The sequence below is a fragment of the Elephas maximus genome, chromosome 4 (genome assembly GCF_024166365.1).
Source record: "Elephas maximus indicus isolate mEleMax1 chromosome 4, mEleMax1 primary haplotype, whole genome shotgun sequence".
Taxonomy (NCBI): domain Eukaryota; kingdom Metazoa; phylum Chordata; class Mammalia; order Proboscidea; family Elephantidae; genus Elephas; species Elephas maximus.
In genome coordinates, this window is record NC_064822.1 from 158,715,586 (window position 1) to 159,287,711 (window position 572,126).

At 40.5% G+C, this 572,126-nt stretch overlaps 2 protein-coding genes, 1 non-coding gene and 1 pseudogene across 10 annotated transcripts; 3 read left to right on the forward strand and 1 right to left on the reverse strand.

The window, feature by feature from the left end:
- The first annotated feature begins 22,990 nt into the window (after window positions 1-22,990).
- SOCS2 (suppressor of cytokine signaling 2) lies at window positions 22,991-30,149 on the forward strand. Of its 4 annotated transcripts, none has more exons than XM_049884067.1 (3): window positions 22,991-23,271; window positions 25,697-26,056; window positions 27,727-30,149. In XM_049884067.1, exons 2-3 carry the CDS (start codon window positions 25,918-25,920, stop codon window positions 28,182-28,184), a joined length of 597 nt encoding a protein of 198 aa, XP_049740024.1. In that variant the 5' UTR covers window positions 22,991-23,271; window positions 25,697-25,917; the 3' UTR covers window positions 28,185-30,149. The 4 variants fall into 4 exon arrangements, with proteins under 4 accessions (XP_049740024.1, XP_049740022.1, XP_049740023.1 ...); XM_049884065.1 differs by lacking the exon at window positions 22,991-23,271 and adding an exon at window positions 24,069-24,319; XM_049884066.1 differs by lacking the exon at window positions 22,991-23,271 and adding an exon at window positions 24,330-24,953.
- A 39,836-nt stretch (window positions 30,150-69,985) lies between these two features.
- On the reverse strand, window positions 69,986-94,789 carry LOC126076473 (40S ribosomal protein S20-like; annotated as a pseudogene).
- A 51,244-nt stretch (window positions 94,790-146,033) lies between these two features.
- TRNAG-UCC (transfer RNA glycine (anticodon UCC)) lies at window positions 146,034-146,104 on the forward strand. The gene has a single exon. It is a non-coding gene; the product is annotated as a tRNA-Gly (tRNA).
- Window positions 146,105-169,991: 23,887 nt separating this feature from the next.
- CRADD (CASP2 and RIPK1 domain containing adaptor with death domain) lies at window positions 169,992-474,511 on the forward strand. Of its 5 annotated transcripts, none has more exons than XM_049884060.1 (6): window positions 169,992-170,300; window positions 170,761-171,064; window positions 382,901-383,044; window positions 450,237-450,340; window positions 465,564-465,627; window positions 467,001-474,511. In XM_049884060.1, exons 1-6 carry the CDS (start codon window positions 170,103-170,105, stop codon window positions 467,060-467,062), a joined length of 876 nt encoding a protein of 291 aa, XP_049740017.1. In that variant the 5' UTR covers window positions 169,992-170,102; the 3' UTR covers window positions 467,063-474,511. The 5 variants fall into 5 exon arrangements, 4 of the variants coding, with proteins under 4 accessions (XP_049740017.1, XP_049740019.1, XP_049740021.1 ...); XR_007517308.1 differs by lacking the exon at window positions 450,237-450,340 and adding an exon at window positions 430,842-431,049 and having other exon boundaries at window positions 170,008-170,300; window positions 467,001-467,024; XM_049884064.1 differs by lacking the exon at window positions 450,237-450,340 and having other exon boundaries at window positions 170,017-170,300; window positions 467,001-467,085.
- The last annotated feature ends 97,615 nt before the right edge of the window (window positions 474,512-572,126 follow it).

Genomic DNA, 572,126 nt, shown 5'->3' on the forward strand with positions numbered 1-572,126 from the left:
GGATATGTAAATATTCTGATAAAATATAAATGTAATCTTCTGATAAACGCCCTTTGTTGCTTTCTTGGAAGATGAACTTAGAAATATACTCATTGTTGCAAAACAGAAACATATTTTGCACACAAAGTGTTGAATTTTGCATCCTAATGTGCCAATACCTCATTTATTAGCATTTGTAGAGTAATATCAAGCACTGTGTCCCGCACAACAGACAATAAAAAAACAAAACCCTCACGGAGAAGAACACATACTTTTGTGGTTACAAAGGGGGGAGGGAGGGAGGGTGGGAGAGGGTTTTATATTGATCAATCAGTAGATAAGAACTGCTTTGGGTGAAGGGAAAGATAACACTCAATACAAGGAAGGTCAGCCTAACTGGACTGGACTAAAAGCAAAGAGGCTTCCGGGATAAAATGAAAGCTTCAAAGGTCAGCGGAGCAGGGGCTGGGGTCTGGGGAACATGGTTTGAGGCGACTTCTAAGTCAACGGGCAAAATAATTCTATTATGAAAACATTCTGCATCCCACTTTGAATTGTGGCGCCTGGGGTCCTAAAAGCCAACAAGCGGCCATCTAAGATATATAAATTGGTCTCAACCCACCTGGAGCAAAGGCAAAGGAAGAATACCAAGGTCACACGACAACTAAGAACCCAAGAGACAGAAAGGGCCACATGAACCAGAGACCTACATTATCCTGAGACCAGAAGAACTAGTTAGTGCCCGGCCACAATCGATGTCTGCCCTGTTAGGGAGCACAACAGACAACTCCTGAGGGAGCAGGAGACCAATGGGATACAGACCCCAAATTCTCATAAAAAGACCATACCTAATGGTATGACTGCGACTAGAGGAATCCCAGAGACAATGCTCCCCAGAACTTCTGATGGCACAGGACAGGAACCATCCCCGAAGACAACTCATCAGGCATGAAAAGGACTGGTCAGCGGGGGGGAGAGAGATGCTGATGAAGAGAGAGCTAATTAAATCAGGTGGACACTGGAGAGTGTGTTGGCAACTCTTGACTGGAGGGGGGATGGGAAGATAGAGAGAGAGGGAAGATGGCAAAATTGGCACGAAACGAGAGACTGAAAGGGCTGACTTAATAGGGGGAGAGCAAGTGGGAAAAGGGAGTAAGATGTATGTAAACCTACATGTGACAGACTGATTGGAATGGTAAATGTTCACTTGAAGCTTAATAAAAATTAATTAAAAAACAAACAAACTGAACATAAAAAAAAACCCTCACTTGACACATAAAACACTTTGTGTTAGCTAAATATTAATATTTCCAGTACTTTTTAGACATTTGCTATGTTAGTATACATTAAATTATTACCTATGCTAGTATTATATTAAATGTGTGCTAGATTGGATCCATGTGTATGCAAACATATTTTAAAGTTAAAGTAATAAAAATTATTGTTTACAAAGCTTAGGACATAACACTATATGTAAATGCTATACAGTTAAAAAGTAACTTGATTGAATTCGTTGCAATGGTCGACTTATTTTTGCATGTCACCTGGGACTGGAGTTCCCAATGGTTGCTTACCAGGATGTGCCCTTGTGTTTGTATCATGGCAAGGAGCATTGCTGGCCCTCCTGGCTGCAGTTCTCTCAAAATGAATCAGAGACCTGTTATCTATGAATATAATCTGTCCTTGCCCAATAATCGTTCATGTTGAATCCAGTTGCAGATTAGGTGAATATAGCAAGAGTTAGGCTCAACAACCCACCCCAATCTCTTGTTTATTAGAAAGAAATAGTACACTCCCGAGAGACCTGCCGAAATAAGTAGTTTTAATTACACGGCAAGAGGCCATAGGAGACAGACGTCAATGAAGGTATTGAAGTGGTAAGGACCTCATAGCTTAAAAAACGTCGCGCATGGGCACCCTCGTGACCTTGTGTGAACTTTATTTCTAGTCAGCACATTCTCATGCACTGGAGCTGTATCAATTTCATTTAGTGCCTTGCCAGCTCACTTCCACTACAGTGTTCCTTTTCCTTGTGTCCTGTCTGCTTGAACAACTGGTGCTCCTGTTTTGTTGATGCCCTAGGTTTACTTTGCTTATTAGGCAATCTGTCTCTGATGGTGACTCAGAAAACGAGTGGGATTTGAGCCCAGTCCATCTGACTCCAAAGCTGGAGCTCTCCATCCATGCTGTACTGTCTCCTCCATCAAGCATTCTCATTAGCTTGCCTATAACTCAGTGGACCACAAACTGCAGTGTGCATCAGAATCACCTGAGAGCTTCTTAAAAGGGCTTGCTAGGCTCCACCACAAGAATGTTGGTTCAGTCCCTGGGTGGATAAAACAGTTACGCGCTCTACTATTAGCAGAGAAGCTGGTGGTTTGAACCTACCCAGAGGCACCTCAGAAGACAGGCCTGGTGATCTGCTTCCAAAAGGTCACAGCCTTGAACACCCTATGGGACAGTTCTATTCTGCACACATGGGGTTGCCACAAATCGAAGTCAACCCAATAGCAACAACAACAACAAACAACCAGCCACCACCACCAACCACCAAGCACCACCACCAACAGTCATGAGAAATTTGATTCAATAGGTCTGTCTAGAGGAGCCCCGGTGGTACAGTGGTTAACTGCTTGGCCGTTAACTGAAAGGTCAGCAGTTTGAACCCATCAGTCACTCTGTGGGCGAAAGATGTAGCAGTCAGCTTCCATAAAGATTACAGCAGTTCTACTCTGTCCCATAGGGTCAATATGAGTCAGAATTGGCTTGACGGCAATGTTTTTTTAGGTCTGTCTGGGGCCAGACATAGGGTCAGCTAAGTAATTTGCAAAACCTACTGGAAGTGGAGAAGCCGGTCTCCCCTTCCCACAGGCTCACTGCCCCATCCATAGTGGACTGGAACAACCCCCTCCCCCACTGAAGAAATTGCATCCTCCATGCTGGGACTCACTGAGTACCCGGACTGGGAGATGGCTAGGGACACCTGATGAGTCACCTGCTGATCGTGCCGAGGTGCTGCCAGCCTAGGTGGGGACAGTTCTCATGTTGCTATGATGCTGAATAGGTTTCAGCAGAGCTTCCAGACTAAGATGGACCAGGAAGAAAGGTCTGGCAATCTACTTCCAAAAATTAGCCAATGAACACCTGTGTATCCCAATAATTGCATCTATAATCAATCACAGTGATGGTGCAGGGCCAGGCAGTGTTTCGTTCCATTCTGCATGGGGTCCCCATGACTAGGGAACCAACTCGAAGGCAGCTAACAACAGCGGTGGCATCTGTTTATATTTCTACACATGCTAGGCTCACACTTCCCTGGTGAAGCACCAAGCAGAAAGCTTCCTAGGTCCAAAGCATTGCTCCACTGTGGGACTTTGGTTTTATTCTCTATAAAATGGTGATATTTCCTGCCTCATAGGATGAGAGAACTACATGGGAGAATGCCTATAAAGTGCTAAGCACAGTGCTTAGAATATAGGTCATCCTTAATAAATGTTAGCAACAATACTGATAGTAATAACACCTGTTCTGGCTGTTGTGTCTGATGCTTTTATCTATAGTTTTCTATTTTCAATCTGCTCTCCTTCACCCCAATTCGGTAAGCAAGCCAGAAAAGTATACAGGAAGTCTGGGAGAGGGTAGAGATTCCTCAGGTTAAAGCCAGCTATTGCCAAAAAACCAAATCAAGAGGAGATATGTAAGGATGCTGCCATTTGCGTTAATGAAATTAAAACTCAACCTTCTGGCAATTCATACTATCCCCTGAAGTCACCTTTGAACTAAGTAACTGTTTAGCCCAAAGAGTATTTTAAAGCATAGGTGAGAAGGTTGGGGGGCAGGGAGATTAAGTAAATGGAAGTGAAACAACTAGAACAGAAATAACAAGAATGTTGACACTATGTGAACAATTTAACCAATGTCACTGATCATTATATCTAGAAACTGGAATGGGAATAGGTTGTATATATTCACCAAAATGAAACACACAACCTTCTGAAATTGGCACTGAAGGGAGAATCTGTGTGTGAGGAGGGAGTAGGTAGACCATTGCACCCTGTATTCCCCTGGGTACTGAGCTTCTAGCCTATAAGGGACATAGAAGGCACATCAATATCTCTACCAAAACCAAACCTGTTGTTGTCAAGTTGGTTCTGACCCTGTAGGACAGAGTAGAACTGCCCTATACGGTTTCCAAGGAGCGCCTGGTAGATTTGAACTGCTGACCTTTGCTTAGCAGCTGTAGCTCTTAACCACTATGCCACCATGGTTTCCATCACAGGGAGTAGAAAGCTCCAGGTGTCATTCAGAGAAGGACAGATAGAGTCCTGGTGTTGGAGATCCAGTACACGCTGCCACCACCCTCCTGTCACTCTTGGAGTGGGTGGGGAGGTACTATTTTCCCTTCAACATCTAGACCAGGTTATGATGTCCAGAAGCACAAGACTGCAGCACACCTGGCCACAGAGGGCTGTCTCATTGCCATGGCTTTCTTGAAGTCAGGCTCACACGGCCTTCCTTGCTCTCCAGGGCTCAACCACCGTGTTCTTTGTGGAAAGCACTGACTTAGTCACCCACTGCTCTCAAACTCTAGGCCGGGGAGACCAAGCCCAGAGAAAGAGAAGTTGGCCTCCTCTGAAGTAGGTCTCAACCTTGGAATCTCTTTGGGGGCTGGGTCCCATCCTGAGGGATTCTGATTCAATCAATTTGGGGTCTATCCTAAGCATTACTGTTCTAAAACCTCTACAGGTGTTTCTGCGGTGTGGTCGAGGTTGAGAACCACTGCTATACTGCTTTCTTAGCTCTGGGTTGTCCTTTGAGGACTCACCCCTTCTCTGAATGATTGACATGCAGAATGAACAGCCCAGTCGGAGGCACCCCCATTATTCACAGCAGCTTTACTAGTCCAGGGAAGTCATCAGGACACACTACACGCAGACAGGAGAGAGCCACTATATGGCCAGATGAGGGTGGGGTGAGAAAACATTTTAGGGGAAAGTGGGAGAGTCACCAGGTCGTAGGTCAGCACAGGTTGGGATAAAGAAATTGGTAAGAGGGCTTCTAGGGTTGTGTCTAGAGTATGGAGTCTCTGGGTGGTGCAAAGGGTTAACTCATTCAGCTGTTAACCTTAATGGTTGGAGGTTTGACTCCACCCAGAAGTGCCTTAGGAGAAAGTCCTGGTGATCTACGTCCCAAAAATCAGCCATTGGAAACCTTGTGGAGCACAGTGCTACCCTGACACACACGGGGTCACCACGAGTCTGAACCAACCTGACGGCAACTGGAAAAAGGCTAGAGTGTGTCCCTGGGAAATGCAATGGCTCCCTGGAGCTGTTCTGAGAAGCAAGAACCGCCTCTTTATGGCCTTAGAGCAGCTATGTTGGAGAGGTTTTCACCACCGTGTTCCTGGCACCTAAGCCTGGTGTAAGTGCCCAGTGTTTATGACAGATCTGCCTGGTCTGTCCTCTCTTCTCTGCCAGATGTGAGCTGCCAGCTCAAGTACAACCTCTTCACCTCAAATCAATTATTCAAACATTTGTTGAACATCTGTTCTCTGACAGGCACCATGCTAGGAACTGAGAGCTCAATAAATGGTTGTTATTTCTGTTTATTAATATTCTTCTTAGAACATTGACCCCAAGCAAGCTACTTGCCTCTCGGTATTTCTGTTCCCTAATCTGTAGAATGTGATAATAATAGAGCCCGCCTTAAAGTGCTGTCATGAATTCTGAACAGTTAATACATCAAAACACTTACAGCCATGCCTGGCATAAACTAAGACCAAAATCAAACCCACTGCCATCAAGTCAATTCCGACTCATAGCAGCCCTATAGGACAGAGTAGAACTACCCCATAGAGTTTCCAAGGAGCGCCTAGTGGATTCGAACTGCTGACCTTTTGGTTAGCAGCCGTAGCGCTTAACCACTGTGCCTGGCATATAAATAAATAAATAAATGTTAGCTAAAACAGGAAGACATTTTTAAATTTATTTTAATTTTATTTTTTTAAAACTACTATTATTATTATTAATATTACTACCATAGTGAATAAGATATAGTTTTGTGGAATTTAGAGGCTAATGGGGAAAACAAGCAATTATAATACAGAATTGTTGTGGTTAGCTGCCATCACTTTGGTCCCTAACCAATGGGGACCCCATGTACAACAGGATCTGACCATTGTGCTCCACACTGTTTTTATTGGCTGATTTTGGGTAGTAGAACTCCAGGCCTTTTTCCCAGTCTATCTTAGTCTGGAAGCTCCACTGAAACATTTTCAGCATCATGGCAACATACAAACCTCCACTGACAGAGGAGTGATAGCTGCGCTGAGGTGCATTGGCTAGGAATCGAAACCATGTCTCCCTTATGGAAGGTGAAAATTCTAACACTGAACCAACCACCACTGCCCTCTAATACAGAGTGGTAGTCACTAAGTGAATAGCATGTGGGAACATGCAGAAGAGGCCCCAGTACCAGGCCTGGGAAACTACTGAAGATTTCCTAAAGGAAACAATATTATAGCTGTATCCTGAAGGATGAGTAAGAGAGGGGGCATTGGAAGGAAGAACATTCCAGGTAGAGATAATAGTAATGTTCAGTCTGGAGGTGAGAGAGGAATGGTTCAATGGAGAAGCAGTGGGGTGATGAGGCTAAACAGGGACACAGGGGTGAGGCCATATGGGCCTAGTAAGCCATGATAAAGAGTTTGGACTTGACCCAAAGATGGAGAAGACACAGGTCCTGCTCTTGTGCAGTTCCCAGTTAAGTAGGAGAGACAGACATAAAACAGATAATTTAACATACTGTGAGAATAGAGAGGAGGGGCCCCTACCCTGCCTGTGGCAGAGAAGGGCTTATGGGAAAAAACAAGCTCAAAGCCCAGATTAACACAAACAAGAGTCACAAGTCAACACCTCTTCCCAAGCATGCCCTCTCGCCTTTATTCTCAGCTTCTTATGGCATAATATCAGCCATCATCAAGTCAGAAACCTTAGTGTGTTCCCCAACACCACCTTCTCCCTCACCCCTCATGGTCAACCAATGGTCAAGTTCCACTGAGTTGCTGCCTGTAGCTCTGCTATCTCCATTTCCTTAAAACAGGGACTTCCTCATCTGTCAAGGGACAATTTCCACAACCATGTATATCTCTCTCCAGTTTTGCCCAGATCAAGTGCACTCTCCATTCACACTGAGGTTGCCAGGATGATCTTTCCAACCTGTCAATCCGGCCATATCTCTCCCTGGGGCAAAACTACAGTTTCCACAGCATCTTGCTCTGTGTGTGTTTCCACTCACCCACTTTGCTGTCATGAGCTAAGAGAGAATGTGTATAAAATACATTCAGCTCCTTTGGAGAATTTTAAGAGCCCTATTTTAAAATCTGTTTTTAGGTATCAAAGGTAAGTTACTTCCATCTGTCAACTCACTAAACATAAACTACTCTCTTTCTTGAATAACACAAATTAAGGAGGAAAGGGGTGTTCAAAGCCCTTTAGTTACAGGGATTGTGATTTGCCTCCCTGATTTCTGTCCCCAGGGTAAGCACCGTACAAATGCCAAAATATCAATTAGAGTGAAGGAAGGTTATTATTCAGTAATCAAGTGCTTTGTGTACACTGACTTCCTAGCCAGAAAAATGTAAGATTTTAGCTTCCGGCCCCCCTTCTTTGCTCTCCAAGGTAGTTCTTTTCTGGTTTTACTTTTGTTTAGAGTCAAGTTTATTGAGGAATAATTTATATAAAATAAGACCTGCCCTTTTAAAATGTACAGTTCAATGAGTTTTTCAATAGTATACAGTCATGTAACTACCACAACCAAGATCTAGAACATTCCATCCACTCTAAAAGTTCTCTTGTACTCCTTCGCAATCAGACTCTTCACTTACCTACACCCATTCCCTGTCAAATTCTGATCTGTTTTTCTAGAATGTCATATCAATGGAATATAATATGTAGCTTTTTGTGTCTGACAAATAGAATCATATAATAAGTAGCCTTTTGCATTTGTCTTCTTGTATTTAGCGTATTGCTTTTGAGATTAATCCATGTTGTTGAATGTATCAATAGTTTGTTGCTTTGTATTGCTGAGTGGTATTCTACTGTCTGGATGCGGCATACTTGGTTTATCCATTCAAGTGAACATTTGGGCTGCTTCTGGTCTTCAGCAATTATGAATAAAGTTGTTATAAAAATTCATGTACAGTCTTTATAGGGACATAAAATTTCATCTCTCTTGTGTAAATACCTGGGAGTGGTATTGCTGAATCCTATAATAATTGTATGTTTAACTTTATAGGAAACTGCCAAAGTGCTTTACAAAGTAATTTTACCATCTTCCATTACCACTAACAATGTATGATAGTTCCATTTGCTCCATGTGCTTGCCAACCCTTGGTATTGTAATTTTTAAAAAGTTTTTAAACATTCTAGTGGGTGTGCAATGGTATGTCATCATGGTTTTAATTTATATATCCCTAAATGTAAATTAAGGAGCCTTGGTGGTGGATTTGTTAAGATCTTGGCTGCTATCTGAAACGTAATCTGTTCGAACTCACCAGGGGCTCCAGCTCTGGTAGAGAAAAGATCTGACAATAAGCTCCCATAAAGATCACAGCCTAGGGTTGCTATGAGTCAGAATCAACTTGACAGGCACATAGCAACAACAACAACAAATGCAAATGGCATCTTTTAATGAGCTAATTTGCCATTCATATATGTTCTTTGGTGAAAATGTCCAGATATTTTAACCATTGTTTTTTAAGTTGGACTTTCAATCTTATTATTATTGAGCTGTAAATATCTTTATACATTCTGGATACAAGTTCTTTACCAGATATAAGACTTTTAAATATATTTTCTATTTCTGTGGCTTTCATTTTCTTAACATTATCTTTTATATAACAATTTTATTGAGATATAACTCATATAATCTTTTTTATGGAAGGTTTTTAAAAAAAATTCTGTGATAAAATTTATATTAAAAAAATTTGCCATTTTAACCTGATTAATGGAGCCCTGGGGGCACAGTAGTTAAGAACTATGGCTGCTAACCAAAAAGTCAACAGTTTGAATCTACCAGCTAGCTACTCCTTGGAAAATCTTATGGGGCAATTCTACTGTCCTATAGGGTCGCTATGAGTCAGAATCTAGTTGATGTAACGGGTTTGGGGTTGGAATATGCTCTGGTCAGAGCTGTCATTATTACCCAATTACAATGATGCTTCGAGTCACATGGTTTTGTCTGCATGCACTACAAGCACTCACCGTTGTTTTTGTTGCTGCAGGGTTTATGACTTATGAGTAACATTAGTACAAAAATATTACTAAGGATTCTGTATGGTCTGGTATGGGAGGAGGTCCACAGGGGATGGTGACACCAGGAGTTAGCCATGCTGGGTGACACCAACCCTAGTGACGCCACTGTCCATTTCCAAATGATTTTCATCTCCCTAAACAGAAGAGATCCATACTTATGCCTATTCCAATGAAAGGTGATCCAAACAAATGTGGAAATTATCGAACAATATCATTAATAACACATGCAAGTAAAATTTTGCAGAAGATCCTTCAAAAAAGATTACAACAGTACATCAGACAGGGAACTGCCAGAAATTCAAGCCAGATTCAGAAGACGATGTGGAACCAGGGATATCATTCCTGACATCAGATGGATCCTGGCTGAAAGCAGAAAATACCAGAAAGACATTTACCTGTGTTTTATTGACTATACAAAGGTACTCAACTGTGTGGATCATAACAAATTATGGATAACATTACAAAGCATGGGAATTTCAGAACACTTAATTGTGCTCATGAAGAACCTGTACATAGATCAAGAGGCAGTCGTTTGAAGAGAACAAGGGGATACTGCATGATTTAAAGTCAGGAAAGGTGTGTGTCAGGGTTGTATTCTTTCACCATACTTACTCAATCTGTATGCTGAGCAAATAATCCAAGAAGCTGGACTATATGAAGAAGAATGGGGCATCAGGATTGGAGAAAGACTCATAACAACCTGTGTTATGCAGATGACACAACCTTGCTTGCTGAAAGTGAAGAGGACTTGAAGCACTTACTGATGAAGATCACAGACTACAGTCTTTAGTATGGATTACACCTCAGCCTATAGAAAATAAAAACCCTCAAACTGGACCAATGAGAAACATCACGATAAATGGAGAAAAGGTTGAAGTTGTCAAGGATTTCATTTTACTTGGATCCACAATCAACAGCCATGGAAGCAGCAGTCAGGAAATCACAATTGACAGTCGTGGAAACATCAGTCAAGAAATCAAACAACATATTGCATGGACAAATCTGCTGCAGAAGACCTCTTTAAAGGCTTAAAAAACAAAGATGACACTGTGAGACTAAGGTGCGCCTGACCCAAGTCATGGTGATTTCAATCTCCTCATATGCACGCAAAGCTGAACAATGAATAAGGAAGGCCTAAGAAGAATTGCTATGAGTTGGAATCGACTGGACAGCACTGGGTCAGGGTTAGTTAAGAAGAATTGACACCTTTAAATTATGGTGTTGGTAAAGAATATTAAATATACCATGGATTTGCACAAAAACTAACTCCAAATGGATCAAAGACCTAAATATAAAATCGAAAACAATAAAGATCATGGAAGAAAAAATAGGGACAACGTCAGGAGCCCTAATACATGGCATAAACAGTACACAAAACATTGTAAAGAATGTAGAAGAAAAACTAGATAACTGGGAGCTCCTAAAAATCAAACACCTATGATCATCCAAAGACTTCACCAAAGAGTAGAAAGACTACCTACAGACTGGGAAAAAGTTTTCAGCTGTGACATTTCAGATAAGCGCCTGATCTCTAAAATTTACATGATACTGCAAAAACTCAACTGCAAAAAGACAAATAACCCAATTAAAAAATGGGCAAAAGATATGAACAGGCACTTCACTAAAGAAGACATTCAGGTAGCTAACAGATATATGAGGAAATGTTCACGATCATTAGCCATTAGAGAAGTGCAGATCAAAACTACAATGAGATTTCATCTCAGTCTAACAAGGCTGGCATTAATCCAAAAAACACAAAAGAATAAATGTTGGAGAGGCTGTGGAGAGATTGGAACACTTATACACTGCTGGTGGGAATGTAAAATGGTACAACCACTTTGGAAATCGATTTGGCACTTCCTTAAAAAGCTAGAAATAGAACTATCATATGATCCAGCAATCCCAACTCCTTGGAATATATCCTAGAGAAATAAGAGCCTTTAAATGAACAGATATATGCACACCCATGTTTATTGTAGCACTGTTTACAATAGCAAAAACATGGAAGCAACCAAGGTGCCCATCAATGGATGAATGGATAAATTATGGTATATTCACACAAAGGAATACTATGCATGGATAAAGAACAGTGAGGAATCTGTGAAACATTTCATAACATGGAGGAACCTGGAAGGCATTATGCTGAGTGAAATTAGTCAGTTGCAAAAGGACAAATATTGTATAAGACTACTACTATAAGAGCTTGAGAAATAGTTTAAACTGAGAAGGAAACATTCTCTTGTGGTTATAAAGGGGGGAGGGGAGGGAGGGATGCTGAGAGAGGGGCATTCACTAATTAGATAGTAGACAAGAACTACTTTACGTGAAGGGAAAGACAGCACACAATACAGGGGAGGTCAGCTCAACTGGACTAAACCAAAAGCAGTTTCCTGAATAAACTGAATGCTTCGAAGGCCAGCGTACCAGGGGCAGGGGTCTGGGGGCCATGGTTTCAGGGGACATCTAAGTCAATTGGCATAATAAAATCTATTAAGAAAACATTCTGCATCCCACTTTGAAGAGTGGCATCTGGGGTCTTAAACGCTAGCAAGCAGCCATCTGAGATGTATCAATTGGTCTCAACCCATCTGGATCAAAGGAGAATGAAGAGCACCAAGGACATGAGGCGATTACAAGCCCAAGAGACAGAAAGGGCCACATGAACCAGAGACTACATCATCCTGAGACCAGAAGAACTAGATGGTGCCCGGCTACAAACAATGACTGCCCTGACAGGGAACACAACAAAGAACCCCTGAGGGAGCAGGAGAGCAGTGGGATGCAGACCCCAAATTCTCGTAAGACCAGGCTTAATGGTCTGAGACTGGAAAGACCCCGGTGATCAGGGCCCCCAGACCTTCTATTGTCCCAGGACAGGAAACATTCCTGAAGCCAACTCTTCAGACATGGATTGGACTTACAATGGGTTGGAGAGAGATGCTGGTGAGGAGCGAGCTTCTTGGATCGGGTGCACACTTGAGACTATGTGGCATCTCCTGCCTGGAGAGGAGATGAGAGGGTGGAGGGGGTTAGAAGCTGGTGAAATGGACATGAAAAGGGAGAGTGGAGGGAGAGAGCACACTGTCTCATTAAAAAAAAAAAAATAGAGTAATTGGGAGTGTGTAGCAAGGTGTATATGGGTTTTTGTGTGAGAGACTGACTTGATTTGTAAACTTTCACTTAAAAAAGCACAATAAAAATTATTAAAAAATATATATATACCGTGGACTGCTAACCCACCACCAAAAAGGAATGAACAAATCTGTCTTGGAAGATGTACAGCCAGAATGCTCCTTAGAAATGAGAGTGATGAGACCTTGTCTCACATACTTTGCACATGTTATCAGGAAGGACCAGTCCCTAGAGAAGGAAATCATGCTTAGTAAAGTCGAGGGTCAGCGAAAAAGAGGAAGCCTCTCAACAAGATGGATTGACACAGTGGCTGCAATAATGGGCTCAAGCATAACAATGATCATGAACTGTGTTTTGTTCTTTTGTACATTGGGTCCCTGTGAGTAGGAACCAGCTCAACGGCAGCTAACAACAACAACGAACAGAACCTTAGTACCTGTTGTGCAATAACTCTTCATTTCCCTAGCCCCTAGCAACCACTAATGAATGTTTGTCTCTATATGTCTACTATAGAAATTTTATACAAGCAGGATCGTAGAGTAGTTGCCCTTTTGTGTCTGACTTATTTCCCTTAGCATAATGTTTTCAAAGTTTAGCCATGTTATAGTATGTATCAGAACTTCATTTCTCTTTACGGCTGAATAATATGACATTGTTTGTATATGCCACATTTTGTTTATCCATTCATCTGTTGGTGGACACTTGGACTATTTCTACCTTTTGGCTATTGTGAATAATGCTGGTATGAACACTGGTGTATAAGTATCTCTTTGAGTCCCTGCTTTCAAGTCTTTTGGGTATATACCTAAGAGTGGAATTACTGAATCATATGGTAATTCTATGTTTACCTTTTTGAGGAACTGTCAAACTGTTTTCCACATTCCTACCATCAATGGATGAGGGAACATTATCATTTTCTAATAATATTTTATTGTGTTCTTGGTGAAGGTTTATGCGACTGTTTAGGTTCCCATTCAACAATTTTTACACAAATTGTTCAATGAAACATTTTTTTAAGAGTAGAATTTTTTAATTTTGATGAAGTACAGTGTATCAATTTTTTTCTTTTATGGTTTACGATATTTGTATCCTACCTAAAAAAAGTTTGCCTAACCCAAGGTAACAAGGTTTTTTCCTGTATTTTCTCTGAAGTTCTATAGTTTCATCTCTTACATTTAGTTCCATGATGCATTTCAAGTTAATTTTTGTATATGGTATGAGATGTCAAAATTCTTTTTTGTTTTCAGCATACGGGTGTCCAACTGTTCCAGCACCATTTGCTGAAAAGCTATTATTTTCCCATTGAATTTCCTTGGCACTTTTGTTGAAAACCAGTTGACTGTAGGGGTGGGTCTAGTTCTGGATTCTCTAGTCTGTTCCTTTGTCTAATATGTCTATCTTTACACCAGTCACCAGTACTGCACTGTCTTGACTACTGTAGCTTTACAATAAAACTTGAAATCAGGTAACATGAATCCTCCAATCTTGTTATTCTTTTTCAAAATCATTCTAGGTCCTCTGCATTTGCATATAAATTTTAGAATCAGCTTGCCAATTTCTACAAACGAAAAGACTGTTGAGGTTTTGTTTTGGATTATGTTGAATCTATGGATCAATTTGAGAATAAATGGCATCAACAGTACGGATTCAATCCATGAGCATGGTCTCTTTATTTAGTTCTTTAATTGCTCACAGTGTATATATACATATATATGTACATATAGTTTAAAAAAAAAGTTTTAAAGCTATTAATATATAGGTCTTGCACATATTTGAGTGAATTTATCTTTATTTCATGTTTTAATGCAATTGTAAATATTTTTAAAATGTTCAATTTCCAAATGTTTGTTGCAAGCATACAAAATTTTTTATTTTTATATTGACTTTTGTATTCTGAAAACTAGCTAATGTATTAGCTCGAGTAACTGTTTAAGATTTCTAATTATAGACAACATAAAGTAAATGATCGTGGTAAATGATCATGTTGTCTATAATTAAAGACATTTTTACTTCTTCCTTTACAATCCGTGGAGCCCTGGTGGTTAAGAGCTTGGCCGCTAATCAAAAGGTTGGCAGCTCAAATCTACCAGCTGCTCCTTGGAAACATTATGGGGGAGTTCTACCCTGTCCTATAGGGTCGCTATGAGTCAGAATCAACTCAGTAGTAATGGGTTTGGCTTTGGTTTACAATCTATATAGTTTTGGTGGCACAGTGGTTAAGAGCTTGGCTGCTAACCAAAAGGTCGGCAGTTCAAATCCAACAGCTGCTCCTTGGAAATCCTATGGAGTAGTCCTGTTCTGTCCCATAGGGTCGCTGAATCGGAATCGACTCGACTGCAATGGGTTTGATCTTTTTTGGTTTTACTTTTTCCTTTACAATCTATATGGTTTTATTTATTTTCTTGCCTTATTGCACTGGCTAAGATTTTCAAAACAATAGTGAAAAGATGGGCTGAAGTGGACATTCTTGCTTTGTTTCCAATGTTAGGAGAAAAGCATTCAATCTTTTACTATTAAATACGATGTTAGCATAGATTTTCACACACCCTTTATCAAATTCACAAAATTTCCTTCCATTCCTACTTTGCAGAACTTTTTGAGATGGATGTATGTTGAATTTTGCCAAATGCTTTTTCTGCAGGTATAAAAGAGATAATTATATAATTAAACCATTTTAGTCTGTTGAGATTGTGAATTTTACTGATTGATTTTTGAATGTTGAATTAGTCTTGCACTTCTGAAATACACGCAAGTGGGTCATTCCTTATTACCCTTTTAAAAATATATTTCTAGATTAAATTTTCTAATATTAGGCTAGGGATTTTTGTGACTATGTTTATGGGAGATATTAGTCTGTACTTCTTTTCTGGTCTTAATCGTCTTTGGTATCAAGATAATACTGGCCTCCTAAAATGGGTCGGAAGAGTTCCCACATCTTAAATTTTTTGGAAAAGTTTATGTAGAATGGGTATTATTTCTTCCTTAAATAGTTGATAGCATTTCCAGTGAAGCCTTCTGATCCTGGAGTCTATTTCTTTAATATAAATAGGGCTCCGCAGGTTATTCATTTCTTCGTAAGTGAACTCTGATAGTTTGTGTTTTATTACTTTGTCATAGTTTTATGTGAGATATTGGCATATACCTATCTTCTGATTTCCCAGTTGCCATTTATTTATTTATTCACATCACTTACACCATCTTTACTTTTTGTCCATTTAACAGCTGGAATTAACAGATTACAATATAATCCATCTGGATGACAAGCAAATAGAAGCAGGGGAAGCTTGGTGGTGTGGAAGGATAAAAGGCACTGCAGAGCTTGAGATAAAAATATTATGTTGATAAAGACCAAGATTTGCCTGGTGACTTTGTCAAACAAATTTGCTTCTTATAAGTATGGGTTTTAAAATGTGGGGCAGGGGGGGAGTAACTGGTTCAGTAGAACTTGCAATAAAAATCTCTTTCTCATCAAGTATTGGAAAAGCCAGATTTATTTCTAAACAGTTGTTTTTTTTTTTTTCGTTGTTGTTATTTTATAAGAAACATCTTTATTTCAGTGTTTTTTGGAATTGTTGGCACACACTGAAATTTAACAATTTCTTGATTGGGTGTATTTTAAAACAAAATAGAAATAACCGAAATTTTCCTGTCAATTCTTTATCCCTGGCCTATGTTAAATATTCTACATAACCTTTGAGAATGTTATAGCCACATTTACTGGAGCAGCACTCTCAGTGATTTGAATGACCTATTTTAGAAGCAATTTCCAAGCTACTTTTCTACCTAAAATGTTTCCTTTGTTCATACTAACCCTATACTGTTATCCAAAAACAACTTGTTTACAAGAGCAGACCTTTCTCTCTCAGTAGTACCTTAATGAACACTGTCCACATTCTATGACAATGGTCCTCACCTACTTAATCTCCTTCAGTTTAATTTACTTACATGTAAAGTAGGTACTTTTTGTACCATCATCAAAGGATTGTTAGAATAAAATCAAATAAATATGCTGTAATATATTGTTAAAGAGAGATTAAAACCACCATATAAACGCAAGCTTATGTTATTATATTGCTTTCTTTTATAGTGGGGCAGAGAGTTATAACTGAATATGCTAGGACATCAGAAAAGGCCTGTGTGTGTAATCAGCTAGTTTTCCACGCGGATGTACACCAGGGCTGTTCTGTGGTTTAAGGAGGTGACTGCTGTTTATAGTCTGCCTTTTGTGGCTCTGTCTCACGCCTTTGGCTAAAGTAAGTCTCACCTGTGACTGCCAATCTCCAGGTTGGTTCACGGAGTGCTATTGCTTCTCAGAATTCCATGACTAAGCCAGGAGTGGTGTTTGTTATTTACTAATAGGCATTTCTTCTGCGTGCTCTGCTTACCACATCATCACACCAGGCCTTGACCTTTGTGAACTTCTCTGGAAAGACAAACATACCTAGAAGCTGCCCAGGTTTAAGTCTAATCACACCATCAACTGCTCTTTGGGAAGCAGGAAACAGCTTGGACGATGATTAGAAAGACAAGGAAACTTAACTTTTCATCAAGCTCCAATCTGTCATGGCACTGATGAGAAAACAAAAAGTTCAGAGAAGTTAAGGGGCTTGACAAGCTCCCCTCTGCTGCGAAACCTTCCTGGACTTCTCCAGGTGCTTCCTGGCTGTTTGCAAAACCACTTCTGGGCCTTCAGTATCTAGTACTGATTTTTCACCTTTTATTAGAATCATTTGTTTGTGGTGTCTCTCTCACTAGACTGAGGCCTCCTTAAGGGTGGGGCTGAGTTACAACTGCATATTTGTATTCGGGAGCCCTGGTGGTGCAGTGGTTAAAGCGCTTGGCTGCAAACCAAAAGGTCAGTAGTTCAAACCCACCAGTTGCTCCGCAGGAGAAAAGCCCTGGCAATCTGTTTCCATAAAGATCTAAAGATCACTCTGGAAACCCTACGGGGTAGCTCTATTCTGGCCTATAGGGTCACTATGAGTCAGAATTGATTTGATAGCATACAACAACATTTGGGTTCCCAGCACAAGGCCTGGAACATTTAAGGATGCACAAATGTTTGTTGAATGGATGAGTCTCTCACATGCTGTCTACCAGGTATTACCATTGTGGGCTCAGGTTCATGAAGATTAAGGAGCAAGAGAGCCAAGAGAGACAAGTTCCTCTTTGTGCCAGATTAGATTCTGAAGGGTAAGCCAAAGATTAAGCTGAGAAGCACATCTAAGCAGGGGAAGATGCAAATGGTAAAGGGATCCAGGCCAGAATGAAGACAGTAAAAGTGTTTCAGTTTCCTCGCCTGTAAATGCATTAGAGTCACTCACTCATTTATTCAGTAACTTTATATCGAATGCCTATTATGGGCCAGGAGCTGTTTTAGGCACTAAGGATACAGCAGTGAATGTAACAGGCGAAGTTTCCGCTCATATTCCAGTGGGAGAGAGGCTATGAATAAACAAATTATAATGTCAGATGGTGATAAGTGCTGGGATGAAAAATAAAGCAGGACAAAGAAATAGTCACTGATCAGGGCTACTATTTCAGAAAAGGTGTGGGGGAGAAGGCCTCTTGGAGCAAAGACCTAAATGAAATGAGGGAGCAATGCCATAAGAATACCGGGGAAAGGACATTCTAGACAGAACAGCAAAGTACAAAGGCCCTGAGGCAGACTTGGTATGTCTGGAAACAAAAAAGGGTTAGAGCACTATGAGGGAGGAAAAAGATGAAATTATTCTGCACTAGTTAGTGTCCTTTCTGGCACTAAAGTCTTTTCATTGGTGATGGTCTGGCTGTAGGAACCAATTTCAATAAAGAGAGTCCCATATAATTCTGAAGACAGACCTTTATCTCTCAGTCGTACCTTAATGGACACTGTCCGTATCCGATGACAATGATCCTCACCTGAAGTCAACAGGCATCTGGGGATTCCCAGTCAGGCCTTAGGTTGTCCATTAACCTCCAAATCTGTGTGCCCAGTGGATTTTTCTGTAAAGAAGTTGTCATGGATTGAATTGTGTCCCCGTAAAATACCTGTCAACTTGGGTAGGTCATGATTCCCAGTTTTGTATGATTGTCTACCATTTTGTCATCTGATGTAATTTCCCTATACGTTGTAAATCCTATCAGTATGACGTAATGAAACAGATTAGTGGCAGTTATATTGATGAGATCTACAAGATTAAATAGTGTCTTAAGCCAATCTCTTTTGAGAATGAATCTCAAAAAAAGCCAAACTCTTTTGAGAGAAGCGAGCATAGAGACAAGAGGATCTCATGCTACCAGAAAGGCAGTACTGGGGGCAGGGCATGTCCTTTGGACCTGAGGTTCCTACGCTGGGATGCTTCTCGACCAGAGGAGGACTGATGCATCACAGGGACCTTCCTCCAGAGCAATCGGGGTGGGAGGGCCTTCCCCTAGACCAAGCACCCTGAATTCCGACTTCTGGCATACTGCACTGTGAGAGAAGGAACGTCTCTTTGTTGAAGCCATCCACTTGTGGTGTTTCTGTTGTAGCAGCACTGGATGACCAAGGCAGAAGTCTTAAGTGTGCTGCTCACAAATGCCTGTAGGGTCAGGTAAGAATGGAGAAGAATGAAATAGACCACAAGTGAGAACCCAGCCACATTTTGTTTGCCTTTTAAACATAGAGGAATATTTTTTGCTTCCACAGAGAAATATGTTCTCTTCCATTTGTCTTGAAACATTAGCCTTTTGGGTCTACCTTTTATTTCCCCGGAAACCCTGGTGGAGTAGTGGTTAGATGCTATGGCTGCTACCCAAGAGGTCAGCAGTTCGAATCTGCCAGGCAGTCCTTGGAAACTCTATGGGGCAGTTCTACTTTGTCCTATAGGGTCGTTATGAGTCGGAACCGACTTGATAGCAGTGGGTTTATTTCCCCACTTCTGGTAGAGACTTGGATCCGGAGAAATATTTCTTCACCGTAAGAAAAACAACAGTGCAAGGGTGATGACAAAAGGCAAGTAATGCCCAGTGTTGGGGAGATCATAGGGCATGGTGAGGACTGTGGTGAAGCGGAGGGACGTGCCTCACAAAGGGGGCAGCCATCACTGTGCTTCAGCTGATTATTGTCTTGAGGGAATGAGACCTAATGTTGACAGATCTTATAGTTTGTCAAGAGAAAGAAGAAATCTGGATTTCTTTGGGGAGGGGGTAAAATCCACAGATTTTTAATTTGGTTCACATTTTTTTCAGAATTCTGGTAACCCCAACAATACCACTCTAGGAATCAACATGGGCAAGTGGTTTACGAACTCTGGCCTCTAGATTTCATGAGAATTTCTGAGAGATCTGTGACTTACACAGCATTGACAACCACTGCCTTAGAACATGACTCCCTTCCACTTCTGTGGGTGGAAAGACTGAGAGCATGGCTATCTACTAGAAGTCTAGGGAAAGCCATCTGCTTGGCTTCTTCTCACCCCCATCCTATACCTAGAGCACTAAAGCCAGTGGCATGAATCCCCCTTCCTTTTCCTTTGACCTAAGTAAGTGTCCTCCATGATGATGGCGGAGCAAGTAAGACACTGTAAGTGGGAAATTAGTACTGAGAAGCACCAGATGAGAAGGAGGAGATGCCCTATAAAGTAAGAGGTAGCTCTCTTGTCCCTCTTCTCAATTCTCCATTCTGGTCCCTCCCATTAGGATGCCTTTGAATATAAGTTGTAGAAACCCAAATCAAACCAGCTCAGGCAAAGCTGTATCTGAGAGCTCCAAGGGTGGTACAGCATTAGGTGTGTTGGATTCAAGTGCTCAGGAATCTCTCCCTCTCACTCAAACCTCAGTTCTGCTTTTCTCTCTGTTGCCTTTGTTCTTTGACAGGCTCTCTCCAAGTGATGGAAAAGTTGGCTTAAATGGTCATTATCGCTCATCATCTCAGAAGGGAAGAGATTGTTTCTCTGGCAGCATTTACATAAAAAAAACCCATCAAATCATGGAAAATAAAAAAAAACTCTGGTTGGCCCTGCTTGGGTCATGCTCCTGGACAAGCTTCTATGTCCAGGGGCATGGAACACTCTCACTGGTTAATCCAGGTCACATGTTCTCTAGAAGAGTGGATCTCAGAATCACAAGGAGTGGTGTGTGTTGGGGGGAGGGGATGGAAAATTCTAAAAGAAAGTAATGGAAGATACTTAAAAGAGTAACTCCCGTCCTCAGGCGCTTCAGAAACCATGGCCCAGGATCATCTCCTAGCTCTCCCACCCCCAAAGACTAAAAACTCTACAACAGCTCAATGTGGAGCACTTGTCATTTCCAGTAATTATAACATCTGCATTGCAAAAGCAAAAACCTCCAGTTCTGATTTGGCACATACAGGGACTTTTCAAGCAAGGAAAGGGAGGCCTTTTCAAACACCTACACTGGCAATTCCTTCATGCAAACAGAAGAAACTCTCCAGCTTTGTGAAAATCACCCTTCCTCTGCTCCTCAAGTAGAAAGACAGCTGTTCACTTCTCCATACATCTGCCCCACTATACAGTGTAGGTATGTTCCTGAAAATATAGTAACAAATGGAATCACCTTTGAAAGCTTATAATTTCAAAGCTGAAGGGGAGATTTCAGGGAACCAACTAAAAGTTCTCAGGCAGCCACAGGAGGTGCAGGCAAGTGACCACTGAGCTTCACGTAGGCAAGTGTAAAAATAATCTTAGGTGTCCCTGGGTAATGCATTGGGTGGACATATTAAACCAAAAATGCCTACGAGACATTGGAAGGGTGATGCTGAGCAACAAGTCTGGAGTTCAGGGGAGAGATCCATCCAGTTTGGCTGCAATTATAAGCTCGAGCTACCAAAACCCAAAACACATTGCTGTTAAGTCGATTCTGCTTCATAGCAACCCTATAGGACAGAGTAGAACTGTCCCATAGGGTTTCCAAGGCTGTACTCTTTACAGAAGCAGATTGCCACCTTTCTCCCACAGAGTGGGCTAGTTGGTTCGAACCTCTGACCTTTCAGTTAGCAGCCAAGTGCTTAACCACTGTGCCATCAGGGCTCCTTTGTAAGTTCTATTTAGTGCACTCTATTCCCTTAGAGTAACTGAAAACATTGCTCCACATGCAGTTTTGGAAAAATCACGACTGTGTCCAAAATACTGGAATAAAACCCAAAAAACCAAACTCATTGCTGTTGAGTTGATTCTGACTCAAATCTACCCTATAGGACAGAGTAGAACTGCCCCATAAGATTTCCAAAGAGCAGCTCGTGAATTTGAACTGCTGACCTTCTGCTTAGCAGCCAAGCTCTTAACCACTGCACCACCATTACTCCAAAAGACAAAGTAGAGCTATTAAGAAAAATAAAAATTTAAAATTCGCCCACATCCTGCCACCCTAAAAACAGTTGTTTTCATTTCTCCACAGTCCCTTCTGTTTTTGCCACATGTATACATAATTTTATAATGTTGTAATCATAGTGTAGATACAAATTCATATTCTAATTTTTTTCCACTTAACATGATCCTATAAACATTTTCCTAAGTAGTTTCCATATGTGTTTCTTGAAAACTACAAAGGCCAACAAAATTCTGGGTATTGCTGGGAAACATTTTAGAAACAAAAGCAGCAAATCCTACTTAGGTGCAAAACCTGGTGCCACTACAGCTGGCGTTGCGTTTATTGTAATCTTTGTAGACAATGACTCCCTGTGGAGGTGACTTCAGCTGGACCCAAAAGATGAGGGCTGACCACGCATCTTGTTTGAGGAGAGGGCATTCCAGGCAGAGGGAACAGCAAGCGCAAAGGTCCTGCGGAAGTAAAAGTACAGAAAGAAGAGTTGCTGGAAAATTTATTTCAATGGATAGTTAAAATTTATTTCTGTAAACTTGAGGAATGCTGAGTGTAATTAATGTAAACTACAGAACAGTGGGCACAGCCTTCAGCTGCGATTATCTATCAAGGAAGAGAAGCCAGGATGGAATAATTGAGAGCTTAGAGAATCTTAGGGGATGTACTGGTTCTTAAAGGTATCGAGCATCGAACTATACATACGCTCACATGGAATATGGTATGTTCATTCACTCCAGTCCCTCATTCAGAACCTGAGTTCAGCTCCTTAATTTCACAGAAAAGGCCAAAGAGGGTAAATAGCTCTGTGCTAAATTATTCAGCTGCTTTGTAGAGGGCTTTAACTGGGGGTTAATTAGCTCCCTCCCTCCCTCCCCTTCAAAGATTCTTTCTAAAAAACCTAACTTGTCTCCGTGCACACGACTGCACTGTTGACAAAGCCCTTTAATAGCTGGAAAACGCCCCCCATCTGACTCACCAGTTTATCATTTGTATAGAGTTATTTACTCAAAAGCGGGAAAACTATCGAGAAAACCATTTGTCCCCGACTCCAGAACCCGGGAGTCTGGGAGCTGGTCCACGCTTCCTCCCAGAACCAGCAGGGGGGGCACCAGACAAGGTTTGTAAGCCGCGCCTCCCCCGCGTCTCCTCCCCTTCCTCGCCCAACTTCCCCGTAGCCACCGCTTCCACTGAAGTGGCCATTGACCTTTAGAGCAGTGATGCAATAGTATAGTATTTCAAAGAAAAATAGTTATCTAAATTTTGGATCCGGTTTTCCGTGAATGTTAATGCTTTTTAAAAAGTAGGTCACATTTAAAGTAGGTCACACTTCGGGGGCGGGCATGCAGGCAAGATGCGTTTCCAACTAAGACCAGGCGGCATCCAACGGGGTGGGAGAAGGCGAGTGTCCCCAGCAGGGAAGAGGTGCCAAGATCCTTCCGAATTCCCGGCTCTGAAGCTTTAGTCCTACAGGGAATTGCAGAGACTAGCCCTTTCCTGACTGCGGGCACCGAGGCCCGCCAGCCTATACCTCCCGGGCGCGCAGGTAAGGGCAAACCACCCCGGCCGGCGCAGGTGAGCGGGGCGGGCCAGCAGGCGGCCGGAAAGAGGCGATGGAGCGTAGCGGAGGCGGGAGGGAGGAGCCGGGCAGGGCTGGCGCAGCAGACAGCCAGCGGGAGCGCCGGGGGAGGAGACTGGGAGCGCCGGCGCCGCTTAAGGAGGCACTGCTCTACGCGCGCGCGTTGTCTTCTAGGACCCTGACCCGCTTCCTCTATCCCCCGGGTGTGGTCACAGAGGGTTGGGCAGGGAGCTTCCCCCATCCCATCAATGTGTCTTAGAGCAGGAGGGGCCCGTTTCCGAGAACCCCTGGTCTCCCCCCCGTATTCCCTCACGTAATGTGAGGCCTGGAGGGTCGCGTCGAAAATGTGCAGACGGGATGGAAAGACAAAAAACCCCGCGGCGGGCCGAGGGCGAGAAAGATGACGACTCCGGCGCAAAGCTGACTCGGGGAGGGGGGGGGCGGTGCAAGCTGCAGCTTCCAAAAAGGACACGGCATGGCGGGGGGGCTTCACTCGGGGAGCGGGGTCAAAGGGGGGCGGGTTACCCGGCGCCCAGAGTGCCGGTCCACGCACCCAAGCGCTGTGCGCCTGCCTCCTCCGAAGCCTGCGCATTAGCGCCGGTGCCTCTTTAAAGCGGTAGCGGGGGCTGCGGTCACGTGAGGCGGATTCCTGGAAAGTTCCTGGAAAGCGGCCTCCGCAGCAGCCGGGCGGGGCGGGGCGGGGCGGGGCGCGCCGACGGGGAGAGGGAGGCGGGGAGCTGGGGAGGTGCGTCGGGCTGGGAAGTCGCGCGCACACACCGCTCCGGGGACCGACGTTTAACTCTTCCAAGTCTTCCCGCCGCCGCCGCCGCCGCCGCCGCCGCTGCGGTGGCTCGCGGGCTTTGGGTTTCCCCTGAAGCATGATCTTCCTCGCCCGCAGCCACCGGCGCTGCACGGGCCGCGGAAGGTGCGCGCCGGAGCCACAGAAACCCAGCCTCAGGATTCCCTGCGCCCCCAGCGCAGGCACTGGAGGACTACCGGCCGGGGCTGGCGGCAGGTACTGATGGGGGGAGCCCCAAAAGCTCCGCCCCGAGGAGGGTCGCTGGGGAGGGCACTGGGGCGCGGCCGCGTGCTTTGGGGAGCAGCGGGCGATCTTTGCTTCCGTGGTTTACAGCTCCTCGGGGAGAGAGTCCGAGCTGCGGACCTGCCGGGCGGCGGGGCGCTGCTGCCTGCTTTCTCCGGTTCCTTCAAGGCGTCGGAAAGTCTCCGGAGTTTTTTTCCCTCCTAAACTGCCATCCAAATTAATAATCCTTTTCTTAACCTGATCTTCCGCTCCTCCCTACCGCCCTGCCTTCCTCCCTCGCTCCTTCCTCTCTCCCCTTTTCCTTCCCACCTCCTTGGTCACAACCAGAGGGAAACCTCGCAGCTGCCCAGGCTGTGCGCGAGGTTGGTGTCGAAGCCCGGGGGTCGAGGCAATGATCGCCGGGGCTTCTGTCTGCCCTCTACGCAGAGAACTCCGGCGGCCACCGCCGCCGTAGAGCGCAAGACGCGTCGCATCCTTGGGCATCGCGTTCCCAAATTAAACGTCAACAGGGGAAACTCAGGCAGACACCCCTCCTCTCTCCGGCCCCTCCCGATTCCTCCGCCCTATGTCTACTGGGGAGGCGGCGGCGGCGGCGGCGGCGGCCGAGGTAAGGGCTCGGCGTGTGTCGATTGCACGTTCTGCCGCGTTCACTGCCACCCGCTCGGCCCCGACCCGGAGTTCCCGCTCGGACCGATTCCTCGACAGCGCCCGCAGCGGCCGGCCTAGCCCGGGAGCTGCCGCAGCGGCGCCTGGCGGCTCCCCCCACCCCTGCCCCAAGCCAGCACGGGGAAGCGGGGGAGGGGAGCGAAGCAGCTCCGGGGCGGGGATGCGGCCGTTCGCGCACCTCCGCGACCCAAGCTGGTGGCTCGGACCCGGGGAGCCCCGCAGCGCTTTAGGGCGGCGAGCAAGATTTGTGCCGGTTGCCTCCCCCCAGGGGCCAGCGGGCTGTGCAGGGTGTGGATAGAGGTGCCAATATGGGGATCTCTCCTATTTTTTCCCCCTACTTGCCCTTGACAACAGCCTATTCCCACCAGACCTGCAGGTGACTGTTTTCCTGGTCTGACTTCTGCGTGCAGCCGCGGTTGGGAAGACACCCCATTTCCTACCCCCATCCTGTCTTCCCACGCCCCCCTTCCCCCCGCCAGCCCTGCGTCTTGAATCCATGCTCTCTTTATCCCGTTTTCTCTAGAGTTGGCAAGGGCGGTAACTGGATGTTTGGGGTTAAATGGTGCAGGAGCAGAGGGGCAGAGGAGTCCCCGAGACCTTCCATGTCTCTACTTCTCCCGCTCCCGCACCCCAGCCGCAGGGGTCCAGATTGGATTGACTCAATCCCCTACTTTCTCTTTACAGGCAAACTGTGGGTGACCACTCCTGCGGGGGACTTTGCTGTCGGTCTGCTCAGCCCTGGGGAGGAAGAACCGGCAGCTCCCCACCCCTCCCCCTCCTCTACCGTGTCGGACACCCCGTAGGGACTCGTTTTGGGGTTCCCACTGACTTTGAGGACGGACGCGTGCCCACCTCTGACCCCAGCTCGGGCGGACACCTGTCTTTGCCGCGGTGACCCTTCCCCCATGACCCTGCGGTGCCTCGAGCCCTCCGGGAATGGCGCGGAAGGGACGCGGAGCCAGTGGGGTATCGCGGCCTCGGCGGAGGAGCCGTCTCCGGAGGCAGCGCGTCTGGCGACGGCCCTGCGGGAGCTCAGTCAAACCGGTAGGGAAGGGACCCGCCACGACGCTTGGGGGGTGCAGAAGGGGAGCCTCCCCGAAAACGGGGCTGGGGGCTGCTCTGGAGAGGAAGGCAGCTGGAATGTGGGAAGCAAAGATTGGGCTGGACAACCGTTCCCTCGCTTCCCTTCTCTCCAGAGCGGGGAACCGCGGAGAGGATGCCCACACGGCTCTGGGATCCTTGAGAATGCGAAAGGAAAGTGGTTCTTGTGGGATACAGAAGCCTGGGAGTGGGCAGAGCGCGAGAAGAGCTTCTTGGGAATAACCTCATAGGGCGCTGTACCTTTACTGCTTTTCCCCAGCTGCTCAGTGGTCGGCGCTCGGGCTCGAACCCTGGCTGAAAAAGTACCCGGCACTTCCCTTTCCGCGGAAGGCAAGGGCAGCGAGTGGTCGCCGCGCTCACGGCAGCTCTAGCCGCATCCGGCTCCCTGGCTGAGCCGCTGTAGCAGTCAGGGATCTTGGCGGCCAAATCCAGGGCTGAGAGTGCCGCGGCGGCGGGTCGGAAGAGCCGGGCAGTGAAGTCCCCGCCGAGCGCGGCCTCCAGGGGCCAGCGAGCTCAGGGTATTGCTTGTTTCAAGTGCAGTCCTGAGCTTTTTGCACAGCTCGCTGTCGCCTTTCGGCATCTAAAAGAAAAGAAAAAATTTTTTTTTTTTTTTAAATTCTGGCAAATTACGCAGACTTTCAAAATCTGGATCCTAAAAGCTTCCGTTTGGGGCAAAGTTGAAGTTTTGATAGCACTAGGGAGAGGGGAAAGTCCTCCTGCTCGCGGTTCTTGTCTTTCCTTGTGGGCTGCGGGACCTGCTGATTGTAGGTCTCCGAGCAGGTTTTTAGGGGAGGGAGGACACGTTGTTTAAACTTCTTAAATGCAGAATGACTGAGTCGTTTCTGAAAACGGGATAGGCTCGGGAAATGGTGGAGGCAGATCAAAAAGAGAATGCTGGGGCGACCCATGGTTGTGATTGAATTTGGATTAAGGCAAAGTCCGAACGAGGGTAGTTCAGATCGTAAATTTGAAGTACTAATTATCAATTGAGCTTCCCTCATTTCTCAGTGACTGAAAGGGAGTTGTAATCAAAAGCAGCAAACAAGTTATTGTACTGGAACTGTATTTTTTAAATAGGTAAATAGCAGTGTCTTCCAGGATTTTGAACGAAGAAATGCAGCCATTAACAGATTTTTTTGGGTGATGGGGTGGGGAGCACAAACCACCCTAAAAATTGCTTGTTTTACTCGACTGGGATTACAGGAACTGAGCTTTCCACTTTTTTAAGGGCAAGGCTTTTATTTCTGACTTTTGATTTCAAATCTACGTTAAATTTTTTATTCCACTTAAATAATTCATCGTGGTTTGTCAGCCAGTGTGTTATATTGCAAATTTTTTGTTTGTTTCGTTGGGAGAAGCTTAAAGAACAGTTAGCAGAAAGTTATTTTCTTTGAAAAGAAAACTGGCCTAGTTTGTGTTCGTAAAATAAAACGGACCCAAAATGTAATTAAATTTCTGCCAAAAAATACTTATGACAGCCCCTGGTAAACTTTAACGACAAACTTTTTTTTAAGAGCTAGAAAAATGATTGCCAAGTACTTTCCCTATTCTAAAGATTCTTATAATAATTATTTTACCCTCTTTTTTTTTTTCTTTTTGAATAAAAACCCCAGGATGGTACTGGGGAAGTATGACTGTTAATGAAGCCAAAGAGAAATTAAAAGAGGCACCAGAAGGAACTTTCTTGATTAGAGATAGTTCGCATTCAGACTACCTACTGACAATATCTGTTAAAACATCAGCTGGACCAACTAATCTGCGAATTGAATACCAAGATGGGAAATTCAGATTGGACTCAATCATATGCGTCAAGTCCAAGCTTAAACAGTTTGACAGTGTGGTTCACCTGATCGACTACTATGTTCAGATGTGCAAGGATAAGGGGACGAGCCCAGAAGCCCCCCGGAATGGCACCGTACACCTTTATCTGACCAAACCACTCTACACGTCAGCACCGTCTCTGCAGCATCTGTGCAGACTCATCATTAACAAATGTACTGGTACCATCTGGGGACTGCCTTTACCAACAAGACTAAAAGATTACTTGGAAGAATATAAATTCCAGGTATAAGTGTTTTTTTTCCTGAACATGCCTCATCTAGAGTATCTCCAAATGCAGCTATGTAAAAGAGAACCAAAACTTGAGTAACACTCTGGATAACTAACTACGTGGAATTCTTTCTAAGAACAGCTGAAGTCAGTCTAATTTAAGTGTGTGAAGAGGTAGTTAGGTATTTAAAGTTCCCCCATATGTTTTTTACCTGAATGATGCTTCCCTTCCTAAAGCTGACTGAGATCAGTTGATCCCTTTAAAGTGTACCCAGTGAAGGCTGTAAGAGCCTGTTATCAGAATACCTTGCCTTTCTGTAGGTCCTTTCCACTAGGTCAGAGGTCCTAGTGCTGGTGGTGGATTAAGAGCTCCTCACAGGAGCACTGAAGAAGTGGAAGGAACCAAGCTGACACAGGCTTCACTTCAATTTCATGAGCCTGGTGATCAGAGCCTATTTTAGGACATTTTATATTTTGCATTCAGATATATGTAGGAGTTTTGTTGAACAGCTCGTGCTTGTGAATATTTATCCCTCATTTTATGCAATTAACCAAATCAACCAAAAAAAAAAAAAAAATTGACCGTGAAATCCTGTACTTGTCTTTTTACTACATGTATGAACTCTCATGTGAATGAGTACTGTAGTAATCCGTTTAAAGGGAGCCTTATCTCAGAAATATCTCAAACTGGTGCAAATGGGAAAGACTTCCTCTTTTCCTTTAAGGCTAAAGACATGAATGTCATGCTATACAGGTGCAACTCAATCCCTGTTAATAACACCAATGTAGTATAGACATTGTACCCTGTTGAGGTAGCTGTGTTCCAACCTGTTGCCATTGAGTTTTTAGAAATGGCTTTAGAAAACTTCCAAGTTGTCCTTGAATTGCCTAACCACGGACATCAGCAGTTATCTCCCTTCTACCATGTAGAACACTTCGATTTAATTTTCTTCCACATGGGGGGGGGGTACCTGCCTATTTTTCAAAGTGTTTATTTACTGCTGTTACTGTTTGATTAGAATGTATTAAATAAAATTAAAGAACAACCTGTCTTTTACAAGTTGCACTTATTACTTTGAATTGTAGAGAACATAACAATTTCATGACGATAGAGGGGTTACCGTATAAACTTAATGTCAAGTGAAATAAGCCAAATATTCAAAGGAATAGAATATTACTTGCCTGTCTCTAAAGTTATAGGGTATATCCTCACTTTGCATTTCTGAAAGCATGGTTCAGAAACTACAAGAATTGCCAAGAGGCCTGGTCTTTTACGAGCTGAGTAGGCATAATACTAATGGCCTTTGTCTTTCTAAAAACACGGTTTAGAAATTAGAAAAATGAGGATGTGGCCTAGTCTTTTACAAGTTTAATAGACATTACACAAAATAAAAATAAAAGTTTTATGGCCATTTTTTTTCTCTCTAGATTGTCTTACGGCTGTTGCAAACATACCATCTTTTCTGGAGCCTAGATGTTATTTGTTTTGCCTTCTTTTATTTCCTACCTAGCTGTGTGCAGAAGGTGAACCTGGTATATCATGTATATGCCCTGACGAAAGTAGAAAATGCTTATAAATTGTAGTAAAATCTACTCATTGCATATCTTACCTTCTTTTCATGAAGCTCTTGAAAGATGGTTTTATCCCTGGAAGGAAACATAAACTAAGTGCGTCTAAGCAGCAGAGAGAAACAAAAAATTGCTACATGTGCCTTAGGAAGAGTTTGTTACCTATCACTTAAAGAAGAGCTAGAGTGTTAGATCTGATCGGTGATGAGAAGACAGCTTTTTCATTAGGATGCTTGCATTCTGTGCTTTATTTACCCTGTTGCTCCCCTGACAACAAGTTGTTTGGTGTGGGATGTTTAACTTTTCTGGCAAAACTTCCACACGAGCACTGCTAAGGGGCTTTGTGGAATTACTTAAATGTCTTTTGCATTTCGAGTGTCCTTGTTTCAAACACTCCAGATTTCTCAGTTATTCAGAGTGGGAGTACTAGTGATGTATTATACTCTTGGAATTGTGAAGTTCTGCATTGTTGCTTTGTTGTTGTAGTTGCTGTCAAGTCAATTCCAACTCATGGCGACTCCATGTGTGCAGAGTAGCACTCTAGGGTTTTCAAGGCTGTGACGTTTCAGAAGCAGATTGCCAGGCCTGTCTTTCTGAAGCGACTCTGGGTACATTTGAACTGTCAACCTTTTGGCTGGTATTCTAGCACTTAAGCATTTGTGCCACCCAGGGATTCCTTGCATATTGCTAGCTAGTAAGTGACTAATTATGACAGACCTAGAGGATATTAGAGATATCTCTGGAGTGGGCTGTGGAACTATTTATTGCTTTACTTGTCAATCTTCCCTATTCCAAGTAAGTCAGTAAACGTCTGGAGACAGACCCCCCCTTTTTTTTAGTTACAATTACTACTATCATTTTTTTATTGGGTTTATCGTGTGTGCCAAGTTCTTGCTCAGCACTTTACATGCATTATTTTATTTAATCGTCACAACAAGCAGATGCTACAAAGCATACCCGTCACAGGAGATATGCCTTTTGATTTGTAAGTGAAGAGGCATTCCAGGAATACCCTAGCCCTTCTTACTCCTAGAGAGGAATTACAGAGCACAAATTGCTGCTGAGCGTTTCTACATTGATTCAGATGAACAGGTTAAAACCAAAAAAACTCAACCCACTGCCATTGAGTTGAGCGAACCTATAGGGCAGAATAGTATTGCCCCACAGGGTTTCCAAGGCTGTAAACTTTCAGGAAGCAGACAGCCACATCTTCCTCGGAGCAGCTGTTGGGTTCAAATGGCTGACACTTTGGTTAGCAGCCCAGCACTTTAACCACTGTGCAACCAGGGCTCCTTCAATGAACAGGTTAGAGCAGGCTATAAAGGGACCCCTCAACCTTTTTTACTGCTGCCTCCTTCAAGAAAGCATCCAGACCTTAATTAAATAGCCTTGTGCTTTGCAGGATTCTAGTGAGCTTGACCCAGAGGTTTTTTCCTGAATACTCCTGAAAAGGGAGCTCGCCCTGTGTGTTTGGGGGTAGGGAGTTAACTTTTCCTTGGTAGCTGCTAAGTGATACCAGTTCCCAATTGGTGGCCTCATTTTTACACAAAAGCTGTACACTTGTCTGATTTAGCCTCCAAAGCAAGGAAGAATACCCAGTGTTCTTTGTGCAGGGCAGTTTGGGGCATCAGTGAGGGTTTTTATTAATGTTATTGTTGAAGAAGACAGTCTACAGACCATATATATTATAAAGGACTTTAAATATTTTGAACTGAGTTGCTACCCTAGGCAGAGATGAGGCAGTGGGGTTTTTCATTACTGTCACAGTGGGCACTGGTGGCTGCTTTTTAGGGACTTGAGGAAGTTTTTAGGGCTTTTGACAGTGGAGAACAGGCAATTCAGCATTATGAGTGGAGAGTTCTCTTGGGGTGCGTCAGGAAGAAAGTCTTGACTTCGTAGTAATTATGTAATCCGAATAGGTAATAGAATGGGACAGTTGTTTTGGGAGTGTTTATTTTCTTGGGAAGGATTTTCTCTGCTTTTAGAAAATTGTACCCTGGTAGGTGGGTAGGAGACAGAGACGTCATCAAATAATCCAAGGGATGGAATGTCCTGAGACACAGGCTGTGCCCTTCTGGGCTGTGGGTTGAGGCAGAGCAGATGGGGGCTGTTGGGGGCAAAGGTATTCGCAAGGAAATCTACTCCCAACCCAGAAATCCTCTCCACAAAAAAACAGAAGAAAAATTTTATCATTGAGTAAGCATTACCAGAATGTGATACATCGTAGGCAATCTGCTGTAGAGATGGAAAAGACAAAAATCTTAACCATTATGTAGGTAAGGGCATACAATCAGGACATTCATATTTTTAAGATAATTGTTAATTTTTTGAATCTTTCTGGCCCTGGGAGATAGGGCTGGGCCATGGGAGCTTACGCTAATCTCCTATGAAAAAACAGGAAGGTATAGGAGAATTATGTGAAGTTACATTTATACTTTTTAGACAATTCACAAGTTATCTGAAGTAAAATGTAGAGAAAGCCAGGGAGGAAGAGAACTCCTCCTGTTTTCTCCTGAGGAATTTACCTGTTTATTTTCCATTTGTAGTTGTCCTCAGAGGCCTGAGCAGCCTTTGTTCCATGCTGACAGCTGGGCAGAGCCCACTCTGGAGCGGGCATTCCTACCATTTGGAGCAAAAAAGTACTGTCCTTCATCTGAGGCCCTTTGTTTACTGAGAGGCCTGTATTCTCCTTCCCCAGCTTTTAACTTTCTAGGATTTTAAAGCTTGAAACCACTTTCCAGATCACATATTTTAGTTCCCTTATTTTATCGAAGAACTCTCTCAGACCCAGAGAAGTTATGAGAGTTGGGGGAAAAAAATGACCCAGCAAATTAACAGCAGGATCAGTATTTGAACACAGATATCCTGATGTCCTGTTAAGTACTTGGAAAAGCTGCACCCTTCTACCCTGTGTGTAAACGGTCAAGACTCTGCTCCCCTGTAAGCCCGACAGTTATTTTAACATCACGTTTTTCTTCTTCTAAAATTTAGAAAGCAGGGCTTTGGAAAGCCATGTGGGATAGTTCTCGTTCTTGGCTGCTTCTATCCAACTCCTAAGATTCAGCTCCTGCTGGGTTTCACAATGTCTTGATCTATATATCCTATGGGGTCGCTATGAGTCGGAATCGACTCGATGGCACTGGGGTGTTTTTTTTTTTTTGATCTATATTATAGTTTTGCATTAATTTTAACTCCTCAATGTTTCTATTTGCTGTTTTAAAATCCCAAACCTCCCATGCATGCTGTTTTGTGATCTCATATTTGCCTCTGCCAGCTCTGACTCACACAGCCATCGATGCCTGGGGGACTGCCCTTCCTCTTGTCCTCACCAGGATGGCCCATTCTTTCTTTGGCCCCTTTGTGGGTATAATGGCATCGTTAGTTCCTGCCTTATTTTCTCCCTTTTTGTATCACAAAGTTGTCCTTTTAGCTCATCAGACACAGCCCTGTGAGCAGTATTATACTCCAGTGAAAGAGGGTAATTATATTCTCAAGTTGGGTAACTGAGTGATTTAGAATGTTTTAAGATTAAATCTGTCTCTTTGTCTCTCTCTTTGATTCACTTTAGGTTTTGAAACAAGTGACCAGCCTGAAATACAGCATTTTTGCTAGGTGCTTTTTTTTTTTTCCTTTTAAAGTATCAGCAGTTCCTTTTTCACTGTTCAGTTGCATGTCATTTGAACAGAATGAAAACGCAGCTCCTTCCTGCACTTCTGCCCACCTCTACGTAAAAAGGATTCCGTGACAGTTTTTTTTCACCCGTTCTACCTAGACGTACTTTTTCTTGTATTCTCATCTTCACATATTTTTGATTTTTCTGTTTTTCCTCTATGTGGCTTGAGTTCAGGTTACTTAACTTTATTACTAAAGTAATGTAACAGCTGTTGCTTGAGGAGCCCCTACAGGTCCTGGAGTCCCAAATGCCTAGATAGTAAGTAAGCAGGAGTCACAGAAGCCAAGCTGGCTATTCCTTCCTACCCCTGCCCAAGCTTGGTCAACAAGGGCGGCTGCCTCAGCCCAGTGGTGTCACAGGGAATGGGGCTCACTTCAATAAACATTTACTGAGCCATAAAAATAAAACTGCTTTTTTAGACAACTCTCATTGGAACTACACCCTTCACTTACAGGAACTCTGACTGGAGAACAGGAGCACATTTTGTGAGGAATTACTCACTTGACTTTACCTCTGTTAAATCTAGGGAGAAGTTGAAGGGAAGGTGGAGTCCTCCTGAGAAGGAAGGAAGCCTTGACAGCTGACTTCCTCTTCTGCCAGTTGCCTTCAGATTGATTCCAACTCCTATTAACCTATGTAAGAGTAGAACTGGCTGATTTTTTGGAAGTAGATGGCCAGCCCTTTCTTCCAAGGTGCCTCTGGGTGTCTTGAACCTCCAGCCTTTCACTTAGAAGCCAAGTGAGTTAAGTGATTGCACCCAAGCAGCCCCTTTGCCATGGTGGAGCAAGTGAGACTTTTTTTCCTAGTTAACTACCATGAAACTTCATAAAAGTTTCCTATATTTCCCCAGTTTCCAACATTGTTAAGATATAAATTTGCTTTTTGCTAAATGGTTTTTTCCCTTTTATTAGCTTGGTCTGCTTATTCCTGTTTAGATTTTGGTCCAAGGTGCTGCTGTGATCTTTTAACATCTTCTCTGCCATCTTGATGAGTTTGTCCCTACTTAGGTTTCCACCGTAGTTTCTGTCCCTTCATTTCAGTTTCCAGGTTGTAGTCATCAATACTGTATTTGGACAGAAAATGTGTTTGTATTTTGCACATTTGATTATGGCATCTGCTCTCAATTATCTGTAATAATGAGGGACAGACAGCATGGGGATAATTTAAACCCATAAACACATCTAGCCAATAGTTTCAACTTCCTCCTAATCCAATCCCCTTTGCTAGAACCACTGACAGAAAAATAGGCAGCTTCTCTATTCTTTCATCTTGCTTTCCTTGTCCATTAGGCAGTGAGAATATGAAAGGCTGACATGTCCCGTTCTCTGCAAAGTGATTAAAAAGATGGCAAGAGTAAGAAAAGTAAGGGTGATGGAGCATCAGTGGTGTATGGAGGGCTCCTAGGAGCCAATTGTTAAATACTTAGGGATTTTCTGAGCTAAATAATTATGGGTAAAGCATTGGTGGTTTGAAATCGGCCATAGTGGAAGTATTTACACTATGGAAATTGGCAAATGCTATACAGGTCTATCCGTGCCCCCCCCCCCCCCCGCCCAGCTAGTTTATCAGCATATCACTAATCTGGGCATTGTTAGCTGCCACCAAGCCAACCCCCTACTCATGGTGACTCCATGCATAATGGAAGGAAATGCTGGCTGGTTCTCACCACCCCCATGGTCTGTTGAGGAATGGACTGTTGTGATCCACAGGATTTTAACTGGCTGATTTTCAGAAGTAGATTGTGAGGCTTTTTTCCTAGTCCATCTTAGTCTGGAAGCTCTACTTCATCCTGTTTAGCATCATAATGACAACCCACAAGCTTCCACTGATAGATGGGTAGTGGCTGCCCATGAGTTGCATTGGATTGAACCTTGGTCTCCTGGATACAAGGGGAGAATTGCCACTGCCCCCCCTTCTAGATAAGACAAAACAAACAAAAACTCATTGCCATCGAGTCAATTTCAGTTCTAGATATTATATCCTCAATAACTGATACCTCACTAGAGTAAGATCAGTTTATTTGGTATCTTCCTTTATACCAAGCCCAGTGCTTAGAAATGTAAAAATCTGTTGCCATCAAGTTGATTCTGACTCATAGTGACCCTATAGGCCTGTAGGACAGAGTAGGACCGCCTCATAGGGTTTCCAGGGCTGAAATCTTCACGGAAGCAGACTGCCACATCTTTCTCCTGGGCAGCGGTGGTGGGTTCAAATCTCCAACCTTTGAGTTAGGAATGAACAATTTGAGGAATATTTTTTTTTAATTACATGTGCCAATCCTATATTGGACTACACTGCCTTCTATTGGTGGATCAGCCAGTCTCTTGATCCAGTCTTTTCTTAAACCAAAACCCACTGCTGTCGAGTCAATTCCGACCCATATCGACCCTATAGGACAGAGTAGAACTGCTCCATAGAGTTTCCAAGGAGTGCCTGGCAGATCTGAACTGCTGACCTTTTGGTTAGCAGCCATAGCTCTTAACCACTACGCCGCCAGAGTTTCCAGTCTTTTCCTAATTACTAATAATCCCTTTCAGAGATTATTAGTAGGGAGGGACTGGGCATTCTCAAAGTCGTATGAGCCATGTCTACAGCTTCTCTTTTAGTTCTAACAGATGGGGATCTCTTGATTTGCTTCTAGCTTTATTCATTCATTTAATTATTGAATTTCCTTCCTCCCTTCCTTCTCACCAGCTTTTCTCACTTCCCTTCTCCTTCTTTATGACAACATTTGAGTGTCTATTGTATTATTCACCAGGGATACAAAGGAGAGAGTAAGAAATATTTCCGCGTTAAGGGAATGCTTACAGCCTATGAGAAGGGACAGAGAGGAGCAGAACTAACATTATTAAATAACCTGCTTCATGATCTGCACAGCCATTCCATTTAATCCTCACGACGAATTGGTGAGGTGTGTATAACTCCCATTTTTTGAGAGTAAAACTGAGGCTTGAGGAGGTAGAATATCCTGTCCAATAAATGGTGAACTCATGACTCACACCTAAGTTTCTGTTGGGCTCTGAAGCTTGGTTCTGCATCTCTGGGTTTCACCTTGCACAGGAGGTACAATTGTCTGAGCAATTTGTTGTATAGTGCAGTGGTAAATGTGATAATAATTGTGATGTGGACAACCTGCCGTGGAGGAAGCATCAACCGGACTTGAGAGATTAGAGAAGAGGAGCGCGCAGAGGAAAGTACTTTGTATCCGAGTATTAAAGGGCAGGAAGGACCATTCAGACCCTCACAGTGAGGAAGATCTTCAGGCTGAAAGGCTAAACGGAGAGTAGAAGTTGAGGAATATGGGAGGTGGTGCTTGAGGGGTCATTTGGGACTAGATCTTGCAGGCCTTACTGAAGAGCTTGAACTTTATTTTGAAGTCCCTAGGTAGTCAATAAAAGCTTTTTAAGTGGGGGAGTAATTGAACTAGACTGTTTTTTATATCATCGCTCTGGACACGCTTTGGAAAATGGCTTGGAACAATGCAAAACTGGAGTTAAGGTGGCTGGTAGATGTGAGACTGCTAGGCATAGGAAGGGTGGGAAGGAGCAGTGGCTTATGGGACGTTTGGGGAGAGGTATGAACATTGAGAGAGAAGCCCTGGTGACACAGTGGTTAAAGTGTTTGGCTGCTAACCAAAAGGTCAGCAGTTCAAACCCACCAGCCACTCCTCGAGAGAAAGATGTAGCAGTCTGCTTCTGTAAAGATTTAAGCCTTGGAAGCCCTATGAGGCAGTTCTATTCTGTTCTTACAGGGTTGCTATGAGTCAGAATCGACTCAGTGGCATTGGGTTTGGGTTTTGGTTTATGGACATTGGTACCCCTTCCTTGTCTGCAGACTCAGAGATTTGTCCTGGAGTTTGGGGCTCTGGGTCTCACACAGATGCATGCTTCCCTTTAAAGGCCAACTTCTACCCTGGGCAAGTTGGGGTGACTGGCACAGACTCCATTCTCAGGAAAGGAAAAAATAATGGTGCAATGGGCAAAACCTTGAACCAGGAATTGGAAAACCTGGGTCCACTTCTAGTTGTTCCAACTTGGGCCAAACATTACGTCTCTGAGGGTCTCAGTTACTTCTTCTGTAAAATAAGGCTTAGAGCCTCCGTGCTCCCTCTATTCAGATGGGAGAACCCACAGGGGTGGGAGTGGCCAGAGCAGAGGAAGTGCCACATTTCTCTGGAGTCTCAGTTTATACTTGAATTGTAGTTATTTTTTTCCTTGCATGCTGTAATATATTCTCATTTACTTTGGAAAAATACTAACTTCCCCAACTCTGGACTTGTTCATAGCTAGAGTTAGTCAACTTAGTTTTTATCCTGGTTAGAATTTTGTGTTTTCTCTGGCTGTGGATCTTTGAGGACTACCCTATAATCAGAGTCTGGACATAGGTTTTAGTTTTGGTTGTGATGGAGAAACAGGAATCTGAGGTGTGTCGGCCATTATGACACTAATCTGTTGGATGAATTTTCACTATCAAAGAACTTGAGCGGGTCTGTCTTTGTTCTGCTCCCTGGATGATATAATAGATTCGTTCCCAGAAAGTTGCTATCAGTTTCCCCATTTACAGAGGTGGTTCTCATTTTTCATTAACTCTCAATGGGCAGAGTGCCATTGAGCTTTATTTTTTTCTGTTCCCTGTCAATCGATTAATAATAACAAAAACCGAAAGAAGACAAAAAACCTGAAATGAACTAAGGGAATTTTTAGATTCTTTGGTAAAATTAAAAGAACCTTGGAGCATAAGCGATCTCATCCCAATCTCTCCATCTTACATATTTGGATTTTCCAGATCTGTTTTAAAGTGGGGCACACCTCTAATCTTGACAGCACGTAAGGAGGGTGGGGTGTGCAGACACTGCAGGCAGAAGTGTATCCGTGAACCTGGTCATGTTCTTGCAGTAAGGGAGCTCTAACAGCCTATGGGAACGGGTGGGAAGGAAAGGTTGCTATGTTCGGTAGGCCACGGCACCTATTATTTTCAAGGTATGACAGTGAGGTGACCATTCTGCAACAGACCAACTCTTGGGCTTTCAGGGTACTAGGTAAAACTGAAAACCATTAATGAGCTCTGCTGCTAACCAAAAAGATAAAAGGCTGAGCCCACCCAGAGGTATCTTGGAAGAAAGGCCTGCTGACCTACTTCTGAAAAGCTAGCCACTGAAATCCTATGGAGCACAGTTCTACTCTGACACGAGTCGGAACCGACTTGATGGCAACTGGTTTTGGCTCTAACAGAAAAAAATAGAACATTTAGTAATGCCAGGCATTGCAACTCGATGCTTTTACAAATATGACCTAATTTAGGGCTCGTAACAAATCTTTGAAATAGGTTCTGTTTTTTATCTCTACTAGAGATAAGGAGATTGAAGCTTCAAAAAAAAAAAACAAAAAATCAAACCTGTTGCCATCGAGTCCATTCCGACTCACAGCGACCCTATAGGTCAAAGTAGAACTGCCCCATAGAGTTTCCAAGCAGTGCCTGGTGGATTTGAACTGCTGACCTTTTGGTTAGCAGCCGTAGCACTTAATCACTACGCCACCAGAATAAGGAGATTGAAACTTAGAGAGATTAAAGGTAAGTGGGAGTGCTGGGATTTGAATTCAAGCCAGACTCCAAAACCCATGCCTTTGTTCACTCTCATATCCTTCTTCTCAGTAAGCTTACAAATGCTTTTAAGTTCTGAGATGCGCAGCCAACGTGTGTCACAATAATGCATGTAAGGCCACACATCTTTTAGTCATATGTAGTTAATGTTACGGAGTTCCTGGGTGCCGCAAACAGTAAATCTGCTCAGCAGCTAACTGAAAGGTTGAAGGTTCAAGTCCACCCAGAGGCATCTCAGAAGAAAGGCCTGGCGATCTACTTCCAAAAAATCAGCCACTGAAAACCCTATGGAACACAGTTCTACTCCTGACACAGAGTTACCATGAGTTGGAACCGACTCAATGGCAACTGGATGACCCTCTCCACTCAATTTGTAATTACGGTATTATTAGGACTTTAATTTCAGATGTAATGCAAGATCTCTCCAAATCCTGAACATCCAGCTTGACAGGATCCCTTATATCTGAATTTACACCTTTGTCCATTCGTCCAACCTCCTTTAGCTCTCTATCCAGTGCAACCGTAACCCCTTTTTCTTCTCTGCAGATAAATTATATGAAGAATGTGTCAGACATAATAGGCTTGGTTACGCTTCAGAACAAACAACACTGAATTCTCAGCAGCTTAAAACATCAAAGGTCTGTGAAGAGTCCACGGGAAGGCTCTTCTCGTGTTCACTCTGGAACCAGGCTGAGGAAACAGCCACCTCCTCAAATGGAACTGGGTTGCTGAACTGGAAAAGGAGATATCTGGAGGGTATCTCTTTTGCATTTAAATGCTCTGTCACTTCCATTCCCAACTCATTGGCCAGAACTCTGTAAAATGGTGCCGCCAGCCACAAGGGGGCCAGCAGTACATTCCTTCCATGTGCCCAGAAGCAGAAAAACAGAAATTATTTGGTGAGCAGCAGTAATAACCACCTACCGTGCCACATATACCATGTTTCTTTCTTTTTTCCCCCAAGCTTGGCTAATTTGACCTCAGGTAAACTTTATAGGACACACATGGCCTCTGAATTCCATTCCTCTTTCTCCTTTGTTTCCCAACACGTTTTCGGGTACTGCAAAATAATTTTTCTCTCTTCTTAGTGTGAGCCAAAAAGAAAGGTCTTAATCTTGAGGTGAAATTATAATACTGAAGAGAGAGAGAGCTACTAACCTCAAAAGCTTCTGAAATGACCAGAAGTCCCTTCCGGTCTCCATAAACATCTCTCTGGGCTTCTTCCTCCTTCTAAAATTAAACCTGTCTTTCAGTGTCAATATTCAGGATAAATAAATAATGTTCATATTCACTTCTATCGTATACTGTTTCTATCCAACAGCATTATTTTCATTAAATAATGGAGCCTTTCAGGAACATTACACATTAAAATACACTTTTATGCGTGAAATTGGGTACCTAGTCATCAATTTTAATTTGCCTCTGAGGGACACCGTATTCTAAATTCCTGGCAACTATATTGCAAAGCTTATTTTAGAATGCAACTTATTTCTTGGCTGGGATCTTTTTTATAATCAGACACCAGAATAAATTCTGTGTTTTAATGGACAATTATCCTCTACTGCATTCGTGGGTTGCTATCTTTGAAAATTTAGAATATGTAAAACATATTTAATTTAAAACATTACTGAACATAACTGTTATCCTTCATTCTCCATTTCAATTTTTCTCCACTAACCCATTTTTTTTTAACCCAAATTAGGAACTTTAGCATTATCTTTGTCCCCTCCCTCTTCATATTTATCTCTTTCATTCATTCAGTTCATTCATTTAATCAATCATTCAATAAATATTTATTCACTCTACCTGATTTTAGAACCAATTATACTGCCACAGTAGTCAAAACAGCCTGGTACTGGTACAACAACAGATACATAGACCAATGGAACAGAATTGAGAATCCAGACATAAATCCATCCACATATGAGCAGTTGATATTTGACAAAGGCCCAAAGTCAGGTAAATGGGGAAAAGACAGTCTCTTTAACAAATGGTGCTGGCATAACTGGATACCCATCTGCAAAAAAATGAAACAAGACCCATACCCAACACCATGCACAAAAACTAACTCAAAATGGATCAAAGACCTAAATATAAAATCTAAAACAATAAAGATAATGGAAGAAAAAATAGGGACAACGTTAGGAACCCTAATACATGGCATAAACAGTACACAAAACATTACTAACAATGGAGAAGAAAAACTAGATAACTGGGAACTCCAAAGAATCAAACACCTATGCTCATCCCAAGACTTCACTAAAAGAGTAAAAAGATTACCTGCAGACTGGGAAAAAGTTTTTAGCTATGACACTTCTGATTAGCGCCTGATCTCTAAAATTTACATGATGCTGCAAAAACTCAACTACAAAAAGACAACCCAATTAAAAAATCGGCAAAAGATATGAACAGGCACTTCACTAAAGAAGACATTCAGGTAGTTAACAGCTACATGAGGAAATGCTCACGATCATTAGCCATTAGAGAAAACCAAATCAAAACTACATTAAGATTCCATCTCACTCCAACAAGGCTGGCCTTAATCCAAAAAACACAAAAGAATAAATGTTGGAGAGGTTGTGGAGAGACTGGAAGACCTATACATCGCTGGTGGGAATGTAAAATGGTACAGCCACTTTGGAAATCAATTTGGTGCTTTCTTAAAAAACTAGAAGTAGAACTACCATATGACCAGCAATCCCACTCCTTGGAATATATCCTAAAGAAATAAGAGTCTTTACACGAACAGATATATGCACTCCTATGTTCACTGTAGGACTGTTTACAATAGCAGAAAGATGGAAGCAACCAAGGAGCCCATCAACAGATAATGGATAAATAAATTATGGTATGGTCACACAATGGAATACTACAAATCAATAAAGAACAGTGATGAATCTGTGAAACATTTCATAACATGGAAGAACCTGGAAGGCATTATGCTGAGTGAAATTAGTTGCGAAAGGACAAATATTGTATAAGACCACTATTATAAGAACTTGAGAAACAGTTTAAACTGAGAAGAAAACATTCTTTTGTGGTTATGCGAGGGGGGAAGGAGGGAGGGTGGGAGAGGGGCATTCACTAAGTAGATAGTAGATAAGAACTATTTTAGTTGAAGGGAAAGACAGCACACAATACAGAGGAGGTCAGCACAACTAGACTAAACCAAAAGCAAAGAGTTTCCTGAATAAACTGAATGCTTTGAAGGCCAGCATAGCAGGGGCAGGGGTCTGGGGACAAATGGTTTCAGGGGACATCTAAGTCAATTGGCATAATAAAATCTACTAAGAATACAGTCTGCATCCCACTTTGAAGAGTGGCATCTGGGGTCTTAAACGCCAGCAAGCAGCCATCTAAGATGCATCAATTGGTCTCAACCGACCTGGATCAAAGGAGAATGAAGAACACTAAGGACACAAGGTGATTAGGAGCCCAAGAGACAGAAAGGGCCACAAGAACCAGAGACTACATCATCCTGAGACCAGAAGAACTAGATGGTGCCCGGCTACAACCGATGACTGCCCTGACAGGGAACACAACAAACGACCCCTGAGGGAGCAGGAGAGCAGTGGGATGCAGACCCCAAATTCTCATAAAAAGACCAAACTTAATGGTCTCACTGAGACTAGAAGGACCCCAGTGGTCATGGCCCCCAGACCTTCTGTTGGCCCAGGACAGGAGCCATTCCCAAAGCCAACTCTTCAGACATGGATTGGACTTAGAATGGGTTGGAGAGGGATGCTGGTGAAGAGTGAGCTTCTTGGATCAAGTGGACACTTGAGACTATGTTGGCATCTCCTGCTTGCAGGGGAGATGAGAGGCAAGAGGGGATTAGAAGCTGGTGAAATGGATACAAAAAGAGAGAGTGGAGGGCAGGAGCGGGCTGTCTCATTAGGGGGAGAGTAATAGGGAGTACGTAGCAAGGTGTACGTAAGTTTTTATGTGAGAGGCTGACTTAATTTGTAAACTTTCACTTAAAGCACAATAAAAATTATTTAAAAAATGGACAAAAGATATAAACAGGCACTTCACTAAAGAAGACATTCAGGTAGCTAACAGATACATGAGGAAAGGCTCCCGATCATTAGCCATTAAAGAAAACCAAATCAAAACTACAATGAGATTCCATCTCAGTCCAACAAGGCTGGCATTAATCCCCAAAACACAAAAGAATAAATGTTGGAGAGGTTGTGGAGAGACTGGAAGACTTCTACATAGCTGGTGGGAATGTAAAATGGTACAGCCACTTTGGAAATCAATTTGGCGCTTCCTTTAAAAACTAGAAATAGAACTACCATACGACCAGCAATCCCACTCCTTGGAATGTATCCTAGAGAAATAAGAACCTTTACACTAATGGATATATGCACAACTATGTTTACTGTAGGACTGTTTACAATAGCAAAAAGATGGAAGCAACCAAGGTACCCATCAAGGGTGAATGGATAAATTATGGTATATTCACACAATGGAATACTATGCATTGATAAAGAACAATGATGAGTCCTTGAATCATTTCATAACATGAAGGAATCTGGAAAGCATTATGCTGAGTGAAATTAGTTGCAAAAGGACAAATATTGTATAAAAACAAAACCCAGTGCCATCGAGTTGATTCCGACTCATAGTGACCCTATAGGACAGGGTAGAACTGCCCCATAGAGTTTCCAAGGAGCGCCTGGCGGATTCAAACTGCTGACCCTTTGGCTAGCAGCTGTAGCACTTAACCACTATGCCACCAGGGTTTCCAAATATTGTATAAGACCACTATTATAAGAACTCAAGAAATAGTTTAAACAGAGAAGAAAATATTCTTTGATGGTTACGAGAGGGGGGAGGGAGGGAGGGAGAGGGGTTCTCACTAATTAGATAGTATATAAGAACTATTTTAGGTGAAGGGAAAGACAACACCCAATACAGGAGAGGTCAGCACAACTGGACTAAACCAAAAGCAAATAAGTTTCCTGGGTAAACTGAACATTTTGAAGGCCAGCGTCGCAGGGGTGGGGGCTTGGCGATGATGGTTTCAGGGGATATCCAAGTCAATTGGCATAATAAAATCTATTAAGAAAACATTCGGCATGCCACTTTGGAGAGTGGCGTCTGGGGCCTTAAACGCTAGCACGAGGCCATGTGAGATGCATCAATTGGTCTCAATCCACCTGGATCAAAGGAGAATGAAGAACACCAAAGACACAAGGTAATTATAAGCCCAAGAGACAGAAAGGGCCACATAAACCAGAGACTACATCAGCCTGAGATCAGGGGAACTAGATGGTGCCCGGCTACAACCGATGACTGCCCTGACAGGGAACACAACAAAGAACCCCTGAGGGAACAGGAGAGCAGTGGGATGCAGACCCCAAATTCTTGTAAAAAGACAAGACTTAAAGGTCTGACTGAGACTAGAAGGACCTTGGGGGTCACGGTCCCCAGACGCTCTGTTAGCCTAAGACAGGAACCATTCCCAAAGCCAACTCTTCAGGCAGGGATTGGACTGGACAATGGGGTAGAAAACAATACTGGTGTATAATGAGCTTCTTGGATCAAGCAGACGCACGAGACTATGTTGGCATCTCCTGTCTGGAAGGGAGATGAGAAGGCAGAGGGGGTCAGAAGCTGGGAGAATGGACAGGAAAAGAGAGAGTAGAGGGAAGGAGTGTGCTGTCTCATTAGGGCGAGAGCAATTAGGAGTATATAGCAAGGTGTATACAAATTTTTGTATGAGAGACTGACTTGGTTTGTAAACTTTCACTTAAAGCACAATAAAAATTTAAAAAATAAATATTTTTTGGGCATCTACTTGGACCAGTCACTAGGCAAGTTCTTGGAGAAAGTTAAAAGACACAGTCCCTACCCTTGGGGAAATTTCTGTCTAGCAGGAATGCATACATGCCAGCAATTACAGTAAAATAATTGCTATAATGGGGGTATGAACAAAGAGCATCAAAAGCAGAGAAGAACCATCTAGGTCTGCTTGAAGGAGTCAGGGAAAGTATCAGAAAGGAAGCAGCTTTGGAGCTGACAATTAAAGGAAGACTTGGTACAGCAGACAAGCCTGGTGAGGGAGTTCCAAGCAGAGGACACCAGGTGTGGGAGAGCATGGCTTGTTCCCAGAAGTTCTACCATTGTGGGTGGAGCTTTAAGTGCAAAAGAGGAAACCTCGGGAGGAGACTGAGTTGGAGAGCAGGGAACAGAGCGTAAGGGCTTTGCCTGCCTAAGAAGTGAGTGCCATTGAAGGCTCTTGAGCAGCAAAGTGATAGCATTAGACTTGGTGGCAGTGCAGAAGCTGACCTGGACAGGCATGACCCTAGCTCAGGAATTCTTAACATGGTCCTTGCAAAGGATCCATGGATGGATGTGAAGGAACTGTGAACTTGGATGGGAAAGATTACATCTCTGTTGTCACTAATCTGTAACTGAAATCTGGCATTCCCTTCAAATATGAATCTAGGCAACAGATCACAGGAGAAACAGCAGAACCTGTGAGTCTGTCACTAACAGAAATCAGATACATATTTTTTTTTATTGTGGTGAATATGTATACAACAAAACATTTGCCAATTCAACAATTTCTACATGTGTAATTCAGTGACACTGATTACATTCCTCATGAGAAATCAGGTATTTTCATACATTAGTCGTTGCAGGTATCTCAAAATGCCCTTTACATTTATCACTAAATGGAAATTATGTAGTCATTAGACCCACTGCTACATCTTGTTATTTAATGAGTTAATAAACAAGTACATAATTACTATGGTACAATAAAAAAAATTTTAGTATTCCAATATAACTTGTCTTTTTGAAATCTGTGTCTTTTATATTATCATTTAAACACATTATTCTAGAAGGGATCCACAGTCTTCACCAGGCTGCCAAAGGTGTCTAAGAGGGTCAGAACTACACCAGAAGAATGTGCTTGGTGAGATCATTGGTGGCTAAGACAGTAGTGGTGAGGTGGGTGAGGAGGAAGGATTTGTGAGACATGCTGGAGACAGTGAACTTGTTGATAGATCTGGGTCATAGAGCAGAGGGAGGGGTCCACACACACCGGCCTCCCTCATCTGGTTCCTGGCTGAAGCTGAAGGCTTCCTATTGTCTGTCACATCTGTTCTTTCTTTCCCATTGTATTTTAAAAATGGTTTAGGGGTGGCTTCTGACCTCCTCTAACTTCACAAGGCGGAAGAAGAATCAAGATTAACAGCCCAAGGCTGATTCCTATGAGGTAGAGGTCAGACACGCCTCTTCTCTCCACCATCTTTACCAATTCTGACACCAATTGTTCTTTCCATGGCACTCTCTGCTTCTCTGCTGAGTTCAAGAATTTATTGTAATGGCTACACAGAACTAACCGACAATACTCATGATTATGGGGTGTATTAGGGAAGTAACAGGTTACAGTTCAGGTTCAGGAACACTCAGGATAGAGTTCTTTCATCAGGACAGCCTCTTCCCAGCCGTGCTCGCAGGCATGGCTCTCTCTGACCCTCGGCCTCTGCCCTGCTCGGGCAAGTATTACAAAGATCTTTTAGCTCTGCCAGTAAATACCCCAAGGCACCCCACTCCACCAATAAGCCTCAGCCCAAAGGTGCTCAGCTCTAGCTCGGTGGGTTGGCAAACCTAACTCCACCAAGTGACCAGCTGTACCCTACTCTGCCAGCAAGCCTCCTGCCCGAAGGTACTCACCTTTCTCACTCTGAGGGCCGGGGAGCATACCACGTCATCTCCTGTGGGTCTCCTGGTTCTGCTGCTGTTTCTCTGCTGCTGCTTCGTCTTCAGTGTTACAGCTCTGTCTCCTGGAGCTTCTCGGTGCAGTCCTGAGTCCGAAGGATGTGCTCCAATCTTGGCTCTTCTTTCTTGCTGGTGGTGAGATTCTCTTTCTGCTCTGGAATTGGCTCTTTTAAGCCTAGGAGGATGGCAAAACTAACTAATTCCCTTGGTGGGCCACAATTATCTTATTTGAACAGTCCCACCCTGTCACTTGGTGGGAGTTATAAGACCGTGGTGAGAAAGACCACACAAAAGCAATCCATCACACCGCACTATGGTTATTTAACTCTTAAACTTTTATCGCAGTAATAAATGTAACATGGTTTTAAAAAATGAACTAGTATGGAAAGACATAATGAAAAAGAACCATCCTTTGCTTTCCTCCTCTCTACCTACCAGTCCTACACATTTTTTTTTTTAACTCTTACAGTGTTATCTTCTCCAGCTAGACTACAAACTCCGTGCACACAGTCCCTTGTCCCCATCATGTTTTTCATAGTAGGTGCTGAATAAATACCTTTGACAGATTCCAGAGCCACTTCCTGTTTCAAGGTCACCCATGTACATCAGTTATCAGCATACTGTACTTAGGAGTCCCTAAGTGGCACAAATGGTTAAGCATTTGACTACAAACTGAAAGACCTGCAGTTCAAATTCACACAGAGGCAGCTCTGAAGAAAGGCCTGGCAATTTGCTTCCAAAAGGTCATGGCCTTGAAAACCCTGTGGAGCACAGTTCTACTCTGCAACACATGTGGTTGCCATGAGTCAGAATCAACTTGGGGCAACTGGTTTGGTTTGTTTTTTTGGTACTCTACCTACAGAAGTTATATCAACCTTGACGTTTCTGGAAAAATGTTCACTTTCCTAAATTCCCATGTCTTGCCATCTGTCTTCTCATAAAATAACAGAATATGCAAATAAAAATTCCACTTACTTGGGCTTTCTGGTTGTTTTCATGGAAGTAAGTTTAGCGCAATGGTAGGTTGAATAATGCTGTTATCTTAAAGCAGAAACTGAGAAAGTAGATTACAAATTTCCACCCATTTCTTGTTTTTTTTTTTTTTTTTTTTTGCTGTTGCGTGTTCTTGGCAGCAGTTATTCATTTTGTATTGTTGCCATGTTGTAGACTGCAGATGTAGCTGTAGCGGAGCACTTTGGTTGACTTGCTGAAAGTCTTTGCTGCACTTCTTGTGAGGTCCGGGAATGTATAGTTTTGCGGTATGATGTATTTTGATGGTTGCCAGATAAAATTGACGTCTGGCACTTTTTCTAGGAAAAACACATTTAGACATTTCCAAGTTGATTTGTAGGAACTGACTGTTATTAGAACTTTGTGGCGAAACTTTCTCTCAAGTGGCAGAAGAAATAAAGGAAGTTCAGATTTGAGTGCTGTTAACAGCACCTTCTATTAGTGCCAGATCTGAAAAAGTTGACAGTACTGGATTGTTAGTATAGATTTACTACAAAAATAAGCGGGTATCTGGACTTTTAAGAGTTACCAACATAGAAAAACACAGTTTTAGTCACTGACACTAGGCTAGCCCCCAAACTTCTAGAAACAGGTCCCCCGCCCCCTCCTTATTTTCTAATAACATTTCTCAATCCAGTAACCAGAGCGACTACTCTGGGGTTAACCTTGAGGCTTGATTGCTGTTTACTGTTCTCGCTGTATTTTGTGGGGAGGGAAAGCCGGGAGAAACAGACTATTGAAAACCTAGCTTCCTGATTTACACATGCAAATCACAGTCCTTTCATTCATTTATATTATAAATATTTGAAGAGCAAGTTAGAGCTTCTTAGTAAAGGAACGAAAGCTATTAACCTGATACTGTGATGAGTTAACTTTTCTTTAAACTTACTGGCTTCCCCCTAAACGTTAACGAGTTGGATAACAACTTACTTATCGGCGCTGCAGTTAAATCTCAGAAAACTCTTGGAGCAAAATTACTATTTTTTTCAAGTTTTTTTTATTAAAATATAATTTTTAGTGGTGGGAAGTTTTAGATTTGGAAGAAAATTTTACGCTACAGATCTTCAAACCCAAGTTTTTCTAACGACTTGGTATTCAGTGAGCAGGTTAAGGAAACATGAGAAAAGGTAACTTGAATGGCTAAAAAAAGGAAGCAAAAAGCAAAGTTCAGTAATAGAAACTGGAAACAAGTTGACCTTGATTTATATATCCAAATTAGAAATGAAACAGCCCCCGTGGATATTTCTAGGAACTAGTTAAGGGAGAACGAAAAAGATGGGAGTGAGGAGAAAGCGTGCGTCTGCCTGCGGGAGGAGGAACCTCACTTTTAGTTTTCTTCTCGAGAATTTTCAAACGGAGTTTCTACAGGGACTGGCTGGAATTTCTACGACGTGCACACAAGCTGTCGCGAGGGAAGGGATCCTGGCGCCACGGGGTGATCCAGAGAAAGGTCTTTGTCTGTAGCTTGAGCGCGGAGCCCAATCCCGGCTGTGGCCGCCGCAGCTCCTCCCAGAGGCGTCCGGGGCGCCGCTCGGGTCTCCTTAGGGCGTTATGTAATGTAGCGTCGGAAAACAGGAGACGTTTAGAAACTGACGGATGTCAACGTATTGAATATTGGAAATACACCAGATGAGTGTGGTATTGCTAGTCAACAGGTGTGTTGAACATTTTGCTATATATGTATATCTAATGGTTTAACACCTTAAATTATCCTGATACAATGATAACTGTGGCGAGGCAAAGTGGCTTCCAGACTGTTTCATAAAAGAGCATCCATTTTGTTTTTGTTAATGTAGGGTTAGTAGAACCTTTTATTTTAAACTAGTTTTTCAGTTATTCAAACATGTAATACATGTGCATGGTTAAAAATCTTTCAGGTCAAAAGAGTAGGAAATGAAAAAATGAAATTGGCAACCCTACTCCCCACTTCCCCGAGGTAACTATGTATAGTTGTTTTTTCTTTTAATCCAGAATTTTCTAATGTGATAGAAACGTATATTTAAATCTCGTTAAAAAGCTCTCACAAATAGTAGTATTTTATGTATTTTGCTTTGTAACTTGCTTTTTTAATGTAATATTTTGGACCCCTGTATATCTCTATTATATATCTTTATGGTAACAGAGAGCTTTACCTCATTCTTTTTAACAGCAGCACAATATTCCACCGTATGAATGCACCATTATTGATTGAATCAATACCCTACTGATGGACATTTAGGCTGTTTTCAGTTTTCTGCTCTTACAAACAATGGTGTAGTAAAACTCTCTTATGTTGTTTTGTGGTTATGGAACCATATATATGAAGTAAATTTCCAGCAGCAGAATTTATGGGTCAAAGGGTATGTGCCTTTAACATTTTTATAGGTATTTCAAAATCATATCCTAAAAATGTTGCACCAATTAATTTTTAAGGCATAAATAAGTTACTGTCTTTCAAATGGCAAACAGAATTGAGGATTTTCCTTAAAATATTAATTTTTATACAGCATATCTAGTTTTGAGATCAAATAAGCTTGTTTATGTGCTAATTAAATGACCTCAAAGTTAAATCTCTATTCCAGAAAGGATGTCTTTGGAGTATTAGGTGCTCTGCCTGGGGCCTTGGATTCAGTGAGAGGCCTGGTCAGGCAGCCTGGAGAACCTTGTTCCTCACCGGCATGACTGAGGCATCCAGGGCTGTGGGGCAAGAACATGGCTTCATGTCTTGACTGTGACTCCAGTTAAAGCAACTGACTGTCTTTAGACAGCTTTAGGGCAGAATTGAGATTTTTTTTTTTAACGTGTAATGATATTACCTTCAATTAGTTCTGTTCAAAAAACATTTATTAAGTGCAACTATGGTAAAAGTCACTCCTTTTTCAGTTCCTTGCCTTCCCTACCCTCTATCTCCTTTGCCTAGCTCCTCTCTTTCTCTCGTTTCTTTTCATACCCATTACTTATCCTCTACACCCATTTCGTTGTGATATCCGAGGGGTGGCCAGTTCTGGGGGCAACAGGATTGACTTTTTGCAACTGAAAAGTGGTTCTCCAGAGGGAATTAACCTGTCGTCGTTACTACAGTGACCCAACACTTTATCTAGGTCACTGCCCCAAAGGAATATTTGATCTGTTTATAGCTCCAAATGCTTGAAGCATTCCTTTAGGGAAACACTTTATCTTCTTTTTGACTTAAATTTTTGTAGTTAAAACCCATTCAGAGATGAAACCAGGTACCAAGATGTAACTAAAGTTTCATAAACTTGAGTTTCAAGTTGCTGTTAAACAGCTTTATAAATGATCATACTAGCACCTCAAAATGCCTTGTAGATTATACCCAATTCTTTTGAAAAGACAGAACTTTGACAAGTATTTTATTTTGCAAATTACTTGCCTGTCTGGAAAATGGCCTTTTCAAAACCAGGCTCCCTGACCTTCACAGCTTTCTTTTAGACAAAGGCAGTTGCATCAGAATAGGCTTTGGGTGTCTGGGGGAAAAAAAATAAAAAACTAAACTAACATAAATTTCCCATTTAAGATCTGAATCTCTGTAGCTTCGTGAGCTATTACATTATCACACAGAGGGTTCTGCCTTAAAATAAAGGAAATAAATCAACAGGCATAGAAAGCCCGTCTAATCAAAGCTCTTAATTTCAAACCAGTGTTTCCAGTAACGCATGAAAAGCCAGCAGGAAGAGAGGAGGTGCAATGCCTTGTTCCATGGTGTCCCTAAATAGAATGCTCTTCACAATTGGCAGGAAGCACCTGGGGGATTATTTGCCTTAGAAATTTGGAAATAAATTGTTTTGAAATCAGAAGGGAAAAATAAATTGGTTTCTAAGTTCAGGTGCTTTGAGCACTTTCACACGTACATGTATTTTTCTAATCTTAGTTCTGATGATAATGAACTCAAGTTAATAATGTATTTACATTTAAGAAAAAAATGTAGGTAATGCCAAGATAGGAAATTGAGATAGGAAATTTTAGCTTAACTTTGAATCTCTTTTTTCTTACTTTTGACTAAAGTTGACTTTCAAGGTCACGGTACTTTCATTTTTACAGCTCTTTACATAATTTGTAAAAAAGCTTAAAAGTGAAACAAAGATGTTTCTTAACTATTATAATTTCTGCCACCTAACTCTTCTAACTTTTTAAGTCTATTAAATTAAGGCTTTAGAAAATAATCTTTCGCAAATCTAGCTTTTAATCAACAATTTACTAATGGAGTAGATAGGATTTTTCCATCTTTATTTTCCTTAAGAATAAATATTCAAGTTCCTTTTGTAATTCTTGTCTTCTTCGAATATAGATCTTTTTTTTTTTTCTTGAATGAAAACTAAAACCAAACTCATTGCCATCAAGTCAATTCTGACTCCTAGAGACCCTATAGGACAGAGCAGAACTGCCCCATAGGATTTCCAAGGCTGTAAATCTTTACAGGAAGCAGACTGACACATCTTTCTCCCGTGGAGCGTCCAGTGTGTTAGAACCAGCAACTTTTTGGTTAGCAGCAGACTACTTTAACCACTGCGCCACCACGGCTCCTTCTTGCTTGAATAGTTAATATTAATTTATTGTCGAGTTCTCTATTGTTCTGACATCTGATAATATGAACACATATTTACCTACATTACCAAAAAGAAAATTATTTAAGGGAGTTGCGGAATATCAGCTCTCAAACACTAGGAATTAAAGGAAAGTGTCATACTGCTGGGTCAGTGATCTTTGTGTTTTAAATAATAAGAATTAAACAAGAATTTCACCCTCATATAACCTGAATTTAAGCAAGTTTTACTACATTTTGTTAATATGCTAAATTGAATAATCTAAGCAGAAACACAGGGTGATGATTCTTCTTGCCAGCAATACTTTAAAAGTTGGGATTTATTGAAAATTCTTTTATTACCTTGACTTCATTACTTTTTTTTTTTTTCATTACTTTTGCAAAATATGTGATGGGGTTTACAATTAGATTTATCTCTCTACTTAAAATCTTGTCAAAATGAAACAAGTCCTTTTTGTAATAAGTAGCACTGATTTAAGGGCGTGTGTGAGGGGAGATGGTTATACTTTTAGAATCTCATTACTAAAAATAAAATATGCTCAACTCTTTTTTTTTCTTTTTACGATTGACATTTATTTTACTGATTCCAAGCCAATTGTTAACTTTAGGAAATGTCTCACATATTTTAACTAATTTTTGTGATTTAGTTTTAAAAATAAATTGCGTTTTCAGTATTTTCCCCTTTTCGGTACCTGATTTATGTATTTCTGAAGACACGCTACAGTCCTTGTCACTGTAACTTCAGTTGAAAGCCCTATTCTTTCTACCATTCTTTGTGGTTCTGGCTTCAGAATTTTAAGTGGGTTTGTTGTCAACTTTAATGTACCTTTTGATAAATAAATTAAGTTTCAGATTTCTTGCATGTATGAGTGCCCCTAGAGCTGGAATGCTTTTCTTTGGCCAATTGAAAGTAGAGCCTGGTCGTTCTCATCTCACTTATTAAAATCTGTTTTCACTAGTTTTACACTCAGTTGGTTCTTGACCAAAAGAAGAGAAGTGCCCTCATTTTTCTTTTTAGTTCTAAACAATCACAATCTATAGCTTGCTGTATATAGTCTTCGGGAACATGAGATATATACCTATTTCTGACTTTGTGTGTGGCTAATTTTTTCTTTTTTTTGAATCTGGTAGTCACCAGGCACTCCTTGAAAACCCTATCAGGCAGTTCTACTCTGTCCTTTAGGGTCGATATGAGTCGAAATCAACTGGATGGCAATATTTTTTTTAATCTGATAGTCGACATTCTTTTGGCATTTAATTTGTGATTATACCTGATTGTGGTCTATAGGGTTACACATACAAAAAAATGCATCATTTCATTTTATATTATTTTACTTTATTGGTAGGAGTATAGTTCTCCCAGATGCTTTCCTCTAGCAAACAGAAGGCATAGCAGTTGTAGTTGTTTTATTGAGTTTGCCTCATTTCCCATTCCCACCCCTGCCCTCATTTCTACCTCCACTTACCCATAAGTCAATACTTCTCGGTAAGAACCTTCATATTTCGACTAGCACAAAAACCTGGTTACATGGTTGGGTAGTATCATGCTTGGTAGGGCCCTTGGGACAAATAAACTTATCTGGATTTATCTTATTATTGTATTTTTACTTTTCTTGACTTTTTTGAATTCTTACTATGTGCCAGGTTTTATGCCAAGTACTTTATGTATATTATTTGGTTTCATTCCCGCAATATCAAGCCTGGCATATAATCATATTGTTCTCATTTTGCAAATGAGGAACGTGAGGCTCAAAAAGGCTGAAGTAGAAGACCATCTCCCTACTAAGTGGCAGAGCTGGGATTTGAACCCAGGTTATCTAATTTTAATATCTTAAAAAAAAAAAAACCTTTTTTTTTTTAAACTTTTATTTTGGAATAATTGTAGATTCACAGGAAGTTACAAACATAATACAGAGAGGGCCCATGTGCTCTTTTTCCAGGCATGCTGGTGTACCTTCCACCCATGTAACCCCAATGGTTGCGTCTTATGTAAGTGTAGCACAATAGCAAAGCCAGGAAATTGACACTGATATAAAGCCTATGTATAGTTTAAAAAAAAAAAAATTTTTTTTATAGTTCTGTGCCATTTCATCACCTGTAGATTAATGTGACCACTAGCGTAATGAACATGTAGAATGATTGTCTCACCACGGAGATCTCCCCCTTGCTGCTACTTTATAGTCCCACCTTCCTCCCAGCCCTGACCCCCGACCACCACTAATTTGTTCTCCATCTATAATTTTGTCATTTCAAATCTTTCTCTTAAAAAAAAAATTAGCTTTTATTATGAAATATTTCAACTAGAAAAGTACAGATAGTACTATGACAATACTTACGTAACCACCGCCCAGATTTAACAAATAACCAAATTTAACGAATGCTATTGTATTCCTCTCACAAGTTAAAAAAAAAAAAAAAAAATCATAGACTAAGTTTAAGGCCTTTTTGTTCTACTCTCTGATCCCATCGATCTCCTACTCTCCCCAGAGATAAACTCTACCCCAAAGTTACTGTGTAGCCTTCCTGCCCACCTGTTGATCTTTTACTGCATAAGTGTTGTTGTTGTTAACTACTGTCCAGTGGATTTCACCTCTTAGTCACCCGATGCGACAGAGTAGAACTGCCCCATAGGGTTTTCTAGACAGTAAATTTTATGGGAGCAGATTGCCAGGTCATTCTCTTGCAGAATTACTGGGTGGGTTCAAACTGCCAACCTTTCTGTTAGCTGTCCAGTGCTTATCCATTGTGCCACGAGGTAGGTGCCATTAAACACTACATAGTCTAGATTCGTATATTTTAAAAATTTACAGAAATTGGTCAACAAATATTTATTGAATGCCTAATATATTCTAGACCTTGGGAATATGGTGGTGAATAAGGTAAAACCTTTACCCTAAATATAGAAGTGTATGAATAAATGAGATAATTGTAGGTATCTGCAACTGCTGTGAAGATGATAAAATTGAGGAATGTGTTTTCCATCGACAGTGGAGTATTGGGGAGGGAGGGATGAGGGCTTCATAGGGTGCTGCGAAGAGGCCTTGCCAAGAATACTGTGTTTAAAATTGAAACCTAAATGATAAGAAGAAACCAGACAAACAAAAGGAACAGCAAGTTCTGATGCCCTAAGACAAGAATGAGTTTGGTATGTTCGAGGAAAAGCAAAAAGGGCACTGTGGCTGGAGCAGTGTAAACTCTGGGGAGGGTGGAGGGAGGTGAGGTCAGAGCTGTGGGAGTGAAGGGGCATATTAGGAAGGGCCTAGACCTTGATAGGAGTCCCTGGGTAGTGCAGATGCTTAATGTGTGTGGCTGCTAAACAGAAGGTTGGAGGTTCAAGTCCGTCGAGAGGTGCCTTGGAAGAAAGACTTGGCAATCTTATACACAATTGTGCAAAAAGCATTCTTATATATAGATCCTCAGGGATAGGAACAAGAGATTCTCTGGGACCTACGTCTAACAATAGAATTGCTGGACTCTGTTGGTTATGTTCATTGCCAACTCATCAGATGGTTAAAAATTGCCCTCCTGATAGGTCATACCAACTTACAGTCATTTGCTGTGTGTAAGAAGTTCTGTTTCCCTAAATCTTCAACACTTGGTATTGTATTTTTAATCATTGCTAATGATGTGTCATTGTGGTTATAATTTGCATTTCCTGATTTCTCCTTACTATGTTGCAAACCCTGGTGGTGTAGTGCTTAAGTGCTACAGCTGCTAACCAAAAAGTCAGCAGTTTGAATCCATCAGGTGCTCCTTGGAAACTATATGGGGCAGTTCTACTCAGTCCTACAGGGTCGCTATGAGTCGGAATCGACCCGACAGCAATGGGGAGTTACTGGGTTTATTGGCCCTTGAGGCTTCTTTTCTGAGAATTACTTAGTCCATTTATCCAATACCCACTTTCCTGCTGGGTTACTTGTTTTTTTTAATTGATTTGTAGAATTTCTTTATATATTCTGAATAATAACCTTGTTGGGTTTTATGCATTGAAATATTATATCCCAATATTAACTTGTCTTTTCACTTTTTAAAATGATGATTTACATCTAGAATTTTAACGTAGTCAGATTTGCCAATCTTATTCTTTATGTTTTGTGTTTTCCTACCCTGAGGTCATAAAAATATTAAAGTGTTGCTTTTCACATTTACTTATTGAGTTGATCTGGAAATTAACTTTGTGATTGAGGTGAAGTATGTATCTTTTTTTTTTTTTTATAATTTTTCCTGATGGAAAACTAGCCGACCCAGCACTGTTTATTGAATAATATTATCCTTTCCTTACTGATTTGTAATATTATCTCTGTCGTATATCAAGTTATACCCATTAGTACAATTTTGTTTATGGGATCTTTATTCTGTTTTTTTTGATTTGTCTCCATTCCAATTCATTTTTTTCATTTTTTTTGGTAATTACTATAATTTCATAAGCCTTGCTATCTGGTGTGGTGAAATATTTTTGTTCTTCTAAGTTATCTTGGGAAACCCTGGTGGCATAGTGGTTAAGTGCTACGGCTGCTAACCAAAGGGTCGGCAGTTTGAATCTGCCAGGCACTTCTTGGAAACTCTATGGGGCAGTTCTACTCTGTCCTATAGGGTCGCTATGAGTTGGAATCGACTTGACGACACTGGGTTTGGTTTTTTTGGTTTAAGTTACCTTGACCATTTTTTGATCCTTTATTCTTTGATACTAATTTAAGAATCAACTTGCCAAATGCCATTAAAAAAAAAGCTATGGATTTTAATTGTAATAGTATTAAATTTATAGATTAATTTGGAGAGAATGTACAAGGAAATTTGAAGAAAAATTTGGTGACAAAATAAAAATAAAAATCTTTAGGAGATTAAACATCATTTATCAGCTTGCTACCACTGTAGCCTCACACGCATGTTGCACATACTACAGATTGCAAGGTGTAAGTCAAGAAGAAAAGAGAAGAGAATTATGCCAATTCTCAGTATTTGTGTGTGCATGTATCTTTCTATTGCTTTATCTATCTCTGTCTATATACTCTGAGAAAAGTCACGTGAACTGGACCGCATATTGGCGTGAGAACATGTTTCTCACATGAGTCGGTTGAGGTGGGAATGTTAATTAGGTGGTTTTGTATTAAATTTGCTCTGGGAGAAAATCAAATCCAGGCAAGGGAACTGGTTTCCAATTAAGATACTTTGGTGTTTGACAGGTGTTGAAGAGGCTTTGAGAGGTGTTATTTCTGGGGATGAGTTTCTACTCTCTGATGGGTCTTCTAGACCAGGAGTGGTTCAAGTTTACATGGTACCCACCTCTGAAGGTTATGGTCGGGCCAGTCCACAGGGGGGTTTGTAGCAACACTGCTGAGCTCCTATGAAAGAAACGGCCTTTTTCTGCCTCAGAACTCTGCATTGTGTAGTTCATTAAGATACGTTTCCTGACACGTGCATGGGAGGGAGAGGGAAGCGGCACAGGAAGTCAGTGAACTCATATGTCTGACAACTAGTTTATCCCCTGGGTCTTCTTCCTATTAAATATACTGAAAGGCAGCGGGCCTGCTTCTCTTGCAAAGCCTTCCGAAGGGCGTAGCTTATGGGAGTTTGCTCAGCCTGCTTTTCTGGGGTTGTCCAAACTTCGCTGGAGGAAGGTCCAGGCAGGATGTGGTCTAAACTGAGAGACAGTTACCAGGACGCTACTCCACCTCCAAATCTACTTGGTTAGAGACCAAGTCATAGCTGTTCCCCGAAGCGATGGGAGTAAACACTGCGTCCTATTTTTAGTAGCTCATTGCTTGCAAAAAATAGCTCGAAATCCAGACCTTCGAGTCTCACCAGTCTCAGCTTAACAGACCATCCCATAGTCACAACCAGCTCGGTAACAGTCACCACTAACATACCCCGGGTTACTGTGTGCAAGTGCTGTGTGTGCATTATCTTGTCTATCCCTCACACGGGGTGGGCATTGTTATTATCCTTGTTTTTTAGGGGGAAAACCAGCACTCAGAAAGGTTAACTCACCTGCCCCAGGTCACACAGCCCTTCAGAGGCTGAGCCTAGGCCTGAACCTGAGTCAGTCTTGCCTGACTCTGCAGTCCATATTTTGACCGCTTCTGTTTCCTGCTTCTCCGTAGTCCGTAATGGCACTGGTGGGGGATGTTTATTACATGTGACCCATTCCAGGTTCCTCCAAGAACTTTACTTGATAAATTGGATTCAAGATAAATAATCAACAGATTATGTTTATCTATGTGGCAGATATTAAATATAATTTTTCTTATTGTTTTATTTTTTAAAAAGCTGCTAGATTTACAAGTTACCTTGTTCTCATCATGTTCCCTTTTTACGGAGAAACCCAAGGTAGTTTTCCAACATAGTGTTATCTGGAGTAATTACTTGACAATTTAAAGGGTGCCCAGCAGTTGTATGGAACAGAGCCTTAAAATGGCCAATAAAACCGTCAGGGTATGAGCAAGCTCCGGGGTGGAACCAGAAATGTGGCTGCCTGTTCCTTGCTGATTGCTTTAGCAGAAAAATCAAGTTCAGGATCCTGTGTTTATGGAGATGATTGGCATGTGTTATCAGAGTAGCTGCACCTGGAAAATTTCTGACTTACATCTATTGATTTAGACTTAAATGGCATATGGAAAACAATAAGTGATGGTTTGGTTGCCAAATAGAAGCACAGGGAACACCCACATGGAGACAATATACTTCTTTCTAATTTGACAGCTCTCAGAGGGAAAACATTGTGGTGCTGGCCCGTGTCTGGTGCGTCCTCATTAGGTATGGGAGTATATGAAAGCTCCAGTAATTATGCGGGGAGGTGGCAGACTCACAGAATTCCTGCACTGGAAATTTTAAGAGCCAAAACTCTTTTTTTTTTAATTGTACTTTAAGCGAAAGTCTACAAATCAAGTCAGTCTCTCATACAAAAATTTATATACACCCTCCTATATTTTTTATACTCCTAGTTGCTCTCCTGCTAATGAGACAGCACACTCCTTTCTTCCGCTCTCTCTTTTCATGTTGATTCGGCCAGCTTCTGACCCCTTCTGCCCTCTCATCTCTCCTCCAGACCAGAAGAACTAGATGGTGCCTGGCTACAACCGATGACTTCCTTGACAGGGAACCAAGAGAGAACCCCCGAGGGGAACAGGAGAGCAGTGGGATGCAGACCTCAAATTCTCATAAAAAGACCAGTTTTAATGGTCTGAGGTCAGAGGGACCCTGGAGGTCATGGTCCCCTAGTTGATCCAAGAAGCTCACTCTTTACCAGTATCATTTTCTATCCCATAGTCCAGTTCAATCCCTGTCTGAACAGTTGGCTTTGGGAATGTTTCCTATCTTGAGCTAACAGAAGTCTGGGGACCATGACCTTCAGGGTCCCTCTGGTCTCAGACCATTAAAACTGGTCTTTTTATGAGAATTTGAGGTCTGCATCCCACTGCTCTCCTGTTCCCCTCGGGGGTTCTCTCTTGGTTCCCTGTCAAGGAAGTCATCGGTTGTAGCCAGGCACCATCTAGTTCTTCTGGTCTCAGGCTGATGTAGTCTCTGGTTTATGTGGCCCTTTCTGTCTCTTGGGCTCAGAATTATCTTGTGTCTTTGGTGTTCTTCATTCCTCTTTGCTCCAGGTGGGTTGAGACCATTTGATGCATCTTAGATGGCTGCTTGCTAGTGTTTAAGACCCCAGATGGCACTCTCCAAAGTGGGATGCAGAATATTTTCTTAATAGATTTTATTATGCCAGTTGATTTGATGTCCCCTGAAACCCCTGCCTCTGCTACGCTGGCCTTCAAAGCGTTCAGTTTATTCAGGAAACTTCTTTACTTTTGATTTTGTCCAGTTGTGCTGACCTCTCCTGTATTGTGTGTTATCTTGCCCTTCACCTCAAATAGTTCTTATCTACTATCTAATTTTTTTTTTTTTACTATCTAATTAGTGAAAATCCCTTTCCCTCACTCCCTACCCACTCTCATAACCATCAAAAAATATTTTCTTCTCTGTTTAAACTATTTTTCAAGTTCTTATAATAGTGGTCTCATACAATTTTTGTCCTTTTGCAAATGACTAATTTCACTCAGCATGATGCCTTCCAGATTCCTCCACGTTATGAAATGATTAACAGATTCATCATTGTTCTTTATTGATATGTAGTATTCCATTGTATGAATACACCATAATTTATTTATCAGTTCGTTATTGATGGGCACCTTGGTTGCTTCCATTTTTTGCTTTTGTAAACAGTGCTGCAGTGAACATGGATGTGCATGTATCTGTTCGTGTAAAGGCTCTTATTTCTCTAGGATATATTCCGAGGAGTAGGATTGCTGGATCATATGATAGTTCTATTTCCAAAGTGGTTGTACCATTTTACATTCCCACCAGCAATGTTCTAGTGTTCTAGTCTCTCCACAACTTCTCCAGCATTTATTGTTTTGTGTTTTTTGGATTAATGCCAGCCTTGTTGAGTGAGATGGAACCTCATTGTAGTTTTGATGTGCGTTTCCCCAATACCTTAATGATCATGAGCATTTCCTCATGTATCTGTTAGCTACCTGAATGTCTTCTTCAGTGAAGTGCCTGTTCATATCCTTTGCTCATTTTTTTATTGGGCTATTTGTCTTTTTGTAGTTGAGTTTTTGCAGTTTATCATGTAGATTTTAGAGATCAGACACTGATCTGAAATGTCATAGCTAAAAACTTTTTCCCAATCTGTAGGTAATCTTTTTACTCTTTTGGTGAAATCTTTGGATGAGTGTAGATGTTTGATTTTTAGGAGCTCCCAGTTGTGTAGCTTCTCTTCTGCATTGTTAGTAATGTTTTGTATACTGTTTATGTCATATATTAAGGCTCCTAACATTCCTATTTTTTCTTCCATGGTCTTTATTGTTTTAGATTTTATATTTAGGTCTTTGATCCATTTTGAGTTCATTTCTGTGCATGGTGTGAGGTATGAGTCTTGTTTCATTTTTTTGCAGATGGGTATCCAGTTATGCCAGCACCATTTGTTAAAGAGACTATCTTTTCCCTGTTTAACTGACTTTGGGCCTTTGTCAAATATCAGCTGCGCATATATGAATGGATTTATGTCTGTATTCTCAATTCTGTTTGTTGGTCTATGTATCTGTTGTTGTACCAGTAACAGGCTATTTTGACTACTGTGGCGGTATAATAGGTTCTAAAATCAGGTAGAGTGAGACTTCCTAATTGGTTCTTCTTTTTCAGTAATGTGTTACTTATCTGGGGCCTCTTTCCCTTCTGTATGAAGCTGGTGATTTGTTCTCCGTGTCATTAAAAAATGTCGTTGGAATTTGGATCGGAACTGCATTGTATCTATAGATCGCTTTTGGTAGAAAAGACATTTTTACAATGTTAAGTGTTCCTATCCATGAGCAAGGTATGTTTTTCCACTTATGTAGGTCTCTTTTGGTTTCTTGCAGTAGGGTCTTGTAGTTTTCTGTGTATAGGTCTTTTACATCTCTGGTAAGATTTATTCCTAAGTATTTTATCTTCTTGGGGGCTACTGTAAATGGTATTGATTTGGTGATTTCCTCTTCGATGTTCTTTTTGTTGGTGTGGAGGAATCCAACTGATTTTTGTATATTTATCCTGTATCCTGACACTCTGCTGAACTATTAGTTTCAGTAGCTTTCTTGAGGATTCTTTAGGGTTTTCTGTGTATAAGATTATGTTATCTGCACGTAAAGATACTTTTACTTCTTCCTTACCAGTCTACCCAGTGCTGTCGAGTCAATTCTGACTCATAGCGACCCTATAGGACAAAGTAGAACTGCCCCATAGAGTTTCCAAGGAGCACGTGGCGGATTTGAGTTGCTGACCCTTTGGTTAGCAGCTGTAGCACTTAACCACTACGCCACCAGGGTTTCCTCCTTACCAGTCTGGATGCCCTTTTTTTCTTTATATAGCCTAATTGCTCTGGTTAGGACTTCCAGCACAATGTTGAATAAGAGTGGTGATAAAGGGCATCCTTGTCTGGTTCTCGATGTCAGGGGGAATGCTTTCAGACTCTCTCCATTTAGGATGATGTTGGCTGTTGCCTTTGTATAAATGCCCTTAATTATGTTGAGGAATTTCCCTTCTATTCCTATTTTGCTGAGAGTTTTTATCATGAGTGGGTGTTGAACTTTGTTAAATGCCTTTTCTGCATCCATTGATAAAATCCTGTGGTTCTTGTCTTTTGTTTTATTTATATGATGGATTACATTGTTTTTCTAATGTTGAACCGTCCCTGTATACCTGGTATGAATCCCACTTGGTCATGGTGAGTTAGTTTTTTGATACGTTGTTGAATTCTATTGGCTAGAATTTTGTAGTGGGTTTTTGCATCTACGTTCCTGAGGGATATAGGTCTGTAATTTTCTTTTTTTTGTGGTGTCTTTACCTGGTTTTGTTATCAGGGATATGCTGGCTTCATAGAATGATTTTGGGAGTATTCCATCCTTTTCTATGCTCTGAAATACCTTTAGTAGTAATGGTGTTAACTCTTCTCTGAAAGTTTGGTAGAACTCTGCTGTGAAGCTATCCAGGCCAGGGCTTTTTTTGGTTGGGAGTTTTTTCATTCCCTTTTCAATCTCTTCTTTTGTTATAGATTTATTTAGTTGTTCTACTTCTGTGTTAGTTTAGGTAGGTAGTGTGTGTCTAGGAATTCATCCATTTTTTCTAGGTTTTCATATTAGAGTACAGTTTTTCAAAGTAATCTGATATGATTCTTAATTTCAGTTGGGTCTATTGTAATATCACCCATCTCGTTTCTTATTTGGGTTATTTGCTTCCTTTCCTGTTTTTCTTTTGTCAGTTTGGCCAGTGGTTTATCAATTTTGTTAATTTTTTCAGAGAACCAGCTTTTGGTCTTGTTAACTCTTTCAGTTGTTTTTCTGGTTTCTATTCATTTATTTCTGCTCTAATTTTTATTATTTGCTTTTTTTTGGTGTCTGAGAGTTTCTATTGTTGCTCTCTTTCTATTTGTTCAAGTTGTAGGGATAATTCTTTGATTTTGGCCCCTTCTTCTTTTTGTATGTGTGCATTTATTGGTATAAATTGACCTCTGAGCTGCTTTAGCTGTGTCCCAAAGGTTCTGATAGGAAGTGTTTTCATTCTCATTGGAGTCTATCAATTTCTTAGGGTATTGTTCAGTTTCCAAGTGTTTGATTCTTTTCCCTGCTTTTTCTGTTATTGATTCCTACTTTTATGGCCTTATGGTCAGAGAAGATGCTTTGTAATATTTTGATGTTTTGGATTCTGCTAAGGCTTGCTTTATGACCTAATATGTGGTCTATCCTAGAGGATGTTCCATGTGCATTGGAAAAAAAAGTATGCTTGGCTGCTGTTGGGTAGAGCATTCTATGTATGTCTTTGAGGTCAGGTTGGTTGATTGTGGCATTTAGATCTTCCGTGTCTTTATTGAGCTTCTTTCTCAATGTCTGGTCCTTCAGCGAAAGTGGCTTGTTGAAGTCTCTTACTACAGTTGTGGAGCTGTGTATCTCACTTTTCGATGTTGTTAGAGTTTGTTTTACGTATCATGCAGCCCTGTCATTGGGTGCTTAAGTATTTAGTAAGGTGATATCCTCCTGGTGAATTGTCCCGTTAATCATTATATAGTGTCCTTTCTTATCCTTTGTGGTGGATTTAACTTTAACGTCTGTTTTGTCAGAAATTAATATGCCACCCCTGCTCTTTTTTGATTGTTGTTTGCTTGATATATGTTTTTTCATCCTTTGAGTTTTAGTTTGTTTGTGTCTCTAAGCCTAAGGTGTGTCTCTTTTAGGCAGCATATAGATGGATCGTGTTTTTTTTATCCATTCTGCCACTCTCTGTCTCTTTATTGGTGCATTTAGTCCACTAACATTCAGCATAATTATGGGTAGGTATGAATTTAGTGCTGTCATTTTGATGTCTTTTTTTGTGTATTGTTGACAGTTTCTTTTTCCCACTGAAATTTTTGTGCTGAGTAGTTTATATATTGTCTTTTCCTGTTACTCATTGTTGTTGATGTTTCTGCTGAGTCTCTGTTTTTTTCTTGTATTTTATTTTGATGAGCAGAATTGTTAATATCCTTTGTGGTCACCTAAATATTTACCCCTGTTTTTCTAAGTTTAAACCTAACTTTTATTCCTTTATATCGCCTTGTCTTCCTGTCCATATGAAAGATCTAGAACTACATTTCTTAGTCCCTGTTTATTGTTTTAATGTTGTCTTTTTTTTTTTTTTTACATAATGACATCGCCGTTTCCCTGTTTTGGGTGTTTTTTTTAAATCTTGATTTATTATTTTATTTCCCTATCTGGGTTGATATCTGATTACACTGTCCAGTGTTCTGATCTTCAGTTGATATTTGATATTATTGATCTTCTAACCACAGCACTCCCTTTAGTATTTCTTCTAGTTTTGATTTGGTGTTTATGAATCCCCTAAACTTCTGTTTATCTGGAAATGTCCTAATTTCACCTACGTATTGAGAGAGACAGGTTTGCTGGATATATCATTCTTGGCTGGCAGTTTTTTTCCTTCAATGCTTTATATAAGTCATCCCATTGCCTTTTTGCCTGCATGGTTTCTGCTGAGTAGTCTGTGCTTATTCTTACTGACTGTGCTTTGTAGGTGAGTTTTCGTTTATCCCTAGCTGCTCTTAAAATTCTCTCTTTATCTTTGGTTTTGGCAAGTTTGATTACAATATGTCTTGGTGACTTTCTTTTAAGATCTACCTTATGTGGAGTTCGATGAGCATCTTGGATAGATATCTTCTCCTCTGTCATGATATCAGGGAAGTTTTCTGCCAACAAATCTTCAACAATTCTCTCTGTGTTTTCTGTTATGCCTCCCAGTTCTGGTACTCCAATCACTCGCAGGTTATTTCTCTTGATAGAGTCCCACATGATTCTTAAGGTTTCTTCATTTTTTAAAATTCTTTTATCTGATTTTTCTTCAAATATATTGGTACCAAGTGCTTTATCTTCAAGGTCACCAATTCTGCATTCTGCTTGCTCAGTTCTGCTCCTCTGACTTTCTACTGAGCTAATTCTGTAAACTTATTGTTAATCTTCTGAATTTCTGATTGCTGTTTCCCTATGGATTCTTGCACCTTATTAAATTTTTGATTATATTCTTGAATAACCTTTTTAATTTCTTCAGCTGCTTTATTTGTGTGTTCCTTGGCTTGTTCTTCGTGTTGCCTGATTTCTGATCTCATTCCTGATGTCTTAAAGAGTTCCGTATAATAATCTTTTGTACTCTGCATCCAGCAGTTCCAGGAAGGCACCTTCATCCAGAAGATCCCCTGATTTTTGTTTTGAGAGCTTGTTGAAGTGATCAAGGTCTGTTTCTTTATGTAATTTGACATTGACTGTTGTCTCTGAGCCATCTATAAGTTATTGTATGAATTTATTTTATGTTTGCTTACTGTATCCTAGCTTCTTGCCTTGTTTTGTTTTGATTTGCCCAGATAGGTTGCTTGAGTGAGCTAGCTTGATTATTTTTGCCCTTGAAGCTCTAATGCCCTGTCACTAGGTGGCTAGAGCTGTTATCAGGTTTATGAGCCTAGGAGTCCATTCAGTTTTCTTGCATGGATTCAGCTCAGGTGTCCAGGTAATTGGTCATCAAGTGTGTGGTACAGGCTGTGTCCAGCAGTCTTAGATGGGCAGGGGTGATTGGTGTAGGTACCGATATCTGGTTGCAGCAGGGCATCACACTCTGAGCAAGGCAGGGGGCTGCCCGCCATCCCCCGAGTGTCTGTGAGGAAAGTGCATCCCCGTTCTCTAGAGCACACAGGTGGGTGGGTTCTGCAGATGGACCATGGACACACAATACTTTTGGTTATAAGGACTGGGAGGTACCAGGTATCCTTGGACCCCTGTTGTGGGTGGCGTGAGTGGCGCCACCAGTCCTTAGGTCCCTGATGTGGGTAGGTGAGGACCCTGTTTAATAGGCAGAGGTGTGTCAAATGTCAAACACCCACCTCTCCACTGCACAGCTGAAACAGTTGCAGTCTGCCAACAAGGTATTCAAATCCACGGACTGTTTATGCCTGTACAGGAGCCGCTTCTATCCTGAGCTCCTGAGGTTAGTGGAGTTGGCAAGTTATCTTTTCCCCCAGTTGTGAATTTATTCCTTCTCCAAGGCCGAGAGAATGGCTCAGGTGCTCAGCAGAGCCTATCTCAGGCCCAGGGAAATCGACAGCCACTGATACTGGCTTGGGGGTAGGGGGAGGGGTGCAGTACAATATATGCAATTACTTAGCTTTTGCTGAGAGCGCCATTCTTCTCTTGTTCGGTAGGTGTCAGTAGGCTGTGTGGCTGGCTGTTTCTTCCTGAGGAAACTGTGGCCAAATGCTACTACCAGCCTTCCGCAGTCACTACCGGGAATGGTGCCTGGGGGATCCTGGCATTTCAGGTCTGGCAACTCCTCTCCGCTTCTGAACCATCTCTCCCTCCCCGTGCTGCTCAGTCTGTTTTCTAACTTTGCCTTTGATGTTCAGGGCTTCTAGCTTGTCATAAATATAATCGTTTCACTTGTTTTTATGGGTCTTTGTTGTAAGAGGGATCACTGGAAGCATCTGGCTACTCTGTCTTCTTGGCTCCACCTCCAGCCGAGACTCTTTTGTTACAAGTAATAGAAACCTACTTCAAACTAGTTTAAACAAAAACAAATTAATAATAGGTACATTAAAAAAAAGAGAATAACAGTTGCCATCTAGTTGATTCCAACTCATGGCAACCCCAGATGTGTCAGAATAGAACTATGCTCCATAGGGTCTTTAATGGCTGATTTTTTGGAAGTAGATCGCTAGGGCTGTCTTCCAAGGTGCCTCTGGGTATATTTGAGCCTCCAACCTCTTGGTTAGTAGACGAGCACATTAACCATTTTACCACCCAGGGATTCCCAGTACATATTGCCCCGTAGGGCTTCCAAGGGTATAAATTTTTATAGAAGCAGAATGCCACATCTTTCTGTGGAGCAGGTGGTGGATTTGAACTGCTGACCTTTGGTTAGCAGCTGAGTGCTTAACCACTGTGCCACCAAATGTACACACGAAGGAGCCCTGGTGGCATATATATATATTATATATATATATATTTATGTATACATACATACATACAAAACCAAAAACCAAACCCGCTGTCAAGTTGATTCCAACTCATAGTGACCCTGTAGGATAGAGTGGAATTTCCTCCTAGGGTTTCCAAGGCTGTAAATCTTTACAGAAGCAGACTGCCACATCTTCCTCCCGTGGAGCAGCTGGTAGGTTCGAATCACAGACCTTTCAGTTAGCACACAGTAGCATAAATAGGAGAGGGGCTTTACTCTAAGGATACAAGATTATCTCATGGAATCCAAACATGACAAGTGTTGTGGGCTTCAGGAGAGACCCCAATGCCTTTGGCCCAGGGCAGCTGTCCTCTCAGGCACCTCCTCACTGGGCCCTATGGCTCTTGTCATTCCTTGTGTGGCTGCCTCTGCTCTTCTTGTTCTCTGTGGACCAGCTCTGTCTGCCCTGTGCACAGCTACGTCACAGCTGTCAATGTGACGTGTCCTCAGTTTTTGTGACCAGAAGGACCCTGACTCTATACCTCAAATCCAAATTCTACGTCAGAGAAATCAGACTGCCCCAGGCAGATTCAGCCTGCAACCCGGATATCTCAGCTGTGGCCTGGCAGGGGAGGCAGTTTGGCTCAAACATGGCGCCCGGTTCACCTGTGCATTAGAGGATCAGTTTCCTAACACATTCTTTTCTTCCAATTCTTCTGAACTTACAGGTTCTTCAAAAAACATAAGAGTTTTTGTCACTGTTACTTATTGGGGAAAAGGCAGAGATATAAATGACATCCTTGCATGAATGGTCCATATAGACATGACGTATGGGGGAATGCTTTTTTAAAAAAACATTCAGGTGCTTCAGTCCTCAGCACTTTTATTCCCCAGACCAAGAAAAAATGATTCATTTTATCCTAAGCGAATATTTTTATGCTTGAAAGAATTTTATTGATCATCTATCATTATTGGCTACAATAAAATAGTTTTACCAGCCATATTATTTTAGAAGTACAGTTATGCCTATCAAATATACCTGAACACAGTGTTTTAAGAAAAAAAAAAAAAACTGTGATGGATATTTTAGAAAGTTAGACTTATATTTTAAAATGATTTGTCCTTTACTAACATGTCTGCTAAGTAAGTTGAGGTCCCTGGGTGGTGCGAACAGTTTTCACTCGGCTGCTAACTGAAAGGTTGGCAGTTTGAATCCACCCAGTGGTGCTGTAGAAGAAAGGCCAGGTTACCTGCTTCTGGGAAGATTACAGCCAAGAAAACCCTATGGAGCAGTTCGACTCTGTAACACATGAGGTAGTCATGAGTCGAAACTGACTTGGTGGCAGCGGGTTTTGGGTAAGTTCAGAATTTTTGCTTGCTGAGGTTTAAAAAAAAATCGATTACTCACACACATGGGATACAGTGTTGTTTCGGAAGCAAACTAGAGTCCCTGGGTGGTGCAAGTGGTTAACACGCTTGGCTGCTCACCCAAAGGTAGGAGGTTTGAGTCCAACCAGAGGCACTTCAGAAGAAAGGTCTGGCAATCTACTTTTGAAGAATCAGCCATTGAAAACCCTATGGAGCACAGCTCTGCTCTGATACACATGGTCTTGCCATGTGTTGGAATCAACCTGACAGCAACTTTTTTTAGGAATCTAACGGCCATGTCCCTCTTACCTGCCATGGTTATATGTTATCTCAGTCAGTACTCTCTAAAAGGAACAGAACCAGTGAGACACACACACACGTATAGGTGTATATATACACATATATGTGTATATACAGCTGTATACTACATGTAAAGTGTTTGGGGAGTGACTGACACATTATAAAACTCTCAGTAAATGTCAGCCATGATGATGATAATGATGGTGATGGTTATGAATTCTACCTCTATTACCCCTCAGAAGAGCGTTAGAGAATTAGAATATAATTAGGAGCCACACAATTTGGAGTACATTTCCCATTCCACTTTTACTTCATTCTCTGACTGAAGTGATATTTATGCAATAATATGCATGCAAGGGACATCTATCTATGGCATTTAATGTAATTCCTTTTCATTACTTACAAATGTATCTTGGAGGGAAAAAAATTTCTAAAGGACCAGCTTCTGCTTAAAAAGCCAAATTATCCCACCATAAGGATATATTTATGTGTGTCTGTATATGTAAATGGAAACCCTGGTGGCGTAGTGGTTAAGAGCTACTGCTGCTAACCAAAAGGTCGGCAGTTCGAATCCAGCAGGCACTCCTTGGAAACCCTATGAGGCAGTTCTACTCTGTCCTACAGTTGGAATCGACTCGATGGCAGTGGGTAATGGGTGTGTGTGTGTGTGTGTGTGTGTGTGTCCTTTCACCATACTTATTCAGTTTATATGCTGAGCAAATAATCCAAGAAGCTGGACTATATGAAGAAAAGCACATAATATAATGCAGTGTAAATGACCTTCCATGATGTAATCTGATGTGATCCACCAATCAGTTGAAAGGGGAGTTTCCTTGTGTGGCCTGCCTCCAGTATATAAATGGCCATCCTGGCAGGTCTCAAACTCTCAGTTCTTCACTCCTTCCCTGACCCTTGAATATTGGGATTAACTCTGCAAACGTCTGCAACCTGCCCCCTGACCTGCAGGTTTTTCTTTTTTAAGCAACTGATAATTAATTTATTAAAAGTTTATTTAAGAATCCGCAACGGTGACTTTGACATTTACTCCTGATGCAGTCCCGATGGAAGTGATCTGCTTAAGGCTCTCAGAAGGACCGTGCAAGTTGATGGTTGCTTGTGGATTCTCATCTGGAAACAACGCCAGGTCTTAGAACCTTTGCCACAAGGAACTTTCCTCATAGTGATTCTCAGAGTCTTGGTAGGCGTCCGAACCATTCCTTTATGAGGTTCTTCTCCTTCCTGCCTCTGATCAAGTCAGCACATACCTTCTCCAAGGATTTTACGTTGTGGCTGGTTAGAGGAATTTGAATTCAGTGAATGGCCACCTCTGATTCCATGAGCATCTTTTCAGTGCCCTTAAAAGATGTGGCTGCTGTATGGCTTCCTGACTGACTTGTTTCTCAGGAGAGCCAACAGCGCTAAGTCGGGAGCAGGAATGGGTGGGTCAGGAAACAGTGGCAGCAGCAACCACGCCTTCCTCAAAGTGTCTGACCTAGAGATTTTGGATTTGTCAGCCCCCCACAACCTCATGAGCCAGTAGAGATTTTCAGCCTGCAGCCTGACCTATGGATTTGGGACTTGCCAGCCCTCAAAATCACATGAGCCTTTACTTCCTTGAAGTAAACCTCACTCTTTGTAAAAAAAAACAAACCCGTTGCCATCGAGTTGATTCTGATTGTAGCGATCCCACAGAACTGAGTAGAACTGCCCTGTAGGGTTTCCAAGGCTGTAATTGTTACAGAAGCAGACTGCCACATCTTTCTCCCACGGAGCAGCTGGGGGTTTCCAACTGTCAGCCTTTCCGTTAGCAGCTGAGGGCTTAACCAGTGGGTCACCAGGGCTCACTATGTGTATATTAAATATCATGTGTCATATATATGTGTGTCTGTGTATATCTATTTATGTATATATGTGTTTATATACATATAACTATATATATATATACACACGTGTGTGTATGTATGTCTCACTGGTTCTATTTTTTTTAGAGAATAATAACATATAACCGTGGGAGGTGAGGGGGACATGGCTGTTAGTTTCCTAAAAAAAGTTGCTGTCAAGTTGATTCCAACACGTGGCAAGACCATGTGTATCAAAGCAGAGCTGTCCTCCATAGGGTTTTCATGGCTGACTTTTCAAAAGTAGATTGCCAGGCCTTTCTTCTGAAGTGCCTCTGGTTGGACTCAAATCTCCTACCTTTGGGTGAGCAGCCAAGTGTGTTAACCATTCGTACCACCCAGGGACTCTAGTTTGTTTCCAAAGCAACATTTTATCCTGTGTGTGTGAATAATCGATTTTTTTTTTAAACCTCAGCATGCAAAAATTCTGAACTTACCCAAATCAGTTTCAACTCATGGCTACCTCATGTGTTACAGAGTCGAACTGCTCCATAGAGTTTTCTTGGCTGTAATCTTCCCAGAAGCAGGTAACCCGGCCTTTTTTCTACAGCACTGCTGGGTGGATCCAAACTGCCAACCTTTCAGTTAGCAGCTGAGTGAAAACTGTTTGCACCACCCAGGGACCTCAACTTACTTGGCAGATACGTTAGTAAAGGACTAATCATTTTACAAATGTAAGTCTAACTTTCTAAAATATCCATCAGTTTTTTTTTTTTCTTCTTAAAACACTGTGTTCAGGTGTAGTTGATAGGCATAACGGTACTTCTATAATAATATGGCTGGTAAGACTAATTTTTTATTGTAGCTATTATTGATGATCAATAAAATTCTTTCGAGCATAAAAATATTAGCCTAGGATAAAATGAAACATTTCTTCCTGGTCTGGGGAATGAAAGTGCCGATGATTGAAGTATCCATATGTTTTTTTTAAAAAAAAACATTCCCCCCTACTTCATGTCTACGTGGCCCATTCTTGCAAGGATGTCATTTATATCTCAGCCTTTTCCCCAATAAGTAACAGTGACAAAAACTCTGAGCCCCTAAATTGCGTTGAATCACTCCTACCAACAGAACCAGCCCTCTCACTCCCATCTGAGGAGATTACGCCATGTTTGTCTGCTAAACCACCCTCCCCAGTAAAACCATTAGCCCCTCCACCCCCATCTGATGAGATTAACCCAGCTGTGTCTGAAGAACCTTTGTCTGAGTCATCCTCTGGGGAGGTGTCTCGAGTCATTATCATGGGGGGCAGGTTTCAACTGAGCTTCCAGACTAAGAGAGACAAGGAAGAAGGACATCATGCTTGGTAAAGTAGAGGGTCAGCGAAAAGGAGGAAGACCTTTAATGAGATGGGTTGACACAGTGGTTGCAACAATGGGTTCAAACATAGCAAGGATTGTGAGGATGATGCAGGACTGGGCAGTGTTTTGTGCTGTTGTACTTAGGGTCGCTATGAGTCGGAACTAACTTGATGGCACCTAACGACAACATCAGAAGCTGGAAGACGTTGAAGGACCTTTGCCTAGAGCTGACAGAGAGAGACCGTATGGCTTCCCCAGCACATCCATTTGGACTTCTAGACTGCCTAACTGTGAGACAGTAAATTTCTTAAAAGCTACCCGGTTTACGGTGTTTTGTTACAGTAGCCCTGGGAAATGAATACAGAGAGTAGTAGAGATTTTAAAAAGAGTTAAATGAATTCATAAGTGGTTTATCTGCATTGTCCCTCTCTTGGTCATCTAGTGCTGCTATAACAGAAATACCACAAGTGGATGACTTTAACAAAGAAAAATTAATTTTCTCGCAGTCTAGTAGGCTAGAAGTCCAAATTCAGGGCATCAGCCCCACAGGAAGGCTTCCTCTGTTGGCTCTGGAGGAAGGTCCTTGTCATCGATCTTCCCCTGGACTAGGAGCTTCTCCATGCAGGAAACCGGGGTCCAAAGGACTTGCTCTGCTTCCAGAGCTGCTTTCTTGGTGGTATGAGGTCCCCAACGCTCTGCTCACTTGCCTTTCCTTTTATCTCTTGTATGATAAAAGGTGTTGCAGGCCACACCCTAGGGAAACTCCCTTTACATTGAATCAGGGATTTGACCGGAACATCCCATGCTAATCCTCTTCAACATAATCCAATCTTGCCTCATTAACCAGGGGCAGAGATTAGGATTTACAACATGTATGAAAATTATATCAATCACAAAATGGAGGACAACCACACAATACTGGAGGACAACACCACAATACTGCAAATCATGGCCTAACCAAGCTGACACATGTTTTTGTGGGACACAATTTAATCTATCACAGTCCTGTTCTAAGTAAAGGTTCAGGAGCTTACTGAATGTTGTTGATAATGATGGTAACAGGATTTAAGAAATCAACATGCTTTTAAGTATTCATTAATTAAGTTTTTCTCTTTTCTTGATTAAGGTCTTGATTAAGCAATATTTCTTCTTCTACCTGACTCCTACTGTTAAATTTTAAGTGATGTTTTGTAGTAGTATCTGAAAAGGCAGTAATAAAAAGGCAGTGAGTGACCTCAACAACAGAAAGACAAACAATCTAATCAAAAATGGGTAAAGGACATGAACAGACACTTCACCAAAGAAAACATTCAGGTGACTAAAAAACACATGAAGAAATGCTCGTGATCATTATCTATTGTTGTCGTAGTTGTTAGTTGTCATTGAGTAGAACTGCCCCATAGGGTTTCCAAGGGGTAGCTAGCTGGTGGGTTCAAACTGCTGACCTTTTGGTTCTCAGCTGAGCTGTTAATCACTGTGCCAACAGGCTCCTCATAGAGAGATGCAAATCAAAACTACAATGAAATGCCATCTGGCTTCTGCAAAAACAGCATTGATCAAAAAGCTAGAAAACAAATACTGGCAAGGTTGCAGGGAGATTGGAACTCTTATACACTGTTGGTGGGATTGTAAAATGGTAAAACTACTATGGAAAATGGTATGTTGCTTTCTTGAAAAGGGAGAAATAGAAATACCATATGATGCAGCAGTCCCGTCCTAGGTATATATCCTGTAGAAATAAGAGTGCTGACACGAATAGACATATACACACCCATGTTCATTGCAGCATTATTCACAATAGCAAAAAGATAGCAACAACCTAAGTGTCCATCAACACTTGGATAAACAAAATGGGGTACATACGTACAATGGAATATTATGCAATGATAAAGAATAATGATGAGCCCATGAAACATAATGTGGATGGATCTGGAGGACACTATGCTGAGTGAAATAAGTCAATCACAAAAGGACAAATATCATATGATACCACTTTTATAAAAAGTCAAGAATAAGTTTACACACAGAAAGCGATGTTCTTTGATGGTTACCAGGGATGGGAGGGGTGTGAAAAGAGAATCACTAGATGGTAAAAAAAAAAAAAAAGTATGGTAGACTGTGTTAATTCTGGTGAAGGGAAAGGTAGTACACATTATGGGGGAAGTCAGCACAACGTGACCAAGGTAAATGAAGACACTGAGAGGTACGCAAAAATAACAGACAACTACAGTTTTTTTTTTTTTTTTTTACAGTAAATGCTGTAACATATACAACTTTGCAACAACATTAATAACAATAAAAAATTTGTGAGTGGTTACATAGGTAGATATGTATGCTATGTATTTGCGGGAGGTTGTATAGAAGTACATGCATGTGCATATATAGGTATAGTTGTGGGCATTTCATATATATTCATATATATAATAGAGCACATAGTGGGTACAGTTATGGAAACAGATATATCCACACACTTTGTGGGACTGAGTTACTGAGTTTGAAGCCTCAGTACCATGGTCTTGGCAGGGGACATCTAGGTCAACTGGCATAACATAGTTCATAAAAATAATGTTCTACATCCTAATTTGGTGTGTAGTATCTGGGATCTTAAAAGCTTGCAATTGGCCATCTAAGATATTATTGGTCTTGTCCCATCTGGAACAAAGGAGAGTGAAGGAAACCAAAGACTCAAGGAAGCAATTTGTTTAAAGGACTAGTGGCCCACACGAACCACAGCCTCCTCTATCCTGAGACCAGAAGAACTAGATGGTGCCTGGCTACCACTACCAACTGCTCTAACCAGGAACACAATAGAAGGTCCTGGTTAGAGTGGGATAAAAATTTAGGACAAAACTCAAATTCATAAAAAAGACCAGACTTACTGGATTGATAGAGACTAGAGGAACCACTGAGACTATCACCCTAAGCCACCCTTTTAATCTTGAACTGAAGCCACTCCTGGAGGTCACCTTTCAGCCAAATAATAGATTGGTCTATAAACAGTATCACCAGTGAGGAACAATCAATGATGCAAGTCCAAGCGAACTGCATTTGCCCAAAAGCAAGGATGAGAATGGAAGGATGGATAGGGAAACTGGATGGATAGAAACAGGGAAGGCAGAGTGGAAACTCTAACCACAGAGCGTGGGATGCCTTTGGTAGGATAGGTGGGTTTCTTCCCCGAACCATAGAACATCACTGTGTTCTCATTCTTTTGTAGGTCCTTGGCCATGGACAAGTCCCAGAAGTTCAAAACTGCCCTGTTTTTTTAAAAGTTTGTCCCTTATATTAGAGGTCTCTTCACACCAGAGCCCACCCCTGTCGACAGCACCATCCTGTGGCCAAAGAAGCCTCCATGTCTCAGTTTAGTGTCTTCTCTGAGTGCCTTCTCTTTGGCCGTCTGGAGATTATCAGGAGAATCTGGGATTTCCCTCCCTGAGGAGGCTAGAAGTTCAAAATATTTGGCAAACTCAAGTCATGCTTTTGCAGTCAGATCCGATCTGGTGAGGAGTCCCTGTCTTCTAAGGCTGTCTGGTCATGTTGAAGCTGGATGAGGAGGGAAAGAGTCCTGGCTTTGGAGTTGGACAGACCTTGGCTCTAGTTGCAGGATGAACTTCACTAGCCAGGTAGTCTCGGTTTTCACCTATGAAAGTGGAGGCAATAATATTAATAGTCTATTGCCCAGAACTTTTTTCTTCTTTTTTTTTTTGTACATTAGGTGAAAATTTACAGCTCAAGTTAATCTCTCGTGTGAAATCTTATACACATATTGTCATGTGACACTAGATGCAATCCCTGCAATGTGACAGCACACTCCCCCCTTCCACCCCGGGTTCGCCGCATCCATCCAACCAGCTCCTGTCCCTTCCTGCCCCCTCATCCTGCCTCTGGACAGGACCCACCTATTTGGTGTTGTGAATCTGCTTAAACCAAGAAGCACACTCCTTGTATCGTTTTATGTATTATAGTCCAGTATAACCTTTGTCTGAAGAGTGGGCTTTGGGAATGGTTTCAGTTCTGGGTTAACAGACCAACTAGGGGCCATGGCTTTGGGGGTCCCTCCAGGCTTACTCAGACCACTAAGTCTGGACCTTTTATGTGAATTCGAGTGCTGTTCCATACTCTCCTCCTGCTCCATCAGGGACTCTCCAAATTCATCCATATTGTGAGATGTTTCAAGGATTCATCATTGTTCTTTATCTGTGTATAAGATCATATCATCTGCAAATAAGGATACTTTTATTTCTTCCTTACCAATTTGGATACCCTTTGTTTCTTTTTCTTGCCTTATTGCTCTGGCTAGGACCTCTGGCACAGTGTTGAATAAGAGTGGTGGTAAAGGGCACCCTTGGCTGGTTCCTGTTCTCAAGGGGAATGCTTTCACTCTCTCCATTTAGGATGATGTTGGCTGTTGGCCTTGAGTGAATGCTTTTTATTATGTTGAGGAATTTCCCTTCTATTTTCATTTTGATGAGAGTTTTTATCATAAATGGGTGTTGGACTTTGTCAAATGCCTTTTCTGCATCAATCGATAAGATCATGTGATCTTTTGTCTTATTTATTTTATTTTTGTGATGGATTACATTGTTTGTTGTTCTAATGTTGAATGGTCCCTGCATACCTGGTATGAATCCCACTTGGTCATGGTGAATTATTTTTTTAGTATGTTGTTGAATTCTGTTGGCTAGAATTTTGTTGAGGATTTTTGAGTATATGTTCATGAGGGACGTTGGTCTGTAATTTTCTTTTTTTTCAGTGTCTTTACCTGATTTTGGTATGAGGGTTATGCTGGCTTCATAGAATGAGTTTGGGAGTATTCCATCCTTTTCTATGCTCTGAAATACCTTTAGTAGTACTGGTGTTAACTCTTCTCTGAAAGTTTGTTAGAATTCTTCAGTGAAACAGTCAGGGCCAGGGATTTTTTTTGTTGGGAGGTTTTCTTTTTTTATTACCTTTTCAATCTCTTCTTTTGTTATAGGTTTATTTAGTTTTTCTACTTCAGTTTGTTTCAGTTTAGGTTAGCGAGAAGTTTTGGTTTCATATGACAAACAACTAATTCAAACTAAGTTAGGCATAAACGGGAATTTTCCAGAGGTGCTTATCTGGCTTCTGTAGTAGGTGCTTATAAGCCCAGGAAGGATGTAGGCACAGCTGGATTTCAGCAACAATTAGGACCAGGGTCTGCAACATTGTTAGGACATTCTTTCTGTCTCTTTTCTCTGCTTGTTTCTATGTGCAAAGATTTTAGTTCCTCAGAATGGCTTCTTCCTGTGCCACGAAACGTGTCCTTATATTTCACAGCTTCTCCACGTTCACGGTTTCTCTTCCCTGTGCTCCAGTTTGAAAAATCCTGGGAAGGATTTGATTGGCCTGACTTGGGTCACATGCCTACCCGTGGACCAAATGCACTTTGGCAAAGGTAGGTGGTGTACTGTGATTGGCAATCCTCACTAGAAGCATGTGTGGGAGGTGGTAGAGCAGTAGTTTTTCAAAAGGGGGGACATTTCTAGCAAATGGAAAGATGTCAGGCCAACCAAACAATAGGTGTCCGTCACATGTATTTACCTTTCAGGGTTGTTTGTGTGGATTAGAGATAATGAATATAAAGCACTAGTTGAGGATGTTGATGATGATGATGATAATGATGGTGGTGGTGGGAAGAAGTAGTATCTCAGCCTCTGTGGATATCCAGGCTCTGCACATGGGGTCACAATATCTCATAGAAGCACAAGCTCTTTTTTGTTACTCTTTTGGGCTTTGGAGAATCAACACAATAGATTCATAAAAAACTTCTTATGTCACAGACGAAGAAAATATGACCCATAAAGAATATGTGACTTACTCAAGGACACACAACCAGTTAGTGCACAGTGAAACCTAGACCCAGCCCTCAAGGCTCCCGATCTCCTTTACCTTTCGTATACTCTGTAGTGGTTGAGTGCTGGCTCTGGAGCCAGAATGCCTGGCTTTGAAGCATAGCCTGTCTTGTGACCTTGAGCAAGTACTTCAACCACTCTGAGTCTCAGAAAGTCCTTTTTTCAGGGTGCTGTAAGGATTAAATGAATTCATATTGGTATGCTAGCTGTTGTGATGATTCTACCCTCAGCTACTTCCTCTTGAGCCTCCTGCCCTAGAGCTGGTCACTTCCTCCAGGTGTGTTGGGACTTGTGAGCAGTGCAGTCAGACCTCAGTTTGGTTTCACTGGGCACTGGTGTTGGAGTGGGAGCAGCTATTCTGATCACCTACGGCTCTTAGTGACAAATGAAGTTGTCACATATATCTCCCCATCCCAGAAGTGGCATTTTAAGCAGTTTTAAAAATAAACAGGTCTCCAGCTGCATGCTATTTACTGTCCTAACTGTGGGCGTTTAGGAACGCCTGAATTCCAGTCCCAGATTACTGATGCTGCAATGCTGTTTCACTGAGCTCACAGGGGATGTTCCGCAAACAACCTAACCTCCCTGTGACCTTTCCTCCTCTGAGAGACAGGCACGGCAGTACCTGGACTTCCATTAACAGCAAGCTTTGGAATCAAATAGATCTTGGGTTGAATCCTGCCTCTGCCACTAATTGAGCTATGTGATCTTGTACAAGTTGCTGGAACCTCTCTCATCTTGAAACTGAAAGCATATCCACCTTGTAGAGCTGTTGGGCAGATTCATGAAAAGCAGGCATACTGCCTGGCACAGAGTAAGTGTTCAGTAGATGGTACCTATTTTAGAATTAAGTATCACGTAATGTGTACATGGTTGAGAACCTACAAAATCACTGGACAGATGGAAAGCATTTTTTTAATAACATAAAGACATTTGCATGTGTACCACTTGCCTTCAGTCGATTCTGACTCATAATGAACCTATGTGCTGCAGGGTAGAACTGAGCTCCATAGGATTTTCTTGGCTATAATCTTTTCAGAAGCAGATCGCTAGGCCTTTCTTCCAAAGTGCCTCTGAATGGGTTTGGACTGCCATCCTTTTGGTTAGTAGCTGAGTGCTTAACTGTTTGTGCCATCCAAGGACTCATTTTATATGTATAGCTTGTCATAATTATTTTGCCTTATAATTCTACAGAAAGTTCAACTTAATAACCCTTTGGGTAAGAGTTTTCCACATGGTTTTGAAAACAACAACAATAAAAAATGCACTCCCTCAAACCCAAAGAGGTGTCTTCTTTGCTTATGTGAAAGGATGCAAGGTTAATTTTGACAACAGAAACCTTTGTAGAGTAGCAAGGAATTCTCACTCGTGATTTCAGGGGAAGGTAAAGGATTCCTGCATTTGTCTACCCAATTGTGTGGAATGCTTCTATCAACCACACAGCTGTAGGTGGGCTGATTCTGGGGAAAAAAAAAAAAAAACATTTTCTTCAAAATAGAATTAGAAACATTTACTCAACTTCCCTTTTAATTCTACTCTCCCCTTCTCCCAGAAGTTCCACTGCATAGGTGGCAACTTATTGAAGGCTCTGGTTCTATGGTTTCAAGTAATTCTTGTTTGCAAAATTCCCTTCAACACTGTAGAAATTCTGAACATTTTAGAAATTCCCTTTATACCCTGGAGAAAATTATTCTCCTAGTAGTGGAAAGTGTTTCCTAATGTAATGAAACAGTGTCTTGATAAGATGTATTTAATTGGTCAGGATAAACTAGGTTAAGTGTCGTAAAAAATCCTTGAAATCTCAATGGCATAACACATGAAAGTTTTTCTGCTGCAGGTCTCGTCAATATCCAGGGTGTCTTCCTCTAAGTGGAGGCTCAGGGATTGAATCTACTTGGATCTTGTGGTTCCACCATATCAACTTGGAGCTCCCAGATCACCATCACTGTAGCAGGGGAAGTGAGAACATCGAGAACACTTAAAATCATCAGTTGCCATTGAGTCGACTCCGACTCATGGCCACCCTATGTGTGTCAGAGTAGAACTGAGCTCCATACGGTTTTCAATGGCTGATTTTCCAGAAGTAGATCATCAGGCCTTTCTTCCAAGGTACCTCTGGGTGAACTTGAACAACCAACCTTTCACTTAGCAGCCAAGTGTAACCGAATAGTATTCTCTGGTGATGAAAATGTGAGAACAAAAATAATGGAATTAGTTTTTCATCCAAAAAACCGAAGAGGAATTTTTTTCCTCTATCAAGTGCCTAAGCAAAGAAAGATGGAAGAAATTTGTAAATTTTAAAATACTTTTCCCACTACTGTACTTTAATTTCAGAAATACACGCACATAGGTTAGAGCAGTGGTTCACAGACTTCAGCACATGTGAGAATCACCTGGGGTTCAGGTGACCAGCTTATCTTGGGTTTCCCTGGGTTTTCCCAGTTTCATCATTGAAAGTCCTACATCCCAAGACACCCCTCAGTCTCAGGCATCAGATGGACATTTGAGACTATGTTGGCATCTCCTGTCTGGAGGGGAGATGGGAGGGTAGAGGGGGTTAGAAGCTGACAAAATGGTCATGAAAAGAGAGACTGGAAGGAGAGAGCAGGCTGTCTCATTAGGGGGAGAGTAATAGGGAGTGTGCAGTAAGGTGTCACCTTGCCCAAGGGGCTTGTTAAAACACAGATTCCTGGGCCCCCTACCTCCAGAGATTCTGATTTGGCAGGTCTTGGTGAAGCCTGAGAATTTGCATTTCTAACAAGCTCCCAGGTGCTGCTCCTACTGCAAGTCTGAGGACCACATTTGAGTAGCACTGCCTTAGAGTACCTTCACAATATCAAACCAGTGCCCATATGTGGGGCCTGTTTCTGAAAGTTGAGAATCACTCAACTTTTAGAACTTCTCAGGGGTTCTCACAGCCCTGTGAGGTTGGCACTACTACCCCCATTTTATAGATAAGAAAACTGCGGCTTAACAGTTTAGTACTTGAAGTCACATAGCTAGGAAGTGACTCAAGCAGGTGTGACACCAAAACAAGTTCGAACAACTGCCTTTTGATCTATGTGCAGGTTCCTCGTGAGCACAATTGTTATGGAATTCCCATTCTTCACAATGTTACTCATAATTTGCTGTAATCCACACAGTCAAATGCCTTTGCATAGTCAATAAAATACAGGTAGATGTCTTTCTGGTATTCTCTGCTTTTAGCCGGGATCCATCTGACATTAGCAATGCTATCCCTTGTTCCATGACTTCTTCTAAATACAGTTTGAATTTCTGGTAGTTCCTTGTCCATATACTGCTGCAAGTAGTTTTGAATTATCAATAAAATTTTACTGGCATGTGATATTAATGACATTGTTCAATAATTTCTACTTCCGGTTGGATCACCTTTCTTTGGAATAGGCATAAATATGGAACTCTTCCAGTCAGTTGGCCAGATAGCTATCTTCCAAATTTGTTGGTATAGATGAGTTAGCACTTCCAGCACCACATCCATTTGTTGAAACATCTCAATTGGTATTCTGTCAATTCCTGGAGGCTTGTCTTTCGCCATTGTCTTCAGTACAGCTTAGACTTATTCCTTCCTACCATCAAATCTTTTTTTTTTTTTAATAATTTTTATTGTACATTAAGTGAAAGTTTACAAATCAAGTCAGTCTCTCACTTATAAACTTATGTACACCTTACTGCACACTCCCTATTACTCTCCCCCTAATGAGACAGCCTGCTCTCTCCTTCCAGTCTCTCTTTTCGTGACCATTTTGTCAGTTTCTAACCCCCTCTACCCTCCCATCTCCCCTCCAGACAGGAGATGCCAACATAGTCTCAAATGTCCATCTGATGCAAGTAGCTCACTCCTCATTAGCATCTCTCTCCAACCCATTGTCCAGTCCAATCCATGTCTGATGAGTTGGCTTCAGGAATGGTTCCTGTCCTGGGCCTACGGAAGGTTTGGGGACCATGACCACCGGGGTCCTTCTAGTCTCAGTCAGACGATTAAGTCTGGTCTTTTTATGAGAATTTGGGGTCTGCATCCCACTGTTCTCCTGCTCCCTCAGGGGGTCTCTGATGTGTTCACTGTCAGGGCGGTCATCAGTTGTGGCTGGGCACCATCTAGTTCTTCTGGTCTCAGGATGATGTGGTCTCTAGTTCATGTAGCCCTTTCTGTCTCTTGGGCTCGTAATTACCTTGTGTCCGTGGTGTTCTTCATTCTCCTTTGATCCAGGTGGGTTGAGACCAATTGATGCATCTTAGATGGCCGCTTGCTAGCGTTTAAGACCCCAGACGCCATACTTCAAAGTGGGATGCAGAATGTTTTCTTAATAGATTTTATTTTGCCAATTGACTTAGATGTCCCCTGAAACCATGGCCCCCAGACCCCTGCCCCTTCTTCACTGACCTTCGAAGCATTCAGTTTATTCAGGAAACTTCTTTGCTTTTGGTTTAGTCCAGTTGTGGTGACCTCCCCTGTATTGAGTGTTGTCCTTCCCTTCACCTAAAGTAGTTCTTACCTACTATCTAATTAGTAAATACCACTCTCCCACCCTCCCTCCCTCCCCCCTCTTGTAACCACAAAAGTATGTGTTCTTCTCAGTTTAAACTATTTCTCAAGATCTTATAATAGTGGTCTTATACGATATTTGCCCTTCTACAACTGACTAATTTCACTCAGCATAATGCCTTCCAGGTTCCTCCATGTTATGAAATGCTTCACAGATTCCTCACTGTTCTTTATCGATGCGTAGTATTCCATTGTGTGAATATACCATAATTTATTTATCCATTCATCCGTTGATGGGCACCTTGGTTGCTTCCATCTTTTTGTTATTGTAAACAGTGCTGCAGTAAACATGGGTGTGCATATATGTTTGTATTTCTCTAGGATATATTCCAAGGAGTGGGATTGCTGGATTGTATGGTAGTTCTATTTCTAGCTTTTTAAGGAAACGCCAAATTGATTTCCGAAGTGGTAGTAGTACCATTTGACATTCCCGCCAGCAGTGTAGAAGTGTTCCAATCTCTCCACAGCCTCTCCAACATTTATTATTTTGTGTTTTTTGGATTAAGGCCAGCCTTGTTGGAGTGAGACGGAATCTCATTGTAGTTTTAATTTGGATTTCTGTAATGGCTAATGATTGAGAGTATTTCCTCATGTATCTGTTAGCCGCCTGAATGCTTTCTTTAGTGAAGTGCCTGTTCACATCCTTTGCCCAATTTTTAATTGGGTTGTTTGTCTTTTTGTGGTTGAATTTTAGCAGAATCATGTCGATTTTAGAGATCAGGTGCTTGTACCGTCAATTCTAGATCATATGCTACCAACTGAAATGATTCAATGTCAACTAGTTCTTTTTGGTACAGTGACTGTGTGTGTTCCTTCCATCTTCTTTTCATGCTTCCTGCATCGTTTGGTATTTTGTCTATAGAAACCTTCACTATTGCAACTCGAGGCTTGGATTTTTCCTTCAGTCATTTCAGCTTGAGAAATATCAAGTGTGTTTTCCCTTTTGGTTTTCTATCTCCAGCTTTTTGCACATGTCATTATAATACTTTACTTTGTCTTCTTGAGCTGCCTTTGAAATCTTCTGTTCAGCTCTTTTACTTCATCATGTCTTCCATTCGTTTTAGCTACTCAACGTTCAAGAGCAAGTTTCAGAGTCTCTTCTGACATCCAATTGGGTCATTTCTTTCTTGCCTGTCTTTTAGATAATCTTTTGCTTTCTTCATGTATGATGTCCTTAATGTCATTCCACACTTCTGTCAGTTTGTCATACTGTGGGGGCTTGCGTGTTGCTGTGACGCTGGAAGCTATGCCACTGGTATTCAAATACCAGCAGGATCACTGATGGTGGGCAAGTTTCAGCTGAGCTTCCAGACTAAGGCAAACTAGGAAGACGGACCTGGTGGTCTTCTGCTGAAAAAAATTAGCCAGTGAAAACTTTATGAGTAGCAGTGGAACAGTCTGATATAGTGCTGGAAGATGAGCCCCTTAAGTTGGAAGGCACTCAAAAGACAACTGGGGAAAAGATGCCTCCTCAGTGTAGAGTCAACCTTAATGATGTGGATGAAGTCAAGCTTTCTGAGCCTTCATTTGCTGCTGTGACTTGACTCAAAATGAGAAGAAACAGTTGCAGACATCCGTTAGTAATCAAAACGTGGAATGTATGAAGTATGAATCCAGGAAAATTGGAAATCTTCAAAAATGAAATGGAATGCATAAAGATCGATATCCTAGGCATTAGTGAGCTGAAATGGACTGCTATTGGCCATTTTGAAATTGATCAAACATGCAGTCAGGATGCATTGATAACTACTGGTGATTTGAATGTGAAAGTTGGAAATAAAGGAGAAGGATCGGTAGTTGGAAAATATGGCCTTGGTGATAGAAATGATGTAGGAAGTTGCACGATAGAGTTTTGCAAGAACAGTGACTTCTTCATTGCAAATACTTTTTTTCAGCAACATAAATAGCAACTGTACATGTGGCCCTCGCTGGATGGAATACACAGGAATCAAATTGACTACATCTGTGGAAAGAGATGATGGAAATGCTCAATATCAACAGTCAGAACAAGGCCAGGGGCCGATTGTGGAACAGACCATCAATTGATCTCACGTAAGTTCAAGTTGAAGCTGAAGAAAATTGGAACAAGTCCATGAGAGCCAGAATATGACCTTGAGTATATCCTACATGACTTTAGAGACTACCTCAAGAATAGATTTGATGGTTTGAACACTAATGACCAAAGACCAGACAATAATAGTAGGAGACTTTAGCATACCACACTTTCGATGAAGGACAGAACAACTAGAAACTCAACAGAGGTACAGATGTAAATAACAAATCAACCAACTTGACCTCATAGACATACACACAACACTCCACCCAACAGCTGTAGAGTACACATTCTTCTCCAACACTCATGGATCATTCTCCAGAATGGACCATATTTTAGGCCACAAAGCAAGCCTCAATAAATTTAAAAATATCAAAATAATATAAATAACATTGCTTATTAATAATTCTATAATTTTATTTTTGGAAACAAGATTTTTTAGTTCCATATAGAATTAGAAACCAATAACAGGAAGAACAAGGAAAGAAATCATAATGGAAAATGCGTAACACTTTATTGAAATACCACTGGATAATAGAAGAAATTAAAAATGAAATAAAAAATCTCCTAGAATCAAAAGGGAATGAAAACACAACATACCAAAACCTTTGGGACACAGCAAAAGAAGTGCCCAGAGGTGTACTTACAGCAATAAACACACAAATCAAAAAAGAAGGGCCAAAATCATTACCTTAACCATACAACTCAAACAAATACAAAAGAGTTGCAAAAGAAGCCCGAAGGTGCAAGAAGGAAGGAAATAATAAAAATTAGAGCAGAAAAACAGAAAACCAACCAAAAGAATCAACAAGACTAAAAGTTGGTTGTTTAAAAGGATCAATAAAATTCAGTATCTACCGACAAAAGGAAAGAAGGGGAAGAAGCAAATAACCCAGGTAAGACATGAGACAGGTGACATTACAACAGAACCAACTGAAATAAAAAGGATCATAACAGAATATTATGCAAAATTATATTCTGACAAATTTTAAAACCTAGAAGAAATGGGCGAATTTCTAGAAAAACACTACATACTTACACTAACAGAAACTGAGGTAGAAAATCTGAACAGACCCATAACGAAAGAAGAAATTGAAGAGATGATTAAAAAAAAAAAACTCCAAACAAAAAAAAAGCCCTGCCCTGGACATCTTCCCTGGAGAATTCTATCAAACATTCAGAGAAGAGTTGACACCAATACTACTGAAACTATTCCAGAACACAGAAAAGGAAGGAATACCCTGAATTCATTCTATAAAACCAGCATAACCCTGATATCAAAGCCAGGCAAAGATACCATTAAAAAAGAAAATCGTAAACCAATATCCCTCATGAATATAGATACGAAAATTCTCAACAAAATTTTCACCAAAAGAGTTCAACAGCTTATCAAAAAAGTAACACATCATGACCAAATGGGATTCATACCAGGTATGCAAGGATGGTTCAACATTAGAAAATCAATTAATGTACCACATAAATAAAACAAAGGAAAAGCATCGCATGATCACCTCAATCAGTGCAGAAAAAAAGCAATTGATAAAGTCCAACACCCGTTCCTGATAAAAACTCTCAGCAAAATGGGAATAGAAGGGAAATGCCTCAACATTATTAAGGGCATATATACAAACCCAACAGCCAACATTATTCTCAATGGAGAGAGACTTTTCAGCATTCTGTTTGAGAATGGGAACCAGACAAAGATGCAATTTATCACCATTCTTTTTCAGTGTTGTACTGGAAGTCCTATTGAGAGCAATAAGGCAAGAAAGGGAAATAAAGGGCATATGAATTGGTAAGAAGGAAGTAAAACTATTTCTATTCGCAGATGACATGATCTTGTACATAGAAAATCCCAGAGACTCCACAGGAAAACTACTGGATCTAATGGAAAGATTCAGCAAACTGGCAGGGTAAAAGATCAACATACAAAAAGTAGTTGGATTCCACTACACTAACAAAGAGAACTGTGAGAGGGATATAGGAAAACAATACCATTTACAATAGCCACCCAAAAGATAAAATATTTAGGAATAAATCTAACTAGGGTTGAAAAAGACTTATACAAGGAAAACTACAGAACAGCACTGTTAGAAGCCAAAAGAGACCTACATAAATGGAAAAACATACCATACTCATGGATAGGAAGGATTAACATAGTGAAAATGTCAATACTACCCAAAGCGATCTACATTACAATATGATCCTGATCCAAATTCCAACAGCATTCTTTAACGAGATGGAAATACTAATCACCAACTTTATATGGAAAGGAAAGAGACTCCGCATAAGTAAAGCATGACTGAAGAATAAGAACAAAGTAGGAGACCTTACACTCCCTAATCTCAGAACCTACTATACAGCCACGGTAGTCAAAACAGCCTGGTACTGGTACAATGACAGACACATAGAACAATGGAACAGGATTGAGAACCCAGGAGTAAACCCATCCACCTATGGACAGCTGATATTCGACAGAGTGTCGAAGTCTATTAAATGGAGAAGAGAAAGTCTCTTTAACAAATGGTGCTGTCAAAACTGGATATCTGTCTGCAGAAAAATGAAACAGGACCTATACCTCACACCATATACCAATACTAACTACAAATGGATCAAAGACCTAGTTATAAAACCTAAAACTATAAAGATCATGGAAAAAAATAGGGACAATACTTACCCATTGCCATTGATTCCAACTCATAGCTACCCTAGGGGACAGAGTAGAACTGCCCCATAGGGTTTCCAAGGAATGCCTGGTGGATTCAAACTGCCGACCTTTTGGTTAGCAGCCATAGATAGGTCTTAACCACTATGCCACCAGGAATATATGGCATAAACTGAATACCAACCGTAACTAAAAATGCACAAATAGCAGAAGATAAACTAGAAAACTGGGACCTCCTAAATATTAAACATTTAGGCTTATAAAAAACTTCTCCAAAAGAGTAAAAAGAGAACCTACATACTGGTGTCATGGATTGAATTATGTCCCCCCCAATATGTGTGTATCAACTTGATTAGGCCATGATTCCCAATATTGTGTGATTGTCCTCCATTTTGTGATTGTAATTTTATGTTGAGAGGATTAGGGTGGGATTATAACACCACCCTTATCCAGGTCACTTCCCTGGTCCAAGGTAAAGGGAGTTTCCCTGGGGTGTGGCCTGCACAACTTTTTATCTCTCAAGAGATGAAAGGGAAGCAAGCAGAGAGTTGGGGACCTCATACCACCAAGAAAGCAGCACCAGGAGCAGAGTGCGTCCTTTGGACACAGGCACCCTGTGCCTGAGAAGCTCTTCAACGAGGGGGAGCAGCAACAGCAGGAGAAGCAGGAGACCAGCGCGAGCAGTGCTGGAGCTGACCCACGGAGTGAGAGAGCTGAGTACCTGTGCGCAGGAGGCTTTCTGGCGGAGTGGGGTCCCTCCAGGCACTCACTGGTAGAGCTACAGAGCTTTGGAACACTTTCCCCAGCAGAGCAGATGCAGATGTGAGTCCCCCGGAGCTGAGAGGCCAAGAAACCAGGAAGCAGAAGCTGAACACAAAGAAGCCAAGCTGCCTCAGTCTCAAAAGGTATGGCCATGACCTCAGGGGTTTCAAAGGGTGGAGCCGTGGCCTCTGGTGTTTCTAAGGGTGGATTGCCACTCAGATGGACTAGAAGAATGGTGAGCCTAAAGCTAAGGGAACAGAGTTGCTGTCCCAGTGGGTCTGGAAGGTGGAACTGAAGCCCAGGGCCAAGGGGCCGCCTCTCAGAAACTGGAGCGTGGCCAATATCTAGAGTCGAGAGGGCAGGGCTATTGTGTAAATGGTCTCAGAGAACAGAGGCTTGTTTTCAGAGGTTTGAGGGCTAATGTAATGTGTTCTGCTGACTTGCTTGGTGCCTGTTATCCCTTCTTTCCCTCCAGTTTCTCCCATTTGTAATGGAAATGTCTAGCTTGCACCTGTTCTGTCATTGTACCTTTGGAAGCAAATAACTTGTATTCTAGATTTCACAGATGAAGAGGAATTTTTAGATTTTGGACTTGGAATTAAGACTTTTGCAACGATATGATGGGATGAATATGTTTTGCATGTTGCAAGGATGTGATTCTTTGGGGAACAAAGGGTGGAATGTCATGGATAGAGTTATGTCCCCCCCAAAATGCGTATATCAACTTGGTTAGGCCATGATTCCCAGTGATGTAATTTTTTTGTGATTGTAATTTTATGTTGAGAGGATTAGGGTGGGATTGTAACACCACCCTCACTCAGGTCACCTCCTTGATCCAAGGTAGAGGGAGTTTCCCTGGGGTGTGGCCTGCACCACCTTTTATCTCTCAAGAGATAAAAGGAAAAGGAAGCAAGCAAAGAGCTGGGGACCTCATACCACCGAGAAAGCTGCACCAGGAGCAGAGCGTGTCCTTTGGGCATGGGGTCCCTGTGCTTGAAAAGCTCCTCTACCAGGGGAAGATTGAGGACAAGGACCTTCCTCCAGATCCGACAGAGAGAGAGAGCCTTCCCCTGGAGCCGATGCCCTGAATTTGGACTTTTAGCCTACTTTACTGTGAGAAAATAAACTTCTCTTTGTTAAAACCATCCACTTGTAGTATTTCTGTTATGGCAGCACTAGATTACCAAGACAACTGGTAAAAAATTTTTGGCTACGACATATCTGATGAGGGCCTGATCTCTAAAACTTACAGAAATCTTCTATACCTCAACAACAGAAGGACAAACAAACCAATTTAAAAAAATGGGCAAAGGTCATGAATAGACACTTCAGTAAAGAACAGGCAGCTAACACACATGTGTAGAGATGCTTGCAATCACTAGCCATTAACCAGGAAAAAAACACCCAAACCTATTGCCTTTGAGTCGATTGCTACTCATAGTGACCCTATAGGACAGAGTAGAACTGCCCCAAAGGATTTCCAAGGAGCGGCTGTTGGATTTGAACTGACGGCCTTTTGGTTCGTAGCCAAGTGCTTAACCACTGTGCCATCAGGGCTCCCATTAGCCATTTGAGAGAGAAAAATATAAACTACAATGTGATACCATCTCACCGCAGCAAGCATGGCACTGATCCAAAAATCAAAACAAAAATGCTGGCAAGGTTTTGGGGAGATTGGAACTCTTACACTCTGCTGGTGGGAATGTAAAGTGACACAACCCGTATAGAAAACAGTATGGCACTTAAAAAGCTAAAAGTAGAAATACCATATGATTCAGCAATGCCATTCCTAGGTATATATCTTAGAGAAATAGGAGCTGTGATGAAAAAAAGCTGTGACACCTATGTTCACTGCAACACTGTTCTCAATAGCAAAATGATGGAAACAACCTAAGGAGTGAAGGGGTAAAAAAAAAAAACAACTAGTACTTATACACAATGGAGTACTATGCAATGATTAAGAACAATGATAAATCCACGAAATATCTCACAATGTGGATGAATCTGGAGGACATTATGCTGAGTGAAATAAATCAGTCACAAAAGGACAAATATTGTATGAGACCACTATTACATTGAAAAAAAAGGTTTACAAACAGAAAGTAACATTTTTTGGTGATTGCAGGGAGGGAAGGAAAACCACCAACTGGATAGTAGACACATGCTAACTTTGGTGAAGGGAGAGGCACTACATAGTATGGGAGAAGTCAGCACAACATGACCAAGGCAAAGAAAGACACTGAGAGGTACCAAAGAATAAAAGGCAACTATGCTAAATACTACAACGTATACAACCCTGCAACAATAGTGATAACAAATGGTAGTCTACAAGTGGATATATTGGCAGGTATGCATGTATGCTGAATAGGTTTGGGAGGGCATATGGAAGTACACTCGCATGCATATATAGACTAAGTTGTGGATATTTCTACATACATATTTGTACGTGCTGCATGTATAGACATATATATAGTGGAGCACACAGGGAGCACAGTCAGGGAAACTTCTTAGACATAACCAAACACTTCATGAGATTGAGTTACTGGGCTTGAGGGCTGGGAACCATAGTCTTGGAGGGCATCTAGATTAATTGGCATAACATAGCTCATAAAGTCAATGATCTATATCCTACTTGGATGAGTAGCATCTGAGGTCTTAAAGGTTTGCAAGCGTCCGTCTAACGTATAATTGATGGCCTTTTTCCGCTGGAGCAAAAGAGGGTGAAGAAAACCAAAGATTCAAGGAAGTAATTAGTTCAAAGGACTAATGGCCCGCACAATCACCTCGTCCACTAGCCTGAGACCAGAAGAACTAGATGGTGCCTGGCTACCACTACTGACTGCTCTGACCAGGATCACAATAGAGGATCCCGGATGGAGTGGGAGAAAAATGTAGAACAAAATCCAAATTCATAAAAACACCAGATTTACTGGCCTGATAGAGGCTGCAGGAACCCCTGAGACTATGGCCCTTACCCTTCTATCTTGGAGCTAAAGCCACTCCCGGAGATCACCTTTCAGCCAAATAATAGACAGGGCTTATGAAATCAACATAACATCTATGAGGGAAGTGCTCCTTAGAATAAGCAATGGTATGAAACCAAAAGGTCAGCATTTGCCCAAAAGCAAAGACAAAGAAGGGAGGAAGGGGCAGGAAAACCAGATGAATTAAAAAAAAAAATTCTGGAAACTCAGAATGGAAATGGGGAGAGTGCTTACACATTGTGGGGGTTGCAATAAATGTCACAGGACATTTTGTGTATAAATTATTGAGTGGGAAACTAACTTGTTATGTAAACTTTCTCCTAAAGCACAATAAAAATAAAGTGCCCGCCATGGTACCGGGCATGTGGAGAGCCCTTAATCACCAAACCAAAAAAACAAAACCATTGCTGATGAGTCAATCCCTACTCAAGGCAACTCCGTGGGTTACAGAGCAGAACTGCTGCATAGAATTTTCTTGGCTGTAATTTTAACGGAAGCAGATGGCCAGGCCTTTCTTCTGAGGTACTGCTGGGTGGGTTCGTTCCACCAATATTTAGGTTAGTCGTCAAGCACAAACTATTTGTGCCACCCACGGGCCTTAGCCCTTAATCAGGCCCTGTTCCTTTGCAATTGAAAGAAGCTGCCCTGTCTGATTTCCTTCACATTCCTCCCCAACCCAGGACCTTTGATGCGTGCTTCCTCTGCCTAAAATCCAGCCCATCTCCCTAGTCTACGTCCATTGCTCCGTTGTACTTTTTCATGGTACCACATACTTTCCCTTTGTAGCACCAATTACAGTGTCATTTACGTTTTTTTCTGTGTTTATTGTAGGGATGCTGCCTCCTTTACTAGACCACATGTGGTGTAGGCTATGATGAGCCAAAACTTGGATCTGCCTTCAGCTGCTGAAAGTGCAGCCTCAGTGGCCGGCCCCCTAGGCGTCGCCTCACCTGAAGAATGCTGCCATGCCTAAGGCCACACCCCCTTACAATGACCTATCTCCATGGGGTATGAAGTTCTGGCCCTCTCACCCCACCTGGGAACAGCTCTGAAAAGCTGTCTCGTCTTTAAAAAATCTGATGCCATCGAGTCAATTCCAACTCATAGTAACCCCATGCATTACAGAATAAAACTGCTCCATAGGGTTTTCTTGCCTGCAATCTTTATGGAAACAGATTGCCAGGCCTTTCTTCCACAGCACTGCTGAGTGGGTTCGAACTGCCAACCTTTAGGTTAGTAGTTGAGTACAGTCTGCGCCATCCAAGGACCTATCCCATATTTAGAACCCCTTATAAGATTTTTTTTTTTCTGTAAGATTGGCCTGGGCTTCCATTGAGACTGCATTCCATGTTGACTCCTTCCTCTAACCAGGGCTGTTTACTTCCCTTCCTTCCAAAGGCATTAATCCCAAGAGCACTCCCAGATGAAACTTCTACATGCTAATCTCCATGTTAGAGTCTGCTACACATGGAACCGAACCTGCACCTCTGTGCTGTTCTCAGTCAAGGGAAGAATTGTGTCTGTTTTTGTTAAATGTATGTATAGAGCAGAGCTCTACTCTGATACACATGGGGTTGCCCTGAGTCGGAATCAATGCCACAGCAACTCTTTTTTTAAAAATGTGTTCTCAGAGCCTGGCATAGTCCCTGGTACCAGCAGGGTCTCTGTAAGTATTTGTGGAAGGAATGAATGAATCAACAAATAAATGGTAGCAGTATTACTAATTTCTGTTTTATGCCCTGCCCCCTCTTCTTTCTTCAAAGGGAATATAGTGTCTATACAGGCATTTCTTGGAGCTTCCATCCAGGGATCTATTTTCTTCCTCCTCATTCCCCTCTCCTTTCACTTTCCAAGCGCCTTTTCCTTCTATCCCTCCCGTTTCAGCTGCCTAGCAATCACCTTCAGATGTAGCTGAGGACGGTGGAAAAGCCTTGGGAAAGGAGCTGAGAGATGGTGATGGGAAACAGCTAAATTAGCTTAGAGTCCAATTCCGTCATCCAGCTCTCCTTTCTGTCAGAAGCCTGTGCGGAGCCCTGCTTGTAAGGGTGATGCCAAGGAGCAGAGGAAATCAATATCTGACGGCTCTACTAATTGCATGGCTGTCAGAAGGCATTTTCTCAGTTTGAATGAGAAAGAAGGGCCTTTTAAAACAACAAAGCTCTTGTATAAATAGAAAGGGGGAAAAAAGAGAACTCACATTTTGAGTCTATGTATGTGAAAAATGGCCTCTTTGTTATTAATTTCCCATCCTCATGTTAAGCCTGCTGCAGTCAATGCTTTATTTTCTGCAACCCATTTTTCTGTTGTTGTTTTGGCTCCTTCCTCCTCGCATATAAAAACACCGCATTCAAGTTAGAAGCTCTGCGACATTAGTAGCTGTGTAGTGGCTCTGTGCCTCACTTCCCCATCCATAATGTGGCAATTTCCTAACCAACTCACAGAGCTGGGCTATTGAGAAGCTCAAATGAGACAATGGATATGAATAAGCTTTAAGAAGAAATTGTCATTGTTGTCATTGTCATTTAATCTTAAGTGAAATAGAGCTTGAAAGTTAAAGCCGATACAAAATAAAGATTTGGATGTACTTCAAAACCAAACATAAAAGTTTTTTTTTTTAATTCTTTGTTCTACATAATGTTTGGCAAAGGTCCGTATTAGCTGACATGACTAAGAATCAACTGTCCTTGTACTGGACCGAGAATGTCAAACTTCTGTGTAAACCTGTCCTTTATTTATTGATTCATGACAGATTTGGGAAGCCACCTGTTCTCTGGATTAGGGTTTTGGGTTGATCAGGAAGATACTATTTTTTTCACAGCTCAGTTAGCACCTTTCCTTTTTTTCCTTCCAGCTGAGACAGCCCTGTTATTCAGATGCGCCTTTACTTTTCCTCCAAACACTTCATAGTCTGAGGACGTATGCCATTAGGAATAGTTTCCCATTCTCAGGCCTCGGTGTGTGGGGACCCATGATTTTCTTTGTGTAGAACAATTTTCTGTAGAAAATAGAACTCCTTCTCCCTTCTGGAGCCCTAGTGTTGTAGTGGTTAAGAGCTCAGGCTGCTAACCAAAAAAGGTCAGCAGTTCAAATCGACCGGCCTGTCCTTGGAAACATTATTGGGCAGTTCTACTCTGTCCTATAGGGTCACTATAAGTCGCAGTCAACTCGACAACAAGGGGTTTGGTTTATTTGGTCTCCCTTCTAGAGAATGCAGAGTGTTGAGGGTAGGTACTTGAGCAGCTAATAGAAGAACCAGAGTCAGCCCCTTTAATGCCAATACAGTGTCAAATCCCTGAAATATTCAGGGGTTTTAGAGACCTTGGTTTATTTTATCATCAGATGGGAGAATTTGGGAATGAGGTGGGGCCAGATTTTTGGCAAAGATTTATAGATCACCCGTAAGCATTTTTGGAACAGTGATGGGCTTTTCAAAAGTCTTTGCCTCAGGTATAGGCAGATTCCTGAAGGATAAGCTTTATATTCAATGTGGAGCAAGGTGAAGTATGAGTAAATACACACACACAAATTACGTTTTCAAGCAGACAGATATATACTGGCTGTGAAGCCCTTTTTCCACATAATATCGATAAATCCTTTTGTAAATATGGTATTGTTGCCTCCATGATAAAATCCAGACTTTTTAGTCTGGCACACAAGGCCTGTCACTGTTGGCCCGGCTCACCTCTTGCCGTTGTCCCATTTGAAGTTCTCGTCATCCTTGCTTCTTAGGAGCATTCTGGCTGTACTTCTTCCAAGACAGATTTGTTCGTTCTTTTGGCAGTCCATGGCATAGTCAATATTCTTCGCCAACACCATAATTCAAAGGCATCAATTCTTCAGTCTTCCTTGTTCATTGTCCAGCTTTCACATTCATATCAGGCAATTGAAAACACTGCGGCTTGGATCAGGCGCACCTTAGTCCTTAAAGTGACATCTTTGCTTTTTAATACTTTAAAAAGGTCTTTCGCAGCAAATTTACCCAGTGCGACGCGTCCTTTGATTACTTGTATGCTGCTTCTATGGGTGTTGATTGTGGATCCACGTAAAATCAGATCCTTGACAACATCAATCTTTTTTCCATTTATCACAATGTTGCTTATTGATCCAGTTGTGAGGATTTTTGTTTCCTTTATGTTGAGGTGTAATCCATACTGAAGGCTGTAGTCTTTGATCTTCATCAGGAAGTTCTTCAAGTTTCCTTCACTTTCAGCAAGCAAGGTTGTATCATCTGCATAACGCAGGTTGTTAATGAATCTTCCTTCTATCCTGGTGCCCCATTCTTCTTCATATAACCCACTGCCATCGAGTCGATTCCGACTCATAGCGACTCTATAGGACAGAGTAGAACTGTCCCATAGGTGGATTTGAGCTGCCATAATAATTATTGTTTGAAAATAAATAAATGGCTGGTTCAATTCTGTCCTTCCCTCTTCATTTGGCACCAGCCTTTCTGGCTTTTTTCTCCACAGGACAACTGGGCAGAGATTCTGTTGAATGAATGGAGAAGGCCTATGTCTGTAGTAGGACTTGTCTCACTCAATTGTCTTATGCTGGTAGTAAAGTCTCTACTGATCCATATTTTAACTGGGTTAGGGTATTATCTGTTGAGAGGTGAAAACACAACATACATCCACACGAGAAATTAAGCAAAATTATAGACTGCTTTTTTTTTTTTTAAAAGTAGAAGGAATTTTAGAGGCTACTGGGTTTATTCTCCCATTTTGCAGTTGAGAAACTAGGCCCAGAGGCAGGAAGATATTTCCCAACTCTCACGATTAATTAATGGCTAAAGAGGATATCTGTTGCTTTTGCCTGCCTCCCTCCTTTTGGGGAACCAGACCTTTCAACTTTCAATCCCAGTGTTTTGGGTGGTACTGACCTCACTCCCAAATCCAGGGTGAGCCTGTCACCTAGGCCTGGCCAAGCAGAGCATCAAGACATGCATTTTAAGGAGGCCAATCAAAGCCAAGGAGACTTGATTTCAGGATGTTAGAAAACAAAAGTTCATGTCCTCCACTGAGGTCGCTGAGGAGATAGGATGCGAGGTAGGACTGTTGGCTGCCATTTTTTACCGTAGGCAGGCAGCCTGCCTGAGAATGGAGTGAGCCCTAAGGAAAACAGGACCAAGAGATGGAAAGAGTGAGACTCCGTCGTGATGGCATCATTGGATACCTGGAGTACGGCCATGTCTGATCCTTTGTTGTTGTTAGGTGCCATTAAGTCGATTCTGATCCATAGTGACTCTATGTACAACAGAACAAAACACTGCTCGGTCCTGCGCCATCCTCACAATTGTGGTTGTGCTTAAGCCCATTGTTGTAGCCACTGTGTCAGTCCATCTTGTTGAGAGTCTTACTCTTTTTCGCTGACCCTTTACCAAGCGTGATGTCCTTCTCCAGGGACTGATCCCTCCTGATAACATGTCCAAAGTATGTAAGACGTAGTCTCACCATCCTTGCTTCTAAGGAGCATTCTGGTCTGATCCTTGGACCTTGTAAAAATTAATAAATTACTTTGTTTTTTTCTTAAGTCAGTGTAGGTCATTTTTGTGTCACTTTCAACTAGCTGTGTTGGTTTTCTTGCTCTGGGAGCCTGAGATCAGGGTGTCAGCAGTGTTGATTCCTTCTGAGGGCTACTGAGAGGGAAACTGTTCTATGCCTCTCTCCTAGCTTCTGGTAGCTCTAGGCATTTCTTGGACTGTAGCAGTAGCATCATGTGGTGTCCTTCCTCTGTCTCCTTGTCTTTGTGTATCTTTTCTTCCTTTATTAGGACAACAGTCATATAGGATTATGACCCACCCTGCTCCAGTGTGACTTCATGCTAACCTAACTGATAATATCTTCAAAGATCCTGTTTCCAAACAGGGTCACATTCGCAGGTGTTATGAATTGAACATTTGTTTTTAGAGAACACAATTCAGTCCATAACACTAGCCTACCAAATATAATGGTAGAGCTGGAATCAGGCCTTTTAACTCCCATATGCAGTACTCTTTCCAGTAAACCACACTGGGCATTCCTCTGACTAACCCAAGGCCACCTGTTGTTACACACAGAAAGCAGAATTGGGAGGGAATAGGAGATAGGGGGCTACATTTTGATGGGTAGAGGGTGTTTGCTTCCAGTGAGGGGCTCTGGGGGTCAGTAGGAGGCATGAGGTCACTGGGTAAGGGGAGGAGGGTAGAATTGAAGTGAACAACACGAGTGTACACCAAAAACCAATTTTTGTGTACTTCCCAGTCCTGACCTTGGCAGTCCGGTTGTACTGAATTAAATAGTGTTCCCCCAAAATTCATGTCTTCCTGGAATCTATGAATGTGACCATGTTTAGATATAAGAGTGTCTGCAGATATAATCAAGTTAAGATGAGGTCATACTGGATTAGGGTGTGTCCTAAATCCCATGATTGGTGCCCTTATAAGAAGAGGGAAATTTGGACACAAGCATGCAGAGACGTACAGTGGGAAGAAGGCCATCTGATGATAGAGGCAGAGATTGGAGTAATGCAGCTCTAAGCCAAGGAGCTTGAAGGATTGCTGACAGCCACAGAAGCCAGAGAGAGGCAAGCAAGGATTCTTTCCTAGAGTCTTCAGAGGGAGCATGCCCTGCTGACACCTTGATTTCAGACTTCTAGCCTCCAGGACTGTGAGAGAATAAATTTCTCTTGGTTTAAAGCAACCAAGATTGTGGTAGTTTGTTACAGCAGCCCTGGGAAACGAATGTACCAGTGAATAAGGCTTTGTGGATAATGGCTGGTGGTGGAGGATATACACGTGACTAGTAGCAGATTCTAGAGCCCTGGTAGCAAAGTAGTTAAGAACTCAGGCTGCTAACAAAAAGGTCAACAGTTCAAATCTACCACCCACTCCTTGGAAACTCCATGGGGCTGTTCTACTCTGTCCTATAGGGTCTCTGTGAGTCAGAATAGACCTGATGGCACAGAACAACAACAGAAGCAGATTCAGCTGGGCTTTTCTTCTAGATTAATGAAAACACCTTTTGGTCTGGACCTGGGAAAGCTGCTGGAGTGCAGACTGAAAAAGCTAAGAGAAAAAGTTGAGACATTACCATTTTACTTTTAATATCTCATGACTCACCTATGGCTTGGGAAAATATTATGCTGTGGAACAACCACAGCTATAATAAATATTCTACATGCCCAAGACTATGGATATGGCTGTGCTGGACCATATACGTTGATGGGGATCCAGACAGAGAATGATATTACCATGCTATACTAATTCAGTTGCTTCATGCATTGGGTATAATTTGGTTTCCACACTGTGAGATAAAGTCTTCATTATAATATCCAGGATGCAAGAACTGAAACTGGAAGTCCTGTTCCTCAGGACAGCCTGGTGAGATCCCCATACTGACCACACACTAGGATAAGATTTTTTAGGAGTCAAATCTAGGGTGGACAGGAGCCCTGTTGGTGCAATTGTTAAGTGCTCAGCTGCTAACCAAAAGATTGGTGGTTTGAACCCACCCACTGGCTCTGTGGAAGAAAGACCTGGTGACCTTCTCCTGTAACATTTACAGCTTAGAAAACCCTATGAGGTAGTTCTGCTCTGTCATATGAGGTTGCTATGAGTTGAAAGTTGACTCCAAGACACCTAACAACAACAAGAATCTATTATGGGAATCCCTGGGTAGCTCAAATGGTTAAGTGCTCAGCCACTAACCAAAAGGTTGGTGGTTCGAGTCCACTCAGAAGCATCTTGAGAGAGAGGTCTGATGATCTACTTCCAAAAGATCAGCCATTGAAAACCCTGTGAGGCACAGTTCTAGTCTGACACACAAAGGGTTGCCATGAGTTAGTATTGACATGACAGGAACTGATTTTTTCTTTAAACTTTTTAGTGTGCTTTAAGTGAAAGTTTACAAATTAAGTCAGTGTCTCATATAAAAATTTATATACACCTTGCTATATACTCCTAGTTGCCCCCCCCCCCCCATGAGACAGCACATTCCTTCGCTCCAGTCTCTAGTTTCGTGTCTATTCGGCCAGCTTCTGAACCCCTCTGCCCTCTCATCTCCCCTCCAGACAGGAGCTGCCCACGTAGTCTCATATGTGTATTTGATCCAAGAAGCTCACTCTTCACAAGTATCATTTTCTACCCCGTAGTCCAGTCCAATCCTTGTCTGAAGAGTTGGCTTTGGTAATGGTTCCTGGCTTGGGCTAACAGAAGACCTGGGGACCATGACCTCTGGGGTCCTTCCAGTCTCAGTCAGACTATTAAGTCTGGTCTTTTTACAAGAATTTGAGGTACGCATCCCATGCTCTCCTGCTTCCTCAGGGGTTCTCTGTTGTGTTCCCTGACAGAGCAGTCATCAGTTATAGCTGGGTGCCATCTAGTTCTTCTGGTCTCAGGCTGATGTAGCCTCTGATTTATGTGGCCCTTTCTGTCTCTCGGGCTCATAATTACCTTGTGTCTTTGGTGTTCATCATTCTCCTTTGCTCCAGGTGGGTTGAGATCAAGTGATGCATTTTGGATGGCCACTTGCTAGCATTTAAGACCCCAGACACCATTCTCTGAAGTGGGATGCAGAATGTTTTCTTAAGAGATTTTATTATGCCAGTTGATTTAGATGTCCCCTGAAACCATGGTCCCCAAACCTACCCCTGCAACACTGGCCTTTGAAGTGCTCAGTATATTCAGGAAACTTTTTTGCTTTTGGTTTGGTCCAGTTGTGCTGACCTCTCCTGTATTGTGTGTTGTCTTTTCCTTCACCTAAAATAGTTCTTATCTGCTATCTAATTAGTGAAAACCCTTCTCCCTTCCTTCCTGCCCACTCTCGTAACCATCAAAGAATATTTTCTTCTCTGTTTAAGCTATTTTTGGAGTTCTTATTAAAAAAAAAAAATTTTTTTTATAATAGTGGTCTCATACAATATTTGTCCTTTTGCATCTGAGTAATTTCACTCAGCATAATGCCTTCAGATTCCTCCATGTTATGATATGTTTCACAGATTCATTATTGTTCTTTATTGATGCTTAGTATTCCATTGTGTGAATATACCATAATTTATCCATTCATCCATTGATGGGCACCTTGGTTGCTTCCAACTTTTTGCTATTGTAAACAGTGCTGCAGTAAACATGGGCGTGCATATATCTGTTCGTGTAAAGGCTCTTATTTCTCTAGGATATATTTCAAGGAGTGGGATTGCTGGATTGTATGGTAGTTCTATTTCTAGTTTTTTAAGGAAGCACCAAATCAATTTCCAAAGTGGTTGTACCATTTTACATTCCCACCAACAGTGTTTAAGTGAGGAACTGATTTTTTCTTTTTTGAATCTATAATGTTAGAAGTGAGGTTGATGGTTACCTTTTGGGGCTTCAGAAGTGACTTGGAGAGGGTATAAGAGGGGCTCCTGGGCTGTTGGTAACATTTAGTTCTGAAACTGTTGATTATACAGGGATATATTTGTGAAAATTTATGAATTGTGGACTTATGAGTTGTGTACTTTTCTGTATCTATGTTGTATTTCAATAAAAATTTTCATTCCATTAAATGCTGTGATTGTATGCAATCACTGTGCACCAATGAGGTCTTCAAAACAAAATTAAATGGTAACCCAGTGACCCAGTGCTGTCGAGTCAGTTGAAATTGCATTACAGATGATCTAGAGTATATTTATCTTAATTTCAAAATATGTAATAATCAAAGTGAAAATATAAATTTAAAAATTTAGTAGAATGTTTGCAATCCTACAAGTGCAGGGCGTGTTGGGAAAAACTGAAGTATTATGGTTCCTCAGGATCATTGTATGAATAGATCTCAAATCTATTCATATCTCTCCACTTCCATTGCCCCTACTGCACTTCAAGCCACCATCAACTGTGGCCTCCCACTCTTGCCCAATGCATAATCAATCCATTGCTGGCACAGTAGACAGCTGTAGATTTAAAACCAACCAACCAACCAACCAACCAACCAACCAACCAACCAACCAACCAACCAACCAACCAACCAACCAACCAACCAACCAACCAACCAACCAACCAACCAACCAACCAACCAACCAACCAACCAACCAACCAACCAACCAACCAACCAACCAACCAACCAACCAACCAACCAACCAACCAACCAACCAACCAACCAACCAACCAACCAACCAACCAACCAACCAACCAACCAACCAACCAACCAACCAACCACCCACCCACCCTCCCTCCCTCCCTCCCTCCCTCCCCACCCACTCACTGCCATTGAGTCGATTCCGACTCATAGCAACCCTGTAGGACAGAGTAGAACTGCCCCATAGAGTTTCCAAGGAGTGCCTGGCAGATTTGAACTGCCAACCTCTTGGTTAGCAGCTGTAGCACTTAACCACTACGCCACCAGGGTTTCCATAGATTTAAAATATGCTCAAATTCCCTACCCCCCATCCTAAAACCCTTCAAAGACTTTTCATTACTCTTAGATTTAAAACCTAGTTTTCTTTCCATGACTCACCAGGCCCATCATCCCTTATCTTACCCATCTGTAGCCCCTCTGGCTTCTTTTCATTCTTCCCAAACCCCAAGCTTCCGGTAGCCTTAGGGTTTTTATGTATGCATTTCTGCCTGAAATAGGCTTCTTCCCAATCTCTAGATTATTGTCTCCTTCTTATGCTTTGAGGAGCCCTGGTGGCACAATGGTTAAGTGCTCGGCTGCTAACTGAAAGGTTGATGGTACAAAACCCCTGGCCACTCCGTTGGAGAATGATTACAGCCTTGGAAACTCTACGGGGCAGCTCTACTCTGTCCTATAGGGTCGCTGTGAGTTGGAATCGACTCGATGACATTGGGTAGGGATCTTATCCTTTAGGTCTCAACTCAAATGCTGTCCCCTAAAGTAGCCTCTCCTAGCCATTCTTTATAACGTTACCTTATTTTATTTCCTTCCTAGAACTCGCGACTATTTTGTTTATGTAATTGTTTATCAGAATCTCCATGAGGGCAAGGACCTTATCTTATCTACCTTATTTGTCACTTGTATTAGGGTCCCAGCAAGCACCAGACAGATGGCATACTCAAAAGAGTTTAATTGAACAGAATCTAATAACAGGACTGTACAAAGGCTTTAAATTCCAGTTCAGCCCAATTCAAATCTATTAGTTCTTTTCGTGACTGCAAATGCAGAACTTCTTCCTCTGATGATAACCACCTGGAGGTAGGTCAGACTTCACAAGTTAAAGGGCACAGTCCTCCAGACTGCCAAATCTACCCAAGGCTTCAGATGCCAGATGCAAGTGTGGAGGTCCCTAGGACACTCTCACTTCTGACCCACTGGCTACCAATTCGGGGGTTTCCTACTACCCACTCAGAATGCCAGCCATAAGCTTGGGGATCTCCAGGCACCCCTCATTCCTGACTTCCTGGCTCCCACTACTCCCTTGGGTTTGATAATTTGTTAGAATGACTCACAGAACTCAGGAAAGCACTATACTTACAATTATATTTTTTTAAAGTAAAAAGGATACAAATGAAGAGATACGTAGGGCAAGATCTGGGAGGGTTACAAATGCGGAGCTTCCGTGTCCCAAAAAGGGACATGTTACTCTCCCATCTGTATTGATGCCTTTCACCAACCAGGAAGCCCCCTGGAGCTTCTGTTTCCAGAGCCATTATTGGGGTCTCATTATGTAGGCATGATTGATTGAAGCACGGTTGAACTTCACACTCCAGCCCCCTCTCCCCTGAAGTCAGTCGATATCACAAGGTGATCTTGAGATCGATATCACATAGTGGGTCTTTTGGGCCTGGTGAGCCCCCATCAGAGAGGAATCTCATTAGCTTAATCTGTTAGGTAAGTGAGGATCCTGAGCTGTCTTTAAAGGCACTTCAGTTCCTGGGGAGATTCCAACGTTTTAGACATTATTTCTCAGGAACCAAACACAAAGACCAAATTCTCTGGGTAAAGTCAACTGTAAATCCCACAAGGACCATGTACGGAAGTGTGGGCAGGGTTAAGGGTACCACAAGGAATGGCTAGGCACCCAAGCACTGCAGAAAGCCATCCCCATACCTAGGCCAGAAGGGACGGGGAGAGAGCTGTGTTCCAGAGACAGTGAGAGCTGGAGCTGTGGAAGAGGGGCTGCCCAGCAGAACCATGGAAAGGCAGGGAGGGGGTGCACATTGCTCAACTTCTTTCTCCCCCCACCCTCAGAATTCCTGTTACTGTTTCCTGGCCAAACCCAACTGGGAGCCAGAGGGCAAGGGATCCTGAGTGATTCAGGCCATAGTGGTCAACCCCCTGGGTCTAGGTTCAAATTTCTGCTCCATTTCTTTGTGATTGTGACCTGGACAAGTTACTTAATTTCTCTCTTTTTTTTTTTTGCTTTTTTTCATTTGTAAAGTGGAGGTAATAATTACACCTCCTTCACGAATTGTTGTGAGGCCTAAATCGGATAACATAAAAAAAAAAAAAAAAATACATGGGCTAAATTGGTAAAGCAGGTAAAATAGTACCTGCCACATATTAAGTGCTATGTGAGTATTTATTATTATTATTACTGACCTGATTTTAAACACATTTAGTTTAATTCTCACAACCAGTCTATGAAGTAGATCAGGGATTGCAAATTGGCAGCTTATGAGCTGAACTTGATTTCCAGATGTGTTTTGTTTGACCTGCTCTTTTTTTTTTCTTTTAATTTGAGCCAATATTTGGAAATCTGGAGTTTTACATAAAAATCTGGATTTATGGTTCTTCTTGAAAAACCTTCTACTGTCAGCAACCACCAGCTTCTTAGATGAGGAACACACTTGGGTAGTGTGCCACCACACAATGGGATGATTTCAGTGGTGAGTGATAGAAAGCTCAACTAATAGCTGCTTCAGTTAAGAAGTTCAAGGTAGTTAAGCGAATGGTTAATGGTGATGGTTGAACACGATGGATGGGATTGATGTCACTGAACTATACAAGTAAAGATTGTATAAACAGCAAATGTTCTGTTACTTTTATACTTACTGCAAAAAAAAAAAAAAAACCCAAAAAACAAAAACGTAGTCCAAGGTAGGATAGTTCTAGGGTTAATACAGTAACACAGAAGTGTTGTCAAGGACTGTCCTTCCCTCCCCACCTGGTAACATGTCAGCTATGATGCTCCCCTCATATTTACAGGATGCTCCAAAAAGTTTCCATGTCACATGCGGACACACTGTGGCCCGTGAAGAAGAGCAGGGGCTGACTTTCCATTGGTCTCTTTTTCTTATAAAGGAAAACCTTTCTTAAAAACCCTAATCTAACTTGCTCTGAATTCACAATTGGCTGAGATTGGCTCATATGCAATACCCTACTTGCAAAAGCACACCTCTCACGTTCTGCCGTTGTAAGTGGGAAGGTGGGATCTGCCTACAGGAAAGAAGAGATGAGGTTAGTGTTAGGCATGTTGCACCCAAAAATTGCTCCCGCACTTACACCTAGCCCCCTCCACTTATTTAGCTACCTGTGGGCAACTTAACTGAGTGTGTGATTCCTGAGGAAGTATTGTTTCCCCCACTTACAAATAAACCGAAGCTTGGAGAGAATACATAATTTGCCTAAAATGAGTCAATTAATAAATGCTTAGGAAAAGGCCTGCCAAATAGTAAGCATTCAACAAATGAGAGCTGCTGGTTCTCTGTCTTGTGGGAGGTTTGAGGCATGATTAGTTCAGGTAGATTAAAAAAAGTTTGAGTTTCTTGGAAAGGAGCCTTACATAGTTTCAAAGTGCATTATGACTTTGCTGTTTAGAGTTTGAAATTCAGTTGAGATACTTACTTTTGCCTGGGTAATTGACAGCACCAGGCTATATTTATGGTGTCTCCAGGTAGGCACGTAAGATGCCATTTAAGATGCTAATCAGAGTTTGGTGGGTCCTCAAAAAATTAAACATAGAATTATCATATGATCCAGCAATTCCACTCTTAGGTATATACCTGAAAGATTTGAAAGCAGGAATGCAAACGGTCTTGTACACCAGTGTTCATTGTAGCGCTATTCACAATAGCCAAAAGATGGAAAGAGTGTAAATGTCAAACAACAGATGAATGGATAAACAAAATGCGGTACATCCATACAATGGAATATTACTCAGCTATTTTTTTTTTTCTTTTTTATAATATATATAAAGAGAAATGAATATTATTCAGCTATAAAAGAGAAATGTAGCATGATACATGCTACAACATGGATGAAACATGAAAACATCATGCTGAGTGAAATAAATCAGGCACAAAAGGACAAATATCATATGATCCCACTTATATGAAATATCTAGAATAGGCGAGTGTATACAGACCAAGGTTTATTAGTGGTTACCAGGGATGGGCAGGAGGGAGGGAATAGAGGAACCAATTGCTTAGGGGACACTGAACTTCTGTTAATGGTGATGGAAAAATTTGGAGTGGATTGAGGTGATGGTGGGACAGCATGATGAACATAACTACATGTTATTGAACTGTACATGTAAAAAATGTTGAACTGGCAAATGTTTTGTTATGTACATATTTACCATGATAAAAACAAAATATGGGCACGACCCTGTAGGAGCTCATCACTCAAACAACTCTGGAAGGACAGAACATGAATGCTGCTGGTGTCAGAAATTGTTGCACCTTCTTGACAGGGTCTGCGTGCCATTCCATAAACCTTGGGAGGAAAGGCTGTAGTAAGTAGAAGCTGTGTAGGTAAAGTTGTTTCTGATTCTAGAAACAACTAAAATTAGAACCCCAAAACAAGATCCAGAAAGAGGTTTCTTGGTGGAAAGAATCTTCTTAGGTTAGCAATTAAATACAGTGGCTGATGCTTCTTACTGTTCTTTTTCAACTATACCTTACGGGCTACCTTCAGAACAAGCGAGTTGGAGCCTAGCCCTTCACTAATCATCTGAGGTAATTTCTTGAAAATTCTCGGCACCAAGTGGAGGGCTTATTTTTTCCCCACAGGGACCTATGAGGGTTTTGTCAGATCCCGTCACGGTTTGCATTTGCTTTTACTGGTTATTTCCCATGCAGAATCATTCACCGACTATCCGGCTGACCCCTGGGGGAGCCAAATAGTTTTAAACGTGCTCAGTGACTCATGTATTCTCACCAGTTAGCATATTATCTATTTTTTTTGTTGTTGATGTATCACACCCACCAAAAAAAAAAAAAGAAAGAAAAGAAGAAGCTAGCTAAAAAGAGTTTCTATTTACTCAGTCATACCATACTGAATCTTCGCTTTCTCAGAGCCTGTCTTCACTTGTGTTTTTCCTTTTCTAGTTCATACAATTGAAATGAAAGGCTGATGATTTCATCCTTACTCAAGACAGGCTTTAGCCAACAACGTCAGGTTCAGGATTCAGCTCTACAAAACTTAAGCATTTCTTGATGCAAAAGAATGTCACATTACTGCTATTTGGTAAAACTAAAACCAAAACAACACACAAACACACACAAACAGGTCTCTTGGCCGATCGGGTCAGCTGCTTTGCCACCTTTATAATTGTTCTGGCATCTAAACCCTGCTTCTGCTATCCCTCGATAATGAGACTAACAGAGCTCATGGTGCTTTCCTATTTTATGATTTTAAAGCAGCCATGAAAATACAGGGTGAGCAGTAATCAAGAGAAAAAGGCTGGATGAAAGCGACAATAGAAGTGAGAGGGACCCAGGGTCAATACTACGGCGAATACCTAGTACCTAGTGTCCAACTTTTAGACTGCTCTGCCAAAGACTTGGGTTTTTCCAGACCATTGCTTAGGTTTTCCTAGGGAGTACTTAAAGTAAAATGAATCTCTTTTTGCTTACTCTACAGCTGCCATGGTCTTTTAAAAATGTATTCTTTGAAGGTTTCTTAAGGTAATTTCTAGTCTCTGCTGAATGCAGACATAAACACAGCAGAAGGCTGCCTTTGCAGAATATGGTAAGCCTGCACTCTTCAGCATGGCACACCTTCCCCCTCCCTTATCTTCCATGGTTGCTGGCCTCCCTCCACCCCTATAGCAAGCTTGCCACACACCCTACAATCCAGGCATACCTAACTAATTATACAGTTCCCCAAGCAGGCTTGGATGCTTTACACATCAGAGCTTCTGAACATGCTGTTCCCTTGCCTAGAATGCCTTTCCCTACTTCATCTACCTGGAGAACGCCTAAAACTCGTCCGGTAGATTTCGACTCATAGCAGCCCTATAGCACAGGGTAGAACTACCCCATAGGGTTTCCAAGGCTATAATCTTTATGGAAGCAGACTGCCACATCTTTCTCCCATGGAGTGGGTTCAAACCTCAGGCCTTTCAGTTAGCAGCTGTGTGCTTAACCACTGCGCCACCAGGGCTCCTTGGAGAACTACTTGTTCTTTAAGACCCAAATCAAGACTCACTTTTCCAAATAGCACCAGAGCCTTTGATTCACCACTGGACCTTGTATGCATCTATGTTACAGCATTCCCTGTCTTGCGCTTAATGTCAGTCTGCCTTACGTTGTGACCTTTATGAGAGGAGAAATTTGTCATACTATTTTCTGAATCTCAGTATCTATCTCATCACAAGTGCTTAATAAAAATTTGCTGGATGAGTAAAGAAATGATTTTAAATATTTATATTTTCTGTTGATATAACATTATATGGTCATTAATAGAAAATTTGGGAGATGCAAAAGTGCATAAAGAAAAAACTGAAATTCACCTGCAATCCCAGCAAAATTAATCACTATTAAAATTTTAATTTTTTCTTTTTAGTTTTTTTGGTGCTTTTGTATACCAACTTTATTGATATTTATCGATTTATTTTATATACTTACTTTTCATATAGTTCACTCATTTAAAGCGTACAGTTCAATGGTTTTCAGTATATTCAGAGTTGTGTAACCATCACCACCATCAATTTTAGAACATTTTTATCACCCCCAAAAGAAACCTTATATTCATTAACAGTCACTGTCCATTTCTCCCCAACCTTGCCATGATCCCTAATCAACAACCGGTCTACTTTCTGCCTCTATAGAGTTGCCTCTTCTGGCCATTTCTTATAAATAGAACCATACAATATGTGGCGTTTTTTTGTGTCTGGCTCCTTTCACTGGGCTTAATGTTTTTGAGGTTCATTCAGGTTGTAGCACATATCAATAATCATTCCTTTTTAAGGTCAATTTTAATATTTCATTAAGGAGCTCTGCTGGCACAGTAGTGGCAGTTCGAACCCACTAGCTGCTCCTTGGATACGCTATGGGGCAGTTCTCTGTCCTATAGGACCGCTATGAGTCGGAATCGACTGAGCGGCAATGGGTTTGGTTTTGGTTAGAGGGTATGAAGTGGTGTCTCACTGTATTTTTTTTTTTGCATTTCCCTGGTGGTTAATGATGTTGAGTATTTTTTCATGTACTTATTAGTCACTTATGTATCTTCTTTGAGAAATGTCATTCAGATCCCTGACCCACTTTCAAATTGGATTGTCTTTTTTTTTTTTTAATTAACTTTTATTAAGCTTCAAGTGAACATTTACAATTCCAATCAGTCTGTCACATGTAAGTTTACATGTATCTCACTCCCTTCTCCCACTTGCTCTCCCCCTATTGAGTCAGCCCTTTCAGTCTCTCGTTTCGTGCCAATTTTGCCGTCTTCCCTCTCTCTCTATCTTCCCATCCCCCCTCCAGTCAAGAGTTGCCAACACACTCTCCAGTGTCCACCTGATTTAATTAGCTCTCTCTTCATCAGCATCTCTCTCGCCCCCGCTGACCAGTCCCTTTCATGTCTGATGAGTTGTCTTCGGGGATGATTCCTGTCCTGTGCCAACAGAAGGTCTGGGGAGCATTGCCGCCGGGATTCCTCTAGTCGCAGTCAGACCATTAGGTATGGTCTTCTTATGAGAATTTGGGGTCTGTATTCCACTGATCTCCTGCTCCCTCAGGAGTTGTCTGTTGTGCTCCCTGACAGGGCAGTCATCGATTGTGGCCGGGCACCAACTAGTTCTTCTGGTCTCAGGATGATGTAGGTCTCTGGTTCATGTGGCCCTTTCTGTCTCTTGGGTTCTTAGTTGTTGTGTGACCTTGGTGTTCTTCATTTTCCTTTGCTCCAGGTGGGTTGAGACCAATTGATGTATCTTAGATGGCCGCTTGTTAGCATTTAGGACCCCAGACGCCACATTTCAAAGTAGGATGCAGAATGTTTTCATAATAGAATTATTTTGCCAATTGACTTAGAAGTCCCCTCAAACCATGTTCCCCAGACCCCAGCCCCTGGTCCGCTGACCTTTGAAGCATTCATTTTATCCCGGAAACCTCTTTGCTTTTAGTCCAGTCCAATTGGGCTGACCTTCCTTGTATTGAGTGTTGTCTTTCCCCTCACCCAAAGCAGTTCTTATCTACTGATTGATCAATAAAAAATCCTCTCCCTCCCTCCCTCCCGCCCCCCTTCGTAACCACAAAAGTATGTGTTCTTCTCAGTTTTTTCTATTTCTCAAGATCTTATAATAGTGGTCTTATACAATATTTGTCCTTTTGCCTCTGACTCATTTCGCTCAGCATAATGCCTTCCAGATTCCTCCATGTTATGAAATGTTTCAGAGATTCGTCACTGTTCTTTATCGATGCGTAGTATTCCATTGTGTGAATATACCACAATTTATTTAACCATTCATCCGTTGACTGACACCTTGGTTGCTTCCAGCTTTTTGCTATTGTAAACAGAGCTGCAATAAACATGGGTGTGCATATATCTGTTTGTGTGAAGGCTCTTGTATCTCTAGGGTATATTCCAAGGAGTGGGATTTCTGGGTTGTATGGTAGTTCTATTTCTAACTGTTTAAGATAACGCCAGATAGATTTCCAAAGTGGTTGTACCATTTTACATTCCCACCAGCAGTGTATGAGAGTTCCAATCTCTCCACAGCCTCTCCAACATTTATTATTTTGTGTTTTTTGGATTAATGCCAGTCTAGTTGGTGTGAGATGGAATCTCATCGTAGTTTTAATTTGCATTTCTCTAATGGCTAATGATCGGGAGCATTTTCTCATGTATCTGTTGGCTGCCTGAATATCTTCTTTAGTGAAATGTGTGTTCATATCCTTTGCCCACTTCTTGATTGGGTTGTTTGTCTTTTTGTGGTTGAGTTTTGACAGAATCATGTAGATTTTAGAGATCAGGCGCTGGTCTGAGATGTCATAGCTGAATATTCTTTCCCAGCCTGTAGGTGGTCTTTTTACTCTTTTGGTGAAGTCTTTAGATGAGCATAGGTGTTTGATTTTTAGGAGTTCCCAGTTATCTGGTTTCTCTTCATCATTTTTGGTAATGTTTTGTATTCTGTTTATGCCCTGTATTAGGGCTCCTAGGGTTGTCCCTATTTTTTCTTCCATGATCTTTATCGTTTTAGTCTTTATGTTTAGGTCTTTGATCCACTTGGAGTTAGTTTTTGTGCATGGTGTGAGGTATGGGTCCTGTTTCATTCTTTTGCAAATGGATATCCAGTTATGCCAGCACCATTTGTTAAAAAGACTATCTTTTCCCCAATTAACTGACACTGGTCCTTTGTCAAATATCAGCTGCTCATACATGGATGGATTTATATCTGGGTTCTCAATTCTGTTCCATTGGTCTATGTGCCTGTTGTTGTACCAGTACCAGGCTGTTTTGACTACTGTAGCTGTATAATAGGTTCTGAAATCAGGTAGAGTGAGGCCTCCCACTTTCTTCTTCTTTTTCAGTAATGCTTTGCTTATCCGGGGGTTCTTTCCCTTCCATATGAAATGGGTGATTTGTTTCTCTATCCCCTTAAAATATGACATTGGAATTTGGATCGGGAGTGCGTTATATGTATAGATGGCTTTTGGTAGAATAGACATTTTTACTATGTTAAGTCTTTCTATCCATGAGCAGGGTATGTTTTTCCACTTAAGTATGTCCTTTTGAATTTCTTGTAGTAGAGCTTTGTAGTTTTCTTTGTATAGGTCTTTTACATCCTTGGTAATATTTATTCCTAAGTATTTTATCTTCTTGGGGACTACTGTGAATGGTATTGATATGATTATTTCCTCTTCGATATTCTTTTTGTTGATGTAGAGGAATCCAAGTGATTTTTGTATGTTTATTTTATAACCTGAGACTCTTCCAAACTCTTCTATTAGTTTCAGTAGTTTTCTGGAGGATTCCTTAGGGTTTTCCGTGTATACGATCATGTCATCTGCAAATAGTGATAGCTTTACTTCCTCCTTGCCAATCCGGATACGCTTTATTTCTTTGTATAGCCTAATTGCCCTGGCTAGGACTTCAAGTATGATGTTGAATAAGAGCGGTGATAAAGGGCATCCTTTGGGTTGTCTTTTTATTGTTAAGATGTAAGAGTTCTTTATATATTCTTGATACAAGTCCTTTATCAGATATAAGCTAATAACAAGTTGCTGTCGAGTCAGATCTGACTCATGACCACCCCATGTGTGTGCCAGAGTGGGACTGCGCTCCATAGGGTTTTCAACGGCTGATTTTTCAAAAGTAGATCACCGAGACTTTCTTTCTATTAGCACAGAATTTGCAAATATTTTCTCCCATTTTGTAAGCTGTTTTTCTACTTTCTTGATGGTGGCCTTTGAAGCACAGAAGTTTTTAATTTTGATGAAGCCCAAATTATTTTTTCTTTTGTTGCTTGTGCTTTTGGTGTCATATTTAAGAAACCATTTTGTTGAGGATTTTTGTATCTGTATTCATAACAGATACTGGTCTATGGGTTTCTTTTCTTGTAATGTCCCTGTCTGGCTTTGGTTGGTAAGTGTCCCCTCCTTCTCTACTTTTTGGAAGAGTTTGTGAAGAATTGGTATTAATTTTTCTTCGAATATTTGGAGGAATTCAACAGTGAAGCCATCTGGGCCTGAGTAGTTTTTAAATTACTAAATCAATCTCTTTACGTGTCTAATCAGATCTTTTACGTCTTTTTGATTCAGTTTCAGTAATTTATTTCTTTCTAGGAATTTGTCCATTTTATCTAAAGTATCTAATTTGTTGTCATACAATTATTCACAGTATTCCCTTATAATCTTGGTAGTAATATCCCCTCTTTTTACTCCTGATTTTAGTAATTTGAGTTGTATATATATGCACAAATGTATATATTTGTAACTATTTGTCAATTTCATTGATTTTTAAAAGAACCAGCTTCTGGTTTTGTCAATTTTCTCTATTTTTTTCATTCTCTAGTTCATTAATTCCTACTGTAATCTTTATTATTTCCTTCCTTCTGCTTTCTTTGGGTTTAGTTTGCTCTTTTTTTTTTTTTTTTTCCAGTGTTGTAGGTGCAAGTTTAGGTTATAAATTTGAGATTTTCTTCCTTTTTAATGTAGGCATTTACAGCTGTAAATTCCTCTTTAGGCACTGCTTTAGCTGCATCCCATAAATTTTGATATGTTGTATTTTCGTTTTCATTCCTTTCAAAGGATTTTCTAATTTCCCTTGGGATTTCTTCTTTGAACCATTGGTTATTTAGAAGTGTGTTGTTTAATTTCCACATTTTTGTGAATTTCATAAAATTTCCCCTGTTACAGATTTCTAATTTTATTTTACTGTGGTTGGAGGACATACTTTGCATGATTTCCATTTTTTTAAACTTATTGGGACTTGTTTAATGGTCTCATATATGGTCTGTATTAGTTTCCTGTGGATGCTGTAACAAATTACCTCCAACTGGGCAGCTTAAAACAACAGAAATTTATTCTCTCACAATTTTAAAGGTCAAGAGTCTGAAGTCAAAGTGTCAGCAGGGTTGGTTCCTTCTGGAGACTGTTAGAGAGAATCCATTCTGTGCCTCTCTGCTAACTTCTGGTGGCTGCCAACAGTCCTTGGCGTTAGTTGGCTTATAGATCCATCACTTCAGGCTCCACCTCTATTTTCATATTGCTAACTCCTCTTCTCCTCTCTTCTAAGCACACTTGTCATTAAATTTTGGACCCATCCTAATCCAAGATGTTATCATCTCAAGATCCTAAACTTAATTATATCTGCAAAGACTCCCTCTCTCCAATGATGTCACATTCACAAGTTCTAGGTGGACATATCTTTTGGGGAACCACTGATCAACCCACTACATGGTTTATCCTGGAGAATGTTCCATGTACATTTGAGAAGAATGTGTACTCTGCTATTATTGGGTGAGTGTTCTACAGATGTCTGTTAGCTCTAATTACTTCATAGTGTTTTTTAAATTTCTGTATCCTTTTTGATTTTCTGCTTAGTTGTGCTATCCATTATTGAAGATGGGATAGAAGTCTATGATTATTATTGTGAATTTCTATTTTTCCCTCCATCTGTCAGTATTTGCTTCATATATTTTGAGGCTCTGTTTTTAGATGCAGACATATTTATAATTGTTATGTCTTCCTGATAAATTGATCCTCTTATCTTTACAAAAGGTCCCTCTTTATCTTGAGGAATTTTTTATGCTTTATTTTGTCTAGTATTAGTATAGCTATTCCAGCTTACTTATGGTTGCATGATATATCCTTTTACATTCTCTTACTTTCAACTTATTTATAGCTCTCAATCTAAAGTGTGTCTCTTACCTGCAGACTGGGAAAAATTTTTTGGCTATTACAAATCAGACAAAGGTCTAATCTCTAAAATCTACAAGAAAATCCAACACCTCTGTCTTAGTTATGTAGTGCTGCCATAACAGAAATAGCACAAGTGAATGGCTTTAACAAAGAGAAATTTATTTTCTCACAGTCTAGTAGCTAGGAGTGGAATCGACTCAACGGCACTGGATTGGGTGGGTTAGTAGGTTACAAGTCTAAAATCAGAGTGTTGGCTCCAGGGGAAGCCTTTCTCTCTCTGTCGGCTCTGGAGGAATGTCTTTGCCCTCAATCTTCCCATGGTCAAGGAGCTTCTCAGGCGCAGTGACCCTGGGCCCAAAGGATGTGCTCTGCTCCTGGTGCTGCTTCCTTGGTGGTATGAAGTCCCCAGCTCTCTGCTTGCTCTCCTTTCCTTTTATCTCTTGAGAGATAAAGGGTGGTGCAGGCCACACCCCAGGGAAACTCCCTTCACCTTGGATCAGGGAAGTGACCTGAGTGAGGGTGGTGTTACAATCCCACCCTAATCCTTTCAACATAAAATTACAATCACAAAATGGAGGACAACCACACAATACTGGAAATCATGGCCTAACCAAGTTGATACACACATTTGGTGGTGGGGGGGGGAGACATAATTCAACCCATGACAACCTCTATGACAAAAAGACCAATAATCCAATTAAAAAACAGGCAAAGGAAATGAACAGACGCTTCACCAAAGAAGACATTCAAATGTCCAACAGACACATGAGGAAATGCTTATGATCTTTAGCCATCAGAGAAATACACATCATAAACCACATGAGATACCATCTAACACCGCCCCCACCCCCGGCCGCATTGCTGGCATGAATAAAAAAAACAGGAAATAACAAATGTTGGAGAGGCTATAGGGAGATCGGAGCTCTTATGCACTGCTGGTGGAAATGCAAAATGATACAACCATTTTGGAAAACCATATGGCACTTCCTTAGAAAGCTAGAGATAGAAATATCATATGATCCAGCAGTTCCACTGCTAGGAATATATCCTAGAGAAATAAGAGTTGTCGCACGAATAGACATATGCACACCCATGTTCATTGCAGCATTGTTCACAATAGCAAAAAGATGGAAACAACCTAGATGCCCATCGACAGATAAATGGAGTATTACCCAACAATAAAGAACAACGATGAACCTGTGAAGCATCTCATAACGTGGGTGAATCTGGAGGGCATTATACTGAGTGAAATAAGTCAATCACAAAACGACAAATATTGTGTGAGACCACTACTGTAAAACTCATGAAAAGGTTTACACACAAAAAGAAACAGTCTGTGATGGTTATGAGGGAGCGGAGGGATGGGAATGGAAAAACACTAAATAGACAATAGATAAGTGGTAACTGGTAAAGGGTAAGACGGTGCACAATACTGGGGAAGCCAGCACAACTTGTATAGTCAAGTTCATGGAAGCTCCATAGACACATCCAAACTCCCTGAGGGGTAGAATTGCTGGGCTGAGGGCTGTGGGGACCATGGTCTCAGGGAACATCTAGTTCAATTGGCATAACAGAGTTTATAAAGAAAATGTTCTGTGTTCTACTTTGGTAAGTAGTGTCTGGGGTCTTAAAAGCTTGTGAGCGACTATCTAAGATACTCCACTGGTCTCATCCCATCTGGAGCAAGGGAGAATGAAGAAAACTATAGATACAAGGGAAAGATTAGTCCAAAGGACTAATGGACCACATGTACCATGGCCTCCACTAGACTGAGTCCAGTACAGCTAGATGATGCCCAGCTACCATCACTGACTGCTCTGACAGGGATCACAATAGAGGGTCCTGGACAGAGCCGGAGAAAAATGTAGAACAAAATTTTAACTCAAAAAGAAAGACCAGACTTGCTGGCCTGACAGAGACTGAAGAAACCCTGAGAATATGGCCCCTGGATACCCTTTCAGCTCAGTAATGAAGTCGTTTCTGAGGTTCACCCTTCAGCCAAAGATTGGACAGGCCCATAAAACAAAATGAGATTAAAGGGGCATACCAGCCTAGGGGCAAGGACTAGAAGGCAGGAAGGAACAGGAAAGCTGGTAATAGAGAACCGAAGGTTGAGAAGGGAGAGAGTTGACAAGTCATGGGGTTCTTAATGTCATAAAACAATACATGTACTAACTGTTTAATGAGAAACCAGTTTGTTCTGTAAACCTTCATCTAGAGTACAATAAAAAAAATTGTAAAAATAAAGTGTGTCTCTTGTAGAAGCATATAGTTGGATTTTTTAAAAAATCCAATTTGACCATCTCTACTTTTTGATTGGATTGTTTAATTCATTTGTATTTAATGTTATTATTGAAATAGATTTAGATCTGTCACTTTTCATTTCTTTATCTCATATCTTCTTTGTTCCTCTGTTCCTTTACTGCTTTCTTTTGCATTAACTGAATATTTTCTAGTGTTATATTTTAATTCAATATTTTTTTTCACTGTATTTCTTTTAGGTGTCTTCTTGGTGGTTACCCTGGGTCTCACCATATCCATCTTAACTTACTGGAATTGACTTCAGATTTGTACTGATTTAATTCGGGTGAGACATAGAAACCTTGCTGCTTTATTGCTCTAGCCTCTTTTCTCCATTTTTGTCTCATTACAGTTATATGTATTATATCTATGTATGTTATAAGCCCATCAATACATTGTTATATTAGTATTTCATATAATTTTATGTTTTTCAAAGAAGCTGAGAGAAGAACGAAGAGCAAGTATATATTTATAGGGTTTGTTATGTTAACCTTCTTATTTACTATTTCTTTTTTTTGTTGTTTTTGTTGGTTCTGTGAATTCAAGTTACTATCTGGTGTCATCTCCTTAGTCCAATATTGTTTTCCTCCCAGTCACCTCCTTTGTGCTATTATTGTCAAATATATTACATTTCTGTGTGCTATCCCCCACGTGTCTGTCAGTTTGTCGTACTGTGGGGGCTTGTGTGTTGCTGTGATGCTGGAAGCTATGCCACCGGTATTCAGATACCAGCAGGGCCACCCATGGAGGACAGGTTTCAGCTGAGCTTCCAGACTAAGACAGACTAGGAAGAAAGACCCGGCAGTCTACTTCTGAAAAGCATTAGCCAGTGAAAACCTTATGAATAGCAGCAGAACATTGTCTGATATAGTGCTGGAAGATGAGATGCCCAGGTTGGAAGTCACTCAAAAGGTGACTGGGGAAGAGCTGCTTCCGCAAAGTAGAGTCGACCTTAATGACGTGGATGGAGTAAAGCTTTCGGGACCTTCATCTGCTGATTTGGCACGACTCAAAATGAGAAGAAATAGCTGCAAACATCCATTAATAATCGGAACCTGGAATGTACGAAGTATGAATCTAGGAAAATTGGAAATCGTCAAAAATGAATTGGAACGCATAAACATCGATATCCTAGGCATTAGTGAGCTAAGATGGACTGGTATTGGCCATTTTGAATCGGACAATCATATAGTCTGCTGGGAATGACAACTTGAAGAGGAATGGTGTATTCATCGTCAAAAAGAATGTTTCAAGATCTATTCTGAAGTACAGTGCTGTCAGTGATAAGAAAATATCCATCTGCCTACAAGGAAGACCAGTTAATACAACTATTATTCAAATTTATGCACCAACCACTAGGGCCAAAGATGAAGAAATATAAGATTTTTATCAGCTGCTGCAGTCTGAAATTGATCGAAAATGCAATCAAGATGCATTGATAATTACTGGCTATTGGAATGTGAAATTTAGAAACAAAGAAGAAGGATCAGTAGTTGGAAAATGTGGCCTTGGGAATAGAAACAATGCCGGAGATCGAATGATAGAATTTTGCAAGACCAACAACTTCATCGCAAATACCTTCTCTCACCAACATAAATGGAGGGTATACACATGGACCTCGCCAGATGGAACACACAGCAATCAAATTGACTATATCTGTGGAAAGAGGTGATGGAAAAGCTCAATATCGTCAGTCAGAAAAAGTCCAGGGGTTGACTGTGGAACAGACCATCAATTGCTCATATGCAAGTTCAAGCTGAAACTGAAGAAAATCAGGGCAAGTCCACGAGAGCCAAAATATGACCTTGAGTATATCCCACCTGAATTTAGAGACCATCTCAAGAATAGATTTGACGCATTGAACACTAGTGACCACAGACCAGATGAGTTGTGGAATGACATCAAGGACGTCACCCATGAAGAAAGCAAGAGGTCAGTGAAAAGAGAGGAAAGAAAGAAAAGACCAAGATGGATGTCAGAGGAGACTCGGAAACTTGCTCTTGAGCCTCGAGCAGCTAAAGCAAAAGGAAGAATTGATGAAGTAAAAGAACTGAACAGAAGATTTCAAGGGGCCTCTCAAGCAGACAAAGTGAAGTATTATAATGACATGTGCAAAGAGCTGGAGATGGAAAACCAAAAGGGAAGAACACGTTCGGTGTTTCTCAAGCTGAAAGAACTGAAGAAAAAATTCAAGCCTCGAGTTGCAATAGTGAAGGATTCTATGGGGAAAATATTAAACGATGCAGGAAGCATCAAAAGAAGATGGAAGGAATACAGGGAGTTATTATACCCAAAAGAATTAGTCTACATTCAGCCATTTCAAGAGGTGGCATATGATCAGGAACCGATGGTACTGAAGGAAGAAGTCCAAGCTGGTCTGAAGGCACTGGCGAAAAACAAGGCTCCAGGAATTGATGGAACATCAATTGAGATGTTTCAACAAAGATGCAGTGCTAAAGGTACTCACTCGTCTATGCCAAGAAATATGGAAGACAGCTTCCTGGCCAACTGACTAGAAAAGATCCATATTTATACCTATTACCAAGAAAGGTGATCCAACCAAGTGTGGAAATTATAGGACAATATCATTAATATCACACGCAAGCAAAATTTTGCTGAAGATCATTCAAAAACGGCTACAGCAGTATATCCACAGGGAACTGCCAGAAATTCAGGTCGGTTTCAGAAGAGGGCGTGGAACCAGGAATATCATTGCTGATGTCAGATGGATCCTGGCTGAAAGCAGAGAATACCAGAAGGATGTTTACCTGTATTTTATTGACTATGCAAAGGGATTCGACTGTGTGGATCATAACAAACTATGGATAACACTGTGAAGAATGGGAATTCCAGAACACTTAATTGTGCTCATGAGGAACCTTTACATAGATCAAGAGGCAGTTGTTTGGACAGAGCAAGGGGATACTGATTGGTTTAAAGTCAGGAAAGGTGTGCATCAGGGTTGTATTCTTTCACCATACCTATTTAATCTGTATGCTGAACAAATAATCCGAAAAGCTGGACTATATGAAGAAGAACGGGGCATCAGGATTGGAGGAAGACTCATTAACAACCTGTGTTATGCAGATGACACAACCTTGCTTGCTGAAAGTGAAGAGGACCTGAAGCACTTACTAATGAAGATCAAAGACCACAGCCTTCAGTATGGATTATACCTCAACATAAAGAAAACAAAAATCCTCACAACTGGACCAATGAGCAACATCGTGATAAACGGAGAAAAGATTGAAGTTGTCAAGGATTTCATTTTACTTGGTTCCACAATCAACAGCCATGGAAGCAGCAGTCAAGAAATCTAAAGATGCTTTGCATTGGGTAAATCTGCTGCAAAGGACCTCTTCAAAGTGTTGAAGAGCAAAGATGTCACCCTGTAGACTAAGGTGTGCCTGACCCAAGCCATGATATTTTCAATCTCATCATATGCATGTGAAAGCTGGACAATGAATAAGGAAGACCGAAGAAGAGTTGACGCCTTTGAATTCTGGTGTTGGCGAAGAATATTGAATGCCAGAAGAATGAACAAATATGTCTTGGAAGAAGTGTGGCCAGAATGCTCCTTAGAGGCAAGGATGGTGAGACTGGGTCTTACATACTCCAGACATGTTGTCAGGAGGGATCAGTCCGTGGAGAAGGACATCATGCTTGGCAGAGTACAGGGTCAGCGGAAAAGAGGAAGACCCACAACAAGGTGGATTGACACAGTGGCTGCAACCAGGAGCTGAAGCATAACAATGATTGTAAGGATGGCGCAGGACTGGGCAGTGTCTCGTTCTGTTGTGCAGAGGGTTGTTATGAGTCAGAACCGACTCGATGGCATCTAACAACAACAACATATGCCATAGGCTCAATACAATTATATATATGTATATGTGTATATAATGCACATATATACAGTGAAAGCTTTGAGAGCTGGAACTCGATGTGACTGCGTTGTTTTTCTAGGTCTCAGAAGTTTTACGCCTTATATAGGCTGCAGTCTTAGCACTCTTCTGTCACTGTCTATTAGTGGAAAATATTTTGAGTTTTCCTTCTCTGAGAGGTTTACCTTTCAGAGGTTTTGGCTTTCACAGGTTTTATTGCATATTGGTTTTTTTTTTAAATTGTGCTTTAGGTGAAAGTTTACAGCTCAAGTTAGTTTCTCATACAATATTTAAATACACATTGGTATGTGACCCTAGTTCCTATCCCAATAATGTGATAGCACACTCCCGCTTTCCACCCCGGATCTCCCATGTCCATTCAACCAGTTCCTAACCCCTTCTACCTTCTCTTCTTGCCTCTGGACAGGTGCTGCCCATTTAGTCTCGTGTATCTGCTTGAACTAGGAAGCATACTCTTCACGAGTATCATTTTTTTACTTATAGTCCAGTCTAATCTTTGAAGAGTTGGCTTCAGGAATGGTTTTACTTCTGGGTTAACAGAGAGTCCAGGGGCCATGTCTTCTAGAGTTCCTCTACTCTGAGACCATTAAGTTTGGTGTTTTTACGTGAATTTGATTTCTGCACCCCACTTTTCCCTGCTCCGTCAGGGCCTCTCTGTTGTATTCCCTGTGAAGACAGTCATTTTTTCTCTTTTTGTACAATTGCTTTTTAAATGAGAAGAAATATAATTGTTGTTGTTAGGTGCCATCGAGTTGGTTCTGACTCACAGGGACCCTGTGTACAGCAGAATGAAACACTACCTGGTCCTATGCCATCTTCACAATCATTTATAATTACCTACTGTAACATGGTGCCAGTAGTAGTAGTAGCCGTGGTATTTTCAGTAGCCTTATATGTATGCGAAAGCTGGACAATGAGTAAGGAAGACTGAAGAAGTGATGCCTTCGAATTATGATGTTGGTGAAGAATATTGAATATACTATAGACTGCCAGAAGAATGAACAAATCTCTCTTGGCAGAAGTACAGCCAGAATGCTCCTTAGGAGTGAGGATGTCGAGACTTTGTCTCACTTTGGACATGTAATCAGGGGAGACCAATCCCTGGAGAAGGACGTCATGCTTGGTAAAATAGAGGGTTGACGAAAAATAGGAAGATCCTCAACGATATGGATTGATGCAGTGGCTGCAACAATGGGCTTAAACATAGCAACGATTGTGAGGATGGTACAGGACTGGGCAATGTTCGTTCTGTTATACATAGGGTCACTATGAGTCAGAACTGCCTCCATGGCACACAGCAACAACAAGAAGTAGTAGTAGTGCCAGCACCTGTCTGACTTCAGGAAGGATAATGCAGATCATAAACAGTTCTGGTAGTGTAGTGGTTAAGTGGTCAGCTGCTAACCAAAAGGTCACCAGTTTGAACCCACCAGCCAATCTGCAGGAGAAAGATGTGGCACTATGCTTCCGTAAGGATTACAGCCTTGGAGACCCTCTGGGGCATTTCAACTCTCTCAGACATACCTCCACTCTCCAACCTTCTTACCAATTCTGACAGCAATTGTCCTTCCCATGGCACTCTGTATTTCTCTGCTGGGTTCGATAATCCACTGCAGTGGCCACAGAGAGCTCACAGGCCATACTCAGAGTTAAGTGGTTTATTAAGGAAATAACAGCATACAACTTGGGATCGTCAGGACCAACAGGCTGCGACTCAGGATCAGGAAGCACGTAGGTGAAGTCGTCCTTCTTCAGTGGAGGACTATTCTCTCAGCTCCTCTCAGCCACCGGAAGACAGACCTCTCAGCTCCCTGGGGACAGGCCTCCTCCTGGCCCTGCCGTGTGTCTCCGTGGATCCTGCAGCAGGGCCCCTTCTGGGCCTGTTGCCGCCAGCTCTACTGCTGGGGCCCTTCTGGGCCTCTCGCTGTCGTCAGTATTACAACTTTTTCAGGAGGTTCCTTGCCTCCTCTCTCTTTCTGCTTCTTCTCTTTTCTTTCTTCTTCTGTTACTGTCCTACTGCTTCTCTTCCTGCTTCTTTCTGTGAAAAAGCTCTGTGGGGTTGGCTGCTTATACACACCACTTGTCAATTTCAAGTCACGGCCCCTCCCAGTGGGAGACCATAAGCTGACCAATCCCCTCTTACTAGGCCACAGACGGTTCATTTTGCATAGTCTATTGACCAATCCCTGCAAAGTGCATACCAACCACCGGGCAGGCTGCAGCCCTGGGCCAGACAAAAAAGTATCAAAACCAAGTTGTTTACAGTTTACCCAGAAAATGTCAATCAACCTGGACAAAAGTAACAAACCCTCTGCAGTAGAGAACTAGGGCAAAGGTAACTCCTCAGGGTTTAGGGGAAAAAAATCTCTCAAGCGTTTTTTCCAAAGAACCAGTCAAAAGGCCATACAAAGAAAGGAACTCATTTCACCATACTGACGTAGCTGTCTTTACTGGCGCTTTCTGTTTTTTTGTGGGTGAAATTGAATTAGTGTATGAGGTCATTTGATTTCAGCTTGAAGAACTGTTTTTTTTTATTGTTTCTTGTAAAGTGGGCCTACTTTTTGGATTGAATCTTTGTAGGTTTTTTTTTTTTTTTAAACTTAATATTCCACTGCATTTCCTGTCACCTTTTCTTCAAAAACACAACTTATTATGCATACATGATGTTCCACGACTGGCATGTATCTAACAATTCTCCTAGGTGGTTAGTTTCAACTTTTCACTGTTACAAATGATGCCATCATGAACATCTTTGCGTATACGTCCCTTAGGGAAGATTCTTTTTTTTTAAAATATTAAAACATTTTAAAGTACACAAGTAACTGAGAGTACATTTATATTTAAAACGATTCAGACAATACAAGTTCTCCTTTGAAGCTGCTGTCCCTGGCCATTCCCATCTCCTTTCTAAGCATTAACACCGTTTCAAAGGCTATAAGCTTTATCGAAAGGATAATAAAGGTGGTGCAGTGTTTAAGTGCTCGGTAAACCAAAAGGTCAAGGCTCGAACCACCAGTGGCTCCATGGGAGAAAGATGTGGCATTCTGCTTCAGTTAAGATTTATAGCCTTGGAAACCTTACGGAGCAGTTCTACTCTGTTCTGTAGAGTCACTATATGTCGGAATTGACTCGATGGCAATGGGTTTGGGCTTGGGAATCTTTACGGAAGCAGGTTGCCACATCTTTCTCCCTGTGGAGCCGCTGGTGGGTTCAAACCGCCAACCTTTCGGTTACCAAGCTCTGAACCACTGGGTCACCAGAGCTCCTTTTGGTAAAGCTTACAGCCTTGGAAACCCTATGGGGCATTTCTACCCTGTCCTATAGGGTGGCTATAGTCAGAATTAACTCAAGGCAATGGTTTTTTGTTTTATTTTGTTTGTGCCAGTTGTGTCTGATGTTATTGAATTCTGTCTCCATTGGTTCCTGAGAGGCCGTCACTGATCCCCATTCCCATTCCCTTACATTCCATAAAATCAAACCAAATCCATTGTCGTTGAGTCAATTCCAACTCATAGTGATCCTATAGGACAGAGTAGAAGTGTCTCATAGAGTGTCCAAGGAGCGGCTGGTGGATCTGAACTGCTGATCTTTTGGTTAGCAGCTGAACACTTAACCACTCCGCCACCAGGGCTTGTACACTTTACAGATACCCACTTTAGTATGTTTGCTATAGTTCTTTGAATAATACATGTATCATCATGAAATATATATATATTGTCATGTGTACTTAAAATGTACATCCAGTGGTAAAATTCCACAGATCATTTGGTTTTTTACTTGATCAGTCTTGCTAGAGTGGGGTCTTTTTTGTTCATTTTCTCAAATACTCAGTCTCTTGTTTATTAAGTTTATCATTTTCTTGTTATTATTATTATTTTGATCCCTACCTTTATTATTTTTTTCCGTTAGGAAACTCTGATGGCATAGTGGTTAAGTGCTACAGCTGCTAATCAAAAGTTCGGCAGTTCTAATCCACCAGGCATTCTTTGGAAACTCTATGGGAGCAGTCTTACTCTGTCCTATAGGGTTGCCATGAGTCGGAATCGACTCGATGGCAGTGGGTTTGGTTTTTTGTGTTTCACTGGATTTATTAAACTTTTTCCTCCAATTTAAAAAAAAAAAGAGTTTAGCTTATTTTAACTTCTTATTTTCTAACAAATATATTTAAAGCTATAAACTGTCTTCGTGGAACTTCTTTAATTGCGTTTCATAATTTCTTCCATGTAGCATTTTCAGTGTTCAAATCTAAGCATTTTTGACTGTTCCTTATAATTTCTGCTTTTATGTAACAGTTATTTAATCTAAGTTTTTAGTTTTCTGAGTTAAAAAATAATTTTTATTATTCTTTTGTTATAAATTTTATTAGAACATGAATCATAAGATGTTAACGCTTTGTAATTTACTAAGATTTCTTTTGTGACTGGTTTTTGTGAGTGTTCTATGTTTGCTTGGAAAAAATGTATCTTCTCTGCTTGTTGCATGCTTAAATTTGTTAACTGATTTTCCAAATGATACATATTTTTGTTTACTTTATTTTTTGTTTGCTTGGGGTGTCAGTTTTTGAAGAAGATCAGTGAAATAATGCAACAACAATTGTAGCTTCTGTTTCTCACTATAGCTCTGCCACTACTGCAGAACTATAAAAGTAGTTTACTTTCTTATATTTCCATTTATCATAGCATCTTTCTATATTATTTGTCTTCTTCCAAGAAGTTTTTTCAAGAAGGGTCTTCGTGTGATATACCTCTCAGGCTTTTTACTGTACCCTTACATAGGAAAGATACTTTAGCTGGGTATAAGTTTCAACATAGTATATATTGGTGTAAATTTTTTTCATTAATATGTTTGGCACTGTACAAAGCATTTCAAGATGAAAATATTTTCTTAATTCTGGGAAATTCTTTGTCATTCTTTCAAATATTTCCTCCCTTCTGTTTGTTCTCTCCCCCACCCCACTACATGTAGGTTAAGATTTCTAGGTCTATCTTCCTTATCTCTTAACTTTTCTTATGTATCTCTTAACACTTTATCCCTCTGAGTATGACATGGCCCAGTTCCTTAACTTGGTTTCCCAGCTTAACCATGTGTTCTTCGTGTGTATTCCTTGAGTTATTAATCTCATGTATTATGTTATTTTATTTCAGCTATTAATTTTTTGTACCCAGGTATTCTACTTGGTTCTTCCTTATTTTGTCAGTTCTTGTTTCATGTTGCTAATACTGTCTCTAATTCGAAAAAAAAATTTTTTTAAATGTTTATTTAACATTTCATGGCAACCCCATGTGTGCAGAGTAGAACTGTACTCCATAGGGTTTTTAAGGCTGTAACCTTTTGGAAGCAGATTGCCAGGTCTTAGTTTCAAGGTGCCTCTGGGTTGGTCTGAACATCAGTGAGTCAGAATCAACTCTATAGCAACTAACAGCAACAGCAACATTTAACGTTTATTATTTATCCACTCTGTTGATTCTGTTTCTTCTTATTTTCTTGTCTTCCTTTTATGGTGATGCTCTTCAGGTGTGTTATTATTTTTCACTTTGAGCTTCTTTTCCCGTGGGAGCATCAACTTATGTGGTTGGTAACATGTAATGGGGAGTAGTCAGGCTCTGACTTGTGGTGGGGTCAGCCTCTGGGAGGTGGTGGGGCTCCCTCTCCCAGGATGTAGAGTCTCCTCCTGCCCCTCACCTCAATCTGCACCACATTTTGGGCTTGAGTAAACTTTGCTGCGTCCTGCTCATCACACATAGAGTAGATGACCCTGCCCCTTAGAGAACCCCTGGTACTTCTTAGACTCTGGCCTTTCCCAAGAGCTTTTCTCTCCTGGAGATGGGCAGGAGAGCAGGCGGGAACATCTGTGCTTGGCCAGGACATCTGCACCTGTTGTTTTCCTTACGCCAACCAGCTCTAGGGCTACCGTAGTCTTACCCTGCTAACCCTGGCACTGTTGGCCTGGTGGCATGTTTTACTGCCTCTCCAGAGACATCAGGCAGGCAAAAATCCACCCTGAGCATTTGGGAGAGAGAAAGCACACAACTCCAAAAAAGTCCCTGACTGCAAGGCTGGGCCTTCCTGCCCCAGGATTGTCCTGTCTTCCTCTAACTGCCCTCTGTCTCCCCAGGAGTTTCTCACAGTGTTCACATCAGTTTTATAGAACTACATACTTCCCTCATGATCTGTCCCACAACTACTCTGAACTCACCTCTTGCTGTTCACTTGCTCTAGCCCCACTGGCCTCCTTACTGTTACTGGAGACATCAGATACAGTCCCAGACAAGGTCTTTGCACTTTTGACTATTGTTCCCTCTGCCTCAAGGTCTTTTCCCTCTTACAGCTACCTTCCTTGCCTCCTTCAATTCTGCTCTATGAGACCTTCCCTGAAAACATCCCAGTAACACAAGTCTGGTAGTTAGCAATCTTGCAAGGGTCCAATACTTCCCAGGTAACATTTAGAGTCATTGTTAAAATTTCCCCTCCACCGCCATTAATCCCATGGAGATTTTTATTAAGATGGAGGCTTTAGGGATTTGGTTAGAGTTGCATTAAAGATGAATTTGGATAGAACTAGCGCCCTGGTGGTGCAGTTGTTAAGAGCTTGGCAGCTAACCAAAAGGTTGAACCTACCAGCCACTCATTGGAAACTCTTTGGGGCAGCTCTACTCTGTCCTGTAGGGTTGCTATGAGTTGGAATCTACTTGATGACAATGGGCTTGGTTGGTTTTTTGTTTGGTTTAGACTTTTTACAAAGGAGCCCTGATGGCACAGTGGTTAAGCTCTTGGCTGCTAACTGTAAGGTCGATGGTTTGAACCCACCAGCTGCCCCGCAGGAGAAAGATGTGGCAATCTGTGTCCATAAAGATTACAGCCTTGGAAACCCTATGGGACAGTTCTACCTTGTCCCAGCAATGAGCGCCAGTAAAGATTACAGCCTAGGAAACCCTATGGAACAGTTAGCTCTACTTTGTCTCATGGGGTTGCTATGAGTCAAAATTGATGTGATGGCACCTGTAAAAATGGCGTGGGAGTGGTATCTGACCTCCTCTGACTTCACCAGGGGGAAGGGGAACCAAGATCAACAGCCCAAGGCTGATTCCTATGAGGCGGAGGTCAAACATGCGTCCTCTCTCCACCATCTTTACCTACTCTGACATAACACATCCCTCTCATAGCACCCTCTACTTCTCTGCTGGGTTTGATAATTCAGTGCAATGGCCACACAGAACTCACAGACAATACTCACCATTATGAGATTTATTAGGAAAGTAACAATTATAATTCAGCCCCAGGAACACTCAGGATACAGTTTTTCCATTAGGACAGCCTCTTCCCCACTGTACCACTCCTTTCCCTGCCCTTGGCCTCTGCCCAAAGGCATTCAGCTTTCTCTCTCCATGCGCTGGGAAGCCCACCACACTGTCTCCTGCTGCTGGATCTCTGCCACCACTTTTCACTGTCTTCAGTGTTACATCTCTCTGTCTCCCTTTTCAGCGCAGGAATCCTGGGTCCAAAGGATGTGCTGGCTCCTGGCTGTTCTTCCTTGGTGCTAGTGGGATCATCTCTTTCCTGCCTCTGGGGTGGCTTATTTCAAGCCTAGCGGAACAGCAAAACTAACCAGTCCCCTTGGTGGGCTACAATTACCCTATCTGCACAGTCTGCTCAATCACCTGGATGGGACTTATAAGACCATGGTGAGAACGGCCACACAAAAGCAATCCATTACACTGTAGCACCTAACAACAAAAGCCTTTTTAGAATAGTTAAAAATCTGTCATCGGGGAAACATGGTAAGTATCTCTCTTTTCATGGTTTGGTGGCTGTTGGGGAAGGGATATATACGTACTTTTTTTAACCATCATGTTTTTTAAACTGGTGATTACTAGGAAAGGAATGATTTCAAACAGTGGAAATGGAAGAGCCTGCCAGATTTCTGCTGAGCTCTCCTGTTAGCTGACTTGAAATTCCCATCAGCAGAATCAGTAATAGGTTGTTAGTAAAGACAGGACCTTTATCTCTAGCCGGCAGGGGAATTATTCTTTTGTCTTCTTCCATTAGTTCATAGTAGTAATCACTACATATTATTTGATCAGATAAATGCTCTTCTAGTTTGGCACACAGACTACTTTCTGGGCTTCCTTGAAAGGACAGGCAAATTAATTTTAATGTGCACTAATAAGAGAGTTCATTCATCACTAGGATTGCAGACCCAGTGCCAGTATCAGTTGCCGTGGAGTTGACGCTATCTCATTTTTTGGAAGCAGTTCACCAGACCTTTCTTCCAAGGCATGCCTGGGTAGACTCAAATTTCCAACCTTTCCATTAGCAGCTGAGCACTAACCGTTGCACCACCCAGGGACTCCCAGGGCGGACTCAGGAGTATGGAATTAATATCTCAGGTGATGAAGAAGGCAAGAGTAAGAGGAGGGATCCCGAGAGAAGGGGTTGCCTTCTTTTTCCTTTCTACAGCCAGTATTCATTCTGTCCTCAGGCAGAAAGGGTAATTAAGTATTGAGAGTAGCAGAGCTGAGTATGCTTCTTATGTATTGCCTTTGATCCTGAGTGCTCTCATCTGGAAAATGGGGCCATAATCCTGAACTCAGAGCATTGTTGTAGGAAGTTTATGAGATAATATATAGACAGAGAGCTTTGAGCACGTGCCTGATCCGTAATAAGCCTTCAATTAGTTCCTCCCCCTAAACATTTCTCAGTTTTTTCCCTTTCTAGCATAAAGTTAAAATTGTGTGGCAGGAGAATGAATGCTATTAATTTTCAGGGAACGTGTATGTCTTTACAATTTTTTTTTTCTCTACTCATATACCAGTTACGTTTCTTTAAGTTCTTGTAACTCTGGAACACAATTTGCAATTAAGTTTGTCGATGGGTATCTGATATCTGAAATTCAAGGAAAACATGCCTTACTCCTTCCTCTCTGTTCCTTTACACTTTAGCCAAAGACTTTCCCTTTTCCAAACTGACCAACTCATTTTGTCACTTGTGCTGGCCCTAGAGTGTAAGCACAGGGAGGATAGAGGTGGATCCCATTGTATAGACATACCGCTTTGACTCCAAGAGTGACAGGTAACAATTTTCTGTATCTATTTGTTCTTTGTGTTTGTTCACCCTTTTACACTTTTGCAAAACATCTGCTATTGTTAGCTTTTCTGGGTAATCTTGTGAACATTGGGAACTGTTCTGTGGTCAAAATCTTTGCAGCTGGCTCCTGGCTAGTGTTTTGTGACTGGTTCTGAAAAGTTTGATAGACCCTAGTTTTTCATGTCAGATAATTGTGAATAATGGGCAAGGCACGGTTGGGTCATTGACTCCCTTTTTAAGCATGTCTTAAAGAGGCACAGCAACTTCAGATTCCTAAGTCTGCTGGAATGCTTCTCTGTTTGGATTTATGACTTTTCTCAAAGACATTTTTATTTACTCCATTTCTAAGCGTTGATTTCTCCTTGAAATTTGTGATTTATCCTTGTGATATGTGTGGTTGTTTTCTAAGTTGTTTTCTTTTTTTATTTCTTCATGAATGATTTTTAAAGAGTTTGGACTTTTGAGTGGGTACCAGACTTTAAAATTTAGGAAAAAATGAAAAGGAAAAAATATATATGGAGGACTAAAATAGTTGTTGTCAGCATTTTATTTTTCCAAAAGCATTAAAAAAAAAAGATAAAGAAAGAAGAATGTCATCTCCTGCTATTGTCATTTCATAAAAGGACATTTTAACACTTAGACAAGGAAAGAAGTAATTTTGGACTAAAGGACAGTCCTTTAAGTGGAATGCATTTAAAAGAAACACTTGCTACATTGTGGTTTTTCTTTTTTTGCCTGAGACCACAAAGATCTCCACAAAGACATTTGGGAAGGACTGCCTTCATGGCTCTATCCATACCTTCTTACCAGTTTGTTTTGAGTACTTTCTGTCTTTGTCTTTATTCTGTCAAGGTTATTCCTTCCTGGCACTCTCCCCTCTTGTTCAAGCAACATTCAAAGGCCTTTCCCTCTGGCAAAGGCCTTACTGCCACACAGGAGAGCCTTGATCATCAATCCTGTCGGGCTTGGTGTCAAAGGAGCTGGTAGCAGAGAAAGCCCAGCAGAGGTGGCAGCTGTTAGTTCCAAGGAAACTGAGCAGCTGTTCCCTGTCATTCCAGGGTTATTTCATCATTTATTGTGCACAAAGGTGGCTTTACAGTTCTCCTTTATCCTTGTCCTTCTCCTTACCTAGGCTGTGAGATCCCAATGCTTTTAATTTTAGTGCCATTACTCAAGGTCCTAGTGATTTGTGTTGCTTTCCTTCAGGGCTTTGCGTAAGTTCTCTCTGTCATACTCTAGAATGTGTTCCAATGTCAAACACAAATACAGACCTCCCTAGAGCAAGGCCTTCTACTTTTTTGGCTTTTACAAGAGTTCGTCAATTATAAAGTTAGAGAGAAGAGTCCACACAAAGTTGCCCTTTTTTTAATTTAATTTATTTTGTTGTTGCTGTTGTTGAGAATATATGCAGCAAAACACACACCAATTCAACAGTTTCTAGATGTACCATTTACTGACATTGATTACATTCTTTGAGTTGTGCACCCTCCTTTTCTGAGTTGATCCTCCCCCATTGACATAAATTCACTGCCCCTAAGGTTCCTATCTAATCTTCAAGTTGCTGTTGTCACTTTGATCCCATATAGATAGTTCTTAAAAGAGCATAATGCTCAAGGCAGACATTCTTTACTAGTTAAGCTAAACTGTTGTTTGGTTTTAAGAAGACTTCAGGGAATATTTTTGGTTTAAGGTTTAAAGATTATCTCAGGGCAATAATTTCAGGGATTCATCTGGCCTTCATGGCTCCAGGAAGTCTGGAGTCCGTGAGAATTTGAAATTCTATTCTACATTTTCCCCCTTTTGATCAAGATTCTTCTATAGAATCTTTGATCAAAATGTATAGTAATGGTAGCTGAGCACTATTCAGTTCTTCTGGTCTCAAGGCAAATGAGGCAGTTGTTCATGGAGACAATTAGGTACACATTCTGTATCCTCCTTCTGTTCCTCTGTGCAAATTGCCCTCATTTTTGACACCAATTGCAAATCAAAGTCCTAAGACCATCCTCAGGTACAATAATTTGCTTGAAGGACTCACAGAACTTGCTGAAGGATGTTATACTCACACTTATAGCTTATTACAGGGAAAGGGTATAGATTAAAATCAGTCAAGGGAAGCAACACATAGGACAGAGACCAGCAAAAGTACCAAATGAAGAGCTTCCCTTGTCCTCTCACAAGGGAGTCATGGATACGTTACTTTCCTGGTATCGGTGTTTGACAATACTCATGGAGTACTGCCAACGAGGGAAGCTTATCTGAGCCTTGGTGTCCAGAGTTTTCATTGGGACTTGTTGTTGTTAGGTGCTGTCAAGTTGGTGCCGACCCTTAGCAACCCTACGTACAGCAGATTGAAACACTGCCTGGTCCTTTATTCTCCATTCCAATTATTAATAGATGTCTGCAGGTGTTTTTTCTTATTTTGAGTCATGCCACATCAACAAATGAAGGTCTCGAAAGCTTGACTCCATCCACATCATTAAGGTCGACTCTACTTTGAGGAGGCAGCTCTTCCACAGTGGTCTTTTGAGTGCCTTCCAACCTGAGGGGCTTATCTTCCAGCACTATATCAGACAATGTTCTGCTGCTATTCATAAGGTTTTCAAGGGCTAATTCTTTTCAGAAGTCCTTCTTCCTAGTCTGTCTTAGTCTGGAAGCTCAGCTGAAACCTGTTCACCATGGGTGACCCCGCTGGTATTTGAATACCAGTGGCATAGCTTCCAACATTGCAGCAACATGCAAGCCTCCACAGTACAACAAACTGACAGACATGTGGGCATTTATTGGGACTATGTAGGCATAATTGATGTATTGATTGATTGTTCACATGGTTGACTTCAGTCTCCAGATCAACTGATATCACACGACTCTGCAATGCAATGGGTTTTTCTTTATGTATGGCCCTTTGGCCCTGAGTTTGTAGTTCTGCCAAAAATAATTGGTTGGGCCACAGCCTATCCTGTGATTGTTCTATTTTATGGACTGTGCAGGGATTGGACTGTTTACTCTGCAAATACGGTGAGTAAAACCCTTGCAAGGATCGGACGGTTGCAAATAAGGTGACTGTGGGCTACTGAGGAAATTGGTTAGTTCATGGTCTTGTTGGGAGGAGTAGGTTTATAAGACGGTTAACCCCACAGAGATTGAGGGGGCACCTCACTACCATCAAGAAGAGTCAGGAGTGGAACACATCTTTTGGACCTGGGGTTCCTGCGCTAAGAACCTCCTAGACCTAAGAGAGAGAGCTGTAACACTGGAGGTGGCACAAGACGGTGCAGCAGCATGAGTGGCGGGAACCAGGATTGGCTTAGACCAGCAAGATGTACCCTTTGGGTCCAGTACCTCAACAAAATGATATTTTGTTAGCAAAGAAGATTTGAGGGTAGCTGTTGTTTTTTTTTGTTGTATAGGAACCAAATTCTTTCCATACTTGCTACAAGACGTTAAAGTGTTTAAAAAACTTTTCCAATTTGAGAGGCGACGAGTGGTTTCTCCTTGTCATTTTTATTTATATTTCTTTGATTACTGGTGAGTGTGAACATATTTTCAAATATTTATGAGTTGTTTGTATTTCTTCTGTGAATTGCTGAATCCTATTATTTGATACCACACACACACAAGCACATCCTTACACAAGTGATTGTGTTTTGTTTTTTTTTTTCAGTACTACAGAGACTAAAACTGTGTCTGCCATACATATGGCCCAAAATAAATGCTTCTTAAATGAACGAATGCCTATACATTTATGTGCATATGCACATAAAGTTGATATGAATTGGAAAGTACTCAATAGTATCTAACAACAACAGTGTGTACAGTTGGGTGTTTATTTTGTAATAATAAGTAAAAATGCATGGAAGGGAGGTTCATAGCTCATTTGGCCTTATAGACATTGAGAAGTTGAGGGTGACAGATTTAAGATACCCTGGGAACAGAAAAAGAGATTTTCTCAGAATAAATCAGCTGTAGTGTCTAGAACTCAGCTTTCTTTTCTATGAGTTCAATGCATTTTCCGCTTGCTAAGTTTCAAATCAGTTTTACAATAATGATTACAATTCCTGATTTAAACTGAAAGACTTTTGATGGGTTATAGAGAAGAAAAAATCCATCACCTGAGGAAAAAAACCCCAGGCAGTAATTATAGAATTGTTTACCCTGAATGTGATCCTTATGCTAATGGAACCTTGTGTAATTATCACCCAGTTTTATAACAGTGAATTTGCAGGTGGGAGAAATTGTCTTGGTCTCTTAAGGCTAGAATTACAGAACTCTAGAAAGCAATGGCAAGAAATACCAGTCCATTGCCAGAAAAATAATATGGTGAGTCATCAGTCTGAATCTTTCATGGGAAATGAAAAAGTGGGAGGGAGGGACTCCTTGAAGATTCTTTTAACAATGAGAGGAAATTGTCTTACAACCCAGTAGCTTGAAGTTCTTTCTGAATGAGGAAAGCGCACAATTATTTATCTCATAATTAAAAACATTCATTTGCTGATGTGGCACAACTCAAAATGAGAAGAAACAGCTGCAAACATCCATTAGTAAATGGAAAATATGGCCTTGGTGATAGAAATGATGCCAGAAATCGCATGATAGAATTTTGCAAGACCAATCACCTATTCACTGGAAATACCTTTTCTCAACAACATAAATGGTGACTATACATGTGGACCTGGCCAGATGGGATACAAAGGAATCAAATCAACTACTCTGTGGAAAGAGATAATAGAGAAGCTCAATATCATCAGCCAGAAGAAGACCAGGGACCAACTATGGAAAAGACCATCCATTGCTCATAATTCAAGTTCAAGATGAAGCTGAAAAAAATTAAAACAAGTCCATGAAAGCCAAAGTACAACTTTTGAGTATGCTGAGGCTGTTGTTAGGTGCCATTGAGTTGGTTCTGACTCATAATGACCCTATGTACAATAGAAAGAACACTGCCTGGTCCTGCACCATCTTCACAATCCTTGCTGAGTTTGAGCCCATTGTTGCAGACACTGTGTCAATCCATCTCATAGAAGGTCTTTCTCTAGTGACCTTACTGTTTTAGTCATCTAGTGCTGCTATAACAGAAATACCACAAGTGGATGGCTTTAACAAAGAGAAATTTATTCTCTCACAGTCTAAGAGGCTCGAAGTCCAAATTCAGGGTGCCAGTTCCAGGAGAAGGTTTGTACTCTCTGTCGGCTCTGGGGTAAGGTCCTTGTCATCAGTCTTCCCCGGTCAAGGAGCTTCTCAGCACAGGGACTCTGGATCCAAAGCATGCACTATTCTCCTGGCTCTTTGTTTCAAGATGGCATGAGTTCCCCATGTCTCTCTGCTTGCTTCTGTCTTTTGTATCTCAAAGGAGACTGGCTTAAGATGCGACCTAATCTTGTTGACTGAGTCCTGCCTCATTAACATAACTGCCACTAATCTCACCTCGTTAACATCATAGAGGTAGGATTTACAACACATAGGAAAATCACATCAGATGACAAAATGGCAGATAATCACACAATATTGGGAATCATGGCCTGGCCAAGATGGCACATTTTTGCAGGACACAATTCAATCCATGACACTTAGCAACCATGACGTCCTTCTCCAGGAGTTGGTCCTTTCTAATAACATGTCCAAAGTATGTGAGATGAAATATTGCCATCCTCGCTTCAACGGAGCACATCCATGCTCCAAGGAGTACTTCCTCCAAGATAGACTTGTCAGTTCTTCTGGCAGTTCACAATATATTAAGTATTCTTCACCAACACCATAATTCAAAGTCATTGTTTCTTCTTTGCTCTTGCTTATTCATTGTCCAGCTTTCGTATACATATGAGGTGATTGAAAATACCACGGCTTGGGTCATGTTGAGGTATAATCCATACTGAAGGCTATAGTCTTTCATCTTCATCAGTAAGTGCTACAAGTCCTCTTCACTTTCAGCAAGCAAAGTTGTGTCATCTGCATATCTCAGGTTGTTAATTAACTGTTTTTTAATTATCTTCAGTGTAATTTTACTTGCATGTGATATTAATGATATTGTTTAATAATTTCTGCATTCCGTTTAATAATTTCTGCATTCCTTTCTTTGGAATGGGCACAAATATTGATCTCTTCCAGTCAGTTGGCCCGGTACCTGTCTTCCAAGTATCTTGGCGTAGATGAGTGAGCACTTCCAGCGCTGCTTCCACTTCTTGAAACATCTCAATTGTACTCTGTTAATTCCCGGAGCCTTGTTTTTCACCAATGCCTTCAGTGCAACTTGTACTTCTTCCTTCAGTATCGTCCATTCTTGATCAGATGCTACATGCTGAAATGGCTGAACGTAAACCAATTCTTTTGATACAGTGACTCAGGGTATTCCTTCCATCTTCTTTTAATGCTTCCTATTTCATTCAATATTTTGTCCATTGTTGTTAGGTGCTGTTGAGCGGGTTCTGACTCACAGTGACTGTGTATACAACAGAACAAAACACTGCCCAGTCCTGTACCATTCTCAAAATCGGTGTTTTGCTTGAGCCTATTGTTGCAGCCTCTTTGTCAATCCATTTCGTTGAGGGTCTTCTTTTTTGATGACCCTCTACTCTACCAAGCATGACATCCTTCTCTAGGGACTGATCCCTCCGATAACATGTCCAAAGGATGCGAGATGAAGTTGCGCCACCCTTGTTTGTAATGAGTATCCTGGTTGTACTTCTTCCAAGACAGCTTTGTTCATTCTTCTCGCAGTCCAAAATATATCCAAAATTCTTCACTAACACCATAATTCAAAGGCACTGATTCTTCTTTGGTCTTCCTTATTCATTGTGCAGCTGTCACGCATATGAGGCGATTGAAAACACCTTGGCTTGAGTAAGGCACACCTTAGTCCTTAAAGGGACGTCTTTGCTTTTTAACATTTTAAAGAGATCTTTTGCAGCAGATTTGCCCAATGTAATAAGTCATTTGATTTCTTGACTTCTGCTTCTATGGGTGTTGATTACGGATCCAAGTAAAATGAAATCCTTGACAACCTTAATCTTTGCTTATCATGATGTTGCTTACTGATTTTTGTTTTCTTTATGTTGAGGTGTAATCCATACTGAAGGCTCTGATCTTCATCCGTAAGTGCTTCAAGTCCTCTTCACTTTCAGCAAGCAAGGTTGTGTCATTTGCATATCGCAGGTTAATTTTGCTCTTAGTATCCTTGAGAATTGCAACTCGAGGCTTGAACTTTTTTTCTTCATTTCTTTCAGCTTGAGGAATGTTGAACGTGTTCTTCCCTTTTGGTTTTCTAACTCCAGGCCTTTGCACATTTCATTATAATTTTTACTTTGTCTTCTCAAGCTGCCCTTTGAAATCTTATTTATGTTCAGGTGTTTTGTCATTTCTTGTTTTTGCTTTAGGTACTCCAAGATCAAGAGCAAGTTTCAGAGTATCTTCTAACATCCATTTTTGTCTTTTCTTTCTTTCCTGTCTTTTTAATGACCGTCTGTTTTCTTCATGTATGATGTCCTTGATGTCATCCCACAACTCATCTGGTCTTCAATCATTCATGTTCAATGCATCAAATATATTCTTGAGATGGTCTCTAAATTCAGGTGGGATATACTCAAGGTCATACTTTGGCCCTCGTGGACTTGTTTTAATTTCCTTCAGCTTTAACTTGAACTTGCATAAGAGCTGTTGATGATCTGTTCCACAGTAGGTCCCTACGCTTGTTCTGACTGATGACATTGAGCTTTTCCATCGTCTCTTTCCACAGATGTAGTTGATTTGATTCCTGTATATTCTGTCTAGTGAGGTCCACATGTATAGTCACTGTTTATGTTGTTGAAAAAAGGTATATGTGATAAAGTAGTTGGTCTTGTAAAACTGTATCATGTGATCTATGGCATTTCTATCACCAAGGCCCTGTTTTCCAACTTTTGATCATTCTTCTTTATTCCTAACTTTTGCATTCCAATCACCAGTAATTATCAATGCATCTTCACTGCACATTTGATCAGTTTCAAAGTGCAGAACTTGGTAAAAATCTTCAGTTTCTTCATCTTTGGCATTAGTGGTTGGTATGCCAGTTCAAATAATAGTCGTATTAACTGGCCTTCTGTGTAGGCATATGGGTATTATCCTATCATTGACAGTGTTGTACTTTGGCATAGATCTTGAAATATTCATTTTGATAGTGAATTTGATGCCATTCCTCTTTAATATGCCATTCCTGGCGTACTAGACCATATTATTGTCTGATTCAAAATGGCCAGTATTATTGCATTTCAGCTAACCAAACCCTATGACAGTGATCTTTATGTCTGGTATTTCATTTTTGACAATTTTCAATATTCCTAGATTAATACTTCCTATGTTCTGTATCACCCACGTGTCTGTCAGTTTGTTGTACTGTGGGGGCTTGGGTGTTGCTGTGATGCTAGAAGCTGTGCCACTGGTATTCCTCACCCATGGAGGTCAGATTTCAGCTGAGCTTCCAGACTAAGACAGACTAGGAAAAAGGATCCAGCAGTCTACTTCTGAAAAGCATTAGCCAGTGAAAACCTTATGAATAGCAGCAGAACATTGTCTGATACAGTGCTGGAAGATGAGCCCCCCAGGTTGGAAGGCACTCAAAAGATGACTGGGGAAGAGCTGCCTCCTCAAAGTAGAATCGACCTTAATGACATGGATGGAGTATAGCTTTCGGGACCTTCGTTTGCTGATGTGGCACGACTCAAAATGAGAAGAAACAGCTGCAAACATCCATTAATAATCGGAACCTGGAATGTACGAAGTATGAATCTAGGAAAATTGGAAATCGTCAAAAATGAAATGGAACGCATAAACATTGGTGTCCTAGGCATTAGTGAGCTGAAATGGACTGGTATTGGCCATTTTGAATCAGACAATCATATAGTCTACTATGCTGGGAATGACATCTTGAAGAGGAATGGTGTTGCATACATCATCAAAAAGAATGTTTCAAGGTATATTCTGAAGTACAATGCTGTCAGTGATAGGATAATATCCATACGCCTACAAGGAAGACCAGTTAATATGACTATTATTCAAATTTATGCACCAACCACTAGGGCCAAAGATGAAAAAATAGAAGATTTTTATCAGATTCTGCAGTCTAAAATTGATGGAATATGCAATCAAGATGCATTGATAATTACTGGCTATTGGAATGCAAAATTTAGAAACGAAGAAGGATCAGTAGTTGGAAAATATGGCCTTCGTGACAGAAACAATTCCGGAGATCGAATGATAGAATTTTGCAAGACCAACGACTTCTTCATTGCAAATACCTTCTTTCACCAACATAAATGGTGACTATACACATGGACCTCACCAGATGGAACACACAGAAATCAAATTGACTACATCTGTGGAAAGAGGCGATGGAAAAGCTCAATATCATCAGTCAGAACAAGGCCAGGGGCCGACTGTGGAACAGACCATCAATTGCTCATATGCAAGTTCAAGCTGAAACTGAAGAAAATCAGGGCAAGTCCACGAGAGCCAAAATATGACCTTGAGTATATCCCACCTGAATTTAGAGACCATCTCAAGAATAGATTTGATGCATTGAACACTAGTGACCGAGACCAGATGAGTTGTGGAATGACATCAAGGACACCATCCATGAAGAAAGAAAGGTCACTGTAAAGAGAGGAAAGAAAGAAAAGACCAAAATGGATGTCAGAGGAGACTCTGAAACTTGCTCTTGAGCCTCGAGCAGCTAAAGCAAAAGGAAGAATTCATGAGGTAAAAGAAATGAACAGAAGATTTCAAAGGGCAGCTGGAGAAGACAAAGTAAAATATTATAATGACATGTGCAAAGAGCTGGAGATGGAAAACCAAAAGGGAAGAACATGCTTTGCGTTTCTCAAGCTGAAAGAACTGGAGGAAAAATTCAAGCCTCGAGTTGCAATAGTGAAGGATTCTATGGGGAAAATATTAAATGACACCAGAAGCATCAAAAGAAGATGGAAGGAATACACAGAGTCATTGTACCAAAAAGAATTAGTTGATGTTCAACCATCTCAAGAGGTGGCTTATGATCAGGAACTGATGGTACTGAAGGAAGAAGTCCAAGCTGCTCTGAAGGCATTGGTGAAAACCAAGGCTCCAGGAATTGATGGAATATCAATTGAGATGTTTCAACAAACAGATGCAGCACTGGAGGTGCTCACTCGACTATGCCAAGAAATATGGAAGACAGCTTCCTGGCCAACTGACTGGAAGAGATCCATATTTACGCCTATTCCCAAGAAAGGTGATCCAACCAAATGTGGAAATTATAGGACAATATCATTAATATCACACGCAAGCAAAATTTTGCTGAAGATCATTCAAAAACGGCTACAGGGGTATATCCACAGGGAACTGCCAGAAATTCAGGTCGGTTTCAGAAGAGGACTTGGAACCAGGGATATCTTTGCTGATGTCAGATGGATCCTGGCTGAAAGCAGAGAATACCAGAAGGATGTTTACCTGTGTTTTATTGACTATGCAAAGGGATTCGACTGCGTGGATCATAACAAACTATGAATAACACTGCAAAGAATAGGAATTCCAGAACACTTAATTGTGCTCATGGGGAACCTGTACATAGATCAAGAGGCAGTTGTTTGGACAGAGCAAGGGGATACTGATTGGTTTAAAGTCAGGAAAGGTGTGCGTCAGGATTGTATGCTTTCACCATGCCTATTCAGTCTGCATCCTCAACAAATAATATGAGAAGCTGCACTGTATGAGGAAGAATGGGGCATCAAGATTGGAGGAAGACTCATTAAGAACCTGTGTTATGCAGATGACACCACCTTGCTTGCTGAAAATGAAGAGGACTTGAGGCACTTACTAATGAAAATCAAAGACCACAGCCTTCAGTATGGATTATACCTCAACATAAAGAAAACAAAAATCCTCACAACTGGACTAATGAGCAACACCATGATAAACGGAGAAAAGATTGAAGTTGTCAAGGATTTCATTTTACTTGGTTCCACAATCAACAGCCATGGAAGCAGCAGTCAAGAAATCAAAAGGCACATTGCATTGGGTAAATCTGCTGCAAAGGACCTCATTAAGGTGTTGAAGAGCAAAGATGTCACCTTGAATACTCAGGTGTGCCTGACCTGAGCCATGGTATTATCAGTCGCATCATATGCATGTGAAAGCTGGACAATGAATAAGGATAACCGAAGAAGAATTGACACCTTTGAATTGTGGTGTTGGCAAAGAATATTGAATGTACCATGGACTGCCAAAAGAATGAACAAATCTGTCTTGGAAGAAGTACAATCAGAATGCTCCTTAGAAGCAAGGATGGCGAGACTGCCTCTTACATACTTTGCACATGTTGTCAGGAGGGATCAGTCCTTGGAGAAGGGCATCATGCTTGGCAGAGTACAGGGTCAGCGGAAAAGAGGAAGACCCTCAACAAGGTGGACTGACACAGTGGCTGCAACAATGAGCTCAAGCATAACAACGATTGTAAGGATGGCTCAGGACCGGGCAGTGTTTTGTTCTGTTGTGCATAGCGTCGCTATGAGTCGGAACTGACTCGACGGCACCTAACAACAAAAACAACATTCTGTATTTCGATTATTAATACACAGCTGTAGCTATTTTTTTCTCATTTTTAGTCTTGTCACATTGGCCAGTGCAGGTCCTGAAAACTTGACTCCATCCACGTCATTAAGGTCAATTCTACTTTGAGGGTGCAGTTCTTCTCCAGTCCTATTTTGAGTGCCTTCAAACCTGAGGGGTTTATCTTCTGGCACCATCTCAGTGTTCCACTGCTCTCCATAAGGTTTCCAATGATCAAGTTTTTTAGAAGTAGACTGCCAGTCCTTCTTCCTAATCTGTCTTAGTCCAGAAGCCCTGTTAAAACCTGTGCACCATGGGTAACACTGCTGGTATTTGAAGTATTGATGGCATAGCTTCTAGCATCACAGGAACAGGCAAGGCATTACTGTATGGCAAATTGATAAATGAGTCGGCATATCCCACATGTATTTTGAGACCTTCTCAAGAATAGATTTGATATATTGAACACTAATGACTGAAGACCAGACGAGTTGTGGGATGACATCGAGGACATCACACATGAAGAAAGCAAAAGGTCGTTAAAAGGACAGAAAAGACTGAAATGGATGTCAGAAGAGACTCTGGAACTTGCTCTTTAATGTAGAGTAGCTGAAGTGAAAGGAAGAAATGATGAAGTAAAAAAGCTGAACAGAAATTTCAAAGGGCAGCTCAAGAAGACAAACTGAAGTATTGTAATGAAATGTGCAAAGACGTGTGGTTAGAAAACCAAAAGGGAAGAATACAGTTGGCATTTCTCAAGCTGAAAGAACTGAAGAAAAAACTCAAGTCTCGAGTTGCGATTTTCAAGGGTTCTGTGGGCAAAATATTGAAAGACCTAGGAAGCATCAAAAGAAGATGGAAGGAATACAGTGTCACTGTACCAAAAAGAATTGGTTGGTGTTCAACCATTTAGGAGGTAGCAAAAGATCAAGAACTGATGATATGGATGGAGAATTTCCAAGCTGCACTGAAGGCATTGGCAAAAAACAAGGCTCAAGGAATTGACAGAATACCAATTGAGATGTTTCAACAATTAGATGTAACATTGGAATTGCTTACTCATCTATGCCAAGAAATTTGGAAGACAAGTACCTGGCCAACTCACTGGAAGAGATCCATATTTTTGCCCATTCCAAAGAAAGGTGATCTAACGAAATGCAGAAATTATCAAATAATATCATTGATATTACATGCCAGTATAATTTTGCTGAAGGTAATTAAAAAATGGTTGCAGCAGTACATCGATAGGGAGCTGCCAGAAATTCTAGCTGAATTCAGATGAGGAAGTGTGGCAAGGGATATCATTGCTGATGTCAGATGGATCTTGGCTGAAAGCAGAGAAAACCAGAAAGATGTTTTCTTGACTATGCAAAGGTATTTGACTGTGTGGATTATAGCAAATTATGGGTAACATTGCCAAGAATGGGAATTCCAGAACACTTAGTTATGCTTATGAGAAACGTGTACATACATAGACCAAGAGGCAGTTGTTCGAACAGAACAAGGGGATACTGCATGGTTTAAAATTAGGAAAGGTGAGCATCAGCAGTGTAGTCTTTCACCATACTTATTCAATCTGTATGCTGAGCAAATAATCTGAAAAGCTTGACTACATGAAGAAGAATGTGGCATCAAAATTGGAGGAAGACTCATTAACAACCTGTGATAGGCAGATGACACGATCTTGTTTGTTGAGTGTGTAAAGGACTTGAAGCACTTACTGATGGAGATCAAGGACTGTAGCCTTCAGTATGAATTACACCTCAATTTAAAGAGAACAAAAATCCTCACAATTAGACCAATAAGCAATATCATGATAAACAGAGAAAAGATTGAAGTTGTCAAGGATTTCATTTTACTTAGATCCACAATCAAGACCCGTGGAAGCAACAGTGGAGGAATCAGAGACAGTCTCTTGCATTAAACAAATCTGCTGCAAAGAACCTCTTTAAGGTGTTAAAAAGCAAAGATGTCACTTTCAGGACTATGGTCTGTCTGACCCAAGCTGTTGTATCTTCAATCATATGTATGGGAAAGCTGGACAATGAATAAGGAAGACTGAAGAAGAATCGATCACTTTGAATTATGGTGCTGATGGAGAATGTGGAATATGCCCTGGACTGCCAGCAAAACGAACATGTCTGTCTTGGAGGAAGTACAGCCAGAATGCTCCTTAGAAGAAGGGATGGTGAGACTTTGTCTCACATGGTATCAGGAGAGATCAATCGCTGGAGTAGGATATCATGCTTAATAAAGTAGAGGGTCAGTGAAAAAGAGGAAGTGGCTGCAACAGTGGGCTCAAACATAGCAAAGACTATGAGGTTAACCTAGGACTGAGCAGTATTTCGTTCTTTTGTACGTGGGGTCCCTGTGAGTTGGGACATACTCAACAGCACCTAACAACAATTAAAAACAAAGAAGGAAACTTTTTATTTATGGATGTAAAACAAGAACCACCTTTTTATGAAGCCTTAAATAAATGAACCAAACCCGTTGCCATTGAGTCAATTCCTGCTCATTGAAACCCTATAGGACTGAGTAGAACCGCTCCCTAAGGTTCCCAAGGAATGGTTGGTGGATTCAAACTGCTGACCTTTTGGTTTGCAGCCATAGCCCTTAACCACTACTCCACCAGGGCTCCGAATAAATGAACTAGGTCTCCATTTTTCTGTGGTTGATGATTTCCATCTGTACAGTGTTGAACCAGCATTATGTCCAGATAATGTATGATTATGCACCCTTTGATCCATCAACACTCCATTATCTGTTTATGTTAACATAACCAACCTTCATGTGGAAATAGGTGATTTGTAATTATTGATAATGCTATGAAATTGATTTTTTGTGATAATTTATCAAAATCTAACTCTAACAGTTAATGCTTATGGTTGGCTTTTTTTTTTTTTTTAACCTTATCAAATCCCTCTTTCTTTGCTTTATTGGGACTTTCTAGTAATTGAAAATTGAAATGATTTTTGCATGAAGGTGATGCGGACAGTTCAAGGACTGAGTAATTGATTACAAATTCTATAATTGATTGCAAAATTCTATAATCCTCCATCATCTTGACAAGAGAGCGATCAATGACAAACTGATGAGAATTATAAAGCATGTGAGTAAGTGTGGAAATTAATTTATTTCCTGTGGCACTCAGGTATGTGAAGAGATTATAGAAATGTGCTGGTAGGGTAAAGGTCATGCAATTTTGCCACCACTGTCTTCTCCTTGCACCACCCATCCACAAGTCTCTGACAATGGGTAGCTGACCCCACAGCCCAAATCCTGACTACTTACCTTGTAATACTGTTCACACGTGTATTATTAAGTTTTGAATGGGAACTAGGCTTATAAACACACATTGGATTTCTCAGAGGTACTGTCTCATGACTATCTATACCTCTCTTCATATTCATTTGTTTCCACATTTTTATTAGCAAACTTTGTTGTACTTCATTGACAATTATGGATTATGCAATTTGGCTTCGTTACTTTATTTAAGAACGGGACTATATATTAAGTATGTACTATGCAGCCACTCTGGTCTTAGGCTTTGAATAGGATACAAAGATGAATAAGCTCTAATTGAACCTTCTAGGTAAGTTAACCTTCATACGTAACACTGTTGGGGAAATAGATCCTGTGCTCCCGTTTGGGATGACAGCTTCATTCATTCCTTACTGGGCATCCTTTTTCTGTCATCCTTACCTTCAGGGGAAACCCTGGTGGCATAGTGGTTAAATGCTACGGCTGCTAACCAAAGGGTCAGCAGTTCGAAACTGCCAGGTGCTCCTTGGAAACTCTATGGGGCAGTTCTACTCTGTCCTATAGGGTCTCTATGAGTCGGAACCAACTTGATAGCAATGGCTTTTTTTTTTTTAATTTTTTAAATTTTACCTTCAGGTCCTGTTCCCAGCTGTTATTGATGACTTTAATGGCTTGAGGTTCCATTGAGATGGGTCTCGTGGGCAGAGGTTTAGATCGGGGGTTTTAGGAGATAAGGTGATCTGGAAATTTAAAACTTGGGTTTTTTTTTTTTTTTACTGTAAATTAAAACAAAGTTTTATTATACTTCAGATGAAGGCATACAGAGCAAACTAGTTTTTCATTAAACAATTAATACACAAATTGTTTTGTAACATTGGTTGCCAATGCCACGACATGCCAACATTCCCCCCCACTTTCAGACCTTGGGTTCCCTATTGCTTACTAGCTTTCCTGTCCCCTCCTGCCTTCTCGTCCTTGCCCCTGGGCTGGTATGCCCATTTAGCCTTGTTTTGTTTTATGGGCCTGTCTGATATTTGGATGAAGGGTGAACCTCAGGAGTGATTTCAGTACTGAGCTATAAGGGTGTCTGGGGGCTGTAGTCTTGGTGTTTTTCTAGTCTCTGTCAGGCCAGTAAGTCTGGTCTTTTTTTGTGAGTTAGAATTTTGTTCTACATTTTTCTCCAGCCCTGTCCAGGACCCTGTATTGTGATCCCTGTCAGAGTAGTCAGTGGTGGTAGCCGGGTACCATCTAGTTGTGCTGGACTCAGTCTAGTGGAGGCTGTGGTAGTTGTGGTCCATTAGTAGGGGGTGTGTTTTTGATGCCATCTTTTTCTGCTTTATTTATCCTGTGCACCTTCCAGGGCTTTCTTTTCTACTAGTCTGCCCCCTTGAGGAACAGAACACAATCGAATGGTATCTCTCTTACCCTTCTTTAACACTAGTAAGCAGTCAGCTGTTCGGAAATTTCTGAGGAACACTTAGAAGATTAAAATGTCCTGCCCTTCCCATCTCTTTAGGACAACTAAAGAAAGCTCATGGAGTACAGGTGGGTCTTCAATTAGAGAGAAGCCTGAGGGAAGAAGAACCCAGATGTTCTCAGAAGTTATCACCCATGAAGTCCCACAATAATCAGGTAGAATGAGCATTATCTCCATTTTTCAGTCAAGTCTGGACACATGACTAATCACCTGTAGACCTGGACTTGAACCTTGTCTGACTGCATAGCCCCTGATCCTTTCATTACCTTCCCTCCCTTTCAGTCACTGAAGACCCAAGTGAAAAGAGGAGCCTTGGGATCGTTTTCATGGCTAACATTTATTGAAGGCTTCCTAGGTACCAGGCACAATTAACCCTCATAATAATCCTACAAAATATATTTAACTGTTAGCCCATTTTACTAATGAGGACAATGAGGCACAAAGGATTCATTTATTTGCCCAAAGTTGAAGGTGGAATTCCAATCTAGGCAGTATGTCATCAGTGCCTGCTCTCTTAGGCACTGTCCTCCCCTGGGTGAAGGGAGGTATCCCATCCACACTTCTAAAGTGTTCCTGCACCCCTAGTTTTTCGGAAAGTGATGTCTTCCTGGGTCAAGAGCTTCCTCTGTAAAGTTACCAAGCAACCCCAGGATCCTGGAAGCACAGACAAGAGCAGGCTGTGGTGAGACTGGGTGCCTGGCTGTCTCTGGTTTTGCCGCAGGAACTGTCCAGGCACCCAGATGCTTGATGGCAGTTTCTCCTAGGACGCCAATGTTAAAGCCAGAAGGTGGAGCTGACTACATAATTTGTGGGACTCAGTGCAAAATAAAAACGTGAGTCCTCTATTTTAAAAAGGCAAGAAAAAATGTGCCAGTGAAGTACTAAGAGGGGCATTGGTGGTTCAGTGGTAGAATTCTTGCCTTCCATCCTGGAGACCTGGGTTCAATTCCCGGCCAATGCACCTCGTGCGCAGTTGCCACCTGCTTGTCAGTGGAGTTTTGTGTGTTGCTATGTTGCTGAACAGGTGTCAGTGGAGCTTTCAGACTAAGACAGACTAGGAAGAAAGGCCTGATGATCTGCTACTGAAAATCAGCCAATGAAAACCCCTTGGATCACTATGGTCTTATCCCTTTGTGGGTGGGGTTGCCATGAGTCAGGGGCCAACTTGATGGCAGCTAATAACAACAATGACAAATGTATTCAAATAGAAAGACTTTTCCTTTCTTTTACAAATGTCTCTCTCTCTCAACTTGTCATGAAGAAAAATTAAAAAATTTAAATTATTAGCATATACTTTACCATTTATCTTTAGACCATGCAATGCCAGTCCCCCACTCTAGTAATGAGGAGATCCTGCCAGCCTTCTCTTTCATTTCAAAAGCCTCCTGGCATGATGAATGTGATTAATGCCACTGAATTGTACATATAAACAATGTCAAAATGGCAAATGCTTTGTTATATATGTTTTTACTACAATTAAAAAAGAGCCTCCTGGAAAACATGATTCAATTTTTTTGTTGTGTTTTTCTAAGCATGTACGTGGAGAATGGGGGACAGGGTGTTGGGGTGAAATCATATACTGTTACTTGGAGAGTTTGGGGCACTTTAAGACAAGGTTGGAGACCAAATTAAAGGAATAGTTGAATCAAAAAAAGGTTCATCGGAATATGCACTAGGTCTTATTCATGCAATCAAGGAGAAAAGGTATTTGGAGGGAGTTGCTATTGAACAATTCAAATCTGGAAGGTTGATGTGATTCTGCTGTTATTAAAATACAGGGTGTGCTTTTTATAGGTCAACAAATTTACTTCTATGCAAATCATGTATAGCTCTACAAAACTCATTGTTCAGACTATATCAGAAGAAATCCTCCTTCCTTTACCTGTGTCCCAGGGGAAAGGATGGATATTCACAAAGGCTTATGAGCATGAATTAAAGCTCAGGTCTTTTCCCGGAGGACCAGACAGCCTGGAATTAGCCCTGCATTTACGAATAATGCAGAGAGATGCGGGGGGCGGGGGAAGGGCAGCTTGATGGGTGGATCTCTCCCTAGCCACACTCCACCATGCTCTCCTTTACTTAACCCAGACCTGGGTTTGTTTACTAGCAAATTAATTAGCCTTTAAGCTTTAGTGTCCTCATCTGCAACGGAGGATAATAATAATTCTGACTTCATCGAACTGTTGTGACTATTAAAAGAGATAATGCATTTTAAGTGCCTAGCATATAGGAAGCACTTGATAAACGCTAGCTCTTCTTCTTATTAGTGTCTACGCTCTCTGAATTCTTAAGAGGCTTGTCGTTGAGTGACTCATAATTTAGCACCTAATTGCGACTGTCTCATACAGTTTGCTACTGTTTCGAAGATGTTAATCTTACCTTTCTTATGCATCGTAGAACTTGCAAGGAGACACTGTCTTAGGAATTACATCTAAACCTGCTGCTTTACAGAGTACAAAATGTGCCCACAGATACTCTTTTATATATCTTTTGAATCCCCCACTTGCCTAGCCCCCCAGCTGGATATGGACGAGCTCTCTGCAATCTGTGTTCTCTGATTGATGGTTGTTGGGCATGGAACTGTGTTCTCCCAAAATATGTATTGGAACCCTAACCCCTATATTTGTGGGTGTAATCCTGTATGAAAATAGGATTTTCTTTGTTATACTGGAGTCTGTTGGCTGCTAACTGAAAGGCTAGAGGTTCAAGTCCACCCAGAGACGCCTTGGAAGAAAATTTTGGAGCTACTTTGGAAAAATCAGCTATTGAAAACCTTATGGAGCACAGTTCTACTTTGACACAAGTGGGGGGCCGCCATGAGTTGGAATTCACTTGACCGCAACTGGAGTTTTTTGTTACGTTAATGAGGCCATATCAGTATAGGATGTGTCCTAAACTTAATTCCTTCTGAGTTATAAAAAGAACAGATTAGACACAGAGGTAAGCACACATAGGGGAAGACAGATGCCATGTGAGGATTGCTGAGGAACCAAGGAGTGCCTGGGGGTGCTGACAAGGAAGCGATTGACATGGCTGAGACCCTTATTTTAACTCTTAGCCTGCAGAACTTTGAGAAAACAAATGTCTGTTCTTTAAACTCACCCACTTGTGGTATTTGTGCTACAGCAGCACTAGGAAACTAAGACAATGGCTTTGTCAGAAAGGTGACTATCACAAGAAGTTACTTCAATGATTGTGAATCACAGTATTTCACTTTGAGGAAAGAACATCATGCATTATCAACAGCCTAAAGAAACTTTCTCACCTTGTGAATTTTTAGTCTGCTAGATTAAATACAAAATGATTATTAATCCCCTTTCATGGGCGAACTGTGGTCAAGCTAAAAAGTACCTATGGTGCGCTGTTCTTTTCTGAAGAGGGAAACGGTACTGTAGTAGTACAGTGGAATGCATTGCTAGGCAACAGAACCGGGTCTAGACTGCATGCGAGTAAAAAAATCTCCTTTGTTCAGCATGCTGAAGAACTATTAAATGGAAAATGCTTAATAGAATCTTACCTGCAATAGTAACACTCATTATTTTTCAAAGCACTAATCGGCAGTTGATAATTTTCATAGAAGTCTCTGAAAATAGGTAGCAATTCTGCTTTCTACTTAAAACAATTCAACAGGGACGGTTTGGATATTCATTGACAGGGGAGGCACGGATCTGATATCTGGATTTCAAATCACCAGTCCCTGTGTTATAGGTTTAATCCAGGACTATACAAATATATCTCAAGTAATTTCAATACTTGTTAATTTTGGTGGAAATACATTTATTGGCATAATTTAATGCAGTGATGCACAAAGTGTGAACCCTGCACTGGCATCACCTGGGAACTTGTTAGAAATGCAAATGCCTGTGCTCCAACCCTGGTGGCGTAGTGGTTAAGTGCTATGACTGCTAGCCAAGAGGTTGGCAGTTCGAATCCGCCAGGCGCTCCTGGGAAACTCTATGGGGGCAGTTCTACTCTGTCCTATAGGGTCACTGTGAATCGGAATCAACTTGACGGCAGTGGGTTTGGTTTTTTGGTTTTGACTCCAGACCTCCTTAATCAGAAACTCTAGGGATGGAACCTAGCATTTTATACTTTCACAAGCCTTCCAGGTGATTCTTACACATTTTAAAGTTTGAAAACCGTGGACTTAGAGGATCTAGATCTACATCACTGTGTGAAACACAGTAAAATAGATAAATAAATAAATAGACCAAAAACAGTCAAGTCCATTTTGGCAGTAGTGGATCGTTTTGAACCACTGTGAATCTGTTGAACCATTTGGAACTAGGGAAGAAATTTGTAGTTGTAACCACAGGGAAAATAACAAAATCAATGAGGGAGACTCTTCAAGATAGCATTCACTTACTTCTTGCTAAAATTGGAAGCATCTTTAAAACAGCTTCCACTTGCTGTCATATAATAAAAAGAAGGCATTACTTAATATAGGAATCCCTGGGTGGTGCAAATGATTAAGTTCTAGACTATTAACTGAAAGTTTGATGGTTCAAATCCACCCAGAGGCACCCTGGAAGACAGGCTGGGTGGTCTGCTTCCAAAATGTCAAAGCCTTGAAAACTCTATGGAGCAGTTCTACTCTGCATTCATGGGGTCACTATGAGTTGGAATAGACTCAATGGCAACTAACAACAGCAATTTTATGTGGTCATTTATCATCAAGTATTCATTGTTTAACTACTATGGGCCAGGTATCATGGTAGGTGGTTGACAACTGTGAATAAATATGCGATATTTTTCACAGTCAGCAGTAATAAAGTTATACAGAATTGGAGGAGAGAGACATTTGCTGAAGTTTGGAAATTATACAGATCAGAGCAATAGCAAATAGGAACATAAATAGTTAAAGCTATATGTGTGCGCAATGGTTAATGAAGACTTTGTGTCTGGTACAGATTAAAGACGGTCACAAATTCTTTGACATTCCTCCCATTGAGAGATGGGGTCTATTTCCTTTCTCCATGGGTTTGGCTCTGACTGGTTTAACCAATAGACTGTAGTAGAAAAAACCTGTAATGGGTTGAATAGTGTTGAAATTCATGTCCTTTTTTTTTTTTTTTTTTCCTGCAGGTCCCAGATTAAACTAAATGTGTCATGTGTAATTAAGAGAAGTTACCTTAAGTGAATGGATGCTTACTGTTATTTTTTCTGGTGCCCAGAGTAACTGCTGAAATATTGCATGGTACAGTTCTCCATGTAGAGCTGTCACTTGGGTTGACGGCCTTTTAGTATCCTTATCCTCTGGACGCTATATGCCAGTGGCTCTTCTAGTCATTGTGACAACCAAAAATATCTGAACACATTTCCAAATGGCAGTGCCTCCTACTGAGAACCACTGGAATAAAACAAAATACTCGCCGAGGGTGTCCATAGACAGGGCCTTTCCTTTTTGGGTGTTATCTTAGTTCCAAGTGAGTGGCTTTAAAGAACAGAAATTTACTTTCTCACCAGTTTGGAGGCTAGGTCCCTGGGTGGTTCAAATGGTTTACATGCAACTACTAACTTAAAAAGTTGATGATTCAAGTCTTCCCAGTGATGCTGCAGAAGAAAGCCCTGGCAATCTTATTCCATAAAGATTATAGCCAAGAAAACCACATGGAGTTGCCATGAGTTAGGATTGACTTGATGGCAATAGGTTTGGTTTTACACACCCTATTTTTTTTTTTATTTGCATAGTAAACTGACCAATCCCTGCAAGATGAACAAAATAAACCAATCCCAAGGCAGGCTGTGGCTCAACCAATCATTTCTGAAAGAATTATAAACTCAAGGCCAGAGAGGTCACATAGGAAAGAAACCTACTGCACTGCAAAGTCCCAAAACAGGGTATCAGCTCCAAGGGAGGATCCTTCTTGTTCTGTAGCCCTGGGAGTTCCTTCATGTCTGTCTTTCCTCTGTGTCTCTGTGTCTATTCTGCTCTTTTTATAACTCAGAAGTGATTAGGTTTAGGACCCACCCTACTCTGGTATGATCCCATTAACAAAACAAAAGAAAACCCATGTTTCCGAACACGGTCATTGTAAAAATGGTGTGGTGGTGGCGTCTGACCTCCTCTAACTTCAAAAGGGGAAAGGAGAATCAAGATCAATGGCCCAAGGCTGATTCCTATGAGGTGGAGGTCAGACATGCCTCCTCTCTCCACCATCTTTGCTAATTCTGACACCAACCGTCCCTCCCGTGGCACTCTTTACTTCTCTACTGGGTTTCATAGTTCATTGCAGTGGCCACACAGAACTCACAGACAATACTTATGATTATAGGGTTCATTAGGGAAGTAACAGGGTTACAATTCAGGTTCAGGAATGCTCAGGATATAGTTCTTCCATCAGGACAGCCTTTTCCCAGCCTTGCTGCAGGCACGCCTCTCTCTGGCCCTGGACCTCTGACCTGATCAGGCAAGTGTTACAAAGCTCTTTTAGCTCTGCTGATAAGTGCCCAGAGGCACCCCACTCTGCCGGTAAGCTTCAGACCAAAGGCACTGAACATTTTCAATCCATGAACCCAGAAGCCTATTGTGCCGTATTGCCAGTCTGCTGCTAGCCTCTCCTGCTGCCGCTTCTCTGCCACCGCTTCTCTGCCACTGCCTGTCGCTGTCTTCTGTATCACAGCTGTCTTTCTTTCTTGGTCTCCTGGCTCCAGGAGCTTCTGAGTGCAGGGATCCCAGGTCCAAAGGACATACTCCATTCTTGGGTTTCCTTCCTTGGTGGTGGTGCGATCCTCTCCTTCCTGCTTCTGGGATGGCTCATTTCAAGCCCAGAGGGATGGCAAAACTGACCAGTCCCCTTCGTGGTCCACAATTACCCTATTTGCACAGTCCCAACCAATCACTTGGGTGGGAGTTACAAGACTGTGGCGGGAAAGGCCACACAAAAGCAATCCATCATACTGCAGGCTACCCCCTGGCTTTTCTAGCCATGGTTCTTTCATACTTGGAGGACAACTTCCCTCTCTCAATCATTTTACCAGCCCAAAAGAGTCATTAACAGTTGGCCCTATAGTAGGGCAAAGTCCTAAGGATGAGGTCACTCAGGTACCAGGCATTTAGGTCTGCTGCAGGTGTCCATCTGATCTGGTCAGGTTCTCCAATAGTCATCTTGGCTTCACCCTTCCTGGCCAGTTTGGGTTCGGCCACTGAGACCAGCAGTGCCTTCCCCTTAGTCTACTCTTTCACAGTTACTCCTTCTACAATTACCATTTTTACTATGACAATTAACCCTGTTAAGAGTCATCACAACTGAGTCATATAATACTATCAGCATCTCCCCTACCCTCTCTTCCCCAGACCCATCAGGAAAAAAAGGAATCTATTCCAGGGGGGATCCTCCGTTTATGCCCCATTTTGAGTGTAAGCACACCCATGAAAGCATGTAAGCCAGTCACTTCATGCCTTTATCTCCCCTCATTTAGGTAGCCAATGTTTAAATTACTCATCTCTATTAAACCATGGACAACATTACGAAGAATGGGAATTCCAGAACACTTAATTGTGCTCATGTACATAGATCAAGAGGCAGCCGTTTGAACAAAACAAGGGGATACTGCATGGGTTAAAGTCAGGAAAGGTGTGCGTCAGGGTTGTATCCTTTCACCATACCTATTCAATCTGTTTGCTGAGCAACTAATCTAAGAAGCTGGACTATATAAAGAAGAACAGGGCATCAGGATTGGAGCAAGACTCATTAATAACTTGTGTTATGCAGATGGCACAACCTTGCTTGCTGAAAGTGAAGAGGACTTGAAGCACTTACTAAAATCAAAGACCACAGCCTTCAGTGTAGATTGTATCTCAGCATAAAGAAAACAAAAATCCTCACAACTGGACCAATAAGCAACATCATGATAAACAGAGAAAAGATTGAAGTTGACAAGGATTTCATTTTACTTGGATCCATAATCAATACCCATGGAAGCGGCAGTCAAGAAATCAAAAGACGCATTGCACTGGGAAAATCTGCTGCAATACACCTCTTTAGTGTTGAAAAGCAAAGATGTCACCTTGAAGACTAAGGTGTGGCTTACCCAAGCCATGGTGTTTTCAATTGTCTCATATGCATGTGAAAGCTGGACAATGGATAAGGAAGACAGAAGAATTGACATCTTTGAACTGTGGCGTTGATGAAGAGTACTGAATATACCACGAACTGCCAAAAGAACAAACAGGTCTGTCTTGGAAGAAGTACAGCCAGAATGCTCCTTAGAAGCAAGGATGGTGAGACTATGTCCTATCAGGAGGGGTCAGTCCCTGGAGAAGGACATCATGTTTGGTAAAGTAGAGGGCCAACTGAAAAAAAGGAAGACCCTCAACAAGATGGATTGACATAGTGGCTGCAACCATGGGCTTAAGCATAACAAGGATTGTGATGATGGTGCGGGACCCGACAGTGTTTTGTTCTGTTGTACATAGGGTTGCTATGAGTTGGAACTGACTAGACAGCATCTAACAAAAACAACAACATGAAACCAGTACTCTTAGTAGACAAGCATATTCCTTGGTCTTGAAGAATTTTCTGGTCAGTTGGAATTATGAGCATCTGCATTCAGTCCAGAGCAACCCATCAAATCACAGAAATCTTTACCAGCTCACCTTGTCAAACATCTTTACCTTCATTCTGGTGGGTTCTGGTCAGCTCATTCCTAGCCATCCAAACTAGGTCCCAATGGGTAGCAGCCTTAGGCTCGAGAGTGCATACGCACCTCCTGGCAGTCATATTTACAGGTACAGGGGTAAGATTTCAACACATATTTTTTGGGGGGGATACAATTTAATGAATAACAGGTGTGCTATATATTACAGTTGTAGCTCTGACAGTTTTTTAAGAGATCATTTATCAAGAATATGTAGTAATTTTTTTTGTGCATGCTTTTCCCGGAGACATTAAGGTGAAATAATGTCCATTGCTTATTACATGGGAGATTGGTAACTTCAAAATCTTAAATAAAATTAAATATAAAGCTTAGAAAAAATATGTGCATATCAATGTCATAAAGTTGGCGTCATTTTGGAAGTTTGAAATCATGTGTATTAACTCAGGAAAAATGACTGCAAAGACTGCAATTGATGCACAGTTAAATATTGAGAATTAAATTTGGCAAAGGATGTAATTGCATTCTGTCAGCTAGTAGCCCTGCAGCCACAACAAGCCACTTCACCTCTCTGTGCTTCATTTTTCATTACCATGAAATAAGGGATAATTGCTAAGCTCCTTTCCAGCTCTGGTATTCTGTGATTTCATGATCTGCACAGTCTGTGTCATGTTTCATATTTTTTCAGAGATTTAATGTACATTAACTCGCAAGAACCTAGCCCTTCCTTACAGTAATAGAAATTTTAGTTAAGTATTACCTTTGGCCCCCATGTGTCTGTCAGAGCGTCATACTGTGGGGGTTTGTGTGTTGCTGTGATGCCGGAAGCTATGCCACCAGTATTCAGATACTAACAGGGTCACCCATGGAGGACAGGTTTCAGCTGAACTTCCAGACTAAGACAGACAAGAAAGAAAGACCTGGCAGTCTACTTCTGAAAATAATTAGCCAGTGAAAACCTTATGATAGCAGCGGAACATTGTCTGATAGACTGCCAGAAGATGAGTCCCCCAGGTTGCAAGGCACTCAAAAGACGACTGGGGAAGAGATGCCTCCACAAAGTAGAGTCAGCCTTAATGACATGAATGGAATAAGGCTTCCTGGACTTTCATTTGCTGATGCAGCGTGACTCAAAATGAGAAGAACCAGTTGCAAACATCCATTAATAATCAGAACGTGGGATGTATGAAGTATGAATCTAGGAAAATTGGGAATTGTCAAAAATGAAATGGAATGCATAAACATCGATATCCTAGGCATTAGTGAACTGAGATGGACTGGCATTGGCCATTTTGAACAGGACAATTATATAGTCTACTATGCCGGGAATGACAACTTGAAGAGGAATGGCGTTGCATTCATCATTAAAAAGAATATTTCAAAATCTGTCCTGAAGTACAATGCTGTCAGTGATAGGATAATATCCATACGCCTACAAGGAAGACGAGTTAATATGACTATTATTCAAATTTACACACCAACCACTAAGGCCAAAGATGAAGAAATAGAAGATTTTTATCAGCTTCTGCAGTCTGAAATTGATGGAACATGCAATCAGGATGCATCGATAATTACTGGTGATTGGATTGCGAAAGTTGGAAACAAAGAAGGATCAGTAGTTGGAAAATATGGCCTTGGTGATAGAAACAATGCGGGAGATCGAATGATAGAATTTTGCAAGACCAACGACTTCTTTATTGCAAATACCTTCTTTCACCAACATAAATGGTGGGTATACACATGGACCTGGCTAGATGGAATACACAGGAATCAAATCGACAACATCTGTGGAAAGAGGCAATGGAAAAGCTCAATATCATCAGTCAGAACAAGGCCAGGGGCCGGCTGTGGAACAGACCATCAATTGCTCATGTGCAAGTTCAGGTTGAAACTGAAGAAAATCAGAGCAAGTCCACGAGAGCCCAAGTATGACTTTGAGCATATCCCACCTGAACTTAGAGACAATCTCAAGAATAGATTTCACATATTGAACATCAATGGCCGAAGACCAGTCAAGTTGTGGAATGACATCAAGGACATCATGCATGGAGAAAGCAAGAGGTCATTGAAAAGACAGGAAAGAAAGAAAGAAAAGACCAAATAGATGTCAGAAGAAACTCTGAAATTTGCTCTCGAACGTCGAACAGCTAAAGGAAAAGGAAGAAATGATGAAGTAAAAGAACTGAACAGAAGATTTCAAAGGGCAGCTGGAGAAGACAAAGTATTATAATGACACGTGTAAAGACCTGGAGATAGAAAACCAAAAGGGAAGAACACATTCGGCGTTTCTCAAGCTGAAAGAACTGAGGAAAAAATTCAAGCCTCGAGTTGCAATAGTGAAGAATTCTATGGGGAAAATATTAAATGATACAGGAAGCATCAAAAGGAGATGGAAGGACTACACAGGATCATTATACCAGAAAGAATTAGTCGACATTCAGCCATTTCAAGAGGTAGAATATGATCAGGAACCGATGGTACTGAAGGAAGAAGTCCAAGCTGCACTGAAGGCATTGGCGAAAGAGTCCAGGAATTGATGGAATATTGACTGAGATGTTTCAAAAAATGGATGCAGCACTGGATGAGGTCACTCATCTATGCCAAGAAACTCAGAAGACAGCTACCTGGCCAGCCGACTGGAAGAGATCCATATTTATTCCCAAGAAAGGTGAGCCAACTGAATGCAGAAATTATCGAACAATATCATTTTTTTTATCATTAGTATCACATGCAAGCAAAATTTTGCTGAACGACATTCAAAAGCGACTGCAGCAGTGTCTTGACAGGGAACTACCAGAAATTCAGGGCGGGTTCAGAAGAAGATGTGGAACCAGATATATCATTTCTGATGTCAGATGGATCCTGCCTAAAAGCAGAGACTACCAGGAGGATGTTTACCTGTGTTTTATTGACTATGCAAATGCTTTCGACTGTGTGGACCATAACAAATTATGGATAACATTGCGAAGAATAGGAGTTCCAGAACACTTAGTTGTGCTCATGAGGAAACTACATAGATCAAGAGGCAGTCGTTTGAACAAAACAAGGTGATACTGCATGGGTTAAAGTCAGGAAATGTGTGCATCAGGGTTGTTATCCTTTCACTGTACCTATTCAATCTGTATGCTGAACAAATAATCAGAGAAGCTGAACTATATGAGGAAAATTGGGGCATCAAGACTGGAGCAAGACTCATTAACAAGGTGCGTTATGCAGAAGACACAACCTTGCTTGCTGAAAGTGAAGAGGACTTGAAATGCTTACTGATGAAGATCAAAGACCATAGCCTTCAGTATGGATTGTACCTCGACATAAAGAAGACAGCTGGACCAATAAGCAAAATCATGATAAACAGAGAAAAGATTGAGGTTGTCAAGGATTTTATTTTACTTGGATCCACAATCAATAGCCGTGGAAGCAGCAGTCAAGAAATCAAAAGACACATTGCATTGGGCAACTCTGCTGCAAAGGACCTCTTTAAAGCGTTGAAAAGCAAAGATGGCACCTTGAAGACTAGGGCGTGCCTGACCCAAGCCCATGATATTTTCAGTTACACCATATGCATGTGAAAGCTGGACATTGAATAAGGAAGACCAAAGAAGAGCTGATGCCTTTGAATTGTGGCGTAGTCAAAGAATATGGAATATACCGTGGACTGCCAAAAGAAAGAACAAATCTGTCTTAGAGAAAGTACAACCAGAATGCCCCTTAGAAGCAAGGATGGCAAGACTGTGTCTTACATACTTTGGACGTGTTATCAGGAGGGATTAGTCCCTGGAGAAGGACATCATGCTTTAAAGGACAGAGTCAGTGGAAAAGAGAAGGACCCTCAACGCAATGGATTGACACAGTGGCTGTAACGACGGGCTCAAGCATAACAACGATTGTAAGGATGGCGCAGGACCGGGCAGTGTTTCGTTCTGTGGTACATAGGGTTGCTATGTGTTGGAACCAGCTCGATGGCACCTAACCACATTAACTTTGGACACCTGACTCTTAGAAAGCATGTAATAATCACTGTGTAGATTTAACAGAATGTTCAAGGTGTTTTGTAATTACTTAACCTAGGAAAGGAATCCCTAGGTCATGCAAAGAGTTAACATACTTGACTGCTAACCGAAAGGTTAGAGGTTCAAGTCCATCTGGACATGCCTTGGAAAAAGTCCTAATGATCCACATCCAAAAAATCAGCCACTTTAAAAACCCTATGGAGCACAGTTCTACTTTGACATACATGGGATCACCATGAGTCAGAACTGACTTGACGGCAACTAGTTTTTAACCTAGAAAGTGCTGTTTTGGAGAATGTCTTGCTGTTCTTGCAAGATGAGGAATATAGGAAAATGCTCTTGTTTAGCCAAACATTAATCTCCATGTGCCCTTCTTAGGCTGGGCTCTCTAGAGAAGCAAAACCAGTGAAGTATATGTATAGATAGATAGGTAGACAGGTAGATAGAGAGAGAGATTTATGTCAAGGAATGACTTATGTGATTGTAGAGGTGGAAAGTCCCAAGTCTATGGGTCAGGTTGAAGGCTTCCCCGGACTCATATAGCTGCATGGCTGACAAAACAGCTGCAGGGCAGATGGCAAGCTTCTGGCTCATAGAATCCCAGGATTGGCAGGTAAGCTGCTAGCTCAAGTTCCAAGAACTGGAGGTCAGATGCAGAGTCCGGAGTAACCAAAAGCCATTGAGCTTCGTGAAAATGTCCACATATATTCAATAAGGCCATGACCCCCAAGAAATGCACTTTCAACTGATTGGTTGCTAATAGCAGATCTCATCGTGGATGTGATTACATGATATCAGGTCTCATTATGGAGGTGATAAGATCATTACATAGCTGCTAAACTATATCATAACTGCCAAACCACTGAGAATCATGGCCCAGCCAAGTCGATACACAAAACCTTAACCACTGCAAACACTAATGCTGTAACCTTGCAGGAGAGAGCCATGGAGTTCCAAGTTGAGGCTATGCTTCCCAGAACTTATTTTCCTGGGTAAATGTTCCCGGGAAACCTGGCCATTCACAAGTATTAATAGGACAGTGAAGAGCCCAGGACTTTGGGGGTAAGACTGATCTGTATTTGAACTCTGGCTGCACTACTTAGCTAGTTGTACCTGCCTCCTAAGGCTGTTCAATCACTAAATAAAATGAAATGGGATGATATATGTAAAGAACACCTACCATTTCTGGCATATAGTAGATACTCAGTAATTATTAGCTTAAAAAATTAGAGTTATAGCTATTGGGAGAAACTGGATTATATAATACAGGCTTCAATGAATATATGACTTTGCGTAAAAACCTGTGTTATTCTGCATTCTGCTTATTCTTCATGTTCAAATGTGTCTTAGGCTTATTAATTGATTTCTTAATTTAAGAACTCTTTATTGAGTGGGAATGCAAAATGGTACAGCCATTGTAGTAAACAGTGTGGCAGTTTCTTAAAAAACTTGAGGTAGAGCTGCCATATGACCCAGCAATTCCACTCCTAGTTATATATCCTAAGGCTCTAATAGAAGTGACACAAACAGACATATGTACACCTATGTTCATTGCAGCACTATTTATAATAGCAAAAAGATGGAAACAACCTAAGTACCCATCAACAGATGAATGGATAAGTAAAATGTGGTACATACAAACAATGAAATACTACTCAGTAATAAGGAAAAATGAATTCCTGAAACATCTTACAATGTGATGAGCCTGGAGGACATTATGCTGAGTGAAATAAGTCAATCACTAACAAATATCGTATGTTCTCACTATAATGAAGTGACACGAATAGGTCTTTCATAATAATAAACTAAAAATCATTAGTGGTTATCAGGGGAGGGGTAGGAAGGAGAAGTGCTGCCTAGGTAGTAGTCACTTCTTGTTTATAGAAATGGGAACACCAAAGGAAAAGAAAAAAAACAAACCTGTTGCCATTGAGTCGATTTTGACTGATAGCGACCCTATAGGACAGAGTAGAACTGCCCCATAGAGTTTCCAAGGAGCGTCTGGTAGATTCGAATTGCCGACCTTTTGGTTAGCAGCCATAGCTCTTAACTGCTCTGCCACCACGGTTTCTGAAATGAGAAAGGTGGCACCAAATATTGGTGAGGTTTGCACAGGGTGACTGATATAACTGAGGTGAAAAGGGTTGAATAGGCAAATACTAGGTTATACATATTTTGCAACAATAACAACATCCCAAAAAAGCGAGGAGAGGGGCTGCAGATGCTGATACTGATTAAATATAGCCAATTACCTCATGAGATGAATTCTCTTGGTTTAAGGGCTTAGGGCAATCCAGGCAATTGGCATAATATAGTTCTTAAAGTTTATGTCCTACCTCCCAGTATGGTGAATCGTGTCGGGGGTCTTAAAAGCTTACTAGTGCCCATCTAAGATTCAGCTATTGGTCTTTATTCATCTAGAACAAAAGAGAAAGAAGGAAACCCAAGAATAAGAGAAGGAACTGTACTACAGGGCTAATTGTCTACATATTTGATATTCTTAGGCCACTAGGAGAAATCCACGTGAGCAAATGGATTTGGTGAGGTAGTGCACAGTCTGTAACTCCTACCATCTCTTCCTTTCCTATCCACTTCTGGTCGCTGGGAGGACTCACTGGGTGGAGAGAAGCATATTTCAGCCCAGCTCATCCTTCTAGATGATTGGTGCACTAAGCATCCCAGCATTCATATTCTCATTAACTGGGGAGAAGAGAAATGAAGAATCCATCAGCATGTCAATGGCTTATTTCTTTTCCATGTTAAATCAAACATAGTCTCTCTGAAGAACAGTTCTAATATGTCAATGTTATTGTCCAGCATTTGTTCACAATTTTATACTTCCTGTATTGCTAGCCGATGGACTGGATGCATGCCCACATATCAGCACAAATGGAAAAGAAGGGAAGCACCCTTTTCTAGGCTAATGGTTTCATTTGTTTTGTTAAGAAGCAGGTGAACTTTTTGGTGGATTGTTGTCAGCAACAACAGCCTAGCATCAATTATCCTGAAACCAAAATCATTGCATTTAGCAGTCATTCTCTAATTTTTAAATGGACTTTACTAAATAACTCCAGATAAAAGCTTTGCTCACTCAACTGCTTGGCACATTTACTGATAATTCATCTTGCAGACCCATGACAACGTATTTCTGCCTGGAAAGAAATACTCAGTAAGGCCCATGATGAAGTTCTTTTATAGTCTATGTGGCCAATTGGTAATGCAAATACTCAGGGCTTTTGGGAAGGAGGATAGGGGGAGGTGTCAAAATGATAGCTTTCATGCTTTCTGATGTCAAATTCTGTGGTCTCAGCCAAATAAGTGGCCACATGGTTTAAAACCAAACCTGTTGCCATCGAGGCAGTTTTCACTCAGGCGACTCCCTGTGTTACAGAGCAGAACTGCTCCATAGGATTTTTTGGCTATAATCTTTATGGAAGCAGATTGCCAGGACTTTCTTCCACAGTGCTTCTGGGTAGGTTTGAACCACCAATCTTTAGCTTAGTAGTTGAGTGCAAACCGTTTGTGCCACTCAGGGACTGGCCATATGGTTAAGCAGTTTCAAATCTTTTTTTTTTTTTTCCATTGAGAAGCATCTTGGCCCCTTTCCCTGGCACCAGTGCAGCTTGCTTTTGTATCATGTCTTCTGAGCAAGAATAGAAGGTCAGCTACCAAACTGTTCAGTTTATGTCTGCTATTTAAGGCATATAAATTTCTCTTTAACTAATGATATATGATATCAGACAAGTAGATATTCAGTAGAGAACTTAGCTATTGAATTGTGCTATTCAGAATACTTAGGTTTGATTGTTACTGGGTACTTGAGAGAGTCTGAGTCACATCCATTTACTAATTTCTTTTAGACTTATCACTGTGTTTAATTAGATCACCAGAAAGTATGTACCTGGACTGTATTACTTTGTGCTATATATTGGGTTAATGCCAGAAATGTATATTTGAAGAACATTTTAGTATCTTACACAAAATAAGACAGGAAAACCATAGTTTACGAATTTACCTGATGTTCTTTGTATAAAGAATCATATGAAAAATTCCTGCTTGAAACCAATGCCAGGGAAATATTAGCCTCTTTAGGTGACTCAGTATGTTTTCTTTCTTTAGAGATTAGAACTATTCCATACGTTTCTCTTTTTATCTTTTATGCTGGGAAACTATGAATTTATTTTAGCATTCAGATATTTTAATGTTTTGAATTCTTAATTGGTTGCTTATCTTTTTTTTCTTAATATTTTATTGTGTTTTTGGTGAAAGTTTATACAGCAAATTATTTCTGTACATATTGTTCAGTAACGCTGGTTACATTTTTTACAATGTCTCAGCATTCTCATTATTTCCATTCTGGTTGTTCTGTTTCCATTAATCTACCTTCCCTCTTTCCCCATACCTTCTAATGTTTGGTCTGGGGTAAATGTTTACCATCTGGTTTCATTTAGGTGATTATTTAAAGGAGCAAAATACTCATGAGTGATATTATTTATTTTATGAGCCGATCTGTCATTTAGCTAAAAAGTGACCTCTGGGTGTGGTTTGAGTTCCTAGTTTAAATGGTATCTAGAGTAATAGTCTTGGGGGTTCTTCTTGTCTCTACCAGTCCATTAAGTCTGGCCTTCCGTCAGGAATTTGAGTTTTGTTCTACATTTCACTCCCATTTTATCTGAGAGCATCTATTGTGTCCCCGATCAACAACAGTTGGTAGTGGTAGCTGGGCACATCTATTTCTTCTGGACTCAAGGTAGGTGAGGACATGGTTCATGCAGATTATCAGTTCTGTAGGCTAGTCCCTTTTTAAGTCTTCAGTTTCCTTCCTTGTCTTTTGCCCCAGATGAGTAGAGACCGATAGTTATGTCTTAGGTGGGTGCTAGCAAGGTTTTAAGATCTAGATGCTACTCACTAAACTAGGATATTCAACATTATCTTTCTGAACTATATTGGATCAAATGGCTGAGTTGCCCCACAAGATTGTGGTCCTAAGACCTCAAACCCAAAAAAACAATCCCGAGAGTTGTTTGGTTATTTTTAGGAAGTGTCGATACTTGTGCCGCGTATGACTTTATTTTATATGTGAATATGTATGCAACACACACAAACATATGTATACATATGCCTATAGATATACCTATACATGCACATTTGTATATTCATATATGCCTTCCCTATATATACATCCCCAATGCATCTGTCAATTTGTTGTACTGTGGGGGCTTTGTGTTGCTGCGATGCTGGAAGTTATGCCACCGGTATTCAAATACCAACAGGGTCACCCATGGCAGACAGGTTTCGGCTGAGCTTCCAGACTAAGAGATTAGGAAGAAGGACCCTGCGGTCTACTTCTGAAAAGAATTAGCCAGTGAAAACCTTATGAATAGCAGCGGAACATTGTCTGATACAGTGTTGGAAGACGAGTCTCTCAGGTTGAAAGGCACTCAAAATATGACTGGGGAAGAGCCACCTCCTCAAAGTAGAGTGGACCTTAATAGCATGATGGAGTCAAGCCTTTGGGACCTTCATTTGCCAATGTGGCGCAACTCAAAATGAGAACCAGTTGCAAACATCCATTAATAATCAGAACATGGAATGTACAAAGTATGAATCTAGGAAAATTGAAAACCATCAAAAATGAAACTCATAAAGATCAATATCCTAGGCACTAGTGAGCTAAAATGGACTGGTATTGGCCATTTTGAATCGGAACATCATATGGTCCGCTATGCTGTGAATGACAACTTGAAGAGGAATGGTGTTGCATTCATCATCAAAAAGAACATTTCAAGATCTATGCTGAAGTACGATGCTGTCAGTGATAGGATAATATCCATACACCTACAAATTTACACAGCAACCACTAAGGCCAAAGATGAAGAAATTGAAGGTTTTTAACGACTTCTGCAGTCTGAAATTGATTGAATATGCAATCAGGTTGCATTGCTAATTACTGGAGACTGGTATGTGAAAGTTAGAGACAAAGAAGGATCAGTAGTTGGAAAACATGGCCTTGGTGATAGAAACGATGCAGGAGTTCCCATGACAGGATTGTGCAAGACCAATGACTTCTTCATTGCAAATACCTTTTTTCACCAACCTAAACAGCGACTATACGTGGACCTCACCAGATGTAATACACAGCACTCAAATCGACTACATCTGTGTAAAGAGATGATGGAAAAGCTCAATATCATCAGTCAGAACAAGGCCAGGGGCCGACTGTGAAACAGACCATTAATTGCTCATATGCAAATTCAAGTTGAAACTGAAGAAAATTAGAACAAGTCCACAAAAGCCAAAGTACAACCTTGAGTATATCCCACCTGAATTTAGAGGCCACCCCAAGAATCAATTTGACGTGTTGATCACTAATGACGGAAGACCAGATGAGTGGTGGAATGACATAAGGACATCATACATGAAGGATGCAAGAGGTCAGTAAAAAGACCGGACAGAAGAAAAGACCAAAACGATATTAGAAGAGACTCTGAAACTTGCTCTTGAATGTCAAGTAGCTAAAGCAAAAGGAAGAAATAATGAAGTAAAAGAGCTGAACAGAAGATTTCAAAGTGCGCCTCGAGAAGACAAAGTAGAGTATTATAATGATATGTGCGAAGACCTGGAGATAGAAAACCAAAAGGGAAGAACATGCTCGGCATTTCTCAATCTGAAAGAACTGAGGAAAAAATTGAAGCCTCAAGTTGCAATTTGAAGGATTCTATGGGGAAAATATTGAAAGACGTGGGAAGCATCAAAAGAAGATAGAAGGAATGTACACAGTCACTGGGCCAGAAAGATCAGGAACCGATGGTACTGAAGGAAGATATTCAAGCTGCACTGAAGGCATTGGTGAAAAACAAGACTCCAGGAATTATTGGAATACCAATTGAGATGTTTCAACAAACAGATGCAACACTGGAGATGCTCACTCGTCTATGCCAAGAAATTTGGAAGACAGCTACCTGGCCAACCGACTGGAAGACATCTCTTTCCAAGAAAGGTGATCCAAGCGAACAATATCATTGATGTCACACCCAAGTAAAGTTTTGCTGCAGATCTTCAAAAAGCGGCTGCAGCAGTGTATCAACAGGGAGCTACCAGAAATTCAAAATGAATTCAGAAGAGGACTTGGAATGAAGGCTATCGTTGCTGATGTCAGATGGTTTCTGGCTGAAAGCAGAGAATACCAGAAAGATGCTTGCCTGTGTTTTATTGAATATGCAAAGGCCCTTGACTGTGCGGATCATAACAAATTATGGATAACATCGTGAAGAATGGGAATTCCATAACATTTAATTGTGCTCATAAGGAACCTGTACAAAGATCAAGAGGCAGTCGTTCAAACACAACAAGGGGATAATGCATGGTTTAAAGTCAGGAAAGGTGTGCATCAGGGTTGTATCCTTTCACCATACTTATTTAATCTGTATACTGAGTAAATAATCCGAGAAGCTGGACTATATGAAAAAGAATGTGGCATCAGGATTGGAGGAAGACTCATTAAAAGCCTGTGTTATGCAGATGACACAATGTTGCTTACTGAAAATGAAGAGGACTTGAAGCACTTACTGATGAAGATCGAAGACCAGAGCCTTCATTACGGGTTACACCTCAACATAAAGAAAACAAAAATCTTCACAACGGGACCAATAAGCAAAATCATGATAAACGGAAAAAAGATTGAAGTTGTCAAGGATTTCATTTTACTTGGATCCACAATCAACATCCATGGAAGCAGTAGTCAAGAAATCAAAAGATGCATTGCATTGGACAAATCTGCTGCAAAAGACCTCTTTAAAGTTTTGAAAAGCAAAGATGTCATCTTGAAGACTAAGGTGTGCCTGACCCAAGCCATGGTATTTTCAATAGCCTCATATTCATGAGAAAGCTGGACGATGAATAAAGAAGACCGAAGAAGAATTGACGCCTTTGAATTGTGGTGTTGGTGAAGAATATTGAATATACCATGGACTGCCAAAAGAATGAACAAATCTGTCTTGGAAGAAGCACAACCAGAATGATCCTTAGAAGCAAGGATGGCGAGACTCTGCTTCACATACTTTGGACATGTTATCAGGAGGGATCAGTCCCTGGAGAAGACGTCATGCTTGGTAAAGTAGAGGTTCAGTGAAAAAGAGGAAGACCCTCAGCTAGATAGATTGACACAGTAGCTGCAACAATGGGCTTAAGCATAACAATGACCTTGATTCTGGTGCATGACCGGGCAGTGTTTTCTTCTGTTGTACATAGGGTTGCTATGAAGGCACCTAATAACAACAACAATACCTATGTGTTTTTATTCGTATGTGTATACATATCTACAAAATCACATATAACGATAGATACATATGTATGTATGTAATCTATCTATGAAACAATATGACAATTTCTGAGTCTTTCCTTATCTTTCATGAAGAAAAACAAAACCCATTGCAGTCGAGTCGATTCCTACCTATAGCAACCATATAGGACAGAGTGGAATTGCCTCATAGTGTTTCCAAGGAGTGGCTGGTGGATTTGAACTGCTGACGTTTTGGTTAGCAGTTGAGCTCTCAACCACTGGGCCATCCATCATGAAGAAAAAAAAAAAATTTTTTTTTTTTTTTATCCATCATGAAGAGCACTGGTTAAATATTTTATAGAATGTCCTTCAATTTTGAGTTTGATGTTTTCTCAGACAAACTGGGGTTATGGATTTTGGGGAAGAATATATAGAAGTGATATGTCCTTCTCATCAAATTATACTGTGCCCGTGATATCAACATGACTTATTATTGGTGATGTTAAGCTTGACCAGTTGATTGAGGTGGTGTCTGCCAGGTTTCACTACTGCAAAGCTATTTATTTATTTTCCTTTCCAAACTCTATTGATTAGAGGTATGTGACTTTTTTTTTTTTAACCTGGGAGTTAAAGAGTTGTTTTATTTAATTCCCAGATTTATGGGATTTATGGAAGTGATCCTTTTGTGCAAATTTCTAATTTTATTGCTTAATGGTAGATTACCTTGTTTGTGATATTGATGTTCTGGAATTTATTGAGGTTTCTTTGTGGCCTAGTTCATGATCTATTTTTGTAAATGTTTCAAGTGTGCTCGAAAAGAATCTGTTTTTCTCCATGGCTTAATTTCCACATCTATGAAAGAGGAAGGACCAGAAATATCTCCTTTGATTTTTTTGGGGGGCAGGGGGAGAGGTTGCAAAACCAAAGACCAAATTCAAAGGCAGAAAAATAATACATTTGTTTTTTTTTTGACTCTATATATTGCAAACTCACAGTGGTATATGTAGACATGGTAGGGGAGAGAGAAAAAGGAAAACATCTGCCCTTCCCAAAAATGGATTTGTTAACACTGGGTAACAGGTGTTTAATCCTCTATGGGGGCACAATCCAGCTTACAGAGAGGGATTGAGTAGAGAGGAGGAGTAACCACCTGTGTTAGGGATTTTGATCGGTGGGTATTTGATTCCTTAGGGGTCTGCTGGTTTTAGAAATTTTTTTTTAGTGAAGTTCTATCTTCTGTGTGTTACTCAGAAGTAAGTATTGTGGTATGCTGAGGTGGGCTGGTGGTCCTTCAACAGGCTGGTTAATGGAAGTTGGTTAGTCAATCAGAGAACCAGCCTAGTCACTTAGAAGCAGCATCAATGGTCATCTACATTTGTCACAGGAAGAATAATTTGACTGTCTAGGGTTCATGTTATAGATTTAAGTCAGATCATTAATGGCCAGCCTCTTGTGTTGTTTACCAAAAGGACACTGTGCCCAATTCCTGCACTATTTTCATATTGTCTTCTTGCACTCTTTGTTTCTCTTCTGTGAATGCTTATGGATCTTACCGTTGGCTCCCAATCTCTTCTTGGACATCACCATTAATGCTGTCCTTTTAGTTCCCAAGAGATCCTAAGAATTTCCAAATACAATGAGGCATCAAGATTTTTTTTTTCCTCAAACTAGGTAGTTTTATCTGGGTGTTTGTCATGTCATTTCCCCTAACTTTTCTATGTATATGAAAATTATCAATGTTTACAGTTGGAAAAAGTATACTTGTTTTTTCTTCCCAAAAAAGTTAGTGATCTCGGCTACTGGCAGTGTTGGAAGAAGTCTGCAGTTGATCTGGATGAAGACAGAGAATGTTGCTAGCACCTGTCCACATACAGAGGGAAATCTTGCTTAGGAAAGGACAGTTCTGGAGCAAAACAGGAAGTGGGAGAGAGTGAAGAGAGTCCCTGGAAGTCAAGAATGGGAGGTGGCAACAGGATGATTTGTCTGTCATAATTGGGCTGTCATTAGAGTAACAGACCCTTCACTATTCAGGGCTGGGTGGTATATTGGAAAAAAAAAAAAAATGAAATTGGAGGGACCTGGTTAAAATTCAGGTTTTGCTATATATTAACTGTGAAATTTTGAGTAAGACACTTGACCATTCTGACTTTATGGTCTCTACTTATGTAAAATGCCAATAATAATAATTATGCTATGTATAAATACGGTCACAACTGTTACAGCAAAAATGGTTTATTAATGTAGTAACACTTTAAACTGGTTACAATAACTAGAAAGTTTTCAGGGAGGAGTTACAGAATTGCTGTCTACTTACTTTCTTACAAAGATACTTTCATCTTCCACTAGAGGCACTGATTGTGAAAAAAAAAAAAAAAAACTGGTATAGAAATAGTGATATTTGAGGGTACCTTTTTTATTTTCCTGTTACTGTCAACCAGTATTTAGCAGGCATATGGCTTTCTGTATATATCGTCCAATTCATTAAAAAAATGAACCAATGAATACATTTATTGATTGATTCCTTTATTGCATAAAGGAATTTGAGAAAGTACATGCAACTCGACATTCTTGCATCTCTTCGTATTTGGATCATCCAGTTTTCTTGCCTTCCAAATGAAGAATGCAGTGGAGAAGTAGATTGACTCTCAGTGCCTGCCCCTCCCTCCTTTTAGTATGACTTTCGGTGGTTCAGAAGCTGGAAAGCTGCAAACTACAAGCCCAGGACACCCTTGCTGCCCAAATTCTGCATGCAAAATAAATAGATTTCTCCAATTAGATGCATCAGAATAAGATTTGCAAGTGTTGTTTTGATGCTGTTGCTGGCATATTAAAATACAATTATACAGCTGCAGAGACCTTGGTTTTTCTGTGGCAGCGTCCCAGTGTCCAGCCATTTGCTCAGTTGGTGTTGAAAGGTGGTTGGGGCTGTGGAATGGATTCCATCTTCCTGATTGTGGTCATAAGCCAGTTTGGCAATACTGTTTAGAGAGTCATTCCTGGAAATCCAGTCCTACCCTAGCCTTTGCAATGATTTTAAATATCCCTAATTTCCCATGACAATTATCCAACTACTCCTGACTTAGATAATCCCCTGGGTGACGCTAGTATTGTCCATCTGCAGGCGGTGTATTGTTTTCCCACAGCAAACATGGCGGAAGAGGCTTCAGTTTGACACTTGCGCCCCTAGTAAAGATGTCTACAGCACTTCCTTTGTTTGACCTCGACAAAGATGGCGACAATACTTCCTGTTCAGGGCTTTCGCCTTCAACAAAGATGGTGCCTATGGTACAGGTTCCTTAACAGTCTGGATTCCGGTTGCAGTTTTTTTTTTTTTTTTTTTAAAGATACGTGGTTGCAGACGTAAGTAACAGGAAACCAGAAACTTCGAATTCATCTTTTTTTTTCGAAGGCCCCGCGCTGTGGCGTCTGCCGCCAGAACCCGGCGTGGCGCTCTCACTCCTTTAACTTGCTTGCAGGGTTTCCGAGAGGGGCTGGGCTTCGGGTGGCGTTAGTGGTAACGGGGATCTACTCTCTCGTCAGTCCTTTCTGAAGATCATTTCCAACTCTTTTTAGGGATCAAGTTGCCCTGAAAATCTCTCGTTGTTCTTCCTGTTCGTAATACAACAAGGCTTCAGCTGGCGAGGCAGGGAATTAAAAAAGCTCCAAATCGTCTCTCGCAAGCCGATGTGCACAGCCTTCTCTTCACCTGCTGCTTTCGGGACTTTACAGAGGACAGCGAGGAGGGATCGGGCCTTGCCCTTCCGTTTTATTGTCTGTGGGTGTCTGAAGCCCCATCTGCCGCCCTTACATCCCTTCCTTGCCCCTTATCCTCTGTAAGTGTCAGGAGTTTTCATTGCCCCCACACAGCTGCCCCAGCTCACTGTGGCAGTAGTCTTGGAAATGTGACTTCAAACCGTTCATGGCTGCTCATCAGGGCTGGAATGTGGACTTTTTTTTTTTTTTTTTCCATTTGAGAGGAAAAAAACCCATTAAATAGCCCATGCATGTGTGGCTACGGCGGTGTAGTGATGAAGATTTTCAATTCTTAGGAAGAAGGAATAGGACTGTGTATGAGGTTTATTGTGGACTGGACGCAAACACTTAATGTTTTTCTTGAACATGATGGTGTAGAGCCTTTTCTTTTACTGAAACAGATCCTTAAACTCATTGGAATCTGCTGGATTCTGTCGCCCATTCCTATTGCTGACCAGGTTCTGCAAGTGCCCACAGTCAAAATGGCCCTTGCATCCACAGTGACGGTTTCTGAGGTGGTGGAGGAGCAGGGTGGGGGGAATCTCTGATGAAGGCAATGTTAAAATAAAAAGTTTCTTCTCAAGTATGTTAAAATTAAATATTACTCTGTAATTCTCTGATAAATATAGCTTTTTAAGCAGGGTCTCAGACCCACTCCCTCACCCTACAGTTTGTTTATTGGACAAGGAATTAAACTTGTTCTTTCACACAAGGACCCATTATGTGAAGTGCAGAAACTGAGAAAAGATGATGTTTCTTCAGTTTTTGTTTATTATGTTCACATACATTTGAAAATAATTTGGGTTGGTTTAACAACCGTGTATTGAACACCATGGCCTGGGACTCTGCTAAGATTCAAAGATTTCCCTGACGTTAAGGAGCTTACATTGCCAAAACAGGATCTTTAGGGGCAACACTATCTATAGGGGCTCATCTGCATTCCTGTAATCCGAGTTATATTTTTGTCTGTTCCAGGGGGAAATGGATGCTAGAGACAAGCAAGTGCTTCGTTCACTTCGCCTGGAACTGGGTGCGGAGGTATTGGTGGAGGGACTGGTTCTTCAGTACCTTTACCAGGAAGGGATCTTGACGGAAAACCATGTTCAGGAAATCAAAGCTCAAGTCACAGGCCTCCGGAGAACAATGCTGCTGCTTGATATCCTACCATCCAGGGGTCCAAAAGCATTTGATACGTTCCTAGATTCCCTGCAGGAGTTTCCCTGGGTAAGGGAGAAGCTGGAGAAGGCAAGGGAAGAAGCTGTAACTGAGCCACCTGCAGGTAGGCCTCAAAACGATTACCTCAGACTAGTTCCGGAATTGCTGGAACTGTGCCCTTTGGATCTGAAGTTGGGTTTTAAGCTGGGGGTGCGGTGGGCTCCTGAAAGTGGGTAAGGAGTTTGGACTGAAGGGACTTGGCACTGGAGGGACAGGATGAGGAGGTGGAATTAGGAAGTGCAGGGAAGGAAGGAAGAATGAGCCATGATTGTGAGATTGAGAGGGAGGTTAGAGAATACATTTAGAAATGCTTCCAGGGAAGGTTGGCAAGCCACTTGGGAGGCATGTTCTCATTAGAGAGCCAGGTCATATCTCAGCCTTTGGCATCAGGAGCCATTTGGAAAGTGCAAATGGGAAAGCGGGCATTAGGTCTACTGATAACTGATTTCGTGGGGTGCCAGAGCTGCTGGCTGGAAAAGGTCAGATTCATGAAGGAGGAGACAGCCTCTAGGAAGGCACGCCCTGCACCTGTTCTCTGGGCTGTAGGTATATGTCCAAAGGGGATTATTTTTAAGAGTGACTTTGTTTTTTAAAGGTTACTGGTTTAAGGCTTTCATTTTTAGTTTGGCTTTGTTTAGACTCCTGGAGTGCTTAATTTTGTAAGGACAGTAGTTTGGTGAGGGCCTCATTTTGACTTTAAGGAGAATTGGAAGCTGTGAAAAGAGGAACAGCCCTGGGGTCATTAGCTTGGTTAGTAGCAGGAAGAAGATGTGATATGAAACACTTGTTCCCTCTTAACACTTTCCATGACTTCTACTTTTTTTTTTTTTTTAACACAAAGATTGAGGAACGGGCAACTGAGCTGACACACACACAAAAAGATAATTAAAAGTTGGCCTGCAAAAGTTGACCCTAGAGAATCAATATACTCTGGGGTTTCTGATAGCAGTGATAGTGTCACTGATGATCAGTGGTCCCCAGACTCTGTTGTTATTTAAATACAAATTGAAAAAACAAATACCAATAATAAAAGACAACTTTTATTATTTTTGCCCCATGGACCTCATATTTTGAATGATTTTCTAGACTACATGTGTTTAGTAATTATGATTAATTCTTCTATTTTTATTAGTGACATATATCTGCCTAGCTTATCAGCATAAGATAACCAGTTAAGAATGCCTGGTAAAATCCCAGTGGAAAAAACAAACATATTTTCATTTCCTAACTTGGCCAAATTAGAGGTAAATGTATGTTTTTGGCTTTTTAAAATATTGAGGATCACAGGAATCCTCAGGTTGGGTTATCCTTACAAAATTAAATACCCCAGGTGTCTGAACAAAGCCAAACTAAAGGACCTAAGACATTTCTACCACTTTATAGAAAGCAGAATAGATAACATAGAATAGGGGAGGGGTTAAAAGATATTAGGGTATCCAATGTCTTTTTCTGGCGTTTAACTTAGAGGTCCTCCTGGCAACACGTAATTGGAAACAACAGAATGGGAAAACTGAACATCTTTCCATATGAAAATATTTTATAATCCTTTTTGAGCAATGTAAAGAGTACTGTTGCCTGTTACTCAAAGAGGCATGACCCCATTTTCAGTTCTTCAGATTTGTTTGGAGAACAAGAAATTAAACTGTTTTCTTTAATCAAATGGTGAAAGTTGTAGAGAAGTTGAGGGAAAATAGGTTTTTTTTTTTTTTTGGGAGCAAGCAGAATGGGAAGAGTGGGAAATAGAGTGGGAAAAAATAGAGCATATCTGTGTAGAAGTTTAGAAAAATGTTTTCCCCAAGACTTGTTAATGCTCTAGAAGTTGTCAAATGGGAAGATAGGTTGGCTACTAAATAAAGTACACCTAATTCTTTACTTCTTGAGTTACACTGTTACTGAAAAAAATACTCTGATGAGGGAGTCAGAATTACCTATGTCTCTATATACCTTCTACAATGACAGTTACATAAACTCACTTTTTAAAAAGTTGTTTTTATTGAATATCAATTTTCAGATTATCACCTAATCCCACCTCAGAGATAATCACCACCCTGAATTTGGGGTTTATCTTTCCCTTCTTTATAGTTTTCCATTTCATACAAATCACTTTTAAAATCTACATGTGTTATGGGAAACCTAGTATATAATAAGTTTTTGTGGTTTATGAATGATTTTTTAATGTGTGTGGGTGGGAAGGGATGGAGGAAATGAGATGTCTTAAAGGAGTCGATACTTAACAGCCTTCTCTTGAGACCATAAAATGTTCTTAAGTGTGTAATTAACTTGGTGGTAATATTTTAATTCCAAAATTAAATTGGGGTTTCAGTAATTGGAAACCTAGGTTACTTTTGAAAATCTTGTAAAGAGTATCAGAGTTGAGATGCCTTCCAATTTAATGTTCCAGTAAAATAATGCAAATGGGCCCAGAGGCCTATTTCCCAGGACGCCTGTGCTTTTCCAGTGCTGTAATATAGTAGTTTTAATAAACTTTAAAATAGTCTATTTAAATCATAAAGGCATCTTTGGGTTTGGAGGAACTAGACTGTAGGAAAATGCGGTGCTAGTATGTGTGTATATGTATATGTTCACCACTTCTTATGTTTTATTTATTTTGGTTGTCATTAGGTAATTTGTATGGATTTGGTGGTCTTTTCCTGTGAGGGCCTGAGACATATGGGAAGGAACAGCTTTCTCTTTGACCAAGAGGATGATCCCCTCTAAGAATGAACTGATTTTATTTTATTAAAAAGCTTTCTTGTTTTGGTCTTCTCAGAGATTCTTGGTTTTCCCTTTATTTTGTTTGTTTAATTTTTGTGTTTCACTTGTACATTTGAGCTGCAGCAGAGGCCTTTTTTGATGATTGGTCCCAGTTGCTTTTTCTTTATGTTCTGGATGTAATTTTTTAGGGAGGAATCAAGTTGTGTCTTGAAACTTGCTACTCTTTTAACACTCCCCGGCTCTCCTAAGCAAATCCCAACACACACACCCACACCCACACCCACACACACCCACCCACCACAGTGAACCTTTTGATTCTGTTTATTTTCCCAGAATCTGCTTAGGTGATGGTTCTCTGGTCTGTCTCTTAGATGTTAATAGGTAATTGTGGTTTCATGTTTTTCTCACCTAGTAGGGATTCTTATGTTTTGAAAGGGGCATTCTGGTGATAAAATGACTTAATCCAGGCTGGCACCACGGAAAGAACACTTCACAGCGCGTCCCTTACTGGCCAAGGTCACGTACTAGACGCTAGATCAGCTGGAAATCCTCCCTGGGCTCCTATCAGGTTGTTTAAGAGATGAGGATAGTGTCCTGTCTGGCTGAAGGCAGCATGTGTCTGCCCGCTGGCTTCCCGCTGCTTGAAGGGCCCTGTCTGCACTGCCAAACTAACTCTAGTATCTGAGCTAATCTGGATCTGCAGAGGAGGTTTGTTGGCACCCTACCCTGACCATCTGGTGGGACTTAGCCTAGGTTTTGGTGGGAGTGACTCCTGGGCCACAGGCCTCCCTGTTCCAGCCCTGGCTAAAGGACTGGGCCTCTGCTGTGATTCTCACTAACAGTCGGCCTGGTTTCCCTGCCTTTTACCTTTTACCCCAGTCTTCCTTTAGGCTTCAGAGGAGGGTTTTTTTTTTTTAAACCATCTCTCCTATCTAGACTAGGCCTCTGCTTTATGTACTTTTAGCCACAGGCCACAGTGAAGGATGGGTCTCTGGGAGCACAGATCATCACCTCTTGCATTAGCATCAGCTCTTTAGTGGATATGTTTTACTTGATGGAGTGGCTGTCCTTGGGCTGATACTTGCCTTAACCTTTCCTGAGCTTGAGCTAGTTCTCCTCCTGAATCCTATGCCCTGGACTCCCTGGCTACCGTCACTGGGGCAGTACACATGTCCAGTTTATTTCCCCGCTACCCAGGGGCTCGAGGGCTCAGCCTGCCTCTTTTGGAGCTAGTCTTGAGTGACCAGGCTGAGCCACATCAGCCACTCTCTGGAGATAAACTCTGGCTCTGTGAATACCCGGATGCATGTGAAGTTAGGAGCTCTACTGGCAGAAATTTTTAGGTATTGTAATAGGATTATTAGAGAGATTTCGAGCCTGTGATCTATTTCATAGAATTTTCCAATCATGCCATGTTACCACCCCTACTCTGTCTATGATCAGTTCAGTGTTGATTTCAGTTTATCTAGCTTGTGGTCTATCCAGGTGCTTCTTATGTGGCTAAGTAGTATTCACCTTGTGGTGTCTCATGAACTAGAGAGGGAACTGTGGGCTGGCATCCACATAAGACCCCTGCCTGAGCTAAGTAAAGGGAGAGTTTTCAGAGAGCCCTGATTCTGTGTATGACTAGCAGATTATCACGTACTTCCTGAGGACCCTAATGCCAGACCCTGGGTATATAACAACATATAAAATCTTGTCCAGACCAAGCTAATGAGATTGATTCATTCGTTCTGCAAATATTGAGTACTGACCATGTGCCAGATATTAAGTGCTGGGGGTATGACAGTAAACAAAACAAAGCCCCTGCTTTCATGGAGCTCAGTATATTCTAGTGTGGTGGCAGGGGGAAGGGGCAGGGACAGGAAATAAACAAATGAATAAATAATATATCAGGTGGTGATAAGTATTATGAAGAAAAATAGTCCATGAGGATAGGGAAGAAGGGCTTACCATCATATATAAGGCGGTCAGGGAAAGCATCTCTGATGAGGTGGCATTGAGAAGACACCTGAAGTTAGCGATAGAGTGAACCACATGGATATATGGGGGGAAAGCATCTCAGATAGAAGAGACCACAACTGCTAAGGAGCCATAGGTGACAAAGTAGCTACAGCCCAGGCCTGACTGAGAGAGGACACCCTCGTCGTAGAGAGATGGATTACTGCATATCAGCATGGGTTCAGTTGCAATTATTTGTTGAGAGCCCACCATGTGCTTCCCAAAATGTGAGATGTGTACAGCCATGATTTAGAGTGGCTCTTGAGCTAACTTTCGATAATACGTGGTCTTGGTATTAAACAATACTGAATCACATAGAAGAAAGTTTTTTTCCTTTTTCTGTTCCAAACCTGATAATACTCAGGTGTTTGGTACAAGAATATCTGTAACACCTCCCTTGACACTTGCCAGTTTCTCTTTTTAATAGAGAAAAAGACATCCTCATACTTAAAGCCTTCAATGAGTAACAGTATTTAACTAGAATTTAATGAAAAAATACTAAGAAAATAATAGTGGTATAAGGACAGGCAAAAAAGTGTGAAGATTCTTTTCATATGTGATATGTCATTTAGAAAGAGCAACAGGGGTTTGGGAGCAGGAGCCATTGCTTGGCTGGTATAGTTGGGGAAGGAAGCCTCCAGCTGTACTTCAGAGAAGATAATGCCTTATTCAAAGTGCTTTACTGTTTTGCTCCTTCATTTTCTGCACAGTGGCAAGAACTGGAAACCTTTGTTAGTAAAATTGCCAGTGTAGTTTAATTTTAAGTTTTCTAAATTTTAAGCACATTCATCCTCTAATGTAACAAAGTCAGCAAAATGGAGCCTTCTCCTGGTGTTATGGAACTTTCGAGGGACTCATAGATCATCTGATTTTTCTCCGAGACAACCCAGGCTTAGGGAGAGTAAGTCAACTTGTCCATGGTCTCACACAGCTGGTTAGTGTAATTTATTGTTGGGACTGGAATCCAGGCCTCCCAGTTCTTGATTTAGAACTTTCTTAGGTGCTCTGCATTGGCTCCCTGCTGGGTTTGAAATGGAACTGAATTGTGCTGTAATGTTAATAATTGAAACAGGCTTTTTTAAAAACTGTACTAATGCGTTTTTTTTTTTTTTTTTCATTTTAAGAGGAACATTTTCTAGGGCTTTTAGAGGTATAATGGGATGAAGTTTTACTAAAATGTTTTATTTTTATTAGTGCTAATTTTAATCATTTTAAAAGGAAATTATGATAGTTCAGTACTGTGTTTTATCAGAAGATTCCCCCCCCCGCCCGCTTCTGCAAGGCTGACATAAAGGAAGAATGGAAGACTTTTTATTGAGTATTTATGGGACTGATGAAATAATGCATCTGTCGGCAGCCAATTGCAGCTCTTTCTAGGAATAGCAAACCATGTGACAAGTCTCACCACAGCAGAGATGCCTCCATTTCACTTTAAAAAATGGATTTAATGTTCTTTTCTCCTAGAAATTCTCACTGTGACTTTTTTCCCCTTCCTGTGGATGTACGGGCTATTCAGCTACATCAGTCACCCTCTTGACCATCAGGGTTGATTTAGCTCAGTGTTTCTCAGCCCTGACTATGCATTAGAAATACCTGGGGAGCTTTTAAAAAATTACCGATGCCTAGGCTTCACACCAGACCAATTCATTCCAAAATTTTTGGAGAGGGTGGGGTATGGGCAATGATATTAATATATACACATGTACATGTACGTGCACACACATACTTGCCTGTGTATAGGCACATACACAGGTACACAGGAGCAAACATCTCGCTAGATTATTTTATAACGCAGCCAGGGTTGAGAACCTTGAGATGTTATCATCTGGTTAGGCTTGTGGTTCCTTTCTCACTTATAGATCCCCAACCGTGGGCCTCCCAAAGCTGTGAGGAAGGTAGAAAGATGGGAGGAATGGAGGTGTAGAAAGATGTATCCTGTTGCTGTCGAGTTGATTCTGTGTGACAGAGTAGAACTGCCCTATAGAGTTTCCAAGGGGTGCCTGGTAGATTTGAACTGCCAACCTTTTGGTTAGCAGCCGTAGCACTTAACCACTATGGCATGAGGGTTTCCAGAAGGATATATAGTTTAAGTCTGTAATCTCACATCCTTTTAATTCCTTGCATTTCTTGTACATTTTTTCTCAACAGTTCTAGAATCTCAGGCTGGGGTCATACAGGTTTAGCTCTACTACCAACATGAAAACCCAGTAGAGCTCTATAAGGATATATAGGTAGATGCACTTAGAACAAAATTGATTGGAGGGCATATAACACACAGCTGGAGAATTTGTATTTGGGAGAATTATTTTCATTGCCTATTCACATTGTTTGATAATTACAAACCATCCACAATCAAGTTATGTCCAAGGGGAGGCAGAACGTGTCCCACTGCCAGCGGGGAATAAGATGGATGCTGCTCTGAGATACAGATTGAGCTGAAGATGGTGTGAGGATAGAGGAGAGGAGGAAGGAGACAGATGGCTGATCGGGAAGGCTGAGACTGGCTTAGTCTGTCCATCTGTGTGTCAGTCAGTCAGCCTGTCTGCCCACGGTTTTTGTTTGTAATTAAAAATGAATTTCAGTTTCTTTCTGTGTCTCACAAAGAACCTCAAATAACATCAGTAAAATAACCATAATATTTATTGGGAGCTTACTATGTGCCACTATAACAGAAATACCACAAGTGGATGGCTTTAACAAACGAATTTATTTTCTCACAGTTTAGGAGGCTAGAAGTATGAATTCAAAGTGCCAGCTCGAAGGGAACGCTTTCTGTCTCTTGGCTCTGGAGGAAGGTCTATCAGGACAGGTTCTTCTCAACTGCATCTGAAGGCATGCTTCTCTCTGGCCCTTGGCCCCTCAGCCCTTGGCCTGGCCCCTGTCCTGCTTGGGCAAGTGTTACAAAGCTCTTTAGTTCCCCTGATAAATGCCCAGAGGCACCCCACTTCACCAGGAGGCCTCCTGCCTGAAGGCACTTAACTCTCTCTCTGAGGGTTGGTTCCTATGCCGCCTTGCTCTGTCTTATGGTTCTGCTGCCATCATTTCCCTGTCGCTGCTTCTTGCCATCCTGCCCTGTCTCCAGTGTTACAGCTCTCTGTGTCTCCTGGTTCTAGGAGGTTCTCAGCACAGGGACCCTGGGTCCAAAGGACACACTTCTCTCTTGGCTCTTCTTTTTTGGTGATAGGAGGTTTCTCTTTCTGTTCACTTCTGTCTCCTTTTACCTCTTGTAAGATAAAAGGTGATAACTCCCCTTATATGGGATCAGGGCTGTGACCTGAGTAAGGGCGTTGCATGCCACCTTAATCCTCATTAACGTGACGTAATCCTGTCTATAGGGTCGCTATGAGTAGGAATCGACTCCATGACACTGGGTTTGGTTTTTTTTTTTGGTTTAATCCTGTCTTATTAACATAACAGACAGCTCATTCCAAAATGGGACCATAACCACAGGCATAGAGGCTAGGATTTACAACACATCACAAAACGGAGGATAATCAGATCACAAAATGAAGGATGACCACACAATACTGGGAATCATGGCCTAGCCAAGTTGGCACATACTTTTGGGGGACACAATTCAATCTATGACATATGGGTTAAGCACTAAGTCCTTTACGTTTATTCATTTAATCCTGACAATAACTTGATGAAATTAATGTTATTACCCTTATTTCACAGATGAGAGTATGGAGGTACAGAGATGTTAAATAATTTGCCCAAGGTCATGCAAGGTAGAAGAACCAAATTTGGAATCCGGTACTTTTGACTGCAAAGCCTACTAATTCATATCCTATAAAAACACTTCCTCAAAATTCTTAGATTTCCCCTTCTCTCTAATTCTAATAAACTGTGGCTTCTCTGGAGTCACGGTGTGGTGCAAATGGTTAACATACTCGGCCACTAACTGAAAGGTTGGAGGGTCAAGTCTACCCAGAGGCTTCTCAGAATAAAGGCCTGATGAACTTTTCTGAGAAATCAGCCATTGAAAAAACTCTGTAGACACAGTTCTACTCTGACACCATGGGGTAGCCGTGAGTCCAGTTGACTGGATGGCAAGTAGTGGCTGCTCCGGAGCCTATCACTTACTAACCCCCATTCTTCCCTCCCCTTATTCCATTATCTCCCAGACAGGCAGTGAAGCTCAAGGGGATTTTCCGACTTTTTCTTTCCTGCCTATTGTCTTGAGACAATTCCTGGTTGGTGTCTTTCTCTTCCCCCTCCATCTCTCTTTTTGTCTTTTTAAAATTTTTTTGGTCTAATGTGAGGTTATATGGGGTCAAGGAATGAGTCCCAGGGTTTCCCCCATCCCAACTGGCTACCTTCAGAGTAAAAACAGACTAAATCTTGTCTGTGATCAAGAGAGGGCCAGAGACCAAACGGGCAGCACTTGCCCCAAAGCAAAGATGAGAAGGCAGGAAGGGACAGGAAAACTGGAACAATGGACATAGGGAGCCCCGGGGTGGAGAGGGGGAGAGTGGGGACATTGTGGGGATCAATGTCAGGAAACAATTCGTGTATAAATTTTTGAATGTGAAACCAATTTGCTCTGTAAACTTTGACCTAAAGCACAATATAATTTAAAAAGGAGGGGGGGTTAGTGTATTGGCTCTTCTGATACTGAAATCAGGTCCCACTTTTGCAGCTCTTCAATCATGTTATCTAAAGCTGTCAGCTCCAGTACCAGTTTTTTTGGTAGTGTGGCCTCAGAGTTTAACCATATGCTTAGCAACGGAGCTTTCTCTTTTTATGGGTATAGTTCAGACTTGTAGGCTGCTGCTGTAGCTAGCTGAGGAATGTTTGACTTTACTTAATTTTAATAGGCAGCTGTGTTTATACTTGTTCCCCAGTTTGAGCAGTAAGGAGTGTGTATGTATGATTCTTTGGAGGGCATTTCCCCCAGATAAAAAAAGAGGACGTCGTACTTTTCTAAACAATAAATTTTAATTGAGAAGGAAATGTGACTGCTACAAGATGTTTGGGGCAGGTTTTAGTCGTAGGCTTTATTTTTATTAATGTTATAAAAGAAACCTAAGTCTTTACAAGAAGCGCCAAGTTGACAATTCCTGGAAATGTTCATGTTCTATTTATGCTCAGCACCATAGCAGAGAGGATGGCAACGCTGTTACCAAAATAATATTGCTGAGATGTACTAAGTGGCAAACGAGAGGCCTGTGGTTTTATAACCTCAATACAAGACTTTTAAAAAATCTCCCTGTTATACCATTTGTTGATAAAGTATATGGGTGCTGAATGGGAACGGTGAAGTTCAGAGAATTACAGAGAAGGCAGAGTATATCTGCCAAGACTTATCCCGTTGTTAGAACTGTAGAAGTTTAGAGCTGGAAGGGACTTCAGAGAGCCCCACTTTATAGATGAGGAAACTAAGAGATATCACCAGGGTGGTGCAAATGGTTAACATGCCCACTGCTAACCAAAAGGTTGGTTGTTTGAGTCCACCTAGAGGTGCCTTCGAAGAAAGGCCTGATGATCTGCTTCTGAAAAATCAGCTGTTGAAAACTCTATGGAGTACAGTTCTAATTTGATACGAATGGGTTGCTGTAAGTTGGAATTGACTTGAAGGCAACTTTTTTTTTTTTGGTTTAACAGCTTATATATGGACTCTTTGGTTCAAGAAGTAGCACCTGATGCTGACATAAGCAAGAACAAGAATTTCCCTAAATACACTGGGTAGTTCACAACTTTGAAGGGATTGCTCAAATTCCAGAGTTTAGAAGGACAGGAATGAAGCCACTCTGGGGATCTTGGGCCATTGTATGACCATCTCCAGTCAAATTCCTCCATCTCACCTTCCTTCCCTCAAGATTCAAAGTCTGATTGGTCTAAACCTGGGTCACAAGCCCTTCTCTTAGGTCACTAGATAGCTAGGGTAGGGAAGGGACAGTTCCTAAAGGAAGCTGATTATGAGAGTTGTTCGATATGCCTTATCACACCCATTCCTTTTGGATTGAAAAGGTCCCACACCCACTGATCTAGAAGGAAATGATGGCCTTTTGAAGAAGGAAGGTGTTTTACATATCCTTAATATGCAAAACCCAGGTTGAGGACCAAAGATGGTAGGAAAAGTACAGGAGAGCAATTTTTGGAACAAGATAGGTCCCCCAGACTTTTTCAAAATCAGAAGATGCTGGGGAAAAAAAAAAAAAATGAATTGAGAATGTTGATGTAGAGAGAAGGTTAGAAACAGATTTGGATTGGGTACTGGTCTGAGGGTTTCAGGTGTATAAACACTTTATCATCCTTATAATAACCTTTTGAGGTAGGTACTATGATGATCATTTCTATTTTATAGATGAAGAGACTAAGAGATACATTGCCCAAGGTCACACAACTTGGTAGTAGCAGAGTTGAGATTTTAACCCTGACAGTCTGGCTCCACAGTCTACATTTCTACTCACTATGCTATTCTGTCTCTAATACCAGCTCTGGTTGGAGTCACATGTCTTAGATTACCTGACTTTGGTAGCTATAGCCTCTTTATTTTCTGTAACTTTCTTGCTTCAGGTCTCTCAAGTAACCAAAATTTTCTGTGTGCATGTCAGTCTCATTTTTAAGATTTACCAGATGGGAGATTTGAAAAAATACTCAAGAAGGTAAAAGACATTTTTCTAAGAAACGTAATTAGGCAAAATAAAGATTTTTAGTGAGATTGTCATGAACATTTTTGCTCGTTTAGTTTCTGCCCTTTCAATCTCTTTTTATTATTAGTCAATCATTTGATGGTGCTTTGGGAAAATGTGCCTTTCCAGGTCTCTTATATTTGAGACCTTTTATTTCCTCATGTGCCAGTCAGGATGCATTCAGGAGACAGAAACCACACAATAATCTGGCAGGAAGAATGTAATATAAATAATTATTAACTAGTAAAAAGTGGTTAAGTATTGTTGTGGAATAACGGCAAGGACATCATACATGAAGAAATCAAGGGGGCGTTAAAAAGACAGGGGAAAGAAAGAAAAGACCAAAATGGATGTCAGAAGAGACTCTGAAACTTGCTTTTGAACGTAGAGGAGCTCAAGAGAAAGGAAGAAATGATGAAGTAAAAGAGCTGAACAGAAGGTTTCAAAGGACAGCTCAAGAAGACAAGGTAAGGTATTATAATGACATGTGCAAAGACCTGGAGTTAGAAAACCAAAAGGGAAGAACACTGTTGGTATTTCTGAAGCTGAAAGAGCTGAAGAAAAAATTCAAGCCTTGAGTTGCAATAGTGAAGGATACTATGGGCAAAATACTGAACAACACAGTAAGCATCAAAGGAAGATGGAAGGAATACACAGAGTCGTTGTACCAAAAAGAATTGGTCGACATTCAACTATTTCAGGAGGTAGCATATGATCCAGAACTGATACACCGAAGGAAGAAGTTTAAGCTGCACTGAAGCCTAAACTTGGTGAAAAACAAAACTCCAGGAATTGACGGAATACCGAATGAGATGTTTCAACAAACGGATGCAGTGCTAGAAGTGCTCCCTCGTCTTTTTTACACCAAGAAATTTGAAAGACAGCTACCTAGCCAACTGACTGGAAGAGATCCATATTTATGCCTATTCCCAGGAAAGGTGATCCAACCAAATGTGAAAATTATAGGACAATATCATTAATATCACATGCAAACAAAATTTTGCTGAAGATTATTCAAAAGTGGCTACAGCAATATATTGACAGGGGACTGCCAGAAAGTCAGGCCGGATTTAGAAGAGGACGTGGAACCAGGGATAGCATTGCTGGTGTCAAATGGATCCTGGCTGAAAGCAGATCATACCAGAAAGATGTTTTCTGTGTTTTAAGGACTATGCAAAGGCATTTGACTGTGTGGATTACAACAAATTATGGATAACATTTTGAAGAATGGTAATTCCTGAACACTTAATTGTGCTCCTGAGGAACCTGTGCATAGATGAAGTTGCAGTCCTTCGAATAGAACAAGGAGATGCTGCATGGTTTAAAGTCAGGAAGGGTAGGGTTGTGTCCTTTCATCTTCCTTATTCAGCCTGTATGCTGAGTAAATAACCTGAGAAGCTGGGCTATATAAGAAGAACAGTGCATTAGGTTTGGAGGAAGACTTACATACTTCTTGCATGTTATCAGGAGGGATCAGTCCCTGGAGAAGGACATCATGCTTGGTAAAGTGGAAGGTCAGCGAAAAAGAGGAGGACCCTCAATGAGATGGGTTGACACCGTGGCGGCGACAGTGGGCTAAAGCATAACAATTGTGAGGATGGCGCAGGACCAGGCAGTGTTTTGTTCTGTTGCACATGGGGCCGCTATGAGTTGGGACCAACTCAGTGGCACCTAACAACAACAACATTGTTAACTACTAAGGAATACAGGACTTGCAAATGGAAGAGATTTTTTTTTCCCGAGGGCTGAAGGAGAGTACAGAAAGAAAACACTAACAACTTGGAAGAGGCCCCTCCCCACTCCCAAGGGTGAGATTCATACCTAGTTGGAAATGAAATGACTGCCACATGAATATGTAGCCTACTGGTGGCAATAAAAAAAAACTTGCCATAGGGTACAAGCTGGAGCTAGTCTATAAGAACATCCCACTGGTGGCATAGAGGATGTGGGTGGGCCAGAGCTGATTGTCAGAAAGCAGTTTGCCAAGTGGCAGAGAAGTTCCCTAGAAAGTGAACACCGCTGTGAGTGAGTGCCACTGGCAATACACCTTGGAGGGGATTAAGCATCCCAAACCAGAAAGAAGAGTCCTTTCCTCTGCTATGGCCTTGTAGTGTCCCTCTAGTGCCCTCTATAGACAAAAACTAGCTTCGCACCTTTTGGCAAAGGAGAAATGTTTATGGGGTCCAGCTCCAGTATCACAAAGCAGGGCAAAGAGGGGTGGATTTAGAGCTGAGAGGTAAACATTGACAACTGGTGCTTCTCGTTGACAACTGACAATACTACAGACTTCCGAAGGTTGTTCTGAGAGCCTGATTTATTTCTTTGTTTATTCAGCCAAAATTTGTTCAGTATCTACCATCACTGGCTACTCTGCTAAGGCCCCGAGGTTATGGTTGTCATTGTCTATTTTTGGTCTCTGCAACTAGACTATAAGCTTCTCTGGGGCAGAGACTGCTTTTTATCTCCACCTGCAGAACCTATTTAGCACAGAGCTAGAGAGTAGCTCTTACATCTTTATTGAATGAATGAAGGAATGAATATAAAGATGAAGATAAAAATGGAGTTCAAAAATTTAAAGTGTAATTGGGGAAGGGTAGAGGCAAATAGATAAAATATGGTATTTTGATTATCTTTTGCTTTTATAGAAAACCATTCGTTCCTAAACTTAGTGGATTAAAACAACATTTATTTTACTCATGAATGTGCAATTTGGGTAGGTCTTGTTAGGAACAGCTCATTTCTTCACTCACATGTCTGCTAAGTGGGTGTTGCTTGATGGTTTCTCTCCACATGGGCCTTTCTATAGGTGAGTGGGATTTCCTACAGCATAGTGGTTGGGTTCCAAGAGGCAGACAGTAGAAGCTGCTGGTTTCTTAAGGTCTGGGCCCGGAAACTGGCATAGTGTTACTTTTGCTGTGTTCTTTCAGTTAAGCTGTCCCAGAGTCCAGATTCATGGGAAAGAGCCAGAGACCTCATATTTTTTGGGGAGGCATGCCGCTTATAATACTTAATAGATATAATTTTTTTTCCTAAAAGGGAAATTAGGTGCCATATATGAAATTTCTTATAAATTAATAACAAGCGTTTGTCATTAGTTTAACAAAAATGCCAGGTTTTTTTCCCCTAGAGTCAAAATAAGTTTATTTTTTTCCCTGAATCTAAAATCAACACATATTTGTTGTTTAAAAAAAAAGCCCTACAAAGTTATCAAGAAAATAGAAATCACCCATAATCTTATCACCCAGAGATATGTTTATAATAAATGAATAGTGAAGTATGGTGGGAACATATAATATTTTGAATTTCGTTTTTAGTCTCAACATTTAGTCATAGGAAATTCTGTTTTAGAAGCTTTCTCTTTTCTAAATTACAGCCATATCCAGAAAGTTATTATTTATAGATCCAAAGACTTAACTCCAGGATTTCTCATGAAATGCCAAAATAAAGAAGAAAATCCAGAAGGCCAAATGTGCGTGTATGTGTAAAATTATATGTATTTTTTTTTGCAGAGAATAAAACTGCGTCAATGGGAAGCAGTCTTTTCAAATTATTATCAAGGCATGTTGTTATTTCATTTAGCAGAGGGTGGGGGTAGGAGCGCTGGACTTAAATGACCTTCCCCAAATGACCCTTAAGTTTAACTACGAAAGTAGTTTTCACTTTGCTGTTTATTTTTCTGTTTATCTTTGTATGAGTATTCAATTTCAAAGTATTTCACTAGATTATTATATAACCTGAGTTTTTCAATGTCCCTGTGTATATGTTTTTAAATATTAAGTTTCTAAATCTTTCCTCTTTGTTGTTTTCCCTGAACTGTTAGGCTATAGGTGATTGAGCCTTTGCCAGTAACATTTAAAAATATATTTATATTCTTGAAATAGACTTGATTTGTAAATATGTGGCTGTTCTAGATAGTACATTCTATCTTTTTCCCCTTGGAAAGGCATTCCTAATAACTTTTATTCATTAAATCATAGAATTTCAAAGAAACTGTTAAAACCTTTTACGGAGTAATCATATCCCTTTCCCCTCACTCCTCCTTACCAGACCAAACACCTTAAGCCATTGTAAGAAGCAGAAATCAAAACCAAAACCAAACCTGTTTCCTTCGAGTTGATTCGAACTCATAGTGACCCCATGTGACAGAGTAGAAGTGCCCCATAGGGTTTCCAAGGTACGGCTGCTGGATTCGAGCTGCTGACCTTTTGGTTAGTAGCCGAGCTCTTAACCACTATGCCACTGAGGCTTCGAGAAGCTGTAGAGGCCTTATAAACCAACGGGAGAGCACAGTGCTAGGAACTCTAACACTTTGCCTCCCTGCTTCATTTCAGCAAGCGTTTACTGAATGTCTGCTGTGTGCCAGCAGTTAAACAGGTACAGAAATTAATAAAACAGAATTCCTGCACTTAAGGTGCTCCAGATAAATGAGGTAACACATGTGAAGTGCTTAGAAAAAGCTGGGCATGTAGTAAACATTCAATAAATGTCAGCTGTTGTTGGGATTATCATTAGATGCAGCTGAAGAGTTGTGGCACAGAGAAATGTGAAAGGAACAGTGCCAGCTCTACTTGGCCTGTGGTACGGCAGGGTTGGGGAAGGCCTTCAGGAGAGTGTGTAGACCTTAGTGTTGAAGGGTAAGTAGGAATTCACTAGAAGGGCAAAGGGGGAAAGGACGTTCTAGGAAAAGGTAATAGAAAGCGCCAGGGCATGAAGGCAATGTTTGTAAGTTGTGTGTGCCTGGTACCTAGTGAGCAAAGGGAAGGTGGAGGCAGCTCAGGCTGACACATTTTGAGAAAGGGATTGACATGAGCAGACTTGCATTTAGGAAGACCACTCTGGTGGCATATAGGTGGGAAGCTAGTAGAAATGGGGGCAGGGAGCCCAATTAGGAAGCTTTTGTAGTAGTCCAAAACCAGACCAAACCCCACTTCCATTAAGTCGATTACGACTCATAGTGACCCCATAGGGGTCCAAGGCTATAAATCTCTGTGGAAGCAGACTGCCACATCTTTCTCCCATGGAGCCCCTGGTGGTTTTTGAACTGAAGACCTTTTAGTTAGCAGTCAAAAGCTTTAACCGCTGCGTGACCAGGGCTCCTCAGAGCAGTCTGGATGAAAAGAATTCAAAGACAGAGCAATGGCAGTAAGGATAGAGAGAAGGGGAATGGGACTGAGAGATATTTAGGAGGAAGAATTAAAACGTGTTCTCAGCTGGGGCAATATGGCTCCCAAGGGGACCAAAATTGGTTGTGGGGGGGGGGGGTAAAAAAAAATCAGTGATTTGTGGCTCTCTAAAGGCCACAGAACATGAACAAATGTACAGATAACTTGTGGCATTAAAATTTCATGGGCGGGGATGCAATTAGGGAAAAACATGACTAAAAAGTCTTCTTGGGGAGGCAGTAATAAAGTGAGAAACACTGGATTAGAAGGACTTGTCACCTGATTGACCTTGGGGATGAGAGAGAAGAGGATTCTAGGAGGACACCCAGATTTCAGGTGTGGAATGCAAATTTACCAAGAGAGGATACCTAGGAGGAGGAAGGTGTACAGGTTATGTTTGTTGAATTTAAGATAATAGTGACTAATGTTTGTTGCTGTTAAGTACCTTCCAGTGTTCATTGCATGAGCCCTTCATGAGCCAGCCCTTTAAAAGCTTTAAATTTATCAATAATGTGAGCTAGATTCTATTATTATTCTCATTTTTCAGATGGGAAAGCTGAGACACAGCTCAGGGCCACACAATATTTTTTTAATTAATTTATTAAAAAATTTTTTGGTTTGTTGTTGTTGAGAATACATACAGCAAAACACTCACCAGTTCAGCCGTTTCTACATGTACTATTCAGTGACATTGATTACATTCTTTAAGTTGTATAACCATTCTTGCCCTCCTTGTTTTGAGTTGCTCCTCTCCTGCGTTAACATAAACTCATTGCCCTGTAAGGTTCCTGTCTAATCTTTTGAGTTGCTGTTGTCACTTCACACAGCATTATTCCCTGAAAATGCTCCGTAAGAATGCAGAGGTGCAGTCTGGGCTTGGATAGAATCCTGTTGCCACCTTTTATCTGCTATGTGATCTAAGTTATTTCATTTTTCTCTAAATTTTAATTTCCTAGTAGGTAAAATGGGTTGATGGCAGTGGTAGTGGGTTAGTAGGTAAAATGAAGGTGCTTCTTGCTCATCTTCAGTTGTTAAGATTAACTGAGAGGATATCTGAACAAATCTTTTAAAACATAAAGTATTGTGTAAATGTAGGTAGTATTTTTAATGTTATCCAGTAGGTACCCATACCCATTGCCTTGGAGTCGATTCCAACTCATAGTAGCCCTGTAAGACAGAAGTGTCCCATAGGGTTTCTAAGGAGGGCCTGGTGGATTCGAACTGCTGACCTCTTGGATAGCAGCAGATCTTTTAACCACTGCGCCACCAGGTCTCCATTCAATAGGTAGTATCAATAAATGCAATTTTTCTCTTTGGCCTTACCTCTTGTCTCTTCATTCTCTGTTCATGAAGCTTCCAGAAGATTTGAAGGGCAGAATGAGAGGCTTTCAAACCTCCTCTCCTTCCTGTTTTATTGCAGCTGTATAGATACCTGCTGACTATTCCCTCTTTTCAATACCTGAAAATGGTTCAGGCAGCTTTTACTTCCTTGGGTTTTCATGAATGTCTTTTTTCCCATCTAAACACGTGATTCACTTCTCAATCTGTGATTGTTTTACTTTTGCCCATTGAAACTTTTCACAGAGGTCATCAGTGACCTTTGGTTCAATCCACGTTTTTTAAGCTGCTGCATGCTATCTTTGTAGCCTTTGACATTGTGGGCCACTCATTCATTTTTGATAACACCTCCTTCCTCGGCCATGTATTCTCCTACCTCTCTATCTGTTATTTCTCAACTTGTTCTTACTTTGCTTGCCCTTTAAGTGCCTGTTTTCTCCTGAATTGTTAAATCCTTCTTATCCTCTCACTGTACCATTCTGCTTGGGCAAAGCTCATCTGCACCCATGGCTCAGTGACCACCCCGACATGAATTAATTCTTAATCTGTATTTCAGCCCAAATATGTAGCTCCGTTTTAGTGCTCTGTACCTATTTTTTTTTACCTTTAGCTCAATATGGCCGAAATAAAACCCCTCATCTCTCACGTCAAACCTGTCTACGTTCTCCTCAGTGATATTTATTTTCTTTTTCTACGTGTTCTCCAGTTGACAATATTGGTACTCAAATGATCAGAAGAAAGTTGTATATACATTTTAAAAGGCTTGTTAGTACACATATCACCTCTTTCTTGAAGCTTTCTGCTACCCCTTCATGGTTGGCCAAGGGATTTTTCTTCTGTGTTTCCAAAGTACCAGGGGCATGTTTTTGTTACGACATGTCCCATACTGTGTTAGATTTTGTTACCAAAGTAGATCATGAGTTCTTTGAGGGTAAGAACTTAGTTTTTCATATTATATTCTTGGAAGCTAGCACACTGCCAGATACCTTTACCACTACTAGTTGCCACTGAGTTAATTCTGACTCATGGTAACCCCATGTGTGTCAGAGACGAGCTGTGTTTCATAGGGTTTTCAATGAAAGCAGATGACCAGACCTTTCTTCTAAGGCACCTCTGATTGGACTTGAACGACCAGGCTTTTGTTTAGCAGCCAAGCCAGATACCTAGTGGGTTCAGTAAATGTTGGTTGAATAAATGAACCTGTGATGGTCTTATTGGCTCAACTCATCTGCCTCCTCACCACCAAGAGCCTTTACCATTGTCAATATTTTTTACTTTACCTTATTTTTCAGCTATTCCTAGATAGCCGGCAGATATAATTCTTTAGTCTTTGACCCTTCATGAAAGTGATCCTTTGGCATTTCTGTAGTGGTTACTATTTAGTATTTGCTGAATGCCAGCCATGAGACACTCACTTTACCAAACTGAAAACAGTATTTGTTCTGGTCTGTGTCCAAAGCAGTTTCTAACTTGTCTATCTGGTTATCAATCCATTTTATCAGCATTATTAGTATCTGTTGTAATAATGAAATCTCACATGGGAGGGTCCTCCTTACTTTGCCTTGCCTTCTTTATGGCTGAAATTTCTAGTTTTGGAGGTATAGGTCAGGAATAGGAGTGGGTCCAGAGGTCAGCCCCCTGCAAGCCCAGCTCTGCCTGGGGCCAAATCATTTTAAAGATGGGGGAAATTCTAAGTCTGAAGATTTGAAGTTTTCAGGATTGGCTCCTTTGTATTGATATTCCCATGAACACCGCACAAAAACAAAATGGAAATCATCTGTACACACACACACACACACACATAAACACAAACACAAACAACAATAGACTTCTAACACTAGAACTGTTCTTGCCTCCTGACAGATTAATTTCGTGCATATGGTAGCCTTGACTTTTAATTCTGGGCTCCTCCTTTGGTCTATATCTTTATGATGTTCTGCTTTCTTACAGTTTAATCTCTGTCCCATCCTCTGAGCCAGTCTTCGGCTCCAGGTTAACTTTGTTTTTACCCCTTCTTTTCTGGCCCCTCCTTTTTTTTTCCCTTAACCTCCAAACTTTAACCTTTTTTTTTTTTTTTTTCAATTTTGTTTTATCCTGGCTTCCTCTTCCTCCACGCTGTAGTTTTCTAATTTCTCATGGGCTTCCCTTCTCCCTCTTTTAGCAGATTTTGCATTCTCCTGCTTTTCTTTTCTTTTTTTCCTTTCCTTCCTTAGCACCCTTCCCCTTTTAAAAACAAGCAGACCTGTGTCTGGGCCAATTTTGATTTTTTTGTTGCCATCTTACCTTTGGCGTAAAGCAGGAGTTGACAAACTACAACCCTCAGGCCAAATCAGGCCCAAAGCCTTGAGCTAAGAATGGTTTTTACATTTTTAAGTGATTGAAAAAAAAAAAAAGAAGAAAGTAATAGTTCATGATATGTGAAAAGTATATTGTTTAAATTTCACTGTCCATAAATAAAGTTTTATTGGAACACAGCCATGCTGATTTGTTTACATGTTATCTATGGCTGCTTTCACACTATGACAGCACAGTTGGGTAGCTGCAGCAGAGACCCTGTAGCCCACAAAGCCTGAAGTATTTAGTATCTGGCCCTTCACAGAGAAAGTCTGCTGACTCCTGGTATAAGGAGAGAAAGGCATAAAGAAAAAAGCTTTGCATACAGGAACCAGCTTTGTTTACCTATCTTGGTGTCAAACAAGAGTGCTGGATTAAAACGAATGCTTTATTCTAAAAATGTTTTGAGAGCCCAAACTGGGGAAGCTTTTCTTCAGGGTAAACTTTTCCTGTGAAAGTATGTCCTTATCTTTGCCATTTCTTTTGAATTAAATTTTGTCAGAAGAGCAGATTTATCATTCCAGGGCATCTGAACCTTTTCTTTCATTTCTAAAATTGTACATAAGAGAAAAAGTATTAGGTAAACTGAACAGATAAAAGGCCTTTGTACTCTGCGCATTCACACGCGGATTTAATTTCAGCTTATCCTGTATACTCACTCATGGTTTAGTCTTCAGGTTTTTAAGTATTGGGGCAATGAGATAATGTTAGAATTTGAGTACTAACCATACACAAAAGAAGTGAAGCAGGGTTTGCAGTCAGGAAGCATTTGCCTTTTGTTCCCATCCATTAGGTATTCTGTGTATTTTTTATAACCATCACCCCCAATCTTGTCTTTTTTTGCACCTCTTTTGAAGGAAATCATTTATCATCAAGACTCAGACCTCTGGACAAGTAATGCCAAGCAGGAGCAAGAACTTGTCCCCATTCCCCGAGACAGCCATTGTGTTATTTTTGCCTGTTCCTCAGAAGTGTAGCTGTATTAGGTTTCTCAATCCTCTAAGGAACTTAACAATACATTTTGAGCGCTCACCAAGTCCTGTGGGCTCTAAGAGGCATCAAAAGGATTACAACCGAAATAGAAATCGGAGTCCTTGTTGCCCTTCAAGGAGCTTGCAGTCTGTATGGCAAGCATGTGAATGTATGGACATTAGCAGCAGCCTGCGAAGAATTATCAGTGCGTGGAGTTCCAAGAGAGCATATAGCGTGAAAGAGTGATCTGAGTGGGGAGGGGCATAAATTAGGGAGCACTTCTAATTGAAGCTGGATTTTAAGTAGAGCCGTTGATTAGCAGGGAAGAAGCCAGTCCAGACAGAGCAGATGATGAATACTTCTAGACATCTCCTCAGTATGCTCTGCTGGAACATTAAACCCACCATATCACAGACTTTGAGTTGTTTCCACTAAATCTAGTTCCTCCTCCTACTTTTGGTATTTTCATCAATGTTATTATTGTTTTCTGAGTTATGCAGCTGCCTCTTACTTAAAAGCTTTTATTACTTCTCCAAACAAGTTTTCACTGGTCTCCCTATACACAGAGGCTCCCATATGTGTCTTACCCATATTCAGCTGTGTTCGTATTACCTGTGGCCCCTGCCTACCATTGCAGCTTCAACTGATAGTATTCTCTGGAGACCCCCCCATCTCAGTGTACCAGCTAAGTGGGACTTCTTTGTTTTATTTTTTTTACTGTGCTTTAGGTGAAAGTCTACAGAGCAAATTAGCTTCTCATTAGACAATTAATACACATTCTGTTTTGTGACATTGATTGCCAACTCTGTGATGTGTCAGCACTCTTCCCTTCTTGACTTTGGGTTCCCCGTTTCCATTTGTCCAGCTTTCCTATCCCCTCCTGCCTTCTCGTCCTTGCCCCTGGGCTGGTGTGCCCATTTAGTCTCATAGGCATGGTTGAACTACATGGGTTATTTTTTGTTTATAGGCCTGTCTGATCTGTACAATCAGGGTGCTCTTAGAAGCAAGGGTGGCGAGACTACGTCTCACATACTTTGGACATGTTACCAGGAGGGATCAGTCCCTGGAGAAGCACATCATGCTTGGTAAAGTAGAGGGTCAGTGAAAAAGAGGAAGACCCTCGAGGAGATGGATTGACGCAGTGGCTGCAACAATGGGTCTAAGCATAACGACGATTGTGATCCCTGAGGCATTTCTTTGTTTTTTTAATGTGCTGTACAGTTTTTTGTTTTTGGTCTCTGAGTCTTTGTATGGGTGTGATTGCCCTTACCTCTTAACTTCTTTTTTTTGCCAAGCTAGCTCCACCTTCTCCAGGAAGCCTTTTCATACTCGGGTGGATTATCCAATAGGCAAGGTAAGCATAGTTATGCTTACCTTGCTTACCATATCATTTGTAGTGAACAATTTCACATTTTTTCACCACATCAAAGATTTTACCACGTTGGTGCCCTGGTGGCTGCTAACCAAAAGTTCAGCAGCTGGAATCCCCCAGCCACTCCTTGGAAACCCTACAGGGCAGCTCTACTCTGTCCTTGTAGGGTTGCTGTGAGTTGGAATCAATTCAACAGCAATGGGGTTTTTTCACCACATCTTTGAGGAACTGGAGTTCATGGCAAAAACTCATTCAGTTTGTGACATCTTTAATGTGATGAAACCCATGTGAAATTGCTCACTACAGATTAGTAAATGACCTATGCTTACCTTGTTTATTGGATAATCCTCCCCCACCTACACATTCTCTATTGGGTTAGGTCCTCTTGTTATATAGTTCCGTAGCATTTGTGCTTACTTTTTGGTAAGATTCATTATTCTTGTTCAGTGTATGCCTTCTATCTATGTTGTAAGATTTTAGAGGGTAGGGATCAAGCACTACTGAAAACAGATATCACTAGGGTTGGTGTCACCCAGTGTGGTAAGTCATGGTGTCATCTCGCCGCCCACCCAGCCACGGACCTCCTCCACACCAGACCAGATAGAATCCTTAGTAATGTTTTCTGTACTAATGTTACTTGTAAGTTGTAATTTCCGTATATCACTGAATGTAATGGTAATAGTAGTGACATAAACAACTAGCAAAATTAAAATCATACCTTTAAATTACAGTATCATATGCACAGCATAAACGTATTTGCATTTACACAGTTTCCTATGGTTAAAGTGAAAATTCGGTAAGAAAACAACAGAGAAGTTAAAAACGTATAAGGACTACATCAAAGTTATGTTCATTTCAATGTTAAACTTTACCGTTACATGAGATACATTAATGGATTAGGTTTTCATAATCAGTAGCGGCCCAAATAATGTAGACGTTGTAGACAAATGCATATGGAAATATATTCTTAAATGAAATAATTCCATAAAAATAAACAGGGACAAATACACAAGCAGTTCAGCACTTAGTGAACATCTTGACTAAATCAGAACTTTCCTTTCCTGACCTTCAAAGCTGCAAACTTGTCAATGACTTCATCCAAATCAATGCCTTTCTCTAACTTACTTTCAATTGATAATATTACAAGATCAGAAAGCCTTGACTATCCCATGGTAGATTGCAAATAGTTCTTAGTAAGTTTCAGCTTTGAAAAGCTCCTCTTACATGAAGCCACAGACACAGATTGTTAGAAATAATTTTAGGCTTAGTGAAAGGGTTGGGAGAGATTCTATGAAGTGCTATTCAGCTATGAATGCCAAAATGTCAAATGTTGCCGTATCTTTGGCTTTTTCTAGATCAATCTCTGCTGCTTTCATGTACCTTCTCAGCTTTGGTATTTCTGTTAAAAGCTCACTCTCCGCTATCTCGTCATAGAAAGTGGTCAGTTTTGGAATGGATACCTTTAACTCTCCCTCAACGGGACTCATTCTTGAACAGCCTCAGACATAGCTACTACTTCCTTGATGGCTCTCTTGATCTGATCTGAAGTTCAGAATGAAAGCTGTCAATGCACTCAAGCATTGCCCTCTTACTTTCTTCTTGCAGAGTGAGTCCAGCATCACTTACCTGCTCCCCATTCCCAGCCATCCTCTTCTTGAACCTGGCTCTTCTCTCTACTGCAGTTGCATGTTCATCTGATTTTAAAAGTGCCTGTTCAGTTGCATGCTTCGCTAGGTTTCTGTGCTCCTCGTGCAGAAAAAGTCTTAGCACCTCTAGCTTTGTCACCACCTTGGAGTTAAGCCATTAGTCTGCAGGTCCTGCTGTTTAAGATTAACTTCCTGAAGTACATCACACCAGAAGTATAGCTAGCGCAGAAAAGTGAAATCACAGCCGGCAAAAGACCTTGTACTTCTCCTCCTGTTTCCAAATTGTCATGTGAATCGCAAAGAGCTTCAGCTGCTGCCACAAACTTAACTGAACTTTTCTTCAACTGGCTTAACTGCCACATGGTGCGTGCTGTGGCGTGTTGTCGATAGCCTTTTCACCGACACCCCAGTGTGGTCTGTTAACACGTCCCATTGATGGGTGGAAGCAGCAAAGACAGAAAACATTGTCTCAAGAGTTCCAAAAAATGGTACACATGATGTGTTTTCAGCAGAAGACTGTTGACTGCACAAGCTAAGAGAATAGTCTACACATCCATTAAAAATGCCTTTCTTGTTCTCTCCCTCAGGAATGGCTTGTCCACCTCCATGGATTCCAGCCATAGTGGCAGCATTATCATAACCTTGAGCGCGGCACATCATTATGTCCAGTCCATCACTTTCCAGTTTTTTGAGACTGTCAGAACTGTGGTCAGTGACTTTTTTCCCCCTTAAAGGGAAAAATCCTGGGAAGACTTCTTTCACCTCAACTTTTCTGTTGTTGATTTCTACATATCTGATCACTTGTGGACATCTGGTCAGTATGAGATGTGTTAGGTGTGCTGTTGAACACGATCCCAGAATACTTCACAGACTTTATGTCCATGACAAGCTTCTCCTTCACATGACTTGCCAGAGCACTCAGGAACTCATTCTGAGTTTTTGGTGCAAGATAAGAGTTTGAAACTTTAAGTTTACATGTGCTCCGCTTTAATTTCATTAGGTGCCCTCTCAGCCCTGGATCATATTTTGAAAGTATCTCAGTGATCTCAAGAAAGTTCCTTTTATCCAGTGAAGATTTATCTTCCTAGTGGCCACAGAATGCCAGATTCTGCTTGCCAAGAAACAACGTGATCTCAAGTAATCTGTGCAAGATGTCCCTGTACTTTTTCTTCTCTATTTCCATCAAAGTGATAGTTTTGGTATCAGTGGTTTGTTTTGTGCAGCCTCAGTCCTACTGTCAGTGTTTTCCACTGTTCAGGCAACATAGGTGCTCTACAGATGTCTCATGGTTGTGTATTCTCGGGCTTAGTTTCTACCACTTCTGAAACCCAGCCACAAATTTGGATGTTATATCTATAGCACTGACAGCAAACAGTCAGCAGCAAAAACGGGATAAATTCTCACTGACAAGTAAGTAAACCATCCACGACCACAGAATTTTCTCACTTTTTGGCATCAGCTCATAAAACCACTGTTTTGAAAACTGGTGCAAACCTCCCTTTGCTTTTGCATCTTGCCTGGCCACAACACTGAAAGGCCCATCTTTGTTCTGGAAAGAAGTACTTCCCCTTTTGATGATTTCAACCTGAAAATGATCTGGAACTGGTATTTCCCAGAAAGAAACATGGCAGAAAATTTGCAAATCTTTCTCCTTAACAGTGTTACCCGTCTCATTGACAGTATCATGGCTAGAGTCACTTTCCATACTCTCTTCTGCTTCAAATTGTGCCATGTCCACTGTTTGCTCTTCTGCAGAGTGCATGCTAGCATCAGAAGAGTCAGCTTTATCAGTTGGTGTCTTTTCATGAACCCTGGCTCTCATCTTGTCCCTTGACAGACTGAAGCATGGATGCAGCAAGGGTTTTGAGTGATTTAATTCTTGCCTCTTTTGCTTTCCTTTGCTGGCATTGCTTGGCCTCTTTTAATTTATGCATTCCATATGGCGTGATAGACTATCCCTGCACAAATAATAGAAAAAAGATAAATTAGCAATATTTGGAAAAAAAATAAGAAAATGTAAAATGTGAATCTATTAGATATGTTCTATCAAATGTAAATTTTAATGTGTCACTGTTTTTTAAACCATAGTTCAAGCCTAAACCACGAAAATTTCATTAAAATCAGATATATATTTGCAAGACAGTGATGTTTTTAAAGAAAATTTAAAAAACTAAAATTAAAAAAAATGAATTTAAGATTTAAGTTGTATTTCTAAACGTGTATCAAGAAACATAATATTTCATTTCCCCTACTTCATGTTTTAAACTGTCATTTCTCTATTCAGTTATCATAGAGTTACGTAATCAGTAATTGTTATACATGTAAGTTTATTACCAGTTTTAATCACGGAATATGTGATATAGTTGTAAAGTGCTTAAATGTAATATTTCTTAGATTATATGAATACTAACAATTGTTTTGTAAAATCTGCATCGAATTACATTATTAGTTACGTTACTAGTAACTAAGCGGAAGCTTATTTTTATTTTCCTCCTTTTTCTTTAATTACTACTTGATTCTCAAAAAAGTAACTGATTTAGGTTCACAAATATTAATTACCACAATATTGTAGCTAGAGCACCAGAAAATTTGACAAAATCAGTGATTATAAAAACACCAGCCGCAATAAAAACAACAGCACGTGCTTGTAGTGTGTGCAGACGAAAACACAGGATTCGGAGCATCACTGTAATTGGGTAATAAGCCCGTTAGAAGGTTCAAAAAGTAAATTAGCATAGAGTTTTAGCCTTGTAGGTACATTGCTACATGTTAGCTGGACTTACAAAAAAAGTTTTTGTTGTTTTAACTACAGGGATGTTTTTATAAAAAATTAAAATTTCTGCTGAAACACTGCACAGAAACTTTAAAGACAGCCATTTTGGTGTCACCCCTCTGACAGTGTCACCCAGTGTGGTCTGCACCCCTCGCACTCCCTTGTGACATCATTGGAAACATGGTAATCACTCAAATAATATACATTCATTGATTTCTTTTAATAAAAATATTCAAAGTATCCTCATTGTCTACTAATTTTGTAATACTAATTTATTTAAAGCATTTTCTTATTCATTCAAGACCTATAATATGGCCTCAGCCTATTCCAAATAGGAATTAGGTTTGGCTGCCTTTAATAGAAAACCCAAATAACAGTGGTTTGAAGAAGAGAGAAGATATTTCTCCTCCTCCTCCTCCACCTTCTCTTCTTCCTTCTCTCTTAATTATAAAGTCTGTAGGTAGTCCTCAGAGTCCAGGACTGGTATGACTGCTGCACAGTTACCAGACGCCAAGGCTCCTTCTGTCTTTATGTTTTGCTTAGTTTCCTAGGGCTGTTGTAACAAATTAGCACAAACTGGATGGCTTAAAACAATAGAAATTTATTCCTCACAGCTCTGGAGACTAGAGGTCCAAAATTAAGGTGCTGGCAGGATTGGTTCCTTTGTGTAGGCTCTGAGGGAGAATCTTTTCTGTGCTTTTCTCCTAGCTTTTGTTGGTTGCCCACAATCCTTTGTGTCCCACGGTTTGTAGATACATCACTCCAGTCTCTGTGTCCATCTTCACACGGCTTTCTCCCTTGTGTGTCAGTGTCCAAATTTACCCCTTCTTATAAGTATTTTTTTTTTTTTGATAAGTTGGATTAGGGTCCACCTTTAACCAGTATGACTTAATCTTAACTTGATTACATCTGTGAAGACTTATTTCCAATTAAGGTCATATTCACAGGTTTTATAAGTATTTTTTTTTTTGATAAGTTGGATTAGGGTCCACCTTTAACCAGTATGACTTAATCTTAACTTGATTACATCTGTGAAGACTTATTTCCAATTAAGGTCATATTCACAGGTTCCAGATGGACATGAATCTTTGGGAACACTGTTCAACCTAGTACACCATTCTTAGCACATGACTTTCATTCTCAAGATCCCCTCATGACCCCAAATGGCTGCTGGTGATCTAGCCATCTTTTCCCTTGTGGAAGCAGTGCCATCAGAGTGAAAGGGAGACTCAGATAGAGGAAGATAGAAGAGGCACTAAGGAGATTGGCCATGCCACCCTCCACAGTAGCAGGTGTTCGATCAAGCTTGAGTTCTTTGGTTTCTGGGAAGAACAGAGCCCCCAAGAGACCACAATTTTTCACCTCTTTAAAGATTTCAGCTTCCTGGGATTACAGACCAATTAGCAAGTGCAGCATTCCCTGTTCTTGGGAAAGGTGTAAAATAGCTAGCTCTGGGCCTGTCTTCGAAGGAGAAAAGATTCTTCTCCTGATATGACTATATGACTATGTGCTAATGTCTGTTAACACACCTGGCTGCTAGCCAAAAGTTTGGAGGTTTGAGTCCACCTAAAGGAGTCTTGGAAGAAAGGCCTGGTGGTCTACCTCTGAAAAACCTGACTCTTCACTAACCACCCCACTTGGGTTGCAAACGCCTTTGCTTCAATAAAGGACCATGACTCGTTCACATCTGCAGCAGCTATTACAGAGCCTTTTACATAGTTCTTAGGAAATGATTTTGAATGGGTGGGTTGTGTGAAGGGAAAGACAGCAAATAGATTGTTTGGCTCAAATGAAGAACTGGTGGGTTTAAAAATAAGAGAGGGATAGGTGAGAGAGGGGATGAGTTGATGGATGATCTTGATGTCTAAACGTTGGATTTGGGCTTGATAGGGGCAGGGAGGGGAGCCTTGAATATAAGGGAATTGGTTTAGGAAGAGAGAAAATATCACTCCAGCTCCCATCTTCCAAGGTGTTGACTTCATTAACTGCCACAGATCCACCAGATTTCTCCAGATCTTAGTTGACCTAGAGACTGTCACACAGCTTCTTACCTCAACTAAGTTGGTGTCACGTTGGTACTGCTGCTAAACCTGATAGTGATAAGCTTTGAGAGGTACTGAGAATCCCATATCCCCGGTAATCTCCGAATGAGGCTCTGAGTTACATAATACTTAACTGCAGTTTCCCTTATGAGAGGGAAAAGGTACAGCCTGTTCTTTGACTCCTTTTCTGGGTCTTCTTGGCCCCAGGCTTCTTAGCACATTGTTCACACTGTCCTGTTACCCTCAGTCTAAACCTCTATTCCTTCCACTCTTCTCCACCCTATAAAGAAACCAACTCGTCTCGGGCAAGTGCACCTTAAGGGTGCCTGGTGGTCCTGTAATGGGGATGCAGCCCCTGCCTTTTAGCATTAGTGGCAGTCCTTTGCAGGCCAATGAGAGCAGTGGCCTTGGATTAATGGGATAAAATCCCACCCCAGGCCACTTTTTTCCTTCTCATTCTGGGCCATTGAAGCCACATTCTGATTCATTCCACAAATGGCTTAACTCCTTTAAGTTACTTTGTTTTATCCACTTGGCAGATGAAAGCACAGACATTTTAATTGCTTTAGAACAGCAGTTTACACCTAATATAGACAGAGAGCCAGCCAAATGTAGATTTTGGCTCCCAGATCCCCAACCTCCACTTGCATTCTGACTGTATTCTTGAGTTAGGGAGAAGCAGATCCAGCCAAAGGTTCTAACTACCTTCCAGAGGGACACAAAGGCAGTTTCTCTTTAGTCACTAAGGGAAACAAGTGCTGATTAAGTTTTTTTTTTTTTAATTTTATTTTAAAAGGCTCTTATAATTTAAAGAACGTTTAGATCAAAATTGTGACGTAGTCAATATCCCCTGAAGTCTTCTTAAAACCAAACAATAGCTTAGATTAATTAGTAATGAATGCCTGCCTTGAGCATTTTGCTTTTTTAAGATTTATCTATATGGGATCAAATTGATAATAGCAACTTGAAAGATTAGACAGGAAATTTAGGGGGCAGTGGGTTTATTTTAATAGGGGAGGAACAATTTGGAAAAGGAGGGTGAGAATGGTTGCATAACCTGAAGAATGTAATCAAGGCCACTGAATTGTACACGTAGAAGTTATTGAATTGGTGTGCGCTCTGCTCTGTATATTCTCAACAACAACAACAAAAATAAATTATAAAAAAAATAGTGGTATAGTCAAAAGAACTAGATAGTTGGTTTGAGCTCAAATTCTGTCTCTGTCCCCCATGGGTTCTGTGTACTGTGTCTTTGGGCAAGTAGGTTTTTTTTTTTTTTTTTTTTAAATTGTTTTAATTTTTATTTTGAAATAATTTAAGTCAAACAAGACATTGCAAAAATAATACAAAGAGTTCCCAGGAACCCTGTGCCCAGCTTCCCCCAATGATAATCTGTTACATAATCACAGTACATTGTCAAAACGAGAAAATTGACATTAGTGCAATACCTTTAAGTCAAGTACAGATCTTACTGGGACAGTTTTTACATGTATTCTTTGTGTGTGTGTGTGACTTTCATCACGTGTAGATTTGTACTTGCTTTTGATTTTTAAGGCATATTTATCTTAAAATTATTTTGAGCCTTATTACCAATGAATAATTGGTAATAGCAAAAGTGGAACTTCTTTAATTTGGAAACTTCAGTTTAATATTTTTAATTAAAAGATTTCTGGGTTAAGAAGTAGAAGGCCAGGCTCTAATCTAGGTACTCCGACTAGCTAGTTATGCTTCTTTGCTTTTCATTTACATGCTTGGTGTATTGTGTCCTCATCTCGGAAATTAGGAAACTGAACCAAACAGAAATCCTTGATTTCCTTTTCGCTTCCTTAAATCTCCCCATGTGCAGTATATTTCAAAATAGCACACCATTTAATCAATTGTTCCAGTCAAAAATGTGCGAATCGTCCTTGATTCCTTCCTTTGCTGCCCTAGCTTTCTCCTCTTCCTGCCCCCCATCTCTATTCCATTAGCACATCTTCTAAAATGTCCCTCAAATAATGTCTACTTGTCTGCATTCCTTGCCTGGATTACTGTTATAGCCTCCACGCATTCTTTCGTATAATTCCGTTTTCCACATAGCAGTAAGAATCATCTTTTGAAAATACAAATCATATTATGTTACTCCTTTGCTTAAAGTCCTCCTCCGATGGCATCCCATTGCATTGAGAATAAAGTTGGAATTCTTCACTAGAGCCCAGGAGACCCTCTGTGATCTGAGAACTACTGCTATTTCACCAGTTATGTCTACCTTCTTCTCACCGTGCTCCAGCCACACAAGTATCCTTTTGTATCTCCAGTCAGCCAAGTTAATTCCTACCATGTGGCCTTTGTCCTACTGTTTTTCTGTTTGGTATGATCCACTCCTAGCTTTGCCCTAACAGTTAGCTCATTCTGGTAGTTTAGGTGCCAGGTCTCTTCAGTGAGGCCTACCTATCAGTCCAAATTAGCCAAGGTCTCCCTGCTCTTCCCCTCCCTCAAGTCACTTTCTATCATATCTTGTCTTATTTTTTTCGTAGCATTTAACACAATCTGAAATTATCCTCTGTACTTCACTGGACTAGTTTGTTACTTGACCAGTGAGTTACTCTTCCTTAGACTGTAAGCTCCATGAGAAGTAGGGCCTCCTTTTACACCCTAGAGCCTAGGACAGTGCATGCCCTATTGTTGTTAGGTGCTGCCAAGTTGGTTCTGACTCATAGTGACCCTACGTACTATGGAATGAAACACTGCCCGGTCCTGCGCCATTCTCACAATTGTTGTCTTAGTCATCTAATGGTGCCATAACAGAAATACCACAAGTGGATGGCTTTAAGAAAGAGAAATTATTTTCTCACAGTCTAGTTGGTTACAAGTCCAAATTCAGGGTGTTGGCTCCAGGGGAAGGCTTTCTCTCTCCATCGGCTCTGGAGGAAGGCCCTTGTCCTCAGTCTTCCCCTGGTCAAGGAGCTTCCCAGGCACAGGGACCCCATGTCCAAAGGACGTGCTCTGCTCCTGGTGCTGCTTTCTTGGTGGTATGAGGTCCCCAACTCTCTGCTGCTTCCCTTTCATTTTTATCTCTTGAGAGATAAAAGGTGGTGCAGGCCACATCCCAGGGAAACTCCCTTTACGTTGGATGGATCAGGGATGTGACCTGGGTAAGGGTGATGTTATAATCCACCCTAATCCTCTTAACATAAAACTACAATCACAAAATGGAGGACAACCACACAATACTGGGAATCATGGCCTAATTAGGTTGATACACACATTTTTGGGGGGACACAATTCAGTCCATGATAGTTGTTATGCTTAAGCCCATTGTTGTAGCGACTGTGTCAGTCCATCTAGTTGAGGGTCTTCCTCTTCTTCACTGACCCTCTACTTTACCAAGCATGATGTTCTTCTCCAGGAACTGATCCCTCCTGATAACATGTCCAGAGTATATGAGACGTAGTGTTGCCATCTTTGCTTCTAAGGAGCATTCTGGTTGTACTTCTTCCAAGACAGATTTATTCGTTCTTTTGGCAATTCCTGGTATATTCAATATTCTTCTCTAGCTCCACAATTCTTTATCCATCATCCAGCTTTCACAGGCATAGGAGGTGATCGAAAACACCGTGGCTTGGGTCAGGTGCACCTCAGTCTTCAAGGTGACATCTTTGCTTTTCAGCACTTTAAAGAGGTCTTTTGCAGCAGACTTACCCAAAGCAATGTGCCTTTTGATTTCTTGACTGCTGCTTCTATGAGTGTTGATTGTGGATCCAAGTAAAATGAAATCCTTGACGACTTCAGTCTTTTCCCCATTGTCGTGGTGTTGCTTATTGGTCCAGTTGTGAGGATTTTTGTTTTCTTTATGTTGAGGCCAGTAATTATTTGTTAAGCAGATACATGAATTGGCCAGATAATCACAAAGCTTCTTGAAATTGCGAAAACTTATTTTATTAGATAAAATACCTTGATGCTTAGAATTCTTAAATTGTTTCCATATTTGATACTCTGAGGAGAATATAACAATTAAATTCCTATATACTACATGTTCCCTTTTTTGTAACCATGTATTAATAAAAGGCCTTTTTCTGAAGTATAACCATTTTAGACGAGAAAAGTAAGTCGTTCATGCTCTGGTGGACAGGCTTCTGCCTGCCTGAACATGTTAGACTGCCCTAATGATTTGAAGAGGTAAATTTAAAGTATGTTCATTTCCCCCATCGGATGTGCTTTGCATTAGAGAGGACCATTTAGTAGGGTCGGACTTTCTTGGTCAGAGAGAAGCAAGAAACTTAATACCATGTAGTTTGACATTTAGCCAGCCTTGCTTTCATTATTTACCTGAACACATTCCTGTTTTTTTTTTTTTTTTTGAATTTAACATCTCATTAATGGCTTCCAGAGCTGGAAGAGATGGAGCTACTAATGTTCTCACTTAAACAAAAAGAACACTGTTTATGTCCTCTGCTTCATTTCTTAAATTCCTGTTTAACTAGCTTTCATGTTATTGATTACCAGTGTTGCATAACCAAAATGTAACTATATTTGCTTTTTGAAAAAAATAATTTATTTCATTTTTTGTTGTTAGGAGTATATACAGCAGAATATTAACAGTGTCTACATGTACACTTCATTGACAGTGATTACGTTCTTCAAGTTGTGCAGCCATTCTCACTCTCCTGCTCCAAAATGTTCCTCCACCTTTAATATAAACTCACTACCCCCTAAGTTTCCTATCTAATCTTTCAAGTTGCTCTTGTCAATTTGATCCCATATGGATAGTTCTTGAAAGTGCACAATGCTCAAAGCAAACATTCTTTAGAAGTACTAAATGTGTCATTAGGCCAATTGACTGGGGTATTCTGTGAAACCATGACCCTAAAACCTCCAAACCAAGAAGCCAAATCCCATAAGGTGTTTGGTTGTACATAGCAACCTCAGCAGCTACTCTTTTTTTGTATAAATATATCACACAGATTTTGCCATTTCAACTTCTTACCAGTGTGCAACTTACTGACAGCAGTTACATCAATTGACTGTGTGACCCTACTATTAATCGATGTGATTTTTCCCTTTCTGTATTTGCTTTTGATGGCAGTACCAGCTCCTTGAGCCTTTCAAGCAGTTCAGAAATGTGATGCATGAATACATATGTTTTTAGACGTGGGCTATTCTGAGTTAATTTACTGCAGCTAAAGGAAGGGTTTCTGTGTTAAGGAAATGGTTAGTCTTTCCTTAAATATTCTTACCAAAGGTTAATAAATCTTCTCTAATTAAAGTCTGGAGTTCTTTTGTGAGAAACACATGTACGTATATATCCTTCAATGATGTAAGTGTTGACATTTTTGTCCCTTTGTTATAATTTCGTTATTGCTAATGAATTCATTTGCAGGCAAATACATACTTACAAAGTTGGAAGATGATAATTTCTCTTAAAAGCATTTTGCCCTTTTCACAATGTTATGTCCTTTGCTTTTAGGACGCTTTCTTGGCCCCATTCCAGGTGGTGCAGTCCTTCATTTAAACAAAAAGTCTGATTTAATTTATCCCAGTCATTTGATGGATGGAAACCGTAAAAGTGGCATGACTGGAATCTCAGAATATCTAGAAAATCACAGTCCTCTGAGTCATTGTACACACTAGTTTATCCAAAAGAGTTCAAAGTAATCATAGATTTTACAGCTAGAAAGGACTGTAAGAGATTACATCATTGTTTTCACCTCTTAGGTGCCAGGGCCTGGGGATGCACGGGAGAATATGACAGAATTCTTGTCCTGGAGGCATTGGTGATGAATATGAAAAAATAGAACTGATGCAAGAGATGAATAGCAATCCATGGGATATAGACTGAGTGGCAAATAAAAGTACAGGCGATGTGTGCGTGAGGAGGAGAAGAGATCAGTGGAGGCCGTGGGCATTGGGGAGGAATCTGGGAAAGGCTGTAAGGAAAAAGTTTTGTTGAATGAATGAGTAAATGTAGAACCTTGAAACAGGGGTAGGACTTAGCAATACGGAGGACAGATGATGTTGCTGGCTGTCTGAAAGTAGAGTGAAAGAGAAGCAAAAATGTACATGATATATGCATAGATCATCTGATTCAACTCCCTGCCATCAGGGATCCTCATTTTACAATTTTATAACTTTGGATCCTTCAAACCACCCACGTGAAAAGCACTGTAATAGGGCTTGCACAGTGAATAATTCTGACTAGAATAATTGGGTTATGCCTGTTCTGTTTTTGGAGAACTTGGTGTTCAGTTCCCTTTAGAAGCAAGAATGATGATACTTCATCTCACGTACTCTGGGCATATTATCAGGAGGGACCAGTCCCTGGAGAATGACATCATCCTTGGTAATGTAGAGGGTCAGAGAAAAAAAGGAAGACCCTCAACGAGATGGCTTGACATAGTGACTGCAACAGTGGACTCAAACATAACAATGATTGTGGGGATGGCGTAGTACCACCAGGCAGTGTTTCATTCTGTTGTACATAGGGTTCCTGTGAGTCAGAACTTCTTTGACTTTGCTCCTATTCATACTCCCGTCTTGAATATCCTGCTCTTTGTCTTGACCTATTGAAACTCTACATGAACGTAGATTTGATTATCACATAAACACATTCTGTCTCAACTGGAAGTATTTGTGTGTGTATATTTCTTTCACTTGATTATAAACTCTTAAAGGGCAGAGCTGGGTCCGGTTCATCTTTTATTCACTCATACAGTATATGAAAGGTTAATAAAGTGTGTTAAATTGGATTGAATATGAGAAATTAGAGTACTTGAGTTTCTAACAGAAATGCTAAATTCCAAAGGAAACCAAACAATGCCAAAAAATAGCGTATCTTTATTAGCAGGTTTTTCTGGTCATTTTGCTCTATTTAGCTTTCTTAGATGACATTTGTGATTTGCAAATGACATGCAGAATTAACAGTTTACACACTTTTATTTCAGTTATCTTTGCTGCTTAGCAAACCACCCCGAAACTTAGTGGCTTTAACCAACAACAATTTCTTATTTCTCACAATTTTGGGGATTGCCTGGTCTCAGCTTAGCGGTTCTCCTGCTCCATGTGCCATCGGCTGGTGTCAGCTGAGAGCTTGGCTGGGACTGAGAAGTTCAAGAAAGCCTCACTCACATGTCTGGTGTGGGCTGTAGGCTGGGATGCCTGACTTCTGCAGAAGGCCTCTTTTCCTACGGTGTCTAGATGAGCTTTCTTATAGTGGCCAGATTCCAAGAATCTAAACATGGAAGCTGACATTTCTCTTAAGGTCTAGACCTGGAGCTAGCCCAGCATTACCTCCACGACATTCCGTTTGGCCAAAGCAAGTCACAGAGCCAGCCCAAATTTAACAAGAGTGGAAGTAAACTCCACTTCTCAATGGGATAAGTGACACGCACATACAGGGATGGAAAGAACTGTTGGTGGCCATGTTTGCAGACAGTCCACCTTAGCATGCTTAAATATTTACTAGTATTATCTTTTCACTGAGAAATAGGACGTTATTAGTAAAGTCCTAAGCCTTTGAGTATTATTTGTACCATTTGATTTTGAGTTGTGAATTGTTTATATAGAAAACTGCTGTGAACACTTTGGACTTAATTGAGAAGCAGCTGAAGATGATTATCGACTGTGTTGCCCTTGTTTTCTACTTGTCATTTCTATTGTACATGTTCTTCTGGATTGAGTGGAAGTTAGAATCAGAAGCCAAAGGGATCCGAAGGGTGGTCCTGGACTCTTCTCTGCTTCTCGGTGTAACCTAGAGCAGGTTACTCCATCTGCAGGGCAAGGGAACACATGGCAGGAAGCAAAAGGAAACAAGCCTGTTGCTCTGGGCTGGTGTTATAATGTTAACAGATGGCAGAGAGAAGCTTGTAACTACTCAACTGCTGTTTGGCTTCCATCCTTACTGTCCTAACTGGTTTCTTATTTTCCTCCTACAGTTAATTTCCTACATACCAAAAAGGAGGGATGTTTTTAAAACGTAAATCAGATCATGTCATTTCCCAACTTCAGATACCCCAGTGAGTTTTCATTGCATTTGTAGTAAAATATAGACTCCTCATAATCTGGCTCCTGCTCCCACCTCACCTCTTATTTTTCTCCCCTCCATCTTTATGCTTCAGCCACGTTTTATTTCTTTCTGTCCCTGGAGCCTGCTAGGCTCATCCATCTTAGGGCCTTTGCACTTGCTGTTTCCTCTCTCTGGAACAGTCAGCCTCTATATCTCTGTGTAGCTGGCTCTTCATTTAGGCCTCAGCTCAGATGACCTTAAAGAGGCCTTTCCTGACCGCCTAGATGATAGAAGTACACTAGACACTCTCACATTTTCTGTTATGTTCTTCCTTGCACTGAATTTTCTGTTTCTTGGTTTTCTCATGTATAACATGGGTGCTGGGAAAAATTCAAATCACATACCACTTCTGACACCAAATGCGTTGATCAGTACAGATCAATTTGTTATCAGTTCTGTTCCTCTCTGTTCCACTTCTGTTCTAACACCAGCTGCCCATATAGCACTTCTTCCTCTGAGCCTAACGACCCTGGAGCTAGGTCAGATTTCACAAGATAAAGGGCACGGTCTTCCAGGCTGCCACGTCGGCCCTAGACTTCAGATGCCAGCTGCGAGCTAAGTAGTCCCCAAGATATCCTCAGTTCTGATCTGCTGACTACAAATTTGAGATTTTCCCATTATACCTTTATGATGTCATTCATAAGCTTGGGGTTCCCAGTTACTGGCTCTAACAACTCCTTCAGGTTTGATAATCACTAGAGTGACTCAAAGAATTCAGGAAAGTGATATACTTATGGCTGCAGTTTGATTATAGCAAAAAGGATACAGATGAAGAAGCACATATGATGAGGTCTGAGAGCATTCCCAATACAGAGCTTCCATGTCCCCAAAAAAGATGTGCTACCCTCCCATATGTGTTGATGTTTTTCACCAGCCTGGAAGCCCATGGAGCTTCCATATCTGGAGCCTTTAGTGGAGCTTCATTATATAAGCATGATTGATTGAACTCAACTTTTCAGCCTCCTCTCCTGAGGTTGGGGAGATCTTTCTGGCCCGGCTAGCCCTTACCCAAGAGGTACCTCCTTAGCATAAATCCTCAGGTGTGATCTAGAGGACTCATTTCAATCACTGGGGAAATTCCAAGGTTTTAGGGGTTATATCTCAAGAACTAAGGACAAAGACCGAATTCTTTAGATCAAGTTAAATTCTTTACCCCACATTGGAGCTGTTATTAACAGTACATACTTCATAGGGCTGTTATAAGGATTAAACTTAGAAGAGTATCTGGCACATGATAGGCTGTCAAGTGCTAACTATATTATTATATCACTCTTTGCTACTGGAAATTGTCCTGTTTATTTATTTGCTTGTTTATTATCTATCTCATATTACTAGAGTGTAAGCTCATTGCAAGCAGGGACTACCCTTGCCAGTCTTATTTACACCTCATCTGTATTCCCATTGTTTTGGCACACAAAAAGCATTTGTAAAATGAATAATTGAAAGGCAGGAATGTTCATACTGAACAGGCTAGAAAAAAATATTAATAACATGAATCAAAACTTGAGATAGTTGAATGGATTGTAAAGGATTGTTTATTTGCTCAGAATGCGTTTAGGATGTTTGGTTCAGAATTTATTCCAGGACACTGACAGAACCTCGGGATAATTTATTGTTAATTTCTATGGAATTTTGAAGAATAGAAAAATGTTGGAATTATGAAGACAAGTAAATGCAATCCTGATTTTCAAAAGAGTGAGGAATATAGATTCAAAAATTATAGACTGGGAGCTTTATGCTACTAGTGGACAGAGTCCTAGAATGGATTCTTAAAAGGATGATTTGTGAATGCCAAAAACAATGTTGATTAATTGGAAAGTGGGTGCCCATAAAGCAAAGAGTTTGGAGAAATAAATTGACTTTTCTCAGGTCATCACTGATTTTAGTGGCAGAACAGAGATGAGAATAAAGAACTCCTGACTCCAGACCTGGTGGCACAGTGGTTAAGTGTTCGGCTGCTAACCAAAATGTCGGCAGTTTGAATCCACCAGCCACTCCTTGGAAACCCTACGGGGCAGTTCTACTCTGTTCTGTAGGATTGCTGTGAGTCAGAATCGACTCAAAGGCAACTGGGTTTTGACTCCAGACCAGTGCTTTTTCTGCTCCAGAGGTGTTTTTCAAACTGGGATCTTAAGAGCTCCTCAAATTCTATGTGAAATAGAATCTTTTTTTGGTGTGCTTTTTGAGGGTAAGTTAAAAAAAAAAAAAAGGCCTATGACTTTTGAAGACAGTTTCGCAGTTGGGATGCAATGACCCCTGAACATTCAAAGACATATTCTTAGGGATCCATGAGATTCTGTGCCCCTCCCCTTCTTAAAAGAAGCTTTTTCTAGGTTGAGAAACTTGGCACTATGATACTTTGGCAATTTACTTGGTTAACCAAATACCGCCTATTGTCTAGCTGCACAAAATGGTTTATGTTCTTCCATTAGTCATGTGGCGTCCAGTACAGCAGCCTCTAGTCACATGTAGCTGTTGAGCAGTTAAAATGTGGCTACTCTGAACTGATATGTGCTGAAGTATAAAATACACATTGGATTTCAAAGACATGGCAAAAAAGGAATGTAAAATATCTCATCATTTATCTTGAATATCTGTTGAAATAATAAGTCTTCATATATTGGATTAAATAAAGACTATTACTAAAATTGATTTCACCTGTTTTTTCCTTTTTAAAATGTGGCCACTAGGCCGTGGGAAAATTTAAAACCACAAATGTGGCTGCATGAGAACCTGAGCCTCAGGAGGAGAGGGTGAGGGATTGGTGCATCAGTGGTGCTTTCAGCCATCTGGGTGACTCCTATTCATAATAGAGTATCTCTGTGCTAAGTTTTTCAGAAATTTAGAAGGAAGATAAAAATGGGTATAGATGTCAGGTTAATACAAGAAAGACTTTTCTCAAATACTTGTCCAAAGATGGCAGAGCCTGCTTCTAGAGGTAGTGAATGCCTTGTCTCTAAAAATAACTCAAGCAGAGGCTAAACAACTGCTTTGTGGGATTATTTAGGGAGAGTTCAGGAGGTTAGAATTAATGCCCTTTCCAACCTGAGATTCTTTGACTTGATGAAATCAAGCAGAATGCTGATTTTATAGAAATATGAAATCTCTTGATTCTGTGGGCAGGAGAAGTTTACTCTGCCCTTTTCCTGTGAACTTTTGTGTGAATATTTTTTGATTGAGGAGCCTTGCTTCTTGGTTGCAGAAAGATGTTTGAGTCTCTAAATGTACTGAATATGGTGAATAGTGTATTGGTTAGGAATGTGTTGGGCAACAAGTTAAAAAACAAAATTAAAAAACCCCTGACAATGGCAAAATAAATAGAGATTTATTTTAATCACATAACAAGATGTGTGGAGGTCAGCTGCTCTGGCACTGGTTCATTGGTTCAAAGGCTCAGTAATGTCAGGGCCAGTGCCTCTGCTATTCTCTTGGCTTTTCTTACCTTTGAGGTAGAAAGATGGCTGCAGCTACTAACAGTGGATCTCTCAGTGTGGAAGAGACGGGAAGGGGCAGCTTTTGCTCCATCTGTCGTTTTTATCAGGAAAAGCAATAGTCTTCCCAGAAATCCCCAACATACTTCTTTCATCTCATTGGTCAGTATTGTGTCACATGGCCACTTGTTGTGGGAAGGAAGGTTGCAGAAGTGAATGTGTGCTCTTGTAGCCCCTACAGTGGAGACAGCATTGGAGAAGGTAGGGAACAGCAGTCGTGTTAGCCAGAAGTACAGGGCCTGCCATAGGTAGTCTTATTTGGGTGTGGCAGTAACAGATTCTAACTCCTTGGGAGTTCTTAAATCATTTTCTTCATTTTGTTTTATCTGTAATAAAGGAGTAATTTTAAGTAAAAAAGTATTATGTAGATTAGCTAAATAATTGCATAATCTTTAGATTGAAGATGGCATTTATAAAGTTTATTCTTAAAAACATGATTATAGTCATATTCTATATGGTTTGATTTTTCATATACTTTAATAGCAACACATTTTGTTTAATTTGCTTTAAATCTTTTAAAATAAAAAGCTTGACTTATTCGCAAATAAATTTTAAATTGTCTATAGGATTGGTTGTAGAACTGAGCTAAATGGATGAAAAACAAATGAAACCCGCCCCCCCCCAAACAAACTGCTCCCATGACTTAAAATGACCTTGTGTTTTGTGCCTTTAAAAAAAATCAGCTGGTTTATCTTTCTCTTTCAGGAAGCTATTCGAAAATACTGTTGTGTGAATAACCAGTATAGATCATCTTTATTTCCAACACACGATGAAGCAAATTGGGTATAATTGTTACTATATTGCTTCTTTTTAACATAGCATTGATTTGTACATTTTTACTTGCCACATAGGAATCTTGATCAGATGACTGTAACGTGTATCTGGTAAGGAACCAAAAAAGACAAACAAACAAACCAACTCATTGCTATTGAGTCAATTCCAACTCATGGCAACCCTGAGAAAACTTCATAGGGGTTTTCTTTGCTGTAAAATATTAAACGACACAGGAAGCATCAAAAGAAGATGGAAGGAATACACAGAGTCATTATACCGAAAAGAATTAGTAGACCTTCAATCATTTCAAGAGGTAGCATATGATCAGGAACTGATGGTACAGAAGAAGTCCAAGCTGCGCTGAAGGCATTGGCGAAAAACAAGTCTCCAGGAATTGATGGGATATCAATTGAGATGTTCAGTAAACGGATGCAGCACTGGAAGTGCTCACTCATCTAAGCCAAGAAATTTGGAAGACAGCTACCAGACCAACCGACTGGAAGAGATCCATATTTATGCCTATTCCCAAGAAAGGTGATCCAACAGAATGCGGAAATTATTGAACAATACCATTAGTATCACATGCAAGTAAAATTTTGCTGAAGATCATTGAAAAGTGGCTGCAGCAGTATATCAACAGGGAACTGCCAGAAATTTAGGCCGGATTCAGAAGAGGATATGGAACCAGGGATATCATTGCTGATGTCAGATGGATCCTGGCTGAAAGCAGAGAATTACAGAAGGATGTTTACCTGTGTTTTATTGACTATGCAAAGGTATTCAGCTGTGTGGATCATAACAAATTATGGATAAAATTGGGAAGAATAGGAGTTCCAGAACACTTAATTGTGCTCATGGGGAACCTGTACATAGATCAAGAGGCAGTTGTTCGGACAGAACAAGGGGATACTGAGTGGTTTAAAGTCAGGAAAGGTGTGCATCAGGGTTGTATCCTTCCACCATACCTGCTCAATCTGTATGCTGAGCAAATAATCCAAGAAGCTGGACTATATGAAGAAGAATGGGGCATCAGAATTGGAGGAAGACTCATTAACAACCTGTGTTATGCAGATGACACAGCCTTTCCTTCTGAAAGTGAAGAGGACTTGAAGCACTTCCTGATTAAAATCAAAGACCATAGCCTTCAGTGTGGATTACCCCTCAACATAAAGAAAACAAAAATCCCTACAACTGGACCAATAAACAACATCATGATAAACGGAGAAAAGATCGAGGTTGTTAAGGATTTCATTTTACTTGGATCCACAATCAACAGCCATGGAAGCAGCAGTCAGGAAATCAAAAGATGCATTGCATTGGGCATATCTGCTGCAAAGGACCTGTTTAAAGTGCTGAAAAGCAAAGATGTCACCTTGAAGACTAAGGTGCTGACCCAAGCCATGGTATTTTCATTTGCGTCATATGCATGTGAAAGCTGGACAATGAATAAGGAAGACCGAAGAAGAATTCACGCCTTTGAATTGTGGCATTGGTGAAGAATATTGAATATACCATGGACTGCCAAAAGAACGAACAAATCTGTGTTAGAAGAAGTACAACCAGAATGCTCCTTAGAAGCAAGGATGGCGAGACTGTGTCTTACATATTTTGGACGTGTTGTCAGCGGAAAAGAGGAAGGCCTTCAAGGTAGATGGATTGAAACAGCGGCTGCAACAACGGGCTCAAGGGTAGCAACGATTGTAAGGATCGTGCAGGACTGGACAGTGTTTCGTTCTGTAGTACTTAGGATCACTATGAGTTGGAACCAACTTGATGGCACCTAACAACAACAATCTTTACAGAAGCAGATCGTAAAACCTTTCTTCCAAGGTGCTGCTGGGTGGGCTTGAACCACCCACCTTTCAGTTAATAGCTGAGCTCAAACCTTTTGTACCACCCAGGAGTCTTACCTGGCAAGTAACGGACGTTCCTCTTTGACACTAACTGCTGTATGGAATCCTTAGGTACGCAGTTGTTCACAAACTTTTAAAGGAAAACAATACAAACAAAAAAACATCGATTAAAAATTAGAATTGAACCAGACGTCACCACTGCCTTTAAACACACAACCACAGCCTTTACCCCATCCTACCCGGTGGCTCTCTTCCCACACAAATCCCTTGTGAACTATGTGGGAAATGCTGATGGTAGGGGTGAGAGACATGGAAAATGCATGGGGGAGGGAGTGCTAGTATTTGTAAGAGCATGAAAATAAAAAGTTGGAAATACTTAAGAAATGCAGATTTTCTTGAAGAGGAGAATTTGACTTGTGGAGTATAGTAACATAATGCAAAATGCAGTTGGTGTTTTGGAAATGGAAAGAATTCGAGACATTAAACAGTAAGGTTCCACTGTGGGTTGAGAAGCTGGCGTAGTGACATTATTTTGACTGTTTACCATGCAGACAATTAGAATAAAAAACCAGCTGGGTGTAGGGTACCTCCCTTGTCCATGCATTGTTAGGCTTTGTACATACATCTCTCTCTGAATTCTCAAAAAATCCTGCTTATGAGGTAGGTGTTTTCCCTATTTTGCACATAAGGAAGCCCAGTGAGATGAACTTGCCCAAGGTCCCAAAGCTTGTACATCATGAAGCTGTTATTCAAACCCAGGGCTGACTCTCATTCCCATAATTCTCCTGCTGAGTTAGCCTGAATGTTTGCAAAGTCTGCAGCAATAATTGTTTTTGTGGTTAATGTTCTTGAACTGGCAGAGTAAATAGCTGAGATATTTAATGACTATGTCGATGTTGTTAGACCTATTTATTTGAGACCATTTATGATTTGGGACAATAAATGCATTTTTACATTTAACTCCGTATTTGATTTTCCTCAGATCTTGGTTTTTACATTAGAGAACTAAGCTTTACTAATACTTTTTTTGGAAGGATACATGTCTTATCAGGAAAAAAAATCTTATTCAGCTAAATAAATATATATTGTGACAATCGAAGCATAAAGAACCACAATTTATTATTTTTTTTCCTCATTCTCTTCTGCTGTGAATCTTACCAGGTAGAGTTCTGGTTTTGGTAGCAGGAGAGAACAAGTACAAATTTGTGAATTCTGGCGTTTGAGATGAGACTGATAAATAGGACGGTGTCTTACAGCATAGTTGTTAACAGAAAGGAATAGCACTGTTGCCGAAGACACGGGGCTTGCCTAGGAAGGTCTTTTGTAACTGTAAGAGTAATCTGTGGCATTTGGCCACCTCAGTTTCATGATAACATGAAGAAGCAGAAACTTTGAAATTGCTCTTCCTTAGATTATGTTCCTGGATAATTAACAACTACAGTCAGATTTTGAGAGGTCCTTTTATTTCGTGATTGCATCTTTCGGCAATAACTCTTATTATCCTATTAGGAATTTGTCTCGTTTATGATGCTCCGGTTGGAAAACTTGCACCCTCAGCAATTGAAAAGATCACTCTGAGCATTTTGTGATGCTTTTTCTTGTTTTGCTGTTAAGCAAGCAGGCTTCAAGACAGGTGAAATCTTCCCAGATGTGCTTTTAAATAACTGGACAGATCCCCCCGGTCTCTTTAGGAATGACACTGTGACCATGTATTCTTGCCCCCTTTCTCCATGCACAGCTATGGCTGCTCTGCAGAGGGCTCCCTTTGCCGGATGATTCCGTAGTTAATTCTGAGCCATGGGAGAGTAAATAGTTCACCCCGGCAGTGGATCTGTGACTTTTGCTGGGTCTGCTTATTTGGGAACCAGACCTTTCGCTATCCAGGAAATACACAGCAGCTCTGCTCTCATTTGCTTTGTTACCATTTTAGGCTTGAAATGGAACTGAACCATTTTCTCTTGGAACACAATGTTCCTATGTAGAAATAAGTGATACCAGTTTGTTGGCTTTAACTCACCTAGAGCCAGGTGGGTTAGTAACTGAAGCTGTAATGACTCAACTTGATACTGGCGGCCTTTTCCTAATGTTATTTGAGGAGAGGGAGCTATGGGAAATGTATGTGTGCCGCTGTTGGAGGCAGAGGTGGATTCCTTGATCCATTGTGCCCAGTCCTCCACTAAGCAACAGGCAGCCAGAACTGACTGCGACAGGAGGAGAGGCCACCCCGCCCAGGGGACTTGCTGTCATGTTCTGGCATGGAAGACTAGGTGCACTCAGCTCTGTATTAATGACATTCCTGAGTTTGAAGGTGTTAATGCAGCTTTTAGAAGTGCCTGCTCAACACCAGGGCTTGTTCACAGCAGAAACTGGAACACACCCCAGGGGTCAGCTCTGTAGGAAGTTTTTCCTGACCATGATCTCTACTCCTGGGTGTACTTTGTGTTTTCCTCTAACGTGTCTGTCAGTTTGTCCTACTGCGGGGGCTTACTTACGTGTTGCTGTGATGCTGGAAGCTATGCCACCGGTATTCAAAAATCCAGCAGGATCACCCATGGTGGACAGACTTCTGCTGAGCTTCCAGACTAAAACAGGCTAGGAAGAAGGACCTGGCAATCTATTTCTGAAAAAAATTAGCCGGTGGAAGCCTTATGAATAGCAGTGGAACGATGTTTGATATAGTGCTAGGAGATGAGCCCCTCAGGTTGGAAGGCACTCAAAATATGACTGGGAAAGAGCTGCCTCCTCAAAGTAGAGTCGACCTTCATGACGTATATAGAGTCAAGCTTTCGGAACCTTCATTTGCTGATGTGGCATTACTCAAAATGAGAAGAAACAGCTGCAAACATCCATTAATAATCAGAAAGTGGAATGTACGAAGTATGAATCTGGGAAAATTGGAAATTGTCAAAAATGAACTGGAACACATAAATGTTGATAATCCTAGGCATTAGTGAGCTGAAATGAAGAAATGTGCAAAGAGCTGGAGATAGAAAACCAAAATGGAAGAACACACTCAATAATTCTGAAGCTGAAAGAACTGAAGAAAAATTCAAGCCTCGAGTTCCAATATTGAAGGATTCTACGGGGATAGTATTAAATGATGCAGGAAGCATCAAAAGAAGATGGAAGGAATACACAGAGTCAGTGTACCAAAAAGAATTGGTTGATGCTCAACCATTTCAAGAACTGATGGTACTGAAGGAAGAGGTCAAAGCTGCACTGAAGGCATTGATGAAAAACAGGGCTCCGGGAATTGTCGAAATACCAATTGAAACATTTCAACAAATGGATGCAGTGCTGGGAGCGCTCACTCATCTATGTCAAGAAATTTGGAAGTCAGCTACCTGGCCAACGGACTGGAAGAGATTCATATTTGTGCCCATTCCAAAGAAAGGGGATCCAACAGAACGTGGAAATTATCGAACAATATCATTAATATCACGCACAAGTAAAATTTTGCTGGAGATCATTCAAAAGTAGTTGCAGCAGTACATTGACAAGGTACTGCTGTGGAATGAGGGATGTCGTTGCTGAAAGCAGAGAATACCAGAATGATATTTACCTGTGTTTCATTGACTATGCAAAGGCACTATACTGTGTGGATCATAACAAATTATGGATAACATTGCAAAGAACAGGAATTCCAGAACACTTAATTGTGCTCCAGAGGAACCTCTTAGACCAAGAGGCAGTCGTTTGAACACAGCAAGGAGATACTGCGTAGTTTAAAGTCAAGAAAGGTGTGCATCAGGGTTGTATCCTTTCACCGTACTTATTCGATCTGTATGCTGAGCAAATAATCCAAGAAGCTGGACTATATGAAGAAGAATGGGGCATCAGGATTGGGGGAAGACTCATTAACAGCCTGTGATATGCAGATGACATAATCTTGCTTGCTGAAAGCAAAGAGGACTTGAAGCGCTCACTGATGAAGATCAAAGACCACAGCGTTCAGTATGGATTATACCTCAACATAAAGAAAACAAAAATCATCACAACTGAACCAGTAAGCAACATCATGATAAATGGAGAAAAGATCGAAGTTGTCAAGGATTTCCTGTTACTTGGATCCACAGTTAACACCCATGGAAGCAGCAGTCAAGAAATCAAAGAATGTATCACATTGGGCAAATCTCCTGCAAAAGATCTGTTTAAAGTGTTAAAAAGCGAAGATATCACTTTAAGAACTAAGGTTCATCTGACCCAAGCCATGGTGTTTTCAGTCCTCGGATATGCATGTGAAAGCTAGGCAATGAATAAGGAAGATCAGAGAAGAATTGATGCCTTTGAATTATAGTGTTGGTGAATAATATTGAATATATCACAGACTTAAAAAAAAAAATTTTTTTTTTTTTCCAGAAGAACAAACAAATTTGTCTTGGAAGAAGTGCAGCCAGAGTGGTCCTTAGAAGCAAAGATGGCGAGACTAGGACTTGTGTACTTTGGACATGTTATCAGGAGGGATCAGTCCCTGGAAAAGGAGATCATGCTTGGTAGAGTGGAGGGCCAGTGAAAAAAAGAGGAAGACCCTCAGCGAGATGGATTGACACAGTGGCTGCAACCGTGGGCTCAAGCATAATGACCATTGTGAGGATGGTGCAAGACTGGACAGTGTTTCACTCTATTGTACGTAGGGTCAGTGTGAGTTGGAACTGACTTGACGGCACCTAAGAACAACTGAGTGGACTTTGTGTTTTCCTGTAACAAAATTTATGTTATAAAGTCTGTTTCCTTGTTTATCTACCCCTGGAAACTGCAAATTCTTTGAGGACAGAGAGAATGTTTTACCAGTGTTTTCAGTGCCTACCACATTTATAAACAGCATAGTAAATGTATCAATATCACTTGTGTCTGTATTAGTCTGATACTTAATGCAATTCAAATAAAATTATAGTGGGATTATTCTATGGAATTTGATAATTGTAAAGCCCAGAAGAATATTGCTTGAGACTAGTCAGTAATGAAAAATGGGAAATATTATCCTATCAAACATTAAAACATTAAAAAATACAGTAGTTAAAAACAAAATGGTAAAATAAATAAAAATGGCATACAAATTCAGAAAAGAAAGGTCAGTATGACCTGGATAAAAAAACCTAACAAAGATATTATGAGAAAAAATTATAGACTTCATGAACTCAGATGTAAAAAGGGTGTGGCAGAGGTGCCTGACTGTCTCAAACTTCACAAGGGGGATGGAGAATCAAGATTAACAGCCCAAGGCTGATTCCTGTGAAGCTGAGGTGAGGCATACTTTCTCTCTCTGCCATCTTTACCAGTTCTGACACCAACCATCCCTTCCATAGCATTCTCTACTTCTTTGCTGGGTTTGGCAGTTCATTGCAATGGCCACACAGAACTCACAGACAATATTCACATTATGGGGTATATTAGGGAAGTAACAGGTTACAATTCAGGTTCAGGAATGCTCAGGATACAGCTCCTCCATCAGGACAGCCTCTTCTGTGCTGTGCCTGTAGGAAGGCCTCTCTCTGGCCCCTCGACTTCTGCCCTGCTTGGGCAAGTGTTACAAAGCTTTTTTTAACTCTGCTGATAAGTGCCCAGAGGCACCCTACTCTGCCAGGAAGCCTCCTGCCCAAAGATGCTCATCTTTCTCGCTCTGTGGGCTGAGAAATCTACTACACCATCTCTGGCCGGTCTCTCCTGCCACTGTTTTTCTGCTACTACTTCTTCCCTTCTTCACTGTTACAGCTCCCTCTCTTGGTCTCCTGGCTCCAGGAGGTTCTCAGCGCAGGGATCCTGGGTCCAAAGGACGTGCACCACTCCTGACTCTTCTTCCTTGGTGGTAGAAATCTCCTCCTCCTGCCTCTGAGATGGCTCGTTTTAAGCCTAGCAGGATGGCAAAACTGACCAGTCCCTTTGCTAGGGTTCCGTATACCTTATTTGCATAGTCCCACTCAGTCATTTTGTGTGAGTCACAAAGATTATGGCTAGAAGGGCCATATTAAGTAATTCATTGCAGCTGATGCAGAAATCCTTAACAAGTATTACCAAGTTGAATCTAGCAAAATAGAAAAAGGATGGTACATCATAATCAAATGGGATTTCTCTCAGAAATGTGAGATTGATTTGGGATTTACAAGTCAGTATAATTTATATATTAACAGAATAAAGGAGAAAATAGAGTACCATAGCTACAAGATCAGACATCCAGATAAACTGACTAGGAAGTCCAGAAGTAAGCTTAAGTATATATGAAACCTAGTACAGGTCAGGAGCCCTGTTGGCCCAGTGGTCAAATGCTTGGCTGCTAACTGAAAGGTCAGCAGTTGAAATCTACCAGCCACTCTGAGGGAGAAAGATGTGGCAGTCTGCTTCCGAAAAGATTACAGCCTTGGAAACCCTTTGGGCAGTTCTACTCTGTCCTTTAGGGTCACTATGAGTCTGAATCCATTCAACAGCAATGGGGTAGTACAGGCTCACAGTCCCTCTTTTGGAACCTTTGGGCCCAGCCATGTTTAAGAATTCAGAGTTTTAAACACTATGTTATAACCAAACTCATGTTTGCTTTCACAGCAAAACATGAATAGCGACACTAAATGGAATAAATGAAGACCAGAAATGCTCAGGTCTCTCTTTTTTTTTTTTCCCTCACATTGAAATGAATTTGCACCAAACTTAAAACAAGAAAAGCAAGCAAGCAAGCAAACAAACAAACAAAAAACCCTCTTGTTTTCAGAACTTTATGATTTCCAAATTTAAGGTAAGGAATTACGAACTTTATATACTAAGATAACATTTCAAATCAGTGATGAAAGTATTTGTAGAAGGTGTTGAGATTGCGTGCTAGTCATTTAGGGGGGGAAAGGATAAAGTTAAACCCTTACTTTATAGCAAAATAAATTTTTCATGATTAAAGATTTTAATGTTAAAAATGGAAGAATTATTAAAACAGAATAAAATATAAATGTGATCTTTACCTATAATCTTGTGGTAGTGACAGTCTTTGTAAGCTTGACACCAATGGCAGAAACTAAACAAAAAAAAAGAAACTGAAGAGAGATTAGATTTGACTATGTGAAAACTAACGTCTGTATGACAAAGAACATCATAAAGTTAAAAACTAATGTCAACATGGGAAAAATGTTACCAATGTATATGGCAGCTGAAGGGCTATTATCTACAACTTATAAACAAGCTCTTACAGGTAAATGAAGGGTGAATTCTCCAGAACAAAATAGGCCAAGGATATGAACAGGCAATTTATAACAGATGAAATACACATGGCTGCAAATACTCTACTACTACTGTTACTACTGGTAAGAGACAAAAACAAACAAACAAACAAAACAAATCCATTGCTGTTGGGTCGATTCCGACCTGTAGCAGCCCTAGAAGGCAGAGTAGAACTGCCTTATAGGGTTTCCCAGGAGCAGTTGGTGGATTTGAACTGCTGATCTTTTGGTTAGCAGCTGTATCACTTAACCACTGTACCACCAGGGCTCCATTACTGTTGGTAGCTACCATTTACTGAATGTTTGTGTACCAGACACTGGATTGGCTAAGGCTTTACATATGTCAACTCATTTAATGCTTTTGAAAATACTGTGAGACAGGTGCAATTATTCACATTTTGCAATGAAGAGAGTCAAATTTCAGGAGTTAAGACAGCGTGTCGTAGGTCACACATTTAGCAGGGCTATTGCAACCCAAAAGAGCCCTGGTGGTACAGTGGTTAAAGCGGTCAGCTGCTAACCAAAAGGTCAGCGGTTTGAACCCACCAGCCACTCTGTGAGAGAAAGATGTGTCATTTTGCTTCTGTAGGGATTTACAGCCTTGGGAACCCTGTGGGGTCGCTATGAGTCAGAATCGTAACCCAGGACTGTCTGAGTACGAAGCTCTTGCTCTTCAGGATACTGCCTGTCTATATCAATGTACTTATGCAAAGAAAATGCATATAAAAACAAACAGAAGTTACCATTTGCTTGTCTATCAATCAGATTGGCAACGATTTGAACAGAATAGTAACAGACCAGGAAAGGTCTGGGTGTAGAGAAGCCTGCACTCATATATTGCTGGCGGGACTGTCAATTGGCATGATCTTTCTGGAAGGTGGTTTGGCCACATGTATCAAAAGTCGCATCTTTTGACAGTGTTTCTACTTCTAGGAATTTATCTGGAAGGATTAATTCCACAAGTACTTGTATGTACAAGAATGTTTATTTCAGTATTGTTTATAGAAGCAAAAGTTTATAAGCAACCTACCTGTTCATCAGTTAAAGATTGGTTAAATCAGCTATGGCAGAATTGAAGATGTAGAGCTATATTTGTTAATTTTTAATATTCTTGATTTACTATTGAATGGAAAAATAAAGCAAAGTAGGTTTCAAAACAAAATATGTGGCGCAACCCTATATTGGCAAAAAACAAAGTGTATACACATAGAGGCCAAGAAAAAAGTCTGGGGGAGGCTAGGGAACACAGTGCTGTCAGTGGTGGAATTATACGTGATTTATTTTCTTCTTTATATTTTTATGCTGTTTTTGTTTATTTATTTTTGCTTTAAACTTATGCTCTGGTTAAAAAGAAAGTACTGTATTTAAAAATACAGATTATAATTTTCTGGTGTTCTTCTTGTCGTATACCGTTGAGTTGATTCTGACTCATAGGACCTTACAGGACAGAGTAGAATTGCTCCATGGGGTTTCCTAGGCTGTAATCTTTATGGGAACAGATTGCCAGGTCTTTTCTCCCTCTGAGGCACTGGTGATTTCAAACTGCTGACCTTTATGGTTAGCAGCTGAGCGCTCAGCAATTGTGCCAGCAGGGCTACTTTAATTTTCTCATACTGATGGAAAAATCCCAAATTGAAGAAATTTGGGGGTTTCATCTAGGTCTGTATATTTACTTTGCTTTTGTTAGGGAGTATTTAGGTACACTTTGAGAGTTGACTCAGGCATGAGCTCACACATACACATGACTCCCCCACATGCTTTTCCAAGAATTGCAGGGTTTTTTTTCACTGATTGCATTTAAAGTAACAGTTTGCCAGTCCTTTCGTTTACAAATCCAGTCAGTGTGAAGTTTACCTGCGTATACTTCTCAATAGATAGAAGGAAGTCCTGTTCATGTTTGCCCAATCAATAGATCAACAAGATCAAGTTTCTTCATGAGCTGGCACCTTCTTAATAACAAAGAGAATTTTTAAAAGTACTCTTAATTGAGGAGAACTGCTCAAGGAATCTCCTGGCTTAGAAAAGTCTTATTTCAGTTAGGGGAACAATCATGTTGGGGATGTCTTGATAGAACCCAAAAGAAATTATTATGAAATCTTGTGTTTTATATGACATGTGAGCAATTTGCACAGTGACTTTGAACATCATCCTAGCCACTCAAAGAACATCGTGTAATGATGACAATTATGGACTAAGTAACTAGTGTACATTTTAATACTGTCTCTGAAAATTTGGATACAGAGATATGAGTTCCATCTGATCGAACTGGTAGTTTCAGAAATAGATTTTTCAATTGCTTACCAAATGAAAAAGGAAAACACTTGTGGAAATGCTGGTTGTAGATAGTTCTAAAGCCATTTGGGGACAACAGAACAAAGCAATAATTGCCTAGAAAATGGTTCCAGAACACCCAGTGCCGTCGAGTCAATTCCTACTCATAGCGACCCTATAGGACAGAGTAGAACTGCCCCCCATAGTTTCCAAGGAGTGCCTGGTGGGTTCGAACTGCTAATCCTTTGGTTAGCAGCCGTAGCACTTAACCACTACGCCACCAGGGTTTCCAGAAAATGGTTAGTAATGGGCTTTTAGAGACAGTATCTTAATGCAGTAGTTACTTTGAATTATCTTTAAAATGGTTTATTGACCCTGTTCTTCTGTTTTGACATTGTCTGTCAAAGGAGTACTGATAGCATTTGAGTAGTGGTACTCTGGTGTAGCTGTTAAAGAGGGTTCATTTTGGAGTCAGACAGACCAGGCTGTACCGCTCAGTAGTTTTTTGACCTTTGGTAAATTACTCATTCTCTCTAAGCTTTGATTTTTTTCATTTCAACAGAACCAACCTTACAGGGTTGTTGAGAGCTGATTAAATGAATAGTTTTTGTAAAGAACTTAACATAGTACCTGGCATATAATAAATTCTTCAATAAGTGGTTGCTCTTATTTTCTTATTGTGTATAGTACAATATTTTAGAAGATTTTTATAATGGTATGTGGTGGAATCATTGACAACCTCAATCTTTTCTCTTATTATCATGATGTTGCTTATTGGTGTAGTTGTGAGGATTTTTGTTTTCTTTATGTTGAGATGTAATACATACTGAAGGCTGTGGCCTTTGATCTTCATCAGTAAGTGCTTCAAGCAACATCATGATAAGCGGAGAAGAGAGTGAGGTTATCAAGGATTTCATTTTACTTGAATCCACAATCAACACCCATGGAAGCAGCAGTCAGAAATCAAAAGACGCATTGCATTGGGCAAATCAGCTGCAAAAGACCTTTTGAAGTGTTAAAAAGCAAAGATGTCACCTTGGGGACTAAGGTCTGCCTGACCCAAGCCCTGGTGTTTTCAAATCGCCTCATACGCACGCGAAAGCTGGACAATGAATAAGGAAGACCGAAGAAGAATTGATGCCTTTGAATTGTGGTGTTGGTGAAGAATATTGAAAATACCATGAACTGCCAAAAGAACTAACAAATACGTCTTGAAAGAAGTACAACCAGAATGCTCCTTAGCAAGGATGGCGAGCCTATGTCTTACATACTTTGGACATGTTATCAGGAGGGGTCAGTCCCTGGAGAAGGATATCATGCTTGGTAAAGTGGAGGTTCAGTGAAAAAGAGGAAGACCCTCAACGAGACGGATTGACACAGTGGCTGCAACAATGGGCTCAAGCATAGCAACAGTTGCGACGATGGCGCAGGACCAGGCGGTGTTTTGTTCTGTTGTGCATAGGGTCACTATGAGTCAGAGCCGACTTGACGGCACCTAACAACGACAATGTGGTGGAATGGAAAAAATGTGCACCGTGATGTTTAATAGACCCAGATTTGAACCATGGCTCTGCCCCTTAATAACCCTTGGGCAAATCACTTTTGCTCTGAGCCTTGCTTTTCTTCTCCGTAAAATGGAGTCAGTGATGTTTCACCTTGTCCTGTGCTGTGAGGATTAGAGCTAGTACACACAAAGTGTCAAACTCTCTGCCTGGAGCATAAACTCATTATTATTGTTGCTATATAATTGATGGATATCGAAGAACATCTTAAGGCTTTTTATGTTTTCTCTATTTTTTATCTTTGTTTTTTATTCTGGGTTCTAGTTCTTTAGGAAATTGGCTTCACACAGTCAAGAATATGCCATATAAAAACAAGTTTAACAAGTTATATAAAACTTCATTATCACATTTGGTAAATAAAAAGAATAGGAATCTGAAGTGTTGGGTTGTATTAGTAGAGAAGAATGTGTACACAGGGCCCAGCTTCAGGGTGCCTGTTGGAGACCAGCCTCAGGAAGGGGAAGCACAAAGAGAGTAGTTTCATTTCTCGTAGTCTCCCCATCTCACTACCTACACCGAGGAGGTGGATGTCATGGCCTTTGACCCTGTGCTGGTCGGCCGGCTGGCCTTTTGGAACTGTTGCTTGAGGTGCCTGGTGTACCAGCAAAGGGCAAAAAACCCCAAGTACAGAGCCTGGGGGAGAAAGAGAATAGGCCAAGTTTTTTGTTTTTGTGTCTCTTTCCTAGTAGAATGTGAGCAACCTGATTAACAGAAGTTTTTCATGTTTATATCCTCAAAGAGAATACAGTGCCTGTCTCATAGTAGCTATCAAGTGAATATTGAATGAAGGATTCACCTCTTACCTTTGAAGCTGACTTCTTTTGTTCTTAATGCTGATATTAGAAATAGGGACAGTATTGTTTATGGAAGAAATGCTGGATTTAGAACCAGAGAGACCTAGGTTTAAAATTGCCTTTAAAATGAGAATAGTTATGCCTGCCAAGTAGGCTAGTTGGGAGTGTGGTGTATAGATGGTGTAGGTAAAATGCCAGCCATGCGTGACAAATCTGCAAGAAATCTTAGCTCCTGTTTTATGCCTCTCTCCCTTTGTCTCATCCCAGAAAGACGTTGGAGGAATATGGTATGTAAGTGATTAAGATGGAGAAAGAGAACCTCAAAGCAGAATCATGGCAATAGCGGTATGACACGAGTCAGTACATAGCAGTCATATTTATTAAAGTAAGCATGACGCTGGGATGTTTAAGCAGCACTGCAATGCGTTATGTAGGAACTGGGGAGTAATATTCCTATTATCCTTGTCTATTATAGTCAGCCTATTATTAGAAAAAGAGAGAACAACTTATTGTAAGAAGGGAAAATTGGTAAATAGATTTCTAGAGTTCTTTAGTTTAAAGTCATTCTGTTTTGATCTCCACTATTTATGTTTTTCCCATCTATATTTACAGATATCACCTAACCTCAGCTCTTCCTAAAGTTCTTTCTTTAATGAGTTTTGTTCTGTTCTCCAGAGTCAGCTCTCTGCAATTTCTATCAATGCCAATTCAGGTAATTAGGATGGGTGGTTGTAGGATATGCTTTTGATAGATCTGCTAATTTCCTTGAGTTCCACTCTCATTTCTATTAGGATGTAGCTGTGAAAGCCAATTATTCTCCAGTCCACCGTCTTTCATCCATAATCTAATTATGATACAGACGGTAGAGAAACGTGGCCAGGTTTTCTTTCTCTCATAAGGATAGAGCAAGAAAAGATGGCTTCAGATGATAGCATGGGAGACCTAGAATCAAACATCAAGATCTAGCTATGGTTGAAAAGCTAGAATTAATTTACAGCCACATCATTTTAGTTCTCCTCTGTGATAGCTATTTTGTGATACTAAATATATAAGGGTACATTGCATATTTTGCACTACAAAACCAAGATTACCATTCTTACCCTTAAGGAACTTTGAGTGGGGGAGACAGACATGTGGGCACACATGGTGCTGTCTGAGGGAGGAGGCAGTGATGACTTGGGTCTGGGACAGTTGAGGGAAGGCAGCATTGAGGGCCTATTGAAGAATAATTTAGAGTTTGCTATGTGGACAAGGGAGGGGAGGGCATTCCAAGTACAGGGAACAGCACATGGAAAGCTAGGGAGACGTGGACTAGCATAGTATTGGTCCATGGGACTCCAAGTAATTAGATATTGCTAGACTGTAAAGTGTGAAGGCTGTTAAGTATGGCAATATCAAGGTAAATTATGGAATCTCTTTCTTTGGAGTCTTATAAATAAAGCAGTCATATCCGCGCAATGGTTAAAGCCGTCGACTGCTAACCGAAAGGCTGGCAGTTCAAAACCACTAGTGGCTTCCACAGGAGAAAGATGGGGCAGTCTGCTTCGGTAAAGATTTACAGCCTTGGAAACCCTATGGGGTCACTGTAAGTCGGAATTGACCAGATGGCAGTGGGTTTTTTTGGTTTTAGACTGTAAAGTGTGAAGGCTGTTAAGTCTGGCAATGTCAAGGTGTATTATGGAATCTTTTTATTTGGAGTCTTAAAAATAAAGCTGTCCTATCTGTTTAGGATGACTTGGGTGGTATTTTTGCCAGAGGCAGATATATATATATATATGTGTCAGGTAAAAGTCAATGATCATTTGTATATACCCAAATTGTATTAGTTAAAAGGAAATGACTCAAACTTTGCACTTTATTTGCTATTCTAGTGTGTACAGTGTTCAAGTCACCTAACGAAGGCAGCCTGTTGTATGGAATTTGACTCCCTTTTAGTGAAACAAATGCCATCATAAAAAACAGTACAAATTTGCTGTCACCCTTTCTCCATTGGAGAGGTGGTTTCTTTTGGAGCAGAGGTAGTTGCAAGAGAATCAGTATAATAGCAGAAGAGAATGGTAGGGTGGCCTCACCTTGCCACTGTTGGCTGCCTAGGAAGGAAAGGGAAGCTCAGACATTGTATACCTTTAAATCGTCCATGTCATCTGTTTTGCTGCCTTCCCAGGCCAGGGAACTTGGTAGACAGTTTATAGTTCTAAGAATTGGAGCAGGACTGCTGTGCTTGCACTTGCGTGTTTTTATGGAACAGGGAATGTTGTTTAGGGGATTCCTGCAGCTGGAACCTGCAACATTAGCAATTTGGACTAAGGAAGAATTTTAGGGTGAGAAAATAAAGCTCAATTAGGTAGTGAGGGAGCAGAGAAGGGAGAGTTGAGCGTATCTGAAGGCAGGCAGGGGAGTTTCATAAACAGCTCCCTGTGTGTTCACTTTTACTGTAAAAACTAGAATTAACTTGGGTGATCACATGGCCAGTTTTGAAAAGGGCAGTCCTTTTCTGCTGTTTCTTAGCTGTTTTGTCAGTTGGAGCAAAACAACAGCTGTGCTCATTTTTTGCAGAGTTAGAGGAAAAAGGAAGGGCTGGCAGAAGAATGAGGTGGGGAGATGGAGGAGAGAGTGGAGGAGAGAGGAGAAGCCCAAAGTGTCAGACTTGTAGGAACAAGGACCTGAAGGAGGGGATGGGGCCTGGAGTGCTGCCTTTTTGAAGCCCACTGACTATCCCATCCTAATTTAACCTTTTGTGGAATTTTTCTATAAATTGCAGTTGCCAACCTCAGTCTTCTTAGAGAATAGAGCCAGCTGAGTCTTTTATGAAGTCTACCAGGAGGAGCTGGGGTTGGGGTTGGGGGCCAGGAGGAGCTGGCAAAGTGGGCCCCTTCATTAGACCTGGGATAACACTGACATGGAGTGAAAATCTCTCGTCCTTGAAGAAACACATTCAACTTCTCACACCTGCCTCAGTCCACCCTAAACAACCTGCAAAATAAAACCACCCCTCAGCAGAAACTAAAACTGATGTCACTGTAACCTTTGGTTATTCTTTTTTGTACACAAGGTGCCAACCTCCTGCTTTATCTTCATAAACAATGAAGATCTTACTTCTTTCTAGAAAACCACAAGTGATAGCAGGGACCAGATTCAAAGAAAATAAAGATCATTAGTAAGTCAGAGTGTATGGCTTAAAAAAAAAAAGAAAACAAAACAAAGCAAAAAAAAAAAACCAAAAAAAACAAGAAGTGTCCCCTCGGTCTTAAAATGTGTCTTGAGGGGGAACCATCATTTAGGTTACTGGTGGTTTCTTTCTTTATCATATGAACTTCATTAGTAAAGCATGGCTCTGAAAGGATGCAGAGAGTTTGAAAAGAGAGTTTTATGTTTAATAGAAAGGCAAAAAATTGAACAGCAATGGGAATAAAACCAGTCTTTACTTCTTTTCCCTATTTTCCCTTCCCCCACCTTGTTACATGCTCCTGTGATTTTTTGTTTGTTTTGTTTTTTTTCTTTTCTTCTCACAGCAAAATATATGGGTCTCTAACTGTGTAGAGACAGTTGAAACTTAAACTGAGCTATTGTGATTGACCTTAGCAGTGGTCAGGCCATAGTGGGAAGTGTGGTGCCTGAGGAGGGGCAACTGGCAAAAGGAAGAACTGTGCTGGCTGTTCTTTCCATCTCTCCCACACTCAAGTGCATAGACTTTGAGCAGTGGTTAACTTAGCTGCTTCTTTTGAAAAACGTATACCCTGCTTGTTTCCGATACCTAATGCTAGCCCTAGCCCTAGCCCTAACTCTAACCCTAGCTCTAGCCCTAGTTCTAGCCCTCAAATACAGCTTCAAATACAGATTTGAGGTTGGAACTCATTAATTTCACAAGACATATTATTTAAAGTATATAATGTATAATATTTAAAAATGAATATAATGTATTATTTAGGTTTTATTATTCTGGCTTTAGGCTATATTGATGGGCTAAATTTGCCTGCATTGCTGAGATTTAGATTCTCTAACTTTTATTGGAATGGAAGACTTTCTTTTTTTTTTAAAAAAAAAAGCTGTTATGATTAAATATCAATATCATATAAATCTTTCTAGGAAAATGTAGTTGAAAGCATTCAAGGCAGTTTCCTACAGTTGGTGATTATTTCCATTATCTTGGTTCTCAGAGCTATGGTTATGATGATATCTTTGAATTTCAAGAATTCAAAAACCCAGATTAAAAAATAAAACCCATAGTTTTGAAATGGGGAAGATTCTTAACGTTTTCTTCTATTTTAAAAATAAACCTCATTTTAAAAATAGAAAAAAAAGTGGAGAATTATTTCCCGTTCATTAAGAAAAACAAAACGAAAAAACCTAGCCTGTACTTTTAAATTAATACAAAGACCAGTATTTTATAGGTAGGACATTAATCATCATTGTGGAGGCTACTAATTTCAACACTGCTTTTGATTTATTGTAAATATGCCTTATTTTTCTTCCTTATTACAAATGCCTTCTTTAATTAGAAATTTGAATAATTTCTTTTGGATCTCCTAACTTTGGGAGAAGTTTACCGATGTTTATACATAAAATAAAAAATTTCAAATTTAAGATGCAAATCACAGACCAGAACTTTACTAGGGGAGTTTGGCCAAAGATACAAAAATATATAGAAGGAAGAATATATTTAATACTGTACACATTGTACAACAGAGTGTTTGAAATTTGGTGTTGAACCATTAAAGTATGCTCTCTGGTTCACATTTGCCCTTTGGTTGCTCAGAATTTTAACTAGTAGTAGTCTCATCTGTTTAGTAAAGATTTTTAAAGTAGAAAAAAAAATCTGCGCAAGCATATCAGGCACTTAGTAGACATTTAACTTTTATGAGCTGAAATTAGATAGCTAAGTAAGTGTCAAAGAAGGAAACCTCATATGCTTTTAGGAGTGAAAGAAAAAGAGTTTAATTGAGGAATAATACAGCTTGAGCTTGGCAGTGCTAAGTAAAAATACAAAGCACTTTACTGTTTTAAGCAGAGAGAGGAGTCTGTATACATGAAGAACAAAGGAAAGGTAAGGGATTTAATGATTAATTATAGATAAGATCAGCTTCAGCTTGAAATCCTTTAAAAATGGGCTAGGAAGGAATGAGTTACCACCTAGATGAGTAGCGCCAGCTGGTTTGGTTATACATGGTTGCAGTCACGAACACCTTTTTTTCCAGGAACAAATTGTTTACATCTTGATACAATGTTGCCATGAACAAAAGGTTTACATCCTGACCTTTTGCTTCTGGGAATGTGTGATGGCTCCTCCATTCTTACGTCAGACATGAGTGTCTTCAGTTTGAAACTTTTCTATTTACATTTCCCCCTTTTGATCAAGTGCCTGCTGGGGGCCCACAATGACTTTCTTCTTCAAGGACTTTTATCTGTGTTCTTGGGGAGCTTTGGTTAATAAAAATTATTTTCTTCACCTTGCTGAGCTAATAGACCTCATCTTCAGGGTGAATAGGTTTTATGGGGGAACATCTTAATGGACAAGGCCACATCTGAGGGATGTTTCTCAGTCAGGACAGAATGACAGAGGTCAAGATGAAACATATCCAGGGAGACAAAAGGAGGTGATTAAACAACATGATCATTGGTGAAAGCCTGATTTTATGTGAAGGGTCAAATGCTTTTGAAGTACAGCATTTTGTGGTAAAAATGCATTGAACTTAAAGCAAAATAGCATTTTATAATTATAATATTAGAAACAATGAGGAATATAAAAATTCCAAAATGAAGTAGCAATTTTTTCCACCATCTACCCTAAAAGGAAAACCAATTACATGTTTCTCCTGCTATCTGAAATAGAGCATTCCTATGAAACTTTTTTATGAAACATTTCATAAGCTGAAAGGGTATAAAGCAAAGAAGCAGTTACCATTAATTTATATGGGAAAAACTTTTGAGCTCTCCCAGGCCCCAAAAATAACCTACCAAATCATACCAAGTAACACATAAAACCTAAAATAACACTAACATAAAGTTAAAAAAACAAAGAGTAATTTCAGCAGCTTTCAAGATTCTGCCTGTGTGTCAGTAGTATGAATGGCAAGTTCAAAATATGTAATGTCTTTATTTTGTTCACCATGATTGAAATGCTTAATTATGTCCAGTTTTACACTAAACATAACACCCTTAATAGCTCTCTTAGCCTTTTCTGAAACCTTAGGACACATCTGGCTAGTGGATGCACAGAATAAATCGAGATAAAGCACAGATGCTCACAGACACAGTTCAAAGCTATGGGAGCTTAATGCTGAGATGCCAAATGGAGTTCCCAGGGCAGGAGCTTGGGGACACTACTCTTGCTACTCAGGGTGTGTGCTGCCTCTTTAATGGCTCTCCACGAAACAAACACTAAACGCTAGTTTTGCTTTTTGCCTTTTTTTGCAAAAGTGAAAATCCTCTTTGGATTTCTTTCAGTTAGTGAAAACAGGTACTAATGTAGGTCTTTCATAAAAATGAAATGGCATAAAGCAAACCTTTGAAAAGCAGGGGATACCTGTATTTATAATATCAGTTAAGGAACTGGATCTCCAAGGTGAGATACTACATGTTGCATATGATTAATAGTGTAATATTAGCACTGTCAGAAATATAGACACAGTGATCAGATTTTATTATGGCATAGGTACCTCCTTGGGCTACAGTGAGGATGTCAACGGCCATTCTGTTTTGGAGTACTACTTTTCTCATCATTGCTATTTTGGTATTGCTCTCTGGAAGCCCATGGGCACTGTCATAGCCCTGGTGGCGCATTGGTTAAGAGCTACATCTACTAACCAAAAGGTTGGCAGTTCAAATCCACCAGCTCCTCCTTGGAAACCCTCTGGGTCAGTTCTACTCTGTCCTGTAGGGCCATTGTGAGTCAAAATTGACTTAACAGCAATGTTTTTTTTTTTTTTTTTTTGGGGGGGGGGTATATGTTTGGTTAATATTTCTGCATGTGCTGTAACATCTTCAAGTCCTATCCGTGATGCGAATATTGCCGCTAAATGATCAGACCAAAGAAACACTGAGATCATTGAGCTGTTAATATGGGTACAATAGCTCGTAAAGGAAGTTCAGTTAAAATACATCCTTGAGCTCAGCTCAGGCCCAGAGCGCATCTTCCAATCCAGCCTGGTGGGAGCCAGGGCCAAAGGTTGGTTCTACATAGCCAAAAGGTGCTGTTAGGGGCTACCCAATAAATACCTGAGCAACATTGTGGCCAGTTGGTGGTGAATCAGTTAGTAGCTTGTAAGGTTATAACTGGTGCACATTCAGACATTGGAAGCCATGTCATAGGTCTGGTGAAAACTGGCTTGCTCATATGGGTATGGTCAGATTGTTCTTGGCAAAGGAGAGCAACCTGACTTAGCCTCCCTGCTTGGGAGTTAGCCAGATGAATTCATCCCACAGTTACTGATATGGACCTACGATATGAAGAGTACTATTTGTAGGATTGGAAGATTCTTTAGCTAGCTCTTGTTGGGCAACATTATTTAGTAAAGTAAGGGTTGTGTTAAGACTAAAGGTTAAGTTATAGCCTGGCTTTCGTTCAGATCCAAAAGGAGGCCTTTTAGCAATCAAAAATCTAGCAATAATGATTTCCCATAGTAATGAACTGTTTCTCCATTGTTCTTGTATCCATAGATCAAGAGCAACTCAGTCAGATCCCTGTAATGGAGAGACCCACCAGGGAACGCAAGACTGACTTGAGGTTGTGAGGGCACCACATATCCAACAATTAAAACTTTTAAAACGGTGAGCGTAAGCATCTGCCAAATCTAGGAAAACATTAGTAGAGGCATGACTGTACCAAAGGTAAAAAGAAAAAAAAGACAAAGAAGTACATTTTCAGGCCTGGTCCAGGGTCTTGGGTCACATGTTTGCCTCAGATGTCGTCTGCTTCTGGCCACAGGGGCATTTAAATGTAACTTCCTATTCTCTGGTGGGTTTACTAGTCTAAAGAGGAGTCTTGGCCTTTTTTAACTGTAACAAGTGGATCCAAGGTGGCTGCATGTGAATTGGTGAGGAGGATTAAGTATAGTGCAAGGTTCTAACGAGTCTTTTATTTGGTGCCTCTTCCGGTGTGTATATTCTCTTGAGGTGATGTTAGGCAGACTTCCAGGAGTCTGGTTTTTGTTCATCAAAGGCTTCTCTAATGTGTGAAAGATATTCTTTAGAATATTGGGTTAAAGACTGGCAATACTTCAGTAATTCAGGTTGAACAGTATTAGGATTGGTGCAAGCAACATAAGGAAGGGCCATGAGTCTCCCAGTAATTTTTTCATAGGGGGTAAATTTGTGAGATCCAAATGGTGTGGACCTCAGATTTAAAAGAACTAAGAGAAGGACCCTAGTCTAGGATAAATTTAAAGTTTCACGAAGCTCTGCTATTTGGGTCTTTATTTTTCCATTAGTTCTCTCTACTAGACCAGATGACTGAGCATGATGGGAACAACGTAGCTTTTGATAAATGGGAAAAAAAGCGATTCAGTTCTTAGATGACTTGATGAGTGAAATGAGTTCCCCAATCATTACAAAGGGTTTTTGGTGTTCCCCAGGTGGGTATGATGTTTTCAAGAAGTTTCTTTGCTACAAAAGCTACAGTAACATGATGGCATGGGAAGACTTCTACCCAATGTGAAAATCAGCAAATCATTGCTAATTCATATTTATAATCATTTGAGAGTGGAAGCTGAATAAAATCTAGCTGCCATTCAAGCATAGGCCCAGAAGGTAAAGGGTATTGTCCAGGTAGGACTTTAAGGTGTTTTCTGGGATTATAGCAAGGGCAAATAGGGTAAAGGGTGGCAACATGTTTGGCAGCCTTAAAAAATTTTCCTCACTGATATTTTTTTTAAGGTCTCAATCATTTTATCTCATCCCACATGGGAACCTTCATGTAAGGTTTGCATCATAGAAACATGCAGGGAATTGGGTAAGGCAGTTTTCTTATTAGGCCCAGTCCACTATTTAGTGGCAGGATCTTGGTAACAGCCTGCCTTTTTCCATGCCTGATTTTCATCTGTTTGGGCTAATTGTGGTGTTTTCAAAGTCTTTCTAAAGTTAATTCATGGGGGTTGGAGTTATCAGCAGGCAAATTTGGGGAGTCCCTTTATTTATTTATCATAAGTGTAGAAATAACTGGAGAGGCAGCTTGTTTGGCTGCCATATCAGCAAGATTATTTCCTCTTAATTTCTTTTGGTTGGTGAGCTTGTATTTTTATCACAGCAGTTTCAGAGGTGAGTAATAGAGTATCTAGAAGGTCTGCTACTAAAGCCCCATTTTTATGACATTTCCGGAAGAGGTTAAAAATCCTTTGTTTCCATAACATGCTAAATTCATTTACAATTCCAAAACACTATATACAGTCTATAAAAACATGAACAGATTTTCCTGAAGCAATTGTACAAGCTGTAGTGAGGGCAATTAATTCAGCCTGTTGGGCTGAAGTGGCTTTACGGAGAGCTTGATTTCCAGGGACTTCAGTAGAAGTCACAATAGCATATCTAGCTTAATAATGAGGACTAGTAGGATTAGGTTTTAAATAGGAACCATCAGCAAACAAAACTAAATCAGGATTAGTTGAAGGAGCCTCTTTTAAGTCTTTCTGAGGGGTTAAGAGTTGCGCAGTCAAGTCTAGACAATCGTGTAGGATAGTTGCTCTCATGACTTGCAGGGAGAAGAGTAGCTGGATTTAAACAGGCCATAGAATGTAGTCTAATGTTAGGTGCAGCCAGGAGGAGAGTTTCATAGGAGATGAGCCTGCTGGCAGAAAAATATTGTGTCAAGGCAGGATTAAGTAAGGTAGACACACCATGGGGAACATGTTGTTGGTGTTAGGTGCCATCGAGTTGGTTCCGACACATAGCGACCCTAGGTACCTCAGAATGGAACACTGCCTGGTCCTGCGCCATGCTCACAGTCATTATTATGCTCAAGCCCATTGTTGCAGCAACTGTGTCAGTCCATCTCATTGAGGGTCTTCATCTTTTTTGCTGACGCTCTACCAAGCATGATGTCCTTCTCCAAGAACTGGTCCCTCCTGATAACATGCCCAAAGAATGTGAGAAATAATCTCGCCATCCTTGCTTCGAAGGAGCATTCTGGCTGTATGTCTTCCAAGACAGATTTGTTTGTTCTTCTGGAAGTCCATGGTATATTCAATATTTTTTGCCTACACCATAATTCAAAGGAATCACTCCTTGTTTGGTCTTCCTTATTCATTGTCCACCTTTTGCAAGCATATGAGGTGACTGAAAATATCATGGCATAAGGGTCTGGGTGACTTAGTCCTCAAAGTGACATCTTTGCTTTTCAGCACTTTAAAGAGGTCTGTTGTAGCAGATATGCCCAATGCAATGCTTTGTTTGATTTCTTGATTGCTGTTTCTGTGGGCGTTCGTTGTGTATCCAAGTAAGATGAAATCCTTGACAATGTCAGTGTTTTCTCTGTTTATCATGATGTTGCTTATTGGTCCAGTTGTGAGGATTTTTGTTTTCTTTATGTTGAGGTGTGATCCATACTGAAGGCTGTAGCCTTTGATCTTCATCAGTGAGTGCTTCAAGTCCTCTTCACTTTCATCAAGCAAAGTTGTCTCATTTGCATATCACGGGTTGTTTATTAGTCTTCCTCCAATCCTGATGCCATGTTCTTCTTCATATAGTTCAGCTTCTTGGATTATTTTCTAAGCATACAGATTGAATAAATATGGCGAAAGGATACAACCCCGACACACACCTTTCCTGATTTTAAACCATGCAGTATACTCTTGTTCTATTTGAACGACTGCCTCTTGGTTTAAATACAAGTTCCTCATGAGCACAATTAATCGTTCTGGAATTCCCATTCTTCACAATGTTATCTATACTTTGTTATGATCCACACAGTTGAAAGCCTTTGCATAGTCAGTTAAACACAGGTGAACATCTTTCTGGTGTTCTCTGCTTTCAGCCGTGATCCATCTTTTGAATGATCTTCAGCAAAATTGCACTTTGTGCAATCGTGATATTAATGATATTGCTTGATAATTTCCTTATTCCGTTGGATGACTTTTCCTTGGCATGGGTACCAATATGGACGTCTTCTAGTCAATGGGCCAGGTAGCTGTCTTCCAAATTTCTTAGCATTGAACACTAATGACTGAAGACCAGACGAGTTGTGGGATGTCATCAAGGACATCATTCATGAAGAAAACAAAAGGTCATTAAAAAAATAGGAAATAAAGAGAAGATGAAAATGGATGTCAGAAGAGACTCTGAAACTTGGTCTTGAATGTAGAGTAGCTAAAATGAAAGGAAGAAATGATGAAGTAAAAGAGCTGGAAAGGTTTCAAAGGGCAGCTCGGAAAGACATAGTAAAGTATTATAATGAAATGTGCAAAGACCTGGAGCTAGAAAAGCAAAAGGAAAGAACACATTTGGCATATCTCAAGTGGAAAGATCTGGAGAAAATATTCAAGCCTTAAGTTGCAATAATGGAGGTTTTATGAGCAAAATATTGAACGACACAGGAAGCATTAGAAGATGGAAGGAATACACAGAGTTACCGTACCAAAAAGAATTGGTTGATGTTCATCCATTTCAGGAGGTAGCATATGATCAAGAACCAATGCTATTGAAGGAAGAAGTCCAGTCTACACTGAAGTCTTTTGCGAAAAACAAGGCTCTAAGAATTGACTGAATACCAGTTGAGATGTTTAACAAATGGATGCAGCATTGGAAGTGCTCACTCATCTCATTTTGTAAATAAGTGGATTTAATAGCAGACAGGATGACTCCAGTGTCAATTAAAAATTGGCATGGTTCTTCCTTAATAACTAGTTTTTTCTTGTGGATTAAGAGCCACCATGGGAAAAGTCCCTGTTTTGACCCTGGAACTCCTTCATTCTGAATCAGATTGTAGGACTTTTTAGGAGGGACTATGTCAGTCTTTTGCTTATTTTTTAATGTATAACATTCAGTTTTCCAATGACCAGTTTTTTTTGTTTTTTTTTTTTTTTACAATAGTGACAAATACTTGCCTTTGTGCCATGGGAAGGTTTAGCATTATTCTTTTGACCGGCAGATTGTCATTGTTGCAACTGAAGCCAAACCAAACCCTATTTCTGTTGAGTTGATTCTGACTCATAGTGACCCTATAGGACAGAGTAGAACTGTCTCATAGGGTTTCCAAGGAGTGCCTGGTGAATTCAAACTGCCGACCTTTTGGTTAGCAGCCGAACTCTTAACCACTATGACACCAGGTTTTCCAAAGGGCTATTAATTTATTAGCCTTAGAAACTCAGCTTCAAAAGTCTGGAAAAGTTTGCATGCTGAATTTGTTAGTTCAACAGTAGGCGCTGCCTCCTAGTTTAATTGATGTTGCATTACTAAGGTTGAGTTCTCAGGTTTAAGACTGGATATAAAAACAGCATTGAAAGTGCCAGAACCACCAGGCTTGGTCAAAGTGAGGCCAAAGTGTTTGGAAAACTTCTGAATTAGCCTAGTCTGATAATCATAAACACTTTATTCTTTATAAGAGTGAGATTTTCCAATTAGTTAGTGGAGGAAAGCCCCTCGAGATAGACTCTAGCCATTTTTTACTAATGTCCCAAGAGTCTTCCAACAGCTTGGTGGCCAATTTTATCAATATTTAAGGCTAAACTATCCTTGGAGCCTTTCCATGCTGCCTTTTTTAGCTGTAATCGGTCTTCCCCTGGGCTAGTGAACAAACTGATATAAGTCAGGGAGCCCAGGCTGGTAGCCTTCAACAAAAATTTTAAATTCTTCAGAAATTTGTAGGGATCCTCACAGAGTTTAGGAAAATCTTTCACAATGCTGTGTAACTCAGAGCGTGTTCATGGGTTGAAAGCCATATGTGGGGAATATTCAGCATCACTGCTGGGGCTAATTTTAAATGCCATTTCAGGCAAGGGTTTATTTGCTGATTTTTTAGGGAAAAAGAAAGTTCAGAGACAGTGTTGTCAGAGGAGTAGGAAGTCAAAGAAGGCTATAAAGAGGTGGCAGCCAGAGGGGAGCAGAAGGAATGGGAGCTGAAATTAGACATTGTAATTCTTTATTCTGCTTAGTTAATTTTGTGACAGGGTTGTGTAGGAAAGCAATTTTATGGTCTTGATGGCTTTTAGAGGCCTCAATATACCAATCAAAATAGGTATCTCACTGGGACTGTTTAATCCAGGAGCCTAGGTTCGCTAACATTACTGTGCAGAAAGGTTAACTTAGACAAAAAGAATCCTGAAGTGGCCACTGATTTTCAAACTTTCTCGAGCGAAGTTATGCCAGACAGACAAGAACATGCATGATAAGGGATCACATTTGTTCATGTAGTGAGCAGGAGTCCCAGTAGGTGGCTCTAAATATCCTTTAGTCACAGCCTTCCCCATTTTATAATGACAGTTACAACAAACTTTTACTTGCAAGAACCAAAACAAATTCACACTAAAACTCAAAGAGGTATCAGCGGAAGGGCGTGGAGCTCAGGGTCAAGAAGTTTTTTACCTTAAATGATTCCCAAGAATTCGCAGAAGTAGAGAGCCCAAAGTAGCTCAGCAAGTACCGTGCCCTTGTCCAGACGCCCCAGGGATCATCAAAAATAATGCACCTTCGAAATCCCATTTCTAACACCAGAAATGTTGAAGAAGAAAATCTTGTACTCCATTAGGAGTGAAAGAAAATGAGTTTTATTGAGGAATAAATAAAAATAAAAGTAAGTATAGCAAAGTAAGTAAAAATACAAAGCACTCCACCGTTCAGAGAGAGGGGTCTCTAGACATAGATAACAAAGGAAAAGTAGGGGATTAATGGTTGTTTATAGATAAGATCAGCTTTAGCTTGAAGTCCTTTGAGATGTAACGGTCAAGTTATTTGGCTAGGAGGGAATGAGTTACCACCTAGGTGAGTGGCACCAGCCCTTTTGGTTATACATGCTTGAAGTCATGAACATGTTTTTCCCTGGGAACAAATTGTTGACATCTTGACACATTCTTCCCATGAACAAATGGTTTACATCTTGACTTTTTGCTTCCTCGGAATGCATGTCGGCCCTGTCATTCTTACATTTGACACGGGTACCTGCAGTTTCAGACTTCCATTTACACAGGGTAATTAGAATGACTTTTTCTCAACATCTAAATATGTCTCTTTTAACATTTCATTAAGTGGAAAGACATCCCTGAAATGAGATACTCATTAGCTCTGTAAAGGAACTGTGAGGGGTTATAAACTATCCACATTTTTCTATAGCATGAAGACTTTTTTTTTCTGGAGGAATGGGAGATTGTTAAATTGGCTAATCTCCCCTAATGCTGTGGTTTGACAAAGTTTTTTTCTTTTTAAAAAAAAAAAAAAAAAACTGAGTCAATTTAATTTTGTGGGTAGTCATTTTTGTTTGGTCATTACCGTGATTAATACATGAAACTAAGATAGAGTGGAGTATTTTTCTGTGGAAGCCGTATTATTTATCCTTGTCACAACAGTTTAGTTATTTTTGAATAAATGTAGTTTTTTCTTTCTACTTAGAAATAAAATTAGTCTGTTATTTGTGATATAAAAAAGTATGTACACTTGATAATTTTGTTGCACAAAGTACTGAATACCTGTTACAAGCTGACTTTCATTTTTAAAACAGCTCTGTAGTTTGGGGAGTCCTGCAAAAATCCCGGCCCTGACAGTGAAATAATTTTTGCCGCATTTTCCTTTGCTTTCTTATAAACATTTAAAAATCTTACTTGCTTTTCCTTAAGGCTAACCGTTAAGTTAAAAAGCACCAAAGGTGCTGTGATAGTGCCCTTTATTTTTTCATACATCAGGGAGGTATGATAGATGTTGTGTATCTCCTGTGAGTTGTTAAAACAGGAATACTTAAGGCTGCTATTCTTACGGAGCTGTCTGCTTGCCTTATTACAGTTGAAATGATCTTGACTGACTGCACTGCTTTAAAATGAGCTTTGTTGCTTTCATGCTTAGGCAAAGATATTTAATTTAATTTTTGTTCAGAGTGTCTAGTAATATACCTCCTCCCTACCCGTGCTCCCATGTTTGGGATCAACACAGACTCATTTAGGACTGTAGGTTGCTGTCTGATTTATTAGAAGAAAGCATGACACATGTGAAATAGCAGCTAAGGACTATGAAGGCCCACCTTAAAAGCTAGCAAGGACAAAAGTGAAAGTGCCAAGGTAGGTGCTACCACAGTAAAAACTATTTCCTCTGTAAAACCCTGGTATCTCTTGGGGAGCCTTGGATCTTATTCTCAGCTATTGAAAATATTTAAATAAGAAAGTTAAGATGACATGAAATAGAATACATTTTATACTTAAGGCTTGTACACAAGCCGTGTGCTTATTAAGCTTGGTTTAAATTCACAAATTATTTAGTGTGTGATTAATTTGTAGACTGAGTCGGTTATAGGTCATAGGATTTAGAGGTAGGAGGCTGATGAAATACTACTCATAGGCCTTTCCGTTTCTTTTTTTGACTTTCTGGGAATGCTATTAGGTAGTTTTAGTTTTTTGTGTGTGTTCTCATAGCTATAGTCAAAGTAGATAGGCTTAGAAATAAAACATGCAGTATTTTCTCCTCTGTAAAATCAGGAGGCTAGACTGAGCTCTCTAGGTTCTTTACAGAGGCAAGAATCTCTGATTCTGACCTCCTGTTACTTTTCCTATGCTCTGTCTTTCTATGCTGCTATAAGAGCCAGTCATTTTGTTATCTGATTTGCAAGTCAATGTTATGGAAAGTTCTCTATTGTAATGCAAAAATCCACAGCCTCAAATCTTTGCTGATATCAACAACGAAAAGACTCTATTCAAATCAAAACAGTTTTTGAAAGATGGCAAACTTTGCTTTCCTGTTAGCCCAAAATGAAATTCTCTAGCAGCAACTGACTGGGCAGAGTAATCCCATCTATTTTAATGCAAAGATTTTCCAAGAAGGCAGGAAACAGTCCAGGGGAAGGCTTTCAGGCATCTGCTGTTTCGTTTCCAGATCCCTTGTGTTAATTTAATGTTTCTAGGGAATCGGGCTCTTTCTCTTTTCTCAGAACCCCTCCTCTAGGAACTCGAGCGCAGTGGCGCTATGCAGCAGGCGCAGGGTACAGAAGATAAGCCAGAGAGCTTGGCTCATCCTGTGCAGACACGTCTGGGAGGCAGGGAGTCACCCCGGAGCCCCAAGGGCACCCCGGGCTTAATCTGTGGGTGACTGAGCAGTTTCCCACCATTCCCTGGATATTACGCAAAAGCGCCGCCCGGAGTGACAGAGGTGTACTTGAAAGGAGTGTTTTTTTTGCATTTGTCCAATTTGGCCTTTGTGAAAGGTAAATATAAAGTGATTGGTTTGTCCTCACTCCACCATAACCAGGGAAACTCAGCCAATCTCATGGACACAAACCCAAACAAACACGGACCTGAGTGAAATGCGAATCTTGCGTAAACACTTGCTTTTGTGTTTGGGAAAGAGGATACCGGGAAGACTGGCATTCCTTATAATAGCCATCTGCCCATCTTCAATAAATTAGCCATCACAGGCTGCCGGGAAATTTCTCATCGTTGTGTGATGAGCAGATTCCATGGTTTTTGTTTTGAAGGGCAAACAGTTCTAGTAGAGTCAGGTGCTTGTGGGATTCTGGAACGTTAACATGTTGTGCACCGGGTTCATTTCCACACCAGAGCCAGAAGAATACACCCAAACTTCACCTTTGAAAAGGAATTCTGTAGAATGAAAAATATAAGTCTGCCTTTTAAAGTCATTTCATTTTAGTATTTCCTTATCTGTTATTCCTGGTTAGAAGCTTGTAGTGCTAGTAATTTGGTGCTGTGAGAATTGTCTTGTGTACCCAGTGTTAAAATTTAATAAATCCACGTGGCCTATAGAATAATAATGACTAGGACTCCGATAATGTCAGTGTTCTTGTAGCTGCCAGTGTAAACTCTCTGTTACTAAGCTGATCGGATGGTGGAATTTTGGAGCTGGAATAGAGCATAGACAGAGGTCATTTAGTCCAATTTTTTATGAAATTCTAGGAATTCCTTTTGTAATATTTCTAATAGTTTACTGTTTTTCAAGGTAGCGCATTCCATAGCTGGAAAGCTCTAGTTATTAGAATGTTATTCTTATATTAAATTGAATTCTCACTAACTTACCCTTGGTTCTTTTTCTCCGTTAAATAAGGAAAGCCTAAAATTATTCTTATTCATATACTTCAGTAAAGGTGGTACATACTTGAAAACCATGATAAGATTGTTCTGTTCTTCTATTCATAGTAATGATAACCACAGTTTGGCCTCCAAATCCTTTCCCTCTTTCTTCCAGATTACAAATGCTTTATGAATCTTCTTTCGAGTTACTTAGAAAGTATTGCAGAATTTCCCATTTCAAAGCAGTGTTTAAGATTATGCAATAAAATGCTATGTAGGCAGCATATTTTTTATTTAAAATATTCCTTTGAAGATTTCACACTTACATCCTAATTCTCTGGTAATGGTAGCTTTTTGTTTTGTTTTGTTAGTTTCTATGTGATTTATTGTGCTTTACCTGAAATCACTAAAGATAGTTTAACAGACTCCTATGTGACCATCTTTTGGTTCTTTTTTTTACTTTACCCCTTGTATTAGTTTTCTATTGCTGCCTTAACAAATTTACCACGGTTTAGTGGCTTTCAATGACATTCTTTATTATCTCACAGTTCCTGTGAGTCAGAAGTCCACGTACAGTGTGGCTCTGCTGGGTTCTCTGCTCTGGGCCTTATAAGGCTGAAGTCAAGGGATCAACAGGCCAGTGACTCAGGGAGAATCTACTTCTGGGCTCATTGGCAGAAATCAGTTCTGATGTCCATGTCCACTGGGGGTTGTTCTCAGCTTCTAGAGGTTTCCTCTATAGTCCTTAGCTCGAAGACCCCCTCAATCTTAGAAGCCAGTAATGGTGTGTGGAATTCTTCTCATGCTTTGAATCCGTCTGCCTTTCTCTCCTGGTTTCCTCTTTTGCTTTTAAAGGGCTCATGTGACTGTATTGGGCCCACCTGGATCATCCAGATAATCTCCCTATTTCAAAGTCAATTGATTAATAACCTTAATTATATTTGCAGAGTCCCTTCTCACCGTACCTAGATTGAGGTACTGGTTATTGAATGAATAATCGGGATAGGAATCTTGGGGGACAGCTTTAGGATTCTGTGTGCCACACTCCTGTAGGCACAACTTTTCTGTGTTGGTAACATCCATAATCCATCATTTTAAAAGAGATTTTTAAATATCTTAATTTCAAAAATTTACAAGGTAAGATTAAAAAGCCCTGATTACATAAAATATCATTCATAAATAATTTTTAGAGGTCTAATAAAACAGTAAACATTCATCATGCACTGTTGTTTATTAAACTCAGTCTTCTACTTTGCAAAATATTTCCTAATTTTGTTTTTGGCATCGTTACAGAACTGTTTCAGATAGAAGTCAGTTTTTACTACGGATATTATATATGTCAATAATAATTGCTTTTAAAAAATAATGTTTTTCCTTTGCAGTCTCATTTCAACCTTGGAGAGTCTTTGATTTATTCAAATATAATTCTACCAGAAACGATGCTGCACAAGAAACCTGGTCTCCAGACCTAGCTACCACATACTTGTACCTGAAATGTGCTCGAATATGCAGCTTTCTAGCTGTGGGGACGTATAAACTCCCTCTTCATTTCTTATAGAAGTACTTCGTTCTTATAGCTTGAAAGGGCTTGCTTTGTATATTCTAATTTACTCCCTTGATTACCATTTGTTGCTTAAATTCTGATTTTTTTTTTCCAGAAATTTTAACTGGGCAACTATTCAGAAGTGTGGATTGCACACTGGGAAATTTCTAGTGCTTTAGAATGATTGAAAAGAAAAAAGAATGATCAACTTGCAAAAGTAGAATAGAAAGTATTTGGCTCTTAGGGGAGCTTTATGAATACTCTTTAGGACTTACCCATCTTCTTTCAGTAACTCCAGTAAGTAGGAGGTGCCCAGTGCAGGAAGTGGGGATCTCACTATCTCATGCTCTGATGTTGTGCTACAGGGAAGTATTTGATGGTTAGGAGATACGGGGTAGAGCGGTTGGCAGCATATCTCTGTATGACTGTATATATTTGAAACATACAATATAACTGAAGTACTTCTTTTGCTTTCCCTAATTTGTGATTATTTTCACGTAATGAATGATGACCGTGGGCATTTTGATTTAGAAAGTTTTAATTATGGCTCAGTCTTTGTGCAGTTAATCAAGTGGAATGATTCAGAGTTCTGTTACTACTCACAGTCCTTGCAGCTGGAAGTAAATGGATCCCTGCCAGTGCATTATTAAGTCTGCAATTATTTATTTGTCTATTTATCCAAACTCCATGTTATTACAAAAAGGTTTTGAGGAAATTTACACTGATACACATACCACCACATAAGAAAAATGGATGAATAAATTGGGGCAAAAGGAAAATAAGGTTAGAAGAAAAGTAACAAGGCTGATATGGGCAGAGTTAGTGAAAAGAATACATAGTATAAAATTCTGTGCAGGTGCTAGAGCTGGGCTTTATAGCTCTGGTTTTTTTGGGCAGCCAAAGGAAAATGAGAAAAAAAAAATAACCAGATAGAAGATTCATTATGTTCATACCAAAAACCCCATTGCCACTGAGTTGATTCCGATTCATAGGACAAAGTAGAACTGCCACATAGGGTTTCCTAGGTTGTAATCTTTATGGATGTAGACTGCTACCTCTTTCTCCTTTGGAGTGACTGGTGGGCTCCGACTGCTGACCTTCTGGTTAGCAGCCAAGCACTTTAATGACTGCACCACCAGGGCTCCTTCGTTATGTTCATAAGGTAATTATCATAAGACTTGGATTTTCCCTTGAACTTGTATTGAAAGGGGGCACTTGATGCTTTCCTTCTGCTAGAAAGGCTAACTTTGAATTGCAATAAAGTCATAAAAAACATAATTTTGGCAGAAATGTAAGTGAACAGAATGACAAAATGAGAGCAGGTAATAGAATTTCTGATATTACCCCTCTTTTCCTCATTCCATGCTTTAATATTCCAACCTGCTCCTTAGCACACAGAAGGGTCCAGGTTTGTCTGTTCTTTTTGGACACTGAATATATCCCTGAAGATTCCGTGGGAATGGGAAGGAGAACCTGATTTTTTTTTTTTAATAATTTTTATTGTGCTTTAAGTGAAAGTTTACAAATCAAGTAAGTCTCTCACACAAAAACCCATATACACCTTGCTACACACTCCCAATTACTCTCCCCCTAATGAGGCAGCCCACTCTCTCCCTCTACTCTCTCTTTTCGTGTCCATTTCGCCAGCTTCTAACCCTCTCCAACTTCTCATCTCCCCTCTAGGCAGGAGATGCCAGCATAATCTCAAGTGTCCACCTGATCCAAGAAGCTCACTCTTCACCAGCATCCCTCTCCAACCCATTGTCCAGTCTAATCCATGTCTGAAGACTTGGCTTCGGGAATGGTTCCTGTCCTGGGCCAACAGAAGGTCTGGGGGCCCTGACCACCGGGGTCCTTCTAGTCTCAGTCAGACCATTAAGTCTGGTCTTAAGAGAATTTGGGGTCTGCATCCCACTGCTCTCCTGCTCCCTCAGAGGTTCTCTGTTGTGTTCCCTGTCAGGGCAGACATCGGTTGTAGCCGGGCACCATCTAGTTCTTCTGGTCTCAGGATGATGTAGTCACTGAGAACCTGATAATTTTTTTGGATAATGAAAACCTTTTATCACAAAGAATTTTTCTTTATTGTGTATTTTACATAGTTCCCAACCCATGAATTAGTGGTGTTCCCAAAGTTCATTTTTGTATGTTTGAAATTAAGAATATATTTTCCCAAAGAAATGATGTTGTTCATAGTCTAATTTCAGACTTGGGATGAACCCAAGGTTCAAAGAGGAAAAAAATCCAAACAAACACATTCCTTAATTCTGTATTCAAAACCTTTGAGGCTGGAATTGCTGAATTCAGATTTTTATTTTTTTTAAGAAAGACAATATTGTGTATGTACCAGATACTACACAGCACTGTAGTGTGATCTGGAGCAGGATCCTATAATCAAACACATTAGTATTTCTGCAGTGAAGCTGATGAATATTCACACTCAGTGGAATAAATAAAAACTATAAATAGCATCGTGTCAGTTCAGGTCAGGTTTCATTGCCAGATGAATTCAGGCCAAATGAGTTCAGGTCAGGTCAGGTTTTGCTGCCAAATGAGTTATTGAAAAACTTCTGGTTTTCAGAGAATTTTGGATTTCAGATTAGTCGATCTCTATTATACTTTTAAAAGTGATTTTTTTTTAAATAAAAAAAAACCACTGTTATTATAAATCCTAACCATAATGTAGTGTTATTTTATGGAAAAATGTGTTGAATTCCAACTGGGAAAGCCAATAAGCCATCACTCCATTGCAGCCCTGCAGCAAGAGTGAAGTGTTTCCCTGAAGCCTAATCAGAACAAAAATGTTGTCCCATGTAACCCAGGAGAGGGCTCTTGCCAGGCAGGTGCTGGTGAAGGTGTCAGGAGATCAAGGTGCTGGAACCTTTCCTTCTTCTAATGTTAGGGCATGGAGCACAGCTGTGATTTCAGGGTGGTATTTCCTTGCCCGTCTTCTCCCACCCCTTCCCAAAACTGCCTGTAAAACACTGGATGGTGCTAAAAGTGATATAGCTTTTAAGGTTGTTGGAGTCCCAGGGTGGTATAAACAGTTAACACCCTTGGCTGCTAAACAAATGGTTGACAGTTTGAGTCCACCCAGAGACACCTCAGAAAAAGGCCTGGTGATCTACTTCTGAAAAATCAGCCATTGAAAACCTTATGGAGCGCAATTCTACTCTGATACACATGGAGTTACCATGAGTCGGGGTTGACTCAATGGCAACTGGAAAACCTAGGTCTAGATCTTGGCTCTGCACCTTCTAGCAGTGTGACCTTCGGTATCTTGCTCAATCTATAAAATGGAAAAAATTCTATCTACTTCCTAGGGTGGAGCCCTGGCGGTGCAGTGGTTAAGAGCTCAGCTACTGACCAACAAGTTGGCAGTTTGAATCCACCAGCTGCTTCTTGGAAACCCTATGGGGCTGTTCTTCTCTGTGCTCTAGGGTGACTATGAGTAGGAATTGACTCCACTCTTTCATCATTGCCTTTCCCTTCCTCACTTTTGTTCCTTCTCATACCCTTTAGTAATTTTTTCCTCCACCCCCTGAACATTGACTGAGAAGCAGGGAGTCAGGACTGGGGTGGAAATGTGGTGTATCTCTGAAGGGAGATGGGAGAAGTACCTAGGTGATGAGTATGGCAATGGTGATGGAGAAATGATTTGCAAAGGCATGCAGTTAAGGAAGGCCAGTAGTATGGGCATTTGCATCTAGCCTGACAAAGGAATACAATCCCCCATTGGGGACTGCTCTTGACTTTGGTAAACCCTAGAGATTTGGAAGTTTCTGGAAGAAAGAACAATTCATACTCTCTTCTGGGAGTTAGGCTAGAACCAGATATCTTTGAGGCTTACCTGAAGCTGTTTACAGCCATGAGGCTTATTTTGCCTTGCTCTATGCCATGGGCCAGGGCCTGGCAGGAGTAGCAGTAAGCCCTCCAAGAAGCTCCTAGAAATTATACAATATTCTAGGGCTCTGACATGGGCCATGTTTCTTGGTACTCTAACTTTTCATTTTTTACTACATGCATTCTTTCAATAATATTGGGTACTTACTGTTGCTAGGCGTCCTGGTGGTGTAGTGATTAAGAGCTATGGCTGCCAACCAAAAGGTCAGCAGTTTAAATCCACCAGCTGCTCCTTGGAAACCCTATGGGGCAGTTCTACTCTGTCTTATAGGGTTATAATGAGTTGGAATCGACTAGATAGCAACAAGTTTGGTTTCAAATTACTGTATGCTAGGGTGGCGTGTGGTTAAGTGCTGCGGCGGTATCCAAAAGGTTGGCAGTTCAAATCCTCCAGGCGCTCCTTGGAAGCTCTATGGGGCAGTTCTACTCTGTCCTGTAGGGTCGCTATGAGTTAGAATTGACTCGATGGCAGTGGTTTTTTTTTTTTTTTTTTTGATGGCGTGGTGGTTAAGTGCTACGGCTGCTATCCAAAAGGTCGGCAGTTCAAATCCTCCAGGCGCTCCTTGGAAGCTCTATGGGGCAGTTCTACTCTGTCCTATAGGGTCGCTATGAGTTAGAATTGACTCGACGGCAGTGGGTTTTTTTTTTTTTTTTTCGAGGCACCATTCTAGAGACCCAGTGATGAATAACATAGATGCTTTCATGAAAATCAATGAGGGTGCTATGTTAGAAAATAACAGGATGGTGGTAGGTGGGCAAGGATTCTTTAAGGTGGTCAGGGAAGGTCTGTCTGAGAGGTAACGTTTAATCTGGTACCTGCTGGATGAGCAGGAGTCAGCCGTGTCAGGAGCATCTTAGATAGTGGGGCCAGCAGGTGCAGATGACCTAAGATGGGAAGGAGCACGACACGTTCTAGGACCTGTCAGAAGGTCATGTTGTTGGAGCTTCATGAGCAAAGGGAAGAGGATTGGGGGTTGACTGAAAGGCAGGCTGGAGTCAGACCTTGCTGAGCCTTGTGTGCCCTTGGCAGGAGTGTGGGTTTTATTCAAAGAACAAGAAGCCTCTGAAGGTTTTAAAGCCAGGGAGGAACATGTTTTGCATAAAGCAGTCTACTTTGCCTCCCTAGTGGATGTCGTATGATACTAAAAACTGGCAGGGTACTAGGTTCCTTTGGTAATAATCCAGTGTTTTCTCTTGTTTTTAACTTGAATGTAAATAATTTGAAGTCACTTGTTCCTTTTTGGTTTTTAAGTTTCCTCTTCAAATCCAGTTAGCTGTCATCATTAATTTAGCCTTTTGGTGAAAGAATACATGAGCAGTCACCTCTGTAATATTGAGCAATTCTCCTGTTATCTGTGTTTTGCTTTCTATTATGGGTTTTGTCTTTTCGTCTTCCAACACACCCGTACTTTGCTGCCAGTGTTGGACATCCTTTCTCTTTCAAACCTTTCTCTTTTCTTCCCTCATTTTTGCAATCAGAATTGACAGTTTTGTGTTCCTTCATTTACTTCATGACCTCGAGGGGCATTCTCTCTTGGCTATATGTTGGTTTCCTTTATAGAATACAGTTACATACAACAAACCTAACAGAGCTCTTTGTACATAGTAGACACTCAGTAAATTGTTAAATGAATGAATAAACCTTTATGAGCAAGATCTGCTGCACTTTTGTGATGGATATAAAAGTGAATGTGTCATGTTTCACCCTTAAGCAGATCACTGGCTGAACAGGTCCACTTCAGAACCTAAAGTTAGTGTTTGGCACATTGTTGTTGTTGGGTGCTGTGGAATCAGTTCCAACTCATTGTGACCCTATGCACAACAGAACAAAACACTGCCTGGTGCTGCACCATGCCCACAGTCATTGTTATGCTTGAGCTCATTGTTGCAGCCACTGTGTGAATCCACCTCTTCGAGGTCTTCCTCTTTTTTGTTGACCCCATACTTTACCAAGCATGATGTCCTTCTTCAGGGACTGATCTCTCCTGACAGCATGTCCAAGGTATGTAAGATGCAGTCTCTCCATCCTTGCTTCTAAGGAGCATTCTGGTTGTACTTCTTCCAGGACAGATTTGTTCGTTCTTTTGGTAGTCCATGGTATATTCAGTATTCATCTCCAACACCACAATTCAAAGGTGTCAATTCTTCTTCTGTCTTCCTTATTCATTGTCCAGCTTTAACATGCATATGATGTGATTGGAAATACCGTGGCTTGGGTTAGGCGCATCTTAGTCTTCAAGGTGACATCTTGTTTGGCATAGGATATATTGACATATTGTTTAGCATAGAACCTTAATAAAGGGAGGTAAGTACAATGTGGGAAGGAATTTTGGGAGTATAAATTTGACACTTGATCCGCACACCGAGCCTCTGTTCTGGCTTTTTAATTGGGTGGTTTTTATCGGGGAGAGGGAGGTATCGTTGTGATCATTATAGAAAACTGAATCAGGGATTTTTTTTTTTCATATTAAGAAAAGCGGCATAGTGGTTAAATGCTACAGCTGCTAACCAAAGGGTCAGCAGTTTGAATCTGCCAGGCACTCCTTGGAAACTCTATGGGGCAGTCCTACTCTGTCCTATAGGGTCGCTATGAGTCGGAAACGACTCGACAGCACTGGGTTATTAAGAAAAGTGATCCAGACTTGGTAATAAGATAAGATCACAGTGTGATCTTTCAGTGTCATAGTAGAGCATTGCTTAAAAAGACCTAGGGTCATGTGATGCTTTTGGGAATGTAACTTTGTTTGACTTACTGTTATTCCTGTTGTTAGGTGCCCTCAAGTTGGTTTCAATTTGTGGAGACCCTATGCACAACAGAATGAAACACTACCTGGGCCTGTGTCAGCCTTACAGTCATTGCTGTGTTTGAGCCCATTGTTGCAGCAACTATGTCAGTCCATATCGTTGAAGATCTTCCTCTTTTTCGGTGAGCCTACCTTACCAAGCATGGTGTTCTTCTCCAGGGACTGGTCCTTCCTGATAACATGTCCAAAGTACATGAGACAAAGCCTCATTGCTTCTAAGGAGCATTCTGGCTATTGAAAATACCATGGCTTGGGTCAGCAGTACCTTAGTCCTCAAAGTGATGTCTTTGCTGTTTAACACTTTAAAGAAGTTTTTTGCAGCTGACTTGCCCAGTGCAGTACATCATTTGATTTCTTGACTGCTGCGTCCATGGGTGTTGATTGTAGATTCAAGTAAAATGAAATCCTTGACAACTTCAGTATTTTCTCCGTTTATCATGATGTTGCTTATTGGTCCAGTTGTGAGGATTTTTGTTTTATGTTGAGGTGTAATCCATACTGAATCTTCATCAGGAAGTGCTTCAAGTCTTCTTCACTTTAAGCAAGCAAGGTTGTATCATCTGCATATTGCAGGTTGTTAATGAGTCTTCCACCAATCTTGATGCTATGTTCTTCTTCATATAGTCCAGTTTCTCAGAGTATTTTCTCAACATACAGATTGAATAAGTATGGTGAAAGGATACAACCCTGACTCACACCTTTCCTGATTTTAAACTACGCTGTATCCCTTTGTTCTGTTTGAACCACTGCTTCTTGGTCTATGTACAGGTTCCACATGAGCACAATTAAGTGTTCTGGAATTCCCGTTCTTCGCAGTGCTATCCATAGTTTGTTATGAATGCCAGTTGAATGCCTTTGCATAGTAAAACACAGGCTTTTAGCGAAGATTCACCTGACATCAGCAGTGACATCCCTTGTTCCACATCCGTTTCTGAATTGAGCTTGGATTTCCCGCAGTTCCCTGTCTTTGTACTGCTGCAACTGTTTTTGAATTATCTTTAGCAAAATTTTACTTGTGTGTGATATTAATGATACTGTTTGATAATTTTCGCATTCTGTTTGATCGCTTTTCTTTGGAATAGGCACAAATATGGATCTCTTCCAGTTGGTTGGCCAGGTAGTTGTCTTCCACATTTCTTGGCATAGACGAATGAGTGCTTCCAGTGTTGCATCGGTGTGTGGAAACATCTCAGTTGGTATTCTGTCAATTCCTAGAGCCTTGTTTTTTCCTAATGCCCTCACCGCAGCTTGGAGATCTTCCCTCAGTACCATTGGCTCTTGATCATATGCCATCTCCTGAAATGGTTGAATGTTGACCAGTTTTTTTCGGTACAGTGACCCTGTGTATTCCTTCCATCTTTTTTTTTTTTTTTTTTATTCTTCCTGCATTGTTTAGTATCTTGTCCACAGAATCCTTCAATATTGCAACTCGAGGCCGGAATTTTTTTTTTCTTAAGTTCTTTCACCTTGAGGAATGTGAGCATGTTCTTCCCTGTTGATTTCCTATGTCCAGCACATTTCATTATAGTACTTTACTTTGTCTTCTGGAGCCACCCTTTGAAATCTTATGTTCTGCTCTCTTACTCCATCATTTCTTCCGTTCGCTTTAGCTACTGTAATGTTCAAGAGCAAGTTTCAGAGTCTCCTCTGACATCCATTTTGGTCTTTTCTTTCTTTTCTGCCTTTTTAATGACCTTTTACTTTCTTGATGTATGATATCCTTGATGTCATCTCATGACTCGTGTTGTCTTTGGTCATTAGTGTTCAATGTGTCAAATGTATTCTTGGGATAGTTTCTAAAATGAGGTGGGATATTCTCAAAGTTGTACTTTGGCTCTCGTGGACTTATTCTAATTTTCTTCAGCTTCACCTTGAGCTTGCATATGAGCAGTTGATGGCCTGTTCTGCAGTCAGCTGCTGGCCTTGTTCTGACTGAGGATACTGAGCTGCTCCATCGTCTCTTTTTCACAGATGTAGTCGATTTTGTTCCTGTGTATTCCATTCGGTGAGGTACAGTGTATAGTTGCCATTGATGATGATAAAGGTATTTGCGTTGAATAAGTTGTTGGTTTTGTAAAATTCTATCATGCAATCTCTGGTTTTGTTTCTATCAACAAGGCCATATTTTCCAAATACCAATCCTTCTTTATTTCCAACTTTTGCGTTCCCAATTACCAGTAATTATCAATGCATCTTGATTTCATGTTTGGTCAATTTCAGACTGCAGAAGTTGGTGAAAATCTCATATTTCTTCATCTTTGCCATTAGTGGTTGGTACATAAATTTTGAATAATAGACTTACTATTTGCTATTAATTAATACCAAAACTCTCTGAAGTTAGAAATTATAGAAAATTGATAAGATGCAAATGATTTCAGGCAGGTAGAAAAGATAACCTGAAAGGTTACATTATACTGGCCTATAGAGTATGAATCAGTTTTGTATGTAATTTAGCAATCTTACTCCAGCATTCTTTTTTAAAATTGATTATATGTATTAATATATTTGCTGTCTTGCTGTTTTTCTCATTATTGAGTTACATAAGTCTTTGACATGTGCTTATTTATTTGCATATGTATTAAGTTTTTAACTCTTTGAAAATTATATTTTGTCATTCATATTCAGTAAAGAGCTTAGACATGAATATACATGTTACTAATCAATTATTTAATTATATGCCACATGTAATTTCTGAATGGAGAAATCATGGATGTTACAATAAGGGGAATTACAATAGGATTAAGTGGTAAAAAGTTTATTTACGTAAAACTAGAACTTTAAGAAAATCTCTAAGGGCCTCTGTCCCTGTAGAAGCTCAGTATAAATAATCTTAATAAATTTTAGGCCAGTCTCAGGGACAGCTGTCATTGAGCTGACCTGGGACTATGCCTATATTTATCATACCCTTTCTTGTATTGTGGAGAAAATTAATAAATAAGTAAGTAAACTTGGGAGACATTCCACAAATACAAATCTTTCATGTTTTTCTTTAAAAAAGAGTGTGAACATAATAATAGAGAAAAGTAGATTCTGAATTGTTTACCATAAATAATTACTAGACTGATGGTATAGGAAGTCCCAAAGTACAGATTACAAAAATCTTACTGATCACATTTGCAAGTTCAGTCCCAGATGATGTTTATTTCCTCATAGTTACTTTACCTACCATGGGGGCATTGGCTGCTGCCTTGTTTATAATAAGCCTCTTGGTGTAAGCAGGAAGTTCAGTTAAAGTCACTATTAACTGAAACCTACATTAGTATATGTTCTGCTTCGTTAAAAACTATTAAGAAAAAGAAGATTAATACTGCATTTCAAGAAGATGATACATCAAGAGAAAAAATAAGGAAAGAAAACATTTGCTTAGTACCTTTTGGTACATTGTTAACGTCTCAATCAGGCTTAAATGAATCCTAGTAGTGTGCTACGAATCCATGCTGGTTTAGGCCCGTTTTCTTAGCATAGTTATTAATAGGGCTCCTTTTCACTCTCAGAAATATCCATATTTATAGGGTAAATTATATAGTCACTTAGTTTATCCTGGCTAGATGTGGTTAAGGCTTATTAACCCAAGTATTTTATGCCTTCTTTGGTCTCTCTGCCCCTCTTTTTTCTTCCTTACATGTGGCAGAAGTCAAAAAAGAGAGTCCTGACAGCCAAATGAGTATTTTTTCTCAATGGATTCTGTCTTTTTTCTCTTTTATAAAGCATAGCCTTATTTATTGAATCATACAGCATCATAATAGATAGCACTTACTATGTTCCTAACACTGTTCTTTACTTAAGTACTCAATTAATGCAATTAACCTAATTAACTCAATTTTCACAACAATCATCGAAGATATGTACTGTTATTCTTCCCATTTTACAAGATTGGATATAAGGACAACTTGCCTAGGGTCACGTAATAGTGATCATGGATTTGAACCAGTCAGTCTGAATTTAGAGCCCATGTGTATTGTTATTCACGTATGTGTAATAGCTGGACCTAGTATGAATTGACAGTTAACATCAACTGTCAGCTAACAGCTTAACAATGAGAAGGTTTATATTAGTTATCTATTGCTGCATAACCAATTATCCCAGAATGTAGCGGCTTAAAACAATAAACATTTATTTCACATAGTTTCTCTTGGTCAGGAACTTGGGAGCACCTCAGCTGAGTAGTTCTGACATTGGATCACTTATGATGACGCAGTCAAGATGTTACCTTGGGCTGCAGTCATCTGAAGGTTTGACTGGAGCTGAAAGTTCGCCTTCCAAGATGATTCAACCGCATAGGGCTGGTTGTTGGCAGATTTCATTTTTCTTTCCATTTAGTCCTCTCCATGAGCTGCTCGAGTATCCTCACGACATGGAGGCTAGTCTCCCAGAGTAAACACTCCGAGAGAGCAAGCTGGAAGCCATGATGTCTTTTATGACTTAGTCTTGGAAGTCATACTTTGTCATTTTAGTAATACCCTATTTGTTACTCTAGGAAACCCTGGTGACGTAGTGGTTAAGTGACCCAAAAGGTCAGCGGTTCGTATCCACCAGACGCTTCTTGGAAATTCTATTGGGCAGTTCTACTCCGTCCTATAGGGTGTCTATGAGTCAGAATCGACTTGACGGCAGTGGGTTTAGTTTTTTTTTTTTTTTTGGTATTTGTTACTCAGGTTACTGTGGGTGGGATGGGAGGGATACACAGGGGTGTGAATATCAGGAGGTGAGAATCACTGGGTCATTTTGGAGGCTAGCTATAACAGAAAGACCAGTATGTTTTTAAACAAACCATTTTTTAAGTTTAATTCTTTTACCCTCAAGTTAACAAAAAGGGTTTTTTTTTTTTTTTTTTTTTTTCAGAGTATACTCATATCGGAAACCCTGGTGGTGTAATGGTTAAGTGCTACGGCTGCTAACCAAGAGGTCAGCAGTTCGAATCTACCAGGTGCTCCTTGGAAACTCTATGGGGCAGTTCTACTCTGTCCTGTAGGGTGGCTATGAGTCATATCAAGTTGTTTTGTTGAGTTTCCACTGACAGTGCAATATTTTGATATTTGCATAAAAAACTTAAGTTACTATTAATCTTGTGGTGCAGACTGCACTCAGAAGTTATACCCCAAAATGGGTGGCGATAAAGAAGCAGCTTCTCTGTACCTGGCAACAATAAATAGAGTGGAGATAGGCACCTAATCCTGCAGCAGGCTCCTGGTGGTAAAGAAATAGAAAATAGGGTAGTGCTGTCTTCTTAGGGTTGAGGCAGAGGGGCAGGCAGATAATTACCTGCAGTGTACTTGAAGAACCTTGTGAAAGTGTCTTTACTTGCCAAATGTGGGCCATGACCATTTTCCTGGGACCTCATTCCCACTGAACTCCATTAAAGGGTAAAGTAGGTTCTTTTGCTGTAGATTCCCAGGTAGCATTCCAAAGTACAGATAGCATAAAGGACTGGGAGTGGTGACCATCTGGCTAACTCATGATGTAGAGTTATTTTGAGTCAGGTGATGGGCTTTCTATATAGATCTGCTAAGGGTGTCTACCACGTTAATATTAAAGGCAGGGATTTTATGTTGTGACAATGACCATAAAAATTTTTGATATCTTTTGTTGCGTACCAAAACCACAGATCTTGTTCTTTAGGAAAAACAGTCAAGTAAACACTGTGCATTTAGGTGATGAGAGCCCGAGACTCGTGTGAATTAGTGGGTTAGCAGAAATGAGGCACTTAGACACATGCTTTACTGAAGGACATAGCTTAGAACAGCTAAGACAGGATATGTTTGGTGGTAAAATGGATACAGCTCCTGAATGCTGCCTTATTCCTCACAAAGGCGTGGTGGGCTTATGAGACCACATGCCAGAGGCGTTCTGCATCTCTTGCACTGGTTTATATCCCCTTCTAACCTGGAAAGTTTTTTCTTCTCTGTGTCAGCTTCATCCTGTACTCTATACAGCAGTGGAACTTCTCTGTGATTGCCTCCTCAACCAGACCTAGTCTCCAGGTTCCAAGCATTGGTTGTCTAACAGCACTACAAAGCCTAGGGCTTTCAACTTAACAGGTGGACTTACAAATAAGACAGGAGCTTTCGGAGCAGAGTACTTAGTCTTGGCCGGCCTCACAGTCATACTCCTTCAACTCTAATTCATTGGAACCCTGGTCAGCCAGTACAGGAGCCTGAACACTGTCTTAGGCTCATGACCAATGAGCTAAAGCCACCATACTGTAGGTTCCTCAGGGTAAATGGCACTTCTGATTTTTTAGTTTACTCTGCAAGGCCTTTTCTTTCTGCCCTTAACAATTCATTTTATGATGATGATCTTTTGATACATATGAATAATTTGTTTTTAAAAAAGACAAACCAAGATGTGATTATTTTAAGAATTAAAGTACGGATCAGATGGTATTGGAGATTTTGCTGCTTTTTTAAAGCAGATAAACTGTTAGGTGGGTGTGGGTCATGTTCTAAAACCCAGCGCATTGCTGTTGAGTCAATTCTGACTTATAACGACCCAATAGGATAGAGTAGAACTGCCCCATAGGGTTTCCAAGGCTGTAATCTTTATGGAAACAGACTGCCACATCTTTCTCCTGTAGAGTGGCTGGTGGGTTCAAACTGCAGACCTTTAAGTTAGCAGCTGAGTGCTTTAACTACAGCACCACCAGAGCTCCTCAGTTATTTTCTAAGCCCACTTAAATCCATCATTTGAACAAATCTGAAGAGAGCGGAGAAGATAAAGTTATCAGCTAATAAAGTTATAATTGTATATTGAGTATAATCTTTCTGACCGCCAGCATCCTTGACTCCATTTACCTTGTCGTCTTTTTTTTTTTTTTAAGCACTAATTACCTTCTAAAATAAGGAGCGTGAGTAGCACAAGCAGTTTGTGATCAGCTGCCAACCTAAAGTTTGGTGGTTCAAACCCAGTGGATATGCAGAAGAAGGGACTGGCAAACTTCTTCTGTAATGATTGCAGCCCCCCTCCGAAAAAAAAACCTTATGGAGCAGTTCAACCCTGTAACACATGGGATCACCGTGAGTCGGAATGGACTTGATGGCAGCAGGTTTTTATTTTTTTAACCATCTTCTAAAACAATAATTTATAATTTACATTATTTATATTTATGTTATTTTTGTTCATTGTTTATTGAGTATCCACCCCTCCATCTCTCGAGTAAATTGCACAAAGTCAGATATCTTTCTTTTGTTCACTGATATCCCAAGTGCCTATTATAGTACATGTAATAAGTGCTCAATAAATATTTGTTTAATGAATGTTGGGAATTAATCTCCCACTGACTAGTTAAGCTATGGTACAGTTAGTATTCCCTTTCCAGACAAGCATCATCACTAACAAGAGTATGACTACTGTTATAAGACTTAGACCCTTGACCCTGGCCCTAAAGAGCTGGGCCAGACCACATGTAAGCCATAGGGGCCCCGCAGGGCTGCAGTCTGTCTTGGCACAGACCTATCTTGGGCCTTGAAGATCATGCACATGAATAGTGAGAGGAGCTATGGAAAGATGAATGCAAAGGCAAGAGACAACCTGGATCCCTAAGGCCTAGAGCAAAGGTGGTGCTGTAAGCTGTTTAGTATTCAGGGCCTTCCGTGTTCACTTTTACATCCCCAGTGTCTAGAACAGAACTGGATAGGAGATTCTCAATAATTTTTGAATAAAAAAGGGCAAAGTCCTCCTAAGCAGGAGGCAACCCTAGGCTGCCCTTTGTGTATAAGCTATTCAGAGAGCTTATAAGAGGGAGGAGCAATCCAAAGAGGAAATGGGGTACAATGGTAAAAAAAGCCATGTGGGCAGAAAACGTTAAACTCTTGGCTTGTCGGGTATCCATGGAACTTCAGAGTAGTGAGGACACAAAGCCTCCTTGCCTTCATCCACGCTTGTATGCCTCCTTCCTCCTCCTAGCACACTGCAGGTAGGAAGCCTTGAGCGCCCTCTTGAGGCTGAACACACCACTGACAGAAAGGGTTCAATTTAAAGAGAAAATTTAAGTTGATTTCATGCTAGTCAATTTGTGTATTTTATTACCATTGTCATGGAGAAATGAAATTTTCATCAAAGGGATAAGTAAGCTATAACCTTTTAGGCATCATCACTTAAAACTATTCCAATCATTTTTGTTGGGAAATTTACTAAAACATATGTTTTCTACTTTCTTTACAAAGTGTGTGGAATATCATCTAATGTTTTCTTATTAGGATCATTTTAGAAATATTGTGCTGTAACACAGTGATACACTTAAGTCTACTCCAGATGGAGTTTTTCCATTATACTGAAGATGATATATTGTGGGTTTTGAATTCTCACATCTATTTTTCATAGTTCTGTTGTCTTTTCTGGTAGACTATCCATGTTCACTTTCTGATGTTTCCTGCATGCCTGTCCCAGGAGCTCCCGGTCTCTAACAGATATTCTCTTTGATTGTATGTAGAAAAATGGATGGCCAAATTTATTAGGTTTGTCTAAAATACAAGAGAGCTGTAATATATGGACTTTGTGATACCCATGAGGTTCCTTTCCTATCTCTTACCCTTATTTCTGGTTATTCTCAGCAGTGTTCTGGAAAGTTGAGCTCATCAGATATGTAGCTTCTGAATAAGTGAGGTGTTATGACTCTTGTAGTTTTTCTGTTGCAAATTTTAAAAATAGTGTGGTATCACTGCTAAACATGTGCTAATTTTTGAGACCATTTTTCTTATCCTTGTTCTCACCAGATATTGAGAAGGAAAAAACAGCAACATGATATTGTTTGTCCAGTATCTCCATTCCTGGAGCAAAAGAAGGATAAAAAGGAAGAAGAAGGGAAGGGAAAAATGTGCAGTGTCAAGTTCCGGTTGACCATCTTAAAAGATTCCTCTGGCTTTGGCATGGAAAATGGATTGTAGAGGGTCTTGCAGGAAGCAGAGAGACTAGTCAGGAGGCCATGGCAGTTGTCCACGTGAGGGATGATGGTCCCTTCGATGAGGGTGGAGGTGGTACAGATAGTAAAGATCGTAAAGAGTAGTTGGACACAGCATATGTTGAGGGTGGAGTCCACAATGCCAGGTGTTGGGCCTGAATAGATATTATGATACATTGTTCCTATTATTACCCAAACAAAACCAAAAAGTTTGGTAATGTGTGTTCACACCCTACATTTATTTTTTTCTGAGAAATGAAGTGTATCAGTTAATCGTCATTGCTAATGTTTTTACCATGGTTGGATATGTTCCAAAAGTTACATTACCAAATGTAAAATTAAAATCAGTCCCCACCCAATGGACAAGTAATCCAGATATTTTAAGATTGGAACCTAGAACCTAGTCCTGAAGATTTATCTTTGTGTTTAGAACATGTCTTTAGCAAAGAATGTAAGATTTTCTCTTGTTATTCTTACTGTTTTGTCAGATAACTTTTGGGATTATTTAAAAATGCCACAATTTTTAAGGGAGATAAATGCAAATCTCTAAGTCAATAACTAAGTATTTCCCATAGGCTACTAAGATATAACTTACAATCTGACTCATTTCTTTTAGTTAAAATATTTGTGACTTCTCATTGCTTGTGGCAGCTTTTAATAAAATAAGATTGCCAGTGTTTCAGCGTGTTAGATGCTATGGAAGATTTATGTTTGGCATTATTTAATTGTAAGAAAAATTATTTAATTTGCTATTAACATGAGTTACACAGAATTTTTAGCATGAATTTTAGATTTGGTAGGTTTTATTTTAATCTGATGCCACTTTATATAGATTTATATGCAAAGCCTTCATTATATGATTAAGATCCTGGAGTACACAGTTCGACAGTCTTGAAAGCATTTTACTATAAGAGAAAGAAGTATGGAAACTTGCGGTAGGGCCTGTCTGTAGCTAAATCTTCTGAAATCAAATGATGTTGTCACGGCCCATCAAGTCAATTCTGACTTTTCGTGACTCTACGTGAGGGTTGAGCTGCCCCAGAGGGTTTCTGAGGCTGTAATCTTTACAGGAGTAGGTCACCAGGCCTTTTCTCCCAAGGAGCTGCTGGGAGGGTTTGAACCGCTGTTATTTCAGTTAGCGGCTCCTTTGAAATCAAATAAGTTCTCATAATCATTTTGCAGCCATTATTTTTTGTGTTTTTGAGGTACTTTGTTTCTTCTGATTTATCCTTATAGGTTTCCAGGAATTTAAGGACTAAGAAACATTCTATTAAGAACTTGAAATACCAAGGCATTTAATTCTGTGGGAGTGTAGAGTGTTTTTTATTTTTTAAGTTTTGAGGACCAGCAAAATAGAGAAGTGTATTATTGTGTTGCAGAACATGCTATGTTATAAATATGTTTACTTTTATTGCACATGACGTAGCCAGAATGGAAAAAAACACAGAAATAATAATTGCTGATATAATCTTGCCTTTGGAGGTGGGGGGAGTGGGGTATACTGCACAAGAGGGAAAAAATCTGTTACCAATTACAGTAAAATTATTACAGTTAAAAAGAGTTGCATAGATGATTACATAATAATAAAACCTTCACCTAGCTTTCCTGAAAATTTACGAATTTCTTCCATCTTTCTTTGCTTAGGTACTTGATAGAGGAAAAAAATTCCTCTTGGGTTCTTTGGATGGAAAACTAATTCTATTATTTTTGTTCTCTGAATCTCTTCATCTTTCATTTTAGTCACCAGAGAATACTATTTGACTATTTTGAAATCACTGCTTTTCTCCACTTAGGTTGCACTTTGCCCTCTGAGAGCCTTTCCCCTTCTCATTCTTTTTTTTTTTTTTTTTCCTTTGCCCCACTGCTCACTTTACCCCCACCTCTTTCCCGATAGGCAAGGAAGGAACTTGTTAACCATGACTTTCTCTTTTATGAACCAACGCATAGATCCCTTCGGTAGGATACATTTACAGGCACCCCACCTCAGTCTGAACACAGGAAAACATCCAGCTAAATTAAACACAGATCGAAGTTGCCAAAGGAAAATGAGAGAACAACAAAGACTGTTCATTTGATTTCCAGGAAGGGAGATTGTTGGTAGTCTACTCTTTTCAAAATAAACTTTGACCCAGAGCTGACCACCTTGTTAGTTACTCCCATCTGGTGCTGGGGTGTGGCAGCTACCCTTGTTTTCTTTTCAAGGTCAGTTTGCTAGTTGTAGACAAAATGGACTAACTCAGTTCCCAGAGAAATGGAGAATCCTAGTCATTGTGTCAGTCTGGACCCCTAGGTAAAAATGGCACAAGGGTATGGGGAGGATGTTCAGTTGAAATGAAAAAGAAAAGAGGATGGGGAAAATACAGAAACGTTGGTTAAAGGAATTCCAATTAGGAGAAAATCATCACATTACTAATCTCTGTGTTATTAATCAATTATAAATGAATTTTCTCTAATACTTCTGTGCTCTGTAGATGCACTCCTTTCATTCTGTATTTCCTTTCTTCTCATGATTTCTTTCCCTCTTTCCTTAGTTTCCTCTCTTTCTCTTCTGTCTTCCATCTCCCCTTCCTCTGTCTTTCTTGAGCTTAATGTGGTGCTATGGTGGAAACAAAAGATGATTAACAAATCTAGCTTGATTGAACAAAAAATCCACCCAAAAAAACTCTAGTACGAGGCACTCCATGTGAATACTACTAGAGAGGTATGAACAAAGTCCCACGGAGGTTCTGAGAAAAATACAAGGTTAAGGACACAGAGATCCAGACTGCTAAATCTGCCGAAGACTTTTGACACCAAGTTCAGGGGTTTCCCAAAACCGCCCTCAGGTTCGATAATTCGCTGGAAGGATTTGTAGAACTCACTGAAAGCTGTTATACTCACAGTTATGGTTTATTACATAGAAAGGACATAAGTAAGAGTCACCCAAAGGAAGAGACGCATGTGGCAGAATCTGGGAGTATTCCAAACGGGAAGCTTCCATTGTCTTCAGGACACGTTATCCTTCAAGCATGGATGTGTGACAGTATGCATGGTACACTGCCAACCTGGAAACTCAGCTGAGCTTCAATGTTCAGAGTTTTTATGGAGGTTTCATTACGTAGGCGTGATTGATTGACTGTGCACATGGTTGAGCCAGTCTATAGGTCAGCTGACACTGAGTGATCCAAAGCCTCCACCCTGAATCATGTGATTGGTCTTTCTGATGTGGCCAGCCCTGACCCTAAGACTATCTAGTGTAACTGGCTCAACCCTTAGTCAGTTCCTTAGCAAAAACTATCAGGTGTGGCCTAAGGAAGCTACCATGAACAACAAAGATACTCCAGTCTCTCTGGAAATTCTAAGGGTTTAGAGATAACCTCACAGGAGCTGAGAACAAAGGCCAGACCTCTCTTTGAAGAGGTCACATTCCTTACTACACAGTGTGTCTGGATTGTCATCTCCCTTCTATGGTTTGCTCCTGTAAGTCACAGTTTATATGACATGCCCTGACTTCCTACAACTTTTTGAGTTCTTACCTGTGTTATAGCCTTATTAGGTTGTGTTGCCTGATATGAACTCTATCTTATTTTGAGGAAATTCACTACGTGACCAAATTGGTATTATGAAAATTATGTTTCATTTCATGACAAATAGAAATGGGGGACATTTTTCCCAATTCTCATTCTCTGTTGCTTAGTGTATCTTGGGCCCTGATGGATTTCTTGCTGATTTTCAGAAAAATTCTGCCTGTGTTTTAATATGAAGCAGGGATGGATGAATATTCTGAATTCAGAAAATTGCAGTGTCTGTTTGGAGGATGTGATTTGTTTCTTCCCATCATTACCCCGCTGAGATGAAAAACGTAAAACAAAGATCCAATTTAGCAGAAAGTAAAGGCATAATAAACTTAAAATAATTTTGAAAAGATCAATCACTTGAAAACTTCTTTAAGCTAAAGGAAGAATTCCTTTTATTTAAAACACTAATTTTCCTCTTCTAGGTTCCACCATGATGATCTGAATAAAGGTAATCTGCAGATGTTGTGGGCAATTGTAACCACAACTTTCTGGGTTATATTAGGCAAGTGGTTGATCGATCAGTAAGTATTTATTGCCTCCATGTCTGGTGTGGGGCTGAGGGCAATAAAGAAATCAGAAGCTTGTTTCTTGTCTTCAAGGCATGGCAGTCGATTTGAGAGATGTGCCTGGCATTCTTCAACTCAGTTAACAATTACATTAGATGTAATTAGGGCTAAATTACTTAGATGAGAGCACAGACACTCAAAGAAAAGGGAGGTCAGGCAGGAAGAGATGTGAGGTCGGTAAAGGCTTTATGGGGCCATAGAGGTTGACTCCCAATATTTGAGTCAAGGTGAAAATTGAGCTGGACCTTGAATGATATATAGACCTTTATTTAATGTTATGTGCTATTATTTAAAATTTATTTATTTTGAGCTGATAGTATAAGCACAGGAGTCCCTAGGTGGTGCAAAAGGTTAAGTGCTCTATCATTAGCCCAAAGGTTGGCAGTTTGAACCCACCCAGAAGTGCCTTAGAAGACAGGCCTGGCAATTTGCTTCCGAAAGGTGACAGCCTTGAAAACTCTACGGAGCACCATTCTACTCTGCACACATGGGGTCACCATGAGTCAGAATTGACTCAGTAGCAACTAATAACAACAACAATTTAAGCACATGGTAAAAAGGCCCTAAGAATAAAATAAAATAAAATACAGCAAACCTGTTGCCATAGAGCTGATTTCGACTCATAGCGACCCAATAGCACAGGGTAGAACTACCCGATAGGGTTTCCAGGGACCGGCTGGTGGATTCGAACTGCTGACCTTTTGGGTTAACAGCTGAGCACTTAACCACTATGCCACCACGGCTCCAAAAAAATCCCTAGTCTTCCTTTTTATCCCTGTCCCCAGTCCCTCGATTCCTCTTTCTATACTTAGTGTTGTGACTCATTTCTTACAAACCCTTCCAGATATAATGTAATACTTTTTCATATTATAGCTTTGCTTATTTTAATTAATCAAATATTTTTCTGTTTTAAATTTGTCCTCTTCGAAGTGCTAAGACAGTGAAGAAAGTGGTCCTAATGGTAAGCTAAAAAAAAAAAAAGACTAATTGCTTTACCGTTGGGAGGCCTGTAGCTGTGCTGGTTTCTGTAATTTGTTGTTGGTGAACAACACATGAGTGAGCTTTGGTTTCCCACTGACTGGAATATTGCGGCTGGAAAGTAAGCAACTCGGAGCACTCAGCTGTGTAGGAGTTGTTGTTAGTTGCTGTTGTGTTGGCTCTGACTCAGGGCTACCTTATGGATAACAGAATGAAACATTGTTATTTGATGTCTTGATTTCTGTTTGTGTCAAATTGTATACTGTGCCAGAACTTCAAGTTTATTTTCTCTAATCCCAGCAACAACTCCACAAGGAGAGTCTTTTCACCTTTTACAGATGAGGAAGCTGAGATTCAGGCTATGTAGACTTGTCATAGGCCACGTAGCAAGTAGAAGGTAGACTCAAGGTTTGAAATGACTTCTGAACCTGACCTTTTTCGCACTCAGGCTGCCTCCCTGGATCTGAAAGTTTTGGTTCTGTATTTCTGGTATCACCTATGCCATATTCTTCTCCTGTGGCTTTTAGTTCTGAGGCACTAATGTGAACTTGTGGTGACCTAAGAGAAAAAGTGAGAGGAAGCTTTCTTCCTTTTGATTAGAAAAAAAATTTTTTTTCAGCTGACAGGAAAAGGGCAAATTCACAACTCAGTTTCAGAGGGCTGCAAGTCAAGGCAGTGTTTTTTTTTTTTTAATGTGTGTAAACTGCCTTTCATTTTGAGTTTTTGAACCTGAAATGATCAGAGAGTCTAATAAATAACAAATACATTCTCTTTTTCTTCTTCCAATTCTACTTAGCATTTTGGATTCAAGTTTAGAAATTTTTTATTCCTTTCTTTTTGTCCAGCATCTTCTTTGAAAAAAGATTGTTGCCTACTTTTAAAGGCAAAAAAATAAAACTGGGAAGAAATTGTCTTTTTTTGCTTTTTGTAAAGGCAACGTTTTTATTTGTATAATTTGGGTTATTGTGGTCCCAGGCACTCCTTACAATGCCCAGAACTCATTGTGGAAGGGGACTTCGGGTTCCTCACCACCCCCCCCCCCCCCCACCAGCATCAGCAAAGATTCACGGGCAAGTAGAGTGTCGGGTGGTGAATTGCAACATGCGGCTGAGGAGAGAGCTTTCATTAGCAGATAAACAACAGCTATTTTTGTTTGTTTTTGGGAGGCTGAATAGATTGTTGTTAAAAATGTGGACTCTGAGTTTGAACTGGTGGTGCAGTGGTTAAGAGCTATGGTTGCTAAACCAAAAGGTCGGCACTTTGAATCCACCAGCCATTCCTTGGAAACCGTATGGAGCAGTTCTGCTCTGTCCTATAGGGTTGCTATGAGTCAGAATTGACTCTATGGCAATGGTTTTGGGTTTTCTACCACTACTATTCACAGGACCTCGGGCAAGTTACACTTGGCAAAATGAGAATTATTACTATATCTGCCTCAAAACTTTAAATGAATTAAATGAGTATATAACACTGAAACAGTGCCTTGTTGTTTTTAGGTGCTGTCAAGTTGTTTTCAACTCATAGCGACTCCGTGTGACGGAGTAGAACTGCCCCATAGGGTTTCCTAGGCTGCAGTCTTTACAAAAGCAGATCACCTGATCTTTCACCCGTGGAGCTGCTGGGTAGTTTCAGACCGCCAACCTTTTGGTTAGCAGCCCTAGCCCAAAGTGAACATACTCTTAGCTTTTGTTATTTTTCTTAGTCCTACCTCATTTTCCAGTTTCCCTTCCTGCTGTCTTCCTGTCTAGAATACGAATGCGGTGTATGTGGCTTCCGTGTTGGGACGCTGAGAGAGAGGCCAAAAGAACAGCTGATTCACTGACTCTGAAACCATTGAGATATTCCACCAGTGTCTGCTGCTACTTACTTGTGACCTTCTCGTTAGATGAGAGAAGTAAATCCCTATTTCTTTAGGTTACTCTGTCATTCCTTATACTCCAGAAGCCAGAAAGAGAGTATGACATGTTCAAGGAGTTTTAAGGTCATGGAAACCCTGGTGGCATAGTGGTTAAGTACTACGGCTGCTAACCAAGAGGTCAGCAGTTTGAATCTACCAGGCGCTCCTTGGAAACTCTATGGGGCAGTTCTAGTCTGTCCTATATGGTCGCTATGAGTCGGAATCGACTCGACGGCAGTGGATTTTTTTTGGTTTGTGGCCAAAGGGCAAAGCATAATGGACCCAGGCATGAGGGTCCCAGGGAGGGTTGACCAATGATGCTAGAAGCATTAGCATGGCTCAGATTTTGAAGGGCCTTGTAAACCACATTACAAATTTAGAATTTTTTTCCCCTTGGGGAGTTATTATAATCAGGGGATCAGACATGATCAGGTTTTTGGCTTAAGAAAGATAATTCTGGATCACGCCAGTGACAAGACTGGGGGCAGTGGAGGTGTTTAGGAGACTATTACAGTAACCTCAGTGAGAGGTGATCATGGCTATGGGGAGGGAGGAAAGTGGGAGAATTCTAGAAATATTTAGGGATTAAAAACAACAGGGCTTGTGGGGAGATGAGGAGAAGGGGAGGAGTCAAGTGTCACTTCAGGGTTTCTGGTTACTGGCTGGATGGTGGTGCTTTTAGCTCCTCTTAGCAAAGGAGTGGGTTCTTAGTCTTTTAGTGATCCAGTTAACAGATTTATTTATGATTTTTTCATATCCCTTTCCTTCCAGAGGAATAGGCACTCACTTACTCATTAGACCCAGTAGACTGGATGAAGTGTTAAACTGTTGGTTTCTGTTCTTTACAGCTTACGTCCTTGAGCCAGTTCTTATACATTAGCCTTCACTGTTTACCCTCATCTCCCCAAATCTCTCATCCCTCACCTTATGTTTCCTCAACATATTGCCAGTAGGTTGTGCTATGTTGCCTTGCATTTATTTTGTTGTAGCATGTATATATTTGTTCTGTTTTCCCTATCAGATACCGTTTCATTTTTTAAGCTAACATTTATTGAGGCTTATTATGTGTGAGGCAGTGGGGTTTTTTTTTGGTATTATGTGTGAGGCACTGTGCTTAGGGCTTTAGATCATACGTTAAGACACTTTCTCACAGCAGCTATTCGCGGTAGGTAGTATTATCTCCGTTTTACAGAAAAGAAAACAGGGTCTTAGAGAGGAGATGGGCCCAAGGATGTGCAACTAGTAAATGGCAGAGCTGTGGTTTGAATCTTAATCTGTTTGATTTAAAAGTCTTGATCATCACTTTCTTTGAGAAGGGCAGGGTTGGTGTCATCTACCCCGCCCCCAGCCTCCACTGTTCTCCAAGAATACCAGATAGAGTACTCTTAAGACAAGCTTCTTATGACTTGCGAAAAATAATGATTATTTTCTTATATATAATCAGCACAACTACTCTGAAGAAAAATTAGAAAATACATACAAGCAAATTGAATAAAACATTACCAGAAACCCTTCCACCCAAAGATAGATCAGTATTAATATTTTAATATTATCTTTTTAGATTGCTTATATAAACAAGTAAGTGTACATGTGCAGAAACTCTTTAAAGAGATATTTGGCTAGCAAATTTCTCTTTAGTACACCTAAAGCTTGTGTGCTTACTTAAAGCCAGTTGAGTGTATATATGTGGGTGTGTGTAGTACTGTTTATGTCAATTTAACTTATTGTAATTATGTAATCTAATGAAATATAAACCAATGAAATATGAGTATAAAAATAGAGTTGTTATTTCCACTAAAATTTGATTGAATGTTTTAGCAAAATGTGATAAAGGTGAATCTCTAAAACAATTGCTCTGGAATTTGAAGTGGATGGAAGAGCTGTAAAAAATTAGAAAAGAAATGTTAGAGTCATGGAAGAATCCACATTTATATTGCATGACAAGTGTATTTAATTTTTTGTCCCATGTTAAAGAAACCGAAACTTAAAATAGAGAAGGTAGATTATGGATACGATTTATGCAGGCAAGATGATGTGGTATTGCAGTCAGCAGACAGATTCTTAAGCCTTTAGTGTTAAGTCAATATAAAATGTGTTAGGCAGCCAGTGTTGTTTTTTGTGAATCCCCATTTTCATATTTTTTTTAAATTAAGCAGTTAAGGTCCAGTCCTAAATGTGTTAGATAAGAATGCTTCCAGTCCGTATATCTGAAAAGGAGAATTAATTTGGTAATTCCGACTCATAGCGACCCTGTGAGAACAGAGTAGAACTGCCTTGTAGGGTTTCCGAGGAGTGGAAACTGCCCACCCTTTGGTTAGCAGCCATAGTTCTTAACCACTATGCCACCAGGGTTTCTAATAAATATGGATTAAGATATTTTATGGCAATATTGCATATGTGCAGAAAATTACACAAATCCTGTGTACAGCTCCATGAATGATCACAAAATGAACACACTAATGTAACCCCTACCCATGTCAAGAAACCACATTTCTGATACCCCAGAAACCCCCCTTGTGGCCTGTTTCTTCCCACAGTTTTGACTTCCAATAATGTATCTTCTGTTTTTAAGCTTTATGTAAATGAAATATATGTAGTTTTTTGCTTTGGGCTTATTTTATTCAACACTTGTTAGATTCATCCACATTTTTACATGTATTTTTTGTTCATTCATTTTCATTGCTATGTATTACTGTATTGAAAGAACATGCCATAATTCATTTACCCATTTTTCTGTTGATGGCCATTGGGGTTGTTTCTGGTTTTTGGACTATTATGAAAAATGTTGCTATGAACATTTATATATATATATGTGTTTTAGTGTGCATGTGCAGGCTTAAATTTTATTTTATTTTTGTTATTTATGTTTTGTTACCTAGAAATGGAATTCATGGATCGTAAGATATGTGTGTATTTAATTTTAGGGAATACTGCCAGAATGGTTACACCAATTTACATCCCCACCATCAGCGTATGAGAGTTCCTGTTGTCCCATATTCTCGGCAACTGTCGGTATCGACAGTCTCATGAAGTTTATCCAGTCTGGCGGGTGTATGGTAGTATCTTGTGATTTTAATTTGCATTTTCCAGAAGACTAATGAGATTGAGCATATTTTCATATGCTTATTGGCCATGCGGATGTCTTTTCTGGGAGATGTGTGTAGTGCTTATTTAAGTCTCTTGCCTATTTTTCTGTAGAATAGTCAGGTTGTTTCTTATTTATTTGTACTTTATATATCCTAGATATAAGCTCCTTTGTTGGTCATATGTGTTAGAAATCACTTTTCTCACTCTGTGGCTCTCCTTTTCACTCTCTTAATAGACGTTAATGGGAGTTGATAATTTTAATGTAGTCCAATTTACCGATTTTTTCCTCTATTGTTAGTGGTTTTTGAGTCCTATTTAAGAAAATTTTGCTTGTCTCTGTGGTCATGAAAATATCCTCCTGTGTTATCTTCTGTCCTCTTCATTGTTTTACCTTTCTTGTTTAGATCTTCAATTCACAGAGAATTAATTTTTGTGTATGGTGAGAAGTTAGGGTTAAGTTTCATTTTATTCCATGTGGGTATCCAGTTGATCCAGCAGTATTTATTGAAGAAGACTGTCTGCTCCCCATTGCTCAGCAGTGGCCATTGAGGTTATTTCAAGTTTTGAGCTGTTATGATTAATCAAGTATCCATGTATGCAGAGGTGCAGTTCTGGACTCTATTCTGTTCCATTGGTTTATTTCCATTGTGCGAATACATACTGTTTTGATTACTATAGCTTAATAAACTGAAGAGTAAGTCTTGTTTGTTCCAGTTTCTAAAGATACTCTTGGTTGTTTTTGGCCCTTTGCATTTCCAAATAAAGTTTAAAGCCATTTTGTCAATTTCTACAAACACAGAGACACTCAGACTTGCAGGGATTTTGCTAGAGATTGCTTTGAATTTATAGACCAATTGCTTTGTCAATCAGATCTGTAGGAGAGTTGATGTATTTGCAATATTGACTCTTTCAATCCATGTGCATAGGATATCTTTCCATTTATTTGGGTCTTCTTTAATTCAGTCAATAATATTTCATAGTTTAATTGTTTAACATAATTCTTTTAAATGGCTACAGAATTTTCTGTGGGTGATATATACAAAAATTTATTTAATCACCCCGTTATGCTATAAACTTAGGTTGTTTCTATTTTTTATTATTATAAACCGTTCGATGATAAACATTCACATTTATAAACTTTTGAGTACCTTTCTATTAGAGTTAACTTCTATTAAAGGGGGAATTGCTTGATCAGACAGCATGCACTTTTATGTTGCCTTGCAAATTGTATCATTTTAAACTCCCACCAACAGTTAGTATAGGTTATATTCTTGTCAACCTGGAGAATTAGCACTTTTTAAAGTGTTTGCCAATTTGATAGGAAAAATAATAACCGATTGTTCTTCTGATTTGCATTTTTTAGTATTAGTGAGACTGAACAATTTTTCATTTTTCGTGTGACCATTTGTAGTTCTTTTTTGAATAGCTTGTTCATGGCTTTTGTACATTTTTCTATTTTATTATTTTCTCAGTAATTAAGTGCTCTTTATATCTCATGGTAATAACCCTTTGTCACATATGTTTACAAAATAGAAATTTGTACAATAAGTGAGCAAGTATATACTTTTATGACTAGAGTGGGCCTTTGCAGAAAAGCAAAATGAGAAAACTTGCTTTAGCTGATTCAAGTTATTGTTCCCCAAATGTTTATGTCCCTCACATACTTAGCAACATCATGTTTATGTCCTTCACATACTTAGCAATATCATAGCAATAATTTGCTTAGTAGCAAGGAGTATCAGCAATTGGATAAACTAGAAGGAAGACAACGTAGTAGAGCAGAAATATCATTAAAATTGGAGACAGAAGACTAGGTTCTAGATCTGGCCTTACCACTCCTTACCTGTGTGATCTTGGTGTGATCATGTTCTCTCTCAACCTTAATTTCCGCATTTGTATAGGTGGGCATGTTTATGCTCATGTATCTCATAGGGCTATTAAAAAATATTAAAAAAAAAATTGCAAACAGTAAAAGTTACATAATACAAATTACAATACTGTTAAATATGGTGTGAGTGTAGCAAGATGAATTTATAATTTATTAAAATTATTGTCTTTCAAGATAACCTAATTTATAAAATATTCAGCCTAACATCTTTCTGGGTCTGTGATTTCTGGGCTTGTGCTAAATTGCATGATTGCTTTAAAAAGAAATTGTTCCTTATTTAAAAAAATCAAGCTGGTGGTGTTCGTGACACTTCAGAGTGCTTCTGTCTTCAATACTGACAGTCTTTTTTTGGTTCATTAGCCACCATTCTGGTAAAAGCCATTTTGATCTGTGATAAGGGCACTGCATTAAAAGGACATTGAAGTTGGAAATCTGTATTTTGGTCCTTTTATTAAAGTGCAGTCTTCACAAGAGGCAGTGTGAATTTGCATTGCAAAGGATAGCTTATTTCTTTTTAAAACACTTGAAGGCAGGTAATTTAATTATGTCTCTGCCAAAGCCTTTTATCTTCCCCTGCAAAGGAACTCTGTCTCCTTTTGGCACCTCATATTGGAAACTGGTCTAATCCCCAGAATTAATTAACATGCAAATACTTGTCTGGAGACATGGGAACACTGCTTTTTCATTTAGCATTTAAATGTCACTCTTAATGATGTTAGATTGACTTTTTAAAGTGAAAATTAAAATGGTATAGTCATCTCCTGATTATTTTCCGGAGCATATTATTGGTATTTCTGTTTATCTGATTTTGGTGGGAGCTTTAATCTCCTACTGTTCGGAGGCTAATTGAAGTCAGGTCCAGGATTGTACTTTGTTGCAGCAAAGCTGGGTTCTGGCCCTTCCTTGCCTATGGCTTCCTAGATGCACTGCTTTTCAGTAACAGTTTGTTCATATAGGAGCAGCACTTGTAAGCAAATGGTAAAGGTACCCAGAAGCAAGGAGAGAAGTGTGAAGGGGTTTAGTAGTAACAGGGCCATATAGAATAAAGAAGACAAACACTGGAATTAGAGAGCCACATTTTGCCTCTTCCACTTAGAAACTTTGTGACCTTGAGCAGGTTACTCCTCTGATACTCAGTTTCGTCATCAGTAAAGTATAAACAGTAACATCTACCACTCAGGTTGTTGGGAGGATTAAACGTGATAATGTGTAGAAAGTAATACATAGTCAGGGTAGGCTATTTGCTGTAACGAAGAACCTCCAAATCTCAATGGTTTAATTTAGGTTGTTTCTTACTGAGGGGTAGGGAGGGCTGTGCTCCATGAAGACATTCAAGGACCCAGATTTCTTTCATCCAGTGGCCCCTCCATTCCCTAAGGCCCTGGAACCCTTCATTGGATCTTCTGCTTCTAGCCGGCAGATGTGGGAAGAGGGTGAGCCCAGGAGGCCTTATGGGCCAGACCTGGAGGTGGTGCACATCACTTCCGTTCATATTCCATGTCCATAGACGTGCCTACTTGCAAGTAAGCCTGGGAAATGTGCCTCGGGGAAAACCAAATGGGTTTATTGACCACATAGCCCTCCACTACAAGCATCCAGTGATATTTGTTGAATAAATCAAAGAAAGGAAGGGAGGAAGGGAGAGAGGAAGGAAGGTGTTCTCTGTGTTTATTTTCCTTCCCACAGAATCTTAGAGTGTTAGAACTGATAGGAATCTTAGAAGTCATCAGGTTTTACCCTCTGTTTTTATAAATGAGGAACCCAAAGGCCTGGGAATTGAGTGGCCTATATACAGTCTTCATTCTTCTTAGCGACAGGGCCAGGACTTGACCCACTTCTCCCAAATCTGCTAGTTATTTTGCTTTTAATTATTTGAAGCATAATTCTTTATTCTCTGCCCATAGGGTTGCCCTTGCCTTTTGGAATGTGAAGATGATCATTGTAGGCAGATCTTTGGGGAAGGAGAAATTTGGAATTTTAGGGTAATGGGATAGATACCCCCAAGGACTAGAGGCTCCACAGCCTCTCAGTATTTTGCAGTGAGTGTGAGAATTAATCTTCACTCACCCACTTATGTGTTTAACCAACCTTTCTTTAGCCCCCTTCTATGTGTAAAGAGTTATGCAAGGTGATGCAGATGCAGTGGTGATTGAGACAGGGATGTTCACAGTCTAAGGAGAATGGAAGGAATCAAATACTTAAAAGGTAATTACTACATAAAATGATAATGCAGTGGAAACCATAAAGTAGAAGCAACCAGCTGCTCGGGTGAGGAGGGAGAGGGAAGAAGAGAGGCTTCATGGAAGAAAGGAGTATTTGAATTGCATCTTAAAGGATGGGTTGGAGCTCATTGGGTGAACTCACTGTAATTAGGAAAGATTTTAATAGCATCTGGAATTTGATCAGCTCGGGAACACACACTGATATTTGTGTAATTGGTGCAAATAACCTTGACCAGTTGTGACTGTGAATTGAGAAAAAAAAAACAAAAACCAAAATCATGATCAAGTCTTCTGTATTAATTAGCATTTAGTGCTCACATTTGCCATTCATCTGTCATAAAGTGTTTACCAGCAAGTGATTACATATAATAACCTTTGGATACAGGTCAGTCATCAACAACAAATATATTATTGTGAGCCAGTAAATTCTTGACATCATCTTCTAGGTCCAGTAGGCTTAGTGTAATTTTTGGATAGGTACAGATTTAAAAGAATTTGTGTAGGGGAGATAAATGCAGGAAATTCTAATATGAAGAGGGGATAGATACATACACCGGGAAGGATGTGCAAAGACATGTGGTTTGGCTTAGGGGGTTGGTTTTCAGAAAGGTTTCTGTTACAGGTACTATTTAGAGCTTAGTTTGTAAGCTTGTTGGAAATGCTTGGGAGTTGGCATCTTGGATGTATCTGTTAAGTAATGGTGGAAGAGCATGGGCTATTCTGCAGTCTGGCAAAGAGGATTCTGGGGAGGAGGGGTTGAATGAAAGTTTCACAATTAGTAAGTGGCAGAGTCAGGCCTAGAATCCATGCTGTTCTGATGTCTGTCTTCCTCCCATAGCGCCATACTACCTCTCTGGGAACATAGGTAGAAGTAAGAACCCTATGGTGCTTTCCATTTTGAAGGTTAGAATCAGGGTTGCCAAAGGTTGCTTCTGAAGCAGGAGATGTTTGTTTTCAGCACCCCCAGCGCCTCTTCTCTCCTTGACATTCATCTCCTCACATTCCTCACCCTTCCATCAAATATTCACAGTGGGGTATCAGCACTCCTGCAAAGAGTATTTGTAGTTGAATTATTTTAGAATATATGTTTGAAATCCGAAAATTACTCTTATAGTAACAATTCAAGTTGTACAAAATGCAAAGTAATTGTCCTCTTCCCCCAAATCTTTAATCTTCATTAAAAAAAAAGTGACTCCCTAGACATTTTATGTGGACATACAAGCACATACAGATATATCAGTTTTTATATGGGGAGCACGTATTATGTATGTATTTTTCTGTAACTTATTTTCTTTAACCAATATATGGGACAGCTTTTCATACCACTGCATAGGTCAACTTTATTATTTTTTTAAATCAACGGAACAAAAGTCCACTGTACTGCTTCTGCATGATTCTTACTGAATGATCTTTATTTTCCTAGTCTTTTACTATTTCTTACGCACCTTGCTGCAGAGAACATCCCTGCATCCATCTGCAAACTGGTAGAGGGGTTATTTGTAGGATAAAAAAAATAAATGGATAGACTACTTAAAGTAGAATTTCTGGGTCAAAAAGTATGTGTATTTAAAATGTTCATAGGTATTGATCAATTGTTTGCCAGAAAGGTTGTACCTATTTTCATTCCTATCAACGTGTATGTGAATGGCTGTTTCCCAAGTTTTTTTTTTAAAGAATACCCTGGACTTAGGGCCAGAGAAGAAGAGACAAAGAGGAGAGAGGCTGCTAAAAAGTAGCCAAGAGAAATGAAAACTTACGTCCACACAAAAAATGTTTATAATAGCATTATGTGTAACATACAACCAAAAAGTACAGACAACCCAATGTCCAGCAGCTGTTGAATGGATGAATGAAATGTGGTATATCCACACAATGAAATATTACTCAGCAATAAAAAGGAATGCAGTACTAATGCATGTTAAGGTGATGAAAATGTTATAAAATTAGAATGTGGTGATGGTTGCAGAACTCTGGGAATATACTAGAAACCCCGGAATTGTACACTTTCTAAGTGGGTGAGGGTTATGTTATGTGAATTGTATCTCCCTTATAAAACTGTTTTTTTATAAAACTGTTTTTTAAAAATAGCCATGCCAGGATACATGAAATGGGATGCTAAGGATGAGGGTGTGGCCATTATCATGGTATATAAGCTGATACAACCAGCTTGGCAGGAGATTTGGGTGGGGGAAGGCATTTGTGTGAGCTGTGCTGACTATTCAGGTGGTTGATGATATCCAGCTGCAGAGTGGATGGTGGGTTTTCTTACCCCAGCAAAATGGAGACAAGAGGCAGTTAATTCCATACCATAGTCAGGGTTAGAATCGAGGTTAGTACGTACACTAATTACCGACTCCTTGTTCTTGCTCAGTCCTTAGAGCACACAGAAGGTACTGTTCCCCTGGAAGCCAGTAATAGTTTCCTTTGCTGACCTAGAAATGCCTACTGTGCTCCAGCATTTGGAAAAGGAAGGTCAGAGAGAGGAAGTGCTCAGCTGCTGAGTCAAGGAAAGACGAGGAAGACCCAGGGTCACAAAGGACAATGAAGCCCTCATTTGTATATAAGAGTAATAATAATAAAAATAATAGCTAGTTTAAATTCGGTGATTAAGTTTCTTCTACACAGTGGAAGTGACTGGTCTTTTGGAATGTGTTTGCTAGTAAGTATGATAAGAATGTTTAAGAAGAAGTTAGGGTTTTTAGTGGCCTATGAGTTGTGCTGATTGATAAAATTTAGCTCAAGTGAACAGAGGTTGATCTTGCAGTGGTACCTGAGTTAAAAGAAAATCAACACACCTTTCTGCCAAAGCCCATTTTCTCTTGTGATTGTGACTTCTTGAATAGGCTGTTTACTTCTCATTCCTGACCATGGTGGCACCAGTTAGATCAAATTCTAATATCCAAACCTTCTTGATTACTTTCAGGTCTGAGGCTTTCAGCTCCAGAAAGAACTGAGATCTCCATGGTTCATTTTGAGGGTTTTAAATAGTGCTTAGGTGGTTTCTGCTGGTTTACCAGCAGTTTACTTCAGAAGCCCAGGACAGCACATGACTGGATCCATTTTGACCTAATAGCAGAATTGTTTTGTACCAGACAGAAGTTCTTTTCTTGGTCATTGTATTTGAATCTTCACCCTGGGTATGCTTTATTATCTAAAGACTTCATTTAAGAATATACCATGGATTTTAAAATGATGAGTCTTTTTCTTTGATTAGGATGTAAACACTAATCTCACTCACTTCTAAACCTTTCCAAGAAGTACCTTTTCCTCTGATTTTATTTTGAATTGCTAAAGAACCTTGAGCAATGAGAGAAAATTTGGTCGATGATTCAGAGCACAAGGGAAAGAAAGGGAGTGATTCTGGCATATGCTGGTGGATATTTTTATGTTTGCTGCTTTTTCATAGTCTAAGGAAACCCAGGTGGCATAGTGGTTAAGTGCTATAGCTGCTAACCAAAAGACCAGCAGTTCAAATCTACCAGGCGCTCCTTGGAAACTGTATGGGGCAGTTCTGCTCTGACCTGTAGGGTCACTATGAGTCAGAATCTGCTTGATGGCAACGGGTTTGGTTTTTGGGTTTTTTTAAGGCCTATAGTTAACTAGGGAGTAACTAAGCTCAGTTGTATTTATCAGACTTAGGGCTTTTACTTTGTAAATGTCAGTATCTAGTGCTTTGGGAAAGCTTCAGTATGCTTATTAGCTCATTGACGAAATGCAGCCTGTCTTTCCTGGAACTTCCTGTCACTCAATACGTGAAGAATAAACTTTTGACAGATTAACCTGCAAGATAATTAAAAATGTTCCTTATTTCTGGCAATTAACCACATCTTAACTGCTACACGTAGCCATACATACATCTTACATACTTTGTAAAAAATAATCAGTTATGGCCTGAGTTAAGATTTCTTCTTGTGTTCTTGTATTAGGAATCTGGAAGAGTCAGTGTAAGAGCAAGATTGAAGAAGCAATGAAATAGAAATACTCCTCTGAACTGAGTTCTAACCAAGTAGAAAAACTGTTTATTGAAGTAGAATTGACTGAAACCTTGGGAGAGTGTAACCATGATGTTATTGATTTGTAACTGCTGAAGAGAAGGAAGTTGGTCATAGCCAAACAGTAACCATGACTTTGTTGTTTTTGTGTTTGGTGCTGTCGAGTCAGTTCCATCTCATAGTGACCTTATGTATCCCAGAAGGAAACACTGCCCGGTCCTGTGCCATGTTCACAATTGTCATTAAGCTTGAGCCCATTGTTGCAACCATTGTGTCAGTCCATCTCGTTGAGGGTCTTCCTCTCTTTCACTGACCCTCTACTTTACCAAGCATGATGCCCTTCTCCAGGGACTGATCCTTCCTGACAACATGTCCAAAGTATGTAAGACGCAGTCTTGCCATGCTTGCTTCTAAGGAGCATTCTGGTTGTACTTCTTCCAAGACAGATTTATTTGTCCGTTTGGCAGTCCATGGTGTATTAAATATTCTTTGCCAACACCAGAATTCAAAGGCGTCAATTCTTCTTCAGTCTTCCTTATTTATTGTCCAGCTTTCCACATGCATATGATGTGATTGAAAATACCATGGCTTGGGTCAGGTGCACCTTAGTCTTCAAGGTGAAATCTTTGCTTTTCAACACTTTGAAGAGGTCTTTTGCAGCAGATTTGCCCAATGCAATGCATCTTTTGATTTCTTGACTGCAGCTTCGATGGGTGTTGATTGTGGATCCAAGTAAAATGAAATCCTCGACAACTTCACTCTTTTACCCATTTATCATGTTACTGGTTATTGGTCCAGTTGTGAGGATTTTTGTTTTCATTATATTAAGATCTAATCCATAGTGAAGGCTTCAAGTCCTCTTTACTTTTAGCAAGCAAGGTTATGTCATCTGCATACTTTAGGATAATATATTTCGGAGAAAAGACAAATGTTTTTCCATGTCCAGAGACTTGAAAAGAGAGGACAGTACGAAGAGAGAGAGAAAGAAAGGAAAATTCTGATAGCAAAATCACAATTTTTTTGGATGCGGAAGTAAAAGGGAGGGAAGCATTTTAAGAACAAGGAACTTTTTGATGGGCTTGGATATTAAGAAAGTATGTACAGAAGATTGAAAGACAAGCACATGATCAAGGACAGATTCAGAAGAGTGGTATAAATCAGTAAGAAAGTATCTGTAAAGCTCAAGTTCAGATGGAACTGAGGATTGAGAGAATGAATGCTCAACACAACAGAGAAGGGCTTTTAAAAGTTGTGTTCAGAGCAAGGAGAACAAGTAAAGACTAGGCTCATTGCTTGAGGCAGATGGAATAATGTTAACAGATGATGAAAAGCAGACCTACTCATCTATTTGGCTTCTATTTTTCTGTATCAAAGAGAGTGATCTTTAAACTGGAATGTTAACATAAACGCAGCTAAGAATAAATTGAGGCACCTGAGATAGGTGATGCTAATAACAGTTGCAGCTACAAATTGTTGAGTTTTGCTAAGCGCTGAGTACTAGAAAAGATAATTTCGTTACATTTTTTCTAGTGCTTATCACAACTGTGCATTGTAGGTATCTGTCTTAGTCATCTAGTGTTGTCATAACAGAAATACCACGAGTGCATGGCTTTAACAAAGAGACATTTATGTTCTCACAGTCTGGTAGGTTAAACCAAAAAACCAAACCCAGTGCCATCGAGTTGATTCCGACTCATAGCGACCCTATAGGACAGAGTAGAACTGCCCCATAGAGTTTCCAAGGAGCGCCTGGTGGATTTGAACCGCTGACCCTTTGGTTAGCAGCCGTAGCACTTAACCAGTATGCCACCAGGGTTTACAAGTCCAAATTCAGGGCATTGGCTCCAGGGGAAGGATTTCTCTCTCTGTCGGCTCTGAAGGAAGGCTTCCCTGATTGAGGAGCTTCTCAGGCACAGGGACCCTGTGTCCAAAGGATGTACTCTGCTCCTAGTGCTGCTTTCTTGGTGATACGAGGTCCCCCTGTCTCTCTGCTTGCCTCTATCTTTTATATCTCAAGAGATTGCCTCAAGACACAATCCAATCCTGTAGGTTGGGTCCTGCCTCACTAACACAACCGCTGCCCAACCTCCCTCATTGACATCATAGAGGGAAGGTTTACAACATACAGGAAAATCACACAATACCGGGAATCATGGCCCAGCCCAATTGATACACAAATATTTGGGGGGGGGGGCATAATTCAGTCCATGACAGTATCCTTGTTATCAACCCCATTTTGCAGATGAGAAAACTGAGGCTCAGGGAGATTTAGTAGCAAGCCTGAAGTTACACAGCCAGTAAGTAATGGGGCTAGGATTTAAATCCTGGTCTGACTAGCTTAAAAGTCTAGCTCTTTTGACTTGGCATCCTGCCTGCCATGCCTGTGAGTACCTAGCTGATTTAAACAGGATTGTGTCTTTCATTTTAAATAATGTTGTAGAGCACATAATCAGCAAAAGCCCTGTAGATGCTATTGAAGAACCAATGTGTAATCTCTGGGGAAACAAGGAAAATGTAATAGCAGAATGGTAAAAAACAATTAAAGGTTGACCTTTGACTCTCTAGAACAAAGAATTCTAGAGATCCTTAATCTTGGCACACTCTTGAGACTGTTATTATACAAGTGACTTATGAACATTTGTAAATGGAAGTAGGGAACCTTAGAAAGCAGTATAGGTTCATAAAGCTTGCCATGTTGTTCTCTTCTCTCCCTACCCCATTTTTTCCCTCCCTTCTTTCCTATTTACTTAACTGGTAACCCTATCACTTGACAGAGGATGCCATATGGTTTATAAGCAAGTCGAATCATCCTGGATCCAGGTAGATTCATATTTGGTCAAACTACTTGGTGCAGATTATTGATTTTATATAAATAAGCTTTATTGAAATTAAAACACTGTGTTTATGGTTCTCATGATCTACCAATATAGTAACTCTATCAAAATAGAAAATGAAGGTTTTTGGCTTGAGTTGTTTTTAATGAACCCATGGTGGGAAAAAAAAAAATTTTTTTTTTTTAATGGTGATTCTTGGTACTTATTGTCTTCTAAGTGCTACTGAATCGTCTGTGTCAGCATTTCTCAAGTTGTACTCTGAGGAACTCTTAAGATTGCTGGAAAAGTAATCGGTGCTATCTCATAAGAACAGTTTCGTAAATGCTGATCTATGTAATAATTTATTCTTCAACTTTGCCAGGGATAGGCATCAGGCTCATTGGTCTGTGGTTTAGGAACTCAAACTCTTCCATTGTTTTCAAAATCTGGACTGAATTTATTTGCCTTCTCTTTGAATCCTCAGAGTACTCCACATCTGTAGACACATCTGTCAGTTAATGCAGTACCTAGAATATAATTCACCTTGGCTTGGTGACTTGAACTCATTTAAAGGAGTTAGAGACATTCTTATGCTCTCATTACTGATTTTGGGCTTTAATCCCTATTAGTGCTTTAACTTTTGGGACTTGAGGAGGAATTAGGTATGATATGTGTGGTGTCCAATTGCTAAGGTAGCAGCAGTAATTTGACGTTAAAGAGACATTCCACATCAGTATAATGAAGTGCTTTCAAATAATTTGGAAGGTTTGAGCAGAGATGATATTATATCTGCTAGAGATATAAAGAGGAAATTCAAACATTGGATGGGATGTTGGAGAAGATGACTGTTTTAGTCATCTAGTGCTGCCATAACAGAAATACCACAAGTGGATGGCTTTAACAAAGAAACTCATTTTCTCACAGTCGGCTACAAGTCCAAATTCAGGGCACTGGCTCCAGGGGAAGGCTTTCTCTCTGTGTCGGGTCTGGAAGAAGGTCCTTGTCCTCAATCTTCCCATGGTTGAGGAGCTTCTCAGACTCAGGGACCCCGTGTCCAAATGATGCGCTCTGCTCCTGGTACTGCCTTCTTGGTAGTATGAGGTCCCAACTCTCTGCTTGCTTCCCTTTTCTTTTATCTCTTAAGAGAGAAAACGTGGTGTAGTCCACACCCCAGGGAAACTCCCTTTACCTTGGGTCAGGAGGTGACCTGAGTGAGGGAGGTGTTACAATCCCACCTTAATCCTCTCAACATAAAATTACAATCACAAAATGGAAGACAACCCTACAATCCTGGGAATCATGGCCTAACTAAATTGATACACACATTTTGGGGGAGACATAATTCCAACAATGACAGTGACCTCACTCTAAGATTCTATGATCGCAGACATTTCTGTTTCATACAAAGTTAAAAATAGGATAGCCTTCGGGTAGTGGGAAATCAAAGATTATTTTGTTATGGGAACATTGTTATCTAAGAAAAGCATGTGCAGACTCAAATTCTGAAGAATAATTGCTGCCTTGGTTATTTGAAGGGGATCTGTGGTTGGTCTATGGATCTATTTCAGAGACTCAACTCTCTTTTTCCCACACCCCAGTTATTACTGTGAGATGATGTTGTTATTCCACAGTTCAGGGTAGAAGGTGATTGGTTATCATCGCTGTCTGCTCTTCCAGTGGCAGTATTCTAAGTGGTTTTCATTTTTATTGATCTTTAAAGAAGAGGAATTTATATATATTTAACATGACTCTGTTGAGATTAACACTTCTGAGACGTTTTAAATAAAATGGATTGAATCTTGCCCAGTATGTATGTGGGAAGTAATGCTTGTGAAATTCTTACCAGACCAGAGAGCTACAGTTCAGTATTAACCTTTTTGAAACAAGTAGTGATTCTTTGAAAATAGCTTAATTTCCCACTGGTGGTCAGCATTGCCTAAAGTGATGGAGCTAACTGGAGTGCATCTTATTGTTGAAACAAAACATTGCCAAAAGATATAGTTGGTATGCAGGACCTGACTTTAGATGAATTCCCTGACATTAGTGTTTGAAGAATATTACAGAAGTAGCTTTATAGTGGTTAATAATATGAAACGAATGAGGGATTGACAAAGTATGATTGTTGTGGAATAAAAATGCACAAAAATATTGTTGGAATAACCATGATGTGATCTTGCTTGGCTATAAGAATTGTGGGGCATCAATTATGATGTGTACACAATTGTGAAATCTTTAATAGGATTTAGTCACTTTTACCAGAAACCTTGGTAGCATACTGGTTAAGTGCTATGGCTGCTAACCAAAAGGTCAGCAGTTCAGATCCACCAGGCGCTCCTTGGAAACACTGTGGAGCAGTTCTGTTCTGTTCTATAGGGTTGCTATGAGTTGGCATCGACTTGACAGCAGTCGTTCGGTTTGGAGTCACTTTTACTCTCTTTCAGAGTACTCTGTCTATAATTTGATAAGTGATCATAGTCTTTCATAAAAATTTATTTATGTATCTCTTTTTCCTAGTAAATTGTAAGCTGTTTGAAGGCAAATAAGAACTGTGTCTTAGCCGTAGTTGTATTGTGATCAGTACTGCTACAAGGAGCTATACAGGCTGATCATCACAAGGCTCCAAGGGGCACCATTACATCGTGCTATTCCCCTAAGCCCCCCAATATTGTGCAGCAAAGGCTTCTCCGCCAATACCATGACCTGTAACAAATGTTTATTCAATGAACAAAGGGAGAACTGAATGAGCAGGCAAGCCATTTTTACAATGTACTTGCAGACCCTCCTGGAAATGGAAATGGGACTGACCATATAGAGGATTCTATGGACAAAAGACTGAATGGCACAAGAAGTATCAAAAGTAGATGGAAAGAATATACTGAGTCACTGCTCCAAAAAGAATTGGTCGACGTTCAGTCATTTCATGAGGTAGCATATGATCATATGATCAAGAACCGATGGTACTGAAGGAAGACGTCCAAGCTGTACTGAAGATATTGGTAATGAAAACAAGGCTCCAGGAGTTGACGGAAGACTAACTGAGATGTTTCAACAAACAGATGCAGTGCTGGAGGTGCTCACTCGTCTGTGCCAAGAAATCTGGAAGAGAGCTACCTGGCCAACTGACCTGAAGAGATCTATATTCCAAAGAAAGGTGATCCAATAGAATGTTGAAATTATCAAACAATATCATTAATATCATACACAAGTAAAATTTTGCTGAAGGTCATTCAAAAGCAGTTGCAGCAGTACATTGACAGGGAACTGTCAGAAATTCAAGCTGGATTCAGAAGAATACGTGGAACCAGGAACGTCACTGCTAATGTAAGATGAATCTTGGCTGAAAACAAAGAATACCAGAAAGATGTTTACCTGTGTTTCATTGACTATGCAAAGGCATTTGACTGTGTGGATCATAACAAAGTATGGATAACATTGTGAAGAATGGGAATTCCAGAACACTTAATTGTGCCCACGAGGAGCCTGTACAAAGACGAAGAGGCAGTCGTTTGTACAGAATAAGGGGATACTGCGTGGTTTAAAGTCAGGAAATGTGTGAGTCGTGGTTGTATCCTTTCACCATACTTATTCAATCTGTATGCTGAACAAATAATCTAAGAAGCTGGACTATATGAAGAAGAATAGGGTATCAAGATTGGGGGAAGACTTCTTAACAACCTGCATTATGCAGATGACACAGTCTTGCTTGCCCAAAGTGAAAAGGACTTGAAGCACTCACTGATGAAGATCAAGGACTACAGCCTTCATTATTGATTACACCTCAATGTAAAGAAAACAAAAATCCTCACAACTGGATCAATAAACAACATCATGATAAATGGAGAAAAAATTGAAGTTGTCAAGGATTTCATTTTACTTGGATCCTATGGAAGCAGCAGTCAAGAAATCAAATGATGTATTGCATTGGGAAAATCTGTTGTAAAAGACCTCTTTAAAGCGTTGAAAAGCAAAGATGTCACCTTGAAGATTAAGGTGCACCTGACCCAAGCCATGGTATTTTCAATTGCGTCATATGCATGTGGAAAGCTGGACAATGAATAAGGAAGACTGAAGAAGAATTGATGCCTTTGAATTATGGTGTTGGCAAAGAATATCGAACATACCACAGACTGCCAAAAGAACAAACAGATCTGTCTTGGAAAAAGTACAGCTAGAATGCTCCTTACAAGCAAGGATAACAAGACTTCGTCTCACGTACTATAGGCATGATATCAGGAGGGGTCAGTCCCTGAAGAAGCAGGTCGTGTTTGGTAAAGTAGAGGGTCAGCAAAAGAGAGGAAGACCCTCAATGAAATGGATTGTCACAGTGGCTGCAACAATGGGTTGAAACATAACAATTGTGAGGATGGTGCAGGACAAGGAAGTGTTTCGTTTTCTTGTACATATGGTCGCTAACAACAGCCACAACATGCGGACACTGGTATCCTACTGCATATGTAGCAAATGTTGCATGTGGACGCTCTTGGTGGTACTTGTGATGTTGCTGAAGGTATGCCTCCCTTTCCTACCATTTTTGAAGCCCTTCCTACCAGCACCTTCACTCCTGAGCCTGGACCTCGTCTTCTAAGAAACAGCAGCTGGCATGTGGTTTTCCTTTAAAAAAATTTTTTTTTGAGTCTCAGTGTTTCTAGGGTATCTAACACATGCCAGTTGGAGCCCTGGTGGTGCAGTGGTTAAGAGCTCAGCTGCTAACGGAAAGGTCAGTGGTTTAAATCCACCAGCCACTCCTTGGAAACCCTACGGGGCAGTTCCACTCTGTCTTATAGGGTCACTATGAGTCACAATCGACTCAACGGCAATGGGTAACACATGCTAGGGCCCATGTGGTGCAGTGGTTTTGTGCTATGGCTGCTAACCGAAAAGATGGCAATTCGAACCCACCAGTCGCTCCTTGGAAACCCTGTGGGGCAGTTCTACTCTGTCATATAGAATTGCTATGGGTCAGGATGAACTCTACGGCAATGGGTTTAGTTTTTGGGTAGCACATGCCAGGCACTCTGCTTTTACGTACAAGATGTCACTTGTTGTTGTTAGTTGCTGTTGAGTTGATCCACAACTCATGGTGACCTCATGCACAACAAAACCAAATGCTGCCTGGTCCTGTGCCATCCCCGTGACTGGTCGCAGATCAGAGTCTTGTGAACCATAGGGTTTTCATTGGCTGATTTTCAGAAGTACATTGCCAGGCCTCTCTTCCTAGTTTGTCTCAGTCTGGAAGCTCCGTTGAAACCTGTTTGGTATCACAGCAACGCGCGAGCCTCCACTGTTGGATGAGTGGTGACTGCGCGTGAAGTACATTGTCCAGGAATTAAACCCAGGTCTCCCCCATGAGAGGTGAGAATCTTACCACTAAAACGCCAATGCCTCACAATGTCATTTAATCATATATAAATCCTCTATTATTAGAAGTCTTATTTTACAGGTGAGGAAAATAAGGCACATTTGCTTTGTACATAGTCACAGAAATAAACTGGAAGTACCAGAATTCCACCTAATTGCCCCTGCTTTCAAATTCCGTGTTCCTTCCATTACATCACTCAGCCTTTCTGAATTGTGCCTCACCTTTGCTCTTCTATTTCTCGTTCTTTTTATAGTCCCTGTCCTTCCTCACGTGGTATCCCTTCCCCCGAAACACAGAGAGGGGTGATGTTGGAATTGTGCTCATCTTATATAACGCCCCCAGTGTTCAGCCCTTCATCTGTTTAATCTTATGGTCAAAACTAGGCCATTTCCCACTTCGTTTATCATAACTTAGTCCCAGAATAGCTTTGAATACTATGGAATAAGTTATCTTTCTGTCAGGCCAACCATTCCATTCTCCTCCAATGTGTTCCACAGTAATTCTCCCTTTTCCTTCTACAGAGGCAGCGTTGAGGGGTGGTTGAGACCATGGACTCTGGAGTCAGAATGCAAGGGTTCAAATCCTAACTTTAACTACTTCCTAGCTGTGTGATCTTGGGCAAGTTACCTCTGTGTTTCAGTTTCTTCACCTGAGAAATGAAAATAAGAGTACAAACATTGCAGGCTTGTTGATTTAATCTACATAAAAGCCCTTATTAAAGCAGTTTTTGGCACATCGTAAAACCCTCAATAAACGCTAAGTATTGTTTTGAATAAAGGTCGAGAGCCTCACTCGTATTTTAAGACTCATTCACAAACTTTTCCAGTTTTCCTGATCTTTTGCTTACCCTTCCCCCATCTTTTGCCTGTTCCTCCAGTCTATATGGCAAATCTACTCATCATTCCCGAGTCTGGACCTCATCTTCCACCTCCATCCCCACTCTCTGGGCCCAGCTTCTCATCCCTGTCCATGTCTGTCATCTGGCCTCCCGAACAGTGCTTTAAAAGCTTTCAAAAATCTCGTTTCCTTTATGAAACCTTTTTGTAACTAAGAGACCTGGGTAATTCCCCAGCTTTTTCCTTTTCTGGACATACAACTTCACTTCACTGAAAAACAGCGATGCTGAGGTGTACATGTGAAAGGAAATTTGATTTCACTTTTTGCTCTGAATGTGTTTTTAGAAGATCAGCGTTCACTAAGAAAAGGGTATCTTTTTTTGTTCCTGTTCTAAGCGCACAGCTCATAGAGAGCAGGGGCTCTGGCATCACAAGGCCCAAGCCCAGCAGCACTTGCCCATCTCTGAGTAATGAATTCTTTTTGATGATTCAGGGAAGAAGCCATTTAAATCCGATTATCTACCAAAAGCCTGACCCCTAACATGCATTTTGAATGTGAGTGTTCAGTGCTTTACTCAGATCCAACAGATGAAAAGTCATGTAAAACTTTCTCACTTTGTATCATGACTTTTTTAACTTCTCTGTATTCTTATTAAATGTTGATTAAAATTATTTTCCCCAGAGTAGACTTGGAAATTGTCCATGCTTCTTCTTACCCATCCAGCCACCCCCAACCCCATTCCTGAAAGTGCTTGTTTTTACCCATACCTATGGTGTGACCATACTTTGTGCCACAAGCCCTGTACTGGAGGAATGACTTTCACAATCAGATGGTAGGAACTGTTGTGGATTCTTAAGAAAGAACTGCCAATGAATATGCATATTCTACTTTGGCAAGATGACAAAAATTGCAGTGGTTTTCCCTGTCATTTAAAAAATAAACACTCTTTGAACCTGTCTGACTTTATTGGCTTTATAGAATCAGCCTGAAGGTACACTGTGTACCAAATTATGGCAGAACAATTTCTTCTTTAGGACATTTATGGTCGGTTGGGCTTTTCTTTCTTCCTTGGTATGTCTCGTTACTGGCAATGATTTCTGAAGCATCAAGCTTTTGCCACCTTTGTATAAAATTAATCAAAGTCAGACTTTTACGGCCCTGAGCTGTTTTTTCTCACTGTATTGGACTGAATCTTTGTTGTAACTGCTTCATAGTAGTCCTAGACAGAGGTAGATATTCCGAAAGAATAGTATGTATTTTATAAACAATACTTTTTGGATTGTCACCTGGTCAGGTTCTTTTATAGGAGTCTTCAAAAATGAATGAATGAATGAATGAACTGAAGGGGAAAAAGTAGGCCCTTATTTTCATCTTTAAGATTGAATGTTGAATGAAGTAGGATACTTGTTAATGGAGAAGCTGAGAATATTTCTGAAGCAATGCCTTTTCTATTGCTAGGTCTTAACATTTTAATTATACTTTACAGTTTTCAAACTGTTCTCTTGTACATAATTGAAATTGAACTTCACGAGAGTCCTGCGAAGTTTATCAACCCAAAAACCAAACCCACCACTGTGAAGTCTATTCCAACTCATAGCGACCCTATAGGATAGAGTAGAACTGCCCCATAGAGTTTCCAAGGAGCACCTGGTGGATTTGAACTGTTGACCTTTTGATTAGCAGCAGTAGCTCTTAACCACAATGCTACCAGGGTTTCCCAAAATTGATAGGGAAGGTATTTATCATCCCCATCACATAAGGAATCATTCCTAAAGAAGCCAGGGCTGATAAGTTGGCCAAGATCTTGTGACTGAACCCAGATGTCATTCTTCTAATTGTAAGTACAGTGCTTCTCCCATCAGCTCAATGAGTCTCACACTTGACCATTTAGAAGGCCTGGTTCAGGGCTTGGAAATCCACATTTTTATCCTACACCCCAGGAGACTGATTGTGTGTAGGTATATATTGGGCTACTCATTAAAAAATTCTACACCATACCGTACATTGGGTTTTAATTTCTTTTTAATTAAATGTAATGTGTTGAAAATATTTTAAAAATTTGACTTAGAGAGGAATGAATACATAAGTTCATTTAAATGCTGTGCCAAAAAATCCAAAATGATACACATACAAGATTATTCATTACAACACTGCTTATGATAGCAAAAGACTAAAACCTCCAAAGTAGCCACCAACAAGGGAATGATTGAACAACCAAATGGTACAGTTACACAGTGGAGTAATATGCAGTTATAAAAAGGAACGCGGATAATATCTACATTTTGCCATGAAGCTATTTCCAGGATCTATTGTTAAGTGAAGGAGCCCTGGTGGCACAGTGGTGAAACATTCGGCTGCTAACCAAAAGATGGGCAGTTCAAATCTACCAGCTGCTCCTTGGAAACCCTATAGGGCAGTTCTACTCTGTCCTGTCGGGTCCCTATGGGTTGGAATCAACTCGACAACAATCCATTGGAGATATATATAGAAATACACACACACATACACACACACACATATACCCACCCACTGCCATTGAGTCGATTCCGACTCATAGCGACCCTACAGGACAGAGTAGAACTGCCCGATAGAGTTTCCAAGGAGTGCCTGGCGGATTCGAACTGTCGACCCCTTGTTTAGCAGCCGTAGCACTTAACCACTATGCTCCCAGGGTTTCCCACACATATACATATATGTATATGTACGTATACATATAGTAAAACCTACTGTATATATATAAACACATACATACTTGCTTATGTTGAATAAGAAAAAAGTGGAAGAATAAACTGAAAATCAGTAAAAATGATTACTTGTAGGCATAGGGAGAGAACAGTGAAGAGGGGACGAAAATGAAAGCTAGATCTCTTGAATGTGTATTGTTTTGGACCCATGGAAATGTTTCATATAATTAAATAAGAAAACAAAAAAGGCAAAGCAGATGTCTATAAGAAAACTTAAGCAAATAAATATATCAATGGCTTTGGAATACAGAATATAGTATTTTGATTGTGCATCCCTAGTGGGATATATTCTAAGGCAAGATGAAAATGGCCACAAAGAGTTCTTAAACTGTACTCACTAGTCTTGTCATTAGTTTATATTGGTATTGTTATTTATAAATAAGTAAGTATGTTAATATAAAACCCAAACCAAACCCGCTGCCGTCGAGTCGATTCCGACTCATAGTGACCCTATAGGGCAGAGTAGAACTGCCCCATAGAGTTTCCAAGGAGTGCCTGGCGGATTTGAACTGCTGACCTTTTGGTTAGCAGCCGTAGCACTTAACCACTACGCCACCAGGGTTTCCTAGGTTAATATAGGTATATTTATAAATAAGTAAGTAGGCTAATATAGGTAAGAACCAAGTTTCAGTATAAGAGAAAAGAGGTACAAATATAAACGCAAAAAAAGTGAAAGCCCAATCATCTTTAATTTGAGTACTTGTTGAGGCAATCATGGTCTGTTTCTTTATGTGACTTGATATTGACTGTTGTCTCCGAGCCATCTATAAGTTATTGTATTTGTTTATTTTATGTTTGCTTACTGTGTTGTAGCTTCTTGCTTTGTTTTGTTCTGATATGCCCAAATGGGTTGCTTGGGTGAGCGAGCTTGATAATTTTCACCTTTGGAGCTCTGATGTCCTGTCCCCAGATGGCTAGAGCTGTTATCAAGTATATCAGTCTAGGAGCCCATTCACTTTTCTTACATGAATTCAGCTCAGGTGTCCAGGTACCTGATCATCAAGTGTATGGTACAGGCTCTGTCCTACAGTCTTACAAGGGCAGGGGTGATTGGTGTAGGTACCGATATCTGGTTGCAGCAGGGGAGTCACACTCTGAATAAGGCAGGGGGCTGAGAATCGTCCCCTATGTGCCTCTGAGGAAAGCGTGTCCCTGTTCTCTAGTGTGTACAGGTGGGTGGGTTCTGAAGATGGACCATGGGCACCCAATGTTTTTGGTTGTAAGGACTGGGAGGTACCACTTATCCTTGGACCCCTGTTGCAGTTGGCTGGGTGACCTGAGTGGAGCCACCAGTCCTTATGCCCCTGATGTGGGTGGGTGAGGACCCTGTTTAATAGGCAAAGCAATGTCAAACAGCAAACACCTGCCTCTCTACTGCACAGCTGAAATGGTTGGAGTGTGTCAACAAGGGCCTATTCTCCTGAAACAGGCCCACACAGTTCCATGCAGAGGGGAAAGGTACTCAAAGTCTACGGTCCGTCTGTGCCTGGACAGGAGCCGCTTCTGTGCTGAGCTCCCCTGGTTAGTGGAGCTGGCAAATTATCTTTTCCCCCAATTGCAAATTTATTCCTTCTCCAAGGCTGGGAGGATGGCTCTAGGTGCTCAACGGGGCCTATTTCAGGCCCAGGGAAATCAGCCGCTGAAGCTGGCTTGGGGGGGGTGGCGCAGTAAAATATACGCAAGTACTTAGCTTTTGCTGAGAGCACCGTTCTTCTCTGGTTCCAGAGGTGTGAGTAGGCTATGTGGCTGGCGGCTTCTCCTTGAGGAAACTGTGGCCTGAACGCTAGTACCAGCCCGCAGCCGCCACCGCTCCTGGGAATGGTGCCTGAGGCCTCCCCGCGATTCAGGTCTGGTAACTCCTCTCCACTTCTGAACCGTCTCTTCCTCCTCCTCCCCCTCAGTTCATTTTCTGAGCTTGCCTTTGATGTTCAGTGCTCCTAGCTAGTCATAAATATCCTCATTTCACTTGTTTTTTCGGGTCTTTGTTGTAAAAGGGCTCACCAGAAGCATCTGTCTATTCCACCACCTTGGCTCTGCCTCGTCATTTTTAATTTAAATAGGATATAACAGTATGAATACATGATTTATATGCCTAGATATGTCTACTGAGAATGAACAGAGACAACCGAGAAGCAGTGACACCCCAGTAGCTTTTAGCTTCCCTAGTGCCCATATTGTGGTCTCTAAATAGCATTTCTCACTGAAAGGAACCAGGACTCCTTGGAAAAGTGGCTGATTCAAGGTCTGGAATGCGAAATGTACAGGACAACTCTGGGACATCTTGTACCCTAAAGCTATCAAAGGAACTACTAGGATCATGTCAAAATGATTCAGGAACCAACCTGAAGGGGCCCCCAGTGGGCAAAGATGGGACAATTGGAGCATCAAAAAGAATGACTACAATAGATAGAAACATATTTAATATATAAAAATGTGTGAGCTTATGACAGTACTCTAATGAAACAAAAAATCAAATACCAAACATTTGTTACTTTTGGAATTGTTAGGGTACCAACTCATCATTAGGGTACCAAATCATTATTCTGAAAATTGACAATTAAAAGCATCCACCCTTGCTTTCCTGTGTGGGCTATATTTGAGGGTTAGTTCTTTATAAAATAATTTAAAATAATAATAATAAAATAATTACAGCTGATAAATGCAGAAGGATGCCAGAAGTATAAAACCACCACTTAGCTATATCTAATGAAATAATGGACCTAGACAACAATCATGAATGTATGCTAAAATCATTAGGTAAAAAGTGGATGGGAACTTTATAATGCAGAGTCAGGCTGACAACACTTGAGCCCACTGATCATTCTCAACATTACTAAAATTTGGGACTACCAAACACTATGTTACTTCTGATGTGATCTGATAGAAAATAAACGGCACCAATGTATTCTTGTCCTTCCCTTCAAATTTTTTAATTTGAACCAGAATGTCACCAAACATCCAAATGTAATTACCGAGAAAGAACCAAAGCCACTGCTCTCTAGTCGATTCTGACTCATAACGACCCTGTAGGACAGAGTAGAACTGCCCCATAGGGTTTCCAAGGCTGTAAATCTTTAAGGAAACAGACTGCCTTATCTTTCTCCTGAGGAGTGACTGATGGGTTCGAACTGCTGACCTTTCGGTTAGCAGCCGAGTGCTTTTCACCATTGCACCACCAGGGCTCCAATCTTACTACCATTTAACAGGAAATATAGGAGATAGAGGAACATGTTAACACCATAAAGTATACACATTAGCCAAGTCCTGAATGCAGGGAATGCCACAAAACAAATGAGTATATTTCTTCAACAAATAAATGTTAATGGGGAAAAAAGTAGGGAGGGAGAACTGTTATAAGTAAAAGACTTGAGACCTATAAACCAAATACGGTGTGTGAACCTTGTTTGGAAGCTGATTTGAATGAACCAACTATAAAAATACCTTCTTTTTCAACAACAGAAGAAAATATATTCCACTTATTACATGTTATTAAGGAATTGTTCATAATTTCATTGAGTCTGGTAATGGTATTGTCGTTATGTTTTTTTCTTTTCTTTTTCAAGGCCTTATCTATTGGAAGTGTTTACTAATGAATTGATTTGGTGCTTGAGATTTTCTTTAAAAATACTCTTTTCAAAAGAAAAAAATGTGTATAGGGAAATAGAAGAATGATAGAATGTAATAATTGTTGAAGCATAGTGATTGGTACATGGGATTCTTTACACTTTTCTCTCTACTTTGTTGTATATGGAAAATTTACATAATAAAAAATGAAGTTGCGTTATTTAGAGGTAGTATCTTGGCAGGAGGCCTGGGTTCTAACCAATATTTGTATAATTAAGGGTTTGCATAATATACAACCTCTCTTTGTATAATAGAGTCACTGCTATTCTATCCCTTCCCTCCTTTTTACATCCTTCCATTTCATTTCTTCAAAACTCATCTCCTGAGCCACATTTTGCAGCAGGCACTATTTGGTGCTCCAAGCCAGAGGTATAGATACTATTATTATTCTCATTTTACAGATGAGGAAACCGAAGCTAAGAAGGATTAAGTTTCTTGCCCATAAACCCAAGACATCAGAATCTGAGCTCTTAAGCGTTATTTTGTGCTGCTTCCAGAAGTAGCTCTTTGATTTTACAGTTTTATTAATTTTTAGTTTTAATTTTGTTTATGGATAAATTTTAAGTAATGAGTAAATAAAAGAAATCAAATGGGGCAGGATCTATATTCCTTGTATGTGAGAAACATAGAAGGGGTGTAGCAAACAGCAATTACAAAGACCTAATAAGGGCAAAGCAGTTAAATAACTGAAATGTGTGGCAACTTTTTTCATATTCATGAAAGAGTAAAGCTCTGTAAATTGTAAGTGAAAGTGTAAGCCATAAAATAAAATCTATTTATGCTTGTTCTTCAACAGTATATATCTGATGGTATTTCTGCTAGAAACAGAGGCCTGAGAAAAATGGCTGATTTCATTTCTTATGTGTTTGAAATGCTTTTAAAGCTATCACAATAAAGAAATCCTCTAAAAATGTCCAAACAAACAAGCAAATAAAATCCCGAACCTCCCCTGTGGCAGTATTTGCTTTACTTTCTTACAGAATTATTTTGGCTTTTGTGAAAGCCTGGGTGTGCCCGTGGGCATGTGCAGAACTGTCACTGTCATCTGTCATGTGAGTGCTCTAGGTGTAAGGAACAGCAGTTATCAGTCAGGGACTGATGGCATGCCACATCGCTGAATTCCTGCTGCAGGGTGTGTGTGAATCATACCCATCTGCTTTACAAGATTCCAAAATACCTGCAGTGCGGTACTTTCTGGCTGGTCTCACATGATGGTTTATGCCCTAGAGATGTCTGACTGGAGTTGTAGGAAATTATACTGATGTGTCTGACATTGTTGTTTCGTTCAGCAATGAAGACACTAAATAAGGTCAAGCTAAATGACACAATTTCAGTTTAGTCACACCCAAGACTTGCCAGCATCAAATATGGAAGAGGAAGAAACATTGGTAACGTTGATTGAGTCTTACTGAATGCTAGGTGCTGTGCCCATTCACATTTAACCCTCTCAACAATTCAATTTAATAGCTGATGGGGCTGAATCACAGGGAGGTTAAGTAACTTGTCCAAGGTTGCACAGTTAGTAAGTGGCAGAGCTGGGCTGTAAACCCAGGCAATCTGACGCCAGAGCCTTTGCCTCTAACCATTATACAGCCTTAGCTTGCCACAGAACCATCTCAATACTTGGTAACCCCCAACTGTCATGACATGTCTGTCTGTGGGCTTTCAGAGCACCTTAAAAACATCAGGTATATTCCAGAGCTCCATTTACCATTTGACAGATGTCTGGAGCCAAGGCAGAAAGAGATGAAGAGTTTGATAAAGCACGTGTGGCAGATCCCTGGCAGAGCTGATTTAGAACAGAGTCCCAGAGTGAGTTACTGTCCAGTGGACAAGCCAGTTGGTCTGGCTACCTTGCAAGACAGTTAAAGGACATAAGAATGGTTACTCATTCAAGACTGTCACATATTAATAAAATGAGAGATAGCAAATCCAATAAGAAATTAGGTCAGAAATGAAATAAAAACAAATAGCAGAGAAATAACATTTTGTTATAAACAAAAAAACCTGCCCTGCTTAACAAAGGGGGTGTCTGTTCCTTCTCAATTTGTAAGAAAAGCAGAGCCTGTGTGTGCTGAAATCGTAACACATCTTCAGGCACAACTTACTGTTAATGTAGTGTGCCTCCCTCAAAAGAATATTTTGACAAATGCTATTTCTGGCTTCAGTCACATATAGAAACATTGGAAAAAGTGCAATATGGTATTTACTCCCCCCCCCATAGGAACTATATTCGATAATGTATATGCTACAAACACCTCTAAAAATAATCTGCAGTTGGCAGGCTATTTCTTTGGTGCCTTTTCTTGATCTGGAAAGGAAGTCTTAAAATTAAATTTGATAAACTTTATACCTTTGGGAGTAAAAGTTGTTGCCATTGAGTGGATTCCGACTTATAGCAACCCTATAGGACAGAATTGCCCCATAGTGTTTCCAAGGAGCAGCTGGTAGATTCAAACTGCTGACCTTTTGGTTAGCAGCCAAGCTCTTAACCACTGTGCCACCAAGGTTCTTTTAGGAGTGAGGAGGAGCAATTTTTGCCAGCTTGTGTGATTGGAATTGCTTTAGTATTTATGTAATAATTCAAAATGACTCAAACTGATTTTCCACTGACTAACATCAGAAGTGAAAGTAAAAATTGTGTCTCCTCCAGAGGGTAGTAGGCTTGACGCATATTAATAAACGCCATCAGTCCTATGAGTCACCCATGAGTTCGCATCTCCCTGATCTTCCCAACCCCTTGGCCTGTGGGTTAGAAGTCAAAGATACTCCATCGTTGCTTTCTTCTGTAGCTCCTTTTCCTTTCACTATTCAACCACAACTGCTGCCTGGAGCTCCTGTTAGAACAGGAAAGGGAGGCCAAGGCGTGGATCCGTAAGAACAGGATGATTTGTTCATAGGAGACCTTTGGTGAAGAGAGAAAATAGATTTCAAGTTCTGTCTTGGCAGTATTAGCCATGTTTATTAGAAATGTGAGCTCATGATTATAATTTTAAAGGGGATTTTGGAGGAAATGATACACCACTTCGTGGGTTATTAATTCTTACATACGTTTGGCTACTAGTGAGAAGCTGGGCGGCAGAGCAGGCGAGAGTAAGAGCATTTGGGATCTAGTCTTGTAGCTTGTGGACATGGGCAAGTCACTCAACTCCTTGGCCTTAGATTCTACGTCTATAAAGTAAGGGACTTGATCTCAACGATTATGACCTACTTGAAAATAGTATGATTCTCCAGATAAGAGAAGACAGATGGAGTACTAGTTTTGTTTTTTGCCTAAAAAAAATTCTTGGAGAGGAAACAGGGAATGGGGGATGGGGTGTCATAGACTCAAATGCGTTATCTGCCTGGCCTCTGTAGGCAAATGAGTGAAATGGGTTTGGTGTAGGGGAGGACTGTGGCTGAGAAGGAAAAAAATCCATATTTTATGTAAAACCCCATGTTTTTGAACATTGGAAACTTGTTTCGTTTTTATCAGATCACTCTTGTAGGTCACATATGGTGCACTGTGGGCTTTCTGCTTTAGTCTTCTGTTATAGATCCCATGTTTTTAGAGGTAAGGGGCAAGACTTTGGATTCCAGCAGACCTGAGTTGAATTTTAGCTCTGCCCCCTAATGAGTATACACCCTGCCCTCACTTGTTGACATGGTTAGGTTCCAAAGATCAAGTTGTTATGTGGAAATTGGCGTTATGTGAAAATTGAAGATGAACACATCGGATGACAAAATGGAGAATGACTACATCATTATGTAACTGCCAAACCACTGAGAATCATGGCTTAGCCAAGCTGACACATAACCTTAACCATCACAGCCAGCGTTACTCTCGCTTCACACCTCGGTGTTCATTACTGCCAGATATACGTCATTAATGGGAAAAATAGTTGGATAGTAGATTTTTTACTATTGTTGAAATGCAAATGTTGGATAATGAGAGAGTTGATAAGTGAGGAGTTGTTTATGCTTGTACATCTTAATTTAACTTCTCAAGGATTCAAGTTTCTTTATCTGTAGAAATGAGAATCCTCTTTCGCGGGATTTTCTGAAGATTACATGTTGCATGGCACTTAATACATAATAAACACATCTTAAATATTAACTCTACTACCTTTGCTCTGGAGGTAGATCCTCTGTGTTTTTTTCCATTTTTATCTTAATAGCCATGTTCCTGCCAAGACCTTGATATCTAGTATGTCTTTCTTCAGTTGCTCACAATTTAGAAAAATATGGTAGATACCAGTGCTTTTTCATAGATTCTGAAACCTCTTCAACTTACTTTGTTTTTTAAAAATGAAAATTTTATCTTTAAGAGATGATACCATTTGGAGGGATATGTTTTCTTTTTGCCAGTGGATATAGAAGGCAGTAGAATCAGGTAGATCTACTGATTACTCTCCTAGGGTAGAACCTGCAAAGCAGTAAAAACCACCTTTGACAATGAGGAAAACACAGAGTGCCATTTCCTCCTTAGGAAAAAAGTCTAGTGGATCAAGGGCCTGCTGTGACTGATGGTTATTCTATGGTTCGATTATTAGGGAAATCTGTTTTAAAAAGCATTTGCTCCAGGAGCTACTGTCTGCCAGGTAGTATGCCGGTGGAGTAATATAAAGGTGACCAAGACATAATGGAATTGGTACCTCTAAGTCTCTTTGGGATTTTTTTTTTTTTAAAGTCTCTTTAGAGATTTAGATTACAGTTTGTGCAGAGCTGTGTATGAGTTCACCTTGAGAAACTACAGACATCTTCTAATAATGTTGTCATTGCTTAAGACGTCTTTGAAATTACTCTTTGGGGTTTGTTTTAGAGCTGTTGGCATATTTTGCCAAAGGTTATTTACACTGGTGGTATTCGTTCTTAGAAGATAGATTTGATGATGGGAGTTGTTTGCCACCAAATTGGACACACAAGAGGTGATCAAATTGGCTAGAGTGATTTTTGGTTAAAGATGAGCCAAGACCATGTAGTAATATGACAGGCTTTCTTGCATGTCACATAAACTGATTGTAGAAATAAAGACAGTTCCAAAAGAGACATTCTGAAAAAAAAATTTTTTTTTTTTTAATAAAGATCAGTATCACTGGAATATAGTTGTAGCTTCCCAATAGGGTTGCATTGAAAGGGATGGTATTCATCTGTGCATGTTATGGGATGTCTATTAAAAGACCCTTGTACTTACCTTTCAGCAAGCTTAGTTTTGTTTTTTCTTCTTTTAAGTATTATAGCATTCCATCAAGCTCAGGTATAGATTTCCTCTAGGAAAATGAAACAAATTAGATCTACTCTTAGGAGATTAAAAAGTAAAAAAAAAAAAAAAAATTGTTGTAAAGAACATATAACATTTGCCATTTCAGCCATTTTTACATGTATAATTCAGTGGCCTTAATTACATTCACTGTGTTGTACAACCATCACCACTCTCTGTTTCCAATTTTTTTATCATGCTTAATAGAAAAGTAGTGCCCCTTAAGCAATAACTCTCCGTTCTCCCCTCCTGCCCCTGGTAACTACTAGTCTCTATGTATTTGCCTATCCTAGATATTTATTTCATATAAGTGAGATCATACGATATTTGTCCTTTTGTGTCTAACTTATTTCTCTCAAAATGTTTTCAAGGTTCATCTATGTAATTGCATATGGCAGAACTTCATTTCTCTTTATGGTTGAATAGTACTCCATTGTACTATTGTATATACCACATTTTGTTTATCCTTTTATCTGTTGATGGACATTTGGGTTGTTTCCTCAGAAGATTTTAACAGAAAGAAATATACGTTTATATGAAGTTCTTTAAAACTATCTGAACTGGAAAGAATTATCACATGTTGACCATAATTATTCTACCGTTACTAAAGGACATATAAATTTCCCATCAGTGTTTAATATTAGAATTAAAGGGTCCTGTGGTGTGACTTATTGACCTCATTTGTTTCACAAATATTTCTGAGACTTAGACTTTATGCCAGACAGTATTAGGCACTTACGGTGATGATGGTGGTGATAATATGAGCACATTTGACTTCAATAAAGCTGGATATACAAGAATACAAACTTACTCGTCAAGTAACTTGAGTGTAATTAATAGTATTATCCATTATCACACTCTTTCCTTGAAGGATTATTTGGAGTTCCATGAAGTGGCAAGCCTCCCTACTGCATTTGAAATCTGGTTCATCTTATAACCATTTGGAATGTGTGTATGCTCTTGAGGAAACTTGTCTCTACCGTGGCACGTGTTCATAGTGTGTGTGGTCTCCCAAGGTCCAAGGATTTCAGAGCACCTCCTTGCCAAATACACCTCTGAACCCTTTGTAGAATGCTGTTCTAGATTTTAGAAGGAGGGTCTGAAGTTGTTGCTGTGTCCCATCCTCCTTCTGAGGATGCTGTGCGGTGAGGTAGAAATAGCACTGACATTGGAATCAGAAGATGTGCTTTCCAGTCCCAGCTGCCTCTCCTTTGCAATCACTGGACCTATCGAAGCCTCAATTTTCTCACCTCCCAAGGGAATCTAATAACACTGTTTCACTCATAGCATTGTTGTGGGAAATCACAGGAGACATGTTATGTGAAAGTACTTTGAGAACTGTGGATGTTAGTCATTGTCTTTATCTTTATGATAATGAAGCCTGGGTGGCCCTGAAATAGAAGCATTTCTCTTTCTTTTGGACTCCCATAGCACTTTGTCTCACGGCTCCCTTAGCTTCTTCCTTGTGTTGGTTATTTCCGTATCTTATCTTCGGTGGTCAAGCATTTCAAGGACAGAAACTGTGAATGGGGGTTCTCCCTCCCCCTCCTCCCAGTCTTTCTCTTCCTAGTTGCTGTGTCAACTGACAAAAAAACCCAAACCATTTGCAATCAGGTTGATTCTGACTCATGGTGACCCCATGTGTGCGGAATAGAACTGTGTTGCAAGGGTTTTCAAGGCTGTAACCTTTCGGAAGCAGATGCTGGGCCTTTCTTCCAGTTTGTGCTCTTAACTGCTAAACCTTTCAGATAGCAGTCAAGCGCTTAACTATTGGTGCCATTTAGGGACTCTGTAGTGGCTGACAGACTCTCTTTATTTTCCAGGGTTGCCAAAGTTATTACCTGGTAGGCCGGGTTTGAGTTTTTCCCCAAGCAGAGGCTTCGAAGTGTCTGGTGCAGCCATTTAGTTTCAGAATGTGGCTAGTTAATCTTCAGAGATTACCTGGGAAGCTGGAGGCATGCTTTCAAGGCTTGGGTCCCTGAATGACTGCATGGAGGAGGCCCAACCCTCTGATTGGTTCGTCTGTCCAATACTGTTTGTGAGTGAGAAAAAGAAATAACTACTGTATTTGAGCCTTCCTTAACAAGTACAGTTTCTTTCTTAAAGCCACCCATATCGACCTTTTGGCATTAAGCATCTAAAACCATCGAAACGACTGTAAATTCTATGCCTTGCCAACAAGTTGTTACCATGTCTTAACTTTGAATATCTGTCTCTCCTGGCATTCTGAGGACCCGAAGACTCAAATTACTTTCAGCTGAAATGGAAAATAACCAGAGCAAAACAGAAACCCATTTGTGGTAGGCAAAATAATGTCCCCCTCAACCCCAACTGTCCACATCCTAATCCTCAGAACTTGTGACTATGTTACTTTACATGGCAATAGGAACTTTGCAGATGTGCTTAATGGTACTAATCTTGAGATGGGGAGATTATCCTGAATACCCTGGGTGGGCCCAGCCTAATCACATTAAAAAAGTGGAAAAGGGAGACAGAACGGGTCAGAGAGATGTGATGTGAGGACCTGACCCGCTCTTGCTAGCTTTGAAGATGGAGGAAGGGGCCACAAGCCAAGGAAAGCAGGCAGCCCCTACAAACTGGAAAAGGCGAGTAAACAGAATCTCTTCTAAAGCCTCCTGAAGGAACACAGCCTGCCGCCACCTTGATTTTAGCCTGGTGAGACCCACTTTGGATTGCTGACCTCCAGAAATGTAAGATAATATGTTTAATTTTTTAAATTTTATTGTGCTTTAGATGAAAGTTTACAGCTCAATTTCTCATTCAAAAATTCATATACATATTGTTTTGTGACATTGGTTGAAATCCCCACAATGTGACAGGACGTCCACCTTCCCACCCCCAGGTTCCCTGTGTCCATTCGTCCAGTTCCTGTCCCTTCCTGCTTTTTATGTCTTGCTGTTAGACAGGAGTTGCCCAACTGGTCTCGTATATTTGATTGAACTAAGAAGCATGTTCTTCCTGTATGTTATTTGTTGTTTTATATAGGCCTGTCTAATCTTTCTCTGAAGAGTGGGCTTCCAGAATGGTTTCAGTTCTGGGTTAGCAGAGTGTCCGGGGCCATGGTCTCAGGGTTTCCTCTAGTCTCCAGTCTCTGTCAGAACAGTAAGTCTGATCTTTTTCATGAGTTCGAATTCTGTTCTACATTTTTCTCTCATCCTGTCTGGGACTGTCTGTTGTGATCCCTGTCAGAGTGGTTGCTAGTGGTAGTGAAGCACCATCTAGTTCTTCTGGTCTCAGGCTGGTGGAATCTCTGGCTCATGGGGTCGTTCAGTCCTTTGGACTAATATTTTCCCTGTGTCTTTGGTTTTCTTCATTCTCCTTTGCTCCAGATGGGATGGGACCAATAGATATATCTTGGATGTCCACTCACAAGCTTTTTAAGACCCCAGATGCTACTGACCAAAGTTGGATGTAGAAAGAACACTTTCTTTATGACCTACGTTATGCTAGTTGACTTAGATGTCCTCCGAGATTATAGTTCCCAGCCCTCAGCCCCAGCTACTAGGTCCCTCAAAGTGTTTGGATGTGTCTAGGAAATGTCTGTGCTTTTGCTTTGGTCTCTTTGTGTTGGTTTTAAGCCACTAAGCTTTTGCTGATTTGTTACAGCAGCAATAGGAAACTGAAAGACCATCCCACAAATAACACATAAGTTAAATATATTGATCTATAGTTATGTGCCTGATGTACATATGGAAACCCTGGTGGCATAATGGTTAAGTGCTACGGCTGCTAACCAAGAGGTTGGCAGTTTGAATCCACCAGGTGCTGCTTGGAAATTCTATGGGGCAGGTTTACTCTGTCCTGTAGGGTCGCTATGAGTCAAAATGAACTTGACAGCAATTTTTTTGAATGTATGTATATAAACCAAACCAAAACCAAACCCACTGCCGTCGAGTTAATGTATAGCATCAATCTCCAGAAGTATGGGTGCTTAATTGATGCATTTTGATGAAAGTGATACCAGTGAGAATGTTCCTCATTAGCTGAAATATATCCAGGCTGTTGCTGTGATGCCAGACGTTAAAGGGGAAATGTAAACATTTAGTTGTAGATATGATTTCAAATATCTGGATGTTGGAATTGTATAGACAGGCGCAGACCAGCTACATCTGATCTGAGTGGATTTTTTCTGTTTTCCTCTGGATGTTCTGACAAGTGTTGACATATCCTGAGGATGTGAGACCTGGTTGGAACTCAAAGAAGTTCCTCTGTCTCAGGAGAACAATGAAATGTGGCCCTGGACGTCTATTAGAGTCATGGTGTATTCATCAGGGTGAGCCATTGAATGTTGTGGCCAGGCAACACAACGAGATTTTGTTTCCTTCTAAATCATTACTCCTTTTCTACTGTTGACATGTGGCTAGCTGTTTCATTGCAGTTAGGGTGTCATCCTTCTAGTTCACACCAAGCAAAACAGTTGGAAAGTAAAACCTCATGGAACTGGGGAGGTAAACGCCCAACTAGGGACCAGAAGCCGAATGAGCGACTGGGAGATTCAGATCTTGTCCCAGTTCTGCCATGGACTCATGTTTGACTTCGCGTTAACCTCCCTGATCTTTAACTTCCTAGAGCTCTAAAAGGCAATTAATAACACCAGCTGCACAAAAGTGGTAAGAACTAATAAGTGGTACTTATCGTGAGTAAGCCAAGTATAACAGCTACTGCTTTTAAGACTTCTCAGAATACATTAGAGTTGCTTCTGTTTAAGATCTATGATGAGTTCAGTAAGTCATTTCTGGGTTGGGTACCAGTTGTCTTTGCATGTTAAATATAATTAAAGGTACAGCAGCTCGCTTGCTCTAGCTATAATGCATTTGTGAAGATCAAATCATGTTTTCTTTGTACATAGTCATTTGAGGTTTATCTCTCTTACCTGTAATACAGATTTCAGCCTTACTCTGAGGTCGATTGGAGGATCGAAAAAGTATATCTAAGTTATTTTATTTTTCTCAACATTTATGTGGTATAACTCTAAAATAATAAGAACTGGAAAATTATTAGGTAAAGTATAGAGATTACTTTGAAGGGGTAGGTACAGTACACTTCATTATATCTGCTAAAAAGCTTTCACCTTACTTTATAGTCAATTTTCCTCTTTCTTTTTTTTGAGCTAGCTCCCGGAGCCAGTTTGCTGTGCTGCCCTTTTTTCCAACCCAGTACTTTGAGTCATGCAGTGAAAAGGAGCACAGTGATTTATATGAAAAACAAAACAAGATAAACAACAGATTAATGTAGGGAACCCCCCCCCACACACAGATTCTCTGAAAAAATCTATATTAGCAGGACTGCCAGAAATCCATATTCACTTATTATAAGAAATTAGTATATTGAAACTGTATTCCACTGCTTACCCCTAATACCTTGTACCCTGAGCAGCAGCCTGTTTCTTTGCTATGGAACAGTGTGGAACAAGTGCCTCAGAGATGATACCTCCTCTGTCCATGGGAAAGACGGAGGGCACAGATTATCACAATACTGCATAGAACTTGGTTCTTTCAAAACTTATCCAGACATGCTTGGCTGGGTACAGTAGGACATGTCCCTGAAGGATGCTATGGTTTCTCTGGCCTGATGAAGGGAAGAAGCAATGTGTATTATTATTCTGTCCTTAGGCATTGGCAGTGGCAGCATGCTGGTAATTAGCTGGTTAGGTATTTCGGCATATTTTCTTGCCTTGGGGAATTTTCCAGGTCCTTGGGCCACCTTTGTGTTCTTCCAGTGATTGAAAATGTCAATTGTCCACAGACAGGGGTAGCTGCCCTTTTTAAAAAACAGCCCCAAAAGAGATGACCGAACATGTGGCCGTTCTTTGTTCTGCTGAGTGGTTTGGAAACTAAAAAAAGTGTCTTCTACCCACTGAGCAAACCACCTCTGCTTTCCTCCTGCTCCCTGCCCTTGCCTGTTCTTGCTGAGAAATGCTGTGAATGCAAAGCAGAATAGCTGCTTTCCCGAGTGTATGAGGTATAATGTCTATAAGAGGTTAAGGTGAGACTTTTAGATTGCTGATAGTTTTTTTTTCCTTGTTTATTATTTTTTCAAATTTATTTTGTTGTTATTGAGAATATACACAGCAAAACATAACACCAATTCAACTGTTTATGTGTGTACAATTCAGTGACATGGATTCCATTCTTGGAGTTGTGCAGGCATTCGGACCCTCCTTTTCTGAGTTGCTCCTCCCCCATTAACGTAAACTCACTGCCCTCTAAGGTTCCTAGCTGATAGTTTCACCCTGGAGGTCATATTGTTTTTTTTAATGTTTCTAACCCATCCTAAATGAAATGTAAAATAAGAAATATTTTGATTAAGTGCTGGAAGGATACTGTCCACATGTCACAGTCTTGAAGGAGTTTCTATAGGACGTAAGGGGGCTGGTTCCAAAGAGTTCATTCTCAACTCACTTTTACAAAACAAGTGTGCACCAGTGGCCTTCAAATATTTTTGCTAGCTACTCCGTAAAAGAATTTTAAAAAACAATGTGTCTTCTCCTGGTTTTGACTTGACATCAAACTGTTTTCATCATTTTATAAGTAGGATGTAGAAAAATTACACATTTTTTTAGTTGAAATAAGGTAAAGATGAACTGTATATGGAATTAATATTTTATGGCATGATTTGATGAAATAGGTTTTAATGACCTTACTGAATAGCATATTAAATATGAAAGAATTTAAAATTTTTGTACATGGACCTATCTAGCACATCTTGAAAAATCTGGTACTTTTAGAAGACATGGGAATTACATTTAAAGTAATATAACTCACTGATGTATACTGCTTTGACTGTTGTGAATCCAGAGCTTCCCATAAGTGGCAAAGCTCACCCTTACCGATATGTTTACAGGTCAAGGAGAGACAGAGAGCCCTGAGGCTTCCCTAAACCAATGTTTCGAATCATTTAGGGCAGTGCACCATAGTAAATTTTGAGATATGTGAGTGGTGTGATTTTATTTGGCAAAGCGGGAGAAATATTATGAATACAGTGAAGTTCTCTGGCAGTTTTAGAAAAGAGCACATATGGAAGTGAGGATATAGAAACCAATTCCCATAAAACCATTCCTGTTCCTGTACCTGTTAGAAAGTCCGTTTGAAGACTACTGGAATAGAAACTGCTGGCAAAGGTCACAGACCCCATAGATGCCCTGCAGTAGGAGGAACATGGGAGCAGAGGGCAGATGAGGCAGGCTGAGTGAAAGAATAGGGACGCTCCACTTGGATCCATTAGATGTGGCAGGTCAGGCATATCTGAGGGCGTGCTGAGGCTCATTCAGGGCACAGATAATTACCTTCAACCATGGACAGCAGCAGAGGTGGAGAAGCTTCCCCTAACATAGCAGGCTCAGACAACACAGGGCTTCAGCCCCTCCTCATTTACTTTAGGCTGTTAGGTCATGAGTAAGGTAACCAACCTGTCCTCTAGCTTATCATCTGAGGCATTTATTATCTACTATGTCCTTGGCACTGTCCAGGGTTCCAGAGATACTTTGGTAATCAAAGACAGATAAAATTTTACATATGTAGAGTTGAGGAGCAAGAAGGAGGAGAAACAGAATAAGTAAACAAATGTATAAGAACACATAAGATAGAGATAAATGCCATGATGAAAATAACTAGAGTGATACGACCGGAATGGCCCCTCTGAGGAAGTGATTTTAAGCTGAGACCTAAAGTCATCCAAATAAAAATCAATCAGCACATCCATCAGTCAACAAATATTTACTGGGTTCCTGCTGTGTGCCAGGCACTGTTTAGGTACTTGATTTACACTGGTAAAAGAGGCAAAGATTCTTGCCTGTGGACCTTACATTCTAAGTGGATGGGTAGGTGGGTGTGACAACCAATAAACAATAAGCATTATAAATAAGTAAATTATATATGTTAAAATGTGGTTAATGTTATGCAAAAAAGAAAATGTGTAGAACAGGCAAAGGAAAATAGGTAGCATGGGGCAGGTTGTAATTTTAATTATTGTGGCAAAGATCAGCATCATTCAGCAGGTGACCTGTGAGTGAAGACTTGAATGAGCTAAAGGAGTTAGCCATATATAAAGTGCCCTGGTGGCACACTGGTTAAAGCGCTCAGCTGCTAACTGAAAGGTTGGCAGTTCGAACCCACCACTCCATGGGAGAAAGATGTGGCAGTCTGCTTCTGGAAAGATTTACAGCCTTGGAAACACTATGGGACACTTCTACCCTGTTCTATACGGTTACTATGACTTGAAATCGACTGGATGGCAAGGGGTTTTGGTTTTTTGGTATATAAGGGGAAGAACTAGAGCAAAGGCCCTACGTTTGGAAATGGCTGGCACATATATAAATGTGCTACATGTGGCTGTAGCAGGTGAATAAGGGGTTAGCATTAGGAGAGCACTTACTGATGAAGATCAAAGACCACGGCTTCCAGTATGGATTACACCTCAACATAAAGAAAACAAAAACCTTCACTACTGAACCAGTAAGCAACATCATGGTAAATGGAAAAAAGATTGAGGTTGTTAAGGATTTCATTTTACTTGGATCTGCAATCAACAGCCATGGAAGAAGCAGTCAAGAAATCAAAAGATGCATTGCATTGGGCAAATCTGCTGCAAAAGACCTCTTTAAAGTGTTGAAAAGCAGAGATGTCATCTTGATGACTAAGGTGTGCCTGACCCAAGCCATGGTGTTTTCAATTGCCTCATATGCATGTGAAAGCTGGACAATGAATAAGAAAGACTGAAGAATTGATGCCTTTGAATTGTGGCATTGGTGAAGAATATTGAATATACCATGGACTGCCAAAAGAATGATCAAAATTGCCTTGGAAGAAGTACAACCAGAATGCTCCTTAGAAGCAAGGATAACAAGACTATGTCTCACATACTTTGGACATGTTATCAGGAGGAATCAGTCCTTGGAGAAGGACATCATGCTTGTTAAAGTAGAGGATCAGCAAAAGAGAGGAAGACCGTCAATGAGATGGATTGACGCTGGCTGCAAAAATGGGCTCAAGTGTAACAACGATTGTGAGGATGGTGCAGGACAGGTAGTGTTTTGTTCTGTTGTACATAGGGTCACTATGAGTTGGAACCAACTAGATGGCACCTAACAACAACATTAGGAGAAGAAGCCAGAAAGGTCACCAGAAGCCAGGCCATCTAGGCCTTGTATGCTATTGGGAGGATTTTGTGTTTTTGCTCGGAGCAAAATGGGGAACCATTGCAAAGTTTTGAGCTGAGGAGTAACATCTGACTTAAGTTTGAACAGGATCACTCCAGCTGCTATGTGGACAACAAATGTACGGGGTCAAGAATAGAAAGAGGAGAGCTTTAGGAGGCAGTTGGGGTCAAGAATAGAAAGAGGAGAGCTTTAGGAGGCAGTTGGTGGTGTTTTGGACCATATGCTGATAACAGAGGTAGTGAGAAGCAGTTGGATTATGGTTGTGTTTTGAAGGTAGAGCCAGCATGACCTTGCTAGATTGGAATTGGGTATTGGAGAAACAGAAGAGACAGTATTGAAAGAATTATTACAAATTTTAGCCCAAGCAACTGAAAGGATGGAATTGTATCACTGGAGATGGTGAAGGCTATAATGGAGCAGAGTTTACATTCAGAGAGAGCATTCTAGTCAGAAGGAAAATTTTTATTCTTTTCTTGTACTTGAAAAAGTGTTACCAATTTTTTTTTTTTTTTTTTAGGTTTAATAACTATTAGGTGCTAAAATCCTACGTAATTTTCAAATAGGGACGTGGCATAAATGAAGTAAAGAGAGGCAAAGGAGATGGAGGTAAAGAAGGCATTCCACAGGTATTGTTTTGCTCAGGGGAAAATATAGATACGGGAAAATATAGATACTGGATAATAATAACTTCACATTAAAATTTGTAATTTAAATATGTGTTTAAAATTTACCTGTATAATAAATACAGAAGCATAACTTTCAATGGGGAGAAAATGAAATAACTTATTTCACTAAATATCAAGAAGAGAATGACATGTCAAGAAAATACGGCAAAAAACGGAGTAAGATGACAAGACTGAGTCAGAACATATTGATAATGAATGGCATAAATTCTCGTTTTAGATGACAGAGACTCTGTTTGGAGACACCCCTACCCCCAGCAAAATCATACTGGTTACAAGAGATCTGCCTAAAACAAAGTGACAAAGAAAGATGGAAAATAAAGGATTAAAGAAATACAGGCAGTCTCTGGGTTACTAACCTTCGATTTACAGACAACTCCTATTTTCCTGTTTGGCCTTTAATATTATGTAAATTTGCCCTCACTTTGAAAACAACAACAACAAAAAAAAACAATTGAACAAACCCCCTACTTGCAACAAATTTCTTTATCACAGTCACTTTGACTTGCTACACATGCAGCTTTTAAATCATTGAAAAGTCTTACTAATCTTTTCTTGCACTAACCCAAACCAAACCAAACCCACTACCATCGAGTAGATTCCAACTTATAGCAACCCTGTAGGATGGAGTAGAACTGCCCCATAGAGTTTCCAAGGCTGTAAATCTTTATGGAAGCAGACTGCTACATCTTTCTCTCGTGGAGTGGCTGGTGGGTTCAAACTGCTGACCTTTTGGTTAGCAGCCAAGCACTTTAACCACTGCACCATCAGGGTTCCTCCTGCACTAAAACCAAACCTGTTGCCATTGAGCCAATTCCGACTCATAGCGGCCCTTTAGACAGAGTAGAGCTGGCCCTGAAAGTTTCCAAGGAGCACCTGGTAGAGTTGAACTGCTGACCTTTTGATTAGCAGCTGTAGCTCTTAACCAGTACACCACCAGGGCTTCCTGCACTAAAGTAAGGCTAAATAAGAACTATGGATACCTGTTTCAACTCACATACAAATTCCACGTAAAGACACAGGAATGAATCTCTCTGTAGCCCAGGAACTGGCAGTATACTAGGCAAACCAAAACAAAGATGATAGCAAGCATTATAATCTTAGAAATAGAATTTAAGGTAAGAAGTATCAAATGAAATAGTGATATATCATATGGATAAAATTTACAGTACACTAAGAAGGGCTAAGAGATATTTGTGAACCTAATTGCTTCTAAAATACAAAGTAAAAAGAAAAAAAGTATACAAATATAAGGAGAAATTGTCAGATTTCTACTTTGGCCAGATATACCACTTGGAGAACTGATAGCTTAAATTTACAAGATACCAAAGAAAATCACAACCAGTTCCAAAAGCAGAAACCATACAGGCCACACGTCTAAGAAAATTAATTAAAATTAAAATTAAATAAAAGTTACTGAAGGATAGATAAAATGTTGGAAAAAAAAAACAGTCTAAATAATATGAAGACAAAGTAAAACCTGAAATTACAGTACAGCAATAGGAGCACTACATATTAAACCCCAAGGGAATTAGTCACTGAAGGCAGTACAGAGAGAAAAACATTCAGGCTTATTTAGTTTTATTTTAAAAACAGGACAGATAGAACATAAATGAACTTAGGATTCAATCCAGGAAGCTAGGAAAAACCAAAACAAAGGAAAAATCCGAAGAAAATAAGTCCTGAGATTGTAGAAGGAAGAAAATTCCAAACAACTATAAGCAGAAATTAATGAATTGGTACAAAAATCAGTAAACTTGATCAGCAAAAAACTAGTTCTTTGAAAAATAAAACAGGCAAACTTTTGGCAAGCCTTATCATGAAAGAGAACAATAATAAAGAATTTAGGAATGAAAAATGAGATAAAATGAGAAATAGATATATTTTTTAGAATAAATATAAAACCTAAAACTATAAAGATCTTGGAGAAAAAAATAGGGACAATGCTAGGGGCCCTAATATATGGCATAAATAGAGTACCAAACATAAAAAAGAACACACAGCACAAGATGAACTAGATAAACAAGACCTCCTAAACATTAAACACTTAATGCTCAGCAAACGATTTCTCCAAAGGAGTCAAAAGCGTACTTACAGACTGGGGAAAAAAATTTGGCTACAACACATCCAACAAGGGGCTGATCTCTAAAATCTATAGAAAACTTCAACACCTCAACAATAAAAAGACAAACAATCTGATTAAAATATGAACAGACACTTCACCTAAGAAGACGCTTAAGCGGCTAACAAACATGAAGAAATGCCAGTGATCATTAGCTGTTAGAGAGATCCAAATCAAAACTGCAATGAGATACTGTCTTACCCTGACATTACTGGCACTAATCAAAAACACCAGAAAATAGTAAATGTTGGCAAGGTTGTGGGACAATTGAAACTCTTATGCGCTGTTGGTCGAAATGTAGAATAGCACAACCACTCTGGAAAACAGTCTGCCTTTTTCCTCAAAAAGCTAGAAATAGAAATACTATATCATCCAGCAATCTCACTCCTAGGTATGTACCCTTTAGAAATAAAAGCCGTGACACAAATAGATACATGCACACCCATGTTCATTGCAGCATTATTCACAATAGCAAAAAATGGAAACAATCTAAGTGCCTTTCAACAGACAAATGGATTAACAAACTGGTACATACACACAATGGAATAATATGCAACAATAAAGAATAATGATGAGTCCACGAAACATCTGACAACATGGATGAATTTGGAGGACATACTGAGTGAAATAAGCCAATCACAAAAGGACAAGTATTATAAGAGACCACTACTTTAACAACAAAAGTTTTACACACAGAAAAAAAAAAGAAAAAACATTCTTTGATGGTTAACCAGGGCCTGGGTGGGGAGGGAGAGAAAATTAGCAATTAGATAGAAGAAGCGAAGTAATATTGGTGAAGGTAGGATGATACATAATATAGGGGAGGTCAGCACAATATGACTAATGCAAGAGAGGACACTGAGAGGAACACAAGAATTAAGGACAACTAAAAAAAAAAAAATTTTTTTTATGGTAACTATGTGGAAACCCTGGTGGCGTAGTGGTTAAGTGCTATGGCTCCTAACCAAGAGGTCAGCAGTTCAAATCTACCAGGCGCTCCTTGGAGACTCTATGGGGCAGTTCTACTCCGTCCTATAGGGTCGCTATGGGTTGGAATCGACTCAACAGCAGTGGTTTGGTTTTTTGGTTTATGGTAACTGTAGAAACCCTGGTGGCCTAGTGGTTAAGAGCTACAGCTCCTAGCCCAAAGGTTGGCAGTTTGAATCCACCAGGCACTCCTTGGAAACTCTATGGGGCAGTTCTACTTTGTCCTATAGGGTCGCTGTGAGTCTGAATCAACTCGAAGACAACGGGTATGGTAACTATGAAACAGTGGCTCAGTGGTTAAGAGCTCAGCTGCTAACCAAAAGGCTGGCAGTTCAAATCCACCAGACACTCTTTGGAAACCCTATGGGGCAGTACTAATATGTCCTATACAGTCGCTATGAGTTGGAATTGACTCAGCGCCAATGGGTTTGGTTTTTATGGTAACTACAATAGCTTAGACAATTCTGCAGCAATAGTATTAAAAAATGGTAATTTACAAATGGACAAAATGGTAGATAGATATTCCAAGAGGTGTGAGAGGATGTAAGGGAACACATCCACTGGCAGATGTAGGTTTGGCAGTGAATATTTCTACATACATGACTGTAGATGTGGCTCACATAAAGCACACAAGGGATATAGTCAAGGAAACCCCTTAGACATAACCAAACACCTCGCAGGATGAAGTTTCTAGGCTAAAAGACAAAGGACCATAGACTCAGGAAACATCTATGCCAATTGGCACAACGTCATACATAAAGATGGTGTTCTGCATCCTGTTTTGGTGAGTAGCATCTGGGGCCTTAAAAGCTTGCAAGCAGCCATCTAAGATACAGTGATTGGTCTTTTCCTGTCTGGAGCAAAGGAGAGTGAAGAAAACCAAAGACTCAAGGGAGCGAGTAGTCCAAAGGACCAATGGACCACATGAACCACAGCCCGCACAACCCCGAGACCAGAAGTACTAGATGATGCCTGGCTACCGCTACAAACTGACTAGGATCACAACAGAGGGTCCTGGGCAGAGTGGGAGAAAATCGTAGAAACAAAAAATCTAATTCACAAAAAAGACCAGACTTACTGGTCTGACAGAGACTGGAGGAACCCTCAAGACTGTGGCCCTAAAACACCCTTATGACCTGGAAAGGAAGCCGTTCCCGGAGATCACTTCTCAGCCAAACAATAGACAGCACATAAAATAATAACACCAGAGAGGAATGTACTCCTTAGAACAATCGATTATATGAGATCAAAAGGGTATTATCTGCCCAAAAGCAAAGATGAGAAGGCAGGAGGGGTAGAAAATCAGGATGAAAGAAAATGGGGAAACCAGGGTGGAAATGGGGTGAGTGCTGACACAATTTGGAGAATGAAACCAGGTCATAAAACACTTTATGTACAAACTAACAAATGGGAAACTAATGTGCTCTGTAAACTTTTACCTTATGCACAATTTTTAAAAAAGTGTATATATGATATATATATATAGTTATAGTTTTGGAAAAGGAAAGACCTGTATAAGCATGACAGAAAACTTAAGTCATAAAGGAAAAAATTAATAAATTTGGTATACATAAAAATCTAAAACTTCTGTTCAACAAAACAACTGTAAGCAAAGGATAAAAGAACTGTTTGCAACACAAATGACAAAGGCCTAATATTCTTAACATGAGGTGCTAATAAAACAATACCTTTTTTTATGATTTCAATTATTTATTTGCTTACAAGAAAACAGGAAAAATTATCATTTGTTGTCTCTGGGTGGTGGGTTGGATTTTCATTTCTTATTCATATATATATATATATATATAGTTTTTTTCCCCTATTGTACATAATACTATGATAAATAACACTGTACAGTGGTCTTTGTCCAAATTTCTGATTAATTCCTTAAGACAGACTCCAGAAAAGGAATTACTGAATCAAAGGAAAAGAACATTAAAAGGGAACTTTTCATCTAAACAGTGTTGCCATATGAGTAACCAGAAAAGCTGTGCCAGTGCCTGTTCCCATAGGTTTGCGTGAGAAAGTTTGGCTCAAGGTGCCTACTCAGCCTCTTCTCTTAAAAATCAAATCTTTTCAGACTGGGGGTATAGAAAACGTTATCTCATTATTGCATTAATTTGCATTTATTTTCATCCTATTGAAGTTGAACATCTCCCACATATTTCACCTGTGTATTTTTCCTTTGTGAATTATCTGTTGACATCCTTTGGTAATTTATGTCTTTTAATGAATTCCTTTGTATTTGAAAAATATTACCCCTTTGCCATATTCATTGCATATAGTTTCCCTAGTTTATTGCTAAATATTTAATTTTGCCTCTGATGCTGTTAACATGCAGAGGTATGTTGTCAAGTCTATGAATCTTTTTTATTATTATTATTGTGTTTTAGATGAAGGTTTACAGAGCAAATTAGTTTCTCATTAAACAATACATACACTGTTTTGTGATACTGGTTGCCAAGCCCATGATGTGTCAACACTCTCCCCTTCTCGACTCTGGGTTCTCCATTATCAGCTTTCCTGTCCCCTCCTGCCTTTTCACCTTTGTCCCTGGGTTGGTTTGCCCATTTATTTTCGTTTTGTTTTATGGGCCTGACTAATCTTTGGCTAAAAGGTGAACCTCAGGATGACTTCAGTACTAAGTTAAAAGGGTGTCCAGAGGCCATACTCTCAGAGCTTCTCCAGTCTCTGTTAGACCAGTAAGTCTGGTCTTTTTTTGTGAGTTAGAATTTTGTTCATTTTTCTCCAGCTCTGTCTGGGACCCTCTATTGTGATCCCTGTCAGAGCAGTCAGTGGTGGTAGCTGGGCACCATCAAATTGTGCTGGACTCAGTCTGGTGGAGGCTGTGGTAGTCGTGGTCCATTAGTCCTGTGGCCTAATCTTTCCCTTGTGTCTTTTCTTTATCGTCTCTTGCTCCGGAGTGGGTGGGACCAGTGGAGATCTTAGATGGCCGTTCACAAGATTTTAAGACCCCAGATGCTACTCGCCAAAGTGGAATGTGGAACATTTTTTTTTTTTTTTAATTATGTTATGCCAGTTGAGCTAGATGTCCCCCAAGACCATGACCCCCAGCCCTCAGCCCAGTAATTCGGTCCCTCAAAAGTTTGGATGTATCTATGAAACTTCCATGACCTTGCCTTGGTCAGGTTGTGCTGGCTTTCCCACTATTGTGTACTTGTCTTACCCTTCCACCAAAGTTACCACTTACCTATTGTCTATTTAGTGTTTTTCCGTCCCGTCCCCAACCCCCCCACAACCATCAAAGATTGTTTCTTTTTGTGTGTAAACCTTTTTGTGAGTTTTTATAATAGTGGTCTTATACAGTATTTGTCCTTTTGTACCTGGCTGATTTCACTCAGCATAATGCCCTCCAGATTCATTCATGTTGTGAGATGTTTCACAGATTCCTCATTGTTCTTTATTGTTGTGTAGTAATCCTTTTTAGTATTCCTTTGTGTGTGTATACCATAGTTTGTTTATCCATTCATCTGTTGACTGGCATTTAGGTTGTTTCCATCTTTTTGCTGTTGTGAACAATGCTACAGTGAACATGGGTGTGCATATGTCTATTCATGTGACAGTTCTTATTTCTTTAGGATATACTCCTAGGCTTGGGATTGCTAACTTGAATGGTATTTCTATTTCTAGCTTTCTAAGGAAGCGCCATATCATTTTTCAAAATGGTTGTACCGTTTTGCATTCTCACCAGCAGGGCATAAGAGTTCCAATTTCCTCGCAGTCTCCCCCACATTTGTTATTTTGTGTGTTTTTGATTCATGCCAATAATGTCGGGGTAAGGTGGTATCTCATTGTGGTTTTTATTTACATTTCTCTAATGGCTAGTGATCCCGAGCATTTCCTCATGTGTCTGTTAGAAGCCTGAATGTCTTCTTTGCTGAAGTGTCTGTTCATATCCTTTGCCCATTTTTTAATTGGATTATTTGTCTTTTTGTTGTACAGGTGTTGGATTTTCCTATAGATTTTAGAGAGTAGACCTTTGTTGGATTTGTCATAGCCAATTTTTTTTTTTCTCCAGTCTGTAGGCTCTCTTTTTTACTCGTTCGGTGAAGTCTTTTGATGAGCCTGAGTATTTAATTTTTAGAAGATCTCAGTTATCTAGCTTATCTTCTGTTATTTGTGTATTGTTGGTTATGGTTTATACCCCATATATGCCGTATGTTAGGGCCTCTATAGGTGACCCTATTTTTTCTTCTGTGGTCTTTATAGTTTTTAGTTAATAAAACAATACCTTGAAGAATTTATAACTTTCAATTAAGCTAGTAATACTATGGATGAGGAGCCCTGGTGGTGCGGTAGTTAAGAGCTCAGCTGCTAACCAAAAGGTCAGCAGTTCAAATATACCAGCTGCTCCTTGGAAACCCTATGGGGCAGTTCTACTCTGTCCTATAGGGTAGCTATGAGTTGGAATCGACTCTATGGCAATGGGTTCCTATAGATGACGAGATAGTTGGAACAATGTACAATGTAAGATTTCTGGAATTTTAGCCTGTTTTCATATTCAACAGTCTCACTTCCTCCTCTTCACCTGTGTCCTCCCTGATAGAAATCTAACCATTTCTACAAATGGCAGACAAAGAAATACTCTCATAGAATCTTCTCAACCAACAGCTGAAAAGCTGTATAAACTTATTAAAGAAATGACTATCAGCAAAGAGCTGTGCCTCCAGGCTCATTAAATTGCGATGTGAAGTACACTACCTAGATTAACCAGATTCCTTCTCTTCTTAAACATCTTAAGCTATTTGTCCAGACTGCATCCAATTGTGCTTCCTCTTGAAGTAGGACATTCTGTGCCCTGTTTGAAAGCTGGTGTGACTAAGGTAGTTGGAGTTGCTGAGAGAAGAGAGAAGGACAAAAACTGTGATGTACCTTAAGAACAGGACATTTGACTACGCCCTTTGCAAAATACTGTATGGCTGATATGTATCTTATTATGTGGTGAGTATTACTCCCCGCCTTCCAGATGGTGATTAGAATGGTCTCTTCGATGCGTCTGTCAGTTTGTTATACTACGGGGGCTTGTGTGTTGCTGTGATGCTGGAAGGCATGCCACAGGTATTCAAATACCAGCAGGGTCACCCATGGCGAACAGGTTCCAGCTGAGTTTCCAGACTAAGACAGGCTAGGAAGAAGGACCCAGCAGTCTAATTCTGAAAAGAATTAGCGAGTAAAAACCTTATGAGTAGCAGTGGAACATTGTCTGATATAGTGCCAGAAGATGAGCCCCTCAGATTGGAAAGCACTCAAAATATCACTGTGGAAGAGTTGCTTCCTCAAAGTAGAGTTGACCTTAATGACTTGGATGGAGTACAGCTTTTGGGAACTTCGTTTGCCAGTGTGGTGCTTCTGAAAATGAGAAGAAGAATAATCAAAACCTGGAATGTACTAAGTATGAATCTAGGAAAATTGGAAATCATCAAAAATGAAATGGAACACATAAAGATTGATATCCTAGGCATCAGTGAGTTGAAATGGACTGGTATTGGTCATTTTGAATTGGACAGTCATATGGTCTACTATGCTGGGAATGACAGCTTGAGGAAGAATGGTGTTGCTTCCATCATCAAAAAGAACCTCTCAAGAGGAAGACCAGTTAATACAATTATTATTCAAATTTACACACCAACGACTAAGGCCAAATATGAAGAAATTGAAGATTTTTATCAACTTCAGTGTCTGAAATTGATCAAACATGCAGTCAGGATGCAATGATAATTACTGGTGATTGGAATGCAAAAGTTGGAAACAAAGAAGGATCAGTAGATGGAAAATATGGCCTTGGTGACAGAAATGATGCCGGAGATCGCATGATTAAATTTTGCAAGACCAATAACTGCTTCATTGCAAATACCTTTTTTTAGCAACATAAACGGCGACTATGCACATGAACCTCACCAGATGGAATACACAGGAATCAAATTGACTATATCTGTGGAAAGAGACCATGGGAAAGCTCAATATCATCAGTCAGAACAAGGCCAGGGGCCGACTGCCGATCAGACTGTCAATTACTCATATGCAAGTTCAAGTTAAAACTGAACTTGCAGTATCAAACAATATCATTAAGAAAATGAGAACTAGCCCACGAGAGCCAAAGTACGACCCTGAGTATATTCCACCCGAATTTAGAGACCGTCTCAAGAATAGATCTGACCCGTTAAACACTAATGACTGAAGACCAGATGAGTTGTGGAATGACATCAAGGACCTCAAACATGAAGAAAGCAAGAGGCCATTAAAAAGACAGAACAGAAAGAAAAGGCCACAATGGATGCCAGAAGAGACTCTGAAACTTGCTCTTGAACATTGAGTAGCTAAAGCAAAAGGAAAAAATGATGAAGTAAAAGAGCTCAACAGAAGGTTTCAAAGGGCGGCTCGAAAAGACAAAGTAAAGTATTATGACAACATGTACAAAGACCTGGAGATAGAAAACCAAAAGGGAAGAACACAGTCAGCATTTCTGAAGATGAAGGAACTGACGAATAAATTCAGACCTCGAGTTGCAATACTGGAGGATTGATTCTACGGGGAAAATATTAAATGACACCGGAAGCATCAAAAGAAGATGGAAGGGATACACAGAGTCACTACACCAAAGAGCATTGGTCGACATTCAACCATTTCAGGAGGTAAGACGATCAGGAGCCGATGGTACTGAAGGAATAAGTTCAAGCCGCACTGAAAGCATTGGCAAAAAACAAGGCTCTGAGAATTGATGGAATACTAACTGAGATGTTTCAACAAATGGATGCAGCACTGGAAGTGCTCACTCGTCTGTGCCAAGAAATTTGTAAGACAGCTACCTCGCCAACAGACTGGAAGATATTATGCCTATTCCCAAGAAAGGTGATCCAACTGAATGTGGAAATTATCAAAAGATATCATTAATATCACATGCAAGCAAAATTTTGCTGAAGATCACTCAAAAGCAGCTGCAGCAGTATATCGACAGGGAACTGCCAGAAATTCAAGCCAGATTCAGAAGAGGACATGGAACCAGGGACATCATTGCTGATGTCAGATGGATCCTGGCTGAAAGCAGAGAATACCAGAAGGATGTTTACCTGTGTTTTATTGACTGTGCAAAGGCCCTCAACTGTATGGATCATAAAAAATATGGGTAAAATTGTGGAGAATGGGAATTGCAGAACACTTAATTGTGCTCATGAGTAACCTGTACAGGAATGAAGAGGCATTTGTTCGAACAGAATGAGGGGATACTGCATGGTTTAGAGTCAGGAATTGTGTGCGTCGGGGTTTTATCCTTTCTCCATACCTATGCAGTCTCTATGTTGAGCACATAAGCTGAGAAGCTGGGCTATATGAGGAAGAATGGGGCATCAGGATTGGAGGAAGATTCATTAACAACCTGCATTATGCAGATGGCACAACCTTGCTTGCTGAAAGTAAAGAGGACTTGAAGCACTTACTGGTGAAGGTCCAAGAACACAGCCTTTAGTATAGATTACACCTCAACATAAAGAAGACAAAAATCCTCGCAACTGGACCAATAAGCAACATCATGGTAAACAGAGAGAAGATTGAGGTTGTCAAGGATTTCAGTTTACTTGGATCCACAGTCAACAGCCATAGAAGCAGCAGTCAGGAAATCAAAAGACGCATTGCATTGGGTGAATTGGCTGCAAAAGATCTCTTTAAAGTGTTAAAAAGCAAAGATGTCACCCTGAGGACTAAGATGCGCCTGACCCAAGCCATGGTGTTTTCAGTTGCCTCATATGCGTGGAAAAGCTGGACAGTGAATAAGGAAGACCGAAGAAGAATTGACGCCTTTGAATTGTGGTGTTGGCAAAGAATATTGAATATACCACGGGCTGCCAAAAGAATGAACAAATCTGTCTTGGAGGAAGTACAGCCAGAATTCTCCTTGGAAGCAAGGATGGTGAGACTGTGTCTCACATACTTTGGACATGTTATCAGGAGGGATCAGTCCCTGGAGAAATATATCATGCGTGGTAGAGGGTCAGTGAGAAAGAGGAAGACCCTCAATGAGATGGATTGAAACAGTGGCTGCAATAATGGGCTCAAGCATAGCAACAGTTGTGAGGATGATGCAGGACTGGGCAGTATTTCGTTCTGTTGTGCATGGGGTCTCTGTGAGTTGGAATTGACTCGAGGACGCCTAACAACAACAACAACAACAACATTACTCCCCACCTTCAAGATAGTGATTAGAATGGTCTCCAGAAGGTACCTCAAGGACATGCCAAGTAAGTGGCAGAGCTGGGCCTCAAACTCAGTACAGACGGTGGGCTTGAGTGGGCCTGGCCTACTCATATCCCCCAACCGTGGCTCTTCACAACACCTATCCTGTATGTTGTGATTTTCAGTAAACTGAGGTACAAGTGTATTTGAATTTCTGTCCAGATGGAGAATAAGGAAGATCTCAGATAACACCTGAAGAGCACAATGCAAAACTCCCTTGTCTTGAGCAAAAAATCTAGGAACATTTTTAAGGGACTAATTCCCTTGCTTGGCTTAGAGGTGTGATATTTGGTGATAGGCGTCAAAAGTTGTTTCTGACATAACGGAATGTTAGTGACTTGCCCTAGCCTCCTGAACAGCCAGCAGCTGATGGTCTTGTTCTCTGAAGGAAGCACTGAATTTAGAAACCTGCTGCTGGGGCTTTTGGTGAGTATTCAAATTACTGAAAGTGCTTTTATGGAGTGATAATGCAAAGTTTAATGTAAGTGGACTGTCTTTGCTTACAACACAGTTGTATTGAGGCCAGGCTACCTTGAGGGCCTGCCCGCTCCTATTTTCACACTGCCCTGCAGCCCTCTTTGGAGCTGTAGCAAAGGAGGAGGGGAAGTGACTCTGACTCTAGGGCAGAAGGAAGATTGTAAGGCTTGTGCAATAGACATTTCGCTGATGTCTGGCTTAGACTTGAAACACTCATAAATACAATAAAGACTGGCTACATGGACATATACCACTGAAGCACCCTGCCTGGCTGAGAGTTAAGCTCCTTGGCTTTAAAGCCAGAGCAACCCAAATTTGAATTCCAGCACTAGTCCTTACCCTGCTGTGTGACTTTGGGCAAGTTATTTGACCTCTGGAACTTCAGTTTTCTCATCTGAATGACAGGTATAAAATACATACATTGAAGGGCTACTAAAAGATAAAGCAAGATCTGATCTACTAACTAGCACATGCTAGAGCTCCAATAATGGTGGATGTTATTTTTATTCTTTTTTATTTTTCCCCCCATGCGTCTGTCAGTTTGTCATACTGTGGAGGCTTGAGTGTTGCTGTGATGCTGGAAGCTCTGTTACCGGTGTTCAAATACCAGGAGGGTCACCCATGGTGAACAGGTTTCAGCTGAGCTTCCAGACTAAGACAGACTAGGAGGAAGGACCTGGCGGCCTACTTCTGAAAAGAATTAGCCAGTGAAAACCTTACGAATAGCAGTGGAACATTGTCTGATATAGTGCCGGAAGATGAGCCCCTCAGGTTGGAAGGCACTCAAAATACGACTGGCTGCAACAGTGGGCTCAAACATAACAATGATTGTGAAGATGGCCCAGAACTGGGCAGTGTTTCATTCTGTTGTACATAGGGGTCACTATGAGTTGGAACCGACTCCACGGCACCTAACAATTTTTATTCTTACTCTAAATTCTTATAATGTCATTTAGACATTGTTTCTGTTTGGTTAGATGTATCATTTTCAACAACAGTGGAAAATTATAAGTGATATTATTATTTAAAAATCTAGCTGGTTGCCAAATGAAAATTAGCTACCCTTTATAACTTGGATTGGTTCAAAAAAGTATAATATTTTCTCCCTTGCTGCCTATCCTGTGCAAAGCTAATGCTAGTTTTTTTGCCAAATCCAAGCAAAGCAAACTGTGGCTCAGACATCGTTTTACTGAGTTTTATTTTAGTCACATAATTTATAGTTGGTTTAAAATTTGGATCTGGTCTTGGTTAGTTATAATGCAATTGCACTGTAAGGCATCTTGAGTTGATTTTTGCCATATCCTGTATTGTTATATAAAATGCTAACTTTAATTAAGTTTTATTCCAATACGATATCCTTATTTGTCCTGCATGAAGTTTCTCCTTTTTTGCATTAGTTTATATGGTTCAAATTAATGTGGGAAGAATAGACAGGAAATACAAATTTAAGTGACACATGTTAAACCACAAAAGAATTATACCACAAAGCATGAAAATGGTACATAGAAAACCTTGCCAACATCTGATAAAGTGGAAGGGACCATATAATTAAATAAGAAGCAACACCTATTCAGTATGTGGAAATAGCGTCTGTCAGAGACCCTTTCCTTTTCTTGCTAGACACCAAGACTCTAGCCCTGCGGAATTTTCCAGAGTGGCCAAATCCAACAAATCCAACTTGAATCCAGTGCTACAAAGCAGAAGTTGTCAAGAACATACAATAAATACGTTGGGCTTTTACAAAGCACTAAAAACTAAAATTTACATTTATGTCCTTATCCTTCACCTTCTTGCTTGGCACCTTTTCTTGGCTCACTTCAGAGACACAGGCAAAGTTGGGACAGATACTTCTTTTCTTTCCATGGTCTTTTTTTTTTTTTTCCTTTACATGTCTGTGCCTATACACCTTTTCTCACATTCACGATACACAGGCCTGTTGGAGAAACTTTAATGTCCAATTTAGTTTTTGTTTGTTTTTTCCTTTTAACCCCACCTCTCTCACTATTTTAGGGTGAGTTCTTCTCTGGCTCATGTACCAAAGTCTGCCTGGCAGATAATCTGAACGGTAAGAGAGCCTCAATGGTCTAAGTGCTAGCAAGCAGGGGCACTTGCTGGCATGACATGAGCTCAGTCAGGGTTCTGTGGGCACTGGCAAACCACTGGCCTGATGAAGGGAGGGTGGCAGGATGAGCTTAGAGAGACCCACGACAGAAAAATATATGTTTGAGAAAAGGTATTTCTGGGGAATCTGGGAGCAGATTAGAGTCCACAGCAAGCCGGAACTACCCTCTCCCCCACCTTCTGAGGGTCTCACAGAAGAGGAGTTGACTTGGAACCAAAGAATATTGCCCTACACAGAAAACTCAAATTGAGGGGTGCAGGCAGTTAAGGGAAAGCAGAGGCAGTAGAGTTGGTTGTCATAGTCTGGTGGCAAGGAGACCTTTCTGAGGTGCTGTGGATTCTCTGCTGGGGCCACGCCAGCCCCAAAGTATAGGTCATACTTTGGGGCTAGCTGTCGATGTTCTGTTTTCTTTTAACTACTGTCATTCAAACAGAATGTAGTTTCCTGTCATGAGCAGATTGTTCCCACTGAGCACACGCACTCTGCTATGGAGCAGGGCAAGGTGAATCATTTAGGAGCTAGACCAACTTTCCTTTCTGTGATGGACACTTTTAGGGGGGAGGTGGAGAGGAGCCGACTTTCCCTCTGTTCACTGGGGTTTTGAATGAAATGAGTAGAGTCCACATTTCCCCAAAGTAAACCAGGTTCAAATGGAATTACCCAGTAGGAATCCAGCCTGAATGTAGTTTAACTTGCTTGACAGATCTAAATATTTAAACTGCCCCAATCACAAATCATACACTCATATGTAAGCAGCAAAGACCGAGTCTCTGAAAGTAAACACTGCCCTTGGAGCCAGAAGTGTTGCAAATAGTACAACTGCTGCTGTGACATCCTAGAAACTTTGGAGTTTTCTAGAGGAACCAAGTCTAAACGCATGGCACTGGCAGCCAGGAGGCCTGGGTTTGCTTAGCCCACTACGAACTCTCTGAGCCTTGGGGCCCCTTTGGTGACATAAGGACATGGGCAAAGCATCTCAGAAGAAAAGTCATTTTTATAACTTACATGTGACCGAACTGACAGGGTTGCTGATTAACGAAATCAGTCCTGTAAATTGTGAAACCTAAGTTCATGGTTCCATTCATTTGGTGACAGTGTAAAAACATAGAACTTCTTTTTCAAGATAGAAAATTGAAACTTACTATTGCTACCTCAAATACTGCCCACCCCCACCCACACACACACATTTAATTCAAAGTATGCCAGTGATGAAAAGGTTTCACCCGTCAGGGGTTCTCTGCAGAGGTTGTAATCATCCCTTGAGGGGGAGATGGGCAGAAACACGAGCAGTGAGATGATAGAGCCCACGTGGGAAGAGAAGCATGCAGGCGTGTGCTGAGTTGGAAAGATCTGCCCTTTCCAGAGGGGAGGGTATGTAATGGGGAAGGAGATCCAGGAGCTACCCAGTGACAGCAGAAAGGAGGCAAGGAACAGGGAGTGGGTATTTTCTGGCCCCTCGTAGCCTCTGGGGAACAGGACAGGAACGAAAACCACAGGTTGAGAGATGGAAGGGGGCTTGCTACCACTGTCTTGAGGAGAGCAGCAATCCTGCCCTAGAGGAATACTCAGGGTACCAAAGAGACAGAGCAGGACCAAAAACATCGTAAGAGGTGGACTGGCCCCAGACAAGCCCCGTCATAAAATGGCTTCAGTCGTATCACATGGTGCAGCCAAGTAAGGTGCCTTCCAGCTTTAGCGCCATGATCTAGAGACAGCTCTGGCAGAGAGCTGTAGTAAGAAGGAACAGTTGACCAATTCATTATGTTGACATTTCTAGCCACAAGGCCAGTATTTTACAAAATAAGGCCTTTTCCCTTAATTAGGGTTGTGACAGATAAAAGTATGTTCCCAGCCGACTCATGTTATCCACGTGGGCAGGCCTATTATCCCTACTTGGCCTGGCCCTGTCAGTGTATGAGAGCTTGCTCTGTGTGTGTACTCTTGGCAGCTTTGTAAAGGACTCAGAAGAAGTAAACACAGGGCCTGGTTCCTGCCCTTCATCCAGAAGAGAAGACTCATTCATACCCATGATTCAAGCTGGCAAACTTCGGTGGTTCAATGGCAGGAAAATAAAGCTAATGAGTGATCTAGAAACTAGTTCATGTGAGGAACGGTTTATGAAATCAGGGATATTTAGTGTGGAAGAAGGAGGACTAAAAAGTCACGTGCATCATCTCAGACATTGGAAGAAGCAGTGGAGTAGCAGAACTTAGTGTTTGGTGGTTAAAGGCATGACTCAGGAGTCAGATTCCGTGGGTTCAAATTCTGGCTAAGACACTTATCACCAGTATGACCTTGGGTGAGTTAACTTCTCTGTGCCTCAGTTTCCTCATTTAAGAAAGTGAAGATAATACGATGCCTATCTCAAAGGGTTCTTGTGGCAATTGAGCAGGTTAATAATGATAAACACTTAGAACAGCGCCTGACAGAGCAAGCAGTATATAAGCCTTTGCTACTGTGTGTAAAGGGACATTGGTGGTCCAGTAGTAGAATTTTTGCCTTCTCTGCAGGAGACTTAGGTTCAGTTCTTGGCTAGTGCACCTTATACGCAGCCACCACCGTCTGTCAGTAGAGGTTTGTGTGTTACTATGATATTAAACAGGTTTCCGCAGAGCTTCCAGACGAAGCTGGGCTAGGAGGAGAGGCCTGAAAATCTACTTCTGAAAATCAACCAAAACCAAATATGGGGATGGCGTAGGACTGTGCAGTATTTTATTCTTGTGCATGGAGTTGCCATGAGCCCGAGCTGATTCAAGGGCCGCTAACAACATAATGAGTAAAATGACAGAGAACAGACAGATAACCAAAATAATATCAATAATGGAAAATCTATTTCATTACATAGATTAACTTCCTTAATACTGAGTTACCCAGCATGGAACTTTGGAATGTAATGAGCAAAGAAAACTATGGAGTTTGAATGGATTTATTCTTCAATCTAGATCCATTTGAGTTATGCATATCTGTCTTAGACTGGGTTCTCTAGAGAAGCAAAACCAGTAAAGCAAATAAATATATATATAGAGAGATTTATATATATTAAAAAAAATGAAGGTTCACATGAGTGTAGAGGCTGGAACGTCCCAAGTCCGTGGATCATGATAGAGGCTTCTCCTGATTCATGTAGCCTCAGGGGCTGGCAAACCCAAGATCTGCCGGTCAGAGAGCAGGCCTCTTGCTCACAGGCTGTGAAGATTGACAGATCTCAAGATTAGCAGGTAACCTGCTAGCTCAAGTCCCAAGAACTGGAGGTCAGATGAAGAGGAGCCGGCTGCAGGATCCATTGCAGGCAGAAGCCAGAATGTCCACTTATATTTGGATGCAGGTCACATGCCTAAGGAAACTCCCTTTCAGCTGATTGGCTACTGACAGCAGATCCCACTGAGAATCATGGCCCAGCCAAGTTGATAGACGGTCTTAACCATCGTAATATCTAATCGTCTATTTGACATCTCCAATTGGGTATCTCCCAAGCATTTCATACTTGTTGTCAGGTGCCGTCGAGTCAGTTCTGACTCATAGCAACCCTATGTATGACAGAATGAAACACTGCCTGGTCCTTTGCCATCCTCATAACCATAGTTATGCTTGAGCCCATAGTTGCAGCCACTGTGTCCATCCATCTCTTTGAAGGTCTTCCTCTTTTTCAGTGAACCTCTACTTTGCCAATCATGATGTCCTTCTCCAGGGACTGGTTGCTCCTGATAACTTGTCCAAAGTATGTGAGATGAAGTCTTGTCATCCTCAGTTCCAAGGAGCGTTCTGGTTGTACTTCTTCGAACACAGATTTGTTTGTTCTTCTGGCAGACCATGGTATATTCAATATTCTTTGCCAACACTGTAGTTGAAAGGTGTCAATTCCTCTTTGGTTTTCCTTAATTCATTGTTCAGCTTTCACATGCGTACACAGCGATTGAAAAATACCATGGCTTGGATCAGGTGCATCTTAGTCCTTAAAGAGATCTTTTGCAGCAGATTTGTCCAATGCAATGTGTCATTTGATTTCTTCACAGCTGCTTTACATGGGTGCTGATTGTGGATCCAAATAAAATGAAATTCTTGACAACTTCAGTATTTTCCCCATTTATCATGATGTTGCTTATTGGTCCAGTTGTGAGGATATTTGTTTTCTTTATGCTGAGGTGTAATCCATACTGAAGGCTGTAGTTTTTTATCTTCATCAGTAAGTACTTCAAGTCCTCTTCGCTTTCTTCAAGCGAGGTTGTGTCATCTGCATATTGCAGGTTGCTAGTTAGTCTCCCACCAATCCTCATGCTGCGTTCTTCTTCTTAATAGTCCAGCTTCTCTGATTATTTGCTCAGCATACAGATTGAATAAGTATGGTGAAAGGATACAACCCTGATGTGCACCTTTCTTGATTTTAAACCATGCAGTATTCCCTTGCTCTATTCAAATGAGTGCCTCTTGATCTTTGTACAGGTTCCTCATGAGTATAATTAAGTATTCTGGAATTCCCATTCTTCAAAATGTTATACATAATTTGTTGTGATACACACAGTCGAATGCCTTTGTGTAGTCAATAAAACACAAGTAAACATCTTTCTGGTGTTCTCTGCTTTCAGCCAAGATCCATCTGACATCAGTAGTGATATCCCTCATTCCAAGTTCTGAATCCAGCTTGAATTTCTGGCAGTTCCCTCTTGATGTACTGATCTAGCAGCTTTTGAATGATCTTCAGCAAAATTTACTTGTGTGTGGTAATAATGATATTGTTTGATAATTTCGACGTTCTGTTGGATCAGTTTTCTTTGGAATGGGCACAAATAGCATCTCCTTCAGTCAGGTCGCTGTCTTCCAAATTTCCTGGCATAGATGAGTGAGCATCTCCAGTGCTGCATCCCTTTGTTGAAACATATCAGTTGGTATTCCATCACTTCCTGGAGCCTTGTTTTTAGCCAGTGCTTCCAATTTTTTTTTTTTTTTTTCCAGTACAGCTTGGATTTCTTCCTTCAGTATCATTGGTTTTTAATCATATGCTACCTTCTGAAATGGTTGAATGTCGACCAATTCTTTTTGGTAGTGATCCTGTGTATTCCTTCCATCTGCTTTTGATGGTTCCTGTGCCGTTCAATATTTTGCCAATAAAAAAAAAAAAATTTTTTTTTTTTTTTTTTGCCAATAGAATCCTTCAAAATTGCAACTCAAGGCTTGAATTTTTCTTCAGGTCTTTCAGCTTGAGAAATGCTGAGCATGCTCTTCTCTTTTAGTTTTCTAACTCCAGGTCTTTGCACATTTCATTATAGCATTTTACTTTGTCATCTCAAACTGCCCTTTGAAATCTCCTGTTCAGTTCTTTTACTTCACCGTTTCTTCCTTTTTCTTTAGCTACTTGACGTTCAAGAGCAAGTTTCAGAGTCTCTTCTGACATCCGTTTTGGTCTTTTCTTTCTTTTCTATGACCTCTTGCTTTCTCCATGTATAATGTTCTTGATGTCTTCCCACAAATCATCTGGTCTTCAGTCATTAGAGTTCAGTGCATCAGCTCTTTTCTTGAGATGATCTCCTAATTCAGGTGGGATATACTCAGAGTCGTATTTTGGCTCTTATGGACTTGTTGTAATTTTCTTCAGCTTTAGCTTGAACTTACATATGAGCAATTGGTGGTTTGTTCTGCAGGTGGCCCCTGGCCTTGTTCTGGCAGACAATACTGAGGTTTTCCATCATCTCTTTCCACAAATGTTGATTTGATTCCTGTGTTTCCCACCTGGTGAGGTCCACAGGTGTGGTCGCTGTTTATGTTTTTAAAAGGAATGTTTGCAATAAGGAAGTCATTAGTCTTAAAAAATTCTATCATTTGATCTCCAGCATTGTGTCTGTTGCTAAGGCCATGCTTTCCAACTACCAGTCCTTCTTTGTTTTCAGCTTTTGCATTCCAATCACCAGTAATTATCAAAGCATCTTGATTGCATGTTTGATCAATTTCAGACTACAAAATTTGGTAAAAATCTTCAATTTCCTTATCTTTGGCATTAGTGGTTTTTGCATAAATTTGAACAATAGTTGTGTTAACTGGTCTTCGTTGTAGGCTTATGGATATTATCCTATCACTGGCATCATTGTACTTCAGGATAGATCTTGAAATGTTTGTTTTGACAATGAACATGATGCCATTCCTCTTCAATTTGTCATCCCGGCACAGTAGGCCATAGGATTGTCCAATTCCAAATGGGCAATACCAGTTCATTTCAGCTCACTCATGCCTAGAGTATCAATCTTTATGTGTTCCATTTCATTTTTGATGACGTTCAATTTTCCTAGATTCATATTTGGTACATTTCACACTTCTGTTATTAATGGATGTTTGCAGCTGTTTCTTCTCATCTTGAGCCCTACCACATCAGCAAATGAAGGTCCTGAAAGTGAGACTCCGTCCACGTGATTAAGGTTGACTCTACTTTGCGGAGGCAACTCTTGCACAGTTGTATTTTGAGTTCCTTCTGACATGAGGGACACGTCTGCCGGCACCATATCTGACACTGTTCTGCTGCTATTCGTAAGATTTTCACTGGCCAGTTTTTCAGATGTAGACTTCCAAGTCCTTCTTCCTAGTCTGTCTTAGTCTGGAAGCTCCATGTACCTGCACACCAAGTGTGACCCTGCTGATATTTGAAATACTGGTGGCAAAGCTTCCAGTATCACGGCAACACACACGCCACCATAGTACAACAAACTGACTGATATGTGGTGGATAGGGTGCCTTGATACAGAAAAAGAACCTTCACCGTTTTGGTAGATGCAGCCCTGGGCCCAGGTCCATGCCTCCCTGGGTAGAGTTGGGCCAGATGTCAGCCCTCACTTGCCCACTTAATTGGCACCCTTGTACTTTGTACACCTGGTCAGCCTTATGGAGTGACCCTTTCACCAGTTCATTCTTCAAACAGCAGTTGGAGTGATTTTGTCAAAGTGTAAGTTGGATCATGCTACATTTCTCTCCATATCACCCTTACGCCCAGTCTCTCATATCTTCCTGTTACACTTGAAATAAAACCCAAGCTGCACCATGTTGTTTATAGTCCTGCACTAGTGTCGCTTCTGGTTTCATTATCAAGAAGGCATTAATCAGGAGGTTTTGCTATTAAAAAAAAAAAAAAAACTAGCTCTGGGATATATCATAGAATGTCAGCTTTTAAAGAGATCTTAGAGACACTCCTTCTAGTACAAATGTGACATACTGAAAGCTTAAGTGCTACAGCTAGTCTGCAGATACATTTTGTATGGCCCACACAGCATTTAGAAAAATTTTGAATTAGTTGACAATATTCAAAATGAAGATATCTCACCTAAAGTCTAGATTAACAGGTTCTCCTCAAAGATTAGAAATTGTGGTTACGTTGGGCCCACCTTCTCTGAGCAGCAGCTGCCTCCTTAGATGGGGCCAGCCGCCCTGGTTCTCCCTAACTCCCATCCCTCCACATTTTTGATTTATTTATATTGTCTCCAAGACTCCTGTAAACATTTGTACTTGCAAGCCCTCAGCTAGCTCAACCCCTTTATTTTACAGGTGAGGAAGCTGAGCCTAGAAAGGTGGCAGGTCAGTTTCTAGGTCTTGTACTAGATCATGAGCCATCTCATAGCTTCCAGCTCCTGGGTCCATGCTGTCTTTCTCTACTGCCTCTCAATAAAAGGCTAAAGGAAACATGCTATGAAACTTGGCTAATTATTTTTCCTGTTGTGACTGCTAGCTAGAGTCTGTCTTTTAGTTGTACTGCTTATATATATGTGGCCCCATGAAAATTAGAACATACAGCCTGGAAAGCCAGGATGGTATTCTAAGAATATCACCTACTCTGCATGAGACTTGAGCCCAAATAAGAAAGGAAGTACGGAGGATTAAAAATGACAAGAAAAATAAGATCTGCGCAGCTTTTGGCAGGGGTACAGCCTTCTCTTTGTGGTGCTACAGGAAGGTGGGCAGCCAGCCAGGTGGCCACCTTTTCAGGGAAATGGAAATCGAGATGTAGACAGCAGTGAGTCAGTGGCAAGAAAAAGATGAGAGCAGATCTTTGACCTTGGTGCCCTATATACCACTCCCTGAGAATTACTGTGGACAGACTGATCATTACAAAAAGGGAAATTCACAATTTACCTTGGCAAACAATGGTTTTGACCTGTCAAGAGGACCTGGAGTAAAACATAGCCCCAAAGCCTTGAGTCAGATGGAAAAAGTCTTCCTGTGGTCTTTACAGAAGGTGGCCACGTCATGTCATAGGGAAATTAGCCTTGAAAACTACCAGATCCTCCCGGATACTACACCCTCTTTGTACCACAGTGAATCATTGCCATGAAGCCGAGAGATAGACTGCTCCAAGTCATGAGCAGCTCTAAACCCCATCCTCCTGGCAGTTCTGGGCTTCTTCTTCATAAGCTGTAGAAAGGCACACAGTTTAAGAGGAAGGACAGGTCCCAAGGGGAAGCCACAGGAGGGAGCTAAGTATTCCATTCAGTGGTTAAGTACTTGGCTCCTAACTGAAAGGTCGAACCCACCAGTCATTCCTCAGGAGAAAGATGTGGCAGTCTAATTCCGTAAAGATTACAGCCTTGGAAACCCTATGGGGCAGTCCTGATCTGTCCTATAGGGTCTCTATGATTCAGAATCGACTCAACAGCAATGAGTTTTAGTTTTTGGGGAGACAAATGTTTAATGATACCTCAAAGTACTTCCTTTATCTGTATTCAAGTCTAAGAACTTCTGCATACATTAATAGTCTCTTATAATTAAGCCATTGTAATCAGAAAATTGTATCAGTAAGAGAAGAATTTTCATCTAGATGTAGAAATAGAAATAAAATTCTGTCTTTCAAACCTCTGAGTCATTGCTCAAAAATGGAAACCATATCTATGATTTCATGGATTGTCATCTCTTTGTAACAGTAGACTAATGAACATGATGATTTATGCAAATAAAATATACTCATTTGAGGATAGGCTCACATTGTTGATTTTATTTCTAGAATCCCAGGGACCTTTATCTGTCCACCCCAATTAAAGGACATATTGAAAGAGTGAGTAATGGATCAATAAATAATACCATTCCTCTTCCCCCCATATGTAGACAAAAATATATATACTTTTAAAATTCAGACCAAAATTACTTCTACTAACGATGTAGTTCCATTAATTGGTTGGATCAACAGGGATAGAGAGTTTTTTTTTCTTCTTTTTTTTCTTTTAAGAATTCTCTGCCACCAAGTTCTTTTAGCCAAAGAACGTTCATTCATTGTAATACCTTTTCAGTTCAGGTATTTACTTTACTCATTTGAACTATGAATCCATTGTTATTCTCATTGTTCCTTAACTTTGTCTTTTTAAAAGTGAAGTCTTTTTTCTTGCCTATGGTTCATGTACAAAGTGGAGATAATGATTGTGTTGAGAGTTCAGGGAGAGTCTAGAAGCATTTAATGGAGGTGGGGTGCAGAGTGGGGAATAGTTAGAAGAGAAAGAAGTAGGGCTGTTGGAAAGGAGAGGCCTATTGAGACTGTGCTGTAAGGACCTCCCATCATAAAAACCCAGCTGCAGAAGTCTGGGAAATTATCAAATAGCAGAAAGTCCACCGCTGAAACAGCTTGGGAGCAACTGCTTTCTGCAGTAAAAATGCTGTGTTGAGGAGAACACAGTGACCCAAACTGACAAAATAATGAAATAGATGTTGTTTCCCCAGTGAATGGATCCAAAACACTGGATCCAGTTGGATGTATGTTGTGTTTTTATTTGTAAGACCCTGCATTGATATTTTCTAGAAACCGTTCTTTGACTTCATGAGTTTTGGTTCAGGCTGTGTGGTGGCATTACTCTCACCTCCAGGTCGCTGTTATGACATATTCTGAGCCTCATTTTCAGCCTCTCAGCATACTTTCAAATGCTTCCAGTAATTGATTGTGCAAAGCACAAAACCAAAAGCAGATGGGGCATATGTAGATAAACTGTTTTGTTTTTCATCCCTATAATTTCCTAGGTTTGATAGCACTTCAATAACCATAAAAGCGGCTTCTATGCATTTTGGAACACACACAAAATGCTGCCAGTAAATAGGCTAAACAAATATTGTGTGAGATTTTTTTTTCCTTCCCTTTTTAAAGCCGTGCTTTGCTGCTGTAGGAAGCTATTTAAAAAAATGACTTTGAAGATTACATTTTTCAGAGTTGAGATTACTTATGGGACTATTGTGTTAACATGAAGAATACTTTACAATGACATTATCATAAAAAAATAAAACCTAGCCTTTTGCTGAGCAGTATTACTGAAGACACTCACTCCAGGAAGTGATAGAAGTAATTTACCAAAATTTTGGATGATGGTGTGGTATCTGCATCTCTTACATGGGGAAGAAAGGCTCTTCTATCCACAGAACTTGATTGACTGGACACCAGCAGAAGGCAAAAGCTACAACTAGATAAAGTGGGGAATGTCATGGAGGGAGGCAGGAGGACAATATAGATGGTGTCTCTTTGGACCATCCATCTTTTTGCTAATTTAGCGTTCACATTATTTTTTCAGTTAGATAAACATTAAATCAGTTGTCATTGTGTTGATTCTGACTCATGGTTACCCCATGTGTGGCAGATTAGAGCTGTGTTCCATAGGGTTTTCAATGGCTGGCATTTCAGAGGTAGATCACCAGGCCTTTTTTCACAGGCACCTCTGAGTGGATATGAACCTCAACATTTTTATTAGCAGCTGAGCAAGTTAACCATTTACACCACCCAGGGACTACATTTACACGAGGCTTCTTCTTCTTTTTTTTTTTTAATTGTGCTTTAAGTGAAAGTTTACAAATCGAGCCAGTCTCTCATGCAAAAATTTACATATATCTTGCTTATATACTCCTAATTACTCTCCCCCTAATGAGACAGCACACTCCTCCTTCCCTCCACTCTCTATTTTCATGTCCTTTCGGCCAGCTTCTGACCCCCTCTGCCCTCTCATCTCCCCTCTAGACAGGAGATGCCAACATGTCTAATGTGTCTACTTGATCCAAGAAGCTCACTCTTCACCAGTATCATTTTCTATCCCATAGTTCAGTCCAATCTCTGTCTGGAGAGTTAGCTTTGGGAATGGTTCCTGTCTAGGGCTGACAGAAGGTCTGGGGACCATGAACTCTGGGGTCCTTCTAGTCTCGGTCAGACCATTAAGTCTGGTCTTTTTATGAGAATTTGGGGTCTGCATCCCACTGCTCTCCTGCTCCCTCAGGGCTTCTCTGTTGTGTTCCCTGTCAGGGCAGTCATCAGCTGTAGTCCAGCACTGTCTAGTTTTTCTGGTCTCAGGCTGCTGTAGTCTCTGGTTTCTGTCTCTTGGGCTCATAATTACCCTGTGTCTTTGGTGTTCTTCATTCTCCTTTTGCTCCAGGTAGGTTGAGACCAACTGATGCATCTTAGATGGCCGCCTGCTAGCGTTTAAGACCCCAGACGGCACTATCCCAAGTGGGATGCAGAATGTTTTCTTAATAGATTTTATTATGCCAATTGACTTAGATGTCCCCTGAAACCATGGTCCCCAAGCCCCCACCCACTGCTACACTGGCCTTTGAAGCATTCAGTTTATTCAAGAAACTTCTTTCGTTTTAGTTTAGTCCAGTAGTGCTGACCTCATGGCGTATTGTGTTCTTTCCCTTCACCTAAAATACTTCTTATCTACTATCTAATTTGCGAGAACCCCTCTCCCTCCTTCCCTCCCTCCCCCCTCTCGAAACCATCAAAGAATATTTTCTTTTCTGTTTAAACTACTCTAGTTATTATACTAGTGGTCTGATACAATAATTGTCCTTTTGCAGTTGACTAATTTCACTCAGCATAACGCCTTCCAGATTTCTCCATGTTATGAAATGTTTCATGGATACATCATTGTTCTTTATGAATGAATAATATTCCCTTGTGTGAATATACCGTAATTTATTTATCCATTCATCTGTTGATGGGCACCTTGGTTGCTTCTATCTTTTTGCTATCATAAACAGTGCTGTAACGAACATGGGTGTGCATATATCTGTTCAGGTAAAGGCTCTTAATTCTCTAGGATATATTCCAAGGAGTGGGATTGCTGGATCCTATGGTAATTCTATTTCTAGTTTTTTTAAGGAAGCGCCAAATCAGTTTCCAAAGTGGTTGTACCATTTTACATTCCCACCAGCAGTGTATAAGTGTTCTAGTCCCTCCACAACCTCTCCAACATTTATTATTTTGTGCTTTTTAGATTAATGCCAGCCTTGTGGGAGTGAGATGGAATCTCATTGTCGTTTCGGTTTGCATTTCTCTAATGGCTAATGATTGTGAGCATTTCCTCGTGTTATCTGTTAATTACCTGAATGTCTTCTTTAGTGAAGTTCCTGTTCATATCCTTTGTCCACTTTTTAATTGAGTTATTTGTCTTTTTGTTGTTGAGTTTTTGCAATATCATGTAGGTTTTAGAGATCAGATCCTTCTCGGAAATGTCATAACTAAAAACTTCTTCCCAGTCTGTAGGTAATCTTTTTACTCTTTTGGTGAAGTCTTTGGATAAGTATAGATGTTTCATTTTTAGGAGCTCCCAGTTATCTAGTTTTTCTTCTGCATTCTTTATAATGTTTTGTATACTGTTTATGCCATGTATTAGGGCTTCTAGCATTGTCCCTGTTTTTTCTTGCATGATCTTTATTGTTTTAAATTTTATATTTAGGTCTTTGATCCATTTTGAGTTAGTTTTGTGCATGGTGTGAGGTATGGGTCTTGTTTCATTTTTTTGCAGATGGGTATCTAGTTATGCCAGCACCATTTGTTCAAGAGACTGTCTTATCACCATTGAACTGTATTTGGACCTTTGTCAAATGTCAGCTGCTCATATGTGGACGGATTTATGTCTGGATCCTCAATTCTGTTCCATTGGTCCATGTATCTGTTGTTGTACCAGTACTAGGCTGTTTTGACTTCTGTGGCGGAATAATAGGTTCTAAAATCAGGTAGAGTGAGACCACCCACTTTGTTCTTCTTTTTCAGTGATGCTTTACTGATACAGGGCCTCTTTCCTTTCCATATAAAGTTGGTGATTTGTTTCTCCATCACATTAAAAAATGTCGCTGGAATTTGAATTGCATTGTGTCCATAGATTGCTTTTGGTAGAACAGACATTTTTACAATGTTAAGTCTTCCTGTCCTTGAACAAGGTATGTTTTTCCACTTATGTAGGTCTATTTTGGTTTCTTATAATAGCGTCTTGTAGTTTTCTTTGTATAAGTCTTTTACATCTCTGGTAAGATTTATTTCTAAGGTATTTTATCTTCTAGGGGGCTACTGTAAATGGCATTGATTTGGTGATTTCCTCTTTGATGTTCTTTTTGTTGGTGTAAACGAATCCACCTGATTTTTGTATGTTTATCTTGTATCCTGAAACTCTGATGAACTATTAGTGTCAGTAGTTTTCTCGAGGATTCCTTAGGGTTTTCTGTGTATAAGATCATGTCATCTGTAATAGAGATGCTTTTACTCCTTCCTTACCAATCTGGATGCACTTTATTTCTTATCTAGCCTAATTGCTCTGGCCAGGACCTCCAGCACAATTTTGAATATGAGTGGTGATAAAGGCCATCCTTGTCTGGTTCCCAATCTCCAGGGGAACACTTTCAGACTCTCTCCATTTAGGACGATGTTGGTGGCTTTGTATAAGTGTCCTTTATTATGTTCAGGAATTTTCCTTCTATTCTATTTTGCTGAGAGTTTTGATCATGAATGGGTGTTGAACTTTATCAAAAGCTTTTTCTGCATCCATTGATAAAATCATGTGGTTCTTTTCTTTTATTTATATGATGGATTACATTAATTGTTTTTCTAATTTTGAACCATCCCTGCATACCTGGTGTGAATCCCACTTGGTCATGGTGAATTATTTTTTTGATATGTTGCTGAATTCTGTTGGCTAGAATTTTGTTGAGGATTTTTGCATCTAAGTTCATGAGAGATATAGGTTTATAATTTTCTTTTTTTGTGGAATCTTTACCTGGTTTTAGTTTCAGGGATATGCTGGCTTCATAGAATGAGTTTGGGAATATTCCCTCCTTTTCTGTGCTCTGAAATACCTTTAGTAGTAGTTATGTTATTTCTTCTCTGAAAGTTTGGTAGAACTCTGCAGGGAAGTCATCCGGGTCAAGGCTTTTTTTTGTTGGGAGTTTTTGATTACCTTTTTGAATCCCTTCTTTTTTTATGGGTCTATTTTTTTTTTTTTTTAATTTAGTTGTATCCCTGTTTGCCCCCATGTGCCTGTCAGTTTCTTGTACTGTGGGGGCTTGTGTGTTGCTGTGATGCTGGAAGCTATGCTACCGGTACTCAGGTATCAGCAGGGTTACCTGTGGAAGACAGGTTTCAGCTGAGCTTCCAGACTAAGACAGACTAGGAAGAAGGACCCAGCAGTCTACTTCTGAAAAGTATTAGCCAGTGAAAACCTTAGGAATAGCAGTGAAACATTGTCTGATATAGAGCTAGAAGATGAGCCCCCCAAGTTGGAAGGCACTCAAAAGATGCCTGGGGAAGAGCTGCCTCCTCAAAGTAGCGTCAACCTTAATGACATGGATGGAGTAAGCTTTTGGGACCTTGATTTGCTGATGTGGCATGACACAAAATTAGAAGAAACAGCTGCAAACATCCATTAATAATCGGAACCTGGAATGTACAAAGTATGAATCCAGGAAAATTGGAAATCGTCAGAAATGGAATGGAACGGATAAACTTCGAGATCCTAGGCATTAGTGAACTGAAATGGACTGGTATTGGCCATTTTGAATCGAACAATCATATATTCTACTATGCTGGGAATGACAACTTCAAGAACAATGTTGTTGCATTCATCATCAAAAAGAACATTTCAAGATCTATCCTGAAATACAATACCGTCAGTGATAGGATAATATCCATATGCCTATAAGGAAGACCAGTTAATATGACTATTATTCAAATTTACGCACCAACCACTAGGGCCAAAGATGAAGAAATAGAAGATTTTCATCAGCTGCTGCAGTCTGAAATTGATCGAACATGCAGTCAAGATGCATTGATAATTACTGGTGATTTTATTGCGAAAGTTGGAAACAAAGAAGAAGGATCAGTAGTTGGAAAATATGGCCTTGGCGACAGAAACAATGCTGGAGATCGAATGACAGAATTTTGCAAGACCAACGATTTCTTCATTGCAAATACCTTCTTTCACCAACACTAACAGTGACTATACACATGGATCTCGCCAGATGGAACACACAGAAATCAAATTGACTACATCTGTGGAAAGAGACGATGGAAAAGGTCAATATCATCAGTCAGAACAAGTCCAGGGGCCGACTGTGGAACAGACCATCAATTGGTCATAGTCAAGTTCAAGCTGAAAGTGAAGAAAATCAGAGCAAGTCCATGAGAGCCAAAATATGACCTTGAGTATATCCCACCTGAATTTAGAGTCCATCTGAAGAATAGGTTAGACACGTTGAACACTGGTGACCAAAGACTGGATGAGTTGTGGAATGACATCAAGGACATCATACATAAAGAAAGCAAGAGGTCATTGAAAAGACAGGAAAGAAAGAAAAGACCAAGATGGGTGTTGGAGGAAACTCTCAAACTTGCTCTTGAGCATCGAGCAGCTAAAGCAGAAGGAAGAATTGATGAAGTAAAAGAGCTGAACAGAAGATTTCAAAGGGCAGCTCGCGAAGACAAAGTAAAGTATAATAATGACATGTGCAAAGAGCTGGAAATGGAAAACCAAAAGGGAAGAACACGCTCGGTGTTTCTTGAGCTGAAAAACTGAAGAAAAAATTAAAGCCTTGAGTTGCAATAGTGAAGAATTGTATGGGGAAAATATTAAATGACGCAGGAAGCATCAAAAGAAGATGGAAGGAATATACAGAGTTATTATACTGAAAAGAATTAGTGGACATTCAGCCATTTCAAGAGGTAGCACATGATCAGGAACCGATGGTACTGAAGGAAGAAGTCCAAGCTGCTCTGAAGGCATTGGCGAAAAACAAGGCTCCAGGAATTGATGGAATATCAGTTGAGCTGTTTCAACAAACAGATGCAGTGCTGGAGGTGCTCACTTGTCTATGCCAAGAAATATGGAAGACAGCTTCCTGGCCAGCTGATTGGAAGAGATCCATACTTATGCCTATTCTCAAGAAAGGTGATCCAACCAAGTGTGGATATTATAGAACAATATTATATGCAAGCAAAATTTGTCTGAAGATCATTCAAAAACGGCTGCAGCGGTATATCGACAGGGAACTGCCAGAAATTCAGGCTGTTTTCAGAAGAGGGCGTGGAACCTGGGATATCATTGCTAATGTCAGATGGATCCTGGCTGAAAGCAGAGAATACCAGAAGGATGTTTACCTGTGTTTTATTGACTATGCAAAGGCATTTGACTGTGTGGCTCATAACAAACTATGGATAACACTGTGAAGAATGGGAATTCCAGAACACTTAATTGTGTTCATGAGGAACCTTTACATAGATCAAGAGGCAGTTGTTTGGATAGAACAAGGGGATACTGATTGGTTTAAAGTCAGGAAAGGTGTGCACCAGGGTTTTTCTTTCACCATACCTATAAAATCTGTATGCTGAGCAAATAATCCGAGAAGCTGGACTATATGAAGAAGAACGGGACATCAGGACTGGAGGAAGACTCATTAACAACCTGCGTTATGCAGATGACACAGCCTTGCTTGCTGAAAGTGAAAAGGACTTGAAGCACTTACTAATGAAGATCAAAGACCACAGCCTTCAGTATGGATTGCACCCCAACATAAAGAAAACCAAAATCCTCACAACTGGACCAATGAGCAACATCATGATAAATGGAGAAAATATTGAAATTGTCAAGGATTTCATTTTACTTGGATCCACAATCAACAGCCATGGAAGCAGTAGTCAGGAAATCAAAACACGCATTGCATTGGGTAAATCTGCTTCAATGGACCTCTTTAAAGTGTTCAAGAGCAAGGATATCACCTTGAAAACTAAGGCATTCCTGACCCAAGCCATGGTATTTTCAATTGCAAGAAGAATTGATGCCTTTGAATTGTGGTGTTGGTGAAGAATATTGAATATACCACGGACTGCCAAAAGAATGAATAAATCTGCCTTGGAAGAAGTACAACCAGAATGCTCCTTAGAAGCAAGGATGGCGAGACTGAGTCTTACCCACTTCGGACATGTTGTCAGGAGGGATCAGTCTGTGGAGAAGGACATCATGCTTGGCAGAGTACAGGGTCAGCGGAAAAGAGGAAGACCCTCAACGCGGTGGATGGACACAGTGGCTGCAATAGTCTGCTCAAGCATAATGATTGTAAGGATGGCGCAGGACCGGGTAGTGTTTCGTTCTGTTGTGCGTAGGGTCGCTATGAGTCTAAGCCAACTCAGTGGGGCCTAACAACGGCAATAACATCTCTGTTTGTGTTAGTTTAGGTAGGTAGTGTGTTTCTAGGAATTCATCCATTTCTTCTAGGTTTTCCAATTTGTTACAGCATAATTTTTCGTAGTAATCTGATGTGCTTCTTTTAATGTCAGTTGGGTCTGTTGTCATATCTTCCATCTCTGCTGTTGTTGTTGTTGTTAGGTGCTGTCCAGTCGGTTCCGACTCATAGTGACCCTGTGCACAACAGAACGAAACACTGGCCGGTCCTGCGCCATCCTTACAGTTGTTGTTATGCTTGAGCTCATTGTTGCAGCCACTGTGTCAATCCACCCCATTGAGGGTCTTCCTCTTTTCCGCTGACCCTGTACTCTGCCAAGCATGATGTCCTTCTCCTGATCCCTCCTGACAACATGTCCAAAGTATGTAAGACGCAGTCTCACCATCCTTGCTTCTAAGGAGCAGTCTGGTTGTACTTCTTCTAAGACAGAATTGTTGCTTCTTTTGGCAGTCCACGGTATATTCAATATTCTTCACCAACACCGCAATTCAAAGGCGTCAGCTCTTCTTCAGTCTTCTTATTCATTGTCCAGCTTTCACATGTATATGATGAGATTGAAAATACCATGGCTTGGGTCAGGCGCACCTTAGTCTTCAGGGTGACATCTTTGCTCTTCAACACTTTGAAGAGGTCCTTTGCAGCACATTTTGATGGCTATGCGTCTTTTGATTTCTTGACTGCTGCTTCCATGGCTGTTGATTGTGGATCCAAGTAAAATGAAATCCTTGACAACTTCAGTCTTTTCTTCGTTTATCATGATGTTGCTCTTCAGTCCAGTTGTGAAGATTTTTGTTTTCTTTATGTTGAGGAGTAATCCATACTGAAGGAAGCGGTCTTTGATCTTCATTAATAAGTGCTTTAAGTCCTCTTCACTTTCAGCAAGCTAGGTTGTATCATCTGCATAATGCAGTTTGTTAATGAGTCTTCCTCTGATCCTGATAACTCATTCTTCTTCATATCGTCCAGCTTCTCGTATTATTTGTTCAGCATACAGATTAAATCGGTATGGTGAAAGAATACAACGCTGGCGCACACCTTTCCTAACTTTAAACCAATCAGTATCCCCTTGTTCTGTCTGAACAATTGCCTCTTGATCTATGTAAAGGTTTTTCATGAGCATAATTAAGTGTTCTGGAATTCCCATTCTTCACAGTGTTATCCATAGTTTGTTATGATCCACATAGTCAAATGCCTTGGCATAGTCAATAAAATACAGGTAAACATCCTTCTGGTATTCTCTGCTTTCAGCCAGGATCCATTTGACATCAGCAATGATACCCGTGGTTCCACATCCTCTTCTGAAGCCGGCCTGAATTTTTGGCAGTTCCCTGTCGATATACTGCTACAGCCGCTTTTGATTGATCTTCAGCAGAATTTTGCTTGCGTGTGATATTAATGATATTGTCCTATAATTTCCACATTCGGTTGGATCACCTTTCTTGGGAATAGGCATAAATATGGATCTCTTCCAATCAGTTGGCCAGGAAGCTGTCTTCCATATTTCTTGGCATAGACGAGTGAGCACCTCCAGCGCTGCATCTGTTTGTTGAAACAGCTCAATTGATATTCCATCAATTCCTGGAGCCTTGTTTTTCGCCAATGCCTTCAGAGCAGCTTGGACTTCTTCCTTCAGTACCATCAGTTCCTGATCATATGCTACCTCTTTAAATGGTTGAATATTTCAATTGTTATTCGGGTTATTTTCTTCCTCACCTGTTTTTCTTTTGTAGGTTTGGCCAATGGTTTATAAATTTTGTTAATTTTGTCAAAGAACCAGCTTTTCGTCTTGTTAAATCTTTCAGTTGTTTCTCTGTTTTCTATTTCATTTAATTCTGTTTTAGTATTTATTATTTGCTTTCTTCTGATGCCTGAGGGTTTCTTTTGTTGCTCTTTCTATTTGTTCAAGTTGTAGGGACAATTCTTTGATTTTGGCCCTTTCTTCTTTTTGGATGCTTGTGTTGTTCATTGATATAAATTGACCTCTGAGCACTGCTTTTGCTGTGTCCTAAGGGTTCTGGTAGGAAATGTTTTCATTCTCGTTGGATTCTTTGAATTTCTTTGTTCCATCCTTAATGTCTTTTATGGCCCAGTCATTTTTGAGCAGGGTATTATTCAGTTTCCAAGTGTTTTATTTCTTTTCCCTGTTTTTTCTGTTATTTATTTCTACTTTTATGGCCTTATGGTCAGAAAAGATGCTGTGTAATATTTCGATGTTTTGGATTGTGCTAAGGTTTCCTTTATGACCTAATATGTGGTCTATTCTAGAGAGTGTTCCAAGTGCACTAGAAAATGTCATCGTCTTTTACATAATAACATCACTGTTTTCCTGTTGTGAGCATTTTTTTAAATCTTGGTTTATTTTTGTGACTTCCCTGTCTGGGTTGACATCTGATTGCTCTGTCCAGTGTTCTGGTCTTAGGTTGATACCTGATATTATTGGTCTTCTAACCAAAGAACTCCCTCCCTTTAGTGTTTCTTGTAGTTTTGGTTTGGTTTTTACGAATTCCCTAAACTTCTGTTTATCTGGAAATGTCCTAATTTCATCTTCAAATTTGAGAGGCAGTTTTGCTGGAGATATGAATCTTGGCTTGCAATTTTTTTCCTTCAATGCTCTATATAAGTCATCGGATTGCCTTCTTGCCTGCATGGTTACTGCCGAGTAGTCCGAGCTTATTCTTATTGATTCTTCTTTGTAGATGACTTTTTGTTCATCCCTAGCTGCTCTTAATGTTCTCTCTTTATCTTTGGTTTTGGTGACTTCGTTTTACAATCTACCTTAGATGGAGTTTGTTGAACGTCTTGGATAGATAATCATCTCATCTTTTGCAATATCGGTGAAGTTTTCTGCCAACAAATCTTCAACAATTCTCTCTGTATTTTCTGTTGTCCCTCCCTTTTCTGGTACTCCAGCCACTCGTAGGTTATTTCTCTTGGTAGAGTCCCACATGATTCTTCATGTTTCTTCATTTTTTTAAATTCTTCTATCTGATTTTTCTTGAAATATATTGGTACCAAGTGCTTTATCTTCGTGTTCACCAGTTCTGCCTTCCACTTGTTCAGTTCTGCTCCTCTGACTTTATATTGAGTTGTCTAATTCTGTAATTTTATTGTTAATCTTCTGAATTTTGATTGCTGTCTCTCTGGATTCTTGCAGCTTATTAAATTTTTCATTATGTTCTTGAATAACCTTTTTAATTTTTCAATTACTTTATCTATGTGTTCCTTGGCTTGTTCTGCGTATTGCCTGATCTCCTTCCTAATGTCATTCCTGATGTCTTGAATCATTCTGTATATTAATCTTTTGAATTCTGCATCCAGTAATTCCGGGAAGGCACCTTCATCCGGAAGATCCATCGAGGCTATCATGGTCTGTTTCTCTATGTGACTTCATAAATATTGACTGTTATCTCCAAGCCATCTGTAAGTTATTGTATTAGTTTATTTTATGTTTGCTTACTGTATCCTAGCTTCTTGCTTTGTTTTGTTTTGATAAGCCCAAATGGGTTGCTTGAGGGAGCTAGCTTGAAGCTCTGACGTCCTGTCACCAGATGGCTAGAGATGTTATCAGGTATATCAGCCTAGGAGTCCATTTACTTTCCTTGTATGAATTCAGCTTAGGTGTCCAGGTAGCTGATCATCAAGTGTATGGTACAGGCTCTGTCCTACAGTCTTAGAGGGGCAGAAGTGATTGGTGTAGGTACCGGTATCTGGTTGCAGCAGGGGTCACGCTCTGAACAAGGCAAGGGGCTAAGAAACATCCACCGAATGTGAGGAAAGCATGTCCCTGTTCTCTAGAGCATACCACTGGGTGGGTTCTGCATACGGACCATAGGCACCCAATGCTTTTGTTTGTAAGGACTAGGAGGTACCAATTATCCTTGGACTCCTGTTGCAGGTGTTTGGGTAACCCGAGTGGAGCCAGCAGTCCTTATGCCCCTGATGTGGATAGGTGAGGACCTTATTTAATAGGCAAAGCAGTTGCAAATATCATATACCCACCCCTTCACCGCACGGCTGATACAGTTGCAGTCTGCCAGCAAGGGCCTATTCTGCTGAAATAGGCCCACACAGGTCCATCCACGGGTGAAAGGTATTCAAAGTCCATGGACCATTTATGCCTGGACAGGAGCCATTTCTGTCCTGAGCTCCCCTGGTTAGTGGTGCTGGCAAATTGTCTTTTCCCCAAATTGTGAATTTATTCCTACTTTCAAGGGCTGGAGGATGGCTCTGGGTGCTCAGCATGGTCTATTTCAGGCCAAGGGAAATCAACAGCCACTGAAGCCGGCTTGGGGTCTGGGAGCATGGTAAAATATACGCAAGTTCTTAGGTTTTGCCGAAAGTGCCGTTTTTCTCTGGTTCCAGAGGTGTGGATAGGCTGTGCGGCTGGCTGCTTCTCCCTGAGGAAACTGCGGCCGAATGCTACCACCAGCCTGCCGCAGCCACTTCCAGGAATGGTGCCTGAGGGCTCCTGGTGATTCAGGTCTGGTAATTCTTCTCTGCCTCTGAACCACCTTTCCCTCCCCGTGCTGCTCAGTCTGTTTTCTAACTTTGCCTTTGATGTTCAGGGCTCCTAGTGTGTCGTAAATATAATCGTTTCACTTGTTTTTTTGGGTCTTTGTTGTCAGAGGGATCTCAGGAAGTGACTGGCTACTCCACCATCTTGGCCCTGCCTCACGAGGCTTGTTTTAAATCAATCATGAAGATAAGTTTTTTTGGTGGTGGTGTTGGTATTACTGTTAGAAATATCCCCAACCCAAAAACTATTTGACCAGAGCTGTCTCCCTTCAGGATCTTCAAGCTGTAAAATGAATTAGGGAAGCATTCTTCTCTGCAGACATTTTCCTTCTTCATTGGTTCCAGGCTCAGCCAAGTAGTAGGTGTCACTATGTATCTGTACAGTTTCAGGAATTATATTCAAACCATAATGAAACTACTGCCCAGCCATCCTAACCCTCTCCCTACAAGGGATTTGTTGACACTCGTTTAATTAGTGTACTAAGTGCTGAGGCTACATAGAGAAGCAGGACATCCCAGGCCTCTGTCTTGAAGGATCTTATATTCTAGCAGGGAAAGACAAGCAATAAAAAACATTTTTTTTAAATACACTTTCTGAGTCCGATAAGCATTATAAAGGAAATTACAAGCAACCAGGATAGGATGTAATTACTTTAAATCAGGGAACCACAAAAGACTTTTTTGAAGGAATGATATTTGGGTTGGGACCACAGCCAGCTGTGGGAAAAACCAGGACAAGGACATTCTTTGTAAAGGGAACAGCAGATGCTCCGAGGTTCAAAGAGTGCAGCATGTTTGAGAAACAGAAAGAAGGCTGTGGTGGTTAGAGCATTAGGGAGGGCTTGGGCAGTAGGTGGTACAGAATGACGTTAGAGAAGTAGACAGGTGCTGATTGGCAGAAGGCCTAGGGCTGCAGAGGCTCTGAATCAAAGTTATCCTTGAGAACAGTTACATTCTTTCTCTTAATTTGTCTTTCTGCATAACCTGATTCAAATATTCTACCATTGGCACTATACTTAGAGGCATTTTTAGAAATTTAACAGTTTTTGTAACATTATTTTTTATTTGTCATGAAGCATGTGTGATTCAGTTAATCTATGATTCTTATAAAGTACTACATTAATTAATATTGATGCAGTTAAGTTTCTAAGTCAGATTAACAGACAAGTGTGGGATGAGCATTACTGGGCTCTAATTGGTTGAATTTGTGCTCAGCTTGGTTCCAGCATGAGTCAGAATGTAGCTATGATATTACCTAGTACATATTAGGCTTTATTTGCTGTATGTAAATACCCGGATCTGCAGATGAAATACCACACACTACAATATCTCAACCTTGAAAAAGCTGCAAATATTATATGGCTTATAGAAATTGAACCTGTATGAATGAAGGGTACCATGAGTGTGTATTAGGCAGAGAAGAGTTTTATTGTTATTCAAGCTCAAGACTCTTTTTTAAAAAATGTATTTTCTTTTTTCGGCAAAACTATACACAGCAAAACACCATTTCAACAAATTTTACATGTAGAATTCAGTGACATTCTTTACATTCTTCACTCACTCTTCTTTTCCAAATTATTCTACCACTATTAACATAATCTCACTGCCCCTAAGCTCCTCATCTAACCTTTCAAGATACTGTTGTCAATTTGATTCCACATAGATAATTCTTTGAAAGATCACATGCTCAATTACTTTACTAATTAGACTAAACTATCATATGACTCAAGGCAGACTTGAGGGGATGGTTTTGGTTAGAGGTTTAAAGATTCTCTCAGGGCAATGGTTTCAGCTGTTCCTCCAACCTCAATGGCTCCAGAAGATCTGGATTCCACCGAGAATTTGAAACTCTGCCCACCCCACCCCCCTTTTTTTAATCAGGATTCTTCTATAGAATCTTAGATCAGAACATTTAGTAATGGTAGCCAAACACCATCCAGTTCTTCAGATCTCATGGCATAGGACTCAGTTTTGTTCGTGGATGCAACCAAACACACCTTCCATTTCCTCCTCTGATTCCTGTCTCTCCTTCCTCTGCTCCTTCAGGTGAGTGGAGACCTATTGTTGTAGCTTGTATGGCTGCTTCTAGCTCAAGACTCTTGCGCATTCAAAGCACGTGTCCATGGAAGGCTTTGGATGGTAGCCTTATGATGGAGTTGCCTTTGCCACTAACAAGAACAAAAGTCTTGGAAGCCTGTTTCACATTGAAGATGTGCATGTTACTGGTGTTCAAGTATTTTTTCTTTCTGTTTGGTGATATAGAATGTGCCACTCAACGCCACTTCCAGAGCAGCAAAGTAGACGTGAAAATATGCATTATCTTTCTTTCCCTCGCCTAATCTGGCCTTTTCTATTGGTTATATAATAACGTCCAGATCACTAGACCCTTCCTACCTACTCCTCCTCATCCCCTACCCCATCTGGGGCCTTCCCCTGACTCTAGCCTTTCCCGTTTTAGACTGTAGTCAGCAACCTCACAGTCAAAAGGAAGTTCTTTGAGAGAGAGGAACTAGTTCAGAACAGGGTTGATGAGGGTTCAATTCAGCAAGTAGTTAGAATGAATTAAACATTTATGACGTGCAGGCACTGAGCTAGCACCGCATGGGGGAATAACGATGAATCAGATCCCAGCCCCAGTTTGAACCAAGGATCTCATAATCTAGAATGTGGGATAGGATTGGCATACAATTAACTATTAGAGCCTTAAGGACAATAAAATATCATTCATTCCTTTAGAACTTTAAGGTTTTCAAAGTTCTACTGTGAGCACCGTTCTACATCTACTTTGTGAAATATACGTCAACTGTGTAAGGTAGGAAGGGCATATGGGGCCATTAGGATTCAGAGAGGCAAGACCGCCTGGTTGAACAACTCCAAGGGACTTCATTCACATTGTATTCTGTGTTTATAGCATCTCTAACCCCAGCACATCTGCAAAGTCAGTGTGCCCACTGGAGTTGCTCAGCGTGATGGCCCCAGCTAATGGAGGTCATGTGGCTAGTAAGTAACAATTTCTTGAAAAAGATTCTTAACCTACCCAAGCTCTAACCACTCACAGAGGTAACTTACACAGTGTCTGGCACATATAAACCTGTTGCCATTGAGTCAATTCCGGCTCATAGCAACCCCGTAGGATAGAGTAGCATTTCCAAGGAGCAGCTGGTGGATTCAAAGTGGTGACCTCTTGGTTAGCAGCTGAGCTCTTAACCACTGCGCCACCAGGGCTCTGGCACATATAAGGGACATAATGAAATGTATTTTTATTCATCACCATCAGGCAGTATTTCATACTTTTCTACAGAAGTCTAGTCTTAGAAACCATGGAGATCTTTCTTTTGTGTTCTTACAGGTCAGAGACTTAGCTGAGATAGACAGAGTCATCTGGAAGAAAACAGACTCTGGAGCCAGACAGACATGGGTTCAAAGCCAGGCTCTGCCACTTATTAGGCTGAGTGATTTTGGGCCAATCATTCAGCTTCTCCTAATATTCATGCCCTCTTTATAAAAAGAAGATGGTAATCCTTGTCTCATGGTGATAGTTTGAAGAGTAAAAGTGTTTTCTTTGTCTTCTCTTCTCCTTGTTTTAAAATGATACTTGGAGGGAACACACTCATATCAGAACTCTGAAACCAGAAGGGCCTGTGCTGTTAGAAGCTGTTTATAAGCTTGGCACATTGGTTATTATCAGTCATACGTTGAAGAAGAAAATGACTTACCTTGCTTTTCTTCTTTGTTATCCACCTGGTATCTACAAAGGGCAATATGGGAGCTGGCCAAGCCTAGGATGAGGACTAATGGTAGCAGGTCATCGGAGTATATTCTCTGTAGCCCTTTTCCAGCCCCTTCTTTGTAGGAGAAAGTGCCACTGGCACCAAGGAAGGACAAACAGATGTCCTGTGTGTCTCTCCCCAATGTCTCATACCCTTCACTGCCCTAGAGCCCACCCAGAAAAGGACTTGCATGTCAGCAGCCTGTCCCCTCCACCTCCCGTGCCTCCCATCTTCCTAATGCTGCTGTTGTTCCCAATAAGAAAAGTATCAAAAAATCAAACCAAACCCATTGCTGTCATGTTAATTCCAACTCATAGTGACCCTATAGGACAGAGTAGAACTGCCCCATAGGGTTTGCAAGGAACAGCTGGTGGATTCAAACTGCTGACCTTTTGGTTGGCAGCCAAGTTCTCAAGTACTGCGCCACCAAGTCTCCAATAAACGTACAGTTCCTTTTAAATGAACAAGAAATGAGGTGAATATATCTCCCAAATTTGACAAGTACTATGCTTTTATTTTCCATTCTACCTCTAAAGTGCTTGAATGGAAGGGCTAAACTGTCTTCAGGAAAGCCCTTGACACCTGCCTCTGCAGGAACTTCTAAAGCCAGAGATATTCTTTGTAACTGAGCTCCATCTGTTGCACAGATTTTTAATTCAGATGTTCTTGTTTCTCAGGCCAAGGCTGGAAGAGGAACCAATTTTGTGGAAAGATCTCTTTAATAAGAAATGAATAAAACGATCAGTGCTAAATAAAATAGACTACTGTGAAACTTGGGTTAAATCCCAAAGGGAAGAGTATGTGAGATTAACTGCATTATATAACAAGGCTGCCTTTTAAAGCTGGCACTATTCTTTTTGTTGTTCTAAGGGAAAAACAGCCAACACTGGAGCCAGAGTACATGATATTAAAGTACTGCAGCCTCTGGAATTTTTCCTCGGAGAGATGTCAGGAATCAGAATTTTACTTTGATTTATAGTCATTTTAAATGTTTGATACTTTTTACATTTTCAGAACTATACCCTCTGCTTCCAGCAGCCTACGGGTAAATTTCTGCTGCTTTGAAGTATCATTTTCAACGGGAAGTTTTAAAGCTATGCAAGAAGGAGCTTTACAGTGCAGGGTGTTTGAGTGATTTTAAATGGATGGAAGTGTTGAGGCTATAAGCTGGGCCAGGGAGCCTTTTCCTCAGCTGCTTCTGATGGCCCAAAAGAGAGGGAAAAACAACAATAGCTGGAAAGAAGAGGCTTTTCAAGTGGCAGGAGATTCACCCAGCAAACATCACTGGGCCAGACCCCTCCCCGGACCTCAGACAGCTCGCTGTCAGCTGCAGTTGACAAACAGGCATTTCGGTGGAACCATACGAAACTGCTGTTTTTTAAATCCCCAAAATGGGAGAATATTGGCACTTTGGTATGGTTCAACCTAATAATTAGATGGAAACCATACGTAATGATAAAGACAGGAACAGGACCAGCGTGCAGTACTACGGCAGAGTCTAGGAAAGGGGGTTTACCACAGTGACATGGGTCAGGGAATGAGAAGGCAGCAGATGAGTTTTTTTTTTTTTTAATCAGATTTATGTGACATAAAATAAAATGCACATATCCTAAGTATAATTCGATATATTTTGACACATGTATATACCCATGAAACCATGAATCACTACAGTCATAATAAGGAAATACCTGCCACTCCCAAAAGTTTCCTCATGCCCCTTTGTAATTTCTTCCTCCTGTTACCCCTGTCCTCAGGCAAACACTGACCTGCTTTCTGTCATTCAATGTTAGCTTAATTTCCCGACTCATGGTGTCCTTATATATAACAGAATAAAGTGTTGCCCAGTCCCGGGCTACATTCATGGTCATTGGTGTGTTTGAGTCCATTGTTGTGGCTATTGTATCAATCCATCTCACCGGAAGTTTCCCTTGTTTTCACTGACCCTCTACTTTACCAAACACTGGTGACGTGTCCAAAGTAAGCAAGCCAAAGTCTCGCCATCCTCACTTCTAAGGAGAGTTCTAGTTGAATTTCTCCTTATGTATTTCTTATTACAGCTGTAAGTCTTTCAGAACATACATTGTTGTTGGCTGCCCATTGGATTGCGACTCCTAGTGAACCCATGAGACAGAGTAGAACTGCCCCATAGGGTTTCCTAAGCTGTAATCTTTACCGGAACAAATCTCCAGGTCTTTCTCCTGTGAAGCCTCTGGGTGGTTTCAAACCCCAGCCTTTCATTTAGCAGCCAAGAGCTTAACTGTTGTACCACCAGGGCTCCTTTTATATGATTTGCAAATATTTTCTTCCAGGCTGTGGCTTGTCTCATTATTCTCTTAACAGTATTATTCAAAGAGCAGCTGTTTCAAATTTTAATGATATACAATATATTAGTTTGTTCTTTTATAGATCATGCTTTTGGTGTTGTTTCCAAGAAGCTGTTTGCTAAGCGAAGTTTGCAGATGTTTTTGCCTTTGTTTTCTTCTAGAAGTTTTATAGTTTTAGGCTTTATATCTAGGCCTTTGATCTATTTCATGTTATTTTTTTGTATACGTTGTGAAGTATGGGTTGAAGTTCTTTTTTTTCCCCGTATAAATAGCCAGCTGTTCTAGCATCATTTGTTGAAAAACGATTCCTTTTCAGCTGACTTGCTTTATACCTCTTCTGGATTCAATTGTGTCCCCCAAAAGTATGTGTCAACTTGGCTAGGCTGTGATTTCCAGTATTGTGTGGGTGTCCCCCATTTCGTAATCTGATGTAATTATCCTCCATTTTGTAATGTATTATAAATCCTAACCTCTGCCTATGGTTATAATCACATTTGTGAATTGGTTGTGTTTCTTATGTTAATAAGGCAGGGATAGGTTATGCCAATGAGGATTAGGTTATGTTTATTATGTTAATGATGCAGGATTAGGATATATTTTGAACCAATCTCTTTTGAGATACAGAAGAGATTAAACAAGCAGGCGAGAAGAAGCAGAGATGGGGGAAGACACATGCCAAGCCATAAGAAGATCATTTTTTCTGTTATTGATTTCTAGTTTTATGGCTTTATGGTCAGAGATGATGCTTTGTATTATTTCGATGTTTTGGATTCTGTTAAGGCTTACTTTATGACCTAATATGTGGCCTCTTCTAGAGAATGTTCCATGTGCATTGGAAAAGAAAGTATACTCTGCTGTTGGGTGGAGTGTTCTGTATATGTCCATGAGGTCAAGTTGGTTGATTGTGGCATTTAGATCTTCTGTCTTCATTGAGCTTCTTTCTGGATGTTCTGTCCTTCACTGAAAGTGGTGTGTTGAAGTCTCCTACTGTTATTGTGGAGCTGTCTATCTCACTTTTCAGTGCAGTTAAAGTTTGTTTTATGTATCTCGAAGCCCTGTTTTTGGGTGCATAAATATTTTTTTCATAGTATTTTTTTTTATTGTGCATTAAGTGAAAGTTTATAAATCAAGTTGGACTCTCATACAAAAATTTATAAACACCTTGCTATATACTCCTAATTGTTCTCCCCCTAATGAGACAGCACACTCTTTCCCTCCTCTATTTCTTTTTGTGTCCATTTGGCCAGCTTCTAACCCTCTCATCTCCCCTTCAGACAGAAGATGTCAACATAGTCTCATGTGTCTACTTGATCCAAGAAGCTCACTCCTCACCAATATTATTGTCTGTCCCATAGTCCAGTCCAATCTCTGTCCGAAGAGTTAGCGTTAGGAATGGTTCCTGTCTTAGGCTAACAGAAGGTCTGGGGACCATGACCTCTGAGGTCCTTCTAGTCTCAGTCAGACCATTAAGTCTGGTCTTTTTACTAGAATTTGGGGTCTGCATCCCACTGCTCTCCTGCTCCCTCAGGGGTTCTTTGTTGTGTTTTCTGTCAGGGCAGTCATCAGTTGTAGCCAGGCACCATCTAGTTCTTCTGGTCTCAGGCTGATGTAGTTTCTGGTTTATGTGGCCCTTTCTGTCTCTTGGGCTCATAATTACCCTGTGTCTTTGGTGTTCTTCATTCTCCTTTGCTCCAGATGGCTTGAGACCCATTGATGCATCTCAGATGGCCGCTTGCTAGCGTTTAAGACCCCAGACGGCACTTTCCAAAGTGGGATGCAGAATGTTTTCTTAATACATTTTATTATGCCAGTTGAGTTAGATGTCCCCTGAAACCATGGTCCCCAAACCCCCACCCCTGCTACACTGGGCTTCAAAGCATTCAATTTATTCAGGAAACTTCTTTGCTTTTGTTTTAGTCCAGTTGTGCTGACCTGTCCTGTATTGTTTGTTGCCTTTCCCTTCACCTAAAATAGTTCTTATCCACTATCTAATTAGTGAAAACCCCTCCCCCTCCCTCCCTCCCTCCCTCCCTCCCACCCCCTCTCATAACCATCAAAGAATATTCTCTTCTCTGTTTAAACTGTTTCTCGAGTTCTTATAATAGTGGTCTTATACAATATTTGTCCTTTTGCAGCTGACTAATTTCACTCAGCATAATGCCTTCCAGATTCCTCCATGTTATGAAGTGTTTCACGGATACTTCATTCCTCTTTATTGATGCATAACATTCCATTGTGTGAGTATACCATAATTATCCATTCATCTGTTGATGGGCACCTTGGTTGCTTCCAAATTTTTGCTATTGTAAACAGTGCTGCAGTGAACATGGGTATGCATAAATCTGTTTGTGTAAAGGCTGTTATTTCTCTAGGATATATTCCAAGGAGTGGGATTGCTGAATTGTATGGTAGTTCTATTTCTAGCTTTTAAAGGAAGTGTCAAATCAATTTCCAAAGTGGTTATACCATTTTACACCCCCACCAGCAATGCATAAGTATTCAAGTCTCTCCGCAACCCTCCAACATTTCATATTTTGTGTTTTTTGGATTAATGCCAGCTTTGTTGGAGTGAGATGGAATCTCAATGTAGTTTTGATTTGCATTTCTCTAATGGCTAATGATCATGAGCATTTCCTTATGTGTCTGTTAGCCACCTGAATGTCTTCTTTAGTGAAGTGTCTGTTCATATCCTTTGCCCATTTTTAATTGGGTTATTTGTCTTTTCCTAGTTGAGTTTTTGCAGTATTATGTAGATTTCAGAGATCAGATGCTGTTCATAAATGTCATAGCTAAAAACTTTTTCCCAGTCTGTAGGTAATCTTTTTATTCTTTTGGTGAAGTCTTTGGATGAGCATAGGTGTTTGATTTTTAGGAGCTTCCAGTTATCTAGTTTCTCTTCTGCATTGTTAGTAATGTTTTGTATACTGTTTATGCCATATATTAAGGCTCTTAGCATTGTCCCTATTTTTTTTCGTGATCTTTATCGTTTTAAATTTTATGTTTATGTCTTTGATCCATTTTAAGTTAGTTTTTGTGTATGGTGTGAGGTATGGATCTTGTTTCATTTTTTTGCAGATGGATATCCAGTTATGCCAGCACCATTTGTTCAAGAGACTGTCTTTTCACCATTTAACTGTATTTGGACCTTTGTCAACTGTCAGCTACTCATATGTGGATGGATTTATGTCTGGATTCTCAATTCTGTTCCATTGGTCCATGTATCTGTTGTACCAGTACTAGGCTGCTTTGACTACTGTGGCAGAATAATAGGTTCTAAAATCAGGTAGAGTGAGACCACCCACTTTGTTCTTCTTTTTCAGTAATGCTTTACTTACCCGGAGCCTCTCTCCTTTCCATATGAAGTTGGTGATTTGTTTTTCCATCTCATTAAAAAATGTCATTGGAGTTTGGCTGGGAATTGTGTTGTATCTATAGATGGCTTTTGGTAGAATAGACATTTTTACAATGTTAAGCCTTCCTATCCATAAGCAAGGTATGTTTTTCCACTTATGTAGGTCTCTTTTGGTTTCTTGCAGTAGTGTCTTGTAATTTTCTTTGTATAGGTCTTTTACATCTCTGGTAAGATTTATTCCTAAGTATTTTATCTTCTTGGGGGCTACTGTAAATGGTATTGATTTGGTGACTTCCTCCTCCTCCTCTTTTTTTTCCGTGTAGAGGAATCAAACTGATTTTTTTGTATGTTTATCTTGTATCCTGATACTTTGCTGAACTCTTCTATTAGTTTCAGTAGTTTTCTTGAGGATTCTTTAGGGTTTTCTGTGTATAAGATCATGTCATCTGCAAATAGAGATACTTTTACTTCTTCCTTACCAATCTGTATGTACTTTGTTTCCTTATCTAGCCTAATTGCTCTGGCTAGGACCTCCAGCACGATGTTTAATAAGAGTGGTGATAAAGGGCATCCTTGTCTGGTTACTAGTCTCAAGGGGAATGCTTTCAGACTCTCTCCATTTAGGTTGATGTTGGCTTTTGACTTTGTATAAATGCCGGTTATTATGTTGAAGAATTTTCCTCCTATTCTGCTGAGAGTTTTTTTCATAATGGGTGTTGAACTTTGTGAAATGCTTTTTCTGCGTCGGTTGATAAAATCGTGTGATTCTTGTCATTTGTTTTATTTATATGATGGATTACATTAATTGTTTTTCTAATTTTGAACCATCCCTGCATACCTGGTATGAAACCCACTTGGTCATGGTGAATTATTTTTTTGGTATGTTGTTGAATTCTGTTGGCTAGAATTTTGTTGAGGATGTTTGCATCTAAGTTCATGAGGGATATAGGTTTGTAATTTTCTTTTTTTGTGGAGTCTTTCCTGGTTTTGGTATCAGGGATATGTTGGCTTCATAGAATGAGTTTGGGAGTATCCCATCCTTTTCTATGCTCTGAAATACCTTTAATAGTAGTTTTGTTAATTCTTCTCTGAGAGTTTGGCAGAACTCTGCAGTGAAGCCGATTTTTTTTCCTTCAAGGCTTTATATATATCATCCCATTACCTCTTGCCTGCATGATTTCAGCTGAGTAGTCCGAGCTTAATCTTATTGACTCTCCTTTGTAGGTGACTTTTCATTTATCCCTAGCCTTTTATTTTTTAATTTTTTTTTCTTATGATTTTCTCTTTATTTTTGGTTTTGGCAAGTTTGATTATAATATGTCTTGGTGACTTTCTTTTGGGATTTACCTTGTTTAGGGTTCGATGAGCATCTTGTATAGATATCACTTATCTTTCACGGTATCAGGAAGATTTTCTTCCAACAACTCTTCAGCAATTCTCTCTGTATTTTCTGTTATTCCTCCCTGTTCTGGTATTCCATTCACCCGTAGGTTATTTCTCTTGATAGAGTCCCACATGATTCTTAGGGTGTCTTCTTTTTTTAAAATTCTTTTATCTGATTTTTCTTTGAATATAGTGTTGCCAAGTGTTTTATCTTCAATCTTGCTAATTTTGACTTCCATTTCTTCATTTCTGCTCCGCCAGCTATTGAGTTGTCTAATTCTTAAATTTTGTTGTTAATCTTGCAAATTTCTGTTTGCTCTCTCTGTGTGTATTCTTGCAGCCTATTAAAATTTTCATTATGGTCTTGAATAATCTTAATTTTCTCAACTGCTTTATTTGTGTGCTCCTTGGCTTGTTCTGTGTTTTTTTGCCTGATTGCCTTCCTGATCTCTTGAAGAGTTCTGTATATTTATTGTATTCTGCCTCTGGTAATTCCAGGAATATATCTTCATCCAGAAGATTCCTTGATTCTTTGTTTTGGGAGTTTGTTGAAATGATCATGGTCTGCTTGTTTATGTGATTTGATATTGACTGTTGTCTCTGAGTCATCTATAAGTTATTGTATTAATTTATTTTATGTTTGCTCACTGTGTCCTGGCTTCTTTGTTTTGTTTTCATATACCCAGATAGGCTACTTGAGTGAGCTAACCTGATTTTTGGACCCTTTGAAGCACTAATGTCCTGTCACCAGATGAGTAGAGTTGTTATCAGGTACATGAACCTAGGAGTCCATTCACTGTTCTTGTATAGATTGAGCTCAGGTGTCCAGGTAGTTGGTCGCCAAGTGTGTGGTGTAGGCTCTTACCTACGATCTTAGAGGAGCAGTAGTGATTGGTGTGTGCACAGGTTTCTGTTTGCAGCAGGGGGTCACACTCTGAGCAAGACAGAGGGCTTTAACCTTCCCCCGAGTGTGTGTGAGGAAGGCACCTCACTGTTCTCCAGAGCACATAGGTGGGTGGGCTCAGGTGGGTGGGCTCTGCAGCCATACCATAGGCACCCAATGCTTTTAAATGTAAGGAGTGGGAGGCAGTGCTTATCCTTGGACCCCTGTCGTGGGTGGCTAGGTAGCATGGGTGGAGCCACCGGTCCTCAGGCTCCTGATATGGGTAGGTGAGGATCCTGTTTAATAGGCAGAGTGGTACCAAATGTCAAAAACCTGCTCTCCACTGCATAGCTGAAAGAACTAGTCAAACCTCAGGCATATACACCCTTGCAATATATCAACAAGATCCTAGCTGCTGAAATGGGGCCACCTGGGTCCATGCAAGGGTGAAAGACATTCAAAGTCTGTTAACCACTTGTGTGTGGACAGGAGCTTCTTCTGCTCCAAGGTCCCGGATTACGGAGCCGCCAGATTATTTTTCTCCAATTTGTTAATTTATTCTTTCTCCAAGGCTAGGAGAATGGCTCAGGGCGTGCAGCAGGACCTATCTCAGGCCCGGAGAAATCACCTGTCACTGAAGCCAGCTTGGGGCTGGGGGTTGAGGGATCAGATAGATGGGAGAGAGTTCTTTCGAAAGGAGGAGCTATTAGAGCCACATGGTAAATTAGAAGAAATCACTCATCTTGTGCCAAGAGTGCTGTTTTCTCACTGATTCCAGAGGCACGTGTAGATTCTGTGCTGCTGGCCTGGCCCCGCTGCAGTCACGCCAGGGGATCGGTGCTGCTCCACTTGGCTGGCCTTCTTTCACTGAAGTAACCACGTCTTGAATGCTACTGCCAGCCCTGCCACATCGCACCAGGGGACCAAGGCTATGCCACTTTGCTTGCCTTCTTTCACCGAGGTAACTGTGTCTTGAACGCTACCACCAGCCCCACTGTAGTCATGCCAGAGGATCAGGGCTGAGGGGCGCCAGTTCCCACCAAGTCAAGTCTGGCAACTATTTGCCACTTCTGCACCGTCTCTCCTTCCCCCTGTCACTCAATCTGATTTCTTAACTTTGCCTTTGATGTTCAGGGTTCCTAGCCTGTCACATATATAATTGATTCACTTGTTTTTTCGGGTCTTTGTTGTGAGAGGAACCACCAGAAGCATCTGACTACTTCGCTGTCTTGACCCTGCCCTGCAGCTTGTCAACTTCTATTGAAAAATATGCTGGGATTTTGATTTGGAGTTATTTGATACCTAAACAGAATTGAATCTTCTAATCCATGAACATATTATATCATTCCATTTATTTAGGTCATCTTTAATTTTTCTTACTAGTATTTCGTAGTTTTCATTATACAGGTCTTAGATATATTTTGTTAAATATTTTTCTAATTATTTCTTGTATTTTTGTGCTTTTTTAAAAAATTTCAACTTTCCATTGTTTGTTGCTCATATATAGACATACACCACGTATTTGTATGTTGACCTTTTATCCTGTGATCCCGCCAGACTCAACTTACTAGCTCTAGCAGCCTTTTCGTAAACTTCTCATTACTGCTTCATCTGATTGATGAAGCAGCCAGACTGCTGGAACCTTCCTAGATGTGCTTTTAAGAAAACCATTGCAGTCTGTTCAAAAATGAAATGTAAATAAGTAAGTTTGTGTGAACTTTGTTGTGAGCTCTTTGACTGAGAGCAGCGCATGTGTGTGATGTAGCCCATGGCAGAGAAGGACACACACTGTTCACCTGAAAGGAGCTTTTTGGGGGATGCGTCTGTGGGAGGGAGGCATTCAAATGTCTCTTTTATATCTGAACAGCTAGCATTTTGAGACCAAGATAGTGTTTAAGAAATTTGTCACTCTTGCTCACAGGTTTATTGAAATTCCCACTTTGCAAAATAGCATTATTTGATGCCAAAGGATACAAGGAAAAGTGACATGTTCTAATTCTGGTCCTTGTTTCCTGTGATTCCCCCTTTTTCTTCACCTCCTCGGAAAGGTAAAGACAGTTACCTCAGGCAGTCTGTTAGCCTCAGGAACAGACTGCAGATACTGGAGGGCTTATGCTCCCTGGAGTGTGAAGGGCCCGAGTAGGTCAAAGCCTTTTTGCTGTGCTCACTTCCTCCCCCAGACGGCTTGAGCCTCAGCCACTGAGTGTTAGACTGTTGTGCTCTTCAGGAATTTTTCCCATTATTTGGGGCAGAAGGCACAGCTCAGATACCTATAGGGCCTGGAAGGTCTTGGATATGGGAAAACAGCCTGATGACTGAGCTTTCACATACAATGTGGGAGGGAGTAGATGGTGGGGGTAACCAGCATGAGGATGACTCTGGTAAGCTGACAAGCAAAGCCACAATCTGGAATTTTGTGAAAACTTCCAATTTTCAAAGGCTGTCTCGGTAGTTTTTTAAACTGCACAGGTCAAATGAAATACATCTGCAGGCCAAATTCAGACCATCAGCTACCAGTGTGCAGCCTCTGATGAATGGGTGGGCTCCTAATTTGCTTTCACTTTCAGATCTTTCATCAACTCTCTAAAGGGTTTATTTCAACAATTGTTTATTGAGCACTCCGATATGCCAGGAAGTGTTCAGTCCCCAGGAAATGGATCAGGGTGAGTGAGACCCTCTCTTCCCTTCTTCTCCAAGGGCTTGTCCTCTGATGTGGGAGCTTAGGAGTGACATAGAGACATTCCAGTGCCACCTCCTACTTGCTCCTGAATCTGTGCCTTCTGTGTCTCCTCACTATCACTGCTTCACCGTACTCAAAGAAGAGCACGATTGATTATGCTTGGAGGAGTCGTTAGATGGCTTCTCCTAGGTGGTGACATACGAGCTAATTATTTGATGTATAGTAGAAATTAGCTAGCCGAGAATGTACACTAGAACAGTGTTAATCAAACTTCTGGTTGCTAACCATTAGTGGAACATGAAATCGATGTAGTAGGGTGCTAATCAGGGTTGAAAAAAAAAATAGGATAATAATGTAGTAAAGGTAAGTATTTTTTGTTTTGTTAAATTCTTTCAGTTTTACAAACAAATACACACACGCACTTCTAACATACTTTTTAAAAAAGGAATGTGAGGCTAAAACGATGTAGAAAAACAAAGGAAAAAGTGTTCATTTTTGAGAATGTTAATGTCTTAGGCTGGATTCTCTGGAAAAGCAAAACCAGTAAAGCATATAAATACATATATATAGAGAGAGTGATCTATATCAAGGAAACGGCTCACGCGGTTGTAGAGGCTAGAGTGTCTCAAGTGCATGGGTATAGATAGAGCTTCTCCTGATTCACATAGCCGCAGGAGCTGGTTAGCCCAAAATTGGCAGGTCAGAGAGCAGGGCTCTTACTCACAGGCTGTGAAGATGGATGAATCCCAAGATCAGCAGGCAAGACCACAGGTAAGCTGCTAGCTTAAGTTCCAAGAACTGGAGCTCAGATGAACAGGAGCGAGCTACAGGATCCAGCACGAACAAAAAGCCCCCAAGCCTTGCCAATGTCCACTTATATTGGATGAAGGCCACTAGCCTGAGGAAATTCCCTTTCAAATGATTGGCTCTTCACAGTAGATCACATCATGGGGGTGATCACATATTAAATCTTAACAGGGAAGTGATCACGTTATACCAAAACCAACCCAGTGCCCTCGTTATACGACTACCAAAACACTGAGAATGATGGCCCAGCCAAGCTGACACACAATCTTAACCATCACAGTTAATAAGGCTACAAGGGAGGTAAAAGCATATGTATTAATGACTACTTTACATTATTTCTGAGATTCTTTCATAATTGTGTCCCCGAACTGTTAACTTCAGCTGCTGGCTTGTAACAGTAAGTAGCTAGGTAGGCATCTGTTGGTCACTGTCCTAGGAGCTCCGTCATCATTTAATTGTGCGAGTGAGCCAAAACCAAAAACCAAAACCATTGCCAATGAGTCAATTCTGGCTCATAGCGGCCCGATAGGACAGACTAAAATTGCTCTGTAGGGTTTCCAGGGAGTGGCTGGTGAATTTGAACTGACCTTTTGGTTAGCAGCTAAGCTCTTAACCACTGCAGCCACTTAATTCTCCTGACTTTATCTCATTCATTAGTAAAATAAATGAAACATATAAGTGGTCTAGGAGGTGGTTTTCAAGCTCTGAATTCCACAGAGGTGCTTTAGACAATCCACAATTTACATAAGTAGCTAAATTTCACTCTGGAGAAATGAGGTCCCTGAGGTCAGGGGTTTTGTTTTATTGTTGCCGCTCACTGCTGTACCATCAAACCAAGAAAAAGAAAAAAATCAAACCTGTTGCCATCAAGTCGATTTTGACTCATAGCATTAACACCTAAAAAGTGCTTAGAATCATAGTAACTGTCTTATTTAGTGCTGTTATAACAGAAATATCTAAAGTGAATGGCTTTAACAAAGAAATTTATTTTCTCACAGTCTAGGAGGCTAGATGTCTAAATTCAGGGTGCCAGCTCTGGGGGGAGTCTTTCACCCCGGTTCAGGAGTAAGGTCCTAGTCATCAATCATCCCCTTGTCTAGGAGTTTCTCAGTGCAGGAACCCCGGGTCCAAAGGATGTACTTTGCTCCCAGCACTGCTTTCTTGGTGGTATGAGGTCCCCATGTCTTTCTGCTCGCTACTCTCTTTTATATCTCAAAAGAGATTGGCTTAAAATATAACCTAATCTTGTAGATTGAATCCTGCCTCATTAACGTAACTGCCGCTAATCCTACCTCATTAACGTCACAGAGACAGAATTTACAACACACAGGAAAACAACATCAGGTGACAAAGTGATAGACAACGACACATGCTGGGAATCACGGACTACCCAAGTTAACACACATTCTCTTTGGGGTACACAATTCAGTCCATGACAGTAACCAACCAGTTGCAATCTAGTCCACTCTGACTCGTGGCAACCCATGTGTATCAGAGTAGAGCTGTGCTCCATGAGGTTTTCAGTGGCCAATTTTCTGAAAGTACGTCGCCAGATCTGTCTTCCAAGGTGCCTCTGAATGAGCTTGAACTTCCAACCTTTTGTTTAGCAACTGAGTGTGTTAGATGTCTGCACCACCCAGACTTTGGCAACATAATAGGCCTCAATTACTCTTTGCTATATTTGTCAATCTTCAGAGCTATGTGAAATTAGGCAAATTTGAATTAGTTGATAAAAAGTATTACTGAAGTCTCACTTTAAGCATAAAATTTGAAATAATGCAAACCGTAAAAAATTAAAAACGTATAAAAAATCTCAAAATTTCAAAACCAAGTGGAGTTCTCAGATGTGTTTATCTCTTGCAATATGGCAGTGCTGCCTGAGCTTTGTCAGGTTAGTCTTGCATTATATGTGATCTTCAGGAATGCATCCTGTGCATAAAATTTTTAAAATAAACCTTTAAAAGATATTTCTTGGGAGTTGCTATGTATCAGGCATTGTGCTAGGTCCTAACTATGTTTAAGACAAACAGTCCCTGTCTTCCTACAGCTCATAGTTCACCGTGGTATATGCCAACCTCTTTCACAATGAGATAACGTGGCACTTGCAGGTTAACATCTTTAGGCAGACCCTGGATTAGGGCTGTGCCAACATCTCTGTCCACACAATATGCAGTCAGGTCACTGATTTGGAAGTGGTCTGTCTGACTAATGCAGATTCTGTGAGAGTATCATCTCCTTTCCTCCTGATTCCAAACTTGTGTGTTAAAAAAATTTAAATTGCCCTTGCTTTTTGGCTAGGGTCATATTGTGTTTGCAGTCAATTAAAACATCTGAACCTTTCTCCTGAACTGCATTTAAACCAGGTTGAAAACATCCTGTACTTTTATGATCGGTTTTTAAAACTTGATGATAAACCAGCTAACCAGTTGCCATCAAGTAGATTCCGACTCATGGTGAACCCATGCATGTCAGAATAAACTATGCTCCATAGGGTTTTCAATAGCTGTTTTTTTTTTGGAAGTAGATCACCAGGCCTGTCTTCTAAGGGCCCTCTAGGTGGACTCCAGCCTCCAACCTTTTGGACAGCAGCTGAGTGCGTTAAACGCTTGTACTACCCAGGGGCTCCAACTTGGTGATAGTATGTCACATTTAACCCTAAAACAAATAAAATCTTGTTAGTATCATTCCATCAGTCTATCAGAATTATTTTGATTCTGGATTATGTCAGTCACCATATTAACTGTCCCATCCAGCTGTGGGAAGGCAGCAAACTAAAAAGGCTGTCTTCTCCCTCTTGCCCCTAGGTAGCTGATGGGGGGGACTGAAAGTTTCATTTTTAAGATTATTGTTGTGTCATATCTTTGAAGAATTTTGCCTGGCAAATTTACTTGACCTTTGTCCTTTTTTATTTCTTTGGTCTTATCGCCAAGCCACTCAACCCAGCTGAACTCCGTCAAAAGAATGTGCTTTTGATGCCTGGAGTCAACTGCCTTCTAAGCACTCGTTACTGATGATTTTATCTTCTTCCGAGCAGGTTTAAGACTAATAAGGAAAACTTAAATCTGTCAGGGTTGTTTTAATTTATAATATGCAGTCAAAGCTGCTGAAACTCTGTCTTTACTTTTTACTGCCCAGGAAACAGTAGCAAACGAGATAATATCAAGGGATCTTGGGACCAGCTTGTTTTTGTTATTTTGTGTATCAGTTTAAATATTTATGCATTTGATCTTGAAGACTAAGATACAGTTACACATATTTTTAAACAATTTTGAAAATTTTGGAGAACAATCATCTGTGGAAAATGTGATTGAGGAGTTTGTTTGCCCTATTTAGAAAAGGGGGAAATGCTGAGAACTTGCTATCTAGATAATGCCACTTCCTTATGAAGGAACCTTTAATGACTTTCTAAGAGCCTGTGAAGAATCGGTGTTATCATTAATGTTGAGAATGTACACTAGTTATCTGAGTCTGTATGCTCTGGGCAAAGGACAAGGCACTTTGGAATTTTGTCTCTCAGCAACTACATTTTTTATTTTAAAGGTAGTTTTTAAGTACGTGTTTCTCTAAACCAAGTAAATTTTGCCATCTGCCTGCCACTAAATTTGTGATTTAGAAATTTTAGAAGCAGGGCCACGTTATGACTTTCACGGGCCCGAGATGCTTTTCGCCTCTTCCTCCATAAAAAATATTGAAAATTATATTTTATTACTGCATTGGTCTAAAGATGAACACATTAAAATTGTATATGAAAATAATTTTTACTTGAGTTCACTTTTTCTTTTGCTTAAAAAAAAAAAATATAAAACATTTCCTTGGGCACCTAGAAGTATTGTGGGCCCTAGGCACTGTCCCCACTGTGCCTAATGGATAAGTTGGCCCTGATTAGAAGTTGTTATTTTTTTCCTCTTCATTTTTATCAATTTTGTATTTAGTGTCCATATTTTTTTTTAATAAGGGAAAAACCAACTCTGTTCCATAGTGCAGCTCTGTTAAACTCAATAAGCAGCTACATGTTTGGTAGGAATGGCCTGTATCAGCACTGACTTATTCTGAATAAGAAAAGATTTAAAAACTTGGTAAATAGGAATGTGTGTCCTTTGGATAACTGATTAAAACCAGCTACATGACCTGAAGCACCATAGCTCTTATGAGCTGTCAGGGGCCCAAATGCTATCACCAGCATTTACCCAGCTTGCAATTTCAAAGGGTGTGTAATGATCACGAAATATCACGTTTCCCTCCTCCTTTCATCTCACTTCCTTTCCTATGGCAATGGAAAAACTTGTTTTTCTCTTTTTTAGCACCCAGCAGTTTTAAGGCATATTAATAGAATATTTCTTATTCATTGGTATTCTTTCTCATAATGACTTTACTATGTTTATAAAAATGATGCATTCTCATTATAAAGAATCCAAGCAATGCAGGAAAAAAAAAAAAAGACAAATCCTATCACTCAGAAATATGCCTTATTAGCATTAAGTGAACATCCTGTTAGACATCTTTCTAAGCATATTTGCATGCGGGAGGATGGATGGTTGGATAGACAAAAAGCTAAATAAATTTTACTGAAGTGGGGTCATATGTTGCCTGCTTTCTAAACCATTAAATTTAATCTTACTTGAATTGAAGAAAAGAAACTAAGTGAAAGTTAAGAAATTATTGAACTTTGGATTTTTTTTCAGAGTAAGAAATGTGGCCCCCCCACCCCCCACCCCCCACCCCCACCCCTTGAAGGTTAAGAAAAAGTTATGAAGAATTTGATTCTTGTTTTCCAATTATAAGTTTCTGTGGTAGACATTACTGCTGTGTTTCTGGGATCTAGGAAACTTGTATTTCCTCACTCCCTTCGAGTTAGTGTGACCTTGGGATTTGCTTTAGCCACAAAATGTGAGCAGAAGAACCACTTACAGACAGGTGCACAGAATTGCTAAAGCTCCAGTGTCCGACCCTTTCTTTGCTTGCTTGGTGAGTATGGACACTGACATCCATGTGTAAGGGCATGAGATCATTGCTGTGTAGGATGCAGAGCCAGCACCTGGAGGGCAGCTGCCCTGGAGTGCCATCTGGGCCTGCAATGAAGCATGTGTGTCAGCAAGAAATGAACTCTTGTCCTGTGAAGTCACTGAGATTTAACAGTTGTTTCTAACCACGGATAACTATGTCTATCCTGACTACTACCATTTCCATTTTAGACAGTATTGATTTCCTGCCTGTCATTATAGATGAGATTATAGGCATTTTCACTCTCTCCCTTCTCGATTTTGGTGAGTTACACTACTGTTTTCAGAGTCAAGCTATATAATATTTCCATTCTATTCTATAGTCTAGACTTGATTTTGGTATTGTTAAGGTATATAACATTCCATTGTTTAGAGTTGGTTTTATATTAGATAAATTCAATGGGCAGTGCTGCCCTTTTTACTGTGACTTTCCTATTATGGATATCAAATGGCAGATCAAAGAATGTATGGGAAACTGACCAGCAATGATGCACTCCACCCCGGGGGTGGGGGTGGGGGTAGTATTTTATCCTTTGCATTGTTTAGAATTGCTAGAATATGGTGATATGAAAAGCAGACTGACTCGTAGAGGTTTTATTACTGTTTTTAAACTCTGTACAGACAATGTATCTGTTATTTCCACCTACCCCTCTTGCTGTGCCTATTCATCACAATGACTAGAATGTGAAGATTTTTAAAGGAGGGCTCATGAGTGGTGAATTCTTGAGTTGTTTCATTGATTACCTTTAGATTTGCATAACATCTTGGTTAGGAATAATACTGATAGACCATACTTCATTCTCCTAAGAATTTTGGAGTAATCGCTTAATTATCTTTTGCATTTAAAGTTGCTGCTGAAAAATTTGACAGACTCCCCCACTCCAATCCCTACGTTGTAAGGGACTTGCTTTTTTTGCTTGAAGAATTACTTCTTTGAACTGGAAATTAAATAATTTAACCCAAATATATCACATAATTGTTTTATATCCATTTTTTCTAAAACAGATTATACTTTTTTGATTTAGAGATTCTGTTGCTTATTATGGATATTTTCTTGTATTAGATTGTTGAATAATTTGAATTTTTACTTCAGGGATGCCTATTAAGGTTTTCATGGATTGTATTTTCTTCTTCTCCATAGTTATCATTTTTCTCTAATTGCTTTAGATTTTAGCTTTTATCTCTTATTGCTTTAAACCATTCCTGAATATAAATAATTTTATTTTGAGTCATGTTATGTCCATTCCTTTGTGTTTTTAATTTAACTGTTTCATGAGCATGCCGTTTTGGTCCTCAGTTTCTTGTCTTAGTATGACAAGCTTCTTTACTCATTTTGTTATTTGAGCGTCTCATTGTTAAGCCCTGGTTTTATTCTATTCATGTTCCAAAAGAAAAAAGTGGGCATGTGCAGGCAGAGGGTTTGGGGCAGCGGGTGTGCTCAACTCAGTTGTCTATGTGTGGGCCATGTTGCAATACCTGTGCTCTGCAGTCTCTGATGAGACCACGTGAAATGTCGTTCCACTTCTGCCAGGGGCAGTCAGGCCTGGTTGTTCACATTTCTGACTTACCCCATCTCTCTGGGGAGCAGTTGCCAGCCCTACTCTACTTTTAAGTCAGAAGAGAAGAGTGATAAGTGAAAGTTCCTCTCAAGGTTTGAAAATATTAGACAGATTCTCTTAAAGCTGAGTTTTGTTGAATAATTGATGAAACTTCAGGGAGGTGGGAATTGGAGGGTAGTTTTGCCATCTTTTTTGGTTAACTTCTTTTTATTACTTCTGTTTCATTTCTTTAGGTATTAGGGGGATAGAGACTCTGGGATTAGACCTCACTCACCCATATTTATCCAGAAGCCATCTTGGGGTTTGTCTGTCTTTCTGACTCTTCAAATTACACATAGGTGTTGGAGGGGAGATTTCATTGTGGCCTAGTTCAAATAGAAAGCGGGCTAACGGCCTGTCCTTTGGCAATGTTTACTATTATAAAGTACACCCTTTTAAAATTTCCTATTTACTCCCATATCATACAATGTTAATTCATTATTTTCTTAAATTTTATTTTGTTGTTGTTGGGAATATACATAGTGAAACATACACCAATTCAGCAGTTTCTACAAGTACAATTTAGTGACATTGATTACATTCTTTAATTTGTGCGACCATGCTCACCCCCCTTTTCTGAGTTGTTCTTCTCTCATTAACATAAACTCGCTGCCCCCAATCTTTCGAGTTGCTATAGTCAGTTTGATCCCATATAGATAGCTCTTAAAAGAGCATAATGGTCAAGGCAGACATTTTTTTTTACTAGTGAAGCTAAATTATTATTTGGTTTTAAGAAGACTTCAGGGGATATTTTTGTTTTAAGACTTAAGGATTATCTCAGGGCAGTAGTTTCAGGGGTTCATCCAGCCTCCATGGCTCCAGAAAGTCTGGAGTCCATGAGAATGTGAAATTCTGTTCTGAGTTTTGCCCGTTTTGATCAGGATTCTTCTGTAATGGTAGCTGGGTACTATCCAGTTCTTCTGGTCTGATGGCAAGGGAGGCAGTTGTTCATGGAGAAAATGAGCCACACATTCCATATTCTCTTCCTATTCCTCATTCTCCTCTTTCTCTGTTGCTCCAGGTAAATAGAAACCTATTGTTCTGCCTTGGCTGGCTGCTTGCAAGAATTCATTGGTTTTTAAATGTTAAGTAAACTGAAGGTAGGAATATTTTGTTAACAATGTAGCTATAGAGTAGGAAGCAGAGCTGAATGAATATTATGTTGTAATTTTAGTGAATAATTCATTTATCCAGCACATACTTATTAAGTGACTACTATGTAAAAAAAAAAAAAAAAAAAATTTTTTATGTGCAGATGAGAGAAGCCCTGGTGGCACAGTGGTTAAAGCACTCAGGTGCTAGTTGATAGGTCCGCAGTTCAAACCCACCACCAGCCAGTTCACTGAATAAAGATGTGTCAGTCTGCTTCTGAAAAGATTTAAAGCCTTACAGATCCTATTGGGCAGTTCTACTCTGTCCTATGGGGTCTCTATGAGTCAGAATCAACTCAGCAGTAACAAGTTTATGTGCAGATAAATGACAAATTGATGGAGCTATGTCAGATCCATATGAATGTGTGAAAAAATGAGCGCCCCAGCAAGTTGTAAAATGAGCTTTTAAAGTTTTTATATTGTTTTTTAAAAACTTTACTGTCTCAAATATTAATTTCACTAGGTTTTGTTTTGTTTGCTATGAAAGGATAAGTTTCCAGGTATAACCTTTAACAAGCAAAAACAAATAAGCAAACTGTTAGTAGAAAAGTCCAGAAGTCTTGGTTCCATCTTAGAAGACGTGTAGGAAAAAGTGATACAATAATAAGTAAATAGTTGTTGACTTAATGAGGAGTCAAAAAACAAGATCTGCAGCAAATAACAAAATTGCTTTTAAAAAATCATAGTATAACATGTTGTATCTAAACAAGGCCTTGGAAATCATCTGGTTTTACCTCAGGCCAATGAGAGAACATTCCCAGAGAGGCTAAATGACTTGCCCCAAGTTGTATAGCTAGCTGGAGGAGGCAGATTCAAATTTAGATAGTATCCAGGCCTGTGAATTCTTGGCCCACAGCTGTGTCCATCCTACCTTCCATCCTTTTAATTCAACGAGCACTCAGTATTGCTACAAGGTTTGTTGTTGACCTTTCATGGCTTGATAGTCAAATCAAGTTTTCCATTATAATAAGTATCACTAATTTGTATTTTGCAATATGGCCTTGTTATTTGGATTCAGCTGTCATTTCATCATCCTGCAAGTTGGTTTTAGAAATCTCAAATAGTTTATTTCTCCGCCTCTCTGTCTGTGAGGACCAGATTGTTCTCTGTGATTATCTGTCAGAACAAGGAGTTCTAATTCATTTTCTTTTCAAGGTGCTGTTCTATCCTTTCCAGGCAGCCAGTCCTTCAGCTGAAGATATTTCTTTGCAGGGTTAACACGGGGCCCTGTGAGGTCCGCAGTGAGGCGAACTTCCCCAGGCTGGCAACCCCGCCAGCTGCACAGATAAACTTGATGTCATCAGCCTTAAGAGTATCATGAGACAATTGGGTTTACAGCATGGTTCTTGATCTTCATTCATTAAGTTTTCTACTTTTTCTTTGTTTCCTTCTTCATACTCAATTTATGGCACACTTCATTAATTGGTATACGAAAAGCTTTTTATTATTTGTTTTCCTTTTTTTTTTTTTTTAATTGTGCGTTAGGTGAAAGTTTACAAAGCAAATTAGTTTCTCATTAAACAATTAATACACAAAATGTTTTGTGACATTTCTTGCCAATCCTGTGATGTATCAACACTCTCCCCTTCTCTACCCTGGGTTCCCCATTTCCATTCTTCCAGTTTTTCTTGTTTTTTATTCATTTATTTGTTTTTGTCTCTATTCCCAGATCCTTCCCTCCCATAAGTAACTGGTCTGTTGTTTCTGATATATATTCTTTTATTTGTGTGTGTTTTTGTAAGTGGTGTTAGTCTGAACATATATTTTTAATTTGCGTTGTTGTAGATTTTATTGTTTTTATTACATTTTTAGTCAATCCTTTCTAATGTGACACAGTATTCCCTGTTGTACTCCTTCACATGTTATCTATTAACCCAGTAACGAGCTCTTAGGTTGATTCCAGCTCCTTTTTTTCCAACAACATTACCTCATATAAACAACCTCATACGTGACCCATCAAGAATCTGTATGAAAATTTTTCTGAGATATAGATATTGAGAAATAGGATTGGGTTATAGGGTATAGTAATTTGCTAGCACAAATAATGCAGCTTTCCACAGGCAACCTTATATATGTCCCCTTATGGATCTTTTCCAGAATTTTTCTTCGATGTATGTACCTGTGAACAAGATTGTATAGTATACTCAATTTCACCCCACACTGCCTGCTTGATCTTCACAATAGCTGTTCATCTTCATTCCCACCAGCAGTGAATAAGGTTCCCGACATCTCTACATCCCAGCCAAAACTTGGCATTGTATAACTTTCTGTGCACATAAAGGAATTTTTCATTATTGTTTCCCTTTATTATTTATTAAATTCCTGAGTTCAAGCATTTCTTCATATGCTTGCCTTGTATTTTCTCTTATTTGAATCTCCTGTTCTTTGGAATAAGGACCTTTGTTCTTTTTCTTATGTTCTTATCCTTTTCTTGTTGGTTTTCAGGAGCACCTTATATAATCTAGATAGTATCTGTTCCCTTATGGGTTTTAGACAGTACAAGTGTCTTCTCCTATTCTGCTTCTGTCAGCTTTGACCACGGTCCCCTTCATTGGACAGAAATCCTTAATTTTGATGTAAAATTTTTTTTTATCTTACGAATAGTAATTTTGGGAATTAATTAAAAAAAGTTTTTTCCTATCCCATGTCACAAAGATACTCCTACACTAATTTCCAATAACTTTATCTTTTACATTTGGCCTTTAATCCACCTGGAATTCATCATTATTTATGGTGTGAAGTAAAAGTCTAGTTTTATTTTTCTTTAGATAATTAGCTAGTTTTCCCTAGTTTGGTGAAATCCTCTCCTTTGTCTATTATGGAATTTTAATTGTCATTACAATAAATGTCACCTTTGTATAAGATAATATCATCCCACCCAGAGCATTGAATGATTCTCCATTTATTCAGATATTGCTTTCTGTCTTTTACTAATGCCTTAAAATTTCCCTATAGAGGTCTTAGGTGGTCTTTACTAAGTTAATTCCTAGACCCTTTATAGTTTTATGGCTTCTTTTATTTTTTACTATATTTTATATTTGGTTATTGCTAGATTGTAGAAATGCTGTTTTGTTGGTGGTTTTTTGTTTTTTTAAAGTTGACCTTGTATCTGGCAAATTTTGCTTATTTATTCCAGTGAATTGTCTGTTGATCCTGATCTTTTTCTATGTAGAAGATCATACTCTCTGAAAATAGTGACAATTTTTACCTCTTCCCTTTAGATGCTTATACCTAATTTCTTTTTCTTTCTTTATACCATTCGTCAGGACCTCCAATACAATATTCAACAGTAAGGATGATACTGGGCATCCTTGTCTTATTCACAGTCTTAAAGGAATATGTTTAAAGTTTCTCCATTAAATTAAATGCTCATTGGATATTTTCAGTTTACAACCTTTACCAAGTTAAGTTTCCTATATTTATGGTTTTTTAAAGAAATCTTTTCAAAAAATCATAAATGGGCATAAAACTATCAAATGCTTTTTGTATCTGTTAAAATAATAATGATTTTTCTCTTCCATCTACTGATATATTTTTATGATACTGGAAATTATTGCAATCCTGGGATAAATTCTAATTGTTTATGATATCATATTTTAAATAGATGTTAGGGTCCAATCAGCTAGTATTTAGGATTTTTGCATTCAAAATCAGAAGTGAAATGAGCCTGTGATTTTCTTTTCTTATATATTCATTATCCTGTTTGGAATAACCTCATAAAATGAGCTAGACAGTTTTTCTTCTTTTTCCTTTCTCCTGGAACAGCTTTGTAAAATAAGAAATTAAATATACCATAAGAGTTTGATAAGGCTCACTTGTAAAACCGCCTGGACCTTGAGGCTATTTAGCAGGAAAGGGCTCTGATTACCATTTTAATTTATTTCATCCTTTGGTTTATTCAAGTTTTCTCGTTTTTCCTGCGTCAATTTTGACATTTTGTATATTCCCAGGGATGTATCCATTTCATCTAGATTTTTAAAAATTATTAGCATACTTGTAAGTGTTTATAGATTGTTGCTCAGCAAGTTTTTATCCCCCACCCCCTACCCCAGAGCAGATTTAATTCCCTGTGCTACAGGTGTGGGGCTTGGCTACATATCTTGCTTTGGTCAGTGGAACACTAGGGAACTTGTCATGAGCAGAGTCCTTAAATATCCTCCAGGCACAATTAGCCTTTAACTCCTAGAAAGTGGCAGCACTAGGAGACAGCAGTCTCTTAGCTGAACTTTCCTTCTAGTCCAGCAAATCCAAATACGACACTTCCATCAATAACAGTAGCTCACTGCAGCAGTGACTTGGGGTGGCTGGTATATTACCAGACTCTTCAGAGAAATGTGTATAATTTTACAGAGTACTACTCCACGTCTAACTGAGGCACTGTTACAAATAATTCGTATGTGCTTGATATCTCCAGTCATGGCCCCAAATAACTGAAGTTAAAAGAGGAGTTTTAGAGTTAAAAAACCGTGGTTAGTTTAGACCCCGACTGCAGACTTACCTGACTGTACGGCAGCTGTTTACGCATCTATTGTGCCTCTGCTTTAGTCCATGGTCTTCAGTCTCTGAACTGTCCTTTTGAAATCTGTGTAATTCTTCTTTTAGGTCACCTTTAAGGTGGGCACATATCATAGGATATGGAATAAAAAGGGGAGGTGGACCAGACAGGACTCTGGGCCTGTGAACTTTCCTTCACTCAGAGAGCCCACAGCCAATCAGGAGCAGACCAGGGAGTGCTGTCTGCATGGAGATTTGTTGGGAGAGATGCCTTTTCTTTGGAACAAACAAATAATAGAAACACATAGCTAATGGAGGCGATGAGTCAGTACTTGACTTGGACAACCTTCTCATTTTAAGAATATGATTAGTTATTCAAAAAGTGTATGTTGAGTACCATTCTGAATTCACCAAGAGGCCAAAGACTGGGGGACAAGGTTCAGAAAGAAGTAAAAGACATGGTCTCTGCCTGTAAGGAGCTTGGGTAATAGCATTGACATAGATGAAACAGAAGAGTTACTTGGGAAGCCTTTAGACCTGACTCTAACTACAATAAGAAGCCCTGGTGATTCAATGGTTAAAACACTCAGCTGCTAACCAAAAGTTCAGCAATTTGAACCTACAAGCCACTGTACGGGAGAAAGATGTAGCAGTCCGCTCTCATAAAGATTACAGCTTTAGAAACCCTATGGAGCAGTTCTGCTCTATCCTATAGGTTCACTCTAAGTCAGAATTGATTTGTTGGCAATGGGTTCTAACTACAATAGGAATTGGAAAGGAGACTTTAGGTTTGAGAGCAGTTATTGTTAGGTGTGGGTGAGGGAGGAGGAGGTGGTTGGAGAAGAAGAAGGGAACACTATGCTACTTCTAGTCATGTAATGACCACAAAGATTGGAGGGAAGGGTAAGAAGGAGGAATGGGAGGAGGGTTTACCCCTTCAAGTGGATCCTTGGCTTCATTGTGGTAGATGGGTTTGTCAGAGTATGTTTCTTTTGAAACAGGTGTTTTTTAACTTCACTGAGAACGGGATTAAAGGATTACATGGAAGATTCAGGATCTGAATAAGGGAGAGCATTTTGTCATGATGTTGTTGTTGTTAGCTGCCCCTGACTCATGGCAACCCCTTGCACAATGGGATCAAACCATTGTCATCCATAGGATTTTCATTGATTGATTTTTAGAAATAGATCATCAGGCCTTTCCTCCTAGTCGGTTTTAGGCTCCGCTGAAACCTGTTCAGCATCACAGCAACTCATAAGCCTCCACTCACAGATGGGTAGTAGCTGTGCTGGAAATATAAAGGAGTTAAATCCCTGCTTGAGACTTTTAAAACTAGAATGGACATTTTTGTGCCACAGTGTCCAGTGGTTTTTAACCAGGGGTAGTACTGCCTCACCCCCAGGGTATATGGACATGTGGGCTCAGGGTGGGGTAGGGGATGTCATTAATATGTAGTAAACACAGGCTGGGGATGCTGAAGGCCCTACGGTATACTGGGGACAACCCTGCACAATGGATTGTCCTGCCTGAAATACCAATGGAGCACCTGGTAAATTTGGGTCATTTGGGTTCCACTTGCACAGTTTTTAGCCATATCTGTATATTACCTGTACCAGTAATTTAATGTTTTTTTTTTCTGAATTCACTCACCTTTTATTTACTTACCTTTATCCTTGCAATCCCCCCACATGTCTGTCAGTTTGTCATACTGTGGGGGCTTGAGTGTTGCTGTGATGCTGGAAGCTATGCCGCCGGTATTCAGATACCAGCAGGATCACCCATGGAAGACAGGTTTCAGCTGAGCATCCAGACTAAGACAAACTAGGAAGAAGGACCCAGCAGTCTACTTCTGAAAAGCATTAGCCAGTGAAAACCTCATGAATAGCAGCGGAACATTGTCTGATAGAGTGCCAGAGGATGAGCCCCCCAGGTTGGAAGGCATTCAAAAGATGACTGGGGAAGAGCTACCTCCTCAAAGTAGAGTCGACCTTAATGACATGGATGGAGTAAAGCTTTTGGGACCTTCATTTGCTGATGTGGCATGACACAAAATGAGAAGAAATAGCTGCAAACATCCATTAATAATTGGAACGTGGAATGTACGAAGTGTGAACCTAGAAAAATTTGAAATCACCAAAAATGAAATGGAACACATAAACGTAGATATCCTAGGCATTAGTGAGCTGAAATGGACTGGTATTGGCCATTTTGAATCCGACAATCACGTAGTCTACTATGTTGAGAATGACAACTTGAAGAGGAATGGTGTTGGATTCATCGTCAAATAGAACATTTCAACATCTATCCTGAAGTACAGTCCTGTCAGTGATAGGATAACATCCATACACCTACAAGGAAGACCACTTAATACGACTATTATTCAAATTTACGCACCAACCACTAGGGCCAAAGATGAAGAAATAGAAGATTTTTATCAGCTGCTGCAGTCTGAAATTGATTGAACATGCAGTCAGGATGCATTGATAATTACTGGTGTTTGGAATGCGAAAGTTGGAAACAAAGAAGAAGGATCAGTAGTTGGAAAATATGGCCTTGGTGATAGAAACAATGCTGGAGATCGAATGATAGAATTTTGCAAGACCAATGACTTCCTCATTGCAAACACCTTCTTTCACCAACATGATCAGCAGCTATATACATGGACCTTGCCAGATGGAACACACAGAAATCAAATTGACTACATCTGTGGAAAGAGACGTTGGAAAAGCTCGATATCATCAGTCACAACAAGGCCAGGGGCTGACTGTGGAACAGACCATCAATTGGTCATAGTCAAGTTCAAGCTGAAAGTGAAGAAAATCAGAGCAAGTCCATGAGAGCCAAAATATGACCTTGAGTATATCCCACCTGTATTTAGAGACCATCTGAAGAATAGATTTGACACATTGAACACTAGTGACTGAAGACTAGACGAGTTGTGGAATAACATCAAGGACATCATACATGAAGAAAGCAAGAGGTCATTGAAAAGACAGGAAAGAAAGAAAACACCAAGATGAATGTCAGAGGAGACTCTGAAACTTGCTCTCGAACGTAGAGCAGCTAAAGGAAAAGGAAGAATTGATGAAGTAAAAGAACTGAATAGAAGATTTCAAAGGGTGGCTCGAGAAGACAAAGTATTAAGTATTATGACATGTGCAAAGAGCTGGAGATGGAAAACCAAAAGGGAAGAACATGCTCAGTGTTTCTTGAGCTGAAAGAACTGAGGAAAAATTTCAAGCCTCGAGTTGCAATAGTGAAGGATTCCATGGGGAAAATATTAAATGACGCAGGAAGCATCAAAAGAAGATGGAAGGAATACACAGAGTCATTATACCAAAAAGAGTTAGTAGACTTTCAACCATTTCAAGAGGTAGCATATGATCAGGAACCGATGGTACTGGAGGAAGAAGTCCAAGCTGCTCTGAAGGCATTGGTGAAAAACAAGGCTCCAAGAATTGACGGAGTATCAATTGAGATGTCTCAACAAACAGATGCAGCACTGGAGGTGCTCACTCGTCTATGTCAAGAAATATGGAAGACAGCTTCCTGGCCAACTGACTGGAAGAGATCCATATTTATGCCTATTCCCAAGAAAGGTGACCCAACCAAATGTGGAAATTATAGAACAATATCATTAATATCACATGTAAGCAAAATTTGTCCGAAGGTCATTCAAAAATGGCTGCAGCAGTATATCCACAGGGAACTGCCAGAAATTTAGGCCGGTTTCAGAAGAGGATGTGGAATCAGGGATATCATTGCTGATGTCAGATGGATCCTGGCTGAAAGCAGAGAATACCAGAAGGATGTTTACCTGTATTTTATTGACTATGCAAAGGCGTTCAACTGTGTAGATTATAACAAATTATGGATAACGTTGTGAAGAATGGGAATTCCAGAACACTTAATTGTGTTCATGAGGAACCTGTACATAGCTCAAGAGGCAGCTGTTCAGACAGAACAAGGGGATACTGATTGGTTTAAAGTTAGGAAAGGTGTGCACAAGGATTGTATTCTTTCACCATACCTATTCAATCTGTATGCTGAGCAAATAATCTGAGAAGCTGGACCATTTGAAGAAGAACGGGGCATCAGGATTGGAGGAAGACTCATTAACAGTCTGCGTTATACAGATGACACAACCTTGCTTCCTGAAAGTGAAAAGGACTTGAAGCACTTACTAATGAAGATCAAAGACCACAGACTTCAGTATGGATTGCACCTCAAAATAAGGAAAACAAATCCTCACAACTGGACCAATGAGCAACATCGTGATAAATGGAGAAAAGATTGATGTTGTCAAGGATTTTATTTTACTTGGATCCACAATCAACAGCCATGGAAGCATCAGTCAAGAAATCAAAGGACGCATTGCATTGGGCAAATCTGCTGCAAAGGACTCTTCAAAGTGTTAAAGAGCAAAGATATCACCTTGAAGGCTAAGGTGCACCTGACCCAAGCCATGGTATTTTCAATCGTATCATATGCATGTGAAAGCTGGACAATGAATAAGGAAGACTGCAGAAGAATTGATGCCTTTGAATTCTGGTGTTGGCGAAGAATATCGAATATACCATGGACTGCCAAAAGAACGAACAAATCTGTCTTAGAAGAAGTACAATCAGAATGCTCCTTAGAAGCAAGGATGGCGAGACTGCATCTTACATACTTTGGACATGTTGTCAGGAGGGGTTAGCCTATGGAGAAGGACACCATACTTGGCAATGTACAGAGTGCGCAGAAAAGAGGAAGACCGTCAACAAGGTGGATTGAAATAGTGGCTGCAACGGTGAGCTCAAGCATAACAACAATTGTAAGGATGGCGCAGGACTGGGCAGTGTTTCGTTCCGTTGTGCATAGGGTCACTATGAGTCAAAACCAACTTGACAGCACCTAACAACAACACGCTTGAAATCGTGGGTTTGAAATGCTATTTATACTTTTTGTAATCTCATTAAAATAGATACATAACTATTATAATACAAAACGTTCATCCGTGTACCACCTGGAATCATCTTACCCACCACTAGTGGTGTTCATATCGAGCTTTGGGAAACAGTGGCCACATGGTCACGTTGAATTAATTTATAGCTTGATCTGGTTTTACAGAGTATATTCTTGGGAGTTGTACTAAGGCCTTAGGACTCTCATTTTTGAGTAACATTGTGTTTAGCAGAATTTACAAGCTGAAAGGACCCACGGGGATGCTTCTCCCGATAGAGGTCAGACAACATAAACAGCAGTTATTGTATCTTTATATGTGTAGGCGTGCTTAGTTGGAAGGACTTGGTTTGTCCTTGGTGGGGTAGTGCTTATATGCCAGTGATCTTTGCTCCAGCCCTTGCCCACAGACTGCTGGCCATCTGCCAGTTATGCGGCACTGCTCACAAGGGGTATGTGTCCCTGAAAGAATGGAGGAATGAGAGCAAATTCTGTCCTCACTGCCAAATAATTGGCTCAGAGCATATGTTGCATTAATAGTTGGCTGGAAGTCAGAGAGAATGATGACAGAGTGTGGCAGAATCAGAGGCACCCCTTCCCCAACCCCCAATCAAGTGAACCAAAAAAAAAAAAAAAAAAAGCAGTTAAAAATAAAAACAAACCTAGCCTCAAATTCACCAGCAGCAACCAGACAAAAAAACTGGTTACAACTTTATGCTGCCATGCGCTTTGGAAAATGTCAGGAAAGGAAGCAGACACCTCGCCCTGGCCCCTCAGTAGCTGTACTGGGAGAAGAAGATGAGGTGACAAAATCCTAAAGATTCCTACTAATGCAGTTCACCTAGAACAAAACTGGTGACAGTCTTGGTAAATGTCAAGAAACACCCTTGGCAGAGGCAGGAAGTTGACCAGGGCAGGCCATCTTCCTAGTGTCTGTGCTGATTAGGGGAAAGAGACCCCAGGAATGCACGTTCTCACCCAGCAGAGTGGGCTTTAAGACATTTAACTGGCTTCCAAGAGAGAAGGCAGAGCGTAAGATACCCAGCAATGATAGGTCATATTTGTTCTCCATGGCAGTATTTTCAGGCTGCAGAAAAGTGAATGGAAAGCAACAGCTAACCTCAAATTGTAGCTCAGAGGGAGAAAGGCAACTGGTCCCACGTAAGGTGAGGAAAGTATCAAGGGTGCCAAGTAAGTGTCATGACAACTGTATGAAAATGCTACAGCAGAGGAATGAAAGGAAGGAATACCGCTTGCAAAAAAATAAAGATACCCCCAATTTGGTCTCAAAGAAAACCCAACCCAAGGAAACTCAGCCTCACAAGTACTTCTTGCCATAGTAGAGCCGGTTGCTATTGAGTCGGTTCCTACTCATGGTGACCCCATATGTGTCAGAGTAGAACTGTGCTCCATAGGATTTTCAAGTCTGGTTTTTTGGAAGCAGATCACCAGGACTTTGTTCTGAGGCACCTCTGGGTAGACTTGAACCTCCCACCTTTTGGTTAGCAGCTGAGTGCATTAACAGTTTGTACCACCCAGGGATGATGGAAGAACTTAGTATGAATTCAATAAAAATAAAACTCAAAATGTAGTTAAGATAGAACAACAATAGGATTTTAAGTGAATTTTATTTATTTTGTTATTGTTGAGAATAGACTCAGCAAAACATGCACCAATTCAGCAGTTTCTATGTGTATAATTCAGTGACATTGATTACCTGCCTCATGTTGTCCAAGCATTCTCACCTTCCTTCTCTGAGGTGTTCCTCCTCCATTAACATAAATTCACTACCCCCTAAGGTTCCTGTGTAATCTTTTGAGTTGCTGTTGTCACTTTGATTCCAAAAAGACAGTTCTTAAAACAGCATAATACTCAAGGCAGACATTTTTTACTAGTTAAGGTAAAGTATTGTTTGGTTTTAAGAAGGCTTCAGAGATATTTTGGTTTAAGATTTAGAGATTATCTCAGGGCAATAGTTTTGGGGGTTCATCCAGCCTCCATGAATCCAGAAAGCCTGGAATCCCTGAGAATTTGAAATTCTCTTCTATATTTTCCTCCTTTTGATCAAGATTCTTCTATAGAATCTTTGATCAAACAATGGGGCTTTTTTAAAAGATAGATTGAAAAGGCAAGAAAAGAAGTTGAAAACAAAAACATGATATAAGGGTAATAAATGAATAAGAACATGGGGGGGAAATTAAAAAGAAAACAACAGGAAGACATGACTGAAAATCAAAGGAATGGCATGGGGTAAAGCACAGGAGGTAGTCACAGGAAAGGGGTTATAGCAATAAGAGAAAATGATAGCCATGGAGGTTAGGCAAAGCCATCCAACATTTCGAAAGGAAAATAATTCAAAGATAGAGGATAGGGAGATTCTTCTGAAAGTAAAGAAGAACAGAATCTTTGGTTAGAAGATCATGCCACGGGCCTGGAATAGCAGATTTAAAATGACAAAGATACACCTGGTCTAAAACTTCAGTAGTTCAGACCCCAGACAGAAAAAGCAAATTTCACTTATGGGGAATGATCAAGTTGGTGTCAGAATTCTCTGCAGGAACTTTTCCTATCATAACATACAAGCAAAGTCTACAGACTTGTAAGGGGAATAAAGTTATCGAGATAATGTAAGTGTTACATTATAATTTGAAATTATAATATTAAAATAATATAGATATAAGATTATTATTGTTATACTGTTATTACTTAACATAAAAGTAATAAGCAAACAGTCTTGACTGAAAAGAACTCAGGGAATGTAACAATCATCAACATTTCTTAAAAAAAAAAAAAAACCCATGATGTAATTGACCCAAATGACTCAAATCAAAATAACTAACTTAGAAAAGCCTCAGTTATAAAACAACAACAACAGCAAAAACACTGGTGAGCATTTAAACCATTTTTTTTTTTTTTAGTATAGTTTTAAGACTAAACAACTGGGGGATTATGGTTACAGAGGAGAACATAAATATTATGTACCCTGAAAAAATAAAAATGATATAAATAACAAAAATCAGGAAATATGAGGGAAGAGAGAAGAAATGTAGTGTTAATTATAGAACATGAATATGAAAACATACAGTTAACCTCCCAAGTTTTCATAATCTTTTTTTCTTAGTGTTAAAAATTTTTCTTAAGTATTTAACTGTAGAAAGTCATTTAGTCACACTTCTGCTTCTTTTTCTTATGTTAAATTCAAGAAAAACTAAATTTAGTTGCTCTTGTTAGAAAAAATTTATATAGTCCTTTATATCTACCCATTCTTCGAGCTGTATATGTGCATAAAGAGATGTCCACCCATGTAAATACAAGGGTGGAATATTGGATAGCTTGTTGTCTTTGTACTTTTCTGTGTTGCTTGAATTTTTTTTTTTTTTTAATGAGCCCATATTTCTATAAAGGCCATAAAGTCATTACTATTAATATAAATGGGAGCCTTGGTAGCACAGTGTTTAAGAGGTCAGCTGCTAACCAAAAGGTCGGCAGTTTGAATCCACCAGCCGCTCCTTGGAAACCCTATGGGGCAACCATGAAGTTATTACTATAAATATAAAATCTTGCTCAGTAGTGTCATCATTATTCTAATTGCTTCTTAGTCATTTTAAAAATATTGCAGTTTTGACGAACACAAGAACCAATCCTTAACAATGTTTTTGCACCTCAGGCCAAAGGTATTGGCAAGTGCCTGGAGACCAAAGGCACATGCTATGGAGAACATCTGCCATTTTAATAGGATGCCTTTTGGATTCTTAGTGAATTCAAAAATCAAAACAGTGGGCTGAATGGAGTGTGTGTGAAGTGGGATTGACCTGAATCTCTGTGAGGCCAGTGGGCAGGAAATGTCCACTGTGCAATTGTAGCAGTGTCTCAACCAGGAGTTCGAAAACCTCACTTCTAGTCCTCATCTAAGCAATAACTAGCACCATAAGTTTGGATGCTCACTTAAAATAGAGTCCCTGTGAAACTGCACTGGCTGCTGTGAGCTCCTGTCACTTCCTTGAATGTGCCATGTTCCCCTGCCTCTGGGCCTTTGCACATGCAGTTCCCTCTGCACCGAACATGCTTTCCCTTTCCACCCCTTCACCCTGCTCCTTCAGGTCTCAGCTTTAACTTCCCTTCCTCTGGAAGGCCTTCTCTGAACCAGCCTAGGTTAGGTCCCCCTTCTCTATAACCATTGGCCCTTCTCATAGCATCTTTCTAATCACTTATCAGACCCCCTCAGTGGATTGGCCTCAGGGAGACTGGACAGGAAGTGAAGGGTCACGTTCTCATTGCATCTCTGCAGCCCTTCGTGGCAACTGCTCCTGTGGCCTCTGTTGCTAGCAGCGACCTCCTCTGCCCTTTCTTCTGGCTTTCTCATAGCCTGTACAGTTTTTTTTTTTTTTTTTTTTTCTTTCTTTCTCAGCAGGTCTTTTGGCTCCTGGTTCTGTTAAAAAGGAGCCCTCTGTGGCACCGGGCTAACCAAAAGGTCGGTGGCTGGAATCCACCAGCCGCTCCTTGGAATCCCCATGGGCAGCTCTACTCTGTCCTAGACGGTTTCTATGAGTCGGAATCGACTCAACGGCAACGGGTTTGGGTTTTTTTCCTGTTAAAAAACTGCAAGTGTTTCAAGTTTAAGTACATCAGGAGAGAAGAGCTGTTCAATTTAGCCTGTTACCCCCCACCACTGGCCACACCTGTGAGGAGTATTCACTGCTTTGGAACCAAACCCCACCCCTGGGCCCACAGGCCCGTGTCAGAGTGAACTGGGGACTGCAGGCATTAGGTTTCCGAGAAGAACTCCTCACTTGGCCTTTGGTAAAATATATTGAGGAAAAAAAGCACGTTACTTGTATACCAGTGTTTATTGCGGCATTATTCACAGTAGCCAAGCCATGGAAGCTACTTAAGTGCCCATCTACAGAGGAATGGATAAACAAAATGTGATCTATACATAAAATGGAGTATTATTTAGCCATAAAGAAAAGTGAAGTCCTGATACATGCTACAACATGGATGAGCCTTAAAGCATTTTGCTGAGTGAAGTAAGCCAGGCACAAAAGGACAAATATCGTATGATCCCACTTACATAAAATATCTAGAATAGACAAATGAGTAAATACAAACATTTATTAATGGTTACCAGGGGCCGGAAGAAGGGAAAATGAGCAGTTATTGCCGGAGGGTTACTGAGTTTCTGTTTGGGGTGATGGAAAACATTTGGAAATGGATAGCATAGCGGTGATGGTTGCACAAGACAAATGTAATTAATGTTGCCAAATTACACACCTAAAAATGGTTAAAATAGCAAATGTTTTGTTACATACATATTTTACCACTATAAAATTTTTAAAAAGCATGTTGCAAAGCAGTATATGCAATGTGATCTTAAATGTGTGTATATATAAAATACATATGTAAAAGACTGTAAGGAAATAGATCAAAATATTGTCAGTGGGCTTCTCTAGTGAAATTTCCAGTTATTTTTATTGCTTTCACAATTTCTGTAGTAAATGTTTTTGTAGATGCTTCAATGTCACCTATTTATGACATTCCACTGAGCAGACCCCAAGAAGACTAGGAAAAGTTGGCCCAGCCATTTAGAAATGTTGTCATGTTCTTCCCACATTTCTTGTTTCCACGCACATTCAATGTGTTTGCTGATTCTTCCCACCATCATGTCTTTTTCCTCCCCAGATGACGGGATGCCTGGGATCCCTCCGCACATCCTCAACAGCTCCCCATCGGACCGGCAGATTAACCAGCTGGCCCAGAAGCTGGGCCCCGAATGGGAGCCCATGGTGCTGTCCCTGGGACTGTCCCAGACAGATATCTACCGCTGTAAGGCCAACCACCCCCACAATGTGCATTCACAGATCGTGGAGGCCTTTGTCCGCTGGAGGCAGCGCTATGGGAAGGAGGCCACTTTCCGGAGCTTGCAACAAGGCCTTCAGGCCGTAGAGGGGGACCCCTCATTGCTGCAGCACATGTTGGAATGACGGCAACTCCATCAACCCACTGGGGAGGGTGTCCCTACATCACATGTGCAGAATCCTGACTTTCACCTGGGGCAGGTTTTTCTTTTTTCTTTTTCAATGGTCTTAAGGTACAGGGGGACAACAGAGTTTCCCCCTGATGTGACTAGAAAGGCCAGATTAATCAGTAGATCTCCCACAATGGCTCCACGATTCATTGTTTTTAATTGCTAGAAGCTTGTTTGTTGGAATCGTGCAGTTTTTAATTGCGTGGTTGCCTTTTAATAGACTAATAAATCATAGTGGCTTTAAAAAAATTACCAAATTACGTGCAGGTATCCTATATAAAAATGCCCACTTTTATGTTGCCTGGGAACTGAACTGTGGACTTTGCAATTAATGATGAATGTCATAATAAAAAGTGAATTACTGTATATAATGTGCCCCTTTCATGAAAATGTATTATTCCCCCCCCCATCCTTATATTGCAAAGATTAAGGGTGTAAAATTACAGTCATCATTTCTTTGGAACAGAATAGATAGTAAAATTGTTACCATACTTTCTCTATGCAAGATAAATAGCTCAGGCAGGGTGGCTGTATTAAATTTAAGACACTAAAGCTCCCTGCAAAGACCAGTTCATGTACCAGCATGCATACCTGAGCCCTTCATCTCTAAAAGATTGCTTAATAAAATCCTGTGCTGTTTATTTAAAGGATTTATTTGAGGGACAAAAGGGTTGTTGTCTTTCAGTTGGAGCCATCATGAGTGAAGTGTTGTGCTCCTAAGGAGCATGACTTCTTCTTCTGGCCTTTCATTAATCACAGCACATCACCATGTTTGTAAGTTCTCAAGGCTTTTTATATTCATGATCTCATTTGGACCTCACAATAATCCTATGAGGTAGGTGGACAAGAGTGGTTAGGCTTGGTCTATAGAGAGATTAAGCTATTTGTTCAGGGTGAAGGAGCTAGAATCTGCATCTTTAGAGTGCTGATTCTGCGTGCCCTTTCCAGTTGCTCCTTGCTGCCACTCCTCTCTCTGACATGCTCATCGAAGAAGCTGCTCACTCCCCATTAGCTGCATTGCCTTGGACAAGTTACTTAACCTCTGTTTCCTCATTTCTAGAATAGGGAAATGCTTGTACTCATCTTTAGATTTTTTGTGATGATTAAAAGGATAATGTCTGCCAAGGGCTTATCTAGAAATTGACCCATAGACAGCTCTCAGGAAATGGTAGCTGGAAATGTAGCTGAACATGGAGTTCATAGACAAAGCTGAGTGGTGGCAGAAGCTGAGGGCATTGTAGGAGGGACTGCTTTTGCCATATTTCTTGCTAGATTTTCGAATGTGGTTGTGATGTAATTTTATTAACTCTATAATGGATCCAGTCAATGGAGGAACAGGTGAACATTCCCAATCTGAGGTGTGCGCTTTTTAATAATTGGGGAAACAATTTCCTAATTCTAACCTAATTTGGAATTTTTCAAAAGGGGAAAAATTAAACTTTTCACCTGTCTCCATTCCAACAAGTATACAAAATGGTAGAATTGAGCATGAAGTGGTTTTTCAAAAAGATAACAGTGGTGTATTGATAGCGTCCTTTCAGATGTCCAGTAACCATATTCCCTTTATCAAAAAACATGAGTTCTTCCACTATTCATTTACTCATTCAGTTCAAAATGATAATCTAGTGGCCTTATCAGCTCTAATTTTCAAATTTGTAACCCAGCCTGTAGTTCATTATCATGTAAAATTCTCATACTTTTGGGCACATCACTGTGCCCAGTGACAGACTGTGCTTCTGTGGCATCATCAATAAACTGCTGATGCCGTTTTGAACATCAGAATTGTTACATTGTTACTTTGCTATTCATCCCCTGGCTTTCCTAATAGAGAGTTGCTTTGGCTTTTGTTCTCACCACTCAGAGTCACATCTACGGATGAGAGGTTATAGCTGGGCCTGGCTACGTCTGACTAGATTGCATTTGAGAAGTAGGTTCTGATGATTAACTAGGCCATCTTGCCATCGTTTGGAAGGAATATGTCATGCACAGACACTTCTGTGCTCTGTATGCAGTAAGACACAATTAGTGAGGAACGAGCCTGTGAGGGGCCGTACAGACAGGGCCAAGGAGACCATTAGGGAGCTCTCGACTTGTTGCCCTTAATAAGCAGGGTGTCTCCACCACCAAGTGGCAGCAGCAACAGCTTGGGGCCTGCTCATGCTTTTGCAGAAGGCTTGCAGAGTAGAAGAACTGAGCATAGCAAGTCACTGCCTCGTTTTTACCTCTGGCTGTGAAGAGCAATGCTCCATGGTGTCTGCCCACCTCCCGAGAGAATCAGGTAGGTGATGTGCCTGCAGGGTCTCCATATGTTTTTGTACCAGAGACAATTCAACAATTCCAAAATTCTGAATGAGTGCAATGAGGTCGCAGGACATTGGCAGGCATTGGCAAAAAGAAGATTTCAAAAGTTTGTTCCACTTTGGAGTTGAGGTGTATGTATGCATTCATGAGATTACGCCACCTATCTTTTTCTAAAATATGTTTATTAAATTTTCTCAGTGCACGTGTATGTTTATTATCACAGCTTGAGACAATACTAACGAGCAAGAAGAAGAAAATAATAATTACCCCTACTTCCATCTTCCAAAGATAACCACTCTTACACCCTAGTTTTGATATATAACTTCCAGTTAGTTTCCTGTGCCTATTCCTATTCTTTTTTACGACAAAATGGGATTATATTTTACATGCTGTTCTGCAACTGGCTTCTTGTATTTAACATATTACCATATTTCCATGTCATTCAAGAGCCTTTATACTCATGATTTTCACTGTCCATTGTGTTTGGAGCATACTTTCAAGTCCTATGATTTTTGGCAGCATGTGAGAAGAAAGTGAAAGACACTTAAGGGTGGGTGGCGCAGAGTTAAGCACTGGACTACTAACTGAAAGGTTGCAGTTCAAAGCACCCAGAAGCACTTCTGAAGTAAGCCCTGGCAATCTGCTTCTGAAAGATTGCAGCCTTGAAAACCCTATGGAGCAGTACTACTCTGCCCACATGGGGTCACCATGAATCAGAATCGACTCAGACGCAACTAACAACAGCAGCAAGCTACTAAATACAACAATGTCCCTCACTATCAAAGCATCCACCATTATGCCACTTTTTGCTCGATTCCCCTTAGAACCATGTCTTTCTTTACATAGAGCTGTTTACCAACTGTTGTTGTTAGGTGCTGTCGAGTCGGCTCTGACTCATAGCGACCCTATGCACAACAGAACGAAACACTGCCCGATCCTGCGCCACCCTTACAATCGTTGTCATGCTTGAGCCCATTGTTGCAGCCACTGTGTCAATCCACCTCGTTGAGGATCTTCCTCTTTTCTGCTGATGCTGTACTTTGCTAAGCGCGATGTCCTTCTCCAGGGACTGATCCCTCCTGACAACATGTCCAAAGTATGTAAGATGCAGTCTCGTGACCCTTGCTTCTAAGGAGCATTCTGGTTGCATTTCTTCCAAGACAGATTTATTCGTTCTTCTGGCAGTCCATGGTATATTCAATATTCTTTGCCAGCACCACAATTCAAAGGCATCAGTTCTTCTTCGGTCTTCCTTATTCATTGTCCAGCTTTCACATGCATATGATACGATTGAAAATACCATGGCTTGGGTCAGGCGCACCTTAGTCTCCAAGGTGATGTCTTTGCTCTTCATCACTTTAAAGAGGTCCTTTGCAGCAGATTTACCCAATGCAGTGCGTCTTTTAGTTTCTTGACTGCTGCTTCCATGGCTGTTGATCATGGATCCAAGTAAAATGAAATCCTTGACAATTTCAGTCCTTTCTCTGTTTATCATGATGTTGCTCATTGGTCCAGTTGTGAGGATTTTTGTTTTCTTTATGTTGAGGTGCAATCCATACTGAAGGCTGTGGTCTTTGATCTTCATTAGGAGGTGCTTCAAGCCCTCTTCACTTTCAGCAAGGAAAGTTGTGTCATCTGCATAACGCAGGTTGTTAATGAGTCTTCCTCCAATCCTGATGCCCCATTCTTCTTCATATAGTCCAGCTTCTCAGATTATTTGATCCTCATACAGATTGAATAGGTATGGTGAGAAAATACAACCCTGGTGCACACCTTTCCTGACTTTAAACCAATCAGTATCCCCATGTTCTGTCCCAACAACTACCTCTTGATCTATGTACAGGTTCCTCATGAACACAATTAAGTGTTCTGGAATTCCCATTCTTCAGCGTTATCCATAATTTGTTATGATCCACACAGTTGAATGCCTTTGCATAGTCAATAAAACACAGGTAAACATCCTTCTGATATTCTCTGCTTTCAGCCAGGATCCATCTGACATCAGCAATGATATCCCTGGTTCCATGTCCTCTTCTGAAACCAGCCTGAATTTCTGGCAGTTCCCTGTCGATATACTGCTGATCTTCAGCAAAATTTTCCTTGTGTGTGATATTAATGATATTGTTCTATAATTTCCACATAAGGTTCGATCACCTGTCTCGGGAATAGGCATAAATATGGATCTCTTCCAGTCAGTTGGCCAGGAAGCTGTCTTCCATATTTTTTGGCATAGACGAGTGAGCACCTCCAGCGCTGAATCTGTTTGTTGAAACGTCTCAATTGATATTTCATCAATTCCTGGAGCCTGTTTTTCGCCAATGCCTTCAGAGCAGCTTGGACTTCTTCCTCCAGTACTATCGGTCCCTGATCATATGCTACCTCTTGAAATGGTTGAAAGTCTACTAATTCTTTTTGGTATAATGACTCTGTGTATTCCTTCCATCTTCTTTTGATGCTTCCTGCATCATTTAATATTTTCCCCATGGAATCCTTCACTATTGCAACTCGAGGCTTGAATTTTTTCTTCAGTTCTTTCAGCTTGAGAAACACCGAGCATGTTCTACCTTTTGGTTTTCCATTTCCAGCTCTTTGCAGATGTCATTATAATACTTTACTTTGTCTTCTTGAGCCACCCTTTGAAATCTTCTATTCAGTTCTTTTACTTCATCAGTTCTTCCTTTTGCTTTAGCAGCCCGACGTTCGAGAGCAAGTTTCAGAGTCTCTTCTGACATCCATCTTGGTCTTTTCTTTCTTTCCTGTCTTTTCAGTGACCTCTTGCTTTCTTCATGTATGATGTCCTTGATGTCATTCCACAACTCGTCTGGTCTTCAGTCACCAGTGTTCAATGCATCAAATCTATTCTTCATCTCTAAATATTTCAAAATCTATGCTTAAGTACAACACTGTCAGTGATAGGATAGTATCCATATGCCTACAAGGAAGACCACTTAATACTACTATTTTTCAAATATACGCACCAACCACTAGGGCCAAAGATGAAGAAATAGAAGATTTTTATCAGCTACTGCAGTCTGAAATTGATCGAACATGCAATCAAGATGCATTGATAATTACTGGTAATTGGAATGCGAAAGTTGGAAACGAAGAAGGATCAGTATTTGGAAAATATGGCCTTGGTGATAGAAACTATGATGGAGATCGAATGATAGAATTTTGCAAGACCAACGACTTCTTCATTGCAAATACCTTCTTTCACCAACATAAACAACGACTATACACATGGATCTCGCCAGATGGAGCACACAGAAATCAAATTGACTACATCTATGGAAAGAGACGATAGAAAAGCTCATTATCATCAGTCAGAACAAGGCCAGTGGCCGACTGGGGAACAGACCATCAATTGCTCATATGTAAGTTCAAGTTGAAACTGAAGAAAATTAGAACAAGTCCACTAATGACCGAAGACCAGACGAGTTGTAGAATGACATCAAGGACATCATACAAGAAGAAAGCAAGAGGCTGTTAAAGAGACAAGAGAGAAAGACAATACCAAAATGGATGCCAGAAGAGACTCTGAAACTTGCTCTTGAACATCGAGTAGCTAAAGCAAAAGGAAAAAATGATGAATTAAAAGAGCTCAACAGAAGATTTCGAAGGGTGGCTTGAGAAGACAGTGAAGCATTATGATGACATGTGCAAAGACCTGGAGATAGAAAACCAAAAGTGGAGAACACGCTCAGCATTTCTCAAGATAAAAGAACTGAAGAAAAAATTCAAGCCTGGAGTTGCAACACCGAAGGACTCTATGGAGAAAAATATTAAACAACACCAGAAACATCAAAAGAAGATGAAGGAATACACCGAGTCACTGTACCAAAAAGAATTGGTCGATGTTCAACCATTTCAAGAGGTAATGTGTCATCAGGAACCGATGGTACTGAAGGAAGAATTCCAAGCTGCACTGACGGCATTGGCTTAAAACAAGACTCCAGGAATTGACGGAATACCAATTGAGGTGTTTCAGCAAATGGACACAACGCTGGAAGTGCTCACTTGTCTAACTGACTGGAAGAGATCCATATTTATACCTATTCCCAAGAAAGGTCATCCAACCAATTTCAGAAATTATCAAACAATATCATTAATATCACATGCAAGCAAAATTTTGCTAAAGATTGTTCACAAGTGGCTACAGCAGTATATTGACAGGGAACTGCCAGAAATTCAAGCCAGATTTAGAAGAGGACGTGGAACTAGGGTTATCATTGCTGATGTCAGATAGATCGTGGCTGAAAGCAGAGAATACCAGAAAGATGTTTACCTCTGTTTTATTGACTATGCAAAGGCATTTGACTGTGTGGATCATAACACATTATGGATAATGTTGTGGAGAATGGGAATTCCAGAACACTTAATTATGCTCATGAAGATTCTGTGCATGGATTAAGAGGCAGTTGTTTGAACAGAACAAGGGGATACTTCATAGTTTAAAGTCAGGAGAGGTGTACATCAGGATTGTATCCTTTCACCACACCTATTCAGTCTGTATGCTGACCAAATAATCTGAGAAGCTAGACTATATGAGGAAGAACGGGGCATCAGAATTAGAGGAAGATGCATTAACAACCTGTGTTATGCAGATGACACAACCTTGCTTTCTGGAAGTGAAGAGGACTTGAAGCATTTATTGGTGAAGATGAAAGACTGGTGTGGATTACACCTCAACATAAAGAAAACAAAAATCCTCACAACTGGACCAATAAGCAACATCATTATAAACAGAAAGATTGAGGTTGTCATGGATTTCCTTTTACCTGGATCCACAATCAATGCCTATGGAAGTAGTACTCAAGAAATCAAAAAGACACATTGCATTGGGCAAATCAGCTGCAAGAGATCTCTTTAAAGTGTTAAAAAACAAAGATGTCACTCTGAGGACTAAGGAGCGCCTGACCCAAGCCATGATGTTTTCAGTTACCTCATATGCATGTGAAAGCTGGACAGTGAATAAGGGAGACCAAAAAAGAAGAATTGACACCTTTGAATTGTGGTGTTGGCGAAGAATATTGAATATACCGTGGACTATGGAAACCCTGGTGGCGTAGTGGTTAAGTGCTACGGCTGCTAACCAAAGGGTCGGCAGGAGCTCCTTGGAAACTCTGTGGGGCAGTTCTACTCTGTCCTACAGGGTTGCTATGAGTTGGAATCGACTTGACGGCACTGGGTTTGGTTTTTGGTTTTTTGCCCAAAGAACAAACAAGCCTGTCTTGGAAGAAGTATAGCCAGAATGCTCCTTGGAAGCAAGGATGGCAAGACTGCATCTCACATACTTTGGGTGTGTTTCCAGGAGGGATCAGTCCCTGGAGAAGGACATCATGCTTGGTAAAGCAAAGGATCAGGGAAAAAGAGGAAGACCCTCAATTAGATGGATTGACAAATTGGCTGCAGCAATGTGCTCAAGCAGAGCAACAATTGTGAGGATGGCACAGGACCAGGCAGTGTTTTTTCCTGTTGTGCGTGCAGTCCCTATGAGTCAGAATCAACTCGATGGCACCTAACAACAATAAGCAGCTCTAGGTGCTTCCTGCCTCCACTCTATCTCTTTAGAACCAGGGATCCTAGAAAGGGAAGGACTGTCTTTTGTTCCTAGCCCATTGGGGATAGTTGATTTCAGGGGTAATTATATAGAGCCACTTTGACTTTATATACTGGGAAATTATCTCCAACAAAATCTTTTCATCTAGCCATCTGCTTGAATCATGTTTCTGTCAGCCTCTGGAAGTAGTAATTACTATATTCCCCACTCAAAAGCTGTGCTAGCTTCCTGCTGAGGGAGTGGACCCTTTGGTTGTCTGATGTCTATTGTCAGAAGTTCTTTTGTCACTCACTATTGTCAGCTGATTTTCCAGTAGACACTTTATCTTTGAAGCTATAAATAAACCCTCCCAACATGACTCCCCTCTTTATGAAAGTGTGAAAGACAAAATGCACCAGTCATTTTGTCTTTCATTTATTCAGGCTGTTGCAATAGGAGGAACATTTCATCAATGAGGAATGTCTCAAAGAAAAGGAAGGAATCCTGGGTTTTATTGTTGTTGTTGGTTGCCGTCGAGTCAGCTCTGACTCACAGTGACCTTATGTTTAACAGAATACAACATTGCTTTGTTCTGTGCCATTCTTATGATCATTGGTGTATTTGAGTCCATTGTTGCAACTATTTTGTTAATCCATCTCATTGACAATTCCTCCTGTTTTAGCTGACCCTCTACTTTACCAAACATGATGTCATTTTTCTAGCAATTGGTCCTTCTTGCTGACATGTAAATAAGTCTCGTCATCCTTGCTTCTAAGGAACATTTTGGTTGTATTTCCTCTAAGACTGACTGGTTCGTTCTTTTGGAAGTCCACAGTGTATGCAATATTCTTTGCCAGCACCGTGGTTCGAATGCATCAGTTTTTCTTCTGTCTTCCTTTTTCATTTTATAAGTTTCACGTGCATATGTGGTTTTATAGAGGCAAGTAAGAAAGGGAGTCATCATGAGTTTATGGGAATCATAAAGAAAAAATCTTAACTCATGAGGTAGGTCTTAGAATAGGCAAGGGCTGGATGGTCTTTTGCTGTTGGTGGGTTCCTGGAAACCAAACAGGTGGGGGATTTCTTAACCATCACTGCTTTCCAAGTGTACAGAGCTCAGATAAAGTTCAACGTTACCAATATTCTCTTGTGTTCAAGAGCAATGTCATTTGTCACTGAACAACTCATAGGTGATCATAATCTTCTTGTGGCCTTGATACCCAGACGGAGTACCAAACCCAAACCAAACTCACTGCCCTCGAATCAATGCCAACTCATAGAGACCCCACAGGGTTTCCAAGGCTGTAAACCTTTACAGAAGCAGACTGCCACATCTGTCTCTTGTGGAGTGGCTGGTGGATTTGAACCCAAACTTTTGGTTAGCAGCCTAGCGATTTAATCACTGTGCCACCAGGGCTACTGGGTGGAGTACACAGTGATACAAAGGTGAGGTCCAATCCTTTCTGAGTCTTTGCACCAATCTAAGTAAGACAAAATGCGCTGGACAGTTAGGGATATGATTTTACTCAGGCTGTTGTAATAGGGAGAACATTTATCAATGAGGACTATCTCAAAGAAAAGCAGGGGGTCCTGGGTTTTTATTGTTTTGTTAATTGTCCTCGAGTCTCTTATAACTCATGGTAAGCTCATGCATTCAGAGTAGCACTGTGCTCCATAGAGTTTTCAAAGCTGTGATGTTTCAGAAGCAGATCGCCAGGCCTTTCTTTTCAGGTGCCTCTGGGTGGGTTCAAACCACCAAGCTTTCAGTTAGTAGTCAAGCATTTAACCATTTGTGCCACCCAGGACTCCAGGGATTTTTTGTTGTTATGTGCTGTCAAGTCGATTGCAACTCATAGTGACCCTATTTGACAGAGTAGAACTTCCCCATAGGGTTTTCTCAGCTGTAATTTTTATGGGAGCAGATTGCCAGGTCTTTTCTCCCATGGAACAGCTGAGGTGTTCGAACCACCAACCTTTTGGTTAGCAGCCCAGTGCTTAACGGTTGAACCACAGCTCCTGGGGAGGGGTTGGGGAAGGTTAGAGGTATGTAAATAAGGAACTTATCAGGAAATCTTACGGGAATCATGAGGAAGGATGGATATGATATTAGAAAGAGAAAATTCAATAATGAAACAACTGTTTTTTTTTTTTTTTGGAAGACAGCTACTTGGCCAATTGACTAGAAGAGATCCATATTTGTAACCATTCCAAAGAAAGGTGATCCAATAGAATGTAGAAGTTATCAAACAGTTTCATTAATATCACATACAAGTAAAATTTTGCTGAAGATAATTCAAATACAGTTGCAGCAATACATGGACAGGGAACTGCCAGAAACTCAAGCAGATTAAGAAGAGGATGTGAAACCAGGGATATCATTGCTGATATCAGATGGATCCTGGCTAAAAGTGGAAAATACCAGAAATATGTTTGCCTGTGTTTTATTGGCTGTGCAAATGCATTTAACTGTATGGATCATAATAAATTATGGATAACATTGCGAAGAATGGGAATTCCAGAACGCTTACTTATGTTCGTGCAGAACCTGTACATAGACCAAGAAACAGTCATTTGAACAGAACAAGGGAATACTGAGTGGTTGAAAATCAGAAAAGATGTGCCTCTCACCATACTTATTTAGTCTGTATGTTGAGCAAATAATCCGAGAAGCCTAACTATATGAAGAAGAACTCAGCATCAGGATTGGAAGAAGACTCATTAACAACCTGAAATACACAGATGACACAACCTTCTAACAAGATGACACTTGGTAAAAGTGAAGAGGACTTGAAGCATTTACTCATGAAGATTAAAGACTACAGCCTTCAGTGTGGATTACATGTCAACATAAAACAAAAATCCTCAAAACTGGACCACTAAGCAACATCATGATAAACACAGAAAAGATTGAAGTTGTCAAGGATTTCATTGTACTTGGATCCACAGTCAGCACTCATGGGAGCAGTAGTCAAGAAATCAAAGGAGGCACTGCCTTTGGCAAATCTGCTGCGAAAGGCCTTTTTAAAGTGTTAAAAAGCAAAGATGTCACCTTGAAGACTAAGGTGTGCCTGACCCAAGCCATGGTATTTTCAATTGCCTCATATGTATGTGAAAGCTGGACAATGAATAAAGAAGACTGAAGAAGAATTGATGTCTTTGAATTATGGTGTAGATGAAGAATATTTAATATACCTTGCACTGCCAAAAGAATGAACAAATCTGTCTTGAAAGTACAGCCAGAATCCTCCTTAGAAATGAGTATGGTGAGGCTTCGTCCCACATACTTCGGACATGTCAGGAGGGATCAGTCCCTGGAGAAGGACATCATGCTTGGTACAGTAGAGGGTCAGAGAAAAAGAGGAAGATCTTCAATGAGATGGATTGACACAGTAGCTGCAACCATGGGCTCAAACATGAGGATGGTGTAGGATCAGGCAGAGTCACTATCAGCTGGAACCGACTTGATGTCACCTAACAACAACAAGGCTTTTGTTCTAAATGAATGGAAGGATGGAGTCACTATTAAATGAAATGAGAAAGACCATGGGAATGATCAGGTTTTGGGGGGAGTAGGGATGGATGGGAATATATTATAAATAAAAATAAAATTTTAATATTCATTTAGGTAATAGGTCAAGTTCCATTTTCAGGAGCATGTTTTTAACTTTGATTTGAATATTCCCAACATTACACAGTTACAGGTAGAAATGGTTGTACTGGATATTTATTTAATTTGAGAAATGTCAAAGCAATTAAACATAGAAAATGTGAATACATGTATTTAACCATTATCCAATGCTTGTTAATTAATACACAGAAGAAGCCATAGATGTAGTTCAACCTATTAAAGCAAAAATTACATCAAACCAATAATAGAAATCGAATGAAGTTTATATATGATTTGCAAATTGGGGTAACATTTTAACTAGGGAGTCAAAAATATTCCAAGGATGAAACGAACTTCCCAAAATTCTCATACCCATCTTACTGACATTGCCATGGAAAAGGGTCAGAACAGTGTTTATATAATAACACTTTATCCTAAAACACAGCTTCCGGTTCCACCCCAGAGTTTCTGTTTCTGGGACCTGACCGCACATAGGTAATTCTTCAAAAGAGCCTAGTGCCTAGAGCAATATAGCCTTCACTAAGCTTCTTATTAGGTTATTATGTAAGTTAAAAGTGACTTTTTTAAGAGAACAGCCTGCTCAAGGCTCAAGGTTTGAATGATCACCTTTAGGGCAGTGACCTGGGTGGGCCATCCCAATTCCATGGACCCCATGGCCTCACCCAACCACAGGGCACCAGGGAGTATAATTCTCTTGTGAGCCTGAATGGAAGAAGGACTCATATATTTGACAAATAGCACTAATGGCTACCACAGCTGACTAAAGGGATGATGTGTTTGTTAGAAGGAGCACTGATAAAATGGATTCTAAGGGAAACTGTCCAAGGGAAGTAGCGTCCTGACCCATAAACTCAATCTGTCCTGTGGCGATATGTCTCCATTATACAGATTACAGTTACATAACCTGTTGCCATCAGCCATTTGACCATTCAGCTTACTCCCTATAATATGATTTTATACTCACCATGTAAACTTCTGATTATGATTTGACTTCCTTTGTGGATCTGCCTTTGGGAAAGTGAATACACTATCCAGACAAACATGAGCATTATAATTTATATCTTCATCACTGTGGCCTTGGTTCATGCAGATCTGCCCCTGAAGACCAGAGATCCATTCTTTTTTTTTTTTTTTTATACTTTAAGTGAAAGTGTACAAATCAAGTCAGTCTCTCATACAAAAAGTTACACACGTCTTACTATGTACTCCTAGCTGCTCTCCCCCTAATGAGACAGCACAATCATCTTCTCTACCCTGTACTTCCCGTGTCCATTCAACCAGCTCCCTCTTCCTTCTCATCTCGCCTCCAGAGGGGAGTTGCCCACTTAGTCTCATGTATGTACTTGAGCCAAGAACCTCACTCCTCACCAGTATCATTATCTGTCTTATAGTCCAGTCCAATCCCTGTCTGTAAAGTTGGCTTCAGGAATGGCTCCAATCTTGGGCTAACAGTGGGTCTGGGGACCATCACCTCCAGGGTCTCTCAAGTCTCAATCAGACCATTAAGCCTGGTCCTTTTACAAGAATTCAAGATCTGCATCCCAATGTTCTCCTGCTCCATCAGGGATTCTCTGTTTTCAGGGTAGTGATCAGTGGTAGCTGGGCACCATCTAGTTCTTTTAGTCTCACGCTGATGGAGTCTCTGGTTTATGTGGCCTTTTCTGTCTCTTGGGCTCATCTTACGCTACTTCCCTTGGACAGTTTCCCTTAGAATCCATTTTATCATCAGTGTTCTTCATTCTCCTTTGCTCTAGGTGGGTTGAGGCCAACTTATGCATCTTAGATGGCCACTTGCTAGCATTTAAGACCCCAGACACCTCTCACCAAAGTGGGATGCAGAATGTTTTCTTAATACATTTTGTTATGCCAGTTGACCTAGATGTCCCCTGAAACCATGGTCCCCAAAGCCACATCCCTGCTACTCTGGCCTTCAAAGCATTGGGTTGTATTGAGGAAACTTCTTTGCTTTTGGTTTAGCCCAGGTGTGCTGATCTTTCCTGTATTGTGTCATCTTCTTCACCTAAAATAATTCTAGTCTACTGTCTAATTAGTGAATACCCCTTTCCCTCTGTCCCCACCCTCATAACCATCAAAGAATATTTTCTTCGGTGTTTAAACTTTTTCTAGAGTTCTTATAATAGTGGTCTCATACAATATTTGTCCTTTTGCAACTAATTTCACTCAGCATAATGCCTTCCAGAGTCCTCCATGTTATGAGATGTTTCAGGGATTCATCGTTCTTAATCATTGCGTAGTATTTCATTATGTGAATATACCGTAATTTATCCATTCATCTGTTGATGGGCACCTTGGTTGTTTCAGTCTTTTTTCTGTTGTAAACAGTGCTGCAATGAACATGGGTGTGCATATATCCGTTCATGTGAAGGCTCTTATTTCTCTAGGGTATATTCCAAGGAGTGGAATTGCTGGATTGTATGGTAGTTCTATTTCTAGCTTTTTAAGGATGTGCCAAATCAATTTCCACCAGCAACACTGGTGGTTCCAGTCTCTCCACAACCTCTCCAACATTTATTATTTTGATTTTTTTTTATTAATACCAGCCTTGTTAGGGTGAAATAGTATCTCATTGTAGTTTTGATTTGCATTTCTTTAATGGCTAATGATCATGAGCATTTCCTCATGTATCTGTTAGCCTAAATGCCTTCTTTGGTGAAGTGCCTGTTCATATCCTTTGCCCATTTTTTAATTGGGTCATTTGTCTTTTTGTAGTTGAGTTTTTGCAGTATCATGTAGATTTTGGAGATCAGACACAGATTGGAAATGTCATAGCTAAAAGCTTTTTCCAAGTCTATAGGTAGTCTTTTTACACTTTTGGTGAAGTCTTTGGATGAGCATAGGTGTTTGATTTTTAGGAGCTTCCAGTTATCTAGTTGCTCTTCTGGTGTTTGTGCAGTTACTAATGTTTTGTGTACTGTTTATGCCATGTATCAGGGCTCCTAGCATTGTCCCTATTTTTTCTTCCATGATCTTTATCATTTTAGATTTTATATTTATTCTTTGATCCATTTTGAGTTAGTTTTTGTGCATAGTGTTGGGTATGGGTCTTGTTTATTTTTTTTGCAGATGGGTATCCAGTTATGCTGGCACCATTTGTTAAAGAGACTGTCTTTTCCCCATTTAACTGACTTTGGGCCTTTGTCAAATATCAGCTGCTCATATGTGGTTGGATTTATGTCCGGATTCTCAATTCTTTTCCATTGGTCTGTGTATCTGTTGTACCAATACCAGGCTGTTTTGACTACTGTGACAGTATATGTCCTAAACTCAGGTAGTATGAAGCTTCCCACTTTGTTCTTCTTTTTCAGTAATGCTTTACTTATCCAGGACCTCTTTCCCTTCCATACAAAGTTGGTGACTTGCTTTTCCGTCTCATTAAAAAATGTTATCAGTATTTGGATTGTGATTGCATTGTATCTATAGATCGCTTTGGGTAGAATAGACATTTTTACAATGTTGAGTCTTCTTAAACATGAGCAAGGTATGTTTTTCCAGTTATGTGGGTTTCTTTTGGTTTCTTGCAGTAATGTCGTGTAGTTTTCTTTGTATAGGTCTTTTACGTCTCTGGCTAGATTTATTTCTAAGTATTTTATCTTCTTGGGGGCTATTGTAAATGGTATTGATTTGGTGATTTCCTCTTTGACATTCTCTTTGTTGGTGTAGAGGAATCCAACTGATTTTTTGTATGTTCATCTTGTATGCTGATACACTGCTAAACTCTTCTCTTAGTTTCAGTAGTTTTCTTGAGGATTTAGGTTTTTCTGTGTATAAAATCATGACCTCTGCAAGTAGAGATACTTTTACTTCTTTGCCAATTTGGATCAGAGATCCATTCTTGGTGCACTGATTGAATTGAGTTTCTGTGCCACAGACCCCAGGATTGGACCTTAAACCAAGGAATCTACCAAGATAATAATGCCATAAAGCTAGTGTCCCCTGATGATACTCAGCCTCAGGGGCCAGGTGCAGGAAAACCAAGCAGAAGGAGTCAGTCTAATATGAGGAAGTAATGAGGGACTGGACTAAGGTTCTGGCCATGAAAATAGAGTGGATCAATTGAAGACATTTTGAAATAAAAATAAATGGCTGGAATTGACCCATTGCTGCAGGGAGAAGCAAAAGGAGGAATTGTCACTCAGCACGTTTTCATTCCGCAGTAAATGTCCACCAAGTGTTTGTCTAATGAATGGATAAACTTAGAGTCTTTGTGAGAAACATAGTGAAGACTCTCTTTAGCAGGCTACTGGGTTAGCTGATAATGAGATTCACCATTGACTTACTCTGTGTGAGTACTAAGCTGCCTTATTTCTAATTGTCCTCAGTGGCAAATGGCATTTTAGCAAATTCCAGTGTGTTTAAATGTGTTATATAGTTCCATTCCTTGAGTCATAAACCACATTCACATTTTTTCATATCGCTCTGTTACTGTAAATAAGATTGAGGAGCAATTTCCAAACTGTTGTTTTGCAGTTGGAAATGGAAGACTATTCTTCTATATGTTAGTAAGGGCATTTAAAAGAGTGTGCTGTAATCAAAGATGTTTGGGGAGGGCAGCGTTTAAATTAAATGTCCCTTAATTTCAGATCTTCTCAAAACCTTTGAAGTACCAATGTGCATTGTGAACCTCCAAAGTGGGAATGTACTATTTTCCAAATTATTTGACCGTGAAATATTTTAACACCTAATACAAACTATTCTTCATTGGTGATACATGTATAAAGTTTGGGAACACTGGGTGTTATGGGCTGAATGGCGTCCGCCAAAAAAGATACGTTGAAGTCCTAACCCCTGGTCTCTGTAAATGTGACTTTATTTAGAAATAAGGTCTTTGCAGATACGATCAAGCTAAATGAGGTGGTTTAAATATTTTTCCATGACACCACCTATTAATATCTTCTGAGAGATTTGTTCTACAGACACATTGAGGTAGAGGACATATAATCTCGGAGAGTACTAGGAAAACTAGTGACTCAGAGGTACCAAAAATAACCAAGATTTTTAAAGGACATGATCAAAACCTTGGATGGTATGCAAACAACATTAATTTATTCTCATCCTTCCACAATTCATCCTTACTGTTAACGGCACATTAAGGGACACATAGAAAGAGAACCATAGTTTTCTGAAACTTTCTTTAATGATTGATAAATCTGTCACATTTTTCATCATAGGATTCTTGTGTCCTTCTGGCTTGCTGCCATACTGCACTGAGTTCAAGAAATAGGTTGTATTGCCTGTTCTTCAGCAGGCAGTGGACACTCTCTCTGGTCATTGTCAGATGCCAAGCGGCACCTGTAATACAAGCAGGAAGGAACTGGTAACAGCAGCCCCAAGCCAGGAAGGCTCTGTCTATAGCTCCAGGCCTTTCCTGTCTGTCCCCACTCTTGCCAGCACTTTCTGTTTTTGCCGTCTTCTCCTTTGAACTCCCATTTGCTTACTCTGGTGCATCTCTTACTAAGCCATTTGGTAATTGAACTTGACTTTTATCTTCCTTTCATTCTACTTCAAAAAGATACAAAAAATAGCCTGCTTGTTTTTCCTGTAAGGCCTCAGCAAGGCTTTAGCTTTTGTTCAGCAGTAGTTCTCAACCAGGGGTGGTACCACATACCCCCACCTGACCGCTACATGGTATTTGGAAATGTTTGGACGCATTTTTTGTAGGGGATTGTCACAATGCCTTGTGAGGGTCACTACTGTCGTGAGAGGGCAGGTGCAGAGATGATAGGCATCCTGTAATGTAGGGGATAGTCCTACACAGTGAAGAATTTCCTCACCCAGGATACTGGTAATGCCCACAGCGAGAAACACTTTGCTTCCCTAACTGCAGTCATTTGAGTATCACTTTGATGATGTTTTTCAGTATCTAATGTACCAATTATGTCATTATTAATTTAATATTTTTCTTTAACTCACTTTTTTAAAACTTCTTTTACTCTAAGCTTGAAAATATATATTAAATGTATTTATATATTTGCTTGAAATATTTATTTTCTAGTACACATAAAAACAAATACCTAATACAAGCTATTCTTCACTGTTAGGTGCTGTTGAGTCATTTTCAACTCATAGCGACCCCATGTAACAGAGTAGAACTGTTTTTTTTTTTTTTTAATCTTTATGGGAGCTGATTGTCAGGTATTTCTCCTATGGAGCTGCTGGGTGAGTTCAAACGGCCAACCTTTCAGTTAGCAGCCGAGCACTTAACCGTTGTGCCAGCAGGGTTCCTTATTCTTCATTAGTGGTATACATATGAAGTTTGGGAACACTGGCTGTTATGGGCTGAGTGGTATCCCCTAAAAAGGTACATTGAAGTCCAATCCCTGGTCCCTGTGAATGTGACCTTATTTGGAAATAGGGTCTTTGAAGATATAATCAAACTGAAATGAGGTCATTAGGGTGTGACATAATTCAATATGACTGGTGTCCTTGTAAGAAGAGAAGAGGCAGACACACGGGGGAATACCATGTGATGATGGAGACAGAGATTTGAATGATGCATCTACAAGCCATGAATTTCTGGCAACATCAGAAGCCAAGAGAAAGGCATTGTCATTGATTGAATTGTGTCCTCCCAAAAATAGGTGTTAACTTAGGCCATGGTTCCCAGTGTTGTGTGGTTGTCCTCTATTTTGTGACTGTAATTTTATGTTGAGAGGATTAGGGTGGAATTGTAACACCACCCTTTCTCAGGTCACCTCCCTGATCCAAGGGAAAGGGAGTTTCCCTGGGGTGTGGCCTGCACGACCTTTTATCTCTCAAGAGGTAAAAAGAAAGGGAAGCAAGCAGAGAGTTGGGGGCCTCATACCACCAGGAAAGCAGCACCAGGAGCACAGCGCATCCTTTGGACATGGGGTCCCTGTGGAGAAGCTCCTTGACCATAGCAAGGTTAAGGGCAAGGACTTTCCTCCAGAGCCAACAGAGAGAGAGAATTCCCTGGAGCCAACACCCTGAATTTGGACATGTAACCTACTAGACTGAGAGAAAATAAATTTCTCTTTGTTAAAGCCATCCACTTGTGGTATTTCTGTTATGGCAGCACTAGATGACTAAGACAGGCATGGAACAGATTCTCACCTAGAACCTTCAGAAAGAGCATGGCCCTGCTGACATCTTAATTTTAGACTTCTAGCCTCTAATACTGTGTGAGAGAAATTTCTGTTATTTTAAGCCACTCAGTTTGTGGTACTTTGTTACAACAGCCCTTGTAAACTAATATACTGGGTCACATTAGTATAATTTATACCCTCCTTGTGGTCACTTACCCTGTTGGGTTTTTGATGGGAGCATTAGTCTTACATGCATTGGTTTTTTTTTTTTTTCTGAACTATGTATTAAGCAATTGCACCTGATAGACTCATTGTTAAAAAGTTGTTAGGTGCTGTCAAATCAGTATCAACTCATAGCGACTCTATGTATAACAGAAAGAAACGTTGCTTGGTCTGGTGCCATTGTTGTTATCAATTGCCAATCTGACACAAAGGGTCCTTGTCTTTTCCTGAGTAAGAATACACGCGAAAGACAAACTATCTTCAGCAAGCTTTATTTTGCTTGAGTCAAGCAAAAGGAGTCAGTGGGGATCTAAGTCTCTCCAAAGGAGTGACTCGAAAAGGGAAGCAAGGCTAGGGCTTATATGGGTTCAGTGGAGATAATAGAGTAATGAATATTTAGTGGGCTTCTTTCAAGGGGCGGGTACTTCTCAGAATGGCAGTGTATGCTAATTAGGTTGTGCACACATCTGGAATCTAAGATGGAACCTGCTGATATTCAAGATGGAGTCTCTCGGCAGCCCTTGGCATCACTTATTATGGGATATAGCGCAAGTGCACTTGATCTTCGGCATTACATCTCCATCTTCGGAGGGCTAAGGAAGGTTAAACAGCGGTCACGCTTTGTTCTGTGCATACAGAGCTTGTGAAGGAGGAGGGGACTAGAAAAACACTAAGAAGGAGATAGTAATTCATGGGTTGTTTCAATATTATCTCATGTTGACAGGGTGGGTTCCTGTTTACCCAACTTCTAGATAGTAACCTTTTAACACCTCTTTTATTCAGCTGCTGGCACAGTTAACCCTATCCGTCTCACCATCATCACAATAGTAGGTGTGTTTGAGCCCATTCTTGCAGCCACTGTCAATCCATCTTGTTGAGGGTCTTCCTCTTTTTTACTGACCCTGTATTTTACCAAGTATGATGTCTTTTTCCAGGGACTGTCCCTACTGATAACATGTCCAAAGCAAGCAAGATGTCACACCATCCTTGCTTCCAAGGAGCTTTCTGGCTGTACTTTTTCCAAGATAGATTTGTTTATTCTTATGGCAGTTCATGGTATGTTCAGTTTTCTTCACCAACACCATAATTCTAATGCATCAGTTCTTCTTATGTCTTCCTTTTTCACTGTCCAGCTTTTGCATGCATATGAGGCAATTGAAAATACCATGGCTTGGGTCAGGCACACCTTAGTCATCAAAGTGACATCTTTGCTTTTTAAGATTTTAAAGAAGTCTTTTGGTGCAGAGTTTCCCAATCAGCACATCATTTGATTTCTTGACTGCGGCTTCCATGGGTGTTGATTGTGGATCCACATATTTAATGCCTCGTTTTAAGTTATCCAGTGCTGCTCTAACAGAAATACCACAAGTGGGTGGCTTTAACAAAAAAAATTTATTTTCTCACAGTTTGGGAGGCTAAAAGTCTGAATTCAGGGTGCCGGCTCTAGGGAAAGTTCCCTGTCCACACTGGGGGAAAATCCTTGTCTCAGGTTCTATCTCAAAAGTGATTGGTTTAAAACACACCCTACACTGATACGGTCTCATTAACATAACAAAGCAAACCTTATTTCTAAATAGAGTTAATTCACAAGTATAGGGGTTAGGATTTATAACACATTTTGGGTGGACACAATTCAATCCATAACACCTATAAAGGCCATTTATATATATATAAAAGTCTGTTCCGCTAGTAATGACAGCATACTTGACCCAAGCTGATTGTTCCTTTGCTGGTTCCAAAGGTTAAGGATAAAAGTAAGGCTTTCTTGGCATTTTCCGCCTTGGATTCAGACTCCATGATGGGAAGGCCTTCATCTTATGTCCCCACATTTCTTAAAGTCTGGCAAATGCATCATGATTAATATGAGTGTCAGTGAATGGGTGAATGAATGAATGCTTACCTCTCACTACTAGGCAAATAATAGAGTAATATATATGCTATTGTCACTGAGTGAAAAGCATCTTACATGTATGGTTCTTGGGCAAGGTATGTAACTATACTGTGCTTCAGTTTCATTATCTCTAAAATATGGGATAATAATAGTACCAACCTGACAGTACTGTTAATGAGGAATTAATGAGATAATATTTGTAAAGCACTTACAGCAAACAGTTTCTGGCACAGAATAAAAGTTATAGGAATATTTGGTGATGAATGAGTGAATGAGTATTGTCTGACTTGTACTTGATGCTGATGATGGCTGTTGTCGAAATGACTCTGATTCATGGAAACTTTTGTACAACAGAACAAAACGTTGCTCGGTTCTGTGTCATCCTCACAATTACAGGCATGTTTGAGTTTATTGTGGCTACTGTGCCAATCCATCTCACTGAGGGTCTCTCTTATCCTCCTTTCTACTTCATCAAACATGATGACCTCCTCCAGCTATTGATCCCTCCTAATGACGTGTCTCAAGCAAGAGTGCCAGACAATATTCTGTTGTGATCCATAAGGTTTTCACTGCTTCATTTTTTGGAAGTAGATCACCAGGCCTTTCTTCCTAGTCTGTCTTAGTCTGGAAGTTCTGCTGAAACCTGTCCACCATGGGTGACCCTGCTGGTATTTGAAATACCAGTGGTATAGTTTCCACCATCACAGTAACATGCAGGCCAGTACAGTATGATAAACTGACAGATGGGTGATGGGCCTTATACTTAGGTTTTCAATATTTGTTACAAGAGTGAATCAACAAATCCTGGGCCACAGTGTTCTAGGACCTTCCTTGCTTGTTCCTGCATTCCCTGACTGAGAGCACTCCAGAGAGAAGCTCCACCTCTTTGGTGCTTAGCAGTTTCCAAGGCCTGCAGTAGATGCGGACGTAGCTCATCCCAGCTCCAGCGACTAGGTCCTGTGGCAGTTTTTCCGAAACATGTGACCTAGAGCAAAAAAACCCCAAACCTATTGCCATCAAGTCTATTCTGACTCATAGCAACCCTATAGAACAGAGTAGATCTGCCCCATAGGGTTTTCAAGGCTGTACTCTTTACGGAAGCAGACTGCCACATCTTTCTCCCCTGGAGTGACTAGTGGGTTTGAACTGTCAAACTTTTGGTTAGCAGCTGAGCACTTAACCACTGTGCCACCAGGGCTCCTTAGCCTAGGGCGAAGGCCCCGAATTACAGGCTGCTCAGGAACTATGTACTGTATACCTACTACTCACTCATCCACTATCTCATTATCTGACGTTTCACATTTACGAGAACAGTAAAAAATCTACTATCCGACTATTTTGCACATCAGTGACATAGGTATGGCAGTAACAAACTTCAAAGTGTGCTGAGGTGTGAGGTGTGAGGTGAGAGTAATGCTGGCTGTGATGGTTAAGGTTATGTGGGAGCTCAAGAAGAGAAGGTGATGACTGACAGGAAGGGGAACTGCCGCTGTGGCCTATGGGCCTGGAGGACCATGGGGAAGGAAGCGCAGGGCAGGCAGGTTGAGAGTCATGGAGGGTGAGGAGGAGGGGGCCGAGGTGCTAGAGCAGAGGAGCGAGGAGGTGTGGGGAGGAGGAAGGTGGTGGACACAGGCAGGCAGGGTGGCTGCACATCTGGAGTTGGGACAAGGGGGTATGTAGTGAGTGCTCATCAATGCTATGGCACAGGCCCTGCAGAGGCACATGCCTGACCTCGCGTCTCCATGTGGAGCAGCTACCAAGGCACCACAGGTGGGACCCCCCAGGTGTGCACAGTGGAGGAACCGCAGGCCTGCAAACTCAGCACTGGCTCTGAAACCTTCCATTCCGGCCTCCCAGTTCCAATCCCAATAGACCTAGCTGGCAGATCTTGCATGTGAACTCTCAAACACAGTCTTGGTTAGGCCTAGGCTACCATAATTTTCACATAACAACCTGGTCTTTAGAACTTAACCATGTCAATAAGTGAAGAGTGGGAGTATTTATTTAGGTCAATGTTAGAACATATTAATCAAATTCCTGCTGAGTCTGAAGTGCCTTGTTCTGCAGGAACAACACAATCACATGCAATGAGCATGGAGACAGGGACGGGGAGACAAGGGAAAGGCAGCCCCTCCAATACAGCATCTGTTAGGCACAGCTATGTGCAAGGCAATTTCAAGTACGTTGTCTCATTTAATCCTCCAAAAATCTAGAGATGAGGATTTCGCCTTATTTCTCTTATATTACAACTTATATTACAGCTGACACCCAAGAAAGTAAAATAACTCAGTCAAGATCATTCAGCTAAAATACATAGCAGTGCCAAGATTTGAACTCAGCCCCGTCTGAGTTGCTTTTCCATTAACTCCTGAAGTACTGCCAAGGGCCTCAGAGTGGCTATATCAGCTCCACACCAAAACATTTCCAGCCCGCCAGCTGGATTTTTGGTGTTAGCGCTTCTCTCCCTCATTATTACAGGGAATGAGTTAATGACGTTAATAAAATAGATCATCTTTAATAGTTCCAGCCTGCCAGCAGTCATAAAGTCGTGTGAAATTTCACATCAACATGAGATTGGAGTTTTTGCCCCATGGGATTTAGTCAACAGCTAAGATAATCCCGCCTGAGACAGTCCGTGTGCAGGGCAGTAGTGGGTCTTTGAAGAGGGCGTCTCATGGGCTGAAGGAAGAGCACTTTAGTAATGACCTTCTGTTATTAGCTTTTTGAATGAGAAAGTGTAGGAAAAGACAGATTGTCAGTGTTCCCTTTCCGGAGTAGGTGGGTCCCATGTCCCACCCCTGACAACATTGATCTTGGATAAATGGTTTAAATTTTTTTCCTCTTGCAATTACGGGGGCTGTGCTAAGAAGTTGCATTGGTGTCTGAGTGTTCTAGAATGTTCTGACTTTATTTAGCCAGACGAAATATGAGCTCCTTCTTGACTTCACTGAAGAATCCTCACTGCTGTCTGTCCCCACCCAAGCCTTCCTCCCGTCCCCATGGAGTACAGTCCAAAATTATTTTCAAAGGGAAATGTCATTAGCTTACTCTACCCTTTAAGGAGTAATCTTCTGGCCCTTTATGAGTAACTGTTACTGCATCCTTCCTTCCCAACAGCTGATCTTATTCAACCACACACAGAATCAGAATGGCTTATCATCTGAATATGTTAATTCCAGCAAAGATTGCTTGAAGTCACTGTTGATCACTGAAGTTCAAACTCTCAAGTACAAATTTGAGAAATTTCTTTCCCAGCCCCATTATCTGTGGAATAAACAGATCTCCAATGATGGTGGCCTTCTCTGTAATGCAGGGGCCGCTTGGGCAGTAATGATCCCAAGACTTGAGATTCATGGTGAATGCTTCAGGCACAGACCCACATACATGCATCTTAACTGATGGAGCTCCCAGGCCGAATTGGTCCCATTAGAACCTCTTCCTTCCCATATTTGAAGCTGCTGGCATCCTGCGTCAAGCCACCACAGTTTCCTCTTCTTTTTAGCTCAGAATTTCTCCAGCCTCTGCATCTCACTTATCACCTCCAAGTTTCCAGCTCTCACCTGGTTCATTTGTTCACTCGTTTAACAATTTTTTAAAGGTACTTCTTATGCGTCAGCATTGGACTCAAACATACCAATAATCATAAAGATGGTGCAGGACCAGGCAACGTTTTGTTATGTTATACATAAGGCCACTATGAGTTGGAGATGACTCAATGGCAACTAACAACAACAATATGTGCCAGGCACTGAGGATACCGTAATAAGCAGACATAGTCCTGTCTTCACAGAGTTTACAATCTAGAGAAAAGTTACAAGTTATGATAAAGCAATAAGAAGAAGATCACAAAGCTATGGGAGCGTATTTAAAAGAGACCTAATCAAAGGATCCTCTGAGGGTGTGTATGTTTCATTGCCTCAGTCTTGAAATTTGAATTTCTTCCATCTGCTAGTCCATTCATTTTGGTGACTCAGTTGGCTGGTTTATTTGGCTTTTCGATCCTTCTCTTCAAGATGCCAATTCTCAGTAACCTCCCCCCGCCCCAGCTCCGTGAACTACAGCCAAACATGACTACGTCCCACGTACTTTGGACATGTTATCAGGAGAGATCATTCCCTGGAGAAGGACATTATGCTTGGTAAAGTAGAGGGTCGGTGAAAAAGAAGACCCTCAATAAGATGGATTGACACAATGGCTGCAATGATGGGCTCAGGCATAACAAAAACTGTGAGGATGGCGCAGGACCAGGCAGTGTTTCATTCTGTTGTACATAGGATCACTATGAGTCAGGACTGACTTGATAGGACCTAACAACAACAACAAAAATGGATATAACACATTTTGTTTGCCCATTCAACAGTAGATGGACATTTAGATTGTTTCTACTTTTGGGCTATTATGAATAATGCTGTTGTAAACATTTGTGTACAGGTTTTTTTGTGGACATATGTGTTCAATATTTTTGGATACATACCTAGGAAAGGAATTGCTGTGTCACTGGTTTTTCAATTTTAAACAATAGCTACTGCTGTCTTAGTCTACTGCTGCTATAATAGAAAAACCACAAGTGGATGGCTTTAACAAAGAGAAATCTTTTATTTTCTCACAGTCTAGTAGGTTACAAATCCAAATTCAGGGTGTCAGCTCCAGGGGAAGGCTTTCTCTCTCTGTCGGCTCTGGAGGAAGGTCCTTGTCCTCAATCTTCCCCTGGTTGAGGAGCTTCTCAGGCGTGTCCAAAGGATGCGCTCTGCTCCTGGTGCTGGTTTCTTGGTGGTATGAGGTCCCCAACTCTCTGCTTACTTCCCTCAAGAGATACAAGGTGCTGCAGGCCACACCCCAGGGAAACTATCTTGGATCAGGAGGTGACCTGAGTAAGGGCAGTGTTACAATCCCACCCTAATCCTCTAAACGTAGAATTGCAATCACAAAATGGATGACAACCACACAACGCTGAGAATCATGACCTAACCAAGTTGATACACACATTTTTAGGGGCACGTAATTCAGTCCATGACAGTTGCCTTCTCACTATGGAAGGTGAGGGTTTAGCTTTTTCATCTCACCTTCACCCCTCACCCCATATACTTCCTATCCTTTATCCTCTCAATGTTCCATAATCTTGGATAAATATTAAGATGACAATATAAATATTGGAGTATGATTATATTTCCTTATACAACTTTTGGTTTTACCTGGAATTATAATTCACCTTGTGTCTTTTAGTTTTTTATGTACTTACCACTAATTCATCCTTAAACTCTCCCATAGCAGTCTTAATGTTTCAAAGAGATTCATACATACATCATCTTAGATTTCTCTCATAGCCCCTGACTTGCTCCAGTCTAGACTAGTTGCCTTCTAGATCTGTTGTGTCACTGTCATTCTGAGATTTCCCTTTCACCATCATCCTGGGATTCCTTTGAACTCTCTCTTGTGTTGGATCCCCTTTGTCCTGGATATCATGTCATTCTCTTTTTTCTTTCACTTCAGTTGCATTCTGAGAAAGGACTTGCATGTCTGAAAAAAATCTTTACATTATTTCATTGATAGTTTGGCTAGGTATAAAATTCATTTGTCTACAGAATCCCTTTTAGTTTCCAGTATTACTGTGAAAAGATCGGTGCCGTTTTGATTTTTTTTTTTTTTTTTTTGGTCAGAATGTAACCAGTCTTTAATTCTCTAGAAAATTTTAGGATTTTTTTCTTTATCTCCAATATTCTTAAATTTCACAAAATGTTCTTGCTAATAAATTTTTATTAATTGTTTTGGGTATTTGATGGAGCCTTTTTATTGACAATGGCATTCATTTCTTAGAAATTTTCTTGAAGAATTTCTTTGGTAATTTTATTTCTTCCATTTTCTTTTTTTTCTCTTTCCATGACTCATCTAGTTTGGGTATTGGAATTCCTGGCCTGGTCATTAAATTTCCTTATCTTTTCTCTCCTATTTTCTGTCTTTTTGTCATTTTGTTTTTCTTATGCAAAGTTTTCTCTCTTTTGTTGAATTTTTTATTTATGCAAACATATATTTAATTTCTAAGGCTTTTCTATAAATGTTCCTCTATAAATAGAATCCTATTGCTTTATGTTTGCAGTAGTTTTCATCTCCTAATCTAATTTCTTTTCCTCCATGTTACTTTTATCTCTTTGTTTTTAGTCTCTGCCTCTCATATTAGAGGCTTTATTTAAATATCTGGTGATCCTTGGCTGCTCATTTATATTTAAAATTGGGGAACTTAAAAGCTTAATGGCATCTATGTATTGTGGGTTAGGCTTGAGGACTACCACCTTGCTTAGAAAGTGATCTGGCTGGGCAGTTTCATTGGAGAACCCCTACTGTCATCATCCTTTAGGCCACTTTCTTTGGCTTATCAGATTTTTCCAGCTGTGAATCTAGCTATAGCAATAGTAATATTCATGAATGGATTAAACAATTCATAATAAAAAGGCAGAGATTGCTGGACTAGATTAAAAAAAAAAAAAAAAAGAACCAGATCCAACTACATGCTATCTACAGGAGACACATTTTAGATTAAAAGGTACAGTTGAAAATAATTGGATAGGAAATATATACCATGAAAATAACAACCATAAAAAAACTGGAGTGTCTATATTACTATTAGGCACAACAGACTTTAAAATTAAAAAATATATATTACTAGAGACAAAGATGGACATTTCATAATCATAAAATAGTGAATCCATTGGGGAAAAAAATAAACATATATGCATCAGACCACAATGAGATACCACTTCACTCCCACTAAGATTAAAAAAAAAAAAATCCAGAAAATAACAAATGTTGGTGAGGATGTAGGGGAGATTGGAACACTTGTCCATCACTGGTGGGTACGCCAAATCGTAAAGATGTTGTGGAAAACAGCATGGTGGTTCCTCAGAAAACTAAAAATAGAACTGCCCAGCTGTAAAAATGGTGTGACGGCAGTGTCTGACCTCCTTTAACTTCATGAGGGGGGAGGAGAATCAAAATCAACAGCCCAAGGCTGATTCCTATGAGGTGGAGGTCAGACAAGGTTCCTCTCTCCACTATTTTTACCCATTCTGACACCAACCATCCCTCCTACAGCACTCTCTACTATGATTATGGGGTTTATTAGGGAAGTTACAGTTCAGGTTCAGGAACACTCAGGATACAGTTCTTCCATCAGTACAGCCTCTTCTCAGCTGTGCCACAGAAAATGCCTCTCTGGCTCCTTGGCCTTTGCCCTGCTTGGGCAAGTATTACAAAGTTCTTTTAGCTCTGCTGATAAGTACCCCAAGGCACCACACTCAGCCAGCAAGCCTCAGCCTGAAGACACTCAGTTCTAGCTCCACGGGTCTGAAAACCTATCTCCACCAAGTAAGCAGGGGCACCCTACTCCATCAGTAAGTAGGAGTACTTGCTGCCCAAAGGCACTCAGCTTTCTCACTCTGTGGGCCAGGAAGCCCACCACACCGTCTCCTGCCAGTCTCTCCTGCCATTTCTCTTCCATCACTTCTTGCTGTCTTTAGGGTTACAGCTCTCTCTCACACTCGGTCTCCTGATTTCAGGAGCTTCTCAGCACAGGGATCCCAGGTCCAAAGAACACACTCTGCTCTTGGTTCTCCTTCCTTGGTGGTAGTGTGATCCTCTCTCTGCTCTGGAATTGGCTCCTCTTCGAGCCCAACAGGATGGCAAAACAGAACAATCTCCTTGGTGGGCCACAATTACCTTATCTGCACAGCCTCAACCAATCATTTTATGTGAGTCACACAGGCCATGGATAGAAGAGCCACGTTAAGTAATTCATTGCATCTCACCAGCAATTTCACTGCTAGGAATATACTCAAGGGTCTTGAAAGCAGCAATACAAACAGACATATGTACACCAATATTCATTGCAGCATTATTCACAAAAGCCAAAAGGTGGGAACAACCTAAATGCCTGTCAACAGATGAATGGATAAACAAAGTATGATACACACATATAATGGAATACTACTCAGCCAGAAAGAGAAATGAAGTTTTGATAAATGCTACAGCATGGATGGAGCTGAAAGACATAACGCCTAGTAAAATAAGTCAGTCACAAAAGGACAAATAATAGATGACCTGACTTATATAAAGAGACAAGAACAGGCAAATATATAGAGACCAAAGTTTATTATTAGTTCCTAGAGGTAGGAGGGAGGGGAAGAGGGGAGACATTGCTTAAAATGGAGCACTAAATTTTGGTTTACAGTGATGGAAAAATAGCACTGTTTAAGGGTAGGGTTGAATAGCCCAATTGATGTACTTGCTATGAATAAGTCATATGCCTGTAAAAAGCTGAGTTGGCAACAGCTATATGATAGATATATTTACAACAACATAAAAAGTTCAGCTGCCGAGGCTACTTATGTATTAATAAACACCTCATGGAATTTGGTTTTGGTTTGGAAGTTTAGGGTCCTGGTTTCATGGGACAACCCAATTAATTGGCCTATACCATGTTTAGTGCCTTTATCCTATCTCCCAGTTTGTTGTGTAGTGCCTGGGGTCTTAAAAGCTTGCAAGCAGCCATCAAGGTACAATAATTGGTCTCCATTTGCCTGCAGAAACTGAGGAAGAGGAGAGTTAAGAATAGGAGGAAGAAAGGGAATAGGTGGCTAATTTCCTCCATGAATAATAACCTCCTTTGCCATGAGACTTGAAGAATTGGATGGTGCCTGGCTACCATTACTGAATGTTTTTATCAAAGATTCTATAGAAGAATTCTGATCAAGAAGGAGAAAATGTGGAAGAGAACTTCAAATTCTCATGCAGTTCAGATTCTTTGGAGCCATGGAGACTGGATGAATCCTCAAAACTATTTACCCAGAGATAATCTTTAAAATTTTAAAACAAAAATATCTCCTGAAGTCTTCTTAAAACCAGGCAATGATTTAGCTTAACTGGTGAAGAATGTCTGCCTTGAGTATTTTGCTCTTTTAAGAATTATATGGGATCAAATTGACAACAGCAACTCAAAAGATTAGAAAGGAAACTTAGGGGATGGTGAGTTTATGTGAATGGGAGAGGAAAAACTTAGAAAAGGGAGGTGAGGATGGTTGCGCACCTCAAAGAATATAATCAGTATCACTGAATTGTACGTGTAGAAATTGTTAAATTGGTTTATGTTCTGCAGTGTACATTCTCAACAACAAATTAAAAAATTATTTTAAAAATTTATGTGTTGGAATTGAAAGGAAAAAAATAGGCAATTCAGCAATTATAGTTGGAGACTTCAGTGCCTCAATTTCAAGAATAGATAGAACTAGGCTAAAGATGAACAAAGATCTAGATAACAAAAACAGCACTACAAACGAAACAGACCTAATAAGCATACGTAGGCTACACCACTCAAAAGCAAAAAATATATATATTCTTCATAAATATACCTGAAACAGTCTCCAGGAAAAACTATATGCTAGGTCATAAAAAAAGCTTCAAGAGATTCCAAAGGATTGAAATCACACAAAGCTTGTTTTCTGACCACAGTGCAATTAAATTGGAAATCAAGAACAGGAGGAAATTTGGGAAACCCACAAATAAATGAAAATTAAACCACATATAACTTAATACCCAGTGGGTCAAAGAAGAAATCATAAGGAAATTATAAAATACTTTGAGATGAAATGATAACACAATATACCAAAATGTATAGGATATTGCTAAAGCTGTGCTTATGGGAATAATTACACCTATAAATGCCTATATTAAAAAAAGAAGAAAGCTCATAAACCAGGAAGATAACATTCCACCTTAAAAAAATAATAAAAGGTCAAACTAAACCCAAAGGAAGAAGAAGGAAGAAAAGAATAAAGACTACAGCAGAAATAAATGAACTAGAGAATACATGAAAATAGAGAAAATCAGTGAAACCAAAAGTTGATTTTTTGAAAAGTTCAACCAAATGACAAATCGTTACCTAGGCTGACCAAAAAAAAAAAGGAAAAAGAGAGAGAGAGACACTCATTACTTAAATACGAAATGAAAGAGGTACAACACTACTGACCTTTCAGAAATAAAAAGGATAATAAGGGAATACCATGAACAGCTTTACACCAACAACTTAGATGAAATAGATGAATTCCTACAAAGCCATAAATTACCAAACTTGACTCAAAACAAAACAAAAAAAAAAGGAAAATCTGAATAGGCCTATAACAAGTAAAGAGGTTGAATTTGTAATTTAAAAATTTCTCACAGAAGAAGGCCCAGGTCCTGATGACATCACTGGTGAATTATATTGAGATGGTAAAAGTTGTGTGTCAACTTGGCTGAGCCATGATTCTCATTGGTTTGGCAGTTATGTAATGGTGTAGTTAGGCAGTTATGTAGTGGTGCAGTTATCCTCCTTTTTGTGATATAATGTAGTCGTCTCCACGATGTGATCCAAGGTGATCAGCCAATCAGTTGTAAGGGGAGTTTTCTCAGGGGTGTGGCCTGCATCCAACATATATAGAAATTCTGGCAAAGCTTGCTTACTTTTGCTTACTCTAGATCCTGCATCCAGCTCATCATCATCTGACTTCTGTTTCCTGGGACTTGAGCCAGCAGCCTGCCGTATTTCCTGCCGATCTTGGGATTTGTCAGACTCTGCAGTCTGTGGGCCAGCAGCCTGCCATTTTAACTGCCAATCTTGGATTTATCAGCCTCCACAGCCTGTGACCCAGCAGCCTGCCATCTTAACTGCTGATCTGGGATTTTTTTTTGGTCTGTAGCGTGTGAGCTGGTAGCCTGCCATTTGGCCTGCTGATCTTGGGTTTGTCAGCCCCTGCAGCTTCGTGAGCCAAGAGACACCTCCAGCCTTGATGCCAGGCCCACAGACTTGGGACTTGCCAGCCTTTACAACCGTGTGAACCATTTCCTTGAGATAAACACCCTTCCCCCCAAACATACACACACACACACACACACACACAGCTTTCACTGATTTTGCTTTTCTAGAGAACCCAGCCCAAGACATTTGGGACCTAGAGTGGTTCTAGAGAAACAACATAGTAAGACTGAATTTTCTAAATTGGTTCTCCAGTCTCATTAGTCTTATAGATGTTGATGACTCTTCTTCCAGTAGTAAAGAGGGCACTGCTAATCCATGGCATGAGGTGACAATAGAAATACACAAAATGTCACCACCAATAGATCAAGTATTGGTGAGAGGTGAGGCTTTGGGTGATTGCATGTAGGATACTCTTCTACAATTTTGTCAGAATGAGAAGCATAAGGAGGCTGGTTGGTTGGTTCAACTTTCAGTAGACAAAGTGTGAAGGAAAGAGATGAACTCAGGGCTTCTGATTCACAGCTGAAGTGTTGTATAAATGACCTCAAAGTTTCCCTTTATACCTTGAAAGAAAGTCTTATTTCTTGTAGTAACAGAGCTGATACTGCTGAAGACCAAACCCAGAGTCTTATCATAAGAGTGGCTGAATTATAGCACCAAGTGAGTTCCCAATCTCAAATGGTGTCTCAAGTTAAAGTGAGGGCATTGATTGGGAAGAAATGGGATACTGAAACTTGGGATGGGGTCATATGGGCAGATAATCAGGAAGCTGGAGAAAATGGGCCCCTAAATTCCATTAAATCACTTTTGCCAACAGAACCAGCCATCTCACTCCCATCTAAAAAGATTACTCCATTTTGTCTGCTAAGCCACCCTACCTGTAAAACCATTAGCATCGCCACCCCCATCTGATGAAATTAACCCCGCTGTGTCTGAAGAGCCTTTGTCTGAGATATCACCTAGGGTGGTAACTGAGTCATCTCCTGGGGAGGCACTGGAGTCATTTCCTGGGGTATCGCCTGAGACAGATGCCTTACAAGACATTGTTGAATGTTCTCAGAACACTCCCTACCACCCAGTTTTGCTTCTAGACCTATGGTGGAACTGGACTTAAGTCCCAGCGAGCCCCAAAAGGTGAGGTACAAGGTGAGACCCAGAGGAGGTACGCTACACTCTAAAGGAACTGCTTGACTTTTCTAATATGTACGAACACACCTGGGGAATGTGTGTGGGAATGGCTATTAATGGTGTGAGATAATGGTGCAAGGAACATAAAGATGGATCAGTCTGAGTTAATTGATATGGGCCCAGTAAACACAGATTCTTCATTCTGTGTTTCAGCTTGAGGTATTAGGAAAGGATGTAGTAGTTTGGTTGGTTCACTGAAGCATAGATTACACGGTGGCCTATGCTAAATCAAGTTGAAGAACCAGACCTGCTTTGGTATATTGTAGAATAAGGTATTCAAAAGTTTAGGGAAATTGGCCTGTCAGAATGGATTTATCAGGTTAGACCCACAGACCCACATATGGAGTGCCCAGAAGACATACCATTTATCACAATGGTGAGTAATGAATTTGTAAAGGGAGCACCAGCATCCTTGAAGATTGCTGTGATTGCTATTTTATGTAAGATTTGACGGTGGAAACTGCCCCAACTGAATTAAGGCTGCAGTGGGGCTGATTGGACCCCATGGTGGTAAGGGCCAAATGGCAACACTCTATTGGCAAAGACAAGGTGGGCATGGTTACTGTAATGGACAGCAGAGTCAAAGCAGTAATCAGAATAGCCTGATTCATATAGTCTTATGGCATTGGCTACTTTGTCATGGTGACCTTAGGAGTGAAATAGATGGGAAATCTATTAAGTATTTACTTGAATTGTACAAGCGGAAGAATTTTAGGTAAAGTGACAGCAGTCTAACTTCAACCACCAGAATAGAGTCATGGTCCCTCAATCAATTCCCAGACTTCAGCCGGTTTACAGACCTGCAACCCTTTGAATGAAGGGGAGGCCAGATCCTCTTGAGGAAGGACCCCACTACACTGTCAGAAATTTATACTGTTAATCTTTTTCCCAGCTTTCCCCAAAGGGATATATGACCTTTTATGAGAGTGGCAGTTCACTGGGGAAAAGGAAATAATCAGACTTTTGGGGGATTTCTGGATACTGGCTCTGAGCTAACACTAACTCCAGGACACTCAAACATCACTGTGGCCTACCAGTTAGAGTGTGGGCATATAGAGGTCAGGTTATTAATGGAGTCTTAGCTCAGGCTCATGTCCTAGTGAGTCCAGTGGGTCCCTGAACCCATCATATAGTGATTTCCCCAGTTCCAGAATGTGTAATTGGATTAGATGTACTCAGAAACTTGCAGAATTCCCACATTGGATTCTTGACAATTGGAATAAGGGCTGTTATGATAGGAAAAACCAAGTGGAAGAAGCCATTAGGACTGCCCCTACCTAGGAAAATAGTAAACCAAAAGCAATACTGCATTTCTGGAGGGATTACACAGATTACTGCCACCATCAAGACCTGAAGGATGCAGGGGTGGTGATTTCACTACATCCCCATTCAACTTGTCCACTTGGCCTGTGCAAAAAATAGTTGGATCTTGGAGAATGACTATGGATTATCAAAAACTTAACCAGGTGGTGACTGTAATTGCAGCTGCTGTTCCAAATGTGGTTTCATTGTTTGAGCAAATTAGCACATCTCCTGATACCTGGTATGCAGCTATCCATCCAATGCCTTTTTCTCAACTCTGGTTGTGAAGGAACACAAGAACCAGTTTGCCTTCAGCTGGCCAAGCCAGCAATACATCTTCATTGTCCTGTCTCAGAGGTATATCAACTCTCCAGCTCTATGTCATAATTTAGTTTGCAGAGATCTTGATCGTCTTTCCCTTCCACAAGATGTCACACTGGTCCATTACATTGATGACATTGTGCAGATTGGACCTAGTAAGGAAGAAGCGTTAATAACTCTGGACTTATTGGTAAAACATTTGTATGCTAGAGGGTGGGAAATTAATCCTATAAAATTCAGATGCCTTCAATCTCTGTGAAATTTTAGGAGTCTGGTGATGTGGGGCATGTCAAGATTCGAGGGATTCCTTCTAAAGTGAAGGGTAAGTTATTGCATCTGGCCCCTCCCACAACTAAGAAGGAGGCACAATGCCTGGTGGGCCTCTTTCGATTTTGCAGGCAACATATTCCTCATTTGGTTGTGCTACTCTGACCTATTTATTGACTTGAAAAGCTGCTAATTTTGAGCAAGAGCAAGACCCAGAACAAGAGAAGGCTCTGCAACAGGTTCAGGATGCCGTGCATGTAGCTCTGCCACTTGGGGCATATTATCCAGCTGATCCAACGTTGCTTGAAGTGTCAGTGGCAGATAGAGATGCTCCTTGGAGTCTTTGGCAGGTCCCTATTGGTGGATCACAGTGCAGAACCTTAAGATTTTGGAGCAAATCTCTGCCATTCTCTGCAGAAAGCTACTCTCTTTTTGAGAAACAGGTTTTGGCTTGTTACTGGGCCTTAGTAGAAACTGAATGCCTAACTATGGACCACCTAGTCACCATGTGGTGGGAGCTGCCCATCATGAACTGGGTGTTGTCTGACCCACAGTGCCATAAAATTTGACATGCACAGAAGTGGTATATGTGAGATCAGGTCAGAGCGGGATCTGAAGGCACAAGTAAGTTGCATGAGGAAGTGGCTGAAATGCCCATGGTCTCCACTCTTGTCACATTACCTGCCCTTATGGGGAGTTTCTTATGACTGGTTGGCTGAAGAAGAGAAAACTAGCACCTGGTTTACAAATGGTTCTGTGCGATATGCAGGCACCAGTTGAAAGTGGACAGCGGCAGCACTACAGCCCCTTTCTGGGACCTCCCTGAAGGACAGTGGTGAAGGGAGATCCTCCCCATGCTCAGAACTTTGAGCAGTGCACCTGGTTGTTCACTTTTCTTGGTAGGAGAAATGGCCTGTGCATCAAGGGCTGTGATCAATGGTTTGGCTGGATGGTCAGGGACTTGGAAGAACATGATTGTAAAATTGGAGACAAGGAGGAACGGAGAAGAGATATGTGGATAGACCTCTCTGAATGGGCCAAAAATGTGAAGATCTTTATGTCTCATGTGAATGCTCACCAAAGTGTGACCTTGGCAGAAGATGATATTAACAATCATGTGGGTATTGTTGTTGTTGTTAGGTGCCGTGGAGTAGGTTCAAACTCATAGCGACCCTACGTACCACAGAACGAACACTGCCTGGGCCTGAGCCGTCCTTAACAATCATTGTTATGCTTGAGCCCATTTTTGCAGCCACTATGTCAATTGACCTCTAGACCTACAGAGCACAGAATCACAGGGACAGGAAGCAAAAATTTTTCAAGTGGGTCACTAGGGGTTATAGTGAATGGTACCACTTCCATTCTCACTCCTTGATTCCTGGAACCAGGAATCCTGGCTATGGGAGAAACAGCACCATATATTGGACACTGGTTTAGAACATATACAGCCTCAAGGAGAACATTGCCCCAACCCCAGAAGGTATTTCCACCTAGCTGGCACTGTAACTGTGTCTTTAGAAGGCCATTCCATTGTTCTTTCAAGCCAGCTGCTTCAGGATGATAGGAAATGTAGTAAGACCAGTGAATTCTATGAGCATGGGCCCATTGCCACACTTCATTTGCTTCAAGTGAGTCCCTTGATGCAAGACGATGCTGTGTGGGATACCATGATGATGGATAAGACATTCTGTAAGTCCACAAATGGTAGTTTTCGTAGAAGCATTGGGTGCAGGGAAGGTAAATCCATATCCAGAGTGTCTATTCCAGTAAGAACAAAATGCTTCCCTTTCCATGATGGAAGTGGTACAATTCAGTTAACCTGCTACCAGGTTGCTGACTGATCACCTTGAGGAATGATGCCATATTGGGAACTCAGTTTCTCCTGCTGGCAGATTGGGCACGCAACAGTGGCTGTAGCCAAGTTGGCCTCGGTGACTGGAAGTACATGTTGCTGTGCCCATGCATAACGTCCATCCCTGCCACCGTGGCTACTTTGTTCATGAGCCCATTGGACAACGACAGGAGTGGCAAGGGAAAGATGATGACTGGTTTCCACAGAATACATCATCCTACCCACATGATCCAAGTAACGGATGCTGGTAGGAGTGTTCCTCCCTTTGGAATCCAAGTAACGGATCATGTGGGCATAAGTATGACTTTGTAATTGTCTTTATTTAGAGATTGTGCATGGTTTAAGGAGATGGGTACAGATGCCAAGTTGACAAGTGGTGGACTGTGATGGTTGTGGCTGTGTCCACTTGGCTGGCTGTGATTCTCAGTGGTTGGGGAGTTATATAATGATGCAGTCTGGCAGTTATGTAGTGGTGTAATTTGGCAGTTATGTGATGATGTAGTTGTCCTCCATTTTGTGATATAATGTAATCACCTCCACGATGCAATCAGTTAATCAGTTGTAAGGGGAGTTTTCTTAGGGCAAGGCCTGCATCCAATATATATGGACTTCCTGACAATGCTTGCTGGCTTTTGCTTATTCTGGAACCTGCATCCAGCTCATCATCATCTGACCTCTGGTTCTTGGATCTTGAGCCAGCAGCCTGCTGTATTGCCTGCTGATCTTGGGATTCGTCAGCCTCTGCAGCCTGTGAGCCAGCAGCCTGCCATCTGACCTGCTGATCTTGGGGTTTATCAGCCACTGCAGCTTTGTGAGTTAGAAGATGCCTCCAGCCTGACGCCTCACCCATGTACTTGGGACTTGCCAGCCTCTACAACTGTGTGAGCCATTTCCTTGAGAAAACTCTCTCTGTGTGTGTATGTATGTATATGTATACATATTAGCTTCACTGGTTTTGCTTCTAAGACATATACTAAACATTCAAAGAAGATACCAATCCTTCACAAACTGTTCCAAAATATAGAAGGGAGTACTTTCTAACTCATTTCATGAGACTGATCTTACCATGATTCCAAAATCAAAAGCATCATAAAAAAAGGAAAACTACAGACTAATATCCTTTATGAATATAGACACAAAAATCCTAAACAAGTAAAAGCAAACAAAGTCCAGGAATATATAAAGAGATTATATACCATGGCCAAGTGGGATTTATCCCAGGAATGCAAGGTTGATCTACCTCAGAAAATCAATTACTCTAATACCCATAATAATAAAATAAAGGACAAAAAGCATATGGTCATCTTAATTGATGCAAAGAAACACAATTGACAAAATCAAATACCATTTTATGATTAAAAACCTCAACAAACTAGGAAGAGAAGGGAGTTTCCTCAATCTGATAAAGGTCAGCTATGAAAAACACAGCCTAACATAATACTTTGTGATGAAAGACTGGATTCTTTTCCCCTATGATCAGGAAGAAGGCAAAGATGACAACTCTCACCACTTCTATTTTAAATTACCCTGGAGGCTTTTGTCAGTGAACTTAGGCAAGAAAAAGAAATAGAAGACATTCATATTGGAAAGGAAGAAATAGAACAATCTCTATTTGCAGATGACATGTTCTTATATATAGAAAATTCATTTAAAGGAAGCCAACTTCCACTTCCAAGAAAGTATAGAAAGTATTAAAAAAATATATATAGACACTATTTATTTACTTTTCTTTAGCTGATTATCATTTTTAACCAAGTACTTGCATGGTCAGTCTCTGATACCTCAGTCACGATAGAGATGACAAAGTCAATCAAGCCACCCTTGGCCTGTCTGCCTTGAAGCAACAAAGATCTTGTCTTCTGATGATAATTTAACAAAACCCAGATCTTCCTTGCAAGGAGGAAGTTAAAAAGTGTTCAGACAGCACTTCTTTTTTGGAAGCAGCAGTATTTCTGTGGCTGTTTTGTTTTTTTTAACACAAAAAAGATTATGGCTAATAGATATGTCAGAGCTTTTTAGAGACATGGCCTGTTGTATGTGTTTTGCAGTACTCAAAAAAAGGAAATTGGTCTTTTGTGGCTTCTAAGAAAAAGTGTTTTTCTCCTCTTCTTTTTGTTTGTTGCACATCTAAATCCCAGAATTGTCTAGGAAGAGATAAAGGTTTTCAGGAGAATTGGCTCCCTCACTACCAAAGTAATATTATACCCCCCGCACAGACACAGGCTTGTGCAGAAGAGAAGGTATTGTTTGTCTTACTGAATCACAGTTTGGACATTGGATTTACATAGTGAAGCCTTGTGTTGTAGCCCATATATAGTGTTATAGCCAATATATATGACATAAAGTTGCTCCTGAGACTAATCCTCAGAAACTGGGTAAATAGAACTGTGTGCTCTGATAAAATGACTGCCTCAGAGATTTATGTTGTTGTGTGCCGTCTAGTCAATTCTGACTCCTAGTGACCCAATGTGACACAGCAGAGCTGCCCCATAAGTTTTCTTAGACTGTAATCTTTACCAAATCTTTTCTCCCACAGAACAGCTGGTGGGTTAAAACCACTGACCTTTTGGTTAGCAGCCAAGCACATAACCACCGTGCCGCCAGGACTCCCTCTCTCTCTCTATATGTATACATACATACACACTTACACACACATGTCATACCTAAATTTGTATATAGAGGTTTGACTGTTTTCAGAACTTTCTAACATACAGCATGAATGTAATATCAATTTATACCTCTTCCTTCTTGACTGGATAACTCTCCATTTTTCTTAAAACCAAAACCAAATCCGTTGCTGTTGAGCCAATTCCAACTTATAGTGACCCTATAGGATAGAATAGAACTGCCCCATAGGGTTTCCAAGGAGAGGCTAATTGACTTGAACTGCCGACCTTTTGGTTAGCAGCCATAGCTCTTAACCATTGCGCCACCGGAGCTCCATTTTTCTTCTTAGCCATCTTTAAAAATCATCTCAGTTAAAGGTTTTGGTCCTTTCAACACCTACCTATAAATGTCAACATTCGAAGGCTGATCAACTTCAGAAGACTGCTTTGTCTTTCAGAGGAGAAGGAATGCACAGAAAGATAGGGAGCAGGTTACCTGGGGCCTTTGGCACAATGTTAGGTCAATTCTTTCTTTCTTTCTTGTGCTTTAGGTGAAAGTTTACAAATCAGGTCAGTCTCTCATACAAAAATTATACACGCCTTGCTGCGTATCCTTAGGTGCACTCCTCTTAACGAGCACACTCCTCCTCTCCACTCCCTATTCCCTGTGTCCATTCAGCCAGCGCCTGCCCTCCTCTTCCTTCTCATCTCGCCACCAGACAGGAGCTGCGCACATAGTCTCAAGTGTCTACTTGAGCCAAGCTCATTCCTCACCAGTATCATTGTCTATCTTATAGTCCAGTCCAATCCCTGTCTGTAGAGTTGGCTTCAGGAATGGTTCCAATCTTGGGCTAACAAAGGGTCCAGGGACCATGACTGTCAGGGTCCCTTCAGTCTCAGTCAGACCATTAAGCCTGATCTTTTTATGAGAATTTGATATCGACATCCCACTTTTCCCCTGCTCTGTCAGAGATTCTCTGTTGTGTTCCCTGTTAGGGCAGTGATTGGTGGTAGCCGGGCACCATCTAGTTCTGGTCTCAGGCTGATGGAGTCTCTGGTTTATGTGGCCTTTTCTGCCTCTTGGGCTCATCTTTACCATATGTCTTCAGTGTTCTTCATTGCTAGGTTGAGACCAATTAATGCATCTTAGGTGGCCATTTGCTAGCGTTTAGGACCCCAGACGCCTCTCACCAAAGTGGGATGCAGAACATTTTCTTAATACATTTTGTTATGCCAACTGACCTAGATATCCCCTGAAGCCCCCATCCCTGCTACTCTGGCCTTCGAAGGGTTTGGTTGTGTTCAGGAAACTTCTTTGCTTTTGGTTTAGTCCAGTTGTACTGACTATCCCTGTGTTGTGTGTTGCCCTTCCCTTCACCTGAAAAAATTTATGTCTACTATCTAGTTAGTGAATATCCCTCTCCTTTCCTCCCCACCCTCGTAACTATCAGAGAATATTTTCTTCTGTGTTTAAGCTTTATCTAGAGTTCTTATAATAGTGGTCTCATTCAATATTGTCCTTTTGCAATTAACTAATTTCTCTCAGCATTATGCCTTCCGGATTCCTCCATGCTATGAAATGTTTTGCAGATTCCTCATTGGTCTTAGTCGTTGCATAGTATTCCATTGTGTGAATATACCATAATTCATAATTCATCTGTTGATGGGCACCTTTGTTGCTTCCATCTTTTTGGTATTGTAAACAGTGCTGCGATGAACATGGGTGTGCATATGTCTGTTCGTGTGAAGGCTCTTTTTTCTTTAGGGTATATTCCAAGGAGTGGAAATGCTGGGTTGTATGCTAGTTCTGGAAACCCTGGTGGCATAGTGGTTTAGTGCTACAGCTGCTGACCAAGAGGTCGGCAGTTCAAATCCGCCAGGCGCTCCTTGGAAACTCTATGGGGCTGTTGTACTCTGTCCTTATAGGGTTGCTATGAGTTGGAATTGACTCGACGGCAGTGGGTTTGGTTTTGGTTTTTTATGGTAGTTCTATTTCTAGCTTCATAAGGAAGCGCAAAACCAATTTCCAAAGTGGTTGTACCATTTTATATTCCCACCAGCAGTGTATAAGTGTTCTAGTCTCTCCACAACCTCCCCAACATTTCTTAGTTTGTGTTTTTTGGATTAATGCCAGCCTTGTTGGAGTGAGATGGAGTTTCATTGTAGTTCTGATTTGCATTTCTCTAATAGCTAATGATCATGAGCATTTCCTCATGTATCTGTTAGCAGCCTGAATGTCTTCTTTTGTAAAGCGCCTGTTTATATCCTTTGCCCATGTTTAAATTGGGTTATTTGTCTTTTCGCTGTTGAGTTTTTGCAATATCGTGTAGATTTTAGAGATCAGACGCTGATTGGAAATGTTGTAGCTAAAAACTTTCTCCCAGTCTGTAGATAATCTTTTTACTCTTTCAGTGAAGTCTTTGGATGAGCATAGGTGTTTGATTTTTAGGAGCTCCTGGTTTTCTAATTTCTCTTCTGGTGTTTGTACACGTGAGTAATGTTTTATATGCTGTTTATGCCATGTATTAGGGCTCCTAGCGTTGTCCCTATTTTTTCTTCCATGATCTTTATCGTTTTAGATTTTATGTTTAGGTCTTTGATCCAATAAGGGCTATCGTAAATGGTATTGATTTGGTGATTTCCTCTTCCATGTTCTCTTTGTTGGTGTAGAGGAATCCAACTGATTTATGTATGTTTATCTTGTATCCTGATACTCTAATAAACTATTCTATTAGTTTTAGTAGTTTTCTTGAAGATTCCTTAGGTTTTTCTGTGTATAAAATCAGGTCATCCTCAAATAGAGATAAGTTTATTTCTTCTTTGCCAATTTGGATGCTCTTTATTTCTTTATCTAGCCTAATATGTCTGGCTAAGACCTCCAGCACAATGTTGAATAAGAGTGGTGATAAAGGACATCCTTGGCTGGTTCCCATTCTCAGGGGGAATGCTTTAAGTCTCTCTCCATTTAGGGTGATGTTGGCTGTTGGCTTTGTATAAATGGCCTTTATAATGTTGAGGAATTTCCCTTCTATTCCTATTTTGCTTAGACTTTTTATCATGAATAAGTGTTGAACTTTGTCAAATGCCTTTCCTGCATGAATTGATAAGATCATGTGGTTCTTGTCTTTGGCTTTATTTATGTGATAGATTACATTGATTGTTTTGCTGATGTTGAACCATCCCTGCATACCAGGTATGAATCCCACTTGGTCATGGTGAATTGTTTTTTTTGATATGTTGTTGGATACTATTGGCTAGAATTTTGCTGAGAATTTTTGTATCTAAGTTCATGAGGGATATAGGTCTGTAATTTTCTTTTTTTGTGGTGCCTTTGCCTGGTTTTGGTATCAGGGTTATGCTGGCTTCATAGAATGAGTTTGGGAGTATTCCACCCTTTTCTATGCTCTGAAATACCTTTAGTAGTAGTGGTGTTAACTCTTCTCTGAAAGTTTGGTAGAATTCTCCAATGAAGCTGTCAGGGCCAGGGCTTTTTTTTTGTTGTTGTTGGGAGTTTTTAATTACTTTTTCAATCTTTTTTCTTGTTATGGCTTTATTAAGTTGTTCTACCTCTGTTTTTGTTAGTTTAGGTAGGAGTGTGTTTCTAGAAATTTGTCCATTTCCTCTAGATTTTCAAATTTGTTAAGAGTACAATTTTTCATACTATTCTGTTATGATTCTTTTAATTTCAGTTGGGTCTGTTGTGATATCACCCATCTCATTTCTTATTGGGGTTACTTGCTTTGTCTCCTGTTTTTCTTTTTTCAGTCTGGCAAATGGTTTATCAATTTTGTTAATCTTTTCAAAGAACCAGCTTTTGGTCTTGTTAAGTCTTTCAGTTGTTTTTCTATTCTCTATTTCATTTAATTTTGCTCCAATTTTTATTATTTGCTTTCTTCTGCTGCCTGAAGATTCCTTTTCTTGCTCTTTTTCATGTTTATTCAACTTGTAGGGATAATTCTTTGATTTTGCCCTTTCTTCTTTTTGGATGTGTGTATTTATTGCTATAAATTGACCTCTGAGCACTGCTTTAGCTGTGTCTTAAAGGTTCTGATAGGAAGTGTTTTCATTCTGATTGGATTCTATGAATTTCTTTATTCCATCCTTAATTTCTCCTATAATCCAATTAATTTTGAGCAAAGTGTTTAGTTTCCATCCATTTGATTTCTTTTCCCAGTTTTTTCTGTTACTGACTTTTAGTTTTAGGGCTTTATGGTCAGAGAAGATGCTATGTGATATTTCAATGTTTTGAATTCTGTTTGGGCTTGCTTTATGACCTAATATATGGTCTATTCTAGAGAATGTTCCATGTGTGTTGGCAAAGAAAGTATACTTGGATGCTGTTGGGTGGAGTGTTCTGTATATGTCTATGAGGTCAAGTGGTTGATTATGGCATTTAGATTCCATGTCTTTATTGAGCTTCTTTCTGAATGTTCTGTCCTCCGCTGAAAGTGGTGTTGAAGTCTCCTGCTATTATTGTGGAGCTGTCAGTCTTGCTTTTCAGTGCTGTTAGAGTTTGTTTTATGTATCTTAAAGCCCTGTCATTGGGTGCATAAATATTTAATTTGGTAATATCCACCTGGTATACCAAACCAAACCCATTGCCGTCAAGTCAGTTCTGACTCATAGCAACCCTACAGGACAGAGTAGAACTGCCCCACAGGGTTTCCAAGGAGTGCCTGGTGGATTCGAACTACCGCCCTTTTAGTTAGCAGCCATAGCACTTAACCACTATGCCACCAGGGTTTCCACTTCTGGTATATTTTCCCTTTAGTCATTATATAGTGTCCTTCCTTATCCTTTGTGGTAGATTTAAGTTTAAAATCTATTTTGTCAGAAATTAGTATTGCCTCTCCTGCTCTTTTTCAGTTGTTGTTTGGTTAATATTTTTTTTCCATCCTTTGAGTTTTAGTTTATGTCTTTAAGTCTAAGATTTGTCTGTTGTAGGCAGCATATAGATGGATCATGTTTTTTTTTTTAATTTTTTTTTTTTAATCTGTTCTGCCACTCTGTGTCTCTTTATTGGTGCATTTAGTCCTTTTATATTCAGCGTAATTATTGATAGGTATTTTTTATGAGTTTAGTGCTGTCATTTTGATGTCTTTTTTGTGTGTTGTAGACAGTTAATTTTTCCCTTTTTTTTTTTTGCCGAGTAGTTTTTCTTTTTAAATTGTGTGTTCCTCATTTTCATTGTTGTTGATTTTGTTTTTGCTGAGTCTTTATGTTTTTCTTGTATTTTATTTTGATGTGTAGGATTGTTAGTCTCCTTTGTGGTAGCCTTAATATTTACCCCTATATTTCTAAGTTTAAACCTAACTTGTATCTCCCTATATTGCCTTGATTTCCTCTCCATATGGAAGATCTATGCCTACTTTATTTAGTCTCTCTTTATCGATTTAATGTCATCTTTTACATAACGACATTGCTGATTCCCTGTTTTGAGGGTTTTTCTATCTTGATTTATTTTTGTGATTTCCCTATCTAGGCTGATATCTGGTTGCTCTGCCCTGAGTTCTAGTGTTGAGTTGATATCTGATATTATTGATTTTCTAACCAGAGAATTCCCTTTAGTATTTCTTGTAGTTTTGGTTTGGCTTTTGCGAATTCCCTAAGCTTCTGTTTATCTGGAAATGTCCTAATTTTGCCTTAGTATCTGAGAGACAGTTTTGCTGTATATATGTATGATTCTCGGCTGGCAATCTTTCTCCTTCAAAACTGTATATATGTCATCCCATTGCCTTCTTGACTGCATGGTTTCTGCTGAGTTGTCCGAGCTTATTCTTATTGATTCTCCTTTGTAGGTTACTTTCCCCTTATTCCTGGCTGCTCTTAAAATTTTCTCTTTATTTTTGGTTTTGGTAAGTCTTGGTGACTTTCTTTTGGGATCTACCTTGTATTGGTTTGATGAGCATCTTGGATAGATATCCTTTCATCTTTCACTATGTCAGGGAAGTTTTCTGCCAACAAATCTTCAATTGTCTGTATTCTCTATTATCCCTCCCTGTTCTGGTACTCCAGTCACTTGTAGGTTATTCTTCTTGATAGAATCCCACATGATTCTTAGGGTTTCTTCATTTTTTTTTTAATTCTTTTATCTGATTTTTCTTCAAATATATTTTTGTGAAATGTTTTATCTTCAATCTCTCTAATTCTGACTTCCAGCTCCTCAATTCTGTCCTGCTCACTTTCTACTGAGTTGTCTAATTATGAAATTTTATTGTTAATCTTCTCAATTTCTGACTGCTGTCTCTCTGTGGATTCTTGCAACATATTAAATTTTTCATTATGTTCTTGAATAATATTCTTAATTTCCTCAAGTGCTTTATCTGTATGCTCTTTGGCTTGTTCTGTGTTTTGCCTGATCTCCTTCCTGATAACTCTTCCTAATAAGAGTTCTGTATATTAATCTTTTGTATTTTACATCTGGTAATTCCAGGAATACATCTTCATCTGGAAGAGTCTTTGATCCTTTGTTTCGGGAGTTTGTTGGAGCAATCATGGTCTGCTTCTTTAAGTGATTTGATAGCAACCATTGTATCCGAGCCATCTATAAGTTATTGTATTAATTTATTTTATGTTTGCTCACTGTGTCCTAGCTTCTTGCTTTTTTTTTTTTGTTTTGATATACCCAAATTGGCTACTAGAGTGAGCTAACTTGATTATTGGAGCCTTTGAAGCGCTAAGGTCCTGTCACCAGATGGCTAGAAATGTTACCAGGTGTATGAACCAGGAGTCCATTCACTATTCTTGTATAGATTCAGCTCAGGTGTCCAGGTTGTCAGTTACCTAGTGTGTGGTTCAGGCTCTCACCTACTATCTTAGAGGAGCAGTGGTGATTGGTATATTCACAGGTTTCTGGTTGCAGCAGGGGTTCACACTCTGAGGAAGGCATGGGGCTGACAACCTTCCCCTGTCTGTGAGGAAGGCGCATCTCTGTTCTCTAGAGTGCTTTGGTGGGTAGGCTCTGCAGCTGTACCATAGGCACCCAATGCTTTTAACTGTAAGTACTGGGAGGGACCACTTAGCCTTGGACCCCTGTTGTGGGTGGTTAGGTGGTGTAGGTGGAGCCACCAGTCCTCAGTCCCCTGCTGTGGGTAGGTGAAGGCACTGTTTAATAGGCAGAGTGTTATCAAGCATTGAAAATCTGCCTCTCCACCACACAGCTGAAACAGTTATAGTCAGACCTCAAAGAGATTCACCCTTGCAAAAAACAGCCAGATCGTACCTGCCGTAATGGAGCCACCTGGATACGTGCAGTGGTGAGAGGCAAAGTCTGTGGACTGCTCGTGCCTGGACAGGAGCCACTTCTGCTCTGAGTTTCCAGATTAGGGGAGTTGGCAGAGTATTTTTCCCCCTTTTATTAATTTGTTCCTTCTCCAAGGCTGGGAGAATGGCTCAGGGAGCTCAGCAGGACCTATCTCAGGCCTAGGGAAATCAACTGTTACTGCAGCAGAGGGAGGGCCTGGGGCAGAAGGAGGAGGGATCAGATAGATGGGAGAGAGTTCTTTCAAAAGGAGGAACTATTAGATCCAAGCAGTAAATTAGACAAAATCACTTATCTTGTGCCGAGAGTGTTGTTTTATCTCAGATTCTGAAGGCTTGCATAGATCCTGTGCTTTGGCTCCGTCCCACCATGGTCACTCCAGGGGGTCAAGAGAGTGCCACCTCACTTGCTTTCTTTGGCTGAAGCAGCCGCATCCTGAATGCCACCACCAGCCCTGCCGTTGTCGTGCCAGGGGTGTGCCACTTTGCTTACCTTCTTTCACTGAAGCAGCCATGCCCTGAACACTACCGCCAGCCCCACTGTGGTAGTGCCAGGGAATCAGGGCTGAGGCACTCCCGCTGACTTGGCAACTCCTCACTGCTTCTCTACTGTCTCTCCCTCCCCCTGTCACTCAGTCCGATTTCTTAACTTTGCCTTTGATGATCAGGGTTCCTAGCTTGTCATATATATAATCAATTCACTTGTTTTTGGGGGGCCTTTTTTTTGTTGTAAAAAGGACCACCGGAAGCATCTGACTACTGTGCTATCTTGGCCCTGCCTACTCCTTAGTTCAATTCTGAGAATCTAGAATTGAAGACACACAAAACATCAGCTTGGCCTCTGTGGTTTCCCCTCCATTTTCTTGCTTCTTAGAAGTCCACTTAGCCTTTAGAATTAGGCTACCAATCTCAGGGGATAGTGTACTTGAGTAAAATTAAATTTTACCTCAAGTGACAATAAAAGATATGGATTTAGTATACCTTTGGGACCAAACTATTCAGTTTAATTAGGTATAATTTGATCAACATGGACATAATTTATTTTGGCATATGGACAAAGAAGGGCAAAAGTAAAGTTCTCTTTTGTGAAGAAGGGATTACTCCATGATTCACGCTGGAAGCAAAATTTTGAGGGCCAATTTGGAGGCAGAAATGGAAACCCCTATTTAAGTCCAGGAGGTTTCTTAGATTTGTCTTTTATTTCTACAATGAGACTTATTTAATAACATTAAATGCTTATGAAATCTAGTACAGTTTACTACATTTGTCTTTCTGCTGAAAAACAAAGAAAAATCTTACACTAATGGCATTCAAAATGTGGGGTAAATAGTAGTCCCTCTTTATCTGCAGTTTCACTTTCTGTGGTTTCAGATATGCACGTCAACCACGGTCTGCAGTGCCTGTGTTCAAGTAACTCTTACTTAATAATGGCGATGTGTGAGAGCCACCTTGCACGTGGATCTTCCAGCCCCAGTCAAGCCTTTAGATGATTGCAGCCCTGGCCAACATTTTGAAGGCAAACTCTTGAGAGACCCTGAACGAGTACCAAGTTGCTCCTGGATTCCCAACCTCAGAAACTGTAAGACTGCAAATGTTTTTTATTAACTGAGGCACCATCTAACATTCCTCATTGTAGGCTTTGATAAAAAAGAAATAGAAATACATTACCTAGGCCTTGAGGCCTAAGCAGAACCTCCTACTCCTTCTTGAGTCTAAATCTTGAGATATTAGTACCTTATATAAGAATTCATAGAAGAAGGATGACAAAATGACAGAGAAAATATGATGGCTGGTAATTTGACTTATCTCCCTAGGCACTTGCATGGAGAAAGGAAAGAGTAAGAGAGAGGCCTGAGTTCACTTGTCCACACAATTGCATATAGTAGGAAAGAAAGATAACCATTCATATGTGTGGGAAACCTGTCCACTAGTTACAAGGTTTTATCTCTAGTCCCAGACTCTAACCAATCAGATTAGCAACTTCTCTTGGGGTAAGGATAGGGAGGCTAGGAAGACACAGAAATGGCATGGGGGAAGGAATAAAAAATGTTGTTATCTGGTACAGAAAGCATTTTAATTCCTGCTTTTCATAGGAGAAAACTGAGATATGGAAAGGTTAATTGAAGTTTAGTGAAGTAATGGTTTATTTCCAAGATTCCATGAATGAAAATCCCAACTATTATATTCAGTCATAGTGGTCACATCAGGTTAAAGACACAGCCATTGCTGTTGATCTTGTGATGAATTCCAAACTTAATTTTTTTTTTGTGACATTTCTTCTGTGTCACATGTACCTGGCTTATGCATTAAAGCAACTAAAGATATACATTTAAGAAGTAGGAACATGGGAGGAAACTTGGAATCATGCATTGCCCCCATTCTTTCCAGAGGTAAGGAAACTAGCATCCCAACCATTAATGGTTGAGAGTGGGGCCTTGGTCTTCTTTCCTCCTCTCTGGTACTTTTTTCTGTGTAACACTGTGGAGGGATTTCTGAGTATATTTCCCTTCTGAGGTGGATTGGCATATTCAACTGTATAAAAGTTAGAGCAGTGTTGTAGAGAGAGTCCTGGTTTTAGAGCCAGAAACTGCAAGTTAAGTTTCAACTCCATCATGCATAAGCTTGTGCGATCTGGGCACACTCTTCTCAGTTTCTTGTTCTGAAAAATGGGTATAAGAATATTTGCCAATGTTTCAGCATAGTTGTTAGGGTAAAAGGAGATACCAGCTGTAAAACTCCCTGTAGGGTCCAAAGGTGCTTGGCAAAGATAAGGAACCAGTATTTGGAAATATAAATTTATAAAATAAGCCACCTGATAGGCTAAGATGGCCATGCCTCTAGATTCTTAAATATGGGTTCCTCAATAATTTTTCACCTCTCTACCATCCAGCATTTCACTCCCTTGTCTTTCCACATGATTCTGTTTCCACTGATGGTGGTCAAGCTGAATTCTGGACCCAGAGTTCTAGTACCATTTGAGATCAGTGGCTCAATTTTCTATATGGGATGAGTTTTTTTCCCCACCGCTAGAATGAGCAGAGTATGTCAAAACCACTTTGGAGGAAAGGAAGTGAAGAATCCTATCATTAATAGGAGACTTAAAAGTTTTGGGTAAGTGTGGACATCGTGACTGGCTGGCAACTGCTCCAGCTAACAGTGGATATTTATTATCATAGAAGATAATTTGAATTTGCAGAGGTTCCATACGAACCATTACATGGTCACAGGTATAATTAACAGCAGAATAGCAGAACTGTTGAGGAGGGATATTAACATTTATTCAGTGCCTACCACACACACTCCTCACATCTGTCAGTTTGTCATACTGTGGTGGCATGCATATTGCTGTGATGCTGGAAGCTATGCCACTGGTATTTAAAATATTAACAGGGTCACTCATGGTTGACAGGTTCCAACTGAGCTTCCAGACTAAGACAGACTAAGAAGGACCTGGCAGTCTATTCAGAAAAATTAGCCAGTGAAAACCTTATAAATAGCAGTGGAACATTGTCTGGTACAGCGCCGAAAGATGAGCCCCTCAGGTTGGAAGGCACTTAAAATACGACTGGAGAAGAGCTGCCTCCTCAAAGAAGAGTCAACCTTAATGATGCAGTTGGAGTCTAGCTTTCGGGATCTACATTTGCTGATGTGGCACAACTCAAAATAAGAAGAAACAGCTGCAAACATCCATTTATAATAGGAATGTGGAATGCACAAAGTATGAATCTAGGAAAATTAGAAGTTGTCAAAAATGAAATGGAACACATAAAGATCAATATCCTAGGTATTAGTGAGCTGAAATGGACTTGTATCAGCCATTATGAATCAGACAATAATATGGTCTTCTATGCCAGGAATGAGGAATGACAAATTGAAGAGGAATGGTCTTGCATTCATCATCAAATAGAATATTTCAAGATCTATCCTGAAGTACAACACTGTCAGTGATAGGATAATATCCATACGCCTACAAGGAAGAACAGTTAACATGACTATTATTCAAATTTACGCACCAACCACTAAGGCCAAAGATGAAGACATTGAAGATTTTTACCAACTTCTGTGGTCTGAAATTGATCAAACATGCAATCGAGATGCATCGATAATTACTGGTGATTGGAATGTGAAAGTTGGAAACAAAGAAGAAGGATTGGTAGTTGGGAAATACGGCCTTGGTGACAGAAACAATGCCAGAGATCAAATGATAGAATTTTGCAAGACCAATGACTTCTTCATTGCAAATACCTTTTTTCAACAATATAAATGGCAACTATACACATGGACGCCGTCAGATGGAATACACAGGAATCAAACGACTGCACTTGTGGAAAGAGACCATAGAAAGGCTCAATATCATCAGTCAGAACAAGGCCAGGGGCCGACTGCAAAACAGACCATCAATTGCTCATATGCAAATTCAAATTGAAGTTGAAGACAATTAAACTAAGTCCACAAGAGCCAAAGTACAACCTTAAGTATATCCCACCTGAATTTACAGGCCATCTCAAGAATAGATTTGATGCATTGAACACTAATGACCAAAGACCAGATGAGTTGTGGAATGACATCAAGGACATCATACATGAAGAAAACAAGAGGTCATTAAAAAGATAGGTAAGAAAGAAAAGACTAAAGGGTATGTCAGAAGAGACTCTGACACTTACTCTTGAATGTAGAGTAGCTAAAGTGGAGGGAAGAAACGATGAAGTAAAAGAGCTGAACAGAAGATTTCAAGGTGCAGCTGGGGAAGACAAAGTATTAAAATGACATGTGCAAAGACCTGGAGTTAGAAAGCCAAAAGTGAGGAACACTCAGCATTTCTCAAGCTGAAAGAACTGAAGAAAAAATTTAGGCCTCGCGTCGAAATGTTGGAGGATTCTGTAGGGGAAAATATTAAACAACGCAGGAAGCATCAAAAGAAGATGGAAGGAATACAGTCACTGTACAAAATGAATTGGTTGGCATTCAGTCATTTCAGGAGGTAGCATATGATCAAGAACCTATGGTACTGAAGGAAGAAGTCTAAGCTGTATTGAAGGCATTGGCAAAAAACAAGGCTCCAGGAATTGACGGAGTACCAACTGAGATGTTTCAACAAACCGATGCAGCGCTGAAGGTATTCACTCGTCTATGCCAAGAAATTTGGAAGACAGCTACCTGGCCAACCAACTGGAAGAGATCCATATTTGTGCCCATTCCAAAGAAAGACGATACAACAGAATGCAGAAATTATCGAACAATATCGTTAATATTACACACAAGTAAAATTTTGCCAAAGATCATTCAGTAGCTGAACATTGACAGGGACCTGCCAGAAATTGAAGCCAGATTCAGAAGAGCACGTGGAACCAGGGATATCATTGCTGATGTCAGATGGATTGTGACTGAAAATAGAGAATACCAGAAAGATGTTTACCTGTGTTTAATTGACTATGTAAAGGCATTTGACTGTGTGGCTCATAACAAATTATGGCTAACATTGTGAAGGATGGGAATGCCAGAACACTTCATTGTGTTTGTGAGGAACCTGTATATAGACCAAGAGGCAGTTGTTCCAACAGAACAAGGGGAAACTGCCTGGTTTAAAATCAAGAAATGTGTGTGTCAGGCTTGTGTCCTTTCACCACACCTATTCAATCTGTATGCTGAGCAAATAATCAAAGAAACTGGTCTACATGAAGAAGAGCATGACATCAGGATTGGAGGAAGACTCATTAACAACCTGCAATATGCAGATGACACAACCTTGCTTGCTGAAAGTGAAGAAGACTTGAAGCACTTATTGATAAAGATCAAAGACTACAGTCTTCAGCATGGATTATGCCTCAACATAAAGAAAACAAAAATCCTCACAACTGGACCAATAAGCAACATCATGACAAACAGAGAAAAGATTGAAGTTGTCAAGTATTTCACTTTACTTGAATCCACTATTAACATCCCTGGAAGCAGCAGTCAAGAAAATAAAGAACACATTGCACTGGGCAAATCTGCTGCAAAAGACCTCTTACAAGTGTTAAAAAGCAAAGAAATCACTTTAAGGACTGTGTGCCTGACCCAAGTCATGGTGTTTTCAATCACCTCATATGCATGTGAAAGTTGGACAATGAATAAGGAAGACTGGAGAAGAATTGATACCTTTGAATTATGGTGTTGGCAAAGAATATTGAATATACCATGGACTGCCAGAAGAAGAAACGAGTATAGCCAAAATGCTCCTTAGAAGCAAGGTTAGTGAGATTCATCTCCCATATTTTGGACATGTTATCAGGAGGGACCAGTCCCTGAAGAAGAACATCATGCTTCTAAAGTAGAGGGTTAACGAAAAAGAGGAAGACCCTCAACACAATGGATTGACACAGTGGTTGCAACAATGGGCTGAAACATAGCAAGGTTTGTGAGGATGGCGCAGGACTAGGCAGTGTTTCGTTTTGTTGTGCATAGGGTCGCTGTGAGTTAAAACTGACTTGAGTACACCTAACAACAACAACAACCACACACAAGGCAGAAAGTAAGATGTAAGGTTGGAGTCATCCTTATTTTGCAGATGAAACACCTGAAGTTCAGACAGGTTTGGCAGCTTCCCTAAGGCCACAAGATTAAGAGCAGCATACTTAAGACTTGAATATATGTCATTGCACTTCCTGCAGTCTCACATCAGGGAGTTCCAACCCACGCATTTCGAATCTAGTCATTTATCTAATTTTTAAATTACGGTAAGAATATACACAACAATTTCTACACGTAAAATTCAGTGACTTGGATTACATTCTTCAAGTCGTGTGACCATCCTCACTATCTTTTCCAAATTATTCCACCACCATTAACATAAACTCAATGACCCCTAAGCAAAAATTCTCCATTCCCACCCCTAGTAACTGCTTATAATTTTTGGTTTCTATATATTTGTTTGGAGCCCTGGTAGAGAAGGGGTTAAGTGCTTGGCTTCTAATCGAAAAATTCGTTGTTTGAACCCACCAGGCACTCCACAGGAGAAAGATGTGGCAGTCTGCTTTGGTAATGATTACAGCCTTGAAACCCTACGGGGTGGTTCTACTCTGCCCTATAGGGTCGCTATGAGTCAGAATCTGCTTGATGGCGATGGGATATATTTGCTGATTTCATGTGAGTGCGATCACACTGGAAGGTTAGCAGTTCAAACTCACCCAGAGGCACCTTAAAAGACAGGCCTCATGACCTGCTTCAGCAAGGTCACAGCCTTGAAAACCCTATGGAAGAGTTCTACTCTGCACACAGGAGATCACCATGAGTCAGAATCCACTCCACAGCAACTAACGACAACAATGTATTTGCTTATTTTATACCAGTGAGATCATTCAGTATTTTTCCTTTTGCAACTTACTTATTTCACTCAGCCTAACGTGTCCAGGGTCCATCCATGTTGTGGCGTGCATCAGGGCTTCACTTCTCTTTGTGGCTGATCAATACTGCATCGAGTGCATATGCAATATTTTGTTTCTCCATTCATTTCTTGATGGACATTTCGATTGTTTCCACATTTTGGCTGTTGTGAAAAGTGCTGCAAGGAACCCTGGTGTATCATTTAGCTATGTTTTGAAAAAGAGAGAAAATATATGGTGAAATACAGTTATTAAAATAGCTTAACCAATTGCCCAGAGATTGCAAAGGTGCAGTGCTTGGAAACTTTGAGCAAAGGAAGGTCAAAACATTGATTAAAAATGAAAAATAAAAGCCTCATGTTTCTCCTACCTCTTGACGTCAGGCAAAGATACTCTTTTAATGACAGACCCCTTTCTGATCTTGCTATCAGAGGGTAGATTTCAAATCTAGGGCCATTTATGAGTGAAAGGTAAAGAAAACCACAAGAAAACGGGATCAAAAACAAGGATTCGAGGCACAGTCTGGGAAGAAGAAATTAAGTGAAACTCAGGGAGTTCTCAAACTAAGAAAAGAGATTGTGTTTCACAACGTGCAAAAACAAATGCCAAAATACGTAGACTTCTAGGAAGCAAAGAAGTTAGCAAATTTTCCAATGCGTTAATAGTTCTTGGTATTGTGAGAGCACAGTCTGATTTGCACATCTGACTGAAATATTTTCCTTAGCAAACAACCTCTTTCTCAGTAGTGATTCTTAATGTCTCTGTTAAAAGGCGACTCATACTTTGGAAATCTGAGCGCTTTAATCAGAAAAATAAAATTTATCGAGCACATACTATGTGCCTGTCTATGACCTAGGCACAGGGGAGAAAAATGTGAACAGGACAGATGCTAGCTTTCAGGGAGCTTACAGTCAAGTAAGCAAGAAATTACATATAACATGTTCACCAGGGTTAAGAGCTCAAATGAAGGTAGGACAAGGTGCTTGTTAAAATGAAATAGTTGTTGTTGTTAGTTGCCATTGAGCCAGCATACACTCATGGCAATCTTATGTATAACAGAATGGAACATTGTCCAGTCTCTGCATCTTCATGATTGTTGGTATATTTGAGTACATTGTTGAGGCTATTGTATCAGCTTATCTCATTGAGGGTTTCCCGTGTTTTTGCTTCCCCTCTGCTACCAAACATGATGTCTTTTTCTAGCAATTGTTTTTTCCTGATGACTTGTTCAAAGTAAGTGAGCTGAAGTCTCACCATCGAGAGTATATCCAATATTCTTTGCCAACACCACAGTTTGAATATATCAATTCTTCTCCATCTTCCTTTTTCATTGGCCAACTTTTGCATGCATTTGAGGCAATTGAAAAGACCGTGGCTTGGGTCAGCCATATGTTAGTCATCAAAGTGACTAAACCAAACACTACAGCAAACTCGTTGCCATCGAATAGATTCCAACTCCTAGTGACCCTACAGGACAGAGCAGAGCTGCCCCATAGAGTTCCCAAGGAGAACCTGGTGGATTCAAACTGCCGACCCTTTGGTTAGCAGCCGTAGCACTTAACCACTACACCACCAGGGTTTCCATGACCTGAATAAGATACCCTTTTTTTTTAATAATTTTTATTGTGCTTTAAGTGAAAGTTTACAAATCAAGTCAGTCTGTCACATACAAGCTTATATACACCTTACTCCATACTCCCGCTTACTCTCCCCCTAATGAGTCAGCCCGCTCCCCCCTTCCAGCCTCTCCTTTCGTGATGATTTTGTCAGTTTCTAACCCTCTCTAACCTCTTATCTCCCCTCCAGACAGGAGATGCCAACACAGTCTCAAGTGTCCACCTGATACAAGTAGCTCACTCTTCGTCAGCATCTCTGTCCAACCCATTGTCCAGTCCCTTCCATGTCTGATGAGTTGTCTTTGGGAATGATTCCTGTCCTGGGCCAACAGAAGGTTTGGGGACCATGACCGCCGGGATTCCTCTACTCTCAGTCAGACCATTAAGTCTGGTCTTTTTATGAGAATTTGGGGTCTGCATCCCACTGTTCTCCTGCTCCCTCAGGGGTTCTCTGTTGTGCTCCCTGTCAGGGCAGTCATTGGTTGTGGCCGGGCACCATCTAGTTCTTCTGGTCTCAGGATGATGTAAGTCTCTAGTTCATGTGGCCCTTTCTGTCTCTTGGGCTCTTAGTTACCGTGTGACCTTGGTGTTCTTCATTCTCCTTTGCTCCAGGTGGGTTGAGACCAATTGATGCATCTTAGATGGCCGCTTGTTAGCATTTAAGACCCCAGACACCACATTTCAAAGTGGGATGCAGAATGTTTTCATAATAGAATTATTTTGCCAATTGACTTAGAAGGCCCCTTAAGCCATAGTCTCCAAACCCCTGCCCTTGCTCCGCTGACCTTTGAAGCATTCAGTTTATCCCGGAAACTTCTTTGCTTTTGGCCCAGTCCAGTTGAGCTGACCTTCTGTGTATTGAGTATTGTCCTTCCGTTCACCTAAAGTAGTTCTTATCTACTGACTAATCAGTAAATAACCCTCTCCCACCCTCCCTCCCTCTCCCCCTCGTAACCACAAAAGTATGTGTTCTTCTCAGTTTATACTATTTCTCAAGATCTTATAATAGTGGTCTTATACAATATTTGTCCTTTTGCCTCTGACTAATTTCACTCAGCATAATGCCTTCCAGGTTCCTCCATGTTATGAAATGCCTCACAGATGCCTCACTGTTCTTTATCGATGCGTAGTATTCCATTGTGTGAATATACCATAATTTATTTAACCATTCATCTGTTGATGGACACCTTGGTTGCTTCCAGCTTTTTGCTATTGTAAACAGAGCTGCAATAAACATTGGTGTGCATATATCTGTTCGTGAAAAGGCTCTTATTTCTCTAGGGTATATTCCGAGGAGTGGGATTTCTGGGTGGTATGGTAGTTCTATTTCTAACTTTTTAAGAAAACTCCAGATAGATTTCCAAAGTGGTTGTACCATTTTACATTCCCACCAGCAGTGTATAAAAGTTCCAATCTCTCCGCAGCCTCTCCAACATGTATTGTTTTGTGTGTTTTTGGATTAATGCCAGCCTTGTTGGAGTGAGATGGAATCTCATCGTAGTTTTAATTTCCATTTCTCTAATGGCTAATGATCGAGAGCATTTTCTCATGTGTCTGTTAGCTGCCTGAATATCTTCTTTAGCGAAGTGCGTGTTCATATCCTTTGCCCACTTCTTGATTGGGTTGTTTGTCTTTTTGTGGTTGAGTTTTAACAGAATCATACAGATTTTAGAGATCAGATGCTGGTCGGAGATGTCATAGCTGAAAATTCTTTCCCAATCTGTAGGTGGTCTTTTTACTCTTTTGGTGAAGTCTTTACATGAGCATAGGTGTTTGATTTTTAGGAGCTCCCAGTTATCTGGTTTCTCTTCGTCATTTTTGGTAATGTTTTGTATTCTGTTTATGCCTTGTATTAGGGCTCCTAATGTTGTCCCTATTTTTTCTTCCATGATCTTTATCGTTTTAGTCTTTATGTTTAGGCCTTTGATCCACTTGGAGTTAGTTTTTGTGCATGGTGTGAGGTATGGGTCCTGTTTCATTTTTTTGCAAATGGATATCCAGTTATGCCAGCACCATTTGTTAAGAAAACTATCATTTCCCCAATAAACTGACACTGGGCCTTTGTCAAATATCAGCTGCTCATATGTGGATGGATTTATATCTGGGTTCTCAATTCTGTTCCACTGGTCTATGTGCCTGTTGTTGTACCAGTACCAGGCTGTTTTGACTACTGTAGCTGTATAATATGTTCTAAAATCAGGTAGAGTGAGGCCTCCCACTTTGTTCTTCTTTTTCAGTAATGCTTTACTTATCTGGGGCTTCTTTCCCTTCCATATGAAGTTGGTGATTTGTTTCTCCATCACATTAAAAAATGTCATTGGAATTTGGATTGGAAGTGCATTGTATGTGTAGATGGCTTTTGGTAGAATAGACATTTTTACTATGTTAAGTCTTCCTATCCATGAGCAAGGTATGTTTTCCCACTTATGTAGATCCTTTTTAGTTTCTTGCACTAGTACTTTGTAGTTTTCTTTGTATAGGTCTTTTACATCTTTGGTAAGGTTTATTCCTAAGTATTTTATTTTCTTGGGGGCTATTGTGAATGGTATTGATTTGGTGATTTCCTCTTCAATGTTCTTTTTGTCGATGTAGAGGAATCCAAATGATTTTTGTATGTTTATCTTATAACCTGAGACTCTGCCAAACTCTTCTATTAGTTTCAGTAGTTTTCTGGAGGATTCCTTAGGGTTTTCTGTGTATAAAATCATGTCATCTGCAAATAGAGGTAATTTTACTTCCTCCTTGCCAATCCGGATGCCCTTTATTTCTTTGTCTAGCCTAATTGCTCTGGCTAGGACCTCTAGCACAATGTTGAATAAGAATGGTGATAAAGGGCATCCTTGTCTGGTTCCCGTTCTCAAGGGAAATGCTTTCAGGCTCTCTCCATTTAGAGTGTTGTTGGCTGTTGGCTTTGTATAGATGCCCTTTATTATGTTGAGGAATTTTCCTTCAATTCCTATTTTGCTGAGAGTTGTTATCATAAATGGGTGTTGGACTTTGTCAAATGCCTTTTCTGCATCAATTGATAAGATCATGTGGTTTTTGTCTTTTGTTTTATTTATATGGTGGATTACATTAATGGTTTTTCTAATATTAAACCAGCCTTGCATACCTGGTATAAATCCCACTTGGTCGTGGTGGATTATTTTTTTGATATGTTGTTGAATTCTATTGGCTAGAATTTTGTTGAGGATTTTTGCATCTATGTTCATGAGGGATATAGGTCTGTAATTTTCTTTTTTTGTGGTGTCTTTACCTAGTTTTGGTATCAGGGATATGGTGGCTTCATAGAATGAGTTAGGTAGTGTTCTGTCATTTTCTATGCTTTGAAATACCTTTAGTAGTAGTGGTGTTAATTCTTCTCTGAAAGTTTGGTAGAACTCTGCAGTAAAGCCGTCCGGGCCAGGGCTTTTTTTTTGTTGGGAGTTTTTTGATTACCTTTCCAATCTCTTTTTTTGTTATGGGTTTATTTAGTTGTTCTACTTCGGATTGTGTTAGTTTAGGTAGGTAGTGTTTTTCTAGGAATTCATCCATTTTTTCTAGGTTTGCAAATTTGTCAGAGTACAATTTTTCATAATAATCTGATATGATTCTTTTAATTTCAGTTGGGTCTGTTGTGATGTGGCCCATCTCGTTTCTTATTCGGGTTATTTGTTTCCTTTCCTGTATTTCTTTAGTCAGTCTGGCCAACGGTTTATCAATTTTGTTAATTTTTTCAAAGAACCAGCTTTTGGCTTTGTTAATTCTTTCAATTGTTTTTCTGTTCTCTAATTCATTTAGTTCAGCTCTAATTTTTATTATTTGTTTTCTTCTGGTGCCTGATGGATTCTTTTGTTGCTCACTTCCTATTTGTTCAAGTTGGAGGGACAGTTCTCTGATTTTGGCTCTTTCTTCTTTATGTATGTGTGCATTTATCAATATAAATTGACCTCTGAGCACTGCTTTTGCTGTGTCCCAGAGGTTTTGATAGGAATTGTTTTCATTCTCGTTGCATTCTATGAATTTCTTTATTCCCTCCTTAATGTCTTCTATATCCCAGTCTTTTTTCAGCAGGGTATTGTTCAGTTTCCAAGTATTTGATTTCTTTTCCCTAATTTTTCTGTTATTGATTTCCACTTTTATGGCCTTGTTGTCTGAGAAGATGCTTTGTAATATTTCGATGTTTTGGATTCTGCAAAGGTTTGTTTTATGACCTAATATGTGGTCTATTCTAGAGAATGTTCAATGTGCACTAGAAATAAAAGTATACTTTGCAGCAGTTGGGTGGAGAGTTCTGTATAAGTCAATGAGGTCAAGTTGGTTGATTGTAGCAATTAGGTCTTCCCTGTCTCTATTGAGCTTTTACTGGAAGTCCTGTCCTTCTCCGAAAGTGGTGTGTTGAAGTCTCCTACTAAATTGTGGAGGTGTCTATCTCACTTTTCAGTTCTGTTAAAGTTTGTTTTATGTATCTTGCAGCCCTGTCATTGGGTGCATAAATATTTAATATGGTTATATCTTCCTGGTTTATTGTCCCTTTAATCATTATGTAGTGTCCTTCTTTATCCTTTGTGGTGCATTTAACTTTAAAGTCTATTTTGTCAGAAATTAATATTGCTACTCCTGCTCTTTTTTGCTTGTTATTTGCTTGATATATTTTTTTCCATCCTTTGAGTTTTAGTTTGTTTGTGTCTCTAAGTCTAAGGTGTGTCTTTTGTAGGCAGCATATAGACAGATCGTGTTTCTTTATCCAGTCTGAGACTCTCTGTCTCTTTATTGGTGCATTTAGTCCATTTACATTCAGTGTAATTATTTTTTTTTTCATGGGTTTAGTGCTGTCATTTTGATGCCTTTTTGTGTGTGTTGTTGACAATTTCATTTTTTCCACTTACTTTTTTGTTCTGAGATGTTTTTCTTTGTAAATTGTGTGTTCCTCATTTTCATAGTAGTTGAATTTATGTTTGCTGAGTTGTTATGTTTTTCTTGGTTTTTATTTTGAGTTATTAAGTTGTTATACCTCTTTGTGGTTACCTAATATTTACCCCTATTTTTCTGAGTAAAAACCTAACTTGTATTGTCCTATATCACCTTGTTTCCCTCTCTATATGGCAGTACTATGCCTCCTGTATTTAGTCCCTTTTTTTGATTATTGTGATCTTTTACATATTGCCTTCAATGATTCCCTGTTTTGAGCGTTTTTTTCTTTTTAAAATTAATCTTAATTTATTTTTGTGATTTCCCTATTTGAGTTGATATCAGGATGTTCTGTTCTGTGACCTTGTGTTGTGCTGGTATCTGATATTATTGGTTTTCTGACCAATTTCCTTTAGTATTTCTTGTAGCTTTAGTTTGGTTTTTGCAAATTCTCTAAGCTTGTGTTTATCTGTAAATGTTTTAATTTTGCCTTCATATTTGAGAGGGAGTTTTGCTGGGTATATGATCCTTGGCTGGCAGTTTTTCTCCTTCAGTGCTCTATATATGTCATCACATTGCCTTCTTGACTGCATGGTTTCTGCTGAGTAGTCTGAACTTATTCTTATTGATTCTCCTTTGTAGGAGACCTTTCTTTTATCCCTGGCTGCTTTTAAAATTTTCTCTTTATCTTTGGTTTTGGCAAGTTTGACGATAATAAGTCTTGGTGATTTTCTTTTTGGATCAATCTTATATGGGGTTCGATTAGCATCTTGGATAGATATCCTTTCATCTTTCATGATGTCAGGGAAGTTTTCTGCCAACAGATCTTCAACTATTCTCTCTGTATTTTCTGTTATCCCTCCCTGTTCTGGGACTCCAATCACACGGAAGTTATTCTTCTTGATAGAGTCCCACATGATTCTTAGGGTTTCTTCATTTTTTTTAATTCTTTTATCTGATTTTTTTTCAGCTATATTGGTGTCAATTCCCTTGTCCTCCAGATCCCCCACCCTGCATTCCAATTGCTCAAGTCTGCTCCTCTAACTTCCTATTGAGTTGTCTAATTCTGTAATTTTACTGTTAATCTTTTGGATTTCTGAATGCTGTCTCTGTATGGATTATTGCAGCTTATTAATTTTTCCACTATGTTCTTGAATAATCTTTTTGATTTCTTCCACTGCTTTATCAGTGTGTTCCTTGGCTTTTTCTGTAGATGGCCTTATTTCATTTCTGAGGTCATTCCTGATGTCTTGAAGCATTCTGTAAATTAGTTTTTTATATTCTGCATCTGGCAATTCTGGGATTGTAAGATACTCTTGTTTAATGAGTTAATTTGGGACCTCTGGACTAGACTCAGGGCTGGATTGTTCTAGAGTGGGAGGGTCTGAAGGCTGTGCATCTTCCAAGGAGGAAGAGGCCTACAGCTGAGATAGGGTCCCTGGACAGGAGCTTATGGGCTTCCATAGGTGGTGAAGACAGGACCCTGCAATCCTGATTGAGGGTAGATGCATGTTTCTGGAGTGGTGGGAACATTTTCTTCCTTGACCTTCCAAGATGGTGCAAGGATGCACTTCCCATCGTATGCATTCAACACAGCAGCTTTTGTGTGGATCCTGTCTTTATTTTAAAAAATGATGTTTTGTTCATCTTGAGTGTTTTTGCATTAATTTTATTTTTTAAAAATATTGCTTATTAAGGGTTGAAATGAATGCAACACCATTTCTCTTCAATTTGTTATTCCCAGTATAGTAGACAATATTATTGCCCAATTCAAAAAGGCTGATAACAGTCCATTTCAGCTCAGTAATGCTTAGGATATTGATGTTGATGTGTTCCATTACATTTTTGACAATATCCAGTTTTCCTAGATTCGTATTTCATATATTCCATGTTCCAATTATTAATGGATGTTTGCAGCTGTTTGTTCTCATTTTGAGTCATGTCGCATCAGCACATGAAGGTTCTGAAAGCCTGACTCTATCCATATCATTAAGGTCAACTCCATTTTGAGGAAGCGGCTCTTCCCCAGTCGTATTTTGAGTGCCTTCCAACCTGAGGGGCTCATCTTCTGGCACTATATCAGACAAGGTTCTGCTGCTATTCATAAGGTTCTCACTGGCAAATTCTTTTCTGAAGTAGACCACCAGTTCTTTCTTCCTAGTCTGTCTTAGTCTGGAAGCTTAGCTTAAAACTGTCTGCCATGGGTGACCCTGCTGGTATTTGAATATTGGTGGCATAGCTTCCAGCATCACAGCAACACTCAAGTCCCCACACTACAACAAACTGGCAGACACATTTCAGGATCTATCCTGTAGTATAATGCTGTCTGTGACAGGATAATATCTATATGCCTACACGGAAGACCAGTCAATAGGTCTATTATTCACATTTAAGCACCAACCACTAAGGCCAAAGATGAAGAAACTGATGATTTTTTACCAACTTCTGCAGTCTGAAATTAATCAAACACGCAGTCAGGATGCATTGATAATTACTGGTGATTGGAATGTGAAAGTTGGGAAAAAGGAGAAGGATCTGTAGTTCGGAAATATGGCCTTGGTGATAGAAATAATGCCGGATCTCGTGATGGAATTTTGCAAGACCGACTTCTTCATTGCAAATACCTTTTTTCACCAACATAAACGGCAGCTATACATGTGAGCCTCACCAGATAGATTACACAGGAATCAAATCAACTACGTCTGTGGAAATTGACCATGGAAAAGCTCAATATCATCAGTCAGAACAAGACCAGGGGGCGATTGCGTAACAGACCATCAATTGCTCCTATTCAAGTTCAAGTTGAATCTCAAGATAATTAGAACAAGTCCACGAGAGCCAAAGTATGACCTTGAGTATATCCCACTTGAATTTAGAGACCAGCAGAAGAATTGATTTGTCACACTGAACACTAATAACTGAAGACCAGACGAATTCTGGAATGACATCAAGAACATCATACATGAAGAAAGCAAGAGGTCATTAAAAAGGCAGCAAAGAAAGAAAAGACCAAAATGAATGTCAGAAGAGACTCTGAAACTTACTCTTGAATGTAGAGTAGCTAAAGCAAAAGGAAGAAATGAAGTAAGAGAGCTGAGCAGAATATTTCAAACAGCAGCTCCTGAAGACAAAGTGAAGTGTTATAATGACATGCGTAAAGATCTGGAGATAGCAAACCAAAAGGGAAGAACACACTTAGCATTTCTCAAGCTGAAAGAACTGAAGAAAAAATTCAAGCCTCGAGTCGCAAGATGGAAGGATTCTACTGGGAAAATATTAAGCGACACAGGAAGCATCAAAAGATGGAAGAAATACACAGAGTCACTATACCAAAAAATATTGATTGATGTTCAGCCATTTCAGGACGTAACATATGATCAGGAACCAATGGTACTGAAGGAAGAAGCCTAAACTGAACTGAAGGTATTGCAAAAAACAAGGCTCCAGGAATTGATGGAATACCATTTGAGATGTTTCAACAAATGGATGCAATGCTTAAGTGCTCACTCATCTATGCTAGGAAATTTGGAAGACAGCTACCTGGTCAACCAACTGGAAGAGATCCATATTTGTGCCCATTCCCAAGAAAGGTGATCCAACCGAATTCAGAAATTATCAAACAATATCATTTATATCAGAGGCAAGTAAAATTTTTGCTGAGGATCACTCAAAAGTGGCTACAGCACTATATGGACAGGGAACTGCCAGAAATTCAAGCCAGATTCAGAAGAGGATGTGGAACCAGGGATATCATTGCTGATGTCAGATGGATCCTGGCTGAAAGCAGAGAATACCAGAAAGATGTTTACCTGTGTTTTATTGACTGTGCAAAAACATTTGACTGTGTGGATCATAACGAATTATGGATAACATTTTGAAGAATGGGAATTCCAGAACACTTAATTGTGAACCTGTACATAGATCAAGAGGCAGCCATTCGAACAGAAGAACATGGGGATCCTGGTTTAAAGTCAGGAAAGATGTGCGTCAATATTGTATCCTTTCAACATACCAATTCAATGTCTGCTGAGCAAATAATCAGAGAAGCTGGACTATATGAAGAAGAACAGGGCATCAGGATTGGAGAAAGACTCATTAATAAGCTGCGTTATGCAGATGACACAACCTTACTTGCTGAAAGTGAAGAGAATTTGAAGCACTTACTGATAACGATTAAAGACTACAGCCTTCAGCATGGATTACGCCTCAATATAAAGAAAACAAAAATCCTCACAACTGAACCAATAAGCAACATCATGATAAACAGAGAAAGGATTGACGTTGCCAAGGATTTCATTTTACTTGGATCCACAATCAGTGCTCATGGAAGCAGCAGTCAAGCAATCAAAAGACGCATTGCATTGGGCAAATCTGTAACAAAAGACCTCATTAATTTGTTGAAAAGCAAAATGTCGTCTTGCAGAATAAGGTGCACCTGACCCAAGCCTTCATGTTTTCAGTCACCTCGTATGCATGTGAAAGCTGGACAATGAATAATGAAGACAGAAGAAGAATTGATGCCTTTTAATTGTGATGCTGGAAAAGAATGTTGAATATACCATGGATTGCCAAAAGAACAAAAAAATCTACCTTGAAAGAAGTACAACTGGAATGCTCCTTAAAAGTAAGGATGGCAAGACTATGTCTCATATACTTTGGACGTATTATCCGGAGGGATCAGTCCTTCGAGAAGGACATCACGCTTAGTAAAGTAGAAGTTCAGCAAAAAAGAGGAAGGCCCTCAATGGCATAGATTGACTCAGTGGCTGCAATAAATGGGCTTAAGCACAACAAGAATTTTGGGAATGGTTCAGGACCAGGCAGTGTTTCGTTCTCTTGTACATAGGGTGGGTGTGAATTGGAACCGACTCAATGGCACCTAACAACAGCATGGGTTGAAGGTCTCTGTGTGGTGCAAAAGGTTTGCATTTGACTACTAATGTAAAGGTTGGCAGTTCAAACCCATGCAGCAGCACCATGGAAGAAGTCCTGAATATCTGCTTTTGTAAAGATTACAGCCCAGAAAACCCTATGGAGCAGTTCTACCCTATAACACATGGGATCACTATGAGTCAGAATTGACTAGACAGCAATGAGTTTGGTTTTGAGTTTTGGTCTGGGTTGAATTGTGTCTCCTAAAAAGATATGTTGAAGTCCTAACCCCTGGTACCTGTGAATGTGATCTTATTTGGAAATAGGGTCTTTGCACATGCAATTAGTTAACATAAGGTCACTGGAGTAAGGTGGGCCCTAATTCAACATGACTAGTTTTTTTAGTGTTCTTATAAAAATAGGAGAGGAGACACAGACACAGGTAGACACAGAGGAAAGATGGCTATGTGAAGACAGAGGCAGAAATTGCAGTTAAGCTGTCACAAACCAAGGAACACCCGAGGCTACCAAAGACAAGGAAGGGTCTTTCCCTAGAGCCTCTGGAGAGAGCACAGCTCTGCTAACACCCTAAATTTGGACTGCTAGCCTCCAGAACGGTGAGGCAATACATTTCTATTGTATTAAGCCACCCAGTTTGTGGTAATTTGTTACAGCAGCCCAAGGAAACTAATAAATATTTTGATTACTGAGTTTTTTGGTGCTGTTATGGATTGAATTGTGTCCCTCCCAAAATGTGTTGTAAATCCTAACCCCTACAAACCCTGGTGGCATGGTAGTGAAGAGCTACAGCTGCTAATGAAAAGGTCGGCAGTTCGAGTCCACTGGGAGCTCCTTGGAAACTCTATGGGGGTAGTACTGCTCTGTCCCATGGGGTCACTATGAGTCAGAATCGACTCGATGGCAGTGGGTTCGGGCTTTGGTTTTTTATCCATGTGGATATAATTCCACCTGGAGATAGGGTTTTCTTTGTTATGTTAATGAGGCTATATTAGTGTAGGGTGTGTCTTAAACCAATCACCTTTGAGATACAAAAATAGCAGCTTAGGCACAAAGAAGCAAGCACAAACCAGGCGAAGATACTTGCCACATGAAAATCGCCAGGGAACATAAGCTGGAAAAAGACAAGGACCTTCTCCGAGAACCAACACAGAGAGAAAATCTTCCCCTAGAGCCAAACCAGAAAAAAAAAAAAAAAAAAAAAACACCAAACCCAGTGCTGTCGAGTGGATTCCGACTCATAGTGACCCTATAGAGCCAGCACCTTGAATTTGGACTTCTACCCTCCTAAACTGTGAGAAAATAAATTTCTATTTGTTAAAGCCACCCACTTGTGGTATTTCTGTTATAGCAGCACTAGATAACTAAGATAAAACCAAACGGAATCCGTTGCTGTCGAGTTGATTCCCAGTCATAGCAATCCTATAGAACAGAGAGGAATTGCCCCGTAGGGTTTCCAAGGAGCAACTATTGGATTCGCTAAGTTTTTTTGGTTAGCAGCAGAGCTCTTAATCACTGGGCCACCAGGGCTCTAGATAACTAAAATAGGTCCCCCCTTAAATTTTGTGCCAAGGTGAGTGCCTCCCTAACCTCACCCTAGTCCTTGCTGAATCCCGGCTGTGAGTTGTGGATTATTGATGTAGCAGCCTGTCCATCTGAGACCAGTGTCCAACCTTCACTGTAGCTTCCATTACGGCAGCCTGAGGGAAGGCTCTCACCCCCACAGAACAGGTGGTTGCCTGGGAAATGCACATAGATTTTAATTGTAGCCAAAGCAAACAGTATCTAAGAAACAAATCTACTGGGAGTGGGGTGGAGAGGCAGAGGAACACATTCCAAAGGGAAATGAGAACTATTTCTGGAATATCTATTCTTTTGGATTCTTTGCACTTCTTTTTTCTTCTGTTCTTTAATAAGGAAATTCATGGACCAACTTCAAGAGGATCAACAGTGACCCACAGCTTCCCAAGTTTACAAATATTTTCCCCCCTTTTGTTCCATTATAATAGGTACAGAGATTCGACTCAGAGGAGCTCAGCCATTTGAGGAGAAAACTGTTTTCCCTGAAACATCTCTTGTCCAAGTTTTCCAAGTATTTCCTGCAGTGAGGCCGGTAAGGCCCAGCCCTAGGGCTTTCAGGTCAGGGCAAGATCTCTGGTAGCTGGGGGTGTCTGGGAGACCTGAGACCTAGAAGCCGTCTCACAGGTGGAGCAGACTGAACCTCTGCAGAGCCATGAGTGCACTGTGTTCTCTGAGACCGCTTCGCTCAAGCTCTTCATGTAAATGTGCTTCATCCACTCTGAGAAATCCCCCCTGCGAGAACTGTCCTTGAACTGAAGGACAGGGCCTGGAAGGAAGTCTGGTGGAATCAGCAGAAGTTCCAGATAGGCTCAACTCTTTCAGACACGGAAAAAAGAGATTAATAGATTGAACTTCTCCATGCACTCCACCTTAAGAAATAAAATATTACAAATATAAAGCCTTTTTTTGAAATTTAAAACATTTTCTTGTGCTCTAGATGAAAGTTTACATAGTAAATTAGTTTCCCATTCAGTAATTCATACACAGATTGTTCCATGACATTGGTTGCAATCCCAGCAATGTCTCAGTGCTCTCCCCATTTTCACCCAGGGTTCCCTGTTTCCATTCTTCAGGCTTCCATCTCATTTTTGCTTTTGGGCAAATGTTGTCCTTTGGGTCTCATATAGTTGATTGTTCTAAGGAGCACCTTCCTCATGGATGTTATTGTTTATTTTATATGCCTGTCTATTATTTGGTTGAAAGGTAATCTCCGGGAATGGCTCAGTTCCATATTAGAAGGGTGTCTTAGGGTAATAGTCTTGGTGGTTTCTCCAGTATCTATCTGGCCTTTTTTTAGGAATTTGGATTTTGTTCTACCTTTTTCTCCCACTCTAACCAGGAACTTTTATTGTGTTCCTGGTCAGAGCAGTTGGTAGTGGTAGTGGGGCACCATACAGTTTTTCTGTTCTCAGTCTAGTGGAGGCTGTGTTTCATGAGGGCCAGTAGTCCTTTGGACTGCTTCTTGAGTCTTTGGTTTTCTTCACTCTCCTTTAATCCAGATGGGAAGAGACCAATAGTTGTATCTTAGATGGCCACTCAGAAGCTTTTAAGACCCCAGATGCTGCTCACCACAGTAAGATGTAGAACATTTCCTTTATGAACTATGTTATGTCAATTAACCTAGATGTCCCCTGAGACTGAGGTCCTTAGACTTCAATCGCAGTATCTCAGTCCCATGAGGTGTTTTGTTATGTCTAAGAAGTTTCCATAACTGTGCCCCAATGTGCCCTATTATATATATGAATATACATGCAGCACATATAAATATGTATGTAGAAGTATCCACAAACATACCTATAAATGAACATGGGTATACTCCCAAACGACCTCCAACACATATTTAGCATACATATCTACCTATGTATCCACTCGTAAATTATTGTTTGTTATTACAATTGTTGCAGCATTGTATAAAAAAAAAAAATTAGGTTGTTGTTAGGTGCCATTGAGTCAGTTCCCACTTATAGTGACCCTATGTACAACAGAATGAAACACTGGCTGGTCATCCGCCATCCTCACAATCATTATGCTTGAGCCCATTGTTGCAGCCACTGTGTCGCTCCATCTCATTGAGGGTCTTCCTATTTTTTGCTGACTCTCTACTTTATCAAGCATGATGTTCTTCTCCAGGGACTGGTCCCTCTTTCCTAATAACATGTCGGAAGAATGTGAGACAAAGTCTCACCATCCTTACTTCTAAGGAGCATTCTGGCTGTGCTTCTTCCAAGGTAGATTTGTTCGTCCTTTTGGTAGTCCATGGTATATTCAATATTCTTCGCCAACACCATAACTCAAAGGCATTAATTCTTCTTTGGTCTTCCTTATTCATTGTCCAGCTTTTGCATGCAAAAACACCCTGGCTTGGGTCAGGTGCACCTTAGTCTTCAAGGTGACATCTTTGGTTTTTAACACTTTAAAGAGATCTTTCACAGCAGATTTGACCAATGCAATCCGTTGTTTTGTTTCTTGACTGCTGCTTCCATGAGTATTGATTGTGGATCCAAGTAAAATGAAATCCTTCACAACCTCAATCTTTTCTCCGTTCATCATGATGTTGCTCATTGGTCCAGTTGTGAGGATTTTTGTTTTCTTTATGTTGAGATGTAATCCATACTGAAGGCTGGGGTCCTTGATCTTCATCAGTAAGTGCTTCAAGTCCTCTTCCCTTTCAGCAAACAAGGTTGTGTCATCTGGATATCGCAGGTTGTTAATGAGTCTTCCTCCAATCCTAATGCCCCGTTCTTCTTCATATAGTCCAGCTTCTCTGATTATTTGCTCAGCATACAGATTGAATAAGTATGTTGAAAGGACACAACCCTGATGCACACCTCTCCTGACTTTAAACCACGAAGTATCCCCTCGTTCTGTTCCAACAGCTGCCTCTTGATCTATGTACAGGTTCCTCGTGAATACAATTACATGTCCTGGAATTTCCATTCTTTGAAATGTTACCCATAATTTGTTATGATCCATACAGTCAAATACCTTTGTGTAGTCAAGAAAATACAGACAAACATCTTTCTGGTAATCTCTGCTTTCAGCCAGGATCTATCTGACATCAGCAATGATATCCCTGGTTCCATATCCTCTTCTGAATCCAGCTTGAATTTCTGGCAGTTCCCTGTCGATGTACTGCTGCAACCACTTTTGAATGATGTTCAGCAAAATTTTATTTGCCTGTGATATTGTTTGATAATTTCCTCATTCGGTTGAATAACCTTTCTTTGGAATAGGCATAAATGTGGACCTCTTCAAGTCAGTTGTCCAGGTGACCGTCTTCCAAATTTCTTGGCATAGATGAGTGAGCACTCGTCTACTATCTAGTTAGTGAACATCCGTGTCCCTCCCTCCCTACCCTTGTAACCATCAAAGAATGTTTTCTTCTGTGTTTAAACCTTTTCTTGAATTTTTACATAGTGGTTTTATACAATATTTATCCTTTTGCAATTGACTAATTTCACTCAGCATAATGCCTTCCAGATTCATTCATGTTATGAGATGTTTTGTGGATTCATCATTATTTGTTATCATTGTGTATGAATATGCCATAGTTTGTTTATCCATTCATCTGTTGATGGCTACCTAGGTTGTTTTCATCTTTTTGCTATTGTGAACAGTGCTGCAATGTACATGGGTGTGCATATATCTGTGTGATGGCTGTTATTTCTCTAGGATATATTCCAAGGAGTAGGATCGCTGGGTTGTATGGTACTTCTATTTCTAGCTTTTTAAGGTAGCGCCAAATCAATTTCCAAAGTGGTTGTACCATTTTACATTCCCACCAGCAGTGTATAAGTGCTCCAGTCTCTCCATGACCTCCCCAACATTTGTTTTGTGTTTTCTGGATTAATGCTAGCCTTGTTGCGATGAGCTGATATCTCATTGTAGTTTGGAATTGCATTTCTCTAATGGCTAATGAACTTGAGCATTTCCTCATGTATCTGTTAGTCACCTGAATGTCTTCTTTAGTTAAGTGCCTATTCATATCCTTTGCCTGTTTTTTAATTGAGTTGTTTGTCTTTTTGTTGTTGAGGTATTGCAATATTTGTAGATTTTAGAGATTAGATGCTGATCAAATTTGTCATAGCCAAAAATTTTTTCCCAGTCTGTAGGTTGTCTTTTTACTCTATTGGTGAAGTCTTTGGATGAGCATAAGTGTTTGATTTTTAGGAGCTCCCAGTTATCTAGTTTCTCTTCTGGTGTTTGTGCATTGTTAGTAATGTTTTGTATTCTCTTTATGCCAGGTATTAGGGCTCCTAGCATTGTCCTTATTTTTTCTTCCATGATCTTTATTGTTTTAGATTTTATATTTAGGTCTTTGATCCATTTTTGAGTTAGTTTTTGCACATAGGGTTAGGTATAGGCCTTGTTTCTTTCCTTTTTTTTTTTTTTTTGCGGATGGATATCCAGTTATGCCGGCATCATTTGTTAAAAAGGCTGTCTTATCCCCATTTGACCGACTTTGGGCCTTTGTCAAATATCAGCTGCTCATGTGTAGATGGATTTATGTCTGGATTCTCAATTCTGTTCCATTGGTCTATGTATCTGTTATTGTACCAGAACCAGGCCTCCCACTTTGTTCTCCTTTTTCAGTAATGCTTTATTTATTCGGGGCCTCTTCCCTTTCCATATGAAGTTGGTGATTTGTTTCTCCATCTCATTAAAAAATGCCATTGGAATTTGGATCGGGATTGCATTGTATCAGTAGATCACTTTGGGTAGAATAGACATTTTCGCAATGTTGAGTCTTCATATCCATGAGCGAGGTATGTTTTTCCACTTATGTAGGTCTTTTTTTGTTTCTTGCAGTAGTGTCTTGTAGTTTTCTTTGTATAGGTCTTTTATGTCTCTGGAGGCTATTGTAAATGGTATTGATTTGGTGATTTCCTCTTTGATTTTTGTATGTTTATCTTATATCCTGACACTTTGTTGAAAACTTCTATTGGTTCCAGTAGTTTTCTTGTGGATTCTTCGGGATTTTCTGTGTATAAGATCATATCATCTGCAAATAGAGATACTTTTACTTCTTCCTTACCAATTTGGATGCCCTTTATTTCTTTTTCTAGCGTAGTTTCTCTGGCTAGGACCTCCAGCACAATGCTGAATAAAAGTGGTGATAAAGGGCATCCTTGTCTGGTTCCCAATCTCAAGGGGAATGCTTTCAGACTCTCCATTTAGGATTATGTTGGCTGTAAACCTTTACAGATGGCCTTTATTTTATTTTATTGAGACATTTCCTTTCTATTCCTATTTTGCTGAGAGTTTTTATCATGAATGGGTTTTGGACTTTGTCAAATGCCTTTTCTGCATCAATTTATAAGATCATGTGGTTCTTGTCTTTTGCTTTATTTATGTGCTGGATTACACTGATTGTTTTTCTAATATTGAACCATCCTTGTTTACCTTTTATGAATCCCACTTGGTCATGGTGGGTTATTTTTTTGATATGCTGTTGAATTCTATTGGCTAGAATTTTGTGGAGAGTTTTTGCATCTATGTTCATGAGGGATATTGGTCTGTAATTTTTTTTGTGGTGTCTTTACCTGATTTGGAAACCCTGGTGGCATAGTGGTTAAGAGCTACAGCAGCTAACTAAAAGGTCAGCAGTTTGAATCTACCAGGCACTCCTTGGAAAAACTATGGGACAGTTCTACTCTGTCCTAGAGGGTTGCTATGAGTTGGAATCAACTCGAGGGTAATGGATTTTGGGTTTTACCTGGTTTTGGTATCAGGGTTATGCTGGCTTCATAGAATGAGTTTGGGAGTATTCCATCTTCTTCTATGCTCTGAAATACCTTTATTAGTACTGGTGCTAACTCTTCTCTGAAAGTTTGGTAGAATTCTCTAGTGAAACTGTCAGGGCCAGGGTTTTTTGTTGTTGTTGTTGGGAGTTTTTTAATTAACTTGTCAGTCTCTTCTTTTGTTATAGGTTTATTCAGTTGCTCCTTCTCTGTTTGTCTTAGTTCAGGTACGTAGTGTGTTTCTAGAAATTTGTCCATTTCCTCTAGGTTTTCAATTTTTTTAGAGTACAATTTTTCATAATATTCTGTTATGATTCTTTTTATTCAGTTGGGCCTGTTGTGATATCACCCATCTCATTTCTTATTTGGGTTATTTGCTTCTTCTAGAGTGTTTCTTTTGTCATTTTGGCCAACGGTTTATTGATTTTGTTGATCTTTTCAAAGAACCAGCTTTTGGTCTTGTTAACTCTTTCAGTTGTTTTTCTGTTCTCTGTTTCATTTAATTCTGCTCTAATATCTATTATTTGTTTTCTTCTGGTGCATAAGGGCATCTTTTGCTGTTTTCTTTCTGTTTGTTCAAGTCGTAAGGCCAGTGCTTTGATTCTGGCCATTTCTTCTTTTTGGATGTGTGTGTTTATTGCTATAAATTGACCTCTGAGCACTGCTTTTCCTGTGTCCCAAAGGTCCTGGTGGAATGTGTTTTCATTCTCATTTGATTCGGTGAATTTCTTTATTCCATCCTTAATTTCTTCTAGAATCCAGTAGTTTTTGAGCAAGGTGCTGTTCAATTTCCACGTGTCTGATGTTTTTCCTTGCTTTTTTTTGTTACTGGTTTCTACTTTTATGGTTTGTGGTCAGAAAAGATGCTTTGTAATATTTCGTTGCTTCAGATTCTGTTAAGGCTTGTTTTATGGCCTAATATATGGTATATTCTGGAGAACATTCCAAGTCTGTTGGAAAAAAAAACTATACTTGGCTGCTGTTGGGTGGAGTGTTCTGCACATGTCTATGAGGTCAAGTTGTTTGATTGTGGCATTTAGATCTTCTGTGTCTTTATTGAGCTTCTTTCTGGATGTTCTGTCCTTCGCTGAAAGTGGTATGTTGATGTCTCCTACTATTATTATGGAGCTGTCTATCTCTTTTTCAATGCTGTTAGAGTTTGTTTTATTTATTTTGGAGCACTGTCATTGGGTGCGTAAATATTAATTATGGTTATGTCCTTCAGTGCTGTTAGAGTTTTATTTATTTTGGAGCACTGTCATTGGGTGCGTAAATATTAATTATGGTTATGTCCTTCTGGTGTATTGACCCTTTAATCATTATGTAGTGTCCTTCCTTATCCTTTGTGGTGGATTTTACTTTAAAGTCTATTTTGTCAGAAGTTAATATTGCCACTCCTGCTCTTTTTTGATTGTTGTTTGCTTGATGTATAATTTTTCCATCCTTTGAGCTTTAGTTTGTGTTTTTAAGTCTAAGGTGTACCTCTTGTAGGCAGCATAGAGAGGGATCGTGTTTTTTTAAATCCATTCTGCCACTCTCTGTCTCTTTATTGGTGCATTTAATCCATTTACATTCAGCATAATTATTGATAGTTATGAGTTTAGTGTTGTCATTTTGATGTATTTTATTATATGTTGTTGACAGTTCCTTTGTTTCACTAAATTTTCTGTGCTGAGTCATATTTATGTATTTTCTTTTCATCTTTTTCATTGTTGTTGATTTTGTATTTACTGAGTCTTTATGTTTTTCATGTTTTTACTTTGATGTGTAGGATTGTGAGCTTCCTTTGTGGTTACCTTAATATTTACCCCTATTTTTCTAAGTTTAAATGAATCTTTTATTTCTTTACATTGGCTTTACTTCTTCTGCATATGAAAGACCTATGACTACATTTTTTAGTCCTTCTCTTTTGGTCTTAATGTTGTCATCTTTTACATAATGAGGTCTCTGTTTCCCTATTTTCAGTGTTTTAGACTTTGATTTGTTTTTGTGACTTTCCATTCTGGGTTGATATCTAGTTGCTCTGTCCTCCGTGCTAGTCTTGAGTTGTTATCTGATGTTATTGATTTTCTATCCAGAGGACTCCCTTTAGTATTTCTTGTAATTTTGGTTTGGTTTTTGCAAATTCCATAAACTTTTGTTATCTGGAAATGCCCTAATTTCGCCATGATATTTGGGAGACAGTTTTGCTGGATATGTAATTCTTGGCTGGCAGTTATTTTTCTTCAAGGCTTTATATATGTCATCCCACTGCTTTCTTGCCTACATGGTTTCTGCTGAGTAGCCTGAGGTTAGTCTTATTAACTCTCCTCTGTAGACAACTTTTGGTTTATTGCTGTTGTTGTTGTTAGGTGCCATCAAGTTGCTTCTGACTCATAGTGCCCCATGCACAACAGAACAAAACACTGCCCCATCCTGTGCCATCTTCACAATTGTTGTTATGCTTGAGCTCATTGCTGTAGCCACTGGCTCAATTCACCTCATTGAGGATCTTCCTCTTTTCCACTTACCCTGTACTTTGTCAAGCATAATGTCCTTCTCCAGGGACTAATCCCTCCCGACGTTATCCTTAGCCACTCTTAAAATTCTCTCTTTATCTTTGGTTTTGGCAAGTTTGATTATAATATGTCTTGGTGACTTTCTTTTGGAATCTTCCTTGTGTGGATTTCAATGAGCATCTTGGATAGATACCTTCACATCTTTCACAATATCAGGGAAGATTTCTGCCAACAAATCTTCAGCATTTCTTGTTGTATTTTCTGTTATGCCCCTCTGTTCTGGTACTCCAATCCCACCTAGGTTATTCCTCTTGATAAAGTCCCATGTAATTCTTAGGGTTTCTTCATTTTTTAAAAATTCTTGTATCTGATTTTTCCTCAAATAAGTTGGTGTCAAGTGCTCTATCTTCAATCTTACTGATTCTGGCTTTCAGTGCCTCAATTCTGCTCCTATGACTTTCTATTGAGTTGTCTAATTCTGAAATCTTATTGTTAATCTTCTGGATTTCTGTTTGTTGTCTCTCTGTGGATTCTTGCAGCCTATTAAATTTGTCATCATGCTCTTCTATAATCTTCTTAAGTTCCTCTATTGTTTTGTCTGTGCGTTGCTTGGCTTGTTCTGCATTTTGCCTGATCTCCTCCCTGATCTCTTGACGAATTCTGTAGGTTAATCTTCTGTATACTACCTTTGGTAATTCCAGGAAGTTCTCTTTATCTGGAAGATTTGTTGATTCTCTGTTTTGGGAGCTTGCTGAAGCCATCATGGTCTGCCTCGTTGTGTGATTTGATATTGACTGTTTTCTCCAAGCCATAAATAAGCTATTATATTTATTTTATGTTTCCTTACTATGTCCTAGCTTCTTGTTTTGATATGCCCAAATAGGTTGCTCTAGTGAGCTAGTTTGATTATTGGCACTTTTGAAGATCTAACGTCCTGTCACCCAGTGGTTAGATCTGTTACTTTGTATGTGAGCCAAGGAGTCCATTTACTTTTCTTGTATGGATTCAGCTCAGATGTTCAGGTAGTCAGTCACCAAGTGTGTGGTACAGGCTGTTACCTACAGTCCTAGTCAGGCAGTGGATTGGTGTAGGAACAGGTATCTGGCTGACAGCAGCTCCTGAGTGGCTGTGAGGAAAGCGTGTCCCTGTTCCCTTGAGAACACAGGTGGGTGGGTTTTGCAGCTGGACTATGTACATTCAATGCTGTTGGCTATAAGGATTGGTTGTTGTTGTTGTTGTTAGGTGCTGTCGAGTCGGTTCCGAATCATAGCAACCCTATGCACAACAGAACGAAACACTGCCCTGTCCTGCGCCATTGTTACAATCGTTCTTATGCTTGAGCTCATTGTTGCAGCCACTGTCAATCCACCTTGTTGAGGGTCTTCCTCTTTTCCACTGACCCTGTACTCTGCCAAGCATGATGTCCTTCTCCAGGGACTGATCCCTCCTGACAACATGTCCAAAGTATGTAAGACGCAGTCTCACCATCCTTGCCTCTAAGGAGCATTCTGGCCGCACTTCTTCCAAGACAGATTTGTTCGTTCTTTTGGCAGTCCATGGTATATTCAATATTCTTCGCCAACACCAGAATTCAAAGGCGTCAACTCTTCTTCAGTCTTCCTTATTCATTGTCCAGCTTTCACATGCATATGATGAGATTGAAAATATCATGGTTTGGGTCAGGCAAACCTTAGTCTTCAGGGTGACATCTTTGCTTTTCAACACTTTGAAGAGGTCCTTTGCAGCAGATTTGCCCAATGCAATGCATCTTTTGATTTCTTGACTGCTGCTTCCATGGCTGTTGATTGTGGATCCAAGTAAAATGAAATCCTTGACAACTTCAGTCTTTTCTCCATTTATCGTGATGTTGCTCATTGGTCCAGTTGTGAGGATTTTTGTTTTCTTTATGTTGAGGTGTAATCCATACTGAAGGCTGTGGTCTTTGATTTTCATTAGTAAGTGCTTCAAGTCCTCTTCACTTTCAGCAAGCAAGGTTGTGTCATGTACACAATGCAGGTTGTTAATGAGTCTTCCTCTAATCCTGATGTCCCATTCTTCTTCATATAGTCCAGCTTTTTGGATTATTTGTTCAGCATACAGATTAAATAGGTATGGTGAAAGAATACAACCCCGCCGCACACATTTCCTGACTTTAAACCAATCAATATCCCCTTGTTCTGTCCGAACAACTGCCTCTTGATCTATGTAAAGGTTTCTCTTGAGCACAATTAAGTGTTCTGGAATTCCCATTCTTCGCAGTGTTATCCATAGTTTGTTATGATCCACACAGTTGAATGCCTTTGCATAGTCAATAAAACACAGGTAAACATCCTTCTGGTATTCTCTGCTTTCAGCCAGGATCCATCTGACATCAGCAATGATATCCCTGTTTACATGTCCTCTTCTGAAACCGGCCTGAACTTCTGGCAGTTCCCTGTGGATATACTGCTGCAGCCATTTTTGAATGATCTTCAGCAAAATTTTGCTTGCGTGTGATATTAATGATATTGTTCTACAATTCCCACATTCGGTTGGATCACCTTTCTTGGGAATAGGCACAAATATGGACCTCTTCCAGTCAGTTGGCCAGGAAGCTGTCTTCTGTATTTCTTGGCATAGATGAGTGAGCACCTCCAGCATTGCATCTGTCTGTTGAAACATCTCAATTGATATTCCATCAATTCCTGGAGCCTTGTTTTTCGCCAGTGTCTTCAGAGCAGCTTGGACTTCTTCCTTCAGCACCATCGGTTCCTGATCATATGCCACCTCTTGAAATGGCTGAATATAAACCAATTCTTTTTGGTATAATTACTTTGTGTACTCCTGCCATCTTCTTTTGATGCTTCCTGCGTCGTTTAATATTTTCCCCATGGAATCCTTCACTATTGCAACTTGAGGCTTTAATTTTTTCTTCAGTTCTTTCAGCTTCAGAAACACCGAGCGTGTTCTTCTCTTTTGGTTTTCCATCTCCAGCTCTTTGCACATGTCCTTATAATACTTTACTTTGTCTTCTCGAGAGGCCCTTTGAAATCTTCTGTTCAGTTCTTTTACTTCAGCAATTCTTCCTTTTGCTTTAGCTGCTCAACGTTCCAGAGCAAGTTTCAGAGTCTCCTCTGACATCCATCTTGGTCTTTTCTTTCTTTCCTGTCTTTTCAGTGACCTCTTGCTTTTCTCATGGATGATGTCCTTGATGTCATTCCACAACTTGTGTGGTCTGCGGTCACTAGTGTTCAGTGCATCAAATCTATTCTTCAGATGGAACCACTTATTCTTGGGTCCCTGTCATGGGCGGCTAGGTGGCATGGATGGAGCCACCAGTCCTCAGGCCATTGATGTGGGTAGGTGAAGACCCTGCTTAACAGGCAGAGCAGTGTCAAATGTCTCAATCCTGCCCCTCCGCCATATAGGTGATACAGTCGAAGTTAGGCTTCATGTATATACCCTATTATACTGTGGTAATGAGGGCCTATGCTGTTGAAATGGGCCCACACAGGTCTATGTAGGGGTGAAAGGCATTCAAAGTCCATGGACTTCGTATGCCTGTGCCTAGGCAAAGGAGCTGTGCCTGCCCTGAGTTTCCAGCTTAGGGGAGCTGGCAGATTACTTTTCCTGTTTGTTAACTTTTCCCCCTCCAAAGCTGGGAGAATGCCTCAGGGCAAGTGATAGGTCCTACTTCCAGCCCAGGGGATGCGGCTATCTCTGAATCTGGCTTGGGACCGGTGCAGAGCAGGGAGGGGTCGGGTAAAAGGGAGAGAGGTTTTTCCCAAAGGGGTGTTTTTTGACCCGCGTGGAAGGTTAGACATATGTACTTATCTTTTGCCAATTGAGCGCAGCTTTTCACTGATTCTGGAGGCATGAGTAGACTCCCTACTAGTCAGTCTCTTCTGATATGGAAAACAGGTCCCAAGCACCACTGCTTGCTTCTCTGTGCACAGCTGATCCAGCCTGCAGGGTGCCAGTTCCTGCTGGGTCAGGTCTGGCAACTCCTCACTGCTTCTGAACTGTCTCTCCCTCCTCCTGCCACACAGTCCAATTCCTCAACTTTGCCTTTGCTGTTCAGGGCTCCTAGATAGTCATATATAATTGATTCACTTATTTTTTCAGGTCTTTGTTGTAAGGGGAAGCCCTGGTGGTATAGTGGTTAAGTGCTACAGCTGCTAACCAAAAGGTTGGCAGTTCAAATCCACTAGGCAGTCCTTGGAAACTCTATGGGGCAGTTCTACTCTGTCCTACAGGGTCGCTATGAGTCAGAATCAATTCGACAGCAACGGGTTTTTTGGTGATTTGTTGTAAGGGGGACCACAGGCAGCATCTGACTACTCCATCATCTTCGGCAAATCTATTCTTGAGGTGGTCTCTAAATTCAGGTGGGATATACTCAACATCTTACTTTGGCTCTGGTGGACTTGCTCTAATTTTCTTCAGTTTCAACTTGAACTTGCATATGAGCGAGTCGGCCCCTGGCCTTGTTCTGACTGATAATATTTTGCTTTTCTGTCAACTCTTTCCACAGATATAGTCGATTTGATTGCTGTGTATTCCATCTGGTGAGGTCCAAGTGTATAGTCATCATTTATATTGTTAAAAAAAAAAGGTATATGTAATGAATAAGTCATTCCTACAGAGCTCTATCATGTGATCTCTGATATCGTTTCTATCACCAAGGCCACATTTTCCAACTAATGATCCTTCCCTTTTGTTTCCAACTTCTGCATTCCAATCACCAATAATTATGAAAGCATCCTGATTGCATGTTTGATCAATTTCACTGCAGAAATTGATAAATATCTCAAATTTCTTCATCTTTGGCCTTAGTGGTTGGTGGGTAAATTTGAAAAATGGTCATGTTAACTGGTCTTCTTTGTAGGTTTATGGATATTATCCTATCACTGATAGAGCTGTACTTCAGGATAGATCTTGAAATGTTCTTTTTGATAATGAATGCAACGCCATTCCTCTTTAAGTTGTCATTCCTGACATAGTAGACCATATGATTTGCCAATTCAAAATGGCCAATACCAGTCCATTTCAGCTCACTAATGCCTAGGATATAGATGTTTATGCATTACATTTCATTTTTGATGATTTCCAATTTTCCTGGATTTCTGCTTTGTACATTTCAGGTTCCAATTATTAACGGTTATTTGCAGCTGTTCCTTCTCATTTTGAGTCGTGCCACATCAGCAAATGAAGGTCCTGAAAGCTTGACTCCATCCATGTCATTAAAGTTTACTTTGAGGAGGCAGCATTTCCCTTGTTGTCTTTTGAGTGCTTTCCAACCTGGGAGGCTCATCTTCTGGCACTATATCAGACAATATTCTGCGATGCCACCGGTATTCAAATACCAGCAGGGTCACCAAAGGTGGACAGGTTTCAGCTGAGCTTTAGGCTAAAACAGACTAGGAAGAAAGACTTAGTGGTCTACTTTTGAAAAGAATTAGCCAGTGAAAACCTTATGAATAGCAGCAGAACATTGTCAAAGCCTGGTTGACATAAACAACCAAAATATCCACTCTTGGGAGAATGGATATATGAATGGTGGTATATTCTAGATTATTCTATAGCAAGTAACACGAATGAATCAGAGCTATGTGTGTCATCACAGATAAATCTCAAATACAATTCTGATGTTGACTCCTTACATGGATGTTTCCAGGGAAACTGGAATTGATTTGCTCTTTGAGAGCTCTCAGCTCAGAATGGGCACTGTGTGACCCCTGTCCCCTTCTTGTTTCCTTTTCTTCCTTCTTCCTTTACACTATTTTTCCTCCTGGATCTTTTCTTCTCTTACCTCCTGCAATCTCAGTTTATGTTCTTCCCTGCCTATCCTGTTTCTTTTCCTCTTTTTTCTTTCACTTTCATGGAAAAAGCCTGGGGTGAGGGTGGGGCTATGCATTATTTCCTGGTCAATCCATTATTATCCCTATTTAAGACTGAGAATACTGAGGCTCAGAGAGGTTGGCAAATAGGTGAAGGCTCTGCAAATTATAAATAGCTGAGCTGGGACTTGAATGCAGGTCAGACTCCTGAATCCAGGCTTTTTCTACCACAGAGTGTGTTCCTTGCCCCTCTCTTCCTCTCTCCTGCCTTTTCTTCCCTTCTATCTTCAGGAATGTCCCATTTATCCACCACTATAATTACCAGTATTATCATTCCACTTTCTGTCATACCATTCAAGGATAACAAACCAAAAAATACAAACCCATTGCCATCGGGTCAGTGCCAAATCATGACAACTCCGGGTGTTGCAGAGTAGAACTGTGCTCCACAAGGTTTTCAAAGCTGTGACCTTTCTGAAGCAGATCACTGGGCCTTTCTTCTGAGGTGCCTCTGAGTGTATTCAAACTGCCAACCTTTCAGCTAGTAGTGAGGTGCTTAACCATTTGTACCACTTATGGGCGCCATAGGTTGTCATAGGTTATGGTTTATCAAATGCTCTTGTGAACAAGATCTTATTTGGTCTTAACAACTCCTGTGAGGTGTATGAGGCCAACATTAAACCCATTTCACAAATGAGAACCAGAGCTCCAAGCTCAAGGCTGCACAGGACTGGGCTACTCTTCCGTTCCTGACTCTGAGTCCAGGACACCCTTTTGGTTACCCTGCTTGTCTTCATTACCTAGTAACAAAAATACCACAAGCCAGTGGCTTTAAAGAACAGAAATTTATTTTCTCACAGTACTGGAGCCTAAGGGTTCAAATCAGGGTCTTGGCCCTTTGATTCCTTTTCTGGGCTTCTTCCCTAGTTCCTGGTGATTGCTGGCAGTCCTTGGCATTCCCTTGCTTGTAGATGTTCCTCACGTGGCATCTGTCTTCCCTGCGTGTGACTCTGTGCCTATTCTACTCTTTTTATAACTCAGAAGTGATTAGGTTTAAAACATGGAGTTTCCAAGGAGCGCCTGGCGGATTTGAACTGCCGACCCTTTGGTTAGCAGTTGTAGCACTTAACCAGTACGCCACCAGGGTTTCCGCTGATTAGGTTTAGGACCCACCTTACATTGGTATAACCTCATCATCATAACAAAAGAAAAACCTTATTTTCAAGTAGGATCACATCTACAGGTACAGGGGCCAGGATTTCAGCACTTATTTCTGGGGCACACAATTTAAGCACACAGCTCCTTCATACAGACCCTCCCATGCAATGAGACCATCAACGTCAAGTGCTGATCATTGGACACACACATTGCTTGTGAAACCAGATCCTGCTTTTATTTAAAATTTTGGTATTTTGTTCATCATGGATTTTTTTTTGGAATTATTTTTGAATTTTTAAAAATATTGAATAAAAATACTATTTATCAGATGACTGCATTTTCAGTGGCTTTAAATTTTGTACCCAAGGTGAGTGCCTCACTAGCCTCACCTTAGTCCCAGCCCTGCCTCTGTCTTTACCTAGTGCTGGAACTACACTGTGATTCCTTCTGATGAGGTAAGCCTGTGAGAGTGTGTTTACAGCAGTGTCTCATCTGACTGTCTTTTTTGACCCTTCTCTGTTTGTTTGCTTGGTTTACAGGGTACCACTCCACCAGGCCTTTCTCTGGGAACCCTACCTGCTCAGCATGATTTAGAAGTGTCAGGTAAGCACCTTGGAACAATGATGGCCTGCCTGAGAAAGAGGGGACTCTTCTGTTGGGCCCCTGCCGTTAACTGGCCAGACTCTCACTCTTTGGGCTTTGAGCGGCTGAGCATAATGAAGCCTTTTTCTGGGAAGGAACTTTTCGGGAATGAACTTCCATGGATGCCTCCTCGCCCATCCCCCTCCCCCCAGCTGTTAGCCTTTAGAGGAATAGAAGGAACAACTTGATCAGGGTTTTTCCTAGAAAAACCCTTCGATGGACCCATTATGGAAAACAGAGCTGTTTTTGTTTTCTTTGATTAATCACAACGTCCTGTTTTCCAAAGCAAATGTGGCCTTGGATCTTCCGAATCAACACAGTCTGTGCCGCAAAGGAAGGGCTGCGGCTGCCTGGAGCTGGGCAAGGTCCCTAAGATCTGGCAGGGGGAGGAGGGAGGGGCATGTAGCCGTGTCCTCAAGGACTGGATCTTCAACCTTTACATTTGCAGGAGCTCAGGTTACCCTGGGGCGAGGCATATTTCCTTTGTGTTTTTATGCCAGTGTGAACAGGAGAAATATTAAACTTTAAAGATTTCTTTACAGTTCCTTGAAAGCTGGTGGGGTGAAGGCAGCCAGAGAGTTATATAACAGCAAAGCTCACTTAAAGCAACAGTATCCCTATAGGGCTGTAATGTTTCACTTAGTAGGGTTTTTTGGGTTTGGTTTTTACTCATTTTAAAGGAAAAGATACTAGTTTTGTGGAAAAAATAGTGGCTCACCCGCCACCATTTTCTGTTCTCTCATTGGATGAATGCAATTCCTAGGGTGTTGATAAAAAATATATATACATACAATGCCCCTTTGAAGGAGACAGGGTAACTAGTGTTCATTAACCTCGGGCCGCTGTAGCATACTTATTCTTGTTTGAATTCGGAAGGAAAGAGAAAAGGAGAAAAGCTTTCTAAAGCATGTGTTTGTTTTAATTTAAGAGTCTGGGGGGATTTTATAAATACTGAGTTAGCTTTTCATTTCAAAGGGCACAATGCCCTTTGAGGTAGAGAAGGCTTCCAGCATTATAGAACTTGTTGCTATGCTATTTTACACAGTGCTTTTGCAAATGGTTAACATCCTCAGCTGCTAACAGGAAGGCTGAAGGTTTGAGTCCAATCAGAGGCACCTTGGAAGAAAGGCCTGGTGATCTAGTTCTGAAAAAAAATTAGCCATTGAAAATCTAACGAAGCACATTTCTACTCTGACACACATGGGATCGCATGAGTAGAAATTGACTCCACGACAACTGGTTTCATTTAATACCTTTCAGAGCACATCACATGTATTATCTCAACCAATTTCTAGAACTTCTTTGACTTGACCTTCTTTTTCTTCCCATTTTAGAGGTGAAGAATCTGGGGTCTGAAGGATTTCATGACTTGCCTGACGTCACACAGCCCAACTGATATCAGACTCTGAGTTTCTGGTTTTCCCCTCTCTGCGTCACTCCAGACTCCCATCTCTTTCCTTTATACCAGTGATTCTCAACCAAGGACGATTTGCCCCCTGGGGACACTTGGTAATGTTTGGAGTCATTTTTGGTTGTCACAACTGGGATGGGAGTCCACTGGCATCTAATGGGTGGAGGCCAGGGATGCTGCTAAACATCCTACAATGCACAGGACAGCCCAAACAAAGAAGCATCCAGCCCAAAATGTCAATAGTGCTGAGGTTGAGAAGCCCTGGTCCACACTGTGCTCAGTATCACAGGGAAATTCCAACCTCCAGGAGTTGCCAGGAGCTCCTCTGCCTAGCAACAGGCTTGGCCTCTCTCATGTTGCTGCTGCCACAAGAGTTAAAGCCGTTGTCTAGAATGCCCTTTGGCAGGGGCCAAGTGTCCCCTCCGGAGTTTACTGCGGGACACGCAGTGCACCAGCCAGAGCTGGTGTGTTTTATAATTTATAGTTACAGGGTGCCTATCTTCATTTAGCAGCAAGTCCCTGGCAGCCACCCTACCAAGGAGGAAGCATGTTCCACAGAGGGCTGCAGCCCCGCCAGATGACCACTGGTGGTATTTGGGGACGGCTGTTGCTCTGAGGCACCTGGGAATAGGCCTGGGCTGAGATGGAGCTGAGCAGGCGGTCTGTCCTTCCGACCCATTCGTCAGCAGCAGGCCCTGCCAGGAGATGGCCTATTGAACATTTCCAGGAATCGCACTGCCAAGCTTGTCAACTGCTTTCTTGGAAGTACACTCAATAAGGATGGCAGGCCTCCAGCAGGGAGAGCAGAAAGCCCGGCCTGGACCACAGCACTTGGAAATGGCAGTGCTAGGCTACAAGGCCCTGTCAGTGCTTTGGGGAAGCAGAGCTGTTCTTCTTGGGCTCCTGAACCCAGGCAGCTCCTAGAGTCCTTTTAATATGTTCTCAGTGTGGAGGGGAGATGGCCGCGCCTGTCAGAAGGCCCTAGTCCCTGCTGACCCCTGTCACCCTCCCAGGCTTGCTGTGTTGGTGCAGCCTCTGACAGCCAGGACCAGGACAGCAACTGGGGCTTCAAGCAACGTATTAACTATCAGCGGTGACCAGCCTCAGTGTGATCTGGGGAGTGTTTGCAATCACTCCTTCTCCTGTAAGCTTCACTCCCAAACAGACCCAAAGGAACGTCAGGAATGAGGAGTATTACCTTTCCCCAGTCACTGCCCCCAGTCACTCTGAGTATAGAGCAGATATAAGGCAAAGGTGTGTTATTGAAAGATAAATTTTGTAATTCACCCTCCTTCCCTCCAATCAGCAGAATTAACCTTTTCCCTCACAGAGGCCTGACGTTGCTGTTGGAATGTGTCCACCTTGGAAGCCTCTAGGCCCCTGAGATACAGCTTCCTCTAACCCCTGGGGCGGCACCGTGGTGGACGGCTTGGGGAGGCCCTAAAAAACCCAGCTGTCTTCCAAGAAAAGCTCCTTGGGGCTTAGGCATCATGTCAAAGCAAGGGACTGAAAACTCTTTGCTGTTTGGGGTATTTAGGGAAAGGGAAATTTTGGCAAAGTTTATCGTTACACATGTATGGGGCATCTTTATATTGCCCAGAACAACTGACTCCCACTGAGCTACAGTTAGTTGCGGGTAGAGCTGCCAGATACAATACAGGAGGCCAAGTTCAATTTGAATTTTAGGTAAACAACTTTTTTTTTCTTTTAGTATAAGTACGTTCCAAATATTATTCACTATTTATCTGAAATTTAAGTTTAACTGGGCATCGTGTGATTTTATTTCTTAAATCTGACAATTCTATTTGGGGGATAAATTGATCTAAAATTATTAGTTTTAACAGGAATGTCAATCTTTACTGAGTACACATGAAAGGCCATACTTTCTTTGCTTCTTGTGGCCAGTCAATGGAGGAAAAAGGAAAAGGGAGAGGAGAGTAGCAATGAAGAAGAGAAGAAAGAGGAAGATCCAAAGGAAGGGAAATAGACATAATAAAGGAGAAAAAGAAGATCCAAATGAGAGAGAAACAGGAAGTACTGAGGGGGTGAGATGAAAATAGGAAAATTTCTAAAGGCCTGAAGTCATTTCCCTGGGAAACAATGTTTAGTTGGCTAACCACTGTTGCCAGATCTGCTGCTGCTGCTTCGTTCTGTCTGGTGAAACCCACAGTGACCGCTAGGGAGAAATAAATTTCTGCCCATAGTGTCAGGATCAAGGTCAAAATTGGCACCGGGTCAGGCTGAAATAAAGCCTAAGGTCTTATCCAGCCCCTGAGCCTAAGGATCCTCCCCGAATACACACACTCATTGCTGTCATTCATGGATTTCAGATTTTCAAAGAATTGGAATATAAACAATAAACTGAAGTAGGTTGCAATGGGAAACCCTGGTGACATAGTGGTTAAGTGCTACGGCTGCTGACCAAAAGGTTAACAGCTTGAATCCACCAGGTGCTCTTTGGAAACTCTATGGGGCAGTTCTACCGAGCCCTATAGGGTTGCTATGAGTCTGAATCAACTCGATGGCAACAGGTTTTTTGGTTTAGGTCACAATGATCCCATGAAACTTTTTTTTTCTTATTGATGATAGTTTAGAAAAACTTCCAGGAGCTTCTTTTGGTTCTAGGTCAATGTGGCGAGAAGCAAGGGTCATTGCAGGGCAGGTGTACAGACAACAGAAATTTCCTAAATTATTAATACCCTCGTTCTCTGACCCACAGATGGAAGGTCAGGCTGGTCTCAACCTCAAAGAGAAGAAACCCTGGTTAGCTTCCAGGGAACGGGGCATCAAAAGGAGGAACCAGCCCGTGGTGGTAGGGAGGAGAGCCTAGGAGCCCACCATCATGTGTATTCTGAGAAACTACAAGGGAGGCTGTGTTTGGTTACCTGGGCTACACTATTAAGTGTGTAATAGTGGATTTCCCATAAACTGTAGTGGGGAGCAAAACAGACATACCAAATATCCTTGTTTTGACCCTATTCCAGATCCCTGGGGATGTTCAGGTGTGTCCACTTAGGACATTGCCATGGCAATAATACATTTATTGAGCATCTACTCTGGGATGGGCACACAGGAGGTACTTTATGAACATTATCCCAATTGGTCCTCAACAACCATCTCACGTTGTAACCCATTTCCATCAAGTCAATTCCAACTCATAGTGACCCCATAGGGTTTCCAAGGCTATAAATCTCTACAGAAGCAGACTGCCACATTTTTTTCCTGTAGAGCTGCTGGTGGTTTTGAACTGCCAACCTTTTGGTTAGCAGTCCAAACACTCTAAACACTGCACCACCAGGGCTCCTTATCTCATGTTGTAGATATCATTATTGTTCTTACTACTATTACCCTAATTTAAGAGATGGAACAAACATGGCTCTTAGAAGTTGTTTTCTCAAAGTCAACTGACTAGTGAGTGGTGGAACTGAGGTTTGGTCCTCTTCCTAATTCAGGATTTATTCCTGGCCCTCCAGTTACACTGCAGGGTTTAAATCCTGGCTCCATTACTTATTAACTGTGTGACCTTGGGTAAGTTACTTAATCTTTCTGTGCATCCATTCCACCATCTTTACAACAGGGATAAAAATAGTACCTAGCCTATGAAGTTTCTGGTACTGTGCTAAGCATGTGCATGCTTATCTTATTTAATTCTCATAAAACCCCTGTGAAATGGGTACTATTGCCTTTTTCATTTGGCAGGCGAGAAAACTGAGGGCCAGAGAATAAACAAAAAGGGGGGAAATACCCTGGCTCCTCCCTTCCTTCAGCCCTCCAATCTTTCTCTGTGACCTCCCGCTGTTGGAATCTAGCTGGAGCCAGTTGGCAGGGCAGCCACGGAAATGGAGTTTGTAGGAGTCAGCCCCTTGTGGTGCAAGAGCAAAGCAGAAGGGTGGGGATTGGATCTGAGACCAAACAGCAGAATGACTGTAGAGAGGCCTCCCCTGTTCCCACAGCCAAGAGGAATCTGTCCTGGCTCTGAAAGTCCATAGCTCTTAATCTAGAAATTTCCTTCTGTTCTCAAGACTTTTTTTTTTTTTACCATATAGTTATATATTTGTGTGTGTGTGTGTGTGTGTTTGTGTGTGTGTATCTGTGGGTCTTTTCTTCTTTGGTCTATAGGCTCAATAGGTCTATAGAGTAAGATACCAGTGTGAATTGTCATTCTCATCGTAATGCCTAGCTCCATGCTTTGCTCAATAAATATTTATTGAATGATGAATGATACATAAGAATATTCGATGCCTGGCCTTCTCTAGACTGAGGTAGGTGACAGTATGCCAGAGGGTATGCCAAGCCACAAGACAAACACTGTTCATTTCTGTGGTAAGTAATATTAAACATCATTTTTATATGAAAAAAGAGTCAAATGTAAAACTTACATGATTTTTTAAAGATAAAACAAGCTATTTAAAAAAAAGGTTAACCTCTTTAAACATTCTTTCCTTTATCCTTTCTTTCAACAAATGTTGACTGAGTATTTTTTATGTGCCAGGCGCTATTCTAGGCCCTGGGAACACAAAAGGGAGCTAGACAGACATGATTCCTGCCTTCAGGGATCTTACGATCTAATGCAGACATCAACAGACTTTTTCTATTGAGGGCCAGACAGCAAATATTTTAGACTTTGTGGGCCAAGCAGTCCTTGCTGCAACTGCTCAGCTCTGCCATTGTAGTGTGAAAGTATACATAGACAATATGTAAACAAATAGGTGTGGATGGATCCCAATAAAACTTTATTTACAAAAACAGGCAGCAGGTGAGATTGGCCCATGGGCTATAGTTTGCTGACCCCTGGTCTAGTGGGGAAAATGTCTAGTGGGGTCTAGATATTAAATAATTTAGGAAAATACAGTGTTAGAGTATAATACACCATGCTCCTCGGGCAAAATCAGGTAAGTCACCTAGTCCAGGATTAGGACTGGCTTCCTGGGTGTGCGACCTGTGCAGTCACACAGGACCCCACTCTCAGAAGGGACCCTGTGTTTGGCTTAATTCTCTGCAGTCACTGTCTTGAAATTCTTAATAATTTTATCTTTGCATTTGTGTTTCATGCGTGAAGTCAGACGGGCAACGGAGCATGCGCTGAGCCAAGGCGCTGTGCCTGGCGGCTGTGTGCACATGCGCAGGCTGACGCCCAAAGGCCCAGAAACAGGTAACGCTCAGCTGTTGGCTTGGCTGCGGCGCTTGCTTGGGTCTGTGCGGGGCACCGTGGGGCTCCAAGGGGGAAGCCAGGGCTGGGACCTGGGCTCAGACTGGTGGTGGTGACCGCAGCGGCGGCAGCAGTTGATGCAGTGGTGGCAGCCGCGGTGGTGGCTGCGGGAAAGAGGAAGAGCTCTGCGTGGGGCAGCGCTGAGACCACCAGTACAGACCATGGAGTCAGTGTGTCTGGGTTTGAATATCAGCTCTCCCACTTGCTGTTCTTAAACAAGTTGATTAGGTTCTCTGGGCCTCGGTTTCCTTATTTGTAAATAGGGATAATAATTTTAGCTGTCTCAGGAAGTCGTTGGAGGATTGGATGAAGTAATCCTTGTGAAGTGCTGGATTCCAGTGCCTGGCACATATACTTGTTCAGTAAATGTTAGCACGATTATTACTATAATAATTAATTTTTTTATTGTTACTATTATTTTGTAGCAATAGTACCTACTTCACAGAGGTTTTATGAGCATTATATAAGGCATGCAACATGTTTAGCACAGCACCTGATATATAATAAGCAATCATAGAATGGAGCTATTGTTACTTTTAGCCTGGCTCAGGTAAGTGGGAAAGAGTGTAGTGGGAAGAGTGATGTCTGCTAAGGGTGCAAGGTGAGAGAATAGCACTATGAGAGGATTGTTTACCAGCCTTGGTATATTGAAGCTGTGGTGGCACAACAACTAAGCACTCAGCACCTAACCAGAAAGGTTGGCAGTTCAAACCCACTCAGAAGCTCTGCTGGAGAGAGACATAGCAATCCGCTCCCATAAAGATTACAGCCCAGTAAACCCTATGGGGCATTTCTATTCTGTCACATGGGGCCACTGTGGGTTGAAATCGACTCAAGGGCACACAACAACTGTGGAGAGAGAATTGACAAGACCTGACAAGTGGATTGACAGACTGGAGCTGGGGTTGGGAGAAATCCAAGAATTGGTGTAGTAGGGATGGTGATATCAAAGTAGTAGGTTTGAGAGAGAAGGTTATGAGTTCATTTTTGGAAATTGTATTGAACTCTACCCATTTGAAAAAAAAACGATACATCAGTATATCTCAAGAGATGGGGGTTTATGATAGGGATACACACATGTGCAGTGATGTAACGAAGAAAACCATCTCAGCAGCCACACATTCAGGCCTCCTGAGAACTGGAAACCATCCAGGAAACCACTCCAGGAAACCACAGCAACTCCAATTACCAGAATCTGGTCTCCTCTGAATTCTGCCCTATTCAAGACTACCTCTGTCTCTGCTTCTCTTTCCTCCAAGTTTATCGATTTTTGCCTTGGTTTCTGGGGTTATAGTCTCTGTGTCTTCTATCCAAGATTGTTGTTAGCTGCCACTGAGTCAGCCCCCTGACTCATGGCAAACCTACATACAATGCGATCGACCATTGTGATCCATAGGGCTTTCATTGGCTGATTTTTTGGAAGTAGATCACCAGGCCTTTCTTCCTAGTCTCAGTCTGGAAGCTCTGCTGAAAACTGTTTGGCATCATAGCAACATGCAAGCCTCCACTGACAGACGAATGATTGAGGTGCATTAACTGGAAGTCAAACCTGGGTTTCCCACTGAACCACCACTGTCCTCCAGTCAAGATTGTTGTTATTCGGTGCTGTTGAGTCGATTCTGATTCATAGCAGCCCCCTGTGACAGAGTAGAACTGCCCTATAGGGTTTTTTAGGCCGTAACCTTTACGAGAGCAAATTGCCACATCTTTCTCCAGAGAAACTGCTGAGTGAGTTCAAACCGCCAACCCTTCACATAGCAGCCAAGATTACAAAGACAGTATTCGATTGGACTGGATATTTACTATCCAATATGAAGCTCCCCAACTGGGCTGAGTTCTAAGGCCAGGCCACCTCAGTTTCCTCAGGTCTGGCCCATATTTAATGCCTTTGGTTCAGCCTAGCAATTGTGACCTAGAATAGCAGAGTCACATGACACAAAGTGTCCAGGCCCATCATTTTCAGAAGCTGTGTAACCAGTAGGTTTCATGGCCAGTCTGGTGTAGACATGGTGAGGCAGAGAAAGTCAGTGGAATCTCTATGAAGCTGGAAAGACAGGTTTGGGTCATGGTTGAGAGAGTATTAAGGATATCTAATTTACTTCTTTTCTTGTGTTTGTTTTTATTTTGATAAAATATATGTAACATGAAATTTGCCATTTTAACCGCTTTTAAGTGTACAATTCAGTGGCATTAATTACAATTTACAAAATTGTGCAGCCTTCACCATTACCTCTTTCTAAAACTTTTTCAGCACCCCAAACAGAAATTCTCCTAATTTAGTTTTTTTTTTTTTTAATTTACTTCTAATATTATGCATGTCATATGAATTGCTTAGAGAAGATCAAAATCTGCCCAAGGTTTAAGGGGAAAAAAACTGAGAAATTATTTATGAAAAAGATGGTTCTTTCAATGGGACCCAGAAAGTTAGATGATTTACAGAGGGAGGGATTTTATTACCATCCTTTGAAGAGACTTTACTAATTTCCTAGAAGAACAACTTGGAAATTGGCTTGGAAGGGTGAGTATGGTGAGGTTAGGGTTTCCTTGCTGCTTTGAGAGTAAAGTGTTCTACATCTCAGGAAAACAAACAAAACAGCCCAACCCTCTGTGATTCTTCCCAGAACTCTTCACAACCTAGACACCTATCCTGCCCCTTGGAACTTGAGGGGACCCAGAGCTTGTAACATATATCAAGGATGCAACATATATATCAGGGATAAGTTGATACAGACTCACTTACATGAGTTCCTTTAAAAGCAAATAGAGGCCTTGATCAAAAGGGGGAAAATGTGGAACAGAATTTCATATTCTTATAGAATCCAGATTTACTGGATTGTGATGGTTAAGATTGGTTGTCAACTTGGCTGGTTCATGATTGTCAGTGTTTTGGCAGTCATACAATGTTGTGATCACTTCCCTGTGAGATCTGATATGTGATCATGCCTGTGATGGAGTCTGCTGTGAGTAGCCAGTCAGTTGAAAGGGAGTTTACTTGGGCATGTCAATTGCATCCAAATATAAGTGGACATTCTGGCTTTTACCTGCTCTGGAGCCTGCAGCTGGCTCCTGTTCATCTGATCTCCGGTTCTTGGGACTTGAGCTAGCAGTTACCTGTGGTCTTACCAGCCAATCTTGGGATTCATCAGTCTTCACAGTGAGCAAGAGCCCTGTTCTCTAATCTGCCAATCTTGGGTTTGCCAGCCCCTGCAGTTATGTGAATCAGGAGAAGCCTCTATCCTGATCCATGGACTTGGGACGTTCCAGCCTCTACAGCCATGTGAGCCATTTCCTTGATATAAATCTCTCTATATATTTATATGCTTATATGCTTTACTGGTTTTGCTTCTCTGGAGAACCCAGCATAAGACACTGGATCTGTTGAGACTGGGAGAACCCCCAAATCTATCACCCTGAGAAAATCTCCAAACCATGAGCTGAAATTATCCCCTGAAGTCATTTTTAATCTAAACAACTGTTTACCTAAACTAGTAAAGAATGTTGTCTTAGGCTGGGTTCTCTATAGAAGCAAAACCAGTAATGCGTATAAATATATGTAGGGAGATTTATATTAAGTAAACAGCTCACGTGATTGTAGGAGTTGGAATGTTCCAAGTCTTTGGATCAAGTCAGAGTCCTTTCCCAATTCACGGAGCTGCAGAAGCTGGTGAACCCAAGATGAGCAGATTGGAGAGCTGGGATCCTGCTCATAGGTTGTGAAGGTTTAAGAATCCCTAAGGACACCAAGCAAGACCACAAGGCTTCCCCTGAGTCACTTAGCTGCAGGGGCTCATGAACCCAAGATAGGCAGGTCAGGGAGCAGGACTCTTGCTCGCAGGCCATGAAGATTGGTGGATCCTAAGAGCTGCTAGCTCAAGTCCTAAGAACCAGAGGTCAGACATGAGACAGCTGCTGGATGCAGAACAGCCCAACAACCTTTGCAAGGTAACCAGGAAGGAAGTAGGAGGCGGGAGGCAGAGAGATGAAGGCTGAGGGGGCGGTGAGCCGCCACAGGCCCCACCCCCACAGGTATCACTCAGCAGATTTCATCATGGGAGTGATCACATACCAAATTTCAGCAGGGAAATGATTACAACCTTATACAACTGCCAAAACACTGAGAATCATGGCTCAGCCAAGTTGACACACAATCTTAACCATCACAAATGTTCAGCATGACACTTGTGCTCTCTTAAAGAATTATCTATATGAGATCAAATAGTCAACAGTAACTCTAAAGCACAGATGAGAAGTTTAGGGGTAGTGAGTCTAAGTCAATGGTGGTGAAACAAAATGGGTAGTGACAGCAAGAATGGTGACACAATGTGACGAATGTAACCAGTGTTATTGAATTGTACATGTAGAAATTGGATGAATGGTATATGTTCTGCTATGTATATTTTCACCAAAATTAAAATAAAATTAAAAAAGATGTCATAGACAAAAGAGAAAGAGAAGAAGAAGAAAGGAAGAAAAGAAAAAGAAGATAAAAAAAAATGAAGAGAAAAAACCTTCGTGTGTTGACAGTCTATTATTGTTGGAGACAGATGGAGTGACCCGGGGGTGGGCTGACGTTTGGTCTTGAATTCCCAGGTGAGGGCGAGTATTTATTCAGCTGTACCTGAGAGGCAGTATACGGTCTTTTCTCTTAAGGTTTAAGAAAGAAGTGCCCCCCATGCTCAAAGTCTCTTTTTAGAATAATTTAAATAAAAAATAATGAATTTTATAGACACTACTTGTCTTAGTCATCTAGTACTGCTATAACAGAAATATCACAAGTGGATGGCTTTAACAAACAGAAATTTATTCTCTCACAGTCTAGTAGGTTACAAGTCCAAATTCAGGAGAAGACTTTCTCTCTTTGTCAGCTCTGGAGGAAGGTCCTTGTCTTCAATCTTCCCATGGTCAAAGAGCTTCTCAGGCACAGGAACCCTGGGTCCAAAGGATGCCCTCTGCTCCTGGTGCTGCTTTCTTGGTGGTATGAAGTCCTCAACTCTCTTCTTGCTTCTGTTTCTCTCTCTTAAAATAAAAAGTGGTGCAGGCCACACCCCAGGGAAACTCTCTTTACCTTGGATCAGGAAGGTGACCTGAGTAAGGCTGGTGTTACAATCCCACCCTAATGCTCTTTAGCATAAAATTACAATCACAAAATGGGTGACAACCACACAATACTGGGAATTATGGCCTAACCAAGTCGATACACATATATTTGGGGGGGACATAATTCAATCTGTGATGCTGCTGAAGAAGTGGAAATTTTTTAAGTGAAAGAAAAATAGTATCATATCCTCTAACCACACCCTTTTCCAGATCTCCTTATTATAGAAATACTTTTTAACTTCTTAGTTACATGCATATGTGATTTTTATGACATTGTCACCAGAAGCACTTGGGCCCATCATGTAGGTTTTCTGGGTCTGAACGCTGACTCTACCACTTGGTGACTGGTGAGTTGGCAAGTTACTTAAACTCTCTGGGCCTCAGTTTTCTCATCTGTGAAGTAGGGATAATAATAGTACCTACTTGATGATTAAATAACCTCCATAGAGTGCCTAGTTCAATGCCTGGCGCATACTCAGTCCACCGTAACATATGATTATACTTTAGTAAAATAAGTGAGCTTTGTAATCCCAGGTTGTCTGAGGCAGAAGAGTGTAGCAGTTGAAGTCTGTGTCTGCCTCCCCACATCTTCCCTTTTCCACAATGATGTTATTCTGCATCTTCTTCCTCTACTGCCCTAAACCAAAACCAAACCAAACCAAACCCATTGCTGTTGAGTTGATTCCGACTCATAGTGACCCTACAGGACAGAGTAGAACTGCCCGATAGGGTTTCCAAGGAGCGCCTGGTGGATTTGAACTGCTGACCTTTTGGTTAGCAGCCATAGTTCTTAACCACTACACCACCAGGGTTTCCAAACCAAAACCAGTTTCCCTGAAGTCGATTTTGTCTTATGGTGACCCCATGCGTGTCAAAGTAGACTTGTACTCCATAAGGTTTTCAATGGCTGATTTTTTGGAAGTATATCTATCACCAGATCCTTCTTCTGAGGTGTCTGGATGGACTGGAACCTTCAACCTTTTGGTTAGCAGCTGAGCACTTTAACCCGTTATACCACCCAGGGACTTCCTGGCTGCCCCAGCTCACCCCAAATCCAAGATGAAAGAAGTAACACACGCAACAAATACTAGGTGAACACCCAACACATGCTGAAAGTATCTGGGAAAACAAAGCAATGATGCTAGCTGACCCCATAGAAAGGCTACAGTGTTCCAGCCTGTGCTGAGCACTTTATATGCATAACCTGAGCCAGCACCCTACAAGGTGCTCACAATGACTTCATATGGTTGAGGACCTGTTTCTCAGGAAGGTTATATAACTATTAAAGGTTCAGGGGCCCTCCCTCTCCATTATGTTCAGTCTCACTGAAATCTTGATGTCTTAGTCTCCTAGGGCTGCCATAACAAAATACCACAAAAAGGGTGGCTTGAAATAGTAGAAACTTATTTTTTTTTCACAGTTCTGGGGGCTAAAAGTCTGAATTCAGGGCATTGGCAGGGCTATGCTCTCTTTGTCACTTCTAGGGGAAGATCTTTCTTTGTCCCCTCTAGCTCCAGATTGACCAGGGCATTTCTTGGTATTTTCTTGGCATTCTTTGGCTTGCAGATGGATCCTCACTTACAGATACACTCTTGGGTGTGTCTCTCCTCTTTTATAAATGCTACATAAACATAAAGAAAACAAAAATCCTCACAACTGGACCAAGAAACAACATCATGATAAATGGAGAAAAGATTGAAGTTGTTAAGGATTTCATTTTTCTTGGATCCACAATTAATGCCCATGGAAACAGCAGTTAAGAAATCCAACGACATATTGCTTCGGGCAAATACGCTGCAAAAGACCTCTTTAAAGTGTTAAAAAGTAAAGAAGTCACTTTGATGACTAAGGTGTGCCTGATGCAAGCCATGGTTTTCAAGCACCTCATATGCATGTGAAAGTTGGACAACGAATAAGGAAGACTGAAGAAGAATTGATGCCTTTGATTTATGGTGTTGGTGAATGTCCTGCCAGAAGAACGAACAAGTCTGTCTTGGAAGAAGTACAGCCAGAATGCTCCTTAGAAGCAAGGGCATATTTTGGACGTGTTATCGGGAGGGACCAGTCCCTGGAGAAGGACGTCATGCTTGGTAAAGTAGAAGGTCAGCAAAAGAGAGGAAGTCCTTCAATGCGATGGAATGACCCAATGGTTGTAATGATGGGCTCAAGCATAGCAACGATTGTGAGGATGGTGCAGGACCGGACGTTGTTTCGTTCTGTTATACATAGGGTCACTGTAAGTCAGACCCAAGTCAATGGCACCTAACAACAACACTCAAAAGGGATTAGAAATAGGACCCAGCCTACCCAGTGCCGTCGAGTCGATTCCAACTCATAGCGACCCAGCCTATTCTGGCATAACTTCACTAGTTTAACTGATAACATCTGCAAAGAAAACCCCTATTTCCCCAAATAAGGTCACATTCATTGGTGCAGGAGTTAGGACTTGAATTTATCTTCTAGGGGACACATCTCAGTCCATTACACTTGGCCACTTGCTTTGGAGGGTGGATGGCGGAGGGGGTTTGAGGATTAGGAGGGAATGGGGGAAGGCGAGGCAAGACCAGGCATGAGGAATCTCTGTTTACTTTCCTGTTGTGTCAGAAAAGCCACCTGCATGTGCAGATGAAAAGTGCCCCAGCTTCACCTGCTTTCCAATGCCGGAGTCAGAGCAGACTGAGCAGTGATTGCTGCTGTTGTCAGTGGTGATGATGGAAGAGAACATGGTTCCTAAATGTGGGGATGAATTCCCTGAGGATTGTTTTTTTTTTTCTAAATTTTATTTTGTTGTTGTTGAGAATACACAGCAAAACATACACCAACTCGACAGTTCCTGTAGGTTCGATTTAGTGACATTGATTACATTCTTCAAGTTGTGCAACCATTCTCACCCTCCTTTTCTGAGTTGTTCCTCCCTCATTCACATACACTCACTGCCCTCTAAGGTTCCTACCTAGTCTTTCGAGTTGCTGTTGAATTTGATCCCATGTAGATACTTCCTTTTTTTTTTTTTAAATTTTTATTGTGCTTTAAGCAAAAGTTTACAAATCGATTCAGTCTCTCACACAAAAACTTATACACACCTTGCTACATACTCCCAATTCCTCTCCCCCTAATGAGACAGCCCGCTCCCTCCCTCCACTCTCTTTTTGAGTCCATTTCACCAGCTTCTAACCCCCTCTATCCTTGTAGCTCCCCTGCAGACAGGACATGCTGACATAGTCTCAAGTGTCCACCTGATCCAAGAAGCTCCCTCCTCACCAGCATCCCTCTACATCCCATTGTCCAGTCCAATCCCTGTCTGAAGAGTTGGCTTTGGGAATGGTTCCTATCCTGGGCCAACAGAAGGTCTGGGGGCCATGACCCCTGGGATCCTTCTAGTCTCAGTCAGACCATTAAGTCTGGTCTTTTTATGAGAATTTGGGGTCTGCATCCCACTGCTCTGCTGCTCCTTCTGGGGTTCTCTGTTGTGTTCCCTGTCAGGGCAGTCGTCAGTTGTAACCAGGCAGCATCTAGTTCTTCTGGTGTCAGGCTGATGTAGTCTCTGGTTTATGTGGCACTTTCTGTCTCTTGGGCTCTTAATTACCTCGTGTCCTTGGTATTCTTCAATATCCTTTGGTCCAGGTGGGTTTAATTGATGCATCTTAGAGGGCCGCTTGTTAGCATTTAAGACCCCAGACACCACTCTCCAAAGTGGGATGCAGAATGTTTTCTTAATAGATTTTATTATGCCAATTGACTTAGATGTCCCCAGAAACCATGGTCCCCAAACCCCCGCCCCTGCTACGCTGGCCTTCGAAGCGTTCAGTTTATTCAGGAAACTTTGCTTTTAGTTCAGTCCAGTTGTGCTGACCTCCCCTGTATTGTTTGTCTTTCCCTTCACCTAAAATATTCTTATCTACCATCTAATTAGTGAAAACCCCTCTCACTGCCTACCTCCCTCCTCCTCTCATAACCATCGAAGAATATTTTCTTCCCTGTTTAAACTATTTCTCAAGTTCTTATAATAGTGGTCTTATACAATATTTGTCCTTTTGCAACTAATTGCACTCAGCATAATGCCTTCCAGATTGCTCCATGTTATGAAATGTTTCACAGATTCATCACTGTTCTTTATCGATCCATTGTGTGAATATACCATAATTTTTGTATCCGTTCATCCATTGAGGGGCACCTTGGTTGCTTCCATCTTTTTGCTATTGTAAACAGTGCTGCACTGAATATGGGTGGGCATATATCTGTTCATGTGAAGGCTGTTATTTCTCTAGGATATATTCCAAGGAGTGGTATTGCATATGGTAGTTCTAGTTGTAGCTTTTTAAGGAAGCGCCAAGTCGATTTCCAAAGTGGTTGTACCATTTTACATTCCCATCAGCAGTGTATAAGTGTTCCAATCTCTCCACTGCCTCTCCAACATTTATTATTTGGTGTTTTTTGGATTAATGTCAGCCTTGTTGGAGTGAGCTGGAATCTCATTGTAGTTTTGATTTGCATTTCTCTAAAAAAAAAAAAAAAAAAATTTTTTTTTTTTAATGGCTAATGACCATGAGCATTTCCTCATGTATCTGTGAGCTACCTGAATGTCTTCTTTAGTGAAGTATATGTTCATATCTTTTGCCCGTTTTTTAATTGGGTTGTCTTTTTATTGTTGAGGTTTTGCAGTATCATATAGATTTTAGAGATCAGGCGCTGATCAGAAAAGTCATAGCTGAAAACTTTTTCTCAGTCTATAGGTAATCTTTCTACTCTTCAGTGAAGTCGTTGGATGAGCATATGTGTTTGATTTTTAGGAGCTCCCAGTTATCTAGTTTTCCTTCTGCATTGTTAGTAATGTTTCGTATACTGTTTATGCCATGTATTAGGGCTCCTAATGTTGTCCATTTTTTTTATCTTGATCTTTATTGTTTTAGACTATATTTAGGTCTTCGATCCATTTTGAGCTCGTTTTTGTGCATGGTGTGAGGTATGGGTCTTGTTTCATTTTTTTTGCAGATGGATATCCAGTTATGCCAGCACCATTTGTTAAAAAGACTGTCTTTTCCCTATTTAACTGTTTTGGGGCCTTTGTCAAATAACAACTGCCCATATGTGGATGGATTTATGTCTGGATTCTCAATTTTGTTTCATTGGTCTATGTATCTGTCGTTGTACCAGTACCAGGCTGTTTTGACTACTGTGGCAGTATAATAGGTTCTAAAATCATGTAAAGTAAGACCTCCCACTTTGTTCTTCTTTTTCAGTAATGCTTTACTTATCCGGCGCCTCTTTCCTTTCCATATGAAGTTGGCGATTTGTTTCTCCATTTCATTAAAAAATGTTGTTGGAGGCGGGGCCAAGATGGCGGACTAGGTGGATGCTACCGCGGATCCCTCTTGCAACAAAGACTCGGAAAAACAAGTGAATCGATCACATACATAACAATCTACGAACTCTGAACAACAAACACAGATTTAGAGACGGGGAACGAACAAATACGGGGAGGCAGCGATTGTTTTCAGAGCCTGGAGCCAGCGTACCAGTCAGGTGACCTTCGGAGCCCGATTTGGGGCAGAGCCCAGGGGGGCAGATGGCACAGACAAGGGGCCCAGCCCTAGCCCCCGAACTCATTCCGGGAGGGGCCCAGCCGGTTTGCACGGGTGGCGTGGCGGCGCTGCTGGTGGGAGAAGTCCCTGGGAGGCAGTGACTGGTCTTGGAGCGGGGAGAGCAGCGTACCAGCCAGGGAGCCATCCCGCCGGGATTTTGGCGGGCGCGGGCGTGGCGTGAGCGCGGAGAGCAGCTACTGCCCCCTGAATTGACCCCAGGGGGGTCCCAGCCAGTTCGCGCAGGCGGCGTGGCGGCACAGCCGGTGGGAGAAGTCCCCGGGAGGCAGTGGCTGGTCTTGGAGCGGGGAGAGCAGCGTCCCAGCCGGGAGGCACAGTCGCGGCGCAGACGTGGGGAGCTGCTCCGCTCTCCTGAGCTGACGGGGGGGACCAGCTGGTTTTCAGGGGCGGCGCGCGACGCGGCTGGCGGGACGGGGAGTCCCCGGGAGGCAGCAACTGATTCTGGAGTAGGGAGTGCACCGTCCCAGTAGGGGAGCCTTAACCTTGGGGGTGGGGCTGACAGCGGAGGATCTGACTGTGACTCAAGCGGGCCAGACCCCCCGGGGGCAATCTCCACACAGCCAGTACACATAGGCGACGTGCCCCGCGGAAATCTCAGATATAATAGTCATTCCAAGCAAGACAAGCAACTCTGGCTATATTTGGAGGTGCTACTCTCCTAGCTCTCTGATCCCTCCCCCACCCTCCCCAGGAGGCTCCATTAACATCCAAATAGCCTGAGCCAGAGGAAGAACTCTGATAGGGATCTGACTGAATTTTTTTTAGCGGATTTTCTGGAAAAACTAGTTTCCCAGTGATGGCTCAGAGACAGCAGTCCATATCAAACCACATAAAGAAGCAGACCATGACAGCTTCTCCAAGCCCCCAAACAAAAGAATCAAAATCTTTCCCAAATGAAGATACAATCCTGGAATTATCAGATACAGAATACAAAAAACTAATTTACAGAATGCTTCAAGAGATCACAAATGAAATAAGGCAAACTGCAGAAAAAGCCATGGAACACACTGATAAAACTGTTGAAGAACTCCAAAAGATTATTCAAGAACATAGTGGAAAAATTAATAAGTTGCAAGAATCCATAGAGAGACAGCATGTAGAAATCCAAAAGATTAACAATAAAATTACAGAATTAGACAACGCAATAGGAAGTCAGAGGAGCAGACTCGAGCAATTAGAATGCAGACTGGGACATCTGGAGGACCAGGGAATCAACACCAACATAGCTGAAAAAAAATCAGATAAAAGAATTAAAAAAAATGAAGAAACCCTAAGAATCATGTGGGACTCTATCAAGAAGGATAACTTGCGAGTGATTGGAATCCCAGAACAGGGAGGGGGGACAGAAAACACAGAGAAAATAGTTGAAGAACTCCTGACACAAAACTTCCCTGACATCATGAAAGACGAAAGGATATCTATCCAAGATGCTCATCGAACCCCATTTAAGATTGATCCAAAAAGAAAAACACCAAGACATATTATCATCAAACTTGCCAAAACCAAAGATAAACAGAAAATTTTAAAAGCAGCCAGGGAGAAAAGAAAGGTTTCCTTCAAGGGAGAACCAATAAGAATAAGTTCAGACTACTCAGCAGAAACCATGCAGGCAAGAAGGGAATGGGAAGACATATACAGAGCACTGAAGGAGAAAAACTGCCAGCCAAGGATCATATATCCAGCAAAACTCTCTCTGAAATATGAAGGCGAAATTAAGATATTTACAGATAAACACAAGTTCAGAGAATTTGCAAAAACCAAACCAAAGCTACAAGAAATGCTAAAGGAGATTGTTTGGTCAGAAAACCAATAATATCAGGTACCAGCACAATACAAGGTCACAAAACAGAACGTCCTGATATCAACTCAAATAGGGAATTCACAAAAACAAACAAATTAAGATTAATTTAAAATAAATAAATAAATAAAATAATACACATAACAGGGAATCAGGGAAGTCAATAGGTAAAAGATCACAACAATCAAAAAGAGGGACTAAATACAGGAGGCATTGAACTGCCAGATGGAGAGCGATACAAGGCGATATAGAATGAAACAAGTTAGGTTTTTACTTAGAAAAATAGGGGTAAATAATAAGGTAACCACAAAAAGGAATATCAACTCCATAACTCAAGATAAAAGCCAAGAAAAACGTAACGACTCAACTAACATAAAGTCAAACACTATGAAAATCAGGACCTCACAATTTCCTAAGAAAAACGTCTCAGCACAAAAAAGTATGTGGAAAAATGAAATGGCCAACAACACACATGAAAAGGCATCAAAATGACAGCACTAAAAACTTATTTATCTATAATTACGCTGAATGTAAATGGACTAAATGCACCAATAAAGAGACAGAGAGTCTCGGACTGGATAAAGAAACACGATCCATCTATCTGCTGCCTACAAGAGACACACCTTAGACTTAGAGACACAAACAAACTAAAACTCAAAGGATGGAAAAAATATATCAAGCAAACAATAAGCAAAAAAGAAGAGGAGTAGCAATATTAATTTCTGACAAAATAGACTTTAGACTTAAATCCACCACAAAGGATAAAAAAGGACACTATATAATGATAAAAGGGACAATTGATCAGGAAGACATAACCATATTAAATATTTATGCACCCAATGACAGGGCTGCAAGATACATAAATCATATTTTAACAGAATTGAAAAGTGAGATAGACACCTCCACAATTATAGTAGGAGACTTCAACACACCACTTTCGGAGAAGGACAGGACATCCAGTAAGAAGCTCAACAGAGACACGGAAGACCTACTTACAACAATCAACCAACTTGACCTCATTGACTTATACAGAACTCTCCACCCAACTGCTACAAAATATACTTTTTTTTCTAGTGCACATGGAACATTCTCTAGAATAGACCACATATTAGGTCATAAAACAAACCTTTGCAGAATCCAAAACATCGAAATATTACAAAGCATCTTCTCAGATCACAAGGCAGTGAAACTAGAAATCAATAACAGAAAAACTAGGGAAAAGAAATCAAATACTTGGAAAATGAATAATACCCTCCTGAAAAAAGACTGGGTTATAGAAGACATCAAGGAGGGAATAAGGAAATTCATAGAATGCAACGAGAATGAAAACACTTCCTATCAAAACCTCTGGGACACAGCAAAAGCAGCGCTCAGAGGCCAATTTATATCGATAAATGCACACATACAAAAAGAAGAAAGAGCCAAAATCAGAGAACTGTCCCGACAACTTGAACAAATAGAAAGTGAGCAACAAAAGAACCCATCAGGCACCAGAAGAAAACAAATAATAAAAATTAGAGCTGAACTAAATGAATTCGAGAACAGAAAAACAATTGAAAGAATTAACAAAGCCAAAAGCTGGTTCTTTGAAAAAATTAACAAAATTGATAAACCATTGGCTAGACTGACTAAAGAAATACAGGAAAGGAAACAAATAACCCAAATAAGAAACGAGAAGGACCACATCACAACAGAACCAAATGAAATTAAAAGAATCATTTCAGATTACTACGAAAAATTGTACTCTAATAAATTTGAAAACGTAGAAGAAATGGATGAATTCTTGGAAAAACACTACCTACCTAAACTAACACATTCAGAAGTAGAACAACTAAATAGACCCATAACAAAAAAAGAGATTGAAACGGTAATCAAAAAACTTTCAACAAAAAAAAGCCCTGGCCCGGATGGCTTCACTGCAGAGTTCTACCAAACTTTCAGAGAAGACTTAACACCACTACTACTGAAGGTATTTCAAAGCATAGAAAATGACGGAATACTACCCAACTCATTCTATGAAGCCACCATCTCCCTGATACCAAAACCAGGTAAAGACATTACAAAAAAAGAAAATTATAGACCTATATCCCTCATGAACATAGATGCAAAAATCCTCAACAAAATTCTAGCCCGTAGAATCCAACAACACATCAAAAAAATAATTCACCCTGATCAAGTGGGATTTATACCAGGTATGCAAGGCTGGTTTAATACCAGAAAAACCATTAATGTAATCCATCACATAAATAAAACAAAAGATAAAAACCACATGATCTTATCAATAGATGCAGAAAAGGCATTTGACAAAGTTCAACACCCATTTATGATAAAAACTCTTACCAAAATAGGAATTGAAGGAAAATTCCTCAACATAATAAAGGGCATCTATGCAATGCCAACAGCCAATATCACTCTAAATGGAGAGAACCTGAAAGCATTTCCCTTGAGAACGGGAACCAGACAAGGATGCCCTTTATCACCGCTCTTATTCAACATTGTACTTGAAGTCCTAGCCAGGGCAATTAGGCTAGACAAAGAAATAAAGGGTATCCGGATTGGCAAGGAGGAAGTAAAGTTATCACTATTTGCAGATGACATGATCTTATACACAGAAAACTCTAAGGAATCCTCCAGAAAACTACTGAAACTAATAGAAGAGTTTGGCAGAGTCTCAGGTTATAAAATAAACATACAAAAATCACTTGGATTCCTCTACATCAACAGAAAGAACACCGAAGAGGAAATCACCAAATCAATACCATTCACAGTAGCCCCCAAGAAGATAAAATACTTAGGAATAAATCTTACCAAGGATGTAAAAGACCTATACAAAGAAAACTATTAAGCTCTACTACAAGAAATTCAAAAGGACATACTTAAGTGGAAAAACATACCTTGCTCATGGATAGGAAGACTTAACATAGTAAAAATGTCTATTCTACCAAAAGCCATCTATACATTTAACGCACTTCCGATCCAAATTCCAATGTCATATTTTAAGGGGATAGAGAAACAAATCACCAATTTCATATGGAAGGGAAAGAAGCCTCGGATAAGCAAAGCATTACTGAAAAAGAAGAAGAAAGTGGGAGGCCTCACTCTACCTGATTTCAGAACCTATTATACAGCCACAGTAGTCAAAACAGCCTGGTACTGGTACAACAACAGGCACATAGACCAATGGAACAGAATTGAGAACCCAGATATAAATCCATCCACGTATGAGCAGCTGATATTTGACAAAGGACCAGTGTCAGTTAATTGGGGAAAAGATAGTTTTTTTAACAAATGGTGCTGGCATAACTGGATATCCATTTGCAAAAAAATGAAGCAAGACCCATACCTCACACCATGCACAAAAACTAACTCCAAGTGGATCAAAGACCTAAACATAAAGACTAAAACGATAAAGATCATGGAAGAAAAAATAGGGACAACCCTAGGAGCCCTAATACAAGGCATAAACAGAATACAAAACATTACCAAAAATGATGAAGAGAAACCAGATAACTGGGAACTCCTAAAAATCAAGCACCTATGCTCATCTAAAGACTTCACCAAAAGAGTAAAAAGACCACCTACAGGCTGGGAAAGAATTTTCAGCTATGACATCTCCGACCAGCGCCTGATCTCTAAAATCTACACGATTTTGTCAAAACTCAGCCACAAAAAGACAAACAACCCAATCAAGAAGTGGGCAAAGGATATGAACACACATTTCACTAAAGAAGATATTCAGGCAGCCAACAGATACATGAGAAAATGCTCCCGATCATTAGCCATTAGAGAAATGCAAATTAAAACTACGATGAGATTCCATCTCACGCTGGCATTAATCCAAAAAACACAAAATAATAAATGTTGGAGAGGCTGCGGAGAGATTGGAACTCTTATACACTGCTGGTGGGAATGTAAAATGGTACAACCACTTTGGAAATCTATCTGGCGTTATCTTAAACAGTTAGAAATAGAACTACCATACAACCCAGAAATCCCACTCCTCGGAATATACCCTAGAGATACAAGAGCCTTCACACAAACAGATATATGCACACCCATGTTTATTGCAGCTCTGTTTACAATAGCAAAAAGCTGGAAGCAACCAAGGTGTCCGTCAACGGATGAATGGGTAAATAAATTGTGGTATATTCACACAATGGGATACTACGCATCGATAAAGAACAGTGACGAATCTCTGAAACATTTCATAACATGGAGGAACCTGGAAGGCATTATGCTGAGCGAAATGAGTCAGAGGCAAAAGGACAAATATTGTATAAGACCACTATTATAAGATCTTGAGAAATAGTAAAAACTGAGAAGAACACATACTTTTGTGGTTATGAAGGGGGGAGGGAGGGAGAGGGATTTTTATTGATTAATCAGTAGATAAGAACTGCTTTGGGTGAAGGGAAAGACAACACTCAATACATGGAAGGTCAGCTCAATTGGACTGGACTAAAAGCAAAGAAGTTTCTGGGATAAAATGAATGCTTCAAAGGTCAGCGGAGCAGGGGCGGGGGTCTGGGGAACATGGCTTGAGGGGACTTCTAAGTCAACTGGCAAAATAATTCTATTATGAAAACATTCTGCATCCCACTTTGAACTGTGGCGTCTGGGGTCTTAAATGCTAACAAGCGGCCATCTAAGATGCATCATTTGGTCTCAACCCACCTGGAGCAAGGGAAAATGAAGAACACCAAGGTCACATGACAACTAAGAGCCCAAGAGACAGAAAGGGCCACATGAACCAGAGACCTACATCATCCTGAGACCAGAAGAACTAGTTGGTGCCCGGCCACAATCGATGACTGCCCTGTCAGGGAGCACAACAGAGAACTTCTGAGGGAGCAGGAGATCAGTGGGATGCAGACCCCAAATTCTCATAAAAAGACCATACTTAATGGTCTGACTGCGACTAGAGGAATCCCGGCGGCAATGATCCCCAGACCTTCTGTTGGCTCAGGACAGGAACCATCCCCGAAGACAACTCATCAGACATGAAAGGGACTGGTCAGCGGGTGGAGAGAGATGCTGATGAGGAGTGAGCTGATGGAATCGGGTGGACACTTGAGAGTGTGTTGGTGGCCCTTGTCTGGAGGGGGGATGGGAAGATAGAGAGAGAGGGAAGCTGGCAAAATTGTCACGAAAGGAGAGACTGAGAGGGCTGACTCAATAGGGGGAGAGCAAGTGGGAGAAGGGAGTAAGATGTATGTAAACTTACATGTGACAGACTGATTGGATTTGTAAATGTTCACTTGAAGCTTAATAAAAGTTAATTAAAAAAATGTTGTTGGAATTTGGATCGGAATCGCATTAAATCTATAGATTGCTTTTGGTAGAATAGACATTTTTATAATGTCAAGTCTTCCCATCCATGAGCAAGGTATGTTTTTCCATGTACATAGATCTCTTCTGGTTTCTTGCAGAAGTGTTTTGTAGTTTTCTTTGTATGAGTCTTTTACATTTCCTGTAAGATTTATTCCTAAGTATTTTATCTTCTTGGGGGTTACTGTTAATGGCATTGATTTGGTGATTTCCTCTTTGATGTTCTTTTTGTTGGTGTAGGGGAATCCAACTGATTTTTGTTTGTTTATCTTGTATTCCGATACTCTGCTGAACTCTTCTATTAGTTTCAGTAGTTTTCTTGAGGATTCCTTAGGGTTTTCTGTGTATAAGATCATGTCATCTGCAAATAGAGATACATTTCCTTTTTCCTTGCCAATCTGGATATCCTTTATTTCTTTATCTAGGCTAATTTCCCTGGCTAGGATCTCCAGCACAATGTTGAATAAGAGTGGTGATAAAGGGCATCTTTGTCTGGTTCCCGATCTCAGGGGGAATGCTTTCAGACTCTCTCCATTAAGATGATGTTGGCTATTGGCTTTGTATAAATGCCCTTTATTATGTTGAGGGATTTTCCTTCTATTCCTATTTTTCTGAGAGTTTTTATCATGAATGGGTGTTGAACTTTGTCAAATGCCTTTTCTGCATCAATTGATAAAATCATGTGATTCTTGTCTTTTGTTTCATTTATATGATGGATTACATTGTTTTTCTAATGTTGAACCATCCCTGAATAAAAAAAAAATAATAAATCCCACTTGGTCTTGGTGAATTATTTTTTTGATATGTTGTTGAATTTAATTGGCTAGAATTTTTTTGAGGATTTTTGCATCTATGTTCATGAGGGATATAGGTCTGTAATTTTCTTTCTTTTTTTTTTTTTTTTGTGGTATCTCTACCTGGTTTTCGTATCAGGGATATGCTGGATTCATAGAATGAGTATGAGAGTATTCCATAATTTTCTATGCTTTGAAATACCTTTAGTAGTAATGGTGTTAACTCTTCTCTGAAAGTTTGGTAGAACCCTGCAGTGAAGCCGTCTGGGCCAGGGTTTTTTTGTTGGGAGTTTTTTGATTACCTTTTCCATCTCTTCTTTTGTTATGGGTCTATTTAGTTTTTCTACTTCTGTTTGTGTTAGTTTAGGTAGGTAGTGTGTTTCTAGGAATTCATCCATTTCTTCTAGGTTTTTAAATTTGTTACAGTACAATTTTTCGTAGTAATCTGATATGATTCTTTTAATTTCAGTTGGGTCTGTTGTAATATCGCCCATCTCATTTCTTATTCAGGTTATTTGCTTCCTCTCCTGTTTTTCTTCTGTCAATTTGGCCAGTGGTTTATCAATTTTGTTGATTTTTTTCAAAGAACTAGCTTTTAGTATTGTTAATTCTTTCAATTGTTTTTCCGTTTTCTATTTCATTTAGTTCTGCTCTAATTTTTGTTATTTGTTTTCTTCTGGTGCCTGAGGGTTTCTTTTGTTGCTCTCTTTCTAGTTGTTCAAGTTGCAGGGATAATTCTTTGATTTTGGCCCTTTCTTCTTTTTGTATCTGTGCATTTATTGATATAAATTGACCTCTGAGCACTGCGTTCACTGTGTCCCAAATGTTCTGATAGGACGTGTTTTCATTCTCATTGGATTCTATGAATTTCTTTATTCCCTCCTTAATGTCGTGTATAATCCAGTCTTTTTTCAGCAGGGTATTGTTCAGTTTCCAAGTGTTTGATTTCTTTTCCCTAGTTTTTCTGTTATTGATTTCCACTTTTATGGCCTTATGGTCAGAGAAGATGCTTTGTAATATTTCAATGTTTTGGATTCTGCTAAGGCTTGCTTTATGACCTAATAGACCACATATTAGGTGCACTAGAAAAGAAAGTATACTTGGCTGGTGTTGAGTGGAGTGTTCTGTATATGTCTGTGAGGTCGAGTTGGTTTATTGTGGCATTTAGATCTTCCATGTCTTTATTGAGCTTCTTTCTGGATGTCCTGTCCTTCACCGAAAGTGGTGTGTTGAAGTCTCCTACTGTTATTGTGGAGCTATCTCACTTTTTAATGCTGATAGAGCTTGTTTTGTGTATCTCGCAGACCTGCCATTGGGTGCATAAATATTTAATATGGTTATATCTTCTTGGTATATTGCCCCTTTAATCATTATACAGTGTCCTTCCTTATCCTTCCTGATGGATTTAACTTTAAAGTCTATTTTGTCAGAAATTAATATTTCCACTCCTGCTCTTTTTTGATTGTTGTTTGCTTGATATATTTTTTTTCCATCCTTTGAGTTTTAGTTTTTTTTTGTCTCTGAGTCTAAGGTGTGTCTCTTGCAGGCAGCATATAGACAGATCGTGTTTTTTAATACATTCTGCCACTCTGTCTCTCTATTGGTGCGTTTAGTGCATTTACATTCAGGGTAATTATGGCTAGGTATGAATTTAGTGCTATTATTTTGGTGTCTTTTTTGGTGTGTTGTTGACAATTTCTTTTTCCCACTTAGTTTTATGTGCTGGGTAGATTATATGTTGTTTTTTCCTCATATTCATTGTAGTTGATTTTGTTTCTGCTGAGTCTCTATTTTTTTCTTGTGTTTTATTTTGATGTGCAAGATAGTTTGTCTCCTTTGTGGTTACCCTATTATTTGCCCCTATTTTTCTAAATTTAAACTTTTCTAACTTTTATTTCTTTGTATCGCCTTGTATTCCTCTCCATATTGAAGACCTATGACTACATTGCTTCGTCCCTCTTTATCTTTTTAATGTTGTTTTCTTTTACATAGTAACATCACTGTTACCCTTTTTTGAGCATTCTTTAAATCTTTATTTATTTATTTATTTTATTTCCCTGTGTAGGTTGACTTCTGATTGCCCTGCTCAGTGTTCTAATCTTTGGTTGATACTTGATATTATTGATTTTCTAACCAAAGAGCTCCATTTAGTATTTCTTGTAGTTTTGGTTTGGTTTTTACAAATTCCCTAAACTTCTGTTTATCTGGAAATGTCCTAATTTCACCTTCATATTTGAGAGAGAGTTTTGCTGGATATAAGATTCTCGGCTGGCAATTTTTTTCCTTCAGTGTTTTATATAAGTCATCCCATTGCCTTCTTGCCTGCATGGTTTCTGCCGAGTAATCTGAGTTTATTCTTATTGACTCTCTTTTATAGGTGACTTTTTGTTTATCCCTAGCTGCTCTTAAAATTCGCTCTTTATCTTTGGTTTTGGCACGTTTGATTATAATATCTCTTGGTGGCTTTGTTTCAACATCTACCTTATGTGCAGTTCGATGGGCATCTTGGATAGATACCTTCTCATCTTTCACAATATCAGGGAAGTTTTCTGCCAACAAATCTTCAGCAATTCTCTCCATATTTTCTGTTATCCCTCCCTGTTCTGGTACTCCAATCACTTGTAGGTTATTACTCTTGACTGAGTCCCACATGATTCTTAATATTTCTTCATTTTTTAAAAATTCTTTTATCTGATTTTTCCTCAAATATATTAGTGCCAAGTGCTTTATCTTCAGGTTCAGAAATTCTGCCTTCCTTTTGCTCAGTTCTGCTCCTCTGACTTTCTACTGAGTTGTCTACTTTTGTGATTTTATTGTTAATCTAAATTTCTGATTGCTGTCTGTGGATTTTTCCAGCTTATTGAATTTTTCATTATGTTCCTGAATAATCTTTTTAATTTCTTCAGTTGCTTTATCTGTGTGTTCCTTGGCTTGTTCTGCGTATTGCCTCATTTCCTTCCTGATGTCTTGAAAGGTTCTGTATATTAATCTTTTGTATTCTGCCTCTGGTAATTCCAGGAAGGCACTTTCATCTAGAAGATCCCTTGATTCTTTGTTTTGAAAGCTTCTTGAGCCAATCACGGTCTGTTTCTTTATGTGACTTGATACTGACTGTTGTCTCTGAGCCATCTCTAGGTTATTGTATTAGTTTATTTTATGTTTGTGTTCTATGTTGTAGCATCTTGCTTTGTTTTGTTCTGATATGCCCAAATGGGTTGCTTGAGTGAGCTGGCTTGATTATTTTTGCCTTTGGGGCTCTGACATCCTGTCCTCAGATGGCTAGAGCTGTTACAAGACATATCAATCTAGGAGTCCATTCACTTTTCTTGTATGAATTCAGCTCAGGTGTCCAAGTAGCTGGTCATCAAGTGTGTGGTACAGGCTCTGTCCTACACTCTTAGAGGGGCCTGGGTGATTGGTGTAGGTACCGGTGTCTGGTTGCAGCGGGGGGTCATGCTCTGAGCAAAGCAGGGGTCTGAGAATCACCCCCCAAGTGTCTCTGAGGAAAGCATCTCTCTGTTCCCTAAAGCATGCAGGTGGATGGGTTCTGCAGACGGACCAAGGGCACCCAATGTTTTGGGCTGTAAGGACTGGTATGTACCAGTTATCCTCGGACCCCTTTTGCGGGTGGCTGGGTGACTGAGTGGAGCCACCAGTCCTTATCCCCCTGATGTGTGTAGGTGAGTACCCTATTTAATAGGCAAAGCAATGTCAAACATCAAACACCCACCTTTCTGCCGCACAGCTGAAATGGTTGGAGTCTGCCAACAAGGGCCTATTCTCCTGAAATAGCCCCGCAGAGGTCCATGCAGAGGGGAAAGGTACTCAAATTCCACAGACCATCTGTGCCTAGACAGGAGCCACTTCTGTCCTGAGCTCCCCCAGTTAGTGGAGCTGGCAAATTATCTTTTCCCCCAACTGCAAATTTATCCCTTCTCCACAGCCAGGAGGATGGCTCTAGGCGCTCAACAGGGCCTATTTCAGGCCCAGGGAAATCAGCTTCTGAAACTGGCTTTGGAAGGGGAAGGCACAGTAAAATTTATGCAAGTACTTAGCTTTTGCCGAGAGCACTGTTCTCTGTTTCCAGAGATATGAGTAGGTTGTGGGGCTGGCTGCTTCTCCCTGAGGAAATTGCAGCTGAACACTAGTACCAGCCCACCGCTGCCACTCCTGGGAATGGTGCCTGAGGGCTCCCCGTGATTCAGGTCCGGTAACTTCTCTCTGCTTCTGAACCACCTCTTCCTTCCCCGACCCTCAGTTCATTTTCTAAGCTTGCCTTTGATGTTCAAGGCTCCTAGCTTGTCATAAATATACTCATTTCACTTGTGTTTTCATGTCTTTGTCGTAAGAGGTCTCTCTGGAAGCGTCTGTCTATTCCACCATCTTGGCTCTGCCTCAGGATTGTTTTCTTTTAATGACTCTTTCTCTTCTTATGTCCCTTCTGGGTCTGCTCTTCTTCACACACAAAAAGAAAACAACTTACTGGGGGCGCAAGCAGTTTTTTCATTCTCCCACAGCTGCAAAAAAAAAAAAACCCAATAACAACCAAAAAAACAGAAGAGTCTGTCTCCTTAGCCACCTCAGCTTTGCTGACCCTGGGCATCTGTTCCCTGCCAAGCCTAAGTCTTGAAATGTTTGAGCCTTGGGCATCTGCCCTTCCATATGAAGATGTTTCTGATGATAACTGTCATGCCCAGAGGGCAATGGTGATTCAGTGGTAGAATTTCCACCTTCTGTGCAGGATATCTGGGCTCAATTCCCAGCCAGTGTACCTCATGTGCAGCCACCGCCCATCAGTCAGTGGAGGCTTGCATGTTGCTATGTTGATGAAGAGGTTTCAGCAGAGCTTCCAGACTAAGTCGGACCAGGAAGAAAGACCTGAAGATCTACTTCTGTGGTCACCATGATTCGGAGGCCAACTTGTGGGTAGTTAACAACAACAAAACCAACAATGTCATACCCACCTCACTCTGCTGCAGAATTCAGGAGGCCTGGGGCAGGGAAGAGGTGTGATGGAGAAAGAGTCTATTTCTATTTAGATGTATCCACAGAGAGATAAACATTTCTATTGGGAGAAGAGGACGCCAGTGCCAAGTAAACAGCTGCTAAGATGCAGTGCGTCTGCTGAAAACCACTGAAAGGGCTCCCATGATCAAATCAGAAAAAGTTTTGCATGTAGTAAATAATAACAGAAACACTGTAACCCATTGAATACAACAGGAAACCATCAGTCCACATAAATAAATGAAAAAATTGAAAGCTTATTGAAGAACAGGATATTTATGTATTTTAAACAACCTCCCCACTAAATATGTGTTAATTACAAAGAGGGAGAGAGTACCTTTACTGTGCAAAATCCTGGCAGATGCCTCCTGAATCAGGAGATACTGATCATGCAAATGATCAGTAATGGGACAAGCTGAACATACACCTCCTCATAAGATGTAGTGAGAGGACCCAGCATCATGTCAATGACAATCCTGCCAAAGATATACCACCTGGACCTAGTCATGAGGAAACACAGAAAAACCCAGAGCCAGTTGCTGTTGAGTCAGTTCTGGCTCATGGTGACCCCATGTGTGTCAGAGTAGAACTGTGATCCATAGGGTTTTCAATGGCTGATTTTCCGGAACTAGATTATCAGGACTTTCTTCTGAGATGCCTGTGGGTGGACCCGAAATTACAACCTTTCGGCTATCAGCTGAGTGCATTAATTGCACCACCCAGGGTCTCCTCTACAACATAACTGGCCTAATGTCTTCAAGAGTGTCACGGTTCTGAATGACAAGGAAAGACTGAGGAAGTGTTCCTGGCTGAAGGAGACAAAAGAGACATGTAGCAATATGTAAGTTGTGGTTCTGAACTGGATCCTTTTTCTGTAAAGAACATAGGTGGGACAATTGGTGTAATTTGAAAAGGGTCCGAGGGTTAGTGGTGCATTAATGTTAATTTCCTGATTTGGGCTGTTGTGTTGTGGTTATGTAGGAGAATGTTGTTGTTTTTACATTCCGAAACATTCAAGGGCCATAATACGTCCACTTGGCAAAAAATCAAATGGTTTAGGAAAAAATAATTTGTTTAATTATCCTCCAATTTTTCTGTATGACTTTGTTTCCAAATAAAAAATGAAAAAATAAAAGAAGGAAGGGAAACAGTGCCTTGTTTCCTTGGGAGAGAGGCCATGGTCTGTGTGAATTTTTTCAGGTAGTTTCAATCAGAAGCCTGAGACTTTTATTGAACTTGAATAGCTTCTGGCAGGAAATGAAGTGGGAATATCAGATGAACAACACAACTTCATCTACAGTCTTGCTATCCAGATAAAGGTACTTCTAATGATTTGGTATATAGCCTCTGAGGGGTGTGTGTTTGTGGAAACTAATTTTTTAAAAATGTAGATCACATTTGATGTACTGTTACTTACTTAACATGTTTGGTAGGGTGTCGTTGAAAATGAGGGAAACCCTCAATGAGATGAATTGACACAATAGCCAAAACAATGGATTCAAAAATACTAACAATCACGAAGATGGCACAGGACCAAGCAACATTTCATTCTGCTATACATGAGGTCACTGTCAGTAGGAGTTGACAGCAACTAACAACTTACTTGACAATACATACTCTTCTACAACATCATTTTTAAAGTTTACGTAAGAAGTATTCCTTTGATTGTGAACCATAATTTAGTTGGCGATTCAGTGGTAGAATTCTCACCTTCTATGTGGGCCTGGGTTTGATTCCTGGCCAATACTCCTTATGCACAGCTACCACCCATCTGTCAGTGTAGGCTTCGGTGTTGCTATGATGCTAAACAGGTTTCAGTGGCGTTTCCAGACTCAGATGGAGTAGGAAGAAAGGCCTGGTGATCTTTAAAACAATCAGTCAACAAAACACTGTGGATCATAATGGTCTGATCTGGAACCATCATGGAGATGGCGCAGGACAGGAACGTTTTGTTCCGTGCCGTTGTGTATGGAGTTGCCATGTGTTGGAGGCTTACTCAACGGCAGCTAACAACAGCAAACAACAACAAATCCCAGCTGGGGTTTGATTTTGACATTCCGTTCTTTATATCTCTGATTTTTGGCTGATATAATGTGAAAGCAAAAAGAAAAGACCCACCAGGTTCTTTCTGGCATCACTTGTATGGCTTGCCACTTTCCCATGAACAGAACTTGGCTATGAGGAGGAAGTTTCGAGGAGGGATTAAGATCACACCCCTTAATGGATTAGCTATACTTAACATCTCTGTGTTAGTTAACATCTGTAAAATGGTGGTAAAATGAAGACTGCCCACCTCATAGGCTTATTGAAGGATTGTTAGGTGACCCAAATGTGACATAATAGAACTGCCCCATAGGTTTTCCTAGGCCGTAGTCTTTACAGAAGTACATTGCCAGTCTTTCTCCTATGCAGCCACTGGTGGGTTCCAACTACCAACCTTTTGGTTAGCAGCTGAGTGCTTAACCATTGCACCACCAGGCTCCTTTATTGAAGGATTAACAAACTGTAAATACCTGGTACCAAGTAAGTGTTTATTTGTGTTGGCCATTGTTGATACTACAAATAAATGTGAGGAGCAACTTTTGGAGTCTGCAGAAGGCTGGACAAGAGACCAAGAGGGGCAAGCTCCTCCCTCAGAGGGAAAACAGTCCTCTAAGTTGGTGGAGAGGAGTGATTATGATAGAAAAAAAATTTTTTCCAAGGTCTGGTGCTGACGTGTATCCTTGGTGACATTTTAATCTCTGAGTAATAGATTCTATTGCCTACAGAGCTAGGATTTTTCTGTTTATTGCTTTTCCTCTTCTCTCCCAAACCTGGATTCCTCCTCCTCGGCTCACGCCTACAACCATAGACTGTTTCTGGAAAGTCCCTATTCCCAAGCCAGATTCTTTCCTCAGATATTCAAGGAAGCCCGAGGGCCCAGCAAGATACACTGCCTTTCCTGGGGAGAGTGGAGAGGACCTGCCATGTGTGCCATCAGTCACACCAACTTTAATCCTGGCAACAGCCCTGCAGATACTGATATGATCTCCATGCTAGGATGGAGCAGAGGGATTCCACACATGGAACTTGGTGTCAGCAAACGTAGGCTCAAGTCCTTTTTGTCACTCATGCAATCACTGTGAGACTTTGGATAAGTTACTTAACTTCTCTGATGCTCAGTTTGCTCATCTCTAAAATGAAAGGCATAATAGCAATGCCGACATTTCAGGGTTGTTGGGAAGATTAAATTAAATTCTAGATGTAAAGTACATGTCATAGCACTCAGAGCACACCACATGGTCAATATGGCAAAGAATATGGACTGCCAAAAGAACAAACAAGCCTGTCTTGGAAGAGGTATTACCAGGATGCTCCTTAGAAGCAAGCATGGTGAGACTACCTCTTACATTCTTTGGACATGATGTCAGGAGAGGTCAGCCCTTGGAGAAGGACATCATGGTTGGTAAAGTACAGGGTCAACGAAGGAGAAGAAGACTCTCAATGAGATGGATTGACACAGTTGCTGCAACAATGGGCTCAAGCATAACAACGATTGTGGGCATGGTGCAGGACCAGGCAGTGTTTCGTTCTATTGTACAGGGGGTTGCTATGAGTAGGAGCTGACTCAACAGCACCTAACAATAACAACAATGACAATAAATGCTAATTACTGTTGTTATTATTTGAAGTTGAAAAAACTGAGTCTCAGAGTGGTTATAATTTTTATTATGTTTTGCAAGTGAAGAAACTCTGGTATTCTCATCTCTAAGTTTGTCCTTTTCGCACTGTACTCAGATGCTTCCCCTTCTGTAGCTAAGGTTGCCATTCTCTTAGTTTCTCTACTAATAGAAATTTTAGATGGGCATATGGCCACCCATCTATAAGAGTACATTTCCCAGCCTTCCTTGTGGCTAGACGTAGCCATGTAACTGGTTTGGCAAGTAGAATGTGAGTGGAAGGGCTACGTTTCAGTTGCCCGTTTCTCTCCTAAATTGATATGTGGACTCTCACATAAGAAGGATGTAAACTCCTATCTTGTGTAAGTCATTATGTTTTGGGTCTCTTTGTTACAGCAGCCAAACTCACATGGAGAGGGCTCACATAGGATGTGGGTTACGACCTGTGTTTCTTGACTCTGTCACTCTTTTGGTACATGACCAAATTATTCGTTTGCTCCTTAATCTCACAACATTTACTTTGTCAGCAACTATACTAGACACTGGCAGTACAGAGGTAAATAAGACACAGCCTCAGAAATAAACTAATCCATCTGCAGTCTTGGTGATATTATCCATGTTAATCTTTGAGGAGGGTGCACTCCCTTGCAGACGACGTGGGCTGCAGCAACAGATGTAGGGCCAGGGCTCTTAAATAATTATTCCACAGGTTCCAAACCATTTATGGGTTCTAAAATGGGTTCAAAATCTGTTAAAATAATTAGCAAAATGCTTGAAACTATCAAAGCTTAAACATTTTCTGGAGTCCTTGGGTGGCCCAAGTGGTCAAGCGCTCAACTACTAACTAAAAGGTTTACGGTTCAAACCCACCCAAAGGTGCCTTGGAAGGCAGGACTGGCAATCTGCTCATGAAAGGTCACAACCTTGAAAACTCTATGGAGCAGTTCTATTCTGCACACATGGTCTTGCCATGAGTTGAAATCAATTCCACAGCAACTGACAACAACAAAGAAATCTACTAGCTACAAGTACTTGGCAAGATATTAAACCTCAGCTCCAGTTGTCAAATGGATATAATGATAGAGAAAATACATTTAAAGCGCTTAGCACTGTATCTGGCATTGGAGAGATAATATATGGTGATGATGATGATGATGATGATGATGATGATGATGAAGGTCTAGGCTTGATTCTCAGCTGCTCTAGAAAGTGGGTTGTGGTATAAGCTGACCAAGCAAGGTCCTGTGAAGCGAGGTCATCACCATTACTTTCCTGTCCCTATAAATGCTATGAGGGTCAAATAACTATGTTTTTTAAAACGCTTTTTCAAAAGAATGAAGTGGTAGTGAGGTGAAACCTTTGTCAACACTGAAACATGTAACACTCTACCCTCTCTACCTTGGTCCCTCAGATTGCTTTACTCGACTTTACCAAGATCTCATTTGACTACTGTTGTTGTGTTGTAGTAATTTCTTGTTCACTTTGAGGGTTTATGTTACTGCCCGGTGATCATCTACTTGGTCTCTACGTCCGTTAAGACTACCCACATACATGCACAAGTAATGAGAGAAAATCTAGGAAAAGAAAGAGTTTTATTCTAATCATTAAGTTATAAGGCATCTATATCCTACTTGAATATATAAAAGTTAGTCCATTTGCATCCTAGTATGCTGACTCTTGAGCTCAAACATAGCTACAACTGTAGGATGGTGCAGGAACAGGTAACATTTTGTTCTATTATATATAAGGTTGCTGTGAGTTGGAGTCAACTCGTTGGCACCTAACAATGCTGACTCTATGTCAAACTCGATAAAATATACATATTTCTAATCTTTAATTCTGCAGAGTTAACAATTATTGTCCTGATATCATAGATGAGGAAATCATGGTTCAGAATGGTCAAGTAACTTTCCCTGAGTACCTAGAGGCAGATCTACCAGGAAGCTTAAGCCTCAGGTCCCCTCACTAGTACAAGCCTTTTCCCAAGCCAGTGTGGATTTTGTACTCATGCTTTTGTATTCTTTTTCTTAAAAGGCCCCCCAAATTGTGAAATTTTCAGGCCCTACAGAAACGGAATCCATTCCTGTAGGTCACACAGCTGGTAAATACTGGAGCCAGAGTTTGAATTGAAATCACTTGGGATTTGGCTTAAATTTATTGTTGCAGTTCACAGTAATTTAATAAAATGGTGCTTTTGGCACAGTTATGTCTTTTTATGGTTGGGATTAAAATCTCCCAGTGATAAACCCAAATAATATGCTTGATAAACTTATACCAATACATTTTGTAAGGTCAGTTTATTAATATAGATACTATATTACACTGTGATAATGACCATAAAACGTTGGTTTTACAGAGCAAATTCCTTCTGACATGCTTAATGACGCATCCATTTTTCTTATGGAACAGAATTATCACCTTCATTTTGTAATTGCTAATTGAGCAAACAACTTAATGGAAGAAGCAGAGTAGATGAGGGGTCATGAGTACCCATGAGACACTCTCTGGGAATTCCCAGGCATAATTCAGAGACATGCTGAAGATACAGGGGAGCCTGCCCCTAAAATGTGAGTAATTCTTACCTTGACCCCAGTATGTCCTCAGCCTGAAAAATTCTAACTGATCTTATTTCCTTCCTGCCGTCTTCCTGCCTTGGATCACGTCATTGCTCTTCTCTGAACATCCACGCATGTTTTAGACCTAGGATTGGACATGGCTGAGGGAAGTGGGAAAGGGGAGTTGTCAACCAAGGCTACAAGAGTGTGAGGATGGGAAATGGACACATGTGACTGCATTTAGCCTTCTGTTATGTCTCAGGTTATTGTTACTGGTTGAGCTGAATGATAATGTTGAACCAATCTAACCCCTTGGGATGGCTAGCAGAGAACTGTGTGATTCTTGTTCTCTCTCATCCACTCCTACGAGGTTTGTCCTGCCTAACAATCCCCACGCATGGCTTAAATCACCTCCAGAGTTTCACCTGGCAGAGAAAAGCAAACTCTCCTTGAAGTTTCTGATTTCTCCTAATTCAACCCCAGGAAAAGTGCTGTCTCACACCTTCTGTATCAAGATCTTTCCTTGTCTTATTAATAAAATGCCATAAAAGAACAGTGAAAACTATGACTTAAACGTCAAAATAAATCTCATGGTCATAAAGATATGAAGCTGTTATTTTTTTTATCTCTTGAGACTAGAGATAAAACTGTGGTTTTTTCTTATCTTCCAGGAAAGCAGGGTGAAGGTTGAGTAAGGAGATGGGCAGAGTACAAGCCAAAGCTTCAGATTCCTGTGCCAGCTACTCCAAACTTGGCAAGGGCACATGGAGACATGCATGAGGTAGAGCAACTCCTCAGGGGTCTCTGAAAGAGTGTTCAGAGGAGGTGATGGCTTCTGTGTGATGATCCACGTAGTCCAGCTCCCTTCTTCGAACCTGGGACAAGGAAGTTATATACTGTGCCAAGTTCCAGAACAGCTGCCAGGGGGTGATTTCTGACTATTTGGGAAGGGTTTCAAATTCTGAAACACTTCCATTTTGATATACCAACTATCCCTTTTTTTTTTTTTTTTTTTACTTCTTTAACATTGAAGCAAAATTATCAATTAAAAGATACACATGAAGGAAAAAGTAATCAAGACATCGAGTTTATCAAAAAAAGAAGTAGTCTCCTGCCCTACTTCTCCCTAGCTCAATCCCTTTTTTCCAGAGTCTATTTCTCTTTTAATATTTCTAAATGCTCCAGTAGTTGACTCCATTTCGATAAATAATTTTCCGTATTGCTCTTTCACGATTTACCAGGTTTACATTTTACGCATTGAGTTCATCTTAAGGTAAATGAAAGTTTTGCTCACTCTACCCCATCCTGTATCCTCACCCTTCAAGTACTTGTTGTTGTCGTTGTTAGGTACCTTTGAGCTTGTTCTGACTCATAGCCACACTATGTACGACAGAATGAAACACTGCCCCATCCTGCACCGTCCTCACAATCGTTATGCTTGAGCCTATTGTTGCAGCCACTGTGTTGATCTATCTCACTGAGGGTCTTCCTCTTTTCTGCTGACCCTGTACTTTACCAAATATGATGTCCTTCTCCAGAGACTGATCCCTCCTGATAGCACGTCCAAAGTATGTGAGATGTAGTCTTGCCATCCTTGCTTCTTAGAAGCATTCTGGTTGTACTTCTTCCAAGGCAGATTTGTTCATTCTTTTGGCAGAAAACAAACAAACAAAAAACCAAACCCATTGCCTTCGAGTCAATTCCGACTCATAGTGACCCTATAGGACAGAGTAGAACTGCCCCATAGAGTTTCCGAGGAGTGCCTGAGGGATTCGAACTGCTGACCCTTTGGTTAGCAGCCATAGCACTTAACCACTCTGCCATCAGGGTTTCCATTCTTTTGGCAGTCCATAATATATTCAATATTCTTTGCCAACACCACAATTCAAAGGCATCAATTCTTCAGTCTTCCTTATTCATCATCCAGCTTTTGCATGCATATGAGGCAACTGAAAACACCATGGCTTGGGTCAGGTGCACCTTAGTCTTCAAGGTGACATCTTTGCTTTTCAACACTTTAAAGAGGTCTTTTGCAGCAGATTTCCCCAATGCAATGCATCTTTTGACTTTCTGACTGCTGCTTCCATGGGTGTCGATTGTGGATCCAAGTAAAATGAAATCCTTGACAACTTCAGTATTTATTTATCATGATGTTGCTTATTGGTCCAGTTGTGAGAATTTTTGTTTTGTTTATGTTGAGGTGCAATCCACACCAAAGGCTGTGGTCTTTGATCTTCGTTAGTAAGTGCTTTAAGTCCTCTTTTTCAGCAAGCAAGGTTGTGTCATCTGCGTAACGGAGGTTGTTAATGAGTCTTCCTCCAATCCTAACGCCCTGTTCTTCTTCATATAGTCCAGCTTCTCTGATTATTTGCTCAGCATACAGATGGAATAGGTGTGATGAAAGGATACAACCCTGACACACATCTTTCCTGAATTTAACCACGCAGTATCCCTTTGTTCTGTTTGAACCACTGCCTCTTGATCAGGTGGATCCGGGGTTGTATCCTCTCCATGTCAAGTCTCATGTTGAGAACAATCCGATTGTGGAATCTCAGTACTAATTCCAGATGCCCACTATCATTGTGGTCTTCTGGCTTTGTGTTTTGGACTCTGAAGGGCCAGGCCCAGTCATGGCATAAAAAGCCCCAAAGGACAGCATGCAGTGATGGGGCTGATGCTCCTAGACCCAAGGATATTTGCTGTCAGCCACTTCCTGTGTGATTATGATCTCTTTACCCAGGAGGCTTGATGCCTTGGCTGGGTTTTTGGTTCACTAGTGACTTGAAAGATAACATCCCTTCCTAATTCACGGTGAGTTATTGTCTGTGACACCATCCTTACTTTTCCTGAGCTTTCTACCTCCTGATAATTGGTATGGTCACAGGTTCATTAATTAGATCATGGAAGCTAAGGAGGAACCATAGCAATGACTATCAAAGAGGCAAATTCCAGATTCCAATAACCAGTCACAGAATTAAATTTTTAAAGTTTTAATTTCCAGAACATTTTGTGAAACAAATCTATACTAATAATCAATAGCTAGCATTTAGAGAATGCTTTTTATTTGCCAGTAGCTATGTAAATAAACATTTATTTACATTTTTACTTTTAGTCCTTACAACACCACGATGACATAAATACTCTTGTTATTGTCACTTCAGATGATAAGGTTGGGGGTGATAATGTAATTTGTTCAAATTGAGTCAGCTTGTAAGTGGCAGAGTCAAGATTAGAACCCAGGGCATCTGAAAATTAAGGCCTGAGCTCTAAACCACTTCACTATATCGCCTCCTTCTACAATTGGTGTTTTTGTTCTGATAATTTATCTCTATTTGATGCCCCTGGGAAAGAGTTTGAAAAAAACTTAGATTTTACTTTAGCCAAATATTGTTCAAATTATGAATTGAACTTAGTCAAATTGGTTTCATGTGGAGGCCTAATACAAAATACTGGAAGTTTCTTCTCTGATCAGTCTGACATGCAAATTGCAACATATGGCTATAAGATAGTTTGAATTTGAACACAACAAATAAAAAAAAGATGAAGTATTCTTGAAATTTAAATTGTGAATTTATCCACTCAGTTACCATCATTACAAGATAATATTTTACGATGTTCCGTGATAACCCAATGGTGTTGCTAATATTTATTTGTAGATATAAATAAACCCATTGCCGTTGAGTTGATTCCGACTCATAGCGACCCTATAAGACAGAGTAGAACTGCCCTGTAGGGTTTCCAAGGAGCAGCTGGCGGATTCGAACTGCAGACCTTTTGGTTAGCAGCCGAGCTCTTAACTACTATGCCACCAGAGCTCCGAAACCAAACATATAAATAGTACTTGTCCAAATGGAATATCACAGAGATGCAGCTGGGGTTTGACCTTTAAAAATCTGGAAATGACCTAGATGGTTTTCTGGGTTTAAATGACAAAATCCTCTCTACTAAAACAGCACTGTGATTAGATTCATTTCTAGAACTGCATTACTAATACATGGAAATGGTATAAATTTGTTCCTAAACCATCTGCAGATGGTAGTTTTCTTTCCCGTAAACACCCAGGGGCTGTGATAGTGCTCTTTAGAACAAATGCTGTTTCATTTACCAGCCTTTTCATATTTTGCATAGCAATGCCCTGCTCATTCAACTGGGTCCCTAGTACTTGAAAACAAGGCTGTTTAACATTAGTGATTGCTTCTTAAAAAATTGAGAGCTTGCTGCATGGTGAAAAGGAGAGATGTTTTCTACCTTGTCCCAGTCCATGAGCACAACTCTTTACCATAACTCTGTGGGGAGCACTGGTGATCCGGTGATGGAATGGTCACCTTCCACGCAGGAGACCCGTGTTTAATCCCATGCAACACACCTCATGCGCAGCCACCACCCGTCTGTCAGTGGAAGCTGGTGTGTTGCTAGGGTGCTAAAAAGGTGTCAGCAGAGCTTCCAGGCTACAACGGGTCTAGGAAGAAAGGCCTGGTGATGTACTTCCCAAAAATCAACCAGTGAAAACCCTATGGATCTTAATGGTTGGATCTGCAACCGACTGTGGGGGTGGCACAGGATTGGACAGCATTTTGCTCTCTTGAGCCTGGGATTACCATGAGTCAGGGGCTGACTCGACTGTACCTAACAACAATAGCAACAATAGACCCCTATTCCTATGTTCCCAGTCCCTGCCCTCATGGAGCTTACAGTTTAGTGGGGGAAAAGACAAGAAAGCAAGCAGTTATGGTGCACTCTGGGAGCTCCTAGGAAGGATAATTAAAACATTAAGAAGTAACTTGGAGGTGGAAGGCTGAGTGAGTGAGATCAGGGCAGACACTCCCAAGAAAGTAACATTTAAGTTAAAACCAAAAGGATGAAAGGGTGAGTTGGGAATTAGATGCAGGGAGGCAGGAGAGAGTGGCAGGCAGAGGGAGCAGCATATTCATTGACCTGGAGGTGGGAGAGAGCCCAAATTGTACATACATCGTTGGGAAGGGAAGGTCTGAGAGATGTTAGCCAACCTAGACCAAGTGGTGGAAGATGAAATGCAAAGTGAGTAGTGACCAGTGACACAGAACCTACATGCCTATGGCATCAGACAGGCAATGTCCATGAACTAGAGACAAGGTGTGTAACAGTCATGGTGCAGACGGGGTAGGACTGCAGAGCACAGGCCCCGCCCATGTGGGATGTCCCTACTCAGCTCCAACCAGTTCTTTCCACGTGGGATTGTGTGTCCAGAGTTACCAGATATTCTGATTGTTAAAGAGAAGCCATAAATTTTGATCTGCATGCAAAGATTTCCAAATTATAAACATTGGCTTTGCTTGAAATTTATAAAAGCACTGTGTGAGCCAAGCAAAACCCACCAGCCCACAGGCTTCCAGTTTGCAATTGCTATGAAAAGCCTTGAAAGCTATGAGAAAGAGTTCAGATTTTATCCAAAAAGCCATGGGAATCCATTGTGCTGCTTTGGAGGGTACGAGGGCAGGATTGCATTTGTATTTTTGGAAGGATGGTACTAACTGAAGACCATATAGGAAGCTCTGGTGGCAGTATTCTTGCTTGGCCTGGGAAAGTAGCTGTGAAGATGAAGGAAAATTGTTTTCATTCCAGAAATATTTAGGAGGGAAAAGCAATAGGGAGTCCCTGGGTGTTACAAAGGGTAAGCACTCAATTACTAACAAAAAGGTTGGCAGTTCAAACCCACCCAGAAGTGCCTCGGAAGAAAGGCCTGGCAAGCTACTTCTGAAATGTCATAGCTTTCAAAACCCTATGAAGCATAGTTCCACTCTGACACACATGGGGTCACTGGTTACTGGTAGAAGCAATAAAAATAAAATAAAATAAAATAAAAACTGAACCTGTTGCTGTTGAATTGATTCTGACTCCTAATGACTCTATAGGACAGAGTAGAATTGCTCCATAGGGTTTCCAAGGAGCAGCTGGTGGATTGGAATTGCCAACCTTTTGGTTAGCAGGCCAGTGCTTAACTACTAGGTCACCAGGACTCCCAAGTAGAAGCAATAGAATGTGGAAATGAGGGAGAAAGGAGCCAGGCACACATTCAGGTCTGACTCTTCACTTCATTGGGCAGTTACTAGAAATTTTCTTGCAAATTTTAGATATTAAAGGCAATCATGGCCCCACCCTGATAAAAACAAAAAACCAAACCCAGTGCCATTGAGTTGATTCCGACTCACAGGGCCCCATCCTGAGTTATCTAATAATTCCACATCAGATTGTGGGGTGGGAGGTGGGGGAGGAAGGAGGTGGCCAGTATTTAATGGCATGAAAAATGCTGAATCCTTTCAGTCTGAAACTTTGAAACTGGAGTGAATGTAATTTTTTTTTTTGGTGATAAATTTACTTGCCCAATTATAGACCTTGGAGCCTTGGTGGTGCAGTGGCTAAGAGCTACCACTGCTAACCAAAAGCCCGGCAGTTTGAATCCACCAGCCGCTCCTTGGAAACCCTGTGAGGCAGTTGTACTCTGTCCTATAGGGTCGCTGTAAGTTGGAATCAACTCAGTGGCTGTGGGTTTAGTTTTATCTATTTTTTTTTGTAATTATAGACGACGATTTAAGTGAATTTTCGTTTTCTTGGCCTTCACAAAGTGATACAGGGCTAGGCTACCCCAGAAGCCTGCTAGAGGCCACGGGGATACCATACTATGACTAGGAACCTGCAGGGTAGATAGTTCACATCATACGGTTAATCTAATTTCTTATCAAAGGTTGATATCAAACTGAGTGAAGGTGGGAGATTCTTCGACTCAGAAGGAACATGCTTAATTTAGCTACTTCTCAAAAAAAATTTTTTTTTTTTTTTTTCTATATTACAAGGAGATGGGAATTCAAAGCAATCCCCTCCTCTTGATAAATTCCCTTAATACTATTTAGATTTTGCCCTCAGATACAAATGTTGTAAATTTTCTCAGCCTCTTTCCCAAGCAGAGGCAAGTGAGATACCAGGAGTTCTGCCTTGAGTAGCTAGGGAAAGGGCCTTAAATGAAATCCCTTTGAATTGCAAACTTCTGAACTGTGAAGGACAAAGGTCGGTTTAGCAAATACAAACGGCAAGTCCTTTGCAAAGAAGATTCTTGGAGGTTTTCTAGAAAGACCAGAATCCCAGATATCTATGGAAAGAGGGGGAATCTAAAAGATAGTCTGGAGCCCTTAGGAGACCTGTTCGTAGTCAAGGGCTTAACTGTTTGAGCCACCCAAGCAAGGACTGGTGATTGGGCTGGTCAGCACACAGGAAAGGTGGCAAAATGCAAGTGAAAAATAGAGCGACATTTGCTCTAATCACAGCAGAACAAGGAAGAGAGCTTTAAGAGCGGACATTAGGAGCCCTTTGCCTGTTCTGTCTACTCGAGTCCTGTGGTCCATGCTCTTGCCCATCTAGATGCGAAGACAAAGGTGCTTTCCTGATCCCAGACCCTGCCTCTTAGAACCCAGAACAAAGGTGTTCATCCAGGAGGAAGTAAGTAGCCTTACCTCATCCATTACCCTCCCTGTGGGGATAGAAGCAGCAAGGGAGCAAAAAGAGAAAGTCCTTGAAGGGCAATCATCTCCTGGGGAGAAATGCAATTTCTAACGTCAGTGTACGATTTATGCAACGGTCCATAGCCACGCTCCTTTTATTTCTCTGAAACAAAGGCCGGAGATACTTGCTTATCTTCTGTCCCAGAAGGGGACCCTGATCAGTGGAGGAGCCTTGATATTGCTCCAGGATCTGAAGTAGAAACCACAGCCTTGAGACAGTACCAAGACAGCCAATTAGGCAGGTGTTGACAACACTCTCAGGAACATTTTTCGAGATGTTTAACTTTGACTGAAAGTTTGTTCTTGTAGGGCCTATCAAGTCAGTTCCAGCTCATAGTGACCCTATGTACAACAGAACAAAACACGGCCTGGTCCTGCACCATCCTCACAATTGCTAAGTTTGAGTCCATTGTATAGCCATTGTATCAATCCATCTCATTGAAAGTTGTTCTCTTTTTCACTAACCCTCTACTTTACCAAGCATGATGTCCTTCTCTAGGGACTGATCCCTCCTGATAAAATGTCCAAAGTCTGTGGGACTAAGTCTCGCCATCTTCCTTTCTAAGGAGCATTCTGGTTGTACTTCCTCCCAGACAGTTTTGTTTGTTCTTCTGGCAGTCCATGGTATATTCAATATTCTTCACCAACACTATAATTCAAAGGCATCAATTCTTCTTCAGTCTTCTTTATTCATTGTCCAGATTTCACATGCGTATGAGACAATTGAAAATACCATGGCTTGGGTCAGGCGCACCTTAGTACTTAAAGTGCCATCTTTGCTTTTTAACACTTTAAGGTGGTCTTTTGCAGCAGATTTGCCCAATGCAGTATGTCTTTTGATATCTTGACTGCTGCTTCCATGGGCATTGATTGTAGATCCAAGTAAAATGAAATCCTTCACAACTTCAGTCTTTTCTTCATTTATCATGATTTTGCTTATTAGTCCAGTTGTGAGGGTTTTTGTTTTCTTTATGTTAAAGTGCAGTCCATACTGAAGGCTGTAGTCTTTGATCTTAATCAGTAAGTGCTTCAAGTCCTCTTCAATTTCAACAAGCAAGGTTGTGTCATCTGCATATCACAGGTTGTTTGTGAGTCTTCATTCAATCCTGATGCCACGTTCTTCTTCATTTAGTCCAGTTTCTCGGATTATTTGTTCAGCATACAGATTGAGTAAGTATGATGAACAGACAGTTTAAGCTTCTAATGATCCCCAGAAACTTCACATTTTCCAGGAATAGTGCCTGGGCTCATAAGAACTTCCAAGAAACTCCAATTCTCAGAAGACTTTTCAGTCTTCAAGCTCACCCACCATCTAAGAGCTTTATTCGGAAGCAAGGCAATGAAACCTCGGCAATCACTCACGCAGGTGATATGTACGCAAGTTGAGTCAGATAGGAAGCCTGGCACCAATAAGGCCCCAGCATTGGCTTTAGGAAACCAGGCCTGACCACCAATAAGGCCCCAGCATTGGCTTTAGGAAACCAGGCCTGACCAGCATGACCTGACACAGCCTTTGGGTGTGACAGGTTGGCTAGTAGCAGTATTTGTCAAAACAAGTGGTTCAAATCAGCCCTGGTCTGGCCTGGCTTCCTTCATAGGGGACTTTTTCAGCGTTCTTACCGGTACCATCCAGTTGATTCCAATTCTTAGCAATCCTTACTCAGCTTCATGTCTTTGTTCAGAATTGCCACTACTTTTTTTTTTTTTTTCTGGAGAGTAACTGGGCAATAGCTATTAAATTCTAAAACTTATGTACCCATTGGTCTAACAATCTCACTGGAAGCTCTGCAAGATAGGGTTTCACCTCCATCTTAAAGATGAGAAAACTAATACTCAAAGAACTTAAGGGATTCACCCAAAGTTCAGTAGCAAGTAGAGATCAGAGACAGGACTTGTGTCCTGAGCCACACTTAGGAATTCCCAAGACTAGATAAGAGCAAGGGAAGACCTTAGCCTCAGTGTCGGGGACAGTCTTGTGCTCTAGCATTAATCCCTTAGTTACTGGATCCTGGGGAGATCTGGAAAGCGCTGGTAGAGGAACCAGGTGGAATAGAAGTAGGGACGAGGAAGCATGTGGAGGTCTTGGGGCAGTAGCTTTATACCAACGCACATAGTATTTCAATAATTCAACAAATGGTGCAGCAAATCTGGTGCATAATGGCTGAATATTAACCTTCGTCATAAATACATTAATTGACATATAGAGCGATGGGATAAAGGTTCTTGTTGTTGTCAGTTGCGTCTAGTTGGCTCCAACTCATGGTAATCTCATGCATCGCAGAACAAAACACTGCCTGGTCCTGCACCATCTTCATGATTGTTGGTATGTTTGAGTGCCTTGTTGTTGCTATTGTGTCAATCCATCTCATTGAGCATTTCTCTCATTTTTGCTGACCCTCTACTTGACCAAACATAATGTCTTTTTTTCTAGTGATTGGTCTTTCCTCACAATGTGTCCAAAATAAGCAAGTGGAAGTCTTGCCATCCTTGCTTCTAAGGAGCCTCACAGTTGTATTTCTTCTAAAAATACTGATTTGTTAGTTCTTCTGGTAGTCCACAGTATGTTCAATACTCCTTGGGAAGGATCAACTCTGCTTGGATGGGAAGTAGAGGGTTTAACAAGATGGTCCATCAGACCATCAGATCAACAGAGGGGATGAGAAGGCATTTCACAGAAAAAGAAGATCACAAGAGAGGTTGGAAGCAACATGAAGCAGGGCTTACAAGTGCTCTGCCGTGGTCAGAGGGAGTGGAGGAAGGAAGAACAGTTATGAGAGATGAGACGTGGTGGGCATGCAGAGAGGCTTGTCATGAGACATCTTGACTAGGGAATTCCAGTAAAACCATTTTTATACTATGGACATGTAGACATTTACAGGTTATTTCTTGATTCTAAGAAAACAAATTATCGAACTTTCGAAAAAATTTTAAACAAGTGTTGTGTATAATAGACGTTTTCATCCCACCCATGACTGCATGGCATCCTTGGTACCTCAGGTACCCACTGAGCCATGGGGCCTTGCTCGTCACTTTCCATTGGCCAGACTTGTCTACAACTGCATTTCATCTTCCTTCAATTCTGCTGGAACTGGATCTCTTTTCAAAACCCTAGACTACTTAGGAGGGCCCCTGAGTCCTGACTACATATTCCCAGGCTCCACCTCTGGGGCTGGCTGGTCCTCCTTTATTGTTCTCCTCTCCCTCAGCCACGTGCTATGGAGTTGTTGTGAATGAAGTCATTGTTCAGAACTGTGCCATGGAAACCCATCTGCCTTTAATACCTCCCTTCATCTGGAAACCACTGCCTTAGCCCATCCACTCAGTTAGACCTCCACATACACCAATACCTGTGGGAAACACATCTGAGATCATGATAGGTACTGTATAATGTGATTCCTGCCATTTTCTTCAAGGGCCAGTGCTGCAGCCAGGTCAATTTCTTCATCCCTCCATTCCTGTACCACCCAATTCACCCAAACATCCTGTCCCTCCTCACTTACCCTTGTTAATTCACATAATGCATTGTGCAAGAGTCCCATGAAGTCATAACAACAAGAATAAGCAAACCCAAGACATGCTTATTTTACAAAATGTCCAACTCTCAACGTTTAGATAGGTTTTGTCTTCATGAATTTGATTTTTAAAGAGAGGCTTCACAGTGCCCCAGACAGCTTTAAGAGCCAGGTGGAGACATGTCCTCAGTACAGGCAGGGATGTGATTTTGTTTTGCCAGGTTTTGCTCTTGCTTACCTAAGTAGTCTAGGGTTTTGAAAAGAGATCCATTCCCAGCAGAATTGAGGGGAGGTGAAATGCAGTTGTAGACAAGGCAGGCCAATGGAAAGTGCTGAGCTGGGCCCCATGCCTCAGTGAATATCTGAGACATTAAGGATGCCAACCAGTCGTGGGTGAGATGAAGTTATCTATTATACACAATACTTGTTTAAAAAATTTAGAACAATTAAAAAAAAAAAACAAATTTAGTAAACATCTGACAGGCATTTGCCAGGTGTTTTTTTTTTTTTTTTTACACATTTTTAAACCTGGTAATTTGAGTTTACAGATTTAGAGATGAAAAAAAGTATAATAGGAAAACTACTTGATTGGGTGTCATGAGGCCCAAATTCTACTACTGACTGTATATATCCTGAGGCTATGCTACTCAGCCTCAAATCTCTTCTCTTTCTAGATCTTTAGTTTCCTCATCCTTAAATGGGGGATTGAGGATTTGATGTTCTTTCTAAAGTCTTGGTTCTCATTCTTTTTGTGTATAAAACTCACTTTCAAATAAAAGAATGTGAAGTAGCACAATCGAAGACCTTAAAAAACTCAGAACAACACTGAAAATGTCAGCAGTCAGTAAGTATGATCCTGACACCATACAACGGTGTCTCCTAGTGACTATAAAATCATCCACAATTATGGTTCGATACTTGCTTGTACTTTACTACTTTATGTGGAACTGTTCTACACTTTTAGTGGAACTGTTAACTGCCAGACCTTATTCTCTCATAACCTCCAGAGTCAGAATTTTTACATGTTCTGGAAGCATTTCAACCTTTTATTAGCCTTGGCTTGACATCACGCCCAAGCCACACAGAACAAATTTATTCCAAGACACACCATCCACATATCTCAATATTCCATCTGTCAGATGAATTAAAATTGTATGAGAACTCAGATAACCAGGTTTCAGCTGAGAACCCATGGTGGACAGGTTTCAGCTGAGCTTCCAGACCAAGACAGACTAGGAAGAAGGACCTGGCAGTCTACTTCTAAAAAAAATTAGCCAGTGAAAACCTTAAAAATAGCAGAGGAACATTGTCTGATATAGTACCAGAAGATGAGCCCCTCAAGTTGGAAGGCACTCAAAATACCACTGGGGAAGAGCTGCCTCCTCAAATAGAAAAGAGTCGACCTTAATGATATGAATGGAGTCAAGCTGTCAGGACCTTCATTTGCTGATGTGTCACAACTCAAAATGAGAAGAAACAGCTGCAAACATCCATTAATAATAGAAACGTGGAATGTATGAAGTATGAATCTAGGAAAACTGGAAATTGTCAAAAATGAAATGGAATGCATAAACATTGATATCCTAGGCATTAGTGAGCTGAAATGCATTGGTATTGGTCGTTTTGAATAGGACAATCATATGGTCTACTATGTCAGAAATGACAAAATGAAGAGGAATGTTCATCATCAAAAAGAACGTTTTCAAGATCTATCCTAAAGGATAAAAAAAAAATTTTTTTTTTTTTTTTTTATCCTAAAGCACAATGCTGTCAGCGATAGGATAATATCCATACGCCACAAGGAAGACCAGTTAACACGAAAGTTATTCCAATTTATGCACCAACCACTAAGGCCAAAGATGAAGAAACTGAAGATTTTTACCAATTTCTGCAATCTAAAATTGATCAAACATGCAATAAATATGCACCGATAGGGAGCCAACATGGTGCCGTAGACAGAAGCGCCACGCCATCCCTCCAAGCAAAGACCTGAAAAAGCAAGTAAAACAGAGACGAATGTCAATCCTGGAACTCTACGCGCCAAGCAAAGAGATAAATAACTCAACCAAGCACCGAATGGAATAAGCTCAAGAATTATTCAAAACAAAAAGATTTATAACAGGGAACCAGTCAGGTTAATTTGTAAAAGACAACAACGTCAGAACAATAAAAGAGGGAATAAATGGAATATGTATAGAACTTTCTAATGGAGAAGAAGGCAAGGCGATACCAAGTCATAAAAGACTAGTTCAAGCCTAGGAAAATAAGGGTAAATTTCAAGGTAACCACAAAGAAAATTAACAAACCTACTCATCAAAATAAAGAAAACCATAAAGTCTCAGTAAAAACAAAAGAAATGAAAAAAAAAATCTACAAATGAGGAATTCAGCACAGGAGAACAAGAGAAACAAAGAAAATGTCAGCGCCACACACACACACACACAAAACCCTACAAAATGACAGCAATAAACTCACACCTATTAATAATTACACTGAACATAAATGGCTTAAATGCACCCATAAAGAGATAGAGAGTGACAGAATGGATAAAAAAAACAGGATTCATCAATATTCTGATTACAAGAGACACACCTTAGAAACATAGATGTAAATTTATTAAAAATCAAAAGATGGAAAAAAGTATATCAAACAGCTACCAAAAAAGAGCAGGAGTGGCAATACTAATCTCAGATAAAATAGATTTTAAAACAAAATTCACCATAAAAGACAAAGAAGAACATTATATAATGACTAAAGAAACAATCAATCATGAGGACATAACCACAATAAATATCTACACACCCAATGACAGGGCTGCAAAATACATAAAACAAATTCTAAAAGCACTGGAGAGAAAAATTGACAGTTCCACAATAATAATAGGAGACTTCAACACGTTTTGTTTTTTTTTTTTTTTTCAACACATGAATCTCGGTAAAGGGCAAAACATCTAGAAAGAAACTCAACAAAGATACAGAAGATCTAAAGGCCACAGTCAACCAACTTGAATTCATAGACATGTATAGAACACTCTACCCAATAGCTGCAAAGTACACATTCCTTTCCAACGCACGTGGAACGTTCTCCAGAATAGACTACATATTAGGACATAAAGCAACCCTCAACAAAATCCAAAACATTGAGATAATACAAAGTACCTTCTCTGATCAAAGTAGAAATTAACGACTGGAAGAGCAAGGAAAAAAATCAGTTACATGGAAACTGAATAACACCCTGCTTAAAAACCACTGAATAATAGAAGAAATCAAAGACGGAGTCAAAAATTCCTGGAATCAAACAAGCATGAAAACCCTACAGATCACAATGTCCAATCCACAACCAATCATGAATGACAGCATTTCTTTTCATTGTTCATGGGTCACCATGAATTTGGGCCAACTCAACAGTAGCTAACAACAACAACGTGGTTCCAAGGGTCATGCCAGCTAGAAAGTTCTATAATTCTATAAATTAAAAACAACATTTTGAGAGAAAAAAAAAATTCCTGTGGTGGAGTGTTTAATTAAGGCATTTGAATCTGTATCAGTTGCAAAAACAAGTCCCTATGGATGAGTGACCCGCCGTCAGGTTGGCCGAGCGGTCTAAGACGCTGCGTTCAGGTCGCAGTCTCTCCTGGAGGCATGGGTTGGAATCCCACTGCTGACAAGACAACCTTGGAAACCCTGGTGGCGTAGTGGTTAAGTGCTACAGCTGCTAACCGAGAGGTTGGCAGTTCGAATCCGCCAGGCTTTCCTTGGAAACTCTATGGGGCAGCTCTACTCTGTCCTATAGGGTCGCTATGAGTCGGAATCAACTCAACGGCAACGGGTTTTTTTTTTTTAATGGATGAGTGTGAGCTCCAAGGACTTTGAATGGCCCCAAAGAGCTTACAGAGTCTGAGGGGCACTGGCAGAAAAATAAATGGAATGAATCGCAGAGAATGTAAATAGCAATGCAACAGAACTTGCATTCTCTCTGTTTCTACAGATATGTTTTTAGAATGGGACATTTCAAATTTTTGTTAAGAAGAGGGAAATATTTTTAGGTTCTTTAAAGTGATAGTTTTGTGAGCACTAAACTATTGGTTCTGTTGTGTCCCTGTAAATCATTATTCATTTCCTCAAGTGGCCTTTCCAAACATCTGTTTGTTTATTGTTCTGGGCACATCAAATTATAATCAGTTTAGTGACTGCTTGGTACAGATTTAGATTAGTTTGTTAGAGAAGATCAAAGCTTTTCAGAGCCAGGCGGCAAATAGATCAAAGGAAATCCTTATTTCACAACCCATTGAGTGTGACATCTTTAAATATCAGAAAATGAACATTTAGAATCATATTTTTATTATAAAAACACTTTCTTGCTTCAGATAAAACAAGTTACCCTGCCACAACTCTGCATTTGTGCCAGGAAATGGGGTGGGCCTGTGATTTTTCTTTCCCTTTAGGGAATCTCATTCATTGCATCAGCTGGTATATATTTAGTGTCTATTTTGTGTCAGACACGTGCTAAGTGCTGGGTGCCTACCCTTATAGTATGGGCTGACTGGGAAGGCAGGCAAATGTGTAAGCAGTTACCTTAAACAGGTGAATGTTACAATGAGGAACTGGGCTGAGAGGAGTTCAATTTGCTAAAACAGAGAATGCAAGATGATATCGTCAAGAAGCTGGAACAGAAAGAGGCAGCAGTCACTTCACATAGGGCCTTTTAAGCCATCTTAGAGTTTGTCCTATATTGTAGGAACAATGGGAAACCACTGGAGGATTTTAAGCAGGAGAGTAACATCATCGGATTTGTGTTCTTGAAGATTCCCAGGACAGGATTGGCGTGTGTGTGTGTGTGTGTGTGTGTGTGTGTGTGTGTGTGTGTGTGTGTTTACTGGTAAATCAGAGGACCTATCTGCAAGACCACTTCCCCTTGTCACTATCAGTCCACAAACTTGATTGTTTTTGGTTGAGACTTGAAATTGGGTTTCTTTATTTGGGTAAGATGACCAAGCAGGAACTTCTTGCTAATAATCAAGAGCTGATCTCCAGTTTGCAAGATTTTGGGACACAGTCAGAGCAGTGTGGTTATTACTAAACTGTGCCCATGCAGGTTTTGCCAACACTACCACAAAAGCATTACCAATTGGCTGCCCCTTTCCTAAAAAAAATACCTTTGAAGAAGCCTTAACCTTCCTTTCTATTCTCCCTTTTCTTCCCCTCTAGATCTGGAGATTTCACCAGCGCTAGGCAAGGGAAATTCCAAAACGATTAATTGTCCTCATGAGGAACCTGTACATAGATGAAGAGGCAGTCTTTTGAGCAGAAAAAAGGGGATACTGCGTGGCTTAAAGTGAGGAAAGGTGTGCGTCAGTGTTGTATCCTTTCACCATACTTATTCAATCTGTAGGCTGAGCAAATAATCTGAGAAGCTAGACTATGAGAAGAAGAACTTGGCATCTGGATTGAAGACCCGTTAACAACCTGCTATATGCAAATGACACAACCCTGCTTACTTAACTGAAGAAGACTTGAAGCACTTACTGATGAAGATCAAAGACCACAGCCTTCAGTATGGATTACACCTCAGCATAAAGAAAACAAAAATCCTCACAACTGGACCAATAATCAACATCACGATAAATGGAGAACATACAGAAGTTTTCAAGTATTTCAATTTACTTGGATCCACAATCAACAACCACAGAAGAAATCAAACAATGCATTGTATTGGGCAAATTAGCTGCAAAAGACCTCTTAAAGTGTTAAAAAGTAAAAATGTCACTTTGAGGACTAAGGTGCGCCTGACCCAAACCATGGTATTTTCAGTTGCCTCGTATGTATGTGAAAGCTGGACAATAAATAAGGAAGACCAAAGAAAAATTGACCCCTTCGAGCCCACAGACTGCCAGAAGAATGAACAAGTCATAGCACTATAAGTCTAAAAAGCACCTCTCAGGAGCACCAAACCAAAACCAAACCTGTTGCCATCTATTCTGACCAAACCTGATTGCGGCTCATAGCAATCCTATAGGACAGAGTAGAACTGCAACATGGGGTTTCTAAGAAGTGCCTAGCGGATTCAAACTGCTGACCTTTTTAGTTAGCAGCCAAACTCTTAACCCAGGGTTACCCTTAGGAACACACCCCCTCCTAAATTCCAGGACCTCAGCAGGGTAAGACCTCCTAAACTGTGAGAAAATAAATTCCTGTTCATTAAAGCCACCCACTTGTGGTTCTTTGGTAGAGCAGCACTACAACCTAAGACATCATCATGTTATTCCAATCAGAGGAAGTAATGATATCTTATGTAGAAGCAACCAACAAATGCTTGTCTATTCCACTGGATTTGAACCTGGGAGAGTATGAATTTGGAGCTTCGAGGGGTACTGTGTGAAGCCTGAGGATAAGGTCAACACCATAAAAGGCAGAGCCCAGAGATGACATTGTTCAAGTCCCTGGAACAACTTGTAACTAGATCTAGTCCTCAATGTTATTGTCAATGACACAATAATTTTCCTTATTCTTTTCCTAAGCCAGCTTTAGTCGAGATTTCTATCACTTGTAACTAAAAGTATAACTTATTAAAACAGCAACAACAACAAAGAAAACAATGGCTCCTTTATGCAAATTTTACTGCACTCACCGAATTATCCAAGTAAGGAACCAGCTTCCTCTTTGGATTAAAAAAAAATGGATTAGGCACACATTAATATAGTATATGAAGTGTTGACAGTTCAGTGTTAGAGTTCTCGCCTCCCATGCAGGAGACTCAGGTTCCATTCTCAGCCAATGTACCTCATGTACACTGGTGGCTTACATGTTGCTTTGATGCTGAACAGACTTCAGCAGAGCTTCCAGACTAAGACAGACTGGGAAGAGAGGCCTGGAGATCTACTTTCAGTAATCAGCCAATGAAAACCACATGGATCAAAATGGAACATTGTCCGATCCACAATCGATCATGGGGATGGCACAGGATTGGGCAGCATTTCCTTCCGTTGTGCATGGGGTTGCCATGAGCTGGGGCTGATCAGAGAACAGCTAACAACACCAACAATAAGGCAGTGTAATTAAATCCACACTGGGTTTCAGCAGTTGCCATTGACTCACCTCCAAAGGGAAATGACAGGAGTACAGTTTGTAGTTCTTTCTTAGATATAGGCTCCCATACCAGGAAGAAACACCTCTCTAGCTATAATGCAACCCATTTTTACAGTTGACAATAGCAAAGAGAGAAAAATCTTCATCTGAATGAATGGGGTCCTGAGTGCTATTACTGGTGAAACAACGATGAGTTGAAGCCTGCTGTTTATTAGCTATTGTAAACAAATTATGAATTTGTGCCAGTAACCAAAGTGGAGACAACTGGATATAATAAACATTAATTGCCAAAGAAATAATCTAACAAATTACCTAAAAGATTCTTTGTGAACTGCAACATGTTAATTACACTAGATCTTATTGTATTCATTAATTAATTCAAGAATTTGTTGAGTGAATGGCAGCCTGGTGTAGTCTAGGGATGGCAAATAGTTTTTATTTATCATGGCACTTGTGGTTGTGGCTGCTCTGAGGGCTATGCTGAGAAAGATTATGAGACCAAATCTGGGATCAATAAAAATAAATGTCACAATCGATTAGAGGCGACTGCCATGGAAGTTGGGAGAAAGATGTGGCAGTCGGCTTCCATAAAGATTACAGCCTTGGAAACCCTATGGGACAGTTCTACTGGGTCCTTTTAGGTTTTTATGAGTCAGAATCAACTCTACGCCAATGGGTTTGGTTTTTTTGGGCCATGGAAGTAGAACAAAAGAGCGTCCAAGGTCTTGTCATTTTTGAAAGTGGAAAAGGGCCTAGTCCAAAGATCAGATTTTGGGTAAGTCGCTTCCAGTCTATGTGCCTTTATTTCCTCCAATTTCTAAAACAAAAGAGTTGATCCTAATAATTTACAAGGTCCTTCCTTTCTTCCTTTCCCCATTTTGTTTATGCTTAGTAGCTATGATTAAAATGTGTCTTTCTTAGCACCTCTTAATGTTTGGGGGAATTTCCCACTTATGAATTCAGCTTTCCCTAGTGTAGAAGCCAGAACCTTATTTTCCCAGACTCCTATGCAGCAAGAATGCTACCATGTGGTCTAGGTCCACCAATCAGACCCATCTATTCTAGATGTGTAGGGAAGCTGGTCATGCCCATAGGCAAGCCCTGCATAGAATTTATCTGGCACGGGTGAAGGCAGAGGCATCTAGTTTGTTGAGGCAGCAGTAACATAAGGGCTAATGATAATGGCCAGTGCCCAGCTATGGTGGTTGTTCGCTCCCAGGGCTATGATGACTTCATAGGAACAGCTCTGCAGCACTGGTGGGGGCATTGGGCCTGGCTGCCAGTTTCTAATCCTGCATTCCTGGGCCTCCCACAGAGCACTTCAGCTGTTTAATTCTTCTTTTAATGAAATCCTCTTACTGCTTACATGAGTAGGTTTCTTCATCCTCCAGGAGCTCAAAAACCTATGATCAGGACTGAATGCCTTCAAACAGACCTTTTTTTTTTTTTTTTCTCCTTTAAAGATGAAAAAAATCAATTTTCTTTTACAAATTATAAAGGGTGTGCTTAGCTGGTAGCTTCCAAAATGTAATTTATTACAATTATTAGCAAGATAACTGTTGCAGGTGGCTAAATATCTGTCATAAGGGAGATTATTCTCACTGTTATCTTCTTCTTTGCTCTAAGTGCACTAAAGGAAATATAATTTCTTCAGTGTGTATGGTTCACAGCTTTACACTGAGAGAAGGACTCCTCTTCTTGATCATTGCCAGTATGATTTTTAAGAGTTTGCAGAAGCACTTTAGTTATGTTTCTATAGTTTTAATAACACCTTTAGTTTTTTAATGAAGTTTAGAGCTAGGTATTTTATGAGAGTGAATGGCCACAGCAAACAAAATCACTTGACTAATTACCTTTATGAGAATTTTAGAGGGTTTGAAACTTACTCCCCAAACTCTGTGTACATGAAAGATCACATTGCTTTATTTTCTTTAATCAATTGAAATTTCACGTCAACCTCCATCCCACCAGACTTTCAAAAGCCTTAGGGTCTTATAGCAAAGAAAAAACTTACTGATACCAGCTCCAATTCCAACTACCAGTGAAGAACAGGTATCAGACCTGCCTTCCCACTTTAAATGGCTATAATGCTGGATAAAATGTATGAAGAAATGGTTTGTGGCAATGGACGATCAATGTTGTTGTGGGCTGATGAATCAATTCTGATTCACAGTGACCTTATAGCAATTGAGGTGTATTCCTTGAGAGAAGGAAAACATACAAGGTGAGCTCCTCATTTATTTCTTCAAATATTCAATATGTGAAGCGAATAATCCTGCCTGGGGACATGTCCTAAATCAAGACATAGAAAAGTGAAACCTCGACAGAATGCAGTGGTCTTCTGGGCAGAGGAAAGAAATACCAGAGTTCAGGCATGCTGAAGCTGCTGGACAGAGTACTTAAGGGGAGAAAAAAAAAAGGGGGGGAGAGAGGCCCAAAATTCTGCATAAGGGGTCCTCTTGAACCCTTGGCTGGGTATAAGCTGCATATGTTCAGGGTGAGAATCCAAGAGATCTGGAAAAGAACAACTACTAGTGGGTGTGAGCTGAGTGGATTTTAGAGCTATACCAGAGGGTTAAAAAGCAAAAACAAAAACCTGTTGCTGTCGAGTTGATTCCGACTCATAATGACCCTATAGAACAGAGTAGAACTGCCCCATAGGGTTTCCAAGGAGCGGCTGGTGGATTCAAACTGCTGACCTTTTGGTTAGCGGCTGAGCTCTTAACCACTGTACCACCAGGGCTCCTTGCTAAAAATCCACAGTAATGAGTTGAGACTCCAGAATGACAAAATGTTAAGAGTAGGGTTACTGTAGCCCTAGAGTGAGAGCAACTCTAGGCTTAACATAATAAAGCTCAAAATGAAATCTTGACAGAACCAACCTAAGCTTCAAGGAAATCAGCTTCCAGCCAGGACAAAACTCAACACTTATTAAAGAAAGACTCTCAATCAAATAGTACCCAAAAAGCCCAGCACCCAACAAAAAAATTACTAGATATACAAAGAAGCAGGAAAACGTGTTACATACCAAGGAGAAAAAAGAACAATTTAAAAAACACCCAGAGTTGATGGAGATGTTGGGATAAATGGGTAAGAACTTCACAACAGCTGTTATAAATATATTCAAGGATTTAATAGAAAAGACAGACATACTTGTGAATAGAAGAGGAATTTAAACAAGAAAATGGAAACCATAAAAAGAAATGAATGTAAATTCTCAAAGTGAAAAAAATACAATATGTGAAATTAAGAAAGCACTGTATGGGTTTAACAACAGATTTGACATTGCAGAAGAAAAGTTTGGTAAATTTGAACATAAGTCAAAAGAAACTATCCAAACTGAAAAACAGATTTTTAAAAAGAATTTAAAAACGAATACACGCTCAGTGACCTGTAAGACCATATCTAACATGTGTATAATTTTAGTCCCAGAAAGAGAAAAGAGAAAGACTGGGGTAGAAAAAAATATTAGAAGAAATAGTGAAATATTTCCAAATTTGATCAAAAATAACATTCTGGCCTAAAAAATCTCCATAAACTCTAAGCATGATAAACACAGAAAACCACATGTAGGCATATTAGAGTGCAATTGTTGAGAAAAAAATTTTTTACAGGGGGCTGTGAGGGGTGGGGAGGGAAAAACACTAAATAGACAATAGGCAAGTGATAACTTTGGTGAAGGGTAAGACAGTACACAGTACTGGGAAAGTCAGCACAACCTGACCAAGGCAACATCAGAGAAGCCTCATAGACACAGCCAGACTCTGAGGGACTGAGTTACTGGGCTGAGGGCTGGGGACCATGGTCTTGGGGGACATCTAGCTCAGTTGGCATAACATAGCTTATAAAAAAAAGTTCTACATCCTACTTTGGTGAGCAGCATCTGGGGTCATGAAAGCTTGTGAGGTACATCTACTGGTCCCACCTTGTCTGGAACAAGGAAGAATGAAGAGAACCAAAGACACAAGAGAAAGATTAGTCCAAAGGACTAATGGACCACAACTATCACCGCCTCTACCATACTGAGCCCAAGATGACTAGGTGGTGCCTGGCTACCCCCACCGACTGCCCCGACAGGGATCACAATAGAGGGTCCCAGACAGAGCTGAAGAAAAGTATAGACAAAATTCAAACTCACAAAAAAAAGACCAGACTTACTGGTCTGACAGAGACTGGAGAAACCCCAAGAGTATGGTCCCCAGACACCCTTTTAAAACCTTTTTAGCTCAGTACTGAAGTCGCTCCTGAGGTTCATCCTTCCACCGAAGATTAGACAGGCCTATAAAACAACCAACAATACACATAATTCAGCCAAGTGTACGACACTGAAGGGGGACACCAGGCCAAAGGCAGGGACGAGAAGGCAGGAGGGGACGGGGAAGCTGGAAATGGGGAAACCGAGGTCAAAAAGGGCAGAATGTTGACACATTGTGGGGTTGGCAACCAATGTCACTAAACAATACGTGTATTAACTGTTTAACGAGAAACTTGCTCTGTAAACTTTCACCTAAAGCACAATAAAAAAAATTTTACAGGGGGGAAGTGTTACCTACAGGAGAATAATAAGAATTACGACTGGTGTCTCATCAAAATCAGTGCAAACAGGAAGACAGTGAAATAACATTTTTAAAGGGATAAAAGGGGGAAAAACACCTGTCAACCTAGAATTTTATCTTCAGTAAAAATATCCTTCAGAAAAGAAGTAAAAACAAAAGACTTCCACGTTTAGAAAGCAGTGAAAGAATTCACCACAATAGACTGCACTATTTCAGATGAAATGAAATAATACTAATCACAAAGTTGGGGCCTGGTGGTGCAGTGGTTAAGAGCTATGGCGTGCTATGGCTGCTAACCAAAATGTCAGCAGTTCAAATACAGCAGCTACTCACTGGAAACCCTATGGAGCAGTTTAGTTGCTATGAGTTAGAATGAACTCGACAGCAGTGTTTTTTTGTTTTTTTTTTTTAAGAATAAAGAACATCAGAAATGGAAAATACACAGGTAAATGTATAAAATACATTTCTTGTTTTTTAATTTTATTTAAAAGACAATTGACTAAAGAAAAATAATAACAATAGACTGAAGTATATTTCATACATGTAAGTGGAATAATATTAATTCACAAGTAGGCTGTGATATAGGAGCCCTGGTGGTGCAGTAGTTAAACCTTTGGCTGCTTAACCAAAATGTCGGCATTTCGAACCCACTAGTTGCTCCATGGGAGAAAGATATAGCAGTCTGCTTCCATTAAAGATTATAGCCTTGGAAACCCTATGCAGTGGTTCTCTGTCCTACAGGGTTGCTATGAGTCCGAATCAACTCAATGGCAATGGGTTTGGTTTTGGATTATTTTTTTTTTATGATAAATAAAGAATGTACATTATGGTTCTTCTAAAAACTTAAAATTATCAGGCATAGTTAAAAAAAAAGTCAACAGAGGAGATAAAATAGAATGCTAAGAGATATTTATTAGCCCAAATGAAGGCAAGAAAAAAAGGAACAGATAAATAAAGGAGGAGAGCCAGAGGCCAGGATCCCTAGGTAGGAGCTGGAATCTCTTTGCATAGTCAATAAGACACAAGTAAACATCTTTCTGGTGTTCTCTGCTTTCAGCCAAGATCCATCTGATATCAGCAATGACATCCCTCATTCCATGTCCTCTTCTGAATCTGGCTTGAACTTCTGGCAGTTCCCTGTTGATGTACTACTGCAAATGGAACTGACTCAACAGCAATGAGTTTGGTTTTCGTTTTTGGTCAACAAAATTTTACTTGTGTGCGATATTAATGACATTGTTCGATAATTTCCACATTCAGTTGGATCACCTTTCTTTGTGCCCATTTGGCACAAATATGGATCTCTTCCAGTCGGTTGGCCAAGTAGCTGTCTTCCAAATTTCTTGGCATAGACAAATGAGCACTTCCAGTGCAGCCTCTGCTTGTTGAAACATCTCAATTGGTATTCCATCAATTCCTGGAGCCTTGATCTTAGTCAAGTTGTAATCACATCTGCTAACGGTGTACATGTAGAATATGCAAGAAAGGGGCCAGAGACAACTCCAAGGTTTCCTCTTAGCAAGCGAGGTAACGCATTTGCCATCTATCAAGGTGGAGATGACTGATGATGAGTGAGTGGGTGGAGGCTAGTGTAAAAATTAGGATTTCTGTTTGGCCATGTTAAGTTTAAGATGCCTTGTTCTGATTGATTGTATCGAACCTTTCATTGTCTCTTTCCACAGACGTAGTTGATTTGATTCCTGTGTATTCCATCTTGCAAAGTTCATGTTTATAGTTGCTGTTTAAGCTGTCAAAAAAAGGTATTTGCAATGAAGAGGTTGTTGGTCTTGCAAAATTCTGTCATGCGATCTCTGGCGTCGTTACTATCACCAAGACTATATTTTCCAACTACAGATCTTTCTTCTTTGTTTCCAACTTTTACATTCCAATCACCAGTAATTATCAGTGCATCTTGATTGTGTGTTTGATCAATTTCAGACTGCAGAAGCTGGTAAAAATCTTCAATTTCTTCATCTCTGGCATTAGCTATTGGTGTATAGATCTGAAAAATAGTGCTATGAACTGGCCTTCCTTGTAGGTATATGGATATTATCTTATCATTGACAGCGTTGTACTTCAAGACAGGATCTTGAAATGTTCTTTTTGACAATGAACGTGACATCATTCCTCTTCAATTTGTCATTCCCGGCATAGCCGACCGTATTATTGTCTGATTAAAAATGGCCAATACTAGTCCATTTCAGGTCACTAATGCCTAGGATATTGATCTTTATGCATTCCATTTCATTTTTGACGATGTCTTAGTCATCTAGTGCTGCTGTAACAGAAATACCACAAGTGGATGGCTTTAACGAAGAGAAATCTGTTTCTTCACAGTAAAGTAGGCTAAAAGTTTAAATTCAGGGTGTCGGCTCCAGGCGAAGCCTTTCTCTCTCTGTTGGCTCTGGAGCAAGGTCCTTGTCCTCAATATTCCCCTGGTCAAGGAGCTTCTTAGGAGCAGGGACCCCGGGTCCAAAGGATACACTTTGCTCCTGGTGCTGCTTTCTTGGTGGTATGAGGTCCCCAACTCTCTGCTTGCTTCCCTTTCCTTTTATCTCTTGAGAGATAAAAGGTGGTGCAGGCCACACCCCAGGGAAACTCCTTTTACATTGGATCAAGGATGTGACCTGTGTAAAGGTGGTGTTACAATCTTACCCTAATCCTCTTTAAAATAAAATTACAATCACAAAATGGAGGACAACTACAGAATACTGGGAACCATGGCCTAACCAAGTTGATACACACATTTTTGGGGGGACATAATTCAATCCATGAGAGACGACTTTCAATTTTCCTAAATTCATACTTCGTACGTTCCCCATTCCAGTCCTTAATGGATGTTTGCAGCTGTTTCTTCTCATTTTGAGTCATGCCACCTCAGCAAATAAAGGTCCCAAAAGCTTGACTCCATCCATGTCATTAAGGTTGACTCTACTCTGAGGAGGCAGCTCTTCCCCAGTTGTCTTTTGAATACCTTCTAACTTGGGGGGCTTATCTTCTGGCACTATACCAGTGTTCTGCTGCTATTCATAAGATTTTCACTGGCTAATTTTTTTTAGAAGTAGATCACCAGGTTCTTCTTCTTAGTCTGTCTTAGTCTAGAAGCTCCACTCAAACTTGTCCGCCATGGGTGGCCCTGCTGTTACTTGAAATACCAGTGGCATAGCTTCCGGCATCACAGCAACACCTACCCTGGTGGCATAGTGGTTAAGTGCTACGGCTGCTAACCAAAGGGATGGCAGTTCAAATCTGCCAGGCACTCCTTGGAAACTCTATGGGGCAGCTCTACTCTGTCCTGTAGGATCACTACGGGTCAGAATCAACTCGATGGCACTGGGTTTGGTTTTTGTTTTTTTGGTACCCTTGCAACAAAGGAGCCTGATGGCATAAACAGTTACGCACTCAGCTACTAATCAAAAGACTGGTAGTTCAAACCCACCCAGTGGCTCCGGGAGAGAAAGACCTGGCTATCTGTTCCGGTAGAAATTACAGTCAAGAAAACCCTCTGAAGCAGTAATATTCTGAATCAACACAACAACACCTCACAACAACAACCCTACAACTATTACTGCCCTTGAGTTCCCTCTGATGTATTCTTAACATAGCAGTCAGACTGATACAGTTAAAATGTGTCAATTCATGTCACTCCTCTGCGTAAAACCCTCTAATGGCTCCTCAGATCTGTTTAAATAGCAATGTGTCCTTGCTACCTCACTGACCCCATCTTCTCCCACTCTCCTCCTTGTTCGTGCTATTCCAGTCACAGTGCCCTTATTGCTGTTCCTCAAACATGCCCAGCACATTCATCTCAAAGCCTTTGTCATTGCTTTTCCCTTTGCCTCGAAGGCTTCACCCCGGTTATACTCATACCTCATTCCCTCACCTCCTGTAGATCTCTGCTCAGCTCAAAGGACACAAAATTGAAAATAGCACACTCCATTTCCCCCCTCCAACGCTGTCTATTCCCTTATTTGCCCTTTTTTTCTTCACAGAACTTCCTATGACTGCTACCTAGAACAGTGCATGGCACATAGAAAGCATTCATCAATATGTATTGAATAAATAAATTAACTAATTTATGAATGAATGTCAGAAAGCAAAACCAAAGATGTTGGCTTAATCATTCTGCTAAACTGTTACCCTGGCAGGGAATCCGCTTTAAGCAATAGCTCCTATACAGAGATCCATTATCATAGAATTTCCCTTGATGTACCAAATTACTATCCTTCACAAAATAAGCCAGAATACCATTTACTAATTTTTCTTCCCTGCCAGAATGCTGGGAATGTAGCAAAGGAAATGGGGAGTGGGAGAAAATGCTTTTTAAATATCATTATTTAAATTACTGGTATCGACTTCTTGACCCTAGCGTGCATCAATCAGTGGGACTTGCTAGATGAGTCAGCGGGGCCATGAGTCTGCCCATGGTAGGAGATAGGTAATGGAGGGTTGTCCCCTCAAATCCTCACTGAGCTTAAGGAGGTACCTTTTATATTGTACCTCTGCCTTTACAATAGTAACAGCTGTTGCTTAATGAGCCTCTACTGCTTGCTGTGTGCTGTGTTCAGTGCTTTGCTTTTAACTCATTTAATCCCCACCATTTAAAGAATTCTTTTAAAGCTTTAAAAAGTGAAGATGACACCTTGATGACTAAGGTGCATCTGATCGAAGCTGTGGTCTTTTCAGTCACCTCATGTACATATGAAAGTCGTCAATGAAAAAGGAAGATGGAAGAAGAATTGATGCATTCGAACTGCTGTGCTGGTGAAGAAGACAGAATACACTGTGGACTGCCAAAAGAACGAACAAATCAGCGTTCTTTGAAGAATCGAATGTGAGGTTGGTGAAACTTGTTTTGGACATGTCGTCAGAAAAGGACATCTCGTATGGCAAAACAGAGTGCCAACAAAAAGAAGAGAAATGCTCAATAAGATGGATTGACACAATAGCCACAATAGTTTCAAACATACGAATGATCATGAAGATGGCACAGGACTGGCAACGTTTTGTTCTGTTATATGTAAGGTTACCATGAGCTGGAGTCGACTCGACAGCAACTAACAACAACAATCCTCACCATAGTCTAAGGAGTGATGGATTTTTCATGTTTTGTAAGGTAGGAGACCGAGGCTCAAAGACTTACGCCACATGTTTGGGTCACGTACTAAGGAGTATGGAGACGGGATTCCAAGGCAAACCTGTGTGAGTCCATAACCTGCAGAACTAATGCGAGTGTTTCTTTTCTAAAATGTAGGGCACTTGGTTCCTCTTATTTTAAACTTGCCTTGCTCATGGGTGCTTTGGGTCTTTGATCTCTTTTATTCTAGGTCTTTTTATTAATATTATTGAAGACTTCCCCTTTAGGATTTGTGGCCTCTGAAATAAGAGAAGATGGATCCAGCTTGGCTAACAGAATTTTAGAAGATTTAATCGACTCCCTAATGGCAACATTGAAGATTGTTGATTTGTGATACTTGTGATTTATGACCTAGATCATACAGCCTATGTCGTGATCAAACCCAAAACAAAAGCCATTGCCATTGAGTCAATTCCAACTCATAGTGACCCTACAGGACAGGGTAGAACTGCCCCATAGGATTTCCAAGGCTTTAGTCTTTCCAGAAGCAGACTGCCACATCTTTCTCTTGTGGAGTGGCTGATGGGTTTAAACCACTGACCGTCTGGTTAGCAGCTGAGCACTTAGCCACTGCACAACCGGGGCCCCTTTATTGTATGTCGTGATAGACTAAGTGAGATCTCAAATTCAACTCCAAAGCGTAAAATCTCACAATTTTTATAGGTTAAGCCACCTTTTTGTATTTAAATATGTTTTCATAATGTTCTCTTAAATTTGGTCTTCCTTCCATTGTCTTAATAACTTACATCCCATAGTATGCAGTGAGGTCATCATCAGTAGAGATAGTCTGAGCAAATATGATCTCTGTCCCAGTTTGGAGATGTCTGTCCATATTGAGCAGATTTTACCTGGTGATCTTATTTTCTTGTTGCCTCTTGAAACACAGAGCATCAGGCTCCATCATGACTCTGGAAAAAAGCCCCAAATGAAACTTGAGATTCCAAATGTCTTGGCTGCAAGGATGTTGTGTAGAACCTAGGTCTTCCTTGATATTGAACAAACTCTAAAAATTACATAAATCCTAAACATTTCAGCTCTATGTAACTATATTACAATCACAGCTGGAGATTACAAAACATTTTAAATGAAAGGGATTTTTGTTCCTAGAGAATGACAAAAGCACCTAAGGAAAGGTAAACATATGCCAAGTTCGGCTGATTGCATACCTCAGCCCTTTAAGCTCACTCCATTTCCATTTGAAGTGTTTCGTCCTAAAAGTCTTCACAATACTTCCTTTCTCTTTTGGTCTTTTTGTGGATTACATAGTAGATGCTTCCTCTTCCGGTAGGCTGAACAGTGAATTGGGCTATGCTTCCCTACTTGTTATGTTGTTTGTCCCTACTAGTGCTAGCCAATGATCTCTGCTAATGATTCTTAGGTTGTTGGCTCAGCTTCTTCAGTGTAGCCCTTTGGTTTTTGATAGAAACATCCTGACAGTGAGCATCTTCCTATTTCCTGGAGGAAGTCAAGTTTGCTTGCAGTGCCGCCTGCGCCCCCCCGCCCCCGCCCATATGGATTGATCTATTCTCAGCTTTGATTGCTGAACTCGAAATATCTTTCCATAATCATTTATTTAACCTCTGCAGAATTCAGAGATATTTCACTGTAGCAGCCACCAAGGATCTGGTTCATGCTTTAGTCATTCCCTGATTGTACCATTGTGAGACTCCTGGCTGCCCTCCCCATTCATCTGCAAGGAATGGCTTGCCAAAACTCTGTGGCCTATTTTAAGGATTTTTTTTTTTTTAATTTATTTTTCAGTTCCTTTGTCAGTCTCATATTACCCTTCTCTTGGGTCATTTTCATTGCTTCTCTTTACCTGAGGATTATTGTTATTTTTAAATTTGCTACTTGCTGGGAGCATTCTATCTCAAGATGTCACATTGGATGTAGAAATCAAATTCTGGCTTGGTGCTCTGGTACATATTTCTAATAAATCCTTCTGTTCTATTTCCCATTCCCTCAGTGAACTCTTCAGCTGATGTCATATTTGGGCTCGTTGCCCCAAGAAATGGGAGCAGTTGGATATGATGACACTTTGCAAGCATCCCTAGGTCATGCTGAACTGTAGAATGACAGAATCTTAAGACTTGGAGGGTGCCCAGAGGCTGGCTAGTTCAACTTCCCTCCCAGTGCAAGAATTATTCTACAATATCCCCAATTCCCTTCTCTGCTTGAATCTTCCCAGGCAGGGAGAGCTCATTAGCTGGCTAGGTAAAGTGCTACATTGTCTCTAGCTCTAATGATGACAACTATTTTATTTTTTTAAGCTGAAATCTGCCTCCTGTAACTTTCTCTCATTAGTTCTAGGTCTGCCCTCTGCAGTGATATAGAATAAACAGATTCCATCTTTTATTAATGTAATAGTAATTGCTAGCATGTACTGACTACTTGCATGTCTGTACTGTATGCCAGCCTATCTATCTGCTGCGCCTCAAACTTCCAGGCAGTCATTAGACTGCTGGGAATGAGGCATGTACACTCACTGGCATCAACCATTCTGTGGGTACTAAGTTCATCTGTGATTGAGACACACACACGAGATACAGTGTTGGTAAAGTGAGAGCCATTATTATTATTTATAGAAAGCAAACAGTAAACAATAACAACAGATTCTCAAAAGAGGAAATGCTTATTACCCTTTCACCAATTACCCATGTCCATTCTTATGTCACTGGGCAGGCACACCGTGGTTCAGGTAAGATCCTGTTTTCATGTCACTGCTGCCTTTGGCTCCCACCACGTTGCTCAGGGGATCTGCACAGTTCCCGAGGCTACTGCTCTGCTACTGGGTCTCACTAGGTCTTGCCTCTTTAGTGAGAAGGCCATTGCACAGGATCTCCAGAGTCTCTACTACTGGGCCTCTCTAGGCCCCTGCCCCCGGCTCCCTCCCACACCCAGGCCTGAGTTGCCCAAGAGGCCACATGGCTCCTGCCACGCTGGAGGGCAGGGGGAGGCATGTAGCACCAGGCACACTCAGGCCTCTGCCTTGCATGGGCAAGTGTTACAGCTCTTTGGCAGCAGGCGAACCTCCTGCATGCAGATGCCCATTCCTGGGCCGACCATCCCACCACCCCACCACCCCTGTCTGTAGTGTAACAGTCGTCTCTCCTGAGTCTAGGAAGTTCTTAGCACAGGGATACTGGGTCCAAAGGACATACTTCGCTCAAGACTCTTCTCGAAGGTGGTGAGGTCCCCCGAACCTTTGTGGGATCGACCCTTATATAAGCCTATCAGGATGACAAAACCGAACAATCCTCTGGCTGAACCTAAAGGGGCTCAATCCTATTGGAGGGATTTTCAAGTCACTTATTTGCATAGTAAATTGACCAATCTCTTGCAAGATTGTGGCCCAGCTATTATTCTGTGGGAGGTACAAGACCATGACTAGAAAGGCCGTATAAAAGCAATTCATTGCGCTGAATGTACTAAGTGTCTTACACACTGTATTAGTCAGGGTTCTTCATTTGTAAGCAACAGAAGCCAACTCCAGCTAACTATATTAGAAATCTTTTATTACATAATAAATTACTTAAGAACTTAGTGGCTTAAAACACACACACACATTATTTCAGTTTCTGTAAGTCAGGAATTACAAGCCAGTTATCTTCATGGTTCTGGCTCAGGGTTTCACATAAGTTGCAATTAATGTTTGCTGGGGCTACATTCATCTGAATGCTTGACTGGAGCTAGAGGATCCACTTCCAACCTCCGTCACATGGCTAATGGCAGGAGGCCTTAGTTTCTCATAAGTTTTTGGCCAGAGGCCTTAGTTCCTTACCATGTAGACCATCTCTAACATTACTTCATATCCTATGTAGATTAATATTTCTGAAACATCTTTTTGTAATCATCCCAATTCAAAAGGTTTTATGGATTCCCCTAGCGTTCAAGACATCAGTTCCAGTTCTGCCTTTTTACCAATCGTGTGTCTTTGAGCAAGGTAATTAATTTCTCTGAGTCTCAGTTTTCTTATTTCTAAAGTGAAAATGATTATATCCACTCCATAGGTTGTTAAGAGGATCAGACAAGATTCTCTGTTGACCTGGACAGGCTAGATTGTGTTGCTATAAGAAATGATCTCTAAAACTCTGTGATTTCATTCTTGCTTATATTGGGTGCTTATTGCATGTCCATCGTCTTCACTTCGGGGTTCAGCTTGATGGAGCCCCCTTCATCTGAAATGTTGGCAGATGTGGACCAGTGAACATGAGTGAATGTAATACAATCTCCCACAGATAATGTAGATAATATACCTGGCACAGTGCCAGACACATGGTAGGTGCTGAGTAAACGTCTTCTCTGTGGAGTATACCTTCAACTGTGAAGTGTGTTACACTGACGTCTAAATCTTTGTTTGAAGGATGTGTGGAGTTTAGAAGTCTCTTTCAGTGAGTTTGCTCTTTTGAATGGTTAAATTATTTTTCTTTATTCTCCTGGCTTCATAATCTGGGTAGGTTACTATATTAGTTTCCTGGGGCTGCCATAACAAATTACCACAAACTTGGTGACTTTAAAACAACAGAAATTTATGAAATCCAGCAGGACCACCCTCCCTCTGGAGGCTAGAGGGGAGAATCCATTCTTTGCTTCTTTCAGGATCTGGTGGCTAGTGGTATTCCTTGACTTGTGGCTGCAGCATTTCAAACTCTGCCTCTGTGATCAATGTTGCCTCATCCTCTTCTGTGAATTCCTTCTGTGTATCTCTTAGAAGGATGCTTATCTTTGGATGTAGGGCCCATCTGAATAATTCAGGATGATCTCCTCATTGCAAGATTTTTAACTTAATTACATATGCAAATATTCTTGTTCCCAATAAGGATTACATGTTCCAGGGATTAGGATGTGAACATATCTTTTTGGCAGTCACCATTCAACTCACTGCAGTTACTGTTCTGGATTAAATTGCATACCCCCCAAAAATGTGTGTCAACTTGGCTAGGCCATGATTGCCAGTATTGTGTGGTTGTCCACCATTTTGTGATTTGATGAGGTTATTCTATGGGCTGTAAATTCTAACCTCTATGATGTTAATGAGGCAGGACTCAATCTACAGGATTAGGTTGTATCTTGAGTCAACCTCTTTTGAGATATGAAAAAGAGAATTGAGGAGAGAGGAGGGAGACCTCACACCACCAAGAAAGAAGTGCCAGGAACGAAGCACAACCTTTGGACCCAAGGTCCCTGTTGGGGATTGAATTATATCCCCCCCAAAATGTGTGTGTCAGCTTGGTTGGGCCATGATTCCCAGTATTCTATGGTTGTCCTCCATTTTGTGATTGTAATTTTATGTTAAAAGGATTAGGGTAGGATTGTAACACCCTTACCAGGTCACATCCCTGATCCAATGTAAAGGGAGTTTCCCTGGGGTGTGGCCTGCACCACATTTTATCTCTCAGAAAGGGAAGCAAGCAGAGAGCTGGGGACCTCATACCACCAAGAAAGCAGCACCAAGAGCAGAGTGTGTCCTTTGGTCCTGAGGTTCCTGTGCCGAGATGCTCCCAGACCAAGGGAAGACTAATGACAAGGACCTTCCTCCAGAGCTGACAGAGAAAGACTTTCCCTGGAGCCAGTGCCCTGTATTTGGACTTCTAGCTTACTGGACTGTGAGAGAATAAACTTTTCTTTGTTTAAGCCATCCACTTGTAGTATTTCTGTTATAGCACCACTAGATGACTAAGACAGTCCCTGCGCCGAGAAGCTCCTAGACCAGGGGAAGATTGATGGCAAGGACATTCCCCCAGAACCAACAGAGAAAGAAACCCTTCCCCAGGAGCTGGTGCCCTGAATTTGGACTTCTAGCCTCCTAAACTGTGAGAGAATAAACTTATTTGTTAAAGCCATTCGCTTGTGGTATTAATGTTATAGCAGCACTAGATAACTAAGACGGTTACCAAGTGAGTATTCATGAGCATTACAAACTTTATAACTTAGTTGTTTTTCATTATTTTAGAATGAGGTTAATCTTACACATGACATTTTTTTCAGTGATCAAGTGTTTTCTATAATCCCAGAACTAAGAAGTTTTGATGCTCGAAGAGAGTTCATTCCCGCCATAGTACTTTGTGTCACTGAGAAGTTGTGGCACTGACGATACTGTCATGTCAAGAAAGTAAAAATGGTAATTAGTTTAAAAACAAAAAAAGCAGCCTTTCCTGCTTCCTCTTTTTGTTTTCTGAGATTAATGGTGTAACTCTATTTGCTGAGGTTGCTCATGCCAACTATGTTGATGTCTCTAGGAGTTCTCCATGTAGAAAAAGTCAGATTTTTTGCCTTTGACTGTGGGTTGACTAAGATCTGCTGGGAAATTCTCCTGTGTAATCTCTGTACCTAAAACATTAAGTCATTATAAAAGATTCTCTATGATTAAAGAAAACCGATATAATTCCAAAAGACTTGGTCTATAGTTAATTGTATTTTAAAATGAATTGCATTTGTTTTACTGCTATTAGGAAAGATTAAACGTAATTTATATTTCTTGGGGAAAGATCAACCTCTTCATGTATGTACTTGTTTTTTCTGGTGTTTGATAATAGTTAGAGACAGTTTTTTTTTCTGTTAGCATAAGCCACTACTCTTGGTGTGAAAATGTATTGACATCCGTTGCCCCTTTCATATTATGTGTGAGGAAGTGATGAAGGAAAGGAAAAAGGGAAAATTGTAGTAATTTGTTGTCATGGAAATGAGTTAATACAAAGCTATTGATCAGAACTATGGCTTGAGATGCTTGGAAGGGAGAGGACAAAGATAACAATGTCTGTATCATTGTGAAGTCAAAATCCTTGGAGGAATTCTGGCAAATATCTGGGAAGATTTTTGTTCCCTTTTTCTGAGTATTCAGAGGCTAAGATTACACCCATAAACAAACCAGAGGAGGAAGGCTCCAAGAGCATTTGACCCCCTCTGAACATGGCATAGCCAAGTGTAGTGTTGGGTAGTTTTGACATCCAGTCTTTGCATTTCTTAGAGAAGTAGGACTCCAGTTTAGGTAAAAACATCAAACATTGAGGCAGTCTCTACATTTAGGTCAATGGTCCAACATCCACTGGGAATGACCCTAAGTCACAGAGTTTTCCCCCATGACTATGTCTGGACTATTGACCCTGACCCTTACCTTGCCTGTCAGGTGTGACCTGACCCAGTTTGGCCAACTGTGGTAACTTCTTCTCCTGTCCATGATTGATTGGCCTAGGAATTGGCATCTGACTCAAACCAGACCAATCAGAATTGTTCCCCAGAACTTTTCCAACTGGAACTAAAAGAAGAGATTTGGTTCTACTTTGGTGGTAAAGATGTGAGGTAGGAGGCCTGGCAGCTAAATAGGGCCTGCTGACTACCTCCTCAAAACAGTTCTTCTAAGGCAATGAAGTGTTTAGTGGCAGATAAGAGATGGACAGAAAGCCTACAGCAGTGCTCAAGTCCCCAGGTCAGTTATCCTCAAGGCCCAGCTACACTTATAACCTCTCCACAGTTATGAGAATCCATCTCCATAAATTCCTGTTTCTTAATCAAGTTATTTGGAGATGAGTTCCTATCCTCTGGAATCTTAACAGCTAACCTTTCCTCACCTTTTTTGGGTTGTGACTAAAAGTGATTCTCAGTCAACTCCTGTCTTAGTTACCTAGTGCTGCCTTAATACAAATGCCACAAGTGAGTAGCTTTAAAAAGCAAACATTTATTTTCTCACAGTCTTGGAGACTAAAAGTCCAAATTAGGGTCTCAGCTGTGTCAATTCCTTCTTTGTCAGTATCCCTGGGTGTTGCTTGGTTCCTTGGCTTGTATACAACCATCACATGGCATTTATCTTCCCCTGTGTGCGTCTCTGTCTTTTATAACTTAGAAGTGATTAGGTTTAGGATCCATCCTACTCTGATACAGCAAAAGGAAAACCCTGTTTCCAAACAGGATCACACCCATAAGTATAAGGGCCAAAAATAAAACGCATATTTTTTGGGGACACAATTCAACCCATGACACGTCCTAAGCTTCTCAGGAGTTGCTAGGGGCTGGGGTGACCCAAAGTAATGAAGTCACAAAGCTCTTAAGACATTGCTGTGCTGTGTGGGGCTGGAGGGAACTCAGGGAGATAGTCAATAGGAATATTCTGTTTTGATAGCTTTGTGAAGAATGATTTTCTTGCTTCTCTGCAGGTGACTGAAGATCCTTCCTTGGGTTTAAACACAAACACTCCTCCAGGGTGCAGAAATGTTTAAAAAAAGAAAAAAAGAATCTACATCAAGTACAGTCCTTGGCTTTGGCGGAGCTTTTTATATCTTCTACAACACTTTCGCATCCATTATCACATTTTACCTCTTAAGAGCCCTTGGAGGTGAGTGGAGCAAAATGTCACCATTATCATTTTACAAAAGAAGTAGCTGCATCCTGAAAGGTTTAAGTGTTTTGTTCAAGGCTGCTGAGTTAGTCAAGGACAAAAACCAGTCTAAAAATTAGGTTTTCTAACTCTCAAGACTCTTTCCCTGTTATACACACATTTGACCAGAAACAAATGATTCTTGTGGCTTTCTCTTCTGGTCCTTAATTTGGTTAAGCAGACAAAAAGGGGCTGAGAAATGCCCCCCTGGTTAGCATATGGACCTTTAATAGACATACAAAGGTCATGGGGGTGGGGCAATGCTCACAAAATAGAATGAGAGACTTAGATGCAAATTATTAACACAGTCCAGTGAAGTAGTTTAAGGGCATTATGAGAATGGTCTGGGCAGAGGCCAAGAAGGGCAGATGGACTCGCCTCACCTCCCCCAAAAAAGAGTGTGTTTCTGTCATCTGCATATGTCGCAGAAGAGGTTGGCATCGTTGCAAGTACTATTTTCCAAATCGGGGATTTTTCTTTGCCATATAAACTGGCAAGGCTCCTTAGAGGCAGAAGTTTGCCTGCAGAATTACTTGGCTCTAAAGCTGGATGTGGAGTCTCTGGGTGGTGCTAACGGTTAAGACGCTTGGCTTCAAAGTAAAAAGTTGGAGGTTTGAGTCCACCCAGAGGTGCATCAGAAGAAAGGCCTGGTGATCTACTTTTGAAAAACAGACATTTAAAGTCCTTTGGAGCACAGTTCTACTCTGACACACACGGGGTTGCCATGAGTTGGAATTGACTTGATGGCAACTGGTTTCTAAAGCTGGATGTGGTCAACTACATTCCCCCTTCAAACAGGGGTGAAGTCACAGAAGACTAGGGTTTCCAGATGGCTCTTATGCCCTTCTCAGTCACACCTCAGGGAGAAGGAACTAATGAGACTCCATTAATGGGAAAGAAAAAAGTAGCTGGAGGCTGTCTTCAGCCAGAGATGAAAACCAGATGGCTCTAGGAATATACCCGAAGGTTCCTCTTCCCAGCTTAAGGCCCTGAAAAGAGTAGAAGCTTTGTTGATAAGATTTGATGGAAATGGGGAAATAAGGTTGACTTTTGATTGCTAAACTCTAATACCAATACATATTGAATTGGATATGAAAGGTCAATGAAAAAGGACAGGATGGCTCCCCAGGTCCTTAGGCTGGCTGGAAGTGGGGTTGTGTGTGCAAAGGGACATGATGGTTGTGATGGTCAATCATGGAAATAAAGAAAAAGGAGAGAAACAGAGACAAATATTGGTAGCACTTGTTCAAACTCTGTGCATTGGAGAAGAAACCTTAGCCAATAGACTTTAAGTATGCAATGCCATTCCTAATGGGTAGGTAAATGTAGGTTATAATCATAATGTTTTGAGTATTCACATCCTATTGGTAAGACCATCCCTGTATGAGATCAGTGATGTACTAGGCTACCTTATCCTGATGTTATAAACCTTTGGCTTAACTAATTCCGCTTGATCTAATATCACACTCAGCAAGAACTCCCCTAATTATTATTTAGCTTCTACAAGGAAAGAATGTATTGTTCCTAGAGACTTTAAATAGTCATAGTCCTTCTAAAGGTGGTTTCGCATGAAAAATGATAACTTGACATTATGATTTTATACACCAGCCTCTTGAACATGATTAGCTTGTCAGCCCTGGGAGATGAACTGCATGGGGTGCTGAGACAGTCAGGTTTCGAGCTTGCCGGGCTAATTACCTGACTAAATTTGTAAGGTATTAAGTGATACCCTTTAAAACCATTTGGGAGATAGCCAGCGCATCCTTCCATGGTGGGGTATTCTGGCATCGCCATTTGGCTGAAAAGGCATTTTTTCTTTCCTTCTTTGTACTTTAGAGGAAGGTTTGCAGAACAAACTAGCTTCTCATTAAACAGTTAGAACACATATTGTTTTATGACATTGATTAACAACCCCTCAACACGTCAACACTCTCCCTTCTCAACCTTGGGTTCCCTATTACCAGCTTTCCTGTCCCCTCCTGCCTTCCAGTCCTTGCCTCTGGGCTGGTATGCCCCTTTAGTCTTGTTTTATTTTATGGGCCTATCTAATCTTTGGCTGAAGGGTGAACCTCAGGAGTGACTTCATTACTGAGCTAAAAGGGTGTCCAGGGGCCATACTCTCAGGATTTCTCCAGCCTTTGTCAGGCCAATAAGTCTGATCTCTTTTGTGTGTTAGAATTTTATTCTACATTTTTCTCCAGCTCTGTCCGGGGCCTTCTATCATGATCCCTGTCAGAGCAGTTGGTGGTAGCAGGGCACCATCTAGTTGTGCTGGACTCAGTCTGGTGGAGGCTGAGGTAGTTGTGGTTCGTTAGTCCTTTGGACTAATCTTTCCCTTGTATCTTTAGTTTTCTCATTCTGCCTTGCTACCAAAGGGGTGAGACCAGTGGAGTATCTTAGATGGCTGCTCACAGGCTTTTAAAACCCCAGATGCTACTCACCAAAGTACAATGTATAACATTTTCTTTATAAACTATATTATCCCAAATGAGCTAGATGTTCCCCAAGACCATAGTTCCCACAGCCCTCAGCCCAGTAATTCAGTCCCTCAGGGAGTTGTGGTGTGTCTATGGAGCGTCCTTGATCTTGTCTTGTACAAGTTGTGCTGGCTTCCCTCCCCAGTATTTTGTACTGTTGTACCTTTCACCAAAGTTACCACTTATCTATTGTCTATTTAGTGTTTTTCCATCCCTACCCCTCCCTTCCCTCATAACCATCAAAGATTGTTTCTTTTTGTATGTAAACCTTTTCATGAGTTTTTACAGTAGTGGTCTCGTACAATATTTGTCCTTTTGTGATTGACTTATTTCACTCAGCATAATGCCCTCCAGATTCATCCATGTTATGAGATGCTTCACAGATTCATCGTTGTTCTTTAATATTGCATAACACTCTGTTGTGTGTATGTACCATAGCCTGTTTATTCATTTGTCTGCTGATGGGCATCTAGCTTGTTTCCATCTTTTTGCTATTGTGAACAATGCTACAATGAACATGGCTGTGCATATGTCTATTTTGTGTGACAACTCTTATTTCTCTAGGTTATATTCCTGGGAATGGGAATTCTGGATCATATGGTATTTCTATTTTTAGCGTTCTAAGGGAGCACCATATTGCATTTTGCATTCCCACCAGCAGTACATAAGAGTTCCAATCTCCCCGCAGCCTTTTCAACATTTTTTATTTTCTGTTTTTTTGATTCATGCCGGTAATGCCAGGGTAAGATGGTATCTCATTTTAGTTTTGATTTTTATTTCTCTAATGGCTTTTTTTTTTTTTAATGGCTAGTGATCGTGAGCAGTTCCTCATGTGTCTGTTAGAGTCCTGAATGTCTTCTTTGCTGAAGTGTCTGTTCATTTCCTTAGTCCATTTTTTAAATGGATCATTTGTCTTTTTGTTGTAGAGATGTTGGATTTTCCTGTAGATTTTAGAGATTAGAATTTTGTCTGATTTGTCATAGCCAAAAATTTTCCCTAGTCTGTGGGTTTTCTTTTTACTCTTTTGGTGAAGTCTTTTTATAAGCATAAGTGTTTAATTTTTAGAATCCTAGTTATCTAGCTTATCTTCTTGTGTTTGTGTGTTGTTAGTTATGGTTCGTATCCTATTATGCCATGTATTAGGGTCTCTGGCATTGATCCTATTTTTTTCTTCTATGAACTTTATAGTTTTTGGCTTTATATTTGGGTCTTAGATTCACTTTGAGTTAATTTTTGTGTATGGTGTGAGGTATGGGTCCTGTTTCATTTTTTTGCAGATGGATATCCAGTTTTGTCAGCACCATTCATTAAAAAGACTGTCTTATCCCCATTTGATAGACTTTAGGCCCTTGTCGAAGATCGGGTGACCATAGGTGGATAGATTTACATTTGGGTTCTCAATTCTGTTCCATTGGCCAATGTATCTGTCATTGTACCAGTACCAGGCTGTTTTGACTACTGTAGCTGTATAGTAGGTTCTGAGGTCAGGTAGTGCTAGTCGTCCCACTTTATTCTTCTTCAGTAGTGCTTTACTTATCCGGGGCCTCTTCCCTTTCCATATAAAGTTAATGATAACTTTTTCAATTTCTTTAAAGAAAGTTATTGGTATTTGGATCGGGATTGCATTGTATTTGTAAATCGCTTTTGATAGAACTGTCATTTTCACAATATTAGGCCTATCCATAAGCATGATATGTTTTTCCATTTACGTAGATCTCTTTTGGTTTCTTGCAGTAGTATTTTGTAGTTTTCTTTGTATAGGTATTTTACATCCCTGGTTAGATTTATTCCTAAGTATTTTATTTTTTTAAGGGTATTATAAATGGTGATTCCCCCCCACCCCGATTTCCTTTTCATCATTGTCTTTATTGGTGTATAGGGATCAAACTGATTTTTTAGTATTTATCTTTATCCTGCTACTCTGCTGAATCTTTCTATTAGTTCCAGCAGTTTTCTCATGGAGTCTTTTGGGTTTTCTATGTATAGTATCATGTCATCTGCAATTAGGAACAGTTTTTCTTCACTTCCAATTTGGATGGCCTTTATTTATTTATTTTTCCTTGCCTTATTGCTCTAGCTAGGACTCAAGAAGGCATGTTTTGAACTTTAACACAATTCTCTTTGAGGGGGAAATGTACACTGCAAGATAGAAACAGAGTCTTGGCGGTGGAGGTAGGAGATGCACAAGCCTTAAGGTGGTGTTATAAATGTTCACAGGATGAGTGTGCTGGCCATGAGCGTGTGTCTCACAGATTTCCAACTATAGAGAGGTAGCTGTGCTCAGAAATCCATTGCCACATTTGCATAGAGGCCACTTTTCCATTGATGACTCTTAGGCAATGACTGAGTACAGCAGGACTACCAAGGCAGGTGCATTACTGGGAGCAAGGGACTCCTCTGATAGCTGACTTTAGCTTGAGAACTTCCCAACAGCCTTGGTAAACCTTCCTGAGATTGCACAGCAGTCTAGAATGCTTCCTTTCAACATTTCTTCTCATTTTTCTTCACTTGGGGTCAGACTTTTGTCATGCTCTGAAGACTCTCCTAGCCTTTTCCAGCTCTCTCCCTATTTGTTCTCTCATAGGCATTTCCCTTATATGATCTTTATACATTAAGTCGTGTCTTAGCATCTGCTTTCTGAATGCCCAAGCTAACATGAAGAATGCCATAGTCATGATCCTAGCAGGAAAGAAATGGGGTACTCAAAGTGGGACACTTTGAATAGAGTTTGATAAATGAATTACTTTCAAAGGTGTGGTCAGGGTATGGAGAAACCACAGGGAAAGTACAGTTCCTCAGGGCCAGTAAGACTCTGTTCCCAGCATTAGGGAAGTAACAGTTACTAGAATTCAGAGTCAGAGTGGGTTGTAGAGAATGGGCTGCCTTAAAGGAGCTGGAATCTATGAACAAGGGATGCAAACTGGAGGAGCTAAAGGGATAAATACTCTCACTTCATTGTCCCTCCCTCTGATCTCTTGCCAGTGATTCCACTGATCAGACCCAACTGGAAGTGGAAGGTAAAGGGAAGCTGTTGATGCAGTCCCTAGAAGCCAGCTTTCTGGGTCCTACAGCATGGAGGAGAAGGGTGCAGAGTGGGTCTGAAGAGGCAAATGGGAAATCTCCAGCAAAGGGACAGTAGAGAGCTGTGGCATGGGTGGCTCAGAGTCCCTAGGTGGCACAGATAGTTAAAGTGCTCACCTACTAACTGAAATGTTGAAAGGTCTAGTCCACTCAGATGTGCCTCGGATGAAACTCCTGGTTATCAACTTCCAAAAAATCAGTTATTGGAAATCCTATGGAGCACAATTCTACTCTGACACACATGGGTTCACCAGGCATCAGAGTTGACTCATTGACAGCTGGTACTGGCATGGGTACTGGTAGCAGAAATGGCAAAAGAGAACCCCAGCATGGCAAATTAAAGACACAGCATAGCCTGTGGGGTGAAGCCAACATGGCAGTATAGACAGAAGCACCTCACTGTCCCTTTACAACAAAAACCTGAAAAACTAAGTAAAACAGATACAAACATCAGTCCTGGAAATTTAAGCATCAAATGAAGGGGTAAGCAGCTCAACCAAGCACTGAATGGCATAAGAAACGGACAGAGAACAGAGAACAAGGAGAGTTATGGATTGGAGGTCCCCTACCAGCTAATGCTGCATGGACCTGCCATCTTGAACCTCAGCCACCAGGAACAGAGGACAGGAAGTACAGGAAGGCAGCCTCATGGAGCTCCCAACAGGAGACAGAGCACCTGGTACCAGGGATACCAGCTTTCCTGCTCTCTACCTTTCTTCCCTCTGTGCGGCCTCTTCTACTTTCCAACAGGCCATGATTGCTTGGCTAGAGAGACACCAGCTCCTTGCTGCCCGGATCCATCCCTCTCCCACTGGCTGGCTCCTTCTGTGCCATTTGTTGTTGTTTTAGCTTTTTTTCATTTATTCTCTCTCTCACTTCCTTCTTTTCCTTTCTCCTGCCCAACTAGTACCATGTACTGTCTCCACCCCTTCTTGACAGACTGTGCCACATCACCCAGATAAAGAACAACTGGCACACAGCTTCCCTGTGTCTGTGATGCCCCACCAGTAGGCTCCTGCTGTGCCATTTTTTTCTTTCAGTTTCTTCTCTCTCTCCCTTCCTTCCTATCCTTTCTCCCACCCACCTAGCTGTTTGTACCATCCCTGCCCCTTCTTGATGGGCTGTGCTGCCCTTCTCAGCTAGAAGGGCAACAGCACATGGCTTCCCTGGCTCTGTGCCACCCCACTGGTAGGCTCCTACAGAGGATTTCTTGTTTCTTTTTTGTTTCCTTTCTCTCTCCCTTCCTTCCTTTCCTTTTTCCCACCCACCTAGCCCACTGCACTGCTCCTCCCTCCCACTTTTTCTAGACATGCTGTGCCACACCACTCAGCTAGAAAGCCACCAGCACATGGCTTCCCTGGATTTGTGCCACCTTCACTGGCAGGCTCCTACAGTGCATTCCTTCCTTCCTTCCTTCCTTCCTTCCTTCCTTCCTTCCTTCCTTCCTTCCTTCCTTCCTTCCTTCCTTCCTTCCTTCCTTCCTTCCTTCCTTCCTTCCTTCCTTCCTTCCTTCCTTCCTTCCTTCCTTCCTTCCTTCCTTCCTTCCTTCCTTCCTTCCTTCCTTCCTTCCTTCCTTCCTTCCTTCCTTTCTCTCTCTCTCTCTTTCTCTCTCTCTCTCTCTTCTTTCTTTCCTTTCCTTTCTCCCACCCACCTAGCCCCATGTGCTGCCCCCCCCCTTGATGGGTTGTGCCATACTTCTCGTATAGAGAGCCTTTGATACACGGCTTTCCCAGGTCTGTGCCACCCCACAAGCAGGCTCCCTCAGTGCCATATTTTTAATTTTTCTTTACCTTTCCCCTTCTCACTTTTCCTTCTCTGTCCCATCTAGGCTCTGTGCTGCCTCTGCCCCTTCTTGATGGGCTGTGCTGTGCTGCCTGACAAGAGAGACATAAGCTTGCTACCACCCCAATTCCAGCCAACCCCTAATGGCCAGGTTCCCCAGCACCATATTTATTTATTTATTGTTGTTTTTGTTTTTTTTTCTTTCTTCTCTCTCTTTCCTTTCTTTTCTTTCCTTTTTCCAGCCCGCCTAGTCCTGTGTGCTGCCCACACCCATTCTTGATAGGCCGAGCCATGCCACTCAGCTAGAAAGCCACCAGCACACAGCCTTGCCAGGTCTGCCCTGCCCCACCTGCCAAATCCTACCATGCCATCATCATATTCACTTCTCTTTTTACTTCTTTTTTCTTTTTTTTTTCTGTTTCTCTCTCTTCTTCTCTTCATTCTCTCACGCACTTAGCCCCACATATCACATCACCTCCATTCCCTCCCGCCTATTGGCACTGTGCACTGAGTGCCGCACCCCCGATTGGCACAGACATGGACCACCGGACCCTGTCATGCATTGCCCCCTGGCCCCACCCTGTCAGCACCAGTATGTGCTGAAAACAACCCATCCCTGCTGCTCCCTCCCCGCTGGACATTCCCTGCTGCACCATAGGTGAGCACCCAGCCCTGCCCACCTAGAAAAGGTGATGAGAAGTATCATGCTCAGAGACGAGCAAGCAACAAAGCATACCCAGCCCACCTTCCCAGACGTAACCAAATAAAACAAAAAAGCAGGATGAAACAAACAAATCTACAATCAATAAATGAACAAATAATTCCTGAATGTCCTGAAGACAGCAGACAATATCAAAAATAAAAATAAAGGACAGGATGGCTCCAGAGAGTGTCCAAAATAAAAAACCAGATTACCTTCCAGTAGGAGAAAAGGCACTGGAAGTACCTGATAGGGAATTCAAAACTCTAATATTCAGGGCTCTCCAAGAGATGAAGGAAAATGCAGACAAAAATAAGGAAAAAATAGACAAAATCATGCAAAATACAGACAAAATCATGGAAAAGACAGACGAAGCAATGGAGGAATTCAGGAAAATAATACAGGAAAAAATTTCAAAATAAACAACTAGAGATCATACAAAAACAGCAATTAGAAATCCAAAAGGCAAACAACAAGATTTCAGAAATGGACAGTGCAATAGAAGGTTTTAGGAGAAATTTGAAACAATGGAAGACAGGATCAATGAAATTGAAGACAAATCCTTGGGTACCACTTTGTTTGAGGAAAAATCAGAGAAAAAATGAAGAAATACTGAGAATGATGTGGGATGCAATGAAAAGCAAAAATTTGCATATGACTGAAATTACAGAACAGAGGGAGAAAATGGAAAACAGAATCACTGAAGATTTACTAACAGAAAACTTCCCTAATATCATGAAAGATGAAAAGCTGACTATCCAAGAAGCTCAACAAACCCCATATAGGATAGACCCCCCCCAAAAAAAAAATCATCAAGGCATATCATAATCATGCTTGCTAAAACCAAAGACAAAGAAAGAATCCTGAGAGCAGCTCGAGAAAAGTCACATATGAAGAGAACACAATATGACTAAACTCTGTTTACTCAGTAGAAACCATGTAGGCAAGAAGGCAATGAGATGGTATACATAAAACCTTAAAAGAAAAAACCTGCCAACCAAGAATAATATATCCTGCAAAACTCTCCCTCAAATATGATGGCAAAATTAGAGCATTTCCAGATAAATAGAAATTAAGGAAATATGTAAAAACAAAACCAAACTTACAAGAATTATTAAAGGGAGTCCTTCATTTAGAGAACCAACAACATTGGACAACAGTCTGAATCTAGGACACAAGACAGCATCAGCCAGATACCAACCTAGGTAACGAAATTTCAAGGATAAAACAAAACTGAAAGGTTTACAACAGGGAACCAGAGAGGTCAATCTGTGAACGACAACAATGTCAGAACAATATAAGAGGGAATAAACAGTGTAGGTATAGAACTTTCAAATGGAGAGGAAGTCAAGGTGACATCAAGTAATGAAAGACTGGTTTAAACTTAGGAAGATAGGAGTAAATTTCAAGGTAACCACAAAGAAAGTTAAAAAACCTACTCATCAAAATAAAGAGGAAAACATAAAATCTCAGTAAACACAAAATCTACAAAAGTGAAAGAATCGAAAAAAAAAATCCACAAACAAAAGGAATTCAGCACAGGAGAGTAAGAGGAACAAAGAAAACATCAGCACCACAAAAAAAGCACTACAAAATGACAGCAATAAGCTCACACCTATCAATAATCATACTGAACATAAATGGCTTAAATGCACCCGTAAAGAGACAGAGTAACAGAATGGATTAAAAAAGCAGGATCCATCAATATCCTATCTACAACAGACCTACCTTGGAAACAAAGACATAAAATATATTAAAAATCAAAGAATGGAAAAAATATATCAAGCAAACAGCAACCAAAAAGAACAGGAGTGGCAATAGTAATCTCAGATAAAATAGACTGTAAAACTAAATCCACCATAAAATACAAGGAAGGACATTACATAATGATTAAAGGGACAAAACTCCATGAGGACATAACCATGATAAATATTTATGTACTCAATGACAGGGCTCAAAAATACATAAAACAAACTCTAATAGCACTGAAAAGAGAAATTGACGGTTCCACAATAACAGTAGGAGACTTCAACTCACCACTCAAGGTAAAGTACAGAACGTCTAGAAAGAAATTCAACAAAGATACAGAAGACCTAAAGGTCACAATCAACCAACGTGACCTTGTAGACATATATAGAATGTTCCACCCAACAGCAGAAAAGTACACATTCTTTTCCAATGCACATGGAACGTTCTCCAGAATAGACCACATCTTAGGCCACAAAGCAATGCTCAACAAAATCCGAAACACTGGGGTAGTACAAAGCATCTTCTCTGATCACAATGCCATAAAAGTAGAAATTAATAACAGAAACAGCAAGGAAAAAAACTCAATTACATGGAAACTGAATAACACCTTGCTAAAAAAACCACTGAGAAATAGAAGGAATCAAAAAATTCCTAGAATCAAACAAGAAAGAAAACATACCATACCAAAACCTTTGGGACACAGCAAAGGCAGTGCTCAGAGGGTCAGTTTATAGCAATAGATGCACACATCAAAAAAGAAGAAAGGGACAAAATCAAAACATTACCTACACAACTTAAACAAATAGAAAGAGAACAGCAAAAGAAGCCTACAGCCACCAGAATAAAGGAAATAATAAAGATCAGAGCTGAAATAAATGAAATAGACAATAGAAAAACAATACAAAGGATCAACAAAACCAAAAATGAGTTCTTTGAAAGGATCAACAAAATTGATAAACCATTGGCCAAACTGACAAAAGAAAAACAGGAGAGGATGCAAATAACTCAAATAAGAAATGAAATGGGGGACATTAAAGCAGGCCCAACTGAAATAATAAGGATCATAACAGAGTACTATGAAAACCTATACTCCAACAAATTTGATAACCTAGAGGAAATGGACAATTTTCTAGAAACACAATACATACATAAACTAACACAAACTGAAGTTGAAAATCTTAACAGAGCCATAACAAGAAAAGATATTGAAAAGATAATTAAAAAACAAAAACAAAAACAAAAACTCCCCCCCGCCCAAAAAAAAGTCCTGGCCCAGATGGCTTCACTGGAAAATTCTACCAAACATTCAGAGAAGAGCTTACACCAGTACTACTCAAACTATCTCAGAACACAGAGAAGGGAAGGATACTTCCAAATTCATTCTATGAAGCCAGCATAACCCTGACAGACAAAACCAGGCAAAAAAAAAAAAAAAAAACCCTTTGCTATTGAGTCAATTCTGACTCATAGTGACCCTATAGGACAGAGTAGAACTGCCCCAAAGAGTTTCCAAGGAGTGCCTGGTGGATTCAAACTGCTGACCTTTTGGTTAGCAGCCATAACACTTAACCACTACACCACCAGGGTTTCCAAAACCAGGCAAAGACACCACAAAAAAAGAAAATTACAGGCCAATATCTCTCATGAATATATATGCAAAAATTCTCAACAGAATTCTAGCCAATAGAATTCAGCAGCCAGCTTCATACCAGGTATGCAAGGATGGTTCAAAATTAAAAAATCAATCAACGTAATCCACCACATAAATAAAACAAGAGAAAAGAATCACATGATCATCTCAACTGATGTAGAAAAGGCATTTGACAAAGTCCAATACCTATTCCTGATAAAAACTCTCAATAAAATAAGTATAGAAGGGAATTTCCTCAACATAATAAAGGGCATTTACACAAAAAAACAACAACCAATATTATTCTTAATGGAGAGAGGCTGAAAACATTTCCCTTGAGCACAGGAATGAGACAAGGGTGCCCTTTATGACCACTCCTATTTAACATTGTGCTGGAAGTCCTAGCTAGAGCAGTAAGGCAAGAAAAAGAAATAAAGGGCATGCAGATTGGTAAGTGTCTTAGTCATCTAGTGCTGCCATAACAGAAATACCACAAGTGGATGGCTTTAACAGAGAGAAATTTATTTTCTCACAGCCTAGTAGGTTACATGTCCAAATTCAGGACATTGGCTCCAGACTTTCTCTCTCTGTCGGCTCTGGAGGAAGGTCCTTGTCCTCAATCTTCCCCTGGTTGAGGAGCTTCTCAGGCGCAGGGACCCTGTGTCCAAAGGATGCGCTCTGCTCTTGGTGCTGCTTTCTTGGTGGTATGAGGTCCCCCAATTCTCTGCTAGCTTCCCTTTCCTTTTGTGTCTTGAGAGATAAAAGGTGATTCAGGCCACAGCCCAGCGGAACACCCTTTACACTGGATCAGGGCGCTGACCTGAGTAAGAGTGGTGTTACAATCCCACCCTAATCCTTTTAACCACAGGCAGAGATTATGATTTATAACACACAGGAAAATTACAAAATGGAGGACAACCACACAGGGCCTAATCAAGTTGACACATATTTTTGGGGGACACAATTCAATCCATTACAGTAAGGAAGAAGTAAAACTGTCCATATTTGCAGATGTTATGATACAATACATAGAGAACCCAAAAGACTCCACAACAAAACTACTGGAACTAATAGATTCAGCAGAGTAGCAGGATACACCCCAAAAAAGCAGGATACAAGGTAAACAAAAAAATCAGTTAGATTCCTATACACTAATAAAGAGAGCAATGAAAAGGAAATCAGGAAAGCAATGCCATTTATAATAGCCCTTAAAAAAATAAAATACTTAGGAATAAACCTAACTAGAGACGTAAAAGACCTATGCAAAGAAAACTACATAACACTATTGCAAGAAATCAAGAGGCCGACGTAAATGGAAAAACATATACTGTTCATGGATAAGTAGACTCAACATTGTGAAAAATCTCAATTCTACCCAAAGCAATCTACAGATATAATGCAATCCCAATTCAGATACCAACAGCATTCTTTAATGAAATGGAAAAACTAATCATTAACTTTATATGGAAAGGGAAGAGGCCCCAGATAAGTAAAGCACTACTGGAGAAGAAGAATAAAGTAGGAGGACCGGGCACTACCTGGTCTCAGAACCTACTATACAATTAAACGGTAGTCAAAACAGCCTGGTACTGCTGCAACGACAGATACATTGGCCAATGGAACAGAATTGAGAATCCAGATGTAAATCCATCCATTTATGGTCACCTGATCTTCAACAAAGGCCCGAAGTCCATTAAATGGGGGAAAAGACAGTCTTTTTAACAAATGGTGCTGGCAAAACTGGATGTTCGTCTGCAAAAAAAATGAAACAGTACCCATACCTCTCACCGTATACAAAAACTAATTCAAAATGGATTAAAGACCTAAATATAAAACCAAAAACTATAAAGATCATAGAAAAAAAGGTAGGGTCAATGCTAGAGGCCCTAGTACATGGCATAAACAGGATACAAACCATAACCAGCAATACATAAACACCAGAAAATAAGCTGGATAACCAGGATCTTCTAAAAAGTAAACACTTAGGCTCATCAAAAACTTCACCAAAAGAGTAAAAAGAGAGCTTACAGACTGAGAAAAAAAATGTGGCTATGACAAATGCAACAAAGGTCTCATCTCTAAAATCTATAGGAAAATTCAACACCTCTACAACAAAAAGACAAATAATCCAATTATAAAATGGGCAAAGGATGTGAACAGACACTTCACCAAAGAAGACATTCAGGCATCAAACAGCTACATGAGGAAATGCTCACAATTACTAGCAATTAGAGAAATGCAAATCAAAACAACAATGAGATGCCATCTCATCTCGACATTACCAGGATGAATCAAAAAAACAGAAAATAACAAATATTGGAGAGGCTGCAGTGTGATTGGAACTCTTATTTACTGCTGGTGGGAATGCAAAATGGTACAACCATTTTGGAAAATGATATGGCAGTTCCTTGGAAAGCTAAAAACAGAAATACCATATGATCCAGCAATCTCACTCCTAGGAATATATTCTAGAGAAATAAGAGTCATCAGACAGAATAGATATATGCACACCATGTTCATTGTAGCATTGTTCACAACAGCAAAAAGATAGAAGCAACCTAGATGCCCATCAATGGATGAATGGATGAACAAACTATGGTACATAAACACAATAGAGTACTATGATGATGAATCTGCAAAGCATCTTACAGCATGGATGAATCTGGAGGGCATTATGCTGAGTGAAATAAGTCAATCACAAAAGGACAAATATTGTATGAGACCACTACTATAAAAACTTAAGAAAAGGTTTACACACAAAAAGAAGCAATCTTTAATGGTTACAAGGGAGTGGAGGGACAGGGATGGAAAAACACTAAATAGACAATAGATAAGTGGTAACTTTGGTGAAGGGAAAGACAGTACACAAAACTGAAGAATCCAGCACAACTTGACCAAGGCGAGATCAAGGAAGCTTCATAGACACATCCAAACACTCTGAGGGACTGAATTACTGGCCTGAGGCCCAGGGACCATGGTCTAGGAGGACATCTAGCTGAACTAGCACAACATAGTTTATAAAGAAAATGTTCTACTTCCTACTTTGTTCAGTAGCGTCTGCGGTCTTGAAAGCTTGTGAGTGGCCATTTAAGATACTCCACTGGTCCCACCTTGTCTGCAGCAAAGGAGAATGAAGAAAACTGAAGACACAAGGGATAGATTAGTCCAAAGGACTAATGGAGCGCAACTATCACTGCCTCCATCAGACTGAGTCTAGCACAACTAGATGGTGCCTGGCTGCCACCACCAACTGTTCTGACAGGGATCACAATAGAGGGTCTGGCACAGAGCTGGAGAAAAATGTAGAGCAAAATTCAAACTCATGAAGAGGCCAGACTTACTGGTTTGACAGAGACTGAAGAAACCCCAAGAGTATGGCCCCTGAACACCTTTTTAACTGAGTACTGAAATGACTCCTGAGGTTCACCCTTTAGCCAAAGATTAGACAGTCCCATAAAACAAAAATGAGACTAAATGGCACACCAGCCCAGGGGCAAGGAGAAGGCAGGAGGGGACAGGAGAGCTGGTAATGGGGAGCTCAAGGTTGAGAAGGGGGGAGTATTAACATGTAGTGGGGTTGGCAACCAATGTTACAAAATAATATGTGTATTAATTATTTAATGAGAAACTAGTTTGCTCTGTAAACCTTCATCTAAAGCACAATGAAAGAAAAATTAAAGACACAGTTTTCATTGAGGGTAATGCTGGGTAAAAGAAATAACAGAGGCTGTCAAAGAAAATTTATCCCTGGTGATCTGCTTGGAACAAGAGAGGACTCAGCTGAGTGTTGTCGTTACTGCAACCAGAAGCAGAATGGGAAGGGGGACATTTGATTGTTAGGCCTTGGGAGGAGATGGTGTCTTCCCCAGGACTGACTTCAAAGCATAGTCCCAAAGGATTCAGTGGGAGGGATAATATCTTCTCAGCCAGAAGGGGTTAATAAGTAAGGCAAATTCAGAATCAAATTGCCATGACTACCCATAAACATAGAAAAGAAAAGGAAGTTGATTCCCACAAAGGAAGGACAAGCTTCAGCCCTTCATTACCGGGCCCCCAGGAAGCTTTGTTCCCTCTGGCGTTACATTTTGAGTTGGAGACTCTTCTTAGAGTAAGCGGAAGCATTCCTGGAGCCTAACTTGTTATTGCATATTGGAGTGAGAAGATCTTGTACAAGAACACATCTCTGAATTTACAATGGAAGTAAACATGAAAATGCAACTGAGTGAATTCCTTAGCTCTATTGTCTCTCATCATCCCATGCCTTCATCAAGCACTGTGCTTTGTTGTTTGTCTCCTGGATCTGCCCACTTGTCTTCATCCCCAAGGTCACTGCCTTAGTTTAATTCATGGTCATATTTTGCTTGGATTGTCACAGTAGTTCCCTCACTGGTCTCAATGCCTCCAGCATGTTTCTTTTGAATCAGTTTGGATGCTGTTGACTGTGAGAAAACACTGATTAAAATTTGCTTAATATTGCACCTGACCAGTCATTTGTAAGGGTGGGCTCCAGGGCAGAAAAAGGCTCTGGCTCTACTTCCCTGTGCATCTCTTAGCCTCAAACTCCCCCATGTGGTAACTTCATCCTAGTCTGGCAACTACCAATTTCTGGTGTCATATCCAGTCCTCTACAATGTCCAGAGGTAGAAAAGGCCACTTTTCTTGTGTACTTAGGCATGAAGAAACCCTTATAGAAGCCCCCTAGCAGACTCTGCTAATGTACATACCCACCCAGAAGAGGGGGGTTCCTGATCAAGCTGGTGGATCTTTGAAGAAGGAGGAAGAGGGCTGGGAACAGACGTGAGATAGACAAATAGCCATGTCTGCTACAGCCATTTTCTACATAGTAAACTGAGTAATCTTTCTAATGTACAAATCTGATCATATCATTCTCCTGCTTAAGATTCTTCGGTGATTCTCACCACCCTCAGTTAAAAGTCCAAACTTCTTACGTGAGCACATAAGTGCTGTGGCCCAGTCTACCTCTCCAGCCTTATTTCTTTCTCTGTCCTCTATCCTGTAGCCATACTAAACACCTTACATTTATAAAAATAAGCCATGTTCTCCATTCTGTCACATGCTTTTGGGCTTCTGTATATACTATGTCCTCTGGAGAGCCTCCTTCTTCTTCTGGCCTACTCAGTTCATCCTGTGAAGCTCCACATTGACATCACCTCTCAAGAGCCTTCGCTTCGCTCTTCTATGTGCTCCAATGGCCCTTTGTGCTTACTCCTACAGTATTCCAGCTGCACTCAGATGACCTGTTTGTGCTCACCCCTGTAGTACTCCATCTATACTCCAAAGACCTGTTTACTGCTCTGTCTCCCTCCTTGGGCTCTAGGCTCCAGGAGAGAGAAGCCTGTACCTTCTATGTGGAGCTGTCTGATGTCATAGGTAATTGTTCAAGTTCTAGCATCAGACAGCCTGGGTTTGGCACTTGGCTTCACTACTTGCTAGCTACTGACCTTGGGCATATTATTAACCCCTCTTGGCTTCTGTTTCCTTATTGGTAAGAGGGAACAATAATAGTAACTTCTTCATAGTATTATTGTGAAAGTCAAGTGTGCTAATTCATGTAAAGCTCTTAGTGTAATGGCTGGCATTGATAAATATTTCTGGAATGAATGGTGATGTGGTAAGCAGGGCTGAGTCTCTCCCATTGCTCTGGAAGCTTTACAAGGCACTCTAATATTGTGGCCCTGACAGAGGACTTCCAAGGCCGATCTTACATTTGTGGCTGAGGAGGATCCAGGAGTGTGTTGGTTTCTCAAATAATTTCCTTACTAGCCTGTCATGTTGCTTCAAATTCTGCCAATACAGATTGCTTCTTTCAGGTTAATAATGTCTATTAAGTGGAAGACATTCTGATGGAGCTGTGGAACACTCATTCACTCCATGCTGCAAAAGGCATGGTCTGTCCAATGAGTCAAGGTATAGGCACCAAGTGCTATTGGATTTCAAAGGAGAGCTCTTCATTGGACTTGGAAGCTGTTGCATTTAGACAGGTGGGTCTAGAAAGGAAGACTGAGCCAGATGATGGGAAGAACAGAGAGAAGTAGGAGCACTCAGTGCATGACTAAGAATACCATGTGAACCTTTGAATGACCCGAGGGTCCTGTAGAGAAATCCTGGGAAATAATAGTGCTCCCTTGATAAATGTGAATTCACTTGGGAGAATTGACATTTTATCACAGAATTTTAGAATCAGAAAGGAATTCTAAGATCCTCTTATTTGAAAAATCTGGAACTCAGAGAGATAAAACATCGTGTCCAAAGTCACCCAGTTAGTTGGCAAGAAAGAAAATATAAATTCAGATCCCCTGACCCTAAGTCTAGACTCTAGAGTTATTTTACCCATCACCAAACCACCTCTTGATTAGTTTAGACAGATTTATTTCCTCTTAATCTGCTTGGATAACAGAGTGAGAGAATCAGGACTTCATTGTGGGTAGCGGTTGCGGACAGGAGTGGTACTTGGGAGGGAAGGGAAGAAGAGGCCCTGGAGGAAGTGGGGAGGTGGGCAACTTGTGTGTCTAATCCTTACCTTCTTTTTTGGAAATTCTTCTTCTATACAAGGAGTTTGATAAATGTATCCACCAAACCAAACCAAACCAAACCAAACCAAACCAAACCAAACCAAACCAAACCAAACCAAACCAAACCCAGTGCCATCAAGTCAATTCCAACTCATAGTGACCCTATAGAACAGAGTAGAACTGCCCCATAGGGTTTCCAAGGAGTCGCTGGTGGATTTGAACTGTCAACCTTTTTGGTTAGCAGACAAGCTCTTAGCCACTTCACCACCAGGGCTCCATCTGAGGTGTAAATGACTCAAAGCCTGTAATCTAGCGGGTCCTAGGGTAGGACTGTATGTTGCAGGGACCAGCACTTAGGAAAACTGGGTTCTAGTTGCAATCTGCCAGTTAATCATACTGTGACTTTGGGAGAAACACTCAGTGGATGGAACCACATAAAACATTCTAAAGGGGCGGTTCTTAAGATATTTGAGGACAGTTGCCATAATACAAGCCCTCACTCACGCCTTCAGTTCTTCAGGTTAAATACTGTCCATTTTTTAATTAAGTTCCTTCATTTTCAAATTACCCTTGTTGCCCTTTTGTGGATGGGTTGTAATCTGTCAACGTCTCTTAAAGTATGGCACCATGAATGAAATGTAATATTTCAGTTGTGCAGCTAGATCAATACAATTCCCTTTTGCCATGTACTCTAGACCTCTATTAATGGAGTTTCAGTACTGGGCCTTTTTGGCAGTTTTGTGTCATCAGTACTTTCCTACTATGTTGACGTTGATCCTTTTAGGGACATATGAATCTTTACAGTTGGACCATCATCTACTTCAGATTCCTCTATTCTCTCCAGAAAGGAATTCAGAAAGACTTTGTTAAATGCCTTGTGGAAACTCAGATATGTCATGTGGACAAAATTACCTTGATTTACCTGTCTGCAGTCACAATCAAAACAGGAAATGGTATTTGTTCTTCATGAGCTCATGTTGGCTCCCAATGGCCACCATCTCTGTTCCAAATACACGTGATTCTTCCTGTTCTAGATTCTGGTCTCTATCAGCTCCATGCTCACCAGGCTGCCACTGTCAGCAGCCAGCTGCTGCCTCTTTAAAAATGGCTTCCCACCTTTTACTTTCTCTAGTGTTCTGGCATTTTGTCCATTTTTCTGATTACTGAGATGATTACACATAGCCATCTCATTGAAAAATGGCTGATTATCCTGGAATGTAATTTTAAATGTATTACTTATAAATGTTACTCCTTATAGAAGTTACAATAGAGGTTCAGATGTAGTAACAGATGCCCCAAATAATAGCAAATTAGACTGGATACTCTTCCCCCGCACCCTCGCATCTCTGGTAACAGCCCACGTATAAACAGTCCTGGACTCATATGGTAATGCCAGGGACTAGGATCCTTCTGTCTTGCTTCTCCTTCATCTCTGCAGGGTTTTTCTTGCCCATGTGGTTCAAAATGGCATACCATCATCACCTCATATGCAGTCTAAACAGTGGGAAAGGGAAAACGGGAAGGGGAAGGTGCATGTCTTAGTTACTGAGTACTGCTGTAACAAAAAATACCACAAGTTGGTGGCTTTAAAGAAGAGAAAGATAATTTCTCACAGTTTAGAATTCAGAGTGTGGCTATAGGAGTCTGAATTCAGAACATGACTGTATGGAGAAGTTCTTTGTCTATTTCAGCTTCTGGTATCTGCTGGCAATTCTTTGAGTTCCTGGGCTTGTAGATGCACAGAGATCCACACGGGGGGGAAGATGCCTTGTGTGTGTGCCTTCACATGGCATCTTCCCTATGTGTATCTCTGTGTCTATTCTTCTCATTTTATAACTCTGGAGTGATCAGATTTAGGATCCACCCTACTCTGGTGTGACCTCACTGGCATAAAAAAAGAAAAATCCTACTTCCAAACAGGATCACATCCACAGGTACAGAGGTCAGGATTTTAATACGTATTTTGGGGGTACACAATTCAATCCGTAACAGCATGTACATTTCCTTTAAAGGTACAGCCCTGAACTTGCACACATCACTTCTTTTATATTCCATTGGCGAGAACTTAGAGATTTGAGATGCTAAGGAGACTTGGAAGTAGTCTGTATAGTGGACTATAATGCACCCAGCTAACAACAGTTCTAATTCTATAGAAGAAAAGAATAACAGATATTTAAGGAAATTTAGCAGGATCTGCCATACTCTCAATTCAGCTTCCTCTCTCCATCTCTTAAGGATTCATCTATTCTCCTAGTTCCAAACTATGAAGTCTTTTATGTTTTCCCATTTCTTTTATATTCACTCCCAAAATGCTATCAATTCTCTTTTACTTCTTTATATATATATATATATATATATATACAATTTTATCTTTCTATTTCGCATTTATCACCATTCTAATACAGATTGGCATCTGTCTCTGGCTTTTCCAGCCCAATACCAAAGGTACAAATTGATATATTGCCATCTGCTGACTGCTTGGCATACAAGGATATAGAAGAACTCTCCTACATTAGCAGGTAGCATTGGGACATAGTTTTTGGCTGCTCTCAACACTGATGCCTATTTGGGATTGGAATGGGTAGGATAGGGAGGCAGATATTGTAACTCAGGAGGGATAAGTTATCTCTGCTTCTGCCACTGTGACCTTCGTTTCAGGTCCAGCTAATTTCCCTTGACCCTGGCTCAGCCCCAATCACTCTCAGAGCACTACCAGTTTATGTCATTTCTCTGCCCCCCTTTTGGGAGCTATGTTTTGCCACAAGAACCACTTGTTTCTCTGAATGTATACTGTCCTCCTCTAATTCAATCTCTACAGAGCCAAATTAATCTCCTTAAAAGACTGATTTCATTTTTAAAAAACTCTTCTGCTTAGAAATTTCTAAATGGTGAGCCATTTCTTACAGCAGGGATAGCAAACACATGTTGCCTTGTTCAAGGTACCCTTTTCATTCGAGATACCCTTTCCTCACTCATTGATCAAGATATTCTTTCCTGCTCAGCCTAGATGAAGCGTTAGAATCCTTTCCAACAGTTTGGACACTACCAGCTGATCAGAACTGGTATGAGGGACAAATCTTATTTACTATCCCTTTAAGTCCCTGGTTGGTGCACAATGTTAACATGCTCAGTTGCTAGCCAAAAGGTTGGAGGTTCAAGTCCACCCAGAGGCTCCTCAGAAGAAAGGCTTAGTAATCTAGTTCCCCAAACTTAGCCAATGAAAACCCTATGGAGGATAGTTCTATTTTGACACATTTGGGGTCACCATGAGGCAGAGTTGACAGCAACTGGTTTGGTTTAGCTTACAAATTTTTTTCCGAAAGTTAGGCTTTAGCGGTCCTCCATCTTTGACCATTTTTGTGTACACCAAAATCCTGCTGTACAGTATATGCAAGCCCTATTTCTTCAAAAAGACCAAAAGTCCCTCATTCTTTTTTTGTTTTGTTTATTCCTTAAATGTCTGGGTTCTGTTCATAGAGTTGAGGCTGGCACTTATGCATCTTTAGGTTGAAGAGGAGATGTTGAAGATGGTGAAGGCTAGGCTTTAAAGTTGACTGTTTACCTGCAGATAGGTAAAGGGAACAAGGCCAGAAGAAAATTCTAAACTCAAGGCAGCAAAACTTTGTAATAAGAAACCTGGTGCTAGGTGTGAGGTTCTAGGAGTGAGGCAAGGTCACAAAATGAAAAACCAGAGATCAGACACCAGAAGGATGGGAAGCAATTTGGGCTGCAGAGTACAAGCTGGGACAATGCAAATGGTTTAGACCCAAGGTTGTGGGAATTCTTTCTGTAACCATTAGACCTGCCTTTGTGCGTTAAAACAGAACTATGCTTGTAATCCACAACCCGTCTGTCACTTTGTTGTTCTGTGTGGCTTGCATGTTGCTATAATGCTGGGAGCTATGCCACCAATATTTCAAATATCAGCAGGGTCACCCGTGGTGGACAGGTTTCAGTGGAGCTTGCAGACTGAGACAGATTAGGAAGAATGGCCTGGTGATCTACTTCCAAAAATTAGCCAGTGAAAACTTTATGTCCTGTAAAGTGCTGGACATCATCGGAAAAGACCAACTGCTAGGAAAGAACATCATGTTTGGTAAACCAGAGAGTCAGCAAAAACAAGGGAAACCCTCAATGACATGGATTGACACAAATGGCTACAGCAGTGACTTCAAACATACCAGTGATCATGAAAATGGCACAGGACCAGGCAACATTTCATTGCTTTACATGAACCCATTGCTGTTGAGTAGATTCCAACTCCTAGCAACCCTATAGGACTGAGTAGAACTGCCCCATAGAGTTTCCAGGGAGCGCCTGGTGGATTTGAACTGCTGACCTTTTGATTAGCAGCCGTAGCACTTAACCACTATGCTACCAGGGTTTCCTGTTGTACATGGAATCGCCATTAATCGGAGCTGACTCAACAACAAATAACAACAGCATGCATGTAATAGGCATTAATGCATAAACAAAACAAAAATATATCCCAAAGTAATACAATCTAACCCTATATTGAAATGCCTTATTGAACAAGAAATTTCCATAGTTTACCTCACTCTGCTATACCTAGTTTTATACAAAAAGTACTTATTGACTTGGGATCCTTCCTTTAAATTACTGGTCTCTCTCTAGATGTCTTTAATAAGGTATTTAAGCCAGAGCGGAAAAAATAGCGCTCAGTGCATGCACTAATAACAAAGCATACCTTAAAAAAAAAGTGGCAGATGGAAACAAAAAGACTCCATCCAGGGACTTCTGCAGATTCGATCCTCATGAAGCCTTTGTTCCCCCTCTGCTCCTGCCAAGCCTGAGAGTCAGGCTTCTTGACGCAGCTGCCTTTGCAAAAATTAACATCTCGCTTCTGCCAAGAAAGCAGGTGATAGGCTCAGCAGCTCTCCTTCAGTTTGTTTTTCTCCAAGGCAGGAACACGTGCCCCCTGAGGAGGCATTTGTTTGTGTGATCAGTAGGACCGCAAAAGCTAAGGCTAAGAGATAAAGGTAAGTCAGGACCAAAGGGATAAAGGTGAGTCTGGACGTAGAAAGTGGCACCTGGGAGCAGAAAGAAACAGCAGAAAAGCCAGATTATAGTAACAAGGCCAGCAGAGCATTTGCCCAAGTTAATGGAAGCAAGTTGACTCATGCAACCCTGCGAACAGCTAAGAGTGTATGTATGCGCGTGGTGAATCATCTAATGTGTAAGTGAAGCCACCAGCTATAATTAATCTTGTGCATTAAAGCAAATTTGAGTATTTTGAATATAAGCTAATGTGATTGACCTGTATGATCAGGCAGTGCTCATGGCTGAGTGGGTGCATCAAAGACAAAGGAGGAATCTAACGGTGCTCTGGGGAAGTGACTTTCTCAGTGGCCTGCATTTTCACCAACATGGTATGCAGTGTGGGATATGAGTGTGGGCAGCAGACTGGGCTGGATTTGCCTGATCCATGCTGCCCTCAAGTCCTCCTTTGTTTCCAGGGCTATGACAGAGGGGGGGATGTCTTCTTGAATACAAGTTCAATTTGCAATGAACTATCATACTGATTGTGGAATTCGGCATGCTGGGATGACCAACTGCTGGTTGTTTTTGTTCACATTGTTTCTGGACATTTGTTGGGTTTTGGCAGGCCAGCATCTATTCTACGTTCCCTGGACAATAGTGCCTGTTTTTTGAGAGGGAGTTCACCTCCCCCTATTAGAGACAATCTGGTAAGACTGTAACCAAGGTGTCCTGCTCTCCCACAGCCCAGGGGCAGGCACATGACTCATCCATTCAGGGGTTCCTTCCCCATACTTTCAGTCTTAACCAAAGAAGCTAATGGACTGAAAAATAGTAGGATTCATTTCTTCTAGCAATGTTGTTGTCATTAGTTGCTGTTGAGTCAGCTCCAGCTCATAGCGATCTTATATATAACAAACCCAAACCCTGCCTGGCTCTGCACCATTCTCACAGTCATTGGTATGTTTGAGCCCATCGTTGCATCCACCATGTCAATCCATGTCATGGAGTTTCCCTCATTTTTGCTGACTCTCCACTTTATCAAACATGATGTCCTTTTCTAGTAATTGTTTTTTCCTGATGACATGTTCAAAGTAACCAAGACGAAGTTTCTCCATCCTCACTTGTAAGGAGTATTTGTTCATTCTTCTGGCAGTCTGAAGCATATTCTTTGCTTCCAGCAATAGCCCCCAGGAAAGAAAGCTAAGTGGTTTCTGACACCATAAATATCCCTTGAGGTCTCCTGGTTCCAAGCCTGGCTCTCCAGCCATTGCCAAGTTTGGCTCTCTGCCTCTGAGTCAATTCTTTTGCTGTCCCATACCCTTCCAATAAATCCTCCCTTTTGCTTCAGTTGGCCAGAGCTGGTTTCTGCAATTTGTAACCAAATAATCCTAACTGATCCGATTCAGGTACCCAAAGTTTCTACTAGAGCTGTTCAGGGCAATGGAGGTTATTAGTAAACCCAGCAAGTTGATTACGTGGATGTTGGTTAAGAAAACAAAGTTCAGTGTTCAGTACTATGTCTCTGTTCCTTATTTTCCCTGACTCGAAGTCTCTCTTATGATTAATTTGTTGATTATTTTGAATTCCTTATCAAACATTTCCCTAAGGTACAGTAAATGGCAATGTATCATCTGCAATTTTGCTTATCCACAAATATCTTTCACCCTGACAGGCCTTATAGGGGCAAGAGGATTCATGGTATTTTGTTTTCTTATGGGAGGTATTGGTGTTTGACTGGAAAGTGTAAAAGAAAGGTAATCACTTGTGGAATAGAAAAATGCGGTAAAACGAGCAAAAATAAAGATGATAAAAGAAAACAAGTAATGATAATTATTTTATTGAATCAAAGACATCATCAGTTGTTAGAAACACTATTATTTTATGTACCACTAAGGGAAAAAATACTACCAGTTTATGACACAACATCCCAACTTCAGAGATGTTGCAAAAATGCCCAAAATTGCATTTTGAAGTGGTGAAATTTGGTAATTAAAATAATAACTAAATGTATGGAGCCCTAAGTACATAATAGGTCCTGTTCTAAGTATGTCACATATATTAATCCATTTAGTCTTAATAATTTGATGAGGTAGTATGCTGAGTTAATACAGCTAATATTCGTAATTAGCCAATAGATGGCTTAGGTCTAATGTAAAATCAAAGTGGGGTTATTACAGGTTTTATGTGAGCTTATCAATTAATGTTTTAATCAAAGCAACAATTAAAATGGCTTGAAGCATTGCTATGGTTTTTTTTACAAGATCAATTTCTAAAATTTTACCTTGTCCTCAAAAATTTGTTTTTGGGTTTGTTTCAATTTTTGCAATTAAAAAAAAAAAATTCCATTGTTTCTAATCTTTGTGCTATAAATCTTAAAAGGCCCTTGGGCCAAAAGCAGTAAATATTTTATGTAACTCCCGATCTATATCCCTGGTTGTATAAATTTCAAAACAGTTGTTTTTGTTGTTAGGTGTTATTGAGTTTGTTCCAACTCATAGCGGCCCTATGTACAAGAGAACGAAACACTGCCCGGTCCTGTGCCGTTATTTAGAATTTCTCTGAGGATATTTTGTAGAATATTGGTGTGGAGATATTCTGTTGTAACCTGAATAAATCCCAGGACTCATGTGGCCAGTCTCAACATAGTGAGCATTCAAAGAAACACAATTCGTTAACCAAGGGTGATCACTTCACTGTCTTTCTCTTTCTTTATTTGCGTTTCTCAGGAAAATTAAAGGAAGTCAAATTCATAACTCACAGCATCAGTTCTTAAATTTTCTTTTCCTTATTCTTCTCCTCCTATAATTGTCTCATATCCCAAAGCTTCGTCAAGACCTCTTTTTTCCCATTTCTTGTATTCAGCTCCCTAAGACACCCCTTACCCATAGAGAATCTTCGCTTTTTCTCCCTCTCTCCTTTTTTCCCCATCATTTTAAATTCCTTTCGAGAAGGTTTCAGCCCTGTCTCGTGACAGCCCCTCATTCCAGAGAATCTGGCTCCTCCTTCTCTGATTAGTTGGGTTGGTCTAGTAAGGACCAAGAGGCGAATATCAGATTGAGGGAGACAAGCTGAGTGAAAGTCAGGAAAGAGGCAGAACATTTAATTATACATTAATAATTTTTTTTAATGTCCCATGGCTATTTATAATGATACACTGTAGGTACCCCTTGAAAGTTTATAATCACATTAGCATATTAAAGGCTCTGAGAAGTCCTGCAATAAAGAATCCTATTTATCTTTGTTTAATCTAGTATTTCTCAAACTTATTTAAAAAGGGGTCCTCTTCCTCTCTTCTCCCCTACCCCACCTAAGTATCCATGGAGTACAATTTGGGTAAAGAGGCCTTAAAGTATAAAAGATACAGTAAAGTAATTGAAGGTGCACTTATAACACACACACAGCTTGGTAGGATGAACGTTTCAATGAGAACAGCAATAGTTTGGATGTGATCTAAACTTTTCACATAACGTGGAAAGTAGTGCCATTTTGCCTTTGTCTTACAGTTGTGACAAGAAATCTCAGCCAGAATAGCCACCAAGTGAGTCTGCCTGACCAGTATTTACGCAGATACTAGTTTTGCAACTGGCTCTGAACACCAGTTGTCCCTGAATTTGATTTTGTCAAGATGCTTTGTGTTGATACCTCCCTGGATATCTTGATTTACATCAGCCAGCACCTGGAGCTAATGTTAGATGTTAGTCCACTAGCCCATTAGCTGTTAAGTTTAATGCCACCGGTTGTAAAGAGTATGATTAGGGTTGTAGGTTGACTTGTCAATAGCTAGAGGTAATGTGTGCCTAGGTGTCTGAGCAAATTCTCATGTGTGATCATCTGAAAAAGATTGGAAAACAGCACCAGAAACCACACGTACTTTTACGCATCTAAAGCTTTAGCATCGAGTCAGCAATAGGGGCAACGGCTGATGAATAATTTGCAAACTGGTGAAGTGTTAGTTGGACCTAATAATGTTGTGACTTGCAATACAAAGATACGGAAGTTTCATTAATTACCAAAAAACAAACAGCAGATAAACAGATTGTAGGAATCTAAGAAGTATGTTTGAATATTATGATTGTATTTATTGCTACTTTACCTTGAACTATTGTTATTTGGAGCAATGTGGGAGGCCACAATTCAAACTGATATCCTTGCTTGGGGCTTATAATTTGTTTGAGATTGGCACCAAGTCAATAAAAATGACTGCATTCACTTTTACCTTTTCACTTGAAATACTTTGCCAGAGGTGGGGGGGAGGAGGATTGTCTTTGGACATCTTAAAGAAATATGCATCTAAAAGTTATAAAACTTATTGAAAAATTAGAAACAACTTATGTGTCAAAAAATAAGAATTAGTTTATATCGTATCCATATATGGTAGTCATTAGTGCTTTCCACCAAAAATATTTCCAATTCTCCTCCTGGGTACATGATGGGATGACATTTCTTTGCCCACTTTGTATTAAGTGAGGCCATGTGATTAGCTTTAGCCAAGGAAATGTGAAAGGAAATAATACGATTGCTTCCAGGCAGAAATTTTAGGGCCAGTGTGCAATTTTTCCATGGTCACTTTTCCTTCTGTTTGGGTTCTGGAGTGAGGACAATGTGAAACAAAGGCTAGGGAGCCATCCTGCAGTAGATACATAGAATGGACAAGAAATAAACATTTGTTGTTTCATGTCACTGAGATTTTGGGATCGTTTGTTACTTTATAGCTTAACCCAGTCTATTCTGGCTGATACACCATATAATGAAACACTAAAGGGTCCATGAAAATCACATGTTAGAAAAATATTAGATGATAAAGAAACATACAGATAGTATCTGAAGTAGAAAACGGAAATTTTAACAAAATACTGTTGCATCGTTGCAAATATATATGTAAAATGAGGGTTCCTGGGGTAGATTGGATCTTCAGAATTTTGAAGTTGGAAAAAATTCCATTTCAAAGTGCCTTTGCAGGTGGAGACAAAAAGCTTTCTTTGGCGTTGAACTGCCTCATTGGCTTTGGTGGACTCTTTTAGATTTGCACCTGTAAAGCAGGTAAACTCTTCTTCTTCCTGGGGGCATAGGAAACATGCCCTCTTTCTGGAGATCTACTCCAAGAAATGATAAACCCTAACAATTCCTGGTATTGGGAAATAAGCTCACCTGGACTCAGAGAGGTCAGCTGGTGACCAGATAGGAAGCCAGCCTGGACAGTGACTCTGAGACCCCATCTAAACATGTGACTCTAAGAACAGTCACTTGGTCACTTGGTCTAGGAAGACCTATCTTGTGGTTTGGAGAAAAGAGCTAGGAAAAGAGTAGGTCCTTCCCTGTTGCTGCAGTGGACATATGAGCATCAGGTGACGGCAAAGGGTGGGTGACAGAGCAACAGGGCCAACAAAAGAGAGTTCCACATTAAAGACAAAAAATGGAGGGCCCCCAGCAAGGGTCATGATTTCTTTCTTCAAAGCATTAAAATCCAGAACTCCTGAGGAAATATGGTCAGCACTCAACATCCAGCTTCAGGTGTCTATGTTCTCGGCCCTCCCGCTAGAGGACAAATCTCAGCATTCAAAGTGCCCTGAGGTATGTCATCATGATGACAAGGCAGGAGAAAGTAAATGTATAACTGGAGCTGCTCCCTATCTCACCCTTGTGTTCTCCCTGAAGACAAAAGAGGATGAGAAGTAAGAAAAACTCACCATGGGGAGCTTATCACTGAGAGTATGAGTGCCCCAACAGTGTGAAAGAGAAAATAATTACCTGGAAAGGCTGCAATTAACAGTGTCCGATTTAACCTTTGTTCCAAGACTAGACTGTCTGCACTAAGACATCACCTAAGACCTAAAAGCTTTGTCTCTAAATGTGGAAGTCGGTGCTTACTACGTTTAATGCCTGAGTCTCAGCAGCCTGTGCTTCTTCCAAAGCAGCCTGCCACCAACAGCAACATTATGCAGAGGTCTTGTGGTCTGCCATCTGGCTATTACCAAATTAGCCCTTTCTGGATTGCCTCCCAAAGAACCTATTGCTGGACTGAGATGCAAATCCTACTTCAGGTGTACACTAAGAAAGTGTGAAATAATCAGCTCAAAGTCATGGCTATGAGCAAAAATTGAAAATTACAAGTTCAAGTATGTGTCTAAAATGTTTATTTAAATGGTGAGGGTGGGGGAATACATTGATGGATGTATCTGTGTGTGCATGCATGCACACGTGTGTGTGTGTGTGTGTGCATAGCCATCCAACAGAATATTAACAGAAGCTCTAGGAACTTATATACAGGATGGGGGTGGAAATCCATATTTTAGTAATGTTTTCTTCCTTCTTGAGAGCCAAAGAAAGTTTTTTCAAGCATCTATTCTGTGTCCTGGTGGTGCAGTGGTTAAGAGCTTGGCTGCTAACCAAAAGGTCAGCAGTTCAAATCCACCAGCCACTCCTCGGAAACCCTATGGGGCAGTTCTACTCTGTCTTATACGGTCGCTACTTGATGGCAACGGGTTTGGTGTTTGGCTTTTTCATTCTGTGAGCAAGAGAGGGAGGGGCATACGTCAACGTTACGTGCTCAGGAGAGGAATTATGGAGAAACACTACCTACTTACCTCATCTCACCTCTATGAAAGATTACAGGGTTTGGGCTATTTCTGGCCACATCCGAGTGTCTGTGAAAAGTGGAAGTAAACTCATTAAATAGAATGGGTGCTTATACATTTTGTAATTTGCCTTGAGTCAGACAGTCTAGACACTCCCTTGGGAAATGTAAGGAATGTGGTACATTGCTATGACCTTCAGGTCACTTTTGAAATAGGAAAGGCAAAGATTATCTGGGAGATCCTAAAGAGAACGCACCCGTAGTCCTTGATTAAGACGGCAGAAACAAAATAAAAGCCCAATGATCTGGCATTCCTATAGATGTGAGGCTTCCCCTGACTCCAGGAGAGGCAGCCTGAGTCAACGGGGGAGAGGGGGGCTGAAGACCTCAGCTCGATCTGAGTGCCACCAATGTCTTAAGAGCAACCCAAAGACAGTAAGCTAATCTCTCTATTCCTCAGTTCCTTCATATATAAAACAGGGACAATCACAAAAACCAGAATAATATGCTAACATTTATTAAGGACTACCTAGGTGCCAGGCACAATGTTCCGCTGCTAGTCATAAGGTTTTCACCGGCTAATGCTTTCCAGAAGTAGACTGCAGGGTCCTTCTTCCAGAACACTTAATTGTACTCATGAGGAACCTTTACATAGATCAAGAGGCAGTTGTTAGGACAGAACAAGGGGGTACCGATTGGTTTAAAGTCAGGAAAGGGGTGCGTCAGGGCTGTATTCTTTCACAATACCTATTTGATCTGTATGCTGAGCAAATAATACGAGAAGCTGGACTATATGAAGAAGAACAGAGCATCAGGATTAGAGGAAGGCTCATTAACAACCTGCATTATGCAGATGACACAACCTTGCTTGCTGAAAGTGAAGAGGACTTGAAGCACTTACTGATGAAGATCAAAGACCACAGCCTTCAGTGTGGATTACACCTCAACATAAAGAAAACAAAAATCCTCACAACTGGACCAATGAGCAATATCACGATAAACGGAGAAAAGATTGAAGCTCTCCAGGATTTCATTTTACTTGGATCCACAAGCAACAGCCATGGAAGCAGCAGTCAAAAAATCAAAGACACATTGCATTGGGTAAATCTGCTGCAAAGGACCTCTTTAAAATGTTGAAAAGCGAAGATGTCACCTTGAAGACTAAGGTGCTGCTGACCCAAGCCATGGTATTTTCCATCACAGCATATGCATGTGAAAGCTGGACAATGAATAAGGAAGACCAAAGAAGAGTTGACGCCTTTGAATTGTGGTGTTGGCGAAGAATATTGAAAATACCATGGACTGCCAAAAGAAGCAACAACTCTGTCTTAGAAGAAGTGCAACCAGAAGGCTCCTTAGAAGCAAGGATGGGGAGACTGCGTCTTACATACTTTGGGCATGTTGTCAGGAGGGATCAGTCCCTGGACAAGGACATCATTCTTGGCAGAGTACAGGGTCAACGGAAAAGAGGAAGACCCTCAATGAGGTGGATTGACACAGCGGCTGCAACAATGATCTCAATCAAGCCTAACAACGATTGTAAGGATTGCTCAGGACTGGGCAGTGTTTCTTTCCATTGTACATAGAGTGGCTGTGAGTTGGAACTGACTTGACAGCACCTAACAACAACAACAGGTGCCAGGCATTGTAAAAAGCACTTAACTCATTTACTCGTCTTGGCAATCCTATGAGGTAGGTAGTATTAGTCTATTTTATTGATTTTAAGATGTTCATTTTTTTTCCATATTATAATATTCTCTGTTATCAGGATGCATTAGACAATTTATAAGAAAGCATGTAAGTCATGGTTTTATTGGTAACTCGATTCTGTCTTAGTGAATTGATCATTTCTTAGATTTAATGAGGAAACTGAGGTGTAGGCAGGTTAAGCAACTTGCCCAAGATCATATAGCTAGAAAGCGGTAGGACCAGGATTTGAATCCAGGCTGTTTCTAGAGTTGACTTTTTAATAACGAGCCAAACCCCTGCTTTTGAATCCTGGTGCCTCAGTTCTTCATCTATAAAATGGTGATAATAATAATAACTGGTTCGTAGGTTTGTAGTGGAAACTAAGTTCATATGTGTAAAGCTCTTTAAAAAAATGCCTTACTACACTCAAATAAACAACTTTAAAGGAAAACAAAGGAATTGTTTTCAAGTTTTTTTTTTTTTTTTGTACTTCAGGTGAAAGTTTACAGCTCAAGTTAATCTCATACAAAAATTTATATACATACTGTTGTATGACAGTAGTTGCAATCCCTACAATGTGACAACATACTCCTCCTTTCCACCCCAGGTTTCCATCCAACCATCTCCTGTCCCTCCCTGCCTTCTCATCCTGCCTTCTGACAGGAGCCACCCATTTGGTCTGTGTACCTGCTTGAACTAAGAAGCACACTCTTCATGAGCATTATTTTATGTTTTATAGTCTAGTCTAATCCTTGTCTGAAGAGTGGTCTTCGGGAATAGTTTTAGTTCTGGGTTAACATAGCATCCGGGGGCCATGGCTTTGGGGGTTACTCCAGTCTCAGTCAGACTGGAATTTTTTATTTGATTTAAAAAATATATTTGTCTAAGCTTCAGGAAATAACAAATATAAATCTGAAAACTAGTCTTGAATCATGACCCTGATACTCTTAAAAAGTTTTCTGTATCCCAGAATACAAATGTTACTTCAAGTCCTTGAGGTATTTATTGCACACTTTCTATGTTGAAAACTGTGATATTTTGATTACAAAGATCATTGGTTTCTTCTGCCTAAAGGATCCCCTATAGATATGACATCAAAAGCACGAGAGACAAAATAGACAAATTGGACTTCAGCAAAATGATAAACTTGTGACACTATTCAGCCAGTAGGAGAAATGAAGTCTTGATACACGCTATGCTATGGATGGAGCTGGAAGACATTTGCTGGGTGACATAAGTCAGTCACAAAAGGATGAATAGTGTATGACCTCACTTCTGTAAAACGACAAGAAAAGACAAACGTATAGAGAACAAAGTGTATTAGTGGTTACTAGGGGCAGGATGGAGGGGAAACAGACGGGGTGGTTAACAGTGATGGCAACAGCACGTTGGTTAAGGTTAGGGTTGCACAGCCAGTTATTGTAATTGCTATTGATAAGTTGTACATCCGTAAAAAGTTGAATTGGCAAAAGTTGTGTGATAGATATATTTACAACAAAGACAAAAAAAAGAAAGTAGCTGCTGAGGCTGATTATGTGCAACCAATGCTGCTTCCATGGGCATTGATTGTGGATCCAAGTGAATGAACTCCTTGACAATTTCAGTATTTTCTCCATTTATCATGATGTTGCTCATTGGGCCAGTTGTGAGGATTTTTGTTTCCTTTATGTTGAGGCGTAATCCATGAAGGCTGTGGTCTTTGATCTTTATCATTGATTCAAGTCCTTATCACTTTCACCAAACAAGGTTGTGTCATCTACATATCTCAGGTTGTTAATGAGTCTTCCTCCAATCCTGATGCCCCATTCTTCTTCATATAGTCCAGTTTCTCAGATTACTTGCTTAGCATACAGACTGAATAAGTATGGTGAAAAGCTACAACCCTGACACACACCTGTCCTGACTTTAAACCATGTAGCATCCCCTTATTCTGTTCAAACGACTGCCTCTTGGTCAATGTATAAGTTCCTCATGAACACAAGTCTGATTCTGAATAGTTTGATTTGGCACCCAAACCTAGGCTTGAGTGGGAGTAAGTCCTAAAATGAGGACTCACTCTCAGATTGGAACCAGAAAAGGTGGCCGTGAAAGAAGAGAAATCGTCTCATTTATGCTCAAAAGTGACCCATGGTAAATATTAAGACTTATCTACCACTGAATAAATTAACATTGTTTAAAAATGTGCACATGCTGATTTCAGAATAACATGAGATTAAAATACTTGCCACAATATTATGGGGCTCTTTCACTGACAACACAACAGAAATGTTGTTGAGAGACAAAGCCAAGTGCAAATGATAAGAAGCTACTCTCAGCAAGATGCTTGACATGGTATAAGCCATCTCCCCCCTTCCTTCCTAATCACCCGGCGATGCTATACTAATTAAGCTATGTGAACTTGTGTGTTTTCTAAAAAATTTTTTAAAAACTTTTAGGTAAAATAATAGCCAAAAATCATCAAATTATCCTTTTCCAAAAGGAAAAGCAGTGAAAGCTTATCAATATGTATAATCAGCCTACCCCTGAAAACCCAGAAAAACCCATAAAAATTCTCCTGAGATTAAAGAAAGAGCAAAACCTGGACATCAGTGAAAGT

What these genes read in the sequence shown, in the direction of transcription:
- SOCS2 (XM_049884067.1), top strand. Translation starts at nt 25,918, where the DNA reads ATGACCCTGCGGTGCCTCGAGCCCTCCGGGAATGGCGCGGAAGGGACG. An exon ending in GCGGGAGCTCAGTCAAACCG is followed by an intron (nt 26,057 to 27,726) that starts GTAGGGAAGGGA and finishes TAAAAACCCCAG; the next exon opens with GATGGTACTGGGGAAGTATG.
- CRADD (XM_049884060.1), top strand. Translation starts at nt 170,103, where the DNA reads ATGAGGTTTATTGTGGACTGGACGCAAACACTTAATGTTTTTCTTGAA. An exon ending in CCACAGTGACGGTTTCTGAG is followed by an intron (nt 170,301 to 170,760) that starts GTGGTGGAGGAG and finishes TGTCTGTTCCAG; the next exon opens with GGGGAAATGGATGCTAGAGA. An exon ending in TATTTCCTGCAGTGAGGCCG is followed by an intron (nt 450,341 to 465,563) that starts GTAAGGCCCAGC and finishes CTTGGTTTACAG; the next exon opens with GGTACCACTCCACCAGGCCT.